This window comes from Amblyomma americanum, chromosome 8 (assembly GCF_052857255.1).
Source record: "Amblyomma americanum isolate KBUSLIRL-KWMA chromosome 8, ASM5285725v1, whole genome shotgun sequence".
Classification (NCBI taxonomy): Eukaryota; Metazoa; Arthropoda; class Arachnida; order Ixodida; family Ixodidae; genus Amblyomma; species Amblyomma americanum.
Window position 1 is genome coordinate 7,167,988 of NC_135504.1, and position 533,067 is coordinate 7,701,054.

Here is a 533,067-nt window from a genome sequence, read left to right on the forward strand (position 1 = left end):
TTACTCTAACAAGAGAGTTTATGTCGTACTGTTTTGTAGAGCTGTTTTTATTCTTGTGTAGATGAAGTGCACAACAGACAGCACACAGACAAAGAATAACACGAGACAGACTAACACGAATAGCGCCTGTCTAGTGCTACTTTTCGTTTGTGTGCTGTCTGCTGTGCACTTCGTCTACTCAAGCTATGCACTAACTTGCCCCAGAACGTGTTCTACTGTTTTGATTCTTCAGGAATAAATCTTAGGTATTATAAGTTGATGAAAATTGAGCTGTCATGGGCATTTCTTTGCAAAAGGTGTGCAGGCACCACGGCAGACATGCTCGAAAGCTGTACCTTACGGTCCCACGAGGTTAGAGAATAATCGCATGTGCTGTGCAGGAAATGGCAGCGGCCGGAAGGAGAAATTCAATCACAGAACTTGAAAGGCGTTTGTTTAAAGAATAGCGAAGGCAAGGTCAAGCTTATGTTTTCCGCGGCGCTATACAACAGATATCATCCACAATCCGCTTTCTTGTGGCAGTCTTTTTCATTTTGACTGCTCAGCATTTCAGTTTCGTCGCAATAAAAGAATCCAGCAAGAAAGATGATTGCTAAATTCAAAGTAAAGTTTCATAACCACTGAGATTAAAATGGTCACGGAGAGAACGGTGCTCATTTTTTGTGATGTAGCTTTCTAGAGCACCATTAGAGTGTTCAGGTGCGCACAAAAGTTTTCGGAACGCCAAAATTACAACAAAGCCCAAAAACTAAGGCAGCCTAAGCACACAACCATGAACTTAAGTGTCTGGTTTGTAGTTCCTGGTGACACCTGCACAATTAACCCCTCAGTGCCTGGCTGCGCTTATTGTCAGGAAGTAAATTGAAGTATTTCGGGACTTCGGCGTTTCTAAAGAGTTTTTCAGCACCTATACTTTCATCAGGAAGGTGTAGTCCTTCCCTTACAGTATAGGAAGTCCGTTTGTTTCCCGCCGTCAAGAGCCCTGCGCGTTTCAACGTCATCGTGACGTAGTGCATGGTTTCAGGCAACGAAAAATTGAGTGTACGGAATTACACGTGAGTTTCGTGACGATCGTGAGTTTCGTGAGCTCACGATGTCGAGTTTAGACAAGGGCGCTAGGGTTAGAAAGCACGTGCCCGCAGAGCCGAAAACGTTCGACAACAAAGGCTGATGTCAAGACGCCTCCTCAAACCTTTCTGATCACATTGGTATTGCAGATTACGAATTGAAACTATCCATTGTTACCCGCAACCCTATCAAGCAAAATAAGTAACCCTTCCAGAAGATTTTGTCTCCTTGTTTCGGGCAACCCTGAGGGACGTTTTTTTTTTTACAGTGACAATTCTGATATGAGAACTTTCAGAACGTTGGCGCTTTAAGATAGCCTCATGCCGTACTGGCACGCCGTTCCAGCTCTAAGCATAAAGAACGTCGTATTTGGTCAGATAAACTCGTCTACACGTAAATAAAAAATTAAGTGGCTAGTTTTAAAATAACAGATGGTCGTTCCTTCTCATCCCCCAGCTCCGTTTTACGAAGAGATTTATTATGCGTGTCTCTTTCTTATTTGTTGTTTTCAGTACCTATTCTTATTTCGCAGAACCAATTTTCAGTTATAAGGATGTTAGAAGGTTTTCAGATGTTATACCAGCTAACGTAACGTACTGTCTCTATTAAAGGCACCAGAGCGATATATTTCCAACGATCTAGCCTGGGCTATAAGCGACAGGGTTTCTAGTTAACGACTATAAAAGGGTTCCACGTACCACCTGAGTTGGCGAAACATCGGAAGTGCTGTACGGAAAATATCAGTCAGTGTAGGCAGTGATCCAGACCCCCCTCTTTCATAAGGTATAGTTGAAAAAGAACAAGAGTAAGAGGCCTAAAAAAAGTCGGGTTTATTCGTAAGCATTGCAGAGGCTGCGGTAACGAAATGCATTTTGTTCTAGCAGTCCTCTCAGTCATGACTATCGAGAAGTGTCATGTCTCGTCAAGAGCCTACTTCTCCAACAAACGTGAGTTTAGAATCCAATCTTAAGTCATCTTGCCGATAATATTTAAAAATCTCGGCTTCGAAAAGCGCTCAGTCTCTCTGCTGTAGCTTTCTAGAACAGCACTATTAGCATGACAACGTTGACACTGCATTCCCAACTGCCATTTATTGCAATTTACCTAGCATAAACTACATACGCTGTGGTTAGAACTATTGGTATATTTCTATCGCCTCATTAGACGGCGCTTTACAAAAGCGACGCTGTTGTCATAATAATAATAATAATAATAATAATAATAATAATAATAATAATAATAATAATAATAATAATAATAATAATAATAATAATAATAATAATAATAATAATAATAATAATAATAATAATTGGTTTTTCGGGAAAGGAAATGGCGCAGTATCTGTCTCTCATATATCCTTGGACACCTGAGCCGCGCCGTAAGAGAAGGGATAAAGGAGGGAGTGAAGGAAGAAAGAGGTGCCGTAGTGGAGGGCTCCGGAATAATTTCGACCCCCTGGGGATCTTTAACATGCACTCACATCGCACAGCACACGGGTGCCTTAGCGTTTAGCCTCCTTAAAAACGCAGCTGCCGCGGTCGGGTTTGAACCCGGGAACTCCGGATCAGTAGCCGAGCGCCTTAACCACTGAGCCACCGCGGCGGGTGCTGCAGTCATCCGCCAGAACAGATTTTATGGTCATGAATGGGCTACCAAACTTCGAACTCACAATAATATTGGTCTTCATGACCAATTGGCTCACCTAAGCAGCTACTATGACCAAACTGCAGTTTTTTTTATGCATTTAGGGAACATAACCTCCGCATCAATCATTCCATTGACCACGAATTTTCCGATTTTACTACTAATCCTGCGGATGTTGTTCATGGCGTATTGCACTAAACTAATTGTATTTTTGTAGTTGTGCACAAATGTGCTTTGCGCATACCGGGAAGAGTGAACAGCCAGTATTTTGAACATTTGTATTAATTGAAAAACAAAAGTATTATAACTAAGATAGTTTACACGAAAGCCTATATTTTGAATCATAACCGGTGAAAGTTTCATTGCTTATGCATAAATAGTTTGTTTAAAATTATTAGTAACAAAAATGAAAAATCGTAATTTTTTAGGTAACCAAAAAATACGCTTCTTAATTATTCGCTGAAGCTTCCTGGGCAGCGTATTAAAACACTCTATAAGCGGCGCTCGAAATTTGAAACTTGTTTTCTTGATCTGGAACACAAATAATGCGAGAAAATTTCAGTCCAGCGTTTGCCTGTCATCCCCACTCCTCTCGCTCATTGAATACCACTCGCTCGTTGGGAAACGCAACACTCAGAAGCTTGTTGCTAAGGAGAATATTTGCCAGCGTTGGTCGCTGCCTCCACTTAAACAACCATTGTTTCCTGAGGAGGGTTTCGTATTGAGGTAGAGATTGACCGAATAGCTCCAACCGCTCAATTGTTCGGTCCTAATTTGTCTTTAAATTCCTCCGTTAGGTGAGGACTGCTGGCCAAACGAAGAATTCGGGTGTAAAGAATTTCTGCCATTCTGCGGAGAAAACAAGTGCAACGAAGTACCGAAGCCAAAAAACATCTTGTGTCCCCGCATGTGCACAAGCAAGGGTCCTCGTGTACCGACGACACCTACCGAAGAGAGCTGGACGGATTGTGCGTCCCCTTCAACGAATGTCATTTACCGTACCGTTGACCCAATACCACTTTACATGTAATGCTGAATAAATTAGTTTTCTTTGGGAAAGCACATTGAACAAACAATATTTCATTCTTATTTTCCACTGACACCCGTCGCAGCTCTCCTCAACTCCTCATTAAAACTAATGACATTTACTGCCTACTGATTTCACTGGCTTCGTTGCTTATGTTTTTCCCTCAGTCACGCAAGCAAACGCGGTGTATGGGCTAGTCCTAACTTAAAAGTTGATTCATCGCATTGTGTGCTGCCCCTCAGCAGCGGTCACAGTTCACCCAGGAATACATGCACTCCCATCGATTTCATCTATCTCTCTATCCGCACCACAGCCTATTCGAAAACATTGCGGATCGTTCTTGTTGTTGGCTAGAAAACTGTGTATTAAGTTACCAGAAAATGTTACGGGAGATATGCTGCTTTCTGCATAAAAACAAGCAACTGGAACGCTTCAAATCTAAGAAAAAAAAAGAGACTGCACCAAATTGTACGCACTCGTTTTTCTATTTTTTTTTGTTAGTCTTTGTTCTTGATACACTTTCATGTACTCGTTTTGAACCTCAAATGATCACGTCCGATTTATTCACTTTATTCTTTAAGCACCGCTCTCACAAGTCCTGTTCCGAGTTCTGGGGTCCTTTTTTTTATAAAAGATGCAATTAAAAAACCTGCAATCGCAATAAAAAATTTATTCTGACTCTCAAACTTTTCGCTCTTCAAACTCATTTTACTAGAAGTGGGCACAAATTTCTTTAGTTCCTTTGCGAATATCTGTACTGTTTAATGCAACATGGAGTTATTCAGTTTAATATAAACTAGATACACCAAAGGAAAAAAGTCTAGAAAGAAAAAGACACGAGGAAATAAAAAACAATGCACCTTGGTGTTTTTTCTTTGTACCATCGGCAATATATGACGAAGAGGTTGACCGCACAAAGGGTGAAAAACATTTGATTTTTTCAAGCCAAAACCTTTACTACGCTAGGTAAAGCCGTCTTCGGGTAGACAACACAACGACCTTGAACGACGTTGATCCCAACCAATTATAGCCGTGTATTACCATATGTGGTACAGTTATGGTGTCGAACCCTTGACCCCTGACCTTGAGTCATGAGCTTTAGTTCACCTTTGGCCGATGGGATGATGTGGAGCCACGTGATGACATCCGACGGGGGTGTTGTAAGACCATGTGATACTACGTCATAGACACGTGGTCGTGTGGGAATATGTAGAACGGCTGTCGCGAGCGTGTAGCGGAGCTGCCATGGACGAGCCCCAGACGCTTAGCAAGCGTGCTTGCTTTTCGCTGAATTCCAGGGTTAGCCAAGTTAAGGCACTGCATATTTTTTGTCCTTTATTTTCTTACTTCGGCATAACAGTATTAAACCCAAAAGGGATCTCGTGCCCAGTGGGCACATTTTACTTCGGCCTTGAGTCATCTCGTGCCGCTGCTGGTTCCTTAATCCCAGTTGATAATTTCCTGTTTACACTGACTCCTCGGCACGCAACTCCCGTCAGACGTGCGCCGGTACAGGCCCTTGACGCACCAGCACCCTAAGGCGCACACCATCGAACACGGAAGCCCCCTTGACCTGCGCAGGAGTTGATCGCATGTCCTCTCGCCGCATCGTGGAGTCGGGCTTTGGCAGCCGTATTTCTCTCCAGGTTTGCATTGGCCTCGCTGGCGATGCCCGTACGGATTGTAATCCTCTGGCGCTGAAATTTGATCGATATTACTCATTCCATGCGTTCCAGTACAGGAAAGACTACGTAACACAAAAAATTCCAAAGTAGTTGACTACATGCAGCTCGCTAGTGAGGATGATGTGGTTAAGGTGCCGATCGGATAAGCCTCAGATTCTTTATGTCAGCAATTTTATAAACTGTATTCCCTCATATAAAAAAAAAAATAAAGCATACTACTGCCTGGTAAACACCCCGTTGTCTAGTAGCTCCAAATCTGGCTTTGCCACCACGCACTTTTCAGTTCTACGACCATCAGGAAACGTGATGCGAGCGATCTTCTTTCCTGTCGCTTAAACCAAATCCTGAGGCTGTCTTAGTGTCTCACCAGCACAAAAAAAAACATGGTTGCAGTAAAATAGTTGTGGGGATCACACGCTGCACCAGCCCCCCCCCCCCCCCCCCAACCCTCTTTTCTCGTCCATGTGTGCCACCAAGGACATGGAAGCTGCCCTTCCATGGCGAATATATGTGAAAATTTCTGTGTGCTCACATTTCATGTATAATAATTAATGTTATGCCGCAATTCATAGGCAAAAAAAACTGCTCTGACAGGCAAGTGCCCGTTAACGATATATATATATATATATATATATATATATATATATATATATATATATATATATATATATATATATATATATATATATATATATATATATGTTTTATTTCAAAGAAAAGTTATTGAACTACCTCTAAGTAGAAGTGTATGAGCTCCACTCGCTGGTTCGGAAAAGCACACTATTCACAATCCCCAATCATCCTACCCGCACTCTTCCCCTTACCGTCAAAGTGAGATCGTTCTGTGCGCTGTCCCTCTGCTTGCAATACACATGTTAGACTTGTCACTAGTACCATCAGTCCACCGGTGGACTAATACGGGCAGTCGTATGGTGGAGCAGTTATGCCGGCCATCTACAGCTCTCAATTTGAGCACGGTAAACTGCATATAGTTTCTTATATCATCATCATCATCAGCCTTACTACACCCACTGCAGGGCAAAGGCCTCTCCCATGTCTCTCCAATTAACCCTGTCCTTCGCCAGCTGCTGCCACCATATCCCCGCAAACTTCTTAATCTCATCCGCCCGCCTCACTTTCTGCCGCCCCCAGCTACGCTTGTCTTCTCTTGGAATCCACTCCGTTATCCTTAAGGACCAGCGGTTATCTTGCCTTCGCATTACATGCCCTGCCCAAGCATATTTCTTCCTCTTGATGTCATTGACCTGCGTTTGTTCCGCCACCCACTGTGCCCGCTTCCGGTCTGTTAGCGTTACGCCTATCATTTATCTTTCCGTATCTCACTGCGCTGTCCTAACTAGAGGGAGTGCAGACGCCGCAACAATTCATCCACCATGGCAAGGCGCAGGAATGCCGGGAAGACGATGTTTCTTACTCGACTTGGTTCTTGCCGGCCATAAAACGCGGATTCAGCCATAAAAGTATGACTCCTCTTGAAGCAAACCTCGAAGAAACGCTGTGAAAGTTTCCATAACACCCTAGCACCGAACTTTCGTTTCCGTTAAATCTATTGAAGAAGTCAAAAACGCAGTATTGAAATAACTTATCCTGCACACAGAGGACAGCACCGCGCTGCAACTACCAATTTCGAGGTACAATCCACGCTTTCCGCCTAACACTAGCCAAGCCAAAAGTGAAGCCTCGTCTTCCCGGCATTCCCGCGGTAGATTGAGTGCTCTTTAAGAAACTCGCATAGGCGGCGGGGCCAGCTTTCCGTCTAGGTAATATTTAGAAACGTCAAAATAAGGACAACCCTTGTGCTCACTTTTCAAGACCTTTCGACCTCTAGGGAAGCAGTAACGGCTCCCCGTGCATGAGCTAGTGCATTTCAGTAGGTCGCAGAGGTTGTGGACGAATTAAGAAAAGTAACGACTCGAACACAATACTTCATAATCTCCTTGACACATAATTTACAATATGCTGTGCTTGTTTAATTACACTTGGTAGTCAATGCTTGGAGTTTTAATTGGGAAAATAAGGAGCACGAACAAGATTTAGCGTTCTGCAATTGGCAATTTTGAATGCTGCCACGATCTGTCTGTGAGCATTTGAAAAAGAACATGGAAACAAGAAGCTGCAAGTTCAGCCTTTGGTCACGCAGCACTGTCATCTTGCGTGATCGGGAACCGTAGCAGGTAAAATGTTCGCAGCGGCACGTGCCTGTCAAATGGGACCTCCTTTTATTTTAACTCTTAACGCTGAGTAGTTTATATTACCGGAGAATGCTTAAGGCTTTAATTGTCCACTTCTACTAGCAATCACCACTTGTGATGTACACGCACGGCGAATCACGCAGGCAGGTTTACCGGTGCGATTTCCCATATGTTTTCGCCCTGGACTAAAAACTTTAATACCTCCTGCCCACCAGCTGATTTGGGACAATTGCAAATACTCATAGCATATCTCACAACGCCCGAGTGCTCCACTCATTATCCGGGTATTTCGAAATTGGACTTCTTTGATGAGGGAACTGCAGAGCTCATTTTACACAAGTTAGACATGGATATAACGTGCTCAGCGAATGTTTACGGGGTATTCGTACTCACAAAATATCTATTGCCTTACAACCCATTCTATTGATAATAGCAACAAAGGGTCAGAGAATACTCTTGCCTTCATAAAGATATTTTATGCGATGGGCTGGGCGCCAAAATAAATTTATTCCCACGACCCGTAAACGTTTTCTGCCAACTGCACCCACCTGATTCTTTTCTTTACAAAATGGCGGCAAGGCTTCGAGCCTGTCGTCTCATTCTCTTAAAATACCATTACATATATAAAGCCTAGTGAGTGATAGCCCCGCACGGGCTTAACTGCTGCCCTCCTTCCTTTCCTAACGCCTCCAAACTGCTTGGTAATGCTTGGACTCTTGATTTGATTTGATTTTCTCATAGACACCAAGTACGTTGCTAACAGCTGCGTTATCGGATTGGGTTGTCTTCTCACCTGATACGATGTATGGGACCCTGGCAAACGTGCACGCAGAAATGGACGCCAGGATAAGCAGAGACGTTCTCGAAACCATATTGGCCAACTTTTGCTACGGCGGCGCGTTGGAGGCTGAGAGCGCAAGCAGACTGGAGCCTCGCTTTCGGTTTAAGTAGAAATTGCCTGGAAGAGGGTAAGGGGCAGTTTCTCCTCGTGTGATTACGCGCTGATTCGTATAAATGTAGGGCATCGCCATGAAATCCAACGAGTTGAAGTCGGCGCTTTGGGGTGCCTTTCTGTCCGTACGGGTTCATTTTATTTACGCTGCGGCGGCGTGAAAACGTAACAGTGAAAAATTGCTATTGAATCCTGAATACGCTTTCTGGTCTTCAGTTGCCTCTATTTTTCATTTTTGAGGAAACGCGGTGAAATCCTTTTACTCCCGCTGGCAGGTTTTCACACCGGTAAATCTGGCCTCCCTCTGAAAGAGTTAAATAGTCCTTTCTCACAGCCTGCATGCACGCTGTACTTGATTTGAGGCTAAGCTGGAGTAACTAAGAGTGGCTTCGCAGATAAGTTTTCTTTTTCTGTGCGATTATATCGCACGTCTGAAATATGATCGTGCGCAGAATTCACGAGAAGAAAACACTAATTGAATTTACTCTATATATTTCCAGCTTCTCAAACCTTGTTCTATATATTCATCTTTCTGTGTTCTTCGTGGCTTTCTGCTTGCTTTCGTTTCCGACAGGTGGACACGCTGATAGAACGCTATGCAGAGTATTATAACGAAGAGAACTTTGAATCTATGTCACAGCTCTCCCTACCAAAATTTCTTTAGACAGTTTATAGACTGGTCCCAGAGTTTTGCCTATAAAGCCTATAAATTTTCTGTAGACGCAACCTATAGGCTAGTCTATAAGCAATATAAATGCTTTCGACAATCTGTAGATATACTGCTATACACTTTAGGTTGTCTTGTCATAGGCAAGCTATAAACCGTCAACTGATGAAAGAAAATATGTATAGGAAGCCACTAGAGTCTATAAGAAGCTTATAGACAGCCTTTAGATCATTTTTTATAGGGGCTAAACCCTAGCTAGTTTCCGGGTGCTTTGAATGCGTGGTCTCGATGAATCATAAAACTTCTATCCTCGGTTTACTGCTTAGTCCAAGCCAGGACATTTTGTCTTCTTATTTCTTTGTTAATTATTACATATTTGGAGACACTGAACTATTAGATTAGTGCTGTATTAATATCGTACAGGCGCACAGAAATACAGGTGAGTGAACTCACATCTAGGCTTACTGGCTGTGGAAAACTACTGCTGAAGCTGAGGGTGGCAGGGTGGAATCTCGACTGTGGGGGCGGAATAAATTCGTTGCAGATTAAATGAGAAAACGCATTTTGCTGAGCGGTATTAAAAGATCACAGGTAGTTGACAATAAAGGGGCAACTCCACCAAATCTTTTTTTTTTTTTTTGAAGCGAAAGCTTCACTAAGTTAGGTAAAGACGATTTCGTCGTGCGTTGCCGGTTGAACTTCAAGTGATCCAGATGTCCAGTGTGGTTATAAGCTTTACCATATGTGTTCCACCATGGTATCGCACCACTTGACCTTTGACCTTTGAATTTGCCGATAGAGATCAGTAGAATAGGCCGCAGTGTTCATTGGGTGATTAACCTCCTCACGATCAACCACTAATTTAACTGCCACCTGTCAGGGTGATGGAGGCGAAACGCAAAAAGCACCCGCGTGCTGTGCGATGTCATTCCACGTTAAGGCTCTCCAGGTGGTCGAAATTATTACTACGGCACCTCTTTCTTCCTTTCTTCTCTCAGTACCTCTTTTATTCCTTTCCTTACGGCGCGGTTCAGGTGCCCGCCGAGACGTGAGACAGATACTGCGCGATTTCCTTTCCCCAAAATAATAATTAATAATAATTGGTTTTTTTTGGGAAAGGAAATGGCGCAGTATCTGTCTCATATATCGGCGGACACCTGAACCGCGCCGTAAGGGAAGGGATAAAGGAGGGAGTGAAAGAAGAAAGGAAGAATAGGTGCCGTAGTGGAGGGCTCCGGAATAATTTCGGCCACCTGGGGATCTTTAACGTGCACTGACATCGCACAGCACACGGGCGCCTTAGCGTTTTTCCTCCATAAAAACGCAGCCGCCGCGGTCGGGTTCGAACCCGGAAACTCCGGATCAGTAGTCGGGCGCCATAACCACTGAGCCACCGCGGCGGGGCATTTCCCCCAAAACCAATATTCAATTTCCTGCCAGGCCCTGGTAGGGCGGGTGCGCTGCCTATGAAGTGTGCGGAACGCACTCAACGCTACAGACTCCAAGACGCGTCTACTTGCCCGACACACCACATCTTTCGCTCTCTAACCAGGTTCAGCAGTAGTTAAACCGCAGCTAATTTTTGCAGCGAAGCTGTATACCTCAACCCTCCCAAGGAAATTTTCGTGTCGTCCGCGTCGTCAGCAAAAAACGCGAGGCTAAAAATAGAATGCTTCTCCGTGTGGAAAAGCACCCAACAGCATAGGAATCGTATATCATACTGATGATAAAGCCGTCGTAATGTAAACAAATTAAAGTTATATAGAAAACAAAAAATACGAATTGAAAAATGAAGATGAAAAAATATCTACAAAAAATCTTTAAAAAATTGGAGGACGCTTAAGCTTCGTCTTTAGGAGCGGGACGCGACAGCGTGTTGCAGCGTTGCCAAGGGGTCCACGGAACGCCATCGTCCGTTCGGCGCGACGCTTTGCCCGTTGGACAATTTAGGGAAAGGAAATGACGCCTGTCACACATATCTTGGTGGACACCCGAACCGTGCCGTAAAGCAAGAAAAATGAGATGAAAATTAGTTTTAAGGAAAAGAAATGACGCCTGCCGCCTATATCTTGGTGGACACCCAAACCGCGCGTAAGGCGGTGGTGGTGGTGGTAAAACTTTATTGGATCAACTGGGGCGGGTTTTAAAGGAGAATGGAGAGTTTGACCGCTCCCTTGCCTAGGCGGTAGTCCTCATTCTGGGACACCATTGGCGGTAGCCGCTGCCCGCGCTCTCTGAACCAGAGCCCTCTGGGACTCCAGGTCCAAGCAGTCGGACAAGGTCGCCTCCCAGCCCTCTCTCGTTGGCTGGTTTACTCTCTTTTTTTCCGGATTCTTCTGGCAGGCCCATACCATATGATGTGCGTCTGCCCACATCTCAAAAAACTTACGGTACCCTGAAAAGTCTGACTCCAAGATGAATGCGGTGAACTACATCTCTCTATGTGTATATCTGTGACTTTCTTGCCACAAAAGAACATTTCCTATTGCATATAAAGAGCTTCTTTCGAGCCGAGGCATGGGTCACAAGAGACTTTCTGTAAACCGGAAGAGTAAAAGAGACGAAATGCAATGGCTGCCATGCTAGTTGCACGGTCTGATTTGCCAACATGTGATAAAACTGCGCTTCGTAAGATGAGCTCTCTTCCTCAAGTTTTCTAAAGCCGTAGACTTGAAGATCTTGAAATGCTTCAGCTGGACCTTTTCATTCACAAACGAATGTGCCAAAAAGAAGTGAAATAAGAGGCGCAAAGAAATTATTCACGTCAGAGGAATTTTTTGTGGTTCAGGCCAAGTTCCTATTCCTTTTTTGTCGTTATGTGTATCTTTTTAAACGCCGAGTTACCGTTTTATTAGCGAGAAGAAGGGCTGAGATCACTGGCCGTCTTTCATTCATTGCTATTTAAAAATTCCTCAGTTTCTTCTACTTTCAATGTTTTTCCATGTGATCTATTTTTCCCACTTTCCGATGCACGCTGTAGGCTTCTCGTGACGACTGCTTGACTGAATTCAATACCAGGGCTCACACACACCGCACCCGTTGCGAAAGTATTTAGGGCTGCCTGCCTGTGGCTGCAAGCAGCGTCTGTTCTACAGTGACTCAGCGGCATCTGTCGCCCACTAGACTTTTTTATTTTTATAGATGGTGTGAGAGTTTTTCGGACAAGCTGGCACGAATCAAAGAACGTCGTATTGTTGCCGAGATTATTCTGGAAAGACAGTTTTTGACCCGATCACTTATGCGACAGGTGAATCATTCATTAACGGCGACCTGTGCACTCATTGCAGAGTGCGCATTTCATTTTTGATTCTTTTATCCCGCCTTTGTTTTTATCTAGTCAACATGTGCTCTTTATAAGACTACACTTTTTGTGGGCGAAATTAAGGTTGTACACAGCGCGGGTAGACAAAGTGAGACTAAAACATGGAGGAAAAGTGGGTCAAATGCAAAGAACAATGACGGCAAGTTAAAATAAATAGAGATTTATCGCACTGTTTTGCAGCAATCTGAATTCAAGAAAAAGTGGAATGCGCCCCGCCGGCAATATATGTTCGTCAAAAAAGTAAAGAAAATCGCGTCACAATTAAGTGGTATAGCAGGTACCCGAAGTACGCAAAAAAAAAATAATTACAAATCTGCTTCCAGAAACTAAACACTAAGCGCTACATTTTGCCCTGCGTCATCCAATACGCAATGAGTATATATTCAATACAACTAACAGCTCTATGCAAAATTATTTTGAGGTTAATCATCTCATAATTTCAAAAGTACCCCCTTCGCTAATGAAACCTTACTGACAAGGAGCACTTTCAAGTGATTTTGTTCGTTTATTGCAGCGTCTGTTCGCTACTTACATTCGTTAATTCCGCGATCTCTAAGTAACTAGCAAATCTATAATTGTCATTAACATGTGCAGAAACTTGCGCTGTAAGATGAGGTCGCCCTCTTTTTTAATCTATCACGCGTTTTTGTAAAATTACTGGTGCCTGTTCATGTCTAATGCCATTCCACCAGCTCGAAGAGTCTGCATCTTTGTTCAGACAAATTTTCCCGGATTTCAGGTATCTCATGATTTCTGGATTAGGAATTTCACTCGTACTAAATATGCATCGGCGCTAGTTCAGTATTACATTCGTAATTTTTTACGAAAAAAAAAAGCCTTAAACAGTCAATAATTCTTTTTTTCCGTCCTTCTATTCTACTTCCCTTAACGAAATTTTCTTGTACCAGCAAAGCTATTACAGGGGCTAGTTGGTTGATCATACTGGGAACAAATGCGCTACAAGCGACACAAAAAGAACACATACACACGGCACAAGCGCAATGCCGCTTGTGCCGTGTGTATGTGTCCTTTTTGTGTCGCTTGTAGCGCATTTGTTCCCAGTAGTTTTCTTGTACATTTGCTGAATACCAAAGGAATTACTTTTACATGTGCTTCGTCACTAAGCGACTCACAAAATAACGAACACGTCGGTATAGTCACCTCCTTGTGCTTATTTATTTTGTCTTATTCTTCTCATTTTCCTTTATCTGCTAATAAATTTTCCGTTCCATCATTTCTCTCAGCACTCAACAGAGAAAACACGCAATAAATTAACGCTTCGCTTGATTTCTCTTAAAACATTCTAATGTCTCAATTACGGAGTTATTTCGTTACTTCAACCAGTGTGCCACAGACAAGAAAATCATGAAATCGACATAATAGTAATAATAATAATTGCTTTTTGGGGAAAGGAAATGGCGCAGTATCTGTCTCTTATATCGTTGTACACCTGAACCGCGCTGTTAGGAAAGGTATAAAGGAGGGAGTGAAAGAAAAAAGGAAGAAAGCGGTGCCGTAGTGGAGGGCTCCGAAATAATTTCGACCACCTAAGGATCTTTAACGTGCACTGACATCGCACAGCACACGGGCGTCTTACCGTTTTTCCTTCATAAAAACGCTGTCTCCGCGGTCGGGTTCGAACCCAGGAACTCGACAGTGCACTTGCCTGTTTGGCGTTGGTGCTTAGAATCAACTCTGCACTCTCACGCGGTCTGCCATTTTGTCGCAGTTCTTGGCAGCTTATATTACTACTGCACGTGCTTGATTCCCTTTTGTACTTTCTTTTCCTCATTTGCTTAAGAGCGTCCACCTATGCTCGTACAGCCCGGCCACATAAAATGTGCTACTAGCTACCTCAGTGTGATGGCATGACAGTAATCAACTTCAACGGTAGCCTAGAACCGTGTCGCTCCACATGTTGATAAACAAGTTCGCCCTCTGTTTTCGAGACACGTCGCCAATTTCCCACCGAGTGGGCGCTGCAGGCTAACTAATTCTGAGAACGTGTTCATTCCTTTCCTCCCAGTATTAAATGTATTCACACCGTTCTGACTCCCATGCAAAACGCAACCAAAGAAGTACCCTTACATCTTGCGTAGTAACCTATACATCAAAAAGTCTCGTCCTGTCGTGCTTGCAATCTGTCGGGGGCAGCACTGTTGAAAACCTTTGGCGACAGGGATCTCAGGCTGCCGCCGCGCAGGGTAGACCAGATGAGGACGATCATGGTACATCGTGCTAGTTTATAACGGCACCGATAAAGGAGGTCATTCGACATCCAGGTCGCAAGAAACTCCTGCTAGACGTTTCAAAGCCACCACATGATCCTATCCTAGGCCTCCGGGGCCACATTGGAGGAATAACCTGTTGTTATGCTCCGACGCGTTCACCGCTCAGGAATTGAAAGGCAGTAAGTTTTGAAGACAACAGGACGTGTTCCAGTGGAAGTTTATTTCCCAACCCTCATTTTCGGTGCACCATTGGACGTCGAACTGGTCGCAGGAAGTCAAAGGCCGCACCTAAGTTTGCTTACACACTTGCCATCCCGCTGCCTGCGGAACATTCTGCCCGTGCACCAGCAGCCCTTCACACAATCCGTACCGCAGGTGGAAGGCGTGGGCATTGCATCGCACGTGTTTTCTCCGCACCCTGGGGTGGAGCTCAGGCAGGTCCATGTCTCGCCCCACTTACAGTTGGACTTGAGTTTGTTAATTGTCTTAAGCAATATGTCTGCAAACAAAAATAATAATAATTGGTTTCTTGGGGAAAGAAAAATGGCGCAGTATCTGTCTCATGTATCGTTGGACACCTGAACCGCGCCGTAAGGGAAGGGATAAAGGAGGGAGTGAAAGAAGAAAGGAAGAATAGGTGCCGTAGTGGAGGGCTCCGGAATAATTTCGACCACCTGGGGATCTTTAACGTGCACTGACATCGCACAGCACACGGGCGCCTTAGCGTTTTTCCTCCATAAAAACGCAGCCGCCGCGGTCGGGTTCGAACCCGGGAACTCCGGATCAGTAGTCGAGCGCCCTAACCACTGAGCCACCGCGGCGGGGCGCAAACAAAAATGCAACAAAGCTGTTCGGTACTTGTTTAAATGTCACCCAGCTTGCCGCAGGACAGCTCGTTGATGTCATATGGTTTTATAGGGTTTATTGGGTTTAATGTCTCAGATCGACTCGGGCTATGGGGAACGCTGTAATTGAGGGCTCCAGATGATTTCGACCAAACGGGGATCTTTAACGTGCACTAACATCGCACAATACACAAGCCTCTAGCACTTCGACTCCATTGAAATGCGGGAGCCGAAGCCGGGATCGAATCCGCGTCTTTCGGGTGGCTCAGTGCTTACACTGAGTCGCCGCATCGGCCGTTCGTGCCATAACTCAGGGTGAGAATGTAACAGCATCTTTGACTTCTCGTTTCAGAGAGCCCTGGCCAGCAACGTGGTGCTCCACAGGCAGAAAGGGAACGTTCGTGTTGCCTTCCACTGACACTTTCCGAGCTCGTGCATTTTGGTCAGAGCGCTCAGGACAACCTCCCGCTTCATATCAGAGCAACCGATCGCTGTAAGTCACGTGGGCACTTCCGGCCTATCTCAGCGTGATACTGTTATGCCAACAATGAGAAACACTGGCAAGAAAATGAGTGCTAGTGTTTCGAAGTTCTTGTACTCGAGTTCCGCCGAATCTTCGCGCCAATTTATGCACTATGCCACGCAGTTCCAAAACGTTTCTTCGAAGTACGTAACACAGCGATCACCGCTTAGTTCCCCAGCGTCGTTTCACAAGTACGAAAAAGGCTTAGCGCGAGACCGCATATATATTTACGATATACCACTAACATTGCGTATTCGCGCTCTGTAGTCGCAATAGACGGGCTCATGGGTGTGTGCAGTGCCTAAAACCTGTGTGAGCGTGTAAAAATGCAATTTTTCTCTGGCTTAAAGAGTAAGTGTCAGCCGTTGACGTTATCCCGTAGCAGACACGCTGGCTGATCTCAAAAATCCAAGTCAAGCGCAGTTCAACAACTTGCCGGCGGAAAAGCTGTTTACCAATCACTGCTCTGAGAACTGCATGATGCTGATAGGGTGATACTTAGGCTTAAGAACCGCCCCAGCCTTCTGAGAAAGTGGCTCACATTCGAATGCTAGTCATGCCTCTCTTCTTATCTCTGCTGCTATCCCTCGCGACAAATGAGACGGCAGTACGGGCGCTATCAACTAATTTCGATTAACATATAAAGCTAGGCAAGCTGGGATAGATTAATGATGGAAAAGAGTGCGGTGGACAAACTTGTACCAAGAGAAAGAACGGATGGGACAAGCTCTGACGCTAACAGAACTTTCCTGCAGGCAGAGCAGGAGTTTTAGATGAAGAGGATATGCTGAAAGAAAAAAGGCTTGGACAAGTGCACAACCCGGATTCTTAGGCTTCATATCCATGAGCCATGTAATCGGGTCAATGTTACTGCAACCATTGAAGTTTGCAACCAGCTTACGCTTTTAGTCCGCCGTATTGGCAATAAGCACTCGGCGTTATGCGAGCGTCAAGTCAAGTTGTTAGTCCACACATTAGCCCTAAGCAAAGTTATATATGCAATGCAATATCTCACTTTAACCTGTCGCCAAAGACATCAGATTTATATTGTGCTTCACACATTGTACAAGACCACCAGTACATACGTCCACTGAGCGCCTGTACTCTGCGGGGCTGCTCTTGCCCCTGGGAGACCTCATACAACAACATCGTGACAGCCAACTTGCGCCTCTTTCTAGCAAAAAACAGGGATACTGGATGCTACAAGTTTCTCTCAAACCTTCTGACCTCCCTACCATTAACCCTCCTTTCCCGCTGCCAGATAACCTCCGAAGCGGTCCCATTCCAAAAAAATACTTTGCAGTCGATACCAACCAAGGCGCACGTTCTCCTCACGTTGTCAGTGATGTTCGTCCCATTGATTCGACGATCGTATTCACAGACATATCACGAATTCAAGGTGGAGGAGCTGCTTATTCAATTGCGACTGGCAACCACGTACGGACACACACCCTTGCATTTTACACTCATTCCCTCCTACATTCCTACATCCACCATAGAGACCCTCCCGATAATCGTCAGTAATTAGGACCTCTCCCTAGAACCCTGTACCCTCTCAGGACATACCAAAAAGGTGGTTCTTGAGGAAAGCAAATTGCGCAGTAGCTGTATCACTTCTCTGTGGACACCTTAACCGCCCCATGAGGGAAGGAATAAAAGTGGGGGGAGGGAAGAAAGAGGAAAAGGTGCCGTACTGCAGGGCTCCGGAATAATTTCGACAATCTGGGAGCCTTTAACGTGCATTGAAATCGCAGAGCACACGAGCGCCTTTTGCGTTTCGCCTCCATCGAAGCGCAGCCATCGCTATCGCGTTCGAAACCGGGTACTCTCTGCCCTAGAGCACGGTTGAGGCGTCCACCATCAAATGATACAGTGACTGCGCCTTTCATTTCCTTAAAAAGCAACCAGCAAGAAGTTACTAGCCAGGCAAAATTAAATTTTTACTGCACTGTAAGTTTCGAAAGCGTTGCATCCGGTTCATTGTGTATGATTCCTCTGCTGGCACCATCACTACGTGCTTCCTTGAGAAGCATTTGCATCTAAACGCTAGTTTAGTGCATCTCCGAGAGCCGTATGTTGACCAGGCCTCAACCATTCCATTAGGTTTGGTAGGCAAAACGCAGTAAATTTTCGTTATAGGAAGTACAGACGAGACCCAGTTCAAAGCTGACTCATCCGTCGGCCAACAGCAGCTGTGTGTGCAGTGCGATGCAAGCTCTTCAAGAAGATACCCACGTGCTTCGCTGGTCCTGGTGGTCATGGTAAAGATAAGTGCAATAATCCAAACAGAACACAGGAGATATCCTGTCGACGCCATCATCAGCACGTATGGGACGTGGTGTTCAGTACGTTAGCCACCGTTTCGTATGCTGTTTGAAAAGAGTGATTTCGCAGCGCACTGGTAAAGATTTATTCCTATCTTAATCTCTATTATATTCCCTGTCTTTCATCGGAGTTCTTTCTTTTTGACGACACAGGCGTCTTTTTAAAACTCCTTTTTGAATCCACCATCTCTGTCGACACGCCGTGTAGCTACTGTACTTTGACGGGTACCCTATTGTTTTTACATAGCTTATGTGGACCGCTTCACGTGCGCGAATTTCCGGCTGTATATAGAACACTGACGTCGTCCGAGAAATATGAAGCTGGTGGCTAGATGGCATCAGCGTCCGAGACAAGTGCGTACATATCAAACCTTCTAAACAAGTGGCGCAAAAAAAAACACAATATGTATGATGTAAGCGTTCTTCACGGACGCTGACTGTTTATTGTGAGGCAGATGCAGTTGAAAAGGAAAAACTTTCCAACCTGTCTAGATACCTCCTCTGCTAAAAAGTCTGTTCTCGCGGCAAAGTACAAAACCAAAATCCAAATCCATGGTTTATTGTGCATGTTCCGTGAATTAACCGCAGATATCGATTCTGAGTTATGCAGAAAATTTTCTTTTTTTATTAATCGCTTGAATTTCCCGCAAGTATTCGTTGTGACGTACTTAAGATAACACGCTTTTATTTGTAACAGCGTTTTCCAGCTCCATAATAAAATTATGCGGACACCTAAGCTCTGCCTTAAGAATACGGATCGAAAGATTCAATGGTTATTTGCTACTGAATTATTTGCTACTGGTTTATTTGCTATGGATCGTACTTCTCGGACGCGCCTGTGTAGCATTATTCAGCTCGCGATAACCAAAGTTATTGCAGTTTTATGGAAGCTTTTAACCCAATCAGTGACTATTCTAAAACCAATATCCGTTAACCTAATTGTTGAAAATATTTGTTTACAACGACAGCTCTATTTCTTACTGCTTAAGCGGCCTTCTCTGCTCGTTCCTCACGCATGCACAGTCGGAGCCATAACGCAGCTGGCATGACGTAGCCAGCCTGGTGTGCACGACGCCACACCGCAGTGCCAATGACCCGGAAAGCGCAGCAGTTGGTATGACGTCATAGTGAGCAGATGTGCGAGGCAAAGCCGGCGAGTGCGGCTGCGAGCTTGCGGTGATGTCATTCTAGTTTTACCATCTGATCACTATAGATTACAAGCAGCAGCAGCAGAAAGAAGATGCTCGTCCACATGACCATGAGTGAAACCGTAAATAAAGATAAGACCCAGCCGTGCAGGATGCCGAACGTGAAGCTGACGGACGTCGGAACTAAACCGAGCATGGGCACAAGATCGAGGCTATGTATGAGTACGACTGCGAAAGTGACAGAGAGAGGACTCGGGTTTGACCGTACCGGAACCTTCGGTGGCTCACCTTAGCTCGACCTTATTTACACAATGAAGCTAACCAAAGGAGGCACACCTGCACTGTACTGTAACCAAACCACATAGATATAAGCTAAGGGGCAGCTCTATGTCATTTTAACCATTAAGTCACAGAGTCATTACCAATTAAAGGCATCACACTACCCTGGGATGTCTCTAGGGAACCCGCATGCGATACGCAGAACCTCCCACGCGGCTCAATAGAGAACAGTTGGTTCTGTGGAGACAATTACACTTTTCAGCAGCTCCCAAAATGAAGAATGGTACAACGTAGCAGTGGGAGGCAGCACTGTCCAACGAAAGCCGAGAAGAGCAGCGAAAGCTGATTGCAATAAAAGATAGGACTGCGAAAATCAGACAGGACAGGAGACATAGAAAACGTAAACTGCACCACAGGCACACACTTGCAACTGTTCATTCATGAGTGAAATTGACCGACCAAAGCTGATTGGCCCGCCAAGATCACCAGAACAGCCGCAGTGGCCCTGGACTAAGGACTCCACCCATGCGCTACCATAATTTCTGACCAAAAGAAAACTTGTTCTCCCTCTCTCATTAGCATCCACCGGAGCGGAGCAATACAGCTACAAAGGAAAACTGTGCAGCTTCCTCAGAATCGTCGGTGTTGTAAAAGCCTTCATCCGGGCTCAGCGATATAACCCGGGACCACCGCCTCTCCTGGCAGTCAGCCTACGAGCTAAGCTACCTGCGTGAGTTCCAATGCAGAATATTGAATGAAGTGGAAAACTTCTCTGATACACTTATTCCCTAAAATAGCTGCCCCTTCTTCCCCAAACTTTGAAGTAACGATAACATTGCGGAAACCTCACAGCAGAGTCAAACTGTTCAGGACCATCGCGTGGTTTCCTACTAATATTTTGCACAAAATTGTACGCGTTTGTAACGTTCGCAGGTCGCGTTAGGATCCCGGTCAACATATTTTTTTGTCGTGGGATTACCTTGAGTGAGTTGCTGAAATAGAATTCAATAAAGGCAGAGAAATAAACCGCGCCTAAAGCCAGGCTGACTACCCTACACGCCCGTATAGGTAAGTGAAGTAAACAAACACGAACCGCAAAAGAATGTTCACTACGCCGTCTTTATTGCACGTGGTCGTAGTGATTATCACATCACGGGCAAAAAAACTAATACCATGTTCATATTTCATATGTAAGCATCTGCTAAAGTCCGTTTGTTCTATTTCAATAGTCATTTTGGTGGCGTCCTCTTCCGATGGAACATGTAACTCCAATCTCGGGATGTTCGCGCCCATAAGAAGACCGAATCGAACACAAGGACGAGATAATAGATGCCGCGAATGGTCACTTCCTTGAATTTCATTCTTGCCGTCGCTTCCTTTTTACTACAGCGACTAAAGACATAGCGAATATTTTGTTGCTTTTCTGGAATGCGTCCCCCAGCGCCCTTAAGGAACAACCGCCATGCACGATGGCTCTGCGAAATCGCTGCTCGTGAGCCTCCTGTAGTAGTCTACAATCCTCCTCAGAGTCTTGAGGCGGCTGTGTCTCCCAAACTTGTTGATGGACCCGCACATGTTCGAGTAATCGTCATAGTCCACGTCGAAGGCGGCGATGCCGTAATTCACGTCCAGCTCCTCGCTTTTCACCCTGCAAAGCTGCGTATAAAGGGAAAGGAGGAATCACTCGGCGCAATTATACGAGTGTTCTATTCGTGCTTTAAGAAAAATCAAAGAAGTGCTGCCATAAGCACAAAAAACCTCATATATGTCATAACAACCTCTTCTTACTGCCCACTGTCTGCCATGAATTATGTCCATCAAGAAAAACTAAATTCCAAAGCCAATTTAGAAATACAAGTCTCAAAACCTTAAAACTTTTCCCATTGGCACGAAAACATCACATTTGCCACAGTTACTAATTTCTTTGTCGCTGTCACGCTGCTGGCTTTTCTAAATTACAGCTTGATTATTGTCCTGACAATCTTATGCTACCACTTCATGCTTTATTTTTATATTGGTGTTGCAACTGCGCTCCCACTTCTTTCCTCAGTTCATACAAATGTACCCCGTATAAAAATCATCTAGGCACGTGCATGAATGAGTAAAGAAAAAAATAAAATTATTTTCAGAAGTATTCAGAAACCAACGGTTATACAGACAAATGTCCCAAGGTTACTGTGCAGCGAACAGAATCACTGCAAAAATAAATGCAAAAACGTTTAAAGTTAACAATTGTGTGTAAGTATTGCAATGCAGGCAGGAGAACAAAAATAAGAAAGTTAATCCCATAAAACGGAGGTTGAATAAACAACCAACATGTAGATGAAGTCAATCATCTACATGGTTCTCACTTTTAATCAATAGCTTCTAAGCGCAATTCTGAGATGAGCTTCAGAATAAGGTAGCAACTGAGATGATCCCAAATTATATAGTAGGCACTATGCCAAAATTCAGTAGTTGTGAACAAGGGCACCATTTCTTATTAAATCCAAAGATATAAAACCTCAAGAACATGAATTTAAATATGCATATTTATGTACAATTAGAGTATTGAATATTGTCTGGAGTGACGAATTACAGCTCTATATGAACAAAGAGGGCACCATTAAAAAAAATGACTCTTATACGCAGAAAAACAACCGAATGGGAGAGGTCAGTAGAGCGACGAACATCGGTTAGCTCTAGAACTCAACGCACCAAACTGACACAGGTGAATCCCCCAGACTCGCTCAAGGCGCGGTCAGTGGCATGAGTCGGTTGACATTTCTTCAGCTACGGTTCGTCAGACAGCAAGACAAGAATAAGGAGTGCCCACAGTTTTGGTCAGTGTCATTATGTACCCGGACAAACATCTCAGGTCATGCACAAGTCGCACAGCATAGCGTCGGCTACGTAAACATTTTAGTATTCTGAAAATTCTCGCTGTGTATAGTCTTTATTGTGTCATGTATGGCCTTTTCTGGGTTGCTGGCGCACGGAGTTCAGGACATGCATGCACACATGCCCACAAGCGTCTGATAGTTACAACTCCCCAACATATTTAATAAATACCACTTCGAATACCACTTCGTGGCTGACGTGTTTCCCTCAGAATACCGCTTGATCATGCACATTTTTTCCCTGCGCGCAAATATCCCTTGAGAATATCCTCAACAGCACACGGCACTTGTTTAGTAAAAACAGAAAATATTTTGACATAGCTTGCTTTCAAATAATCTCGCCCATCTATCGTCCCACCTTCATAACAATTCAAACGCAACGCATTAACAAAGTCCTGGCTTTTAGTGGCCTCCCCATGTACAGCCTTTATCAAGAGTTAACGGCCCACGTTGCATGCTTCTAAGCAGTGCTGTGAGTCCTGTAGGATCCGTGCAAGTCTGAAGCTTTGAAGGTGCTCTTTCTCTATTATTCAAGGGGTTAGAAACTTCCTTGATGCCTAACGAACCGCAGAACATGCACCAGAAGGGAACGGGTAATTCCTCCCATGAACGGTGCAGTACTTCAACTTAAGGTCGCACCTGCCGGATCGTCTCACAGCGTTTAAAAAGCAGAAAGCGCCCTGTCCTGCCTACCTATTCCTTTACTCTGACAATGGACCAACTAGACCCCGAACGCCCATTACCGGAGATATTGGCTCTAAGGCTCTCAAAATCGAACCTGAAAGCTAACGCACAGCCGGCGCAACCGGTCATGAATTCCGTGAGATTCTGGGCAGGAGCGGTGATAGTAGGGCACGAGAGGTTTTAGAGGCGTACCATAACAGAAAAAAAGGAAAAGAGTGTGTCAGCGATACCTCTGTGAACCTTGCTAAAGCTGAGATTGTATATCTTGAACGGTTTTGATGAGCGCACGTCAGATTGCTGTCTGCGCATACCAAGATTTTTCTGTATATTTGCTCGCTTTTCAAGCAATGAAGTCAGATGAAATTAGCGCTCGTCCTACGTCGTTCTTCTACTGTGTCTGTGTTTTTTCGGCGCTACTGTTTTCCTTTCTGGATAACTCTCGGTATGCAAAAAGCATTGCGGCGTAAATCTATTCTGAACACTGATTATACAATCGCTACCTTTCACATTAAGAAACGCTGCATCAATTTTTCGAGCAACATAAACGATGGAACTCAGGTTTCACATGCACTGTATCTTCATTCTATTAAAATTTCTCGTATTTGACGCTGGGCGGCACTGCTTAAAGGCATGGCACGGTACAGTTGGGAGAACGCAGCCATGTGAAAGGCGCACTTGAAGGACGGCAAATCCTCCACAAAAAATCATTCGGTCCACCGCGTTTAGGTAAACGCGTTCTCATCACGACATACCTTGGCACTTATTCCTCGCTCGTTGTCGTAAGTGAAAACGCGAGCCCTGGTGTCGAGGCTCGTCAGCATAGCGTAGTGCTCGGGCACATACTTGAGGTTAGCCACGTAGCGACTGTGCCTGCACACCTGAGAAGCCGAAATAAAGTGGTAACTTCAATACGATAAGTACAGAGGTGTTGTTCTATATAAAAACTCACAGACTAACAATCCATTATGCATATGTCACCGGAGTTAACTCATGGGGAACGTCACGTGGAAAGATTCAAACTTCCTCCGCGACGGGGCGCAATGAAAGAGTCATAACCAAAATCAGGCAACTCATTAGACTGGAAATGGCAGTATTTCTAGAATTTTCCCGCCTTTCCATGTTTGCAAGGTTTCCTATGCAGAGATGATCTCCTCCTGGTTTAAACGCTCGGGAGACTGAGTCATTGACCCCATAACCTGCTGGTCAAACACATTAGTCAAGGCGTTGTTAGGTTAAGATGCCCTCTAGCTATATTAACACAGTCGTCATCATCGCTATCAATTTGAACTTGTGTATTACGATGTTTTTTTTTTTTGCCCGCCAAGCTTCAGAAATTGTGTTAGAAGTCTGCTTGTGCCAGTAGCTTAGGTCACAACAGCTAGAGCTGGCGAAGGAATACTGTATATTACCAAGACGTTGATGCTTTTAATTTTCTTTTAATTTTTTATGTTTCCTGCCGGAAAAGACGTTCTAAATTAGTGCTCAGAGCGGCATACGAAAGGCTTTAAAATAGCTACAGGAATTCGAAGCTTTCCCTCTAAATATTGAATGTGACTCAGAGGTTCATGACCATATTATTGAGTGGAGGTTCATGAAGTCCTAAAAGGTCATTCCATTGGTACAAAGACACTAGACGATAGTTAAGGCTAAAGATGAACCTGGCATTGAACATGAATTAGAGGAGCCGGGCGCGATTGCATTTACATATATTCTTCCCATTCTGAACATCGTATGAAAGGCGCGAGTGACACTACATGCCCGAGCCACTAACAACCTAAGGGCGTGGCATACTAGGTGCTGGTTCAGAGTGCAACACCACGCTGCTGGAGGGCAGAAGCGCATTGGAATCACGTTGAAACGTTGGCACGAGTGATAGTTCCTCCAAACATTTTTGTAGTGCTAATAGTCCCCCTTGTGCCTGTAAGCTGCCTGGTGGCCCACTATAAACCAAGCCATCGGCTGAAAGCGGTAAAGACGCTGAGTTCTTCTACGGTTGTTTTCTTTTTTGTTAATGATGGGCAAAACATTAATAAATAAGGATGGCTGCGAGAACTCTCCTGCGTGTGGTAAGTAGTTGCAAGTAGACTTCCGCTTGAGTGTAGGCTTGGTATCTCTTTAAGCCGCTCAATGGCGGCTTTGACGTCACAGATAGGATTAAGCTCCCGTAAGGCATGCAACAGTTGCATTATAAAGCAGCTCGTTCACTCGCTGCCACTCCGAGTCCCTGGCAGACAAGCGTAAATGTTAGAACAATTCTAAACAACTAAGCACATCTTATATCACAGTATTTCTATGCGTCACGTTATCCAAACCCTAAACGTAGCGGCATATGCACCGTCCGACTAAGAAACTCATACTCGACGGGTGAAGCGATTCGGTCATAGTAAATCCTTTTGCCAAGAACATAATTCCACAGTGCATGTTGGCTAGTATCTTGCGCGTCATTCTCAATAATTTCAAACGAGCATTTTGTCCTACAATTGAGTAAAATCTGAAATATTCTGTGAGCATATTTTGAACCGCCTATTCTCCAAAAATAATATGATTAGCTCCAAAGTAATAATATTCACTCACGCTAGACGCTTTCACGTTCAGCTAAATTCAAACCTATGCTTTAAAGAAACGTGATTATGCTCTTTTTTTTCTTTGATCATCAGGAACTGTTTCCTCAAGAAAGCTTAGCTAAACTGTCCTCTAGCGAAACAATCTACCGCGCTGAAAATAATAGAGTTACAGCACCAAACAGCAATTCCTAGACGCGCTATAAAACTTCGCGACTTCCACATTTTTTTTTTCTATGAAAAGCAATCCGCTTATCTAGACACGAAAATTTCCTATCGTTCCGTTCAGCGAGGATTTCAAATGTAGCCGCCATCAAAGACTTTGGGAAAACACTTCCAAGACGCTTCGAAACAAAAATTGTAAAAAATGTGCATAATCGTGGACACAGTGGCGCAAAGGGTTAAGGAAGAGCTGACAAAAAAATTAGTCTCCACACTTGCAAACCTAAACTCTTCCTCACTTCGGTGTAGCTGCCAAATGACTCAGCGTCGGGGTTGTGCTTGCACCGTGCGAAGAAGTCCGTCCGCTGTCCCTGTTCAGGCTCGGTCCAGCGCCCCTTCATGGTGACCGAGAGGAACCCACGGCTCGAAACGTTCCTCGTGTGGAGTTCACGAAGAGCGAACCCACCGACAGACTGCGAGATCAACCAGAGGGCGCTAGTTGGCCCGGTGGGCGGCAGCAATTATTTTACAGCGACAGCTGTTAACGGCGCATTTCTTAGGTTCCTTGTTGTTGGCGTAACACGCAGGAGCGCGAGGAGGAAAGCAGAGGAGAAGGGAGAGCTAGGGAGGTCAGTACGCCCGCTGATCGCTGAACGCAGCGACGTCACGAGTGACAGCATAGTGACGTCACGCGCACTCTACCAGAAAATACAACAAATAAAGATGAATAAACAATATCATATTGGTCCCCGCAAATAGCTGTCACTAGCGTTGTGCAGCGACAACCGTACAACTATTTCATTCAAACGGAGAGGTCCTTTCAATACCCCCCTTCTAGCGTTACACAGATGAGACATTCAGAGCCCAGCTATGCGCTTTAAGGAGTAGACTACAGTACTTCGCTCGCCCTTGTACATGTGCGTGAAACAATGAAGGAGCAAATTGCTCGCACGTAACACTGAAGTACATTGACATTATCTGTATTAAAGCAGCACCTCTGAAAGCAGCCAGTATGAATACAGTTTCTGAGTCAGTAAAAAAGTTCATCATGACTGCGGCTGATCACAGAACATCCAGCCTCAGACGTCTAGCATGGTGAACTTTTCGAAACACATCTGCAAGGAATGACAAACCAGCGACTTGCTGCGTTTCTAGACATTGGTTTGTAAATGTTTTGTAAACATTATAATCATCCCCTGGACAGATGCTACGGCATGGAGAGGCCCTCGCTATCCCAGCTTAATGATTTTCGCAATGGCCACTGGAAGTCTTTAGCCGATGACGCAGCCAATAATAAAGTTGTTCCCAGCGGCCTCGTCTGCTCCATTGTCTGCTGTACATGCGCAAACTAGCTTAGACCGTGGCCAACTAGGCGGGGTAGCCCTCATGTCTGCCTTCAAAACATGTGGAGTAACGACCTCAATTCTTTCCTTGTTCCATTCTGTTGCAAAAGCAACAGCTTCCGAGGCGCCATTTTTTTAGTCTAAATGAGTCATTAATATATCTCCTTATCACATAGCGGTGCACCTCGCAAGCTGTGGTGAGAAGCCATTGGGACAATTCCCAAGAAGGCAGCTCAACACCCACGGTGAATAGTTTTTCACTATTTGCTGCACCCCATCACGTTCTGTGACATGGCAGCCAAGAGTTTTCACTTTCAGACACGTTCTACAATTAACGCCACAAAGATCTCCAGGCTGTATTTCTCGCTACGATGCCTGAATGACAGCGCTGCCGTTCCGGGTAGTCCGCCCGTTGCTCAATCGGCAGGCGCTATTTCGGGTCACAAAGACGCCGTATATAGACATCGGGTATGGAAACAAAGCTTTCGTATTTACAACTTCGGCTTCGGTGTTTCATCAATAATCTACCGGAAATTTTGTTCTGGCTGCAAATAAAAGAACCAAACTCCAAAATGGCCCTGAAGTCGTCACATTCAACGGCAACGCTGGACACCCAGTGACCATATTTCAGGCACGGCGGACCGGATTCGTTCGTCATTTTGTTTCACCACCTCACCAGGTCGAAGCAATATTCATTGAAGATGTCATCCGGTAACTCGACGTCTGGGTGCCGCGTAGGAGGCATGACTGCGCAGTTCTTGAGGGTGTTGTCACCGAACCTGTAGTGGCCGATCATTATGACCAGGTCCGGCGTGAAGCGAGCCTCCCTGGGTCGTGATGACACAGAATAAAACTATATTATATTGTATGGCCTTGGTATGGTATGGTATGGTACGACGGTATGGTATGGTATGGTACGGTACGGCACGGCTCTGCACGGTGCGGTACGGGATGGTAAGGTACGGTACGGCGCGGCGCAGTATGATATGGTACGGTATGGTATGGCACGGTACAGCACGGCTCGGCACGGTGCGGTACGGTATGGTATGGTAAGGCACAGTACGACGCGGCACGGTATGGTATGGTAGGGTACAGAATGGTATTGTATGGGATGGTATGGTATGGCAAGGTACGATATGCAATCACGTGATAAATAAGGCATGAGATTTCATGCTCTGGTGCGTAGGAGGTAACGCCCTAGAGCTGCCCGTAGCCTAAATTTGAGAGACCCCATAGCGAAAGGACCTATTTCAGCCAGCTGATATGCTTTAATGTGCTTTAATGTACATCGCACAACGGACTTGCGTATTTTTTTGCACCTTCGCCTCCATGGCAGTGCAGCTGCAGGCCCCGGTATTTGATACTCCGACCAGCACGGGATCCGCAGCTGATGGCCAAAGAATCTTAGGCCCAGCGGTAGCTTAGAGGATCGAAGGCACAGATGTTGGCCCTTGCTGGGGATTGATATTACTAACAGTCGAAAGGCAGAAACGTACTACCTCACGCTGATTAGCCCTATGACCAGCCTACAGGCAGATAAATGATCTCTTAAAATTCGTAAAAAGGACGCCGTCAAGATTGTGTTGTAAGTTGAAACTATGAGAAAAACTTGGCATTTTAGTAGCCCTACGTTGCCGAAGAGACCCAACCCATCAACGGAAACTAAAAAGATGCAGGTACATACTCTGCTAACTGGCCTGTCAACGCCCTCTGTGCGCTGTCCCGTGTATTTCCTGTAAACATACACCACGCTCTGCGTAATAGTTGTTGCGTGGGGCGACGTTTTATACCAAACTTTTCAGTGTCGGCACGGTGAAGGACGTAATGCTTGTAACTAACTTGAACCGCTCAGCCAGGAAGACACTCCAGTCTTGCTCTGGATTTGGTCCGGCAAGAACACTAAGCGCCCGGTGACCCAGCGCCCTCTGGCTGTTTAGAAGGCCGTCAATTATCTGTGAAGAAGCAACCACAGCTCAATGTTATAACACCATTCAGATATGCTAAGTTGGACAAATTCTAGCGGAAACAGAGAAACAGTAACGGATATGGGCGGAACATGTAATGAAAGGCACAAATATCCGCTGATTGCTTAGGGCAAAAAAATTAAAAGAATAGATTTAAAGAGAATAAACGTGCAGCCACGGTCAGAATGATGACAGCTCATTGTGCGCTGAATAGAACCGTGGCGCATCACACAGTACGCACTGTCCTTCACCCCACCATACGAGCACAACATACCCACAATGACTAATAGCGATATTTAGAATAGGGGGATAATATAGTTTAGGGGGATAAAGGAATACCGGGGCGCTAGTGCTCAGCGCAGGGCGGTAACACAACGTTGTTGCTGTCCATGCTCATTACACCCTGTTATAATATTTTCCCCCTAACCGATAGGGTCCCTCTATTCTAGGATTTCTAATGCATTGGAATGAGTGTGCCATTGCCTTTGCCAGCCACAGTCAAAAGTCTATCTATACCAGTGCGTCAAGAATGTACTAGAAATAAGCGTTAGCGACTGACACAATACCCTGTATTTGAAGGCCTAACCGCATCTGATATTTTGAGAAACGATGACATCAGAAGCGGTCAGATTTCTGTTGTAAATAACCGTCCAGTTCTTGCCGGGTCTCTTGTTTTACGTACTTCCGTATTCAGAGGTTTTCCCAGGGAAGTACTTTTAGGCACGTCTTCAATTACGGTGATTTTACTTACGGTACAACTTTCTGACTCCACAGACGTGCTTTCGCTACTCACAAACCACGTTTGCACGGCGAATCGAGTTTCTTGTTCAAAAGATAATACGCGCAACACGTCCCCTAATGGTAGGAAGGTATCATCTTGCATCATCGCTTCCGTTTATATAAGCAGTGCACAGCTCACATAGGCATTGCTCTCCCCATGATGTATGGGATTTTGGGTCAGCTGAATGCAAGGCATGTACCTTGTTATGTTAAAGACCACTAAATAAGGAGAACTGCAAGCGCTCCAGAACATGGCCGGATGACAACTCCAGCCATTCCAGCCGCAGACCCTATGCTTATCGCACAAGCTGCGATTTTACGTCCTAAATCTAGGGTGGAAATCTTTTCGTGAATGTAAACGAATGGACAATAAGATTTGAAAGCTAATGTTTTCGCGATATTGTCCGAAAGGAAACGCCTAGGTTTTTGTGGTCCAGAGATACTGAGACGTGCCTTCAATGTGAGGATGGCCTGCTTCATTTTCTGACCGAGTACTTCGGCAGGAGTGTCGATTATTCCTGCGTGGAAGACGTCGCGCTCCCAGAATGCTTTCAGCGGGCTAGGACTTGTCTCCTGCAGATCCTTTTCAACCTCCTTCAAGTGCCTGCAGAAATACAGGCATGACGCAGTGGTCGATAAGGCTGTAGAACGGCTCAGTTCAACGAATTTTAAAATAAATCTAGATGGCACTGGATGTGTTGTTAATAATGAAGCGCCCGAAACCGTTCCAGAGCTTTCTGGAGTAAATTTTGGAGCGGTAAACGGGATAGTATAGCCGTCCAGTTATTCGCGACGAACTACCCTTGTAGGACTTATTAGGAGCACTGCATAGAACCAGCTAATGTCCTCAAATTTACCTCTGTTATAGTTTCTTAAGTGAAAGCAAAAATATGTGGAAGGGCACTGCGCCATTCTTGTTCCCAATTAATGTCAGGAAGCATACTCACTGAAACGCGAACCCCACTCCCAACGTAGTTCTTTTGTAGTCGTTGGCAGCGCTCAAGAAGGCATCGACTTCCGGTTCGAGTCGGGCGCTGCCACTCAGCTTGTTCATATCGTCAGCGTAAAGCGAGTCATAGATGGCGTAGTCGCACAGACCGTCCTCCGCCATAACAGCCCTGAATGTCGTCTTTCGGCCGTATGTGCAGAGCAGTGTCTCAGGGCCCAGTCCTGCAGTCACAACCTTAAGGTCACAGACAACACTCCAAGAGCGCAGTTGTATCAATGGCATCACCAAAAATCTCTAAATCTCCTCGCTGTTCGCCCGAAGTTTTTTTTTTTTGCAAGCATCGACCGCAGTTGTGGTCTATTAATCTGCTAATTCAAGTACGGGGTTCGATCTCTAGGGCCACTGTCTACCGAGAAATTTTACAACGAGTGCAAACTTTCCCTTGGCCTGCTTTTTAGCTTCTCTGAGATGAAATGCTTCGACACTGGAGTCTCTGCTCTCGCCGCGTGTAAATCAGATAGGCGAGAGGGCGCTCTTTCGCTAAGCTGCTCTTGCGCCTATTAATCAGTTCGTCATCACTATTTTCCTGCCGGCTTGCTTGATCCGGGTGATTATAACTAATGTACACAAAATAGGCGGAAGAGTGAGGACTGTAATGAGGCTTCCTGTGCTAGGAAGGACGAAACTTGTTAATTTTGTCAAGCCAAGCGTTACTAGGAAAGCTGGCGTCTACTAGCGGCAATCTTGGGGGTTTTTTGGGCTTGCTAGGTGATGGCCGCCGAAAATGCGCCAATGAGATTCGTTGCAGGAGTTTTCAAATCTGACAGTAAATGAAAATGGAAGCCGGAACTGACAAGAGCGATAGAGTGACGATAGGTAGCCCGTTTTCTCTTCTACATTTTCGAATGACCTCAAGAACGCTTACTAGCACAGCTGAAGCATTTTAGAAAACATACGACGCCGGTCGCTCTCAGTTGCACGAAGGCTCTCGCTAGTCCTGCACTCTTACTGAACCCTATGGAATTTAGCTCCATCTAGAGACAAAGCTGTACAGCTTTCCTTTGTAACCGTATGGCTGCGCTTGGGTGGATGCCAACGAGTAATTACTCCTTTATTACAAATCTGCTCCACCTAGGGGGATTCCCCTAAACATTTGACCAACGCTGTCCCCGCTTCGCGTTATTGATCAATTCACTCTCGTCCTACCATAAGTTTGTCGTCACCGTTAGCTCAGTTGGTAGAGCGATAGATCCAATGAAGCGGTGGTCCCGGGTTCGAACCCCGGACAAGGACAAATTTTTCTTCAATTGTGAAGTTTCTGATAAAGCTGTATAGTTATCCTTTGTAGCCGTAGGGCTACCCTTGGGTGGACGCCAGTGAGTCACTACTACCTTATTAAAGAGAACAGTTGGAAGGCTTCAATTACCCACAGCGCCAACAAAACACACGGACGGGAAGAAACAGAACACAAAACCCTGCTTCGTAGTGTGTTTCTTCCCGTCCGTGTATTTTGTGTGCCCTGCATGGAATTTAAGCATGTACTTACAACCAACAAGGTCAGCAGTTCGCCTTGAGTTAGCACGTGTTTGTGTCCTATCAGCCAAGTAAAGTAGTTAACTGTTTAGTCGACTGGCGTTGCGCTACACCCTGGCTACGGGCTAGCAGTTTTGCGGGCGGTAAAGTGTGCCGTCTCGTAGTCTATCAAGCAATGAGAAAGAATGGTGTTACCATTCATTCGACATAAGCTGCAATCAAAGCCCTTAAATGTCTGCTGTCACTGCCGCTGTCGCTGAAATCAAAATAAGCGAACCAAATAGTCACAGTTGCCAGTAGAGTACTTTTTGCTTCCTGGTTTTCATGAACTAGCTAGTCCTGTATTTGCTGATACCATGCCATGGACAGCTGATGGGGAATAAAGCACAGGCCGTAGGCCACAGGAAGGCTCTTTGAACTCAGGGGCTGTTCACCTCTGGTTTTATCACTGGCACTCGTTAGCGCCTTAATGTTGAACGCAGATTACGTTCTGCTATCGGCATGCGATAATAGCGCATTTAACAGCGTACCCTTAGGATGGGTCGGTGCCGGAGAGGTCGGTGCTGGAGGGGTCGGTGTCTGAGGCGTAACAGGAGGCTGCGGCTCCGGCTCTGGCTCCGGTTCCGGCTGTGGTTCCTGTTCCGGTTCTGGTGGCGGAAGTGGTCACGGCAATGGCGGCCTCGGTGCCGTGACAGAGGTGGGACGTGTTACAACATCGTCGGGACGCTGGGGAGAGGTCACTATCGTTCCGTCATTGGCTTCTTCGGTCGACTCTTGCTCATTAGCGCTTCCTGCGACCGCGTGACCCGTTAAAATCTTTAGTAGTAATTGTAATTGGCATTCGCACGTGTTGTGAACCTTTGCGCCATTGACGGGGACAATGCGGACAACTTACTAAGTTTTGTCGAAAGTAAAAATTGTTTCTATGTTTTTCCGACGACAATGATGTTTGTTTGGCAGCAAAATACGCAGTTATTGTTGAAAAAAAAAAACGTTTTCAAAATTTTTTCATGACCTGATGTTGAGTTTCGTAGTGAAATGCGCTGTAGCCTAGCACGTGTGGTATGCCCACAAAATACTGCTATTGCGTGGACGAAGTTTGATTCAGAAAAGAGGTTTGAGTTGTTACATCACCGTTTATGTTTCCAACTTATGAAAGGAGCATTTTCAGATAAAGTAGCCCCCGTGGTGGCTCAGTGGTTATGGCGCTCGGCTGCTGACCCGTAAGACGCGGGTTCGATTCCGGCCGCGGCGGTCACATTTCGATGGAGGCGAAATGCTAGAGAGCCGCGTACTGAGCGATGTCAGTGCACGTGAAAGAACCCCAGGTGGCCGAATTTCCGGAGCCCTTCACTACGGTGTCTCTCATAGCCTGAGTTGCTTTGGGACGTTAAACCCCCAGAAACCAGAAGCCGTTTTCACGAAAAAGTAGCCTCTCATTAAACGCGGTAACGAATATATATATATATATATATATATATATATATATATATATATATATATATATATATATATATATATATATATATATATATATATATATATATATATATATATATATATATATATATATATATATATATATATATATATGGGAACTTCAATTATTCTGAGTGTGCATGTATTGCTCAAAAAATTAAAATGTACTGAAGCTATAAATCTTAAAACAAAACTCCAATTTCGATATTCTCGTTCAGATCATTTTACTGGGGGAGACACGAGCCATCGCTAATTTACAGAAAATCAAACGTGCCGAAAAAGGCGAGGACTAGAGAATAAAAACGGCCCCCACGTCTGCTACGATTGGTTTTGGGGCCGCTTTTCACATCAGGTGGGTACGTTTAGTTTTCTTTCGTTTTTTTTGCGAAGTCTGTTTCACAGTTCATACGCCATCTGCTTCCCTCCGAGCACGCCCTAGCTTCCTAAATTTCTCCTCAGCGTCAAAATATCAACTGAGGTACATGCGTTTACATTTCAAACAAGAGGAAACGTAACTAGTGAGTAGTCGTTACATAAATAGCAAAACCAAGTACACGTCGAAGCATTACGAAAGAAAGCACTTTGCAGGCTCCGAGATAGCGGAGATTGTTTGGGAAACTGACTGCGGCTTTTTTAGCTCCACACTAACTAAAAGCCTTTCATTGCGCATGCTTCACCGTCAATCCGCAAATCGCGAACTTTTGGAAGAGGCCTTATTAGTGGACTTGTAGGGAAAGACGATGATGCCAGTTCACCAACATTATGGTGTGGTTTCACGGTTTGGTGAAGTTAGTTTAACTGAGCCCCATAGGTGCTCCTCGCCTTCCTTGACTAATAGAACATCCTCTACATGACGTAAAAAACCCGGAGGAACTCGTGTGTGTTGCACCTTGGCGCCGCCCTCCTCCCTTCAACAACCCTCCTACAACTCTCTATGCCCTTTTTCCCACTTATGGTCCCCGACCCTGCTCATACCAGTGGGCCATCACTTGCAAATAAACCGTTGTGATCAATAGCATGCACTGAATGAATTGAACCTAAGCGTTCCCGAGTAGGACACATTTTTACCGCTAATAAGGGAGCTATTACGCATTGTCATCCACCCTAGCGCAATCATGTGGCTACAAAGCAAAGCTATCCAGCTTCCACGCAAGCTTCGTATCTCAAGAAAAATTCGTCCTGGTCCTGGGTTCGAACCCACGACCACCCCTTCAGCGTAGAACTCTCTTTACGAACTAATCTAACTGGAACGGCTAGCATACGATAGGGTGAGAGCTGATCGATTGAAGTTTTGCCCTAAAACATTTGACCAATGCCGTTCCCGCTTCAAGTAATTGGTCAATTCGTGGTCGCCCTACCTTATGGTAGCCGTCCCGGTTTGCTCAGTTACGGTAGAACGAGGGCTCCTGTGAAGCGGTGGTCCCGGGTTCCAACCCCAGAACAGGAAGAATTCTTCTTTAACTACGGAGTTTCTGTGAAAAATGCATAGTTTTTCTTTGCAGCTGTATGGCTGCACTTGGGTAGATGCCAGTTCCCTTATTACAAACCTGCTCCATCTGGGGGGATTTTCCTAAGACATTTTTACCGCTAGTTTCCCTCTAGCCTCATCCGCGCTGAGTGAAAACTTCGGACTGATTAGTATCTTCATTAGTGACTAAAGATGCTCTTTAGTATTCCTCGTGCCTCTATTAGGGCGCCTTGATATAGAGTTCCTTTGAACACTGTATCGAGGTTCCCCAGCTTCTATACGCTGTGAGCGAGGTGCAGAGCGATGCAAACACGTTACGAAAGAACCAGCGATGCTGATTTAGCGTCAGGAGCGAAGCGTTGGGCCTAACATTTTTATTTCACTTAATCAAAGGTCATCATAAAGTACACGTTTCGCAAATAATTTTTTTTTCTGGACGGTACACTAGCCGACAAAAACACGCCCTAGCAATAACCCTTTATTCCACACGCAATAAATGCTTCAAATATTCGTTCTTTCCCAGGACTATTGCTGAATGGGACAAGCTAAAAAATCACTGTGTTACTGCCTTCTCTAAATATATTTTTCCAGCGCCTTAATCGTGGCCCTTGATATAACCATTCTCTTGTGTCTGTTTGCCATGATTCATTTTGTTCCAGTTGCTGCTTTGTGTTGAAGTTTTCCCACTGAAACGTTCCATATGAGCCGGTCGTATGGAATTATGGGAATATAGAGTCCATAAGATATGAAAAATATATGGAAATTCACATCTGGTCTGCACGGTGTCCATAAGCATTCAACATAATTTCTATTCGATTTCAATACACCGTACATTCTGTCATATGGAGGTCGTAAGTTCCCATACGTGACTCCACACAGTCCGTACCGAATGCATATGCTCCATACAGACTCCATGAAAGTTCATATGGAGACGCATGGAATTATCGAAGTCCTCGTGTGGAAACTTTCAGTAGGAATTTGTGTCACTGTCTCCTTGTTGCCTATCAGAAGTTACTACCATATTGTAGTCCACCCTACTAAACTCACACATGGGATTGCCGTATTTGAAAATAAGTACCGGCGCGTACCACTCGACAGGACGACGACCACCGAGATTCCCAGGACGATGAACAAGAGTGTGGCAAGGAGACTGAACACAGTGAAGCTCATGTTGTCGTGTGCCCTGCGTCGTGAACCGCATGCACCGATGCAGGGGAAGACAAAGCAAAGTATTTACAATATATACGGGCCAAATCCAACACGTTGTGCCACATCGTTTCAAGGTGATCATGTGGACAACATTCAATTTCTTTTCTGAACAAAAATTGATTCCTCAGCTCTTTCTGGCCATGTTGGTGTTTGTTAGAAAGCAGAAGGGGTGAGTGTTTTGCTGAAAATGTGAGATTTCAAAAGAGCATCTTTATGTGTGTGTGACTCCATTCGAATTTAGGACGTCAAAACTGAAAAGGACTCCGTTATCAGTGCTCCAGGTCTGCACTAAATGACAGCGTAGCCTGTAACTTCAGTGGTCCGCCACGCTGAATTTGCTTTTATGTCACCGCACTTTGCGTGCGAAAAGGAGTGACGATGACGATACACGTCTGTCGTTACATTTCTGACCTTTTATAGCTTATGAAAGGTCAGTTTCTCAGGGAAAGTAACTTTTCTTATTTTAATACGGTGATTGGTAAATACAGAAAAACAGTACTTGGTCCTCATTCTTCTTTTTAAAGTATTCAGATCCAGATAACAATAGGGGCCGCCAAAAAATAGCGAAGCTGTGGGATGCGTTGGCATCCTCACCCGCTCCTAGCATACATACTGTAGAGGTCTCCATCGCTTATTATACGCATGTTTCAGTGATCGACAAGCTTCAACTAACACTGACTAAAACCAGACACTTGACGAGCCAGACGCCTGAACAGTCTAGGTCGTATTATACTTACGCGAACAGCTCAGTCTTTGTTGCTAGAAAAAAAAGGTAAAAAGTATTGAAAGCTAAAGCATGTTTCCAAGAGATGAAAACACGATTTCCTGCATTATCAGAAAACTTTTTTTTTGTTAAACCTACTTCACTAAGCCCTACATAGCCAGGCTGACGTCTTCCCGATGACTATCTCAGAATGAAAAACAATATTTTTTATAAACGAGGAACACTAGTCAAAGAATGCCGAGAATTAATGCTTTCCTTCGCGCATCTCACGGCCCGCAGTGCACGCCACCAAGTTTCGGGCTTTTCCCTAAAATGCAGAAGCGCCTCAACGCTACCGGTATCGCTTTCCTGAAGGCGTAATCCAACAGCCGCATTCAACCCTCTACGAAGCCACTAAGAGACCATTACACCGGCGACGACCGTGCATTGCCGCTGGTGGTTCGTATATCGAAAAGAGGTGCACAGCGTCATCTCTGCATGAACACAGAAATGCGTAATGTAGTTAGACCAAGGCTCAGCAAATCGTCCCACCAAATCCCGGGTGCTGGAAAGTGAACCAAGAGGCTCGAGCTGCCTGGCCTGCTCGTTAGTTCTGTACAGTGTTCAACAGAGGGCACGTTAGTGCCCATTCTAAGAGTAGACGACTGGGTACACCCCAGGAAGAAAACTTTTCGAAGTGTCATTTGTCTACAGCATCTTTGAGATCCACCGAACACGAAAATCCCGATCAGGCCAATCGCAGTGATATTTCCATTTTCTGTATTTGTACACAGTGTATATTGCCTTCCTACCTCTATCGTTGCTTACTGTCGCTCCCTCCCCTTTCTTTCTCTCTCCCTGTCCTTTCCGCGTCCTTTTTTCTCCTGCTAGCCGCAGCTCAGGTGCTTCAGGTTTCAATGGCAGATGCCGCGGCTGTCAACACCTTTTCCTTCCATTGTTATTTTATTACTAAATAGCCAGTAACAACAGCAATCTTACTGAACCACCTTTCAAATTTCCTGCTGCTTCCTACCACGCACATTAGTGCCGCGTCAGTGCCTAATGAAAGTTAGCCAAAGGCCGGAGCACAGTGCAAAACGCTAGCTAACTCTTTCCTTCTAGCGTGTTCATCCTTTGGTGCGCTTTCGTCAGGCAGACATAATACCAACTCGACCGATATGCAGCTATTCTGTATGAGGGCCACACTCACTGCCCTCGGTGTTCATCCCGTCCGTCATCGTCATAGAGTTAGCGTAGGTCGCTCCCGTCTGTGCCACCAATAGCCGCGGTGCCACGGGCGGCAGTGGCGGCTGCCCCAAGGGCATCGCAGGCACCGGGCGCAGGAGCACCACTTTTTCCGGTATCATGGTTCGCCTGCATGGGAACTAAGTGGCCAGCTTATCCTCGATGAGCGGCGATATGACGGACACTCAGAGAGAGCTAATTATCAATGGCTCTCCGCGAGTGCGGAGAGTGTTACGAAGCCCATCACTCTATTTTGTATTCGTGCACCCATATCTTGAGGTGAAGCTACCTGCAAGACCCTTGTATAAAACCAGCCGCCGCGGTGGCTGAGTGGTTATGGTGCTCGGCTGCTGGCCCGAAAGACGCGGGTTCGATCCCGGCCGCGGCGGTCGAATTTCGATGGAGGCGAAATTCTAGAGGCCCGTGTACTGTGCGATGTCAGTGCACGTTAAAGAACCCCATGTGGTCGAAATTTCCGGAGCCCTTCACTACGGCGTCTCTCATAGTCTGAGTCGCTTTAGGACGTTAAATCCTCATAAACCAAACCAAACCAAACCTTGTAAAAAACCGTAGGGTTTCAGTGCACCTCTGCAATTGAATGTTGGCTGACTGTTGCGGCTGCTGCGTCTCATGTAGGCAGTGAAATAAACGGTGCACAATTAATGTGCCCTGGGGTGGTGGATACGGCGCGGCTAGTATTGATAAACAGTTGTGTGCTGTGTTGTGTTGTGTTGCGCTGTGTTGCGCTGTGTTGTGTTGTGTTGGTCTGGGTTTGGTTGGGTTTAGTGACACAAAAGTATCTAAGGCTATCATGCGCCCTTCTGTTTGTCACCCCCACGTAGCCACAGTAGCGGACCGGAACAGTAGCCTCTGAAATCAACAGCTTCGTGGCGCTGGCCTAGAAAAGGCGCGCGGCATTTGGCTACTGAAGGCCGCAGAACTGTGCGATGTGTTGATCCGTGTAAATAAAATTACAAGCTTGTTTCGTTCCTGTAGCAAAAATGGACAGTAGTGTTCGACACTAGATTAAGAAGAGGGCAGCAAAAGTTCGTTTTAAATACTGTTGCATTATATACTATCATAACTTAATTATAATAGTATTTATTGTTATTGTTTGCAGATACAGTTATGAACTACGGACGGGCCAAAGCCACAGACGGGCTTGTAGAGCGACGACCAGCAAAAGGAACAGCAGATTTGTGCATAGTCTCTATGTAATGACACAGTGTATAAAAAAAACACCATAAAAATGAAGAAACAAATAATTGAAACAATAGGAAGTTGCACAAATAAGGAAAAAAGAACAAAGTCAGACATTTTCTGCAGATCGCACAGCAAAACGCAGCTCTCTACGAGCCCTCATGGGCCCTTCCCTCCGTCAACACGTTACAGTTGCTCCCTTGCATCTGGCAGTCATTGTCTTAGCTATAGCCTTGCTACCTGCGATTCTTAATGATATACCGAGTCATTTGCATTTTTCACACCACCTAATCCTTTCTCGACTGCTCCAGTAGCGTACGTAAAAAGCTTACTCCGCAGCAAAATAGGATGGAAAGGGGCGACATTTACACCAGGATTTTGAACGGACACCAGGTGTATCACACAACAAATTGCTTTCTATTGCTATCCAGTAGCTCTATGGCCCGTTTTCACGCTGATGAATCAACCAAGAACAAAAGGCGTATCGTGAGAAATTAGAAAGCTGTTTTATTACAGATAACAGAGAGCAGGTGGTTGTAAACGGGCTCGATTGAGCATTCCCAGTCTCGCACAGCAAAAAGAGGCGTTGTTCTAGTTATAGTTACGATAGAAATGAAAACGAAATGACGGTTTAGAATTGAATCTCATCGAAATCTGATTGTCAATTCCGAACACTGGCGTTAGCATGCCTCAAGTTGTGCCCTTGCAAGGCGGCCCCAGATTGCGGAAGACAACCGTTCGACCTGAGGCCCATCTCGCGCAACAGCCCTTCTAGATCATTTCTTCTCAGAAATGACAAGTAGCGGCGGAATAGCCGAAAATGGCCATTCGATTCTGGTTCCCCGCAAAATGCAGACAAAGCAGTTTTCTCTTAAGCGTGAGCCGACCCAGCTTACCGCAAAAGACTTCTTTTCTTCGTCGTCTTAAATTGGGGCTCATGTGGCGCGCGCGCTACTTTCAAAGCTGCTTGAAATACAGGAGGAAGATTTCTTATCGTAGAGTTGATTGCGCACGATTATGCATTCACTGATCCATGTCAACAAATCTATATTGTAGTTTTATATTAAGAACTGTTCTTTATGTCCATTATGTTGTGATGCACTTAATCACGGAAACGACTACAGAGTAGACAGGTCTTTTCATTCTCAGTCTGGCAACTACATTTTCATCTTCACTGGGTGCTAGTGGAAAAAACGTCGACATCAAGAGCTACGGGTCGTTGTTGTTCATTTGGGTCATCACCATCGTTATCAGTTCCCTGTATTAACCCCAGTATATATTGGGCAAAACTGTAGCAATGCCTCTTGTATTCATAAACCAAACAAACGATATTCTTCTGGCATAATTATGGTGGATCCACTGTCTCTGTACACTTTTCCTACTACGCTTGCGGAATCAGTGACACTACCGGCACTCAAATTGCCGGTGCCACCGCACATTCCTTCATCACGTTTAATATGGGTCCCTTGGTACCGAATGTATCAAATGATTCGGTCAGCTCGCTGGCCAAGGCATCTCTCTTAGCGGTCCAGTACTTCCTCCCGTATCAAAGTGCACTTATATTACGACAACTAAATTTCGCTACCAAAATTAATCCACAGATCTGCTCTATCAGCGCTCCAGCTCTCCCCTGACTACCAGCAACTTCTCCTAGACGACCACAGAATGTTGTTCTCACGAAGCGAGATTTCTTTCACGCGGATACGATGCCCCATACCCCTGTTAAATTATTACCTCCACAAATCTTTCCTCGTTATCTTCCTTTTGTATCCGCGTTTTGGCAGAACCTGACACTACCCAAGCAGCACAAGTGATTGGCCCAACATTGGAACCTTATTGGCAAAGGCCGGCCCTACAAAGGGCCAGGATGGGACCATCCTGTTGCAATATTGGGCCGATGACCTGTGCTGCTTGGGTACTGATCATTTTCTACTGTCCCATTCTAGTTTCTCTTCATTAAGTTTCCCGGATTTTGAGGCGCCTGCTCGAAATCCCGTTTCACAAACCTGGTCCAAGTTTGTCGAAGGAGGTTGCTCTTTTTCTTGGAGCGTCTACTCCTCGACACAGAAACAAAAATGACTACTCCATCCTGCAAACTCTCCACCCCCCCCCCCCCCCCCGCTTTTCTCCGTCCGTTCTCCGTCCGCTTGCAGCGTTGCACCACCGGTAACTACAACGTTATTCTGCCCATGCGTCAAGTTGCGCCATGACGGTTTTTTTTCTTTTGCAATCCTTGCTTCGCCTTTCTCTTCTGAGCAGGTTCCACAAGTATCCTTCCTTTTTCTTTCCAGCATTTATTTCATCCGACCTTGTGCACTAATATCTCATGACAGGAGAAAGTGCACAGAACATCACTATACACACGAACAGGAAAACTAAAAGGTTCAGATATAACCGTACAAGTTAATTAAGTAAGGAAACAAGAAGCGAAGTGTACAGATAGAGATTAAAATATCTTAGAGAAAATAGCAACCTTGCACACAGCAAAAGAGCCGGACAGACGTCTATGTTGCCTGGTCAAGAGGCCCCATTGAAAAAATGCAAAAGTTGCTAATTCGCATATACAGGCGATGGGGATGACTACTGATAAGAAAACCTGTGATTTTTAATTACACAGCCACAAGTAAAATTAATTTGCAAGCAATGAGAGAATTTGTAAAATGATGCCAAATATGTGGGCATTCGACAACCTGAAAGATGCGGGTTCGATCTAGGCCGCGGCGGTCGAATTTCAATGGAGGCGAAATTCTAGAGGCGCGTGTACTGTGATGTAAGTGCACGTTAAAGAACCCCCGGTGGTCTAAATTTCTGTAGTCCTTCACTACGGCATTCCTCATGGTCTGAATGGCTTTGGGACATTAAACCCCCTAAACTAAACCAAACCAAACGTCAATAAAAAACAATGAATGGTGAAAGCTACGTAAACGAAAAGGAAAAGACCTTCATCCCTTAATGGTGTTACTGAGGTTCGCTGAGAGTAAAGTATTTGCAGATATTAAGAATATTACGCACACAAATGTAGAGCTTGCTGTCTCAAGTATGACAAACTCCAGCGTATTCCAATAAATGTAAGACGTTCAAGTTTCGTGAAGTCTAGCAAAATCTGAAGTGTGTGGCCATAAATAAGGGCATTAACTGCAGCTGGATAGGGTGAAATTAGTCCAGAATGGGGGAATGCCAGCAACACGACTAAGCAAGACGGAGAGAAGCAGGAAAAGAATCTATATTGAATGAAGGGTGAACAGAAAAAGTGAAACATGCACCATCAACTGTTGTAGATTCATAACACAGGCTTGTAAGTTGATATAGCTCTTGTGGGGGAAGGAGGCATTATTCGTGAGGCATGAATTGAATGTCTTGCGTGGCGCATGGACACCGGACCGGGCCTGAGATCCGAGCTCGCATTTCCTCCGGCGCTCCGAGAACATAAGTCGGCGTATCTACAAAAATATGTGGAAAGCATGGATGTCGTGTGCTGGCAACACTATAAACATGAATATGCCTATGTGGCAGTCAAAAGAGAGTAAGATGTCCTCTAACTCACTCACTCTTATAAAAGTAAGCTCACTAGAGGACAGCTTACTGCGTTTTTACTCCTTTCTGACACGCTGCACACATACCGTATAGTCCGGAGCAAAAAGGAAGTATGTCACGCGAGCTTCGATTTGACTGGGCTTGCCTTCCTATTTCATGTGTCAAGACCGCAAAAACGGGGTGATCTGCAACCATATCTCTTATCGCTCTTCGGTCCGTCGTGTTCCGCCTTACTGAAAACGCAGCGAACATGACGCTGCTATGAGAGGACACCCCTTGTGACGGCAGGCAGCAGCATACCCGAGGCAGGAAGAGAACATCTTGCGCCTTGCATGGACCAGGGCCAGACATCCGAGCTCGGACTTTTTAATTAGCGTCGGTGCTGTCCGTGTCCAAGGGAGACCCTAAGCCGGCATATCTGCAAGGAAGGAGGGGATCATTCTCTAAAGGCGACTATGGATGCAAACGACTTAACACTCACAGACGGGACGGAAGAGCCTGTGTTCTTCTCTGCCGTCCCATCTGCACCAAGCAGCCCGACTAAGCCCTCTTCTTGCAACCATGGATGTCGTGAGCATTCCAAAGGCATCCGAGGGTCATGCTGTACACTAGCTGTACTGTCGGGACTTCGACTGAACTGCATCATTGACCCCCTCCAGCGGCACCTGGCGTTTATACAGTCTTTGGGGGTACCGCTTTCATCTGCAGTCATGCCAGTCTGCTCGTTTCGATAAATATTGGTCCAGCTTATCGAAAACGCAGAAAACTAGGCGCTGCGATGCAGTGTATTCGAAGTTTCAGACAATACAGCACATGTGGCGTGAGTCAGAAAGTGCACGAAAGGAACTTGCACGACCCGCAACAACCATATCGGGCGATATGTCATTGCGGGCTGAATACTTAGTGCCATTGAATCAAGTATGAGAGTGCTGGAGTGAGCACATATGCGAAGAAAAATATCTGACAGACACGCAAGCATATCGCAGTTGCACATACTCCCCGTGGGAGCAAAGTGGGCGCGACTAATACCTATGCCGCGGAGCTGAAAAAAGCAGGAACAGTGAACTACTGACCTTGGCTGCAGCGGAAACACGATGTGCCGCAGGCCGTAGGCAAAATCCGTTCTTCGGAGTTGCTGGACGAGGCTGTCGAGAATTTCCCAGAGCCGGCACGGCCACAAACCACATGTCGCACAAGAGCATATCCGCCCTTGGGCGTTCGGTGGCACGACATGGTGGCTTGGTCGCAACCACATTCGGAGCGGGGTTTTTTTCTGTGAAGCAAACGGCAGCAGGCTCGCATATCTAACCCCTCCAGAAGCAGCGAGCAAAGCGGAGCATATATGCAGTTTACTCTCAGGCTCAATAACTACAGCTGACCTGCCTATAGTGAGCTATGCGTAGAGCTGTATGAATCACGAGCCATAGCTCACCGCGCTTCCGTCACGGACCAGAAACCCGATGGCGGTGGTCCATGAAACCTCTCCTCTACACGCTGCGTGTTACTTTCTGATCATTATTCAATGCTTGCGGAAGCAGCGTGAGTGAACCTTAAATTCGTTCTACCAGCTCAAAGCAGGTTTCACGGACACGTCACCCTCGCCACGGGGCTTTAGCCTCGCACTCACCTCCGATGCCGACGGCCTGGCTCGGAGGTGTATTCCTCGGCACTCGTCTGTCGGTCTTGAGTTCGACTGACTGCTCCTACGAGTATCCGCTGGGCGGCGAAGACGACAGCAAACCACTGGCAACGGGCACAAAGTCACGTCCGGAAGCACTGCCCCTTGTACGGCGAAAATAAGTTCCGCGGGTAGTAGCAGCAAGAAAGAGCGCCGGACTGACGGTCGCATGCATCTATGGTAGCATTTTTCACCCGCGAGTCGCCTGTTTGCGCATGCGCGTTACTGTCAGCTACAGCACTTTCCAGGGTCGGTCTCCGGTGTCGCACTTATCAGCAATAGAAAATATCCCCTGGGCGAAGAGCCCGGCTACACTACACTGACAGTGCGCCGCGCCGCTGCTTCCACGGGCAGACGGCGCGCCATAGCAATTCATGCAGCCAGATTTTTTTCCTTTTGTTTTCGTTGTTTATATTTGGCCCGTCTAGATGAACTGATATCAAGGCTGCTTTAGACGCGCAAATTTCGCCATGCATGCGCATGCGAGAGCTTTGGCGACGTTTTCTCTGCCCTCTTATCACCAGCGCTTTGAATGAGCGGACTGAAAGGAGAGGAGTAATTTTCGCATCCCTTCGTTTTAATTCAAAAACCTGGTGGGCTCAAACTTCGGCTGAGTGAACGAAGAGCCTTCAATGACCACAGCAGACGGTTGTGAATAACGCATCCGTAAGGCGTGACACTGTATATGTTGTTGTTGGTATCAGCCTTTCAAACGATGGCACATACCCACACTGTATATGCTCGATTTTTCTGAATTCTGTGTTAACCCTTAGTGTGTTGCTCTCATTTTCTTGCTTGATTGGTTCTGCTAACATCTATGTCACGGGTTGACCGTCCTAAACGGAGGACTCCGGCAGAATTTCGGCACCTGGCGGCCTTTAACGTGCACTCACATCGCGCAGCACACGGGCGCCTTTTGCGTTTCTTCAAAAACCAATTTTGGAAACGCAGAAAGAGCCTGTGGGCTACGCGACATCAGTGCAAGTTAAAGACCAACAGGTTGTCGAAATTATTCCGGAGCCATTCAGTACGGCTCTGTTTCTTCTTTTTAAAGCGAAAGCTTTACTAGCCTCCTCGGGCCAAGGTCATGGGTGCGGTACATTTGACCTTTAAGTGGAGGAGTGTATGTGTGTCACCCACGTGACGTACCACGTGACTCGTTATTCCATTCCTTACTGTACGGTTCAGGTGTCGCCGAGATGCGAGATATACACTGCGCCATTTCCTTTCACCAAAAAACAATTTTCATTTTCATTTACTTTAGAAGCGGTATTCCGCGTTTTCTGGCGATGTTAGTAAGCATATGCGCAAAACGAAGAGACAGGGCCCATTTTGTAAACAACGAGGCATGTTCAAGAGAACGTCAAATATTTATGCACAATTGGTGAAACAACTAGCACGTAGAAGCATGTCTGAGAATACAAGGTCATGCCATTACTGTGGTGTACATGGGTCTCCATGCGGTTGGTCCTTCCGGCAGTCTCTATTGGATTTTGGGAAACCTGTTGATAAAAGTCATATGAAATGCAGATTTTCGCATTTCCTATTAAAACATGGAAAAGCGCGGCTTATTTTTGGGATTTCTGACTGCGCAACCCGCCCGGTGGCTCAGTGGTTAGAGCACTCGACTACTGATCCGTAGTTCCCGGGTTCGAACGCCACCGTGGCGGCTACGTCTCGCTGGAGGCGAAGCGTTAAGGCGCACGTTAAAGATCCCCAGGTGGACGAAATTATTCCGGATCCCTCCACTACGGCACCTCTTTCTTCCTTTCCTCTTTCATTCCCTCCTTTATCCCTTCCCTTACGGCGCGGTTCAGGTGTCCGCCGATATGTGAGACAGATACTGCGCCATTTCCTTTCCCCAAAAAATAATTTTAATTTTTCTTTACCCGCCGCGTTGGTTCAGTGGTTAGGGCGCTCGACTACTGATCCGGAGTTCCCAGGTTCGAACCCGACCGCGGCGGCTGCGTCTTTATGGAGGCAAAACGCTAAGCGCCCGTGTGCTGTGCGATGTCAGTGCACGCTAAAGATCCCCAGGTGGTCAAAATTATTTCGGAGCTCTCCACTACGGTACCTCTTTCTTCCTTACTTCTCAGTACCTCCTTTATCCCTTCCCTTACGGCGCGGTTCAGGTGTCCAACGATATACGAGACAGATACTGCGCCATTTCCTTTTCCCAAAAACCAATTATTATTCTTATTATTATTATTATTATTATTATTATTATTATTATTATTATTATTATTATTATTATTATTATTATTATTATTATTATTATTATTATTATTATTATTATTATTTTCATTTTTATTTTATTTTAAAAGACTGAAAGCTTCTCAACTAAACTGACACGCATCTACGCAGTACTTCTTTTGTAGAAGCGGTATTGCTGAAGAAGAACCAGGAAAAAGTAATGATTTAGAGATGTTCCAAACAGCGAGTCCACTTCATTTAAAAAATATATATGCCTATAGTTTAGTTCAAATAAAAAAGAAAGGACAAAAATGAACATATGAAACAAACCAGAATGAGTAACAAGCACTCGCGGCTGGGAAAACGGTTACGAAATAAGCCCCAGGATGCATCGGAAGCATTGAAACCCCCTTGTGGCATTAGCCAACGCCATGCAAGACAGTGTTTCAAGAGGTTGGCAGGCGCTGTTGTAACGCTGCAACTCTGCAGATGCGCTTGAGGGCTCTAAATGAGCCTTGTAAAATATTCCAGGCTTAAAGCAATTTTCCGCATTAGTGCAATAGCACTTATAGCGGACATCCCCCCTTTAAAATATTGTATCCGTCCGTCCGTCCGTCCGTCCGTCCGTCCGTCCGTCCGTCCGTCCGTCTCTGTCTGTCTGTCTGTCTGTCTGTCTGTCTGTCTGTCTGTCTGTCTGTCTGTCTGTCTGTCTGTCTGTCTGTCTGTCTGTCTGTCTGTCTGTCTGTCTGTCTGTCTGTCTGTCTGTCTGTCTGTCTGTCTGTCTGTCTGTCTGTCTGTCTGTCTGTCTGTCTGTCTGTCTGTCTGTCTGTCTGTCTGTCTGTCTGTCTGTCTGTCTGTCTGTCTGTCTGTCTGTCTGTCTGTCTGTCTGTCTGTCTGTCTGTCTGTCTGTCTGTCCGTCCGTCCGTCCGTCCGTCCGTCCGTCCGTCCGTCCGTCCGTCCGTCCGTCCGTCCGTCCGTCCGTCCGTCCGTCCGTCCGTCCGTCTGTCTGTCTGTCTGTCTGTCTGTCTGTCTGTCTGTCTGTCTGTCTGTCTGTCTGTCTGTCTGTCTGTCTGTCCGTCCGTCCGTCCGTCCGTCCGTCCGTCCGTCCGTCCGTCCGTCCGTCCGTCCGTCCGTCCGTCCGTCCGTCTGTCTGTCTGTCTGTCTGTCTGTCTGTCTGAAGCCTGATTTGTGGCTGGGTGCCCACCGGGTTGTGGGCAACCTGCCAGGTCTGTGTATAATGTCCGTCGTACAAACTCCTCACCGTGGCAGGTCGCAGCTCAATTAATGACTGGTCGCGAGAGGTTGCTCGGTCTCGCACACCCCGCCTATGGCAGCGACTGACATCGAAGCGCAGTGACTCATTGCTCGACCACTGCACCACTGCGCCATAAGTGGTAAGAGGAGTCCCAGGTAAACTAGGGAATTAGCAATTCCATATACATGAGCACTCACCCATTCTCGCTATTCGAAAAATGAATCCCAACACCGAAGCAGAAGTAAAAACCGTAGTGCTAGCGCAGCGTTTGCTAGCATTTGGCCTAACAACGCTAATGGACCTTCTTTTTTTTTTCTTTAATTCCACATGGCAGTATTACGAAACTTTTCAAGTTCCAGTTTCACTTTTCATTCGCTTGATTCTGATAGTAACATAAAACGCAAATATTATTCTGAACATTTTCACACTGAATATTCGATTGATGTATCGGTTGCTTGACATAGTTAACAACACACAGCACATTCCTCTGCCTCGATATCCTTAATCATCCGACGCTCCGATGGATGTGAGCTAAATAGCAGTCGGCCTTATATTGAGCCCGCAATGAGGCTTCTTTCCCTAGTAGAGCCTGCGGCAGGCGTAGAGCTTTGTCGCATCGGTGTAGTTTGTGACGAAGAAGTTCAGCAAGCTGCGAACAGTCTGCACTCGGCCGAAGCCACCCACGCTGTTTTGCCACCTGCACGTGTCGTTGTAGTCTTCGTAGTCGAGGTCATAGACGGCAAGGCCAAACCTCACGGACGTGTGGTCCGCCTTCAGCAAGCAGAGCTGCGCATATCGACCACTGTTAGGAACTTGTGTTTTGGCTATATTTTGAAGCTTTAAGTTTCATACGCTAGGTCAAGCAGTACTCGGGTCGGCAGCACAACGCCCTTGAACGACCTTCAGCCTAACCAAGGATAGCCGTGTACGAGCATACGTGGTGCAGTTATAATGTCGAACCCTTAATCCCTGACCTTGAGTCATGACATTTAGTTGACCTTTAATCTTTGACCTTTGATATGGGTGACCTTTAGGTTGACCTTTGACCTTAAGAACATCCGATGGGGTTACGTGAAGCCACGTGATGAGTAACCATGGGTGCAGAAGCTTTTTGCTCAATTCCACGGTTAGCCAAGTTAAGCCACTGCCAAATTTTTTCTTCATGTTTGTGGCGGATGCGCTTTCCATACCATTGCGTTAAAGACGAAAGAACTAATAAAAACATGACCTTCCACTGAAACTTTATCTCAGCCTGACACTTCGTGCGCCAGTTGCTAGCCAACACAATCAAAGAAGTAGTGTGTCGGAACAAAACTATTACGCACATGGGTTATACAAAAACTAGTCGTTGCTGCCCATTTCTTTAAAACTGCGTTTATAAAGTTGTAATCATGGGAGCCGTTCTGCTTCTGCTTTGCTGTTTAGGGTACCGCCCAATGGTGCAGTCAACAAGCACAGCCGAAACTTTTTTAACAGTTTAAATAATGTGTCGCGCGATGCAATCAATTTAACCAATGATATGCCCGGAATCCCAACGTGACCCGCAGTGGCTACAGCAAATAAACATAAAAGATGGAATGGAACAATGCGAATAGCGGACGAAGCACCTGCCTTTTCGTTCAGAGATGCGCTGCTATCAAATACAAACATGAGCCTCGCATTCTTGTCGGTGGTGTGCGCATTTTCAGGGTTGAGTTGGTTCACCATGTTGCTCCTGTACGGTTCCTTGTTGCAGATCTGCGTACACAGCAGAACACAGCGGCTGGTGCCAGCATCGCCTAATCGTCACAGACTATAATGCTACTGCGTCCGACACGGTGTCAGATGCCTAAAGGGCAACACGCCAACTGGACAATCCTCTCGTCGTCCATTGGTTCAATAAATCAGAATTTTCGCTCTCGATAAGCGGAATAACTGACGATCGAAGCAATAATATCTTGCTGCAATGGAGCAGCCAATTGCTGTGGAATTTATACGAGAGGACGATTAACATCCCCATACCCAACAATTGTGGACAAAGGCTTTTTTCAACAGTAAAGATTTTATGAACGCAATTCTACTATAACAGTCAACATATACGCAAATCTCCTGTCAGCAGGCATGCATTTGTTTGCTATTAACGCTCCAACAGTCGTCAAAAACGCCCCCCATTGGTTTTATATAGCCGTCTTAACTGTTCTATGGGAGCGATGGAAATACTTTAAAAGAAATATTTTGGAACGCATCGAAAGAATGGACCATTACCTTCATTATATTATTCACAACACAGCATTGCAATGTTCTCAGTGATTCAAGGAAAAAGTCTCACAGGGCATCTTTTCAATGTTGTTAGTTGATCACTCCTTGAATGTCGGTCCCCCACCCCCATGAAGCTTCTATTACCCAGTCTTTTTCGCCAGAGTTTCTCCTTGAGATATTCCTCCTCCACTCGGTCTAGCATGCTGCTGTTTACAAAAACAAGGGTTTTCTTGCGCAGCTAAAGCAAGCAGCTGTCGGGAAGCACTGCATTAACATGCATCGCAGCAACTTTCCAATAGTCGAAAGGCCTGGTCTTGAACGCGTGGTACACACCACCTGTGCGAGAAAGTCCGCTCTTGAACTTGCTAGTCACTCTCGTCGTCTTGGCCGAGCGCACAGAAATAAGGACAATGTACACGATACGCTTGCTGAACATCTTTCGGGTAGTCAGGTCCTAACATCTGCCTCTAATGTTCGAAGTGACCAAGTGCCAACCTGCCGCGGTAACTCAGTGGTTAGGGCGCTCGACTACTGATCCGGAGTTCCTGGGTTCGAACCCTACCGCGGCGGCTGCGTTTTTATGGAGGAAAAACGCTAAGGCGCCCGTGTGCTGTGCGATGTCAGTGCACGTTAAAGATCCCCAGGTGGTCGAAATTATCCCGGAGCCCTCCACTACGGCACATCTTCTTCCTTCCTTCTTTCAATCCCTCCTTTATCTCTTCCCTTACGGCGCGGTTCAGGTGTCCAACAATATATGATACCGATACTGCGCCATTTCCTTCCCCCAAAAAACCAATTACAATTACAAGCGCCACTTAAACCTATACACAATGACAGCAAACTGAATTATGCATAGTAATGCAAAAACCATTGAAAGGCACTTGACATACCGTATTGGAAAGCTTTAGCAGCGCTTAAAATTTATGCGTTCCCCAATAGATTGATTGCACTTGCGAGCAGTTAACACCAATAACGACGACTCACATCAGTGTAGCTACCGAAGAACTGCGCTGGTTCGTTGCGCTTGCATTGGGCGAACACCTGCAGCCTCTGGTTGTCCAGCGGCTTCGTCCAACGGCCCTTCATGCCAACGGACAGCGAGAGCAGTGGAGCGCTCGCGTCCGACGCAATGGCCGAGATCGCAGCAGCAGCGTCGGTCTGCGTGGAGCGCGCGAGTATGATTTAAGTGATGGCGCAGTCTACACTCCAAATGCTGTCCTTAAAGGTGCACTAAAGAGGAATCTGAACTTGTCTTTTTACCGGGGGAACTCTATCTACACGTTCCGGGCATTCTTAGAACCTTTGAATTATTGTCCTGTGCGGCCGATTGTCTTAATTAAATCGTATTAAACGTCCCGGCTCCAGCCCTTTTTTTTTTTGAACTCAACGCGGTTGGTTGGCGGTAGGTAGTGCCTTTAAGCCAGTCCAGTGGCGGCTTCGGTTTCGCTTTCATTTTGTTTTTTAGGTTTCTGCGAATAAATAGTTTCAGTCACAGACAATATAGAAGCAAATTAGGCCCACAAAAATAAATATACACGTGGACTCTTTGACTTACGTATCACTCCGCCGATGGCAGAGCGGCAAGCCGCCGCGGGACTGGGTAACGCGTTGGTTGGCTCCTCCTACCTTCCACGTTGAGTTCAAAAAAGGGGCAGGAGCTGGGACGTTTAATCCAATTTAATTAGGGCAATCGGCCGCACAGGACAATATTTCGAAGTTTCTAAGAATGCCCGGAACGTGTAAATAGAGTTCCCGCGGTAAATAGACGAGTTCAGATTCCTCTTTAGTGCACCTTTAAGACACCATCAGGAACACTGAGGCAGCCCACATTTTCCTCGCACTGGTGCATTAGCTTGTGCAGAGCTCTTCAAGTTCAAAAAGAAGCCCGAGAGAAAATACTGTGCCAGGAACGAATTGAAGGCTTTCTCTTTTTACTTTAAGAAAGCAATGTTTTTTTTCTGCTTCCTACTGTCTAATGCAACGGCTACACTCTTCCGAGCACTTCAATTTATTATTTCGACCACACTCCATTACTCTGCCATTATGACATCAAATGGTCAGGCTATATTTACCAATCTACAACAATGACTTTTTGCTTGCCTTGTCTCGTTTTCCCTCCCTCCTATTTTTAACCCCCTCTCCCCTAGAATAGCTGGCTGTCGTTGGCGGAGTTGGAAGAAAAGCTCACAGTAGTGAACAAGGCGTGAGTTATAATGACAGCTTGACCTTGCAGTCTTCAACGATAAAACTCTCTCTGGTTCTCTCTCTCCTCCAGCTAACATTTGAAGATTGTGTATTTGGGACGACGTAAGACGTTGCATGAAATGCGGCAAAGTCACTGAAAGAAACATGGATGACCCTCAACCTGCCATTAAGAGTGTGTTGCGATTGAATCAGAGATTCCTGCCGCACAAGAACTCCATCTCTTCCATAGATTCACAGATCTCAAGGAGTACTCATGCCATTCCTGGCGCAGTGGTGCAGAAGTTAAGCGATACGCAACTGGCCCGGAAGGTTCCAAACACAACCACCAGTGGGGCTTGTGAGACCAAGGCTGCTCGTCCCGATCTCGCGTAAGGCTCATTTAGTTCTTCGGGAGGTTGTCCCTTTCTCGATCAATGAGCTGATGCGCACTGCCACGGTAGGCAAGGACGCAACAGCATCAGAGTTATTGCAATTAATTTCATTTCTAACTGTCATTGTGGTCAGGTCGCCCATAACCTGGTGGGTAGGTTGCTACTTGCCCACCCCGGCAAGTGGGTCACCTGCTTTTTAAGGACACGGACGGACGCCGACTTTTCTCGATAACAGGACCTCTTCTTTTATCGCATTAAAAAGGAAGAAAACCGAGCTGCGAAGGCTTCTGAGGCATAAGATATGTGATGTCCTGCACTGCAAGGACTTCAAGGTTAAGTCAATACCCCCATTCAGCTGGATATAGCAAAGGAAGAAAACAACATTCGGTCTCCGTACTTCGCAGCCCTACCGAGCATATAAGAGGCGTGACTGATACTCGGTGCGTCTGCTCACCAAGTCGTGAACGTATTCACGAGACCCTCTCCGTTTCCTCAGCAGAGTTGGGGGTATGATGACGCATGCTTCCATCTCCGGGTCTCCCAGCAGGTAATGTCCGTGCGAGATGAACAGGTCCGGTTTCAGCACGTTCCTAGAGACACATTTTAGACGAGTCATCATCATTGTTTTTTTAAATGAAGGACGCTGCTATAAACTACCCTCACAATCACTAACACTATCCACAGCTGTCCTGCGCTAACCGGAACTCTCCTTCCAACTACGCAACCATGTGATCACCATTTCATGCCTTTGGCGGCCACGCTGGTATTCAATAGCACCACAAGACCAGGCTGCCAACACACTGCAATTATTGTTTGTCTTTTCCGCCTCTAATGTCATGGTTCTCATGCTAACAGCCTACGTTACAGGCTGTCGTATCAAAAGCGGTGCCGATCAAAGGGTTATGCGCACCAAAGCTTAGTAGCGTGTTTGTTCTTTGTAAAAAGGTTCACGACATATGTAAACAGACATAGATTGAAGAGGGATGAAAATCTTCTCAAGCTGCAAATTGAACAGCACGAAAACGACAAAAGAAAGCACAGATATTTTAACCGAAAAAGGTGTCCACAATGCGTCAGCCGTCCGTCTTTATTACTGGTTGATAAAGGGGTTTCGTTGCTCGATAATTCATGATTCCAACAGAAGGGTAGGAAAGAAAGGTGCAGAGAGGGGGAGGGGCGGCTCTTGTAATAGGTGTTGATGAAACTGCTTGTCAAACACCTTAGAGAATGTGCTGTAGCATTTGTAAGGCTACATCACTTTTATGTATATAATTTGTTTTTCTGGTTAAGAAACCAGTTGAGAGTTAGCACTCGTATGTGTGTGCCTTCCTCTTTTGTTGTTTGAGTTGTTTTGGCACTGTTACATCCCCAGTGAAACATAAATCGTTACTTGGAGTTAGCCTGCAAGATGAGCAGAGAAAGTCGCAGGAAGTTCATAAACCTTAATGCTTGGCTTAAAAGCTGACAACGTTTCAACCGTATGTAAACGAAGGCTTGGCAACTAACTGTTCGAAAGTTCAAAGTTTACACAATTACTGCCGGCGTGATAATTTATTTCCCACAAGACAGCGCGCGGAAACTGCTTTCTGAAAGGCTGCTGCATCATCAATTTTATTGAAGGGAACTTCATAATGCCGAAATTATAACCCAGCAAGACTTACTGTAATTCACCCGATGTGCCGCCATCCCGAAACTTTATTTTCCACCTTTGTTTCAAATATTATTTACGTAATTTTGGAGTAAATACAAAGAAATACTTGACAATATACAGGTAGCAGTATTGAGACATACTTGAACTTGTCCTTGAAGTAGTTGTTCCACGTATCAGTGTGAGAGGTCGCGCCGAGGACAATATACGAATTACGTCCCTGGCCTCTCTGTGTCCGTGCAAGTCTGTCCAAAGCCTGGCAACGCAAAGGTATGAAGCACGTTAAAACTAAACATGAGGCAAGGTTTTCTCTTTTTATTGCGTTCGCGCGTAGCCAGTTTCTATTCAGTGACGTGTACTTTACATTGCACGGCACAGTTACTGCCAGCTCGGTCACACACGTACGTTGAGTAAAGGGCAACGCAGCGAAAATAACAGTTCCAGCCTTTTTATTTCGCTTCACGGTAAAACACCCTTGTTTATACATACAACAAACACAGTTGAGAGTTTCTGAAAGAGAAAAACAATTTTTTGTATAGGCATGACTAAAAGCAGCTTTTCTTCAAGTCATTAACCGTAGTCGAGGATAGTTGTGACTAAATTAAGTGGAGTGTCCATTACTCCCTACAACGTGAAGGCAAGCCCGGGGGTTTAGCTTTGTTCTTTTTGCCATCCGCGATTCCAACTGTCCGCCCGTTATACCTAGTGGCACAGACCGCGACATTTTATTTTTCAGTCTTTTTGCCTGCCGAACGTACTTTTTGTCTGCGTACGCACACCAAAAACCATACAACAAAAATATTCTTGGGAGTCCAACAGAACTTAAAGGTGGAGGAGATGTATACTACTACCATCTCTCTGTTCTTGGTCTTGGTTCTGTATGGATCAGGTCTTTCTGAGCAGGTTTTTTTTTTGTATTGCGTTTAAGCTTTTTTTTTAAGTGCCGTTTGCAGTTTCAACTAGACACGCCATACAGTTAGTGCCGACGAAACACTGTGATGTTTTTTGCTTCTTTTGTTTCCATGGAACATGTCAGCCGCAGCGTTGCTACAAAGCCAGAGGGGAACAGATGGGCGAAAAATGGGGTGCAACACGCGCGCATATTCTTTTAATAATAGCAAGCGTGTGTGGCCGAACGAGGTTAACGTAAAGCTATAGTGATGACCCGGGTTCGGTTTCATGTTTGTTTTTATCCTACAGCAAGCACCGGAGAAACTATAAACAGGACAACGTAACTGGTAGCTCACTCACCTGAAGCTGAAATCCACTCGAAAAACTTTGAAGAATTAGACTAAAGACCGAAACGAATGTGCATGCATTTTCAGAAATGCCTATTTCTTCATTAACTCGAAGACCTAGTTTTCTTAGAATCAAACATTAAATAAACTTCACCCTTGATACAGTAAACGCAGTGCTGCCTCGGTTTTAGTCGCCATCTACTAACGTGGACACGAATAAACTAAGCTAACTCTCTCCTCAACTCAGTTGGCTGCATAAGTTTGAGAGAAAAGGCTGAAATTCTGAAAGGCTGATTACTCAATAGCGGCACTGTTTCATGTTCTGCTAGATTTATTTCACACCTAAAACACAAAAGACAAGTTTTCATAAGACGGGAGGGGGCCCAGGCAACTGCTAAAGCAATTGCAGATAAACGTCGCCAAGCTATCAAGACGCCTACCAAATTATCTTCACGATGGCGCTCTGTGGCTGGAAGATTATAAAAAGCCCCTGTGTAGTTCGAAGCCTGTTCACAAGCTAGATAGTGTTCTCGACCCCCTTCACAAGGCAATGGTCGCGTTCTTTCCTTCACAGTTGCCTTGTTCTTTTTCGGAAGATTCCGTTGCACACAAGTTACGCGCTGGCATAAATGAGCAATCATGTACAGTCCGGGTCACCCTTGTATACACTCTAAACACAAATACACCTATAAGGAAGTAAAAAGGAAGTAAAAATCCCTTCTTACTCCTTTTATACTACTTTTGTTTACAGTTTACCGCACTCGACCAGTGCGTACCTGGTAACAAAAACTGAAATTACAGAGCAGCCCCTGACTTCTGGGCAAAGTGCTCGTGCCTACTTTGTTTCCGGCTCTATCTGGCACTACGTCCATGCAAGTGTTGCCTCTGGACCCTATAGAGGCTGCGACAAGGTATGCATTTGTTTGCAAGGAAGCGCACCGCCTGAGCGCTGTACACAAGGGTGACGCTGATTGTACGTTCTACGTTCAAAATTCGCAAATTTTTGTAGATCAATGCTTCGAGCCTTGTGTGCTTCCATTAATATGCACCAATCCTACAGCATCCTATTCGTTATCCTTCAATGACCAAAGAACGACGAATCTATGTTACATCGTTTATTTTCAACTCAAATATTCGTATATAGGAAGTAAAACAACTCACAAATATTACTATGGAACGGAACTAGTTTCTGAAGACCACAAGCCTCTTGTCGAACACTAGATCACCCCGCTGGTGATTTTTCTTCGGAGCTGCGAATAATTTCACTTTCTCTGATATCTATCGTGCCCTGTTGTGCCGCATCTCAGCAGTCGCTGCAGCCACGCTCGAGAACGCACCTCGAGAGCCACAAACACCTCGTCCATTACGGCTGGAGTCAGGCCAACAGCAGCACAGTCTATCACACCAAAGTGGTACACGGCGCTCTGCCAAAACACCTCCAGGGGAGCAGCATTGCTCAGGTCTGTCTGCAGAGTCTTTCTTTGCCTGAAAGCCAGAAAAAAAGGCCGCCCATGCCGCCATCAAATGCTGCCTACAAATTCCGCTTAAACTGCTCTAGAGCGTTCTGAGAAAAGGAGCTGTGCTGTTAACGACCGTGCCTGATGACCACAAGATGACAACAACACAACGAGAACTTCAACTGACTTACCCACAGCCCCGTCTTGTGAGAACGATTGCCGTTGCAAATAGTGCAGGATGTGCCTTCATTTAGCAGTGCGAAGGGCGCCAAAATGATTTACACCTTACCATTGCCGCTTCTGACCTAATTCTATCGTGAAAATGACACCGATATAAATTTTGGCAATCTTATGCCTGTTATGACATACCTACAGTAAAAACATCCTATATTCGATCCTCATCACACCACTCAACAAATGGCTCTCAGGTGGAGCACGATGTTTTCGTTCGCTGACTTTTCATGCCAAAGAGATCCTACAACTTACAGAAGTATGTTGTAATCAAGCGCTCCGGATTACTTTCTGCTACCCAGGGTTGCAAACTTTGCGCGGAAATCTCTCCATGCGGGCGGTTTTCGCATTTCATTGCTACCGAAATGCAACAGCAGAAACAGACACCGAGCCTGTGACCTCGACCTCCACAACCAAACTCCATGACAACTGAGCATGTGCTGCAGTAGGTACACGAAATAATAGTACGGGCCATCCATCTATGCTCAGAGTGTCAGCACAGAAAAGAAATCGGCATCTTGCGCCAGCGTATCAGCAGGTGTCTCATGAATACATCAGAAACGCATGAACTTCTCATGACTGCTCACAGTCTCCATGTAGCTTTGGCAGTCGGGATACGACGGCGTCAATCAGAAAAAGTTCCTGTCATTCACGCCGTTTTCTAATGTGCAATCGTATGTGAGAGCAGACCCTTGTTTCTTGTTTCTCTCATAGCTCAGAAGCTATGAGACAGAGAAGCATGATATAGCTGCAGAGGTTAAGGAGTCCCTGTAGAGGTTCGTTTCCCGTTAATATACAGCGGTGTTAAGTAGGAATTGCTAAAATATTGGTTTATGGTTTATGGGGGTGTAACGTTCCAAAGTAACTCAGGCTATGAGGGACGCCGTAGTGAAGGTCTCCGGAAATTTCGGCCACCTGGGGTTCTTTAACGTGCACTGACATCGCACAGCATACCGGCCTCTAGAATTTCGCCTCCATCGAAATTCGACCGCCGCGGCCGGGATCGAACCCGCGTCTTTCGGGCCAGCAGCCGAGCGCCGTAACCACTCAGCCACCGCGGCGGCCTTATTTCATTGCCTCCTAAACTGCTTCTATGCTACGACAGTTCTGATCCTTCTGTTTCCATATTTTATAAGGTAAGGCTCTTTGAACTTCATCCCTTAAAAAAAGGGCTTCTGCTCAAACCTTTTTGCTAAAAAAGTAAGCCCTGAATGACGTCAGTTTACCAGCCATTTCTGCGTTGACGACAAAGTGAGCGACAAGTGAGTGCTAGTGTGACACCAGCAGATGATAGATCAAAAAGCGCCTTATTTCAATCATTTAGAAAGAGAGCAAGCAAGCTTACTATTGCATCTGCATACGCTATCAATGGCTTGTGAACGTGCGATTAAAACGGTGGAGGCACAACATTGCTCAAGCAAAGAAATGATATTTGTTTCTTGGACGCAAAGAGATCGCTTCTAGTAAGTTTCAGATGCTGGCGTTGAGTGGAAATAGTTTGAAATCATTTTCAACGTTGTCAGAGGAGCCGCTCGGCAATTCCACCCGCATCGATTGACGTCAGGGTGTACTAGTCTCAATTATTGTGACGTCACTGAGCGCACTGATTGTTCACAGGTACAGCCAATGCATCGGTGACGACAACGTCATCTGTATTATGGTAGTCCAGGTTGGCCGCTTGGCCGTGACGCCAAGGTGCCTTTCAACGCTTTGGCCGACCGTGACACTAAGTGCCTGCACAGAATCGTTGGGAACTAATTATTTACCTTGCGATCTGATATATTTAGCTACTTTTCATAATTAATAGGCATTTTAAAGGCAAAAAAGCGGACACCTCCAAAACACAGTGTTTATACCCCTTTAAGGAAAACAAGAAACTCCTCACAGAAAACGCCTCGCTCTGAACTATGAAGTGAAGCTCATTTTTTCTGGCAGTATTTTTTTCTTTAGCCACTGGAAATTATTTATTGCGAAATCTTCAAGTGCTTGAAGAAAGAAAAGTTTTGGACACCAAATGGTTACTAATATAAATGCACTGTTCCTCTTGGAATCTACCTGCACTTGTCTGTACAATTGATACAAAGAAACAATTCGAGAGCACGGGGTCAAGCACTTGTTCTCGGTCACATTCGAGAAACCTGTTCTCAACACCACCTTTGAGCAAGCAAAACACATTAACTTCAGTACAAATTTTGCGAAAGCGTAAATAATGTTAGCGCTGCTGACTACCTATTGACATTAGCACTTCGGTACTTTCTCAGGCGCTCTTTTTCGTACCCTCTCATTTATTAATGGTCAAGGTAACGTATAAACAGCAAGAATACATGAAGAGAATAACTTCGACAGTGCACAGGCATCGAGCCCGATGAAATAAACACTAGTGCACCGCACTCTTCAACGCACCGCAATGCAGTTGCAAAGGAAGCTGCGTTTAAGCGCAGCGCGGACTCACGCGCACCCAAACGCCACTCCAAACTCTGTTTTGTTGTGGTCGCAGGCTTTGGAGAGCACTACGTTCAGGTCTTCCTCGAAACCGGAGCCAGTCGACAGCGTGTTGCGGCCGTCCTTGTAGACGGAATCATAGAAGATGTAGTCGCATACGCCGTCTCCCGGGAACGGCATCTGGCTGTGCGTGCGGCTACCGTAGGTGCAGAACAGGGCGTCGGCCTTCATGGGCATCATGGGCTTCGCTGAAGAGCAAAATTTGAATAAATTACCATGTAGCCTGAAAGGCGATGCGAATCGAGAGGTTCACGAGACACATTCACTTTTTAACCCTCCTGTCATGCGTACATCTGGCAAAAAAACTGAGGAGTAAAAAAGACTTACTGGTCCCTGCATCATGCTTACGCAAAGGTAAAAGAGACTCGGCGTTGCGTGACATTAAGCAGATATTTTGCGCAGGTCGATGAGTGTTATTCATACAAGGCACAGTGTGTGAGAACGATCGTAATGATCAACGAAAATCTTGGTGTGGGCTAGCCGGTGGTTAATCTTGTCGATTGGAGTCCTGTTGTTTGTGTCTTCCTCTGCTGTCTCTGATTATTGCGCTGCTCTACTCTTACTTAAGTAATGATCAAGATTGGCCCAGTTCACTTCGGCATTGAGGTGGACACTTTCTTTCGGTAAAAAGATGGGCAGTTGAGCGAAATGCAAGTATTGCCACAGCTTATTTGCCTCAAAATCAAGATAAACAAAGCAAAGCAATTATCCATTTCGCATTTTTAAAGCCCACTTGGTGCAATCATGTCTGAAAACATGACAGATTGATCTTCCCTGAGCTGGGATGAACCCGCTGTGATACAGTTTTTGTGAAAAATGGAGCAAGAAGTAACTTTAATACCATGAGCGAAACCGCGAGCCATCCGGCAAATATTCTTGTTCCGAAAATTTATGACAACATGGCACGAGACCTGTTTCTTTTCGTTTTGCTTTTGAATAAGGCTCATCAGTCGTCAAACAGACCGACAGGCAACAAATCGAGTCACAGCACGGCTACAAAACAAGTATCATAGTCGTTTCAAGCCTGTAGTCTCGGAGCCCCTTCTCACAGAAGCATTGCATATATGTAAGCTTCAAACAATCGTACAAATAGAGATGGGCAGCCATATTTTATGAACTACTGCTTAGAACTCGTGTTTCGGTCACGACTTACGATTCAGCTTGGTGCATTTCGTACTCGTCGGCGTCCCCCTTGACGACATACGGGTCCGTGGCGTCGTCGGGTGTGAAGGTGAAGTGGGCGGAACTGGTGCTGGTGTTGGAGGTGCAGGTGTCTTCCTCGTTGTAGATGGTACCGTCGCTGTCATTGGACGTGAAGTCGCGAAGGATGGCTGACCTTGCGTCAGCGTCTGCGAGGCAGGTGGCACAGTGCTCTCCCTCGTGACTTCTGGCACGGCGACCGGTGGAGAACCCGGTCCTGGTAGACGCCTTCGTTCGCGTTCATCAGCGTCGCCACCCATGGTGCCTACATCATCAGGCTCCAGAATGCCTCCTGCCGAGGGAAAAAAATCGTGCATTACCCCAAGCCCTCTCAAGAATAGATCAACCGACAACAATCCTTGATCATGCTCCGCTGCATGAATCCATCCCCTTCTACGGTCACCAGGACAGCACCATCAGGAGGGGCTGATTTTCAAGGCTTCCCACTTATACGACTTGTCCCTTTAGTTTTATGCCTGTCAGGTTAACAAGGCGAACGCGGTGCGTTTTTGCTTCGCCATACTACTACTTTAACAAATACGTCAACAGTGTTTAGGATGAAGAGCTCCGCGAGAGCTGAGGAGCTCTCACGGAGCTACCGCTCAAAAAGCTTGTGCCTTATGAGTGTTCCAGGATTATCTGAATTTGAGCAAGTTGGTTCATAGCACAAACATAGCAACAACAATGAGGGACACCACACGCTTGCCGTTTCTCCTTCCTCGGAAGAATCCTTCATTGGTTGTTGTTATATCTGTGCCCTATGGGTGCTGTTCTTTCACTAAAAAAGCATTAACTACCTTTTAGGAACAACAGTCACAGAAGAGCTTTCCCAGAGGATTTTCGCTAGTACTAAAGCTCTCACAGAAGACGAGGAGAGCCAGGAGGTTTTAAAATCTCTTTGAATCGTCGTTTTGGCTCATTTCCTTGTGGCTTTCACTGTGGGAAAATAGACTGCGTTCTTCTAGCAAACTGTAAATAATGTTAAACTGCATAGCCTCATCAGTACCTTTAATTTTCTTGCATAACACCTTCTTAACATCTGATAAAAACTAATTGAGTCTTCTGTGGCACTGAATAATACCCAGTCACACCCTAATCAGTCAGTGATCGTGCGGATCATAAGTAGAAACTGACTGTAGATTGGACTTTCTGTTCCAGCAATATTTTTTCACCTTCGCGTGCCGCTGTCTCACATCATTAGTGCGGCGCTTAAGAGCCAGTAGTAACATCACTCAATGAATTCTCAAATGAAATAACAGGAACGTGCCCGTAAACAGCAGTAGCCACGCGATGATGGCCACGATTGCCAGAACGCAGAAAACCATGGCGATGTGCACCAAGAGAGGCTCCGTCCCCTGGTCCCTGCAAATGGGATTTAAGCCGCCGTAGAATATTCTCCCGGAGACTCATAACGTTACAAGTAGTGGTCCAAGTCGAGGCCTTTGCGTAACGTCGTATGTAAATATGAAATCAAAGAACGCTCGTACACTTATTTCCCTCTCACGTTTGCACTTTGACACTGCAAGCGCAGCGGATGGTAGTGTTCCCTGTTAGGGCTATTGAAAAAACTTCTGCTTCATAAATTGGTGTGCGGTTCCAAGATATTAATTTGCAACACAGTAGCCGCTAACAGCGCCCTCCAACAGGAAAAAGTAGACATGTCATGGGAAGGAATAACAGCATCAAATGCAACCGCCAGCGACGGTGCCGTGGGCGAGCAGATCAGCAAAGAGTTTTGGACTCCCCGCGATGGCAGTTAGGACCCCATCTCCTTAACTTTCGTTTATCAACATTTTATGCTGATGATTAACTCCGTGTACATTATTTTCAAGCTTCCAGGATGTGTACTACTTTTTATGTCATGTACCGACCTGCTTTTCGCGCCAAAATCACTGTTTATAACACTCTAAGGGCAGCTGTGATGTGCAGCCTCAAGTTTCAGTACTGTTCCCTTTAAAGAAAGTAATTGCGTGCAAATTATGCATAAAAATCGTGTACATTTCTATCCTTCTTTGTGTACATGTGCTGATAGATGCCCACTATTCTCTATGCAGTCCAGGAAACCGCCCAGTGAAGCCAATTTATTCCAGCTGCTCCCCACAAAAACCAGAGATCATGTGTTGTGCGGGACTGGAAAGGACTTTACAGGGCATGAAAAACAGAAAACGAGAGAGTTTCAGTGAGAGATAGCCGTTCTGAATACATTGCAGAGGTAATATGTAACAGAGAACTACTACCGTTATGAGAAAAAGGTCACTCTCGGGTGTTGCATTTGCGGGGAGCAGTTAAGTGGAACGTGCGTTTTCGTCAGCCAAAACAGCAAGTTGCATCAAAGAATGACTGCTTTGTGAGAAGCATTGGTTTTTTTTTTACCGCCCACAGCGCATTGCACTTGCAACACAAAATGAAGCTAATACTGTCATTTCGCTGATATATACTTACTCGTCATCTCTGGACACTGGAAACAAAGAGGAGATTGTGACTCGATTATATGGCAGCATAAGGCCGAAAATACACTGAAACCAGGTTTCTGTGCTTGCGCTCCCTTCGGAAGTTCCTTCTTACAAAATTTTTTTCTTCGAAAGTTTTTGTTTAGTTTCCGCTACTATGGCAGTTAGCACAGCCGCGGCTCAGCATCCATAGCTTGGATAAGAAATTTCGCGGTGTTACTAGGACCGTACTTTCAGGTAGCATGAAACTGTAGGCAAGGCCAACAGCGTATTACTGACGTCAGAAAAGCGCCTGCTGCTGACGGCAGCGATATAAAACGAAGCTGGTTGCAAGTTTCGCATAAAGGTTCCTGGTTATCAACATTTTCAAAGCGCAGATGACTGCTGCAAGCATTGTAACGAATACAGCATCTTTAGAAGCACATTACTTGCTTCAGCCATTAGCAGTTACAGTGATTCTCGCTTAATGTCACCTAGCAATTGTTTACACATTCCGAAGATGTTTTCATCTCACCACGATGTCATATTACAGGAGCAGTGCAAATGGCGCTCTTTGAAAAGACAAGCAGCCTCGTCAACAAATTTTTCTTTGTTCATGCTGAGTGGAATGAAGCAATCTGAAAACATCAAGAAACAGCAGAGTAGTTTCAGCTTTTTTGGACACATTATGGGTAGCACTTTGGTCTCGAACGCCTCATTGAGAACTCTTCGCTTGCATATATTAGTTCAAAGTTTTCGCAAGCGACCACAATCAGCCTGACATTACAAAGGGCTTCAAAGTGCTCAAAATAAACTTACAGCCCGCAGTCGAAACGACAACTCCCGACTGATCCAAGCCAGGCTCACCAGACTCGTAGATCATTCGATCAGCTGCAAATGACAGTAGTTTCTATTCATTACGTACTAAATGTAAAAACATCAACAGGAAACGCACCTTATGGCACCATACTAACAATGTATTCTCTAAAGCCTACATTAAGTGAAAGCTATCAAAGTTTGCGTGTTGGCGCAACAGTCCCTGTACGCAGCTGTGACCAGATTAAGTTAGAAGACGTATGTGTTTTATGAACCCTTGTCCTGTTGAGAAGGAAGACCAACATGTCACTGTGCCTAGACGATCGCAGAGGTCCCCAAGTTCTTCAAGGTATTACTGCGTGCATGATGGTAGCAATGGTTGCCTGAGAATATTGCACAGGTAGGATTAGTTTAGAACTAATTAGAACTAATTTTGTCGAAGTGTAGGAAACCATAGATGCGAATTGATTTGAATTACGTATTCCGCCTGTACAACACTCCGAACTTTAAATCCAGAAAATCTGCATCAGGGATTTTCACTTGTTTCATTCCGACAAAAATGATACATTCAGAATTTCTTACATTCATTCGATAATTATGCAAAATTAATCTAACATTCCGCGCAGAACGCTTAACGTAGAGCACAGTGAAATCTGCTTTTAATAACGACAGCATAGCTAGGTGCAATAAGTGTCACATGGTGACTAAAAGCCTAAAAACAGCAGCTGGCCTGCCAGACGTGGCATCTCTCAGTATGTGATGAACAAAGTTGCTGATCGAACTTAGAAGCAGCATTATTTGCTGTTCGTTTTACACTACTTTCCCACCTGGGCATTCGACTTCGGCGCTCTAAATCAGTGCACCGGGCAAAGTTACAGCCTTGCTCGAGAAATTTTATTGACATGATGGAAGATTATGCACTAGAGATGAAAGATAACTAGCAGAAGCAAGTGAGCGCCATAAATTTTTGATGTAGAAACCGGCAACTGTGTATTAAGATACACCCCAGCTCTTTCATTCACTGTTTTCAGCTGATTTAAAAACCTGCACGTGACAATGCAACGATGAGGTGCTAATGTTCACACTGAAATTCCACGTCATGTATCATTGAGGCTTAGTTCTATTTATTCAAAGCGAACAATGATGCATGTACACAACATGCGAACATGTGTGCACCGTGTGCGCAGGCCTATTTGTGGTAGTTTTTGAATTCTAAGAAACCCTGACGGCGTCCAAGACGTGTGAACTTACAGATGACGTGCACCCACGGCCTTTCATTTGCGGGAGACCAGTAAAGTGCACAAAGAAAATTGAGCTGTAAGAGGTTAATATTGTTATTTTTTGAAACGAATCATTACGTTCCGTTTCTGGACACTCCGTATTTAACCGCCCATTTTTGTCTTTTTATCTTTATAAATGTCGACGATATCTTCGACATCAGTCCAGATTTAATTATGAGCCAGCTAGAACTTTAATTCTGTAGCAATGAACTAAATACGAGGCTACTCAGTAACGTTCCCTCGAGCATCGGATTTTCAAGAAAAGGTACAGTTCAAATTGTGCCTTAGTATTAAGCCTGTCCTTGATTTTACGGGACGCGAACAAACCAGAAAATTGCTGCCAGCGCAGTCGGTTTTCTTTCCCGAGTCCCTGAAAGCAAAAATATTCTTCTAAAGGCTGCGCACGTAATACAGCATCAGTTCCAACTCAGTTTAAGATCAACGTTTCACAAGGCCCTTTTCGGGTAGAAAGTTCGTCTCATTTGGTCACCGCCATGGCTGACATGCGTCAGTGAGAGGCAACTACTTATGTCCGTCATTTGCTCGAGCCTGACCGTTGGCCAAACGCGGCCATTGATATTAATACCAATATAGCTAAAATACTTAGTTGTTGTCCTGTTGTTGCAAAGAGTTGTCCTCATGTTTTACGCACTTTCGAGAAACGAACACTTGTCTGAGCGCAGATTCGTTTTAGCGACACACAGTATTAGCACTGACATAATGTCCTCCGGCTGCAAAGGCAGTTCTCATTACACCACAATTTCATGCAAGAAATACTAATTCTAAACATCGCAAATTACTACGGAGTTGAGGCAGAATGTCTAACATTTACTTTAGTGTCTACTACCACAGGTCATGTCCAGATGTCACTGAAGAAAAAATATGTGAGTGGCGAGAGAATATCTACCTGCTTCTTGTGCCAGAATTCCGTCTTCTTCTTCGTCGACGTCTCATTCATCTCCTGCTACCTACACGCATCACATGCATGTCTGAGCAAATCCTCTGCATCAAAAACTGAATTTGTAAAGAACCTGTTTCTACACATCACGCAGTTTTGAAACACCTCAAATTAATGATCCAGCCAGCAGCCTCGACACGAAGAAAAACACAAGACGAAATAGGTAAGGAACTGGGAAAACTGCCCAGAAAAGGGCCTTCAAATTAGTTTTCTTTTTCTGCTCAATTGCCTAATAACAAAAAATGTACCAATTTGGAGATATTTACTGCCAAACCACTTCGTTCCAGAGGAAAAATGTCTCGGTACCTTAATTAAGCACTAGCTGATTCGAAATGGAATGAACGCACACCATCCTAATGACGGCGCACTTAAGCATACGCCATGCCTCGTAGCCTTGTTCTGGTGCAGCTGTTGGACGTCAATTTGCCCTATTTGTATTCTCACATTAATCTAGACGAAAGCTACGTGTCATTAACAGTTGAGCGCCAAGCGTACTCAGCAGTTACACCCCACGCTTTCGCCTTCTTTTAAATGCAACTCGCGCAAGAAAAGTTTTCGGCTGAACTCTTCGTGTTTGGCAACTTGTCTGCTCGGTGCATCCATTATATGCTGTCTGCTGCCGGGCACTGCCACTCAGGCGTTCTAAGGCTTTGGCAGGCGCGCATTTGTACTGGAATGAGGAAATGAAAATTTTGTTATTATTGAAAATTATTTTGTAAAATAACTAGTGCCAACTTTCAATAAATGGGGTAATTGATATGGCGCGCTACAATTTCTGAGGATTAACGCCTCAAGTAGACACACGGGGTGAAAGTCAGCTTAAGTGCGAACTATCACTTATTGAAGTACATGAGGCGTCAACTGCCTGAGGTTTCTCCGTTACACGTGCCGCGCTTGCAACAAGAAACTCAGCTTATCAGGTACTTATCTCTGAAGTAGAGCATCTCTACTATGAGAAATGTGTTTCTTAAGCAATACTTCTAGCTAAGTTTAGCCAAGGTTTTTCTTTGTCTGGTCAGCACGTTGGTGTTCATTAGAATCTTAGAAAAGCCCGCTCAAAAGCAGTTCGAGAAGTAACAAGGCGACCACAAGCACAATGTTCTTGGTTGTCTTTCTGGGGTGCAACCTAGACTTAAATAGGATAATTTATTGCGACAGATATAATTTATCTAGCGCAGTGAGCCTATTTCTCTCGTTTATTGTTTCGGACAGCAATGGAGCAGACGACAGTGCGCCACCATCGACGACGATGAAGAGGTTCTGCCGGCCTCGGCGACCGGCTGCCGCGCGCGTTGGAGAGCTCGAGCTTGCTCTGGAAGTCCGTACTGGTGCCGCCGCTGCGGGGTCTCCTATTTTCACATCTAGCAATACACGTGGTCCCTATGAAAATGTCTTTATGCTCACACGTCTTTCGACGCGTATGTTAAATCCAGGTAGAATGGTGCATTAAAAGGGCATACGGCGTTTGGGGCATACTACGTGAAGAATGTTTCAGCAACATAGCGCTAACGCTCTTTACCAGAAAGGGCGGGAAATAGTTGTACAGGTACAGAATTTTACTAGTTTTGTACTCTATTTCAGCATTAACAAAGGAAGTGGAATATTGTACAAAACAAAAAGTCAGCTTCATCCTTTAGCTATGCGTCTGTAAGTGCAATGCGTGCTTCATAAGGAGCTGTCATCCAGCGGGAATAATTTCATGCATAATGCTTATTGGTTCTCTCGTAAAAGCGCGAAATTTAAATGGCTGTTCTTCATTTCCGGAAAAGCGCACTACTTCAGAAACACTGATTCTGAAAACTTTGTTGCTGCGAATACAACAGTCCTCCCCGGCATGCATGAAACATGAAGATGAGCCACTGATTGGGTCAAAGATATCCATTACAGCAATACCACCAATGCTAGCTGCTCTGAAAGGGCACAATTAACAACAAATTATATTGGCAACAGTTTTCTATGATGACGCTGAGCCGCCGCATAGACACAGACATCAATACGGCCCTGTCACTGGCTTCAGCAAGACGGACAAGGCGCTTCCATCTCACTACACACAAAACAATTTCCTATCGGACGCAGAGATGAGCTGATGGTTAGGCAACGACTTCCATTGCGGCAGTAGCACTAACGCTTGCAAAACCGACTAATTGTTTTAACAGACCACTAAACTGAAAAAAAAGTTGTTCAGGATCGAAGCGACGTTTGTCATCGCGTGCAAACACTCAAAGTAAAGTTCGTGGAAAGCGACGTCCAAATGTCACTGCTTGGGGATAAGTTTGAGGCAGCCCTCCTAGTCTTTGGGGTTGGCGAACGACCTGATGAAGTCTACTGTCTTTCGCAGGGCCTGAAGACGGCTGTAGGAGCCTTCGAAGCTCTTCTGCGGCACGCAGAGACCGTGGTAATCATCGTACTCCAAATCGTACACGGAAATTGCGCACTTCAGGCTGGTGTGGCTGTCCTTGAGCTCCCATAGCTGCGTGAACAGCGGCAAAAAATCAATGAAAAATTCAGGCAAAATTCAAAAAAAAGTTGTACAAGCCAAACCCTCTATTTTCGTTACTACTTCTGCCTCTTGTTCATCTTCCTAGTCTTCCAAGCTTCCCTGAATAAACTAACCTAACTCTACGCGGCCATGCATGAAATGTAGCCTCCACAGGGTAATGCATAGCGTGAACAATCGCAATAAATTTGACGCCATTTATTCTTGTCCAGATGAGCCTAGACTTGGATTGCTATTAAACATGGGTTCTGCAATGCGATCTCGAAGGGCTTGCCGCGGTAGTCCATAGAATGCCATGTATTCTATATAGGCCACCAAGTTCGGCAACTCCTCCTTGATTTCCGCCTTCTTCCATGCTTAATTAAGTGGAGAACACGTATAAGCCGTCATCCTGTCTGCGTAGCCTGCCGCCATGTATTTTTGGAAAATACGTGGCGCTACAAGTACACGCACGAAAAGACGAGCAGACGAAGGACAGACGCCATATAGAAGGCAAGTAGGCGGTGCGGGGCAGTTGATACAGAAGAAGAAAACTGGGGCGCGTTAAGAAGAAATATGGCAAAACGGCAGAAAAAAGACGAGAGAATATCGTACGGGAGCGAACAGTGGCAACGTTTGGTCGTCCTTGCCTAACATGTTGGGTATCCTGCTAATACAAGACGGAGATGACAAGACAACACTTTGTGTTCTGGTCATTGCCATTTGTACAGCGCTGAAGTTTCCTCAGGTTCCTCTCTGATATTTACTTCCCTTCCAATGATGGCACTCACCTTTTGGCAGAAAGCCTTTTCGTCATCGTAACTGAACACGAGCATGTCATCGGTCTTCTTGATGTACATGACGTCATACTTGTCGTTATACTTGATGTTCTTTGCGTACTCCTTGTGGTTACAGACCTGTCAGCCGCGGTGGCTCAGTGGTTAGAGCGCTCGACTACTGATCCGGAGTTCCCGGGTTCGAACCCGACCGCGGCGGCAGCGTTTTTATGGAGGAAAAACGCTAAGGCGCTCGTGTACTGTGCGATGTCAGTGCACGTTAAAGATCCCCAGGTGGTAGAAATTATTCCGGAGCCCTCCACTACGGGCACCTCTTTCTTTCTTCTTTCACTCCCTCCTTTATCCCTTCCCATACGGCGCGGTTCAGCTGTCCAACGATATATGAGACAGATACTGCGCCATTTCCTTTCCCCAAAAAAACAATTATTATCAATACGAGTGAACAGAGAGAGAGTTATCTAATATAAAGTAAAATGTGGGGCCCCTCTTACCTGTAGAGTTAAGCGACATTCTTTCGGGTTGACGTCCACCTGACTTTTACGCTCTTTCCTCTCTCCCGCGTCTGTGATTGGCCCATCACACACAAGTTGGTGATCGCAGGCTAGTGGTGATTCTTATTTTCCTTTGGATTTCCTTTGGAAACAAGTCGAAGCTGGAGCACATGAGCAAGAAGCGGCGGCGTCGAGCCGATTGCACTATATAGACGTTGGTTACCGAAAATTTCAAAATTAAAATTATACATGCAATCGACGCTCATAACCACGATAAAGATTCTCGTTTTTCAACATGAGTGCACAGGTTCTGACTCTTAAGGGCACTGCTATGCAGTGATAAGGAAAACTATTTACGGAGGAAGCAAGCATAAAGCTTCGGACGTTGTTAGTTTCCAAGTATAGAAGAATTTTAGTAGAACACGATCATTCGCCCCATGGGGTGTTCCTTAGACTAGTCTCGAATCTTCTCGAAGAAATTTCGCAGATGACGGCACAGTCAGAAAGAGCGAACCTGAAGTCTGTATTATTGAAGTTGCCTTATTTTAAACGGTACACGTAATAATATACGGAAGCGAAATCGCCCTCCCTAGTAGAGCTAGGCAATGCCGCAGATAGAACTTGAATACTCGTGGCCTCTCGCGGCCAAACAAGGAAACTTTCGCGGCTCGTTTCCGTTCCGTGCGACTGGAGGCCGCGCTGTCCTTGCTCAGACTAGAGTTTCCAGCACAAACCGCGTTTTCTCTGCGGCGACGTTACGCCTGCGTGTTGGGAAACTTTTCACTCTACCATGTCATCCTCTAGCGTCTCCTAGAATACGCTCACTTGGCTACGCTACGGACACTGAATTAAACGCTCAACAAAAGAACTTAATGCTCATATGCACAGCAGAAAAAGGCGCGAAATGTCTCTTTGAGCGGCCCGGTAGCAGCTACAAACCGTGGAGTTCAGCTTCCCGCAAAGAGCGCCAACGCTGAACCCACAGCTGCTTCAAGCCTATTTTGTCGTAGCTACGACAGAATCTTTCGGGTATCTCATAACATCTCACAGGTGGCGTATGCACAGCAGTCAGCCCCCCTCACTACGAATACTTCTTTTGACATTGTCAGGGATGAACTTTCCTACTAACTTGCCAACGTAACTTGCCGTGGCAGTTCTGATTAAACAAGCTCCCATCAATCACACAGGTGTGCTAAGCGCTTGGGAGATTTGCCGAATAACCACCATATGCGGGTGCTAGACAAGTTAAAATCCTTAGAACCATGCAGAGAGATAGCGTGGCAATGCTGCATGTAAGTTTCGCTATCTGAATAGGCAACCTGCAACGGTCAGGCGGCGCCACTGGACCACAGCGTTCAGCGCCACCAACTCCGGCCTCGAGTAACTTGGGGGCGGCCGTCGGGCAGTTCAGCAAGGCGCTTTATAATGCAGCGGGGATCACCAAGCTTTCCCCACAGGCTTTGCCTCGAGGACGCCGCCTGTTTAAAAACGACCACGTATACAGCGTGCAAGAACTGAACGACAAGGGCCTCAGGACAGAACGCCTGTCACAATCAAATAACCATGCTTGCAACGTTGAAGTTAACAGAGTATTTTATTTGCACTTGCTTATGTCCACGCTTTGTATATAGCCTCAATAGATTATCCGTGTGATGTTTACATGACAGAAGATTGAAATAAAGAGGGAAGTTGGAAGGATATCAGTTGCTTCTTGTTCGCTTTTGCAGTAGTCTATACAGAATTTCCTAGTAATTTCGCACTGTAATTTCACGTCATGCGTGAAATTTCAATTTGCCACTGAGAGCTTCCGACACCACCGCGAAGGTCAATTACAACGGCGACCTACACAAAAGACAGGATTAAAGGAGCCGGCATCGTCTTTCGTGGAGCCGAAGCCCTTCTCGAAATGATAGACTATTGTCTGTACCATTATAAAATGGTAGAATTCTTTACAGGTGTCAGGGTGAATGTTTTTTCCTACAGCCTTCCTAGTATAGGCCGAAAGACGCGATGTTCCTTTAGTTTCGCTGCATATTTGCGATCGGTTAGTTTAGTGATGCACAATATTTGTATTGCCAACTATTTTCAACGTCTATGCAAAATATGCAAACCATAGGTAGGGACAATAAGAGGGACAATAGCCTCTTTAGGCTTATCGTTCCATCACAAAAACAATTTTTCAGACTATTTATCAACCAAGTCTGCTGTGTGAACCAGGAGTAGGTGAAATAGGTCTAACTGCAGCATTTTTCCCTCGTAAGAAAAGATTACAATCCGCGTGAAGAGAAACTGACTAATTCCTGAGCGGAATTCAATGTCCCAAAACTCCAGGCTGTAAATTAGGGACGCCGTTGAAAGGCTACGAAATAATTTAGACCAGTTGAGGTTCTTTAACGTACCCTGACATCGCTTAGTGCAAGGGTGACAAAAGTTCTTTTGTACTTAGATCCTAGGGACTGATGACTGCTCTCTCAGGTACTAAAGGCAGTACCAACTTAGTCTTCATAGGGCTAATCTGTCGCTTTTATTACTTTCTCGCTTCGACTGAGCACAGGATTCTCACAGAGAGAGATATAACATTAAGGAAGTGTCTAACAGTGTCCTTACTCTTCGGTGCCCATGTACTTCCATTCCCGACTAATGTCGTAACTGGAGAGTCCTGTTCCCAAAAGTACAATCCACGCTGTGGTCCTGTCCGGGTACACTCATTGACGGCATCTCACAACAAACGCATCTCGCGATGTGGACAGGGGCACTAAGACAACAACATGGCCAACCACTGGGTGCATATATTGCTAGCCTTAAATCCTCCGAATATGCTAATTTTATGAATAATTATTCATGCCAGTGTAATACATAATACCGAAATAGTATAGTGAGCGATGGTCCGAGGCGCTTTTCAACGTTGCAGCGCAAATGTAGAGTGCTGCGTCGGCAAGCAGGCAATTTTAGTCGGCTGCTGTCTCAACAAAGAACCAACGCGAATGGTTGTAAGTACATGCGGAAGCGGTATGAAAAGAACCACACGAGTGGTTTCTGATGCGGGCCGATAGCTGCCATATACATCGGAAGAATGCCCCGTAGTGCTTCCATGCCCGTAGTGCGTCCACTTGGGAAACCAATATGGAAGCTATCCACGCTATGGTGCCTGTTCTGTATGCATTGCAGTTTTCAATACTTGACGAACTGTCATTCAAACTGCTGCTATGCTTAACACCAGTCTCGCTCTCTAGCTTGTACCTCATCATGACGGCCATATTTAAGCATGCTGGCCGGCGTGCATCGGCAAGTGCTGGCGTGTTCCGTTTAACGTTGCGTCTATATGTGCGTCCGCTCGGGGTATGGTTGGCAAGATCAAGAGATACCCGTTAGTTGAAGACGCTGTTTATTTTATGCTTTGCCCTGTATTGAAGAAGGACGCTCAAGAAAGCGGGAAAAAGCACGCGCATTGCGTCGAAGCATTATGTATGGTGGACGTGGCCGCGTGCTGCGAAGTCGACGCTGCTGCGTTCAGTCACCCGGCGCGCAAGACGCATGGGACAGCGTCCACGCAGTCGCTACCGTCGGCTGGAAGCGAGCCGTAGTAGTCGACCACCCTGCGCACCATCTTGAGCCGGCTGAAGGCGCCGAACTTGTTCAGGTCGGTACAGGCGTTCCGGTCGTCCTCGTAGTCGAGGTCGTACACTGCGACGCCGAATCGTAGCGCTCTGTTCGCTTTGTTCTGGAACTTTAAGCTGCAAAGCTGCGTACAAGGTGAGAAGGGTGAAAAAATGCTGAACACGCATTGACGTAATGTAACACGAGTGTCAGCGGCAACATTTAAAACGGTCATGTTGTGTAAGGGTTTCTGGGAGGTCGTGTATGTGTAAAGGAGACCCATGTGGTACTTTAATGGCGAACTTCGTGTCCACCAACACAGCGACCAGTCTGACGTCGGTACAAGCCGCCTGTGCTTGCACAAGGAGATTAAGCACATCAAGCATTCTTACCACCAACATAATGTCGGCTTTCCTGTGTTTTAGGACAAAGGCATCTCCAATGACCTCCAATGATGTCCAATTAGACCTGACCTCTAGCATTTGAGCTACCCTATCCTGAGGCATTTAAGGCAGAAATCTGGGCTAGTTGGGCTAGTTGGTGGCTATCCTGACATATGTTCAGCTCTCATCGCCCAACTGTGCACTGTGCAGACCTCCCTTCGCTTTTTTCTATTGGAATCTACACTATATGCGCTTCCAAAAATCAACATTTTACGGTTGATTTCCGCCATGATGTAAATAACTTAAGTTTACTTTATAATGCTAAGCTCAATAATGAGTGCGGGCAGAGATCTGTAGCGCTGAAGTAGTAGGTAGAGGGCGCATCAGTGCAGCGCGTATATAATATCTGAGTATGACACTGAATGTGTTTAGGAATTACGTACTCAGCTCTGTACATAGCAAGCTCGCATGTTCTTATACCCAAAAATGAATGAGAAATATGAGAGAATGAGAGAATTTGAATCAGAAATAGTTTATGAATGCAATTTTTTCATATATTGTAAGACTTCACGATAACAGTCAATATATCCGCCGATCTCCCATAGGCAGGCTAACAATTTTTTTTTTATATTGCCGTCCCTGCTATCGTCAAAAGCGTTCCCCATTGGTTTTCTACGGCAGTCTTAACTGCTCGATGCGAGCGATGAAAAAACTCTAAACGAAAGATTCTGCTAGACAACGGAAGACTAGACTATTACCTTCAATATTTCCTTAACAGTACCTTACAATTTTTCATTGTACAAAAATTTTCTCCAAGAATGTTGGACACGCTTAGAGTGCGCTACAGCTGGAACGCACTGAAATAAATTTAGCACTGTTCTTCTCGTGAATGGCGTGCTTTGTACATTAGTTAGCGCACATTGCAAATTATATTACTCAGAACAGCGCCCTTGGAAGCACTTCTCTTGGCGTAACCATGTACACAGGTTTTCTGACCCGCAAAAAAAACATTATTATGAAACGTCAAATCAGATAGTAAATGAATTTGTGAAAGGATTTAGCTGTCTCACGATACCTCGACAATTTAGTCTACTGTATTTAGTGTTTAGAATGGCAATCATTCGGCCGCTTTCTGCCAGCAAATTACTAGTCGACGTTCCTATAGTTACAAAGCTAACAGGGTGTCTTGAAGCCTCATAGACTACTCATGTGAAACGGTTTTTTTTTTCTACAGAAATTGCGAAGGACCTCTGAAGAGGTAAGGTGACCCCAAAAACTTGGCGGACGCAGTCACACACAGAGCGCACCTTTCTGCAGAGACCCTCTTCGTTGTCGTAGACAAACATGTTCCGGCTGCTGTCCCTGGTGCCTACGGCCTCGTAACTGGGGTCGTAGTGTAAGTGGGGGCGCAGTGCCTTGTCCTTGCACACCTGGCCCCAAATCCCGTAAAGAGCAAGTGAACGCGAAAATAGCCAACATTTAGAGTGAAGACACGCTCTCAGAATTTCTGGCCTCAGCAAATAACTGTACCACGTACAAGCATGTTGCGCACTACTATACGGGCTGTCTCTCCCGTCTTTTAAAAATATCAGGGTTACCAGTGAGAAGCAAAATGCTAGGAGATTATTTAGCTTTCATAGTAATAGGGAGTTTGCTATACGTGTACACAGTACACAACAGAAGAACCTTAAGGTGAACTCTCTTTGAAAATATAGCACATTTCTTCATTCACGGCAAATATTTGATGCCGGCCTTCATCCATGCCAGTAGGTCTGCTACGCCTGCTATTTTAGATGCGGATGAGGTAATTTCTTGAACTTCGGAGGAAAGCGGTCTGTGGCACAACCTGCAGCAATCTTCTCCCCAGCAATTAAATGCAGGAGCCAACAACCAGAAAAAACATTGTCTCTGATCTACAGCATTCGCTGCAAGTGCTGCAGCCGGCAGCATGTACGGCCAGCGTCCGATGAAACGCGAATGAGACAGTTGAAGACAGAACAGCAAAACCAAAAGATGTTTGTGGAAGATGCAAGATAGCAGCGCGCTTTATTTTCACTTCAGAGGCGAGTAGTCTCCTGTTGCCCCGCCTGACTGTCTTCTCCAGCAGCTAATATTTCCGTGCTGTTCTGTTTTCGCGTCGGTTGTTTTGTTGGAGTTTCATTCGACGCTTTGTGCATATATTTCCATTCATGACGTCAGCACGAATGTCTCTCTGCACTGCGTTAGTTTGTGACCGAAAAGTACATGATTTGATCGTTAGGTACAACAGAGAGACCACACTGGATACAAACAAAAGTGTTGGACCTTCAGGCAATCTCAGCGCTGGCGAAAAATGTTGCATTTTCTACAAGCATTTTAATTCATCAGCCAATGAAGAGGAGTGGGTATGATGACAGGGATGAAGAATAAGAAGTTACCGCCACACTCGACAAGGCTGTAGGAAAGCGCATTTAGCACCAAATATACGTGCTTTAATCTACCCGAATGGCACGAGCCGCTCGTGACAATCTTCGCCACGAAGGCCAGAATAACTGGTTATCATTGGCGAAAATACATCGCGAAAACTATTGTTAGGTGCAACACATCACCGGTACTCCATATGGTGCCTAATAATTCCCCTGTATAGCAGCGCGCAGAATTCTGTGGCGAGTGCAGCATAGTGCAGCATGCACAGTAAAGCACAGTGCAGCAGCTTAATATAATAAATTAATACGCATTATATATATATATATATATATATATATATATATATATATATATATATATATATATATATATATATATATATATATATATATATATATATATATATATATATATATATATATATATATATAGAGAGAGAGAGAGAGAGAGAGAGAGCATAGAATAGAACCCTTTCAGCCTTCTATCCGCCGACCTGCACTTACTTCTACAGGCGTCCAGGTATCTGTCACCGTGCTACTTTCTAAGGTATAAGACGCCTTCCGCCAGCCAAATCACGCAGTGTGCAACGCCTACCTGGGCGTAGCTGCCGAACGACAAGGCGCGAGCATCGTGCTCGCACGGAGACCCCATGTGCAGCGGGGCGTCGGGCTTGACCTTCGTCCAGCGCCCCTTCATGCCGACCGAGACGAGCCACTGGACCGAGCCAGCGACGATTTGCATTCTTCGCAAAGCCAGTGCCGCGTCGCTCTGCAGCGAAGAAGCTCTTTCAGCTCTTGCAGGCCCACTATCGGTACTTAAACCTGATAGTGAGACTACGCCAGCACGCCAGCACTACACGTCTTTAAAAGGTGCTCCTTCTTCCAACCTGGCTTTACATTACAGAGATTGCTGCCTTAAACAATTCCATTTCCTCAAATAAGTTCTAGTTCATCCTCTATTTAATAAAACTAAAGTGCTATGTAGCCATAAAAACGAAATACCAAGAGAAATATGTGAGCCGTATCATATTCACAAGAGCAGCGACAGGTGCGAGAGCACTCCGTCTCTGTTGTTCTCCACCTGCGTGAAATTATGGATCTGGATTCCTATGTGAGCTCCTTGTTGTACATTGAGTGCATATTATCCATGTCTTTTTCAATAAAGTTTCAGTTGTTATTAGCGTTTCTTCTACCTCTTTCGTTCCTTGTTACAGCGCAGTGTTTGTACTCAATGTACCACCTAACTCAACTCTGTTTCACTGCAAACATTGACAAGGACAGCAAATCATCTTTTGCTTTGTGACGTCATACAATAGCATGACCACTTCTTATGGAGTGGCAGCAGGTTTCTCTGCAGCCATTCAGCGTTCCCTCTGTCGAATCGTTCAGGTGGCCTCGCGCATGCGCAGTAACTTGTAGGTGGCTTCGCGGCTCTAAACTGAATTACCCGTCAAAAATGACAGTCTGTTGCCACCTTCCTTCTCTTTTAAGTACGTACCAAATCGTAGTAGTATGACTGAGAGCCCTGAGGCTTAAGCAGAAGCGTGGGCGGCAAGACTGTGCAGTCGGGTACCTCGTTGTCCCCGAAGGAATAGTGGCTTTGGGTGATGAACAGTGTCGGGTCCTGCACATCCCTGCATGCAAAGGCGATAGTTTCTTTTGGAAATTATGATGAAGTCGTGCTGCTTCAGAGTCGGCTTCAGAGCACCCAAGACGTAAACGCTGCTTGAAGGCACGTCTACCATAGGTTACAGAGTAAGAAGTAAGACCGCTAAACTCTGGACAGGACGTTCGAGCAATGTCTTCGACGCTTATTCTTTGATTCTCCTGCAATTCTTCGATTGTTTTACTAATTCCGCAACTGGTAAACAATGCAATGAAAAGAAGGCCATACTACTCACTCACACTTATTCATCACACACACAGCAACTTTGAGCGGACGGGCGGAGGAAAAAAGAACGCTAATTAATGCCGACGAATGTAAAAAGATATGACACTGAATTCAAGTCAGTGCTGGGGCTTGAAAGTAGAAGCGAGCCTGAAGGTACCAATCGACAACTATAGCACGGTTATTTTTTTCGTATGATTCTATTCCATTGTTATTGCCTACCGCTCATACCGCCCTCCTCTAGTGGTAGCGGCCGGGGCCGGACGTCGCACCCATATGAAGTAGCTGAACATTTTTAGTCATCCGTCGCCTGGCAGTTCTCACTTCATAAATCAATGCCTTATGTTTGGAGCAGTCTGCAAGGGTTTCAACGGCACTTGGAACTTGCCTTATTTTATTTCCGTAGTAGTCTTCGAGCTTGAATGGTAAGGCGCCGAGAACAATGTGGGGAGGCTTAATGAGGCTGGGTTTCTTGTTGGCTTCTGTGCTCAGCTCCTAGCAGAAAAGGCACAAAAACGGTTTTCTGCGGATTATCTTTGAATACGCTGGTGTTAGCATTAAGGCATAAGATTATGAATTACTTATGTGTAACGAGGAAATTACGGTTCGCGCTATTTTTATGGCATCGGGGGTTTAGCGTCCCAAACGTCTACTTGAGCTATTGTGACTTCGTGGTGCAGGCCACCAGCTTGCTAAATATAACGGAAAGTACGCGAAGATTCCGACCATTGCGTTGCAGGATAATGCGCGGCTACTGCATGAGTTCTAGTTACCGCTACTTGAGTTTTTTTTTTTTCAGCATTGTACCATCCCCTACACTTCAGTAAAATATTGTCTACAAAACCTATCCGGCATAAAGCGGCGCAGAGTTCGTGGGAGGTGTACTGAGGGTTTGGATATTGCGTATGTAATGTTAAAGCATTTTCACATGATGCGCGTAATTAGAGGGCGGCGACACCGCCATAGGCGAAGTACGGGCGTCCGGGACAGACGTCGCTTGTAGTCTAACGCGATTTGAAAGTGATCACTTCAGGCTTAACTCGGATTAAAGTGTTCTGACACGGTTTAAAACTGCAAGATACCTGCAACGAAAGATTAGCTTGGCTAGGATTGTTCTATTTTGCATTGTCACGTTCGTTGCGGATTAAGTCACCGTCAGGCCAGAAAAAATTTTTTTGGTCTATTTCAGCTAGAACGAACCTAAACCTTCAAATCGCAACAGATTTCGTTGTGAACTGGGCCGTTTGCAGCCTAATATTTGCGTTAATCACCCCTCCAGTAAAGTGATTCGAGCTCATCTTTCTACCGCACCTGTTCAAACATGTATACGCCTGGATATAGCAGCACGTTCCGGAATCGCATCAATTTTAATGCCTTTGACTAACGCATGCTGGGTTGGCAAGTCCATGACGTTGAGGGACAATAGTCGTGGAAGTACGGCTAGAGTTGCCCGACCGCACGCAGGAAATAAAAATTATCCCTACTTCTCTTTCTCACTCCACTTGTAAAGATATAAACAACTTGCCGTAGGTTTCTTGCACCTTTTCTTGAGTCCCTTGCAATCATTTTTCATTTCTCTGCGCGTTATTTCGTCTAAGACTGCTATACTTTGCGCTGTCTAGAATAAAATGTCTAAAGTAGCTATACTGTACGTCAGGAATATAACGTAAAATTCACGCGCCTGTCTTCGCAAGTCGTGAATATTGAGAGCAATATATTTTATTTGTCACAAAGGCAGCACAAGAGAGAAGTTAAGGGTCATGCAAGTCTTTAAGGAGAGTTGCGCTAGTGTATTTTTATCACTTCCACAGTTAAATACGCAACTGAAAAGTAAAGAAAGCATAGCATTATCGAACAAGTTTACTCAAGAACTAAACATTTCAGCCGCTGTCTACAGGATATAACGCTGTAGCATCGAGCCCGCCGTCAGACTGGACAGGAGAGGAGAAGCTTCAGGAAGAAAATAATTGCATAGTTAAAGAATGTTGCTTCAAGGTTGCCATTCCTCATCCACTAACACAGGGTCTCTCAAAGCGTTGAGCTCTGTAATCGACATTTCGCTAAACTGACTAGTGTGTCCGACGAACTCGCCTTACAAGTGGTATTGCACTGTACAGGAGATAACTTCTTCAATGACCCTATTCGTTTAATCTGGCAAATGCACATAATGTGAGCCTCACCCTGAGTGCAAGGAACACCTTGCTGATGTCACTGGCCTTGACGCCGAAGGCCGGCATGTCGATGATGCCGAAGTTGCGCACTCCCCTCTTCCAGAACGTGTCCAGCGGCTGCGCGTTGCTCTTGTTAAGATCCGCACGCAGGTTGGCTACCTTCCTGAAAAGTGTGAACACGCAACATGGTTCTGTGCAACGCTGACATTGGAGGGAAAAAAATCCAAAAGGCGCACTTTGTAACGCACGATTAGCTTTCTGACTATTTCGGCGTGTCACCATTAATGTCCACCACTTTCGTCACCAGATCAGCAATGCATTTTCCAGGGTAAAGTGCATAAAGCTGGAGTGACGAATTACAAAGAAACATGCAAAAAAAGTTACGGAATACGCCCTCAGAAAATCATCAAAAACGTTGTAGGGTTCTAACGTAGTTAAAGTGAGTAGACGTGCGAAAGCAATAGACCTTCAGGGTAGACAGGTTACCCTCCCATTGGCTGCAGCTTGCATGACGCTCCTCTGAACTATCCCGAGCTTATCCGAGTTACTCCCAGCCTTCACACAAGATTTTCGGTTGTAACTGTGTTAATTATCGCTCCCGCACTAAAACTCGGCAAACGAACCCCCATGTGCGAGGCACCTGCCCCGTTAAAGCAAGCTCACGACATTTCATATTGGTCAGATGAGATAGTTCTCGGGGTTCAACACGACGACTCTTTTATATTACCTGGACGGTTCTAGCACACTGCAGGGCTGATGGAGTAGTGACGTAAAATAGCTATTCTGATGCTCTCAACTTGAGTACAAAACGCTGTGATACTGAATGCTGCTTATGGTAGAGAGGGGTTGGCCAGCTGGTTCTTGATAACCACAAAGTGAACAAGGGAGGGTAAAACCTGAGGGTGCTTCCCAACGTTTCGACAAGAGGACTTGTCTTCATTTAATCATTGGCGGTGTTTAAATAGGGTCGTCACTCCGAGAGGAAAGACCCGGTGAGGAGGAGGAAGGTGGAAAAGTGTTAGCATGGGGAGGGTAAATGTTGTGCAGGCATACTGGCACCGGTTGACCTGCAGGTCAATTGGTTAATTTCCGTTTCAATTAATAAATAGCGTTGGTGCGCATAGTACTGCTGCTGCTAACCACTGCCAGCCAAGAGCAACAGAAGATGAAAATGAGACGACTGCATTACACACTCGCCCCTTGAGAACTGGCAAGTGATTTACTTTTCTTTTGAATGTGTGTCTATGGTTATCGCCAGAAAAGGAGCGTGATCTTCAGCGGAAAAGATACGTTGTGGAAATGGCGACTTACAGAAGGTCACAAGCATTGGAAGCGTCTTGCAACTCCTTACCTTCGAATTGCATAGGTTGATAGATCAATAAAAGAGGTATGCTCGGTAGAAAAGGGCTAAAAAGAAATGTGTGTGCAGTCAAAGACTACAAAAAAAAATCCATTCATCACTCGATTATAGTGAACTTGTTTGAAGTGCAATTTAGTTGTTCTTCTTAAGCCTATTCTGCGACTGAAGAACACATGTGCCTCTTGATCGAGGTGTGCAAGCGCGTCTAGCCTGTTGGACTCAACCGCGCAGAAAACTGCCAAAAAATAGAGAACTGTTAATTGTATTGATTTGTGCTCCTCTGATGTATTATAGTCCAGTCCAGAATTTGCGAATGAAGTCAACCTCTTGAAACCACAGCTTATATGCATACGGCACATGTAGAACCTTCCGTTCCTTACAAAAATTTCGTTACACAGTCTATAGACGGTCCATATACTTCTGTCTATAAAGTCTATAGACTCTCTGTAGACTACTAAAGAATAGCCTATAGTCAACACAAATCTTATAGGCAGTCTATAGGCAATCTATAGATTTATGGTCCTACACTTTTAGTAGACTTCTGTTTATAGGAGGTCTATACACTATGAACAGGCAAGAAATATCTATAGGAAGGCAATAGCGTCTATAAAAAGTCTATATACTTTCTATCAACCATTTTTATAAGGGTTCGCTTAAAGTTGGCTTCGGATTGGCTGTCCAGGGAAGAAGACTAATGTGCTTACTCATAGGCGAAGGCCACTCCAACCTCTGTTTGCTGGTATGTTGCGGTCTTCTCCAGGAAAGCTAGAAGGTTCTCACTGAACCGCTGCGGTTGCGAGAGGAGGTTTTGGTTCCACTTGTAGATCGAGTCGAAGTACACCAGGTCGCAGAGGCCATCGTCGGGGAACATTGTGCCCTTCACTGTCCGCGTGCCATAGGTGCAGAACAACGTCTGGCGGTCCAGAATCTCTCCTGTAAGCGTGGAACAGGATGACAAAGTGCGCACGTCAGTGAGCGTGCATTCCCACCGAAAGAAGAAAGGTTGTTGTTTTGCGTTATCTCCATCAGGTGTCGCACAACCTCCGAAAAATTGGAAGTAGGGCAGGCGTTGACGTAGTATTTTCAGCGCCGGAAAAGCTTTCCAGCTTGTGCAAAAAAGTTAACTGCGCGACTAACGAAACGCGCAGGTGTAAAGTTAAGCACGGGGATCATTTTGTCCCTTGTAAAGAAGGTGTGGTGTATTCACTGCCCATGTCCTGTGGGAAAAAATATATCGGGCAGACTAGCCGCTGTCTCAACAAAAGGCTAAAAGAGCACAGTGACAATGTCGCACGTGTGGCTACTTCAGGCCACGTAGCCAAACATTGCAGGGACTGCAGCGCAGAAGATGACAGCGAGGATAAATGTGAACCGATGTACAGGCAATGCAGTGTCATAGGGAAACACCGAGACACACTAACAAGAGAAATAATAGAAGCTGCTATGATTATAAGACTGCAGGACGAGTGCATAAGCGCACCATACGTGGCATTGTCCCAGAAAGAGATGAAATATCTAGAATGTGAAATCTAACACGTGCCGGATAACCGCCGTTCTTGTACCCTTGCGCATGCCTACAGCTATTCTTGTATGTTTTTTTTCCTGTTTTGATCACCAGGTGGTATAAAAAAAAACCTACTGGTCTCGAATAAAACTTAGTTGACAGTCAGCGCTGTTGTGTCCCCTTCTTGTTCTGTGGCGTCTTTGCGCTGTAATAATGAATGTAGCACTCTGTGCCGCCGACAGAATCCTAACGGTGTGAAAAACCGACAAGATGAACTTTCAGAGACCCCATGCACTTACTGCTGAACTTTCAGAAACCCGACGCGCTTGCTGCTGAACTTTCAGAGAGCCGATGCACTTGCTGCTGAATTTTCAGCACAACTGACAATACCGCACTCCGGACTCTCCCCACCGATATTCCTGGATGAACATGGTTTAGTGTCACTGCTTCCTTTTTAATTGCGGTCAGCTTGAGGTCAAGCTCATATCAGCTAGCCTGCTACTTACGTAGCTGGATTTATGGCGGGGGCCTTATACCAAGCGAACAATTTTCCTCAGGAATATAATGCTGAACTCTGTTTTTTGAGGAAGGAAGTCGCAGAAAAATTTATAGCACACTTACTTACATTATCTGTTGAAAGCAGCATGAAAGCCGTTAACTAAGCAGTAAAACGTTAAATAAGCAGTGAAACACAACAATGTAGCTGGCCGATTTTCGTCGTTCACAAAAAAGGAATCAAGGTGTACACAAGTTTTGTAGTTTTGCAGCTCTTTGCGTGTGTTCGAAAGGACAGCCAGCAAGCTGATTTTGCAAAACATTGTGTTAAGCAGCTACGATTTCATCAAATAGAAGACTATGCCACTAAATGGACGACGCTCCACAGTGCGGCGACTGTCGATGTTGCACAAAGCTCTCCAACACTGCTAAGTTGAAGTTTTATGGCCAGTACGAAAGTGTCAGAACACACTGTTTCCATCTTTGTATCCTTAAAGTGCCCACTGTTCGTACTTGTCGTCCCTGTGCTTGTAGACGTCGTCTCTTTTGTTGTCGGCTCCGTTTCCAAGTCCTCTGTCGTTGTAGGAACAGAGGTGGCGGTCGTGGTCGCGGTCGCGTTCGGTTTCGGAAGCCGGTACGTCAAATCGGTTTCAGCTGGAGTCTCGTCCGCGTGATCATATCCTGCGTTGCGGTTGCCGAGAGAATCGTCAGGGAATACTCCTTTTACGCCAGGGTATTACAATGGCAGTGGTACCGATTGTCGGGCTGTGCATTTTGCCCGTGGTATGATGAGTAAGGTTTACAAAATGTGAATCACTCAGTGGAATTCACCTATGCTCGGTAAATAATTCATGTGAATTGCTTTTTTTTTTCATGTCATCTGGGCATCGGCTTCAGCATGCGGACCCTGTCTACTACATCACTGTGTGGTCGGAACCACGTGAGGCATATGAACTTCCGATAGAATAGTTTTTTGTTCCTTGCTGTCATTCGAGTTCATCCGGCAGGCTGTCGTAATAAATGGAGCAAATTAAAAGACCGAAACAGCAATTTTACTCCTCATACCCACAAGGGACGTCATAGGCACAAAGTTGGGCTACTGAAACAGAAACTGCAAGAGGGAATTTTTATTTTTCGTTACGCAAAACGGCTAAGCAACTTCCACGTGGTGGATCTTGTTTCCGAAGTCCTACGCACGATTTTAGTTAAAAACTCACCGGCAGCAGTTTTCTATGTATACTTCATAAGATTGTTAATTACCAAAAGAACCATCGGCGACATTCACTAAATCGGCGCCAAGCTGAGGCAGTGCTGCGAACTAGTCAATGAAGAATTGGCGCACACTGCACGGCGTCATTTTCTCCGTTGCCTGAGTGATTCGCCGGCATATAAAAATGTTGTCCTCATAGTTTTGCAGTACAATAGCTCTTAAGAGAGCTGTCAAATGCATACTTTCACACTGACAGCCGCTTAGTTTTATTAGGTGTGTTTCCGGATGCCAGAAATACAGGGGGAGCATGGGAACAGGATGCTCCTCTCCTGTGGTGAAACGCTTGCCGGAACATGACAGCGAAGTCTTTATCAGACATCCAAACTATATTTCTAACAAGATTACTTTCCTGTACAAGAAGGGCCTATGCAAACACAGGCTACTGTTTATTTAAAATACATTTAAGCACTCATAACTAACGAGCGCATTTTAAGCGTTAAGAGTCTGGTGTGTGACTGTCTCTGCAACTCCAGTCCTTAAGACTGTATGCGTGTAAGGTGATATGTTACACTGCTATCGGAGGGCAGTGGGGCGGATTATGATATAAATGTTTATTTTAAGTTACATTTCATTGAATCGTTTTGTGCTTAATTCCTCCATACCCTCGCTGTCGCTGGAATCAATCAGACTGAAGGACAGATGCCAAGAATAGAACTAGAGGAAAATAAATGTTATCATGGCCACCTTAAATTTATTGTATGCTTTCTCTACACTGCTTCCGAACAAAGCGAGACCATAAGGCGCGCTTAATCGGTGAGTGTCTTCAGCACGTGTTTAAACCCCTAACGCCTCATTTTTCAGAAATCGCACCAAAATGCTCCCTTAGTAAATGTGCTGCCATCTGTCGGCAAGCAAGAAAAACTGCTTTTATCGACCACCTAGGGATATTTAACGTGCACTCACATCGTGTGCGTGTGATGTCAGTGAACGTTAAAGGTCTCCTGGTGGTTGAAATTATTCCGGAGCATTCCACTATGGCACCTCTTTCTTCCTTTCTCCTCTCAGTGCCTCCTTTATCTCTTACCTTACGGCGCGGTTCAGGTGTCCCCCGAGATATGTGACAGTTACTGCATTTTTATAATAATAATAATAATAATAATAATAATAATAATAATAATAATAATAATAATAATAATAATAATAATAATAATAATTGATTTTTGGAAACGGAAATGGCGCAATATCAGTCTCATATATCGTTGGACACCTGAGCCGCGCCGTAAAGGAAGGGATAAAGGAGCGAGAGAAAGAAGAAAGGAAGAAAGAGGTGCCGTAGTGGAGGGCTCCGGAATAATTTCGACAACCTGGGGATCTTTAACGTGAACTGACATCGCACAGTACACGGACGCCTTAGCGTTTTGCCTCCATAAAAACGCAGCCGCCGCGGTCAGGTTCGAACCCGGGAGCTCCGGATCAGTAGCCGAGCGCCCTAACCACTGAGCCACCGGCGGCGTGTCTGCATTATTTCCTTTTCTCAAAAACCAATTAATATTGAACGAACCCTACTCGCCTTCAACAGGACACTATGTGCCAGAAAGCACACGACAAACTGCACTCGTCATGAGCCCAAAATGACAGTCACCTTATGACAAGCCTGGACGGAGAGCCTTTCAAGACTATCATGTGAAGAACGCACAACAAGAAGGGACACAAGAAGGTAGTATCACTCGAGTTCGGCCTCATTTCCTTCTTTTGTCCCGTCTTGTTGTAAGCCATTTGCATGGTTAGCAACTACCCACTGCCCCTACGTTCTACGCTTTTCAGCTCGCGATACAACTTGCACTGCAAAATTCCATTGTTTAAATGAGACAGTAACTGTCTATGCCTTTATGGGCGTGGCTCCCCTTCCCGTCAGATGACGTCGCGATCCTCCAGCCAATCTGAATGCTCCCTTCTCTTGACGTCACTGCCCTCCAGCCAATGGGAATGCGCCGGCCTGGTGACGCCTCTTCCCTGAGACTGCTCCGGTCTGGAGACATCTTTTTCCTTGCATTGAGGTCACATGGGGTCACATGGGCAATAACGGCTCTCGCAGTTACCTTAAAACGTACTTAGCTTCAGAATCACGACGGCGAGGGCCATCCCGGCGATGAGAGCCACGATAAAGCCAGCTGCGAAGAGCTGACTCCCTGCATCGACTACCCGCCTGTAGAGAGGAACAAAAGATAGCCTCGTCGTAAGCACCTTCACGCTTAGCACGCGAGCGAATTAAAACAGACTTTGCTCGGCCAGGATTACATGTCATGCTTACGCTTCGTTCCCTTGTTAATGCAGAACTGAATTGTGGGACTTACGCGACATATTTTTCCCCTTTTGGCGTCAGCAACGCAAAACTTACGTCGACAACAATTGAAGTCCGCAACTACTGAAATCGCACGCTGGAAACTGCTTGGAAACCTGACTAGTCCTAGTGACCCCTTCGTGGAGCTTAGCAGGTGGCGATGCCACCTGGAAGCAGCCAGTTAAAACGGTCGCCAGTTGTCGTTATTAACTTAAGAAGCCTTGAAATTCATATGCTTCTTTTCGCTTTTAAATAACCTGTGGAACTTTTCTATCCAGGCGTTTTTCTTCCTTCATTTCTTTCCCTAATATTGTAGCCTAGATCTAGTGGGTTCATTAACCATCTCGGAATTTATCACTTCAACAACTTCCCACAGGCGTCGCGAGAGTCTGCTAACTTCCGTTTCTTGGCCCAGTCAGGACGCCGGATTTCAGAACATGGACCAGTGCGAAGTTTCGCAGTTGGAACGGTTAAAGTGCTCAGGTATATTTACACACTCATACACACACAGTGCTCAGGTACTGCACACACGGGCGCATATATGTGATGGGATAGGTTATTTAGGTTGTCCAGGTGAGCTTGAAAGAACAGGAAGGCAAAGAGGAAGAAGCAGTGGACTAATAAAATAGACTCTATAAAATACATTTCCTTCTATGGGCGATTTGTCGGAATGTAGTTCTGCAGCTGTTCGCATCTTTTACAGCCTGTCTCTGCATGTTTTTTTCTTGCTCACTCCCGACACATGTTTCACGGCTGAACTGTAGGAAACGAACAACAATGTGGATTTGCGAAAGAATAAGTGCAATATTGGTAATTTATACCTGCATATTTAAACTTCCCGGTTTATCCGAACTGGTTACTTGGTCCCGTTAATATCATACGGGTTAGTGAAAGCATAATCGTTGTCACCTGAATTCGAACTCTGTGTGAGTAAGACAAGCTTCCGGCTCCTTTAGACTTTAAGGGAACCTTTACTGACTCAACTGAAGGTTGAACCAGCCGCCTTGATTTCTGCATTCTGCATTAACTGATTTAAAACGCTCAGTACGACTTTCAAAAAAGCAAATGAATATATTCCGCGTAACACTGAACCTAACCTACTTATATATAGTTAAAACCCAATCTAAGGAAAAATTCTGATTCCCTCGCAAGTGTGCACAGGGTTCAGTGTTTTATCAACCCAAAATAACGAAACAGTCTTGACCACCAAACCAGATATTACGAAGTTTTTCCGGGAAGAAGTGATTTAAAAAAAAATAGGTTATTTCTGACTTATTATGCTTGTTGGTAGCGTGACAGCAGTAACATCTAGGCGCCACTATTACGGGCGTAGCTTTGTGCTAACGGGACTGCACGCTGCGCCGCTGCACGAAAGAAGGGACTCGTCAGTCGGCGCCGCTTCCCACCATCACTTGCAATCTGTTACACCGGATGGCGCTTTCACGCACAAGCGATTCGGGCCGCCTTCGCAAATTTTCGTGCGCGCAGGCACGGGTTAGCGGCAAATATAACTCCGCGGTAGCTTTTAGGTGCCGCTTCATTAAGGCTTGAGATTTGGGAGGGGGGAAAAATGGTTTTATCGATTCTACGAACTTCCCGGATTAACGAAATAATTCAAGGCACCTCTTCACTTTCTTCATTCGAGCTTTAACTGTAATAATATTGATGGACTTAGTAACCTTTACGATTATGTCAATCCTGGGGCTACAGTAGAGAAATATGAAGAGCATGGCAGTTTTATTATTTGAAGTTTTATTTTATCAAATCATAATTAATAGCAGCCGCTCCAAACTTTAAACGCTGGTAAGAATTCTGCCTGAAAAGAGGTAGGAACTGGTGAGTAGAGGCAGCCTTCGCTCATGAGTATGTGCATGCGGTGCGTTCAAAGTGAAAAAGGCTGGAACAAAAGCCCCCAGTCGCGTTGCCACCAAACAGGGAGAGTAAGTGTGGCAAATGCTCACCTAAAGACGCTCTTCCAGAGGACACTCACGCATGGAGACAATGCATAATGAATAAGTTAAGGGATAAGTACGGACGAATGGTAACTTCACTGTTACAAAAGTAACCTTGGCTACACGACACATTTGTTGCGTTCTTCTTTCTAAAGAAACTGCGTCTCTCCTCTCCGTGGAAACGACAAGGCGGCAACTATGTGTTACGCGTGCGCAGCTGAGAATACTTACTGTGTTTTTTCGAAACCTGGAAAAATAATAAACTGTGCAGAACTTCAGAAAAATAACACTGTGGGGTTAACCTTCTATAGTTAAGAAGTTTGTGTTTCTCTATATTTACTTCTTATTCATAATTTATCAATGCAGCAACCACATAATCTATTTATCAAGCCATTCAGGTGAGCTGTAAAGATTGGACGGGGGCTGATTTGTTAGTCGTTTCGTTCTACGAGGTCAGCGATAGAGTGCTACGAATATTTCTTAGAATGAAGGACGCTCTAAGAGCTTGTATGAGGGTGTGTAAGTATGGTAAACTTGTACGACAAGCCGGCTTTATCGTCCCGATGCTTCACATAGGTTATGAAAAATGATGTATCGAGGCCTCAAGTTAATTTTTTATCCGTAGGATTCCTGCCATCGGCTGACATCGTACAAGACAAGCACTTGTAGTTTTTTTTTATACCGCCTCTGTCAAAGTAAGACCACCATAGTTGGCATTTAATCTCGTCCCCATGCGGTTAATAGCCCACCGCCATCGCCACTAAAACACCCGCGGTGAGTGATCATGAGTTCGAGTACAAAGAATTTTTTTTTCCAATGCGCTCCTTGATGGTCGACACCGCCGAGACTGTTCCTGGTGCCGCGCACTTCGCATATGAAACCAAGTCGTATGCATTAAAAAGGTGACCATGCGGGCCAGTTGGTGTCAATCGGTATTGGTACCACCGAACAGGCGGGATCACGAGAACAAGGAGTACACGCGCTGTCCCGTGTGCTCCTTGTTCTGGTGATCCCGTCTGCTCTCTGGTAACCGGGTGTGTACCTGAGGACTGGAAGATAGCCCGAGTCGTACCTGTATTTAAAAAAGGCGACCGCCTTCAGGTGACCAATTATTGACCAATATCCTTAACGTCATCTTGCTGCAAATTAATGGAACATATTGTCGCAACTAGCATTAATGAATTCTTAGATCGCAACAACATTCTGACAGATTACCAGCATGGTTTTCGCAAAGGGTTTTCCACAGTAACTCAACTACTTTCAGTTATCCATTCATTTGCGGCATCACTTGACAATAACAGCCAGATTGACGCGATCTTTCTAGATTTCAGTAAAGCGTTTGACAAAGTTCCACACCACAGCCTTATTCTAAAACTAAAAACTATTGGACTTCCGCCTATATTTATTTCCTGGATAAATGATTATTTAACTAACCGGAGTCAACATGTTTCAATCGGTCGTCACCAGTCTGGCTGTCTCCCAGTCACATCAGGTGTGCCACAGGGAAGCGTACTGGGGCCACTACTCTTTCTAATATACATTAACGACATCATCGGGGAAGTTTGTGCTGGCGTACATATTCGATTATATGCTGATGACTGTGTTTTATTTCGCGATGTTAGCAATGAAAACGATCAGAGTGACCTACAAAATACGCTTACTAATATTGTACAGTGGTGCAAGCGCTGGGACATGACACTGAACGCAGATAAAAGTGTTTCTCTTCGCATAACTAACAAGATAAACGCTCTACAATATGCATATAAATTAGAATCATCACCATTGCAACAAGTAGCGTCCGTAAAGTACTTGGGTGTAACACTTACTAATAACCTTTCCTGGAACTCTCACATAGATAACATCTGTTCACTCGCATTCCGTAAGCTCTGTTATATAAGGCATAAACTTCGAAACGCCCCCGCTAACGTTAAGCTCTTAGGTTACAATACTCTAATTAGACCCAAGCTTGAATATGCTTGCATAATTTGGGACCCGTATACTAAGTCTAACATAAGAAAGCTCGAGAACGTTCAAAGGAAAGCAATTAGATTCATATATTCAAAATATCTACCCACTGACTCCCCCTCAGACTTGATGCATGCTAACGGTATTGAAGAACTACAGGTAAGAAGACGAAATTTTCGTTTAGATTTTCTTTCTTTACTTCTTAATAATAAACTCAGACTTGACCCTTCTGCTTATCTTTCCCCAATGCCAACACGGAATACACGACACTATCACAAAGCTCTTTTAAAACCATATTTTGCCCGGACTAACTCGTTCAAGTTTTCCTTTTTCCCACGCACCATATCTGACTGGAACTCATTAACCGTACCAAATCAACCCTGAAAAACAGACGCGTTCCTCAGCCATCTTTGATATTGCGTATTATGTATTTTTTTCTGCTTTGTCTTGTATTGCTGTATTGTTGTTTTACTACATTATCTTTGCTGTATTGTTGTATTTTTGTTGCTATACTTTTGCTTTTTGTGCACCTGCCCTTCCTGCTTGGACCTAACCATGGTCTGCAGTATTTACATAAATAAATAAATAAATAAAAAATAAGTTCGAAGCGTATACTTACGGCTTGTCATGTAAACTGTAGATGTGGTGAATGTACGCGGCTCCGTTCTGATTCGCATGGTCTGCATGTCTGGGCGATTTGACCGCTCGTTGCAAGAAGGCAATAAACACTTATGCCCAAGGAGAGCTGCACTGCACAAAATGACATGGGAATGTGGAATTAATATACTTCAGCAGCATCAATTCAGAGTTAAAAGCGCCGAACCCACACCCTAGCTTTGCGTGCTTTTTTTTTTTCTGACCATAATGGCCGCCGTTAGGAATGCCTCCTGACAGCTAGCCCTTACTCTGCGGTATCTCATATAGGACGTGCTAACCTGGCAACTTCAGTCTATCCAGATGACATTACTATACCCGTTATGATGATAGCTGCCGTTACCATGATACTTAAACCTACGGAAAGCCCTCCTGAAGCGCGTTCAACTATTTTTTTTTTTGCTATGCATTGGTTGTACTTCATTTATTTCGACAATGAAAGCAAATCCCGATCCTGTCACAGACTATTGAACCTCCTGCTGCATACATTTTGTAACATCCCGGCAATATGAAAATGGCCACCGAAGCCGCATTTCCAAATGCGAAATAATGTCAAGGAAACAACCTACTCGCGGAAACACCAGATTGTTTCGCACCATTTGTATATCAGCTAACAAAAAGTGAACAAGGGAGACGAAAGCCCAAGGGCGATTGCCAACGCTCCAAAAAGAGGACTTGTGTTCATCTGTGCAGTGTTCCCTAAACGCTTTGCCTAGACGAAGGTATGTCCTAAAACTTTGGCGAGCACCCTGAGGTTTCACTCTACCATGAATAACAGCCAGTTTAGTGAAGCGCTCCTGACACGTACAACAGTGATCTTTCGCCTTTTCAAGAACATGCAATTTCCATTTCTATTCCTATTTTAAGTTCAATCCAGTCTAGGGTACAGTTGCCAGTTGTCTCCCGAAATGACGAAAGGAGAGAGTTGGTCGTAAAAGATATGATGAGGAGCTCCTTACCTAGTCTGCAACTGTAGACCCTTACGACGGAGACTGGAAGCCTTATCTCTTTTCTTTCTTCTTCTTCTTTCGCCAGCGGCTACCACAGCATTATAAGGTCTTCTTTTTCTTACACTATTCTAGGGGACCCTGTCCATAAAGCAGACTGGGTACCTCAGTGGCTTCCTTCCTTATTTCATTAACCGAGTGAATGAAAATGTAAAGTTATGGCTAATTATTAATTATTAATAAACGACGATATACAGGATAGCATTCTGGCAGAAACATTAAAAAATATTACGCCAACAAGATTTTGCGAAGTGTTGGTAATAACACTAAGCACCATAACGGAAAGTTTACCTTCTCCTAAGAAAAACCACCTAAAACGCCAGCATGCCAAAGCGTCATTGTTCGCCTACGATTTAGTCCCCTTTTAGCTTTCTTTAATGGGTCATTAAGCACACCGCACCCAGTTTTCTCTAACTAAAATTATTATGACCCTTTCTTCCTATATCGACGTTAGCTCGGTAGCGAAACACCCAATCATTGGGTAAGAGAACTGCAAAAAAAACTGCAAAACTTTTTGCCCCCAGGCAACACAAATTCATGACATCAAGACTGAAACGGACTCCGTGATCCGTACGGGGTAGTAAATAGGGGCGTAGCTTTGTCTGAGGGATCGCCGCAGAGAAACCCCATTCTTTAAAAAGAAAATTCGATAATGAAAATTTTGCCCACCTTTAAGATTTCCAAAGGACTGCGAAAATTTTGAAGAAGGGCCATCCCAAAAAATGAATTAAGAAGGATTAGTGGGGATTAAACTGGTGTATCAAGGTGGTCTAGCGTCGATTAGTTGATGAATTAATGTGGATTAGTGAGAACTGGTGGGCGCTTTAAGTTGGGTAGGTGCATTCGTTAGGACTAGGTGGTGGATTAAAATTTGAGAGAGGGTCGGGTTAGTATAACCCCATATACCCATACAAAGGGTTATTTAACCCCATATAATAGAAGGTAATCGAACATTGTAGTCAGATTTTCAAAGATAATGGTTCTGACGACGTCACGGCCCTCTAAACCAATCACGGAATTTTGTTACGTAGAAACCGGGTGGTTTCTGCAAAGACGACAACCTAAATGCTATCACATTAAAAGATGTTCTGGCATCATCGCAGTTTCCTTGCGAGAAAGGCCAGTGACGACGATACCTGTATTTTAGTTTTCGACCATTCGTAGCTTACAAAACAGCCTCTTTCAGGGTAATTAGCATCTTTTTATTGATACAGGCAGATTTCAATTCGTCCTCAATGTCCGTTTAAATGGTATTCTCTGAAGTTTTGTAGGGACATATGAGCGTCGTGTCCCACTTTCGACGCATATTGCGTAGCTTCTGCCGCGGTATACAAAAATGACATTATCCCGGAACGTCACGACAAGGGTACTTAGACGCCTTTAGCTCATCGTGCACCGTGTTACCTTTGCCGGAGTACCGGGAGCCCGCCCACTACCAGTGAGCACGCGCTGATTGGACCGAATACAGCGGGCGTACGCGGAGCTGCTGGGTGCCTGGAGCCATCTGGTACACTCAAGGTGATTTGCGCATAGGCACTCGCGGTGTTCAGGCTCCCGGAAGGTGCCTATTCCTGGTGGTCACCACGAGAAAGGAGCATAGTCCAGCTTTCTTGGACGTAACCTTTAATCGTTAGTCAACTGTGGAATATTGTATGGTACTGTTATGAGCATGATGATGGGAATTGTCTACTCTTCCGATGCGTAGAAAAACCTTCCTTTTAAAGTTAGTCCTGAGCTCTCACCGTGTAGTCAACACTTCCATATAAAACCAATGGGGTGCATTTGTGGCGATAAATAGAACAATACTAGCGCCCCGAGAGGAGATGTCCGGATGGAATTATTGTTATGGTGCAATTTTCATCATCATCATCAGCCTGACTACACCCACTGCGGTACAAAGGCCTCTTCTTTATCTCTCCAATTGCCCCCGTCCTGTGCGAGCTGCGGCTACCGTATCCCCGCAATCTTCTTAATCTCATCCACCCACCTAACTTTCTGCCGCCCCCTGCTACGCTTCCCTTCACTTAGAATGCAGTCTGCTACCCTTACAGACCATCGGTTATCTTGCCCACGCATTACATGCCCTACTCAAGTCCTGGTTCAGAATATCTGAGTATAACAAATATCACGAAAGGTTCTTAATGCATCTATCGTTCAGAGAAAAAAAATAGTACAACTCCAACAGTTAAAAAAATGCGCAGACATGGCGGAAGTCGCTCAGGACAGATGATGCCTAAGTTTGTAATCCGCAGATTCGTACTTAGCGCCACTACTACCCGAAGTGTCAGAGAACGAGAATATCGCAGGCCACGTTCACATAGCCGCCACACGATGGCGCTGTGCGGCGTTAGATTCACCTTGCAGGTCAATGATGGCGACTGCCGACGCTGGCCGCGCACCGCGATCCGCGAGCCGCGACGTCTGAGGGAGGGAACGAGAAACGGGAAGGCAGGCGGGAAAACGGGAGAAGCGCGGTCGTAGAGACTAGGAGGAGGAGGAGAGCAGTTCTGAGACATCTCCTCTTCCCGTCCGCTCCCCCTTTCACCCCCCGCGAGACGCAATCGATATCGGCGCCATGTTGGCGAGGGAAGGGGACCCGCGCTCGGCGTCAATCGATGTTGGCGCAGCAGGGTTACCGCCACCGACGACGTCGAGGCTGCAGCAGATCCGCTCAACCCCGCCACGGTGAGTGAATAAGTTGGCCCCCCACACGACACTCACGGGTAGACCGGCTTCCTCCTTTCATCGCGTAAAAAACGGGACAGGGTGTCGCGTGGGGACCAGACCGAATCTTATTTGGCTCTGAGGCTCGTCGCCGCTCGAGAGGCAGCAAGTTTCCCGGTGGCGAGAGGGGGAACGTTCTTGGCGGCGGAGGTTGACTTCTTCTTTGCCCCTTCGCTGCGTGACCACCGCGACGGCGACTCTCGCCAGATGTCCGCGCTTCGGCGACGGCCGTCGAGGACGGGCTTGACTCGTCAGAGTAGAAGGTTGTTGCTTCGAGGCGCTTGGCGATGATGTACCGCTCGGCGGTGTTTGAAGCGTGTCGCGCCTGCGCCTCGTCGGTGTTGGACGACGGGGCAGCGACCCGCGACACACGGGAGCGCGAGCTGAGCATCCGGTGGCTAGCGAAGCCTTGCTTTACGAGTGTTAGCGAAACTGAACGCCTTGTTGAACCATCCTACGTCTCCAAAGGCAGCGACTGTTCCAAAAAAAACTCTCGTTCTTGTGTCATACGCGTTTCGTTCGACGCCACAGGCAGCATGACAGTCTCAGTCAGGGAGTCAGTCGCCTCGTAAGAAGCGAGGAGGCCGCGCAGGTGCTCTCATTTCAGGCCCATGTCTCCGTTCGCTTAAAAAAATGACCGAACAATGCGACACTGTTTCTTTTTTCACCGAACACTGCGCAACTAAGCCGCATATACCTCTATATCAGGTATATTCAACACGGTATCAACTTGTAAACCTGTTTGACTTCACAACCCTGTTGCCTCAAGCCAGTACGAGTCGCCGGCTAGTGTTAGCTGCAGCGACGGGCAGACTGCCAATGCTGTCAGTACAACCCCGCCACATTTTGGGGAAAACATAGCGCCGGTTTCCCGCGAAGACAACTCAAAACACACTTTTAGAACATTTCGAAGTCAGATTTTCATTGTCCAACATTGCTAACAGAAGCCCGCCGCGCAAAGTTGAATAGCGCAATAAGCCGTTGTGTGTCGTCAAGCCTATAATCAACGTCTGTCAGGCGGTTACTTACATTAATGGGGCTTGACGATATATGTTGCCGATAGCGATTTAGTTGGAAATTTTAGGCCCGTTTTTCAAAACAAGGTGACCTGAGGAGACAGTCTTGCAATGGTATGTTCGTCGGCCAGAGGCGCTTGCAACATCAACATGTTGACACACAGTAGCCTTGAGTGACTCGCCACACACGGACAAGACTTCCATTTGTGACCCATAAGCCGAGCAATAGTGTACTTTAGCCCTCACCTCGATAGTTTAGTGAACCTGTATATGAGCTCATGGAACACATTTTTATTTGGTGAAGCGAAACAATCGATCCCTTGGAACCTCTGTGCACAGTGATTTCAATCAGAACGAGAGCACGGTATACTATAAATCTAAACCCTTGTGCCTCTAGGCACTCTGTTCCCACGAATGGTATTTCCGCTTGCTTGCAGGCTTCACATGACAGTCACAAGAAGTTTTGAGCATGTCTCAGGTGGCGACCTTCAGCAAATATTACGTGCCATTCTACGCCTCATATCTGCTACGTTTACATGTTGCTATAACCCCTGTTCTAAAGTTAATTTTAAAATGTTACCTCTAAAATATATATAATACCAAAGGTAGAAGACTTGCAGATTCGTTTGTTTGGAAGCAACGTTTGTAAACTGTCAGGGCCTCGAACGATCAATGCCACTTCTTCTTCTTCTTCTCCTCAAGTAATATGGCACATACCCACGTGGGGGGATTGGCCAAGGTATAGGGTAGAATGCCAATGAAGCATTTGCGCGGGGAAGGAAACGTCAGAAGACTGAATCAAGATAAAAAAAAATTGGGAAAAATAAAATGAATTCAAGAGGTATGAGTCATCCGGAATAGAATCAATCTAGCCTTTTTGGACATGCGAAAGAATTTTGTGTATAGCTAACAGGATAATCGATTAGTTGCACTTATGTAATCGTGAAGGTAGCCGCATACACTGCTTAACGGGAATCCCTTGGCACTCGCACCGAACGATAGAAGAACTGTAAGAGACAGAGGCAGTCCTAGTCTCGAAAGAGGAACCTCGAGATATTGCTTTCTCTGAACCGCGAACCGCCGGCAAGAGAGGAGAAAATGATCGATTGATTCAACTTGCCCACATGATACACAAAGGTTTGTCGCAGCGAACCCGCACCTGCATAAGTACAAGTTTAAGTGAGGGATTGTACATCGCAGGAGCGTCATGGACACTTCACAAAGCCTTGACTTACACCACCGGATATTCCATGGGTACTTTAGGTGTTGAAAGTCCACGGCATTCAGCAACGGATCACTCAAAGTGGCTGAAATATGTTGGAACCGCTGGAAACGTGAAGCTGCTAACAGAATGAGGTGAGGGACGGGATATATTACAGGTGCGCTGAGAGCTGACCTTGCCAATAAATCAGCCATCTCGTTAAAATAGAGGCCTGAATGCCCAGGTACCCAGACCAAACGGATCTCGCGCACTGTGCTCGGAACAAAAAACCTAAGTGAACGAGTCAAGAAAGATTTTTCCGAATTTTGGAGAGAGACAATAACTGAAAGGCAGTCTGTGAGAATAAGAACCCGTGCGACATGTCTGGGAATTTTGAGAAGAGCCAAACCAATGGCCAAAAACTCTGCGAAGAATATAGGAGTATAATCAGGGATACGAACGGAGTAGCTCCAATCTAGATCCTGCGAATATATGCCAATCGCCGCCTTCTCACAGCTGCCGGAGGCATCAGTGGAGAGAACAGTATGATGTGGAAAATTCTGTAGGTGTTCAGAAAGAAGACCATTTAGGGTATGTGCGGGCATATGCTTCGCATGGGACGGGAAAATAAAGTCGTAATAGAAGACGGGATCAGCCTGCGTGTCAGCAACTCGTTGCAAGGAGATCAGATCAACCTGAAGCGGAGCTAACAGATTCTGCGTGAACCTAACTTGCGGAAGCTGATAACGTGGCCAGTGATTAGTCAAAAAAAGGTGTGGTTGGGATACAAAAATTGGAACACTAACGCCTGGGGCCGGGTCAAAAGACTTGAGGAAAGTACGCACTGTTAGAAGTTGGAAGCGGGAATAGAGGTTGGGGATACGCGCTTCCAGATAAAGGACAGCGTTGGAAGCTGATTTTGGGAGCCCGAGGCATAGCCGTAGGGCACGTCTTTCCAGTAAGGCTAATGGCTGCAGCTTGTAGTTCGCGCTACCAGAGAACAAGGGGCAACCAAATTCCAGAATCGGTCTCATATAAGCCTTATAGAGCAACAGTAGCGTGTCACGACGCATGCCAAACTTTTTATTGCCAACTCGGGTCAAACGGCCCAGTGCACGTTCCCCTTTAATAACATTATTCTTAATATGGTGTCGCCAGTCCAAATTTTGGTCATAAGTAACACCTAGGTATTTAACCGACTCCACCTGCGGAATTGGAGTGGAGCGGTAGGCTAGCGAGATGTACATAGGAGCGTCGGGTGGAAATACCAGCACGCCGCATTTGCTGACATTAAGTGATAAATTGATTTGGTCCAACCAGACTTCAAGAGCATTCAGATATGCCTGCAAATACCCGTAGAGCACATGAATATCATTTGCTGATGCGAAAAAAGCTATATCATCTGCGTATACATAAACTGTAACGTTAGGATGAATGGGGATGTCCCGAACTAATATGTTGAAAAGCAGCGGAGAAAGAACAGAGCCTTGCGGCACACCTCTTGATTGACCATAGGTATTAGAACAAAAAGATCCGTCTGTACAGAAGAAAAATCTATCTTTTAGAAATTCACAAATCCAGGCGTAGAGGTAATGCGGTGGTTGTAGTTGAGCAAGCTTGTTAATGAGGACTGTGTGCTCCACGCTGTCATAGGCCTTCGCAACGTCAAGCGTCACCAAGGCCGAAACTTCTCTCTGGCGCATTGAGAGTCGTATTCGGCTCTCGAGATCCACATGCGCGGACCATATGGAACAACCGCGACGAAAGCCAATCTGTGCGGGGCTGAGGCCGTTAATATGATGAACATGCTTTGTGAGGCGACTGTGTACTACTCTTTCTATTAGCTTTACTAAATTTGAGGTTAAAGCAATCGGCCGAATATTGTCTAATTGAAATCCATTGTCTGCATTTTTTAAAAGTAAAATTATTTTCGCAATTTTCCAACTGTGAGGAATCCAAGAGGTTTCCAATGACGCATTTACAATATCTAGAAGGTGAGTTGGAAAGTCGTGCGCTAAAATCTTTAACATGCCCACAGTAATCCCGTCAGATCCCGGAGCAGCAGAGTGCATCGAGGAAACAATTTGCAGGAGCTCCGACACGTCGACCTCAGGATAGTCCGAGCTGGGGGTGAGAGTGTGCAAAGGTTCTGCTTTCTGTACCTGGAAACGTAAGGCCAGCCCCTGCGCGATGCGTTCAAGGTTTTGCTTAGCCTCCTGCGGAGACATTACCATTGACCTTATGCGATTGGAGGCCGGAGAGCTGTTATTCTGCGCCATGAATCTATAGAGAGCCTTCTTATTCTGGGGTTTTGAGAGATACGTGTTTAAATTTTGATTATAATCCTCCTTTGCCTTTTTAACAGTTCGTTTGAAACATGCAGAGAAGAACTTATAATTTATCCAATTAGCTGGGCTCTGATTATAGGAAAGGCTTTTCCAGGCTGCTTTTCTACGACGATAAGCTTTCTCGCACTCCTCCGTCCACCAAGGAGACGGCTGTCTGGCAGGAGCAGTAGTGCACACCGAGAATACAGAACTCTCAGCAGCATCTTGCAGAAAGGTAATTGTCCGCTGAGCTCTTTGTGCTCGACCTGAGCTAACTATGGAGGGGAGTGAGGCAGATATCAATTTTTTGTACATAATGTGGTTTAGAAATTTCATGGTTGCACCACCTTTTCTGATAGGCGAGGATATAATAGAAAAGGTTATTGGAAAGTGGTCACTAGATGTACCTGATTCTTCAGTTGACCATGCAGATACGCCAACCCCACGAGATGCTAATGTTAAATCTATGATTGAACGGGATCCTCCACGCATAAAGGTTACTGCTCCGGAATTACAGCAGCGCACTGCATTCATTGACATCCAGGACCACAGAAGCTGGCCGCAGGAGTCAGAGCGACTATCCCAGGCACTGTGGTGCGAATTAAAATCTCCTGCGATGACTGTGCTGTTTGCGCCGCTCAGTAAGGTGTCCAAACAGTCTGTCCTGTGAACACCGATTGGGAAGTAGACGTTAGCAATAGTGACTTTGGCGCACTGTGGAAGGGAGATTTCAACCGCCAACAACTCACAGTCAGGGCGCATAACTGTCTGCGAGATTGATGCCCGGTGACATATTTTCGTAGAGATCATAGTTATTAACCCACCACCCCTGCCATTAACGCGATCTACCCTGAAAACACGAAATTTTTTAAATGTGAATGATTTAAGTGGTGAGAGCCACGTTTCTTGTAAAATCACAATATCTGGATTATGTTTATGAAGAAGTAATTCAAGATCCGGTAAAGAAGAAAGTACGGAGCGACAATTCCACTGCATAACTTTTAGACCCGCCATGATTATCGACTGGTTAAAGAGGCATCAACAGCCTCCTTCAGCACATCAGTCTGGGGAATTAATTTGGGGGGTCCTTTCTTTGCTTTGACTTGCGGAACAGCTGACTTCGAGGGTGAGGAAGAAGCTCGACGCTTCTGGGAAGTGGTGAGCATTTCAACGTCCATACTACAAGGATCTACGTGAGCGACACTGTCAGGAGCGCTGTTGGCAGGCGGTACTTGGGGCACGGTAGGAGGCGACATGGAATGATTCTTACTAGCAGCACTCGGGAGTGATGCCGGCGTAGCCGCCGAAACATGTGATTCAGTAGGCAGAGATTGGCCAGCAACAAGTTGAGATAGAGCCTCGGTGAAACTGCCCAGCATTCGCTCGACCACCACAGAAAGAGCCTGTTCTACTGAGGACACTATTGAAGTAGTCAAACTTGACGGTATATCAGCAACAGAGCTTCGCGCACGGCTGGCATATGTATTACCCCTCCGATCCAGAAGTGCATAAGCATCTGCTCTCGAACATCGTTTCGCTTGAATGATATCGAGCAGGCTTTGTTCGTCGGCTCGTTTCGAGCAGTTGACATCATCAGCTGAGTGGTTGCCCTTGCATAGGCAACACTGGGGCTGATCAGAGGCGCAGCTGTCATCTGAATGCCCTTCTCCACAAACCCGGCAGCGGGTCGCCGACTTACACGCTTTACCACTGTGACCGAAACGCCAACAGTTGTTCCACTGAAGAGGACGGGGCTGCAGAGGGTCCACACGATACACTATCGGCCAAACCTTGAGTTCAGAAGGACAGGAGGAACCAGCAAACGTAGTGATAACTGACTCTGTCGCAACACGCACACCATTGAATTCTCTACTGCACCGGTAGACAGAAAGAACCCCCACACCTGCATCCTGAAACTCCTTCAGTATATCCTGCGGGGAAGATGCTGGGTCCACGCCACGAACAATACCTTTGGAACATGCGAGCTGTTCCGGGATGAAGGCTTTAACCGCTAAGGACTGAAATATTTTGCACTGGAGCAGGTCTGTGACACAATCAATGTCAGCGGACCTGCAAACAATGCCTCTCCGGCCGAACGGTCGCACCTCAGAGATCTGGAGGTAGTGGGTAGTGAGAGATCTTAGCTCCTGCTGAAGGACCTTGGGGCTTTTCATCTTGATCGTTCCCTCACCGATCGGCACGAAAGCCACAGGGATGATGTCAATTCCATTTTTACGAAAATTTTCTAGCGGCAAGCTTTGGGTGGGCAAGCTGGCAAACCAGGTTGCCGTCCCTCCACCCGGGGAGGTCAGCGACATACCTAAGCCAAACGCACCCTCAAATGCACATTAACCTGGCCTACAGACCTAACCTGAGACCTGGCCAAATCCCCCACAGAGAACGGCCTCACCAGAGATGACCACGTAGGCACCACCAGGGAACCACAGTTGAGCTCGAAGCCAAGCACCAGCAAGAACACGTCAGCAAGAACACGTCAGGCACGGTCTTCGGAGCTCGTTCCAGCCCGCCGCTCGGTCCGCAGCCGCTTCCTCCTTCCCCATGGAATCGAAAACCCCTGGGAGATCAATGCCACTGGGAGATTCATTTCTGCTTCTTTACCTTCTACTTCGTCAAACTTAGCCAACTCTCCTCTGATCTCACGACTTTACCAGCTGAAGGAAAACCATTTCTTCTATGGGACCGGGCCAAAACCTGTCAATTTCCCCGCCCTCGGTATCTGCCATTTCTATTAAGGGCAACAACGACAGCAGCAGCAAGTTAGCTGTCCGGACGCCCGCTAATAAGGCTGACTTACAATTGCATTCTTAGGTTTTAGCGGTCACTAAAGAAATATCAAAGCAGCAGAGTTATTTGTAACTGACGAAAACCGACAAACGCCAGTAACGCCAAATATTTGTCAAAGGTGAGGACCGAATACATCACGCGCTCATGCACCAGGCAGTGTTCGGCGTCTGTTCATCCCACAGTTTTCACTATGCATGCCGTGCGAGCCGTGATTCTTTTCTGCTTATTATTGTTCTCAATATATAATCTGACGAGACTGATGCATCTCTATTTCTAAGGAAAGGCTTCTTCAAAAGTGCCTGTCCCAAGCTCAGAAAATAATTTCGGATTAACGGAAGCATCTTCGCCAGCAAAATTTACGACATGATTCCGAAAGCGAAATTCAAAGCAGTATATAGTTTGCAGGTGACGCAAAATACCTTCGATATGCTCTCTGTCAACGAAATGTTCACCATGCTGGGCGCAAAAGTTTAGATTACCCGTACCATGTAAAAGGTTAGATCCCCTACCGACACAACAAATGGTATTTACAGGTTCGTAAAAACTTTCTATGCCGCAAAGCCTGCTTTTGAGGAGTATTAGCAGGCAGTTAAGACACAATTTAAGCTCTCAACCACGCCAGAGGGCAGGAAAAGTATCATTACCAGCTCTTAAGTTCTGTTATATACCGCTGAAAAGCAGAACCTGTGGCCTGGGAACTTCTGACCAACCCGGTACGCACACAACGAAACAAAAGTGAAAACACAATTTATTCAAAGCATTCACACGGAGATTTATACTATACTCATCAACTGCTTAAAGTACATTATAACTGAAATGCGCACTACGACCAACTATAATCAAAATTCAAGAAACCCTACTTAAGTCTTGGTGCGGGTGTGGTTCGAGTTGGGAAAGTTATTTCTGGTGTCCTTGTTTATTCTGGTCGGGTCCTCCAAAAAGAAAAAGAAATGTGTACAGCTATAAGAGAAAATGAAGTAGCTGCAGCGCTGCAAATCGATAGCATATCAACGAGAATCATGATATGAAGTGCACTTGTTTCATCCGTGTCTTGTCATTGATTTAGAGTAATTTGTTTTTCTGTTCGGTTGTTTATGTTTCTGCGAGCACAATTGATGTATTGATGGCCTATATATTACGCAAGCGATGGTTGTCTTGAACCTACCACTGCTGCTTAGAACGTTGTTTTCAGAATAGCATTATTGTGTAAGAAAGAAAACAGCGATATCATATACTTGTCAACGCCACAACTGCAAAAAATGATAATTTGGGGATTTTCGACATTTGTTGTGGTCAAATTCACACATAACACAAGGTCGGGAGCACGTGCTCTCTATTTTGAATTGTGGTCGCTAAAAATGACGTCACACTGGCCAAAGGAGTGCAGGAGGACATGAATTGCTGACATGTCCAGCATTCTTGGACAATAATTTTAGAATACTGGAATATTGCAAGCTATTGTTTTGGAAGCATTGAACGCAATGGTCCATTCCTTGGACGCGTAGCAAAATCTTTTAATGTTTTTCCATCGCCCGCATCGAGCAGTGAAGACTTCCATAGAAAACCAATGGGAAACGTTTCTGACGATAGCAAAAACTTTAACAGCAAAAAAATGCACGTTTGCTTATGGGAGATCGGCAGACATATTGATTGTTGTAGTGAAATTCTACAATATATGAAGAAAATCCATGCATACGCTCTTTCCGGTTTAAAAAATGTCTTTGTCCAGAATTGCTGGACATGAGACCGGTTTTAAGGCAACATTAAGCTTTGGCTGTCACATCAATCAGAGTCGTGATTGAGAGGTGCCATGTCTTTTTCAAGCACTTATAGAGGTAGAGGACAGTGCTTTTTGAAAACTTGCAGGCCGCATTAGCAGCTGCCGATGAAGAGGCTGACGCATTTCAGGCTTAAGAGAGTGTCTTCAAGCAGAGAAGAGCATAACGAATTTTGTATGCGAGGCCAAACCGCTACTGTCTAGAATTCTGTAAAATACAGGTATTCAACAGGAGTCCGCTTGGGAACCAGCGTATTTAAGTGCGAAAAGCTAAAACTGTTCCATTCATCCAAACAGAAAGTTCGAATATAGTGATCATCCTGTCCTAATGATTGACGGCGGCGCCATCCAACTTCGCCGAATATTGCGCATCAAGCAATCAACAAAACTTTGGCTGCGTTCTTGAAGGTTGTATAGGGGAGGAAATCAGTTATGCTGAAAGTTCTCCAGCGCTATTGTTTCTAACGATGTTTTCATTTTGGCAAAGTGTAGGTAGGGAAAGGCGAGGGAAAAGCAGAATGGAGGAAGAGAGAGGGCCGCGGGAAGTGGAGATGGGGAAGAGGCCTGATCCGTGGGAGGCGACTAGTGGCGACAGGAAAACTGTGGCTGCTAGTTAGCCTCGACGGATGGGCATGAGTGGCGAGGGTGCATCGTGGCACAGTTTCATGACTGGATTGAATCGGGCGAGTGGAGAGGGGATGCGGCGTGTCACACGGTGATTCACGAACCAGATCGCGCCATCCGCTAGAATCAAACGGGGAACACTAATGCTAACGCATCCTCTGCCTCGACAATCGTTTGATATTCTTTGACTTTTTTTTTCGTTTCTCCGAGTCATCGATCGCAGACTGCTGGAAGGTTGTTGTTCACGGGTTCACATTCTGCGTGTTCTGTGAACAGCATCGACAGATAAAGTGACTGGCCCACGAAAAAAAGGCTTAAAATTTGATTTCTCGAAACCTGTCATTGCCGTAAAAGTTATCTCTGTTGTCAGGCGTTAAGCATTGCAAACAAGGTTGACTGTCCTCAGCCGTTTCAGGCAGAATTGCTCAGCTATTCTGCTATCAAACATTGTAGTCACCTGCTTGGTCTTATCATTTTTTCCTGTCAATAGTAGCATGACTACAGCGAGAACCTATTTCGGTGGTTGGTTTCAGTTTATAAAGATGACAGTTTCTTTTATGTTGATCATGTATTCGGCACCTTGTGAAAGTTCGGAGAAAGCGCGCTGTACTACCACACGAAGACCGTGCCCACAAATATGTCGGATGAATTGTAAGCATGCACTCTACTCTCGAGCGACGGTGCCTGCCTCGCAGCGCGTGCTGAAGTCGGTGTCGTCCGTGCAGGCCTCGTGGGCACAGGGCATGGGCAGCGGGCGGCGGGGGGCTAGCCGCCGTCGTCGCCGCCGCCGCGCCGCCTGAGCGCGCCGCCCATGGAGGGCAAGGAGCCCCCGGACGAGTCCTGCTGCAAGGAGCCCGTGCTGGCCAAGATGGAGGCGCTCGTGCGAGAGATGCAGCACCCGGACACCGGCGTGCCGGTGCGCAGCCAGAAGCTCTTCCTCACCTCCATTCCCAGCGCTTTCCTCGGTGAGCTGCTTACCCGCCTCGTGGCAGTTCACGTCTCCCTTGAGAAGCGTTTAGAAGCCTGCTCTTCCAGTTCGTATTTGATAACGGACAATCGTGTGAACACCACATCCCTGAAAAGAAACCTCATTAGAGCTGACAGTCCCGCATGCGGCAGGTGCGGGGTTCCATCCCCAGTGCCGCCGGGTACCCATCGGTGATACAATGGGTCCAAGCTTTCCTCTGCCCGTTGCTCGGCTTATTTAGGGTGAAATTATTGGGAAATGGTTCTTCAACCCCACATTGAGCAAAGGCAACTACTTTGTGCCATGGCGCCATTTGGTCACAGCTGCCCTTACGCCATAAAAAGTCATCATGATCACAGAGGTGACAGTCTAACTGCCACTACGTTCTGAAGTGGCTTGCATAGTCCACAGCAAAGCCTTACTTGACTGCTCTTTGCCAGTTAGCATCTCCTATGTGAAGCGTTTTGAAATTATCTTCACTGGCTTGTATTTGATGATCGACGCTAGTGTGAACCATTTCCAAAATTCTTGGACAAAAATTTTGAATAATGGCATATTGTAAGGTACTGTTATTTGAAGGCAACTGTTTATTCTTTCGATGTGTAGCAAAAGTTTTCCTTTAAAGTTTTTTCATCGTATGCATCGAGCAGTTAGGACTCCCATATAAAACCAGGGATGAACATTTTTGACGATAGCAAAAACGTTAAGCGTAAAAAAAACCCAAGCCTGCCGACGGGACATCTTCGAATATCTTAGTTGTTATTGTTGAATGTTACAATATATATAAAAAAGTAGTGTTCATAAACTCTTTCCAGTTCAAAAATGCTTTTGTCCAGAATGGTTGGGTATGGTCAGACTTCTGAAAAGCAACCTCACTATATGTGACAGTCCAACTGGCAACACGTTCTAAAATAGCCTGTATTGTACAGAGCAGGATAAAAAGTTTATCGCTAAATCAAAAAAGGGTGATGCTAGTTCACCATGTATGAAGGTCACCTTGGATTACATCCATTACTTCACGAGCTTTCCTCTTGTCTTTCCGAGTATCTGTAGCTGTCTAAAGCAGCCGAGGTAAACCTGGTTTTAATACAGACGCACTTAATACTGAAACACATGTCGTGTACGTTATCAGTACAACGGAGTGATAAAGAGAGAAAAAGTTGATATTGCTAAAAAATTACAGTGCACATCGCAATCGCTATGCTCTAGCAGAAGTGCAGAGCTCCATGGCAGAGCCGCCGTCGATATTTTCATGCAAATGCCGCCCACTACGTTTGTCGACAGGAATCCTTAAAGTGCGCTCCTCTAATTTGCACAGAACAGCAGGGATGTGGCATTGCGTCAGAAACTGTTGGAGGTCTTCAATGTGATGAAAAAGGCCGCTATCTAGCGCACATCTGTCCTTGATCTAAGCTAACCAGGATGTTTCTTCTAACCAGCAAGTACAGCGGTCTATGGTTCACTGATGGGACGAGTGACTTTATTGGACTCCTCAGCTTTTAGTAACTCGGCCTTCAGTAACAATTTCGCTTCGTCCCTGAATTATGCTTAATCTCTGTCTGCTATCTGTCGCAGTATCCAGTACTGAGGTGTTGCACTGCAACGTGTACTGCCCTTAAGAAAAGGTGGTGCGCTTTGTTCATAATCTGATTTTGCGCTCAGTCAGCCAGTATCCGTAATTCCACTTTTTCTCTCCGACGTTTTTGATCCCGAATGCATCAAACTGTGCTTCTAATAACAATTTGCAGTCTATAAACGAGTAAAAACGAAGTTCTTGAAGCTACCCTTTTCATCTCCACAGGCTACGACGTCGTCGAGTGGCTCACAGACAACCTGGACATTGAAGACCAGAGTAAGAGGCCTGACGGCGATCGCTGCATCAGCAAGTAGCACCATGGAGCAAGATACACAGCAGCGCTTACTCCTTTATCTAGAACTGCATTTGGCTCGTTACATTACCTACTCGGTCATGTAACACCACTTGAGTTGTACCATACTCTCTCGGTCCGCTTACCTCATCGTTTCTTTGCTCCCTTTACCGGGATATATTGCAGTTCCCTATTCACAATTCGTGGGCACAAAATTTTAGTGTCGCCTTCTAATCACTGAAACAAGTTCACTCTCCAAACAAGAGCAATCTTGTCTTCGTTTTTTTTTTTTGCGCTGCTAAATTATAACGCTACATGATAGCAAGGCGAGCGAGTTGGTGATACATATTTAAAAAATAACAGCGCGTCAAGTGCTTGACAGGCCACACGACAGCTGCATTGAGTAAAAGTTCAAACGACAGCGAGAAATAAGAAAATGAGACCGCTTTAGGGTATCAAGGATTACACTTCTCATGAATGAATTTGATGAGGTTCATCTAGCACCGCTACGCGCTAGCAGAGTGTCGACCGCATAGAGGCCCAAGGCGTTGCTTACACGAGTCCCGAAAATTATTGTTTCCCTGTTTATTCTGAGTGTCTGTTCACGGCATCTCCGAAGTTAGCTTTTTCAACTAGTCAGAAGTTTAATTTATCACTAAGAATAATGACATTGAGAAGGTAGATACACAGGGAACCATGGATGTGATTGCAGTGCTGTGAACGTCAGACATAGGTAGCCACGAATAGGGGTGCGGGAGAGAAAAATCAGGGTACTCTGAAAATTTTTGCTGTCACTCTATGGAGCTTCAAACCGTGGCTCCATCTGTAGATTGCATCCGGAGGCAATATTACCATGCGCACCTCACTGCAGGAGGCGGCACTGCCGTGTATCTTGCTCCGTGGGCGGCGCCAGCAAAAGGGGTGAGCAATCGCAGCTACACGTATACGCAGATCCCGTGGCAGCCGAGGCCCTGCACCTGGCTAATCTGCTCTGCCAGTACGGCTACTTCTTTCCAGTCAGCGACAATGCCAAGACATTCGCCATCAGGGACGACAGCACTCTGTACAGGTTTCAGGTCAGTCAGTCCACAGAACGCCCTGCGACTTCTCATGCGAAAGATTCTGATGTCAAGAGCGCTATGTCGCCCTGTTCACAGAACGCATGTATCGCATTTGCAAATCAGTCTGACACTTTTCTCCAAGTAATGCTAAAGATTTGAATGGTTTAGATTTTCCCCTCGAATAAAGACAGCAAGCCTAATAGTACGACTGAGCGATGATCTCTAACTAAAGATAAAAGGACAATGGAGTGCGCCTCGCCACAGTATATAACAAAAATCATGGAGCCTCTACGAGCCAATCTATGCGTTCTGTGTTTCAGAAGACAGTCTGCGACCACCGTGTTATATTGCGAGTTTTTTGTGAAACTGATTGAATTAAAAAAATGACATATTTGTTTTGCTCCAGGCAAATCCTAGACACTCCGTTGTATTGAAAAATAAGTTTTTCATAATCTATATGGTAGAACAATTTTTTTTTGTTTTAGTGGGGGGGGGGGGGGGGGAGCTTTGTTGATACATGCATTGTGTTTTGCATATAGCCCCGCACTTTTAGTGCAAACGCAAAGAGCAGGCTTGATACATATGCTATAAGCACACAGCATTTCGGCAGTGTGTCCAACGATTCATCTATGCGCGAGATTCAGGAGCCGCATCGCATTGCTGAGGGAATCTACTGGTCATATGCTATGAAAGCAACTATACATCTCCGTGACAATGCCTATCTTGGCTAGTCCATGGAGCTCACAAAACTTACGTCCTTTGTCAGCGCTTTTTAGTTCATCCCGTTTTCGTCATGTACAGCACCGGTTAAAAGTCATTGTTCAGATCCTTTTTTGGATACCTAGAACAGAGCAACTTAGAGCACGGACACCTACAGGAAAAAAATTGGCCGGTTGGTCTGACAGTCTGGTCCATGGAACGTGCGTAAACAGCGGAGATTTTGCTTTATTGCATCTGCTTCTCGTTGACGTTAGTCGCGGACACGTTGTTGTTTTTGCTGGCCGAGCTCGTGTAGCTGCATCATCTGGTGCTGGCCCTCATATCAGTTGAGCCTCACGCTGTCCTTGCCTGCGTTACCTTTGCTGCTAGGCGTGACAAGCACGCCTTACCGTCTCTGGGTCCTCGCCGGTGTCTGACATACTTCCTCGCTGGAATCTTGGAGCTCGGCCCTGGGAACGAGAGCTAAGAGCCGGGAGCGCGTTAAACAGCGAATGGCAAAGCACGCAGGCGCGCAGTTCTCGGAAGCGAACAGACATACTTCCGCAAGCAATCAAAGTCCTTAGAGCTTGAGCGGCAGAGGAACCTCTGCCGCTCAAGCTGTAAGGACTTTGATTGGACCTCTGCGTGGCCGCGTCTCTAGATCGACGTTATCGCTGACACGAGCGCCGCCAGACGTCAGTTGGTCACGTGCGCAGCTGCTTTCCCTCGTATCGCCCTTGCTATCGGTGCTGCGTCAGGGTCTCGAGTGAGAGTATCGCCGACACGAGTCCCGCGAAAGGATTATTGCCCTCGTCCATCGGTATCTCATTCCCACATTTGTGTCTTAACAATTCATTGCCTAGGCGTAGAGCACGAGGCTTCACTTCACCGTGACGCCAGATTTTCGTGGAGGGTACAGTAGCACAGCTTCTGCGCTGAAAACGATCTCGAAAGTTGTAGACAGTGAATTGCCTCGCCCCGAAAAAGATTTGAAGCGTTAATGGAGCCATAAACTCCCTATTACATAGCCTAGGCCCTATTACACTGCCTGCAGCGCTTTTACTGGCATGCTGGTAAGAAAAGTATCAGGGAACATTGAATAGTGCCGCCTTTCACGTGGTGTAAATACTTCCATCAACGTTTCATTTTTCGAGGGTGCAAGCTGAGTGCGCCTCTCTTTGTGCCTATCGAGTAAAAGAAACAAGACGTACCTTGACATACAAAGGATGCAAAACAACAAGACTAGAGCCTCAGGCAGCGGTAGAGGGCGCTTGTGTGAACCTAAAATTAATGTCTTTCTCTCTTTATGTCCGAAATAATGCGTTCTCGTGTGGGTGTATTCCAAACACGAAAAAAAAAATCAAGAATGCGCGCATGCTCAGACGTTGTCGTGGGTGAGATGCGTGGGCAGTGTACGTCAAGCGAGATAACCATCACATTATATAGACATCATTACCTGTTCTTGCTCAGTACGGCATGAATAGTGAAATTTTTCGTTTAGATTTCTTTTTTATTTTCTGGGACTCGCTCAGGTGGTGCCACATTCTGTGCGTCCTGTTCCCTTTTGGCTCAAGCACAGCGTTTGCGGGTGCGGGGAGCCATTCAGTGACAAGGAACGAAGCGAAAAAAAATAACAGAACGGAAAAAAAATCGTCACATCGTGCCTACTCAGGGCACACTATTTTCGAATACATGATGGAACGAACTGAGGGCAACTAAAGCATTGAGGTGGAAAATGGGAGGGATGCTTTCACCACGGTATGGATAGGGAACCCAAACGCCAGTCTGGAGAACCAACTGCGGTGCCACCACGTAACCGTGGCAATAGTTGTCTCCAAACTTCAGTTGCTGGCAGCGGCGTCTTTTGTTCTGCTTTCTCCTCTCACTGCATTCATGCATCCGGACATTTTATTTTAATTATCTCTACATAGACGCGGCTTTGTAACATCCTAAGCGCGTAGTCAAGCTTGAGCGTGACGAAACAAGCTACCATTGTTGTGTTGATGGTGACGATGATTATCGCTTGCGCCGGAGTGCCACCTGGCTGAGGTTTACGGTGCAAATTTTTCGCACACACTTCTTTATCCGCAGACTCCTTACTTCTGGCCCTCCCGATACCAGCCCGACAACACCGATTACGGTAAGAAAGATGACTAAGAGGCGCTTTCCTGCGCCGGCCTTAGTTTGAATCACTACTTTAAATACGCCGCCGCGGTAGTTCAGTGGTTATGGCGAAAGACGCGGGTTCGATTCCGGCCGCGGTGGTCGAATTTCGATGGAGGCGAAATTCTAGAGGCATGTAAGCTGTAACCTAAAGATTAAGTAATCATGCATGGTATCACATATGCATGGTATCATGCATGGCATCAGTATGAGTAAACATTAAAAAAACCGCCAGGGTTGTTGTCCTTTGAGTTGCAGTCATGTCAGCTTCCCTCCTCAACTTTCAATCGCATTTGTTTTCTAGTTTGTGCAGCCTCTTAACGTTTCTCGCCGTGCCATTTACTCCGCAGCCATTTACCTGTGCAAGCGGGCGCTCAAAAACAAGCCCAAATACGCCCTGGAAGAATACGAACAGGTAAGCAAGACACACGAATACCGTAAAGTGTCCTCAAATCCCTTACACCAGCCATCCCCTTTAGTATCTTCCTCAGTGAGCGCTCGTGCAAGATGAGGGCTTGGTTGCCGTAAGTGGCTACGAGCTTTTCTCGAGCGAACAAGACTTGTCATTCCTTTATTGTGACATTACTGGCATCTAAGCCTGCAGCTTTGATTTCTTTGCGCGTGGGAAAAGGAACAAGTATATCTAGGTGTCCTTAATGCCCCACGGGCCTGTGCCATTGGTGCCTGGAGAAGTAATTCTACTAAAGAGTTATCTGCGTATTCAACCGAAACGCGCAGGGAGTCCAATTACATAAAAGCGCTAGGGGGGCAGGCAGGACAGCCAGTTGATCTGCATATCACCGGTAGAATAAGGAGCTGGGCGAGTTAGTACATTTTTGGAGGAATAAATACACAGGACCAGCGTCGTCATTTGTGCCCCTACTGTGTCCACGTCATTTCCGCTGATTGTTTTCTTACAAAAATTACCGGAAATTAAACCATGGCCCTAGTCAAAAGAAAATTAGGTCGCTACCTGGAACGCGACCTCTAGAGGTTGTCACTAAACAGCGATTTTTTTGAAAAATAAAACTGTTATTTGGACAATTTTGGCATCCTTGCAGAGCTCAATGGATAGTTATACATAGAACGTACTTTCGTGAGAGGGTCTCTTGTCGTTTAGTGAAGTGGATTGGGTAAGCTGCGATGAGCTGCTCACAGAATCTCCAAGCCAATAACCTTAACGCAAGTCCCTATTGAACTCGTAGACTCCTGACGGCAACTTAACTCCCATTAGGTTCCTGACAGAATAGTGTAAGTAGCCAGCGATTATGAGTATTTACTGATTAAAAAGCATCTAGACAGAGTAGAACAAAAAATGCATGCATTGCCTTTGTGTTTCAGAGAACTAACTTTATGTAACTTATTTATTGCCCATTTAACGCACCATCAGCAGTATTCATGACAAAAATAGGACTCATTTAATTGCAAATATACAAGTCATAACATCAGTCTTCAAAAATGTACTTACGGTGCTGTTATGTCTATTAGAAACACAGTGCATGAATAACACGTCACGCTCTAATGGAGTAATTAAAGCAACAAAATGGAGAACTCCTCCCGGCTCATTGGCAGTACAACATGATCGGGCAGCTTATTTCAATCTCCCACTGCCTGAACGAATTAAGAATATTGCATGCAGCCTTTTGAAAGCCTGTACTCTTGTACCTGCATTTGATTATCACTGCGTGTTATTCAGAAAATGGATTATTTGATATACTGTTCCTTGATAGGGAGAACTAGACTATTCTTTATGGAGCAGAAAAGATTTTATCGCTTGTGGTCCCGCCTAACTTTTTCGAAAGGTACGTTTCGTTTTCTATAAAGCGGGAAAACTGAATCATGTTTGCGAAAACGAAACAAATAAATCAAAGCGCGCGTCTCTGCACCTCTTCCAACTCTGATTCCAACTACTGAACGTGTTGTCACAGCTGTTTTCGTCTCCTACATTGTAATCCTGTGCCTGATGAAAACCGTCCTCTTTGCAAAACATTACATTGTCTGTGCTTCCACAGGAGGCTCTGCAGAGGCTCAAGAAGCTGCTCTACCACAAATGGGAGTTCATCTGCATGCAAGCCCAGGAGCAGGCGGCGTAAGTTACCTTCCATTGATGCACCTATCAAGCTTCCGCCAGAAAGCTGCAATACAGTGCTTTTTGAAGCATGCTCGGAAACACTATGTCTTCTCTTCGCGACAGCATTCTGCATTATGGGACTAGCAGTTGTGATGAACGAAATTCACGAAGTCGGCAGCATTGCAGCATTCCTTACATCTGGCACGATCGTACCGCCACCATGATCGTCCACTAGTCCTAGTACGTGCACAAGTCTCAAGACATATCACGTAACACAGCAAGTTTCTGTGAAGAACTCATACAAACCGTTCGAGAAGGATTTGTTCCCTATGTCCAGGGAAGACGTCTCTCTGATTAATTAAACTGAGTGTCTGAAGCAATTCACAGAATGGAAGTACCCGGGTTCGAACCCAGCCGCGGAGGCCACGTTTCGATGGAGGCGAAACGCTAAGGCACCCATGTGCTGTGCGATTTCAGTGCACGTTAAAGATCCCCAAGTGGTCGAAATTATTCCGGAGCCCTTCTTCCTTTCTTCTCTTAGTCCCTCCTTTATCTCTTCCTTTACGGCGCAGTTCAGGTGTCCAACGATATATGAGACAGATACTGCGCCATTTCCTTTCCACAAAAACCAATTTTCAATTTTTCAATTTTCATTAAGAATAAAAAAATGTACACAGATAACAGTTGAAGCGTGGCTCCTAGACCACATAGCCATGAGTCCATGGCGAAAGCTTCCGAGACATTGCTGTACTTAGGTATCTCAATTTCTGTGAGATATATGTCAGCCTTGAGAAAACTGGAAAAACTTGCATCGCTACAACTGGAGCGTTGTTGAAGACATTCAGGGATAACTGTGTTGCAGAGGGTAATAGACGCTAATCTTATCAACTAGGTATTCTTCGCTGTATTGAGAAATGCGCGCTCAAGACTGTTTGCCCTCTTTTTGTGCAGCTTGGCCAAAGAACGAAAGAAGACAGACAAGCTGATCTTACAAAGCCAGGAGAGAGCGTACTGGCGTATCCACCGGCCACCGGTAATTACATCCGTGCTCATCTCCTTAAAAATAAGTTCTTGTGCCTATATCTTGCCTCGTTTCGTTATCTATAGATCTTATGAAGCTTAGGTCACGTTATGTATTAAAGAAAAGAAAGATGCAATAACCGCCTCTCTCTCGTTCAGGTATCCATTTGATGATGAGACGCTTACCGCGCTTATCCTTCCCTCGCTGTGTAACTTAACCTAACCATACGGAGTAAACGCCTCAAGCGGCATTGCTTACATCGTAGTCTTTGTTTATTCTCACAAAAAGCTGTAAGCTAGTAATTAATTCGTTTTCTCCACAACTGCATTTTTCTCTTCCAACGAATCCAGCCACCTGTAGTGGAAACCCAGGGAGATTGCAAACGTTTATGACTGATATGCAGCCTAGTGCACTATAGCCTAAGGTTCGTGACGCGTGAATAGGTTTTCCAGGCTACACGGCACATGAATGAATTAGATACCTCAGTCTTCTTTTCTGACGCTTAATTCTTAGGTACTACTACTACGCGTTAGCTCACTTCGTCGTCGCATTCGCCTTTTTTTTTTTAATGAGATTCATTGCCTTTCGCAGCCTGGTTGCACGAGTTGCCTAGAAAAGAGTCCTGTTCCCAACAAGAGGGGCCCGCCGAAGAAGAAAACGAAGGATGACCTAAAGCGAGAGGTGAAGATTTCGGCACATGCATGTTTTCTACTCTGTCCTACGTGGCAGCAACACCGAAGAGTTGTCGCGGAAAACACTTCAAAACCATCTTTCCGAGCCCATTAATACTGAGCTCCGTCGATGCTATGGCTCCTGAAATAAATTCCCCTAATATTTTAACACTATAAGTATACGATGAAAAGGGCAGCATAAAAGGCGGAAAAAAAAGAGATGTCGACGAGAGAGAGAGAGAAAGAGAGAGAGAGAGAGAGAGAGAGAGAGAGAGAGAGAGAGAGAGAGAGAGAGAGAGAGAGAGAGAGAGAGAGAGAGAGAGAGAGAGAGAGAGAGAGAGAGAGAGAGGGTTTATTGATAGGAAGGGCAGAGAGGTTGGCCTGAAAAATAAATATCTGGCCTGCTACTCTGCTCTGGGGGACGGGAAGAGGAGATAAAAGAAGCTCACGATGGGGGACGATGATGATGGGAGGAGGCAGATGAACGAAATTATATTTATAACTTATGGCATTAAAATTACAGAAATTTAAAGCCATGTCATTCTCTCGCCTTCACACCGTGACTCTTACTGCCCTACTACTTCAACTTATTTCCTGTTATCTGCACGTCATTAAATAAATATCTAGAGTCTCACATGACATCATTGCCACCTCGGGTAACACATATCGAAACTATCTGCTGTGAAGCCTCACGCAGATTGGGCCACCTGAGGCGCAATTTATGCTACTCATCAGCAGAAATTTCAAAACCTGCGTAAGTAAATTTTGTCAGAACAAAGCTACAATACGCTGTATCTCCATCTCAGGCATACATTGCGGCTAACCTCGAGGTCATTCTAAACCCCGCTGCGTTATTTATCCTCTCTACGTACACAAAACAACACAGGGTCACTTATCTGAAATAAAGCCGTGAACTTCCGTTCGTCAAACCGCGTGGGCTCGTATTCTGTTTGCGCCTTCTTGATAAATTCTGTTACTGCCCACAGTACAGACACGAACCACTAAGCACACCCCTGAGAAGGTCTGCTTGTTTATGTCACAGCCAGTCCTTCGCACGCACTCTAGCAATGAACAGTTTCTTCTTTTCAAACTTAGATGTTATGGAATTCCCTGCCAGAAAAGGTGGGCACATGCAGAAGTCAAAACACGTTCCGAGAAAAATGAAAAAAACTAATCCGCCCAGAATGAACGGCGTCTCTGGTTTTCTTTTGTCGTTTATAGTTTTGTTTGCCTTTGTTTAGTGACGCAGAGTGGGGGAAGTTTGCTATTCATGGCATTTTATGAATATTTCTAAGTCATTAGTGATACTTCCTTTTTGTTGTAACTGGTCTGTTTCTTTGCTTGTGTTTCTTCCTGCATTATTTTGTTTTCTTTATTTCAACTACAATTTCATGCAATGACATTAGTGTTGACCTGTTTCTCGTTATTCAATGCTCTGAGGCCTTTAAGTGAAAAATAGATTAAATTAAAGAAACTTATTCTTACTAAGCTTTCAGTTATGCCCCTCTGCTACCTCACTGTTCTGTGGCGAAGTTTCGTCTCGTCATGAACGGGACGGCAAGTAGCTAGCCACTTTGTTAAACAAAGTCAATTTACTGGGAAAAGCCTTTTTAAGTCAGAACAAACTGTTAGTAAAATAGTAAACGATGTAAAAATTAGACCACAGTATTGTGCACAAAGCTGAAATCCTCACAGAAACATCAAACTGCCTGAGAAACCCTTACTCACACACAGATAGAGAGAAACAAATCTTTCTGTACCTCTGCAATTTGCATTTTCAGATCGAGATTCTCAAACGGAACCTGGCTCGCTCACGAACTAAAGTGTCCCAAATCCTCGCAAGGTGAGTGATGTCGCAGTTTCATATTTATACACTACATGTCCAGCAGCAACTTGGCAGATTTTACGATAAGAGGTCTGCAAAGCAACTTGATAGATGCACTGTGCTAAAATCGTGTAATAGACGACGAAACGTCACGTCTAGGGAGATCTCAGATAACAAAAACTCTAATCAATGGCTGTCCAGCCACATCCGACAGTAAGGCCCGAAGGAGCAAGCTGATATTGACAGTGCTCTCAACTTTCCTTGCCAAAGCAAAAGAGCGCCAAAACCAAAAGCCAAAGCCAAAAGAGCGCACAGACGGAGAGACAGGCTTAACGGCACGTCGTTTGAGAAGACTAAAATACATTAGTGCATGCACTATAATCTTTTAAGACGCGAGAAAGAGGTGCAAATAATGTTGAGTTTGAATGGTTTTCTGTTCTTATCTAGACGTAGCAGCCCCCATACCTTACGTGACTTCATTGCAAGAACCCTGCCGGAAATTTTTTGACCTCCAATTCACATTTTATCAGCGTCTTGATAAGCTTCCTGCATCAGACCTACTGATTAATGTAACAGAGAACGCACATTTTGCTTAGTTTGACATTAACACGTGTAGCAATACAGAACAAGTCATCAGTTTGAGGTTCTCCCAGCATATTCTGCGTGACATTTTGGACCCAGAATTAATAGAAAATTACAAGCTATACAGCGAAATATGCAGCAGCCCCACAATGGCTCGCTATAATTTTGTGAATATAGGAAAATACGATTAAAGAAATGCTTACACCAAAATTCAACTGCAACGCATGAGCACAGGAAATGCTGAGCACGTTGCCAAGCATAAGCTACGTAAAGCTGTTCGATATATCAGGAATCTCTAACGTCGTTATTCGAAATAGTAAATGAAAAATTTGCGATGAATCTTCACCAAACAATGAGTCTCACTGATTTACGCGGGAGCAACCACTTAAGTGAAGCCAGGTGGCAGTAGCGAGCACATCATGCACACCGGTGTTTTAGATACAGCCGATGCGCTTGAGACTAGTCACTATAACGTTTTAATCCGAAAGCATTAAGGACTTATCGGGAAGAAAATGTGTCGGCGGAAACCAAATTGGCTGATTGCTGTAGGGAAATGACGTCACCAGAATGGAGCATTCCCATTGGCTGATTGACTTTAGGTAAGTCATGTCACCACACCGGAGAATTCCCATTGGCTGCAGGGAAATGATGTCAACATATCAGAGCATTTTCATTACCTGAAGGGAAGAAGGGATGTCACTTCCACAGTAACGGCATCTACTGCTATCGCATTGTCACCACATAATGCAATAAGAACAATCAGGAGTTCCTGAGTTTTGTGTGTGTGTGTGTGTGTGTGTGTGTGTGTGTGTGTGTGTGTGTGTGTGTGTGTGTGTGTGTGTGTGTGTGTGTGTGTGTGTGTGTGTGTGTGTGTGTGTGTGTGTGTGTGTGTGTGTGTGTGTGTGTGTGTGTGTGTGTGTGTGTGTGTGTGTGTGTGTGTGTGTGTGTGTGTGTGTGTGTGTGTGTGTGTGTGTGTGTGTGTGTGTGTGTGTGTGTGTGTGTGTGTGTGTGTGTGTGTGTGTGTGTGTGTGTGTGTGTGTGTGTGTGTGTGTGTGTGTGTGTGTGTGTGTGTGTGTGTGTGTGTGTGTGTGTGTGTGTGTGTGTGTGTGTGTGTGTGTGTGTGTGTGTGTGTGTGTGTGTGTGTGTGTGTGTGTGTGTGTGTGTGTGTGTGTGTGTGTGTGTGTGTGTGTGTGTGTGTGTGTGTGTGTGTGTGTGTGTGTGTGTGTGTGTGTGTGTGTGTGTGTGTGTGTGTGTGTGTGTGTGTGTGTGTGTGTGTGTGTGTGTGTGTGTGTGTGTGTGTGTGGAAAACTGTGCCCAACTGTAGGCTTTTCACTCCATCCTTCTTTTGATTTCTGTAGGCATTCTTCCTTGGCCGGGTAGCCGCATGCCAAAATTGACGCGAAGGCGTACGCATGTCTTCCCAACAGGTGTGAGCAGTACCAGAACTTCGACAGCTTCATCGTTCCGCCGTACCCCGGCAATCCCTGGATCACGGACGAACCCACGCTATGGGCCCTCGAGAGCAGCACGTGAGTGCGGGACGGCCTTCCTGTAGAAACTGTATAGACGCTCCATCTAAACGGGCCTGTATTTCTTGCACATTATTAAGGTTTTTTTTCTTCCTTTACTTTTCCTAATATTTATCTTCCGGTCTGCTGCAGCAATCATTAAACACCCTTTAGTAAAAGTTCGTTTATACTATATAGTTAGGGGCTAGAGTTTTCGGTTTAAAGCGGAAAAAATAAATAAATGTACGGTGAAATCCATCTTCGAAGTTTGGCTTTAACCGAAAAAGGCCAGTATACTTTAATATACACGTCACAATTAGCTGACTATCGACGGGAGTTTCACTCAGACAACAGAAAAAACTCACAGGGTGGTTACGACCATGTAACGCGAGATTCAGCGATAGCTCTTTAGGCACTTAGTCATGGGACCACTGGTGTAGTGGTCACGTGATGCACTCCTGCACTCGCAGGCGGCTGTTCCAAACAGAGCCACTCGTAGGCTTATGCGACTCAGGTTGACGGTGGCATAAAGTCACGTGACAATAACGTCACGTTGCATAATGTCACGTGGTCGTGACATTAACGCATCTACCGGTTACGCCGACGGCGACGGCGACGAGAAATCCAGGGACGGGCGCCTAACAGCTATCGCTGTAAAAGTTAACAGGTTAAGTAGCGCAGTTGTGCGTTTTGACGTGTTACTCCGTTACTTTACACGCCTCTGCAAACCGAAGTGCTCCCGCACTCAAACTGACGGTGTGTTGTGCAGAGGGCCTTAAGGCAGTCAAAACCGGGACGCTGTTAGCTCAATGCTTTCCCTGACTATTCTGTTAGGGCTGGTCGTGCAGCTCCTCTCGTTCCCACCCGACGCCGTTCGAATCGGTTTGCTTACAAACAAACGCTGTAAACTACAGAAATGGCTGTTAGACGACTGCAAAGAGTGAAGGCCTTGTAAGCTCGCTTCCTTCCCGCAAGGCACAACCCACAGGCGGACTCTTCGGGTTTAGAAAGGAACATGAAATGTGGCAGTGTGGCAGCACATCGTGGTGAGGATGTTCCAGAGTCTGACAGCAAAGAAGCGAGCGCGGAGTGAGCGGTGCTCGCAGTCCCGGCTGCATGTTGGTTCCCGTTCGCTGGCCGACGTCGTTTCGAATGTGTGGTTTGTGCTGTAACTGTACGCAAACGGCTTCGTGGAATGCATGCTGTACTGACAACTAAACAAACTAGTGGGCACCGGCGTACAACTTCTTACTGGTAAGGCGGCTTTTTGACGCCAAAAGGGGAGATTCGACTCTGCTCTTGGAGTGACGGAGAGAGCGGACAGCTAGGGCCAAGGTTGATGCTGGCGCCGGCCCGAAAAACAAGGAGCCGCTACGCTTTGGGCTAGTCAGGTGGTCAGGCTGACGGGGTTACGTGAGGAACGAGCTCTGGTCTAACGTTCTTGATCGCTGTGCATAACAGCGACCGCCTTGGTTGATTTGTTAATGGGTTGTCAATAAATACTGCCGCACGTTGTCCTTGTTAACTGCCATCACTCACGGAAGTTGCAAAGTAGGCTCGTCAGTGCACGTAAGGAGGCTGTCGCGAAATCATACATAGGCGCCACGAAAAAGTGTCATGTTCTGGCTAACTCGACCGTTAAGCTTAAGTTCTGTCGCTGTTGTCAGCATACACATCGCGTAAGGGCCGACCTTTCGCTCCACCTAGTGCAGAAACCCAACATTAGCATGACAACCTAGGTTTTAGAAGTCAACTTCCACTTGCGTTATTGTCTTACTGTTCCTTCCGTTCCTTTATTTTAGTGACCATGGCATTTCTTCCTACAAGCACGGCTCTAAGTGCGATCATGTTTGCGCTAATTCGAATGACGGGGCTTGCAGAAAGGTCAAGAGAAATTCTAGGTGACTTTATCGCATAAGGGTCCTACCTTATATCACTGAGAGAAAAAAAACGGTAACACGTCCATGGAAAATAACATTTGCGAAAAGAATCCGACAACTGGGTTCTGAAATAAACTTCTAAAAAAGTATACCGAATTTTAAAAAATAAAAACGATAAGCCCAGCCCCTAGATGGAGTTTAATGATTTCTCGGCCTTCCACTGATTCCTGCTGCCTTTGTTCAACCCGTTCGATAGCTTCCCCTTGTTTTGAGGCATTATATAAGGAGGCCGCTTACGTGAAGCCTTTTTTCCTCCTCGAGTTTTGTTCCTACCTTTTATAGCCACATTTGCTCCATTTATTTCCTCCACGTGCCTGGCGCCCTACTTAACGCATTATGTAAGAGGGCCGCGGATAATGCCAAGGAAAGAAATAATGAGGTCCAGATTGAAGAGACAAACACTAGTCCTCAAGGATACCTTTTACATGCAAGAAAGACACAATAGTTAGTTTGTACACTCTAAACAGAACGGAGTAAAAAGGGAGTAAGCTGGCTTCTAGCATACACCTTTTTCACTGCCACATAGGCGTATTAGTGTTTAGAGTGTAGAGCTAAGCTTACCGGCTAAGCGCAATTATCAGCGAAAGCTGTTATAGCTTTGTTTTAGCCATTTAGGATAACTCATTCTCCTTTCCTCCCCACCTTCTCTTTTTCTCCCTCTCGCACTTGCCCTCACCCCCAACCGTGCCGAAAGGAATTTTTCTCTCTCCTTTTTGCCACCTGCCACGGTTGGCAGGTGCCATGGCTTGTAGTTCAGGCCATTGAATTCAGTGTATTTTAATTAAATTAAACTAAATGAAACTCAATTATCATGTTAAATTCAATTAATTCACTCAGTAACGAAGGTCACACGACTGGCGCGCTACATTCCGTGGTACAATCCAGGGATTTATGGCTAAACCAACCTATATTAAATAATCTTTTGCCACGTATAAGGCTGCTCACATCACCGTATAAAGCAGCATCTGTATAGCCTACTTACTAGCCCTGCATAAGTGCATCTCTTTCTATCCAGTATGCTGTATCGTTCATATTTTATTATCTGTTTTCTGTGTTTCTCTTCCGTATTAATGTAATTTGTAAACAACATTGTCTTAGAGTGTATCGAAGTTTTTGTGTATTATATTTTTGCGTTCTTATTATGTGCCCATCCTGTAAAATCCCATGAGGATTGGCAGTATTTGAGATAAATAACAGCTTTCGTCGTAACACGCAAAAACTTCGACAAAGTAAAAAAAAAGAAACAAATCAGCAAAGCATCGATTGTCTTATTTGAGAGCGCAGTTAATTTAGTTGGTGGTGGTGGGTTAAATGAACAGGCGGGACTAGCCTTACGGTGGCCTGTCGGCAATCGCTCCGCCTGAGTCACTGATTGAAGTGACTGCGTCTCTACCACTGTTCTATAAGGTGTGGGGTTGACATGGGGAGATAAGTACGTTCTCCCCACTCAATCGCGGCTGACACGGTTCAAAGCCGCCCGGACCCCACCCCGTGATCGCGTACGCTACCGAGCGCACGCCGACCACGGCGGGCCTTGCTCTGGGGGAACAAAGGAACGACACATTGGCTGACACAAACAGGCATTTATTGCTACAGAAACAATAACGCCAGCTAGCAACAAGGTACGCTAATGAATCAAGGACGTCCGACTCACCAGCAAGGTTCCGAGCGAAAGTTCGCCCGCGCTAGGGCAAGGGATATAAACTCCGCAGGCCGGACGGGACGAGTACGGGAGCCTGTCTCCCCGTTGCTTCTTCGCCCCGCCGGCGAAGAGCGGAGCCGCCGAGCGACGCGTCCGCCCCGGCTCATTCTCCCGGCCGAAGAGACCCCATCTCCCGCGGGCGGGCTTCAGCAGTCTCCCGCGCAGCGGCGCTGGCGCCCTCTCTTGCCAGTTAATGTAACTGGCAAGGGAACGCGCTCATCCTCGGGGTACGACTGCTGCTGCACGGTGCCTCGCGGGAAAGCAAACTCAGGGGGCTGCAGGGCAGGTCCCCACATCCCCCCAACCTTAAATAGACCCACGCGCCTGAAAGTACATGCTATGGAGGAGTCTCCTGGTCTTCATGTCTTTGAGGCACGTCTTGCAGCGGAGGTCACGCCGACAGCGTCCACGCAGACTTCCGCGGTATTCCGAAGGCGGCGTGAAGGTCTCCGCTGGGACGACTCGTATGGCCCGCGGACTACCGTGTCCGCAGGCCCGCGAATCGAAGGCCGGTGGGAAAACTGCAGGCCAGGATCCTGCAGTAGTCGCCAGGGCAGCAGCAGCCGGAGGTGACTGCTGTCTGGTCTCGCCACAGCTGCCCCGGATGGATGCGGCGAACAGGATACAGGCCGCTCCGTCGCAGCAGGTGGCAGCGAGACGATGTGCACCGGTCAGCAAGCCTGGGTGGCTCCACCGGATCTGCAAAATTGTCGAAACGCTCTCGGCGTGCCTTTAACGTAGGTCACGGGAGGGGAAACGGCATCCGCAAGGGCCTCGTGGCAAAATGCCTAACTCGCTAGCAAAACGTGTCGGCGGCTGTGCAAACGCAAAGTTCGAGTGAACAAAGCCCTTTCTTGAGTTGAACGAGACTGCTCAGTTCGTGCGAGGTTGCAAAAAAAACGGACGGGCAGCAAAGTGCGCCCCCTCTCAGCGTCACGGTCCGGTGGTCATGTCTCTTTTAATGTGGTGCAGGCAGCTCCGAAAAGCCTCAGGCCTAACGACCACTCCGACAACGACCGTGACCACACCAAAGACCCGAAACGGGTTTTGTGCGCGCAGCCGCGAGGAGACATCAGCTTTGTTGGGTGGTCCTACCCAACACCCTCTCAATGCTAAGGCCTCTCCACCGGCCGCGTGACGTCACGCCAAGGGACCGTGCAGGCCCCGCGCTCCGCGATTTCAGCGCGCCGCGCCCGTCTGCACTATTCGGGTACTGCCGTACGTAGCTGCCTTATAAGTGATTCCTTCATTTTCATTTTTGTCGTTGCTGCAGAAAAGAAATTCGCTAGTTTGTGCGCGCCTTAGGCTATCATTTTATCTGCTTTATATATTTTTTTTATTGCAGAACACCTTATTGTCAAGAAAGTTCGAGCTGCTAATACAGTTTTTTATAATAAACAATTTAGCATACGGCCGCCAATTTCGCATTATTGGTCATTATAATAAAAAATTGATTAGTTAATTTCAATTAATCATCTAATTATTAGGTTCTATCACGTACATGATGTCTGCCGTGCGGTAAAATCCATCCGCACAGACCGCACATGCGTATATCTAGTTGTTAAAGTAGAAGTTCGTGAACATTGAAAAAAAAAAGACCGTCTACTGCGCATTGTGTTAGTTTTATTCTGTATTGTGTTTTGCTTAAAGCTTTCACACACAGCAATAATGACAGTCACAATAATGTTGCGCTGTTGAGTATTTGTACAGCTAATCTGACCCTTACAATAAAAAACGACGAGACACCAGCAATGAAGTGTGCGCAAAGCATTTTTATTGCTTGGGAATAAAACTTACTTCTTCTTAAGCGTTGCTGCTTTCCGGGCTGCGGCCTTCTGCTGCGCATTGTCTTGTATGGCATCATTTCTTAGTTTGCAAAAGTTGTTTAGAACAACGTTGGTTGCAACGCGTACTACCAAGCGCAGGAGAGTTTGTGCAGTGTGGCCATTTTCACATGTCTCAATGTCGTGTTCGTCCAGGAGGGAAATCGTCTGTGAAATCACGACACCACGTTGATTTCTACAGGAGAGAAAATCTTCCGCGGTTGCTCCAAAAGACAACTTCTCTGCAACTAGTTTAGTCATCAGTACCATGTGAACTGTGCATGGCTGGGGAAACTTCAGCCCTCCTCTCGACAGGTTAGCTATCATGGCAGTATTTTCCGCTTCGATCTCTCGATTTTCAATCACCAATGTGCTGAAGCAAGCAGAACATGAAAGCTTCTTTAAAGCAGCATGAGCAGCGTATCCTGCAATGTAGACAATAGCATCCATGTCAGAGTGGGCGTGTGTAATATCGTCGTCGCTGACAGCCACAGAAAAGTTGCATGGGACAAGATCCTCACTTACGTCTTCAAACTCTGTTTCCTCGCGTGGAAATGTCAAAAGTTTTTGAAGACGAAGCTTCTTCTCACATTCGTAGAGCTGACGCACGGAAATGTGGTACTGTGATCCTGCCAGCTGGCGGTAACGGCCGAACCGGTCTTCTAGCGCATCCGTCTGAAATTTGCCCAGCAGTACGTACTTGAAGTGAAGTTCTTCTAAGCAGTAGCGCGAGAGTTCTACCAGAGAATAGCATGTCAGTCGCAAAGCACTGTGAGTCTCTTTCGTCAGCGAGCCACTGGTGATGTTTATTCTTGCCCAAGCGTCCAACCAGTCCACAACGCCGCTCAGGAAAGCTAACTGTGTGTCATCAACAGACCTTACAGGGTCTTGCATGCTGTCCCTTAGCCTCTGGCCTTTGCAAGGGGTCTTAACATTGACTATTTGCCACCATGTGAGGATAACGTCAATGAAAAGAGCAGTCGACTCAGCTTGAGGAATCTTGAACGCGGAACCATGTGTCCTGAGGGCATTTGAAACAAACTGATTAATGACGTCGAGAGCGAGCTTTACATTTTGCCGCTCCATTGAGGTTGGATTCACGGCTTTTGCGTTCAGTCTGTAAGCAGCCTTCACAAGCGACGTCTTCTCTGAAGAATAAAGCTGCCGCACAGCTGCGAAAGAAGCAGCTTTCATACGAGGAGGCCCTTCGGGCATTGCTCCACTCAAGTCCATTTCAGGGAAATAGAGGCATGTTCCAGGGTTTTTCTGGTTAATCCAATTGTTCCTAATGCACTTCAAGAGATGCACAGGATCGACCACGTAGAAAAGAGGGCGAGCGTTATCGGCTGGATGGGGATAGACAATGCTCACCTGAGGACTTGTAGCAAATAACGACATCATCTTGCGGTTCAGAGCATTGTTGTCCGTTATCACAGCGATAATTTTGAGCCCCATTTTCTCAACATTAATGATTATGTTCTTAGCATGCTCGTGCAAAATTTCTGCGCTCAGTTTGCTCACAGGTAATATGTGAATGACGTCCTTGTTTGCAGAAAGGAGTGATTGTACCATGAACACATGGGCTGTTGTTGCTGGTTCCGTTGAATGAACCGACGATCCTACTATTGTGCCCCCTTTGTAGTCGAAGTATGGTTTTATGTGGATCTCATCGATCATCAGGGTCACTGTCTTCTCGTGGTCTTTCATTGATTTGACTCGTTCTCGGATGTAGGAGAGACAGTGCGGTTGATTTTGCTCCACAAGAGGGTCAGCTTTGTAATTTGAGCAAACACGGCGCAGTGTGGAAGGATGGGGCAGAATGATTCTTGATGCAGCTCTTGTGAAGTGATATGCGTGAGGAGAAATTGAATTCAAAATACTGGCGAATACCAGCAGCTCTGCGCTATACACATGCTGTTTCGCGAGGAGAAGCTCTATCTGCTCAACCAGAAATTTCAGCAAAGACTGTTCTTTCGTCGTATCACTGTCCTCAATGAGGTCTGCAAGCAGTGAACCGACAAACTGCAATACTTTAGTATGTTTCGACTCTTTCGTCACCTCAGGTATATTATGCAAGCCTATCTCGAGTTCTTCTAGCAGCAAGGACAGGCTGGAGGTGTCGCATACTTGAGCTGGCAGAATCCTGCCTGAAGGAAGCGACAGAAGCTTCACTCCATTCAAGAAAACAGAAAGTGACAGATCAGGGAGAACTACCAAGGCGCATTTCACATTAGGTGAAGGATCATTCTCGATGAGAAGGAACCTAACGCACTGCTCATCGACAGAAACGGTCCAGAATTTCGTGTTGCAGATTCCAGGCAACTTAGATTTGAACTCCTCGTAAGATGAAACTTTGTTTCTTTTCTGTTCAAGCTCATTAGACTGAAGTGACTTCCTCATAGCCTCCTGCAAAGCAGCGTTTTCCCTTCTTGCTTTTTTCGTCTCTGGCGATTCACTCCGTCCAGGCGTTGAGGACAAGTATTTTGGGCAGTTTGGAAAAACAGAAGGCGCAGCATCAATCTTCAACTGTAGCCTGTCACGCTTCACCTCTATTATTTTCCCTGTCAGTTCATCTTGGTGTGACAACGTCGTAATGAAGTCGCCTGCGTGGAAGTGCAGTTCACACACCTGCACGAGAAAATGAAGCAAGGCCATTCGCCATGACTCTCCATTGCCTAAAACACTAAGTAAAAAGAGTCTGAATAGTGAACAGCTTTTACATATTTACACAGCTTTTACACAAGCCTTATGCACATCCACAGAACTAAATGCTTCCTGGACAATTCATACATAAGTGTAAGAAGTGATATCATTGCCTACAAAGACAGCATGCCTTTCCGGGAGCGACAGCTCACAACTAAGATAATTACCAGCGCCTATTAAGCAATATTTCAGAGTCTTACCCTCGAATGCTCTGTAGGTGTGAAATCCTTCCGTGGAATGGCTCGCAACCAGGCTTTTCTTCGTACTTCGTCTCTTGGGAAGCAATAAACACGTACTTTGGGACCATTCTGGTAGTTCCCGCGGCACCCGGGAACACAGCACCGGCCCATGTTTCACGAAGTTGCACTCGCTACACGGCAGGCAATCAGTTTCCCATTCGTGCGCTAGCACAGGTACGCACGCCACACAAGAAACGGCCACACGAAACAGACACAGCCGTGCGAGGAGCGAACGGAAATGCACCCAACGCCAGGCTGAAAGACTCAAGCAGCAGCTAGACGCTCACTGCAAGACTGCGTTCGTGTCTGTGCTTGCCCGGGCAAGCGCGAGCACATCGAGGGAGACAACCGAGCGGAGCGGAGCCGCGCTTGGTGAGCAGCCTGACCGGACACTTGGCGTGACGTAGCGCGTGTGGAAAGGAGGGCCTGGAGAGGCCTGAAGAAAGTATTTAGAGGGTGTTGTCCTACCCCGCTCACTGCACAAAGCAGCTTCTGAGCGGTCGGCGCCCACCGTATCGGACGGTGTCGGAGCGCCCGGTGCCGAGCTGCAATACCAGCGAGCTCGTAGCGGCACCCATGGCCCCAGGCCACCCGGCTCCCGGAGCCGCGACTCCCAGAGTCGAAAAAGAGATAGTAGAGAAAATATATACAGAAACTCGGACCACCCACGCGGCTTCCGTACTCACTCGCTTCGGGCTCGGCGACTCCGCGGGCGCTAGGCCTCGAACTCCCTCGATGCGGACCAAGTGATTCTCACGAAGAAACTCCAGGGAAAAAAAATGTGCTGAGCATGTCGAAAAGTTCAAACATGCTGCAGCGCAATACACCTCGCACTCAAGAAAGCATGCCGCAGGTCCTAGCGATCAAAATTCACTCTAGGCCTAGCACTTGTCAAGTCCGGACAAAGAGCGTTCCTCGAACCGAACCGACAGTCGTCCAATGTTCCAAGAGCAGGCCCCACGTTGGGCGCCAGATGTGGGGTTGACATGGGGAGATAAGTACGTTCTCCCCACTCAATCGCGGCTGACACGGTTCAAAGCCGCCCGGACCCCACCCCGTGATCGCGTACGCTACCGAGCGCACGCCGACCACGGCGGGCCTTGCTCTGAGGGAACAAAGGAACGACACATTGGCTGACACAAACAGGCATTTATTGCTACAGAAACAATAACGCCAGCTAGCAACAAGGTACGCTAATGAATCAAGGACGTCCGACTCACCAGCAAGGTTCCGAGCGAATGTTCGCCCGCGCTAGGGCAAGGGATATAAACTCCGCAGGCCGGACGGGACGAGTACGGGAGCCTGTCTCCCCGTTGCTTCTTCGCCCCGCCGGCGAAGAGCGGAGCCGCCGAGCGACGCGTCCGCCCCGGCTCATTCTCCCGGCCGAAGAGACCCCATCTCCCGCGGGCGGGCTTCAGCAGTCTCCCGCGCAGCGACGCTGGCGCCCTCTCTTGCCAGTTAATGTAACTGGCAAGGGAACGCGCTCATCCTCGGGGTACGACTGCTGCTGCACGGTGCCTCGCGGGAAAGCAAACTCAGGGGGCTGCAGGGCAGGTCCCCACAAAGGCCAGTGTCCTCCAATAACTTCAAGAGTGATCGTGACACTAATCGCCGCTCAGTTCGGGATCCCACAGGGTGCACTGTGCGTGAGACGTCATCCAAGGGAACGCGCAGTCTCTTCAGGGTTTTCCAGGAGTCTCTCACGCTCGGCACAAAAACGCGGGCACGCTAAAATCAAAGGGTTCACATCACCATGTGCGCAGTTAGGGTGCTGACAGTCTAAGGCAAGATCTTATTTTCCCCCGCTGCAGGGCAGAGGTGCCTACTGAGCGGCGCCTGCAGCGGTGGAACCTGTGTCTGGAGGAGCTCCTTGCAGACCCCATGGGGGCACACGAATTCGAGCAGTACCTGCGCACCGAGTACAGCCACGAGAACATCCTCTTCTGGAAGGCCGTCCAGGACCTGCGCCACGGTTCGCAGCAGGAGGTGCCTCGCAAGGTGGCCGCCATCTACGAGTGAGTGCGCCCTCCTCTCGAGCAGCGTGTCTTTAGGCCTAACAACGGTTTATTCCAAGCTATGCTTCAGGCCTAATAACGATTTATTGCAGGCTATGCTTTAGGCCTAACAACGATTTATTGCAAGCAATGCTTTAGGCCTAACAATGGTTTATTGCAAGCTATGTTTTAGGCCTAAAACGGTTTATTGCAAGCTATGCTTTAGGCCTAGCAACCGTTTATTGCAAGCTGCTGTTTAGGTCTAACAACGGTTTATTACAAGCTATGCTTTAGGCCTAACAACGGTTTTTTGCAAGCTACGCTCGAGTCAGAGAGCGAAGCGACAAAGTGCAAGAAGGACAGCGTGACGCGCGCATTCCTGGAAATTTGGGACAGGCGCATCTAGTTCTGTTGGCTGCTACCACGTGGCGTATGGCTTTGAAGATTCAAAAATAGCGCGCTGACGTCATCCGTGACGTAAAAAAGAGGGAGAATGACCGAATGGCTGTAGAACAGAAGGTGATAGGCCGCCAGGTTTAGCGGCACTGTCTAGCCTCTGTCCTGAGTTTCTGGTCATGGGTGTGCTGTCTGGTTTCTGGCGTAACCTCATCGGCATCGCCGAAAGACCGAATCCCTGTGGCCGAAAGTGCTACCAAACATCGATAGACTTGTGCGAGAAAAAATATGGCATTCTGTGTACATCCTGTGTACATCCAGTTAGCGCACGCTGTTTAATAGAGATGTACCAACTAGCCCGTCAGAAAGTTCTACTCCATGCACGGCGCCAAAGCGGCCGCCGGCTGTAGTACCAAAACTCCCATAGTGTATCGCGGCGGCGGTGGCATATCGCAACTGCTGGTGAAATTGGTCTACTGTTTTAGAACTTAAACATAATACTAAACGAAATTCAGTTTTTCGTGTTTTCTAATTTTTTTAACACAGCCGTTCATCATAGTTTTTCATGTTCACTGGAATAATTATTGAATACCGCATTTACGGCACTTCTAGGGCTCGGACTTGAAATTTAGGGCGTGAGATGGGCCCCGGCTTTGAAATGGGGCCCCTGCAGTACAGTAGTGTCCACGCCATTTTTGTTTAGGATTGAATAAGGTCTTAGTCATCTGGACGTTCTCCTCTTGGACTGCTTCGTTCCCAAAGGGACAGGAAACATTGTGCTCGGCAGCAGACTAGAACTTTGAATGATAATGAAGCACGTGGGAATCTCATTGTTTTCAAAAAGGCAAAGCTCCCGGTGCGCAAACATCGGATGATGTATGCTGTATTTATTTCTCATGCGTGTGAAGGTTTCTGGTACGCCTAGTCTTTTATGCCTTATCACCTTGATAATGGCAGTGTGATAAGGATCCTTGTTTGCCCCTTATCGCGTAATGTAGAAAAATGACAAAGTTATAATCCTAGGCTTCTAGGGCGCCCTTGCCACGAGGAATTCTCATTCTCGGAATCTTTCACTCGTGTACGTATCGTATGTATTCACTTCATGCCCTGTCATAAATATCACGTGACGCAAACAGCTGTTCCACTTCAAATGATCGTGGGACCTATTCTTTTGGCCGATCTCTCGGTTGCTTTGAATGAGCCTGCACCATTCCTGGACAATGACAGGCCACAATAGTTTACGATGCGCCACTGGTGACAAAAGGTCGCAATCGGCCCGTTTTTTTTTTTGTTCAAAATAAAAAAGAAGCTTGACTTCAAGGAACACATGCTTGAAAACTAAAAGGACTTTAGGCATGAGACCTAAGAAAGTTTGAATAACGTAAGATGTTGCTAGTACCGCATTTGTAGCGCTTAAGCACAGTACATCAATTAAGAGCACAAAAGTCTCAGAGACACGAAAATGACAGCTTTGACTGCGCCAGCTGTTTGGCGCTTCTGAACGTCAGTGCAAATGCCGATTGACAACTCATCCGCAATAGGGTCTACGCGCATGCGTCAAAGCATCCGCCACTTTATGTACCTTTATCTAGTGCCATTAGGCAGCTTGGGCCCGTGGTGCTAGAACTCAAGATGTCTGGCAAGGTAATTCCTCTGGTCATAAGGGTTTCCAATAAGGAAGCAATTTCTCATTCGCCTAGACCCAAGTGCAGCCAACTGCCACAAAAGAAAGCGGTAAACTGTCAAAGCAGTACGGTTGCGCTTGGGTGGAGGTTAATGACTAAATACTTCCTTATTACAAATCCACTTCATCCTAAGAGATAGATCTAAAGAGAAAAAGGGTTTTGTAAACATTGAAACTCAGCCAAAGTTCGCCACCCTATACGTCCTCGTAAATGCGAGCAAAAAATGCTAAAAGCGACGAGCTCACTGAAGACCCTCCAAAGCGCACTAGAAAGAGCGCGGATGTCTGGAAAAATACTTCGGCGTTTGATATAGGAAACGACGCCAGCCGTGTCACACACTGCACCACCGTGTGGCGCTCACGAGAGCCTGTCGACGTCACCTCAATGCTGGCCATCCGTCCGCGCAGGGAGTTCCTGTGCAGGGGCGCCCCGTGTGAGGTGAACCTGGACAGCGAGACGCTGGAGCGCACACAGCAGGAGGCGCACGAGCGTCCCACGCGCTTCAGCCTGGACGCCGCCCAGCACCATGTGTTCGCACTCATGAAGAAGGACACGTACACGCGCTTCACCCGCTCCGAGCACTTCCGGCGCCTGATGGCCAAGGCGCAGGCCATGCAGCAGGCGCAGGGCCAGCGAAAAAGGTACGTGGATGCGACCGGCCGTAGATGCGATAGTGTACCGTCTTTGCCGAAAGTAACCGAGCAGCCGAGAGGCGGCGCTGCTGTCTTTTGCGCTGGCCGCTGCTCTCCGCCTGCGAGAGTAAACTGGCTGGCGTAAGCCTGCGCCATCACTCAGTATGACAGCCGCCCGAAGGCGCTAAGTTTCTCGCCACGCATGCTACCTCCTTCTTATCATCCAAGGGAGCAGGGCGGGAGCGCGGTATTGCTTACGTCACCCCGTATACACTCGCAGCCGGGGAGTAGCGGCCAGCGCCGGGTACCGCAGCGCCGCCGCTCGACTCAGAGCCCGCTGCCGTTAGTTTTGATTACTTTTGGCAAAGACGGTACATGATTCCCTTCCGATTCTGTATCTTTGTGACTCACTCAAGCGATGTCACGCCTCCACCATCACTGTTTTATGGTTTATGGTTTATGTGGTTTAGCGTCCCAACGCGACTCAGGCTATGAAGAACGCCGTAGTGAAGGGCTCCCGTAATTTCGACCACCTGGGCTTCTTCAACGTGCGCAGACATCGCACAGTACACGGCCCTATAGCATTTCGCCTCCATCTAAATTCGACCACCGCGGCCGGCATCGAACCCGCGTCTTTCGGGTCAGCAGTCAAGTGCCATAACCACTCAGCTACTGCGGCGGCTATCCACGATCACTGGGCTTGAGTCAGGGACGATGAAAGAAAAAAAAGTACAGCGAGGACGGAAGGAAAAAGTTATGTGGAGTCGAAATGAAATCAGTGTGTCTCAAAGGATTGAGCGGTACTGCCATTTGCTGAGCAGATAAGTGGTATTAGCCTATAGTTCTGCACAAGGTCATAGAGGCCGCTCAGGCTGACTACTGCTCTGGAATTCAGCGATTGCTGTTGTTCATAGCTATACCACTGCTTCTACAGCACTGAACTGCACGGCGTGACGTATTAGAGTCGTTATTAAAAAGCTCAACAGAAGTAGCACTCTCAACATGCAGTACGATATTTTTGTCTAGGGACAATCAGAAGCCAGGAGATTGTGTCCCGTCGAAAAGCTAACTGAGCGCTCACACGCCAAAATAACGTGTTGTGAGAACGCTGGCTAGAATCCACGTGACCACATACAAAACATAGCTTGGCGATGCGAGAGAAGAAAATAAAAAAAGCTAACCCGTTCAAAGCAGACCGGCTACTGCAGTCTGAGTGTTGTAACACAAGAATTCCTCTGTTCTTCGTCCGTTCAGAAGGTTGTAGTTTGCGAGGTCTCACGCGGCACTATGCCTGCGGTGCAGATTCTTCCACTTCGGCTCGAGCACCAAGAAGAAGTCCGTCTGCGGTCCGCTGGTTGGAGCACTTCCGGCCAACTTCGGCGGAGGTGGTGTCCCCGGAAACTCGCTGGTCAACGTGGGCGCCTCAACGAGTGCAGCCGCGGCCGGAGGAGGCGGCGCCATGATGGTCTCCGGCATTACGACGTCGGCGACCTCGCCCTCGGCGACGGCGCGGGCCCCGTCGGGTCGGCCGCTGTCCGGGAGCACGGTGGACCTGCGCAACACCTCCGAGCGACGCGACGACGTGGCCGGGGCCGGCGTCGGCGTGGCGGGCGGCTTCAGCGGTCGCCACTCGCACTCGACGAGCGACCTGCACAAGCTGGAGGCGCCCTCGTGCTCTCCTCACGGACACGTCGTGGCCAGGTGAAAGGGAGCCCGGAGAAGACCGGTGCACGTAACTCCTGCGGCTGCCGGGTACGCGTGGCTGCTCTTCGCTGGCGATGGCGGCCATGCGTATGAAGGCGTCAGGAGATCTATTTTTTGAAATGGGGCGTGATCATCATCACTATCATCATCATTACCTAATGATGCTCTCTGCATAACAAGAACTCGTCCCAATGACCTCGTATCGCCCTTGTTGCAAGAGGTCCAGTCACACCTTCCCCCAAACCCTCTCAACTCGGCGCACTATCCGATACTCTTGCCATCTACTGCGTGCCTCTAGCAGAGGAGGAGGAGGAAAGAACTTTAATATGCGACAAAAACGACATTCCCCCAACCCTCCTCGGCACTACACCGAGGAGGTAGGAGGCACCGCTTTAGATGCTGGCCGGGAGGTCTTGTGTCCCGGCGGCCTCTTCAGCCATTCGGACGAGGCGGAGCTGGAGCTTGGGGTCCGAACTACGCAGCATTGTCTCCCAGGATTCATTAGAATTGATATTCAGCGCTCTCCCAGGAGAATTTGGGCATTCCCAGATTATATGGTCGAGGGACCATCTCAGCCCGCGGTGTGTACACACGTCTGATCTTGCCTCCCTCAACATATGGCCCCACGAGACCCGTCTTTAAATAATACGCAGGTAGTCGCGTGGAGACGACTCCAAACATACACATACCCACACCAGATCCTGGTGCCTCTAGCAGAACACACTTTGCCTACTTAGCTAATTAAACTCACTTTTGAAGTCCGCTTCCTCCTCTTAATGCCGCTCTCCGCTCAAGTCATCAAAGCACATGCGTGCTCTATTGACGGGTGGGCCTCGTTGCTCTTGAAGAAGTTCCCTTCAGCCTACATTACTTAGCTGAAGAAAGGAGTGCAAATTCTAGCGCGCTACAGGGGCTTTATACTTCAGACTACTATACCCGTTTTTTTTTTTAGAGCGAAAGCACTATTTAACACGGTCAAACCCAACCAACAATCTTCTGGCTTGCATGACCTTGAGGTTGACACTGGCCAACCTGCAGAAATAAAATAAATATTGCCGTGACTGGGTTTTCAACCCGTAGTGGCGCGAATAGGTGAGCGTCGCTGGCCATTGCACGAGAGCACTATGCTTTCTTCACATTTTAGAGCGAAAGCTTTGCTTCAGGACCAAACCTGCAAGATCCGGGCCATCGCTGAAGCGCTGACCTTGACCTTGAATACATGATTAAACATTGCCGCCACTGGGTTTCGAACCCGCGGCGGCGCGAACAGATCTGCTTCGCTGGCCACTGCACGAAGGCACTATGCTATCGCCGCAGCCCATATCACGCCTCGTATTGAACTACAACATACTCTCGCTCTTGCACATCGTCGTCTGCATCAACACCCATCTGTGAGCAAATGCTTTCGCTCATCCTACTCGTTTTAACTACACTAAAACACTGCTTTTTTTCATTTTACATAGGGATTTTCAGAATACTATAAATACGGCTACTTAAGAGCCCTTCGATCTATAAAACGCCAGGAGCAGATCACTACTCCACCGCTCGGCTTTCTCATGATCTCTATAAGAAGGAAAGTAGCGGAGGTACTTTTGGAGGGGGAACAGCAGAGAATTAATAGAATCTGTGTTTCAGAAAGCAATGTTAAAATAAGTGTTTGCACAAAAATATACCCATAAACTAAGATAATAAAACAGCCTTGCCCGGATTGATCAAATGAACCTTTTTAAGAAGATGCGAAAACAGGAAAACCGGGGAAAAATGAAGCGTACGTGCGGTTTTGTAAATACTCTATAATCCAACAGTTAGGAGCGCTACTCAGGTAGTCTCGCCTGTAGTTCTAAATATATTTTGCTCGAAGGTGCTGGTTAAGCCTAGTCATATGTGTCCGCTCTTACCACGTGTATAAATACCAAATTTCTAAAGTTTGACTAGCACGTGCGTTAACAGTAGTGTGGGCCAGCGTTTAGTCCTGATTTATAGCTGGAACTCAAAAAAAAATACTGATCACCTAACAGCTGAGGGTAATGCACAATCTGCTGCTATGTTTCTTTTTCATTTTAGTTTGCTCGAATGGTTTCAAAACACCAACGAAGCAGGAAGCTTACGGGCTGAATGGATGACACTGATTCGCCGATTAAGGATGAGCGTTTGAAGATCTACGCCTTCACGACGGCAGATTTCAGCACAGGAAGTATGTTAAGGACCATGAGTTTAACGCGTTGAGAGACTAAACAAAAGTCGCTTCTGTCTTTGACAGCGACAGCTGTTAGGCGCCCGTCCCTGGCTTTCTCGCGCCGTCGGCATCGGCGTAGCCGATTGGTGCGCCGGTCAAGCTGTGTCGCATAAGCCTACGGATGGCTCTGTTTGGAACAGCCGCCTGCCAGTGCAGGGGTGCATCATGTGACCACTACTGCAGGGGTGCATCACATCACCACATAACCAGTGGTCACTTGATGCAACCCTGCCCTGGCAGGACGTCACGTGACTAAACGCCTCAACAGCCATCGCTGAATCTCGCGTTATATACAGTCGTAGCCTTCCTGTGAGTTTTTGAGTTCCGATCACACGATGCCTCCCTGTTCACGACGTGTGGCCTCATTTCGTTTCTGCGCAGGTTCTCGTGGGGCTCTCAAGAACCAATGGACGAGGACGCAGACTCGAGCACCCTCAAGGTACCACGCTGGAGCCACAGGGCCAGCGATCCGGAAGCGCTGCTACCACAGCTCGGCCTGCAGTTGGACAACTGGGATCGTCCGACTCTGCGCAAGAGCGACATCCAGGAGGCATCGACGACGCAGCCCGAAACGACGGACGCCTGCGAAACAAACAAGTAAAGGAATTGCCGTCGCCAAACTGTCTTGCGCATAGTGCCACGGGAGGAGCCGAAACGTCCTCGTCCGCGAGCAATCATCAAGACTGCTCCCCCATCTTCTTCGCTGCCACCGCTGTGTGCCGTAATGTGCTTCTTCGGCCAGTGACGTCATTGAGAACGCAGATTGACGTCGACGACTCTGGCGTTTGTTGACGGTGTGTACGATGACGTGGGTGATGACGATGACTGCTGGGGGGCGTGGTGCGGAGACGCGCCTCCTTCCACGCGCGCTCTTCACCCGTGACAGATGTTATAGTGTCCTTGTTTTTTCGATTCCTGTTCATTGCTTATAGGGTGCTTCAATGTGGCTTTGCTTCCGCTTGTCGCGTGATTCAACGCGCTTCGATTCGTTTAACGAAGCGTTAAAAAAAAGCGAGCAAGAACAGAGCGCACGCGCAAACTTAGAGTATGTGCGATCATTAAGATGAAGAGATGATTCCGCTCGGCTGGTGACGACGTGGTTAAAAAGGATACGGTTACCATGAAAACTACTACACACGAAGCTATCGCAAAGCTAGGGAAACAACATTTGCCAATGTCCTACGACAAATCCTTAGGTAGTGAAGCGGAAGGAGAAAGTAAAACAGAACTGCAAACGGTTGTGCATGCATTTCCCCAACGGGGCAGCATTCCTGGTAAATCTCAGCAAGCCAGTTGCAAGTGTACATAAAAGAAATGAGGGGGCGCTTGCTACACGAAATAGACGGATGTCGAGGGAAAGCGATTCGAAAAAGGCAAAGACCGACGTCTGTCGCTTGATTTTGGGCAAATAGAAGATGAGGTATAATTGTGCCACGGAAGCGCTTGGATATGAGACCTCGAGCAGCATAACTACGGAGGAATGAAAGGACGCTCTGAGACCTGAAGATTACTCAAAGTTGTAGACGAAGCGCAGCTTCGTTCCCCGTTTTCACCAGGCGCTTTACATGTGTACGAGACTTTCGCTCGGTAGAGTGCAGACTCCGTTGACGCTGTGCTGCCAGTTTGCACAGCTATCCATTGCACTGTATTCGAATCTCGGCTGCAACGAAAGCTCTGCAAAAGCTGCCCTATTCACCCAAATTGGCCTGACCGCCTTGTGGGATCACAGCCGTTGAGGAATGTACGAGCAAGGTCTTTGACGTCGACCATCATGATGGCGTCAAGTAATATTTAAAAAAAGCAATTTCGCTTGCTATTGTAAATGCACGGAAACGAAACATCCCAAAGTTCCTTAAAGAGATTTGGAGTCTTCCTGCCAGCATTCAGTGGCAGCTTCATCCAAACAAATAGCAAGGTGCACTCTTGGTCAAAAGTCTATTAGCCAGTTGCTGTGCTTATCTTTTATTGGTTCAAAATTTTATTGAATGCTTTCAGTTCGCTAATTAATCATAAGAAGGAGAGCAAATGCTGGCGTATCTAGAAATCTATATCGGTAGTTTTCTATTCAATAGATATACATCTTTCTGGTTATGTTTTTATGCAGACTGGAAAACAAAAAGTGCACACTTAAGGAACATTGCATTGAAGACCCCTTTGCAGAAAATACTTTAGCACTAATCTAGTCACCGTACTTACCTTAAACTTAACAGGCCACTGTGAGCATCAGAATCATATAAGTAGTCAGGCAAAAAGGTGGATCTTGCACGTGCTATAGTGCAGAGCTTGTAGCTTAAAGACAAATGAAAGTACTTAGAATTCTGTTTTCATATCTCCATGTGCTGAGTTACAGAACCCTGAGATATATCAGTTATCAACATCACAGCAGCAAAGAAAGCGCGGTATCTGCACTTGAACTTTTGACTCGGAGTGCACGCAGTGACGTTACGTCACTCAACTTCCATCCTGCCACTCGCGTTAGCGTACCCCAAGCAGCACAGGTAATGGGCTCATTATTAGAAATGGATGGTTTCACTCTGGTACTTTGTAGGACTGGCCTTCGCCAACATAAGTCCAATATTATATCCAATATTGGAAATGGACGGTTTTACTCTGGTCCTTTGTACGATCGGCCTTTGCGGCTATAACTCCAATATTGGGCACAATATTGGAAACGGATAGATTATAATCTTTAGTAGGACCGGCTTGTATTATTACATTTCCTATATTGGGATTAATATTGTAAACCAATAGTACCATTCTGGCTCTTTGCACGACCGGTCATTGCCAATAAATTCCCAATATTGGGCCCAATCTTTGGAATTAATGGTTTCATTCTAATCATTTGTATAACCAGCCTTTGCCAATACATTTTCAATATTGGGCCAATTATCTGTACTGTTAGGGGTGGACCCTTGTTCGCGGCCAAGCGTTGTTCCAGGGCAATGTCACGCCGTAGCGCGTCAGCTCAGACTCAAGTAACGTCTTCTGCCGCCTTGTAGACTTCTCGCCATAATATGTAAAGTACAATATATTTGTTGGCCAGGCGTAGGTATTTCGCGCAGTGTGTCAGCTGTACCTAGCGAACTGTTTAGCAGTGAGAGAGAAAGACGCGGGCGCTTTGAATGTTGCGCGCAGCAGTTGTTTCTGTGTAGCCAAGGCACACTGTTAAGACTCTCACAATGCATAGTTTTGTTTTACACGAGGCAGGTTGAGCAATCAGCTTCTTCAGGGAAACCCGTCAAGGTTGCATCGGTAGTTGACATGGTCACGGCTGCTAAGACATGGCAGGGCCATGGGTTTTTTTGCCTGCTTGATCTAGCCTCCGCCAACACGGTGTACAACCTCGGCAAGGAGTGAAGAATACACTGCACGGTCTCGCAGTCGGAACGGACGCTGCATAGTCGCTCGCTGGAGCAATTTCCGGCTAAATAATCGCAAGGCTAACCTCACTAGTAGCTCGCAACCTCACCTCAGCCCGGCCGTTGAAATGTGTTAGGAGCTTTCATGGCGGTCCTGGACGCTGCGATGTCATATGCTGTAAACTGTGTCCTTATTGAATGTCAATGCCTCGTTAGTTCCGATAGTTTATGCAGAGCACCAAACATAAAGCGCATCACCAGATTCGCCACCAACTGCAGTGTGCTCTTTACCTCTGACAAAGTCCATGTGCTATAAGTACTGCATTTCACTCGAAAAGCCGAGTTCTGTCCATAAAAGCGGGTCTACGCGGTTTAACAGACATAACCGACCGGTGAGGACATAAATCGTATTTAGCACGAGTTCTAGCGAACCCAGAACTCAGAAAGGGGCGATTGGGAAGGGTATCAATGCTTTTTTGGAGAAAGGCGTTACTGTACGTGAAAATCTTCAAGCAAAGCGCTAGAGAAGCATGGTAGTGACTGTACACATTTTGAGTGGCATCTGTTACGCCGTTACATGACGTACGAGAAAAAAAGGGCGCGAAAGGCGCCCCAAAGGTAGATAAATTCCACTAGTCACGAACGTTGAGGCACCCTTTATAGGCTGGCGATAAAAACAACCGAAGAGTAAACAGTAAGAGAGACCATGTGATATTTTCTAGGTATTTTAGGATTCTAGCGTTGAAAAGTTTATTTGAAAACAACGTGTTTTTTCTTAACATATTTACACACACACACACACAAGCACACGCACAGAAACACACCAAGGCTTACAACAGCCGAACTAGAAACAAATGATGTCTAGTTCATCATCCGGGTCTTCTTTCCGAGCCCTACAACCGGCGCAGTAAGCTACACAAAACAAACAAAGGAGATATAGTGTGACGAGTTACAAGATACGCATGTATAAAGTGTTCGCTGATGTCTATTTTTGTTTTACTAAACGGATGTGTTCAGTGACATAGAGGAAGATGTTCAACTCTTGCTTGCTTTCTGGGTTCGGAGGCAGGGCAAGTGATGTGATACGATGAACGGCGAAGGAGTGCTCCGGACGGAACATTCGCGGCGTGCACGACTTAAAGAAATGGTTTGACTTCGATTGGGGCTGAGGAGTACACTCGGTGCGAACTCAGGGCAAAGGCTACATCACCCTCCGGGAGCATTTAGATCGTAAGGTTACACTGGCGTTGTTGCAAAAACCGCCTGTTTATTCTTGTTCTTTCTTACCTGTTTTCCTCTGGATGAGCTCTGAACATTGGGGCATGCGCAGTTGTTTGCCAGCCATTACTAAAATTTGACACTTGTCCAACATTGTCGGACAAAAATTTTGGAAATTGGAAAATTGTAATGAGAATATTGAAGGTAATGTTTCATTCTTCCGATATGTAGCAAAATATTTGCTTTTAAAGTGTTTCCATCGACCGCATCAAACATTTAAGACTGTAAATGAAAACCAATGGGGAACGCTTTTGACTATAGCAAAACAAGTTAATAGAAAAAATACAAGACTGCCTTCCGGGATATCTGCGGTTATATTGATTCTTATAGTTAAACCTTTTATTATACAAAAAAGTGAGTGTTCAAACGGTTTCCCGCTCAAAAATGCTGTTGTCCAGAATTATTAGGTATGAGACATTCGGTGCAAAGTCAAATGAAACTTGCTAGTATTCCATACACGGCCTATAGAATTCAACGAAGTGCGTATTATAAGTGGAGCGAGCCAATTGCACGAATCAGCTTAGCATTTTACTTAAGCTGCTCGGGAGGTGGTCAACTGCCGAAAGAAAATTTTTCGTCTAGTTTGAGAAAGTCTTACACGAACCTCGTGAGACACAACTATAAAATAAAGTAGTATGAAAATCATGTTATATTTTTCAAAATCAAGTTACGTACATAAGGCGTACGTCGTATAGTAGATTGACAATGGAATGTTTGCACGTGTACAAGTCGCAAGCCATAGTTCCGCGATTTGAGCTTAATTCTTCCATGCATTATAAATAGCTTTCAGAAAGACAAAGAAGATATATGGCTCGTTCCCTGCAACAATGTTATAAAAATGTTCCACTGAGTTAAAAATTCTGAGCGTTCTCTTCAGCTACGCTTCACTAAACTTACATTCACAGCATACTTTTGTAACCATGAACTACGTAAGATTAATTCATGAGCTTATGGCTTGGCTTCGTGCTCGGCGTGACTGTGTTTTAACAGTTCATCAGTTAAAATAAGTGTAAAAAGAGGTCATTTCATCAAAAGAAAAAACCTTTCGTCTTTTTTTTTTCGGTGCCGCCCTCACCTCACTTCCGTCTGGAGGCTTCCTCTTCGCAGTGCCGGTGACTTCCGGGGTGATTCAAAAGTGACTCGGTCGTCGTGAAGAACCTTGCCGGAGGTGATGAAAGGAGAGCGGAAAAAAGAAGAAAGAAAAAGCAAGACGCGCCCTGAAGCCTGCGTTTTTACCTCCAATCTTTGCCGTTCATTCTTCCTCCATAGGTGTGTGAACGCAGCACCCGCGGAACACGATGTGTACCAAACTATAGGAGTATATTAAAGAATTTTCTCCTCGGTGGAGTTGGAGCGCAGTGATAAAGAATGTGTGGAAAAATGGAACCCTGGCTGCACGAGTATCATTTCATGCTAAAAGCACAGCCACTTCACACCATTCACACACCACGTAATTCATAATTCATCGCTCCCCGCACAGCCAACCCGCAACACAAAACTTTTTAATCAGCAGCTGCTCAGAGATATTTTATAATATTGTCAGAATAATTTGTAAGTTAAATGGAAGAATCAGGGAGAGATCTTTGGAACTCTGTGCATGACTCCTGCTCCAATGTTATCAGAACTAATCTTAGTAAAACGCTAATATATATGTAAAGCAGGTGGCTCAACGCACGATGAAAGAACAAAAGTTGTTTAAGTTGTGATTTATTGCACCGTCCGTCGAATTCACCTGCTTCAATGTTTAACCGGTTCCATACGACCTTTAATTTCCGCTTATATATACCTATATTCCATCATCTTTAATGTTCATGTTTAATGTTTTCTTTCATCGTGCGTTGAACCACCAGTTTTACATATTTATTACCGTTTCACGAAGATTAGTTAGTCTGATAACATTGAAGCAGGGGTCATCCGCAGAGTTCCAAAAATCTATCCCTGATTTTTCCAATTAACTTTCAAATTATTCTACCAGTATTACAAATAAATACTACGGGGCGAACTGTGTACAAAGGCTCTCACATAATGAATGGCATCTATCAATGCAAGCTCTTTCTCATCGCCTCACCTGCGCGAAGGAGGAGCCAAAAAAGCTCCGCCACTTTCACTACATTTGTCACGAAACGAGCACAGTCGGCAACAAAATTTTACGGGGCGCGCGTACTCGCGAACAAATTAATTGTAGCGCTGCCCCGCGGCTCAGTCGCCTACCATATTGAAACCAGCAGATGCGGCGTGCACATCCTTCCATACATACAATCATATCGGGCGACTCATTTGACCAAAGGCACTGAAATAGCTTCCTTTACGCACAAACGCATCCCGTAAACATTTCCTGTGGACTGTACATACGTTCACGTCCACAATTCGCAAAGTGGTTGCCCATGCCTGTGCGCCTTAGTACAACACGTGATCACCCATTAAGGTAGTGGCCACGTGATTTATTTATTGGATCACACACTTTTCTGTTACTTATGTCGACATCAGCAACGCAGCCAACTCCCGTAATTCTCGTTCACAAGCTCTTGCCCCGAATGCAGATGGCTGCACAAGCTGCAATTATCTGCCTCTCCGACGTTATAGCAAATACAGGCGGAGGTTGTGGCGGCGACTTTTCTGAGTAAAGGAAAGATGCGCGGTTACTACCTTGGACGGACGCCTGAAGGTCACTATAATGTCAACAGTGAGCAGTGTGAAAAGGGCAAGAGAAAGCAAGCCATTGATGTTTTACGGAATTCACACCGAGTAATTAGCAGTGCCTTTGACGTCGTGATTTGTGCAATATGTAGTAAATTAAAAGCCCTTTTTTCATCTGTAGCTCAACGAGTGCAGGTGAACAAGTATTCCATTAAGGTATTCCACGAAAGCCTGAGCATTAAGGACAACTTGCAGTCGGGTGATGGACAATGTCACGCACGTTTTATGTGCATGCAGTCTCGCTGGTGCGTCTGGAGCACAAAGGGCCAAGTATAGACGTTAAATAATGTGCTCTCTGTGGTCATGTCATGAAGGTGAGCTTGGTAACGCGCGCTCTAGTGAGTTGTAAAGTACAGTTACTGCTAACACTTTTTCGCCCCAGGAAAAGTTTTTTTCTTTCAAGCAGCTTTCCACGGTTCTAAATCTCTCAGTAGAAAACCGCTGCACCAAAAGGAGGTCATCGAGCAACAATCGTCTCGATGCTCTTTGAGTTTTGCCTGAAGCCAGCATCGTTCCACAATATTTTGGCTACGTTAGCTAAGTTTGTGTGCGCGCGCTCAAAAGCTGTTCCACAGGCTACCAGGCACGCTGTAGTGGAGTCCTTCGCATTAAGTTTTATTATTTGGAATTCTATAGCGCACAGCGAAATCTACGTGCCTAAAAGGACGTTTCATTGCATTTTGCACTCCTATGAAAACGAGGTCGCAGAGTTCGAACTCGCGACATCAGGCTCGGTAGATGAGCCTCATTGCCTTGCATAGTTAACTGCTCGGGTCAAGCGACTGGCGTAGGCTGATTGTGGCTTTGTTTTTATTTCGCGGACATAGTTCTTCAGCCATTTGCGGTGACTGGGAAAAAAAGCTGCTCCGCATGTTCTGTTGCCGTATGGCCTACTCTGAGTAGATATTACATGTGAACTGGATTTCTGACCATCAGGATCGACTTTAACGCATAAATCTTAATGTGCAGTAGGAGGATTAATCAAGTTGTCTATATCGGAGCGCTCTCACTTATTAAATGTAGCGCATTATAATGGTCGTCACTCTTACGCCTGGAAAAAAAAATGGCACGCAGCTCAATGACCACCACACCGGCAATAGCGTGCAATTTCATTTGGTCAACACAGGTGACAACCACTGCTGATGTAAGTACTATATAGTTTATTACACGTGGAATAAGCATGGAAATGAAAAACAGCCCCGCCGCGGTGGCTGAGTGGTTAGGCGCTCGACTACTGATCCGGAGTTCCCGGGTTCGAACCCGACCGCGGCGGCTGCGTTTTTATGGAGGAAAAACGCTAAGGCGCCCGTGTGCTGTGCGATGTCAGTGCACGTTAAAGATCCCCAGGTGGTCGAAATTATTCCAGAGCCCTCCACTAGGGCACCTCTCACTTCCTTTCTTCTTTCACTCCCTCCTTTATCCCTTCCCTTACGGCGCGGTTCAGGTGTCCAACGATATATGAGAGATACTGCGCCATTTCCTTTCCCCCAAAACCAATTATTATTATTAAATGAAGAACAATGAAGAAAGCGCAAACTTCCATGTTAAAATTTCGCTGCAATAGAGAGGAGTAGCAGACCCCCTGCGCGCGAGCGGCTGGTGAACAACAGCGGCGTCATTTTGGTCGTCATGGGGCCGAGGCTTGCGGAACTATCCTTCATGGCTAGCCGATCGGCAGACCTATTCATATAACCACCTATGCAGCCACTGTACTGATCATTCGGACGCGATGAGTCACCCAGGGAGCAAAGAGTTAACATTCTGGCTCTATGAGGGCATAAAGAAACTCCGAATTTTTTCTTCCTCCTAGCTTGCTCTAAAACTCATCACCACAGCCACCATTTTTGGAAAACAACTGGCGACCTCTATCCTCAACGTTTCGTCCTGTAGAGTGAGTAAGTGTTGTGGCTCACGAAATGCAGTGTGGGAAAGCACTCGCAGAGTCATAGCACACGGTTTTCTCGGTTTTGTGTTTATGAGCGTCATTGTCCTTAATTCAGTCAGTGCGTGGTCTTAAGCGGTTGCCAAAAATTTGGGGCCGGTTTCGCCACGTGTGCCTGCAAAGGTATTTCTCCTTCTAAAATTCATTACGAACAGAACAAAAATTGCGTAACTGTAATAGGACTGAAAATAGTACTGTAATAGGACTGTAACTGTAAATGCATAACTGTAATGGCATAACTGATATAAAATTACTAGCCTACAACACGTTCAAAGAACACACACACACAAACTATAGCTGGTGCATAGGAAGGTAGTGAGATTCATCTATTATAAATACAAATTAATAGATTCTACTTCTGAGCTACTTAAGAACGTTAACGTTCTAACTTTCGAAACCAGGGAAACCTTAAAGGGACGCTGAGGAGAACTCTATCATTTTTTTTTTTGTTAGCAAAATCTGACACTTCGGCATTTCATGGCTTTGTTGCCGCTTGTCCGGGCGCGAAAGATGCATTTATTTAAAAGAAATTTGGATTCGAGGATGAAAAAGTTTTTCCCGCCGATCTGATTCAAACTCAGGGAACTCTTATGACGCCACGGCAACTGTTATGACGTCTCAGAACGGAGTGACGTGATACGTGACGTAAACGCAGACTCCGTGATTTCTGCCAGCTAGCGGTGCGGTGCGCAACCTTCCTTTGCCCGCCTCAGAGATTCGTGGTTACATGAAGTAAGGAAAATTCTTCCAAGGTGGCGCCTCTTGTCCTAGGAAGTCATCACGCTTGTACTTGCGAGATTGGCCTGTGGCGGCGACACCTGTATTTTGGTTCTTGCTATTTTCTACATTACAAGAGCTTTGTTTTCAGTAAGAGTGACGTTTTTGTGATCAGGAGCTGCTATTCTATCGATACAAGCCAACTTCAAATTCTCCTCAGTGTCCCTTTAACGTAATAAGGTTGGAAGTCAGCGCTTGTCCTTCGTCTTTCTTTGCGTCCGTTTGTTTTTTTCGCGCTTTTCGTCTTACAATAGAACCTTAGCGTGTTCAAAGTTCATGTCTCAGCTCATTCACAAGCAGATAAACATAGATACTTCGAGGTACATTATTTATGATACAACAAGGACCACAAGGAATAAGCATTCAAAAACACTCAAAGTACAACCATTTCGTACTGACTGCTTCAAATTTTTATATTTTCCATGAGCCATAAGCGAATAGAGTAGCAAAGTTATTCCTATACATAAGAGAGGCGATAAATACAGTTTGGCTAATTATCGTCCGATAACTATTCTTCCATTTTTCAGTAAAGTAATCGAAAAGCTCGTTGTTAACCGTCTAATGAACTACCTTCTAAAATTCAGCCTTCTGATACCGCATCAATTTGGTTTTCGCCCTAACTATTCCACTGAGCTCGCACTGATACAATTTACTGACAAAATTAAACACTTCATTGATAACGGACTTTGGGCGGCAGCTGTATTCATTGATTTTACGAAGGCATTTGATACAATCAATCATCCCATACTCCTTTTAAAACTAGAAGCGCTGGGAATTTGTGGGCCCACTCTTAGTTTACTACGTAATTACCTCGCTAACAGAACTCAGTTTGTACAAATATCGAATACTTTATCCCAACCAATTACAATTAATCAAGGAGTTCCGCAAGGATCTGTTTTAGGCCCCCTTCTATTCTTAATTTACATTAATGATCTGCAAAAATGCCTCAATAACACTGACTGCATTCTGTATGCAGATGACACTACCATATTTTCTTCTAGCGATAACTTAAGAGACCTAACATCAAAAATTAATGCCGACCTTATAAATGTAATGGAATGGTGCCACAGCAATCTTTTACAAATAAACCCAATTAAAACAAGGCTAATGATATTTCACTCAGAACACAAACGACTTGTCAGCGTTCCAGATGTATACCTAAATAATCACATTATTCTCCCATCAAGTTCTGTAACATTTCTCGGTGTGACGCTTGATTCACATTTAAAATTTATCCTTCACACTAAATCTATTAGCAAAAAAGTTGCACTCGGTATACGTATACTAATTAGAACGCGTTATTATTTCCAACAGCATATTCTTCGCTCACTATATTATGCATTCATTCATAGCCACCTTAATTACTGTTTATCATCGTGGGGTAACACGTACTATACCCATCTTTCTTCTTTGTGTCATCTTCAAAACCAATCTGTTAGAATAATGACATTCAGCTCATACACCGCATCCAGTGCTCCCCTTTACCGCCGGCTCAATATCTTACCTCTCCTTTGTTCACTCCAACTGAAACTAGGTTTATTAATTTATCGCGCCCGTCACAATAGCACTACTCTCCCTATATTTACAGGTTCCTGTTTGTGTAACGTTAATAATACTAGATTCGCTGAACAACATACTATTTTGCTTCCGAATGTCAAAACTAATTATGGCAAACAGTCCGCTTTATTTTCAGCAATCACTGTCTGGAACTCGCTACCCGCAACCATCAAATCATTCCGCACCGAAGCACAATTCCATAAAAACTTGAAAAACTATGTACTGCATAATTGCCTTTAATTGCCACGCCAGTGAAACCTGTTGGTATTGTGTACGACTTCTATAGCCTGAGTGCTTGTTCTATGTTCTCTTTTTGTGTTTGCAAAATGTGTTTTTAAAATTTAGCATGACTAAACTGTTATTTCAGATCTTACTTTTCATTGCACCTGTGTTCCGCTATGTAATTGCTATCTGCCATATATTTATCCTACTTCAAATATGCAATTAATTACAGGAGGTCCCCCTGACAGTTTCCACTTTGGGACCTCCTTCTGTAATAATCAATTTATGTACATCTTACCTATGCATCTTTTTCAATAAACTTTCAAACTTAGCTCCATCAATTCTTGACAGACCATCAATTGATAGCTTGATTTCATTGCTTGTGAATAATTTAAAAGAAATATTATTACCAAACCATGTCAATCTTATTTTTTATTTCCTCAGAGTTTTCCCTGATCTAATTGTATTTCCTTTTTCAAAATATGAATACGTGTATTTGTAAACCCATTCTTCCTTTTTTATTACCCTGTTTTAAAACCGCTACAAGTTGCTGTTAACACTAACGTGTTGCCAAGCCTGGCTTATTCCAATATGTTATATGTATCTGACAATCTTATATGCGCACTTCCTGCAATAATCCCGGATGGTATTGGCAGTATCTATAAATAAATAAAAAAATGCCCCGTACACCAGGCGGACCGAACTAATGCAATGTGAGCTTCACTTGCGCAGCTGAAATACTTGTGTCTTAACAAGGGGGATTATGTAAGAAACAACAATTTCACATGCCACGCAACCCCAGCAGGTAACAATCACAATTTTGTTCCAAAGTAAAAAATGAGAGGTAAGGTAAGAGAACAACATGCCTGCAGTGTGGATTTGTATCCGTTACTGGTCAACTTCTTGAATAAAGAACGCAGTAATCAGCAATAACTTAATGACGAAGTAATATAGCATTAGCACATTAAAGTGAGTAGAATTAGCTGATTGAATGAGCTCTAGTGGCATTAAACTGCAGTTTTTATTCCTGCTTTATTTTAGCACGGGCTTGAGGGCCAGACTGTTCTCTGGAGCATATCTATTTTCTTGGATGCACGCTACTTTTCTGTGCTTCCAACTCTCTGCAATTAGAAATAAAACATATATATAAATTACAAATTAATAGAAACTAGGCTATGAATTGTTTTTCATTACTATTACTACAAGAAGCGACGCCACAATTTTTGGCAGGTGAGATAATTCTGAAACTGAACACCATCCAAAACCGGCCAAGAATATGCAGTGAGCAAACTTCATGCTCCTGCAGGAGTAAGACATGCCGCCGGTGGGACGATCGCCGCTATGGACAAAGCTACCGCTTGGGAACACTCTCACAACTCGGTTATAGTACACATAAATACACTCCAAATCAGAGGATTGGACATACATCGCTGTAGCTCTGTTGGGAAAGCAACCGACGCCAAATTCGGAGGGCGTGGGTTGGATTCTACCGGCGGCATGTAGTTATTTTTCTTCTGCTTTTAATAACCTCCGACTGATCAAAATTACCAACTGAAAGACATCCTCTGTACTCCTTGCTTTTGGTGACTGCTGGTTTCCGTCATGTGTGCCATAACCTGCACCTCTTTCGATTCCCTTGCCTGCTGAATAGTTTAACGATGGCCTCGTATCTGGCTTTCTTGATGCCAAATGTAGCATAACAAAGCTCACGCATAGCTTCCGCCCTCATCATTCGACCTCGTTCCTACGTGGCATTCGCGGTAATACAGGAAGTACTACGTCCGCCGCTATATACGAGGGTGGCGCTGGTGAACACTCTCAGAGTTCGTTTACTGTACACATAAATACACTCGAAAGCAGAAGAATGGACAGTCGTTGCCGTAGCTCTATTGGTAGAGAAACCGACGCGAAATTCGGGGGGCGTGGGTTCGAGTCCTACCGGTGGCATGTGGTTATTTTCGTTTCTTCTGCTTCTCCCTTTGATCAAAATCACAAATTAAATAAAATAGACATCCCCTATGCTCCTAGGTGTCGGTGACTGATGGCATCCGTCGCGTATAACGAATAGACGTAAAATAAAGGGAAGGGGAGCCCGCACCGGCAGAGCTGAGAGTGTCTGGAAGCAGTTTTGCCGGTCGTAAGACAAATTTTAGATGAAAGGAAGGAAGTTAAGCGCTAGAGTATTTTTTGGACACAAACCGAATTAAGGGCCTTGCCCTGCAATACAAGAAATGACACAGCAAGAAGGACAGATAGAACCAGACAACCTAAGTAGGTGACGTATGCAAGAAGGATTCGGGAGCTAGCAACTGAAAAGTGAAAAATATGGCCACCGCCACAAACGGACCTCTGTCATCTCTCCCGAGCCTGTGCTGTTCATCTTTGCCCTGCTGTCGTTTCCTGTGGCCTGTCTTCTTTATACGGTTAGCCCGCTCCACAGACGGAGGATAACATTTGCATGGTGCGTTTAATTTAGGGTGAACGCTTCTAACGAATGACATTCAAACGTTCTTAGCCCTTCCAGGCGCTACGTACACAATTGTGTCCAATGCGTGTATGTAAACTTCGAGCTTAACTACTGCGCGCTTCTTTATTCCCATTAGCGTAAATGACTTCGACCGTCGGTTAGAGTAACACCTCTTCACCCTGTGGCACTTCCCCTTAGTGGAACGGGCCGTGGTGTTGGCTGCACTCTAAAGTACTTGCGAGCAGAGAAGGTCGCCTCTTTCCAGTCATTTGAGAAACAAACCTTTAACGCGACAGCGTTAAGACTCCCGTTCTGCAGAAAATCAGGGCGGCGTCGTCGGCGTCGCCGTTGTGAGCGAGAAATCGACCGTGTTAGAGTGGCACAGTTGGCCACACTCTCCGCTCAGTGGGGCCACCCTATGGCCAACATGAGTGGCCTGGGAGACCTAGGTGGCGTGATCCTGTGGCGTCATCACAACCTGCCCACCGGATTGTGGGCAAACCGGCCGCCGTGGTACATGGCAGTTAAAGTAATGATTGGTCGCGAAAGGTTGCTCGTTAAGAGCTACCTGGTTATCAGATGTTCCGCCGATGGCAGCATCTTCCACCGAGGGTCAGTGGCGCATCGCTTAACCGCTGCAGCACTGTGCCAGGAGTGGTATGAGGACTCCCAGGTATCTACAAATGTTAAGTAGGGAATGACCAATTTCGCATACATGGGAACGCCCTTAAGGAGAAGCTTAAGTGTCTCCTCCAATTTTTTTACAGCGACAGCTGTTAGGCGCCCGTCCCTGTGTTTCGCGTCGTAGTCGTCTGCCGTCGCCGGCGTAACCGGACGCACCGCTGGTCATCCTGGGTCTCACAAGCCTACGGGTGGCTTCGTTTGCAGCAGCCGCCTGCCAGTGCGGGGGTGCATCACTTGACCAATACACCCGTGCGCCAGGAATATATCCCCAACACTAAACTCCTAAACCGCTATCGCTGAATCGCGCGTTACACACTTGTTCCTGTTTTTTTTCTTTCTCGTTCTAACATTGCAACTGGACTCCGTTTTGTTTTGTCCCACACAGCGATCTTCTCGTTTAATTGGCTTTGTTGTTTCGCTATTCTAAATATGCGATGCTGAGCTTTTTTGGTTTGTTTTTATTTTTGCTAACTTGAGTTTAACTGTTTTCTGTTACGGAGTTTTTAGCAGTTTTAATCACGATCCGTCTTTAATATTTCACTATCACATCTTCACTTCACGAAAATATAAACATGCCGGGTTTGTATAGTCGCCCCTTAAACACTTTCCCGCACGCTGAGGGGGAGTGCTTGAGTGTCCAAAAAGTGTGCTTGATTCTATTCCTGGTAATTCAAAATTCTTTCATTTATTTCAATTTTCCCATTTTTATATTGATTCAGTCTTCTACTTTGCCGCCTCACGTCTTTTTTCCCCGCGCAAATACTTCATTGGCATTATCCTTTGTAACTCGGCCATTACCCCCGCGTGGGTATGTGCCATATTTACTGAGGTAAAGAAGAAGAAGAGTAGTGTACCATAACTGTCGAGGAAGAGGAAGCGATCGAGATCAAGGCGGCTAAAGACAGAGGTGCAGCTTCCAGCTCCGTAAGTACCTGCGCGAAATTCCTGCCCCTTAATGGGATGGCCTTTTGACTGTCGAAAACCTTGAGTCGGTGGAACGGCGCAAAAATATCAGACATTTATTTATTCCTTCTCGTGGCTTTGACCATAGACACATCCGAAAAATGGCCGCAGTACATTGAGCTGCTACCGTGAAGATATTGATGCGCTCTGGCTAGCTGACGCTTTCCTGGTGACGTTCGGCTGACTTTCCCCATCCCTCTGTCATACATTGATTACAGGGTAAGAAATTTTCTCTGGGATAAACGGCATCGAAATCTCTTTCGGCGTATTTTATACAGTAATTAGAAACTCCCACGTCTGCCAACTGGACACTGAAGATGCCTTGGGGAGCAAGCACTGCACAATGTGCTTACGACACCCACCTGGACTTGACAAACATGATGTATGTTGTGGACGTTTTATTTTTTTTTTAGGGGGGAGGGAAGGGAGGTGGGAAAGAGTGGGTGTAGGCAAACCAAAGCTGCCGCTGATGATTACCCTTGTAATGATTCTGATGACGCTGTTTCGTCTTCGCCCCCTAGGCGGCCGAAAGTCCGGAAACTTCTTATGCGCTTTGTTGATTTTTAATACATATTCTCTTCCATACTTTCTTCTGTTGCCACCTCCACAGTTATCCAGTTGCAGACTTCAGATCCTCGCCAATCCTCGTGCAACGGTGCAGTACACCAAGTAACCATGGCAGAGCAAGCAACCGCCAAGCCGACCGCGCAGAGCGCAGCACCTAACTCCCCTCTGGCGACGCGTAAGTTTTTCTATATTTAGCGACAAGTCCTGGCATAGGAGATTAAACAAGCGGTGGGAGCGAGCATCTCATTGGGGGTAGTACAAGCAAGTCATAGCATGAAACTCGTACGCGACTGTCTAGCTTTGTAGTCTTCAATCAAGTAAAGTAAAATGCGTATAATGGCATCTCAAAACAGAAGTGATCGACGCGAAGACTGAGAGAAGCAAGCGCTTAATGTGGATAAAGAGAGACTATGTTTATGTAGACATCATGGTGACATAAACAGTGATGTAAAATAACTTAAGGTGGACAGTGCGCATTCAATAGTGAAAATTAACATGAAACTGAAACTCCCGTATATTACACTCTGCAGTATGAAGCGCTTCACTAGTGACTGCCAACTACCACGCTGCCGCTGCTGTTGCTGTCAAGGTTTACTTGCACATTTCCTCACTGCTTAGCGCCATTTTATTTTCTACTGTCCCCGATAATGGGAAACATCATAGGAATAGACGCAGTGATGTTTAGTAATCCTTGTCCTGGGTTCCTTTAAGCACCGCGCCATAACTCTGGAATTTTGTTGCAACACTAAATTTGCGCGCATTCCCTATTGGTGATAATTCCCCAACTCTATTGCGGGGTGTATTTTGGACCACTCATACAATTGTATGACAGCTCCCGTCCTCTCTTCTATGTTCCCTCGATCTTGTCCATTTTAATTCTTTCGCGCTGCTTTTTCCGTCAGCCAGATCTTTGTGGAAGAATACATGTGAGAATGAAATTCATTTTCAGTCAACACTCCATTAATCGAACTCTAAGGGAAGTGTGAACAAGTCCTGCAGCTGTGTAATGTTCGAATTGAGATCTTCTCGTGGTCAGAGCCTTTCTTGCTTAATGGGTTCCTTATTTGTTCCGTCTTATTCGTGCTTTTTCCCAAAGGGCCTGCACTGTGAACAACTCCCCTAAATTAGGATTTTTATTGGTGGCTTTAACAACTTATTCTTAACAAATATGCACTATTACTGCATCCGAGTCGCACAATCGGATGTGAGGGCGTCTGGTGGAGACGAAAGGGGAGGAGGTTTGCGTATTCAGAAAGAAATGTTCTCTTCATACATGAAGACTTTTCTAGTTTTGTCATAGAAAAGTCGCTGAAAAACAGGTCTCGCCTCCCTCCACCTGTGTTTAAAATGCACCCGGCTGTGCTCATCAGTTTTTTTATCGTTTCATTTTGCAGGTGCTGGACCAAACGAGTAAGAAATGTTTTAAAAATCTTTCGTAATTTTTTGAGCCTCTAGAATAGAATTAAATCCTAGATAAGCACGATACTGGCACACACCCGCTAACTAGAAATTGGTCTTTTGCTTCCGCTCGGCCCTAGATACTAAACGCCTGCAAGATTTTTGTCTTGGTCTCCGATTCAAATCAATTCATAGACATCGTATCTAATATTTTAACTCCTATATTAAAGTAACTAAAGTATGATATAATATCGCATTTAAAATGTATAAGCGCCGTCATTGCATTGACTGAGCTCAGTATTACTGTTGTCATGCTGCCATACGCAATGTTTTTGTTTTCTTCTGTAAGTACAGGTATTCTCACCAAACCATTTTTCGGCGCAACGACTATTTCATATGACGAATACCACCGTCCTTTCTCCGCTTCTCTGCGGTTATCAATGAAGCAATAACGTAAACAACTAATAATTACAAACTAACCCCTGGACACTTTCTTACCATAATAAGCTTGAATGCAAACCTTTCTGCAGGTGAAATATCAGCACTGAACAGCTTGAAAAGCGTGCTCATGAGAAAGGCGCGATAAAAAAAAACCTTAATCTTTCTGCAATTCTAAGTGCACTTCTCTTATGAGTGCGGCAAACGCACCGCATTCTCATCATCTCAAACATGCCCACGAAGTTTGCCACTGTGGTGTTTGCCTTTGCTAATGTCGCCCTTACACGTAAGCTATAGTTCTCCAGCTTCTGAGTCTCACGTTCACGAATGTGCAGGAGTGCTTTAAAACAAGCCTACACGGCCGAGCGAACGACCCTAGCATCAACAGTGGCGGCAACTAGCATGACTACTGGCCTCTCTCAGACGACAAGTGAGTTTTTCATTAATCTTAGGCGGTACTCTCCACGCGGTTACTGAATAGAGATTCATGCGCAACTTCATGCCTGACGATTTCGATAGGCGGAATACAATTTACAGCGACAGCTGTTAAGGGCACGTTTCCCAGTTCTGGGGCTCGGCATCATAACACGAAGGAGAAAAGAGGGAGGAAAGGAGAGTGGCGCTGCGTACGCTGCGCCATTCGCCGCTCCACTGATCTGCGGCGTCCTCGCTTGCCCCGTTTACACGTCACGGATTCGTTGCGACCTCTCTGTTCAGTGGCACGAACTAGAGCTAGCGCTTTTCGGTGCGTGGCGTAGTCCAAGTTCGCCAGGGCTAGAGTCAATGGATAAGTTTTCAGAGTACCCCTTTTTCTCCACACAGCCGGGCTTGAACGATATGTCGACGCCACGGCCTAAAGATGCCAGGCCAGCAGATACCAGCGCTTGCACGGAATTTCCATAGAGTGCAGAGCTTGCGAAGCCCCTAGCCGCCGCGATGGCTCAGTGGTAATGGCGCTCGGCTGCTGACCCGAAAGAAGCGGGTTCGATCCTGGCCGCGGCGGCAGCATTTCGATGGAGTCGAAATGTTAGAGGCCTGCATACTCTGCGATCTCAGTGCACGTCAAAGAACCCCAGCTGGTCTAAATTATCCAGAGCATTCCAGTACGGCGTCCCTCATAGCCCGACTCGCTTTGGGACGATAAACCCTAATATATAAGCCAAATCAAGCCTCTGGGATTTTCTCTAGAACCAGCGTACCTGCTCAAGGTTCAGCTTTAACGCGTTACGAAAATAACTGTTTCCCCGTTTTATCTGAGTGTCCAGCTCAATACCTACGAAGTTAGATGTGCTAGCTACGCAGAAGTTCAGTTCATCCCTCAGGCTGATACACCGGCAACCACGGAAGGGATTTCAGTGCTGCGAACGTCAGTCAGGGGTAGCCATGAAGCATCTAAATCCGGTATCGGGAAAAAGGGGAACGCGGTGCTCTGAAAACTTATTCATTGACTCTAACCGCAGCTGCGTCTACCCCGCAAGCACCTGTCTTGAATCTCGCGTTGCACAGCAGCAGTAGCAGCAGTAGTGTGTCATGTGGTTATTTTGAAACTTTGTTCATCGAAAAAAAAAACGGCAGTCAGCGCTGTTCTTCGCTGAATATTTCTCACCCAAAGGGGACGAGGAGTTGGCATAACCGTTCTTACCGCAATTTAAATTTTTAAGCAATTTGTAAAAAACGCTGCACTGACGCAAGTCACTGGAAATTATTTGATGCATTATGTCCGCGGAAAAATAGATCAAAAATTATATATTTAACCTAATGACGAACATGTAGCGGAGAATTGACCATATATCGATAGCAAAGGTGGGTACTTTTTCTCAAGCACGGACTCGCAAATGCGACTACAGCAGCGTCAAAGGCGACAGGCAGGCCAGGAGGTAAACGACGGGTTTATGCGGAGAAAAAAAGATTTAATCGTGTTCTCTTCGAAAAATGATTTGCCAAAGCGGGAAAACGGGTAATGTGAGCCTCCAGCCTCCCTCCCACTTTTTTTTTTTAGTGCAACCACCTGTTTTCACTGGATTTTAAATTCTACTTATTTTGCAGATATTGAAGCAAAGGAGTAAGTAACATTTTTCGACTGCCTGCCAAACTTGTTTTAAAGCGTAAAGAAGATGGAACCGTTACTAAACACACGCACACGCACGCACGGACGCACCACTGCTAAGTAAAGCTTGGTCATCCCCTTCATCTGCGCCTTAGGTCTGGTAATGCCTGGCACTTTCTTTTTGGTATTTCAGTGCAATTCAAGCGTTGATTCCTTTAATTCATGGCACGATTGTAATGAACAGCTTACAGCTGCGCTACTGCTTGCCTGTGGTGCAGATATGCATCAACTGCTAATCCAGATTAAAATTCATTACATTAACCGACGTTTTCAACGTTTAGCACAAAAAGCGACGAACAGCAGCGCACCGTAAGCTGGAAACACGCACGTCAATGTGATGAATGTTTTTTACATGTGCCAACTTTCAGCAGGAAACACTCCCTATGCATCAAAATCAGCATCGACAGCTGCAGCCTGACTAAGCCTGCAGGGCAAAGGCCTCTCTTATGTCTCACCAATTAACCTTGTCCTTTGCCAGCTGCGCCCACACAATGCCTGCGAACTTCTTAATCTCATACGCCCACCTAACCTTCTGCCGCCCCCTCCTACACTTACTTTCTCTTGGAATCCACTCCGTTACTCGCTACGCATTACAAACCAAATAAAATCATACGGATGGCACTGCGACACCAGTTGGGCCTTCTGTCAAATTGGAACGAAGGCGCGGTGCTATAGTTGCGATATAGATGGCGCTATGATCTGATGCGATCCTCGCGCACTTTTACACATACATGATTAATCGCACGGAGCACAGAATGTATGCGCCAAGCTTCTAGCAGAAAGCCCTTGCCCCGCCGCGGTGGCTCAGTGGTTAGGGCGCTCGACTACTGATCCGGAGTTCCCGGGTTCGAACCCGACCGCGGCGGCTGCGTTTTTATAGAGGAAAAACGCTAAGGCGCCCGTGTGCTGTGCGATGTCAGTGCACGTTAAAGATCCCCAGGTGGTCGAAATTATTCCGGAGCCCTCCACTACGGACCTATTTGTTCCTCTCTTCTTTCACTCCCTCCTTTATCCCTTCCCTTACGGCGCGATTCAGGTGTCCAACGACATATGAGACAGATACTGCGCCATTTCCTTTCCACCAAAAACCAATTATTATTATAATTATTGGAAAGCCCTGACGACGTGATGTGACATCGTACCCTTTGCTTACAGCTTTTGGATGAAATGTTCGCATGACAACACGTTATATTTCTTCTTGTGCCCGGCAGGCGAGTTGAAGGCGCGAGAACGAAGCTGATTGCTGCAGCGACCGTTATGGCGAGCATCGCCCTGATCGCCGCAATCCTGGTCCTTGTCAATGCAAGTACGTATACTTCTTGTTCTTTGTTCCCAGCAGTTCCCAGCCTAGTAAAACTGTTTACGAGTAAGCGTTGCTAGACTAGGCTGGATTCGTGTCCAGCTGTGCGGTCAGAAGACGAGTGCGTTCGATCGTACTGTCACTCTTTACCACTCTACTGTACTGTCACTCTATTACCAACTCGTACACAGAAATCGTGGTCAAGTGCACTTTTCAACGGGACGTTGTTTATGAGTGTGATTTCTTTTTACAGCGTAAGACTCCACTGTAGCAATCAATATATCCGCGGATCTATCTACCCGCGGCAGACTTGCATTTTTTATATTAACGTTGTTGGTATCGTCAAAAAATTTGCCCTTTGGTTTTTCTATGGCAGTCTTAACTACTTGACTATAGGCCCGTGTAGTGTGCGATGCCATTACACGTTAAAGAACCCCAGGTGGTCTATATTTCCGGAGCCCTTCACTACGGTGTACTTCATAGCCTGAGTCGCTTCGGGGCGTTAAACTCCCAAAAACACATAAACCCATCTTAACTACTCCACGCAAGAGATGGAGAAATTTTAAAAGAAAAAGTTTGCTGTGCATCGAAAGAATGAACTGTTAACCTTCAATATTTCCATAACAGCACTTTACAATACTCCACAGTTGTCTCAGATTTTATGCCCAAGAATCCTAGACTCGCACCCAACTTAAACTTAATGTGTTAACGTGGTGGTAACCGAATAAAGAGAGGCTCAGCATGTTCGTTTCAGAAGATCTTTTTAGTTCGTTCCTCAGCTTCACGCCGTCGGCGTCCGCAGCGCCACCTGCCTCGGGTGGCAGTTCGCAAAGTATAGTTAGAAATATCCGCTTCCCCACTTTTAGAGGAGGGGAGGAAAAGAGAAGAGAGACGGGGTTCGAATCGACTGGTGGCCTAATAACTTGGGCTTCCACCTCCACAGCTGAAGGTGATTTATTCGAAACCCATCGAAACCCATTCCGCAATATAACTCCAGTACGGATTGACCTCCGTTTGCCTGACATTGCAAGAAAGACAGAACATGCCTGCGCACAACTCTTTTAGTCACACCCCAGCTAACGCTCGAACACTCGCGTTAGACATTAGTAACAGTCCGCCGATTTTTTCTTTCACTTTTGAAAGCATTCAGTTCATTGACGGCTGTTAAGCAATCCCCCGAGTTAGGTAGCGCCGCCAATTTCTCAGTGATGTCTGCTTTTCGCAGTGATGTCTGTTTCGCACATCATACCTGAGTATGACGTGCGAAGCCAATTGGTTTCGAGGTAGCTTAACTTTTATTTCGAATCTACTTGACTCTTGCCTAGACATTGCCTTACAATGTTCTCTAAGACAATTTTTTTTACCTTCGTGCCTCGTGACCTTCCCCTAGCCAAACCGTATTCAAGCCATTTCATCTGAAAGATCAAAGGTCAAAAGTCAAGGGTCAGAGGTCGAAGGAGAAGGGTCGAAGGTCAAGGGTCAGTGGTCGAGGCTTCGGAGGCCCTTCGCCTTTTTCAGGTAGTGAGTGAAATAGTGTTTTCGCACTAAAAATCGTTCGAGATTGTGGACTGCAATGTGTAGCTCATTTGGAGGTCTTTCCTGCCGAGAAGGATAAAAAGTGTGATTTCCATCGGCACTGACGCAGACTCCTCGGGCGATACTACAACGGCCGACACCGAGCTCACGTACCGCGAGCTGACCACGGCCTCAACTGAGGCTACCACGGCAGCACGTACTCACAGGAAGGCGACTACCACGGAAGCAGGCACGACTGCCGTCCAGACGACGGAAAAAAGTGAGCACAAGTGACCGAATTTCCAGTTGCTGCTTGACCTCTTTTACGGCGACAGCCGTAGGAAACAAACCGGATCTGCGGGAATATCCGCGTGACACCTGTAGGAGACCTCAGCTATTACTACCACTTCTTACCCTGCACGATCCCCCTTTTTTTATGACCACAGTCGTTAACCGAAGAAGGGAAGAATGGAGATAACGCGAAGAACGCTAGACCCTATAAGGCAGTCATTTCAGCAAAAAAATAAAGGAACATCTTATCATGACTTGGCAAAGCGACAGCATTAGCAGTTGTTGACGCCTTTACCGGAAGTTACGCCACTTCAAGTCTGGTGGCGTCAGCTCCCTCCAGCCTTTGATCCCGTTGCTTCCAGAGAGAGGTCTAGACGCCCGTACCTTGCTGTGCACGTACGGCGACGCGACCAACTCAAGCACCGTATTTCCACCGGATGGCTTGTGCGACCTGATCTTCTTCGACTCGGCCTACAAGGGGTACAAGAACGTCCCCTTGATACAGGGCAGCTTCGAAGACAACATAAAAGTATTTCTATCCGCCGCCAAAGGCTACCAGAACACAGAATTCGGAGTGGCATTCGCCTACAAGTGAGTGCTCCCAGTAATCGTTGATTGCGAGACCTCATTCGAAAAAATAAAACGTTTTGGAAAAATAAGTTCACTTCCTTCCTCACCGTGACACTAAAGCGTAAAGGTTTGGGCAAGTTGGCCCGACATGATGGAGCAGGTGGCGCGGCTGGGAAAGACGTATCTTCCTTCCATTCCTTTCAGAGCACGTAACTCTATAGACCTCCTGCATGTTTGTAAACAAACGAGGTGGCGCTGCAGTCGCTAGCGGGCTCCTGGTAGGCAAAAGGTCAGGGAGTGTCGTTGCGGAAAGGCGTTGAGCGCGGGTTTTCAAGGCTTGTAGGCGCGTTTTCAGTTTCTGCGAATCACAGCAATGGTTGATGTTTACAGCTTAGTAATTTCTTGAAGTACACCAGCTCGCGTTGGCCACGTGCGGTGTAATCAGAGGAATAGATCGCCACTGTGTATTGTATATATGGTTAGTAGTAAACAGAAAGCGTTTCTGGCGTTGATTTCTGCGCTAGGCATTGAATAAAATAGGAAATTTTTGACACTCTGCTCTAGCCAGAATAATTTTACTTCGGGACAGTAGTGAGAGGATGTGGTGGCGTTCTTTCGGCGGAGCAGACGTGCGCTCACCGTCTGCTGACATACGTAGGTGTCGTGCTGTGCGAAAAGTGGGGACAGCGTCGTGTCCCCATTCTCCTCTAGCTGTCCCGCTTAAGCGCTGTTTTTATCCGCAGGATCACGCACCAGGCAGGCCGACTTCTCCACTTGTTAAACTGGTCGATTTGGTGAAAATTTTTGATTTCAGGAAATATTTTCTTTCTTAGCCCTGGGGTGTTCTGTTTCGTGACGAAAAATTATAGCTTAATATTCAGTAGAAATTTATAAAGTACGCTTCCGAGATGCGTGGTCGTCGAAAATTGCGAGGTAATTTCTTTGAGGCTTTCTTTGAGTTCAGGGCCGCATTTCTTTGACCAAAGCGCAAGCGAAGAGGCCAAAAACGAGGAAGTAAACGTTAAGGTTCGTTTTCTGACCTTTCACATTTTCTGCGATTGACATCACTCACACCTTCGTAATTTCGTAACGCATGAAAATAGAATGATTCTATTTGTCGCAAACGATTCCTGAGACGTTGAGGAGTGTAATTTATCTCTCGAATTTTTTTCCTACACGTGCAGTATTATGTTCGTTATTTTTGTAAGAAACGTTTTCACGTAACTATGCATGCATAAGTACATGACCATCTAAAAAAAGAAGTAATAGCGTCATATGCAGAACAGGGCTTTGTGAACATGCTGGCATAAAAAATTTCCGCTTTCTACTCAATTATTTAAGACCTTGAGGTGACTTGACGAGGGTGTTAATTATAAGTACCCAAGAACTGCACCAGGTATAGCTAAAAATAAAAGACATTACTGAAACTAATAATAATAATAATAATTGGTTTTGGGGGAAAAGAAATGGCGCAGTATGTCTCATATATCTTTGGACACCTGAACCGCGCCGTAAGGGAAGAGATAAAGGAGGGAGTGAAAGAAGAAAGGAAGAATAGGTGCCGTAGTGGAGGGCTCCGGAATAATTTCGACCACCTGGGGATCTTTAACGTGCACTGACATCGCACAGCACACGGTAGCAATTTCATATTTGCACCAAATTTAGTTTCATATCGCGTGCATAAATAATAGTTTCATATCGCGCGCATAAATAACGAAAACACTTTTCATTGCCGCGCCCCCTCTCAATCTCGACACGTCTGTTAGTATCACGCCTGCGGCTGCTTCTTTCCAAACAACCTTCGCGGTCAGTGACTGCATCATGAAACATGACACATGCATGATGCAATGAAAAAGCATGTGGCTTTTAGCACACTTAAGGTACGCTATTCTAAGCACGCCAACGTGGCCGCGCATGAACTTGCCAGATTTCTTTCTACTCGAATCAAATAATTACGTCGGTCATATTAAGAAACACTTTCAAGTAAATATCAAATGCCATAAAACGTGCCACTAAAACATGCTGTGCTATTAACAAAAGAACGCATTCCTTGGGGGCGGGTGAACCTGCCGGCGGGGGCCCCGTGCAGACCGGCTCAGGTGATAAATGCGTGCGCAGCTACATACGTGCTTTTTTTCTTGCGCAGTTATAAGCGTGCTATGCTGATGTTCAGGTGAATGAACGCAGTAACTTACATGCTGCTAAGTACATTGAGTGGCAGTGCCGATCGAATTCCAGACTTCGCGCTTTAGTACCGCGGCCCATTCCCCGTTAGCCAGTTTGCTAATGCGGTATTTGTCGCGAGAAGCCTATCAGGGCTAATTTAAATTTCCGTTTATGCTGCTACGTGGATCGAACAGTGACGCAGCTGATCAATACATGCTGCTTCTGCAGTGCTCAGGCATGATGCAGCCGCCGGTAGCTGCAGCAGCTGCGGTAGGCATCGGCTGGCGGTAGCTGTTTTGCCTACCATGCGAAAGTCGCTGCTGACATCAGCGCCACCGCATCTTCGTGACGTCGCGGGGTGAAGGAGGTCCATAGGCCAGCTAAGAAGGGCTGCACACTTCATCAATCACATTATATGACAAAATAACCAGATTTTATCAGCACAGTGTTAAAACGACACTAACGACAATCTCGTACATCTTGCCTTTCATTTTCGCGTCTTTAATCCGAGCATATGGAGGCTTCATGTGGAAAATCAACCGTCCTTTGGCTAGCATCGAGAAAGAATGTCATCACGATTATTTGCTTGAGAGTCCTTATATATTTCCGACTTGCTGAGCAAAAACTCCGTTTATTAAGGCCATAGTGTAGCTTCTACACTCACTGTCTTCCTGTCCTGTCTCCTTCTAAATAACCGAAATCATATTGCTAGCTATCAAGCTGGATATTTAATGCGATCTAGTTAGCATGTGATGTTGTGCCCGTTGTTTATGCGGATAAACTTGCGCCAGGTACCACACATGGATGCGCAACGATCTCAAAAACGTCGACTCCAAGCTCCTGGAGGTGTTCTGGAGCTCTGGCGTCTTCCACTTCGGGGTCATCGACATGCCAGCTTTCGGCGTTGACCCACGCAACATCAGCGATGCTCTCACCACGCTCAAGGTTTGACAGAACTTCACGTGCATGCGGCTTGATTAAGGACGGGCTGCTATTAAGGACGCGCCCTAAGGGAAGAGGTAAAGGAGGGAGTGACGGAAGAAAGGAAGAAAGAGGTGCGGGTGGTGGAGGGCTCCGGGATAATTTCGACCACCTGGGGATCTTAAACGTGCACTTACATCGTAGAGCACACGTGCGCATTTTGCGTTCCGCCTCCATCTTAACGCGACCGCAGCGGTGGTCAAGTGATTGAGCATCCGCCTCGCATGCGGGAGGTGCGGGGTTCGATCCCCAGTACCGCCGGGTACCCACCGGTGACGCAATGGGTACAAGCTTTCCCCTGGTCTGATGCTCGGCTTATTTAGGGTGAAATGCTTGGGAAATGGGTCTTTGACCCCACCTTGAGAAAAAGAAATTACCTTGTGTCATGGCACTCTTTGGCCATAGATACCCTTGCGCAATAAAAGTCCATAATCATCATCATCCATCTTAACGCTGCCGCCGTGCCCGGGTTCGAACCCGGGTACTCCGGATCAGTAGCCGAGCGCCCTAACCACTGAGCCACCGGTTTTCGGAAACCAATTTTCTGTTTACTCCTTAGCGCATCACACATGATACAAAAAAGAAGTTAGGATCATCAGTGCTAACTGCGAAAACTGTTTATTCGAAAATCTCGCGCGTACATACATACATAAGCGAAATGTTTCGTCACAATAAACAAACTAAAGATCATACGTACGTGTTATCAGGATTTTTTTCTACGTTTCATTCACGCTGACGTATCGGTGATACATTTAACAGCCTTCTTTCGAATACGGGTTATTTGAAGGAGCTCATGAGCCACAATGACAATTTTTGAATGAATGAATTAATCAAATAATGATTTTTTAAAGTAACGTATACATTTTTATGGTGAAATTGAAAAAATAAAAACGTCTCGTAGCAGTATAGCAATGCAGGTAACGATAACTACGAATGGCGCCGGCATAACTAATGAGACAGAATAATCAAACAAAAAATATATACATGTTCTGAAATAAACCAGTAAAGACGACAGGACCGTAATAATAGGAAGTAAAAGTATTCTAACAATAATGTCCAAAACAAAAACTGAGAAAGAAAACTGGTTAAACAAATAGAAAATCTTAGGAGCCAAAATACCTGAAAACACTTTGTTTAGAAAAGGAAATGACATCAACATTGTCGAAGATAAGGCTATTTAATGATTTGCGTGGAACGAAACAAATCATTTGCATGCACAGTTGATGCGCGCGTGCGGCAAAAGCAAATATTCTGCAGACATTGCACAATATTAAATGGTGTCTCTTATCACGCTGGCCTTACCACTCCTTGGCGTAAGTCAACGCTAATCAAAAGGTAAATAATAATAATAATAATAATAATAATAATAATAATAATAATAATAGTAATAATTGGTTTTGGGGGAAAGGAAATGGCGCAGTATCTGTCTCATATATCCTTGGACACCTGAACCGCGCCGTAAGGGAAGGGATAAAGGAGGGAGTGAAAGAAGAAAGGAAGAATAGGTACCGTAGTGGAGGGCTCCGGAATAATTTCGACCACCTGGGGATCTTTAACGTGCACTGACATCGCACAGCACACGGGCACCTTAGCGTTTTTCCTCCATAAAAACGCAGCCGCCGCGGTCGGGTTCGAACCCGGGAACTCCGGATCAGTAGTCGAGCGCCCTAACCACTGAGCCACCGCGGCGGGGGAAAAAAAAGGTAAAGTGGTCCATAACTTTCAGCAACTCTGGATGCTTGAGCAGCGAACCATTATAAAAATAAATGCTATGTACATTGCACACAATGCTCGAGATATTTTTATCTCTCGGCTTTGGTTCACAATATTTATACTTCGTGGAGTGCTTCGGCAGGCGCAGGTTCCGTTCTCTTACGACAGTTGATGGTTGCCCACTCTATCATTATTACATCTATCAGTTCATTCCAAACAAACTTCGCCACACGGAAGGGGTAATTCGTACACAAAGTCGCAAGCTCAGTTCAAGTACGGCCTGTACTGTCACTTCCAACACCCAACCTTTTTTTTTCATAACGTGGGGGCCCTGCTTTGCTTCTTTCAAGGAGGCAATAAATTGGGCTTCTACCGCACGAGGCGGATATAGGGTTGCTTGACGGCGGAACTTATTTCTGATCCGTACAGGCAACGGTTTGGTCGAAGACCATTTTCCTAAGCATCTCACCCTAGAGGGCCGAACACCAAAGCGAGGGAAAATCTTGCACCGATTAAAAAACAGATGGGCACCCGGCGGCACTGGTGATCGAACCCAGCCCCTCCCGAATGCGAGGCGGATGCTCTGCCACAAGGCCACAGATTTTTCCCTTACGTATTCTTTTTGCGCACAATATTTCTTATTTGAATTTTTTTTTTCATCACACATTCTCTTCCTCTCCTTGCCCTTGCCTTAGGAGCTTAGCGCGGTGGCTATGAAAAGACCCGACCCCCTTCGGCAGCCCTACTCCGTGCTGGGGGCCGCGACTGCGGACATGGCCGGCTCCTACGCGTCCAAATTGAGGCGAGTACTGCGACATCAAAAAATGTTCACTTCTGGACCCGTTAAAGCCAGGTGAATGGGGAAGTGGTCCTTTTACAGAAGGGAGAAAGTACGGAAGAGATTGTTTAATAAAACTATTAGCTTCATTTCTTTGTACAGCGGTACGCCGAAAGGCGGTTCTAATTTTTGCGCGCTATAGTAACACAGTTGTATCGGCAAGCATCACTACAACTACAGGAGGCATTCATGACATAGCTTCTTGAAACTATTGATTCCAATGCTCTATCTAAACTCGGCGTCATTTAACCGCGAAAAACTAGCCTTAACTATCGCAAACAACGTGGAACATCGGGTCACGACCACAAGAAGCGCTAGTAAAATATGTTCCCTTGCTCAAAATGTTCGCTTGCGTTCTGCAGGGACAACAAATACGCAGTCCCGCACTGAAAGGAATGGCACGCGATGAAATACTGGGAAAACTGTTGCCTGTAATCACATGTGCTAGAATTCTGGCCACGCTTTGAACGAAATTATCAACAGAGCGACACGAAACAACGCGAGGAGGCAGTCCGCACACATGTAGACCGCTAATGTGTAAAGCGTTTTTCGTCTGTTTCCCTGCAGGGCTGTGTACACCCCGACGCTGTTCATCTCTCAAGGCCACTACGCATTCGGAGATAACGAACTCCCCGACTGCAAAATGGTCCCGCCCACCATGCTGCAAAAGCCGGCTGCCTCTCAGGGCTACACGTACGACCTGGTGAGTCCAGCATCGGTCTGCATTTCCCGAATGCGATGCTCACGACTTGTAGATGAAGAAATTAAGTGATGGCAAGCAACGTACGGGTGCAAAGACTCTTGGAGCCAAATTCGCCCCCGCCAAATCTGCCGGTCCCAGAATACATCTCGTCAGGTGAAATTACAAACTCAGAGATAATAGGCCTAATGCACAGTGCATTCCTGTAGCTCCGGCAGCAACCGATCGGGAAGAAACGGAGAGGACCACATAAGCAGCAGACGGAAGGAAAGGAGGGGTAAAAATTTATATGCGGCTACCACGTCTGTGTAACCCTAGATTCAAAGACAGCTGCTTGCGATGGTGAACGCGCATTTCGCTGTGACACAAGGTGGCGCCCTCTGTGTGCAGATGAGCGAACGGCTCAAAAATAAGTATGCGACACTGTCGCCGTCATTTTCTCTTCCTGGCTACGAGTGTTACGGGCTCCCTCTCCTTTCTCCGATCATCATCATCATCATCAGCCTTACTATGCTCACTGCAGGGCAAAGGCCTCTCGCTTGACCTGCAGTAGGCATAGTCAGGCCCACTGCAACGCCTCTGTGGCAGTGGATTGTACAAATGCTCTTGGACATCTATGTAGATAATCCTCATAGATGAATTTCCCAGCCTCCTTTAAGCAGCACATGGAGGACATTCGGCAGTTCTTACAACTTGTACAAAGGTCAAGTGTTCTCATGCATTGTGTCGCAGACAAACTGAGCCTTCTTTTCAAGTCAATAGCCAAAGGAACTGCTACATTCATACACAGGAGGAAAACTCCCACTAAATGTGCATTTATATGTTCGCAGTCACTTAGGACAGCTTACGGGTGAAAAAGTTCGCAATAATCAGCAACTTCAAAATTGCTGAGCCCTGTTTCACATCATTGCCTTTTATTCAGCTACGAAGTGTAGTTCCGTTTGTTATTTGTGTTGTTTAACGTTTACCAATTGCTATTTTAAAAATTGCTGCGAGATACGCCACTGCGGTCTATGCAGATCAATTGTACAGAAGGGCGGAGCTTACGTACGTAATAGAGGTCAGTAATAAGACGATTATTTAGGTCAAATGCACTGATCAACATTTTATTTTCGATTTTTAATTTTCGCGGGCAAGATTATGTTGTGAAATTGAAGACCGTCAACAATGACGGTAACTCCTCTTTTTGAGTTTTCTTAATCGGCGATGTATTTCGATATACTGAACGTCAAAAATACGTAATTAAAAGCTCGCTGCATTGGCTTTCTCACATTGCACATTATAAAACGGCATCGCTGCACGTGGTATCACCGCCGAAACGTTAAGTTCTTCGACATAATTAAATACGCAAGTAGCGTCTGTATTTGACGCACAAAAACTTCTAGTAATGCATCTTAAAATAGTGCTATGCGGGAAAGCCGGCTGAACCATCTTCAGATGCGCAATTTTGAAATTAGATAGAACCACACTGCCGATCAAGAAAATTTAAAAACTTGGGTCCCCTTCGGCACTGAAGGCCTCCAGTGACGTCATTTATAGTCGCTACTAAAGTCCGAATAAAAGAGTTTGTTAGGTAATTCTAGGCTGGTGGGCCAAGCCCATTTTGGGGGTGTTGCAGGTCGGTTCAGAACGCGAGACAACTCAGTTTTCAAATTTTCGGGAGCGGGCCACCCAAATTTCAGGGTTGGGCCAATTTCATTTTTAGACTAGAATAAGCCTGTTTTCCAGTCGAGCCCACCCACGTTCACCGCCAGTCAAATTTATCCACGGCCATTTCATCTCAAAGGTCAAATGTCAAGGGTCAAGAGTCAAGGTTCAAAGACCAAAGGTCGAGGATTCAGAGACCTATCGGCTTTTTCAGGATTGCTAGTCGAACCTATGTACGGCACGGGAGGCAGCTTCATCACATCACACCGTCCGTTGGTGACTCCTGACGCACGCAGCCCTGTTTATTTTCTGCTCGCAGACCGACGCCCTGTCCGCTCTGCAGCTGTCGCAAGACGCCGGCGTGCCCTCCAAGTGGCTCGTGTCCGTCACCATGAAGGGACGACTGACGGTGGCCAAGAATGAAACCTTCCAACTGTTGTCCGACTGCAAGACTGACGCCTACGCGAAGTCGTTCGGGACATACGTGGAGGTATGGTGCTCACATTCGCATCTCTAGACTCAGAGAAGAAAAAACGAAAAAGGATAGATTTATTCATAAGTAGTGTTTGTGAAAAAGCTTAAAGCGCTTTGAAGAGGCTGGAGACGAAAGTTAAGGACAAGTTAGTAGGGTTATGAGCAAGGGGTTAACAGTTCATTTCATCTCAGCGCTAGGCGTCGACTATACTCCATCGCAGCAGTTCCCTGCGGCACTACCCAAGGTGCGATGAGTGCAGAGGCGATGTTCTGACGTTGCGGAATGTAGTGCATGTGTAAAATGGGCCTTTATGATAGTGTGTTTTAAACTGCCCATGCCCCAAATGGTATTTTAAATCTAGCCTTAAATGACGCTCGTGGTTTGCGCGCTATTTTCTGAGTTAAGCGTGCATAACCAGTTTAGCGTGGATTCCAAGAGAAGGCAAACGTAGCAGGGGGCGGCAGAAAGGCTGGCCAAGGACAAGGTTAATTGGAGAGACATGGGAGAGGCCTTTGCCCTGCGGTGGGCGTAGTCAGGCCGATGATGATGACTAAAATGATTTCAGCAAAGACCAGGTGGATTTTAAGCGGGTAGAAGTAACCAAGCGGAGTTTGTCTGATTGGTGGCTAAAATCAAGACAAAAGTAAAACTTCACAAGTCATGGCTAGGTGGCTTGAACCACCCCCCGATTTTAAAGGTTCAGCCTTATCCATCCATCGCTGCGTCCCCGCTTGGATATTTTGAGCTGTAAGATCAGCGTTATGCCCCGCGAAACGCTTGCGTTACGAGTGCGTAAGTGTGCATACGCTATTCTGTAGCTACCTTATGTTCCTACGCTTTTTGTAGCGATAGCTACACTACGCCACCTATTCGACCCTTCAGCGTAACACCACTTGAGCTCCGTGGCACCACTTGTGCTCCGTGGCGGCGCCGTTGGTCACGTGGTTGCTCACGTAATGCGGAGCAGTTGCTGCTGCCAACGGCGCGGCGCGCAAGAGCTGCAACAAACAGCTGTGCGCATGCGCCGTGTCAAGTGGGACAAAGATGAAGAAGGAACGCCCAGCGAAGCAAAGCAGCGAAATACTGACTTTGCCATTCCACTGAGCGAGTTCCACTCGGCCAGATGTAGCTATCACGCCACTACAGGTTTAACCAGAGCTAAACCACAGCCATTTTTTTTTCCTTTCCAAGGGTATAATGACTAAAAATTTGACTGTTAGTTTTTAGTTAATGCATTCGGTAATTCACATGTATACGCGGTTTTCTGGTCGCCACCGTCGTTGACAATACTGTAGCGATAAAATAATTTTTTAATTCAAAAACGTATTTTGTTTAAATTACGAAGTCCTAGAAAAAAACTAGCACATCTGCGGTTTCGCGTCCCAAAGCTGAGCATGGTCAGTGAGCGATGCCATGTTTCTACACTTCAGGCACGCAAGATGTACAGCTCCTACCGGCCAGGAACGTCGGCGCCATTCACCTGAAAGAGTACTCCATCATATAACCATCGTCTTAAAAATTAGTTCACTTTCTGTAATATAAATACCTGATCATGGTGGCGCTGTCAGGCCACATGTATCATAATACGTCCGCTTGCTAATCTTTGCAGGTTTGCACCAGCTCATTCTTCCGCAAGAAGCTGAAGTACTTCGACAGCCTTGAGGCGGCGTACACGGTCAACGTTTTCAAGAAGACGATGTTTGTGTACGACAACGAGAAGGGCCTCTGCACGAAGGTAAGCACTTAGCAGCATTGATCCTTTCAGCACAGCCAACTGGGGACGCTTAGGTCACCGTAAGAGTGAAGTGCAATGGCATTATATTTCAAATTCTTGCAGCTTCTGTTGTGACTTCTATACACGGCTGGCATATGATTGGTCTGTTTAAGCTCACGGGATCCTATGGCATCGTGCCTCCCTTGTGAAATAGTCTGTAGATAGCCTATAGATTTCTTATAGACTATTGCCTTCCTATAGATTTTTGTCCATTCATAGTCTATAGACTGTCTACGGACAAAAGTCTACTAAAAGTGTTTGGCCATAATCTATAGATTGTCTATACCCTATCTAAAGGATCTCTATTGTTATAAACTGTTCTCTGGGGTTTGTCTATAGAGGGTCTATAAATTTTATAGACACTATGGACTGTATAGAAGGCTATGAACAGTCTATAGACTTTAAAATTTTTTGTAAGGGCTCTCTCGACAAGTCAGAGCATTTCGTCACACCGGATAGCCCCGAGTTGCTCCTAATGTGAACTGTCATGCTATATAGGATGCTATCTCGAAACTCGGTAGCTCACAACCGCGTGGGCAGATTGTAATTACATCAGAAGGTCACGTGAGCTCTTTCGAACAATCATTAACTCAGCTGCTACAGTGGGCAGGTTGCTCACAATTCGGTAGACAGGTTGCCACCTGACACGGTGGGCATGATATGATGACGTCACAGGGTCACGCAGTGAACACTCTCGATCCATCAGTGAATGTTGTGACACCGTACATTGGTGGGGTTTTGGTTTGACAACTCTAACTATATCGCATTAAAGTGCACACAGTTCTGTAGATTAGTCTATACAAGTTAGAATAGACAACAGTCCACTGCAACTGAATCTGTCGCAACTGAGAACCGGTCACTGGGCAGTCTAATACACAAAACCTGCCACTGATCCTACCAATATCAAAAGGAACAAGTATCTGTGAATCCAAGTGTTAGCGATACCCTTCGACGGCTTTCCATCGCGTTTTGCGGATTCTCCCAGACTGTGGAGACTTTCAATAGCTTTTTCCTTTTCAATAAATTTCATTTGAACATAACACTCATGAGTATGTGCCCTTTACCTCCTCATTCACTTCGACTATTTTTCCTTAATGTAACTTCAGTACGTTGGGCACCACAGTCGCTTTTAACCTATACCTAAGTCTCAAATAACACCCTTGTCAACACGCCCTTCCATTGCAAGGTCCTATACATTTTCACTCGGTCGGTAGGATTTTAATGCCCGCGCACTGTATTGACCAGGCTTGTTCCAACTACGGATACGAAATATCTCCGGAGGACACGTTCGCCGGACACTAGAAATCATTTTTCCAGTTGCCAATCGCTATTGGGTCTGGACACCTGAGTGCCGCGTACATGGGCCTTATTTAAACATATTTAATCCACAATTTCATTCAGAAAATATACACGTCGTCGGACATCTCCGCGACGCTGGTGTGAATTTAAAGAGGAAACACAAAAATGAGGGACGTCCTGAAAAATATTACCTAAGCTGTTCTTTAAGTTATGATCTTTATATTTGTGCTGTCTTCGCAGATGTGCCGGCTGAAGTCACAGAACGACAACCTCCAATTTGGCATCGCCGTGTTCGACCTCGATTACGAAGATTACAACAACAGCTGCACCGACTTGAACGTATTCGGCGCATTCAGTCGACTCAAGATGGTCCGCAAGCTGGTCGACTACTTCCGGACACCGTCAGCCAGCGGCGCTCGCTGTGAAAGCGATGTCCCTTGTCCCAAGGGTGCCGCTAACTAACGGGCCGCTTCACGTGGCTACCCGACACGCGGAGTACCTTTGCATGACCTGCGTCGAGTCGCAATAGTCTGGGGAGCATCCAGTCATCCTATATCAGGGGGTTTATAGGAGAACTCAATTCCCTTCTTCAATAAGTTGCGGCTAGAATAAAGGAAATGAAAATGTCATTGCATTTCTGTTCGAGAAGAGCTCGCTGAAATCACTGTATTGTATATTTGTGAATTCTATATGTATATTATCATGCTGCATTTCCGTTTTGTTGAATTTAGCAGATCGGAGGTACAAACACACATACAGGTACGTAAAGTAAAAGACAAAGAGGGCACTGTCATTAGAAATGCAGATAAGATAGTAGCCGATGCTGGTTTAAAGGAGTTTTAACGCCCCAAAGACGCTCAGGCTATGAGGGACGCCGTAGGGAAGGGCTCCGGAAATTCTGACCACCTGGGGTTCTTCAACGTGCACTGACATCGCACAGTACACGGGCCTAACGCGGACTTCACAGTACACTGAATCGAACCCGCGTCTTCCAGGTGAGTAGCCGAGCGCCGTAACCACTGAGCCACTGCGGCGGCAAAGTAGCCTAAACAGCCGAAGAGGTCTACAAAAATCTGTAGTTTTCTCTCCTTCAGCATTCCTCTATAAAATACATTGCTTGATTCATTCTCTTCCTGCCTCTCAAGTTCTCTTCCTTTTAAGGCGGCCCCACACTGCGGGCTCTTTTTTACTTCATTATGAGCTTTTCGATGTTGTTATTTTTCGTTTTTTTTTCAATCTATGCATAAAGTTTTCTGTGTACTTTTTCAGCAAAAGCCTCTCCGCAGATTAAGATTTCCAGTAGTTCATTTTGTGAAAATTATTCTCAACGGTGTGCCCTTTACTTACCCTACCGTAACTAATAATCGTTAAATAGAGAAAGGGAGCCTTCACAGGCAGATATAGGAGTCTCTGGAAGCAGAGTTTTGCCGGTCTAAAAGCAAATTTAAGATAAAAGGATCGGAGTTAAGCTCTAGAATATTTTTGGGCCCAAACAAATAAAAGCCTTGCCCTGCAACACAACAAGAAAGGACACAGCAAGAAAGACGGATAGAAAAAGGCAACTTAAGTAGGTGACGTATGCAAGAGGGATTCGGGAGCTAGCAACTGAAAAGTGAAAAATATGGCCACCGCCACAAACGGACCTCTGTCATCTTGCCCGAGCCTGTGCTGTTCATCTTTGCCCTGCTGTCCTTTCCTCCGGTTTTGAACTTGTTCGCACTTTTTCGCTTGGTTTTGAACTTGTTTGCACTACTTCTGCCGTCGCGGAACACCAAGCGTCATCTACTCCTTTGTGCGACTTTCAAATCGTTGTGTTCCTTGCCAATGAGCCGAACGCCACCACAGACACCTGCTTTTTTTTTGCTTTTATTTACCCTCCATGTTCATTCGGAAGGGCTTGTTGCTTCTGGCGGTTCTGAATGTATTTATACTGATGATTTGGCGCCGAAGAACAAACTCCACATATGATGTTTGAGAATTACCACTCAATACTAAGTCTTCAAATATCCAACTGTTTTCAGCATGATAAAAAGTAAAGTTTTCCTCTTACTACTTGTCACCTCAAATCTTCGGAACAAGTGACGTAGTGATCTAGAGTTGTTCCTCTCTATTCAAGAAAACAGAAGCACCCAGCAGACATTTTGATTGTTTTTTTGTCAGATGGAATAAGTCAAAAGCTTGCAACCTACCCGAAAAAAAGAACGAAGTTTGAAGGTCTCACTCGCTACCTCAGTTTGCGTCTGTCTTCTGCGGTTGTTCTATCTCTTGGCGCTTCTATGCTTACCGTGAGAATGCTTGCTCTGCCGCTCAAAATTTTCGTCTAGAAACAAAACGCCTACCATCATAAACTTCCGTATGCCCCTAAACCTTATTTTGGTACTTCATTTTTTTTTTCCCCGGGTTCGAAACCGACCGCGGTGGCTGCGTTTTTATGGAGGAAAAACGCTAAGGCGCCCGTGTGCTGTGCGATGTCAGTGCACGTTAAAGATCCCCAGGTGGTCGAAATTATTCCGGAGCCCTCCACTACGGCACCTCCTCTTCCTTTCTTCTTTCACTCCCTCCTTTATCCCTTCCCTTACGGCGCGGTTCAGGTGTCCAACGATACATGAGACAGATACTGCGCCATTTCCTTCCCCAAAAACCAATTATTATTATTATTATTATTATTATTATTATTATTATTATTATTATTATTATTATTATTATTATTATTATTATTATTATTATTACTTCATTTTTGCTATTCCATGTTTTTTTCCTCCTTCTTTCTTGTACTAACTCCCTTGCCTAAATTTAAGCTTGCTGGACCCCTAACCACCCGCATACACCTCTGTCACGGAAACTGAGTTGCCCAATTTTTAAAGTCATCCTATGTTTGCCGCATGCAATTTGCAATGCAAGTAGTTACTGCCTGGTTGTGGCCAATCCCCCTTGTGGGTATATGCATTTTGTGAGGCAAACGACAAAACCACCACCTCATCAAGTGGATACGGCTGAAACCACTTTTAAAGAAGCCATTGAAACCTTCAGATAGGCCGCCACGCAGCATAAGTGGTACTGCTGGGTCCCACTGCCTCTTACGAGTCCTTTAGTATGGGTAGCAAGTGGGACGTCGAAATTAAGAGGAAGAAATGGGCTCGGGCAGGGCACATTATGGGAAGGCAAGAGAAGTGATGGTGGTTAAGAGCAGTACTGGATTCCAAGAAAAGGCAAGCGTAGCAAGGGGCGGCAGAAAGTTGGGTGGGCGGATGTGATTAACGAGTTTTCGAAGATACGGTAGCCGCAGCTGCCACAGGACAGGGTTAATTGGAGAGGGAGGCAAGAGACCTTTGCTCTGCACTGGGCGTAGTCAGGCTTCTTCTTCTTCTTCTCCTTCTTCACCCCAGGTATATGGCACATACCCACGCGGGGTGATTGGCCAAGGCGTAGTAGAATAAACAAAGAAGTTTCCATGGAAGATGACGACAAAACTGTAGCACCAATCGTGAATTTTGAAAAATCAATGAATAAAAACAACAGAACAATATTGACTGTTAAATAACAGACAGCATTTTGGTGAAAAAAGAAGAGCTCGGGCTGATCACGGTGGTGGTGGTGGTGGTGATGATGATGATGATGACTGAGGACAGGAACGTCTAGTGCCGCAGATAGTAGCAATAAACGCATTATTTGCGTCAATTCGCCCTGCACTTTGTTTCCAAGCATTAAGTCAACAGCTCACTCTCCAAAGAAAAAAAAATGACGATTTCGAGAAGCACCAACGCAAAAGGTGTCCGCAGACAAATTTTTCCGTTCTTTCTGAAAAAGCTTCGGACCCGATGGCATTTTGTTAGCATTCTTAGAAAACCGCGCCTGTAACCAAATGGATGACAGCCGGTCGGAAGTGCGCTTAGTAAACCTTTTCCAAAAACCACTGCCGTTATTTCAGCCAGGGATCCAGTTACCAGAGTCGCCCCGCACGTGCCATCGAGCCGAGAGGCAGATGACAAAGACGACGAAGAAACGAACGTACTCATCCCGCATCATGAGGTGAGTGGCTCCGGTTCTTATAGTGTTGCTCTTAGTTCTGCCAGCCCTACGCGTTGAATTCATAGCTGTCAAGCGAGAATCAATAACCTTGTTCGCCTGAACGCCGTACCTACCTGCATGCGACCCGCCGCGGTGGCTCAGTGGTTAGGGCGCTCGGCTACCGATCCGGAGTTCCCGGGTTCGAACCAGACTGCGGCGGCTGCGTTTCGATGGAGGCAAAACGCTAAGGCGCCCGTGTGCTGTGCGATGTCAGTGCACGTTAAAGATCCCCAAGTGGTCGAAATTATTCCGAAGCCCTCCATTACGGCACCCCTTTCTTCCTTTCTTCTTTCACTCCCTCCTTTATCCCTTCCCTTCGGCGCGGTTTAGGCGTCCGCCGATATACGAGACAGATACTGCGCAATTCCCATTCCCCAAAAACCAACTATTATTATTATTATTACCTGCAAGCGACCTTCTTGCGCGGTTGGCCGTAGAGCCCATCGAAATTCCGGCAGTTGTTCCAAGCGGCGGACGCTCGTATACCTCGGGGGGGAAAACATTTTGAGGAAAGTAAATGGCGCAGTAATTGTGTCGCAACTCGGTGGACATCCGAACTGCGCCATAAGGGAAGGGATAAAGGAGGGAGTGAAAGAAGAAAGAAAGAGGTACAGTAGTGCGGAGGGCTCCGGAATAATTTCGACCACCTGGGGATCTTTGACGTGCACTGGCATCGCACAGCAAACGGGCGCCTTTTGCTCTTCGCCTCCATCGAAACGCGGCCGTCCTCAGGGACAAGGTGGTTTTCCAGGCGCATGCGCCGTAGCCCCGTATATCTGACCTTAAGCCACCCTAGCGCATTCGCGGCGTCTTTTAGATACCATAAATCATCGGTTCACCTGAATCTACAATTAGCTCACAGCAATGATCGCCTGTCCGTGGCCTCACCACTATCAGGTGATCCCGTTTAGATGTGTTACCTTATTTCCGTCCAAAACATAAGTTGGCGCATTTAAACAGTGTGAAGCGAGGGGCATGTCATATGAGCGCTGTAAAGAAGGTCCTCATTGTTGTTTGAGTTCCGAGATATGATTTATCTCACGAGTTCTTGAAGCGATGTGGAAGCCAGGATCGCGAGTCGTCCGACTACCTAAAACTCTGGCTGGGTCCCGACCACGGCGGCTGCGTTTCGATGGAGGCGAAACGCTAAGGTGCGCATGTGCTGTGCGATGTCAGTGCACGTTAAAGATCCCCAGGCGGTCGAAATTATTCCGGAGCCCTCCTCTACGGCACCCCTTTCTTCTTTCGCTCCCTCCTTTATCCCTTCCCTTACGGCGCGATTCGGGTGTCCGCCGATATGTGACAGACACTGCGCCATTTCCTTTACCCAGAAACCAATTTACCAATTTATCGAGAGTGCATGAGTGCAGCACACTCGTGCAATTTGTCGCCTGGCGCTCGTAGCTCTCTATACGCTGCAGAAACTTGTGGGATGCAGGATAACAATAAAAACTCGCCGCGGGGCCTCAGCGGTGTGCTGTGCGGTGTCAGTAGCACACGTTAAAGATCCCCAGGTGGTCGAAATTATGCCGGAGGCGTCCACTACGACACCTCTTTCTCTCACTCCCTCCGTCCTTCCTTCCCTCACGGCTCGGTTAAACCGCCCGCCGAGAAGATATGTGAGACAATTACTGCGCCATTTCCTTTCCTCAATTGGATTGGATTTCAAAACTTTTATTGACCAGCGGAAAGCGTTTTTATGGAGGCAAAACGCTAAGGCGACCGTGTGCTGTTCGATGTCAGTGCACGTTAAAGATCCCCAGGTGGTCGAAATTATTCCGGAGCCCTCCACTACGGCACCTCTTTCTTCCTTTCTTCTTTCACTCCCTCCTTTATCCCTTCCCTTACGGCGCCGTTCAGGTGTCCAACGATATATGAGACAGATACTGCGCCATTTCCTTTCTCCAAAAACCAATTTTTATTATTATTAGGCTCCCAGCCTATACGACGGCCAAGATGTAAATCCTTGCGGCGGCTTCGGCCCCTCGGACGGCTTCTAGTTGGATCTCTGGACTAGAGCCGAGTAGTAAAACCTTCCATTGGCCTAGCGACTTTTTGTGGCCCTCCGGAGGGGCAAGAAGGAATTTTCAAAGGATATGATTAAGCTTAGCTTTATTTTTACAGAGCTTAGAGATTTGAAAGCTTCTGAATAGGAGGTGTAACTGGGTCACTGGGCCAAGATAAACCTCAATCGCGCATAAGTTGGCGGTGGCGTCCAGCTACAAATTGAGGCAATTATGCATCTTTTTGGCAAAACCAGCGGAAGGTTTAGAGTCCGTTGATTTTGAGGAAGGGCCGATAACTGTCTCCCTGGTTTAGTGGACACCTCAATCGCGCTTTTAGGTACTACATGGCGGTGGTGTCCACCTGCAAAAAAATAGGCAGTGGCTTAGCCCTGGTTAAGCCTGGATATACAAGCGAAAAGCTTCAGTTCTGCTTGGTTTGATGCCATGGTTATGCTTTGTAGCTTACCTGGTATTGTATACATTGTTTATCTAATGGCGTAGACTTGGTTACTCAATGGCATGTGTTTACAAGCTAGACACAGAAGCGACAGTATTATACTTCTTTATTTATTACTGTTGGACACATTGTCTTGCAGTTTCTCTACAGCCATAAAGACAGCCCGGTGATCCGAGTGGTAGAAAGCGGCTGCCTCTCCTCACTCGCTTGGCTGCTGCTGGCTGAAGATGCGGCCAAGACATGCTTTTCGGCTTCTTTCCGACGTCGTTTAGCAAGGCGTATTTCCCGTTGTTCAGGCGCTTCGGCTGCACGTTTAGCTTTGGCTTTATTTTTTTTTTTTCGCTGTTGTGCAGCCAACTCCCAAGCGAGTACTTCTGGATCGGACGAATTTAGTTTCTCAGCTTTTCTGCGTAGTCAAGCAGCAGCCGCACTCTCCTTCCCTTCCAAGCCGAGTGCGCACGCCTATTCTCTGGCAAGCGCATTATATAGCCTCCTTGCGCATGCACATGACGCACATGTGCAGTAGCGCGCGGCTCCGCCGAAAGGTCAGGCGATGCAGTCGGCGGCGGCGACGGCTGCGGCAGCGGCTGCGGCAGCGGCGAGGAGCGACCACCTGCGTGGCGCGTGACGTCACTCGTTTTCGCGCATGCGTATAATTCAGCAGTTTAGCTCACGCGAAGCTCGGCTTGACCCGCGTAGTGAAGCTTTTCCGCGGTTGGGTGCAAGCACAGTTTCCGCGTAGTGAAGCTTTTCGCTTAAGACTGTGCTTGCACCCAACCGCGGAGTTCCCGGGTTCGAACCCGACCGCGGCGGCTGCGTTTTTATGGAGGAAAAACGCTAAGGCGCCCGTGTGCTGTGCGATGTCAGTGCACGTTAAAGATCCCCAGGTGGTCGAAATTATTCCGGAGCCCTCCACTACGGCACCTCTTTCTCCCTTTCTTCTTTCACTCCCTCCTTTATCCCTTCCCTTACGGCGCGGTTCAGGTGTCCAACGATATATGAGACAGATACTGCGCCATTTCCTTTCCCCCAAAAGCCAATTATTATTATTATTATTATTATTATTATTATTATTATTCAACCGCGGCAAGCAGCTTTTTGCAGGTGGACACCACCGCCATGTACTACCTAAAAGCGCGATTGAGGTGTCCACTAAACCAGGGAGAATGTTATGCGCCTTTCCTCGAAATCAACGGAGTCTAAACATTCCGCTGGTTTTGACAAAAGGAAAGATGCATAATTGCATCAATTTAGGGTGCCTCGACCCTAGTCTCAATTTGTAGCTGGACGCCACCGCCAACTTATGCGAGATTGAGGTGTCTCTTGGCCCAGTGACCCGTTACACTTCCCATTCAGAGGCTTTCAAATCTCTAAGCTCTGTAAAAATAAAGCTAACCTTAATCATACCATTTGGGAGTACCCTCTTGCCCCTCCGGAGGGCCACAAAATAATGTCGCCAGGCCAATGAAAGGCTTTACTACTCAGCTCTAGTCCAGAGATCCAACTAGAAGCCGTCCGACTGGTCCAAGCCAACGCAAGGCGTTGAGTTACGGTTGGGTGCTTGCACCCAACCGCGGCCGGGTGCCGCGGTGCCTCAGTGGTTAGAGCGCTCGGCTACTGATCCGGAGTTCCCGGATTCGAACCCGACCGCGGCGGCTGCGTTTTCATGGAGGCAAAACGCTAAGGCGCCCGTGTGCTGTGCGATGTCAGTGCACGATAAAGATCCCCAGGCGGTCGAAATTACTCCGGAGCCCTCCGCTACTGCACCTTTTTCTTCCTTTCTTCTTTCACTCACTCCTTTATTCCTTCCCTTACGGCGCGGTTCAGGTGTCCGCCGATATGTGAAACTGATACTGTGCCATTCCCTTTCCCGAAAAACCAAGTTTCATTTTCCTTTCCAACAGTGAACTCAACCTACTTTATCGTAAACACCATCATCAAAATCATCCGCCTGTTACGTGCAGTGTTGGACAATGATCGCTTCTACAGAGCCCCAATAAGGGTCCTCCAATGCCAGTCGCAGTAACCCAATCCCACTAAGCTAGCAGCTTGAGCTAGATGGTCACACATAAAGGGGATGGCAAGAGGCACCAGAATGAGGGGCATAACTAGGACAACCACTTGGATAGAACACAGGACAGCGCTTGTCATGTGTCAGAAATTATCGTGTATGCCTTGTTTCTCAGGCGCTGTTGACACTTCGATTGTTACTCCGTTTCTGCAAACCTTACAAACTTATGCTTCCAAATGACCTTCTGTAGCACCCGCTAGGTGTCGCTTTCCTTACAATCCGCTCTGTTATCCTCTGAGGACATTGGCTCTCAGCTCTCCGCACTGCAAGCACCAAGACTGAAAATTGGTTTTTGTGTAAGGCCTCGCCGCGGTGGCTCAGTGGTTAGGGCGCTCGACTACTGATCCGGTGTTCCCGGGTTCGAATCCGACCGCGGCGGCTGCGTTTTATGGAGGAAAAACGCTAAGACACCCGTGTGCTGTGCGATGTCAGTGCACGTTAAAGATCCCCAGGTGGTCGAAATTATTCCGGAGCCCTCCACTACGGCACCTCCTTCTTCTTTCACTCCTGTCCTTATCCCTTCCCTTACGGCGCGGTTCAGGTGTCCCGCGATATATGAGACAGATACTGCGCCATTTCCTTTCCCCAAAAACCAATAATAATAATAATAATTATTATTATTATTATTATTATTATTATTATTATTATTATTATTATTATTATTAATATTATTATTATTATTATTATTATTATTATTATTATTATTATTATTATTATTATTATTATTATTATTATTATTATTATTATTATTATTATTATTGTTATTATTATTTTGTGTAAATATTTTGTGTATGTTACCTCTCCCCCTATCCTCTCTTCCTGTCCCCTTACCTCTTTCATTTATCCATTCTGCCTGCTATCCTTTATTTCCGCTGCCCCAGCTCAGGTGCTTCAGTATCGATGGCAGATGCCGGGGCTAGCAAAAATCTTTTCCTTCCTTTTTAGTATTATTTTAATAAAAACTACTTAATTCCTTTTTGGGGAAAGGAAATGGTGCAGTATCTGTCTCACATATCTGCAGGTACCTGAACCGCGCCGTAATGGAAGGGATAAAGGAGGGAGTGAAAGAAGAAAGGAAGAAAGTGGTGCCGTATCCGGAATAATTTCGACCACCTGGGGATCTCTAACGTGCACTGACATCTCACAGCACCCGGGAGTCTTAGCGTTTCGCCTCCATCGAAACGCGGCCACCGCGGTCGGGTTCGAACCCGAGTGCTCCGGATCAGTAGCCGAGCGTCTAACCACTGAGCCACCGCGGCGGGTACCTTTTTCCGTTTCATCTTGATCTATGGTTGGACGAGTCTGTTCTCTGATCCAGGCTCTTTTCTTTCCGTTCTAAATCTATGTACTAACAACTACGACATATCAAACTACAGTAAACAGCGCCTGTATACACATCTACCACCACTTTTAAATTGTTATACTCCGGTCAACTTTAATCACCTTCAAGACATTCTATAGGGCTCCGGTTTCTGTACGCGGTTGCTTTGGGATAATATTGGCTGCGTATATCCAGTGTATTTACATTTTATTTAATGATGCTCCCAGATAAACCTGATTTATGTATATGTATGCTGATACATACGCACACATGAATGCGGTTATGTTACCTCTCTGCCGAATCACGACATCGTATACCCGTCAAGCTGTCCACTGACAGCTTTCTCTTCTACAGTTCCTCCACCTGTAATTTTGACAAGATGGCAATTTTTGCCAATCCTGCGTCAATGTCTGTAAACATTAAGGCACTCCGCCCACGGGCGGCTTATCTACGCAGTCTGATGGTGCAGGTGTCGCGGCAAGGCCGCTCGCCTACCACCCTGGTGCTGGTGAGCTTCGCGTCCATGGTGGTGCTGGGGCTGCTGCTTCATCGCTTCACAGGCACCCTGCTCAGGCAGCACTTCCCAACGCAGCTGTGTAAGACAAACGCCGGCAGCCAGCTCGGCGCCACCGAGGTGCTGGTGGCCGTGCGGACGTCGCCCAGCAAGCACGGTCTCCGAGAGGCTATCCGCAAGACCATGTTCCACCCGAGTGTGCGCGCCGTGCTGCCTTGGCAGCTCGTCTTCTACATGGGACACTCCGTAGACCTCGTCAGGTAGGGCTCTTTTGCTGGCTAAAATTGGCAAGAACGAGAGAGAGAGAGAGTGTGTGTGTGTCTGTTAAGGAGCGCAGATCAAGTGCTCGGTATATCTTATGCCTGGTTTACGAGTTGATCTTTCAGCTGTTCAAAGACCACCAGGCAGTTCTGGAGGAGGCTGAAAGGAACTGGCTAGGGCAACGGGACTCGAGAAAAGACAATCCTCGGGACTGGCAAAGAATGCACTGCAGATGGGGGAGGAACGGTCAGAGAGAGAAAAGGCAGTACTCGTGATTGGCACAGGAAGCAGAGCAGTTGGGACAGAAGGGGTCAGAAGTGGAAAACACACTGCTCGTGATTGGCATAGTAAGCACAGCAGATGGACAGGTCGGGTCAAAATGTAGTCGGTACAGGAACCATGGTACTGATGTGGGCTGGCATGGCCGTGCACATCTACACCTACAGCGCCCAGCGTAGACAACGACACGATACTTACACCGTAGCGGCTTTTGATTTGTGGTGTCACTGTGTCAGGTGTTGCCAACGAGGAATTTTAACGCCCTCGAGGGGGCGCTTTAAGCAATCCGGTAAGCCAGAGCTACGGAGGACTCATTCCCTTTGGCAACCAAGTTGGAATCGCGCTTGTTTTAAAATTCCAAGATAAGCTCGCGCTTGTTTGTCGGTGGAGGCAGCCCCGTATGAGCCTGTCGTTTCTCGGGGGCGTAAGGAATAAACGACAGACAAAAAAGAGATCGCTGTCTGGCGTTTTAAAATGGCCGGCATGGAAGCGGATCGGTAGTCTGTCGACGTGCGCCATGGCGTCAGTTCAGTGACGTCGCCGATCAAGGTTCGCTCAACCGGATGTCGCCCAGGGACGCCTCCTCAGGCACGCGTTCCCTAACCGCGCAGGTCGCGTGCGCTTCGGCGCGAGGTCCTCAAGGGCGACGTGATCATCGCCCCGTACGAGGCCATTGTCCAGAACAGCGTGAAGATCTTCATCGACGCCATCCGCTGGGTGCACGAGCAGTGCGCGCCGCACCTCAGGTACTTCATCCACACCAACGACACCACGCTGGTGGACCTGCTGGCCGCGCACGAGTACATCGCGGCGCTGAACGAGACCAACGAGAGGTACTTCCACTGCGTGCCGGTCCAGCTGGTGCTGGTCAACCGGGACACGAACAGCTCGTCGTTCGTGCCGGAGTACCTGTTCCGGGACGACTACTGGCCCACGTACTGCGAGGGGGATGCCTACATCATCCACGCCAAGCACCTCAGGTCGCTTGTGAGGGGCTCGGAGGCCATCAAGCAGTACCCGCGTCTGACTCAGTACGTCACCGGACACCTGCCCGTCGTGGCTCGGGTGGGGCACAAGAACATCACGAGGAAGGTGATTGATTGATTGATTGATTGATTGATTGATTGATTGATTGATTGATTGATTGATTGATTGATTGATTGTATATTAGATGTTAGGGACGTTAAACTTAGAGACGTTAAGCTATAGCATAGCATTCTATACCATACCATCCCTATTGAGAATTGTGTATAGGTTTGAAAGGGCGAGCAAATACGATTATGGCACATTTGGTTCGATTTTATAGGTTCAACGTTCGAAAGTGACTCAGGCTGTGAGTGACGCGCCGTAGTGGAGGCCTGCAGATAATTTCGACCACCTCGTGTTCTTAACGTGCACTGATATCGCACAGTACACGGGCCTCTAGCATTTCGCCTCCATCGAAACGCGGCCGCCGCGGGCGGTATCGAACCCGTGACTTTCCTCTACTGTGCGACGTTAGTGCGCGTTAAGGAACTCCAGGCAGTCGAAATTATCCGGAGCTCCCCACTACGGCGTCCCTCATAGTCTGAGGCGCTTCGGGAGGTTAAACCTGTAAAACCAAAACAAATGCGTCGTAATCCTGTTTGCTGACCCATTCAAATCGATATAGATTTTCCAATACGGATACCATACCACAACGTACCGTAAAAGCCCAGTTTATAAAGCTGTGCAGTCCGAAGGCCCTGTCTGTCGTATGGTTTGGAACGAAGACAATAACCGCACCTTTCTTTTTTCATGGCCTCCTCTCCTTTGTCGCAGGTACGTGCTGAGGGTGTGCAGCAGCCCGCGGTCGAGGTCGCCCCAGAGCGGCCCATATTCGTCAGCCGATTGAAGAGCAGCTCTAAATGGAAGCCGCAGTGGCTCAAGACGCTCATTTGCTACGTCGGCGCCAACGAGACCAATGAGATGACGGAGAAGATCGTGGACAAGATCAAGATCCATATGCTAGACTGAAGGACGCAATTGCCTCGAAGCTAATTCCATGGCTGTCTTTCCAGTCGGGCCGGAACAATGGCAGGGTTTCATGCTGGCTTCTTCGCGCACTCTCTACCCTGTTAGTGCACTCCCCGTGAGAACCCTTTACTGACCTGGTTTCTCGCAAACACTGTGACAAGCCGGTCCTGTGGATTTGCTTTTCTTTACATATTTTTCAGCCACGTTCTCCTGTGCTCTGAGTGTCTCCATGTGGCAGAGTCCTTTGGAAAGAATATGGTTTCTCTGCAGTCATATACTCGCCGTCTCTCCGCGTACTAAGGGTTGTTCTTGGATTGTTGTATTGTAACGGCTTGGACATGCCAACGTTTTGTTTTTGTGTTCTCTTTTGCTTGTTTGATTTGTTTTGTTTTTTTCGTTTACTCTTCCTGCGTTGTCTCGTGCCCTGAGAAGTGATTCTCGCACAAACTGAACTAGGCACTTAGGAAATTGTTTCTGTTGGAATGTGGAAAGAATGCCGTTAAACAAAGCTCGGCCCGCGAAAACTTCGCTGAGTTTACAAATGGGTTTTCCGTAGAGGGCGCAATTTAAGCAAAAGCAACCCCAGAGCAATCCTGGAGGTCTAGGAAGTGGCTGACACATTTGGAAGTGCGATAGTGCATCTCTTGACCTGTATCAAGACATTCTTGCTTTTGTTGTCGTTTTCTTTTGTTCCGCGCTCCTTTTGAGCCATCTAGAGAGTTTTCTGTATTTATCTGCCTGGGTTGTATAAAATTCTCCTGCGCAAACTACTTGCCTGTTTGGGCTCAAGCACAGGTCATTGGGTAGCTGATCACAGATTGCTTTCTCCAATGAATAATTTTACCATAGGAACTTGCCTGAATTGTTCAGAATCTGCGAGAAACTACAGTCGTCTGCGCGAAGAATATTCGTCTAGGCGAGCGGAGCAGCAGATTTGACAGGCTGCGTCATCAGGGGCACTGCGAGACCTAGCCCACCTCCAAGCAGGGATATTGGTTACCTCGCAGTTCTCCAGATGTCGCAGCCTCTCAAATCGGCTATTCTGCTGGCCTCGATGAAAAATCTGCGCGCAGACGACTCCAGTTTTTCACCGATTCCGGGCAGTCCAGGCAAGTTAAATTATTTATCGAAAACATCAGACGATCATATGCTACCCTGTGGTCTGTGTTGGAGCAGACATAGACCAGTGGCTTGCGCAGGAGAATTTTGTACAACCGGACAGATAAGTACAGAGCACCCTGTACAATTTCGGCAACCAAAATGACAGTTGTATTGCAGCGCAGCTCAAGTGGGTTGGTACTGCGACACAAGAAATTTGTTGGCCTTTCCCACTGCTCTTTCCTCTTACCGTCCCCAAGTGTGTGTGTACTGCGTGGTCTGTAGGACTGTTGTACTGTACCTTGTTCCTGGTGTTTATTTACAGTGTATGTGCTTTGTTGAATTAAAGTGTAATACTGTGCTCATTTCGTTACTTCGTCTCCGAACACCTATTTACTGGTACAGTGTTTAAGTTCCTTAAGCATGTCAGCTGGAATACGTGAATTCAGAATGCCGCCTCTGCCCGTGGGCAGTGTCAGTGCGCTGTCTATGAAAGCTTGGACGTACAGTCGTGGTCAAAACTCTTAAGACCAAACGCATTTCGCTTCAGCCACATAACAGAGCCATTACGGCACTATTAAAGACCGAATGACCTTAAAATGCTAGCAGAAGATTTATTGTTGCGGTAGAGAAGCTTATTCCTGCTTGACTTGTGTATTGAATGATCCGCTACACGGAGCATTCTAGGAACATTCATTTCGCTTCAGCTGAACGCTATGGACTTAAGATTTTTACCAAGGCTGCAGTCAGCTACCGGCCGCATTTTAAAGCTCTGTTTGCTCTGGACAGGTCCTTTCACCGCCAATAGGTGACGCGACCACTTGCGAAAACTTGCCTGGGGTGGGAGGTCTGGCCCATTTAGCCTGATAAAAGGGGCGCCAATTTATTCAATAGGCATCTTGCACAACATCCTGCTACAGGTGCAGGAGATATTTAGCGGTCCTAGGTTTTTATTTTTTGTAGCTTGTCCACATTGTCATCGACCACTGAAGCTGGCTGTACGCATAGCATGTTTTGTATATGTCCGTTTTTTTTTCACTTTCAGCTAAAAAATTTCCAACTCACGTTTTCTGTTTCAATCGAAAATTGCCCTCTTTGTGTCTTCTAGTGTTTCATTTCATTTATTTTACCCTCAGGTCTTTCGCATTACAGCCTGCTATACCTACGTACCATTGTCATTTTTATCGCTTAGCATTTCTAGCCTTTGTTTCCCTCCGAGCACCGGCATCATAGGGGATGACTCTTGTAATGTAGAAAGCTCTTGTAAAGTAGAAAGAAAGACAGGACTAGACAGCTAGGTACCCCCCCCCCAATCCACCACCCTAATTCACAAGCCAATCTCGCAAGTAAAAGCGCAATGACGAAATAGCCAAAAACATTGGCCGTGGCTTAGCTCGGCTATGTCAGGATATACGTAGCGAGAGGTACGTTTCCCTGGCTGAGCTTGTTTTTCGGAAACTCGAATGGCGTGATCAGTCACACGCCGGGCCTTCGCATCCTCTTCTGTTGGTTCCGACGCCTTCCATAGGCTCCATTTCGGCGGCTATGCGCCGTCTATTACGCTCGACAGTCTGGCATCTCCGTTTGGCAATGCGTTCCCCTCTCTGTTCGGACGTCTCCGCTCTTTTCTACGCCTTACGCTCATTCTCTCTCTGTTGAGTAGCCAAGTGCCAGGCGACAAGTTAAGGATCGTAATAGATAATCTTCTCTTGTCTATACCGCCGTTTAGCAGCGGCGGACTGTCATCTGCATGCATGTCAAACGTTGTGATACAGGTCCCCCTTACATATCCGCCTTTTATACGCAATGCTGCGCATGCGACGCGCGGTTCGAGTGATAGAGCGGCGTGCGGCGAGGCGGCGACGAAGAACGCGGCGCGGCTGTGGGGTCTCTCTGGTTACCATGGCATCGGCGCATGCGCACAACTTCTCATCCGCGTGATGTCACGCTCGGCTTCGACGATGGAGCGGGCGCGCGGCCGCGGCGACGGCGAAGCCCACGACGCACCTTGCTCCTCTCCGGTTGCCATGGTAACGGCGCATGCGCACAACTGACCTCTCCCATGTACCGCGAAATTCTCGACTGATAGCCCAGTGTAGCTCTCGCTACAAAACACCACTGGTTAGAGCGCTGGGCTATTGATCCGGTGTACCCGGGTTCGAACCCGGCCGCGGTGGCAGCGTTTCGATGGAGGCGAAACGCAAAGGCGCCCGTGTGCTGTGCGATTTCAGTGCGCGTTAAATATCCCCGGATGGTTGAAATTATTCCGGAGCCCTCCACAACGGCCTCTTTCTTCCTTTCTTCTTTCACTCCCTCCTTTATCCCTTCACTTACGGCTCGGTTCAGGTGTCTGCCAAGATGTGAGACAGATACTGCGCCATTTCCTTTCCCCAAAAACCAATATTCTCCATGGTTCTCTGAGGCTGACACGTGCATGAAGGTTACACGTTTTATCGATAATAGAGAGTTTTAGTTTCACGTACGTAGAGGCTTCACGTACGTAGAGCTCTTACGGGTGACCAGTGCGCATGCGCAGAACGCAAAGGGTATGCGCGAGTCTCACGTACGTACGTGAGATTCGGATTTTTACGTTGCGGTCTTTGCGTTGCTTGCGTACGTAGCATTGACAAACATGGCGGCACCCTGCCCGTCGCTTCACGGCGACAACAGCTTCGTCGCTAATCCCTCGAGGCGATATGGTGTTCTAAACTGCTGTATTCGCCTTCGATTTGCCCATTCTTACCCTCGCATAAGGTTTCAAGCGACAAATAGCTTTTGTTTTTCAGACAGAAGGGCGATTTTTCAGCTGCTAAGCTTGACGAAGTAGCGTTGGTCGTCGTCATAGCAACGGTCTCGCTATGAATGGCTTGGCTTAAAGACTTGTCTTGGATGATTTTGGCTACAACCAGTGTCTGTGTTTCTTAGTAGATGGCGCTAGGCGTAACGCGCGGCGTGTTTCGCGTACGTGTAACTATAAGGGTTTCAAACCACCTGCGTGCAGTCTACGTAGACTTCTCACGTTTGCGTACGTGAACCCTCTACGTACGTGAAACTAAAACTCTCTAAAAACTCTCTATTAGAGAGTTTTAGTTTCGCGTACGTAGAGCCTTCACGTACGTAGAGCTCTTACGGGTGACCAGTGCGCATGCGCAGAACGCAAAGGGTATGCGCGAGTCTCACGTACGTACGTGAGATTCGGATTTTTACGTTGGGGTCTTTGCGTTGCTTGCGTGCGTAGCGTTGACAAACATGGCGGCGCCCTGCCCGCCGCTTCACAGCGATAACAGCTTCGTCGCTAATCCATCGAGGCGATATCGTGTTTTAAACTGTTGTAATCGCCTTCGATTTGCCCATTCTTACCCTCGCATAAGGTTTCAAGCGACAAATAGCTTTTGTTTTTCAGACAGAAGGGAGATTTTTCAGCTGTTAAGCCTGACGAAGTAGCGTTGGTCGTCGTCATAGCAACGGTTTCGCTATGAATGGCTTGGCTTAAAGACTTGTCTTGGATGATTTTGGCTACAACCAGTGTCTGTGTTTCTTAGTAGATGGCGCTAGGCGTAACGCGCGGCGTGTTTCGCGTACGTGTAACTATAAGGGTTTCAAACCACCTGCGTGCAGGCTACGTAGACTTCTCACGTTTGCGTACGTGAACCCTCTACGTACGTGAAACTAAAACTCTCTATTGAAGTATACAAGTTTTGTTTTGAAACCGCTAGACAACTTGAATGTTGGAAGCCAATTAAAACATATACTTGACGGCGCAATAGGCGGCCAGCTGAGTTTCTATAAGATTTGGTGCTTTGCGGCTATGTGCTCTGAGTGCCCGCAAGGTTTAGCCTTTTACGCGCCATGGTTTACAGAAGCGAAGCAGCAGAGGACTTCCAAGTACCCTTCTAAGTGCTCCTCGGACGAAGGTCATGCAGCGGCATGCACCTGCGACAAGGAAAACATCTGTGGATAGCTAATGCTGCACGCGCATCCACGTTAGCTAAAGCACCGCTCGGCATGTTCGCTTCGTCAACGTACCAAGACTCTGGGCTGTATAACCAGAGGACTATTATTACAGAATTTGAATACCTCCGCACGTACGAGTCTGTACTCATCTATAGTGACGATATGGCATCGGTGGTGGACCGTCCTGCCAGAGGAGCCACTGCCTCAGCCCTCAAAAGCATCGCACTCTGTGTGGGGTCCCTGAAGTGCCGTTCTCAGCAAGAACTTCGTTGTCGGAATCGGGAACGAGATCCATCGTAACCAGTAACGTAGCCAGAAATTTTGTTCGGGGGGGGGGGGGGGGGGGGGGGGGGGGCTCACGTTGCAGGGCGGCCTCCTCATAGAATTTGTGGGGGAATCAAACGCAAGAATAACTGCATTGCCATTGTGTATTAGATAGCGCTACGCACTCTCTAGACGAGCGAAATATGTATTCTTTAAATAAAAGAACCTATTCTCATGCCTTAAAAATCGTGGCAGACATAACTGATACCAACGCTTCCATGTTTTTGCGTATTTAATTAGTAAAGAAAACATCACACAAAGTCTAAAACTATATCAGTCCGAAACCAGCAAAGCAGTGCATGACGATGATGTGAAAAATGTAAAGGACATGAAATGAGCAAGCAGAGGACAAATATTTCAATTAATCTTTGTCGTTCAAGAACCTCTAGATTTTTGTACATGTCCAACGGCCAGGGAAAAATCTCAATGACGCTGTCCTTCGTTCCAGTGTAGCGCGCAGCAGGAGCTGTCACCGGTCATGCATTGCGAGTAATTGCATCGAAATTTTATTCCAACAGCGAGCACATGTATAAACTAGGAGCTCTGCAAAATATACATTAGAAGTGCGAAGATAAAAAGGAGTATTAGAAATGCGAAGACACAACTTGATAAAGGGCAAAAAAGTGTCACTGGAAACAAGATCACTGTATGTATGCACAAAACCTCGCAACAGGATATTTAAGTACACGTATGTCTCCATTAAATCTACCTATCTAAGCAAAGGTCACTGTATACAATGCGTCAAACAGAGCAAATAAACACGTCGCGCAATCGCAGATAGTAAACTTTCCACTCGGAAAGACAGACGATTCAGGCAAGAACAAAACTATGATAGCGGAAGTCGCGATATCTACTTGGGCCACGTTGCGGTCTCGAAAGCACCATATGGTCAGAATAATAGAGGAACAATGCAGAAATCAATACGAAAGTATGTATTTTTAACTGCCTGCACGGCGACAATTATTCTGCACCCATAATTACAGAAGGGTATTCCTTTGGTTCAAAGAAAAAGTAAAAGCAGGTAGATAAAGAGGAAAGAAAGGACAAGCGAAAGCCACGAATGATGCCGCAAGTTGAAATAACCAATATCCGAGTGTGTAGGTTGGGAAACACCGCATGGGCAGGGCATTCAATGAGAAAGGTCAATCAAAATCGGTTATTGATATCTTAAAAATTTTCCTATTCGCATGGTAATTTTGATCATGATGCTAACTGTTACAATGAACGGCACAAGTTTCTGCGGTATGAACAGTCATACATTTTCGTAATTGCCCGCTGGCGCCAGAATGTCTTTTCCAGTCTGAAAAAGGCATCGTAGGTGACAAAATCGGGAATGACTTCTGGCACCGGTGGTTGTTTTGGTCAGCGGTGCGTGACAGTTCGAAAAACTTTCAGGGGGGGGGGGGGGAGGGGGGGGCTGCAGCTTCATAAGCCCCCACCCCCTGCTTACGCCCCTGATCGAACGCTGGTGCAAACGTAAACGAAGCGACGACGGCTGATAGAGGCCTTCAACGTCCGGGCGGCAGTAACTTCCACTTAGGCTGCTGCATGGCTGCACTGCTCGCCACCAGCAGTCATGGAGTCCCCGTTTATGCCAGTGTACGTCACTTTTCGGGTATTTCGTCATCGGGGAGTCCCGAGTTTGAACCAGAGCGGCGGCAAAAAGTTTTTCAATTTCAAATGTAAATATCTCAGCCATAAATGCTCCTTTCTCTGCTGGACAAGCGATTACAAAGCCATGAAATGCCGAACTATCGGATTTTACTATCAAAAAAAAAAGTTGGTAGAGGTGTCCTCAATGTCCTTTTAATCTCATCCGCACACCTAACTTCCTGCCGCCCCTGCAACTCTTGCCTGCTCTAGGAATCCAGTCCGTTACAATATTTCGCTCTGTTGATGCGGATCTGCACCCTCTTTCATTTCACTTCTTCAAACTGCCTGCTATCCTCAACTTCCACTGCCCCAGCTCAGGTGCCACCGCCGCAGTGATGGCAGATGCCGGGGTTAGAAAAAATCTTTTAGCTTCCTTTTTGCTTTAGTCTCATTAAACACTTACTACTACATACGGATCTGCGGTCACTGCCTGGTCCAAACAGACATATTCCCTTAGCACTTCAAGCGCCTCGCTGCCAATAGTAGGCAGCTGTTCCCTAGCGAGACTGTTGAATATTACTTTACTTTGCCTTAGCAACCGTCATAACCATACATGGCATAATTGCCACAGTACAGCATATATACCGCGCACAGTGCACTTCTCATGCTACATGCGCTTCCACACAGTGAAGAAATTCAGATTTTCTGTGCTTTCCGTGTTCCGAAAGCTTCTGTGGGAGCCAGTACAGACACCCAGCTAGTGCACCCCCCCCCCCCCCCCGCACACACACACATTACTGTTAGCCACATTGCCATTGAATGCCCTGCGGACTCTCTCCCGCGGGGCCCGGGGCTCCTGACCACTTGGGAGGAATGGGGGAACCGCGGTCAGGCACAAGGTCGCCACTGACCGGGCCGGGCCACCCAAGTCATGGAACTCCATGAACACATGAACGTATAGTGCAGCGCTTTGTACGGGGACCCGACAATACACATGCTCTATAGTCTCTTCGTCATTAAAGTTTTCTCTCTCTCTCCCTGCTCGTGGCTCTGAAAACGAAACGAGCGAAACAGAACACGGACAGGGTTCTGTGCAGTCTACCGCCGCAGCTGAGTACGGCTGTAGTGCCTATTCTAGGCACTATAGTACGGGAAAGGAACGCGACGAAAACGTGGAGCTATTCTAGCCACCATAGTGGAGCAGTGACACCATGTACCTAACGAAACTGAATACTTACATCCGGCATCTTTTGTGAACAAACGTGGACTCCCCCCGGGGGAACCGTGGGTGGGACATTGGGTCGCCCCCGCCTCGTCGCATCGGAAACTTCCGCCCTCCGCACGATCCCCAGTTTGCTGCATGCCACGTGCTGCAAGCGTCCTGCGCCGCTTTCTTGGCCCACCCGAAGCAACAAAGGCTCGGACCCGCCGCGGTGGCTCAGTGGTTAGAGCGCTCGGCTACTGATCCGGATTTCCCGGGTTCGAACCCAACCGCGGTGGGGTGCGTTTCGATGGAGGCAAAAACGCTAAGGCGCCCGTGTGCTGTCCGCTGTCAGTGCATGTTAAAGATCCCCAGGTGATCGAAATTATTCGGAGAACTCCACTACGCACCTCTTTCTTCCTCACTTCTTTCAGTCTCCTTTTCCCTTCACCTTACGGCGCGGTTCAGCTGTCAGCCGATATGCGACACAGATACAACACCATTTCCTTTCCCGAAATAATAATAATATTAGGTTTTTTTGGGGGGGAAAGGAAATGGCGCAGTATCTGTCTCATATATCGTTGGACACCTGAACCGCACCGTAAGGGAAGGGATAAAGGAAGGAGTGAAAGAAGAAAGGAAGTGAGAGGTGCCGTAGTGGAGGGCTCCGGAATAATTTCGACCACCTGGGGATCTTTGACGTGCACTGACATCACACAGCACACGGGCGCCATAGCGTTTTGCCTCTATAAAAACGCAGCGAATTTTCATTTTCCTTGCCAACACCATACCCACACACTACACTTCGGACGTGACAAAGGACTGGTGTTGCCATCTAGCGGAAAAACTAGAAGATAGTAACTTCTTTTCTTGACCTCCAGATGGCGACAGCAGCCCTGAGCCATACCGCAATGCATACCCTAGCAGCCCTAGCTACAAAATAAAGCTGAATTAATCGAAAGCACTGCGCAACAGAACGACGAGGGCTACGCAGGAGAAGTTCGGCTAGTTGGTTCATTATACATTAGAAGAAAGAATTGCGCGAACGAGACAGGGAGGTCGAAGAGGCAAAGCCCCGCACAAATGGGTTTGTGTGCGTCTTTGCCTCTTCGGCGTCCGTGTCTCGATATCGGAATTCTTCACAGTGCGACAAAACCAGCGACTCCTGCTATGCGCTAGTGAATTGATGCTCAACTAAAACAAGACAGAGAGTGAAAACGAGCTCTACGACTTCTCTATCTCCTCCTCCGCCAAAAAGCGACAGCTGAGAGCACGACTACTCATCCCCAGAAACCTCCCACATCCACTCTCACATGTCACATAATCACGCGCAGGATCCACTCTTGATAACGCTAGCTGACTGCAAAACACTGGAGAACACCTAACCCGTTTCTGTTTTTAAAGTCTCTACAAGGGTAGACTAATGTGCATGGCTTTGATAGTGCCAGGGACAACGGCGAACGTCGTGTGTGTGCAGTTGTCTGTCCGGCTTCTACCTTCCCGAGAAACTTCGATCTTTTTGTCAGGCATGGCACTGAGATGAAGAAGCTCTTTGGCGTGAAGAAAACGCCGCACGCGCGAATGTGGCAACACATCAAAAAAAGGAGCCCGAAGTGGCACGCTCGTATATTCGTGTATCCTTGCTAAGCTTAGGAGCTACGGAGTTTTTTTTATTGCATTTTATTTCTGCGGTATAGTTCAGCATAGTCTCGACACCGTGAATCGCAAATTGAGAGAGAAAAAAAAAAAGGTGCCTTTCGGTGTGCCACCCGTCATGCACACCTGCCGATGAGTGGGAGCCAGCCGCACGCGGCAGTGAGCAAATACCGCTGCGCAATGCTCCAGATCCTCCGGAGAGTTCGAGTGTACGTGCTACGGCACATCTGTACTACTCTTCGTCATCTTAGTTTTTCTGCGAAAGACGCATTCGCATTCCTTAAGTTTGTCTGCACGAAGCAAGCCGAGTTCATTCCGACTGCGGGTTCCACCGCTTCTAGTCGTTTCTTGCCCACAATCGACGGGACTTTGGCGGCACAGGCTACCTTTCCCATGCGGTGCACCCCTGAAAAGCCGAGCGCTATGGCCGGGGGACCGCTTGTTCCCATTGGTTTGACCGGCTGGGTGGACCGGCAGCCGCGGGGATCGAACCCCCGACCTACCGAAGCCGAAGCGAGCGCTCAAACACAAGGCCACGGCTACGGTAACGACGCACGAGCCTCCATGCGCCTTTTGTAGCTACATTTCCGGCCCGACAGGACAGGCGGCGCTGATTGCATTGTGTAAATCATAAAATCAATATGGAAACATGCTACTTAATAACAAATGCTTGGAAAACGCCGTGTGCGAATTTTTTTACTATAATTTTCCAATTTCAACAAGCCTACATTTTGCGTCGCCCGGGCGTTTTTATCACTTTATTCTCCCGTTTTCCCCACTGCTCTCTACGCATGCACAGCGCGACGGGGAGACAGATTTTGAGACGCAGCTAGCGCGCATCGTCTGCTTTCCGCGGCGTTGCGGCCCCAATTTTGCATTCAAAACTTTTATTGTCCAACAGAAAAGGTATCCTGGCCCCCATCGATGCCAAGGCCTAGGAGGGGGGAGGGAGGGGGGCGCAGCCAAACCTGCCTGTCGGTACGCTGTTCTAGAAAGCCTTCTAGAACACTATTGCGGCGCTAGCGTGAGAGAGAGAGAGAGAGAGAGAAATACGTTTTACAAGTCAGAAGTCACGTGCTTGAGCATTCGCGCCAAATTTGCGGGCGGTGCAAGGAATCATATCAAGTTCGCGCCTCGCCATGATGGGCTTACAAGGCATTTGATCTAAAGGTGCAAGGAAACATGTGGAAAAGATATGCGCGATCTCGCGATGCGTTTCTCGACCTTCCACCGGGATCTCGCCTCCATCAACACAAGTTTCTGGGCTGAGCGTATACTTTAAAATGGTCCTGCATGCGAATTATCACGGCTGCATGTCTCATGACATAGTGCTTTCGTCGTCGAGTCAGTTGATACGGCATACATCGCAAACAGCTTTGAAGGTATCAACTGATACGGCATACATCGCGAACAGCTTTGAAGGTATCAATTGACTGAAGTGATGGAAATTTCCGCACGGAGCGCGTGGCTTGCAGCACAATCAGCGCAGCATCGAACGGCTAGTCCGAGGTATAGCGTGCCGCTTTGCCGATTATTTTAGCGAAGCCAAAGTATATCTAAATCCTATGTGAATCAACAACTAGCCCCCGTGCTCATTTTACATTTCGCCTGCATTGATCGAAACGTGGCTACAGCAGGGAAATTTCAAACAATTTGGAGTTCATCCAAAATTCAGTTCCGCATCATTTGAGTTTTTTTTTAAGGGTCCAAGGAACACCCGATGTACTCAGTTAAAGGTATGGCGGACATCGCCATAGGTTCATGGCTAAAGTCAGTAGACCAGGAATGTTACTTTGAAATAAACACTGCTGCTATTACTTTGCTGTTTTTTTTTTGTAGTAGCTAGTCTAATAACTACATTTGAATCCTTCGACAGGTGACTATGTGGCGATCGTTGCGGAAAAACGACCACAGAAAAAAAAATTTCTGTAAAGAGCAACTAAAAGTACAAACCACTGCTGAAAACTGTGTGCATCACGCAACATCCATTGTTACCGCTGTATTGCCTCAGCCAGGCCGTACTGGACCTCGATTACCTGAAATCGAAATACTCTTGCCCATTCAACCTTGGTCACTGGGAACTGCATGGGTAAATACCAATGATATAGCCAAGGGAACCACGAATGCAGCAAACACCGCTAATTATTATAGGACATCCCATCAAGAAAATATTATTACGCAAACTGTTGCTTTATTTCTCAGACAGTGCAGGTATGCGGCCTACAGGCAGTTCACACGGTAGTTACAATGCAGGCCAAGAAGAAGGAACAGGGTCACGGTTTCAAGCTGTGTAGTGTACTGCATTAGACAGCACTTCCCATCAGCAGAGGGGTATTTTAAAGGCTATTTTGACTAACAAACAAAACACCAATAAAAAGGCTGACAAATTAACTTTGTCTTTCACGAATGTATTGTCTCGTGTTTAAAAAATAATGAGGCAAAACCCGTTGAGGCCTGTATAGCTTATTAAAAATGTATGTTTCAGGGAATGATATATTTTTACCCACTAAATACTATGGCAACTAACTCTGGCAAGCAGATGCTAATTATTTGCAAATATACCAACCTGGGATCAAAGCACTCCCCTCCATTATTTAAAACTGCAGTAAAACAGGTTTGCAGCACTTTTTTTTCTATTTATTCCTGTGCACTTAAATTACTTATTACCTGGTGTTGTATGCTGAGACCACATTTGTTGCTGTTCATTCCTTGATATAGCAAATTTGTTTACATTGTAGGCTTTGTGTAACCATTTCAGTTTTGTTATGTTTACCTTTAGTTTGCATCCTTTTGTGGTGTATTTATTCATGCACTTTTCTCTTCATTATTTCCAGCTATTTGTTGTCTCATGTCTTTTCATTACTCAGTAATACGATGTCTGCAAGGCTTTTTACTTTGGGACGTGCTCATAATGTATTGCCAATAAAAGCAGCCCTTAATCAGAAACCTTGATCATTATTTCATAAATCAACTGCAAACTATAAAATATGCATCTACTGTACATCATACATTTAGCAAGTGCATGATGAATCGCCGCAGCACTCAAACGTAGTTTGCCTAAACATTGAAACACCTTTCGTGTGTGGCTATGGGAGCCTTTGTCAACACACTCAAACATGGCAGAGGTGGTGGCACTTCCACACTGGCTTGTTGCATCGCTTCCTTGTAAGAGCCACTGTTTTACAAAATTTTCCAAAAGTTCATCAATGTAGCCTGCCAAAGATGGAGGAATAACTAAGCAATGCCGCAAGTGTGTTGCTCTATGTGTGTATGTGTATACATCATCTCACAGATCGCAACTTGGGGGTGGTGATCTGTGCGAAGCATGTTGACAATCAAGCCATTTGCCTCATGTTAGCAGTACTCTTTACATCCCCTCAGGTTCCATGTGGCCGTTGTTTTTCATTTGATCTGACTGTAAAATGAAGAAATGTGCACATAGTTACTTGAGCTACATTGTACAAAGGTGGCAAAATGAAGTATAATCTCCCACACATTCTTTACACTAAAACATTAATACCTGCACCGTTTCAACGTGCAGAACTTTGTTGCGGTTCATGTCGACAACGAATTATGTTCCATATTTGGCAGAATGGCCAGGTGAGTCAGCCCTGTCATCTCCTGCGACATGAAGTGGCTGGCCAGCAACTTTTCAAAAAAGTCGCTTTGATGCTTCATCGATGCCTGCATGCAAAAAATAACATATTGCCCAATAGAACTCAAAGTTCAACAAACATAAAGAAGCAGAGTATCATTCCACATGCCTTCGTGATTGCTGCACAACATAGCATTTTTGAATCTGTATGGACAATAGCTGCCACATACTATTCTGACGCTTTTCAATGCTCTAAGCAACTGAGCAATGTTGCAGCCAGAAAAAAGTGCTGCTGCTGGCAGCAATACGTTTCCAGCTGCTTTTCTTTGGTTCAATGGTTGATTTGCCTAACTAAAAGCATGGCTAATGCAACAAATGCATTCGACCCAAAGTAGTGCGTCACTTACTGCTTTGTTGACATAAGTGCATTTTTCTGCACACAGTGGGCACTTTAAAAAGCTCGTCTAGAGGAGATTTAAACACGGTGAACTTTCTTTGTGAAGGGCAGAGGTTCTTCAATATAGCCATCTGAAACATTGAGTTATGCCAGTGCTGTGCGCCGTTATCTCCATTTGAGCATACCTTAGGCTGCTGTAAGTTGAAAGACTGTAGGTCGCATCACTCTTTTGTCTCCCATCATCTTCGACAGATGTTTCAATGGACATCAGGGCACAATGTAATTGGTGAGGAACCCCATGGAATTTCAAAACAGTACGCCTGTACACCTCGTGACTGTGTAATGACAGCAGCCTGCACAGCTGAAAATAATTTGAAACTAAAAGTAAAAAAACAGCCCAAAACATAAAAATGTAGTGACCTAGTCTTTCCATATTTACTTAAGGCTGAACTCTTAGTAGTTTGGTAAACTGTTCGAAAAGTAAAACATGAATTAGTTGAAAACAAGCAAGGAAAAATATCCTGTGTTGCTATCTACAGCTGATACAAAGCACAAACATTATGCAGAAGTACAGCCCATGGCTAATAATTGCTGCACTGGTTGACTAGAACAGTATCCAGAGTTATTGTGAGACTTTACCCTCAAAACTGACTCATGCCATGACGCTTTTCTTTATATATATGTTTCTCTGTTCGATTTTAGACATAAGCTGTGGTCCTTTTGTTATATCTCAGTCTCCTTTTTTTTTATTACAGACAGCTTGGCACAAAACAACCAGCAGTGTCGGGAATTGGTGGAGGTAACCAGTTTTATACCATGCAGAAGGCACACAGTTTAATCGACACATACCCTGGCTCCGACAAATCATTGATGTTTGGACTGCCAAATCTGCCTGCAATTCTGGGCGTGGTATGCAACTTGCTGTTCCTGCGACACACAAAGCTTGTCGTGATGTTTATGGAATGTTGATTCAGAGCCCACCTTCCTAATGAAGTCAAGCAACACCAGTAAAACTTCTTTTTGGGCTAGTTGGTGCATTTCGAACCAAGGAAAAGGAACAGCACAAAATCATGCAACCCCACAAGAAGAAAGGACAAAACACAAGCGCTGACTATAGTTAGTCAGCGCTTGTGTCTTGTCCTTTCTTCTTGTGTGGTTGCATGCTTTTGCGCTGCTCCTTTTCTTTGTCGTTGTTAGTCAGCGCTTGTGTCGTCCTTTCTTCTTGCGTGGTTGCATGCTTTTGCGCTGCTCCTTTTCCTTGGTTCAAAAAACACCACCAACAGGCACAGTGTTGATGGTGCTTGCATGAGTCGCATATGTGTCGGCTTTAGTGCAAGCAAGAAGACGACAAATGCTGTTCCAAAGATGAATGAAGGACCTATAGGTTACATGACACACAAATACATGGTAGCAGAGAAATGCATATTTTGGCACTGGCACATACTGCACATTTTGATTGAAACATAGGCCATACCTGCTGAAGTATCTTGCAGGCATACAGGTGGCTTATAATAATTTTTTTCTTCTCTACATCTGTCTTGCATCCCATCCATGTGCTCAAATTGTTCACATTCCACTTCCTCTTCAGCTCCACAATCTCCTGTTGTCTCAGCTGGGAACATCACTGAGGCAGGCAGCATGCTCTGTTGCTTCTTTCACTGTTTTTTTGCATGTCCTCCTTCAAGAGCTGCTGAACGATCTGCATCGCAAAAAAGCATGAGCCGTCAGAAAGTTTCTGTGAGAGCAGAAAACACATGCATGCCTTTACCACCCTATTTGCAACTAGCGTAAACGTTGAAAGCATATCAGCAAAAAAAGAGCCAGATAAAGACTAATCATTTCCAACATTTGGCAAAACAATCTCACTCGGGTGGCAGTAATTTGCGCAATGGTGGTTCATATATTTCAGACCCTGAAATCTTATAGTCAGTAAAATAAACGCACAGTCGCACTCAGTATGACTTAAAATTTTCTGGTGGCTACGTTTTCCTGCCTTCCACTAGATAGCAAAATGAATTAAACACGCTGCGCAGCACCAAGTATGTGGGCACACTGCTCGGCATCTATGTACAGAACTTGGGAGTAGTGCCCGACTCGCATGGCTTCATAATGTGAGCTCGCAACACCTGATGCTTGTTGCAAGTCCTACCAAGCACGATAGTACATCGCAAGTGACAGGAGTTATGATTTGATCCCTTTTAAGCTCTCGCTGCACTTTCCCGCTAAGCTGACCAAAGTTTTGTCACTATTGTACGGTAAATACGCATGCTACGGTAACTACGACTGTACGGCTAATTGGGCTTGGCAAGCATATACCATCATCAGCACACTTAACATTAACGCTCAAGCGCGTGTCTTCCAGTGGCATTAGCGCCGTTGGGCACCAGCTGTTGGGTCTAAGACAATACTAGGGTGGAAGCAGAGCACGAGCTTGCTCCAACCGCCGCGAACACACCGTGTGGCATGGTTTTGGACTCAGCGCCCAGGGGCTGTAATATCAGTGCAGGATGCGCAATTAGAGTTTGTGTTAAGCATGCTGCCGATTGTACGGTAACGGCAGCTACGGCAAAGCATGACAGCATTGGCCGTAAGGTACCAAGGTGCTAAAACTCCAACAGTTGCTGTTCACACCCGATAACACTTGTCTAAGCACTGGAGTGGTGCTGTATAGAGGAAATAAATCGTTTCTAGAGCAGGTACTGACTTTCAAAGTCAATATTCGCACTCAAGCGCAGCCGAATAGACATGATAATCAAGTGCCTTAATTACGCCCAGCAAAGCAGCTGCGATAAGCTTGCACTTGATTTGCTCCGAAGCACACCACTCGAGGATCTACACAACGTGCCGCAAGGTACGCGGTGAGATTGGCTTCTGTTTTACACGGCACAGAATGAACACCCGCAAGCAGTTCTTTCCTTTATTAATTTCTAAGAAACTACATACGTACGCACCTCCTTCCGTCTCCTCTTTTCAAAAGCACCGCTGGTCCTTTCTACCTTGCGTTTTCTCGAGAACACGGACGGCACAGCGTCAGGCTTCAGGCGCTGTCGTTTGAGGGACATGCCGAGGCTCCGCAGCAGAGCGAGACTTGTTTCATAGTCGTTATCGACGAAATGGTCGGAGCAAAGAAAATCGCGCTCGGCAGGTGCCCACGTTGGTCGCGATGGTTGAGCAGCAAGCATCCATATCCGACGTAGTTTGGCATCCTTTGGAAAAGAGTGACAGGGTGTGTCTCCGCCGAACGCGCCGTTCTCACAGCCTTGAGCCGAGCAGAGCCTCGGCATCCTGCTTCGTTGAGTACTGTGGGCAGCAGACTCTTCAGGCGCTGCCGCCAGGTGCACCGATTAAGCGAAAATATCAGCGAAATCATTGTACTGCAGCAGATTTTAGAGCACTAGTTTTTAATGGAGAGACGTACTACTATCCCTTCAGATGACGTCTCGATCGTTTACGGCACATGATTATTATTACTATTACTGCTCTCGTTAAATGCGCGAAGGCGCTGAAACAAGCACTGCTGAAAGAAAATCATCGCCCTTCTGACTTAAATCGGCGAGCGTCTGCGCTCAGTGGTTAGGGCGCTCGACTACTGAGCCGGAGTTCCCGGGTTCGAACCCGACCGCGGCGGCTGCGTTTTTATGGAGGAAAAACGCTAAGGCGCCCGTGTGCTGTGCGATGTCAGTGCACGTTAAAGATCCCCAGGTGGTCGAAATTAATCCGAAGCCCTCCACTACGGCACCTATTTCTTCCTTTCTTCTTTCACTCCCTCCCTTATCCCTTCCCGTACGGCGCGGTTCAGGTGTCCAACGATATATGAGACAGATACTGCGCCATTTCCTTTCCCCCAAAAAACCAATTATTATTATTATTCTGCGCGAAAGCGCTGAAACAAGCACTGTTGAAAGAAAATCATCGCCCCTCTGACACAATCGGCAAGCGTCCGCTTGAAGTCAGTGAAGTGTCAGTGCCGGTTCTCTCACAATTGTTTCGCAACTGACATTCGATAAAGAAAGAGATCAAATAGATCAGACAAGAGTTATATAAAGAGCTGCGTACAGTACATGGAGCCGTCGTTTCTACTTAGTGGATTGGTGTTGCCACGGCCGCTCAAGTGCGTTGCCATTGAGCGGCCGTGGTGTTGCTCTCTAGCAGAAAGGCTCTAAAACAGGTTTCTCTGAGTTCTTTTTTTGATCTGCAGATGGCGATAGCAGCCCGGATCCATACCTAGGGCACATCGCACCAGAGGGCAACGCAGGTGAACATCAACATTTCGACAAAGCCTGCGAGTCCTACTATGCGCTAGTGAATTGATGCTGAACTAGGAAAAAAAAAAAAAAAAGGAGAGAAAACGCCTCCGCCGTCCCGAAGACGCGACAGCTGACATCACGACTTCTAACCACAAGAAGCCTCCTACATCGACAAATAAATCAAGTAATCTCATGCAATGTCTGTCCACTCTTGGCAACACCAGCCGAGTGAAAAACACTCGCGAACGCCGAATGCGTTTCATCTGTAAGATGGGGGTTACTTGGTTCCTTTTCCTTTCACTACGGCACCTCTTCCTCTCTTGTTTCACTGACATAGCGTCCGGGACAACAGCGAACATACATACATACATACATACATACATACATACATACATACATACAAGTTTTATTCTCCACAAAGAAGTGGAAGGAGGCGGAGGGAAAAGCCGTACATTTGCGGCTTGAAAAATCCTCCGCCCCCTTACAGTGCATACAGTGCATACATCATATGTGCAGTTGCCTGCCCGTCCTAATTATTCCTACCCGTTGGTTGAAAACTACAAAACTGCGTGTTTTTGTGGGTATGGCACTGATCCAGATCCATCCATTATATGCCATCCATTATATGCTATGAAGAAGACGCCACACTGGAACGTGGCAGGACTATGAAGAAGCCCGAAGCTGCACGCAAATGTTCATACACCCTTAGCATGGTTTTAAGCTACTTCCGGGAGTGTTTGTTCTTTTTTTTTTTAGTGGCACGGTATAATTCCGCTGATGACTGCATAACAACAGACACTGCACGCCGAAAAAAAAAAAAAAAAGGGCGCCTCTTTGGTGTGCAACCCGTCATGCACACCTGCCGATGCGTGCGAGCCAGTCACAACGGTAGTGAGCAAATACCGCTGCACTTTGCTCCAAGGGCTCTCGTACGTGAGCGGAGAGTGCAGTGCACATCTCGTGAGGCTTTGAAGGTGAACGTTTCATGAACGTCGTAGGTTTTGTAACTGGCACAAGGTGCGAGTGTTGCAAACGGACTTCGGGGAGTCGTGTTTTGCCCACATTCGACGGGAATTTTGAGGCGCAGGCTGCCCTTCCCACGCGGTGCACCCCTGGAGAGCCGAGCACTGGGCCGGGGGACCGCCTGTTCCCATTCGATTAACCGGCTGGGTGGACCGGCGGCCGCGGGAATCGAACCCACGACCTCCCGTAGCCGAGGCGAGCACTCAAACACAAGGCCACGACTGCGGTGACGTCCAACCTCTTCCAAGGGCCTTTTATAGCTATATTTCCGGTCTGACGGGACAGATGGTGCTGATTGTGTTGCGTAAAATCTGTGAATCACAATGGAAACAAGCGAAGTAACCAAAAATACTTAGTAGCGGTGGAAACTTATTAGACCCAGGGGAGTTTAGGACGCGTAGGTAATTGGGCCCCCGTTTTTGTCCAGGTGGCGTAGGTCTCGCAGTTCCCCAGATGGCGCAGCCTCTCAAATCGGCTGCTCCGCTCGCCGCGGCAAAATTCTGCTGCAACCGACTGCAGTTTTTCGGCGATTCCAGACATTTAGGCAAGTTCCTTGTTAAATTATTTATCAAAAACGCAGATAAGCTACCTTGTGGTTGATGGTTGCGCCCAATTAGGCCAGTAGTTCACGCAGGAGATTTTTTTTTTTTTTTCAACGAGGAGCACAACGCACGAGACTGACGTAGTTTCCGCGTCGCGGTAAAAGCTCGTCCTCCCTGCGTGGAGGGAGTCTAACCGATTCTGCAGGCATTTTCAATAAAGTTGTTCTCTCTCTCTCTCTCCCAGACAGATAAATGGGGAACACGCGGTATATAAGGAGAGGGCTGAGTCGGGCTGGTTTAATTGGTTCATGTTGAACGGTACGACGAAACAGCGCTGACGGACGGGACCGAAGAGGAAACAGACACATGCGCTGCTGTTTCGTCGTACCATTCAACGCAATATATAGTATTGCGCATCTTTATCATGAATACTTAAAATTTTTTGCTGCCTCTCGACCGCTGGCTCATTTGCAGTGAAACAGAGCACAGAGCTTGGGTATTGCGGTAACATATATTAAGTCTAACAATGGTGCCTACCTGATTCCGCCGCGCGTGATGAAAAGTCATAATCGTCTGAGCAGGGATCAGTGAACTAGCCGCCATCTCCAAGTTGCCGCCGATGGGCAGCAGTGGCGCATCGAAGGACCCGCACGCCTCGGCGTCTATCTCGTCACGGTGCATTCTGTCGCAGACAACAGATGGCGCCACCAGCTCCACTTGGACAAAATGTCGTTGGCGGCCTTTGGGTCCTCATTCCCGGCGCACACTGTTTCGGGTTGCTTCATGCGCGGCTACAGCAACCACGTACAGTTGTCAAACCAGACCGCCGTGGTCAAACTTACTACGAGACAAAAGTTACCGCGACACCATATCTCTGCGCGCAATTTCACTGCAAACGACGCAGCGGTTGAGGCGGGGAATTTTTTTAGTCTTCGCGATGAAGATACACGCTGCGTGAATTTTGAGCTTTCCGGCATGCTGTTACTCAAAGCGCAAAATTGTTTCTACGCCCTCAAAAACTTGGGCAACATTTCGCTCTACTACGGCCACGGTGCTAGAAGAACTATGCCATACATCACAGTGGCGATCGAAATTTCAAGCAGTGCGCGGTCTATTACCGCCGGCTTCATTCAAAATTCAATTCTGGGCCATTTCCGTTTAGTTTTTAAGTCTGTCTAAAGAAACGTCCGACAAACCCGGATGCTCTTCATTAACGGCACGGCGGACGTCGCTGTGGGTCCACGGCTACTCCCGTCCTAAAGATCTGCACCATGCTACACGCTCTCGCGCCTGTTCCCAGCGAAGGCGTTCAAATCCATTCAATTGCTGTTTCAATCCTAATCCTCTGTTTTAATCCTAATCTACCTCTCCAACACCTGACGCAGTTGCGGCCAGGTGACTCGACCACTGCGCGCTGTAAGCCTTTCCCTCCTGAACCACATATATTCGATCTCTCTGTAGTAGTGAACGGCATGTATAAGCAATATTCAGCGCTGAACAAGATGAGTTGCAATGAATGGCTCCTGCGCGACGCATGCTAAAGAAGCATAATAGTATACCACTTCAAAAAAGAAAAAGCAAAAGAAGCTCCGCGGGTGATCTGACCGCAACCCCCGCCACTGTTACGGCCACACCCAGGTTTTCTTTTTTTGATGGCGCAGCATGTGAACAGAATTCTCAAGCACATTGTCATCTGGTGAACTTGCTAGTTCGAGGTCATCTCAACTTCATCAGCTTCATCAAGATCAACTCATTGTCTCATCTGAATCACGAACCACCTTTGCAGGCTGAGTGTTCGAAACTGGTTTTGCACCCCGTGGGGTGCAGCGGGGTTTGCGGAGCCTCTTCCAAGCACACACCCCTGAGGAAGCCGGGCGCCGGGCCGGGGGTGGCCTGTACCCATTTTTGCCGGTGGGTGGCCGGCGGTGGGTTTCGAACCAACCACCTTCCGCAGCCGAGGCGGACGCCCAAGCCACTAGGCCACGACTGCGGTGAAGTCCTCAGGCGTTTCCCATGGTTATTTAACTGCAATGAAGCTGGGTTATTGTTAATGAGGTGTTTTTCGACAACTGCTGACGCGTTTCGTGTTGCACATTCTCACAAAAAGCCGCATGAGTTTTCATTCATCCATTCACACGTCCCTTCGTGTCACGTAACCACCAAGAAAGCTCCCGCGGGCCCAAGCTATCCGCGCCGGTAGTTTTCTGGCCAATCACTAGATGGCAGCACCTGCCCTAACAAAAATTGCAACTTCGTTTGGTTTGCTCGCTCGCCGTGCCCTGGTGGCCAACTAGTGCCTGTCACTCACCTTTTCATGGTTGGATGTCACATCCTTATGTCTTAAAGAAAATGTCAATGACGCAAGAAGGATAATGCATCGTGTATATTGACTGTATCCGCTTTTTATTGACTATATCCGCGCTTTAAGCGCCCATACAGACTGCGTTGTGTTATGTGATGTAAAAAATAACGCATGTTGAACCGGAACATTTTTGTCTTACAGGTACTAGAGAGTTAACACTTAACATATGAGAGCTTCCGGTTTAGCGTCGTGGAGCTTAAAATGGTCCCTAGAAATACTAACGCTAATGCACCCTGCAAAGAGAAGTCACCAGCTTTCTGCGCATGCGCGGCGTTGACCTAATCTAGTCGCGCCATCTGCCTCACATGGCGCAGCGGCCCCAAAGCCGCCCGCGGTGTAAGCGCGCGCTGTAAACATCCATGGCTGTAAGTTGCAAGTCATGAGATTGAGCATTCGTGCCATATTTGTGGGCGGCAGTACGGGTATAGCGTTGCAAGTTTCGTCCGTTACCAGCACTACGCCTCGCAGTGGCAGGCGTCGTGTCAACGGCATGCAACTTAAGAAATTATTAGAAGACATTTGTATAAACAAAGATGTGAACAGGATATGCGCCATCCCGCATGGCGTTTGCGGACCTTCAATGGGACCTCGCCCGATAAACATGGCTTTCCGAACTGAGCACTCTTACAAGCTTTTATTATAAATTTTTCGTGCGTGCTTATATATATATATATATATATATATATATATATATATATATATATATATATATATATATATATATATATATATATATATATATATATATATATATATATATATATATATATATATATATATATATATATATATATATATATATATATATATATATATATATATATATATATATATATATATATATATATATTGTCTAAAACTTGCGGTGTAACATAAGGATGCGCCGTGCATGCACCAATCCCGGCCACTGTTAAGTCAGCACCAAGGTTTTCTTTCCCGTGATAATAATAATAATAATTGGTTTTTAGGGAAAGGAAATGGCGCAGTATCTGTCTCATATATCGTTGGACACCTGAACCGCGCCGTACGGGAAGGGATAAGGGAGGGATCGAAAGAAGAAAGGAAGAAGGAGGTGCCGTAGTGGAGGGCTCCGGAATAATTTCGACCACCTGGGGATCTTTAACGTGCACTGACATCGCACAGCACACGGGCGTCTTAGCGTTTTTCCTCCATAAAAACTCAGCCGCCGCGGTCGGGTTCGAACCCGGGAACTCCGGATCAGTAGTCGAGCGCCCTAACCACTGAGCCACCGCGGCGGGTTTCTTTCCCGTGGTGCGAGCGGATCCACAGGAGGAATGACTTTTCTGCAGCTGCAGCATTGCGCAGTGTCACATATAATAAGGAGGCTAAAATAAAATAATGAGGAAAGAGGTGTGAAGAAGACGTGGATTAACCGGAGAATAAAGAAGTAGAAGAAGCATTCGGTGAGGTGGAGAGAGATTATTGGTGGAGAAGAGAAGAAGGAGAAGACGACGACATGGCTTACGTGGACTAACGCCAAGGCTATAAAAGGGCGAGGGAGAGCGAGGCACGGGGGGAATGGGGGGGGGGGGGGGACACGGCTACTGCTCCGGTGATCAGCTCGCGTACTACGGCTTTGCATCGCGGACCTCCTGCCGTGCCTGAGCCCGTTCCGGGGAGTCAACGGAGGACGCTGCCACCTGCTACGGCCAGGGGTGTCTCCAGCGCTGTTTCCACCCATCTGGGTGGTGCCCCCAACGCCAACAACACCGGCATCATCTCCACGGGCGCTTGGATCGGGAGCGTATATACGACGCAGCAAACGACGCCAGCCCAAGCACGTCGAACGCCACCTCGAAGCCGGCTACTGGATCCATACAACGCCGCAGCCGCACCGAACCAACCGTACGTGAGCACGAACGCCGACCACTAACATTAGGACGCTAGCAGTAGACGCTGGTATACAGCAGTGTTCCCGGGTCGTGTGTATTTATAGTCTTTGTGCTTTGTGTTAGTTTTGTGTTCTAGTGTGTGTGTTACGTAGGGTGTATTAAAGTGCGTTTGTGTGGGTACACCTGTCGCCTAGTCCATTCTTCCGGTCCGAGTGTTATTCGGGGAGATCCGTGACAAAGAGAAGTAATGCGTCCCTGACCCTCCGAAGCCTCCGCTTCTCTGTTTTTTCCCCCCATGCCTCGCTCTCCCTCGCCCTTTTATAGCCTTGGCGTTAGTCCACGTAAGCCTTGTCGTCGTCTTCTCTTCTCCACCAATCATCTCTCTCCACCTCACCGAACGCTTCTTCTTCTTTATTCTTCGGTTAATCCACGCCGTCTTCTTCACACCTCTTTCCTCATAATTTTATTTTAGCCTCTTTATTATATATGTGACACGCAGTCGTTCGAAACGGAGTTTGCCTCCGTTGGGGGGGGGGGGGGGGGGGGGTTATTAGAGAGCCTTTTCCAACCATGCACACCTGAGGAAGACGGGCGCTGGATCGTAGGGGAGGGTTGGGAGGAGTAATGATAATAATAATTGTTCTTTGGGAGAAAGGAAATGGCGCAGTACCTGTATCATGTATCGTTGGACACCTGAACCGCGCCGTAAGGAAAGGGATAAAGGAGAGATGAAAGAAGGAAGGAAGGAATACGTGCCGTAGTGGAGGGCTCCGGAATAATTTCGACCACCTTGGGATCTTTAAAGTGCACTGACATCGCACAGCACACGGGCGCCTTAGCGTTTTTCCTCCATAAAAACGCAGCCGCCACGGTCGGGTTCGAACCCGGGAACTTCGGATCAGTAGTCGAGCACCTGGGCCAATTTTTGGGCCTGGCGGGAAGAAGTGGGAAAGGGAAACGGTAATAAACGTCCCCCCCCCCCTTTCCTCCTCCTACCCGCAGCGGGGTGAGGTGCCAGGCCAAGGAGCTCAATTCTTCCCATTCTCCCGCTTTGGCGACCCGCCGCGGTGGCTCAGTGGTTACTGCGCTCGGCTACCGAGCCGGAGTCACGGAGCAAGACTACGTGGCCGGAGTACCCGGGCTCGAACCCGTCCGCGCCGGCCGTGTGTCGATCGATGAAGGGAAAACGCAAAGGGCACCCGTGCGCTGTGCGATGTCAGCGCACGCTGAAGAACTCCGTCGGGAACCCACCATACGCGCAATCTCTCATAGCACACGCTCACCGCTTCGGGACGTTAAACAATAATAATAATAATAATAATAATAATAATAATAATAATTGGTTTTTGGGGAAAGGAAATGGCGCAGTATCTGTCTCATATATCGTTGGACACCTGAACCGCGCCGTAAGGGAAGGGATAAGGGAGGGAGTGAAAGAAGAAAAGAAGAATGAGGTGCCGTAGTGGAGGGCTCCGGAATAATTTCTACCACCTCGGTATCTTTAACGTGCACTGACATCGCACAGCACACGGGCGCCTTAGCGTTTTTCCTCCATAAAAACGCAGCCGCCGCGGTCGGGTTCGAACCCGGGAACTCCGGATCAGTAGTCGAGCGCCCTAACCACTGAGCCACCGCGGCGGGGCACGTTAAACCACACAATTTCCTATTCCGGGGCTCTTCAGTGTTATTAGCCGACAGCGGTTTTGCATTCCGCCTTCATCGAAACGGCAGGAGGGAAGGGATTAGAGGAGGAGTGAAATGCGAGGAGCGAAAAAATTGACAACGCTTACGCATTTTGCGTAAATCGCGACATTCAGAGAAAGCAATGTAAAGGTCAATTTGTAAAAGAAATAATTGCGGTCAATTTGCGAAGTTAAGCCGCATGCAAATTAGCTGCGCTATAGCATGCATGCACTTCTGTTTTCACTCCGGTTCCGGTGTTCGGGTATATTGTTCACGAATGCAAGTTGTTCGGATAGCGATAATGGGTTAATGCCCGTATATTCAGAAGTGGTCATTCTCTACTTTTTATATTCGTAAAGATCCCTGGCAGTCCTCGTACTACCCCTGGTGCAGTTGTGCAGCAGTTAAGCGGTACGTGCTCCACTTCCGTGTGTTGGCAGGTGCTGCCACCGGTGGAATTTGCGAGACCCAGGTTACTCTTCCCGAGCAACCTCTCGCGACCAGGCATCAACTTAAAGGGTGGGCAGTGTATGTATAAACACACGCCTGTCAGGCCACCCACAACCCGGTGGGCAGCGGCTCGGTGGATCGAGCGCCAGTACCCGGGGCTCGGCACGCATCTCTCCCTGCACTGCGCCCGCTCGAAGCATGCTGCAAATGTTTGCCACCCGTAACCGACAAGCAGACTGTTCTCATTGCTTAAATGTTGCTGGCCTGCCTCACCACTACAGCAAATTAAGCACATATACGTTATCTACGGCGGCGACGAACTGATGTGCCGGCGTCTCTCGCAGCTTGCCGCCATCGCCTTCGGGTGAGTTTTCGCCTGCATGAAGCTCAGCCGCTGATGCGCCGTTCCCACCCAGCTTGACCGGGCCGTCAACTCCAATCCCCTGTAACAGACCTCCTGTAGCCTGCCCCCGCACCCATGCCTCATCCGAGCTGGCGTGTACCCGAACCTCGCATACCTGCACCGTTTTATCCCTACCCTCCCTTACAAAAATGGTCTATAGACAGTCTGTAGACTTCTTGCAGAGTCTGTTGCATTCCGATACGCATTTCATTTTTGTCTATTCGTAATCTATAGACAAACGTCTACTAAAAGTGTGTGACCATAAATCTACAGGTCGTCTATAGACTGCGTATAGGATTTGTAATGCCTATAGACTGTTCTCTAGGGTTTGTCTACAGAGAGCCTATAGACTTTATAGACAGAAGTCTATTGACTGTCTAAAAAATATTTGCAAGGGCTCTTCCCTTCCTGTTGCCCCCACTGCGGCTGTTACCCTTACCTCTCCCACATTGCATGGGCCCGCTCCACCAATACTTCCCTCCTTTCTCCCCGTCCCGAGTCCACACAAACCCTCCTGTGCCCTCTGCCAGCACCCCAAAGCCACTATCAACCATATCGTTTTACTCTGCCCGGCGGATCCTCCCCCGCGGGGCCTGGAGCACCTTACCACTTGGGGGACTTGGGAGACCCTACTGCGCTCCGAGGACCCGGCCAAGCAAGCCATGGCCGCAGGCCGGGCTGCCAGCGTCATGGGCCTCCGGGACATGAACGTTTCAGTGCAGTGGGGCCGTGCGGGGGCCCAAGGACTTGCGTGTCTTAAACTCAAATAAAGTTTTCACCACCACCACACGTATATTTAATTCATGCCCTCATATCTGGCCAAATAAGATGTTTTTTCAGCACCGCCTGTGTGAAGCAATCCGGATTCCTATATTGCCTGGACACAGGGTCCATATCATCGTTCACTTCTTGATTTCATCAGGTCAGCCCACCTGTTTTCATTTATTTAAGCACCTTACTCATCTCTCATTTCATAGTTTTTATGCCCTGAGGCTATAAACATCGCTAAAAAAAAAAAAAGGCGTGCTCGTTCGCGTATTTTCCGAACCGCGAGGCCACCATATGACATAAGCGCCACAGGCAACACCGAACGTCAGAATAATATGTTGCGAAATTATGTAAATTGCACTAACGTTACATGTGTTACTTTGGAACGTTGTTTTAATGCGGAAAATTAACAAATACCACTGTATTTTGCATCATAGTAGCTTTATTTAAACTAAATATTGTACTGATGCTGTGCTCAAATGTTATAATATAATTAAAATTTACGAATAATGTTATACGGTAAACATCAGTTTGACATTAAATGTAAATATTGTTCTTATACTGCATGTGTTGTACTTTCGACTTACAAACGCGTACATGCAGCGTGGAAGTCGTCGCACTCGGCACTTTCCTCTGCTCCTTTCGTGCCTCAAGGTTACTCTAGTGCCACCTTTTGATAATTTGAGTTTAATTATCGAGCCGATGAACAGCGGACAAGAAATTGGTAGCTAAGCTACAAAACGCCGCGGCTTTCACGGCGCACATCGGCGAAGGCATGCATGGCACGTGCCGCTTTTCACATACGGGAGCACTTGACTGCTCAAAAGAGACCATACTCATAACATACGAACAGGATGCTTCTAAGCGTAAATAATAAAGCAGGGGTCCATCGATTTCTGTTTCCTCAACAATCGAAAAGTGGGCGCCACGAGCAAGTCCGCTTTCCCAAGGATCACTCAGCTCGCGTACTTAGTTGAAAGCTTACCAAAAGAGAACACGGGAAATACATTTTATTTCGCTAGGCTAAAAAAAAAACTTTTTCGAGCGACCGCTGTCTACGGTGTGCATGCAAGCACCTCAACAGCTCGCAGCAGACGACGCGTGGCGTGTATGCGCTCGTGACGTCAGCGATCAGTGCTTGCCAGACCAGCAAGCATGCAGTTCGCAAAAGAAACGAAAAAAAAAATCGTTTTAAAAATATTTACCGCACAGAATCAACTGAAAATTGGAGGAATTGTAATTTAACCTGTTTGGAATTAAAGGCGATAAGCAAGGTATGCGTGAAAATAGGCTGTCATGGCCCCTTTAAAGACGCTAGCTACTGCCCTGAGTCACCCCTGTTGAATTAAGGAGCCGAGTCGAGGAGATGTGGAGTTTATTATAAGTCTTCAAACCCAACCAGACAGGCAAATCTGTCAAAATGTTTAGTTTTCAAACAAAGCTTTGTAATGCTGTTTTAAGGTTGTCAGTGCCAAATATGCTTGCTAGTGATGCAGGCAAATTATTCCAATTTTTGATAGTTTCGGTAAGTGTTGTGCAGGATGTTTACCTTTTGACGGTGGTTACGGCAACATGAAATGTCAGAGTCCTTTAGTGTGTAAACACAGGTGTTGATATGATGTTACAGATTCTAATGGTAAGTTAATTAGTAAGCTGATAGGTAGGACACATCAGGTTAGTGCAGAATACCATTACTGGCATCATCATCATCATCATAATCAGCCTGAAGCCCACTGCAGGACAAAGGCATCTCCTATATCTCTCCAATTAACCCTGTCCTGTGCCAGCTTCGGCCACCCTATCGCCGCAAACGTCTTAATTATCTCATCCGGCCACCTCAGAGCCAGAGATTCTTAGCACCCTCCACTGCGCCACAGGTCTCACCGGCGCCTTGGTCAGTTGCTCCCCATGGCTGCTGGGGACTCAGGGCCGAGGGTTAATTGGTTTGTTCATAGAAGGTTGTGGCCAAGTACTACACCAGGGTGGCCTAATATTGTTCTAATGAGGAAGTGCATTGAAGGTTCTGGTCACAGATATCAGTGCGCACTGCTAATAAAATAATAAGGTCAATCTGAATTAACAGCTCTTCAGTTATTAGTTATTTCACGATATATCACACAGTCAGCCACAAATAGACATAGTTTGTAAGGAATATGTGAGTGGGCAATACCCATTTATATAAATTAAGGGCCTGCCCCATGCAGGAGCTTACAGGACACTGGAGTCCTCTCAAGCTAAAGGCGAGTCAGTGTCATTAGTGGCCGCAAACTGAATGTGTAATAAGATAAAAGCGCGGGTCCAATCATCACTGCAGGTTCTATGTTAGAAAGCATATGAAGAAGCAGTGCATGGTTTACGTTGTTAAATATTTTGCTTTTGAAATATCGAGAAATATATACGGCCAGTTGGCAAAGTCTAGATGAGCACGGAAATCATTAGTGAAGGAGATGAGAATCTATGCTGTGTGATCGTGAAGAAGTTATTTTCAAGAAGATTGATCATTAACAGTAGATCACTGCAGTATAGAGTGCAATGCATGCAACTCATAGGATCACATTGTAAGTGCTGCCATGGTTGTTGTTGTTGTTGTTGAAAACTTTTATTGCCATGGATTAATATACGTACCCAGTCATGAAGATTTCCCAAAAGCGTTAGGTGTTGAATTGGGAACATGTAAAGTTTAAATCTGTAATGAAATTTTGGAATTATGTATACGCCTCCTGGCAAGCAGATTTAGTTGGTAAATTCTGTTAGCTGAGGAACATTATCTATAGTAGGTACAGTGGAAAAACCTCTGCGACTAGTGCACTTGACATACACTTTGCTATTTCACTTATAATTAGAACATTATACACCAACATTTAAGGACACAAGTTCAGCATTATACGCTTAGTTACATAAATGTTATGCGTAAATATTTTACATTAGCAGAACAATTCGTGTACACAATATAATTTTGTGCAGTGTACACAATATCTAGCTGTGCAACATGTTGGAATGTTTATAAGTAATGTTTCGTGCTGTTGGGAATAAAGATTTACGAGAGGCAGAGAAAACCTCGTAAAAACAAATCACAATTAGTTAATGCTAAATTTACAACCTGTTTACAGCACAACTCTAGATGTTGCGAAGGCAAGGGTGGAATGGCCTATAACTGGGAGTGACTAGAATTAACCCTCGCCAGGACAAAGTATTGCAACCTAGACCGGACAAGGGACCCGCGGCCCCCATCATAAAACCTCGATTGCCCATCCGACATTTTCAAACCACCAATTGCTGTGTGATATTATAGGCTGTACGAGCATATTTCTCAACGTGCGGCAGTATACAACATACTGGCTAGGGATGTGACCAGGCGATTTTTTTTTTTAGTGGGGGAACCCAGGTGAAAATTTGTTAATGGGATATTCTGCTGGTTTCTAATGGTTTCATCTGGTCTCAGAACCGCTTTCTGGTTTGCTGTGGGTTGGAGTGGTCTCTGTAGGGCCAAAACTGGCTTTTTGCTTGGATCTACTGGTCCCAGAAGGAACAGCTTCTGGTTTTGTGCTGGTAACAAGGCAAACTCGAGCTATTGATAATTTATTTGAAGTCTTAACTGAAATATTAAGTTTTATTTTTATATTTCTTTATTTTGCACTGATAAAAATTAGGTGTCGTTAATTCATACAAAATTTGAATTGAATTAAAATGGCCAGCTTTATAAGATGTACACATAGGAGTGAGCAACTGCGCATTAAAAAAGTTCGCGTAGTGTGTTTAAATTGTGCTAGTCACGCTCATGAACAGGGGTGCAATCAACGACCTGGTTTACGAAGTGAACCATCAGCCCCACTGTGCTTTACATTAATAACAGCATAGAGTTGAAGCGTTTGTCAGAAATTTAATTTGATCGAGTACAAACATTTGGAGAAAGAGGGGCCGCCGCCCTCTGCGGAGAAATCTTGCGGGGTGGGGAATCGGTCGCTGTTCCGGAGTGCCTGGATGTGACTTGCGAAGCAAGTGGGACATCAAATATATACAACGAAGTTCTGCGCTACGTATGTGGAGTTCGCGCTGACTCCGTGGTACACATTTTTTGCAGGAGCGGGGTAGATAAACTTTTTTGTGTGTGAGCAAAAAAAAAAGAAGCTCCGCGGGCAACCTGACCGCAACCCCCGCCACTGTTACGGCCACACCCAGTTTTTTTTTTTTTCTCACAAAGTCGGGCAGCCGAAAAGCCGGCCTTAGCCCATGACCGTAGTGATGATGCTCTGCTGAATCGCTTCTGACGAAGGACCATAGTGTTGAACTTGACGCTGGTTAGAGCGTACGAGTCTTGAGTCTGAACTCTTCACTGGGGAGTGAAACACGAACCACCTTTGCAGGCTGAGTTGTTCGAAACTGGGTTTGCCCCCGAAGGGGCGCAGCGGGGTTTGCGGAGCCTCCTCCAAGCACAACACCCCTGAAGAAGCCGGGCGCCGGGCCGGGGGTGGCTTGTACCCATTTTTACCGGTGGGTGTCCGGCGGTGGGTTTCGAACTAACCACCTCCCGCAGCCGAGGCGGACGCCCAGACCACTAGGCCACGACTGCGGTGGCATCCCGGCTCGCTATGTAGTTATTTAACCACAACGGAGCGATGTTTTCGCTACTATGATGGGTCAGTGACTCCTAAAAGCGATCCTTGAATTCAGCATGCTCGCAAAATACTACAGCGCACGTTCATTCATTTATTTGCCAGCAACCGCCCGTGGCAAGCGCTTGTTTGAACCAGGGTTGCCAATTTATGTATCTGTGCTTCGCAGCTGACGTGGCGTGCTGTCGCGGTTTAGTAATCTTTGTACGATCCGAATTGCACTCATGGATCATCGCCCGCTCACATCTATATCTAACGATACGGCGATTAGACGACGGCACCGGTGAAATGCCATTGATAGCAAGGGCAGGCAGCCAGTCAGCTGTGTGGGATGCTAGTTTCCTGTCACTTAACCGGATGGCAGCACCTACGCCGGTCCAAATTTCGGCTGCTCGCTCCCCGTGCACTGGTCAGGCTGACTGGCGGTTGCTCTAAGCGGAGACAAGCGATTACTCACCGGCTCTTCGTTGAAATATCACATTTTTATCTCCAGAAATTATTTATGCTGCAAAGCAGCTAACGCTTCTGCACGTCAGCAGTGTCCACCACTTCCGTATGCCCACAGCCAGTGCCTCCTGCGCAGCACATGGCGAGATAAATCTACGGTAGTGTCCTCTGGTAAGAGTACTGGATACTTCGAACATATGCTAGTAGATGAGATAGCGCAAAGGATGACTTATTTTTTTCAAGAAGAAAGCAACAAAACAAAAGGCTAAATTATATCTACATAGACTACATTTGATATGCACTGGTTTAGCTCATAAAAAACCCCGGTTTCAGCATTTTCTTCTTCAACAACTGTTCAAAGATGGCAGCACTCAACTTACTGTTGATTGCAGTAGATTACTAGAAGCTACTTACACTCGAATTTTATTAACTCTAATTTGCTTCTTTGAACTAGCGTCAGTGCCTCAGGTCTATAAAATAAAACATTTGAGCGACTCTATTTTTTCCAGATTGTATATCGTTGTTGCAAATGCTTTTGACATTTCACTGTTTATTTCTGTTGCTCTGTGTGCCTTCAAATCTTGGACCTCATAAGGTGGTATCATCTTCCCATGCGCAAGTTAGGTTGAAAGTGTGCTCGATTGATGATACAATTGACACTGCAACTGCAACCAACCCAAGAAAAAGCATAACTATAACATCCAACATATGTTTTACTTATTTTTTTTACTCAGCAACTGTTCTTGCTTGAGTGTTTACTAAACAACTGTTTACGGCTCTTTGACGTAATACGTGACGTCATGCTTGACGCAAATGACTTTTACGTCCATTTATTTTTACAAACAAAGCAACGCGCTTCATTCGACCGTTGTTTGTATGTTTTGTGCTCATATGTTGCGTCTTGTCGCATGCTTGTCGCCTCTTGTTTCGCAGCTTGCGCTGTTGGAAAAATATCGGTGACAAGAAAACGGTACTTTCGTGGTTGCCTTCGCGCACTGCACAGTCCTGTGTAGCGTCTAATATATTACGAACTCGTCAGTGAGGACCAGTGAAGCTGCTGCAAGGCGGAGGACCGCAAAATGTCGGGCACTGACTCGGGGATCGACACAGGGAGCGAAAGCAACGGCAGCACGTCGATGTCGGTGGGCTCTCCGCCCAGGTTGAACGCGGACCACGTAAGATATTCCACAACACTCGCAATTTTATCTTTGTTGCGACTTTCATTCTGTGGCATTGAGCTCCGGGAGTACGTCTGGCTGGGCGCGCGTGATGTGGTTATGTAAAAATCACAGTCGCGCCTTCATTTTGTCTAAAAGATGCGAGCGATCTGATCCGCGCGAATGAGCCGGGGTTAACTTAGCGTAACACGTGGCTTTAACTAGTAGAACGCTTTTGTTTTCAACAATCTTTTCCGTTGCTTTTGTCCAGTTCGCGCTGGCGAACCTGTGCTAGCTACTGGGATCATTTTACGTTTAGCCTGGCATTGTTTTATCCTCGCAGTCACAGCTGGCGATAGCGACGTTTGAACGGGTTTACCTTGTCACTGGTAAGCGCCAGACGTAGTGTTATTAGCGGGCTTGGATAATAATGTAACTCTGCCTTAGCAATGTCTAGAAAGAAACGCAATAAATAACCTTCAGTCTAGCTTCTTTTTTTGCTAATTTTTATGCACTCGTCTTACCAGTTTTAGTCAGTTGTTTTCAACAGTCTGAGTCAGTACTGCCACTATCCACCACTCTTTAAGTGCTTGGCTGGTTTTACTGTCACTGCTGCCAGGACATGTCAACTGTGCTAGTGCATATGAAAGGCAGTAATTCTTAACATTGTGTATTACCATATAGAAAATAATACATGCGGTCATAGGGGAGAGAGGAGTCCTTTCTGTGTAATGTTTAGTGGCATGGCTAGTTGTAGGGGTTGGATCAGCGAGGACAACACTTATACCGAAGGATACGAACAGGAGGAAAGGAAGGAGTGAACACAATGGCTGTTTGTATTCATTGCTTCCTGTACTCTTGTTTGGATGTTTGCGTTACCTAAAACGGTGAATTTGCAGTAGCAAACCCAATCCAGTCAAATGTCGGAACAAGAAAACAGAGGAGGGTGCTGTCATACAGACGTGTTGGTTCTAATGTCAGACAGACAAGGAGCTGAACCTTTAACTGCTTTGTTGAAACACACATGCAAGGTATTTATAGCTTGGCACAAGTCTGAAAAAAAAAAACAAAAAACTTTACTTTGATGTGTGGTCAAGTTCTCTTTTAGTTAGAGATCTTAAAGGTTTTATTGTCTTTTTTTAGGTTTGTACTGTACTATAAATACTTTTCACATGTGTTTCAGATGCACGTTCAGGGCGTTGTCTGTCTCAAACTGTTTTCTTGTTCTGATGTTGGCAAAAGCACCAACTGGCCCAAGCATGCATATTGTTGGAAGTTAAGCCCATTCGTATGGATGAGAGTGACTGTAGCCAAAGTCTTGGAAGAAGGGCCTGACATTTCTACTCCGGTGCAGTCTCTTCTTCAGCCTTGACATGAGTGGCCGCGGACAGCCAGTTTTCAGTCATTCACATTGGAAAAGCTACAGGTGTGCACAGTCAGCAGTGGTCTGTTCATATTTTCATGTCTGAGTGTGCCTTTCTAGTGTAATAGGATTGGTGTAAATAACCTTAGAAGTTGTCGAAATCTGTTTGGTGGTTGTGTTTACCACAGTATTCATCAAGCGTTCAGTCCAGTTGTCCCATCATCATCATCATCATCATTAGCTTAACCATGTCCACTTCAGGACAAAGGCCTTTCCCTCTAATCTACAATTAGCCGTGCCCTGTGCCAGCTGCAGCGCCCTGCTATCCCTGCGAAATTCCTGATTTCATCCTTCAACCTGACTCTTTGCCGCCCCCTGCTACTTTTTTCTCACCCTAAGGGGCCATCAGTTATCTTCTCTGTGGATTACGTGCCCAGTGCATGCCCATTTCTTCTGTTTGGTTTCAGCTAGGACATCGCTAACTTGTGTTTCCTTCCTTTACCCACTTTTCTTTCTTCCCATCTCTTAATGTTACACATGTCATTTTCCTTTCCACAACCCGCTGCTCTGCCCTCAATTTAATCATTTAATTATTTATAATTTCGAGCCTTTTCTTGGCTGGTTGGCTGCTGACCCAAAAGACTAGAGGCCCTTGTACTGTGCAGTGTCAGTGCATGTTAAAGAGCCCCAGGTGGTTGAAGTTATCCGCAGCCCTCCACTGCAGCATCCCTCATAGCCTGAGTCGCTGTGAGATGTTAAATTCTATAAAACCAAACCTTTTCGTCAGCCTTCTACCTATCCAGGTGGCTAAGAATGAACAGTAAAGGCTTACGAATGGTTACCATTCTGTAATGCGAGATGCAGTGACAGCCTTATGCGGTGGTAACTATAACATTATTGTTTAGCCATTACTATTTGTCTTCTCTGGTATAGAGCACATAACATCACTGTGTTTGGACCTCGCAGCGTGGTGTGTCGTAGTGATGTCATGTGTGGCGTAGCTCCGTGCAGGCCAATCAGTGTGTTGTACCGTGTGTTGCTGTGGCACGTTGAAGTGACGTCATGAGCGATGTGGTGTTGTGTTACGCCGACGCTGCAGAACCGGGGAATGTGCCTTTAACGGCTTTCACTGTAAAAAGTGCTGGAGGCGGTGAATGTTCAGCCTGCGGCATTGCTTTGCAGGAATCGGCCGACCCACAGGAGGAAGATGGAGCAGAGCCGGCTTCGCCATTCTTCCGCAACGTGCAGCCCCTGTCGGTGCAGTGCCTGGACGCCATGGCCATGGAGTCATCAGCCTCGCTGCACGAGCACTCCACAGAGGGCGATGAACCCTCACCCCATGCCTGGCTGGGCAAGATGCGTACGCAGCACAGGCGCGCCCTCAACCTTAGGTGGCGCCACGTGTATGGCCGCCGGGCAACCTACAGGGACCTCATCAGTGAGTGTCAGAGTGTTTAATCTATCGGATTGAAATGGTGCCTACACTGGACTCTCATTAATTTGGATTCTTTTAATTATAACTGCTGGTTTATTTTAAATGGCACTTTGGTTCCATAAACGCTGTGTGTATTAAAGAGGCTCCCGTTAATTGGAACTCCACATAATTCAAACTGATTTTTTGTCTTGTTAGAGTTCTGACCATTAAGAGTCAACTGTAGTGTGGAGTGTGTTATGTACAACATTAGCGTGAATTTAAGCAGTTCCTATGTCTTATTTTTTTTAAATTCGTCATTAGCCATGAGCATGTTTGCTCACTTTAAGTATTGTCTTCTGACACTCATCGCAGCCATCTGTCTGTTGGATATTCAATTTGCACGAAGCAAGGAGGAGCGTTCGGGCCTCTCTAGATTTCTGAGGTTCCCTTTGAAGAGTTTAATGAAATAATCATCTCTTATTGTTATTGTTGTTGTTTAATTTGTGTAATTGAACAGTTAATTTTCTGAGTAATCCATCTTTCATGTAAATACCCCGTGGGGCCTTTGGGGTATTGACAAAGGTGGATGATAATTATAATAATACTGTAGTAACAAGCGTTATTATCGAAGGTCTGACATCTGTGTCGCATTCTTGTGATCTCATTTGCAGCACCAAATCTTGTTGTCAATGTTCAGCTGTGGGAAAAAGAGTTTGCTACAGGGGGACATTGAAGCTGACTTCTTTTTTTATTTGCAATGTATTACAATACGTCTGTGTGGTCAAAATGTAGAGAAGGCCTTGTGGCTGAGCACAATGAAAGGTTGTTACACCGAACTTTGTTCATTTGAATTTTTGGACAATTCATACTGTGACTTGGTCCGTTCATGCCACATGGATGTCTATGTGCTAAAAAGCAGCTGATTAATTTCAAAACGAATCAGTTTCACCATCAGTAATTAGAAATATGTGCCGCCGCACCTGGGCTGCCTGAGCACCCAGCCAGCAGGATAACCACCCCCTAAGCTGCGCTACCTCTTTGGAGATGTGTAGAATGTAAAAAGTGGCTAAAAACTGTAATCTCGAAGGCTTCAGTAGATTGTTGCATTAGCTTTTGTTGTCAAGCTATGGATGGTGCGACCAGCTCTGAGATATAGTGCATCAGATGTTTTTCAGCATCACTGGCAGTTATGAGATGGATTTGTAGGAGCGTTCATTGTTGATTGCTGTGCATTTCAGTCTCAGTTTCTTGGCATCTTCTGTGTCACGATCCTATGTGGTTGGTTGTAGCGGTCACCCCGAGTTAAACCTGTGCAGTGTGCCATGGTGCTGTAATTTGGAAATAGGAGAGCACCACTTATTCGTTTTCCAGCCTTATGGCCCTGGTGGCAAACTAGTAACTCAGCAGCACCTCGGAAATGAACCAAAGCAGAAAAACAACCCCACAGTTCACACTTGCAAAGTTGACCCGCTCTTTTGGTTAAAAATTGCAGCTGACCGCACAGCCTGCACAATTTTGATGCTACTCTTTGCGGTGCAAACCCGCCGCGGTGGCTCAGTAGTTATGGCACTCAGCTGATGACCCGAAAGACGTAGGTTCGACCCCGGCCGTGGCGATGGAATTTCTATAAAGGCGAAATTCTAGAGGCCCGTGTACTGTGCGGTGTCAGTGCACGTTAAAGAACCCCAGGTGGTCGAAATTCCCGGAGCCCTTCACTACAGCGTCCCTCGTAGCCTGAGTCGCTTTGAGACGTTAAACCCTAATAAACCAATAAACCAATCTTTGCTGCGCAAGTTGAATATTGAAGTTGAAGCCCTGTTGAAGAGGGGCCCTTCTGGTGTCTTCGGGTTTTAGAGCAGAGAAGGTGTTGGCAGTTGCCTTCCAGAAAAAAATAAAAGCAGAAGGGGATCATGTACTCATTAAGCAATGCAATAGGGCACAGTGTACTGTTTTTGCTGTTCACTTTCTGTAGTTCAAATTGCGGTTAATTTAAGCTGTGCAGTTTTTATTAACAGGCGTTCACTGTATTTTCTTCTTTTCAGGTGAACGCAAGCTACGTATAGCTTCCATCACAAATCAGATTCCCCTGGGTGAGTGATGCATTTTATTTTGTTATCAGCTAATTCATGCAAAGCCTGAGATCATTTCAGAGCCCCATATTTACTTTGGCGAGAAACTCAAATAGGCGAGTGTGACGGGGGGGCTTCATCATAACGAGAGCAGTGGGGTACTGCCGTGAATGACCATGGACTCATGGGGGGTCTTTGGAGTTAGTGTGGAGAGCTGGTGGGCTACCAGTACCACTACAGTAAGTCTGTTTGTCCGAGCGAATCGATGTGAACTTGGCTAGGAACCATTTGGTCGGTGTGGGATTCTGGTTGGCTTCCAGTACATCAGCACTTGAGTCCAACAGTCCGAGGCCAGTGTATTCCCACACCCCACAGGGGCTTCTCGGTATACTCATAAATTCTCGGTATACCCAGAAGTATCCACCCATTTTTATACCCATAAGTTGCACTCCAGTCGCACCGTGGACAGAGGTGGGCAAATGCCGTCAATTTACTTTTCCTCCCTCACCCTCACTTTTGAGTCCATGGCCCTCCCTGACCCTCGCCCTCATTTTTTAAAAGTTATCAGGACCTCCCTCACCCTCACTTCGAAAAATTTGCTGTCCCTCCCTTACCCTCGCCCTCACATCATCGGCCCTCCCTCACCCTCACTAACAGTCGTTTTAAAACTAGTTATATTTTCTACTGGGCAACCACTGGTGATATTACTGAGTAATGAACATACAAGACAAGCCCTCCAGGCACTATTGGACAAAATTCTAGATGCTTATACTCGCGCGCGCGAGTGTGTGTGCATGTTGTTTGAGCTAATACGTGAGGCATATTTGAGACAGTTACGAGTTGAGCCTTAGAATATCACTCTGCCTTTACTTCTGCCACGCACTGCATGCATGCATATGTGCCATGCACTTATAACATTTCATTGTTATCTATATGGACTGCTAAAATGAATCAGCGCATGTCTCTGTACAAAAACTTATGTACGGTAATAATATATTTAAAACAATTCAGTTGCGTTTACTACGACAGTTACAATAAGTGCTAAGCTCAGAACAGACTCAGAACAAGTCAAGTTTGTCGGTAGCTTAATTACCATTGCCCGATTACATTGTGATAGCATTCGGTCTTCAAAATTTCAGTGCTTCTAATCTCCCGCCATTTCGTGCGGTTTGCAGCATGCTCATCTGATGATGTTTCCACGCTCACGGATGTAAGATGATGAAGACCACGCTTTCAAACAGTGTGAGAGACTGGCAGTTTAACACACCTGAACGCGGCTATGTGACGAAGACGACGACATTGCATGCAGAGCTCGAGGGCTTGGCAGTTCGTACAGGCAGGATGTTAAGATTTCTCCCAACTGATTGTTCTTCTCAGGGAAGTCTATGAACCGACCGATTTTAAACCGGAGTGGCACTCCCTCTTGGTGATGTGCTCAGCCTTACCTTGCGTCTAGTGTTCTGTTGCTCTGTCTGTTTGCGATGTGTTTCGTGCCGTTTCCTAAAAGCTTTTGAAATAATTTAGTTACTGTAAATTTAAAATATTTTCAATGTAATAAATACCATGCTTTAAAAAAACTGTGGCGATGGCATAGTGGTCTGGAGCAGGGGTCAACAGAACTGATTTTTTAGCGCCGCCGCAGGTTCGGATCCCGCTCCCCCAGCTATTAAATTTTTTTTTATTTCTTTAGTGCCTTCCCCCAGTGTGATGCTGGCTTTCCGCAGCAGTGAGGCTCTTATGCTGTCGCTTAAAATAAAACATAATTCAGGCCACTTGAATATCAAACGGGCCGCTAAAATGCATCATTTGGGCTGAATAATGGTAATCACCAACTCCCCGAGTCTGGAGTGAGTGATTCCTGTGGTTGCCAATGCTCAGCGCTTCCTATTCACCTAAACATGGTTGTCTGTCTGTCTGAAGCCTGCTTCTAGCACGTGGGTCACTTTACGTTGTGACGTCATCACAAGCTGCCCACCGGATTGTGAGCAAACTGACCACCGTGGCAGTTCAATTAATGATTAGTCGCAAAAGATTCCTCAGGAACAACAAAAGTGTCACAAGCACCACCGATGGCAGCACCTGCCATCGCAGAGCAGTGGCGCGTAGCGTAGTTGCTGCACCTCTGTGCCAGGAGCGGAATCAGGACTCCCATGAATCTGTGAATGCAGGGAATTGACCAATTCTACCGCAGTACATGTCTAAAATAATGCAATATCACGCAAACTTACATAATATGATATATCAACCGAAGTAAGCTAGTTCAGGTCAAGCAAAAGCATAGAAAGTCAAGATAAACCATGCAAAACCAGGGCTAATGGTGCTAGCGCACGATAATTCGTGGTTAACCCCATGTTAAACCACCCGGTGATTCTTTTTCTTGCACGTCTACGCATTACCCAAACGCTGAGTGTCCATTCCTTACCCTGCCTGCAAGAAATTTGGTTCATAAAATCAGGTGCGTGATTACCTGGTTACACGTATCACCAGGGACAGAAATAAACCAAGAGATGCTCCTTTTATTTGGAGAGCAGTACAACTTTTTCTCTTTTTAGCACATCGTACAATGCAAGGTGGAGCGAGCGATGATTCAGATCAAAGCGGTTAATCTGCTGCTTTATTTCCATGGTGAGACTACAGTGGTTGGCTTTGCCCACCACATATCGGCACGGCTTTCCTATACCTTAATTCCCGCGAAAATAGAAAGAAGCTACGACTGTAATGAACTACATACTCATAGTGTGAATGAAAAAATTCCAGGCCAACGCTGCCAAAAGGATTTGATTTGACAGTGGAATTTCGTAGAAGCTTTTTTGTAGCGATAGCTACATTACGGTAGCATTTCGAGCCTTCAGCGTGGCGGCGCTGCAACCCTGTGGCGGCGCTGCAACCCTGTGGCAGCACTGCAACCTTGTGGCAGCGCCGCCACGCTGTCATGTGGTGCGCAGCAGCTGCCGGCGGCGCGGCGCCGTGGCTGATCACGTGGTTCGTCACGGGGTTGGTCACGTGACCAAGTTCCACTCGGCCAGCTGTAGCTATTGCATCACTCCAGGTTTAACCAAAGCTAAACCACCGCCTATCTTTTGCACTGCAGCCAGTTCTTTAAAACCTCACTGAGCTGAAATCGAACCTTGTTCCGGGGAAGGAGGCTTAGAAATTTTGAATTCAACAGCCTTACTAGGTATAATTTCAACGTGTTTTACTGTACACTCTGATCATCCAACAGACTCAGGACTGATGACGAAAATGTAGACTGCAGTACCACGGTTCCCGTTGGACTGGCGGCCATCCGCAAGGCCCTGCCAGTGCCCCCTTATTAGCGCACTATACAGGGTGTTTCACCTAAGACTTTGCACAATTTTTAAAAATAGGCTTTTTTAGAAGAGCCCTTTTTTCGGCATAGCATTGCTAGCAGTGTAGTACATCGCGGCGAGGGACATGGTGTGTGGCACCTGCGTTTCGTGTTCGCCTCGTGTACGTCCAGACTGCAGAAACTACTTCTTCCCTGGGAATCTTCACCTTAACAAGTAGCGCTTTAAAACGGCTATTCATAACAGTCTGCACAGACAAAGAACGTTCGCCCGTGGAGAGAGAGCAGACCTTTATTAATTAAATAGAGAGGATGAGCCGGCGCAGTTGGTGAATGCGGACATCTTGGTCCGCGTCCCTAGTCCGGGATGCTGCAAGATCCCGCCGCCCCGCGAGTTCGGCTTGCGAGGGCAGCCTAAGCCGTCGCACTCGAGCACGAGGAAGGTCTCCCAAGCCTCTTTAATGGGGGTGGGGTGGGGAGGGAAGTGGGGACTATGTTTACAGGTCCACACCATGTGGGATAGAAAACGGAGCTCGCCACAATGTGGGCACAAAGGATTCACTTTCGGGTCACAGCGACCAGCTATGGCGGGACACCAGTAGGTGTTCGTCTGTAGCTGCCGCAGAGTATGGTTCGGTCAACCACCGTCACCCTCAGAAAGTGCATCTTGTCCTCCGTCATCCTCACCTCATCATGCTTTCCCTCACTCACCCTCACCTCACCATGTATTTCCTCCTTCACCCTCGTCTGCACAAATTTTTGTGCGCCCATCCTCCCTCATCCTCACCTCACCGAGTGAAATCCTCATGAGGTGCGGGTGAAGACGCCCTCATGATGGCTCGCCCTCGTGAGGATGCCCATCTTTGACCGTGGAGCAAAAAATTCAGGGGGGCACTTTGTTGACCTAAAGTGCGGTGAGGAGAAAGCCTTTAGCGCGGTGTTCCTGCTTGTGTCACTGATGTGTGGTCAAGATGTTGATTAAGTACACAACTGTTTGTGAATCTTAAATGGTGGAGACACCGGAGGGCGTTTGGGAGGCATATGTCTGATTCGACGCGTTTCCGCAAACACTCTGCAGCGTCCTTACGCTAGACAGAAATTATTGTGGGACTGTAAAAAGAATGAAAAATAAAGACAAGGAGAACTACATATGCGGTCGCAGCAAGTAGCGTAGTCGTTAGCACGCTCGGCTGCGGAACGGAAGGATGGTGATTCCGTGCACAAAGATTTTTTTTCTTATCGGGTCATCGAGTCGTCGATGTGACATGACTTGAGACTGGACATGACCTGAGACCGGACAGGGTCATGGCCGCAAGTATGAGCCATTAAAGGCTTTTGCCTTAATAGAGACCATCTCATGTTGTGCACCCCCCTTGTGTGACTGCATGGCAGGCTCTTTCTTGGTTTACAGTGGAGGCCACATTTAACATAACCGCTTATAGTGCAGGACCGGATATGTGCAGTTTTTGCCGGCCACTGGTCTGCTTCCCATAGGGCTCAGTGTAAAGCCTGTGGGAAGCCTGCTAGGCCCGCCGTGGCGTCTGCGCGGCATCCCGCGTCGCTCTCTTTCCCTTTCTCCCGCCTCGGGCGGCGGAGAGACGGCTGGTGGCTAATCGCTGTCATTCGGCCGCAGCTCCGCCCCCGGCTTCCCAACGGCCTTTGCCATTGGTGACTTTTGGCGGGAATTCGGGACCCGTTTGGGGTGGTCGCGCGACCTTCCGAGCGGGGCCCAGAGAGAGAAGAGACCCCTCCGAGACAGCGTAAGGTGCGTACGTTACTGTTCGTCCGAGCCGGCCTCTGCCGTTCGGACCAGTTCATACTCGAGCTCGCCAGCGTGGGTCCTTGATCCGCCGCGGCTCGAGCCTGTCCAGGGGTCCAACGACCTCTGACAGGCGCACCTTGCGTTGACTGCCCACTCTCTCTCGCAAACGGCCCATCGGCCGACACGAGAGAGATCACAGCACTGCCGCGGGGACAATCTCCTGCAGCGGCGTGCTAGCGGCGCGCATTTCTCTTGTTGCCCCGAGCGCGCACCGGAGCCTTGCTCTGAGCGCGCCCCGGGACGGGGTGACTGTTGAGTGTGTGTATGTACCGCTGGAGGACGGCGTCAATAAACGTCTCCTTCGTGAACTTGGAGGCCTGTTTCTTGCGGCGAGCCGCTCTCCTCTCTTCAGAGGTTGAACGCCGCCGCAGCGGTGCCCCAGGGTGCGTGTGGTGACGGCTGATCGGGGCCCTTGGCTCGCGCGAAGCTCGAACCCGCGGTGGGTAGTGGCCTGTGCCTACTGAGAAACCCACAACTGGCGCCCAACGTGCTAAGTCACTGGCTCTTAGCCTTTGATAGCACATTTGCCGAGCAGGTCGCCTTGACGATCACGCTTGCGCACCATGTCTGCCACCCCCATCGGGGCACTCGGCAGCTACGTGTCGGCTCCCTTAGGAGTCGAAGCGTCCTTTGATCCGTTGGCTGCTGTTCCTTCGAATAGCCAAACACCGTGGTTGGCCGCGGCCCCCATTGGGGCATACGGCGCTACAACCCCCAACGTCGATCACGCAGCTCCCATTGGAGCTGTATCGGGAGCACCCTGCGGTGCACCCGTCAACCACATGCCTCCGCTGTGCGTGCTTCGCACTCAGTGCGAAAGCGGTGCGTGCGACGCTGCCGCAACCGGCCGTCCTGCACAGCAGCAGCCGTGCCCCGCGAGCGGTCAATTCTGCTCTGGGAACGGTGAGGCGCTGGCCCGGCTCCCTGTGGAAACCGCGCCGCTCATCGAACTGGGCGCCTTGCCTCCTGCGTTCGTGCAGCCCGCCCAAGCCTCCTCTGAGGCCGGAGCGCAGTCGCTGCCCAAATAGCGCGGACCCGAGTTCAGTTGCTAGGGTTCACGCTGGGCGAGGGCTCCATTGAGCCCGATGCGGACAAACTCCGAGCCATACTCGAGTTTCCCGTGCCCAAGGACGTACGCGGCCTCCGCCGTTTTCTGGGAATGGCCAATTTCTATCGGTCGTTCATCCCGTCCTGTGCCCGCGTGCAGGCACCCTTGACCAAGCTCTTGGGACAGACTGCCGCGTGGCAATGGGGGCCTGAGCAAGAGCGATCCTTTCGCCTCCTGTCTAGTGCCATTGCCGAGACAGCGCAGCTCAGGCTACCCGACCTGACCAGACAGTTCGTAGTCCAGACTGACGCGAGCGATCTGGGTTTAGGAGCAGTTCTCCTACAGGATTTCGATGGCGTGCTGCAGCCGCTGGCCTTTGCCAGCCGCTCCTTGCTGCCCTCGGAGAGGAATTATTCCGTGACCGAGAAGGAGTGCCTCGCCATCGTGTCTGCACTGCGTAAATTCGACGTCTACCTTGACGGAACGCAATTCGTGGTGCAGACAGACCTCAGTGCGCTCAGTTGGCTGATGCGGCTCCGCGAGCCTGCGGGTCGGCTGGCGCGCTGGGCTCTCCTGATACAGCATTACGACTTTTCGGTGCAGTATCGAAAGGGGAGCACGAACGTGGTAGCTGACGCGCTATCCCGTGCCCCACTCGCCAGCGGCGCCTTGACGCCAGCAGGCGGAGCGGGCGAAAAAGCGGACGAGCCGCCGGGCGGCAAGGAGGGGGAGCCCGCAAACGGGCTAACCCATTCCGCTAACCAGGCAAGCAGCGCTTCGCAAAGCGGGCGAGAGGCAAAGCTCCGCGTGAGCGCCTCGGAGACGCCGTCGCGAGCGGAAATTTTGGCTGCAAACCTGAAGGGGGACGAGACCAGGCCCCCCTCTGGGGTAACTGGAATCGTTTTCAGCCGGAAAGAGCTGCTGAAAGCCCAGCAAAATGACCCCATGTGTCGCGAGATGAGCGACGGTCTCAGGGAGACGGAGCGCCGGGACGCTACTTGTATTGTAGCGGGCGCAGGGGGTGAAAGCCAGCGTGTGTCGCGGCGAGCCCCGGGGGATTCATATTTGCTGGGCCATGACGGGCTCGTGCTGAAATACATAGCCACCGATGATGAGTCCATTGACCCGTTCAAGGTGGTTATCCCCAAAAGTCTGAGAGGCGCACTGTTGCGATTTTCTCATGACGAACCACTGGCCGGTCACCTGAGTGGCTCCAAAGTTTTTGCAAAACTGAGCCAATCGGTGACGTGGCCCGGCATGAAGCGTGACATTTTCCGCTATTGCCGTTCCTGCCATGTCTGTCAAGCGGTGAAGTCAAGGGGCGGCAAGCCGCCCGGAATGATGAAACCAATTGATAGTGTGCGTCCGTGGCAGATGGCCACCTGCGATCTGATGGGGCCTTTCCCCAGGAGTAAGCAGCGCAAAGGCACAACTGGTGCTGCGGAACGCAATCGTACCGAGCACCGGTACAATCTGAGGCGACGGTCACCGATGTCATTGATGCCGGATGGCGGACTCTTCCGCAACCGAAGGCACGCAGCCTCAGCTAGCTGGCGAGCTTTCTCGTCGGGCCCTACCCCAGGTGAAGCACGGCGGTTTCTTTTTTTTGTTTGTTTGCCGCATGCTCAGTTCCAGCCTTGTGCAGTTATTTAGTCGTTTGTTTGTTAGTCAGTCTGTAGCATGTTTTTGTTTCCAGTTTATTCGTTGTTTCTCCTAACGTTCCGAGATCTGTACATATGTAATATACGTTTGCGTTGGAGTTCAGTTTTTTTTTAAACCAGCCTTGTACATATGTAAAGTTCAGCCTACTCGCGATAGCACTTTTCTTGCAGCGCAGAGATGGCCTTCTTTTGTACAGCGCGCCTTCTTTTCATTTACGTCCTGACCCCACGGGTGCGGCGAGGAAGAAAACGGGACCGGTTGGTTCGCGGAGGGGTCGGCGAAAGTCTCCCCTTCCGGCTGGGGAGTGCTTTGCTCGTTAAGGAGCGAGTGTCTCGCGGCATGGTCTTGTGTGGCTATGGGGAGCGTGAAGAGTGCGTCTGAAGAGTGTGTCCTTTGACCCCTGCCACGGCGCCTCGGGACGATTCCGACAAGCGGGTCGTTGTGACTGATGAATGTCCGCCTCTGTGCCGGTGCGTGCCTGGGATGATGTGCGTGTTCCCAAGATCAAAGGCAACGCCGAGAAGGGGGCAGGAAGGACAGCACCCTTTCCCGTGCGGGTCCTCTTCGGCATCGTCGAGCGTCGTCGACCTCCTCATGCTCAACTTTGATGACCTTGTGGAGGACATGGGACCGCCGTCAATAAATCATCCACCGGGACCCTGAAGGCAGCAAAAGCGTGAGTTGGCCGCCGACAGGCCCATTGGGCCTCGCCACCGAACATTATGAGGCTGCAGGCCACCTGTAAGCTGGCCTTGTGTACAGTGTACAGTGTAGTTAGTTTTTTTTTCTCCTTGGAACGTATGCAAGTGTTGTTTGTTTTCTGTTCTTGTTTGTTTGTCTTTTGAGTGTATGGCTGGAACTGAAGTGTGGTAGTTTTATGTGGATTAATTTTGTTTTTTATTTTGCCGCATGCTTTCGCCGATGGGTAGGAGGGCATTTAAGGAGAGGAGGATGTGGGAAGCCTGCTAGATTCCCGCCGTGGCGTCTGCGCGGCATCCCGCGTCGCCCTCTTTCCCTTTCTCCCGCCTCGGGCGGCGGAGAGACGGCTGGTGGCTAATCGCTGTCATTCGGCCGCAGCTCCGCCCCCCGGCTTCCCAAGGGCCTTTGCCATTGGTGACTTTTGGCGGGAATTCGGGACCCGTTTGGGGTGGTCGCGCGACCTTCCGAGCGGGGCCCGGGGAGGAGAGACCCCTCCGAGACAGCGTAAGGTGCGTACGTTACTGTTCGTCCGGGCCGGCCTCTGCCGTTCGGACCAGTTCATACTCGAGCTCGCCAGCGTGGGTCCTTGATCCGCCGCGGCTCGAGCCTGTCCAGGGGTCCAACGACCTCTGACAGGCGCACCTTGCGTTGACTGCCCACTCTCTCTCGAAAACGGCCCAACGGCCGACACGAGAGAGATCACAGCACTGCCGCGGGGACAATCTCCTGCAGCGGCGTGCTAGCGGCGCGCATTTCTCTTGTTGCCCCGAGCGCGCACCGGAGCCTTGCTCTGAGCGCGCCCCGGGACGGGGTGACTGTTGAGTGTGTGTATGTACCGCTGGAGGACGGCGTCAATAAACGTCTCCTTTGTGAACTTGGAGGCCTGTTTCTTGCGGCGAGCCGCTCTCCTCTCTTCAGAGGTTGAACGCCGCCGCAGCGGTGCCCCAGGGTGCGTGTGGTGACGGCTGATCGGGGCCCTTGGCTCGCGCGAAGCTCGAACCCGCGGTGGGTAGTGGCCTGTGCCTACTGAGAATCCCACAAGCCATACTGCTTCATATGCGGTATTTATTCATATGAGGTGTTTATTTAAAGTGTTAATAAAATTTTTGCTGATTCCGACTCTGTTTCTGCTCCCAGTGCGAAAGCTGCTGGAGAGGGGCGTTGACCCGTGTGCCGCTGACGAGCGCCGCAGGACGGCCCTGCACTTCTCCGCCTGCAAGGGTCACTTGACTATACGTGAGTTTCAGGTAGTCATTTTCAGGGTTAAGGAGGCTTGGAGCTCGAGCCATTGCTTTGATAGTTGTTTGTTTTATTCGTTCACTACCTAACTGATTTAATCATTCATCCATCTGTTTGTTTGTTGATTCCTTGGTTCACTCAATCACCTATCCATCCATCCTTTTTTAGTTTCGTTATTTCATTCATTCACTGAGTGGCATACCTCTTGATTTGCTCACTAATCTGTTCATGTTTTCTCTTTTGTGCATTCACTCACTCTCTTTCCTAATGATACTCAGTGTTTGTCACACCTTTCTTACTTTGGTTAGGTTAGTTGCATATTTTGTTTAGTGGCAGCAGTTTTTGCGAACAGCGCTGAACCATTGCTGGCATGAAAAAAAGAGCATGAACTAGGACATGGCTAGGATGGCATTACAGTTTCCACACTGGTATAATTGTGACATGTGTGTTTTGTGGCAAGCAAAGTAAAGAATTACTAGTGGGTAGAAAACTGAAAAGTGCCAGAGGTAACCTGAATTGTGTTACTCATTCACTGTTCATCTGTAAAACTTTATAAAGAACTGGGTTCTAAGGACAGATTTCTTGTCCATTTTATGCTTTGAAACTAGTTTTCAGATTGCGGGTCAAAATTTGTTTACTTGGAATTCTTGTCGTAGTCAGCCTATTCGTATTATAAATATGGTCTATTACAGAAGCAAGTTGTTACGCAATGACCGTTTGGATTACTTTGGTCCCACCAGTCACAAGACTCTGACTAGAGTTCCAAGATGTTGGGCCCCTCTCACAGCCAGCTTTCAAAGGCTGCCAAAGACATGAGGCAGCACCTCTGAGCTGTCCGTCATCGGTGGTGGCACGTCTTTGGTTCCTGGAAAGTGCTCTCGTGCAGTTCATTTTGCTGCCATGGGGTGGCGTAACGATATGTGGATCCTCGAATTTAAATGGATTAATGTGTCAAATATGAAAAAAGAAAAGGTCTGGTGGCTTGTGTTGCAGGAGCGCTGTTACCGAAGTCGAGTTGTGAGTCTCTTGCTCATTGTTGACTGCACTTTTACCTGTGCAGTTAAAATGCTGCTGGAGCATGGCGCTGATCCAAACCAGAGGGATGTTGTGGGCAACACTGCTCTGCATCTTGGTGAGAACTTGCTTGGGGCTTCCCTGTCCCCATTTTTTTTATTATTATTTACTTGATGGCATTCTGCCCATCGGTGGCTCAGCGACTGGGGCTCTCAGCTGCCTAGTCCTTGAATGTCGGCCGCGTCAGCTGTGCTTTGATGGAGGTGAAATTAAAGGCGGCCATGTACTGTGTGATGTCAGTGCACGCTAAAGATCCCCGCGTGATCGAAGTTATTGCAGAGCTAGCCACTACAGCACCTCTTTCTGTCTTCCTTAGACCTGCTGCAACGGCTCGCTCAGTGGTTAGGGTGCTTGGCTACTGAGCCGGATGGCTCAGGTTCAATCCCAGCCACGGCGGCCGCATTTCGATGGGGGCGAAACACGAAAGGCGCCCATGCCCTGTGCGATGTCAGTGCAAGTTAAGGAACCCCAGGTGGTCTTAATTAATCTGGAGCCCTCCACTGCTGTGTCCATGGCAGCCCATAACTCTTTCCAGGGTGTTAAACCACACAATTTATTTATTTGTTCGCTTTTCTTTCACTTCTTTCCCTCAGGGTGTGGTTGTGGTGTCCAAAGAAAAGCGAGACAATTAGTGCGCCTTCTCTTTCCTCAAAACCAGTTTCGATCACATTCTGCAGAGCACTTTCAAGCAGAAAGAACCCAAGGAAAGAAGTGTGCGTGGTGAAGCGGAAGTACATTGTCTTGTTGACTGAGTTAGTCTTGCAATGGTTTTTAAGGGCACAGGGTAGGACCTATACTTCCCACCCCGTTTTAGGCATATTTGCAACCCGTTTCCTCGGCAATTACACCACCTAGGTCGTTCGGGTTTGTTTCATATTAGTCATCATTTCCCCCTTCTTTTAACCGAAGTAGAATTGTTGTTTTGTAGAGAATATGTAGTGTTGGGATTTTTTTCCTGAGGCCACAAATTATTTTTTTCGTAAAGTAAAACTCTCCTAGAAAAAGCCCTACTGCATAGATGTGTACCTTTCAGTGGTTCAGCAGCTTTGCGTATCTGCATAGGTAAAGCTGGAAAAACAGGTTTCTAGCTTTGCTTGTTTTTCTAATGATGAGCCAGATGCAACAAGGAGTGACCTTCTGAGTTACTCAAGGTCGAAGACGAAAAGCCATATTTAATTATTTTTGCAGAGACAGCATTCACTGAGACTTCTATTCAGTAGCTGCTATCCATTTAGCCAGTAGCAGTGCCAGTTTTATTCTTCTTTGCTTCTCACTTCACTTCTGTAGTCTCCCTTGTAATCTGTTCTTTACCTCTCCCAGTAAAGTACTTTCGATGGCAGTCCGCCTTACGCAACCATCACGATGTGGCACCGAGGTGATAAATCAAAATGACGGGATTACAGGACATAAGCTCGAGCCGTGCTGCTGTCACTGAGTGGGGGCGCTGCATCTGAGATTGTAATTTGGAGCTGTGCATTCTTTGGTACTACACTCTTCCAGATTGCATGGTTAAGTACTCGCTGGCGCCTTGGGTTCACCCGTGTAGATACTTTTTGAGAGGCTCTGGCCATGCTAGTAGGTTGGAAAAGAGATTTTGTGGCATGAACCGATTTGAATGAGTGTTCGTGCATTAAGGGCTCCTTCATCATTTGGCTGCGGTCAGCACAGCGAGTGTCGCGGTATTTCGAATACTGCGCTTGACAGGCATCACTGTCGGTAGCAAACATGTAGAAATATGAGGTCCAAACAGCCTATACCATTTATTAAAACATATCGTGTACCTTTCATGCTTTGCCTCATTGCTGTTAAAGAATCGGCTGATCTTTGTAAAATTCCCCACTTTTGCTTTCGACATCATTTTTTATTGCAGAAATGCGAGTGAGTGGAAGCAGAGAAGTTGAGCGTTTCTGCGCGTCACTTGGCCTCGAAAGCAAGGATGTTCTGGCCCTGCTGAAGGGCGAAAAAGATGTGAGGCATTGAGTAACATTCAGGAAGAATTCGAGATTCGATACTGTCGTAAATCCAAAAGTGAACTGTTTTGTTCCCCCCCCCATTTAGGCCTACCCTGTGTCCTTAATGTGCAAATAGTATTTATATCTACCAGGGGCGTATTTATGGGAAATTGTCGGGGGGGGCAGCCAAGGAGTGTGTCATGTTGCACAGTGATTTTAAGCTTTTCTCAAGTAAGAAAATGGAGGACAGTGTGGTTTACACCCTGGAAAATCTCTTGCTTGGGAGGGGGAAACTGTTTTCTCCCTAAATTAATTAAGTGCATTAATCTTAAAGAAAGTTGGCATCAGTGGCCGAGAAAATTACTGGAATATTTAGTTTTCTTCGTGATTCAGTAAGTAAGTTTAGTGAAGTAATTTCAAGTCAAATCATGCCAGTTCTGTGTTTTAGTTATTTCAGAACTTGGGACATCGACAAAAAAGCTTTAAATGAGATGAGACTATTAGTCAGTGAGCAGCAGAAAAGAAAGTGATAAGTGTAGTGTAAAGGTGGGGGGATGCGACTTTCAGCAAAATTTTTTTGATCTCGATATATTTACATAAAATATTTTTGAGATATTAGAAATAATGTAATGACTGCTCTTGCAAAATTTCACTGTTATATTTCCAGAAGATTGTTTTTAATATAAATCTTTCCTCTGATTCTTGCAAATAGGCTGCAGAGTTTAAAAAATGAGGCAGAAAACTAGCTCAGTATTCACTACATTCCTTACTGGCGTGCTACAAGTCAAGACATTCTTAGATTCTTTTTTTTTTCACAAAGCACAAATTTTGATTTAGAATTCTTGTGATGCAGTGTCCGTTGACATATTGAAGGAAATTTAAAATTCGCATATTTGAAAAACAAAGAATTTCTTGACCCACACTATGACCCTAGGAGTGCAACAAAAGAATCGGGTTCAAAATAGATAAAACAGTGGTGAAGAAATCTGCTCCGCAAGGTTAGTATCTAGGCAGAAAACCAAAACGGAAAGAAATGCCAATTGTTTAGGCGTTTCTTCGCAATGCAGAGCCACCACGGTTCACAAAACAATTTTTTTAGAGTACTTCCCAGTCGATTTCAGCAATGAAACTTGAGGACAGCAAAATCTAGGTATGCAAGTGGATACAGCATTTTTCAAAAATCAAATTGTCGGTCATTTTAGGGGGATTTCAAATCAGCGTCCCTCTTGTGTGACCAAAAGAGAACGTCATAGATTAGGTAAAAAAAATGTCGATAATATTCGAGCTGATATTGTCAGGAAAATACATGCGTGGACAGGATGTGTAATTGGCAGGTAGCTAGTGGTCAGTATTAGTACCATGTAATCGGAAACATAGGTAAAGCGATAGGGTAATCAGTTCAAGCATGGTTGGCATGGAAGCTGTTACTGGAGGTCACTGGGAGTAGCCTGCATTCTGCGGTGGACTTAACCAAGGCAGCAACTGTAAATGTGTGGCTGACTGTGCCAATCGTTTCTTCATTTCAGCTGTTTGCACCAGTCACACGGAGGTGATTACGGAGCTGCTGAAAGCGGGTGAGTGTGATCAAGTTGAAATGCTGAGTGCGAAACTGTATCCTCCATAGATGGGGGAGGGATTTATACGGAAGAGAATTGTGCAGAGTGGAAGTGTTCTCCAGGTCTGGTAGAGACAGTGTGTGGAAATGCAGCAGCAACATTGGTGACCCGCTTTTGCCGCTTGCCAGAAGGAAGGCAGGCTGGGCCCAGAGAGAACACAAGCTAAAGGGACCTTTTTATTTGTTGAGACAGCTTGAACATGGATTGTAATCTCAACAGGGCCTGGGACCTGCTTTGAAATTAAGTTAAAACGCCAAGGGCTGTTTCCTGAAAGAAGAAGAAAGCTTGGCTTTGCACTGATATTGAAGGGCCCCGCCCCTAATCTCTAGTTACGGTAGATCACTGTGTGTAAGTCGACCCCCCTTAACTTGCAGCCCTCGCTGATCGTAACAAAGTAGACTCCTAATACAAGTTTGGCGCCTATGGCACCAACCTGCCCCACGCACTTCACTTGTTTGTCGAAAATGTTCCAAACTTGTCTCAGGGACACACCTAATTGTTTATGCAGGCACCGACGTGAACTCGCTGGACAACTCGGGCCGCACACCTCTGCACCTAGCCCAGTCCAAGCTACGTCTTATCAAGGTAGACCTGGCCAAGTCTTCAGAGAACGTCAAGCAGGAAGTCATGAAGGTAAAGAGTTGTCTTAAGCACAGAGTACTTCAAAAGGTCAAGGCACAGGAAGACAGCTGTATAGGTTAGGGAACAAGCACAATATCCTAGCTCATCAGCAAGAGGAAATGAACATAGGCGGTCATGTAATGTGGAGGGAGATAATCAATGGTCTCTTATTTTTATCAGAGTGGATTATATTGGAATGTGAATGTAGCAATGGTGGCAGAGAGTCAGATGGGCCGATGAGGGGGTCTTCTCAATATGGCTTCACTTTCTGCACTAGTTCACAAAAGTGCCGTGCCGGTGCAGTGCCAGTTCTTGCGATGCGAGTGTACCTTGACACTAGCGCTCTCGGTGCAGTGGTAAAATTGAGTGCGAAACTGCAGAAACCTGCTGCGGCCGGGTGTTGGTCAACCGGGGTTTGTTGTGTGGTTTAACATGTGCGCAGGGTTGTGCTACTTGTGTTGAATGCTGTGCATTTGTTCGATGCACCACTTGGCAGCAGTCATGACATTTTCACATTCAATAGTCACGAATTCAACTTCGCCCTTTTTGTTGCATTACGCGAAGTGGTGCGGGTGATCACCAACTCAACGGGACTTTTGGCAAGGTAACACTGAAATGCGTAGACTGTGAATAATAGCCTAGCTCTTGAAATCAGACTGTAAAGCGATGACAGTTGGTGTGCGTGGTTCAGGCTGTCACTGTTCTGCCCAAAGATTTTCCGGCTGTCCACCAATTACAGCTTAAGGTTTGCTTGATAACTGTTTGAACATCGATCGACTTATTTGAACACGACTTGCATTTACTGTCGGCGTATGGTGGCGGTGAAGTGGCTGTCAGAGGCTGACAGGCAAATGCATTGGCTGACTGGTGACCTCAAAACAGTCACTGCTGTAAGTGGAGGTGCGGCTGATGAAGCCTTGTGCTGTTTGCTGATGCAGAGGCCACCTAGGCAAAAATGATAGTCGTAGTGAGTTATCACAAAAGTTGCGATCACCCACGTATTTCAAAACAACAGCACAGTCTGTGACTTTGACTAACGTTTTATTGTGTTGCATGGTCACTGTGGTTGTCTAGCATGGGAGATGTGGCCGTTTCAACGCCATCATCGATCAGCTCTCCTTGGAACCGTCTACTAATTATCTGCTATGGAATGCGTCAAGCACCTTGCACTACTTGCACAAGGAGAGAACTCATGGGGAGGCTAGTGCAGAAGAACGCTCGCACCACGACGTCAAATCGAGTGTCAAAGTGCAGGTGGCATTGGCTGCACTGACAAATCGAGTGTGAGTGTGCTGCACCACTTCAACTGGTGCATAAAGTGCAGCCAAATCGGGGAGACCCAAGATTGCACTGATAAGGTACATTGGTAAGGTGATCGCAACTGGTACAAGACAGGGTTGCTTGGAGGCCATCGGCAGGGGATGTTGTGATGCATTGGATGTATAGCCAGGTCGATGGTGGTGATGGCGAGTGATGTGCTCACTGAGTGTCATCCTTGTTTCATGTGAACCATCGCAGGTCATCGAGATGCTGCAGGTGTACCTGCAACGGAGTGGAAAGTCAGCGGAGAGCGACCTGCTGGGCACCTTCTCTACCAGGCTACGCTTGCATCAGACAAGACAGGAGGTCAGTGGCTGCTCTTTGACTGAAATTTTCAAGTGTGGTAAACTCTGAGCTAAGAATCTCTAGATCCGGACAGGCCGCCATCAGAAACTGAACCTGGCAGTGATCTAGTGAGGCTGGTTATAGGAAACCAGATGCGTAGCATGTGGCGGCTGGAAGACAGGTTTGGACTCAAGATTAGGAAATTTGTCGGGATGAGGTGGCTTCGTGAGGTCAAACCGGCTCACCAGTTTGTGTGAAGCCTGACCTTGAGGGTGACCTTGGGCAAAACATAAATAAATAAATAAAATAAACATTGCCGTGACTGGTATTCGAACCTGCGGCAGCGCGAACAGATCAGCTTCGCTGGCCACTGCATGAGAGTACTATGCTACCGCCGCAACCGATCACGCCTTGTGTTAAACTGCAACGCACTCTCGTGCTGTGCATTGCACATCGTCGTCTTCATCAGCTAATACTATTATGAAACTAATATTCACACTTTAAGCTATGTGACGGTAGTAACAGAAAGATGTGTGCTGCATGCATTGGCGTGGACAACGTTGGGGCAGAAACACGGCACTAGAGCAATTCGCGTTGGCGTTGACAACACTTGAGCGTAGGCACTTAAGCATAGGCCGCCTGCGTACTTTGGGCAAATCGGCATTGACGATGAAAGAGTTGAAGATGCACATAACTGGCTCCCTGGTTCAGTGGACACCTCAATCGCGCTTTCAGGTACGTGGCGGTGGTGTCCATCTGCAAAAAATTGTGCTTTTGCACAATATTTCGTGCTTAGCAATGCTACTCGTCACAGCTGTTCCGCTGCCTTCCCTTCTTTCTCAACAGCAGCATTGCCTTCTTTCCACGTTTATAGCAACTATTTCTCGCCAGTACATGCCATGCAATTCACCTCGATGGCCCAATGTTATCAAGAACTTGGCTTGTTCAAGCAGCTTGTAAGTCTGGTGGGTGAGCTCACTGTATCTCAAAGAACAGTGAAAAAAAAAAAGCGGCACTATAATTGTAGCTTAGCTCGAAATATAAATCAAGTTGCTGTCTGAAGAAGATGATTTAAGTGAAAAAAGAAACGCATTTTATGTATTTGTAAAAATGCGGTAGTATATTGCTTTTGATGGGCGCCAGCATGCAACTCTTGCTAAGCAGGCACAGTGCTGCCAGAGCCACAGCGTTGTTAGCGCTACACGTCATCGCCAAAAAGAGAGAGAATGTGACTGCTAATACACTATTCCACGAAAAGTGTTAAAATTTGCGATTTTTTGCATAATCACTGCAAACTAGGGGCCTTAATCATAGCAGTCTATATTTTAGCATTTGTTCATGTCATTTGCTTGTTAATCATCACATTTGAGTTGTGTGACAGCAGAGCTTGAGAGCGCATATTCTTTGCTTCTTACTTGACCTTTAAATTCACAAATGCTTTGATGAGTGGGCTGAGTGACGACTGTCTGCCAAGCATGTTTGATGAGGGATTACAATGCTTTGTCCAAACTCTGTGGATTCATTTTGTGCGAGTATTTCATTTTTGTTGCTGCTAATTGGTTCGCAGCTGTTTGTGAGATGAGCAGGAAAAGCCCATGCAAAAACGCGTTGCTGCCTAGAAAGTTGGCCATATCCTAATTGTTAGTCATCTCGTTAAAATTGTGCGACGGTAGCACTTTGAAGCCAGGCCAGCTAACAAACCTTTTGTGTCTTGATTGCTTTATGACATTGAACTTAAAAGCTCAGTTTTGCTCTAGGCACATTAAATGGGAGATTAGAATGCTGAGTGTTCCTGTGGCTTCCGTTGCTTTGTGCGAGAACTTTATTCCTATTGTCATAGGTTGTCATTATGCACATCATAGAGTCCAGCATGTGTTCAGTAATGCTGCCCTAGTGCACGTTGGACTCAAAGCTGGTAAAGTGGGGTATAGCAAATGCCGCATTCAAGAATGCTTTGTGCAGATAATGCTCGCATCAGGTGAATTCTGGCTTCAGCTCGCAAATAGGCCGACTCATTTTTGTGGGATTTCTAAGGGACCTCCTGTGTAGCTTGGTTCACGGAGGCTGCACCAAAAAGCACCCGGAGTTTGACCGAGCACGTACCGCTGTCATTCCTTATGTGCACGGCTTGTCTCACAGGCTCGGAAGGCAGCAGAAAAGGTTGGCGTACGAGTATTGTTTTCTGCACTGAACAAGGTAGCTGCCCTGTGTAAGCAGATCAACACTGATTTGGCTCAAAGCACAGTGTGCAACAAGAAGCACCAGCACCGATTTATTGCATGCAAAGCTAATGTCTACGAAATTCCACTTTCATGTGGCGGGCTACAGATCAGACAAACCGGGGAGTGCATTAATGGCAGGTTGCAGGGGCATGCCAATTCACTAGGCAAGCCAACTGGTTCTGGCCTTGTATTTCATTTTGTCAATGTGAGGGTTGCTATCCCCTGTTAACCCAGACGTGCATCATCAGTAAGTATCGTGACCAGCGCACACGTGAGATGTGGGAAGCATTCTTGATTAAGAAGAAAGAACATTGTGTAAGCACACAGTCTGCCACCGTTTCCCTAGGAAATCACATTTCGAGATCACCAGATTTCTTGTGTGCCCTGCCGCTAGATTTTAGCTGCCTTTTCACTTTATTATTTTTTATTGTTACTTGTTTGCGCTTGTTTTGCTCCTTTGTCGTTGCCTCTCACATCGTCATCAGGTTTCTGACGCACCGTGTTGCTAGATTTTAGCTCTTATACACGCTATGAATTTTGTTGTTGCTTGTTTACACTTGTTTTGTTGCTCTTTGTGGTTTCCCCTTCGAGTTCCTGTTAGCAGCTGAGCTGGGCACGTGCAGTTCCCTCTGTCATGCCACGTTGTGCGCCTTTTGGAATTTTTTTGTTGTTCTCAGCTTGTCAAACCTATATATGCTCCTTAGCTTCTTGGAATAAAACCAGTTGATAGTCGGCGCGCGTGGAGTCTCCTTATTGCGTCCAGTTCTTGCGCTGTTTCAAATGCGATTGGTAGCCAACAAGCCCAGTTCTCAGCACTTGTGCTGTGATACAGCAGACACAACTTGTTGACTGCGTGCTTTTGCTGAATGAACGGACGTATGTTATGAAGTTCCGACTCTTACAAAAAAAATCAGTCAAACTTCTTTTTCCTCACGTAATGAGCCCTCTCCCCAAATTGATTATCGCCTTTTTCGGAAAAAAAGTGGATTCACTACGCGGGTAAATACAGTAGTTTCGCGAATAGTATTTATTGAATATTTGTTTTTTTCCACACTTCTGCTGGTGTTTGAAGTGCTATTCATATCCTGTGAACATTTCAAAAATTGCTAATTTTTCTGTTTATCCAAACTCATGGCCAAGTGTTGTGGCATTTCCAAACGATGCTAACTAGTTTTCACATCAATTAACTTGCTCTTTCCTTGTAGAACCAACTGCAAGCGTGCAGCAAAAATGCACACATGCTAATGCTGGGCCTCTTGCATGAAATTACTGCATTGACAGCGATACAGCGCAAATACATGCTCATGGATCTTCACTATGTGCATTCCTACGTCAGGCTTTTAACTTCGCCACAGTTGATGTTGCTGTCTGTAACGGTGATGACTATGGTAATGGCTTATAAGGATGGATGAACCAGTGTCTAATGGGGCGTGTAATGTGCACTTTCCACGTTTTATTCATGCCTGTCAAAACCATCCAGGTGTACTTGGAGATATGCAAATCACATCTTTAGATAATGATACAATTGAAATTTACGGGCATATCAGTTCCAACTTTGTAGGCGCATTTGTTCTGTTTATTGTGAATGCTCAAAGTTCAAAGGCTTTCTGAAGTTTCAGGAAACCTTGCACAGCAGCCCTTAAATGCATTCTGCTTAACAATTCTTCTCTTCACCGGCAGGTGGACAACGATGTACAAGACTTGCTGTCCAGTTTGGCACACCTAAGCCTCCACAAGACCTAGGGCTTTGAGATTATTGCAAGATGACTCTGCAGGCACTGCCAACACCAGGCGCACATCAAATGGAGACGCGCCTCTCAGGAAATGGCTGGCAGCTTCATCTTTAGGCCTGTGATGAATGGACTATATAAAGGCCATCGCCAGAATGCATTTTTTTTTTTTGTCAAGCATGGACCTTCACGAGTGTTGAAACCATGTGTCACCCAAGTGTGATTCTGTAAGATATGTACTCTGTGCAACATGAGAATGGCGTGTTCGTTGCTTTGGTTCTTCACATAGTGCATTAAATGTGTCCTAACTCATTTGTTTAGTGCAACAATGTGTCTCTTGGTCCTGAATCACATTTCGTACCATGTTCAAAGACATCATTTTGCTACAAGTAAGGCTTACCTGATAATCCATTAAAGCGGGCCATAGTACTTGTCTAGAAGACTTAACTTTCGTGAATCAGGATAATGATATTGATGGAGATAACGAGTGGCTGCGGACGAGACTGATGCCAATGTGGATTGCTGTACTATAAATTCATCTCTAATACCATACTTACCCAGATGCAAGGGCATGTGTAGGAAAGAAATGAAAGAGCACAAATGTAAAGCGAGACATGAGGCCACAGTATACGGACAGATGGGTAGAAGCTTATGAACAAAATGGCTTTTGCGTGCCTCTTCTTTTTCAAGAGAGCCGCACAAAATGTTATCAGATAACACTGATATGAAGATACGCAAGGAATCCCGCCGCGCTTTCACTGCATCGACGGTTCACTTTGGAGACCATGTTGAGGGTGCTTGCCGAACTTTAATAAACGAAGTGAAGGCCTTTTACGTTTTGCGCATTCCATCGCGTTTCCTCGGGACGATGCATCACACTTGCGCTCGGCATGCAAATGCGCTGTATGCGGTGACGTGTTTCAGAGTGCTCTGATATGTGATGCGCCGTGGTGGTCACCTTAGTTAAATATTTCTGACTCTGAGCTTCCGTTGGTCGACCTATGCGGCATTCTAAATTTTTTTTGTGTGTGTGTTCCATTTCCCGAAGTTGGAGCCGACCCGATGTTCACAATGCATCAATGAGAATGTGAGTTGTACAGTGTAATGTACTTCCAATGCAGTAGCGTCAAGGCGCCTGTTCAGTGGAAAACATGGGGTCGGTGGCTGCACTGTGAGCGAAAAATCCCCAGAGGAGCAATGTAAGTGGCAGGTAGACCACCTAGGTTACAATACCTTGTGCCATCATTACTACCCCCCCCACCCCCGGGGTTGTAAGCAAACTGTCCACCGTGGCAGGTGGCAGTTAAAAAAAATGATTGGTCACAAGAGGTTGCTCGGGAATAAATAGCAAGCTGGGTCGCACAAAGCCCACTGGTGGCAGCAGCTGCGATCGCAGGGCAGTGGCGCATTGCTCAACTGCTACACGTCTGCAACAGGAGTGGTATGAGAACCCCCAGGGGTCTATGAATGTATAGTCAAGAATGACTAATTCCGCATATATACGGAAATTACTCCATTAACGCTATTGCATCATATCCTTAAGGCGTAGCTGAAGTGGTCCCATCCAGTTTTTGTCGCCGCGTAACATTTAATTATAACGTGAGGGGCAACTTTTCTGTAAAAAAATGCGTTGCAGTCAAGTAAACATGGTATGAAAATGTGCCATACCATCTCAAAACATGACGGGCATACTGCATGGAGCAAGCTCGATTTGTGTTAATTTTCACAAATTTTTATCTTAAAAATGTCTATGCAGTCTGTGCAGGTGGATTGTACAGCGAGGCAGGTGTATACGACTGAGCTGAATTAATAGATGAATAATCAAGGAAGTAACTAATTGCATATTAATGTTCAATTTTGGGGCGCAAGAAAAATTGGAGGCTGTCATTATCTAAGGCAAGACCAATCTTTAATTTTCTGAATTGGCTTCATGGTTTGGATAATCGATGATGACAAATGTGCCTCTGAAAGCTTAATTTGGCTCTTCCATGCTGCACATTGATAACATGACATCACTCGCATTTCTGCAGTGACTACCGCACTGAATTCCCCCGTGACAAAGTAATCTGCCAGTATAGCTTTTCTTGTTACCAAACAAGAAGGTAATGATCAGAGATAAGAAGCTCAAATTTTTATGCTTCTGGCTTGTTTGATATAGTCAAGTATCAAAAAGCCGGTTTTGTTTACTGTTGGAATTATTCAGTGAGTAATATGGGATGCCGCACACTATTGTTATCAACTGCTGTTTTTTAAGGTCTAAGGGCTTAACATCCCAAAGCAACCTTGGCTATGAAGTCGTCGTAGTGGAGGGCTCTGATTAATTTCGACCTGGGGCTCCTTAACGTGCACTGACATTGCACAGCAGATGAGCCTCTAGCATTTCGCCTTCATCGAAATGTGGCAGCCAAAAAACTAGACTGAACCGGCGTTTTTTGGGCCAGCAGCCGAGCACAATAACCACTGGGCCAGTGCAGCGGCTGCTGTCAAGTTCTATGCTACTGTAGTGCAGCAAACAGAGATGCAGTTTGTGTATGTATTCTACCATGTAGAACTGAACACAATTTTGGCGAAAATGCCAAACGCAGTGACGCCATTTCATAAACGTGCTACACTAGAAAGCCACCTCAATGAGCTTTCAAAAGTATTTTTGACACTGGATCTTGGCTCGCCTTCAGTGTTCTGGCCTGCAATCTAGTGCCCTAAAGCCAAAAACAAAAAAGTTGATTAGTTTGTTAATTCATCGCCTATACACTACGTCTGCCTCGCTGTATATTCCACCTGCACAGACCACACCGACATAGTCTCTCTCTCTGTTTTTAAAATAAAAATCTGTAAAGAAAGCTCTGCAGTATCTCTGCAGTCAGGGCACTTCGCTACCAAGCTGGAGGACCTGGGTTCAAACCCAGCTGCGGCGACCTCATTACGATGCAGCGAAAATGCAAAAGGTGCTCGTGTGCTGCGAGATGCCAGCGCATGTTAAGAACACCGCAGCCCTGCACCACGGCGTCCCAGACAGTCCACATGTCATTTCAGTATGGTAAACGCCACAACTTACAAAAATGCTTAAAGAGTAAAAAATAAACCCTCCCTTTATGCTGTTTCATTGAAGTGACATCACTTGCTTTAATAAGATAGAAATAAAAACGAGCCAGACAGGAGCGGGAGCACCCCTCACTGCTGTCTTTTATCTGCCACGAAAAAATGCATAAATTAGAATTTATTTACAATATTGAAACAGCACTCAGTGGTCCACACCAAGGCCAGCTTGGCGCTTTGCAGGGCTATGCATGTTCGAACTCGCTGGAGAGCTGCAGTGCTTCATAACAGGATTGTGTCCTGTCTTGCCAATCAGCTTGGCTTGAGCTGCCACAGCTCCTGCAGAGGAGGAACAAGCAGGTTAAAAACTTGCTGCAAAGGTGAAATGGCTACAGATGTTTATTTTTTTTCAAATACAGAACTGAGGACAAGATGACAGCTCTAAGCCTCGCCATGCTTTTCCATAAGCAGGAAATGTACAATTATCAAAATTATTACTATTTTATAATTCCTTTTATTCACACTGACAGGCTATAACGCATCTGTAGAGGTGAAGTAAGGAGAAAAAGGGAAGGCATTTAAGCTCGTCTACTTCTTGCATTTGCAGAAAAAGAAATAATGTAAGGCCAACAAATCCCTGCAGCTGCAGCAACTCTTAGTCCTCGGTTTACGATCACTGATGTAAGCAATGAAGCTACGAGTAGAAAAGAAAATTAACAGTTCATGGGCTCCTCTTGTGGAAGAAAGGCAGTACTGAGAAGCCACAGTTGCTTGTCAAGAGAGCAGTAAGAACATTCTCAAACTGTGCTCTAACAAAGTGGATAGTTTGCACGAAAAATGAGTGGGAACAGGTGTACTAGAACAAGTGCATAACTGGGTTATTTGCACAACTCACCAGGTAAGAGTCCCTGCTGTAGCCACTGAAGTACTGGGGTATGCCTGAAAGGTCCAATCCGCTAACTAGCCAGCCATGACTGCGTAGTCTCTCCAGCCACTGTGTAAAGTGGATATGTGACGGGCTAACTGCATCAAGGTCTTCGAGCGTGAAGTTCACCCTGGAAGAAAGAGTGACTGTCGGAGACTCGCGCTGTGCACGTACGTGTGCAAAACAGACTGTTAGAATGTACAGTTATATCTGACAGTGCTGTACAGACAACCACAGATAGCAAAATGATTTTTGGCGATAGCTGCTTCAGTTGAAATTTCTCAACTGCCAAGCGTGAGCCTATGTCAGGGCATGGCATAATTAACTGCCAATAATTGCTCTTAGTTGACCTGTATAGGAGGGAAACGAAGCCATTTGAGCACTAATCATCTGACTTAAAAGATTCAAATACTATACAGACAACTAGATAAACAATACCACTCTGTTTACTTTCAACGGATTGTTATGAGCTGAGAGAAATTAATTTTAAAGGTCTCCAGGTTTCACTGGATTAAGACATGTTCTAGTTTAATGTTTGCAGCCAACTTTTGCTAAACGTGCTTTGATAACATGGTGGACAGTTCAGCTGTGCCTCACTCAATTCAATTTAGTTTGCATGAACATTAAGCATTGTAACACCCGCAAAGGCACTTGCCAAAGAGTAGTTTGATGATCAAATATAAAATATATAAAGTGACTTATTAGTCTGCGTTCTAGGTGTTAGGCTTTACACCTGTTTGAATCAACTATAGATCACTTACAACATATTGCACAATTAGCCACTTGACTTGCATTGGCTACAACTGAGTTGGCAGGTTTATAAGAGGTACAAACAATAAACGGAGCGCGATTGATTGCTTATAGTCTCTGTACACTGCTCCACTAATAAAATGCTGAAAATTATGCCTAACCTCTTTTCGAGAGCAATGTAGACCGTCTGTTCGGCCCTGGTTACGGCTTTGAGCAGGAGCTCGAAGAGGCAGTCAGTCAAGTGGTCATCGTACACCACTGCAACCAAAACAGATCATCGCCCACTGCAAGTGACCGCGAAAGGACCAGCAAGCAGAAACTGAGAACTCGGGATGTTGGTCGAGCCATGTGTACTGGACCTTGAAGGTACCAAATACTGTCGCACGCTAAAGTGAACAAGATGACACGGTTGAAAACACTGCAAAGTGTTCTCTTAGTTGCCTGCCCTACGCAGTCATATTTGTTGTATGCTTACAACACTGGAAGTGTCACTATTAAAGGGACTATGCAATAAATTAATTGAGATTACGTAAAGCAGACGAGAGATAGGCATTTCATCACTCGTCATCCCAACGCAAGAATTTTTAAGCTAGCATCAATAACAACGAAGATATAGACGATTAAAAATTATGCCCCCCCCAACTCATACATGCGGGGCGCCAGACAAAAATAAAGAAAACAGCTCTGGGACTGGGCCCTGCCCATGAATACGTCATCCGCTGATGTTCCTTTTGCAACTTCCGGTTGTCGCTCCTAGCACCCCAGCAGCAGCGGCCGCGATGGGCATCGAGCCCTATGCGTTCACGCCGTACCGGCTGAACGCCAGCGACGACAGTAGCGACTCGGCGAACCACTGCGAGTGGCTCCAGAACTCCCGACAGAAGGAGGTGGCAGAGGAAAATTGAAACCATATGCGCGAAGGCAATGCCCTGGTTCGCGCTTGCCCGAGAGGGTCGCGCGGCAGTACGAGCAGACGATTTTCACGGCTACCGGAAGTGCGCCCATGACGTCGAGGCTGCCATGGCTCCAGCGAATGACAGCTTGTGGTGGCCTGGTGACGTCATGGGGTATAGTGCCGTCTTTTTTCACGATTTTAGTTTCAAAATCGGTCCCTACGAGCACACCAACTGGCCCACGAATTTTAAAAAACATGGTTTTTAAAAATTCATAATAAATTGCCGGCTCAGTTCCAAAGACTCATACTTGGTGTGAATGCTTCTTAGTATCATTTCTAAGCATTGAAAACATTTACAAGCGACATTTTATTCATTGCATAGTCCCTTTAACAAAGCATACAACACTGGAAGTGTCACTATTAACAAACAAAATTTTACTCTGTCAATTCATCAGTGCACATGAAGGTAAGACTATGTTGATTTCTTTTATTTTTTCCCTTTCCTGGTAGAGAATTAGCCGGAACAAAAGATAAAAAGAGCCAAAGCCTGACATGGGCTTTTTGTTTTGATACACGGTTTTAACAAAACGAAATGGATCACAATTAAGTGACAAGAAGAAAGAAATACATAATAAGCCAAAAGCAAGTGCAACAATACTTACTCCCGTGTTTTAAAAGGCCCCTGAAATGATTTTGATGGTCATGGTCTAATGCAACAAATCTACAGATGTGGTCTTTGCAAGTGATCGAGTGAAATTTAAAAGTTCTGGGCGGACCCTATAATTTACAAACCCTATAATTTAAAAATTGCTGCTTGCATTGGTGTAACACCTCACAGCGTGTTATTAACTACCCCTCCTTGACGTAGAGCGGGGAATATGGACGAACTGATGACGGGATATGGATATGGAATGCGGGGATATGGACGTTCTTCTCGTTGGGCGTGCCCAAGCGACGTGGGCAGGGTAGGGCGACAACATGGAGCAAAAAGTATTGTTTCTGTCCACCTACACTGACACGATAGGCACATCGCAAAGTGCAATCTGCTGCTAACTCTGAACTGTGGAGTTTATCTACCATAGCAGTCTGTCGTGACAGCAGCTACACATTATATTAAAATACATATGGAATTCGCTCACTACAAAACAAACCCAACCCTCTATATGGTCAAAGAAATGAGTGGCATTCTTCTTTTAGCTCATTCTTTCTGCATGCTGATAAATCTTACTGCTGTCACATTCCAGGCAAACAATTATGAGATCAAAAGAAAAAATTAAAAAATGTACCATCGGCGGCCAGGAAGATGTCTGCTTTCTGAAAATCTTCAACATCTTCCGCAGACCACCCGGAGCAGCCCGTTGCAATCTGCATCTCGGGAAGCCCATGTCTCCAGTCCAGGCATCTGACCCTTGCTGAACACGGTTTCACATTCAGCGCATCATAGAAGGCTTGGTTTTGCTCAAGGTTTCTGCGACACAGGTGTAAGACCTCTTCCAAGGCATCTGCAAAGTGTTATGGTGCATGTCTCATCTTTTTCTTCTGAAATCACAGAAAGGAAAGCACAGTCTGAAATAAATCGCAAACAACCCGGACAACAGAAGCAGCAACGAAAACAGTCTGAGGTCAGCCAGGTCGAGCATACAGACATGCGGGAGTAGCAATGCCGCAGAGCGAATTTTCATCTTCGTTTTTACAACTGCCCCAAGGAGAAGACCACCCCGGTGACTTACTAATTGTGACACATGGAAGGAAGAGATCCCAATTTGAGTGTTTGGAAGCGATGTACATAGACAGCATGTCCCCAAGGGCGCAGTTAAATCGCTCGGTGAGGCCGCTGGTCGGCGGATGAAAGGTGGAGCTGGTTCGATAGATCATCTTGCACTTGGTGAGCAGGGCTCTCACAATGTCGCACAAGAAGACAGCTCCTCTGTCACTGAGCAGTTCACGAGGTGCGCTGTGATAAAGGACGAATCGCTGTAAAATGAAGAAGACGACATCTGTCACTGTGGCAGCTGGAAGGGCAGTAGTTTCTGCACAGCTCATCAGATGATCAACCGTGAATATAGCCAAACAGCTGCTGGTTGCAATGCATGGAAGTGGGACGTATAATCAATGCTGCTGCAGTCAAAAGGATGTGGTGGGCAAGGTAGCGGCTGCGACTCTCCAGCAGAATGATGAGGAGGCGTCTTGGTATGTTGACAGGCAAGGCATGAGCACACACACTTGAGAATGAAGGTGTACATGCCACACCAGTAGTTGCACAGCCGGATTCGGGTGCATGTCTTTGTGGGTGGAAACAGGCACAGATTTGCAAGCACAAGTGTCGAGGAATAACTGGCAACCACTTGTGGCCATCTGAGCTGTAGTACTGTCGATAAAACAGATTATCTCGAATTGCGAAATGGGAAGCGTGGAGGTGGGGAGCACGTGATGGAGAAGCAGCTGTTGGGTTGGAGTGAAAATCGAGAAGAGACGCGATCCAGGGCTCTGTGCATTGCACTAAAGGCATGTCACCGATGTGGAGTGACAGTGGTGAGGCGTCAGAGGTGGAAAGGCTGGCGATTTCAGCTGGTACTGAGCAGCGGGGCAGGCCATCGGCGACTTGATGCTTGTGGCCGGTGTGATAGACTGTGCAAATATCACATCCCTGCAGTTAAAGAATCCACTTGGTGAGGCGGCCAGATGGGTCATTCAAGGAGGAAAGCCAACTAAGTGCACAATAGTCCATCACGACTTCAAAAGGGCAGAATTTGGCAAGAGCCCAGATGATGACCAAACACTCTTATTTGGTTACAGAGTAATTGGATTCAGCCTTTGTGAGATTGCAGCTTGCATAGGCAACAACATATTTACCGAAGCCAGATTTGCGCTGGGTGAGTACAGCTTTGAGGCCAACATCACTGGTGCCCGTGTGGACAATGGTAGGGGTAGATGGGATGAAATGAAGGAGTACGGGCGCCGCCGTGAGGAGGTGGTGTAAGGTGTAACATGTGTCGTTGCGTGCTGGAGACCAAAGTGAAAAATGCAAACTGGTGGGCAGAAATTGTGTTAAAGGTGGAGCAATGGAAGCAAAGTTGCGAATAAACTGGCGAAAATAAAAGTACAGACTTAGGAAACTGCGCAGACATTTGATGTAGGTAGGTTTGGGAAAGGCAGCCACAGCATGAAGTTTAGCCGGGTCAAGATAAACGCCTTCCTTGGAGACAACGCAGCCTCAAATGGTCAGTTGACACGCAGCAAAACATAATTTTTTCAAGCTGAGCTGCAGGCCGGCATCAGAGATGCAGGTCAAGTCCGGCTCCAGGTGGGATAAATGGGTGTCAAAGTCTGGAGCAAAGACAACTATGTAGTCGAGGTAGTAGAGGCATGTCTTGTACTTCAGTCCAAGCAAAATGGTGTCCATCATGCGCTCAAAGGTTGCAGGGGCATTAAAAAGGCTAAAAGGCATCACAGTAAATTCATACAAGCCATCGGGGGTCACAAAGGCTGTTTTGGGGCGATCGGCTGCTTCCATGAGGACCTGCCAGTACCCAGAACATAAATCTAGGGAAGAAAAGAGTTCTGCTCCTTGCACAGTTCACCATCATCTATGCATGGGAGGGATACACGTCCTTGCACGTGACCTTATTAAGGGGGCAACAATCCACAGGGAAGAGGATGGAGTCATTTTTCTTTTTCACAAGCACGACAGGCGATGCCCAAGGGCTGCTTGAGGGCTGTATGATAACGCTCTGAAGCATTTGGTTAACTTTTTCTTCAACTGTCTGGTGCCCGATTGCAGACACATGATAGGGGCATTGCAGGAGCAGTGCGAGGGCATCAACATCGATGTGATGGGTGATAGTTGAAGTTTGGCCCCGGGAACTTTAGTGAGAGTTGAAGGAAGAGTGGAACTCATGAAGTAGGGTGAGAAGCTGTGGCTATTGCGGCGATGGAAGATCGATGTTGATGGAGTGAAGAAACACTTCGTTAGAGGAAGGATCAGGTACAGAAGGTGAGCTGAGCGCTGCCATGGCGAGGTGTAGCGTATCGTCAGGGGCTGGACACTGCCAAGACGTTCATCGAGGCGCAAAGCGGCAAGGGGGGAAAATGGGTTAGGCAGCAACAGTACTGCGAGGCCAGCGGACACGGTGAGCACTACGTATGGCAGTGGAGGGCTTTAACACACGGAACAGAGGGAGCAGCATCCAGCAAAGGATCAGGCAGAGCACAGACCCCGACTTCAGTTCAAGCACAATCAACGTTAGCGGCATGGCATGACAGGAAATCACAGCCTAAGATAACAGCATAAGAACAGGAAGGCAGAACGATGAACTCATACAGAGGAAGTCCTGGATCACGACTCGAGCAGCACATGCTGCTAACGGCTTGATGTGCTGAGCGCTGGCCGTGCGCAGAGAGAATCCAGAAATTAATTGCCGTCTTTACTTTCCTTAACCCATTCTGGCGCCATTCTTTTTTCCATCAAAAACAACTATTTTTAGCGTAGACAGTACATTCAGGGCTCAAGCGAGATAATTTTTTAGTTTTCGAGCACAAAATACCATTGCTTAATTTTTTAAAGTGATGTGCAAAATTTTCTACAAAGTGTACTGATGGAAATAACAACATTGAAATGCCACGACTGTCGAGTAAACACCCAAAGGATAGAGGAATAAATTTCTGTTTTGAGGATGCACATTGCGCTTGAAGTTGCAAAAAAAAATTGTGTTATTACTGGTGGCAAAAGCTGTCAGAAGATGTGCTACCCTACTCACTGTTCTGAAGAATAACATTACTGAGTTCATTATTGCACAAACAACCATCTTATTTGCGACAACAAGGACAATGAATTCAACTGAAACAAAGAAATCCCTTCTAGTCGCAGCATACTGCAAGAAAAAGCTGATTGCTTCGTACACAATTGTATACACAGAGCGTTAAAGGGTTAAGGAGCGACAAAGCTATGTGTACATTACAGAAACTGCAGCACCGGTGTCAACGACTGCCATGACAGAAACACCCCCGACCGAAACTTCAGTAAGATTAGCAGGTGACAGATGAGGCCTTTGAAAGTTCGACGGGGCGCAATTCTTATCTCAGGAACTACGGCATCTAGTTTTCTAGGCGGGCAACACCGCATCAGAAAGATGCAACGGCGTCACGGTTGAGGTGAATGGCAGTTTGAGAGGGCTGAATGGTCTGGGGAGAAAGGGAGACCAGGTGGCATCTCAGCAGACATGGAGTACTGAATCATTGGATGCCAGCACCCTGTAGTTTGGGGAGGTGGTGCTGAGACTTGGAGATGACAGTGGCAATGCCATGCCAAACGATCAGGCAACCCACAAATGTAGCAAACAGGACGACTCTCAATTGTGTGCCAAGAATTGCTTACTTATGCAGCCGGTCAAAGATAACATGCCGGCGCTCTCACAGGCACTGGAGGAGAAGGGTAGGTAGGCAGCCGAGGTCTTGTGAAAATGTCAGTGTATGCCAGCGGAGCGGCGACGGGGTGGCCGATGGCAGGCGGAACAGCCTCGGCAACCTGCCCTTGAATGAAATGTCAGAGAGCCGGAGCCAAATATAGTGGTGGCTATTGAGGGCTAGGCAGAAGGGAAAGCTGACGTGTCACTGCTTTGAACGAAGTCTTTGATTTGCTACAGCAGCGAGCAGTTGTCACTTGCGGGCATCAGTGCAGCAAGTGACCCAATCTGCCTTGGGTGCTGACCAGTCGGAGGCCCACTGCTTGCGCAGCTCCTCGAAGTTCTGGTAGAGCGTAATGACTTCAGCAATGGTGTGCAAGTTTCGCGCTTACGGCATCTTAAAGGCATCACCGTCGATACCCTTGAAGATGTGTTTGATCTTGTCAGCTTCCGACATGTGTAGATTCGCTAGTTTTCACCAGTCGACGACGTCTTTGTGTAATTGTTAAAGCTCTCACTGACCTGCTGCGACCATTCGTGCAAGCATTGTTCGCCGCAAAGCTTGCTGCCGGCCAGAGTACCAAAGACTTCTGAGCAGTTCGTCTTGAATGCAGACCAAGTAGTGCAGATCCCACATGTTAGTTACACTGGTCAGAAAAAATACTGTTACTGAGTTTTGCCTCATCATCATCCCACTTGTTGTCGAGCCTCATCTATTCATAACATGTGAGCCAATCTTCCGCATCACGCTCATCGGTCCCACTGAAGATGGCAGTCCAGCTGGAGAAGGGAGTCTCCACAGATGACAGCCGGGCTCACTTGCATAGCTTGATGTTGAAAGTCTGCAGGCATCACAGGTGCCAGGATAGTACCAATTGTAGGATTAGGGTTTACTGAAAGGAATCAGGATGATGGCAGCAGCACCAAAACCAGTCTGAGGTCATCCAGGTCAGGTCAAGCACACACAAATGGTGACAGCAATTCCACTGAAGTGAATGTTCTCTTCGTATTTACAAAATAAATAAACAAATAAAATAAAAATGCCTACTTCATAACCTTTTTTCCGAGTTCCTCCGGTGTTATATCACAGATTTCAAGGGAAGTGGCTTGAAAATCTTTGTCATGCAAAAAATGTAACGTCATTCCCAACAAGTGCCACTGAACAACCCTTAACCTTTTTAATGCGCACTTCTACAAATATAAATTGTCACCTAAATGCTCCCAAATATAAATGTCACGTAAATGTTAGCAATGAGAGTGGGAACGACACCATGCAAGACCTATTTAACATGTACAAGGCTCTGCTCCTTTCAACTGCAGACATCAGAATATTTGCCATAGTTCTGGTCTGTTCTGCCAGGGAAAATTTCACTCCCAGTGTCATCTAAATAATTCCGTTTTGCTACCCTCAGTGCATGGTTGGATCATATTGAACTAAAACCTAAGGATAAATAAATTACACAGATTCGAGGATTGCTCCTTGATGCCTCTCAGGTGCACAAGCTCTTCTGTTGCAATATCTATCCTAATAACTCTACTCTATAAAATTAATTGCTATCTTATAAAACACTCTACACTTTATAATATTAATTAATTAATCCAATAACAAATGGAGAGCGAACAGTTACTTCAATGCTGTACTCGGACAAACGTGCCTATTCAGATAACTAGACTCCCTTTGCAAATTTAGGGGGGGTGAAATATTCATGTACTAAGAGTTGTGCAGCTAAGTGCCCTGAGCTAAAAAATGCAGGATCGTACATACACACCAGTGCAGAGGACAAAGTCGGCGAAAGCAGCTGCCACGACACCGCACAGTCCAATGCCTCCGCCCAGCTCGACGACTCCCTTTCCGCGGAGGAGTTCTCTCCCATTGTGAAGGAGGAAGTCCGACATCACCAAAGCAGCCTTCCAAACCTGTGAGACAAGGTAGACCGCCTGGTCAGCAAAATCATTTACATTTATGCTAACCGTAAGTCAATTCGACTCTGCCTTTTCAAGAGCCACATGAAGGGCTATGAGGTTTTGCAGTACGTTACCTATGCATCCAACTATTGATACAAGCTGGGCGCTGCCTTGACACCCTTTGCCGCTTAACCTCGACTGCCCATCACTCGACACTTATAGTTTAATATGCAATTTTCTGGTTATTTGGTACATACACAATCACTCCCTCACCTTCACAACTGAAACTTGGCACACTATGTTTTGAAGCTCCCAAGCAGGCCCTGCAACACTGCTCATCGCTGACTTCTGCAGCAAAACTGCCGTGTAAACTTCATCGACACACTAGTTGTTAAAAAAGTCATTATATCCAAAAAATAAAAGCAACACTCAGCAGACATGGCCAAAACCATGACAACTACGCCTTAAGTGAAACCAGCAACTTGGGCCATACAACTTTGGGCCATTGATCCCTAAACCTGTCCAGCAGAATTTTTCGGCAATTAGCACATTCAGCACGATAAAGTGTTCGCTCCCCAACTCTTGTTCGGCACGGAGATACAGCAGAGCACTTCTATTGTTTTTCAGCAACAGTTCGTCGCTACAACTGCACAGAACCTCTGCCTAAGGCACGCAAGTTCCAGCCACTTTCGACTACAACTGCCACATCACATTTCAGCGGATGAAAAATGCATATAAACGCCCATGTCCCACACAATACCAGTGCATGTTAAAGAGCCCCATGTGGCAATGAGCCATTGCCTCACTGACATTTTCTTTTTTTTTTATACCTATTTTTTTTTCTCTGTAAAGTAGTCTAATTTTGTGGCTAAGTCTCGCTGTTGACTGTCAGGTTTCACGCGACAAGCCACTCCTTATAGCATAGGCGAACCTGATTTGTGGCTTGCGCAGGTTTAATGTCCCAAAGCTACTTGGGCTATGAGGGACGCCGTAGTGAAGGGCTCCGGAAATTTCGACCACCTGGGGTTCTTTAACGTGCACTGATATCGCACAGCACACAGGGCTCCAGAATTTCGCCTCCATCGAAATTTGACCGCCGCGGCCGGGATCGAACCCGCGTCTTTTGGTTCAGCAGCCAAGCGCCACCACCACTGAGCCACCGTGGCGGCTAGAGAACCTGATTTGTGCAGCTGTACTTGTACAGATCTGTGAGTAAATTATTATTATTACTACCTGCAGTCCAACAGTTGGCAAGGTAGTGGCCGGGCAGTGATCTGAAAAATAAAATAACAGTAGTATTGAAGGACCCTGGCGATACTATTATTGTGCCATAAGCCTAGAAATAAACTTAAAGTACATAAGTAAAAAACCATTGTACTTAAAAAAAATACATTCGCCATTAATAGCATGCAGCTAGAAACTGATATTGTATAGTGAACTTTTGGAAGTGCAACAGTAAGTGAAATCTGAAAAAAAAAAACACCTAGTAAAAAAATTACTGTTGAGTTCGAAAATAATACACGCAGTAAAAAAATGTAAAAAAAAGGCATCAAATTTCTTTGTTGCAGGTGGCCACGTGGCAATCCCAGTGTGCAAATAAAGCAACAATATTGATCACATTTTCCTCATGGCCCACAGATGCACGCCCATGTCAACTGCCACAACATGCCGGCACTTGTCCTTGACACGTGCTAAACATGACCAATATGAAAAATAAAAACAAATTTTTCGTCTCCTTTGAGTGAGAATTTTCTTAAAATTCTCAAGAGTTGGTTACACAAGTGAGCCTGAATTGGTCAATATTATGTGAGCCTGAGAGAATTCGAGCCCACAAGGATGAGTAGAAGTCAGGTTATTGTAACTTATCACAACAACAAAGACGTTCCTATTCCATCATGACAGTTTTTGCTAAGAGACTTGACAAACCTTTCAATCATGTTATCTGTTGACAATGTGTCTGGTTGAGTATAAGGAAGGCCATTAAGCCTATGAGATCCCATGCATGCATGACAGTTGACTAAGACACTTAGTATCGAAAACGTCTGATAATGCAACTGATAGTGGTGTCATCTGATAATTTCTCTGTAAGCCTATGGAAACCCTTTGAGCCCAACAAAGAATTTCACAAACCACGACGACAATTTCTGCAAAGATGTCTGATAAAATTTTGATGATGATGACATCTAATGATGATATCTGATACTCAACATAGAGAAGTGTGTGCAAATCCTATGCTCTGAGAAAGCAGCCCAGTTCGCTGGCCTCTTCTTCCATTAGGCGTGTTGTGCCTTTTCCTGACGTGTGTAGAAACAGTCAGGACAAAGCACAGCTGTGATGACATGCCACATGTGTGCAGACAGAAAAAAAAAATCAAGACAGCCAAACATATCAAACAAAAAACAATCGAAAGAAGCCTGCCTACTGTTCAAAGTGAGAGGGGAACTGGACGGACTACGATTGTTAAAGAACACCTGCTGAGGCCTCACACCGTTTGATGCGGCAATCAGTTCAATAGGCTGGGAATGGCAAATGCCTAGCTATCCCAAACATGGGAACTAATCAGCACAAGTACGATACCTGAAACGCGTGCAGGAACAACATATTGTGTCCATTGGCACTTATATACTGTTTTCCTGCTGCACCTATTTGTACCCGTTTCCTTGATTAGACATCACAATGGAATGCACTGTTTCTTAGCAGCATAACTTGCAATTTAATGACACGTGTTGCACAGACCCGTCTAATCAACAAAACATCCTTCATTTCAATATGCTGTTTAATTGATACACCCACCCCTCTGGAGCAGCTGTGGGTAAAGGCTACTAGAAAGGCACAGAAATCAAATCAAACAGGTCCGCACATCATGCGTGCACGTCCGTGACAGGGTACAGCACTCGTTGTTTCGTGCCCGGCGACTTGTAGAGCTATGCTGCCGTTAAAGTCAATTCCTGGCAGGTGTGACCTATTGTCAAATGGCTTCTGCCCCTACTTTCTTTTCAAAATATTGTCAAATATAGTTTAACAATGGCAAGACTGAAGAAACAGTTTCAATTGTGCAAATCACAACTTGACCCCTTTCGTCTTATTAAAAAAAAAAAAGAGTTAGAAACAGAAGACCTATAACAGCTGCTTTTATGGCATCACATTGCCTTTGTGAAATGCCTGTTTTCTTTTGCTCAATTTGTTTCCACCGAAAGGTTCTTAAAATCTCAGCCATTTGTGAGAACGTTTATCTGATAAGAGTTTATTTACTCTTGCCTAGTTTATAGCGGCAAGAAGATGCTTTGCAAAGCTGGACCTCATCAGAGTGCCAACAAGGCACACAAAAAGACTCGTAGAACAACCCCATTCCAGCAAGAAAGATTGCCGTTGCCACCACGACCACAGGACAACTTAAGGCCGAGAACAAATCAGCCCCTGCGTGATGCACAAATAGCAACTCTCGACAACATTTCAGTGATGTTCAAGCGACTTTGCACGAAAGCGACTTCAACATGATCTCGGCCGGGCTTTCGAATGTGCTCATTCTCAGACTTCGGATCGTATATGTTGCCAATACCCAGGTAAGCAAACACACGGGAAGCCATGTTTCGTACTGTTGGCTCCAAAATGCTGTTACAGTCCTACACATCTGACAGAGTAGAACTCCCTTTCAACAAACGCACTTGTGAAGCAGATCACAACAATGAGTCACACTGTGCATGTGTCAGAAGTCTACAAAGGTCAAAAGGAGACTCCAGACTGCATTTTAAGTGAGAATGTTAGGTTGATTTTTATGCGGACTCATGAGATCAAGTATAGCTCATATTAAAGGGTGCAGACACAAAATTTTGAAAGCAAACAAACAACATGATTAGTTTCACAGGTGTAAGGAGATGCCTTCTATCAATTTTTGGCCGCAGGCAACAAGTGGAAAATAATTCTAAATGTATTTGAATGTTGTCCGAAAAGCCGCTCGGAATTTTCACTTACATCGGGTGACGTCACGTTGCACTTGCCCCAGTTATTGTGCTTTCACCGAACCCAGTGTTGTCATCAGAAACCACCAGTGCTTGCCGGCGACACCGACGTCATCAGTATTGTGGTATTTAAGCTTGGCCAATTGACTGTGATGTCAAGGTACACTTTAGAGCTGGCACCAACCGGGACTGAAACTGCTGGTACAAAATCGTTTGTATTTAATTATTTACACTTCACACTAGTGTTTTGAGCTCATTTTCCCGAAGATAGATTGGAGGTGGCCTATAGGCCACTTTCAAAGCAAACAAATGGATACGCAAAAATTCGTGTCTGTACCACTTTAATGTTTGAAGCACGATGGCAGCTCAGAATGCTGCCAGCAGTGCGAGGTCAATGCCCTCACCCAAGAGTATTTCGGTACTCCTTCGAATCCGTGTCACATCGAGGTCCCCGTCTTCATCCAAGGCCAAGCACCCTGGGTTGGCCACCTCCACATGGGTGTCCCATTTCACATGCAGTCGCGACTGGGCCACTGAAACACATTTTATTGTAAATTATCTACACAAACGAAAAATGAAGCCATCTAAGCAACAGCTACAAGAGAATGTTGCCATAATTACACAAAGAAAGCTACTTTATTCCCATTTATGTAGCAACAAACTTAGTTCAGTGCCTTTTCTGGTGCACACTTCTGCTTTTGTGCAGTCACTTCATCAAGTCAAAAACAGCAACTGAGCCACACAATACTTTCTGTATTTTTACTTGTCATTATTAGCAGCATGTTAGAGTAAGTCCAATTAAACATTAATTAATTTTTGACAAAGAAGAAAGCAGCAGGAGCGAGATAAAGAATAGAAGCATCGAAACTGCTGCCGCACCTAATTTATTTGGACCAATTTATTTGCAACACATTTAGAATTAAACAATTTTTTTTTTTTCAATGTGTATGAGGTACTTGTAACTACTATTTACTACAGGTAAAATAGCCAGGCTTGTCATAAGTAGACTGCCATTTATGACTCGTGACGAGTCCAGCTTGTTGTGTGTTTTCTGACACTGTTTCTGAATTAGGGCCCACCCAAAGCATTTTTTTTTGTTTGCTGACAGAATGCAGCACGAGTAATAAATGACCATTTTGGTCCAGTTAGGTGGCTAACTTTTCTTTTTTTCTAGATGGTTGAAATTGAAGATTCACTTACACAGACCTGTGTATGCTTCTTTTATCAGATACACTTCAAGAAGCTTGTGCGCGTCTTCAGAATTTCCCCAATGAATGTTGCTGTTATGAAACCAATGCACACGAGCACATTTTTATACATGTAAAGGCAAATCAAGTAATTTAAAGGCTTGTAATCTCTCATGAAGGCTCATCCCTATCTTCTTGCCTCGTGTCTTGTTTCTGCTGGTTTCTTCAGTGTCGGCCACAAACAAACTGCCAGTACAGTACACTTTACTGAATAAATTTACTGTCTGCCTTGCCAGCACTCCAGTTGGAAACTTAATGCCCTTTTTACAAATGCGCACGAAACATGCCACCAGCAGTTCAGCACCAACATTAGTGCTAATCATACACTCGGATTTCCATAATTAAAACTCAAAGGGGGCTGAAATTCTGTTCACATTATGCAGGGTTTCACCTAAGAGAAGCCATTTTAATATGCTCGATGTTCATGGCACCTTTTCGTCAGTTTTAATTAAGCGAGTTCGGACATAGACTTAACAATGGCTTAAGAAGCGCACCACAGAATTGAATATGCATGTGCAACGATGATGTCACCAGTATCGGTCGCAAAAAGAGGGATAGTCGAAGAAGGGATTTGTCACAAAAATCAGGTCCTGCCTTAATACATCTCGTGCGTCAGCCCCACCGAGGCAGTTATCAAAAAGGTCACATCAGATGCTAATAGCATGTGTACTTCCATGCCAGTGCCAGAAGTAAGCACTAAAATGGAAGGATAATGATCCGGCCATTTGGTAAGTGCACAAAATCATGACAGGAACACCATTGTTAAAAAAGTAAATTAAGTATTAAATCTCAGGAACACAAAACTTTGGTCGCATGTTCTTTCTCTGAAATGATGCACCATCGATAAACATGGATTGCCAGTAGATATTGATATCTATCCTAGTACGGTAAATAATTTATAATACAAGTTTTCCTCTCACGCTGTTTCTATTTCAACTGCCAAACGATCACAATGTCACTGACGAGTTGAGACAATGACCAGGTCACGGGAAGAATACAGAAATTGCAGTGAAATACCTGTTTGTTCAGTTGTCATTCCAGCTCCTGGGGTACGCTGGCATAACAGCTAGAGTGCACATAAATGACAAAGCAGAGATTTTATTCCAGTTTTCATATGCCTCACTTAAACTCAACATTGCTTCAACTTGTTTGTGACATCATAGCCATAGTTTGGCAGATGAAACTAAAGAAAAACGAAGTGAGAAGGAAACCGACTATAAATTATTTAGCAGGCGTAGGCAAATTCTACGTGGCGAGCTGTGCACACCACTGTCTCACGCACCATTTCAAAAGAACATGCAACCAAAATTTCAGTGTCCCTACTCGTTTAATAAATCTGGCAATACTAATACAAAGATTGCTTATAGTAAATCGTGATCCTGTGGTACAGCAAGTTGTCCCGGCTATTACTGAGCGAACTGGATACTGAGTAATAGCTTTATTGACTGCAGTAATCATAGCAAACAGTGAACACACAAGCACAGACATCATTATAAAAAAATTCTTGCCATTAACAACTAACAACACAAACACCGCTTTCCTTCACAGAGGAGGCAACTATGCCGCCCACATGTGTCCTCAGACAATTACTATGTTCACTGAGGTTTCAGACGAAAACCGCATAACTGCGATGTCGCACAGCATCGTGATAGCAAAACCACATATGCCCAGAATTAGGGCTACGTGTACTAAGGACAACAGCAGGCCCTGAGCAATGATGTCAACTGCACTGCTACATGAAATGGCCATCTGCAAAAAGAAGCTGGCTACTAGAAAACAGGCGCTGAGTGCCCCATCCATCATGTGGAGCAACAATAGAACAGGTGCCCGCACCCCCTCAAGTTGGCGCAAAGATGACGTAGCCTACAGTCGGAAGCCTCTTCCTGCCGGAACGAGTGTGGCAATGTAATACATGTGGAATGAGGCTTAACAAGCGCACCACGAAATTGAATATGCATGCGCGACAACTTTGCCACTGCTATCGGCTGCAAAAGAGGGATAGTCAAAGCGATATGTCACAAAATTCAGATCCTGCCTTAATACGCCTTGTGCGTCTGCTCCACTGAAGCAATTATCAAAAAAGGTCACATTAGATGCTAATAGCACATGTACTTCCGCAGTGACACGTCTTCATAGAGCCGAGTTTAGCAGCATCGTTGCCAAAAGACAATGCTCTCAACAACCACAACGCGAGCCCGGGACATGATGGGTTAGTTTAGATCACTGCTTGGTTACTTTAATGCACCACAACATGCATCTCTGAATGTATGATCCATTTTGATTTTCAACATCATGTTCAATCACAGATGGTTATCAATCGCAGCCAACTAAGCCACAAACCCAATTTTCAATACTGTGAGCAGACAAAAAGCTAGTATCATCGATCACAGAAAAAACGTGAGTTGATAAATTCAAACTGAAATCATGAAACTGAAGTGTACCTGACAAGGTTATGCCATAAGGAGAAAAGAAAACTGATGGCCTCTCAGGGAGGCAGGTGTAGTCACGAGTGACAGAAAGTCAGGTGTAGCTACTAGGTTAAAAAATTAAAATACAGCAGCTACGGTCAGTGCAGGACGAAGAAAACTGGCAAATACTGGGACACTTTTGTAAGAGAATGTTCTAGCCTGGCTGCTGACGATGGCTATAGCTAGTGATAACTAGTACCGGTAAGCAGCGTACCAGGCAGTTGTGGGGTGCCAGTACTAGGATGCTAAGTTACCAAGCAAGGGTACTCTGTTGACCAGCCTTAATAGCAGTGCTTGTGGCATAGATGCCGGCACAAGGCATTGCACAAAAAGAACTAAAATCTTTCCCGGTGCTATGCAGCACTATTAAAAGACACATACGGACAATGTCTTCCCCGATTCTGCCGACATAATAGAGCTGCCACACAACAGAGCTTGAAACACCATGCAGTCCCAGCTGCTTTCCCAAAGCTTCCAGGAAGAAAAAAAAAACTTCCGACCAATACTAGAAGGTCGTGATGACCGGCATATAGTGTTGCAGGCAAAGCAAGGTCTGAGAACAGAAAAAAAGAGAGATGATTCATATATACATGGCAACTATAATAGCATGTTCTTAGCACATTTACGTCATCAGCTGCTTGGGTCACAGATCTTTCGCAAGAAAAATCCTTTCTTTTTATTTTGATTCTCACTCTACTGAATTTATTTTTGCCATTGTTGAATATGTGTGCGAGCAAAAAAGTGTGTTTTGCCAAATCTTTTGTAACTAGGCTGGATGTCTTGCAACAAGCGCATGGGAAAAAAAAAAGGGATACATGCTGCAAAGACATACAGAACTTTAGAATGTCAAAAATTTTTCACAGCCGAACGACCTTCCAAGAAAACATTATTTATAAAAAGTATGAACACGTGTTGTTATCAAGGCAGTTCAAACAATAAAGGGTGAAATTTCACACTACATTGGCTTTTAAGCGAATTCCACAAAAGTCGATCACCTGCAGAAGGTAATATGTAAGCAACTTCAGTCACAGTGTAAAGTGTTTAGATTGTAACCGTCACTAGTCCTTAACTTAAAAAAGGAAAGCCTGCGAATGTCTGTATAATCAGTTAAAGATTATCTTCATTTTGATTAAATTACAATTTATCTTACACGATGCTGTCTTCACTGAATATATATTCGAAATGAAAACTATCTCTGTAGCAGTTCATTTTTTTATTTAGTTTTTATTTAATGGCCGTCGCTCAGGAAACCTACCGTTTAGCTGACAAAAATGTCAAACCAAAAACATGAAATGCTAAAACAAAAAAAAATATGCTAGACCAGATCTCCAGTATTGAGTTGAGCACCAGAATTAAACAAACTAAATACCAATACTAAAATCTTGCTGGTTTACTAGTACTGGGCAAGAATGCTGACAGCCCAATTTTGTTTTTGCCACCATCTTTATTTCAATACATACAATGCATCAAATGCCTGTCGTTCAAGTAAAAAAATTTACTGCCATTTCATTCACTTCAGGAACGACTAAGTCACACCAATAGGCGTACAGTGACACAACCCTTTAGAGCAAGCAGTAAATGGCCTCTTGGTACTTTACTACCTGTCATGAAACATCTATGCGACAAACGGGAGCGATTTGCAAGCCGACTAAGTGAACGCTCATGCCAGATCGCCACACTGAGAGGAGCATACACCCTTCTGCTTGGTGAAAGGTTGAACCAGTCAATGCACACATGACCCCAGTGACTTCAGGGTTCTTGATGTCCAGTATAAGCTACCAATAGAGACCGGCAGCAGTAATAGTTGTCACATGTTGTGAAAGAGAGCTTTATGATGCCACCATTGTGGGACCACATGGCCAATTCATAAACCAGCAGAATGTATGGAGCGGTGATGCGATCAAGTTTATGGCTATGACATATCGCGCTAACGGACAGCTATGCTATACAATATGAAAAAAATTTAAGGTGGGCACGTAAGGTCTTTACATGCTGTGAAAGCGAAAGCATGCTTTGACGTAACAGCCTTAACCACAAAGGCCTGCCTCTACCAGAAAGGCCTTCACCCTAAATTCCATTCACATAAAGACCTTTATCGTGAAGGTGTTTACCTTGAAAGCCTTCATTCACAAGGCCGTTCGCCTAAAGTTCTCAAAGGCCTTTATCATTGCTATTGTCATTAATGACCCCACCCCAAACCAGCATTGCCATTGCCAAACATTCAAAGTCGTTTATTTCCCGCATCACATGACTAACTTCAGAGGCTTCACCACACACCGGCATTTTCCAGGTTAGAAGGCCAATAGGGCTTTCGTGCTAAAAATTAAGCACCATTATCTCTTTGGCGCACGATGGCCTCAGTTGCTCATGCACCATAAAACCCAGCTGAACACAACTCTCTTACAAAAACACAGAGAGGGAAATAATTTAGAGTGGCATGCTTCGCGACTCACTACAGCAGGGAATTGGCTACCTGTGCAAATAGTACTCTGTGGGAGCTAATCATTAAACACTCTATACTAAAGGTACACAAATCAAATGAATGGACACAGAAAGAGGCAAAAAAAAGGATGGAAAGTTAAACGCTAATTAGTCAGTGGAATTCTCTTTCTTCTTTTTCTTGCACGTGACCTATTTTTCCACTATCATGTGCAGATATCCATGATGGACACTATTCTATCAGACCTGCTGCCATGCACTCGGACAAAACGCTCAAGGAGGAGCTTGGCTAGATTCCGGAAACGAACAGTAAGAGCTGCTTCTCACACGCACTGTACTTGGCAGGGAGCGTTGTCACATCTGTGACAAGTTCACTTAGCGGGACAACTTTCAGGGCGGAAAGAAAACGTAAACAAGTTGCACTTCCCAAGGGGCCGCGTGCACAGCTGTAGCTGCACGCTTTAAAACGAACGTGCCAGCTGCCGCATGCCAGCACGGTCAAAAGAACTGTGTTCCATGTAAGCAGCTGCTATATGTGTGTATTAAAAATCATCTCTCTGTCAAGCCAAACAGCAAGCAAGGACAGAGCACATGTGAGGCCTGTCTGTCGCTCCCTTTACCCCGTGCACTGACACCTTACGAAGAGGAGCGAAACACGGATTTTTTTTTTAACTTTTGGCCGAGGCAAAGAAATGACAGCAATACCCATTGTTTCCAGCTACAGCTATCTGTTTCACAGGCATTTACCATCTTTTGGTAACTACGAAGGCCTGACACTTCCAAACACAGCATATAAACGTTTTTGATTCCTTTCTTGTTTGTTATTGCATATTACATGTTGATTCCTGAGGTTAATGTACCTTTTTAAATTCTTTGAGCAAGAACGCTGTCTCTAAACCTGAAAATGCAAGCGCAAATAGTCGTGTCCAATATACATTGTTATCACACCATCACCTATAATAAGCTGTGCACCTACTACACGGAGTTCTTTTTCACAGTAATAAGCATGTACAAAAAATGCACAAGAGGAGCCAACACTCCTTTAGAATGCCGACACCTCAACAACAGCAACATTTAGGGAAAAAAAAAAAATTGGCAGTGGCTTAACTTGGCTAACCCTGGAATTCAGCAAAAACGAGGGAAGCTCCGCTACACGCTCGTGACAGCCATTCTATATATACCCACATGACAACGTGGCTATGACGTGGTGACACATGATCTTATGACACCCCCATCGGATGTCATCACGTGGCTTCACATCACTCCATCGGATGTTCTTAAGGTCAAAGGTCAACTCAAGGTCAGAGGTCAACTAAAGGTCATGGGTAAAGGGTTCGACACCATAACTGTACCACATATGGTCATACACGGCTAACGTGGTTGGGCTGAAGGTCGTTTAAGGTCATTCTCTGGCCTACGCGACTACTTTACCTAGCGTAGTGAAGCTTTTTCGCTTCAAAAGCATACAACAAATGCCAGCTGCTTTTTCTGTCTGCCTCTGACGCTAAAACTTCGTTAGTAAATCTTATCACACTATACTATGCAGTAACTGAAAAACTTAAGGACACACCCTACAAATTGCCAGTGACTGGCATGTCGAAAAAGCTGATCTAGAATCTAGCCAGCTCTGCAAATTACATAACTGCCTTTTCTCAAATGATTACACCCAAAGAAGGGTCACTGCACACATTTTACCGACTACCATTGTCACGAAAATTGTAAACCACAGCACTTGAACAGGACTGTTATAAAATATTATGCTAAATGAGAGAAATGTAAAATGTGTAGGTGTACATACTAAGCAGTAGATAGAACCATCCACCACGTACCGGTACCAAGACAGGCGTTATACATAGATTTGAGAGTGAGTGAGTCGTGAAGTTAACAATCAGCCATTGTCGCTCCCAGCCAACTTGTGCTAGAAACATTTTGCAGTGACAAATTTTGTAAGCTAGGTTACACAAATGCTTCTACACTCGCTACACAGCTGGCTACACAAAGTGCCACTTTGCACAATTCAGTTATGGAATGGCTAAACAACTTTCCGTGCAAATTATCAGCTTGAAGACGACTTAGCAAACATGGACAGAGAAATGCGCTGCAGTGCAATCTTCATCATGGGACGCCGATTAGCCTAGCTGTAAATTTTAGTCAAAACTGTCAACTTGCATTTTACTAACTCTTCCCTCTTCTGTAATGTGGCAACCGATCTAATCACAGCTTTGGAATGCAATGATTAACTAACGCTCTGTTCTTGTTGTGTCCTGTGTTCTTGTGAAAGTACATTCTTTGTTAGAAATGATTAACTAAGGGATTCTTCAGTAAGCACGGAAGTTTATAATCATCACCATCAGCAAAATACACCTACTGTAGGTCAAGGGCATCTCCCAGTGCTCTCGTATAGTCATGTGCCATCCACAGTTAGTCTATCCTGGCAAACTTCTTAATCTCATCTGTCCACCCAACTTTCCACCCTGCTCAAAATGCAAACCAATGGCCAACACCAATAACAAGCTGCCAGGTACCTGTTTGCCACAATTCACATCCCACATACCCAAATCTAGTTTTAGTTTTTAATTTCCACCAGGGTACCGTGAACTCTTTCTCTATGTAGCTTTCGTCCTGTATTCCAAGGCCACTCCGATATATATTTTCTTCTTTTTTAACAGTTTAGCACAACCAGACTGATGGCTTTGAAATGTTTCTGCATTCTCTCCCGAAATAGACCTGATGCACCTGTTTTATTCCGAGCAAAACAGCGCCATGGACACGTGGCAGCTGCTGTCAACAACTGCTGGTTCGGCACTTCACGTGTGGTGCGAACCGCTTGTAAGCTTGGGGCAACCATCGTGAGAATTGCATGTTAAACGTTAAAACTATGCCAGCATCGCTTCAATAACTATTATCGCTTTTAGACGACTTATGCTACACTGCTTACTGAACTATCCGAGTCAGCCATCAAGTTGAGTAGCGAACATGCTTGAATCCATTTCTGAAGCACGATGGATATTAAAAAAGTGAAGGCATTTTTGAGCTCCTGCTCCACACAAAATTAGAGAGCGAAGGTGTTTGGACAGATAACCCAGAGAAAGCCTCGGCACATGCTAACACTGGAAGACGCACTGATTTGGTGTTGTGAACAAATCATGATAGGAAAGTTTGTGATATCACGGGCCAAAATCGCGTAACCAGTGTCATGCGTTATTGCACAGCTTTCTATTGTCTTGCACACAAAATCCGACAATCATGTCTTTCTTTTTTATCGGACGATCATGAGCTCACTATTCGACTACCTAGCAGCTGGCTCTTGAGGGCTTCTGGCACCAAATTGAGCAACGGGTCGTTCGAACTCTTGTCGATGTTGTCGGAGTCGACGTGGACTTCCGAAACCACAATCTCGTCATCTTGCATGCTTACAAAAAGTTTAGTCGAGGTCAATTACGAGTCGGCGATAACGTGCACACGAGAAGCATATTCAACCGGAAAAACCACGCACACAGCGAAAAAAAAAACGCTCCGCCGCCTCCGCCAAGGTAGATGTATACTGGTAGCGAAGGCTCCATAGACGCCCATTGGTCCAAAAAATGGCGGCTCATGGGCACTCCAGCGCCCCCTGGATTTTGGGGGGCAAACTACGCAAACGTGACGTAGAATGACGTCACGCATACGTATGCTTTTGGCGCGAATTATAAAGCGGTCTTTCTGAAGAAACCGCGTTTTCGAGCCCGTATCTCTCGAAGGTTGCTGCCTTTCAGCGCGCCCCAACCTTTGCCAGTCAAATGTGCTCGAGTTCCTGCTAGTTATGGCCTTGTTAATGTGCAATTGGGAACGCAATGAAAGTGACTGGTAAAGGAGGGGCAGCATAGAAAGGCAGCAACACTTCCAGACACTGGCGAAGCACGCATGATTCGTAGTGCAAATACTGGTGCTAGTACTTTTGAGAGCTTTTGAGTACAGCAAGGTATGATGCACAAAGCACTGGCTCAAGTGCACAGTTGGCAATAGAGTGTACGGCAAGTATGGTTTTCATAGTTTCATATTCATTGTTTATTGCAGCAACCAAACAAATACAGTCACAAAGCACACCCTTGGCACACAAACAAAAATACATGTCACAGGCAGCACAAGCAGTATTGTTTAAGTTGGCTAATCATCTCAATAGTCACAGTGCAGAAGGAAAAAGCCCTGAAGTGCCACGAACGTTGTCAGTTAGGAAATTGAAAAGTATAGAAAACAATGCTACGACAGCTTCAATTGAAGCAAACATAACATGACATAAGTAGGCGCATCAACACAGACCATAGAGCACACTGGGATTATTCTTCACATTTAATTTCTTCAGCTGAAAGAATATAGCAGGTGCGTTTACATCTGCAAGGCAATGTTAAAGCCAGCTTTAGCACCCTCAAACGTGCTCAACGTAGGAGCAAATACCATACATTGAAAAAGACATGAAGCCAAGTACGCACGAACGGGTTACAGCTATGAAACACGAGCGAACAGCCCGGCGAAACCATATCGAAGTCAAGCGGGAATCGGTGTAGCGTGACACCAATGGTACTATCCACGCTGTCGCAGTGTACCGCCTTGGTGTACCACGGAGCATCGCTTCTTCACATGCCGCAAGCTCATCTTGAAATGAAGCGCTAAGCGCTTCAAAAGAAGAGCGCGAAGCGTGCAAAGACGGAAAAAGACTTCGCACTGGCCGCACGCCGAAGGAGACGACAAAACCGAGAAAACTGCCGCAGCGGTCCAGCGGGGTGCAAATCTTACCGAACGGTGACAAAGAAGCGACGTGCAAGGACGACGAAAACTTCGCAAAAGGAGCATTTTGAGACCGGCGAGCTAAATTTATACGCTTTACCAGGCGCGCCATCGCAGGCAGCTGGCGATAAGAAATCGCCACCTCGCCACTGTGGCCGGGTTAGCCGGGTATCGAAACAAGGCCTGCAAAGACGCGCTGTAATGCACCGCACACTCATGAATAGGGGGCAGGTCAAGAGTGTTGCAAAAATAGAAAATTTGCCAGGTTTTAATAAAATGACTTACCTCTTTCGTAAAACAAGGTGCTAATATATTTTTTCGTTTCTATTGGCAGATTACATTCCAATTTTGTAGTTTTATTATTTATTTATATGAGTGTTTTGCCCCCCCATCCTCTGGTTGTGCTGCAGTCGCGCTAAACCACTTTTCGGCCCAGCCTTCGCCACCACTATAAATCCGCCTTGCCTCCGCTGCCGGACGCGGAGATTATTTTGTGCACCCTGAGAATTCTGGAGAGTGAACTTAATCATTTTCGTATTACTGTGAAACAGTTCTTCTGCAAGATAAGTTAAGTTACTGTAAAGTATAAAATATTTTAATGTTAATTCAATATAATAAATAAGATATAGTTTTGTTTCTTAACAATACGAGTGTAAACATAAACTTTCAAATTACGCAACTGACGACGAACTGAACTTTGTAAAAAAGGGCAATCTCAAAACGAAACCGAGAAACGCGCGCGCGCGCGCGGCGTATTCGCGTCCCGCAGTTTTTTCGAGTGCCTACGAAATATGCAGTGTTGCATGTGTAATAACGCACGTCAGTTCATTTAATTGTACAGAAGCGGCACGCTCGAGGACTGCCCAGAGCATTGCGTACCTTTTGTGAATCACAAAAAAAAATCTTTTTTAACATTTTACTTTCAAATTTATTGCAACACCATCACATCACGTGACGGGGCTACGCCAATGGCGCTTCAACACGAGTATGGCGACTCTCATAAATTGAGCATGCGCCGTGACGCCGATACAGTGGCTGGAATAGGGGAAGTGTGCCGAAGGCGCAGCCGCTCGCGTGTGCTTCCGCGATGCAACCGCGAGGCGGCGCTGGCGGTTGCTTACACGTCGCTTCCTACGGGCGTGCTTTGCGTTTCGCGCTATAAATGCGAATTTGCAGTGATTATTTCGGTTCATAAATTAGTATATCCGGACTGCAATGCGTTCACTTGCATGCTACAATGGCAGTGACGATACATTACTATATCTCCGCCTTTCATCAGTTTTCGTTCGATAAAACTTGCTCACTCCTGCCACGGTAGTTGCGCTCTAGTTACTGCCCGAGCACAGTAGCGATACGCTGCACAGTGGCGCTCTTTATCACGATTCAACTTTGCCGCTCAGAAGACTGCCAAATGCACCCACCGCGTGCTATGGGCGTGAATAGGATATTTCACGCACTCGCACTTTTTGCCATAAAAATCGGCTTGTCGTTTACACTAGTTCTATGAAAAAAATTTTGCACAGCATGAATGCAGTAGTCGCGTTCGTGATAATTGATTCTTATTGAAGAAATGGCTTGAATTAAAGTGGATGTCCAACGCGTATGAAATTATAACTAGATGTTTCTCTGAGCGCTGATCATTATTTAATTGTAAAATAAGTATTGTGCTGGATTCATCCAAATAATGTGATTAGTTTCATGCAAATAAAAGTGGAAAACATATGGTCCCTACTGTACATTCCTGTTGGAACTGTTTATTGATTTTACAATGAACAATAAATCATTCACCTGATAACAAAATTCATGGTAATTAGAGGTTTCTTAAATGTCACATTAGTTTCAGGTAGACTAGTAATATACAAAACACACTTCAGAGAACATTCAACAAGACATAGCTGAAGGCGCATCTCCACATGGTCCTCAAGTTGTTCTGATAAGTTTCAAATGTTTTTTCTTCTCCCTTGTGGAAGTGCGGTCTTTGTCCAGAGACTTTGTGTAGAAGTGAAGACGTGTCATGATGAAAAACTTTACAGTACTGCTAGTCAGTGCTTCCTTGTGGGCAACACAGCCAACGTGTGGCATTTTTTGCATGTGCTGCATAATCTCTGTGATGCTATCTCTGTGCAACTTGTTCCAGCTAAACCAAATGGTGAAAGAATCCTCCAATGCTTCAACAAAAGCAAATAGCTCACGTGTCGGATACAGCAGGCCGCCCTGGTCACAGAATGCTGTGAAGGATGAAAGTTGCTTCTCTGCGTTCTCTGGTGGTGTAAGGAGAGCATCGAAGCAATCTTGACATTTTGTTGCGAGGACCTTTCGTCGTGCAACATATCCTGCCACGTAGTACACCAGTCTGGCATCGCTTGTTTGCTCTGGATATATGTGATCGGCTGCTAAAGTGGTGGGAGAGGTCTGCCAATGCTAGACGCTTCATCCAGTTTTTCCCGAGTCCAGCAGGGTGTCGACGTGGCTTGCTAATTCAGCTGTCCCAACTAGAGCCTCGAGCGTTCCACCTGCACAATTCCCAGTACCTGGAGCTTTTACCAGATTATAAAAGCTATGGCAGTTCACTGCTGTGAGGAACTGGGCCGATGTCGGGTGATCGTTGCAGCCATTAAATTGGCGTATTATGCCAAAAAGCTTTTCAATTGCATCTTGACTAAGCCTTGAAGTTAAAAGGTACTTGTAGCCAATTTTTTCGTTGAGGTAGGCCAAGAGTTCCAGAGTGGCTTTCAAAGTTACTCTAAGCCCCTCGGCAGTACCAGGTGACAGGAAACCAGCCATTGAAGGCCCTGTGTTCGCTTCTCACGCATCAATATATGCAAGGGCTTTTTTCAACACATCTTCTTTTTTCGAGTTCGGCCTGAGTGAGCTTGATGGCACTCTCGATGTCATTGCATCGATCAGATTATGCATGAAGGCGACGAACTTTGCTGTAGCATCGGCGTGGTCACAGGAATCTGCAATTTCGTTCTTGTACAAAAACAAGTCATGCAGAACTTGTGGGCTAAAAAGGTGGAATGCCAAATTGACCTTCATTTTTTCAAAGTTATTAGGACTCAAGTGGACATTAGTTATTTTTGGCATTGCTTTCAATGTGACTTGACACTTGTCATGGTCATGGGCTATCTTGATCGGCCTTACGTCCACATGCCCCTCTGGTGTTTTGAAGCCTGCCTTGATGAAGCCATTGCGGACACATTTTACTAAGTGTGGAAAGTCGGAGAAGAAGAAAAGGCGTCTGTCATCTCCACAAGGATGGGCTGTCGATGGTTTGATAGCTTTTGAGCTTGCCGAAATGCGAAAATTGCGCCACATTGCCCGATTCCATGACGCCCCATCACAGGTGACGTAGTCAACCTTAAGACCAGCATTTTCAGAAAGCAGCACAGCTTCCAAAAGAATCTTCGAGAGCAACGGTGCTTTAACATTTCCCTTTGAAGCGAAAACACCAAGGATTTGATGCCATGATCCTGAAAGAGGCTGAAACATAATAACCAGTCCATGGTCACAAGTAACTGTCTTGTCAGCCTCAGGAGTGTAGGGGCCAAGATCAACGAACCCGTGCACTTTACCAGAGCCGCTTGCAACAGCGAAGTTTTCTGCCAGCTTCATCTCGTCGACAATGAGGCCACCATGGCACTCAAATTCAGTCATCTCTTGCGTTTTTCTTGATATGCCAGAAAGCACTGCTGCATTGAATCCAAATCTGCTTTCGTATTTCTCCATATACTTCCTGAGACAAGTGCGGCTAGGCAGCTTAAGTATATTTTGTTTTCGTACATGTTCGTAGAGACGTGCACTTTTCATGTGCATTATAATACATTCTAGCATCCTCTCTGGATTATAGCGCATCCCTTTGACAGATTTGCGGCTTCCAGCCTCAAAACACTGCATGATTGCAACTCTTTGTTTTTGTGGAAGCTTTTCGATCTTTTTTAGCACAGTACTTTCTTCAATATCCTCATTCTCCTGCTTCATTTGAATGATGGTTCGATCCAAGCTTTTTACTTTGGCTCTTAGACGTCTCACTGCTTCGGTTCTTGCCCTCAACTTCTTTCCATAATCATAACTGACATTTCGCTTCTTTTCCCGGCACCGTTGATTAATAAGAAGCCTTCTCAAATACTTGCTGGCGACGCACCGCATCTCATTTTCACTGACGGCACCTTTGCACCGTATGTGATAAAAGCCTTCGCTCCATTTTATCATTTTTGAGCAGCTAACATGGCAGAACTCAGTCAGTAACCCCGCTCCTGCGCAAACCTGCATGCTGTCAACCTCCTGCAGCACGGACGCTGGATCACATTTCTCGTCTATCGCCGTGAGTTCCACACCCCGGACGAACACCTGATGCTTGACAGCGGTGCCCTCGCTGCGGAACAAAACAAGCTTCTGAGCATGGAGGAGACCCATGTTCGGCCCTGGCAGGCACACACTATACGACACTGTTAGCGGCTCTTCACAAAAAAAAAAAACATGCTTTCCCCATTTATCTGATGGGAGGGTGACGTTTCTGGCATCCGAAGTTCTTAGTATGTCCAGTTCGGCAGATGCGGGTGCCTCTGCTGAAACGTCGCTGGCCTGCGGAACTGTTCGCCGCCTCTTCGAAGGCACGACCTGAGGGTCCAGTCGCTTCTTTGGGTTTCTCTTCTTGGGCACGGGCTTGGAGAGATACTTAGGCACGTTCGGGAACTTCGTTGGAACGGCATCGGGCTGAAGGACCGGTCTGCTTCTTTCCAAACGTACCGTCTTACCTTGTATGTTGTGTTCGAAATGACGCGACACAAACTGAGGATCAAAATGAAGCTTGCAAACAGCGGCGTTTCGTACAAGGGGCTTGTCGGCTCTTGGGATATTCCTCTGCCACTTCAGAGAAAGCTCCTCGTCCTTGGGCACACCGAAAAGCGACAACTTCTCTTTGCACGATTTGTACCCGGTTGTGCAACCGGGCACAAAACAGTGGCTTTGACGTCGGCTCGTCACATGCACATTTTCAACACGCCAGAAAAAGCGCACAGCGTACGGAAACCACTCAAAACGACCCAAAAAGCGCTGAAAACGCCGGCAAATAGGCCTCCCATGCGCTCAGCTTGACGTGTAAACGACGGCGAGCGCCACCTCGCGGATGCATCATGAGGCTGCATTGTGGTTCCCGTAGGAGCCGCTTGGCGGTAATCACACTTTAGTATTCCAGCCACTGTAACGCCGAGTCGGTCCTGCCACGTTCATAGCGTGGCGCTTGTCACTCGTGCGGGGAGGTGGTGTGTGCATTGTCCCGTAGTCCGTTCATCTGTAGTGTTAACTCTTCCCAAGGACTGCAGCATGATTTCTTTAAGGTTCCTCGCTTTACTGTGCTGCGTAGCGGCCATCAGTTGCGCGGACTACGAGACGGAAGAGCACGTTCTCATCTTTAAGGAGACCAACTTCGACCAAGGCATCAAGGACCACAAGAATGTGTTTGTCAAATTCTGTGAGTATGCCAGATGAAGCGCAGCTGTGCGGTTTTTCCCGCAGTTGTGCCAGGCGCGGCGCCATACGGAAGCGGAACAGTAGTTCTGCTTCGTTAGCAGCGTACTCCGCTTGGTGCAATCAGCGTAGGCGGTGTCAACGGTTTTGGAATAGAAACGGTCGTTAATCCCAGAAGGAAGCTCACACGGCCGGCGATCGGCCTGTCCGCCTGGCCTTCGTCAACTGGTCCACGTCGGTTGCGCATCGTCGGCTGTGCCGTTTTTAGAGCCGCGGTGTAGACTGTAGCTGCGCTTGTTGCCGCCGGCTCTCTACAATGTCCGGCGAGTTGGGGCAACACCAGCTAGACTTGGGGCCGGTCTTGCTGCGGCGCGCCGACTTCACAGTGCGTTGACCGGCCTACCACGGGCCACGCGTGGCAGCAGAGTCAGCTCGCGGCATTACTTTTTTTTCTCTCTCGCCGGACAAGCAGTGGCTACGTTATCGCCGGCACGGCCCTTTTGCCGGCCACTATGTCAGGACGAGAAGGGCTGACCTGGCGGGTTTTGTCATTGAAGCGCACACGCCTACGTGAGAGATTATCCGGCCGCTGTGAAAGTTGCGGCACCTTATCACGTTCTTGACACGGACTGACCGTGCCCGCGTAATATCATGCCACCGCCACCACAAAAAACCAAAACCAAAAAAAACTAGCCGCCTCTTCGAGAGTAATGAATGACGTGGGACCAGGAAAACGGGTGTCCGCGTGCCATCCTTTCCCTTGCTGCTCACTTTTTTTTTTCTGCCGCGATTTAATGACCTTGATGGCGCGGCGTCTTTCTTTTCCTAACGGCGCTTTACGAATAATTCAGGAGTTCGACACATGTGAACAAAACGCGTCAGCAATAAATTCTTCGTGTTCCATGCCCTGTAGCTCCTCCACTTTGTTGCACCATGTTTGTTTAATGGCAATCCATAATCCGCTCTGGCTGTCACGTGCACTTTATTGGTATGTTGTAAATGTAGGTGTTGCACAACTCGTTGAGCATTGTTTGTGGATTATTGCTTAAACTACAGGTCTTGCTCCAGCAAGTGGTAATAAGGTTGTCACATTTGACCATATCGTCACAATTTGGAATCCAAGCGGCAGAGAAATGTGTGAACCTATGTCATCAAAACCACAAAAAGCCTAATTGTTGGAGTTTACTGGGAATGTAAATGTGATGCTTTTGTCATCAGTGACCCTTTAGCACATGTAAAAATGCTGTGCCGTTGCAGCTGCATATGACTTGTTAAGATCTACATATGGGGTGCACTGATTTCATAGCGGCCACACTGAGACCAGAAACACGGTGTAAACCTACACATTCTTGCAATCCACTTATCACAGCCTGTTCTGACCTGCACTGGGAAACTATACCTAGGTCTATTCTTTTAGTGCATTCCGAACGGTTATACCACCTTTTTTTTTCTGATTGTACAGTTCTTAGTCTGAGGGTGAACCATACGCGTCGCTGGTTGCTCGGGCGGGTAAACCTGATGGTCATGATGGTCGCAAACGCCCGGTAGATGGATGCACGAGGCTTTCACACAAGCCATTCCGGGTGAAGTTTTGATAACAGCACCCTGCTGATTGTTAGAGGCATCAAGTGTTACATAAGCTTGCTTAGTGGTAATGTTCATGTTGTGAGGGGCTGCACTTTGGTTGCTGGCACTGTTTTCAAAATTTTCTACATATTTTTGCCTGTATTCGGTACAAATACTTTGACAATAGGTTGATAGATTTGACGATAGGTTGACAGATAGGTTGACAGTGCAGGGTCATGCCATGTCTCCTGAAATGACTTTTGCATTTGTTACTGGCAAATATTCTAAAGTGTCAGTTTGTTGTGGCCCTAAAGGTAATGCTCACTCCCTCTTGTGGCGTCCCAACACGAGGCCTTTGAGGAATTAAATGAGTGCCAAGTGAACTGCTTGGCGTCTCTTCACTCGGCTTGCGGAATATGGCACCACTTGCACTGTGAGCTGGGCTTGCTGTGTCTACACATTGGGAAGTTGTGCTTCAAAGGTATCTGGATTTAATTCGGTTGGTGCCTTTTTAACTCTTTAACATTCTTTTTCCAGACTCCCCCTGGTGTGGACACTGCAGGGCCATGGCCCCTGACTATGCCAAGGCCGCTAAGATGCTTGAGGAGGAAGGCTCAGACATCAAGTTGGCCAAGGTTGATGCCACCGTCGAGAGCAAGCTGGCCGAGCAGCACGAGATCCATGGCTACCCCACACTGAAGTTCTTCCGCGACGGCCAGCCTCTGGAGTACAAGGGCGGCCGCACGGCTGAGGAGATGATCCGCTGGCTCAAGAAGAAGACCGGACCTGCGGCCCAGACGCTCAGCACCGTTGATGAAGCCAAGGCATTTGTGGACAGCGCAGAGGTGGCCATTGTTGGATTCTTCAAGGACCACAGTAGCGAGGAGGCCCAGCAGTTCATGAAGGCTGCGGATGCTGTCGACCGCCATGTCTTTGCCATCACTTCAGACGACGCCATCTACAAGGAGCTGGGTGCCAACAAGGATGGAGTGATGCTCTTCAAGAAGGTCATTACTGCACCTTGCTTCATTTGCTGTCATTTCTGTACTTTTCTCGGTTTGCCTTTATTTGCACGTGCTGCCACTTGTCACACAATGTCAGAAGTGTTTTGATAACTAATGCATTCTGCTGGTCACTGATGGGCGACACCGTGTATGTATGCATGATATAGCATTGCCTAAAGCTGTTGCATTGCAACCACATTTTGCATGATAGGAACTGCATGCAAAGTCATTCATTGGCACACAGCCTGCTGGCTAGGAAGATTTCCTTACATTTTTAAAAGCTCCAAGGCCTCGTGAATAATGAGCATTATGGGCATGTAATGTGCATTTTCTGCAGTGACAGGTCTCGTTGATTTTTGGCTGCCGAAGTCTTGACTCACGAGATCACATGCTATCTTGACAAGAGCCACCGTGGTGGCTCAGTGGTTATGGCGCTCTGCTGCTAACCCGAAAGACGCAGGCTCGGTCCCGGCCGCGGCGGTCGAATTTCGATGGAGGCGAAATTCTGGAGGCCCGTGTACTGTGTGATGTCAACGCACGTTAAAGTACCCCAGGTGGTCGAAATTTCCGGAGACCTTCACTACGGCGTCCCTCATAGCCTGAGTCTCTTTGGGACGTTAAACCTCCATAGAATCAGAAGCTATCTTGATAAGCATAAATGCTAATCAAGTAGAGCTTTCTGTTTCTCCAAAGTAAAATAAGTTTTTCCTTTTTTTTTCTTTTCTGCAGTTTGACGAGGGCAAGAACACCCTTGACCAGGAGGTCACCTCTGAGAATGTCCAGAACTTTGTTCAGCTGAACAGCTTGCCACTGGTTGTTGAATTCACACACGAAGTAAGTATTTTCATGCCAGTATGCTGCCTCAATGTGTTATGTCAAGCCCCCTGAAAAGCTTGCTTTGTGCACAGATAATCCCGTTTGACGTTGTTGGATCTTTCACAGCTTTTATGAGTAGGGTTGCGAAGTCAATGAATTCAATGGGTAAAGCTGTAGGTTAGTAGGTTAGTGTTAATGCACTGCCTAATTTTGTTTGTCTAGATTTGGAGCGTTTAGTGGCATCTGGTAATGGTTGCAATAAGTACTATGCCGGAACCATCACCATGATAAGTCGGGGGTCTTGGCAGGAAGTAGACGACATTGATGTCCTCTGTCTGCGGTTGGAGGGGCGGAGTGGCTGCCCGGCTCTTTGAGGCTGGGATCTAGGGGCTCTCGTCGATTGTGGCAAGGGCTCCTTACCCCAGGGGGTATAGTGGAACCTTTGCACTACAATCTTAGCAGAGCATTGACATGCATAGGATGAAAGTTCTTTCGTATTAGGGAGCTGTTTAATGCAGGCCCCCTCTGACTTAGGCAATGCAATGAAATAAGCTGCCTTTGCAAATGCACAGAATCCAAAAAGCACTTTGGGTGTGCATTTTCATTTGACTTGGGTACTGAAGTTTGGGAACAGCATGCTGCATTCTACATCCCGTATTGTAGGGTAGCACGGCATTGCCTATTCAAATAATGACCACTTAACTGATGGACTCTGTACACCACTCTTAAAAAATTTCGCTAACTGTTCTTTGCTGGCCTTTCCTGTAAAAGCTCTAGGTGGGCCTCGAATACTTTGTTGACAGCCTTACTTTTGAATGCGTTTTCAGAGTGCCCAGAACGTCTTCAGTGGCCAGATCCGTCAGCACAACCTGCTTTTCATCAGTAAGAAGAGCGCAGACTTCAAGCAGCTGCTGGATGACTTCAGGGAGGCCGCCAAGGAGTTCAAGCACAAGGTAAACTTTTTCGTTGCTGCTGTTGATCTCCTGCTTTGTTTTATTTAACGGTCCCCAAAAGAGTTTAGTATGTGTGATGAGCATGCACAGAAGAGAAGATAATGAGCTGCGACATAAAGCATGGTTAGACGTTGGCGTAAAGCATTAATAAAAGCACTTTGGTTAATTTCTTGAGACTTAACCACAGCGCAAAAACAACAAAAACACCCACAGACAACCTTTGCTCCTCCAGACAACCTTTGCTCCTGTACGGATCATGTAATGATATTCCACTCTTTACCATTTCCATGTGCACTTCATTCTCCTGAATGAACTTGCACAAAAAATCGGGAGGTTTATCCTTGTTACTCGTTTCTACATGGTGGAGCTCTGAAACTGGTTCGTACTTACACATCACTCCATTCCCGTTTCCAGGTTCTGTTCGTGACCATTGACATCGATGACGAGGACCATGAGCGCATCCTGGAGTTCTTCGGCCTCAAGAAGGAAGAGGCTCCCGCCATGAGGTTCATCAAGCTCGAGGGCGACATGACCCGCTTCAAGCCCGAGACCAACTCTCTCAAGACCGACGACATCAAGGCCTTCGTGCAGGGTGTCCTGGACGGCAAGATCAAGCAGAGCCTGCTCTCCCAGGACCTGCCTGACGACTGGGACAAGCATGCCGTCAAGGTGGTCGTGCAGAAGAACTTCGACGAGGTCGTCTTCGACAAGACCAAGGACGTGCTGGTGGAGTTCTATGCCCCGTGGTGTGGACACTGCAAGCAGCTGGCACCCATCTATGACGAGCTTGCCGAGAAGTACAAGGACCGCAAGGACATCCTCATCGTCAAGATGGACGCCACTGCCAACGAGCTCGAGCACACCAAGGTTGGCAGCTACCCCACCATCAGGCTGTACCGCAAGGAGACCAACGAGGTGAGTGGTGGATGTATTTACCTGAAAGGCCTTTGATGTGACGGCGTTCGCTAAAGGCCCTCGTGCGTAGGCCTTCATATAGCTTTGCTGCATATTCAGGCTTCATACTCCAGAAGAATGGGACGGGATTGTTAATAAACCAATCATGGAGGAAGAACGCTGCTTATCTGGGATACTTTAGGTTTAGATGTGCACATTAGCTTTACCATTGACCAAGAGCAGCAGTCAGTGTCATTAGAACATTTGTGTACCTTATCTTCCATGGCGTTGCTGTTGCCTGCATTCCCATTGAAGGAAGAACAGTAAGACCTCGTTGATACGTTTTTTTATAACTGTTTTCAAATATGGAGGGGGAAAAAATGTAGTACTATCCGGGAAAAGGTGCGTTCCAAGCTGCCCAATTTTGAAAAATATAACTGCTGAATGTGGTACTTTTGAATGAACGCTTTCACTTCATAAAAATGTGGATTAGCACTTTTGGCCGAAGGTGTAAGCAGCTTCTTTATCGTGGAAGAAATTCGCAACGCATCCGATCCATCAGTGGCAATGGTGAAAGTAGTTGGCAACTCTTCCTCATCTCTTTTAGGTGCGTCGCCTCCTTTTATTAATGCACCATGGGAAAGCCACCGTGGCGGCCGTCTGTAGCAGCATTTCTCGGCGTAGCTGCGCGCAGCTGCGTTTCTCATCATGTAGCGTCCCCTACAGGCACAGCCCACTTGCAGCTTAGCACAGTCTAATTTTGGATGCTTCTCCCCTTTGCAAACATGCACTGCAGAGAAGCCGTCGCGGCGGGAAAACTGCCACTGCAAAATTCAGCTCTTCATTTCTCGTGCACCCATGTACGGCCCACTCGTATGTGTGCACATGTGTGCTTGGGCGCTAAACCAATTATGACCAGAATTTCCAGAAATTTTGAATCTAGCAGTCAGGAAATCATGTTATCCGGGAGCATATTAACTGGAACAAGAAACTAGCTCTTTGGGAAATTTTTATCGTCTGCAATTTTGAGCATATGAACAGAGCACATGTTAACAAGGTTTTAGTGTAATTGCTTCAATCTGGTTTAACTCCTGTTATATACCGTGTAAACACGTGTAAGGGCTGCACCCGTGTTTTCCCGAAGGAAATATTAAAACAAAAATCCGTGTAAGGACTGCACCCGAGCTTTCCATGACCCATGCGGGAATTGCCAAATGCCAATTTGTTGTTATTGCCTCTGCATGTTCTGCAGGTGTCTCACCACCTGTGCGTTTTGATGCTTTGCCCTGGTCTCGTCATCGTTTTCATTTACTTAATTATACGCTTTCTTTTTGCACCAGGCTGTGCAATACAACGGTGAGCGGACTCTGGAGGGGCTGTCCAAGTTCATTGACACCAGCGGAGAGTACGGCCAAGCACCTCCCGAGCAGGTAAGCACCTCCCGAGCTCTCCCCAGCACCTCTAACAATGGATAGTGTTTTAGGTGCCTGAGCCTGCCTTACGCAGCAGAGACATGCAATGCACTTTTTGTTTGATACTTAGATGACATTGGTCATCTTGACAAGCTCAGTTTGACCTTGCAGGTTCCTCTCATGCATTCTTCACACAGTGAATTTTGTTAGCCCCTTTGTCGGACTATGCACTTCATCATTTCATATGTTACATCATCACTCGCCGATGCACCTTAGTGCGCATTTAATGGCCACATTTCGTCTTCTCCATCTTACTACTTTCGCACTGCTCCCCTTCCACCTTCTCCCAAATTTCTTTCCCCATGCAGAGCAGCATGCCAGCGGATTTTAAATGACAGCTAAATTCTGTTTCTCTCTCTCTTCTCCGCAACTGCTCTCGTGTAGCCCAAGTTAGCGCAGCACTTAGGCGTTGTTCGTCAAATATGAGCAGCACTTGGCTGCGTGTATGTTTGCTCATCTCTCAAACAACTATGTGTGCTTAGACTGCTATGTGCACCTGCAATCCTTTTTTTCCTTCCTGCATGGTGCCTTGCTCCCTTTCCCCTGTGCCGAGCAGTAGGCCAAAGGTGTCTCTCTCTGTCTGGTGCTTGAGCACTCGTTTTTGTGTATTGTTCCACTGATGGATAGCAGCTGCGCAAATAGGTAGCTCGGGCTTTCCAGCTCTCTGCTTCTCGGGGTTGGACTTTGGTGGTGTTCAGTTTTAGGCGTCGGCTAGGGTGCTGGCAGACCGAATGTTGCATGTCTGGTTGTGAGCATCAGAATTTCAAATGCGTTGTCGCGGCATGACAAGCTAATACAGCTATTCTTTGGCCAGCTAATCTCATGGCTTGTGTGTGCTTGTAGCCGCCAGGTTCAGTCTAAGCGACGCTTAGTTGCACTTGGCTCGGTAGTTAGTAATTGTTGTAGACTTGGTTGATGGAGCTGTGCCAGACCACTGGCATGCACATGGGTGCGTGCAAGGCAGGCTTAGGAAGATTGGAGTGGCTGCACCACCACGTGTAGCTGCGAAAGGTGCGAGTGACGAGGGGACGAATTGCACACAGTTTCCCTGGCCCTCTCTTGCTGGTGGTCGCTTTCCCGCCAGTTGCAAGAGCAAGTTTTCAGTAACCTCCAGCACACGTCGGAATCCCAAACTGTCGAATCGTTCCCTGTTCGGTTTGCCACTAGTCAGCCAGGCCTCGCGCGAGGGCACAGTAAGATCGCCTGTTATCTCCATTACCCCCTTGACTTCTGGCTGTGCAGTCGTATTGTTGTGCACTTAATGCTTTGAGCTGTGCGCGTACAATCGTACAATCCCGTGGGGAAGTGCCTAATGTCAGGTGGAGCAGGAGTGCATTTCTCATATTTGCATCAGTTTTTTTTTTGGTAACGAGGTCTGGCAGTTGTGGGGTTTGGCATGTAGGCAGCAATCTACAGTATATATTGCACGTTATGACCTATCTAGAGTTCGGACCCCCCTTTTTAAAGCTTTAATTTAAAGAAAAAAGTGCGCAAATTACGTGAGCAAATCCAGTAGGCTTGCTTGGCACTGCATTCTTTACAGGCCTTGAAAGCATTGAAATAAACGTGATGTTTCTTGCAGGTTGAAGAGGAGGAAGAAGAGGACGAAGACAAGGATGATGAGAAGCTGCGAGACGAGCTTTAAATTGGCTGCCAGGTGTTCCACCCTCTCCTGCATTACCTACCCCACCTTGTATTTTTTCCCCCATTTAGAAAAATTTTTTTGTTAGTGTTCCTTCTGCATCACTAGTTCTTCCATTCATTTCAAATGCGGCGTTGTAGTTCTTCCAACTTGTTAATTCTGCCATATTCTCATTTTTTTTTCTCCCTCCACCTCATATGGTTTTCCCAGAATAGTTTTTTTTTTTATAGTTCCCCTTCTATTACTGCCTCCTGATCTCTGTCGTCATCGTCGTCTGAACGTACAAAAATTGCGATGAGTGTCTTCGTCGGTTCCGACTGTCTCTCTTCGACGTGTTGTCCACCTTCCGCGACATGCCGTTGTGACGGTCGGCCTCCTTGAAAGAGAAAACTGGGCTTTTTCACCACGGAAGCAGCGCCATCTATGTTTAATAAGTGCTTTTGATCCCCCCCTTTCCCCGGTTAAAAAAACTCATCAGCAGCATCTCAACACAGGTTGTGGCTTGCTAGATTTAAAAAAAGTTGTCTGCGCCATTTCTCTTGCTGCTACTACACCAAGGGTGCCGTACTCTCGACATTGTGCTATTTTTTTTCCTTGGCTCGTTCTTTATTTTTTATTATTTAAGGGACCACTGGAGTGCTCTGATGAGGGAGGTTTAGTGCAATGGTTCTACAGGACGTACAGTTTATTTCTGAAGGTCTCAAGAGCAAAAAAAAAAGAAAAAAGCGGCATCTTTGTTGCTGCGGGCATTCGTGCCTCCCTGCATCGTATGTGCAACTCTGTACGGGCCCACTACGTATTTATTTCTGCCACGCTTTTTACCTTGCAAACTGTGGACGGTGTGTTTGGGAGTCATTTGACATAGCAGTTTTTTTGTTGTTGTTGTCTGGAAGTGGTGTGCGAAGACTTGTGCAAGAGCGTGGTCAACTTGCTCGCTGACCCACAACCGCATTTTGTGGTCAGACGGTCTGTTTGTGCAGTGCTAAAGAGAAAGTGTTGTCTGCCAAAGTGGTCGTGGTTGCGCGCACAATCGTCGTCTGCTGGGCATTTATCATGTGTCGCAACTTGCGGAGAGCAAGTGCAGCCTGCTGTCAGAAAAGGAAAAAACAAATAAAATTTTCATAAGTCGCTACCTTTTTTCTGCAGTCTTTTTCTTTGGCCAGTGCACTGGTTTCTTCCTCATGTTGAAACATTAACATCTGCTAATGTTTTTTTTCAACATCTCCTGTCTGTGTTGTATGCTTTGTATGAACAAAGATTGTTGGGGATAAAAAAAAAACGTGGGAGGGCTGCAGAAGAAAAAAAAACAAATGAAAGGTCCAAGCAATCAGACTGTGATGGATGTGTGCTCCTTTCTGAAGAGGCACATTTGGTATCCACTGGAGACTAGTACAGCTCCAAATAAAATGCAGCAAGCTACGGAAAGCTCATGATTGGGAAACTGGGTCATTAACTAGAGAACAAACTAGTTCATATACTCGTGGAAATTTACTAGGGGCAGTTACCAGTAGTGTGGAGGACAAGTAATGGACAGTCTGTTGTAACGTATGATCGCCCACAACCCAGAGTGTTTGGCTAAATGCTGTGGAGCTCATTAGACTGCTGCACCTGAGCAGGCGACCTACCTTCTGGGGTATTAATCTGACTCCAAAATAAGGCTACTCTGACAGGTCAACAAGAGGGCCCTTGTGCAATTTTCGGCCAATTGTGAGGCAGATTTTTGTGACACACAGTTTTACAAGCTTGCTTCAGTATACAAAACACACATAACCATCAGTCAACTCCGGCCCAGCTGGCAGCATGTGCAGAGGCGGTGGCTTGCACCCGAGGCCCCCGAGAGATTCTACACACTATCCCAACTAATGTCTATGTGAATGAACTATCTAGTCCAAGTAGTGTCAGTAGTAAAGCTAACGAAACTAAGCTGCTGTTTTTTACCATGATGGGATAAAAACGTGCACTTCAAACCAAGGATGCTGGTGCACTGAAAGCTTATTGAATTGTACCAGAGGGTGCACTTTTGAAGTTCATTGCAAATGTGGCAAATGCTGTTCCAGTGCCAAAGTGACACTCCAACATGGCAAATCTAAGTGCACTCGCTCAAAGGCTTACCTGTATGGCAGTTTGTTAGACTGTGTTTATGGGTATTACATGCACAACAGTGACTAAGTTAGTCACAATTTTGTAGACGATCTTTTTATTCCGCGTATAGTAATGTTTTTTTCTGGGAAATGGGATAATTTCTTTTGTAATGGTGCTTCCACAATCGAGCACTGTATCGACCAACATAGAACAAATACATGCATTGAATTTGGTTCCAAAAAGTACAAAAGTCCCAGCTCAAAAGTAGATGTTTATTGAGCTTAAACACAACTTTGCTCACAGGGGTTGGTACATATCGAAGTCTGTTGCCATGAGCTCAATTTAAATAAGTTTTCAAAAACCTTAATAAATTGCCTGCATTCACCCGTATTCGGTTTAAAGGCATTTGCAAGCTATGGAATAAAGAGAATACATTTAAAAACAAGCTTAAAACCCATCCTACGGTAGCATAGAGATGTTCACAGGGGCGGGTACAGCCCTGGCGGTGGCGGCGAAGGTGCAGTCACTGAGAGCTCAAACAGCAGGCTGTCGTTCCAAGCCAAGCCGGGGCTGGCCTCGAGGTCGCTGATGGCGACAAACTCTTGCCAGACGTAAGGCACTGTGTGGTCGCCCTGTGGCCGTGGGAAGCTGGGGTCGTTTATGGTGTAGCTGATGTGCGGTGGGCCAGTTTGGTTCACCAAGGCCACCGTGACCTGCATGTGGACAGTTTTAGCAAAGACCTGTTGATACATAGGTCACGAAAATGTCTATTGCAAACATGACGAGAAATACATTAAACGTTTAACATGGGTCACCAGACTGATGATTGAGGGAATAATTTAGCAGTGAATGCTTTTTATTGTCGATGTGATGGCAGCCCATGCATTATGGCAGCTTTGGTCACTGCCATCAAGTTGGTTGTTGCCAAACAGCACATCATAATCGGGTAGGGTTTGTATAAATGTGAGTGACAAAGCTAGTCACCGTTTTGTAGACTATGCACTATTTGTAGTCTGTATTTTGTAATGTTTTTTTCTGGGAAATGGGCTAATTTCTTTTGTGACAGTGCTTCCGCTATCTAGCGCTGTATGAAACAACATGGACGAAATACATGCATCGTTCAAATGTTTATTGAATTACGGTTACTTAAAGGTGTACTTTCCATTTGTAGCACGTTATATTTGTGGCATAATCAATGGTCTGACGAAAATTCGTCTGGTCAGGCATTGGATTAAAGAAAAAGGAATGCGGTCACTGACCAAGTCATGAAATTCAAGACATTTCGGAACCTCGAAAGGGAACCTCGTATTTGTCTTGAATTTCATGACCTGGTGAGTGACCGCATTCCTTTTTCGTTATATTTGTGGGTAGTGTAGCTATGAGGTCAGTGTTCCATTAGGGTGTCTGGTCTCGCTACCAAGGTCACCTTTTAGTAGGAGTGTATGAATAGTACCTAATAGTACTACTTTTTCAAAGCCAAATCGAATACAAATAGTATGGCCTTACTACTGAATCGGATACGATAATGTAGCTGAAAAATGGAATAAGAACTGAATAGTGAAAGAAGTGAACCGAATGTGAATCAAATTTTTGCATGATTATTTGTTACTTGTGTAAATATTCATACAAAACAGATTTACATGCAAAACCTGGCTAAATCCTGCCATACTGCTCAATCTTGGAAGCCATACGTAGGAGTGTTATGAACACCACCACACGAATAGACCACACTGTGGCGTTGAATGCTCCTTTCCACGCAGACCAGTCGTGACAGCATGCTAAGCGGCGTCTGACAAGGCTGTTTTTTTAAGCAACAATCTCAGAAAACTATTTGAAAGCTTTAGAACATATTCAATTTGGTTCAAATATCTTTGAAATTGCCCTATTTAATTTGTTCAGTGAATCGAATAGCAGGTCATTCGATTTGCTATTCAAAAATTTAGAATATTTACACAGCTATTTTTAGCATTCCAAAACATTAAATGGGCACTTGCATCATATGATACAAGTTTTCGAGTCAGCTGTGCGCATATGTAGGAAGATGTTGATGAATGAGCCACATGACCGTATGCCACAGGACCACTGCATCATTTGATGAGGCGACTATGACCATGGTAGTCATCTCACTGCGACTATGACAAGGTCATGTCATCACAACTAGCTATGTGATGACATATGACAAAGGTGTGTGGCAGTTGGTCATGAGACATGGCTTCATGCAGACGACCACATCTTGGGAAAGGGGTCTAGCTATAACAGCTGACACTAGAAGACATCAACCCCTCTTCAAATCCAGGGATATAAGCACATGCAAATGCAAATCCTACATTTTCATGAAGACATTCTCTGCAGGTTGTAAATACGAGGTCTTCACTTGCCCTGTGTCGAAATGGCCAGGGGAGTTCGGAATCATTGGGACCCCGCAGCAGGACCAGCTGGACAGCCATGAAGCGTCCCTTGCGGCTCTGGCCCATGCCATTAAGGTGGACCCGAAGCTGAAGTCGGTAGCCCGGTACCCCCGTGCAGAAGATGGGGCTGGAGGCATAGCGGTGCGTGCCATGGCGCTGGTGGCGCTTGCTGCGCGAGTACTCCTTGAGTAGCCACCGGAACTGGCCGTCAGGACGGGTCACCACTTCGTCCTGTTGCATGGCGGGAAGAGAAGATGAGGTTGGGCCGACTTCGCTTATGCCTTGGCAGTTAAAGTATGACGCCAGTCGGACCAAGTTGCAGTAATGTTAAAGGCATGCTGAAATTTCAATTTACCTGCACCTTCGTTATATTAAGGCATAAAATAGCTCCGGAGAATTAAGTGACGGAAACATTAACAATGAATTTTTAAAATCAATTCAACATCTAACGGTAAATAACTGCAGCTGCATCACAAATCCTTAATGTGCTCAAGGATGATTTGACTGCTGCGACACAAAAATGTACACAGAAATCTTCCCATGTGTCTTCCGCGTACAGTCCTACAACATGTGTGAATAACCAGACAGCCCAGCTTTCAATCCTTGTGCAAAGTAACTACTCAGTTAAAGCACGCTCAGGGCAAGAATGTAACCACCATTGACAGCATAACTCAAATGCTCTTAAACATTAATCTTTTTCTGTTAGCAAAAATTAGGCTCTTAAGTCATATTAGCCTCTTCAGGCATATTATCACTGTTATGCCAGATTCTGAAAATGTGGACAGTGCATGCTTCACGAGCAAGGTTTGAGGCATGAATATCCTCACGTTGCTTGCCGACAGGCCGGGCGGAGCCATAGAAGACATCGATGCTTCTGTGGGAGCCATTGACATCTGAAAAACAAGCACCACAGAACTTAATCTAGATAACCAGAACTTTGTCTCACAGAATACATGCACACACCCGAAACCAAGTCATATTTGCTTTTGACTTGAAATGTGTACTGATGTCACATGATTTGTTGAGTAGAGAAGCTAAAGATTATGTAGGCTAATTAAAATTTCTGTGTCAGGGTCCTTATCCTCTCTACATGGTGTCCAAACAGCTGAGATACTGTACTGGGTCATTTCCTCTACCCAGAAATGAGCCAGAGCAAAATGTAGCCAGAAATTAAAACTGAGACACAATGTTTCGAGACAAGAATTCCTGAATTTGGACACACCTCCCCTCCACCCCACACATGCCCCATCGTTCCTCAAAAGATAGTTTACAGGCCTGCCACCACCACTCTAACAAATTCAGGCATACGCAAAATGTGCGACTAACAACTCCATTTCTCCTCATAACAATATACCACACCCATGCTTTGAACAGTGCATAGCACAGTCCACGACACAAGCGATGAATCCCCCCACCTACCAAAGTTAATGCAATCGTGCGAGTGCAGTGGTTAACGATGCTGAACACCTCCATTCATTTCTTCAGCGGCCAAATAACCAAACCCACATTAGTACTGAGGTTGCAGCCTGGGCAGCTGATGCCTTGCAGGCATGCTGCATCCCACGCCAAACATCAGGACCTGTTCTCACTTACCTCAGGCCACCGCCATGTTTGTTTTTCATTTGCTAAGTTGTGCGACAGCTCTCTAATCCTTTCGCGCATGGGTGGCCATGCGTTGGGCAAAAGGATGTCAAGACAGCTTGAAAGAAGCATGCCCATCTGTGTGAGATGGGTTACATTTTTCATTGCAGTGAGCAGAGGCGTACTCCAATTGGAACGGGTCAGAACACAACTGGAACCTGAGGAAGCTATAATCGGACTCATGTAATTGGATTTCATTTTGTTCCCAGCATGTTTAGGCCCATTCTGAGCAATTACAGTTGCTCATATTGTTAAAATGGGCCCACAATCGTGCTTACTAAATGTGAAAGTTTGTATCCTTGAACATTCATAACATCATGTGGTGGTGACAGCCAGATATGCAAGCGTAAAAATGACAGACAGGCAGGATGGCATGCAAGATTAGAAACTCCGTACTAGGCAGAATTGTGTTCACAAAGGAAGCAAAGCAACCTGGTATCAGTGGTTGCAGCAAGCACCCAAATAATTAACCTCCTTGATATGGTGAGGTTGAGCCTCATGAACCTGCTTATCAAAAATTCACCATATTTTAGTACACTATATACAACAGTTACATACAATTCTAAATGTCTATGTCAAGTTTATTTAGTTTGGCAACAGCCTTACCAAACCGTTGCTTCCTTGATATGGTCGGATCTCACAATCAGGACCTACCCGCACGTAAATACCTGCCAATTGAAATTTCCTGCTCACACATCAAAGAACTGCATTGGAGCAAAGGGCATTTAAAAAGATCACAATGGATAGGTACCAACAAGTTCTTACCTGGTTAGAAAATCCAATACTTTCAAAGTTTGATGGGGCACTTGGTCTGAGGGTGCCAGATGCTGAACTCTAAAGGATACAGAACATGAAAAAAAAATAATAAAATAATTAAGAATTACAATTTACATGAAAATACGCTGTTTTATTAGGTGCACATACAGGCAAAGAGATGAAAAGTACTACAGCAAGATATCGGACCCAGCTTTGTGCCTGAACTAGAACAAGAGAGAAGTCTTAGTCGTCTTTAAACAATGTTGCCTTTTCCCAGAAATTCATTCTGAACACCTACTAACTAGAAATACGGACAAAAATTAAAGCACTTATCCACAACAACCAGAACACTGTCATACATATCACCATGATTTCCCAAAGTTGGCTTATTTAGTTTACAGGAAGGCAAGTTACTGCATTTTTTTATTGGAAGAGTATTTGAAACAATCAATAACTATGGAACTGGAACTTCTTTGACCTGAACTCTAAGCGAACCTTGTTACAAAGGGAAGGCCACAATCATCATCATCATCATTCATTATTTGCCAAGCAATATAAGATGAGTGTGCTAAATAGTAAACCATGTAAGAAATCACCTCCGCCTTACCAGGTGTTGTGGTGCCATTCCCTGAGATTCCAGCTGTGCCACTCGCTGTTCCACCTGCTGCATTCGGTGTCTGAATTCATTCTGCATGCCCTGCATAAGAGAATGTGGACGCATTGTGAAATACTTTTTTTTTTTCTGCTGTAGTGAATGGCTATAACTTATATGCTTACTGACTTATTAGCACTAAATCCTGCCTACACAACCACTAGGTTTTGCGACTGAAGTTTGGAAAACAAACATTCTTGACTGTCATTGCTGAAAGTGAATAACAAAAATTGCACGAAGACGCTGCCAAACATTCCTGCTTTAATCCTCGCTATGTAGATCAGAACGGAGGCACAAGCTTCGGGTTGTCGGCTGGCTTCCCGGGTGTTGTCAAGGGCCTGATAACACCGGATTGACCTTGGATTCACCGGCGACGCAACAGCGTAGCCTATCTCCTGGATTTCCAATTCTCATACAGATTTCATCATGCACACCATTTATTTATTAATTTGTTCACTTGCTTGTCAGTTTGAAACACAGTCATCGAAGGCCATGCAGCAGGACAGCACAATAACTGTCATAAACTGTTTATTACCTTTTATGAATTAGCATTCTTTCTCTGTATTGGTGCCAAAGAACTGGAGTAACATTCCTGCCAAAATCGTACACTACTACCACTTGGTCCAAAAGAACGATGTAAAAACATCATGCAGAAATTGTAGCAGCCAGCCATGTATTAATGGGCTCTCAAAGTTCAGTTAGCAGGTGTAATATAATATTTATGCATACTCTCCCACTAGAAGGCAGGTCAAGCCACAGTGACATGCGACAAGTTTTGCAATTCGTGGGCAGACTTACCGTGGTCTGGCCACAGTGGTGCTCAAATCCAAGGTTCAGTCCCTTCAGGGCGGCATTCACCTCGTTCACCTGGTTACGGAGCATGTCTCGCTCCCCTTGGATGTCCTGCATGGGCACCATCGCACATTATCCAGCTTGTACTGCACTGAGAGCTGGGTGAACCAGAAGCGATCGAGCTCCATTCCCGACATGAAATGTTATACCGATGCCACACATACATGGAAAATGGTCATAGAAAGTGAGTATGTTAACGCTAAAGAAATCTTTCTTGTACTGAAAACTGTCGCAGCCAGTTTTATATTCCTGGAAAATTTCATCAAAACCAGTTCACATAAAATGTTTCTATCATAACAATTTCTTTACATGCAGTAGACTCTTGACAATTTGGATTCAAAGGGGATCCGAAATTTGTTCAAATTAGGCAGAGTTTGAATCAGGGTGAGTCTTTTGAATGCACTTGACAAGTACAAAGCTGTATTTTGAATTAAGCAGGTTTGAAATTAATGAGAGCTCACTCGAGGAAAATAACTGTACATGACTAGATAAAATGACCTCCAGAATGGCAGATGCAAGTATGCACAAACAATGCGCTCACCTCCAAGTTGCGCCTGTACTCAGCAAGGCGCGTCACAATCAGCCGCCTGTGTTGCTGCCAGTCATTTTCATGAGCTTCCAGCTCTGAAGCAGAGCCCTACATTGGAGTAGAGGAATTTATCTTTCATACGTCCTTATGGCATTGCCTTGCAGCATGTGAAGAATTCAGGTAAGCACCAGAAAATGTGACTTGCAGTTATTTTTCACTCAACTTTGGTTATATTTAGTAATCTCAAACATCATGCATGCACGTACAGTTATAAAGTTGGCCGTGCATCAAAATAGTTAAGCATATGTTGAGAAGACAAGTTGCAGGGTGAATCAAGATGCTCTTTCAGGCATTTCATTGCTAGCCTTTATGTTTCCGAAATAGTCACCCGTGTGTGGTTATAAATGTTTGATGGGTGAAACTAGTTTTTACTCAATGCATAAATCAGAACAATTCATGCCACATAACACCAATAAGATCAACTATCTATACCGGGGGGGGAAGGGGGGGGGGATCTTGAGTGAATACTTCTGTTTACACAGATGTTCCTGTTCCAAGTTGCTTCCAATTTTGTCTCTCGCGGTCGGAACTTTGCAGATATATGTCATTTACTAGCATACGTGATATACTTTTTTTTCTTAAAAATTCACAAAAATTTATATTATAAAAAAATTACATTTTGACAAACAACCCAATGGACACTGAAATGTGACTGGACGTCGAGAGGACATCCCAAACATTCCCAGGATGTATAAGGAAGTTTCAGTGCTCAGTGGGAAGTAATGGGTGCATCTATTATAGGAGTAAGAAAGGTATAACTTAGGTTTAAATATATTCGTTTGCACCATGATGAACAGAACAGAGTGATTACCGAAGCTAACAGGAGGAGGCAAATGTGAAGGCAATAGAATATGAGGTGTGTGCGTTTGGTTACACTGACCTGAAATTCGCAGCCAAAGTCAGCCATCCAGCATCTTGGACTGCCAACAGAATCACCGCTGCCACCGGCAGTGTTTGAAGCTTCATCGGCAGCTGAGGAATTGCCACTGGCATCATCGCTGGGGGGAGCTGAAGACATTGCGCCTTGACTGCACTGCCTCAGGTGATTCTGATGAACCACAAAACATGGAGAGAAAAAATGAGCTTCGTGATTCCTGCTTCATTTAAAAAATTTATCTGTTTGCCCAAGCTAACTTTTTTTTGGCACTGCCTCAGCAGTGCTGCCAGTCATCAGGAATATTTCAGGTCCTGTGCAGCTTCACTCGTGAGGCCTCTGCAGTAAATCCCCCATGATAAGCAGCCTCACACAACCCTTTAAAATAAATTTTTCTGGCAGCCTGTCCCAATTTGCTGTACAGGCTGGTGTAAGGGCCAGAACATGGACAAGCTTCTAACATTGAAAACTGATATGCACTCCTGACAATCATGTGTTCGTTAAGTGTAATAAACTATATATACATTCAGACGCACACAGCTTTATACATATATATATATATATTATAATCAAATTACATAAAAGGCTGGTTTTCATGGCATTATGATTAACCCTTTTGCACCACTTTGTTTGCCTTAATGTAAAGACAATGAAAATGAAGTATTATGATCCTTATTGTTCACTGCTTTATTACTTACCCTGAGGTCACAGATGCGGGGAGTTACAGTGCAGCCTTGGTTACGGTTCGAGCACCAAACTTGAAACTGAGATGCCTTGTCTTGAACAGATGTGTCCTCGACGAGCTGGAAGTGAAGAAAGTCCATACCATGGGCCATGTTAGAGAGATATTTGGCACTTAATAACTTGAATTCGATGTGGACCAAAAATTAGTAAATTATGCTGAGTTTGAAGTAAGGGGAGAGTTTTTAATATGCTCACTGTTGATAAGACCAATGTGTTGGTTGAAACAAGCAGGAAGTTCGAATAAGGCAAGTTTAAATTGATGAGATTTCACTGTGTTGCAAAACACGGATAGCTCCACGAGATCATGAACTTAAAAAGACAAGCTCATTACGAAGAAGCTATGCCGACAAGGAACAGAGCTTTCTATTTCACGTACAAGTGATGGTTTGTTTGCTTCTAAACTGTAAGCACAGAAAAACATTAAAGTGAAACAAACATAAAACCATTGATCTCTCTTCTTACTTTGCAATGACAGACTGATCGATTTCTCTTATCTCCCAACTTCCCAATATAATCTACAGTGCCAATCATTCAACTCTGCTTCTTGCACAATCTTACCACATCTCATATGCTGTCTGGAGAACCCTTCAGCTTCAGATGCCTTCCTGGTTGAACCACTGCTTTCAATTCATCCGCTTTGGTCTTTCGGAGCACATTGTGAACATCTATGACCCAGCTACTCTTATAGACAAAATAACAGCCATTTTTTCAGTTACTATAGTCGGATACAACTCAAGAATGAAGCAGCAAAGGCCCCTCAAAGAAAATCCTCCAGCCAATGGCGTCGACTGGTTTTCATGGCGTTATGATTAACCCTCTTGCACCAGCTAGCATGAAATCACGGGGGTGGAAGATGAAAGGGGGTTAACCGTGGCAGCATGAAAATGTGTCAATGCCATTGGCTGGTTGGCTTACTTTGAGGGAAATCTGCTGCTTTGTTGTTGAGTTGAATCCGACTATAACGTGTCAGTAATTATTGTATGACGATGTTCTTATTTTTTAGTGACCCATGCCAATAGTCAATAAGCACTATATATTGCTTAACAATGTTTAATCGGGCTCCTGCTGTTGACCCATTAAATTTATGTAATCCCGGGCCCTCTTATGCAATGCTCCAAACCTTGGAGCTTGCGAGACAAATTTGATAAATAAAAATAAACAAATACTGGTTAGAACGTAGCTGTGTTCCCTGTGGCAAAGGCGCCGTTTCTGACCTGTCCACGAAAGATCTCCGCTTGGTCCACCGGACAGGTAGACTTGCTCGCCTGGCCCAGGAGCACCTCGAGGCAGTGGGTGCAGAAATGGTGTTGGCACGATGGTGACAGCCACAGGATGCCAACCAGATCTCCACAGGAGGTGCACGTCAGCTCTCCTGGCAGGGGCTCCACAAAGTCGAGCGCTAGGCCCTCACTGAGCTCCGAGAAACCACGTACTCTGACCTCGTGCGGCATCCGATTTGGTCACCGTGTCTGAAAGATATTGGCTGCACATTAGACTGCAGGCAGTTGTCAAGGAACAATTCCCAGCTGACTCCAACCGGAACTCAGCTCTTTAAAGCAGCCATATATATATATATATATATATATATATATATATATATATATATATATATATATATATATATATATATATATATATATAAAACCAAACCTGCATACAAAATATATTATGAAGTCTGACAAGCATGCCCTCACGCGCGGATGCACCTGCATGCATTTACTGCCACTAATTAAAAGACCCCATACGCAATATATCTATACGTGGGGCAAAATAAATGTAATCCGCGAATTGACAAATGAATTACTGCATGAAAGGAAGCAGATAGCAGGCTTCCCGGACTCAATGAATTCAATTTACAACAATTGCATCATAGTACAATTCGTCCACGCATCTGAGAGCGCTCAAACGGCGTACCGCGGTTACACTTGCGTCATTTACGAAAGGATCGAGGACTCGATCAAAACAAGAGACGTACTACGTACGTACCTTATCGCGCATGCATGTACATTTCCATGGATCGAGTTTAAATCCTCATGTTTTTAAAAGCTACCGGGCGCCCACCTGGCAGCGGCAACCGTCATAAATGCACAACAGAGCGTGCCGTTCGAGCAGCATATCTAGACAAGTATGTATACGAATATTGTGCTTTAGTAAGCGCACGTGTACTTGCCTCAGATATATAATGACCAGCTGACGAATAGTCCAAAGCTAGATACGTAAAAACACCCCGCCCGAAGCTAGCTCCACATAAGCACTAGGCGACAGCAAAATGGGTCAGTGATTCAGAGCTAAAAGGAAACTCTGACTTCCGAGAATTTTCCTCTTCCTTGGGAAAGCAAGCAGAACGGAATTATAACAAGTGCGAAACGTCAGCGCAGTGTATACTTACAGATACAACGGCCGAATCTCCTGATGAACAACTCTCTCCTGTCAAAACAAGCGCGCTGCGCGCATATCGAACTTTTCCCGATAGCGTTGTATCGATGTGCCGAAACGTCGCACACTTAATAGAGAAACGCTGCCAGTGGTACCAGGGGGCGCGTCCTCACACCATTGTTTTAGAGAATAATAAGACTGTCACGATTTCTGTCTCCAAGGGAAAAAAAACGCTCGTTTCCGCCGCCGACAGCGTCACGACGACACGCGTACGTAGCAGTCTCCAGGGCCGTGTCTACAACCTCTCGCGCAACGGCGCCGCCGAACCGGCTGACCTCGAAGAGCAAGTCTCGACTCCACGCGCGGCGAAACCAAAACTAAAATCCCATGACGTCATTTAAACATGACATGCGTCTTCCCTCTCCCACCCTCGCGCAAAATATAGTCATAAAAAAATGCCTCAAACAAGTGCAGCAAACCTAATATACAGTGAACTAGGCTACCTTTTTTCTACAGTATAAAATATTTTTCCTGTCTCAGAGAGGCAACAGGCATTTAGGTTTTTAAGGCCTAATGTGTATTCGAAACTGCGGCTCGACTCTAGCCATTGCGAGACTCGCGGCAGTCGCCATATTTGCTTGAGGCTTGGTGCTTGGCGTGAGGTTGCGCGTAGAAAAGTCATTTTCCTTCGAAAAACATGGGTCGCAAGAAGAAGAAGCCCGCAAAGCCCTGGTGCTGGTATCCTTGACAAGTGTATTTGCATAATCTTGCGCCTGGAGTACGGTTTTCGCGTACGCGTGACGTCTTCGCGACCTTGCAGTTACACAACTTTGTGTCTGTGTGTGTGCGCGCGCGAATGCTTGGTGCAGGCGCGACGAAAAGAATTCAAACGTGCTGTGGAGTACAGCTTGCGGACTCATCAGTAGCTGCGAATTGCGTATCTAAGGGGCCAGATGTGCGCCTTTGCGACCGCGGGAAGTCGCGGTGTCATTCCGTTATCGCCACCCGCTCCTCTTGCCTGCCGTGCGATATCTTACGTCACTTAGTCCTCGCAGTTGGGAATGTCGTAGGGTTTTGTTTTTTTCTTATCAGTGCTACATGAACTGGCGTCTGAAATCTTTGTGGAGTTATTTTTTTTTTCTTATCGGTGTTGTAGAAACTGGCTTCTGGAAGCTTTGTAGTGTGAGGGCCGGCTGCATTGTTTTGAGGTCTTTCGTTTAGTGGATGTATCGCCTAACGGCAGCAGGCTGAAACCGAGTAAGGCCCGTTTCACATGCTGCGACTGGACCGAAAATATTCGGTGTAGTCGGTGAGGCCGCAGTGCGATTTTCGGTCACTGCTTTCACATGCAGCACCGACACAGCGAATTCGATCGGAGGAACAGGCAAAGCTTGCATAGGCAACCCATTATTAAACGCGACAGAAACATCACACGGCATGTGTTGATGATGTTGCGACCAGAGTATTTTTAGATGCAAGGCAATATTTCGCATGTTTTGATTAGAATAAACAGTTTTGCTTCCGCCGCGGCAACAGCTCCCACGTGACCGCATGGCGTCTCGGCGCTCCCCAATCTTCAGTCGCAGAGCGAACACACCGACGCTGCGACTGAATTCCAACCGGACGGAACTCGATCGCAAGCCGTCTGCGACTAGACCGACGGCCCTCCTCAGTCGCAGACCGACGGAATTCGCAGTGTCGCAGGCGAAAATCGCATGCATGTGAAACGGGCCTAACGCAACACTAAGCATGCGGACCTAATGCCATGCTGTGCACGTCTGCTGCGTTTGCGTACGCTGGGAATAAAAACGCGCTTTGTTTAGGTAATTAACACTCGCTGGGGAGACAGCTTAGGTAGTTTTAGCACCAGCCGTCCAACGTTTTGATACCACAAGCCTATTCTCGTGCAGTAATTTGCTTTCGTACTTTGAGGAGCTGTGCTTGTTTACGGAGTTGCTAGTGAACATTGATGCTGATATGATTTCGTGACTTGCAGTCGCTAACATTAGTTTCATTTGCTCTCAATGGATTTCATATTTGGACAGTTTCAAGAAAAGCTTTGCTCAGCAAGTGATGCACCATTAATTCATCATTGTAACAAAAATGGCTGCATTTATGAAAAATGGAAAGAAATTGGTTTCTTGGCTGATGTTGAATTGGGGGCATGCATAATGGAGGTGTATTTGAAAGGTTTCAGCAAGTCGCTGGTTGGCACAGGCTACAACAAGAGCATGCAAATGCTGTTGCATTAAATCGATGCAGTTTCTCAAATGCATTTTTATTTCTATGGTTAGTTCTGTTAGCAAGGCTAAAGAAGGAGTGGAATTTTCATTACTCTTGAGTGCACTCATCAAACGTGGAGTCTTTATTCTTTATTATTCAGGTGCTATTCACAAGTACGCAGGTTTCAAATTCCTGTAATTGGCCAGCTTTCATCGACCCAGCTAACGTCTTTTCACACTTCAGACAGTTGAACTGTGGACGAGTGGAGCTCCTTGAACTCTTACAGAAATTAGGCAGTTTCCTCTTAAACCATATTGCTAGATGGTACCAGCTAATCTTTGGCAGGCATTTCATGCCTTCATCTATTTACGGTGATAAGCAAGATCAGCAGTGTTTCTGATGTCAGCATTGAGTTACACTGGGAAGCCCATTACTGGAAATGTCTGGCACGTTTTTTTTTTTTTTTTTTGACTAGTTGGTGCAATTCCAGGCAAGTACAATGTGCATACACAAAGATAAGTGTATGCTTACCATTGTGTCATTGTGCTCACCGCTGCCCAGTTTCTGCCGCAGAAGTGTGCTTTTGTGTTCCTTGACCAGAGTGCTCCTAGGTACTGCAACCGGGAGTTTGATGATGAGAAGATCCTGATTCAGCATCAGAAGGCAAAGCACTTCAAGTGCCACATCTGCCACAAGAAGCTCTACACAGGTCCCGGCCTAGCCATTCACTGCATGCAGGTGTGTGCAGACTCCCTAGATACAGCAGAGCAGATGAGAGGGTGCTGTTTGGTGCTTTAAAGGGCTATGGAGAGCAAGTTTTTTTTTTGCATGTTTTCTTCTTTCAAATGATGCGTTAGACAGTAGTATAGGTGGATCACCGCTTGATACGACTCCTAAATAATTTATAATTGAATTTCTTCTTGACTGTTTTGGTTTCATCAATCACACGATGACTGTGACATAAAGTTGACCTTTCAGTGACGTGAGGCACGAAGAAAACGGCAACATAACTGGTGATACTTCGCTTGTAGTCATTGCAGCTCTTAAAAGCAGGTTGGCTTAAGTGTTGTAGTGAATTAAAACTATGTGTCAGCGTTTCTGTATTACACGGTTTTTCGTGCCTCACATGACCTCAAGGTCAACTATGTGTCCCAGCCATCATTTGGTTGATGAAACCGAAACAGCATCAAGAAGAAATTCAAGTAGACATTATTTAGGAGTCGCAGGTGAATACTATGCGGTGATCCACATATTTTAATGTCTAAAACATCATTTGAAAAAAAAAGACAACATGCAGCTAAAATTAGGTCTGTAGTTCTTTAAGACACTAGTGTATTCAGTGCTTAGCAGTTAATGCAGGCATCACCAAACATCACAAACAACGACACCCAATGAAACGCTTCATTTGGCGGTTTCTTCGTTTGGTTCTTGTGGTGTGTTTGTGTCCTCTGCAACTTCTGAACGCTGAATTCTCTCATATCTCAGTCCAAAGTTCGGGAACTATTTTGTGATACCTCGCATTTTGCGTGAAGGCTCCATCTCGCAGCGATCACAGAAGGAACTTGACTGGATGTGATTACTCTTGCTTTGCTATGCAGGGCTACTCGGTTTTTCTCCGTAATGCTCATTGCGGGTTGTGTGTAAGTTGGAGGAAGTAACTTCGGAGTTTTATTGCTAAGTACCATATCAACGTGACACTAAGCGTGCACTCCCTCCCCATATTTTGCTAGCTGTGTTTCAGGAAAATGAAATCTGAACTACTCTTGCTGGAGATGCTTCGATAATTAGTGTTCTTCTCTAGTTTGAAACTCCCCCTCCGGGAAAGAGGGAAAGAAAGTCCTTAAATTTGCCTGAATGCAGTAAGCTTCACGTGGGCACCAGCTGTCAAGCAGTAGCATAGTCTGATCTCTCGTCAGTTTTCATGTTTGCAATGGGCTGCAAGTGCGGTGCATTATTCCTGCCTTTATCTCACAAACTGTGGTTGCACTTTTGCTTGAGGCCGTTGTGTGCTGCCTGTGCTTGTTCACTTTGTGCAACTTTGCAGTGTGCATTCTGCTGTTGTCACACTAAACTGTGCGAAGGTTGACTCTCGGGGGGGATTATTTTGGCCCGACCAGGTGCACAAGGAGACCATTGACAAAGTGCCCAATGCGTTGCCCAACAAGAACAGCGTGGACATTGAGATCTACGGCATGGAGGGCATCCCCGAGGAGGACCTCCGCGAGCACGAGCGCCAGAGACAGGACCGCGGAGGTGGAGGCTCGGGAGACGAGCGGGACGATGAACGGCCTGCCAAACAGCCCCCACCACAGGTGAGCACCGGTCTCGCACTTTATCCTGTTGTTGTTGAATTGTGTGAAAAGCTGGAGAGGTTTTATTCCGCAGAAAACAGGAGTGAATTTCCTAGCAGTGCTTGAAATTGTTCTGGTCTGTTCTTGAGGCATCTGAATGGTTGTGGAATGGTGGAGCCTAAACAGTGTCATGCTGAGTATAAAAGTGATATTTTGGGGCACAGTACTGTAAATAGCAGACAATGATAAGGAAATTAAGGGCTCGTTGGGATACATACATGAATAGAGCCTTTTTGCATACAAAAGACACTTCTTTTGCGTAGTGAGTACCACAAAATGAGTGCATCTTAAGAGGTTTGAGGAGGTGGTACAATGATGAAGTACAGCTCAGTCTGCGGGGTACTTTTACTCTTTGCATGATTGTGGGTGATTATTTTTTTTCTGGAACACTGCTTTGATGTGATCTAAGTTGCAGCAGATTTTGCCTGGAGTGTCTCCAGAAGCACTTGTTCTCATGACTGTCCCACGATTTATTTGTGCGTGCAGGCGACGAGTGCCCAGCAGTCGGTTCTGCAGGCTCAGCAGGCAGCAGCAATGGCAGCCGCCCAGCTGAACCCGGCCCTGGCGGCAGCTGCTCCCATGGGGATGGCCATGATGCAGCCTCACATGGGGGCACCACCCATGCACCCTGCGGCCGTCATGGTGCCCGGCATGCCCCCCTTCGCGCCCCCCGGGATGCCGCCTGGCATGGCGCCCCATCCCATGGGTCCCATGGCGCCCCATCCAATGGCGCCCATGGGTGGGTGGCTGCAAAACAACCGTTCGTGACGTTCCTTTTTTTTGTTCCTTTGTTTATGTCCCAGCTTCTGACTTCGGTACCACAAAGCCCTTTGGTCCATGGTTTTCTTCACTGCTGTGGTGCGACTTTCTTGCATGAACACTTCACTTTCTTGCATGCTACTTTATTGCATGAACCAGCTGCGCTAACGTTTGTGCTTAGGCCACCGCGGTGGCTCAGTGGTTATGGCGCTCGGCTGCTGACACGAAATACGCGGGTTCCATCCCAGCAGCGGCGGTCAAATTTCGATGAAGGTGAAATTTTAGAGGGCCTTGTACTGTGCGATGTCAGTGCACATTAAAGAACCCCAGGTGGTCGAAATTTCCAGAGCCCTTCACTACAGTGTCCCTCATAGCCTGAGTCGCTTTGGGGCGTTAAACCCCATAAACAATAAAACAATAAACCATTTGTGCTTTGATGGGCGGAGGGCAGTTTTTGAAGAGCGCTTTGCCAATTGACCATTGGCAGAGAAGTTTCTGCACATGCGCGGTGAAGGCGCAGCCAGCGTTCAGGAGATTTGGTTTTGGTTGGAAAACATGAGCCGGCCGTGCATTCCTGTGCTGTAGTGCGGCAACTGATGTGAGCGGTAACTGCCATGTAACTGCAACACGTTTCTGTCTAAACTAACCACGCGTTTTGCGACAGCGAGACTTGGGCGTAATAAAGGCCGCTACAAGATACAAGGCGCAAAAGACGAAGCCGTTGATGGGGCCAGTAATGCGCGCATACAGCACGTTTCGAAACTGGTTTTCCTGTTACATTTCACGCTTGCTGCCATGTGCACACAGCTCGGTCGTTCTAGAAGAGTTTTTCCATAGATGCACGTGCGTATTCGGTGCAAACCGAATCATATATACTAGTATGAACATTCACCATAAATGCTACAATGCCAAGCTGCGCTATCTCAACAGCGGGAGCACAGCAGAGTGCAACCTCGCGTATATCCGCGCATTCTAACGCTCCTGCTGCTCGTTACCACGCAAAGCAACGCTCTGCCGCATCAGCACGAGCCGTGATTGAGATAGTACAGCGAGTCGTTTACTATAATCAGTTAAGTGTGGTCTGCGGCAAAAGATGCTGTATGAAGTTAGCAGAAACTCCTTCCCTATCTAGGAAGCCCATGAATAAGCATATGTGCACATTAGGAAAGTGCATCCCATTATATTGTTACACTCGCCCACGCATAGGTGCACATTCATGCACATTTTCATTTGGTCCTGCGGCGTTCCGTTGAGGTAGTAAAGTGCAGCTATTGCCACGCATGGTCGTTTTTCAGGCTAATAGGCGAAAACTCTTCGCTCCACCCCGTTTCTTCCTCTTTTGTTAGCAAACGCACATTTCTGGCAAAGAAACAACACTAAAGCAACTAAACAAGCGCATGTGAACTGCTGGACGCTGCCTTGCACATGTCTGCTCAAGAAGCCCTTTCCCACCAAAAGTGTCAATGGAGCTTCCCAGTTTGCACAACAGGTGGTGCTCGCTTTTTCGCGAATGGTCAATTCGGAGATTGAATCAGTGTTAACAACTTGCATGTGCATGAGACTGCATTGGGCTCGAAACTTTGGGACCCTTTTCAGTAGGTTGGCTGGGATAACTTCTCACCACTTCTAGGGCTTCGGATAGATTTCAGCTGATAACATTTGCTTTTGATGAGTGCTTGCTGTTTCCGTTTTTTTCTGTGCTGTGGAACTTGCTTGAATGTTTCTCGTGTTAGCTAGGATTGTTTGACAAAAGACCGTGCATCTCAATTACAGCCGACAGCCAATTTTTCGGACACTCTGGGGACCGTGAAAATGTTCGAAAAATCGGGCAGTCAGTTGCGATGTGTGCGAATTTTCAGGTGCTCTTATACGCTAGCTTTGTGGGCCATGCCACGAAGAAGTCTGAATAATTAAGCATGTCCCAAGAATTCGGGGTCTGAATTTTTGGTCATCGACTGTACATACATCTAGTGGGCACAGGTAAACAGATTCTTTAGCATTTCCTGAAAGTCAGATGTTCTCAAGAAACAGTAAAAAGGTTGGAAGCCCTTCAGGTTATTGTGTACAAGCCACATGTCGGGGCAGCTAACAACTGAATGAACATGCTTCGCTATGTTATATTCAGATAGGAGCAGAGACAGGAATCCAGCACATGTTGGTTTGCTTTATTTTATATACATGTGGTTTGGGCTGCATATCATGCTATATATTCATTTTGCTTCTGCTCAAAGACCTCTGTGGCACAGTCATAATATGCGCTGTGTTTTTTTAAAATGTCTGTTGAATTATGAGATTTGTACTCCTAACAGATTAGTATTGCTCTGTCTGTTAAGAGGGAGTGTTATTATTTTAGTTGACAGAATTGGGGGTCTGCACATTCACAAGCATTTCATTGAAGATGATGATGAGGATTTCCCTCAGTGACCTAATGGTCTAACCCAGGTAAAACGTTCAATGATGGAGTGTTTGAACGGATGCACCAGTTAGGATAAACTTCACTATGCGGCAGGATTAAGCAGGGCTGCGTAAATCATTGACTTGTTTAGTCCTATCGACATACAGTGGACGCCCAATAAACGAAGCTCGGTTAAATGAAAATTACGGGGATAAGTGGAATTAAGCAGGGTTACTTGGTTGGGTTCGTATATCTGCCGCAGTAAAATTCTTCGGTTAATTGGAACACCACTAACGTGTTACCCTCGGCTAAACGGCACAAAGGGTAAAAATTTGGAATCCTCTCGAGCGTATTTGTGCTCGCATATGTCAGCGGCAGTCTCTCAACCATGAACAAATTCTTCGCAGCCAACGCTATAGCCGGGACAAGCCAATCCAGTGAGGCGCTTGATCAGTTTTGTTTTTGTTGTCGTTCTGCGTTAAGCTTACGTGCAATCAGTGTTGTCGGTGTGTCGACGTGATGGAGAGCGTTAAGAAACGGCCGCACAAAGCGCTCTCGTTTGAAAAGAAGTTACAAATTCTGCAGGAGCTTGAGCGAAGTTCCCTTTCTAAAACAGAAGTCACGAAGAAGTTCGACATACCAAAGTCAACGCTTTCGTAGGTCATGAAAAATAAAGACACCATTTAAGGAGCTGTCAAGTCTGGAACCTTCGGTTCAAACCAGATGCGTATGAGGACGCTGCCATATGACGAACTAGAAAAGGTTCTTTTTCTGTGGTTTAAGCGTGTGCGGAGTGCCAGTTTTCCCATAAGTGGACCCATTTTGGAGCAGAAGGCGCAGGAGATAGCCTGTAAATAGGGGTTGAGAATTTCAGCGACAGCGATGGATGGCTTAGCAGATTTAAAAAGCGTCGTGGCCTAGTCTTCAAAACCATCTCAGGTGAAAGTGCTGCAGTGAATAGAGAAGTCTGCGCTGACTGGCAACGCGGTCGGCTGCCGGAGAAAAAAAACAGCTGTGAGCCACGAGACGTATTCAACATTGACGAGACGGGCCTCTTCTGCAAGGTGCTTCCATCGAAGACTTGCCTACAGAGGCGAAGCCTGTACAGGTGGGAAGCGCAGCAAAGAGTGCATTACCGTGCTGGTGGGCGCTAACATGGCAGGCGATGAAAAGTTAAAGCTGCGGGTGGCAGGAAAATCGAGACACCCACGTTGCTTCAGGGGCATTTGAAATCTTCCTGTGGCGTACACTGCGAATGGGAGAGCGTGGATGACAATGGCAATTTTTGAAAATTGGCTGCGGGAGGAGGACGCAAGGTTTACGAGGCAGGGCAGGAAAGTTGTCTTCATTGTAGATAATTGCCCTGCCCATGGCCAGGTGGAAGGGCTGAAGTCCATCAGCCTTGAATTCCTCCCTGCCAATGCAACTGCTGTCATCCAACCAATGGACCAAGGAGTCATCTAGAATATCAAGATCCACTACTGCCGCTAACTGCTTCACCGCATGCTGCTTTGTGCTGACAGTGGAAAAGATTACCGTATTTACTCGAATCTAGGCCGACCCCCTAAAGTCCGAAAAAAAAAAATATTACCTCGAATGTAGGCCGAACATAAAAAGCGAGGACAGCGTTCACAAAATGCAAACAGCATTTATTGAATCTGAACGTGCAGAGCTCATTCAACGTCGTCGTCACTGCTAGACTCGTCGCTGTGTTCCTTGTCTCTGTCACCTTCAAACAGTGCACTATCTTCGGTACCGTCAAGCGCATTAGATATGCTGCACTTTTTAAAGGCGCGCACGATCAAAGTACCTGGGATCTACCAGGCAGTGTCTTCCTTTTAAATATCATATAAGGAGGGAGTTTATGTCCATCAGCTGCGCAGCACAGCATCACAGTTGCACACTGCTTCTCGTAGCCCGCAGAGCACACCTTCATCTCCTTGGCACCCTTTTCATTCACGGTGTACGCCACAGGTATATCAAAATACACAGCCGTCTGGTCGGCGTTGCCGATTTTTCCAAGTTTGTAGCCTGCCGCTCCTCTCTTTCGGAGCACGGAGCGCTGAAAAGCTATCAGCTTTTCTTCGAAATTGCTTGGCAGCTTCTGGGTAATTGAAGTGCGACGTCGAAGGCTGAAGCCGAAGCGCTTCATGAATTTTTGAAGCCAGCCCTAGAGGCTTTGAAATCCTTTGGCGTTAGGCCTCGCTCCCTCGAAAGTTCCCTAGCTTTCGCTTGGAGCACTTCTGTTGTCACTGGAAGGGCAGCTGCTCTCTGCGTTCGAACAAAGTCGGCCAAAACTGTCTCCACTTCGTGGTGACGGCCTTTCTTTGGTCCGCTAAATGCATCCTCGTTGCGGCGCACGCAAAAAGCTGCTGTCGTTGTCCTCTCCAACGACAGACGTTTTTCTCACCGATGCCGAAGTCCCGCCCAACTTGCAGGTTTGACGATGCCTCTGCGGCTATCACAACTTCTCGCTTGAAAGCGGCACTGTAGTGGCATCTCCTGCTTGGTGCCATCGCGATAACACCACGCCGCACACCGATACGGCCGACACGGCACAGGTCAAAATGGCGACCTCGCTTGTGTACGGTTGGCTACTGGCACAGCTAGTAGCGGCTGCGATACTGACTTTTCTAGATGGCGCTAGCTATACACCATATTTAGCAGTTTCAATGAAAAACTGTCACATTTTTTAAAATCCTCGAATCTAAGCCGACCCTAGAGTTTGGAATATGATTATTTCAAAAAAACTTTCTGCCTAGATTCAAATAAATAGGGCATATCATTGACTTGCTGTCTGCTGTCCATATAATGGCCCACGCCTAGGAAGAAGTTCAGGCAACAACAGTGAAGAGGTGCTTCCACCATGCAGGGTTCGAAGCACACGATCCAATACCCCATGGAGAGGCAGGTACTGCTGCTGAAGAAGCAGACACTATATTTAATCAAATAGTGCCCTCTGCCCCTTTCTCACAACAGGACCATGAGGACATGAATGCAAATGTACGCACCTGTCGCGAGGAAAGCCTCGGAGAAATTATTGCAGAAGTGCAAGCTGAGGACCTCTCTTCCTCCATTGATGAGTGCGAGGACCCTGTGCCCAGTGCAGTGCCAGACAGCGTAGCTAGGGATGTAGTTGCACTTTTGCGACACTACTCTGAACATGAAGGGTGCACTAGAGTTTTTGCAAAGCCTTTCAAATATGCACAGTTACTTTGTGAAAAAGCAACTGAAGAATGTAAAACAGACCACAGTTGATACCCTTTTTTCTTCACACACACATCAGTAAGGGCTGGTGCAATGTAAATAAATACTTCATGAAAAATGTGTGCTTTGCTTAAATGAAACTTCTGCTAAATGGAACACTTTTTGAATCCCCTTCAAGTTCTGTTTAAGAGGAGTCCACTGTACTGTCATAATTGAGATGTTAAGCAGATTGCTAGAAAAACACTGGGCTCCGGTCACAAAAGGGTACACTGTGAGCATTGATTAGTATCCAAATTTGTTTTTTCTTTTTCCTTTCAGGAATGGCCCCGCCATTCATGGCTCATGGGTAAGTTCTCCGCTTCTTTTTGGTATGCTCTAAAGTTGCTTTTCAACTGGTGTGTTACGGTTTGTGTTGTCGTTTAGATAGGGCGAGCTGGTACCCTTAAGGCAGCTGTACCCATATTAGGCATTTGTGTCCTAAAAGAAAACACAGTCAGTGTTAGGACACTGAGCTGAATGGGCATGGAGGCTGCCCTTGACAGAGATATTTAAGGGTCATGAAAAATAGTCATATTATCCAAAACGAACAAAATCCGTGTGCAGAAGCATGGGAAACACATTCATGCAGATGTGTTTATGGCTGCACAGTCACTGCTTGCTGCTTGCAGCTGGCAGTTGCGTCAGCGGCAGTGTGCGAGCCATGCAGCAGCCCTTACCGCTCATTGTGCGTACTGCACAACTGGTATGGCGTATACCCCGTGAATGGCGACATGCAGGAAGTGCTTGATACTTGAAGGTGCAGTCGTTGCTAGCACGTTTGTATCATTTGCAATGGCGCAGGAGAGCGTGCGGAACACCCGAAATTCTGCACATTACACACAATGCACTCTGGGTGGGGAATGTTAGGAATTTGCGTCAGCCGTGATCATGTCATTGAGATTTTACTTCAAATGCTTCGACTTGTGCCAAGTGACCTTCGCACTTGTGGAGAAACAAGTTTTTCATCGTCGGCCTTTGCTTTCGGTGTGGCTGTTTGTCTGTTGTTGATGTGGTGTCGTGTGTTTTCTTTCCGAAATCATGTGCTGTGCCTTTCTGTGCAGCATGCCGGGTGGCCCGATGCCGATGATGGGTGGGCTGATGCCACCACAGCCAGCACCACCTGTGCCCCAGCCGCCCGTGGCCGCACAGGCACCTGCCAAGCCTCTCTTCCCCGCCGCACAGGTGAGTGAGCGAGGTCGTAACTGGCATCTGCGGGAGGAATAGGTGGGATCTTGTGGAAGATGGCTGTGCCTTGAGAGTGCCTCGAAAGAAGCCTTGGAGTGAATGTGGGTGCATATTGGGCTTTCGGGAACAGCGCAACCGGACGAAAGAACAAGGACAAGCTGGTTGCGTTGTTCCACCCAGTATGCGCCTATACCAACTAGCCCAAGTTTCCATGCTACTTCATTGAATGTCGACCAGTATGGCAAATTAATACAGTAGAATCTCGGCGATACGAATCTCGCGGGGTCGCGATAAAATTCGTATTATCAGAAATTTTGTATCATCCAAACGAACAAAATTCATATGCAGAAGCATAGAAAATGCATGCTCGCAGATCTGTTTACGGCTGACGGTATTTATTCACCGCCGTGCAGCCACGTTAATCGCGGTGCATACCGCGCGATTAGCGATCGCGATTTCGGTGATGTGAGGTCCGTGCACCGCTGCTCAGTGCTCGCGGTGCGTACTGCGCGATTAACGATCGCGATTCCGGCGATGTAAGGGTCGCGCACCGCCGCTCCCTGCTTGCGGTGCGTACAGTGCGATTAGAGATCGCGATTTCGATGATGTGAGGTCCGTGCACCGCTGCTCAGCGCTCGCGGTGCGTACCGCGCGATTAACGATCGTGATTTCGGCAATGTTAGGGCTGTGCTTAGTGCTCGAGGGTGCGATCATGGCTCGCGTGTTCGTACCATCCGATGTGGCGCGAGAGAGAGTTCGGAACATCTGGAATTCTGTACGTTGTGCACAATGCACTCTGGCCGGGGAATTTTAGGAATTCGAATCACCGAGATTCTACTGTAGCATGTTTCCTTACGTCAAGCAGCACGACAGCCACTTAAAGCTGAAGGAAAGGCTCAAGAGGGGTTCGCATTTTTTTTACACAAGCTATTAGCAGTATGCGTAAAATGGGTGTGGAAGAAAGATTATTGCAAAAGAGCATGATTGGGGGTGTGATAGAACCCAGTGATTCACTTGTGTTGTCATGTGATTTATGACCTGCGCGATGGCTTTCCGATTAGGGTGCTTGGCTACTGAGCTGGAACTGGAATACCTGGGTTCAGTTTCGGCTGCGATGGCTGCGTTTCGATGGAGGCGAAACACAAAAGGCACACGTTAAAGAAACCCAAGTGCTGTGCTGTCCCTTGTAGCCGGTGTGTCGCTGCGGGACATTACCCCCCCACAGTTCACTATTAACAGTCGTGATCTATGGCAGTGTGTCATGTGCCCTTGCTGTATGATTGGCTTTAACAGCTGATGCTGACTTGCACCTGATGGTGTAGCGCATACTGGTTGCAATAAAACCTTGTTACTTTGGAATTTCGGACAATTCAGGCTTTTGCTGGGGTCCCGCCAAACACCCCTTTTAGCCTATGCCTTACGAAGCTTGTTTATTTGGACACTGTGGTAGCGGTGAATTCGGACAGTCTCCTGAAGCGGCGCTGTGTCAGGGCATGACCAGCTTGACAAGCGGTTTTCCTAATATTCGTCCTCGGGTCTGAACGGTTCCCTCGCTTTTGTATGTGTCTTCCGTTCTTCCAGCGCACCGAAATTCCGTGCTCGTCACACGCTATCCGCCGTTTTTGTGGTGAATGCTTCTTTCGTGTGGCTCCACATGTGAAGGAGCTCCGGCACTACCGCGCCGCACACTGAAAGAAGCCGTGAAGACCTTTACCTTTATGGAGTAGTTCTGCTTCCAACATTGCCCATAGATTGCACGGATTAAAGCACTTGAAGGAAATGCGAAAAATCATCGTTGTCATGCAGTTCCCCTTTTGAAAGGAGATGACCATTGCTCGGGTTTTTACCAAATAACTTTTGCTCTCTCTCTATCGGTCTTAGACAGTTTTTGAATGGGTCATTTGGTAATTGGAGTTTCGGATAATTTTGTTGTTATTCACACTCCCTTGGAAGTCCAAATTAACGAAGCTTTACTGTACTATGCCACAGATGTCGTCAGTGTGCAGTTCACTCGTGCTGGTTTGTTGCATGCTTCTCAGTAGGGGCAAAGTGCGCAAGACAGGTGTGCAGAAGTTGAGAAAGGCAAGTGCACAGGACTATCTGTGAAGTGCGGTTTTACTTTTTAAGTGGTCGGTGCAATGCAAAGAGATTAAGAGGGTAGTGCAGTTAGCTGGGTAGAAGCCCGAATGAACAAAAGTTTAGCTGAAAATTAAGACACGAACGAATGGACATGCGTGGGAGACGTGCTGCACAGAACAAACACACGGATGGTTGTAGAGTGACTGTGTGATTGCTGAAGGAAAGGACAATGGAGCTGGGGTCAGCATGCAGGATATAAATGGATTGACCGAAAGGGTGGGGAATTTCCAGTGCATATAGAAGTGGGCGCAGGTGGCTTAAAGCAGCAGCTATAGGGGATTAGCGGCATTCGTGACAGTCGTGTAGTGACCGGCAGTCATGGGGAGGAGACTTTCTGATCACTCCGTCTGGCTCTTCCTCCATCTTTGCTCCTTCCAGGCGGTAGTCACGACGACAGCTGCTTCCGCCAAGCCCACCTTTCCCGCCTACAGCACGTCTTCGCCAAGCACCCCTGGGTCATCCACACCATCGTCTAGCACAGGTGAGTGTAGGGTGCCTTTGTTTTCTTTTTTTTACACAGCATATCATTATATGTTCTATATATCTGCCGGGCTAAAGCTCTTCAACATTTGCTGATGTAGTGTCCAGGTGGTTTCAGAAAGAATGAGTGCTATTGCGTGTAATGTTCAGAACTCATTCGAAATCTTTGTGTCGTTGCCGTGTGTGCTTGTCTGACGTTGGGTGTGGATTGTGCAGAGCCTGCTTCTGCAAGCACACCACCCGCCAACAAAGCAGTGGTGTCGGCACCACCAGACATCAAAAAGCCTGCCCTCATTGTGCCCGCTGGTGCATCTAGCAAGATCGTCCATCCAGAAGAAGACATCTCACTGGTATGTTTCACTATTGTAGCTTGCAAGAAGGCTGTGCAGTGTTTGGAGTTTTATTTCGATTCTGCAATTTTGCTTGTGAAATAAGCAGTATGAGGCAACAGAAAAAAAGGAGACACCGTGTAATACTGAGCTTTGAGCAGCATTTTTTATCAAGAAGCATGCTTGTAATAGGCAGTGTTATCGCTGTTGCACCGCAAGCATCTTGCATGTTCATGTTGGAATTACCAGCGTACAGTGCAAGGAAATTTTTTGCTCTTTCTCAGAGAGTGAAATAAAGTGTGCCAACACGCATATCTCCTGTGGATGATTATTTTCTTATTTGATTCACTAAAATGGTGAAATCTTTGAATAGTGTCTGCTCATTCTCCTTCCCTTTTTTGTTCTTGCGCTGCTTATTTCACCTTACTGGGACTTAACGTTTTTACACGATTCTAAGTCGACCCCCGCATATCACATTTTTGAGAAAAACAAACTTGGAGGTCGTTTACGCTTGGCCTTTGACAATAGAACGGGATAGTACTATCCTGCAGCCTCCGCTTATTACCAGCCACTGTCTGCTGCCACACGGTCCAAAACGAAAATGTATTAGTCACTGGACTACTCGTTCACACTTGCGCCATCATCCTCACTGGCGCTGCTGTCATGATCGCTGCTGCGGTCCCACAACTCGTCGTTCTAACATCGTCGTGCAGCAAAATCCCGCACTTTGCACACAGCCACATCACGACATCACGTGGAACACCTGAAAATTTTGCCTCGCTGCAGCTGCCACACCTGATCACCCACTGCGAACGTCGAGCTTGTGGCCCGGTACGCAGTTGTTCGTTTCTTTGGCGTAAAGAATGACAGCCATCTCAAATGTAGCCATGAACGAGCGCTGGTCGCTTACCGGACCCGGAGCACAAATGACGAAGCACTACATTAAAGGCTTGTGAAACACGGCCGACAGTAGTCAAATGCTTTAAAGCCACAGAGAAACTACCGTATTTACACGATTGCAAGTCGACCTGTTTTTCAAAATTTGAAAATCCATAGTGGGAGGGTCGACTTAAAATTGAAACCAGAGCATCGCACCATGAATAAAGGCGAGACAAACGAGATATCAGCCAAGCTACAGCGTGGTTGCGTTTTTGCTGCGCGACTCCGTCGCATCGCTCTTGGTGCTGGCCTTAAGGGGGGAGGCTACTCTTAAAGAAAAAAATTTTGTTTCTGCACCAAATTTAATCAAATTGCACACCCATGACTAGTTTTTCATGCTGATTCCAAAAATGTCATTGGTTTCATGATAGGATCATTAGTTATTGAGATAAAATTAATTACACCCTTCTCACTAATAAGAACAATTAAGAGAAAACACTCATTAAGAAGTTTATAAATTGCACTTGGTTGGGTTCTAGAAACAAAAATGAATACAATGTTGGAAACAGTTTTTTAATTTTACTATCATAAGTAGTTTTTAAAGACATTGAAACTCAAGGTACAAATAGTGCCTAACTTGCAATCAAAAACTAGAGCAAATTAAAAAATTTCTGAACCTTAATTACAAATTCTACTCCCAACATTGTGTAGACTACACATATGGCTACTTGCTAAAAAAAGAATTATGGTTCTATCTGCCATAGCTGCTGAGATATGCTAGTTTGGGACATGCTACGAGTCTAAAATTTCCATTTTGAGAAAAACAGCAAAAACAAACGAAGTGGTGTTTATGGCAAAGTACTTCAAATTTATTTATATACTGGCATCAGCAGACACTTAATAACCTCCTGGAAGGTAGTCTGTCTGACCAGGGTTATTAAAATGGCGCTTTTTGAGTGAGCGCTGAAGATTTTCTCGTTCACCAAGCGCAAGCTGACGATGGAGACGGTGTCGCCGGGTGGGGCAGTTGCGGCGTCTCCCATTGCACCGAAGAATGCTGCCTTTCGCTCTGTTGCTGCCGCTGATGCCATCTCCTGAAGTTTCTCCTGGGCTTTTTTGTCCCTTTCTTCTATCTCGGAAGGTTGCAGCATTCGGGTATCGCGACGAACACGGCCGCTGCCCGATGAGGCTTCCGCGACCGGCGGCGCCGTTAGGCCTAGCTCGGTCGGCACCTCCCGATCCGCTGGCGGAGGTGTACCCACGGTGCCTGTGGTGTCCGCGGTGCTCGAGGTGACCGTGGCGCTCTTCTTGAGGTTGTTAATGAGCGATTTTTTCCTCTTTTTTCCATATCTGTGCGTCGTGCTGAACTTTGGTGCCGGCGTTGACATCGTCGCGAGAAGCACCAGCGAACACACCTTGACAAAATGGCTACCGCTTGGGCTCAACAGACGCTTCCAGCAGACGACACGAGGCCCTTCAGCCAATCAGATAGCAGCTTTCAGTCACGTGCACCGACTAGCGAATAGTATCGCGCGTTGCGACTGCTTTTTGGCGGCATTTTCTCCCTCATCCAATAAGCATAAAGGAGCAGGAACTGCGCGAAATTTAAAACGAAAAGCAGCTCTTCCAAACGAGACCAAGATGGCCGCGATCGCTGCAGTGAAACGATAATAGCATGTCTCGGAAAAAGCCCCGTTATTGCGCGAAAATTTGCCAAGAGCGAGCTCGGATCGAAGTTTTATACTCCTTTTACAGCCCAAATATTGGCTCTAGAGATTAGAAAATTCACAGGGTGGTAGAGAAACAGCTGCAGATTTCGAAAATTACATTTTTGAAAAATCGATTTTTTCGCGATTTTTTCGCCTCTAAGAGCCGTCTCCCCCCTTAAGCAGCTGCTATGTCAACAAGCAGAACCAGCATCCCCACCCCACGAGAGGCGTCCAATGGTGGCTGTCGATAAGCAGCAAAACGGCATCAGCCCACTCCCCACACATGGCCGCAGATTGCGTTTGCTGATAAGTGGCGGCGGCCCGATAACGTCTTCGAGTTCTGCTTCAAGATTTTTTGTGTACTTTCAACCGCGTACTCTGTGCTCAAGGGAGCGTCGATAGTTCATGGAAGGGCCGCTGTTCCAATCGCGGCAGCACCGCCATTCGGAACCGCGGCGCTGGGGAATGTCAATAGTTGATCGAAAGGCCGCTGCTCCAATCGCAGCGGCACCGCCACTCCGAACCGCAGTGGTGCCGGGGAGTGTCGATAGTTGATGGAAGGGCTGCTGTTCCAATCGCGGCGGCACCGCCACTTTGAATCGCAGCGGCACCGGGGAGTGTCAGTATCTGCTGGCGCTTATCAGCAACCGCAATCTGCGGCCATGTGTAGGGAGTGGGCTGGTGCTGGTTTGCTGCTTAGCGATGGCCACCATTGGCCGCCGTGCGCGGGGTGGGGATGCTGGTTCTGCACGTTGAAATAGCCGCTGCTCAAGGCCAGCACCAAGAGGGATGCGGCGGAGCCACGCAGCAAAAATGCAACCACGCTGTAGCTTGCCTGATATCTCGTTTGTCTCGCCTTTATTTATGATGTTATGCTTTGGCTTCGATTTTAGGTCGACTTGCAATCGTGCAAATTGTTTCGTCTAGGTTGAGCACAGTGACTCTGCTGTTTCATCAAATGTGGCCTAGCAGAGCTAACCCGAACCTTGCAAAAGCTGCAGGAACCCAAGATAGTTACCTTTGAGGCAAGAGAAAAAAAAAGGAGACTCCACATAGTGCTGAGTAGGAGGTCACTAGTTTCAGACTGTTTAGTCACAAATCAGTAGGAATGAAAAGCACTCTGTTTGCTCCCGTTCACTGAAATTCAGCCCACAGTAAAAAACTCACTGTAGCTTATGTCACAAACCCAGAATGTCTATGAAAAAGCTGATGAAAAGCTGACTTTTCTTTATAGTACCTATGTACATCCTGGAACTTAGTGTTTTGTTTCCGCTTTGGTTCTGCTTTGCTATTGCAGGTTGCAAAGAAAACTTGGTTTTGTTTTCATAGCTCTTGTGAGACAAAGACGCTTCGCTCTGGCCTATGCTTTGCAATGAATACCACCCATGATTACCTGGACACACAGAACTAGCTTTATGCCTGTGTTCAAACAAATGCCATTTACAGTAGAATCTCTGTGATATGAACACGGTTGATACGGTTCTCACGATGATACGAATTCGTAAAATTCCCCAGCCGGAGTGTATTGTGCACAATGTGCGGAATTCCGGATGTTCCAAGCTCTCTCCCACGCCACATCGGATGATACGAACATGCGAGCCGCCATTGCACCTTCGAGCACTAAGCGCGGCCCTCACATCGCCAAAATCGCGATCGCTAATCGCATGGTACGCACCGCGAGCAGCGGTGGTGCACAGTCTTAACATCGCCGAAATCGCAGTCGGGAGGTACGCACCGCGAGCAGTGAGCGGAGGTGCACGGCTCTCATATCGCCGAAATCCCGTGGTGCACACCGCGAGCCGTGAGTGGCAGTGCGCGGACCTCGCATCGCTGAAATCGCGATCGCTAATGGTGCGGCACGCACCACGAGTAGCGTGGCCACACGGCCATGAATAAATCCTGTCAGCTGTAAACAGATCTGCGTGCATGCGTTTTCTATGTTTCTGCATATGAATTTTGTTCGTTTGGATGATACAAAATTTTGGATGATATAAATTTTTTCGCGACCCCGTGGGATTCGTATCACTGAGATTCTACTGTAGCTTACTGCTCTTTGGCCCCCTTCTTTTCTGCTGTCATGTTCTTGCGTGTGCTGCGTTGCATGTCGTGTGTTGCTTGCATCGATTGACATGCCATGTTGTCAGGTCACTCCCTGCATTTTTTTCTTGTCTGCCTTGGTGACAAGCAGTAGCTGGCACACTATCAGGCACCAAGCTGTCACCATTTGTGCTCTTTCTTGTCTGTACTGAAAAATTGAAAAGAAAAAAAAACGGATGCATACCCCTGTGGTAATACGAATTTCACCAAAGGCCGGGGGTGGTGTAAAATGCCAATGCCAGTTGGAGTGTTTAGTAACTCTGGGCAGTAAACACTCGCAGTCAAGCATGCTTTCTTATCCATATGGAACACAGTCAAGTCATGAGGTACATCGATGCGTTTGGACTAATCAGGGTGACACATTGTCATAGTGTCATTTGTGACATCGCTCCAGTCTGTCCGATCACCTGCCATGTTACAACGCCACATAAATGGGAAGTGTGGCTCTTGCTGTAAGATGGAGAGAGGCTGCTCCCACCTCCCAGTTTCAGTCCTGTTGCTGAGTGTTGTTTGTCCCTATTCTCACTGGCTGCCTGTGCTCCTTCCGCGTGCTGTGCAGGAGGAAAGGCGGTTGCGACTGCCCCAGTATCAGTCGGCCGAATCTAGCCAGCAGGGTGTCGTGGCAAAGCCTGCAGTGCCTCCCACTTCTGCACCCACTTCCATTTCGGCGCCTCCAACTGTCAATGGAGCCCTCCGGCCGCCGGTGCCCATGCCTCCTGGTGAGAGAGAGAGGGAGTGTGCTTATAGTGAGCTTTATATGGTGGAGAGTGCTTCTATTGGGTTTGTGTGTGGAGTACAGCTGATCTTGGGCTCTAGTGTGTGAACGACCTGTCACATTATCAGAAGAGGCGTCATTTAGTGGGGCACTGAGACACATTTACTCTTTGTGATTCGAAGGCAGTATAATGCATAGTGATTGGTAAGGGAAAGCTCACAAGTGATGTTGTTTTTTTGCCGAACTCTCGTGAAGTGGGAAGAAATTGTGGGTACAGTACAGCTCTTGCCATTTCCCTAAATTAATTTAAAGTTTGCTGTTTTGTTTTTCATTTGATTTGCCTTGAACTTGTTAGGAATATGATTTTTGTTGTGTACAGAGGTCGTATTTTCTTTCAACCATTGCGCAAGAGCTTTCAGGTAAACTTCTGCTGTCGAATGAGCAACACTGGGAACGATTGTAATATAGGATGAGTACATTCAGCGGAAATTTGTTGCCCAAAGAACTTGTGTTGTAGAATGCGCAACTGCTGCAAGAACTTTATCGTTACAGTCGAGCCCGCTTATAATGAACATGAGCGTCATGCGGCGTCTGCTCGTTATATCCTGAAGTTCGTGGTAAGTGGACCACAGCTTTAAAGACAGTTGCTTTCAAAACACAAAATTTTTTCTTTGCGAAAAAGTTTGTGAGGGAGGTTTCCAGTTTATTTGAAGCAGAAGCGCGCTTTTCGCCGAGGCCCTTGGCATAGAGAAGTTGTCTGAGGCTCTCTATGTAGCCCATTGCTACAGGCGCTTTTATGGGTGCTGCCTCCGAATCCTCATTTGATTCCTCCGCGTCGCTGTCGTCCCGCACTTCAGAAACGATGCCCTCGTCCGTGCACAATTCCGCGGTGTTGGCGTCGTTATCGACAGAAATAAAATCATTCCATCCAATGTCATGACCCGCCATGTTGGAGTCGACAACGCGCCGCCACAAATCGCTGCCGGGCTGGTCATCTTCCTAAGCATCGGGCTGGGCATCATACTCTGTGTCGACAGAGCCGGCCTTGCGGAAGCAGTTCCGCACGCAAGTGGCCGTCACCTCCGCCCAGGCCGCTTTCATCATCTCTACCGCTGAATACAATGGAAATTGGCACGGTGTTCCCGTCCACCATCCCGAATTACAACCAGCTGGGCCCGAGATTTCAACAACGCCAACTAAACGTCCGCATAGCAACAAGAGTGACAAAATCGCGCGACAGGCTAGACGACGTGCAGCGTGCACAAGCGGCAATCAAGCTTAAGGTACAGACGCACACCACCAGCAGAGAGACCAGTGAGGGGCGTCTGTGCAGCCACCTCTTGGCTCCCACGGAGCGAGACCTCCGCGATCAGCACCGCCGGTGGTGCGGTTGATCGCGGAGGCCACAAACGGGTTTGCAATAGTGAGAAGAGGAGAGCGGAGTTGCGAGGAGGGGCGGGAGGGCAATCTTGGAAGGCGCATCGGCGTGGAAATGTAGCTGGCTTGAGAGCGGCACGAAACAGGGCGGGCAGTTCGCCTGCGATGAGGCTCGGGGAAACATACCGCGCGCCGGGCGCACAATGGGGTCGGAGGCAGGTTATCTCGCATCGCGACGCCGGGTTTAATGCCGTTCGTTCGCTGTAACCAACCAGCAGGGCTTAATGACCGTTATACGTGTTATTTCGTGCCATTGAAATAATGTATATTTTGACGGTCGCGTAGGTCTCATTCGTTATAAGCGAAAGTTCCTCTTAAGTGTGGCCGTTATATGTGGGCTCGACTGCATTCGCTGCGTACTCTGGGAATGTCATTTCCGAAAGCAGAACTTTTTCCTCCCATCAAGTGCAGAACTTTTAGGGGACTTTTGTTTCAGACTGGAGAACTCTTGGGGCAAATTTGTCGTGTTTTGTGATTAGTCTCGAAAACTTCAGTTCTATGTGAAGAGCACGTGGAAAAACTGCTTTACCTGTATTAAAACAAGGAACTTTGCTTTGGAAGAGTGAACTGTGTGAAAGAAGTTTCTCACAGTTGGCTGCAGACTGAGGGCTTCCTCATTTTCACTGGGGCAGCTTTATTTTTTAATTGTTCTGTTGAGTGGGAACCTAGCAGTAAAGTCCCTTTCCCTTGATTGCATCCTGGCTACACTAAACTCCGTATGTCGGCTCTTCTCCTGCTCTTTTGACAGGCATGGCTCCTGGCATCCCTCCCGGTGTACCCCCGGTGCCATACCGCCACACGGGCGCGCCGCCCATGCCGTACCCACCGCAGGCAGGTGTGGCGCCCCCCATGATGCCCCGGCCATTCTAGGCCTTCGTCCTTCTCTCCATACTACTCACCTCTGTGACATCATCGCTGCAGATAAGTGGCCGACAACAGATGGCCCTCCCTCTCTCGCCCCAACATCCTGGGGGCGAGGGGAGACAGGAGGCTCCGCAGCCGTCAAGGTTTGTTGCGGCGATTTCAACACCGCCGATGCCTCCGCACCTCCCGGTGGCGACGACTTCACGAAGCCTCCCCTTCACTGATGCATTCTTTCTTTCTCTCTTGCTGTCTCTGTCTCTTCCCGTTCGAATTCTTCCACTTGCTGTTGTAAACTTTGTGTCTGGCCGTCGCCAACTGTCTGCGCGGGCGCTCACAACACAGTAAGTCTTGATGAAGGCAAGTGTTTTTGTTGCTAGTTTGAACACAACAGTTCGTGCACACACCAGATAGTTACTGTAGCGACGCGGCGCACCGTGTGCGGTGGATTTGCGGAGGAGGAGGAGGGAGCTGCGTCAACGTTTTCCCGAGTTTGTGCTGACAAGGTAGGGATTCTGTTCCGCGTGCCGTCAAGGTAGGCGATAACAAATCCTCCCGTCCATCTTGCGCGAAATTTGTGTGTGTGTGTGTTTTGCCGTGGTGCGTCGAGGACGCTGTGCGATGGTGACTGCTCTGCTGGCTGTTGTGATCCACCACAGTCATCGTCCACTGGAAGATTGGGGCCCTAAGGTTTGTGCAAGGGAATCCTCCTTTCTATGCCACCGTGTTTGTGCGTACACTTTTTATTTTTATTTATCCTTTTTTTTTGTGCCCCAGTTTCTTCTGCCTGTTTCTTTCCGTCGCACTTGTGGAGACCTCATCTGAAAGTGAGCTAGAAGAAATCGTTCTTTACTTTTGATCGTGTGTCATGGCCCTTGGTGTTGTTCACTTGTGTTTTGTTCATGTTCATGAATTTTCTTGTTTTTGCTCTTGTCATTTTGGGAAGGGTGCATTCAGAACAGTCGGTTGAAGCTGCTGTGCCTAATAAATGGCCCGCCTTTTGACCTTGCTCCGGTGCCGCTTCTAAGGCGTAAGTACGTGCACTTTCACGAGGCTGACCATTTTAGGCCGTCCATCATCATTAGGTGGAGTGGGGGGGGGGGGGGGGGGTCGGTAAGCCATTTATTGTTATCCTCTGTTAAATGTGTTGGAGCAGGGCTTCTCAAAGTGAGCGCCAAGCAAAGTGCTACTGTTCAGAAAACTTTTTCTTGTAGCTGCTAATATGGTAGTTGAAATCAATTTTTTTTGCTTTTGTCTACACTGTCAGTAGTGCAAGTCTGTGGCAGGGTTCCTTGTCAAGAAAGAAGGTCTTTGCAGAGCTGTGTTAATTTCGGAAGCAAGAAGGGACGTCCGCACTTGTCCTGATCGAAAGAATTCGGGGTGTTGAGCTGAAGAAGCTTTGCTTTTGGAGGCTGCTCATTTTCATAATACTTGAGCCATTTGTATTATAACCTTCTTATCATCAAGCTTTCAGGAAATGAACGCTGCTGAAGTGGAACCATATTTTGAGGTTTAGTGCTAAGAAATGGGGTATCTCGTATGAAGGTGTATGGAAGAAATTGGCAAACCTCGAGAGGTGTCTTCAACTGCATCATGCATGGTCGGGAAAAAAAAAGTGCTGAGAGTGCGCTGTGCCCGAGCAGGTAGCGTCACCGACGCGCGCTTGTCTGTCTCTCTCTCTCTCTGCCCATTGGCTCCTTCCCCACCCTCTCCTTAGGCTGGGAGAGGGAGAGGCCCACTGTGGGGGAGACCGTCGACCTCCTCTCGCCGTCGTTCCTCCCGTTGAATTGAGCATTCGCACACAGCCCGCACCCAGGAGGAGGCAAGTGGTTGTCCTCTCTCTACGACGGGGTGCTGTGCCACCTTTCACAGTGGCTCTCCTCTTGTCTGGGAGTGTGCGCCGCTGTTGGACCTCCACCCCCCACTCCTGTTTCTGGGGGGAGGGAGGGGGTCCCCAACCCCTCCCCTCTCGTGGGCTCTGGGGTTCGGCGAAAGGCGGCCCCCCCTCTTTTATACCTCTTCTCGCATTTTGTCTCTTAAGTGGTGGTGTGTATGGAGGGGGGTGCCTGACTGACTCGCCACAAAATTTCGTCCCTCGAGAGGGTTATACCTGATCTGTCTAAGGAGCTTAGTACAGCTTCTGTTGAGATAGAGTAATACCTTTTTTTTTTTTCATTCCGCATCCCGTGATTAGGCAATGCAGTGGGGATTTAAGAAGGTGAAGGAAGGTAGAAATGATCAAAGAGCATATGTTTGAGGCTGTCACTAGATGAGGAGAAATTGCCCATCTTTTCACTCATGTATTCTGTGAACTGTACTTCAGCTGTTTTGTGCGTAAACAGTGTTTGGAACTTAAAACTGTTTACGCTTTCTGCAGGCTCTTGTGTGCAGTAGTTTTTGGATGGTTTACCAAGTGTTTTGGTTGCTCAGCAAAGACAGTCGAGGGACTAGTGGGGTTCTCCGAGGTAGCTCGATGTTTCTACGTACCGTGGACCATTTAGGCACATTGATTTGGTTATGTCTGTGGGTCTAGGCCTTGCAAAAGGGCAAAATTTGCAGTGCACATGGGGACCTTCCCTGATAACTTTTCTTTGAGGGGCAGTGCAAAATCTGAGCTCTAAGTTCGTGCTCGTCAAATTCTTCAGACCTTATTTGGAAGTTCTCGAACAAGGCTAAGTGTGTATTGCATAGTCGGGAATGAAATATTACAGCTGTGGCGTGGAGCTGTTCAAAAGTTGGCCTCTTGAACAAGACCTTGAGGCGGTCTGTTGTGGTCAAAAGCCTTGTGTACTGGTCGGCACGTGCTTGTCACAACATTATTAGTGACTAGAAATTCTGTGGCGAGTCTTGCTTAACTATTTCGGTTTCTAACATGTTGGTTGAGGGCAAGCATTGCAAGAAGGGATGTGCATATTTCCAGTCATTTGCATCAACAAGAGGCTTTTGTTTGAGTCCATCTGCTGAATACCAAACGATTGTCACTGCTAGCTTCCCACCATGCTGACACCTGAGCGACATGCTTTACTCACCAAATTTTGTGAAGCAGTGACTCTTTGAAGCACTGTCATTCATTGTCATCCATGTATCTCTACCCTTTAACATATGTCGCCGCTCTCAGAGTTCTTTGAAACTCACAGAACTCGTTAGTTCGAGCTAACTCTTTAGGCACAGGCACACAAGGACACTGCACGTGCAACATTGTGACAACAAAGGCCTCCTGTTTTTCTGGTTGCGTGTAGTCTTTGTCACTGCCAAAGCCAAGTTGCGCCTGCGCATGCTTCTGTACAACTGTGTGACAGTTTTCATAGTGGCATTGTGAGGTGACGCCGTCGGCAAAGAAAGAATCCATGATGGAACCACTGGGGCAGTCTCCTCTCCGAAGACGTGTCGTCTTTTATTGGATGTCTGTATTGGTGACCAGAGCACTGTCTCTGCTTATGTGTTCGAAGGCCGGCGGGTTAGCCGATGCATTGGCGGCGAAAATAAAGAGGTCGTGTTCTTTTCTGTCGTGATGTGGCTGTTTTCATTGATGAGCTCGCTGCAGTGCGCATGCTTCACTGATGTGCTTTCCCAGCTTGCGTCACCATTGTCCAGTGGTGATGTGGTGAGCCATTGCCTGCGCTGCTAGCGGCGCATCAGCTGGAACCTGCAGGAAAGTATGGTATGTCAACGTCAGCAGCAAGCATTTGGCATGCTGGACATGAAAGCTACCTGCAGTCTTTGGTACTACAGTGTCGGCATGCAGCCGCCGCGGTGGCTCAGTGGTTACGGCGCTCGGCTGCTGACCCGAAAGACGCGGGTTCGATCCCAGCCTGTGCGATGTCGGTGCACGTTAAAGAACCCCAGGTTGTCGAAATTTCCGGAGCCCTTCACTACAGCGTCCCTCAGCCTGAGTCGCTTTGGGACGTTAAATTCCTATAAAATAAGTGTCGGCATGCAAGGCAAACTCTAGCCTGATCCCCTCCCCATTTTGTGTAGTGGCTAAGCACTTATGTGCTTAGATACAATTTCACGCTGCTGCCACCTGCAGATGTCATTCGCATGCGAGCCAAGACTGCTTCTGTCTGGCGTGAAGCCTTGGTTCGGGGAACTTGTTCACATTGGAGCTTGAGTACTAGATGTCCGAAATTGTGATTTTCTGACCTCGGTTGTAGTCTAGGTGGGCAAAGTGGAATTAATTTAAAGAAAACATTCGGAGAAGAACACGTATGTTGGCAGTATGCCCCTCGAGCTAAGAAGGAGCTTCTACCATATGCATCGGCTCATTCAAAGACAGTGAAACGCGCTATTGTTAATCTTTGCCTGGAATCGGCACTCGTGAAGCGTGTCAGCATAATATGCAAGGGAGCTTTGATAAGCAAGTGGCTCGATTGGTGGGGGCCGGGTTCCCAAGCTCGGTTATCACAGGCGTGACAGAAGGCCTACAAAAAGGGCGCCTTGTTTAAGCGGCCTTCTGAGCGTAAGAGGCCAGCCGCGAGACCTGAAGTTGTGCCCTATGTGCATACGGTCGCCCACAACGTAAAAAAGGTGGCAAATAGGCATTGCGTGCCAGTCGTGTTTTCGGCTCCACGGAAGCTTGTTCAGCTCTGCGCACGCGTAGCCAGCGATGAAAGAATGGTTGCAGCAAAAAACATAGAAAACACTTTGTGAAGTGCTGCACCGGTGTGGTATATGAGATACCACTGGCTTGCGGGAAGGCTTATGTGGGCCGAACGGGCAGGTGCATCAATGACCGTGCAGCTGAGCATGCGCGCTCGCTAAGCAGGAGGAGCGCATCTACCCAAACACTGCGCAGAGTGCAAGGTGTCTCACCGAGCGGCGGAACATTAGGCGGGGGAAAATTGCAAACAATGTAAAAAGTGTGAACCACGACTTGAGGTAAAGATTCTGGGCAGGAGCGGTGATAGGGCTCGAGAGATTTTAGAGGCGTACCATGCATATCGGAAGAAAAGGAAAAGAGTGTCGGCGATACGTCTGTGAACCTTGCTAAAGCTGAGGTTGTATATCTTGAACGGTTTTGTTGAGCGCGCGTCAGATTGCTGTCTGCGCATGCCAAGATTTTTCTGTATATTTGCTCGCCTTTCAAGGAATAAAGTCAGATGAAGTTAGCGCTCGTCCTACGTCGTTCTTCTACTGTGTCTGTGTTTTTTCGGCGCTACTGTTTTCCTTTCTGGATAACAAACCAGCGCGAGACCATGCATGTCGTTCGGGCGCGGTTTGACAAAGGTGTACCTTAGCGGGAAAGTAAGCATTTGCCAGGGTAAAACTAGTGAGGCTGTCATTTACCAGAGTAGGCTACCAAACCCACGCACTGGTAACGCTGGGCGACTCGAGAAAGTGGAGTGGCACTGTTATGGCTCGTATGCGGAACATGACTACGCAAATTCGAGTGAAGGGGCAGAAAAAAAGGCTACCTGCCTACTGCATTCTATCTAACGATAGGTAAGTGCTTGGGAGAAATTTATCAGCGTCTGCCATCAGCAATGGGTAGGAACCACAATAAAAAAAGCTCCTGCTTCTGGTTGCCCTCGCGCATTTAATATTGATCTGGTGACTAGGCAGTGAAAGTGACGCCGCTTGTCCTATTTTCGGTACTCAGCTGTTTCCTGGACATGCGGATTTAGTTGTCGAAAATATTTACCTTGTGAATACAAAACGAATAGCCACCATAAACTGCTGTTCAGAAGGCCAAGGGTAAAAAAAAAAGTTTTACTGTAGTTAAACCGAGTAGGACGTGCAAAAGCACTGGGGACAACACTGCCTCAAAGGCAACTGCATGCAAGACCTTGGCAGCCGCACGCTGGGATCGAGTGGGGATGGTGGTGAAAACTTCACGGAAGTTAGGGACACGCAGGTCCCTGGGCCCCCGCACGGCCCCACTACGCTCAAACGTTCATGTCCCGGAGCCTAATGACGCTGGCAGCCCGACCTGTGGCGATGGCTTGCTTGGCCGGGTCCTCGGAGCACAGTAGGGTCTTCCAAGCCTTCCAAATGGTAAGGTGGTCCAGACAGGTGGGGAGGAGTGCCGGTTCCGCGCACTCACGGAACAGCTGCGCAAGGTCTCCGCCGGCTGGCGCTCCTTCAAAGGTTGAAGCTTCACACATACCTCGGGGGTTTTTTCGGCTTTGATAGTGAAGTAGTGCTTTCGGGCAAGTTTTGGAACTACCCTGCCTGCTGCTCATCGCATACCCACTGCCGTGTTCATCGATCGCAGACACAGCTAGTCCTACCCACCAGTCTCTCTACGTACCATGTGACCTGCCTTCAGGACCCAGTAGAGCGCGAGGTTCTTGAAGGCCTTGTGGTATCCGGCCGTCTCCCCTTGGACCACCATGGGCGTCTTGGTCGCCGACTGAAAATCCTTCATGCCCGGCCACTTGAGCTGTTCCATCCATTGTAGCGTACCTGCGTTAGCGTGACGCGCATGTTAGCTTCTGCTGTGCACGAAGATTGGTCGATAACATGATTACGGAATTGCCCTTTAGAAGTTTGAGCTTCTGCGATTGCAGCGTCTCTGGAGGCCGACCTGAATTTCAATGGGAGGGCAATTTCCAACTTCTGTATGGATTAAATGGGAATTGCTTTTGTTGTTTAAGCGATTAAGGCGTCATGTTTTAAACTGGTTTGCTCGCGGTCGCAAAATTCCCGCCGGACATGAGACTGACGCTGCTCTTCTAGTCGTGGCACTGTAGCACCGTATTGAGAAATTGAATCATGAAGCGAATTTTTAGACAGTCTGCGGGCTCCTTAAGAAGGATGCGCATTTTCGTTCAAAACAAAAATGGTAGTCCTTTTGAGTGGTAAATCTACTTGCGCCGGAGGAAAGCCTTTAGGTGTAAAGTTACACCGTCAGCGGAGGGCTAAAGTGAGTGCGACTTCGTTTTACAGGGCGCAAAATTGTCACTCTTGGGAGTGTAAATAGCCATCTTATTCCTGTTTTATAGTCTTTTTTTTTCTCGCAAGTGCTGCTACATCGTTCGTAGGAGACTAACGCAGCAGAACAGGACAGGCGTATGTGTCGCCCGCACTTACCGAGTGCGTCGACGATAAGGTCCAGCTGACCGCTGTACACTGCCACCTTGATGTCGGTTTCGTTCAGGAGCCGATCGACTGTGCGGGTGGACACGTTTTGGTAAAGGAAAAAAAATAATCACCCTTCATGGAGAAACGTCTTTTCCATATTTACCATCAGCCCATAGCAGGGTGAAATCCTCTTCCTAGATAAAGCTACTGGCTGTCTTGTGCCAACTACGTACAGTGACCCAAAAGAAGAAGACATTGAAAACAGTTATATTGGGAGGCCGTTTAACATCAATGTCATAGCGGCGTGACAGCCAATGAAGTTGCGGACTGCCTGGCAAACGCGTCCCTCAATGGCCCCGTGCTATATATCGTTCCGGCTACAGCGTACATTACAGCAGCGAGGTTCCGGCGACAAAATTTGTTACGAATGACAACTGGATCTCTTTTAAGATCTGATGATTACTTGCAGCTGAGGTATTCGTGGAGCAGGCAATCATGCCATTCACGGCAGGTTGAGGTATCTCTATCAAGGCTCCGCTGCCGGATCCCACCCTTAAATTTTTGCACAGGTCTGGGTTGGCGCTTAATCCAGTCTGCGTATTTTGTGGTGAGCACGAAACCATAGACCATTTTTTGTTGTTTTTCGCCGGTACACCATGGTGCGAAGACGGTTTTTAGAGAAACCTCTACAACAGCTTGGCCTTTGAGCAGCCCAGTCTTATTCTTGTTTGGAGCCACCATACTTGGGTACAGCCACAAGTCTGTTTTTACTGCCGTGCAAATTTTTTTAATCGAATCAAGACGGATACCTTGTTAATTTTTTTAAAATATTTTTTTCAATATTAGTTTTATTCTTACAATTATAATTTAACTACTCGGCTATAAACATCAGTCTCGATCTCCTGCGTGCGTTCTGCATTTCCCGTTTCATTTCGTTGTTCCTTTTTGTTTACTTCCGTCCTCACCATTCATTTTATTTTCTTCCAGGAATTATTTACCTCAAAAACTCTCTGTGCCCCCCAATTCTTGGCCAATCCCCTATGTGGGCATGTGCCATAGTATGAGGACAACAATAACATCGCCTATGTACATCCCGATGACAGTTTTTGCAGAGGCTTTTGTCTTATTGAGGTTGAAGGCTTCTGCTTAAATGTCCAGTTTTGCGGAACACGAGTGCCAACAATGGTCTGTGCATGTTTACACAAGGGTGCTCACCCAAGACTTAGGCCATGGAAATATATGTCGCTACTAGCGAAGTACAGAACTTTTAGAAATCTAATAAGTGAATGAGCCATGTACAGGCTGCGAGTGAAGCCTCACCTGTGTCTACGGCCGGCAGCATGAAGTCTGCTTTCAGCGCCTTGAAGACTTCACCGGACTGACCTGCGAGTCCGAGAAACTTTAGCTGCACTTGAGCTCGGGGCATGTTGAGCTCGCTTGCTGTCGTACAGTGTGACGCTGGTTTCGCTCACAGTTGCGAGTTTTAGCATTTCGAGTACCTTGTACGCGAGCCGCCAATGCACATGCCCAGTTGACGGGACAGATGCCGACACCTGGTGCCACCTACTTGTGCGCCGGCGGTACGTGTTAGTGCTGGCGGTACTCGCAATGCTAAAATTCTCTGTTGGCTCGTGGCTGCGGCTTACAGTGTCGAAACTTTGTTTCTTATGAATTGTCTTGGGCATGCTCAGGGGCTGAGAGTATTTAGTGGGTGACAGCCATCGGTTAAGACTGTCAGTATCAATCCTTATGGGTCTGTTATCGAAGAAAGCGTTTAAGACAGAACATTTATAGGAACGCCTTTTAACTTAATACTGCGCCGGAGTTAGTGCACGGCAGTACAAGATATAGTAATATAACTATGTAGACGTGTATGAACACGCTAAAACACCTGCATGCCCAGCAGCTGTTGGGTCCTACAGCCATTTCGGCTGTTGTCGGGCCTCTTGGCAAGGCCACTTATCTGATAGGCACATGAAGATCACATTTTCACTCCGCGAAACAAGCAAACATGCATAGATCAGAATTAAGTGGCATTAGTCAAGAACTTCTAATAAAAGCTGGAAATATTGCGATGATTTCACACGAAATAGGAGGATTCTAGACTAGACTAATTGAGACTGTCACCTTTCGCTGTAGGTGTTTCTACACACCGTGCTTGGCGTGTGCGGAAGCCTAGAAAAGTGCTGTCATTCAACAGCGACCACTTGTGAAGTTCTGGACAGTGAAGATTGCTCGGTCCTTTTACTTAACCCCCTTTTTACTCTCTCAAAGGAGTACACCGTATGAGGAGCTTTTTCCTGCTAGTACCTCCCCGCATCACCTCCCAGAAAGCTTTCAGAAGGCATTGCCTCACCTCCCCAGGTGACGTTCTTGGGGATGCTCCCGAGCTTCTCCTTGACTGGTCCGTTCATGAGGTCCGCTAGGGTGCCGTTGTAGAAGCGGGCCACGTTGCGGATATAGGCGCGGTCTGGACGGTGGGTGAGAGGAAAGAAACGCACATTACGCACTCGTGAAGTGCATAGAAGTTTCAGCCGTCCTCTCAGCAATCGGGCCTACAGGACGTCAAAAACATGTCCTCGACAACCTATTCGATCTCGCGGCTACTGCAAGTGACCTGAAGGGTTCGCGTAAACAACATAACGTAAGTATACAGTATAGTCAGTGAGGCTCCGCCCACATTTAGGACCAGCGCACAGAATTCCTCCTTGACAAAACGTAGTCCATTGTTATTCTCGTCACTTAAACAAGAAGCTAATCACGATAAAAAAGTCATCTCTAGCACGCTGAACAAGCCAGCTGGCTTGTTTACTAAAGTAAAACATTAAAAAGCTGATTTCGTTTAATTTTCGGACTGGCTAGCGGAGTAATACAGTACACCGCGGTTCGTGGCCCAGTGTTAACTTGTTTTTTTTTTTTAAGTTGCATCCTACTATAGAAAATGTTTCAGCTGAAAAAGTGCTTCTGCAGCTGGAATGGGTGCTCCTGACTAAAGTCTGCCGGGTCACTATTCTCATCAGCTGTGAGTCATGGTTCCAACGCAGAAAAAAAACACTGACAGAGGGAGAGTATATAGCCACTGTCCCCGTGTCCATGTTTTTTTTCCACTAGGAGCAAATCTTGTAGTGTTACAAACCACCAAAGCTCAGCTGTCTACGCTGACGTAACTAGCGCACTCACAGACACCACCTGGGTGCCTGCTGGGAATGCGCAGAGCTGCGGGTGCGCGTCCTCGCAGCAGGCGCCCGCTGCGTCTCCGGTAGGCGAGAACTCTCTGTACTTTCCCGTTAGTACCAGCCAGGCAGGTCGTAGGCCCTATTTTCTGCCGGGAGAGGCCCAAGGTAGATGCATCGATCCGAAAGTAGGGGAGAGCTTGGCCTCCGTTGGATACCTGCCTGGCACAAGCGCTGCATGGTGTGTGGTACTTACCTAGCGGTGGCAACTCCTTATTCAAAGCGGCCACTTGCTCGGACTGCGGCTGCAGGATGTTGTACCAGTCGATGCCGTTCGTCAACTGCATAAGAGTCCCAGGGTTGTGAGAAAAGAACGTTCCTATCAGCTTTAAAAGCTGCTTCCTGGATGTACGAGGGGCCTGGCTTTTGGCTGCGATTTCTTAATGACCTAATTGAAATCGGTAAAAAAAATTGGTTTTTGAGGAAAGGAAATGGCTCAGTCTATGTCTCATCTCTGTGGACACGTACCTGAACCCCGCTGTGAGGGAAGGGATAAAGGGGGGACTAAGGGAAGAAAGGTGCCTTTAGTGGAGGGCTCCGGAATAATTTCGACCACCTGGGGATCTTTAACGTGCACTGACATCGCACAGCTAACGGGCGCCTTTTGCGTTTCGCTTCCATCGAAACGTGGTCGCCGCGGTCGGGTTCGAACCCGGGTAATCCGGTTCAGTAGACGAACGCCTTAGCCACTGAGCCACCACGGCAGGTCAAATAGGTTACACTGAAATAAAAGTTCGGGATGTGCAGATATCTGTGATAGGCCCCACCGGTAATTTTTTATTTATAGATATTATACCGCTCTAGTGCCTATGCATCTTGGATAATGTCAAGCGGATGACTGCCTATAGGCGAAGGGCAATCATTTCTATTCACATTATATTTTCCTGAGTGTCCCTTCTCTTTGCTGCAACCAATCGTTTTTTCATGTCCCGACCGCGGCGGCTGCGTTTTTATGGAGGAAAAACGCTAAGGCGCCCGTGTGCTGTGCGATGTCAGTGCACGTTAAAGATCCCCAAGTGGTCGAAATTATTCCGGAGCCCTCCACTACGGCACCTCTTCTTCCTTTTTTTCTTCTTTCACTCCCTCCTTTATCCCTTCCCTTACGGCGCGGTTCAGGTGTCCAATGATATATGATACAGACACTGCGCCATTTCCTTTCCCCCAAAACCAATTATTATTATTATTAAGAATTTTAAAACAGCAACGAGGCCGGAAGCGGGGCTCCGTCAAGAGGGAGGCATGGCTTGCGCTGTTGCCACGGGATCCGCGAGAGAATTCCAGCGGCCATGCGCGCTTATTTCAAGCTCATCCTTGAATGAAAGTATTCTAGAGCTTACAGTGGCAGTCTAGAAGCGCAAAAAGACGCCTGCACTAGCGCTACAGGACAGGACAGGGTTCATAGGTGAGCCTTAGAGCACACAAAAGAACCCTTTGTGCGAGGAATAAGGAACGGCGAGTGTGGCTAGTTGGTGGCATTCCGTGGTGGCAGCAACTAGAAAAATTACAGGATTGCACTTACGTCTGCTTAAGGGCTGAAATGCGAAAGTCTAAGAGAAGTTAAAAACAGCGCTAAATTTAACACGAACCACACAGCAAGACGGACAGGACATTGCTCCACAAACTAGGCCAGCAAAATGTACTGTTAAATGCGAAGGCTTTCCAGATTCCTCTCTTTCTGCCTCCATTTTTTAAATTTTTATGTATTTATTTTATTTTACATTTATTTTTCACATCACTTTCATTATCACGGTCAACAACTACCACTATCATCATCGCTAGCGCTATCAGTATCTATCACTACATATAATAATAATAATTGGTTTTTGGGGAAAGGAAACGACGCAGTATCTGTCTCATATATCATTGGACACCTGAACCGCGCCGTAAGGGAAGGGATGAAGGAGGGAGTGAAAGAAGGAAGAAAGAGGTGCCGTAGTGGAGGGCTCCGGAATTATTTCGACCACCTGGGGATCTTAAACGTGCACTGACATCGCACAGCACACAGGCGCCTTAGCGTTTTTCCTCCATAAAAATGCAGCCGCCGCGGTCGGGTTAGAACCCGGGAACTCCGGATCAGTAGCCGAGCGCCTCAACCACTAAGCCACCGCGGTGGGTGCACTATATATCTCCCGCACTAATTAGCACGATGCCATCAGTATCACCATCCCTGCTACTATCTCTAGCACTGTCACTATCAGCAGCTATCATTATCACTATTTTTACTGTCCTATTTACTATCACTACTATTACATATATGTTGCGTAATCAACTTTTGCATTTTATTTTAATTACCATGCAACTTATGATTGACAGCTTGTGCGGACTCTTTTGCGGACAACTTCCGTCTACAATTAAGTTCCGTCCACGCCACTCATGAACCAAGAAAGGCTTACGCCTTGCAAGGTAGGGCTGTCGTGTTAGCTAGCTATCATGTCGTCGTCCTTTCGCGCAGTTGTCACCATTGGATACCACCATCTAGCCCAATGAGCCATTTTACTCGAAGCGAAAACAACCGTTAATCTTCTGCTGCTCCGTCCATGACTACTAGGGAAAACCGCGCGAATCAAGCCTGCAGCACCGCAGCCGCTTCTACACTGGGCCCCACTCACCCAACGGTGCTCGCACCACAAAATGGCGGGTGCTGTGACTTATGTGAATAATACGTATACGTCACAAACAATATTAGTAACACTCTAGCAGACACGTTTAATGGTTATAGCAGAGAATACGCCGTGCATGAATTGTCTGAAATGTTCAGTAAGCGGGGAGCTGGTAGCCACGCCCTGGTAATGTTTGTGACGTCACAAACAGTGTTGAGGATAGAAATCGAAGGAGGTGCTGCAGAAATGGCAAATGTATTATTAGTTTTTGCAGGAAGTTCTGCGTGATATGGCGGAAATAAGCGGAACGTGAATAGACTTCCGGAGTCGCTGCAGTTACTTGAGGGACTAACTGTAGGCCTGTCGAGCTTTAGTGGGGCCTCGTCTTTCAGCCTTCCTCCCATCTGCATGACCTTTGCTAGGTGGTAAATAAATAAATGAAACTTTGGCGTAGATTGAACAAGAACTGTGCGTGAGCAAGAGTTGGATATATCTTGGCATACATCATGGTTCTCGCATGTTTTCAGAAACGCATTCCTACCATTAAATCTTACAAACTTTTTTAAATCGCGCACTTACGTACGTCTGGAATGAGCCGACGACTGGGCCTTCTCGTAAGGCCGCAAACCAACGACCTGGAACTGGAACTGACTAACCTGTTCGACGAGGTCCTCGGCCGACGCCCAGAGCTCAGTGGCCTTGGCTCCCTGCTTGGCGACCAGCGCCTGGCGGATCTCGCTCACCACTTTGTTCAGCGTCAGCAGGTTGGACTTGTCCAGGAAAGACTGCACAGCACGTGCGACGAGCCTATTGTTTTCCATTCATTGCCACGAACACCGCGAGAGGCCTGGTTGAACAGCGTTTTGTTAATGCAAACTAAGAATTTTCGGCAAAGCACGATCGCCCGGATGAATGGTCGTGTCACGTCCACAGAGGGACGAAGGTCTTCTTCCTGGTTCCCTTCAACTGCTGCCCTGTGCGGCATCAACCTTACTTAACCCACACCTCCGCGAAAGCTTTTTGCCTCCTCCTATTTGCACAAACTGGTGCGTTCATTCTATCACACATTCTACGTTTCTTGCGACACTTCACTCATAACTAAATATCATAATTATTAAAGGGACACTGAGAAGAAATTGAAGTTGGCTTGTACCCATAGAATAGCAGCTTCTGTTCACAAAAACGCCACTCTTCCTAAAAACAAAGCTCTTGTAATGTAGAAAATAGCAGGAACCAAAATACAGGTATCGCCGCCACAGGCCAATCTCGCAAGTACAAGCGTGATGACTTCCTAGGACAAGAGGCGCCACCTTGGAGGAATTTTCTTTACTTCATGGACGTCACGAATCTCTGAGGCTTGCAAAGGAAGGTTGCACACCGCACCGCTAGCCGGCAGAAATCACGGAGTCTTCGTTTACGTCACGTTTCATGTCACTCCGTTCTGTGACGTCATAAGAGTTGCCGTGGCATCATAAGAGTTCCCTGAGTTTGAATCAGTGGGGTGGGAAAAACTTTATCAACTTCGAATCCAAATTTCTTTGAAATAAATGCATATTTCACGCACGGACAAGCGGCAACAATTCCATGAAATGCCGAAATATCAGATTTTGCTAACAAAGAAATTGATATAGTTCTCCTCAGTGTCCATTTAACACTTCGGCGGTGCGTACTTCGCGATGATGCTCGGAACATAATCCCTGGCAGTGCACGCAAGGATTTAAACCGAGCAATGGCCGATGATCTGAAAAAAGTTCGTTAGTTATCTCTAAGCCTAAACGGACTGCATTCGTATGCCTTCCTTTCGTGCTCTACGGCAGTAGTGTTGTTGTCGATGAAGCCACCTAACATTTTGCCCGTGCCTGTACCTGTTCACTGCTTTAGCACAGTACGGTTTACACTTGAAACACGTAATGAGTATTGCAGCACTGAATAGCGCTCAGTTTTGACGTCAAGTCCAGCAGGCTAACCTTTCAGCAACAGACATCCGCCTGACGCGTCATATCGCGGCTACTTGTTTTCCGGTCAAGTGGTCTAAATTTTGCTTTTGGGCTGTCAGGAATACAAACGAAGTGTTCACTTTAAGTGTGTACCCTACTGTACACTCTAAACATGAGTACGTCTGCATGGGAGTAGAAAGGGAATAAGCTGTCATCTAGCAGAGTGTGCTAGAGGAGAGCTTACTCCTTTCTGTTTAGAGTGCACCACCGTTCGTCTAGCTCACGCTACGAAGGGTGCCGTGGACATTTCTGTTTCGCCTGTACTCACCATGGTGTACAGGTACTGTCCCCAGGTTGACGTGGAGTCAAGCGGGGACAGCCAGCCGTCTCCCAGGGCCACGCCGGCAAGCTTGCACGACACCTTTCCGCTGGCATGCGCCTGAGTTGCAATGACACCGTTCTTTAGTATAAACGAGGACTCCGGGCGGTTTCTTTAGCACTTTGAGTTGATATTCACAACATGCATTCCTTAGAGCCCCATCTCTTCAGCACGACAAAAAAAAATGACAGCGCCTTAACTCGGCTAACCCTGGAATTCAGCGAAAACCAAGGGCGCTTGCTAAGCGTCTGAGGCATGTCCATGGCAGCTCCGCTGCACGCTCGCGACAGCCATTCTAAATACCCACAGGACCACGTGGCTATGACGTGGTAGCACATCTTATGACACCCCCATCGGATGTCATCACGTGGCTTCACGTCACCTTATCAGATGTTCTTAAGGTCCAAGGCCACCCAATGTCAAAGGTCAACTCAAGGTCAGGGGTAAAGGGTTCGACACCATAACTGTACCACATGTACTCATGCACGGGTAACGTGGTTGGGCTGAAGGTCATGCAAGGTCATTCTCCGACCTACGCGACGACTGCTTTACCTAGCGCAGTGAAGCTTTTCGTTCGCTTCAAAAAATGCTTTTCGAAATACCAAACAATGACGTCACTGATACTGTTGCTAAACTTATCCCGTGGGCGTTGATTAGGTAAACTGGCGACTGTTAAAGACGGCTTAGCTCATTTTTTTCTTTGTCGGAAATGAGCAAAAACAAGCTCGAAATTTTGTCCTTCAGCGAACGCAGAGCGAGGGCGCGAAATTTGACTTACACACTCAAGGTTGTCCATGGAAATTGTCCCGATTTAGGCCACGACAGGGAAAATTTCAAAATTAATTTGCGCTGCAACAAAACGCCGTCGAAATTTGGCGCAAAATGTCAGAAGGCTGTGAACAACGCACTGTGAAATTTTCCGTAAAATTCGTGGAGGTATAAAAACAACAAAATAACCCAAGGTGGTGAAACTTGCCCTACAGGAATATAGAGGGCATCTGCTTTCTGCCATAATTCTTAAGTGCTGTAGAAGAAGGAAGCATTAGAAACACTGTTCTGTAAGCTCTGGTCTGTAGTCAGTGACCTCTAGTATTTTCGCAGCATGGAGGTGACAACAGTCGGGCTATGTGGAAGACAGCGGAGCGCTTCCCAAGTAGACGTTTATCTGTGCGATCTTGTGCCCTCAAAAACCTCGGCGGTGGTGATAGCAGCAAGTGCACATGGCGGTTGTCGAAGATCAGAATAGCCATTACTGTTTCTGCAGAACTCAGTTAAACCCCTTAAAGCGCTATGTACAGAATTGTGTACATTGCGAATTCAGGTAAGTTTTCTCAGTTTGCTACATCTAGAAGCGATTTATTTAATCCAGGCGAATTTAGCGTCCTCCATATCGCGAACAGTGTTTTTTTTTGTATCTAGCGAATACAGCAAATAATACTTTGGGGGGGGGGGGGCAATGCGCTTAGTAGAACTAATAATAATAATACTTGGTTTTGCGGGGAAAGGAAATGGCGCAGTATCTGTCTCATATATCGTTGGACACCTGAACCGCGCCGTAAGGGAAGGGATAAAGGAGGGAGTGAAAGAAGAAAGGAAGAGAGAGGTGCCGTAGTGGAGGGCTCCGGAGTAATTTCGACCACCTGGGGATCTTTAACGTGCACTGACATCGCACAGCACACAGGCGCCTTAGCGTTTTTCCTCCATAAAAACGCAGCCGCCGCGGTCGGGTTCGAACCCGGGAACTCCGGATCAGTAGTCGAGCCACTGAGCCACCGCGGCGGGGCCTTAGTAGAACGGCGTCCGCCATTTTCATGCAGATTTTGTCGCTACAGTCGAACCTCGTTATAACAAAACGGTGTATAATGCAATAATGGATATAATTAAGGAATGAAGATTCCTCTTGGAAGCTTCATGCAGACAGATTTTGCCACTACAGTCGAATCTCGTTGTAACGAAACGGATTATAACGAAATAATGGATATAACGAAGGAATACCATTACTCTCGTAAGTTCGCTCAACAATGACTATAACTAAGCTACGGCTATAACGAAGTAATCTCCAGGCCCCGTCAACATCGTTATAACCAGGATCAACGGTAGTAACATTATAATGTTATAATGTTCCAGGACAAGTGTACTTGTCCTGGAACTGGCACGCCACGTGCATCTTTAAAGCATAAAGTTATTCCAAGAATCTTTGCATTTCAGCGTTATAATTTTATATTCACTGCGGAACATTGTGCGAAACTTCGTACATGCCTGTAAAGGATTACTCATTGGGGTTTTGAGTCTGGAAGCTAACGAATTGGCTCTTGTAGTGCTTGGATATGCTATTTAGGAGGGAAAAATGTTTCGTTTCGAATCGAACTAACGAGCGGCGCGCCTGAAAGGGTCGACGACGTAGGCAGACTTTTGAGATAATGAGCCTGAGCCATACAACGCCCAACATGCTATAGAACATCGTATAGAAGAAATGCCGCGCGCGGCTACGAACGGTTCCAGAGAGCTCCCGCGCTCCAAAATGATAAAGCCACGTGCCGGAGTCGATAAGCAAAACTTAAAAAAAAACTAACAAAGCTTCGCTGCAGACTTGTATGGAAGAATGGCAAAAGGTTGGGAGAGCTTGTTTTGCCTTTCCCCCTTGATAGGCTGACCTTTGCTCGAGCTCTCTTGCCACCAGCTGAGCGCTGGCGGCGAATTCCTGAATTCCCACTCGAACTGGCCAGGAACAGTGCTGGTCAATATTTTAGGGGAATCCACAAATCTACTCCACCTTGGGGGATTCCCCTAAAACATTTGACTAATACTGTTCCCACTTTGAGTTATTGATCAATTCTCTCCCGCCCTATTATCATCTTGCCGTCCCTGTTAGCTCAGTTGGTAGAGCGACTGCTCCGGTGAAGCGGTGGTCCCGGGTTCGAACGCAGGGCAAGGACGAGTTTTTCTTTCACTGCCAATTTTCTGAGAAAGCTGTATAGCTATCATTTGTATACATGTGAGACATAACTTAATTGCATACCTCACACTGGTTTAAATATCAGTTGCTAACAGAAACGGCTCGTAACGCCCACCCAATCTATCTAAAGCCGAGCATGGTCGTGTTTTTAAATGTCGACGTCATGCAGAGCGTGGTAATACATTAACAAGGGCACGCCTATGTTTATATAGCTTCCTATATAGGAACGCGCTATAGTAGAAACAAAATAAAGAAATCTGCTTTCTAAGTTCAGTCTGAACAGTCAACGCCCGTACACCCATCCGAACTTTTCAGTACGCAGTGTCGCCGAGGTGTGGTCGTGACTGAGCACGCGAAGTCCACGACGGCTTCACCATTGTTTTGCACTCGTCTATTTTCGGTAACGCCTTCCGGGCATGCATTCATTTCAGCGCCCTTTTCACAAAGTCGCTGTCGTCGTCAACAGGCAGAGCGCCAAACACAAAAGCAAAATAAAGAAAACCCCGAAATAGTGAGCCGAGGTCGCGCGCGTGCTGCCTCTACAGAAATGGAAAGCATGATGGATATATGCGCGCGGCCGGAGAAATTTGCAAGGGCACGTGCGGCGGAGTTATCTTCTGCTGGGTTGTACTACGTGTCTGCGAAAACATTGGTTTCCCCTTTCTACCCCCCCCCCCCCCCACCACCTCCCCGACATAAGCCCTGGAGGATTTCTTTGGGGAATTGTGTCTTACCGTTTTTTTTTTATTTCGGTGCCTAAATTTGCTTGCCTCCAGCTTTTTAATATTCTGAGACGAGAATGTGTGTTTTCTCGGAGCAGACGAAGGGCGAGGAGGGGAGGCTCGTCAAGTTGTAACCATATATTTCTCTCTCAGCCTCTTCATCTTTCTTGATCGAAAATAAATGCATTATTTCTTTATTATTGAAAGGGCCCGCTACATTGAAAGGGGCGAAAAGTGGCCGCCAGAGGGTCATCTGTTCAGTCTCTGCACGACGGTGTTTCGAAGACACATATCCATGCTTATTTATTCTAAACAAGATACACCCCACTACATACAGGCCCGCATGCCCATGGTTCGGAGAGACAGCCACACTATACCGCACCAAATGGCGATGCCAAGACAGCCCTGCAGTTCCAGTCATACACAATGCCACGCCGGAGCAGTGGGATGTAGCGCTGTCCAGCTGGGAACCCGGAGCTCAGCATTAACTGGTCGAACGGGGGCAAGCCGCCGCAGGAGTCCTGGACTAGGGACTCCACCCATGAGTACTTCCAAGGCGCTATGAACATTGTATAAACGTTTTCTCTCTCTCTCTCCCTCTCAAAGATTCCGTCTGGTTACAGTCTCTCCAGAAGCCAATTTGTTGAAGTCGTGAGATCCGGGGGTATGCTTTCGTAAGCTGACTCTGCCAAGGAGAAGGAGGAAGCTGACAGAAAAGTCGATAGGTGTACTGCTTAGAAACGTCCGCTCAGCAGATTGCAGATGATGCCCGATAAGACAATGACACAAACAATGTACACTTGTGGGCCAGCCTATCTGTTGCTAATATCTGGTACTGGCTTGAAGCCTTTGAGCTGCAGTTAGTTGCTCATGCTAAGCAGGTGACTTTCGGCGGTTGTGTATGACGAGGTGGTGTGGCAGACACTAGAAAAATCTTTTCAAAAATATAAAGAATTATTACGTGATGCTTGCGCACGTTACAATGCAGGAAGCTATTCAGATGTAATCGCACTCTGTGTGTTGCTAGCAGGCTTAGCACTTAGCAGTTATTTCTTTTTTACAGAAATGAGAAATAGCAAGTGTCGTAATGTTGCCGAGAACAGAGGCCTACAAGCTTATATTTCTCTTGGGGATGAAAAGCTTTCAGGCAGATATATATGGGGTAAAGAGAAAATAGCAGCAGATAAAAGATTGACTACTGCAATATTCATCCCATGTAGCCGCATTCTCATGCTGAACGGAGCAGCTCAAGATTTGTCGTTGAGGTCGCTGCGTAACAAAATATTTCTTTTAATATTTATCCATCGCTTGGATCGAGTAGTTAATGCTGCCATTGAAAATCGGGGAACCTTTTTGACGGAGGCAAAAACGTTAATAGCAATAAAATGCAAGCCTGCCGAGGGGATATCTACGGATGTATTGATGATTATAGTGGAATCTTACCATATATGAAAAAAATTGCGTTCATAAAGAACTTCCGGTTTGAAAATGTGCTCGTCCACAATTTCTGAGTACGGTGGTAACTATTCTGAGAGGGAACGCGAGGCAGGTAGCGGATGCAGATGAAGCGCACGCTGAATGCGAGAAACATTCACCGGACGTACAGGTGGCTCCAACACTAAAGGGAACATCGAGTTTGCAGAATAGAACGAATTCTGTTCTAATTTCTGAAGTTAAAAATCTCGAATGGATGTTATTCATCCGGAGGTCAATTATTTAGAATAAAGAGAAAAAAAGCACAGTTTGTTCGCTTTCATAATGGACGTACAGTCAGGGACAAAAGTCTCTAGGATGCGTGAGCCCCAAACGAAGTCGATAGTGCTGTTATTAGCCGCTGGATCGATACGGCACTTACGAAGATGTAAGTCAAGCTCTCATTCCTTAGTCTGCGGGTAGTGAAATGGTGTGATCGCTGGAAAACACGGCGTCTAGCTGTGTGTTGAAATAACTTGCCAAGCGTCCTAGAGACTTTTGTCCCTGACAGTATACGCTTGGACGTCGGGCACTGTCAGCGAACGCTTTTAATTTCCCCCGACTTCCGTACCTTGTAAAGGGCGAGGGCGAACTCGGCGGCCATCTTGCCTCCGTACGATTCGCTGAAGATGTACAGCGGCACGTTCTGCAAAGGTCAAAGAGAGAGAGATAAGCACAGAACATTGCGTTGTCTAAGACTCTTCGTATATGCCATACATTTGACCCCTGAAATCAGGAGGCCGAAGATGCAGGATAAGCTAGTCAGCTTTAGCTTAGCAGGATGACTAGCAGGTGAGACGGTGAGGCCGGATTAACGACTCTAAGCGGCAGCGTCGTTTGTTCATTGCATTCAGGGGAATTCCTCGCGATTAGGTATGCTTGATGGGACCAGCATCGTTCTCTCTTCGAATTCTAGATCAATCCGGCCTCACCGTGTTATCTATTAGTCGTCCAGGTGAACTATAGCGACTGCCCAGGACAGGTGGATGTATCGGGTGAAAACTGCACTCTAAGCACGAAGGGAGTAGAAAGGTAGTAAGCTTCCCTTTAGCGCACTCACTTTAAGGGGCAAAACATGCTGCCCGAGCCCAGGGGCAGATTTTCATCACCAGGAATACGGAATACTTACGGTTGACAACGGAAACAAATTCCCTCTTCAAAGCATGCGAAGTTCTAACAGTTACGAGGATTTTAACCGAGGTTTCAACCTCCTCTATTTGCTAACCTTAAGACATCCGGTGCCGTGTTTATAAGCCTCCTCCCATTGCTTAACTGCGTCATGTTACTATGCTTTGTGGTGAGAATACCGCGGTAAGAAACACGGTAGGACGCAAGCTGACGGTTGCGAGCCACCGTTGCCATGGATGCCTTTGTTTATTCTGCCTCTCCCGCACTGCTTCTAAGATGAGGAGAGCGACTGATATGCACACAACTCGCCTAGAACACACGCCGTCTCCTCATTCGGTGTCATTATTAATGCGAAAGCATTATATGTTTATGTAGGGTCAGCAAAAAGTGTCCGCAAATTTTGTCCGCATGGATACGCCGTTCTGTTGAGATAAATGTGCGATAGTTTGATTTGGTCAGGTAGTGCGTGGGTAGATCTTGAAATGGGTAGAACTTGGTTGATTAATTGCAATTAATTAATTAATTTGAATTAATGAAAGTAAGTGCTCTGTTTGAAGCAGGTTATGTGTGACTGATTCGATGAAAAACGACGTAAATACGTGCGAAGGCTTGCTCAGTACTAAAAAATAAAATAAAAATATCAATAAAACAAAATAAAAACCAATAAGCCCGAAACATAACAATATTTTAAATAATAAAAAATAAAAAATAATGATAAATTGAGGGAGAAAGAGAGGAAAGGGAAAGGCTGTAATTTTTCCTCCTCGAAGGTTGGGCTTATTGTGCTCGGCATAAACCGGTGTCGCCCCGCGCCGGAGCGACCGCGGTAACTCAATTGGTGCAGGCCTCCTCCTCGTCCGCGGGACGGGAGAATACCTGCCTGGAACTCGGGCATCTTGGTGAGGAAGAATGAGATCATGGTCACGAGGTCGGCGGCGATCTGCGAGTTGTTGGCGGCGAACGCGGTCTCGTTGCTCACGTAGCTGTAGCCCGTGCCCACCGGGTTGTCCACGAACAGCAGGTTGGCGAAGCGAACCTGGTCGACATTGCATTAGATATCGTTATTTGGCCGTCTGCGCAGAAGGGAAACATGGCCGACATTCTCGGACAAAAATTCCGAAAATTGGAAACTTGTAAGATACTGTTATGGAAATATTGAAGGTAATGGTCCACTCTTCTGATATGCAGCAAAATCGTTCTTTTAAATTGTTTCCATCGATCGCATCGAGCAGCTAAGACTTCGATAGAAAAGCATTGGGGAACGCTTTTAACGATAGGAAAAACGTTAATAGACAAAAAGGAAAGACTGCCATCGGGTGATGTGCGGATATATTGATTGTTATAGTGACAGCTTACATTACATGAAAAAAAATTGTAATACAGGACTAATTACTCATTGGCATCCACCCAAGCGCAGCCATACGGCTACGAAGTTTCTGAGAAGGCTGTATAGCATTCCATTGTAGGCGTATTGCTGCGCTTGGGTGGATGCCAATGAGTAATTACTACCTTGGGGGTTTCCCCTAAACATTTGACCTATATGAAAAAATTTCGTTCATAAACGGTTTCCCGCTCAAAAATGCTTTCGACCAGATGAGTTGGGTTTGATACTCCCAAACTTTCCGTTATTATTCTGGAGTAAAGGTGTGATGGCTGTGGTTGTGATACCTTCACATATCAGCCAGCCCGGGAAAAATCTGCTTTTGGAGTACATATTATATACTGCACGCACCCAGCTGTGGTTCCTGGGCTCCAAGTGGACGTCCTGAGGCCCAATCTCGGCAAAGTTGCCGAATCCCGTCGACGAGGCACCGGGACCGCCCTGCGAATAAAAAAAAATGAAGGCGTGGTCGGATGCTGTCTGAGTTTCAGGGCGCATAAGGTTCAAACAGGAAGCACCACAGGGTGCTCAGGAGCTGCGGTCTGCAATTTAAAAAAATATAACTCCAAGTATTGTCGCCTTCCCCATTGGCCAAAAAGTGAGATCTAGAGCTGTACCGCATACCCTTCCTTCACAAGAGCTTCCACTGCAGGGCACAGCTGGACCACGTGAACAGAGAAGCCACATTATGATTGGCCAGAGAGCTGGACCACGTGACCCTGCATGACAAATTTTGATTGGCCAGTGGGTGGTCACGGATTGGTGGGTGATTCACCTTGCTGTCAGAGGTGCTGCAGTTGCAGCAATAACGTACTGCTACTAGTAATTAATACTATCTACCGCTATACTACTACGATTATACTGCTTTAATTACTACTGTTTCTACTACTGCTTTGAATACGGTGCCTGCGACGCCGTGAACTCCGGGAAACTGTTCCGGATGCAGCCGTTGCCCTAAGGCACGACTTCTGCCCTTTCAATCTTCAGGAGTAGCAACGAAAATTTGGCTGGTCTTCTATTTTTTTAGGGGGAGGGAGGGGAGTGTTAAAGAGTAGCATTTCTTGTGGATTATTCGTCTTCTTAAAACCCAAATTAGGACAGCCTAGAGTCGGATGGAGCCGCAAGGGACTGGGCCTTGCTGTGGTTTCATCTTGGACAATGAAGACGATGAGTTCGTATCTTTGCACGTGGATCGCCATTGTAAGGAAGTGTTGCCAGATACCAAAGACCATTGTGGCCAGCCGGAGAAGAGCTGGTGACCATGTAGCTCGCACAAAGCTAACACGCGGTCGCCACGTGGACGAGACCACGCGCACGTGGTCCGCATGTGCTCAACACGTGGTCTCGGCCCTTCTCCAGCTGGTTACGATGGTCCCATGTTTCCGGCAGCAGCTGCTTGCAGGTCCGATCGTAACGCCTACGTAGATGTTCCATGCAACTCTCATGGTTGTTTCACGTATACCCTTCCAGTAGATAAAACGTCTTGTTTCATCTCACGTTATCTCGGCGGTACACGTTATCTGTTAATTCATTAAAACTTATTTCTGGGCAAGTTGGTACACTTTGATCCTAGAAAAATAACAGCATGTGTTAGCGCTGTTACTTTTTCTAGAACGTTATCTATTATCACTCTCACCTGTGGTGAAACCAATTACCGCTAATTGTTCCAATGAATTGTATGATATCCTGCCGTATGTCATTTACACCGGCTTTATCATATAAATGGCAATATTGTCTTAAATATGCATCGCTTATGTATCAATAAAATGCAGTCACTGATCTCTCTAAACACAGTCAATTCTCGTGATTGCTTAGCATATCGCACTTCAGAAATAGCTGGTTGCCATAACCAATTATACTAGGAATTATATAAATTGAATGCAGTAACTACCTTTATTGCACGTCCAATAATTATAGAACATTGGTTTATGGGGGTTTAACGTCCCAAAGCGACTCAGACTATGAGAGGCGCCGTAGTGAAGGGCTCCGGAAATTTCGACTACCTAGGGTTCTTTTACGTGCACTGACATCGCACAGCACACGGGCCTCTAGAATTTCGCCTCCATCGAAATTCGACCACCGCGGCCGGGATCGAACCAATTATAGAATATTACTCATGCGGAGTTTTCATTATTATTCTAAATACTTCGTTTGTCTAGGCTACTCTGAATCTTCCGAACAACCCCGACTAATCGTTCGTGTTTCGTCATAACTCTCAAATGAAGACGGTTCGTTCAGAAAGGCGGTATTCAAATAAACCGACGACGTAATTACGAACGAGGCAGTTGCCTCTTCCAGTGTCTGAGCGTTCAGCGTTTGCGCATTTAACCTTTTGAGAAGCCTCGCACACTTTAACTCCGAAGATAGCAACAACTTTCAAGGACCATTTAGCGGAACTTTCCGAGGACCTTCGAGGAACCTCTCACTTTATTATTTTCTTTCCTCATTAAGCTGTGCAGTGAATATATCTCCCTACCCCCTGCGCTGTTTTTTTTTCTCTCTATTTCAACAAACATACACTGCATTCATTACAACGTTCTTGGAACAGTTTAACCCGCCGGCACAAGCGCCCCATAGCGCCATGTTGACCGCGCAATCAACGCTGCTGCCATGACGTCGTGTGTTTTTCTTCTCGGCGCCGAGTCGACGCGTGCTTGAAATAACCCTCTCGTGCTTTCCATCTCTCTCTCTCATTCCCTCTCGCCTTCCGCAGCGACGGCTTCAGCTGCGGCTTTCCAGGTAATCCGAGGGGCTGAGCCTTCGCTGACGACGTGACTCCATTACTGGTCCGCTCGGAGGCCTTAATCCGTGGCCGTGATCGCACGCCACTGCTGTTGCTGCTCTTGTTTTCACTGCGTCGGCTCGTGCCGTGCCTCTTGCCGTCTGCTTGCCCTCTACCTGCCGTCTGCTAGCTCGGCTTCGCGCAGATGTGGTTCGCATCATGTGTTAGGGGATCATACCGAAGAATATAGAGAAGGTGATGAAAGAGGATGAAGCAAGATGATGAAGAAGGATGGTTACGTATGTAAGTAAAACAGCGAGGAGATGTCGGAGCTCAAAAAAAAAAAAACTGGTCAGAGAACCGCGGCCATCTATCATATAGATGCAATGATCTCCGACGGGACCTGACTTGTTGAGACCATGGAAGGAGCTCTTGCTCGAACAGTCAACGAACTCGCTAATGTACCATCTGCTACATGGATCCAGAGGCGTGGATAGCTGCCTAACGTCATCGCGGTTCTTCTCAAACCGATATCTTCATATCATTGCTTGCACGCATACTCTTGCAAGCAGTAACGGGAAGATGGGATGCGCTCCCTATCAAGTACGTATCGGCTAAAACTATTCGATAGAAAGTATACTGTTCAATCAGTTTCTGCCGCCAAAGCGATGTCAGGGAATATGGCTGCCGCAGAACTCACTCTCATCAACCTATTGTCATTTTGCGCTGATACGAATCTATCGCCACTGTCCCTCGTTATACTAACATAGTTATAATCGCCTGAGCCTTAAATCCTGCAGATGAAGCGCCAAATAATACAGCGTTGACAAACACCACACTCTTTTCCGTTCCTTAACTTCGTTCACGCGAGAACATTTTATTAATTTCTTTTTGTGCTGCCTTCGTATTGGACGAACACGCCTTCCGCACGTGTTCATAGTCGTGAAGAAAGTAACAATTATGTGCGAAATATGCGCAGACATGGCAACGGTACACAAAATTCATATTCATATATTCATGCTCAAACTCCAAGGTGGGTGGTGGTGGTGTGAATGTATTGTCAGGAGCAATAGTTTGCAGGATGTGGATTTTCATAAAAAAAATTAATGCGTTGCCTCGCGAGGCAGTCAGCAGAAATTTGTTCAAGTGGATGATCGAGTATCCATGTCCCCTCATGATTCTAGGCTTCTGATTAACTTGTTTTAGCTGACAGCACAGAATTTTTTATTCTGCGAACTCGCATCCCGCAAACTTTTGTCCATGACTGTGCAGGCGGGATTAGCCTTACAGTGGCCTTTCGGCAACTGCTCCGCATAAGTCACTGATTTGAATGATTGCGTCTCTACCACTGTTGCATAATGACAGTGTCCTCCAAAAAACTTTCAACATTGATTTCGACACTGATCACAGCTCAGCTTGGGAGCCCACACGGTACAAGATGCGAGAGACGTCGTCCAATGGGACGTTCAATCTCCTCAGGCTTCCCAGGAGTGCCTCACGCTCTGCACAAAAACGCGGGCACGCTAAAGGGAAATGGTTCACATCGCAAACAACATCACAGTGTACGCACGTAGGTGAGGTGGCGCGTGAATGTCGTGCATCCATACCGGCGTATATATGCAGAGTTCGTGCGCACTCGATAGAAGAGAGTGGCTGTGTCGCGTGACGCAAGGGAGGTGCAGAAGTGGCAGAAGTACAGAAAAGTGTTGCACCACTAGCTGCGTAGCGAAGTTCTCGTCCTTTGGGACAGCCATTGAAGATGGATAAGAGTGGGCTTCTGGAACCAAAAGTTGTGCCGCCTTGTTACCAGCGGCTCCAACGTGAGATGGTAGCCACTGGAAGCAAACTGTAAATCCTTTGAACTGTAGCTTCCTGGACCAGGTTAGAGACAAAATTTATCAACGGGAGTCCCTCCTTGCAGGCGCTCTGTATTGCGGACTTGGAGTCAGACAGTATATGGCGACTCTCTTGGTGTCCAGAAAGACAGGGGTTTAAGCGACTTTGCAATGACCAATGATTCGGACGAAATTGACGACACTGCTCTTTAAAGGCGCCCAGCCCAAGATATATCAAGGTGAGGCACAATAAATGAGGCTGAGCAGGACGGTGAATGCCTTTTCACAGAGCCACCAGTGTAAACTTGCATGTGGACTCCGTAGACACGCTGTTTAGATGTCGAAAAACCAAAGACCTTACTTCAGCCACAGGCAGTCATCGTTTTGTGCGTAAGCCTGGGATATCGAGGCGCCAATGAATGTCATCATAAAACCATGGAGTGTCCTGCTGATGCTTGTGCCCCGTGGAAGACCAAGCCACTGAGCTTAGCTGTCGTAGTCGACTAAGCATCATCTAACCTGTCCGGACCTCTCTGAGGCGAACTAATTGTAGAAGCAGTATATTGGAGGCTTGCAGACGTAATGGAAGGCAACAGGCTTCTTCTAAGACCGTTCTGGAAGAAGCCTAGCGCGGAACTCCCAGCGCAGTTTTCAGGCCTTCCCCCGTGGGCGATATCAAGGCGCTTATACTGGCTGTCTGATGGCGACATAAAAGGCAATGAGTAAAGAATTCCGCTGGCCCAAATAGCTGAGTGCAGCTTTAACATTGTTGAACTACCACTGTCCCACGCTGCCAAATGTTTCAGTACGTTCAGCCTTGCCAGCGAGGAGGAAACGGTGTCATCCACTGGTCTCTTCCGTGTCAGACGTGAGTCAAGGGCGACGCCCAGGAACCTCGCGTGCCATGAATCTGGGCTCCTTGCATTCCTGGATCTAAGCGTGTGAAGAAACGTCTTTCTTTAAACATTGGAAGAAAGGATACTCTTAAAGCGATTTGATGGACGTTTACTTTTTCACCCCATGCTTACTTATAGGATGAAGTGCACTTGTAAATTCGAAGTGCACGTCCTTAAATTGTTAAAGGAAGGAGATAGTTCGAACAAACCGCAACATTTTAAAAATGAGTGCTATAGTTTCGTTCAGCTCTAAAAGAGACGTATTCATTATTTCTTCAAGGCTGGGGCCTAGAAGGGCACCTTTGTAAGGACGACAGACTGACACTACGAGCAGACGGCAGAGGCGCAGACCAGCAGCTGATGTTTTCGTTGAAAAAGACCACCTTATTTACTTGTCGCTCCACACACAGTTCTCTCTTTTCGCCGCCGAGGTGGCGCAGTGGTTATGGCACTCGGTTCCTGACCCGAAAGACGCGGGTTCGATCCCGGCCGAGGCGGTCGAATTTCAATGGAGGCGAAATTTCAGAGGCCCGTGTACTGTGCGATGTCAGTGCACGTTAAAGAACCCCAGGTGGTCGAAATTTCCGGACCCCTTCACTACACGGCGTCTCTCATAGCCTGAGTCGCTTTGGAACGCTAAACCCACATAAACCATAAACCATGTACCAGTTCATTATTTTCAAGCTGTAGCATGACGTCACAAATGTATTTTCAAAGCATCCACTCTTTTGTCCAGTAATGCATCTGAAGTGATGCCCGCGCATTCGTTACCAGCCTTCACAATGAAAAGGTTTTGCTCCCTTTCCTGCTACTTTTACCACTAGCTCGTCTGGCCAGTGTGCCATTTTCACACGTCAGCGGGATTATTCGGGATTGTGTGAGCGTTGTGGGGCCCCTATTGCTCGGCGCATAAGTGGTCAACGTAAGGTACAGAAGACGGAGAAAATGAAGTCAATAATTAGCCACACCACACATATTTAGCGCCGTAAGTACGCAGGTTTAGAGATTTGGATGTAGCAGGTGTAAGGATTAAGGATTCGAGCGATTAAGGAATTCTTGGGACAGGTATGCGTGTAATTGAAAAACGAGAGGTGAGGCATTTACTGTGTGATGAACTCAGTCCTTATGGGTAACGGAGTGGATTCCAAGAGAAGGCAAGCGTAGCAGGAGGTTTCTGAATGACGGCTTATACTAACGGCCTTCATTTACACTCAGCGAGGGCCTGGATGGCGAGAGGAAAAGTTCTCTGCTCCGGACACGTAACTTAATAAACTCTGTGCCGCTACGCCATTTTACTGAAAGCGGCTTTACGATAAAAATGCGCCCCTCAGCATGTTGCATAAAATGCGCCAAATATGATCCGGCCCAGCCTAAAGCCGCTTTTCGGGTACTTATTTGTCTCCGCATTTGCAGGGATCCAGTTCCCAGCCGAAGGGAGTTAGGTCAACCGGTAACTTCAGCGCCCGTTACTCGGGAGCGTCCTATCGAGTGTCCCGATCAATAATTCATGCCGCGCTGGCTGGGGGCCATTGGATATGAGGGCTTCCTGTTTTGGAGACCATTCGCCGTGTCGAAAGGGTCTTATATGTCTATAAATATTCTATACAAACGCGCCGGTAGTTGGGGGGGGGGGGGGGGGAAGGGGCGGATTCTGGTGCTTCGGTGAAAAGTGCTCGAAGCATAGCCAACAACAGGCGCTTATGTGCAGACCAAAGTGGTGCCTGACGGCGCACTTCCCTGCAACACGAGGTGGTTGCGACGCAGTGAGGTTGACACGGCGCTGAGCGATGAGTATCGCGTTAGCGAAAGCGTTTGTTGGTTAGCTTTAGTTAGAATATACCCACGCGTGTTGCCATATGCTGCTGCACTACGTCGACAGTTTATCGAACGGGACGACCCCGCAAAAAAAAAAAAAAACAGTCGCTGCAGTGATTGAATTATTTCTGTAATGCTTTATAGAGGCCATGTTTTGTGCGTTCCACACACGGCTTGAATGGTCAGTCAGTGTTAGCAGTGCAATGATAATTTCAAGCGTGGCATATGGTCATGGGTTATAGGCTAGAGACGGGTCATGGTGCGACGTTTTTTAGAGTGTTTCGTATCAAAAGAGAAACACAAGTTCAGAGGCAGGATGACGAACGCTCGACAAGGCACGTTGTTGGGCGAGTTGGTGACGGTATTCCATAACTATGCAGCGTGATGAACGGGACACAGCAGCGTTGTGTGGTGCCCCTGCGTGTTCTTTTCTTCAATGTCCTGTTTGTCGCGCTGTAGGTGGCTCGCTGGAGCGACATCGCTGAGCATAGGTGGTTGGTTCGAACCCCATTGCCGGAGAAGGTATAAGCGTCCCCTGGCCCGTATCCAGGCTTCTTTGTTTGTTTATTTACGGGGGTTTAACGTCCCAAAGCGACTAAGGCTATGAGGGGCGCCCTAGTGGAAGGCTCCGGATACCTCTAGCCTTTCGCCTCTATTGAAATTAGACCACCGCGGCCGGCTGGGATGGAACCCGCATCCTTCGTAACCCTAGTAACACTCGAAACCGTTCTCTGATTTAAAAAAAAAATATATTGTACAGGAAATGGCCTCAGAATTCAAATCAAATTTACTTAGCAAAAAAAAATTACGAGGAGGTACAAGTAGAAGTTGTGAGAAAAGTTTGAGGAGCTCTGACCCTCTAGCACACGGGGCAGCATAGAAGCGTAGGGCTAAGGGAGTACAGTATACTAGGACGAACACGTACATGAGTTATGCAACAGCACTCGAAAAGGGAATTATAAGGCAAATAAAAGAAGTAACTGTATCACATCATTATAAAAACATTGCACGCAGTTCTTTTGTTGCTACACCAGATATGACAATGTTATTTTCATTTATTATGCGATTTAGAAGTTTGGGCAATTTAAATGTCAACATTTGAGGTCAATAATTGGTTCTGTATTTCGCGACATCCCACCCTTGGTCATAAGTTCGTCATAACTAGTTAAACAAAAAACGGCCTTCAGCCTTCGTCCCCAAAGCACCCCGACTGTCGTCGGAGACGTGAAAAATGCGTCCAGACCATCCCAACTGCGACGATTGTAATTCTGTCCGAGAGTAGGACGCAGTAATCCTCAGAATCTGCACGGAACAGTGTTCCCGATACACGTATGTGAAACCCAAAACCTGCCACATGGCATATGGCGAGTCGCCGAATAAAAAAGAGCAACTTGCAGCAACAGTGTTCTATATAAGCCAGATAGGATGATGTTAAACACTGTTATTGAATCAACCTTCTAAATTTATCTGGAACACGTTAGAGCTGATGCTTGGGCGGCGAGTTGGTATCTCATTTCAAAAAGGAACAGCTTAACTTTTGACAGGAAAGAAATACACACAAGGACAGGCGCTGGCTATTAACAAAGTTTTGTGGAACGTTGTTGCATACAGTTGCGACTTTTTGCTCCCTTCCTTAATTTTGTAGAGAGGAAAAAAATGTTGAAAATTATGGGCAAATAATAAGGTCTCCGGATTAATTCGGACCCCATGGAGTTCATTAACGTGCGCCGACAATGCACAGCTTATGGGCGTTTTTGCATTTCACCTCCATTTAAATCCGGCCGCCGCGGCCCTGGTTCGACCCCTCGACCTTGTGGTCAGCAGCCGAACGCCAAAGCCACTGAGAGACCGCGGCGGATATCGGGAGGTCATGTCCACTGTCGATAGTTGAGGTGTGGGGGTAACGGTTGCTATGCATAGTATGTGAGGTATATCAGCTGGAGGGAATAATCACAGCAGCATGCAGACCAGGAAGGAGTCAGTTGGAGGAATCACACACTGACCAGCAGGGAGGCGACAAGAATCTTGACCGATACACGATGGCAAAGGCCCCCCAAAAAACACCGGCCAATCTGTCCTAATCTCCGTCGCTTCGGCTAAATGCACGCTCTTCCACTCCTCCGTTAGATTCCCGAACAATGGCGGGTGACAGTGCTCTGACAGATATGCGATGGGATGAGGCAACAATATCGTCCTCACCCTTGACCGTGTGTACGGCGCACCTTAATCCAACGCCCGCTATCAGAGCAAGGAAAAAGAAAAAAAGAAAAACGAAAGGCATAACAGCTGTGGCGAGACTTGTGTCGTACCACTCCCACCATTGTGATCGAACAGCTGAGGTGGGAGGTCTCTCGCACGTGGAGGAAGCCGCGCCCTGTAGCACTTTGGGCGCAGTTGCAAAATAGATCCCATTTGTAGCCGTATGGCCTGCGCTTGGGTGGATGCTAATGAGTATAGTTACTCACTTATTACAATCTACTTCACCTTGGGGGATTCCCCTAAGCATTGAACCAAATGTACTGTAGCGATCAATATGTACTTCAAAACACAATGTGTGGCTGGAGGTCAATTATGAAAGCAGTGCGAGTCCAGTGGTGCTGGAAATTGATGGAGGCAGCCGTCGCTGCAAATAATAAAGTGCAGGGAATATTTGCTCTTCGCCCCGCCGCGGTGGCTCATTGGTTAGGGCGCTCGACTACTGATCCGGAGTTCCCGGGTTCGAACCCGACCGCGGCGGCTGCGTTTTTATGGAGGAAAAACGCTAAGGCGCCCGTGTGCTGTGCGATGTCAGTGCACGTTAAAGATCCCCAGGTGGTCGAAATTATTGCGGAGCCCTCCACTACGGCACCTATTCTTCCTTTCTTCTTTCACTCCCTCCTTTATCCCTTCCCTTACGGCGCGGTTCAGGTGTCCAACGATATATGAGACAGATACTGCGCCATTTCCTTTCCCCCAAAAATAATTATTATTATTAATATTAATATTTGCTCAAGCTGGGTGCTCTTGTGTGAAAGCGCAGTGATTTACCGTAAAGCGAAAACCTTAGTTGGTTTACTTCGGACACTTTGCAAGCTGTATTAAGCGTTGCAGTGCGCGCAATTTTCGCCGGCTAACTATACGTCCTTGGCGCGAATAAGATTGCTTATATTCGTGGACGAACCTGCTCGGTTAGCGCGCTTGCGTAGTTAACGAGTTTTGTTTTTCTCAATGCTGATTTCACGTCGGGAGGACTGCCGGAGGGCGGGCACAAAGCCGCTGAACAACACAGAGTCATATTTGTGGGCTATCGTTGAAAGGGAGGAGGGGGAAGGGTCCTATTTGCACAGTGCGGAAGCAAGCAAGAAAAAAAAAATGATGCCACCGTGTTTTTCCCATCCCCACACATGTGCGGCATGTCTAAGACGACATGTCGCAGCGTTAACGTGAATCTCTAGCACACCAGCGCGAAATATTCTGGAAGGCCATTATTGCTGCGTTTCTGTACTTGCTATACAGGTAGACGGCGGCGCCGTAGTAATATGACGATGATGATTTAATTTTAATGACGAAAGAAAGCTTGGTGGACCAGCCCCATGGCTGCACCGTGTTTGGCCTGCAAGACCCCCCCCCCCCCCCCCCCCCCCCCCTTTTATTCCCCGGCATTTCATCCCAGAAAGGCCGGACACATGTGAGGGCATGAGTGGTTGTGTGCCCGTGGGCTATGGGCATGGTACGGTATGGTATGTGGCGTTTAACATCCCGAAGCCGCACATGGACTGTGAGAGGCACCGCGGTGGAAGACTCTGGATTAATTTCCGCCGTTCTTTAACGCGACATAAGAAATTGGTGTGCAAATGTATTGCCTTGTGTATAGCTTGAGTTGTTTCATATGTGCTATTTTGTGTGTGTTAGCATCACTGTTTAGACAAGAAATGTATTCATGCAGAGTTACTTCTCCACCTGCTGCCTGACCAGCCAACAAGCAAAATGCGCTTACGCAGATCAGAATTTATGAATATATACGCATACAGGCGAATAAATTTTGATTTGATTTGATTCTTTGATTTCACATCACAAAGTGAGGCTTTTCGGGTGGCCGTGACCGGGATTTGATCCATTAATTGACCTTATAAGCTCATCAACCGAACGATGAATCCACTAAGCTTGCGCGGCGAATGGAAATTGTTTAATTATTTTCTATGTGAGATAATTTAGCAGGAACTTTGACCCGGCTGTAGGATTTAAACCCACCATCTAGGGTTTTCGAGTGTCGCGTACTCTGGTCTTCAACTGTATACTACGGCGGCGGTTGTCGCGTGTTTACTTTCCTGGGCGTTCTGTGTTACGTGTACACACTGTGAACACAAGTACGCCTATACGAGAGTAAAAATGGTACGCAAGAGCACAGCTTACTCCCTGTTTACTCCTTTCTGCTAAGAGTGTATACTCTAACCTTTAGAGTTCTGAACAGCGCCGCACCCAGCCATGGCGCCGTAATTAAGTGTCACTGCTAACACCTGCGCCTTTCTTCGAAGCGTGTTATACAGTTAGTAGCAGCCCGAACTACAAGAGGCTCTTCTGGAAAGACTCACTGTTTGACAGTCACGCATACATACTGCGCGATTTTTTCTGTTTTGTACTGAACAATTGACTTCTGATTCGAGGGTGATGCGAGCAATTAAATTTTCCGATTAAGTTGACCTTATCTACACCAGTAAAGGGGTTGCTCAATGGACTTGGGATAACGTTATTCAGAGGGGCAAAATTTCCGGTGCCCACTTTGAAGCTCAGTGGCGGTGAAAAGAAATATGAAAACATTGTAGGAACTATGACCAATGCGCAACTTTTTATGTGTTGAAACTAAAAAGTAATTTAAAAGTAATTGTAATTACTTTTGGGAAGTAATTGTAATGTAATGTCATTACTTTTTGATAGCAGTAATTTGTAATGTAATTTAGTTACTTTTGAGAGATTTTTAAGAAAGTAATTAGTAACTAATTAAATTGCTTTTCAAAAGTAATTTTGCCACGTATGCTTTCTTTGAAGCCTGCTATACTATCTTCGCCGGTATACATGGACGTCAGTTGGCACAAGCCCGAACTACAAGATACTTTTGTGGACAGAGTCACCGTTAGGCAGTCACGCATATTGAGCGATTTTTTTTCTGTTTTTATCCACCGCAAGACGTCCCGTCAGCTTCCTGTATGGGATTTTCAAAGACAATTTAAGATTACGAATCCTCGTTTCCTTAATATTAGGGTGCTCGATTCCTATAATATGAGACAAGATCTTTTAATTTCTGTCATAATCCCCCACCCAGGGTGATTCGTAACGGAGTGCGTCAAAACGGGGTGTGCGTGTGCGTGTGCGGTCGTGTTTTGCATAAACAAACAGACGTCGTATCTCCAGGCCAACCCCGCTGAAAGCGCGATAAGGCCGAAGCCTCCGGGGGAAACACGATATGCCTCATCGTGTGATATCGGGCTCCGATGTGCGTCGCTGCGGAGTCGACAGAGGCCGTTGCGATAAGAGAGGGAAAAGAAATACGCGAATTTAGCATAGCAACGTCCAGAAATTTCGCCGCACAGCGCAAGAAACCACGCTGGGATTTTCGAAGAGTGATGTTCTCATCAGCGAAGAAAAATGGGGGACCTTATACAGACACGGATGTGCTGTGTAAACTGCGCCGAAGGCGCCGAAATTTCCCAGCAGCATTACGACGGTCATGAAATGCAAAAACATCCGCGTGCAATGCGTTGTCACTGAAAATTGGTTTTTGATTTTTGGGGAAAGGGAATAGCGCAGCAACTGTCTTACATCTCGGTGAACACGTGAACCGCGCCATAGGAATGGGGAAGGTGGGAGCGAAAGAAAGAAAGAAAGAAAGAAAGAAAGAAAGAAAGAAAGAAAGAAAGAAAGAAAGAAAGAAAGAAAGAAAGAAAAAAAGAAAGAAAGAAAGGAGGAAAGAAAGAAAGAGGTGCTGTTGTGGATGACTGCGGAATAATTTAGACCACCTGGGGTTCTTTGACATGCGCTGACCTTGCACATCACACGGACGTCTTATCTGAGTAGGTGCGGTGTGCAGCAGTGTCATTTAATCGGACCCAGGGCCGTCTTACGTGGTCCCCGCCATTGCAGCTCACTGTCACGTGGTTCGAAGTTTTCTACGCAGGTGCTCTTCACACCACTTGCGACATTTCAATGCTGCGAGATTATGGTGGAAATGAAAAGATCGTGTCTCATATTATAGGAATTGAGCACCCTAATATTAAGGAAACGACGATTCGTAATTTTAATTTGTCTTTGAAAATCTCATACAAGAAGCTGACGGGACGTCTTGCGGTGCCACCTCGCCCTTATCGATGTGCGAAGTGATATGTAAAAAAGACCCCGTGTTAGTGAAGGGACCCAGTAAAACTATTTCGTCATACCCCTAAGGCGGAGCTCAAGTGTCTCCTTAAGTTTTTCTTTAATAGCAGCATCATATAGGAATCTTTAATTCTGTGTCTATATTTCTGCATCACCACCATCATTGAAAACAACATTCTCATCAAGAACAGATGACTATGGAGCGCAAGAATGCAAGGAACAGTGGTCGTGTGTATACAGTCGGCTGTTCATTGCTCGTGATGCACTGCTTGAGTCAGACCAAGCGATAAAGCTCAAAGCCACACGAACTTCTTGACAGACGGAAAATTTCACCGCGCGGTGCAAAATGATCACGCAAGCAGTGGTTGACACGGAGGGCGCGTGGAACATCACGCGTTTAGTACACTGCCAATCTCTTCAGTGTGCTAGATGCATGTGGCGAGAACGGACTTTGAGTCACCGTCACGACTCATTGGTCGCTTCGTTCGTAGACAAAAGTGAAAGGACTTAAAACAATACAAGGGTGACTGGGTATACGAAGGGCAATGCGCGCACGTAACAATGCCGCAGCACAGAGAAATGACCAGCCAACAAACTTCACGCTTCTTGATAACAACGTGACGTGAAGGTAGGCAAAAGCACGCGTTCTGGTCTCATGACTTGTATGGCACGCATCCACGCCCAACACTCTCGGACAAAATTTTTGAAAATTGGATAATTGTAGGACACTGTTATGAAAATATTGAAGGTAATAATTCATTTTTTATACATAGCAAAATACTTCTCTTAAAGTGTTTCTATCAATCGCATCGAACAGTTAACACTGCTATAACCACTGATCTACCGCTGTGGCGCTCGGCTGCTAACTCACGAGGTCGAATTTCGGTGGAGGCGAAATTCTGGAGGCCCGTGTGCTGTGCGATGTCAGAGCACGTTAAACAACCCCAGGTGGTCGAAATTATCCGGAGCCCTTCACTACGGCGTCCCTCATAGCCTGAGTCGCTCTGGGACGTTAAACCCCATAAAGCAAAGCAAAGCAAAATAATTAAATGTAATTTGCATACTTTTCGGGAAAAAAATTGTAATGCATGCCATCACTTTTTGTGAGCAGTAATTGCGCGGTAATGTAATTGAATTACATTTGCGTGATTTTAGAAAGGAAATTAGTAATTCAGTTACTTTTGAAAAGTTATTTTGCAATGTATACGATATATAGGTACAGTTATAAACACACCGTTTGGCATGGTGTCCTCTCTGTGCCCTGTCGTGCTGGGTTGTACTGAGCCAACGTAAAGCCACTCGGTGTCAGCTGCGTCACTGGACATGCCTTAAGAACAGCCAATCTGTAGGACATTGAATCGAAATTCCAAGAGCGCCGATGCCACGATAGGATGTTGGGAAACGCACAGGTCAGTAGGATCGCCCATTCGATGGCCCCATATACATGTTCTTCTACATCCTATATGCTTCCAATATGTCCCATACTTTGTGTATTGAGTATCATAATCATCAGACTCGCTACGTCCATTGCAGGACAAAGGCTGCCCATCGATCTCTAAATTACCTTGTCCTGCGCGAACCGCGCCCATTGTATCCTATATAGGACCTGATGCCCTCTGTACGCCCCAAGCAGAAATAAGCAGAAATGGAGTAAGCTGTCATCTGGAACTCTCCCTTGCTGCCCTTTAGCGCACTCTCTTTTCTCGTTTGCCGCTAGAGGACAGCTTACTGCATTTTCACTCCCATATAGGAGTATTCGTGTTGTGTGTGTATGCTTCCTACAGGAGCACATAGAGGAACTCTATAGATGGACCAGGGTTGCTGGTGATGTGCGCCACGCTCCGTGTACCTTTACTAGCAAGCCTCCCGTAGTGTAGCGTACCAAATACCCTTGCCATCCGGCTCAAAGGACATTCTTGTTGTACGCTTTGCACTGACTAGGTTAAAAGAACGTCTTGCTGGGAAAGTTGGTAACTGTTCATCGTTGGTTACAGGCGCGAAAAAACAGAACACAAGGCAGAAAGCGCTCCGTCCCATCTTTCTGCATGGTGTTGTTTTTTTCGCGCCTGCAACCAAAGATGAACTGACTAGGTGTCGCGTAAGGAGAAAGAGGGCGCCAGCATACCTGCAGCCAGACTATGAGGGGTGCGGACTTGTACTGGCTTTCGGGGAGGTCGGCGAACATGAGCCACCAGAACATGTACGCGTTCTCGCGCACCTTGACGTAGCTCCACGACTCCCGGATCTCGGAGGCCGCCTCCGCCTGGTATCCATGCTGGCTGCTGGAGGACACTGCGGAACAAGGAGGCCCACACGTGTGATCAGAGATCCGGGAAAAGCCACTGTTCGTTTGCCGCAGTGCATGGAGCAAAAATAAAGTACGGCAAATGAGCAAAATGAAGAAACCTGCCTCACTATCTGTTCGTGCTGTGCTCGCAATTCGTTGTGGCTAGACGATGCTTGTCGCGGAATTTCGCCAGCATTTTCCGCCGTTGTTGCGAAAGGGTATAGATTATTTTACAACTGTAGTGGCATTAGTAAACAGTTTCTTTGCGGCTCACGTCGCTAAAAGTGGCACTAGTGTAATTAATAGTAGCAGTATTGGTAGTACCAGTAGTAGTAGTGGTGGTAGCAACAATAAAATAATAGTGTATTGTTATTAATATTGTTATTATAGTTATTATCGCTCAGCTGACGATGCCGGGTACTTCACACAAGCCACGATTGGCTTAGATGGGCCCCTTTTGCTGTATTGACTTCGTTTGGTGGTCAATAATGTTATTATTATTATTATTATTATTATTATTATTATTAATATTATTATTATTATTATTATTATTATTATTATTATTATTATTATTATTATTATTATTAGTAGTAGTAGTAGTAGTAGTAGTAGTAGTAGTAGTAGTAGTATTAGCAGCGGTAGTAGCAGCAGCAGCAGAGGTACGCCCGTCGAAACAAGAAACTATGGTCTAGGGTATGGAAATAAGAAACGTGTCTGAAATCAAGTGACCATCCGAGGTGCGAATGGAGATCATTGCTGTGTTCACCTAGCTGACCAATGAGAATGCTTCGTCTGCTGTCACGTGACCTGAGCCTGGTAGTGTGTCGCTTGGAGGCGGCTGTACAAGGGCAATATACAGCTAATGCTGTCATATCGCCCCGAGTTTAGCCGAACAATGTGTGTGTATCTTCACAAATCACTGCATCAAGGATATCTTAATATCAGCTTTTGAATTATGCAAATACTTCACTTCATCGTGCATACCATTTTCGTTGGATCGTTTAACAATATCTACTTGAATAGGGCGGCGGTAACCGTTGTGAAGGTCTCAAATCCATCCGATCGTACTACTCATATCATTATGTTCAGGATCATTATCGATTTACATAAAACCTGACAGAACCCGAGCCGCTGCTATCAACTCCACACGGGTGGAGCTGCATTAAGAGGCTTATCAAGACTTATGCGTATCGGAACAGAGATCGAACACAGATTGCGATTCACGGGGTAGAGGGGAGTCAAATAAAACATTCTCCCACTTTATCTATCAACAGTTAATCAAAAACGAACATTGCGGAGAACTTGATCCGCCTTTGATCTAGCGCTTATATGTACGCCGGGCGCCCTGGGACTGACCTGATTTAATTTCTTTTGAATTTTCTTTCTGGAATCTATGTAACTGAATACGAATAATAATTGTTTTTTTTTGGGGGGGGGGAGGGAGGAAATGGCGCAGTATCTGTCTCATATATCGTTGTACACCTGAACCGCGCCGTAAGGGAAGGGATAAAGGAGGGAGTGAAAGAAGAAAGGAATAAAGAGGTGCCCTAGTGGAGGGCTCCGGAATAATTTCGACCACCACCTGGGGATCTTTAACGTGCACTGACATCGCACAGCACACGGGCGCCTTAGCGTTTTTCCTCCATAAAAACGCAGCCGCCGCTGTCGGGTTCGAATTCGGGAACTCCGGATCAGTAGTCGAGCGCCCTAACCACTGAGCCACCGCGGCGGGTCTATGTAACTTCAGTGAAAGTTTTTGCAAGGAAAAAAGTTTGCCTGATTTTTTTCGCTTACTGTTCTTTAACAGTTACATGAAGTGGCTTATTTTTTTTTTCAACGACCAATTCTATTGTTTTATTTATCAATTTTGTTTTCGGAGTTAACCTCATACGATGTTTATGCTAGCGCTTTTGATGTTGTTTACTCGATTTATCAGATGCAAACAGCACTTATCTGATGGTACGTGCTGTTTTGTTCACTGATAAGATATTCTGGTGACTCGGCTACCAAAACATTCTTTTGAAAAGCCGGGGAAGAGAGCTCCCACTCGGCTGTTGGAAACAGTTTCAAGCATCAAGATATTCCTCCGAAAGACTATGGTTCTCTGGCTATGTACTGTGTTTCAAATGCTCATACGACACGTGCAGTTCTGAACAAGAATGACTTTTTCTTACGAGATGTAACGGGTATTGCGCTAACTGCGTTCGTACTGTACAGGTCGGTTCGTGCAACATAAAAAACAACGCTTAACTCACACCGTACCTAATTTTAAAAGACATTAACGCGATCATACGCCTAGATCTCGAAAGCTGCTTAGAAGAAAAAAGCAAAACAAAAAGTATACATGCTTCTGAAACATAGTTATGAGGGATATAATTGTCTTTAAAAGGCGGTAATAACGCATTTCCCTTTCACAATGTTCCCATCGTATATTCCCCGCCTTTCATGCGTTTCACGGCACAATAGCAAGGCAGGTGTTGAGACAAAAGTACCACCTGACTTCTCATTGAAAGACTGTACGAGATATCTGTTGTCGTCCTAGCTGGCGTGCTTCTGTTCTCAGAACAACACATTTTTTTTATTGTTCAGCATCTACAGCTCTTTCCTTGAACGTCTTGCACAGACGTGTAGACATCACGATAGCTTTGTTTCGACCTGGCGCTCGACTTATCTTTAAAGTATATATGTTGGAAGGCACTGAGAGTATAATGCGATGATTCATGACAGGTTTCGTATCAGTGTGCACTTTTCTCATTCACTGATTGGGCTTTAATGGCGCCATTGACAGTTGCACCGCCTCCTTTGGATTCTGATTTTCTACGGCGCGTTACTTGCTTTCTCGTAACTATGTGACATATATTTTGTTAATACAGGATGGCGGTATTACAGGGTAATACAGGCGGTAATACAGGGCGTACTACGTCCGCCGCTGCGGACGAGGCTGGCTCAAGGTGAACGTCCTCAAGGTTAGGTTACACTATAGACATAAATACTCCCGAAAGCAGAAGCCTTGGACAGCCGTCGCCGTAGCTCAGTTGGTAGAGCACCGGACACGAAATTCGGAGGTCGTGGTTTCGGATCCCACCGGCGGAATGTGGTTGGTTTTTCTTATGCTTTCTAATCAATTATTCTAAGTATAATTACCCAGTTAAGCTCCCATCGATGAACACCACAAATTAAAGATGGTCCCCGTGCTCCTTGGTTTCGGTGACTGTTGGCTTCCGTGATGTATATATTGCAGAATGCAACTATGTAGTTTGATTGCGTTAGAATATGCAGACTTCAACAGCGCAAAATATTGTCACTGCTTTGGTTCGTGGCACTGCCATCTAATCTGACGCTTCACTTATTGTTAGTTTCAAATTATGTATCGTATCAGTTAGTGTACAGCATGTATGGATGCTCGTTAACAGCAAACAAAGTATTAAAAAATGCTGCTGTTTTTTTATGGTTACGCTCATTAACGAAGGAAACCAAGCGGGTTGTTATGTTAGATAAGATTAAATTTTAAAGCGAGTGAAAAGTTGTAGTTTCCTTCGAATTGTCTCCTAATAGGATTGTGCTAAAATTGATGGCGACTTAATTCTAGAGGCCCATTTACTGTGCGATGTCACTGCACTTAAAGAGCCCCAAGCGGTCGAAATTTCTGGAGCCCTTCACTACGGCGTCCCTCAAAACCTGAGTCGCTTTCGGACATAAATCCCCATAAACAACAATAAACAATAATTTATCATTCTATTCGTCACAACCATTAAAACAGTACAGATCGCCTTTGATTTTCTTAGTTTTAGAGACTTGACTTGTTTCGTATATTATGTAGATGGTCGATAGCAGAAGCTGGTAGAAATGTACAATAAGGGCCTGTTTTTTTTTTTTTTGTTCTTGGATGTAAGATTTCAGTTTTACCCAAACTTTCATGCTCCAAGCCAATTTCATACTCATATGGTTGAGCCGGATTAACATTTAAGAAGACAACTTCAGTCAGATGAGATTATAGCAAACGGAAAAGTTAAATGGGTCACACGGAAACTGACGGGCGTCTCGAAGCTGCTCTAGAGCGATGTCTTCATGTAGCGATGATGATTGTGAAACCATTCTAACTTCCTTGTTTGCGATGCATGGCATGTCCTCACTTCAGGGTAAGTTTATTAAGCGCTACCCACGCTAAAGACGTGCTGCCACAATAATGCCCTTCGTTTCAAATGGTCACTGTGATGTAGATAATAATGGTTTGTATAATCAATAAGCAAATTATTTGGTAAAATAAGTGAACAGGTTCTTGGTACGACTCGAAATTTACATGCTGTTTAAAAAATATAGAGCATATATCAGAGAATTTCACATCCCGCAGCAAAATGAAAGCTAACGGTACACTAGTCTCACTTTCAAGAATAGGCCGAAAAAAAAAAGAGAAAAGTTTGAATTCTGGAACTATGTGTTGAAAATCCAGGTTTGTACCAAACTTTTTACTCTGAAAAGAAGCGACTGATTTTACGATCTTTTTTTTTTAATCAAATAGACATAAACCCCGAGAACAGCGAGCAATGTATGATTACTAAAGTATCGGGTACACCTTGCAAGTTTCACATCTCATGCACCTGCGAACTCGGCACGGGAGATCGTACAACTACGTGACCACATAGCAACGCCTACATTCTGGGTCCATTAGCTTAACGAACCGCTTGACGAACTAATTACCAACGTGCGAAAACTAAAACGACGCAGCTACGTGTAAGAGAGAAAATGTCGTGTACTCACACAGCGCAGCAAAGGCGCACGCTACTGCGGTGGTTAGGAGTACAGATCGCATCGTCGCTCCGGCCTGCGGGTTACAGCGATGGGTGACTTGGACGATAAAACTCGAGCGCTTTATGAAATCGCGCCTAGGTTTGCTAGCCGACTGGCGCCTGCGGGGAGCTTTATCGCGCCGCCCGGCTATCTCTGCGACGCCGTTTGACGCAGTGGTTACTGTTTCGCTTTTGAACCTTGCCCGCGCTTGGCTAGCCACTCCGCAGCGGCAGCAATTTTGAGATAAATTACCATGCATCGCTTTAAAGTCACAATGTTCAACAAAAACTTTTAAAATGTTTGAATTTTAATTTATAGAATTAAATTTGGTACATTTACGGTTACAATTTTTGTAAAGGTTGCCACTTTGTGCCAGATTCAGCGATGGTGACAAATTTGCTCGCGTGTGAGAGCCGAAGCCGCTTTATTGGCTCCGAAGCAACCGGAGACCGGAGCCTATCCAATCCGTAACTGACTCGAGGAGGAGTTTGCAGAGTTGTTGCCTTCGTTCGACCTTTCAAGGGTAAGCTGTTCTGCCTGTTCTACTGCAACTTAATCGTCTCTTGAGGACCTGTAATCGTAGCTTGTGCGTGCCTTTATTAGCAAGAATTAGGTTTGATTTGCGCATCGTCGTCCTAAGAAATTTCGAAGGTGACTGGCGCGGGGTTAGGCTTCAGCGAATTGAGGGGAGTTTCGTCGTGGGGTCGCAGTTCTGTTTGATGCATTTCTAGACGCGATTAACGCAGCGAGAATGTCTGCATTTTACTGCTTTAATGTGAATGAGGCCTGCACTGTGAAGGTCAAGAATGTGATTCAAACGACGTCTGCCTTTTGCAGGACTCCCGGTTCCGGCATGGCTGAAAAAGTGGTGCTGAAGACCGTTCCGTTCGATCCCAGGTTCCCGAACACAAACCAGACGAGGTTAGTTTGTCAATTGAGCATTCTTGTACTGACTGTTGGATCTGTACTGTGATCGCTGTGAAATTTAGATCGCACCGCGATAATCGCGTGTAGCGGTTTCAGTGTTGGATTCGCTTTAGTTCCTTGTTGATGTGGAACGCCGAATTCTGCTACATTATCTTTACACTCTGACTCGCATTAATTTTGCTGTTGGCTCTCTGTTTTCAATTTACTGCGGAAGATTGGCGATCATCGCATAACAGCATTGTGGATTGTCGGTAGCTGCAAGAGAAATTCCGAAACGAAGTGGTTTTGGAAAAAAAAAATTCTGCGTGGTCTTCATAAATTGCGGCTACGAAGCTTTGTGGTGCTGCAGGTCCCATATTTATAGTGCGCAAACAGCAGCGTTTATTCATTCGCGGTTAAATAAAAAGTCACTTGAAACTAATTGCTGATACTACAAACTTACCTTCGCACAAGTGCTTAAGTTTCTTGCAGGTTATTAGACTGATTTTTTCGCTGAAATTTTGGCTAAGGGTTAATCGAACGTTTGGCTGTCTTATGATCGCAATGGGCAGTTTTATTTTGAGTTTGTTTTTGCAATGCCAATTCTGTGGTTTTGTGCGTCAGGAACTGCTGGCAGAACTATGTCGACTTCCACCGCTGCGAGAAGGTCAAAGGAGAAGGCTACGAGCCGTGCCAGTACTTCAAGCGGATCTACAAGGCACTCTGCCCGAACGCCTGGGTGAGGCACGGTTCTGCTTGTAGTCAACCTTTACTGTGTACTTAATTCTATCTGAAAAAAAAAAAAAAACGATATTAGAGTGTTAGAAGCAAAATATAATTGGTGTGGCCGAGAGTCAGATGGAGTGACGAGATTGAGAAATATGCTGGAATGTAGCAGCCTCAGCTGGTGCAAAAAGGGTAATATTGGGTGTCATTGGGAAAGGCATTTCTTTACCTTAGTGGTGGCTTGTGGATAGAGCATCTGCCTCGCATGTGGGAGGTGCAAGTTTTGATCCCCAGGGCTGTCCGGCACTCGCTGGTTGTCCAGAGGGTACAAGCTTTCCTCTGTACTCCTGCTCGGCTCCTGTGTAATGATATGCTTGGAAAATGGGCCTTCGACCCCGACTTGGGTAGACCAGAATTCCTTGTAGCATGGCACTCTTTGGCCAAAGCTGCCCTTGAGCCATAAAAAATCACTGAAGGTTTTTATTTGGAGTGGATGGAACTCATCTGATGATGATGATGATGATAGTTATGAGAAAGTTGATTTCAGAGGTCTGGTTTGGTTTATGGGGGTTTAACGTCCCAAAGCAAGTCAGGCTATGAGAGACGCCGTAGTGAAGGGCTTCGGAAATTTCGACCACCTGGGGATCTTTAACGTGCACTGACATCGCACAGCACACGGGCCTCTAGAATTTCGCCTCCATCGAAATTCGACTACTGCGGCCGGGATCGAACCCGCGTCTTTCGGGCCAGCAGCCGAGCGCCATAACCCCCCAGCCACCGCAGCGACTTGATTTCAGAGGGTAAAAACAGCTGTGGTTATGCAGGAGCCAGCTATTGTGCTGCAGCTTTTGAAGGTGGCCTGTGAGCAAAAGGAGAAAAGCATTGAGAAAATAGATGCTGACCTTTATTTGCTTGGGAATAAGTGCCGTGACCAGAGTTGGCATGTTTCAGTGTCAGTCAATCCGAGAGGGAAGCAGTGCAGATTTCACAAGGATGGGAACAGTATCAAATGGCAAGCATATAGTCCTGATTAAAAGATTCTGGTGTGCATAGTTTTTCACGCATATCCACTTGGTGTAACTGCCCTTACTGTGCACTACCTTTGCCCTTGGTGTCGGGCGTTTGTTGAAAACGTCTCACTATGCCACCCTCAGCATACAGGGGTTGCATGCTAACATTTACAAACTCCTGTACTTGCTCAGTTCATTTTACAACATTTGTTGCAATAAGTTGTGCTTATTGTGCTTCGTGGGGCAAGGTGGCAGTCGTGTTGAGGCAAGTGTGGTGTCATTGGGAAAGGCATTTCTTTTCCACTTATGCAGTGTAGGTTATTTGTTGCACTTCGTGCGTGTTACCACATTTCAGTTGTCACTTTTAGCTGACTGGCCAGAGAGTGCCGTCAGTAAAAAGGCATGCACTTATATTGGAGATAACATGGCTTATCTGTCAAGCCATATATCCTGTGGGCACTCTGTTTGGCACACTTTGTTCGTTCGGCACCTTAGCTGCTTATGAGCCATAAAACCAAACAATACTTTTGGAGATACATACTTGCGTGTTCTTTCAGCTTTGCCTGGTGTTTTTTAATTGTGAATTTGACTTAAGGTTGGGGCCATTTCCTGTTTATTGCTCCAGCCGTCACCTGCTGCAATAAGGCCTTCTGTAGTAATGGTGGCAGTGCCTTTTGCACTAGCTAGAATAAATCTGTCTAGTTGACTTTTATTAATTCTGGCCTGCTGGAGCATGTAAAATTAGTTGGAAATAAACGATGTGATGGTTTTCAATGCTTTACACCTTTTTTTGCTTGTAATCTTTCTTTGGTTGGGTTTTGTATTTACATTTGCCTTTTCAAACAGTCTCTCAGTGCTGAGTGGTGTTACCAGTCTTCATGATCAATTTCTCATTAAATTCTTCTCCCCCCTCACAGCACCAATTTGACTTTGGCCAGTCTACCGATCTTAACTTACATAACTACATGATTCAGTCTTAAAGGCGATGACCTGGAAGTTATGGCTGTGTATTTGTTAGATGCAGTAAGTGTCGCCACCTTCCCTTGTATCTCACTAATGTAGGCTCAGAAGCCGTCTCTATCTGACCTGAAAGCTTAACAAGCACACAAGGGAGATTGTGGGTAAAGAGCATGGAATTAATTGTGATCATAAAACAGCAAAAGGCAGAAAAATGAAAAAATTGCCAGGATGATCATGAAACCCGATGAGAGAGAAAGCTTCGATAGCAATAGGGTTTGCCCTTGATAATTACTCTGGTGCTATTACTCTAAGCTAAGGCTTCACAGGCACCGCAGAATTTTTCTGGAGGGGGATGGTGGGTAAAGGTAGGGTTGGGATGCTGTTCAAGGGTTGCGGTGTGCGAGTGGACTGCCCCCTAGCTTGAGGGTTGGTGTTGGGAAGTAGGTTGTGCTTTTCGAGGGGAGCTGGCTTTCACACAGTTTATTTCAATTTGTTTTCGCAATTGCTTTTTTGTTCCGCTGCTGTGTTGGGCTCTACTGGGTGGAGGCCTTGTGGAGGTTGAAGGTTTGCGAGTTCGCGATGGTTGGTGCTTCTGGAGGGTAGATTTGAATGAATGGGTGGACGGGTGGTGGATGGTACTTATGGAGGGTGGAGGCTTCACACAGACAGTACCGACATTTTCATTAAGTGCCACTGGTACTGCTGGGCTGCTGTGATGGCTCAGTGGTTATGGTGCTCGGCTGCTGACCCGAAAGACGCTGGTTCGATCCCGGCCGCGGTGGTTGCATTTTGATGGAAGCAAATTGCTAGAGGCCCATGTACTGTGCGATGTCAATGCGCGTTAAAGAACCCAAGGTGGCAGAAATTACCTAGAGCCCTCTAATACAGCGTGGAGATCTCCAGGTAGATAAGACAAGTGGCCAGATAAGATTTCGCCGATTCACATTAGCACGGCCAGGCTACTACTGTACAGTCAAACCTCGTTATAGCGAACAGGTAAAAATTGCAAAATAGTTCATATAGCCAAGATTCGTAATATAAAATTTATTAAACGCACACAAGAGCAATGCAGCTTAGTCAGCGAAGAGATGGCAACTCGGGCAATACTTACTGAGAATTGGAGACACCTTTTCCCAGGTTACAGTGCTGTCTCGAAGGCGCTCACAGAGTTTCCAGACTCCACACACTAAAATCCAAGCGGCAGTTAACTTGGCTTCCCCACATCACAGCCGTGTCACGTAAACCAGTACGTGAGAGCGACAGCTATCGCTGTTCTCGCTTCCTCCATGGCAGCCGACAAGAGCATAGGATGGTTACGGCAAGACTACAGCCGTCCTCGGCACTGCTTACGGGGTGCTGTCGACGGGTGTGAGAGACGTGAATGTGTGTGGACTGCCAGATTACCAACCCGCTCTGTCCACCATAGCTCATTTGGCGCCATGGATTAGAACACTAGGGCGAGATGAAAGCGCGAACCTTGGTGCAAACGCTTCCCGTACCACCGCCAGACATTTGAGCACTGTGGCGAAGCCTGCTGCCTGCGATCCAGTGAGCACCCTTGACATTGGGGAGTTCGGTATATCCATTTTGACAGCCAACCGCTTTCGATATATAAAGAAATTACATGTGTCTGTTAAAAAAAATTTAGGAGGAATTCGATATAGGCAATAATTTGTAATATCAGTGTTCGTTATATTGAGGTTTGACTGCTGATTCCATCGCCAAATGCAGGCCGACATGACTAATCCAATGGTATAGCAGCTTTTGTTGATTAATGCGCTAGGCCGGTAAGGTTAGTTCTACATAGTTTTTAAAATGTAAATGTCAGTGCCACAGTGGTTGGAAATGGTTATGCGGTAACACCAGGATTGGCCAGGTGGGTAAGTACTTTAGGGAACGGTGCACTTAATGCTAGAAACACACAAAAAAAGTTTACAAAATCTGTCTACAAAAGTATGTCAAAAGGACATTTGAAGCTAACTGTTCTGAAAAATATTACTGCAGTCACTAGTTGGTTCCCCTTTGATGATATGAACAGTGCTGAATTTGTGTTGTGATGAAAACACTCCTGGTTATGGAACACGTGCAGAAAAAGTTGTGAATTCACCATGTACAACCCTTTTCGAAAGTAAAAAACTCAAAAGGAAGGGCTTGAAGCTCCAACTTCGGGAGGGGCTCGGACAACAGTTCCTCTTGCCTTCACTGGCGCTGCGGTGGCTCAGTGGCTATGGCGCTCGGCTGCTGAACCAAAAGATGCAGGTTCGATCCTGGCCACGATGGCCACATTTTGATGGAGGCGAAGTGCTGGGGGTCCGTGTTCTGTGCAATGTCCATACACATTAAAGAACCCTAGGTGGTAGAAATTTCCGGAGCTTGTCATAGCCTGAGTCACTTTGGGACGTTAAACCCCCATAAACCAGAAATCATCCTCTTGCCTTCAAGAGACTTGGAATGTTGGTGATGTGTAATTAGCCACACAGCAACAACGTCCAGAAAGCAAATCCTTCGGGCTTTAAACTTCTGATAAAAGGTTGTGCACAGTTGTATACATAGTGCCTGAAAGGGTTAAGCGGTGAGTAGCAGAAGTGGCGGTGGTGGTAGTGATGTAGTGTGAGCATTAGTGTTTGTGTGTGCAAATGAGAGTGGTGATGAATGCATTGTGTATGCACTTGAAACGTGTTGCTAATTTTGTATCTTTTTCCTAAGCACAGCGTATTTATCTGTTTTGATCTTGGTTTGGAAACCAGACTAGAAGTTAATTCTCGCTTATCTTGTTCCTGCAGATCGACAAGTGGGATGAGCAGATAGCAAACAACTGCTTTGCTGGCAAGATTTGAAGTGGTGTTTCCTTCGACATCCATGATGTAGGATTAAATTACAAGAATACAGTTCAAGTGGACCATCCTTGGTGTCCTCATCTCAGCTGTGTGTGTTTATTATTACAGCAATTGCTGTGTGAGAAACAGGGGGGGGGGGGATTGTGATGTTTGTTGGTTGGGATTGTCCAACATGACTAGTTGTGCCCATAAAAAAAAAGCAAAAGTGGCACTCTGGCTTGGGAATCTAAACTTGCCATGGAACCTTTCAGCTCCTTGGGTATACTTCTTGGGTGAGAGTAGGCTGTGCTCAGATATAAGGTACCACCTTAGTCATGAGGCAATAGTCGTACAGTTTTCGCACATCATGTTGCTGTTTTGAAGTGTGTGCTCATTGAATTTGAATCAATTTGTGAATGAATTTTCAGAAGTGCACTTATTGAAAGCAACTATTGCTTTCTTTGTAGGGAGCATAGGAACAAGACCAGTGCATGAATTTGTGCTTTTACTTTCATGGTACCAATAGCACGCGTGGGCTGAAATTATACTGTTGCGGTACATTGCACCAGCATAAAAAAGTAGACACAGTAGAGCTGATATAGTTCTGGAGTAATTATTCCGAAATTGAACAACCTCTTTGCTATGGAATGGTGGCTTGAGAGCAGTGCAAAGCTGTGCATGCATGCAACATGTCTGGATATTACCTTCGTCGGCATATAAAAAACAAAATGCACAAACATGTGCTAGGGCAACTATTGCTGTGCGCCTTCATTGTAATATGTAATAAACAGTCTCGAAGGTGTTTTTTCTGGTGAAGTACTAAAACTGTGGGAAAGTTTTGCCAGCTGGCAAAACAAACTCATTGAATCCTTCATCTCAATTAGCTCTTGTATCGTGTATGCCAGTTTACCAATATCCCTTTAGAGAAAAGTAATATTACTGCAATTGCATGTGCTTGATCATAGTTACAATTTGAGTGATCATGGACATGCCATAGGTGGTTATTGGATGCCAGACACACGAATTCATTTCAACTGCTACCATATTCAGCAAAATGGAATGATGTGGGACCCTTTCACAAGTCAAGATCCTTTGGCAGAGGAGGTGTTGCCTTGGATAGGCCGTTGCAGGTTGCACACCGGGTGGTAACGATTCCAGCCTGCTAGAAGGTGTTCTCATTTGGTTGCCTTCTCCTCTTCAGTTGGCGTGCTGCCTCTGTCTGCTGGGACACTGCTCCCAGCAGGAGCAGTTGTTTGGGAAAGGCACCTGCGAGTTTACATGGCAGCACAAGATAACAGTTTGGAAAGCGTTCATGGTTAGAAAAAGATTCAAATATGGAGTAATTCCTTATTATAATCCACTCGAGCACAGCCAAATGGCTACAGTGGGACGCGATAGATTATTGCGAAGCTTCACAGTTGAAGGAAAAATTTGTCGTGGGCCGTAGATCGAACCTGGGACCACCGCCAGTCCTGGGCAGTCGCTTTACCGGCGAAGCTTTTTAGGACGGCTATCAGATGGCAGAACAAGACCGAATCTGCCTTTTTAACAATATCTGGTGCCCTCTGGGGAGTGGCGAAAATTCGTCTGCTACAGGTTGAAAGCAAACGCTCGTGGGAGACGCAGGCGAACTAGCATGTACTTCACAGCTGCCGCCATCTGCAGCATGTGCCTGGCACTGATATGAAGTGCGCATGCATAAAAGGAGCTGGTGGCTTTCGTTTTAAACCGGTGGAGCTGGAGGAGAAGAGGTGCACAGGGGCCTTGTGAAAAAGGCAGTTTGTTGAACAAAGAAGGATCTGCTCGAGGTTGGGGTTTTTTCTAAATAGAGCTACAAGGAGATGCGGCATGAATACTAGCTGACGATTGTTTAAGATGCTCTTGGCTAAAAGTACCGCGATTTTGGGTATAGGCTTTGCACCCGGTACGTGGTCTGCAGGGTGCAATTTTGGCAATCTGTTAGATTGTCTGCGTCCTGCGCATAGAATCTTGTTGGGTGTTTCGTGCTATAAAGGGAGATTAAAAGAAAGTGTTGTGTAACCGGCGACTATAGATTTCCCGCAAAGATCAAAATTCTAATTTCTAAACATGTATAGCCAGCAGGCACATATATCGGAATTCGCGGTACTTTCTGGCAAAATAATTGTTGCATGTCTGGAAACTTGGAAGAACTCGTGAGGAAACCGGGGCAGTAGACGAGAAATGAAAACCACACAGTACACATTAGAGGTGTACTGACACAAATGCCCACGAACGAGGGACAATGCAAAGAAAAAAAGTTGGAGAGGACACACAAGCTCCGCCTTACGGGTATGACGTGATAGCGCAGTGGGTGAGGCTTTCCATTCTGAGCAGCAGTTTGACACCTTTGAATACATTTGTCATTATTTTCAACTGTTTCAATTAATTGATCAGTGGCACTCTAAATTTTCTTAATTAGCATCATCAGCATTGGCTTTTCATTTTGACACCTTTGAACCCCTTTTTTCATTTCTTTAATTCACTTAATTACAATGATTTCATTAACTCGTCATTGCCTATCACAATTTTTTTACGCAGCCCGCGATTATCGGTCGCCGGTTCGAATAATCCCTCCCGCGAGATAGGTTCCAACTTAACTAGTAAGTCTTTGCTGCACGAAACGCTGAATTGTACACCTTCCGTAACATTCTGCGGCGAACGGCTGGCATGATACAATTTTTTTTATCTAGGCCCCGATTATTTCCGGCCCGCGGTGCCGGCTACGCCGACGGATTTTCGACCAAACGAGCTGTACACCCTGTCGTGTAAAAAAAAGGGCATCCAAAGCAGTATTTTTCATTACCGGCCGCAGTCGAGCCCGGATATTTCGAATTGTTGGCTATATCGAGCACACTGATTATCGCCTTGAAGACCCTGTGTAATAGTATAGGAAGGTCGCACAGTATATCGAACTGCAATTTCACCGGCCGTTCGATATATCGAATAGCGCGCCGCGCCCCTGCAAGTGGCGCTTTGCCTAAAACAGTGTTCCTCGATAACTTCACGCGCGGAAACTGGTCAGATGTGCGTCACTGGGCACCACCTGGGCAACGCTAGCATTGTGACACTGCGGGACACGGTGGACGAGGGGTGTGCTTGAGGGTGGACTTCGGTCTTTTCTATTCACTTTCCGCGCTAAATCGCTGTCATGCGGTGAAGCCAACCTAACTGTGCAAAGCATAACTGCGCGCCCCTCGCTTGCTGCCGAAGGCGCTGCGGAAACGAAGTGTATCTTAACTTAATGAAATTATTCTATTTTTAGTGTGCTAGAAACAGGAGTGGACGTCTTATGATAGGCAGTGGCTAGTTCCAAAGCACTCCGCACGGCTCTAGTGAGAAACAAGCTAGGCCTAGCGACGACTATCGAGGGATGCATTTACATAACGCCGGAACACCGATTCAAGAAAGGCAAAGGTGTCAATAGCGCGGGGGAAATGTATTCTTGATTCTGGGTTACAGATAAGCTCATCTATTTTTGTATAGAATTATCGATATATCGACTTCTCTTTCGCGATCCCGTTCGAGTTCGGTACACTCGGGTTCGACTGTATTGTCGAAACATATGTAAGCAAGACACCAGGAAACATTACTTGCCCCCGCCGCGGTGGCTCAGTGGTTAGGGCGCTCGGTTACTTATCCGGAGTTCCCGGGTTCGAACCTGACCGCGGCGGCTGCGTTTTTATGGTGGCAAAACGGTAAGGCGCCCGTGTGCTGTGCGATGTCAGTGCACGTTAAAGATCCCCAGGTGGTCGAAATTATTCCGGAGCCCTCCACTACGGCACCTCTTTCTTCCTTTCTTCTTTCACTCCCTCCTTTATCCCTTCCCTTACGGCGCGGTTCAAGTGTCCAACTCTATATGAGACAGATACTGCGTCATCCCCCCCCCCCCCCAAAAAAAAAAACAATTATTATTATTATTACGTGCACGGTTGACAGCTTTGGAAGAGATGAATCAGAGTGGAGTTTGTAGTCTCGAGGAAAACGCATTGAACGATGTGAAGGTGCCCTTTGGGGGATCTTTACGAAGCTCGTCGTTTTTAATGATTTGCTTTGCACGAAGACAGCTAGTGTCACGAACATTTGCACAGTGCTCGAAGTCTGTGCTAGCCGCACGCAGAGCCACGGCGTTCCCTTAGCGCCAGCCAGACTCCAACTCTGTGGCACTTCGAGGGCCGTAGCCTTTCAACGTCAGCAACGCCACACAATGGCCGGTGTTGTGGCGTAGGTGAACGGCCCGTATGACGTTCTCGGTGTCGTTCGGTCATCGCTAAATGTGGCTTTGCGTAGATCGCGGATGACACTTTCTCAAAAGATAAAGCGTATTTCCACTTTCCCGCCCAGGTAGCCTTGCTGGCCTAGGCATATCTGGTTCTTTTATTGAAGACATTGGCATATACGCTAAGTGGCCCGTACAGAGCAGGACTCCTACTAGTCCTCCCCGCAACTGCATAGGACCTTCCTGCCTTAGTAAACATTCATTCATTCATTCATTCATTTCGCTCACTGCGACGGCTGTACCGACGTTTACATTAGAGATGACACCCTATTTATATACCTCTGTAGTATACGCTACATTGCAGTTGCATGGAACATGTGGCTTTTGCTGTCGCAGTCCTGTAAAACGAAGGTTCAGGCCGAGGATGCTGTCGCGCCACCTTCAGAGGCGAAAATGTACTAACAGAAAACTATGACAACCTGTAGCGTACCCGACTGCGGTGGAAGCAGTACTGTGCGTGTCGACGCAGGGCTGCTGGAGGTCGCTGCGGCGGAGGGGACTGCTACTCTTGAAGGCGGCGGCTTGCTCGGACGTCGAGGGCTCAGGTCTCGCAGCCGGGTTGTCGGCGCCAGTGGACAGCTGAGATTGAAAAAAAAAATGGCGGACGTTTTATGTTTTAGCGTTGTTAGGATAGATGAGTATTAGGTGCGCTGCAATTTCGGTTTCAGTTCGATGCTGGAATGCGATAGCGGTTTATTCTGGATCCATTGCAGACGGATAGAAGTTGACGACGATATCCAAATCACAGCGCGAGAGACTGCCAGTTAAACACGCGGGATGTTCGGCTGCGGCGATGGCGTAGTTCTATAGAGTGCTTTGGCATAGTGCAGGTGCAGGGCACTGATCTCTAGTGATGCATTACCGGAATTGCTAGTGTTAACGCCCATGTCTATTAACCTGTGAAAACACTAGCACTATCTACAGCTAGTGGAAACTGGTACGACGCGTTCTTGTTTCCTAATGCCCCAGCCTAGTGAGCAATATGGCGGCGCTCAGGTTGTAAAGACCCTATTCTCGAACTCCCGTAGTTGAGGTAATAAAATAAGCAAATAAACAAAATACCTTGTCTAGGGAAGGGTAATTAACTATTTCATTATAGTTTTATTGTATTTTCTATCCTTTTCGTCATCTGCTGAGACGACGCCGCGGCTGTCAATGGCAGTGGAATTGGATAACGGTAAACGAGCAGTTTTGACATTGTATCTGCCTACGGACCACACCCGCAACAACTGCCTGGCTAGGCTGATGATCAGTCTTCTAGACATGCTTTAGAGGTACGCGCATGAATGGGCATTTGTACCAACGGCTGGCCTTCGATATGTTCCCGTACAGCTGTGTGCACGTCGAGGATATTACTGGCTGCATTTTGCGACGATTCATTTTCCTACTTGTTCGTTTGCCTCTTCGTGAGTTGCCCCGCCGTCTTGTAGCATCTGCGCTTGTACATAGCAAGCGACGTCAATTTCCGGCTCTATAGCGAAGACTGGCCCGATCAGTGCCAAGTGATTAAACGAGCGGATTGGGTTGCAGCGGGGACTCCGGAAATATATATATTAGTGGGGACTATCAGGTATAATGTATGTATAACATATAAAAGGTATAATGTCAAATCTGCTCGTTTCCTGAGATTCCACTCCCACCGACTGCGGCGCCGACATCGAGTTTGTTTTGTTATTTATTGCATGTTCATATGTTCAAATATTTATTCAATTTTATTGTTTGTTGATGTATTATTCCTATTTTACACAGTTAAAAGGTGCGTTTGTTAAAGCATATAAAACTTAAATTTAAATGGGCAGCTCTATAAAAATGGACACACGAAGAGTGATGGAATGCGTTAGAAAAAGTTTGCGCACAGTACATTTCAACTACTAGTCATGGCTGATGCAGAAAGGTCTGTCAAACAACGACTTCTGTAGGGACAGGACTGGTTTAGATTACTCAAGAATAATGCTTTACACGACTGGCCACGAAAGAAGCTAGCTCAGCCACTGTGCTATACATTAACAACGTCCTAGAACTGAAGCGTTTGTCAGAAGTCTGATCTGAGTTCAAGCAACTGGAAACTGGGAAACTGCCCCCTCTGGAGAAATGTTGGGGGGATCGGCCGTTGCAGGTTTGGCAAGTTTGTTGCTATGATGCAAAAGTGGGTTAGCAAGATTAGTGAAAGAGGCCAGAAGTAAAACTGTGAGGGGCTTTCGTGCGAAAATCGAGCAGAGCACTCAGAACACAAATAGCAAGCATGACAGAAAATGCAACTAACTGCTTTTAAATGAGTATCGACACCAAATTTCTGTTGCATGTTTTCTTCTTTAGTAATGATGCGTGAAACATTACTATTATATGGTTCACTTCGTGGTAATCACCTAGACCACTAAATAATTTTGAATTGAATTTTTTATCTCACATGTTTCGGTTCCAACAGCCGAATGATCGCTTCTCGCCAAAGGTCGGCATAGGTCACATGAGGCATGAAGAAAACTGAACTATAATCGCTGCACTGACCTATACTGACCTTTGACGTCATAGCCAAAAGCTGGGCTCTTTAAACCGAAACATATGCGGGAAGGAATTCGATTTTAAATTATTTAATGGTCGTATGGGTGAGTACCAAGGGTGATCTATGTCAATTAATGCATTCCGCGTCATTATAAAGAAAAAACGAAACCAAAAATTTGGTTTCTTTACTTCTGTAAAACAAATCGTTGCGTTTTATTCGTTTTTTTTTGTGTTAAAGGTTAATATTTGCATACATGCACATTCAAAGCAATACAAAAACTCATAATTAGCAACTGTCAGCGATGTGGCACAAATTTAGTACCCTATGCGAGTATGCACATTATAACGCACATTTATACGTACATTGGGATAAGCCTATTAGATTTAGTCGGATACAACTTGTCTGCAGTGAAGCTCCGCCCACGTTCAGGGCCTCCGCACAGAATTCCTCCACGACAAAAAGTAGTCCGTTGTTAAAACTTCTCTTGTCACCTAAACAAGAAGCTAATCACGAGAAAAAGTTATAAGCTCTAGAATTTGATTACCTGGCTTATTTAATAAAGTTGAACAATTAAAAAGCTGATTCCTTTGACAGTTGCGATTGGCCAACGGAGTAATACAGGACGCCGCGGACGTGCCCTATTGTTACCAACTGCTGTTTTTTTGTAAAGCTTATCTAACTATGGTAGGATACTACTTAAAAAAAAACAGCAGTTGTTATCACAGGGCCACGGTCCGCGGCGTACTGTATCACTCCGCTGGCCAGTCACAACAATAAACGAAATCAGCTTTTTAATGTTTGACTTTATTAAACAAGCCAAATATCAAAATTCTAGAGCTTATAGCTTTTTTTCTCGTGATTAGCTTCTTGTTAGTTGACAAGAGAAGTTTTAAGAACGGAGTAGTTTTTTGTCGTGGAGAAATTCTGTTCACCGGTGCAGAATGTGGGCGGAGCTTCACAGCAGACTTAAGCTGTATCCGATTATATGGCCTACTTGCCGACAATAGCAAATGATGTGATGACCAGCCAAAGAATAGTTAAGAAATGCTGTCCGAGATTACTATTATTATTGGCTTGTACTCTGCAGTGAAGGATAGCCTAAACCGAATACAAAAGCATTTTTTAAGCCGCCTTGACCGCAAAATGACATTTTGAGAAACATAGCTAAGGTCCTAACTTAAGTGGAGGTTACTGTAAAACATTTTTTTTGCAAGGAAAAGCTACTTAATTAGCGCATACAGGCATATACACAAAGAAAGTATATTAAGCAGTGTCTAAGTGTCTTTGATTACAGCGAGCTGTATAATTATTCAGTTTCCCTTGAGTTTCTACGCTGCTGCACTTGCAGAACGCAATGTATTCAGCGCGACTTTCTTTCAAATAGAAAAAAAAAGGCTCAACTAAAACAGCGCTGTTAATAAAATGCAGAGTACGCTGCTTCGCGCTCACACATTAATGCTAACCGATAACAGTTCGCCGTGTAAAGAGGCCGCCTTACGCGAACGGATAGTGCCTCGGCAACACTGCCTGGTGGGAGTATTCCGCGACTGCCTAGGATAATTACTTGATATCTGCGAGTTCCGCTGCGAACAGATGTTTATCGCTGCACCGCAGGCGCTTCGTTTGCATGCAGAAGAGGTCGAGGTGACTGCTGGGCGTTAGGAATGAATAAATACAGTTTAATGAAGGCATGACTTCGACTCTGAATCCTCTTTAGCAGTGAGAAATCGGCGTATACTTTCCGAAGCACTGCGGATTTTAATCGGATAAAGAATACGTCTTGGTGCGTATCTCTATAAATGAAGCGGTTCCCAGGAGAAGCCTCTGAAATTGTGCCCCTTGAGGAAGGAAGCGATAACCAGACTTATCGTCCCCCCCTCCCCCCTCACACACACACAATTTATCCCCGGGTGGTGAAGTGGAGGTAATGGCTGTACTGAATCTCAAGCCCGTCTATATGAATGGACCTCACGCCTAGACCTTGGAAGGAAAATGTTTTCAGCACAACGAGGGTCAAATTTTCCTGCAAAATAAAAAGTAGTGTAGCAGTGTAGAGATTGCGACACTTATCTGATGTCATTCCCGACTGATAAAGGTAAGCAAATTTCCTTACAAGGAACAGTAATTTTTAGATCCGCAGTCATTGATGTGGTAGATACTGTCAAGGTGTTAGGGGCATATTTTACTTCAACTTTACAATGGAATGATCATGTAAACAGCCTAATCAGCAAACTGAGCTGCATAACTGGAATTTTAAATCGCAACCGCTATGCTCTTCCAAAAAAAAAGTTAAACTAATGGTTTACAACGCTCTCTTTGTCTCCCACCTAAACTACTCTCATTTAGTCTTGGCAACAACAACAAAAACTAATCAGTTGAAGCTTGAAAGGCTACAGAAAAAAAATAGTACGAATAATCTAAAACGTTGAATACACAGCACCGTCTTCATATACCTTTTCTTCGCTTAATTTACTGAAAGTAAAAAATATATACGAATACAAATTATGCAGGCAGTACCGTTTAAGTGTCCAACGAGAGAGTCCAGTTTTCACGGAAATGGCAGAACTAAAACCTAATTATCCCACCTACAGCACCAGAACTCCAAAACGATGGAAAGTTCCAAAATGTCGCACTGCCTATGGACAACAAACACTCCGATATAATCTTCCGCGATTATTGAATGCTGTAGAAAGAGAAGGCACTGATGTATTCAATATGTCTCTTCCAAATATGTACAAATACTTTGCTGCTCATACTCTTTTTTTGTGAATGAACGCAAAGATCTATCCTTATGTTCAATGACATTACATTGTTTGATTTTTGAAAAAATAAGTTTTCCAGGCGTCCAAAACAGTGCTCTATTGAAACTTTTATTTATGCTTATTTTATTGTCTGATGCGATATAGTGCTCTTTTTCTTTTCTCTTTGCAACAAAAAAAAATGTGACATTGTCTTTTGCCCCACTATGCTGCTGTGTACCCTGTAAGGGGGCGGAGGATTTCTCAAGTCGCAAATGTACGGCTTTTCCCTCCGCCTCCTTCCACTTCTATGTGGAAAATAAAGCTTGTATGTATGTATGTATGTATGTATGTATGTATGTATGTATGTATGTATGTATGTATGTATGTATGTATGTATGTATGTATGTATGTATGTATGTATGTATGTATGTATGTATGTATGTATGTATGTATGTATGTATGTATGTATGTATGTATGTATGTATGTATGTATGTATGTATGTATGTATGTATGTATGTATGTATGTATGTATGTATGTATGTATGTATGTATGCATGCATGCATGCATGCATGCATGTATGTATGTATGTATGTATGTATGTATGTATGTATGTATGTATGTATGTATGTATGTGTGTGTGTGTGTATGTATGTATGTATGTATGTATGTTCTACCACTTTTCCTGCGGAAAAATATGGTCTTATACGTGCAGTCCCCAAAGTTGTCTTCCAGTACATTTACACACGCCTCTTCTACACCCTGATTACGCAATGCCTGCATGACGGCTGACGTGTAGACTAAATCAAATGCCTTTTCGTTATCTGTGAAGGCTTTAGAATCCAGTTGCTTATATTCTGCTCATTTTTTTTTCTGGCCTAATATCTGCTGTGAATGCGACCTAATGTCGAGCACGCTTTCCGAATACCGTCTATTTATCTTGCTGACTGCACTCTAAGGTCAAGGTTAACGGCAAGTTGAGAAACAGTTATTCACGACTGTATTCCGAAAGTGCGTCTTTCTTAAGAGAACTTGTTGGGCTAGTTGGTAATTTATCATTGTATTTCAAAGGCGCCAAAACCACACACACACGAGAGAAGAGTGTGTGTGTGTTTTTTTGGCGCCTTTGAATTACAATGCCTCTTTCTTGCTCGGCGAAACCCGTATAGAAGGACCTCATGGTCAGAGGTGGTGGTGTTCGGCTCTGAGGTTTTTATCGCGTGTTGCTGGCACCTGATAAATCGCCTCCTGCTGCGGTCAAGCTACGCTGTGCCCTATATTATTCGCCAGCTTCCGGTAGTGCCACTTCCGGTCAGCTGAACTCAGCGCCCTCTATGCAGGAGCTAGCGTGACGCTACGGAAGGCTACGTGATCGACAAAAGCAGGGCACGCTACTGAACTGCCGCGAGTTGGCGACGTGGACCTATATATCGTGCAAAAGTGGCTTGCGGGGTGCCAGTTTACGCTCTTAATTTCGCACCATCTTTGGAGGTTCGATTTTCGGTGCAAGTATTGATGGTGCTTAGTGGTGGTAGTTAATGAGTTTGAATGACATAGCTGCTGTGTGAGTTCTATGCTGAATATTATGTGAGGGAATCTCTTGAGCTTTGAAAGCACGCAGACATTTATGCGGCGTTTGCATGTTTCAGTTTAACTACACAAAATTTATTAAATGCAAGGAATTCAGTGCAACTTATTAAGCCATATGTCAAGTATTTAATACTTACAAATATTCTTGAAGAGATTGCCGTTGCCTCATAATCCAACCCCCTCCCCCCACCCCAAGAAAAAAAAAAACCGGAGCCCTGCTGCAGTTCTGGAATTTCTTTATAACTGTCTTTATTGAATAGAATGAAACACCTTATCTCAACTTCTAACCACTCTCCTGCAGCAGCCTCAAATATGAGGCTAGTGGTAAGTTCAAACAAAGCAGCACAGGTTATTGGCCCAATATTGTAAATGGTCGGTTCAATTCGGGTCCTTCATTGGACTGGCATTTGCCAATGTATTTCCAATATTGATTAGTTTTGCTGCCGGGGATGTGTTTACTGTGCAGAAAAGTTTGCTGCATTAAGTAATGTCATTTATATGCTTCCGCCTATTAACGCGATGGCGTTCAGCAGGCCGTGTCGCAGAAAATCCGGCGTAGTCGTCGGCGTCATTGTCCCCTAGCGCAAAATCCACGAAACAATGCCCAGAGAAGGAACGTAGGAGGCAGCTGGGCAACCTAGGTCGCGTAACCTCGCGGTATCATCACAATCTGCCCACCGGATTGTGAGCAAACTGCCCACCGTGGCAGGTCGCGGATAAATTAATGATTGGTCGCGAGAGGCTTCTTGGGACGAGCAACCTGGGTCTCACAAGCCACACCGGTGGCAGCACCTGCCATCGCAGGGCAGTGGCGCATCGCTTAACCGCTGCACCACTGCGCCAGGAACGGTATGAGTACTCCCAGGGATCTGTGAGTGTAAAATAGGGAATGACTAACGCCGCTTATATATGGGCATTAACCCTTTATTGCTATCGCGTCATACCCTCAAGGCGGAGCTTAAGTGTGCCCTCCAATTTTTTATTGTGCGTTGTTTTTCTTAATGGACATTTCAGTCTAGTTTCTGATCAGTTTATGTGCATCGCAGGTGGCCAGCGAATGCCTGATCAAACTGATGTAAGCCTTTTCACCGCCCCCCCCCCCCCCCCCTTTTAACGTAGGGCCTAGAAGCTTGTAAATGTCGTCACAGCTTTTCCATCTTGTATCCTCTATACAAGGATATCTCTACACGGATGTCTTGTATCCGTCTATAGGTGAAAATAAACATGATTTATAGACTTATTAATTACGTCCTCACGTATTTCTGCAGAGCATCCTGCCGGGCGTCACTTTATCGCCGCATCTTAAGGACGGCGCCCGAGGAAAGTTTCGCCTCCGGCATTGACGTGACACGAGGAGAGGAGCGTGCGGCCGCATCTTCGTGCACCTGCCGGTGTGTCGGCGCAGCGGCCCTTTTCTCTTCACTTCCTGTCATCGCGCGGCTCCGGAGGAACTCTTATAGATCCGAGTTTCGACCGACCACGCGTCGGCGCCTTTGACCCGCGCGACAGTGTATCGGACGGGCTCTTTTCAGCTCGCCGGGACGCACGCCGGAAGGGCCCGCTGCGGGTCGATGCGCGCCCGTCACGCGGCGTATCGGCAATCACGTCCGGGCGCGAAAGGCCCGACACCGGCCGCCATGTGAATCGCCTGTCGGTGAAACGCACTCCCGTGCATCTTCAGCGCCTCAGGGTCTCTAAGTGCGAGATTGGTTACCGGGATGGTTAAGGGGTTTTGAAGCGAAAAGCTTCACTACGCTAGGTAAAGCAGTCTTCGGGTAGGCCGGGGAATAACCTTGAACGACCTTCAGCCCAACCACGTTAGCCGCGTATGACTATACGGGGTACATTTATGGAGTCGAACCCTTGAACCATGACCTTTAGTTGACCTCTGACCATCGACATTGCGTGACATTTGGGTTGACCTTTGACCTTAAGAACATCCGATGGGGTGATGTGAAGCCACGTGATGACACCCAATGGGGGTGTCGTAAGGCCATGCGATACCACGTAATAGCCACGTGGTCGTGTGGGTATAAATAGAACGGCTGTAGCGAGCGTGCAGCGGAGCTGCCATGGATGAGCCTCAAATGCTTAGCAAGCTTCCTTGGTTTTCGCTGAATTCCAGGAAGTCACTGCCAATTTTTCAGTAAAGCATGCTGCTGAGCGAGTTAGTTCGGCGTAGCTAGGAAATGTTAGCGGAAAAAGAACGCAAAAATTCACAGGGACTACTAATTGTATTACGTGTCGTCAGTGCGACAGCATCAGTAGCTTGCGATGTTACCGAAAGTGACGTCACTTCCGGTCTGGTACATCACTTCCCTTCGCCCAGTCAGCCAATAGGAATGCTCCTGTCTGGTGACGTATCTTCTCTCCCGCCAAACAGCGAATCCGCCTTTTTCACAACGACTCTCTGCGCATGCGCGCCTCTTCTCCTCGAGCTCCACTGGTTGAATACGAAAATTGCCAGCTTATACAGCGCATGCGCAGTTCACGTTAGTGACAGGCGCCTGCGACAGATGGCAGCAGCTGTCAAGCGCGCGCGCGCACGCGCGCACACACACACACACACACACACACACACACACACACACACACACACACACACACACACACACACACACACACACACACACACGGACGCACGCACGCACACGCACACACTTGCCATTTTCGCCACTCCCCAGAGGGCGCCACATCTTGTGAAAAAGGCGGATTCAGCTTCAGACGGCACAATTTCGTAGGGATGAGACTTCTAACGCTATCGCATTGAGAGACAAAGAGCTATGATATCTTATCTTTTGTGAAAGTAACGTTGCTTATTATCAGGAGCCACATAGTGGAGGGCTTCGGAATTATTTCGAGCATGCAGTTTTTTTTAACGTTCTCTTTTATCGCACAGCTCACGGGCATCCCTTCATTCCGCTTCAGTCCACCTGAAGTAAGGCAGTAGCTGCGCTTTTCCTTTCGTCATAACCAAACCTAATGTTCCACTTACGGGTCGCAGTACCAGAGGCTTGTCGCTCATCAGCTCGAGCTGCACCACGACCGAGACCTTGGCCGGCGTGCAGGGTGGAGGCGGCGACGGGGCCGAGGTGGAGGGCGAGACGCCGGACTCCGCGGCGTCCGCCGCCTTCTTCTTGGAAGACAGGTCGTGTGCCCACGTCCTCGCTAAGGTCAACACGCTGCTGCCCCTGCTTGCCGGAAGCGCTGGGCTGCCTGCACACCAACCGCACCCGCTCTGTGTGGCGGCACAATCGCGAACCACGTGACGCAGCGCGACACTCAAGCTGACGCCAGTTACCAAGTTTCAAGGCGACGCGGTGTGGGACTACGCTGCTTCTGCCTATTCCCTGTTTCAGCTTTGACTTGATGTCACGTTGGATAGACGCAAAGTCTGTGCTTGTGTTGCACAGGCGCCATACCTGTGGCGCGTGACTCCGTCAAGCTGGCCATGTGAAAGGTATTTTTAATACGGTAGCGTTAAAGAGGCGCCATTCCCCAGAAAGTCCGGTGTCAGCGTTGTGACCGAAAAATGACGAGCATGGCTCTGGCAACCTAGCAGGCACGCGAGTCACCTAAGTCACGCGACCTTCTGGCGTCATCAGATCCTGTCCACCGGATAATGAGAAAACTGTCCGTCGTGGCAGGTGGCAGATAAATTAATGATTGCTCTCTCGGGAAGAGGAACCTGGGCCGCACAAGGTCCACCGCTGGGAACACCTGCCATCGCAGGGCAGTGGCGCATCGTTTAGCCGCTGCAGCATTGCGTCAGGAGAGGTAAGATGACTCCCAGGGATCCATGAATTTAAAGTAGAGAATGACCAATTCTGCATATATGAGAATTAACCCATCGCGCTATCGCGTCATATCCATAAGGCGAAACTTAAGCGTCCCCCAAAATTTTTCTCACGCCTCCTGGATCATGTATACCTTGCATATTTTGCTCGTACAGTCGTCCACAGACCTGTCTAGAGCGCTCGAACCCCATGGCGTCTGCGCTCCGCAGCGCGCAGAGCGACGTCTAGCGGCGCCGTCTAGTTCGAGATAGCGCGTGTCTGAGCTCAGGTTATAATCAGAGATGCGCTATCTCGAACCAGGCGCCGCCGCTGGACGTCGCTCTGCCCGCTGCGGAGCGCAGACGCCATGGGGTTCGAGCGCTCTAGACAGGTCTGTGGACGACTGCACGAGCTCGAATTCAGGTTAACCTGTTACCAGAGGAGTCCAAACAACGAGTCCAAGACGACGACTTTCGGGTCTGTGTAGTTACCGCGCGAGCGCAGCATCAAGTGGACCATACCCCCGACAGAGGCAGCAGCGTCAGCGGGGTCCTGCGGCGCAGCTCCTGGCATGGCCAGGTCCAGGTAGCTGAGCGTGCGTGTGACGGGCTTGGGGTCGTGCCTCGGCGATCCCAACCCGGTCGGGGTGCGGGCGTAGTCGACAGGCGTCTCGGCTCCGCTGCAGCTGGTCGAGTAGCAGGCGCGGGGCGGAGGGAGTCCCGCCACGTGCTCCGTGGCCTCGGGCAAGCCTGCGCTACGACGCAAACCCCGAGACGCTCACTTAACCCTCCCACGTCAGTGCAAGCATTGCCACCACTCTTCTACAGCACATGGGGCAAGGACATAGAGAACTGCACGACACAAGCATTGCGTGTATTTGCTTTTTGTGCAGCGGTCATGGCAACAACTCTTCGGGAAAGCAGGAACAAGCGTTTCACGCACATGCGTTGTGTACAGCGCCACTGTGATGTACCACTACTCTATGTCCCTGGTCTTTGTCCCATTTTCCGGAATGCATGACCAGCTCTTTCCATATTCTGTACTTGTACGTAGTGTATATTGCCCCTACCCCTATCCTTTCTTGCTATAGCTCCCCACTTTCTTTCCCTCTCCCTGTGCTCTCCCTCTCATTTTATTCCCGCTAGCCTCTGCTCAGGTGCTTCAGGTTTTGATGGAAGATGCCATGGCTAGCAACATCTTTTCCTTCTATTGTTATTTCTTCAGCTTCATTGTTATTTCTTCAGCACTCTTCAGCTCGTATCGGCCCGATAATAAGCCGAGCAGGTACCCCATTTGCCGAAAATAACCGAGCAATGGGGGTTGCTTCTCGGCCATAATTTGAAGTCCTAAAGGCACTTCTACGCACCAAAAGGTCCCGAAGGCTGTGGACAAAGGTTCCCCTTACCTTCATCATCATCGGCCTAACTACGGCCACTGCAGGAGGTCACGTAATCTTGTGGCGTCATCACAACCTGCTCACCGGATTGTGAGCAAACTAACCACCGAGGCAGGTCAAATTAATTATTGGTCGCGAGAGGTTGCTCGGGAGGAGCAAAATAGGTAGCACAATTCCTACCACTGGCTGTGACAGAAACAGCCACCTGCCTGTGCAGTGGATACCCTCCGCGGTGGCTCAGTGGCTAGGGCGCTCGGCTACTGATCCGGAGAACCCGGGTTCGACCCCACCGCGACGGCCGCGTTTCGATGGAGGCATAGAAACGCTAAGGCGCCCGAGTGCTGTGCGATGTCCGTGCACGTTAAAGATCCCGAGGTGGTCGAAATTATTCCGAAGCCCTCCACTACGGCGCCTCTTTCTTCCTTACTTCTCAGTACCTCCTTTATCCCTCCCCTTAATTCCGGCGCTGTTCAGGTGTCTGTCGATATGTGAGACGGATACTGCGTCATTTTCTTTCCCCCAAAACCAGTTCTCATTTTCAGTGCAGTGGCGCATCGCTTAACCGTTGCACCACTGCGCCGGTAGTGGCCCAAAAGGCATTGGTCAAGAGGGCTAAGCTGCGGGTTCGACCAAGGGGGTCCCGGATTAAGGACTCCACCCACAGCGGGGCTCTTTAAAGCTTTAAAGAGCCTCACCCCTTTATTCAATAAAGGCTTTATTCAACACCACTACCACTACCGGTAGTGTTACGAGGACTCGCCGCGATCTATGAATGTTAAGTAGGGAACGACCAATTCTGCATATATGGACATTGACCCACTAAAGCTATCGCGTCGTAAAAGGAATGCGTTAAACCCCTACCATTTTTTTTGTAATTTTGATTTCGTTTTTTTTTGCATTCTTTATTGAACTCAAGTATTTAATTCACATACATTCATTCCTTTCGAGTAGTCTTCTTCTGTATCTTCATCAATTGCACCAGCCACCAATTTAATCGCCACGGTGGCCGCTCAAAATCCGGAGGCCAGGATGCCACCTGCATTGTTTGGCAGGTTGTGATGACACCACAAGGTCACGTGACATCTCTCGACAAGTAAGCGAATTTGCGACTTCGGACGACGGATTCTGCTTCTGACGTGAACGCTAACGCTTTCGCATCAGAATCATCAGCAGCAGCAATCTGACTACGGCTACTACAGGACGAAGGTCTCTATCCTACCTCTGCAATTAACCCTGTCCTCTGCCAGCTGCGGCCACTCAATTCCAAGGGCCGCCGCGGTGGCTGAGTGGTTACGGCGCTCGGCTGCTGGCCCGAAAGACGCGGGTTCGATCCCGGCCGCGGCGCTCGAATTTCGATGGAGGCGAGATTGTAGAGGACCGTGTACTGTGCGATGTCAGTGCACGTTAAAGAACCCCAGGTGGTCGAAATTTCCGGAGACCTTCACTACGGCTCCCTCATAGTCTGAGTCGCTTTGGGACGTTAAACCCCCCATAAACCATAAAAACCATCAATTCCAGTAAACTTCTTAATCTCATCTGCTCACCTAACTTTCTGCCACCCCCTGCTACACTTGCCTTCTCTTGGAATCCAGTGTTACCCATAAGGACCAGCGGTTATCTTGCCTTCGCATTACATGCCCTGCCCAGGCCCATTTCTTCCGCTTCATTTAAACTAGGAACTCAATAGGCTCGCACTCACAAATCGAGGCAGAGATCTGCTCAAAAAGATCCATTTTAATCTGCCCTATACGATAGACCAAAGGGAATAGGTACCACGGGATGTGAGGAGATGCATCAACGTGTACCTCAGTCCGCGGAACATGCATCCCGCATATAACATCGAAAGGAGAAGAGCAAGAGGGGAAGCCCTGCAGAAGAAAAGGGATCAGCAACCTAACACCCTTTACGTGAACGCCGCAGCACCAAAGAATGGAGTGATGACTATTGTGGTCTCAACGGCTTCAGGATCGATGGTGAACTGCACCTCGATGAGAACATCCAACCCCACTAACGCAGAGGACGCAGCTATTGCATTTAGCTGTGGCATCTAACCCCAACGCCGTTGTGCTCACTGATTCCCAGAACGCCTGTCGCAACTTCAATAACGGATTAATCCACAGCTCAAGGTTGCCCTTGCTGATTAAGCATCCACCCAGCCAAGCCTCAGTCATCTGGTTTCACGGACACCTAGAAGTACCAGGAGGAAACGAAGCCGCTCGCAGGCATGCCCGAGCTCTTCTATACTGGACGTCTCCCCCTGATGACCATGAAGGGTGCTGCGCCCTAATACCTTTAGAGTGTATGCTGACAATCTCGCGCCACACAGAACATCCAGGAAGGAGTACTCAACACCACATAGATCCTTCAATAAGTTAGAAGAGAACACCCTTAGGAGACTACAAACCAACACATACCCAACGCCAGCTATGTTACACCAGTGGTACCCTACACCGTACTCTCCGCAGTGCCCACACTGTGGAGAGGCAGCTAACCTCTACCACATGGTGTGCGCATGCCAATTGAATGCCATAGTTGACCCCATTCCAAACCCCTCAGAGAAGCAGTGGGAGGCTATTCTACTCAGCGATGATCCTTGCCGTCACCACTGGCTAATAGGGAGGGCCAGCGCAGCAGCAATAACCAGTGGACTACAGGACTAGGCGGCCCACCCACAAGTTCTACGAATATTCAGTAAATAAAGATGTTTTCAATCAATCAATCGACTAGGATGTCATTAACCCATGTTTGTTTTCTCACCCACTCTGCCCGCTCATAGTCTCAACGTTACACCTATCACTTTTCTTTGCATGGCTCGCTGCATTGTCCTTAACTTAAGCTGAACCTCGACGTTTCTGCCCCGTAGGTGAGTACCGGTAAGATACAGCTGTTATGTACTTTTCTCTTGAGGGATATTGATAAACTGCTATTCATGATCTGAAAGAACCTGCTAAATGTGCTTCACCTCATTCTTATTCTTCTAGTTATTTCGCTCTCATGGTTTGGACCTGTGATCATCAGGCGTGTTTAGCTTACCGGAGACGTACTAGCGTAGACGTATACCGGTTTACCGGGCCCCTCTTGCGCATGCGCAGTGGCACTGTTGGGGCCAGGGGGAGCCACTGGCGCGTGCGCAGGAGGGTCCGGTAAACCGGCATTCGTCTCCGCTAGTACGTCTCCGGTAAGCTAAAAACGTCTATTAAACGTTTTTAGCATACCGGAGATGTACTTCCGGAGACGTATACCGGTTTACCGGACGCCGGCTGCGCACGCGCAGTGGCTACACCTCACCCCAAAAATGCCACTGCGCATGCGCTGGAGGGGTCCGGTAAACCGGTATATGTCTCCGCTAATACGTCTACGGTATGCTAAAAACATCTATTACCTGCCCTAATACGTATTCCTTTACCAGTGCCAGCACCTCGCCACCAACTGTAAACTGCTGTTTCCTTCCGACACTGTTGAACATTACTTTGGGTATTAATTTTTAGACCCACACTACTGCTCTGCCGGCCTAATTCACTGATCATGTTTTGCCGGAGATTTAGCCGTTAAGCAGAAAGCGCCTACGCGGACAAATTGTCAGAAAGGAAAACGGTGCTGGTTTTTGTTTCAGTGTCCCGAAGCGGGCTCTCGAATATTGCTGCGCAGCGTGTTAAGTTTGCTGTTTTCTAAACGAACGGCCGAGACGACCTTCGATTCCCGAGTGGAGAACATGATGGAAGAAAGCGGTTTGCGCTGACCCAAGGGGCGCGAAAAGCCTTTTTTGCCTCCGGCGCGCCCTCTGCTGTTCCTTAAAGAAACGACGCGCTCATGAGCTGTAGGGTTGTCGTCGTCAGCTTAGCTTTGTGGGCTGCCTCGCTGAGGCCATGCGGCTGCTTCCAATTAGCATCAAAGGGGGGACCGGTTGCGCGACGCGTTGCTTTCCTCATCATGGGTGTTTGCAGCCGCTGGGAGCCCCTTTGTATTTCCGCTGTCGTAAACAGCAGCACATGTCACCTCAACTCAAGACTTAGTAAGTCTTCGGCAGCGCTTTGCACCATTACCTCCGTTACACACGGCAAACTAACGATGGACTCCGATTTGCCTCTAAAATTCAAATCCAAACTAGTTGATTAGTCCCATAATAATTGGTTTTTGGGGAAAGGAAATGGCGCAGTATCTGTCTCATATATCGTTGGACACCTGAACCGCGCCGCAAGGGAAGGAATAAAGGAGGGAGTCAAAGAAGGAAGGAAGAAAGAGGTGCCGTAGTGGAGGGCTCCGGAATAATTTCGACCACCTGGGACCATCTTTAACGTGCACTGACATCGCACAGCACACGGGCGCCTTAGCGTTTTGCCTCCATAAAAACGCAGCCGCTGCGGTCGGGTTCGAATCCGGGTACTCCGGATCAGTAGCCGAGCGCTCTAACCACTGAGCCACCGCGGCCAACAAACTACATTTACAGCGATAGCTGTTAGGCGTCCGTCTCTGGCTTTCGCGTCGTAGTCGTCCGCCGTCGTCGGCGTAACCGGTGAGTGAGCTAGCACCCACCGGTTGCGCCGGTGACCACTACACGAGTGGTCACGTGACTAAACATCTAAACTGAACACCTAAACAGCTATCGCTGAACCTAGCGTTACACAGTCGTAAGCGTTCTGTGAGTTTTTTGGTCGGTCTAGAAAAGGGTCCCCGAACGTTGTTTAAGCGGAGGATTTGGAGAAACAAGAGAGAACGCCAGCAGTGTTATGCTGCTAGTGACTTTCGCCTCCAAAGATATCACGAGTCGTTTATGACCTTTTTTTTTCAGTTCCATATTATGTCTATTTTTACTTCGGTCAAATAATATCTCATATCGCAATACTCTAATAAACCAAGGTAATTCATGTTACCCGTCGACGCCTGTTCGTTCTGCTCCAAAATCCAGTGGAGATTCAACCCACTAAGGAACATCCACTTCGTTACGCAAGGTTGGTTCGGCTGGCTAGACATACTTCTACTCAGGGTCGTTAAGAGCCAGCCGCTTGCCCGTTCAGCTATAGTAGTTGTGTGCCCACGTACAATTCTTTATTTATTCGGTGTACACGCATTATCTGAGCCTCTGACAAGTTGCATAATGTTTTGCACTTATAGCTTGGATAGTTGGTTCGACATACTCGTCGAATAGCAGCAGACATAAAGACGCAACGACGAAAGAAGAGAAGAGCGCGACCACCAGCGCTAATTAGCAAATGTCTTTATTGCCATAAATTGTTTTTATGCATCATGCATGTCATGAGGGTGAAAAAGGGACATTGTATAAATCACTACAGCAAGCATAGCCTAGCACTTTCTTTTTCTATGTTGCAGGAAAGAAGAAAACGTTGGGAGACGCTAAGCTTCATCTTTAATTGTAGAACGCATCGTCGTTCGCACCGCCTACGCGACACTCGCACAACGACCGAATTCCTAATTAGCATGCTCAATATTACTCAGAACAGTATACTAAGTCCAAGACCACAGCACACTCACTAGGTGCACCTCTGTTCAGATTTAACCAACGAGGTCGCATCCCGTCTCACTATCGGAAGGTCTTGGGTTTGTTTTCGAACCAAATAAAAATTAATGCAATTTTTTAAACTCAATTATTTTATTTTGGTTGCAGGAACCTCCCCGAGAAATTTGGCGTCAATCCCAACATTCTTTGTCCTGTTGCTGAATTTTATAAATTATTTGCTTACATCAGGATTTTTCCGGGATCCTTAACGCTGCAGCTTCAATAAACCCCCTTCATTTTCTGTGTTTTAGCTCCGCTGCAGTATACAAAAAAAATGTGAGCCAGCTAAACCAGCTATACAATGAATAGAAGGGAAGTTGGCGCAATCATCTCTCAACGTTTGAACTTCTCATGCTTCTGCAATTTCTATTCCGACAAGAAAGAATTGTCTCGGTGTGCCCACGTGTGCGCTAAAAGGTTTGTGGATGCAGTCCCGTATTTGGAGAACAGACGACTGTTTTGCACAACTGCAGGGAAAGAAATCACAAGAGAAACACAAGAAGTGTGTAAAATGTCAAAGTTCTGAGATGAGTGGGCGAGAGTGCCTTCTGTTCACCTGAGCGAAGAAGAGCCGTTGTTCTTGCTCTCTTGTTAGCATGCGCGCAGTAAGCGGGGAAGATTGTCGCAGGTGCCAAGGACGGCAAGGACATATATGTTTTATGCTTATCAAAAACATAGTTGTTAGCCTAGTCGTATGAATGCCTTCTTCTACTCTTTTCATCTTGTGCCTTGTGTGCGCTGCTGTTTACAAGTTAATTTCAGCTTTATGTTTTCGCGCTGACTCGGTGGCGTTCATACTGGCTATAGCAGCGCAAATAAGACGGAACAACCGGAAAATGCGGACGGGACTGGCGCTTAATTGAAAATGGAAATAGCTTTGAGCGTAGCTTTTAAAGGCGGGAAGAGGGAACTACAAAAACATGAGGCCGGAAACAGCAGCAGAATGGACAAGCCAAACCGAAAAGCATGTGCGCGGGATGAATAATTCCAGAACACATGTAAGTAGGTTTCGGCGTCGCCGTTGAAGAATATTGTATCGCGTGGTTTCTGCTTACCATCACCTTTCGCGCAAACCTTGTCAGTGCGGAATGGTTTCGGTCAGAGCCTCTACGCTGTCCCTTCGGCGTTGCCTACGAGGATGGCAGTGGTACAAAGGCGTATATACAAGGTACTACAAGCAACTGTACCGCTCTTATATGTGGGCGGAAAGCATTCTTGCCCTTCGCATATGTATGAGGGGTATAACCCATGCAGCACATTCAGTCCTCTTTGGTATATCAGCCGAAGACATTTTTGTCCTTCTCATATGTACGAGGGATATGACCCTTTTAGCGCCTTTAGTCCTTTCTATCTCGAGTGGAAAGCATTCTTGCCCTTTACATATGTAAGCTGGGTATAACCCTCGTAGCACCTTCAGTTCTTTATAGCTTAGTGTGTACCCCTGTACACAGCAGATCTCGTTGTGGACAACGACGAATGAACGGCGCGGAGGATGCGATCAAAAACCATCCCGCACAGACTTGCAAAACCACTTTGGTCAGGGTTTCCGCGAAGGGCTCTGGGAAGCGGAAATTGCGCGGGACAACATCCTTGAACGGCGGCGCCGAGACTCTATATGCACTCTCGGATGGCAGGGGTCGTGATCTTTATTTATACGCCTTGCCACCGCAGACCTCCTGCGGCTTTATTCCCAGAACAACGCCGTTTCCATTAATCATGCCAGTAATGACTGCTGGTCACTTATCGGCTGCGACGTCGAGGAGGGAACCGAGGGAAATATTATAGGAAGGCGCGTCGGGAGTTCCCGCAGAGAAAAAAAAAAAGGCAGTCGCGAAACCGCCGCGGTCCGGTGGAACACATTACCACGAAAGTCCTAGTAACACGCAGAGACTCCTGTACACTCAACCTTATCAAGTGAAAACTAAACAAGACAAACAAACAAAAAAGAGCTAGCTGGAAGAAGCGATCACCGGTGCCTGTTTTTTGTTTTTTTTTTGTTTTCCGCGTCATTGAAGATATTCTCCATTGCTTCATCGCGGTTTATGACGTCATGCAATCTTGTGCAGTGTTGCGTAGGTCTGAACATTGAAAGAAAAATAAAACATGGAGATTGTTTGGATCGACTCCGTAGCCTAAAAAAATAGTGACTGATTTTGGCACATCGAAGTAGCACTAAGGGCTAAGTTATTGACCCTTTAACGCAGCAGTTATGCAGGAATCAGAGTGCATTCTGCTAGATAATGTACCAATATTCAAAAGCCAGTATAAAAAAATAAAATTTGTTAATTCTGCTAAAATTTGAAAAAATTGGTATGTCGCCAATTACCAACAATTAGCATTTGGTCCATTTTGTGTACCTAGCCTGAACCCTTCCTTCTATCACTCCCACCTTCCTACCTTTCCTTACGGTGTGGTAACGGAGTCCACCGACATATGTGAGAATTGCTGCGCCATTTCCTTTCTTCAAAAACCACTCTTTCAATTTTTGTCTTCCGACTCGCGATGCCAACTACGCCGGCGGCTTTTCGGCCGAACGAGCTACGTACGCTATCACGTAACACGAAAAAGAAAAAAAAAGCAATGCTTTCGACCCCCACATTCAGTCCAAGGCCGTCGAATGGGCCGCCGTCGCCAAAGGTCTCCACGGCCTGCGGCACGCTAGCTAAATTGCCTTAATCCCCTACGCCTATGCGCAATTAAGTTTTGCCAGCCTCTCCGCATTAAAAGCACGCCCTCCGTAACTTCCATCTCCCTGCTAGCCGCAACCCGTCCCTAGCTGTTCAGCTAAACTACCCTCGTTATAGTGGACTCGCCCGTCTGCAGTGCCACCCGAGATACTGCCCGTCCGCCAACGCGCGCCGGCGCGTTCTTCACTTTTAAGCCATTTTGAAACCGGAGTAAAGCCTACTTCGTTAAAGAGCAGCACTGCCTTGGAGTCCACGAGGCCGCTTCGCGAAGGAGACGCTCAAAGAGAACGCCGCAAACTCGCACAAAGGCGTCGTTTACTATGGCGCGCGTCAAGAGTTGTCTAGGAGCAGATTTTGCTCCTGGAAAACTCATGACGAAAAAGGCTTGGAAACTTCACGAAGGGTCCGTATATTCAGTTACGGCAAGAGAAATCGGCAGCATTCATTAGAAGAAGGCGGTGCTGGAGGACGCTCAGAAGACATCTGGAGAGAAAAGATTAGCTTCTGGAGAATGGGCGAGGAGCTGGAGGCTCATGGGGAAAAGTTGGGCGAAATTTAATCTGGCCAGGCATCATGATCGAAACAATGAAATGCAATCAGTCATCGAATCAAAGAGAAGGGAATTGGCGTTTAGGAGCCCATAGTGGTTCTTTGTTCAAAATCTGAGCAAGTATATAGCTCGTATGGGCCCCGAAACGTCCATTCTATTCTTTTCCTTCCAAATGACAACATATGGACGAAATCATTTGACCAAGATGGGGCTAATGTATGGAAAGACAGCACAGAATAGACTGTGAAATAGGTGTTAAATTAGGTATGGATGTAAGAAACTAAGATAACATGGCGAACTTTATTGAGACCATTTATGTCATAATATGCATTCCATCAGTTATTCAAGCTAACGCACCTGTGGGATTTCCTGCGCAGTGCCCAGACCCAATGAGAATGCCAATTATAATGCTTCGTTCCTGTTTCGTGGGAAGCATACTCAACTGGGGCCGCACTTTAAAAATGCTATTTTTCTAATTATTCATCTTATTCCTGTTGGTCGGCCACGCCTTCGACATCAAAGCCGACGAATGACGTTGCTTCTTATCTGTCATATCTGACGTCATCGGCGGCAGCCAGAAATGATAGAGAAAAATTAACCCAGAAAAAAAAAACTGCAGGACGGTCGGCTACTGACCCGAAGTACCCGGATTCGAATCCGACCGCGACGGCTGCGTTTTTATGGAGGAAAAACGCTAAGGCGCCCGTGTGCTGTGCGATGTCAGTGCACGTTTAACATCCCCAGGAGGTCGAAATTATTCCGGAGCCCTCCACTACGGCACCTAATTCTTCCTTTCTTCTTTCACTCCCTCTCTTATCCATTCCCTTACGGCGCGGTTCAGGTGTCGGCGGTATGTGAGACAGATACTGCGCCATTTCCTTTCCCCCTAAACCAATTTCAATTTCAGATGGCCCCAGAATACTACTTAATATATAGAAAAGAATATGAGGTAACGTCGTTTGGATATTCACATAGCAAACGGAAGCATACGTCAAGAATTTTCACACTGTAGTGGACGTGATGGGGGTTGTCGATGATGGTGATTATCATTTTCAACAGCGATAATAAATCAGCATCATTAATAATGGTGCCCAGAAAAGCTCTAGACAGGCGCCGATAGGTAGCCTCCGCGCCTCTCACGAAGCCTCTTCAGAGCTTCCTCATGGCACTGCGCTCTGAAGAGGCTTCGTGAATAAATTGACACTAAATCTCGAGCTGTGAGCGCCGCGCCTTACGCAAGTGGTGCCCCGCGTTCTCTTGGAAGATAAATGACATTCTTTCGTTGAGGACGCAAAGGTTTCGCAATGTCCATTTCGGCGAGGCGCGCGTCTGACGGGCTGTGCGCACCCCTGGATTGCGTAAGTGATGCGAACTTGGGACTAAACTAGCCAAACGATTACCGCGAAGCTCTCATCCGCTGGTAGAGTTCTGCAAGGTGTGACGTGTCTGACGACCAATCAACCTCAGTTTTGCTGCGTAAACAATTCTCTGACTTAAAGAGGGCCCTTAAACTGTTAACTAGCCGCCGGGGTGGTTCAGTGGTTATGGTGCTCGGCTGCTGACCCAAAAAACGCAGGCTCGGTCCCGGCCGCGGCGGTCTAACTTTGATGGAGGCGAAATTCTAGAGACCCGTGTATTGTGCGATATCAGTGTACATTAAAGGACCCCAGGTGATCGAGATTTCCGGAGCCATCCGCTACGGCGTCGCTCATAGCCTGAGTTACTTTGGGACGTTAAACCTCCATAAAATGTAAACCAAACCTTAAACGGTTAACTAATGCATTTGAGATTGCCAAGGATATACCCAACAATTCTGGAGAAAAGCAGTTTTGAAGGGCAAAGAGATTATGAACGCAATTTTTATATATTGTAAAATTTCACTACAACAATCAATACATCCGCAGATCTCCTGTCGGCAGGCTTGCATTTTTTTTGGGATTAACGTTTTTGCTATCGTCAAAAGCATTTCCCATTTATTTTCTATGGCAGTCTTAACTGCTTGATGCGATCGATGGAAAACGTTTAAAAGCAATATTTTGCTGCACATCGGAACAATGGACCATTAGATTTAATATTTCCATAAGAGTACCTTACAGTTTTCTAATATTCAAAATCATTGTCCAAGAATGTTGGACATGTGCGTTAGATATGGTTATTCATGAAATAAGCGCCTGCACAGCGAAGTACAGAGTTATTCCGAAAGATTTAATCTATTTCATGAAGGTCCCTTTTATTAGCAAAGAGAACCGCACAATTCCGACCAAGTGGCACATATTCTGCTGATATTCAGACTATATTTACTGTCCTACAAGTGTTCAGTGTGGTCAGCCCCTGCAGCCCGGGCCACATCAAGGCGACGTGAGGGTTCCTCCCGAATGCGTTTCAGCGCATCACGGTTCACAGAGTTCACAGTTTTTTTTTCGCTGTTTCAAGTCATCCATATTTGTGGACATGAGGAGAACAAAAGCATTGCTTTCTACATATCGAAAAGCACTCTACACGCTGCACGCCCAAGCCGTAGCCGTGGCCGCAACGGCGCTCTGACATTTGCGGCATTGCAAAAGCCGTATACTCCGCTTCAAACGTCGTGCGCAACGCTGTCAAAAGTTAGCGCTCTTGTTTGCGCTGCCTGCATCCGCGACCAAAAAGTAGTGCGTTATTTGTGGTGAGCGAATAATAGTAAATGTTTTGCCTGTAGGCTTACCACATGACACATCTGTCATGATTTTGATTACATGCACTGTTCTTGCTGACAACACGCTATCGCTTTCTCGTGCCGTATAGACCACTAAGGCACAGAACAAGCACGTAGTAAACGCCTCCCTTTATATTTTCCCGTCCGGACAGCTTCCGTACCTTTCACACCGTTGCACCTAATGTGTGAAACGGAGTATAGGCACATATGGGAGGGTAAGGTGCCTCTCAAGTTCTAACTTTACACGCGGCGGCAATTTCTTCTCTTCAAGCAAGACCTTCACTCACTTCGATTCTCTAAGGTGGCGAATGTCAGTGAGGCGCACACTAGATTACAGCAACTTCGGTAAGTCACCGTATACTTCTGTCGGCGAAAAATAGGCCCCCATATACTGCTGAAGCTCGATAGGGCCTTCAGGGTGTTCAGAGTTGCCCGGCTCGACACATCAACAGAGAGGGCAGCTCCCATGGCGTTGAAGCGGACCTGCTTAATTTCCCTAGGAACCAGCTGTTCAGAGGAGGCTGTAAGTTTGCCTGTTGAAGGGATTCAAGTCTTCTGAAACCGCGGCAATGGCCTAAATAAGCGGTATGAAAATGCCTCCCCTCTGCAGGTGGTATACTGCTGGGACGCTCGGCGACTTAAGGCCTGTGCGTCCTCGAAACCCTGCGGAGCTTCCTTTTTGGAAGTCTGTTCGCGACCTCGATGTATCCGCCATCGTCTCCATGTCTTCTTAGCCGGAGAAGGTATAGATATCCCCGCGAGCTCAGGGGTGAGACATTCTTTTTCTGCTCGCCGGCTTGAAGCTCGGAGATTGCTACCCGTTGCAGACAGCCGAGGCAAGGAGCCACTCACCGTCGTTTAGGACGGTGAACCCGTAGCATAGATGTTAATGTTAGCAGGAACAATCAAGCAAGGAAATGCGAGGAACGCACGAATAGCTAACAGCCGCTAAAGAAGAAATCAGTAAAATCGAGCCTACAGTGACACGCCGTATGGATGCATCATGCACAACTGTCCCCTGTTAAGGTTTGGAGGTTGGAAGGCTCTTCGTTCAATCTTTGGAAGTTAAAGCCCATTGGGTTTCTGAACTAAAACGAAAGGATGCGAAAATTATTCCTCTCCTTTCAGTGGGCTTGTTTGAAGTGTAGAAGATAAAAGGAACGCGGGAAACGTCGGCCAAGCTGTGTCATACGCGCATGCACGGCGAAACTTGCGCGTCTAAAGCAGTCTTGATATCACTTCATCTAGACGGGCCTGAGGCAGACAACGAATGCAAAAAGAAAAAAGTCTGTCTCCGGGAAACGCTACGACGCGCCGTCTGCCCATGGATGCAGCGGCACGGCGAAGTGCGTTGTCACTGTTCCCGGCCTCTGCGTCCAGGGGATGGTTTCTATCGCTGATAAGAGCGACAGCGCAGACCGCCCCTGAAAAGTCCTGTAGCCGACAGCAACCCGCATGCAGTAATGCGACCATAGATGCGACTGTCAGACGGCCGTTCTTTCTTCGTTGCTGCTAGCCACGGAACTTATTTTCGCCGTACTACAAGCGGCAGTGCTTCTAGACGTGACTTTGTGCCCATTTCGAGTGGGTTGCTGTATCCTTCACCGTCCAGCAGAGACTCGTAGGAGCCGTTACACTCACGACCGACTGACGACTGCCGAGGAATACACCTCTTAGCCAGGCCGTCGGCATCGAAGGTGAGCGCGAGGCTAAGCCTCGCGGCGAGCGTGGCGTGTCCGTGAAACCTGCTTTGAGCTGTTAGAGCGAATTTAAGGTTCACTGACTCTGCTTCCGCGAGCATTGAATAGTGAGCAAGCAGCACGCGGCGTGTAGAGGAGAGGTTTCATGGACCATCGCCATCGGATTTCTGGTTCGTGACGGAAGCGCGGTGAGCTAGGATTCGCGATGCATACAGCTCTACGCATAGCTCACTATAAGCAGGTCAGCTGTAGGTATTGAGCCAGTGAGGAAAACTACATGTATGCACCGCTTTGCTCGCTGTCTTAAAGGGGTTTACATATGCGAGCCCGCTTCCACTTACGTTACGGAACAAAAATTAACTGTGGTTTAGCTTTGGTGTAGCCCGGTGAGAAGCAAAATAAACCTCTCTGCGTCTCTGGTTAGACGTACCGCCTGGGGTACTTTGTGCTTTTTTTTTTGAAGCAATGTTTATTGCCCCAGGGCATAAAAACTGTGAAGTGAGAGATGAGTAAGATGCTTAGATAAATGAAAAAAGGTGGGTTGATTTGATGAAATCAAGGAGTGAACGATGATATCGACCCTGTGTCCAGGCGATATAGCAATCCGGATTGTCCGGTGAGAGTCCCACTGCCGCCAGGTGCCGAATTCTCGTCGGCTTCAGCGCCGGACAGACTTTGTGCTGTTTCTTCTCAATAGCCATCTTCCGTCGTTTCTCGACGCGTGTCGCACGTTCTTCTGTCTCTTCGGCACGGCGGCACGGCAAGGCTCATTGAAACTTTGAAGACTCGCTTCCGGCGCGCTATCACGGCAGGATGCTCTTCCTCCTCCATCGCAAAACCGGTTTCTACTCCCACCGGCTCGCCTTTGGTATATATACACAGCTCTCCATTGACGTCACCGACTGTGGATCCGCCACCGTTGCCAAGCAGAGTATCTATCTCCATGCTTGATGTGCTTGTTTACTAAAAATTCTTTTTATATGACGTCACCGTCATACAGAATCGCAAGTTGTCCCAGTTCTTCAACATTTGACCTAGAATTTGACCTTGACCTTTGAGAGATTTGGGGGGTGGCCCACCATCTTGGTTTGGCATATATGCGCCACCATGGCCTACGTGACTTTGCTACACTGTTTGACCTCTAAAGCTTTTCAAGATCATAAACGGAACTACACTACCCTCTTGAAAACCTGGCGTAGTGAAGATTTCGCTTCAAAACCCGGTTCGAACGGCTCAGCGACCAAGCCACCATGTCGTGCCCAGGGGCGGATATGCTCTTGTGCGACATGTGGTTTGGGGCCGTAACGGCGCTCGGAAATTATCGCCAGCCTCGTCCAGCAACTCCGAAGAACGGATTTTGCCTACGGCCTGTGACACATCGTGCTTCCGCTGCAGCCAAGGTCCGTAGTTCGCTGTTCCTACTTTTTTTTTTCAGCTCCGCGGCGTAGGCATTAGTCGCGCCCACTTGCTCCCACGGTGAGTATGTGCAACTGCGATATGCTTGCGTGTCTGTCAGCTTTTTTTTTCTTTGCAGGTGTACTCACTCCAGGATTCTCATACTTGATCCAATGGCACTGGTGCATTCGGCAAGCAATGACATTTGGCCCGATATGGCAGCTGCGGGTCGTGCAAGTTCCCTTCGTGCACCCTCTGCCTCCCGCCACAAACGCTATATTGTCGGGAGCTTGAAAATGATTGGAGGACGCTTAAGCTTCGCCTTTAAGAGTGGAACGCGACAGCGTCTTGCAGCGCTGCCAGGGAGTCCACGGAACGCCATCGCCAGTTCGCCGCGACGCCTTGCCCGTCAAACGAATCGCTCTGCTACGTACGGTGAAACGGACGCGCGGAGCGGCAAACCACGTAGAACCGCTGCCAGGCGCCTTGCCGAAACGCGCGGGACTCAAGTTGCAGTCGAAGTTCGTCGGCACATCGTTCTCGACAAACCCGATGCCACGAACGCCAGCATAGCTTCCGCGCCGAACGAACAAGCAGCAAGCCGCAAGCTTCGTGGTGAACGCGCTTTGGATGTGCGCTGCGTTGTTCGCCGCTCATCGCGTGACTCCTGCGTGCCCGCACGGCCCCACTGCGCCCGAACGAGACGAGCGGGAGGCGCTGCCGTCGCGCGCTATCTGCTGGGGCAGTGGCGTGCATTGCGAGGAGAAGGAGACGGGAGAGGAGGGATTTTTCGATCACGGCCGACGCCGACGACACCGTCTTTTCTGCGACACGGGGCCCTTAACGCTGTCGCGTTAATACACCGCATCGCAGCGTCCAGTTTTCTGCTTTTTCGATAAGCAGCAGCACGATCTATCGAAACGAGAAGACTGGCATGGCTGCAGACGAAAGCGGTACCCCCAAAGGCTGTGTCAACACCAGGTGCCGTTGAAGAGGGTCGAAGATGGAGTTGCGCCGAAGTACTGACTGTACAGTTAGTGCAGAGGGTGACCCTCGGACGCCTATGGAATGTTCACGACATCCATGGTTGCAAGAAGAGGGCTTAGTCGGGCGGCTTGGTACGTATTGATGGAAACAACTGAACGCTGCTAACAGACGGGTCGGCAGAGAAGAACACAGTCTCTTCCGTCCCGTCTGTTAGCAGGGTTATGTCGCTTCCATTCATAGTTGCCTTTGGCGAAGGTTTCCTTTTTCTCCTTGCAGATATGCCGGCTTAGTGTCTCCCTTGGACACGGACAGCAGTGAGGCTAATTGGAAGTCCGAGCTCGGATGTCTGGCCCAGTCCGGTATCCGTGCGCGACGCAAGATATTCCATTCCTGCCTCACGTATGATGCCTCCGCCCTCCACAAAAGATTTACCTGCATACAAGCCTGCGTTATGAATCTACAACAATTGATGGCGCACGTGGCACTTGGTCTGTTCATCCTTCATTCAATATAAATTCTTTTCCTGCTTCCCTCTGTCTTGCTTAGTCGTGCTGCTACCAGTCACCCATGTTGCATTAATTGCACACAATCCAGCTGCAGTTAGTGTCCTTATTTATGGCCGCACACTTCAGAGTTTATATGCACTTCAACAAATTCGCACGTGGCTTACATTTATTGCACTACGCTGGGGTTATTGTCATAATTGAGACAGCAAGTTCTATTTTTGTGTGCGTAATATTGTTAATATCCGCGAATACTTTTCTCCCTGCAAACCTCTCGTAACACTATTTTGAGCTAAATGTGTTTCCCTTTTCGTTTTCATAGATTTCGCCATTCATTGTTTTTATGAAAGTTTAGTCGAATTCCCAGATATTTGGCATTGCTTTACAAACTGCCCAACAATTTCATCCAAATTGCTTATTCTCATTTATTGCAAATGATATCTTACCTCTGCCTGTGCAATTAAAAATCGAACATGCGTGCTCATCAGTCATTCCTAATCACATGTACGAGCGAATTGGCTACCTTTGCATAAATTCAAGGGGGCCTCTTGACCACGCAAGGTGGACGCCAGTCCGGCTCTTTTGCGGTGTGCAAGGTTGCTGTCGTGTCTAAAATATTTTAGTCTCTATTTGTCTAATTAGGTTCTTGTTTCCTTACATATTTCACCTGTACGTTTACATCTGAGCCCTTCAGTTTGCCTATTCGAGTCTACATAGATGTTCAGTGTAATTCCTCTTATCTTGAGTTAGTTGTGCACAAGGTTGCACGAAATACTAGAAAGAAAAACCAAGGATATTTGCAGAACGTGCCCAGAAGAGAAAGGCGAAGCAAGAATTTTAAAAGAAAAGAAAAGTAAACAAAACCGCCGTGGTACAACGACTTGGCACATTGGCAGAATAACGTTCCAATTAGCGGTGGTGCAACGCTGCAAGCGGGTTTCGTCTATTTGGTCGATTAAAGTCTACCGTTGTTCTGACTGTGTCAGCGATTGCATTAGTAAACAAATTGTAGGCGACGGACAGTAAGCAGATCGGTCTGTAAAGCGATGCATTCGTGCATGTCCCAATAAAATCAGTTGACAGTTACCGCAGGTCCTGTCTTTTACGTGGCTGTCTGTTTTCTTTTAGCGCTTTAACGGTCTTTCCGTCTTGTAGCTTTGCAATTAGTCAGTCGTGTACGCTTCAGTACGTTGCCCTTTGGTAATCCCGTCGTTAATATTAAGCGTTGTTAATATTCAGCGTGAAGTATTTTGTTGTCCAGTGTGCTCTGTGCGCTCTGTGTGTTCGGTCAGTGGCGGACCAATTACTAGTCAGCGGCCTGAATTTCCCTCTTGTGCATGTGGTGTGGAGTAGGTCTTCGCTCCGCCTCCTCGAAACTTACGAAATGCGCATCGGTGGGCAGGTTGACGCGATTGATTACGGCAGTGTCTTTTACACTGGCGTCTGGGAGAATTTGCTGGGTGCAGTTCTCCTGGCACTCGCATCTGATTGGCTACTTAGGGCGCCTGAAAAGTTTTCTGAGCTTCTCACGGCCTCGATTCTCCCGGCACAGTTAATTGTGTCCGCTGCCGTCGGAAGTAACGCACTTACCCAGCTTTCGCCAGTGGCAGGCTACAGCTTGAGCGTGCTACCTCTGTTATTTCTTGTGTGGTGTATTCTCGGCTCCTGAACTTCGGAGTGCTAACTTACAGGATCCAAGCGGCTGGACACAGCCGAAAGCGGACGCAATGTACAATTGCTTGCGCCTTGTGCGATACAGTAACATCGGCATATATCGGCAATAAGGAGGAACAAGTTGAATGTTAAAACTGCTGATTGTGAGGGTGTGTGAGGGAGGATTGATGAAGTCAGGGTGAGGGCGAGCAAATTTTACAGAGATGGTGAGGGCGAGGGAGGGCCAGAGAATATATTGGTGAGGATGAGGGAGGAAAGGCGAAAATGAAGGCATTTGACCACCTCTGGCATTTCGCAGTTTAATTTTTGGTGATCTTATGAGCTAGCCGAAAAGCGCTGCCGTCAATTCAAAATTCAATAACAATTTACACGATCATAACAAAAAGGCTACCCTTTCAAAAATTAATCTCCCAGTTTACCTGTTCGCGTAACGAAAGTTCCGTAGTGAATGAATTAAGGTAGTTAATTAAGAACGCTCTGTGTCAGAGAAACTCACGTAGTGTTTTGATCGAGGTTCAGCCACGTCTACTTCATTTAATCAATTTATGTTCAGCTGATAACGCTTTTGTCACGTAACAGTACTCAGTTGCATAATTCAGTAGGTTATTTAATAACCTTCGGAAAGATATATTGTTCTGTTTATTTCAGTGTTTCTTGAAATAGTCATTGAGGTAGTCGGCCGTTTGATGGCATAATGCCTTGTCTGGAATCAGTGTGTTCATAGGCCAATGACCGGTTCTGTGAGAAAAGTACTTTCCATGGGACTGGTCAGTGATCGACCTGCGAGCTTGTCTATAACCATCTTGAACAGATTTTGAACCAGTAGTCCCCTGTACGCACGCACGCACGCACACGCGCACGCACACGCACACGCGCACGCGCACACACACACACACACACACACACACACACACACACACACACACACACACACACACACACACACACACACACACACACACACACACACACACACACACACACACACACACACACACACACACACACACACACACACACACACACACACACACACACACACACACACACACACACACACACACACACACACACACACACACACACACACACACGCGCGCGCGCGCGCGCGCGCACATACGCACACGCACGCACACACACACGCACGTACACACGCACACGCGCACACACACACAACCTAGTTCATTCCGTAAACCACACTCATCCGTGTTTTCCGCGAGTTTGCCCGTGAGTGAGTGGCTTCATTATTTTAAAGGTTACCCTGCACCAGGTTTAGACACGTACTATTGTCCATCTAGTTTGCACGATCGACCACCGCCCTGCAAAGTTTCCACGACAACGCCTAAACTGCAGCGGTTTATTTGTCGGCAATACGTGCGCTCGGCCGGAAGTGGGTATGACTTCCGGTTTCGCACTGCGATCCTGGATGCGAGGAGCGATCGCGCGCAACGGAAGCACAGATAAACGTGACATGCTGCGTTTCGCGAGGCTGGTAAGAGCTTACGAAAGGCTTCGAGCCTCATCTGGCTGAGCGAAATATAGTTCTACCGGTTCGTTCTGATTGGAGAAGTTCATCAAAGGCACGATTCTTTTTTGTTAGTATCACATCGTGTTAAGGCGAAAGCCTTTATAGGCTCATGGCTCGCCAGTGGGGATGTTCGCAGAAAAGCGTCACACTATATCTGTCAATCAAACTGATGAGGTCATCTGAATAAAACAGTATAAAAAGGAGAAAACATTAAACATAAATGAAAGTAAGAAATAAAAAGAAATAAAAATAGAGTAAAGTAAAAATATTAATTATTAAAAATAATTAAAACAAAAATAAAAATGGAAAATTTAAAAAATTATGATACGAAATTACAAAATAACAATAACAATAACAAAAAATTTTCAAAATACATCGCGCGCTGCCGTTGTGGAAAAAGCCCGCGTTCTAGAAAGTTCCATGCATTGGCATTCCTGCACGTAAGCAGACTTAAGTGCCCTCACAACAGTTGTGCAGTCTTTAATAATCAACATCTTAACCACACATCAGCGACACAAGCAGCAACACTGCGCTAAAGGCTTTCGCCGCACCACACTTCAGGCTAACAAATTGCTCCCCTGAATTTTTGCATCCGGTGATCGAATACGCGATTAGCAGCCGAATTTGTACTAAACGAAGTATCTCTCGAATTGCTGTGCATATTGCGATGAGAAGATGGGGACAGATATGAGTGTAACGTTACGCGAATGCACTAATGAACCCTCGGGTCACTGAAACTGAGGATGGCTTATAAATATTGCTGTTTTAATTGCCTGTTAGTGACGGTTGCCTCTATTACATGCAAGCTGTAAAGCAGAACAAGAGACAACACTGCGTCGGCATGGGCGGAACCCGCCAACTCTGAGTTTAGGAGCATTCTTTATAATTTCGGCGTGATTCGTGGGGTATTTCTCGGAGATCATTATTATTATTTTGAGAAAATCAAAAAATATCAGAGTTTTCAATTGCGACACTGCACATTCAAAGTCTAGTGGGTTTTGTTTGTTATGTTGAGAGCCTCAACATGAGGCTCCAGATGATTGGGCTACCTGCCCGGGAACTTGCTGAACTCCTCTAGCAACGTGAGAAAACTGGCTTGTCAAACAACTGTGTCGCCACAACTTGAATCTGCATCATCTTCACGGTCCCCATATGAAAACTATGTAATGAGCTTGCGAGAGTTTGTAGAGAATACAGGCGCTCGTTTCATTGCACGCAACTACAGTCTCTATTCGAGCATAACAAAGATCAAACTTAATATCTTTCTGGAACCATTGGATATTCGTCGTTCAATAGCACTTCTATGATTATTTAATAAATTTGATTACAGCACCGCGCCATTGTTCTTCTCGCAGCCTCTTCAATGGATGCGCAGAGCCTAGAGATAATAAGCATGGCATTAAGGGCATACTCGGAAGAACCCAAGCTATCAATTCATCAATTCATCCGCATTTGCAGCTGTCATCGTTGTCATCTTCCTGACTTTATTGCGTGCATCTGCAACCATCAACCATTCCAAGATGAGCTGCGCAAATATTTTCTCAAATGACACCGTGACTTCATAAATCATCGTTTTTCTCACTCATAAGCGTTGTTTCCTTGCATTGCTACTGCTTGTGTTTTGGCTTTCCGCGCGTTTTACACTAGTCGACATTTCTAGTATGCCAACTACTTTTGCTTTAGTTTTTGTATTGCCATATTTGTTGCATTCGTGCAGCTGAGCAGCAAGCAGCCGAGCACCATAACAACTGACCCACCGCGGCTGGCTGAAGTAACCATAGGCATCGACCACTGGTTACGAACAATAACACGTGCAGTCCAAAAATGCGACCACGGACACATGGTGCTTGATGACCCATCTGCTACCTTTGCTCTTGTTGGAACACATTGACAAGGTTCCGTTAAGGATTCATTGTCAGCACACTTTGTTCCTGTAATGAGTCGAAGGAAACACCGCTGCTGCAGCAGACATAACTGTCGAAAAACAAACAAACAAAGGTTTGGGCGTTACCATCCAGAATACAGGGGCCAGAATTAGAGCAATGTGTGTAACGAAGCTGGACTCGCAAGAGTGCATCAATTCTATCGCACTCTGCTTTCACGCGAATCGCGTGAAAGCGCAATCTGGTTTCTATAGCGCTCAGATCAGTGGCCCCTCCCCCCTCGAGTCATTGTGTTGGGAAGACGTGCCTGATAGCGACTCCGCCCAGGATGCGCCTGCGAGAAAATCCATCAGTGAAACCCCTTTTACCGAGCCGGCAAACTGCGAGGCATTACAATGTAGCTGAACAATGAATGCCCAGGCAGGATGCAAGCGTCTCTTCCGTTGACATGGAGGATATCCGTTGTCTGTCGATCCCCATCAGAGTGCACCTTCACGAGGCAGTGCGTGCGAATCCCAGTGGGACGCTTAGAATGTGCCGAGTTTCGCAATGCTCGCTGCATCGGTGTCAACGAATATCTCGAGCCGTCACGCTTTTGCCACAAGTGGGCGTTAAGTAGATCTCTGTGGGAATGGCTCATTTACGCGCAAGTTATGCTCATGGGTTTTATTTTCATATATATCTTTGTTCCAGCTCCTCTGCAAAACTTGTGTACAGTACCCATGTATATCCGATGGGAGGTCCCCCAGACAGTTTTACTTTGGGACCTCCTACTATACTTTTTTATGAAACTTATGATTCATTTGTATTTCGCTTTAATAAACCTGCAATCAATCTAAATGCGAGGTTGAAAGTATTGCCTCCTTCTTGGGGTACAATGCGCACTGAATAATATGGCGACCACGATGGCGGACTGAAACGGGTTGCTCAAATTTTTGGTCGTGTTGCGTCAGCAGTCGGCCCAATTTGAATGCAATGCAGGATTTGCAGCAAACGACGCGTAATCCTTCGCTTTCCCAGAACACACACACACACACACACACACACACACACACACACACACACACACACACACACACACACACACACACACACACACACACACACACACACACACACACACACACACACACACACACACACACACACACACACACACACACACACACACACACACACACACACACACACACACACACACACACACACACACACACACACACACACACACACACACACACACACACACACACACACACACACACACACACACACACACACACACACACACACACACACACACACACACACACACACACACACACACACACACACACACACACACACACACACACACACACACACACACACACACACACACACACACACACACACACACACACACACACACACACACACACACACACACACACACACACACACACACACACACACACACACACACACACACACACACACACACACACACACACACACACACACACACACACACACACACACACACACACACACACACACGAAAATGACCCTAGGAATGAAGACTTTGTGACGACGATTGGTACCTCCTTGAGATATTGAATTCCTTTGTCAGATTCTTTTTATTCCCATACCCGAAGTATGGAACCACTTTTCCTCAGAAATTGTAGCCATTACCGATTACCTTTTCCTGAGAAACTATGCCTAATATTTTTAATCCGCATCTACATGGTTTTGTTGAACTTTATGCTTCACGCTGTTTCTTTATAATTACCTTAATCTTTTTTGCACCGTGACCTTAGAGCGAAAGCAAGTATATGCACAGATGAAAAGGACCTAATGTGAAAATTTTCAAACTGCTGAAGGAAGACGAGGTCAGACAAATTCAAGGATGCAGGCTTTGTAACCAGCTCAGGTAAATCCAAGCCTACAGGCTTTGTGACTCCGTTGCTGTTCATCCTCTGAGAATTTTTAATTACAAACAATAAAATATGACAACAATACGGTAGAGCCTGCTTACCAATAGCACCACAGAGCTACTGCAACTAATATATAAAGTGTATTTGAATGATTCTTTTACGTGCTTTTAAAACAATCACGAGTGAGGCACATGTATAAAGCTGATGCTGACCTGCCTACCTCGGCGGCTAAGGATTCTAAGAATGTTAGATACGGCGGAACCACCGGGAAAAAGATCACAAGTACGAGGAGATAGACACGTGACAGCGCTGGATTAAAGCAACTAATGTTTTATTGAAAAGGGACACACGCGACAACGAGTGCGAATCACATGAGACCCAGACCTCATCAATAAAACGGCGGTTGGTAATCCAGCGTTGGCCTATGTATTTATTCTGCTCGTGTTTGTTTGCTAGTACCACTGTGTCTGACTTTAACCAACTAGGCCGCGTTGTCACTCTGTTAATTTTAATGATGTATTTTGGGCGCTTGTTAACAGGCACGCAGTGAAAAGTAAAATGAATGCTATAGCGCGAAAGTAATTATCGTTCTAAGCAGCAACTCAATCGCACCAGAGATTCACGAGAAAATCAAAAAGCTACTGTTGTGCTCTTTTGCACACAGATGGCAACAAAAAAAAATAAAACAGAGTTTAACACGTATGTAGTAAAAATTCATCTACGCCGCTTTCGACTCAGGTAATCTCACGCTGACGCTGAAACATTTATGTCACTGTCCCACACCTCTCCTAAGTTGTTCCTGCGCTCAGGTCGTCTATTTCCTTAGTATAGAGCTGCCTCGTAGTCTGCAACGATTACCGTCCGTCCACAGACATGCAGAGTTTGTTTCTGTAGGGAATACTTCCGATTCGGAGGTGTTTCAGCCAAAACTTCGGCTTCGATGTGACTTGTATACAGATGCGTGTGGTATCCGACAAGAATCCGACATGCAGTACAGAACACTGGAAACCTCAGCGTGGTTAACATAGCAAAGAAGGCAGGAAATAACTTACATTACGCAGGTTCTTTTTGATTCGGCGTAGCACTTTTATCTAGGCTACCCTTCATCACCAGCCTTTTGGGAATAAAGCTCCTCCAAATAACAAAATATCGACTAGAACAAAGCCCCAAGTATTCTTTAGTTATCCAGATGGAGTTAGACGTCTCCAGCTTTGCCAAAGAAATTTAGTGTAATAATAGATACCTTTTCGTCGGCTGACACTTGGCTGTGACTCATAGAAAGCATAAATGACAAAAAAATAATCACGGGATGGTTATCAGTGTGTAACGCGAATGTTATAGGGTTTGGTGGGACAGCAAGCTTGCATCGAAAGATCGCTTACAGCAGTGACAGATAACATGTACATCTGTTTTGACACGTTGGCTAGAACGTACGAACTTCAGTATGAACCCTTGTGTGAGCGCGGTAACGCGAACCACCTTTGCAGGCCGAGGTGTTCAAAACGTGGTTTGCCCCCGAAAGGGCGGAGTGGGGTTTACGGAGCCTCCTCTAAGCGCACGCTACTAAGAAAGCCGGGTGCCTGGACGGGGGACGCTTGTACCCCTCCTTATACGGCAGTGGGATCCGAACCAACAACCTACCACAGCCGAGGCGAACGGCCAAGCCACTATGTCACCCGTCACCTTCCCCCTCTTCCCTCTCCCCTATCATCCCCCCTAAAAGTAGAGAGGGAAGGTCCACCTCTCCACTCAGCCACCTGGCAACCGAGGCAGGTGGCGCTGTGGCCGCCGACGACTACGACGGCTCGAAACTGAGGAACAAGCTAATTAGAGCTAACACTCTAAGAGGTTCACAGGAGACAGCGTCGATAGACGCTTGTTGAGAGCTAATGAGAGGATTCTTGCAGCGCGCATTGTGATGGTGATGAGGTTCGCTAAACTCGCGTGAAGTATCTGAATTCTTCATTTGTGTATTTAGCGCGCTATATAGCTACAATGGTTCATTATACACACGTGCAAGAAATCGCCGAGCTTCCTTTAATTTACTTTCAAACATTTTTGGAGGTCCAACGCCGCCATTGCGAGGCTGATGCACTATGGCCCCCCGTCTGTCTACTTGCAGAGTGCATGCAAAACCCGTCGTCGAAATCCTATTCAGTTTATCTTGGGGAAGTTTCGAGTTTCAACTTAAGAATTCTGCGAGGTTGCATATGAAGTGCTGCGCGATTCAATATCTCAGTGCAGCGGGAGCCAGCCTCTACACTGGCGCCTATGTAAGCACGCCACTGCATGCGACATGATAAAACCGTGTATTTCTCCTGTATACGCCAAACTTCACATCCCGAGTCTACACTCCTTGTTTCTAGCGCCGATATATTTCCGGGCGCGCTTTTAACTCCAACGTCAACAGGTGAGCGCGATCGGTAAGAAATAAAGGTCCCCGGAAAAAGCGTCGGGAGACGTAAAGAAAAAAGAAACAGGGACGAAGAATCCCGGATCAAAATTAAGTTACAGGCACTCTCTAAAATTCGCTTCGACGTCGTCCGTGTTTGTGTGTGCGTGCGGGTGAGTACATGCTCGCTCGAGCCGTAGGGTTTTATAAGAGCTTGGGCATATATTGGAAGAGTACTGTACAACGAGGCAAGGCGCAGTACAGGTAATCAGGTTTCTCTGCGTCGAGAAACAAAGCGAATGTCTGCATATACATTATATGCGGAGAAGAGCCGCTTGCCGGATGAGCGGGGCAGATTGAGAAAATGGGGAACTAGAAGGAAAGAGAACACATAAAAATAGGGAAGATGTAGGAAGAGATGAGGTAGAGGAGGAAAGAGAGAATGGGGATGGAGATAGGGAGACCGAGGAGAAAAGAAAGAGGGGCAGGGAAGGTAAGGAGCATAAAGGGAGAGAGAGAGACAGATGGACAGGGAAGCTATGGGAAGACGGGAGAGGGAGGAGGAAGGGAGGTGGAAAGTGAGGGAGCCGGAGGAGCAGGGCAGATTGAGAAAATCGGGAACTAGTAGGAAAGAGAACACAGAAAATAGGGAAACTGTATGGTATATACGGCAGAGGAGGAGGGAGATAGAATGGGGATGGAGATAGGGAGACTGAGGAAAAAAGAAAGAGGGGCAAGGAAGATAAGGGGCATAAAGGGAGAGAGAGAGACAGATGGAGAGGGAAGCTATGGGGAGACGGGAGACTGAGGAGGAAGGGAGGGAGACAGAGGGGGCAAGGGATGCGAGGGGCGCGCCTTCATTTCGATCCAATCAAGCGGCTCCTGCCGTAAGCGCCAAGCCGCGGCGCGTCGATCCGTGTAGCTTCGCGCGAATTTGTAACGCGAGATCGAGCACGAAACGGCAACCGGTTGCGCGTCGCGGCCGTTATCTCGCCGCGTGCTGGAGGAGAGCGGAACTCTGCATTCGGGTGCGAGCTGCTGTGTAGGAAGGGGGGAGGACGCCCGTGCGCGCACTGATGAGTTAGGCTGTTTGCAGAGTTTGTAGAGTGGCTTATACTATTGCCGAGGGCGCTCCTCGAGAGTAAAAAGATATGCGTGGATTATTCTTTGTTGGTAAATGTGTTCTAGACGTTTAATGAAAGTATGTTGCATTTTCAGCCCAAACTTTTGTGAAAGTGTGCGCAAGAAGAGAGACAGAGAGAAAGAACTCTATTTCGACGCAGCACTAAGCGTGGACATTCCCTTTTTTTATGGCCTGTAGCCATTCAGTCCTCTCATTGTCCGAACACCAACATGGTGGGCCTGGCTGGCCTCGGTCAAGACGTCCTTAGTGGCTCTCAGTGTGCATATCTGTTGTAGAAAGTAGCGTTACTTTCTACTGCGACAACTGCTCATAGGACTCTCCTTGCCTTAAATGGGTGGTGTTGTATGTTGTTCCGCAGTAGTACCGCGGGAACAGTTGTTCCAGAAATGGAGGAAAAATATGGTTGTATCCGATTTTTTTAGAAACAAGTTGGGGATGCAAAAACCGGGCAAAAATTGGGTTTCATCCGGAAACGAAGAATCCTAATTACGTTCCATTACCAAGAAAAATCTGAAAATTAGAGCGTGTATATTTAGCAACCTCCTATTAAAAAAAATTGGAGAGAACACTTAAGCTTCGCCATAAGAGTATCACGCGATAGCGTAGTCGGTTAGGCTTTCCATTCTGAGCAGTCCGATGCCATTGAACGCGTTTTTCTTTTTTAAAATTGTTTCTATAATTTACTTGATCAGTTACAGACTCTAATTTTTCTGAATTACTATATCAAGCATTGGCTTTTTCATTATAAGCCCTTGACACTTTTGAACGCCCATTTTTCATATTTAATTTATTTAATTAATCAATGAATTACAATGATTTCCTTAACGCGCCATCACCTATCACATACTTATAAATAATCAATCATTAGAACCACAAATTTCAATGGAGGCGAAATTCTGGAGGCTAGTGTACTGTGCGATGTCAGTGCACGTTAAAGAACCCCAGGTGGTCGAAATTTCCGGAGACCTTCACTACGGCGTCCATCATAGCCTGAGTCGCTCTGGGACGTTAAACCCCCGTAAACCAAACCAAACCAGAACCACAAATTACCATGATACGATTTTTTACGCATCCCCCGGTTATTTCCGACACGCGGTGCCAATTGCGGCTACGCAGACAGCTTTCGACCGAACCAGCTCTATACTCTATCGCGTAAAAAATCATGAATGACTCAAAAACCTTAGGAAATCACGCACAGCGCACAATTACGCCCACTGAATTTCAACTCTATTCTCCAAAAACACATTTATATCCACATAATTACTTTCTTCATCATCTGAGGCTGCCTCCGCAAAGAAAAACCAGCTACAGTGCTCTTAAGTAAAACATTCCACCGCAAGAAGAAAAAGTTACAGCACTTCTCAGGCGCACCGTAGAACGCCGTGACGTTCATCTTTAGTTCTTGTCTTTGAAAAACCATCCTTTTTTCTGGGCACAAAATGGCCCTACCATTCTGTCGAGCAACGATATGAAATTTTGCAAGCATCACTATCTTCGGTAAAATGGCTCTAGACGGTTTGAAAAATATTTGAAAATCGCGTGCACAGTAGGTTGCGCTGCAAAACGCTATTAATTCTTTGTCCTTCCAATATTTACAAACTCACTGGGGAACTATACAAGGACGGGGCTTAATTCTGAAAGAAAAAAAAAGAAACTCCAGAGCTTTCCAGGAATCTTCTGACGACTATTTTCACTCATAATTGATTTGTGCAAAAAATAGTGCCTAAATAAAGCCCATCGAATGCAGTAGTATGTGAAGTGACCCTTTCTTCAGCTTGTCACAAGCATCAAAAAGATATTTAATGCATTGGTTTGAAATACTTTTACGGCACTAATTTCAGTTTGATGTAATAAATGTTGTACAAATTTTTTTCTTTTTCTTTATTCATTTCGAAAGTCAGCAAAGATTTTTCTTCATGATCGGTCTGCCGAGGAAGTGACCAAATTCGCCATGTCTTTGAGCTTGGCGAACGACAGCTTTGGTCACTTATGCTTTATAAAACCCAACACAACACAAAATTTCTGCACCCGATCGAACTGGTTTTACTGGTGGAAGGCGTATTCAATTCTGACACAGTCCTGATATTCGGGCTCTAGAAATCCTCTCTAGCCATGATAAAAACGCTGCGCTGTAAAAAATATACTGCTCGTTCCGCCACACAATAACGGTGTCTACCTACTTTTATATTGATTTTGAAGATTATATCTTTGGACCCTCTCTGCCTGGACCTGATGAACGGTCTGCGGTATTAAGTAAATACAATAAATAACTCTGATTTACGCGCGTAGATTTATTGTTTTTGTTAGACTGCGCTGTACACTGTGAACAGAGCATGACGAAAGAATTTAGGGAGCGAAATTCTCTACCAACGGAGCTGATAAAAGCAGTCGTTATGGGACCACGTAACGGCAAAAAGAATCTCTCGGAAACCGTCGGCTGCGTTGCTTCTGCGATGTTTTGCGTGATAGAAAAAATATAGCATTTTTGGGCATAAACCAGGAGTTCAGCGTGTTATAAAACGGCTGTTATGCTGGCTAGCAAACAAACAACAAATAAAAAAAGGCGATGACAGACCTTTTGAATTATCGTGCACCCTGCCTGATAAATTGTCTGCGTTATTGGCTTAGGTATGCGTTGTATAGGCCAATAAAGTTCCGGATGATGGGCCTGATGGGCCTAACGGCCTTGAACGTTGGCGAGGTAACTTTTTGTACATAGTGCAGCGTAAACATTGGGCAAACGGGAGAGGCATTACAAGAATAAAAATGCTCGATAGGGAAAAGCGAGTTACGATGAAAAACAAGAAATCAATGTACGATTACTCGCAATAGTTGAAGACCTGTACTCGTTCGCTACTGCAGCCTTTAGATTAGAACGCTCACGAACGCGTCGAGTCGCCAGTATTAAAATGATTATTTAAATCAGCCGCAATTCACTTCCGTATGCTTTACAACTAGTGTGAATCTTTCGCTGTGTCTTGCATCAAGCCTTTGCCTGCTTATGTCGCACCTTCCAAAGTTCTCCCGTCGCGGTAGCTCTGTGGCTTTGGCGTCGGACTACTGATCCAAAGGTTGCGGGATCGAATCCCTACTGCGGCGGCCGCATTTCGATGATGGAGCGACGCAAAAAGGCACCCGTGTGTCGTGCGACGGCAGCGCGTTAAGCAAGTCTCGGTGGTCTAATTTATTCCGGAGCTCTCCACTACAGCGTCCCTCATACGTCGTCCCTCACCTTCCATAATTCAGCCTGTCTGTAGAAACACCGAACATTTTGGACATAAATCTTTCGCGCCACCAAACAGGAAGACGAGCGCATTGACGCCATCATCAAAAAGGCTGCCACAGTCTGCAAGGTGTTGAAGTAACGAGCGTTAGCTGTTTGGTTTACTAGATGAAGAAAGCGAAGAAGAGCGCGCCGCTCGTGTCGAGAAACGGAATGTAATACCCTTTCAAGCGGGGTGGATTGCCACCATGCTCGGCTACGCGTGCACGCACGCCGCCTAGCGGAACGATCGCCGCCTAGCACCATCTATCAGAGAAATTACGATGCACGTCTACCCATTGTCGAGTTGCACCCCATCAAGATACGTCCCAAACAGAATTTGCTTCGTTTGCGGGGTCAATGTGGGCCTAGAATTCGGCTTGCGGTGCGATATGGTAACGCTTAAATTAGTAATTGCATATATACATTGTATAATATTTGATTGTGACTTTATTTCTATAACACAACCCATACGGTTTTATTTGCTGCCAAATTCGGTATACAACTGTCCTCGGATGGGTGCCCGTTGTTGTCGGAGTATATATATAGCAGAACGAATGTATACAAGCATAACGGTCTCGTAACAGGATAGTTTTCCTACTCATTTTAGGATATTTTTTGGAGAGCGGAGGAAAGGGGTGAGGGGGCACAACCAACTTTAATGACCACCATCTTGAATTTGAGAAACCGAAACTATGCCGCCATTTCGTCCTCTGACATCATACTCGCTTTGTTCCACCTCTATCCACCATAATGGACCGTGACGTCATCATTGGCACGCGACAGTTGGTTGTTTCTACAATGCTATTGTAGATGGCGCTACAAGTTTCAATGTGCGAGATGCGCTGTTTTCTAGTTGCAGCCACAGATGGCGCTTTGATCTCAGGGTAGTAGGAGACCTCACGAAATCTCGAAACGTGATGAGTAATTGCTGCCACAGATGGCGCTGTGATCAAGGATGGTAGCATGGCTAGGTGGCTTGAGCCACCGCCCGATGTAAAGGGTTCAGCCGTATCCATCCATCCATCCATCCATCGTAGCATACCCCACGGAATCTCTAAACGTGATGAGTAAGGGCTAACGCTCTTAAAATGTGGCAAAGCGAGCACTGGACCTCCCGCTGGCTACCTCCAACGCTAAACTGAAGGCGTTGGGGGTGCTAAACTCCTATCAGGAACTGCGGGAATCCCACCTCGTGATCCAATATACGCGGCTCTCGCAGGCAGCTTCGCCGCCTGCTTAACCGCTTACACATCCAACACAAATGCATACCTGAGGGGACGGATAACATCCCGGTGCTGTGGCGCCATATGCTCTAGGTGGCTCCACTCCCGCCTGACATGGACACGACTTCACACGATGGCAGAGGACGAACGCTGGCTCGCGCGCTTGAGAGGCAATATTGGGTCTAAAAAGGGCTTCTACTACGTGGACATCATAGGGCCGTCGCCCACGGAATTTTACACGGCTGCCGTAGTCCACCGGGGAATGACTATCGATTGGCTATCCCTTCGGGCCTCAAATTCAATGCGAGCGTAAAAGGTTGCAATAGCTCTTGCTGCCGCGGATGCAAAATCGAGAAGTCATCACAGACTCTTGCCGGGCTTGTGAACACTATCTAGCAAGGGAAATATCACCTCCTGCCTCCAAAATTCCAAGAGGCTGCTGCCGATTCAAATCAAAGATAATCTGGGCCCCTGGCCACCAGGGTCTACGAGGCAATGAGGACATTGATGCGGCCGCCCGAGCGCTTATACACCGGGCTCCTCATCCTAGCCTTCATGGCTCAGAAGCTCATCAACCGCTTTTGCGCTTCCGCGAAATTTTAATTCATACAGATACTGCGTCATTTCCTTTCCCCAAAAAACCAATTATTATTATTATTGCGACAGCCACCGCCTCTGCCAATGGGCTGAGTGAGGCGGAGGAGCAAACTCTGCGGCGCCTGCAGTCCGGAACTCTTGCCGCAGTCAAACACTTTGATCCAAACAGATAGGCGTTGCCCGCGCTGTGGAGAGATCTGCGATATGAAAATGAAAATTGGTTTTTGGGGAAAGAAATGGCGCAGTACCTATCTCGCATATCGGCGGACACCTGAACCACGGCGTAAGGGAAGGAATAAAGGAGGGAGTGAAAGAAGAAAGAGGTGCCGCAGAGGAGGGCTCCGGAATAATTTCGACCACCTGTGGATATTTAACGTGCACTGACATCGCACAGCACACGGGCGCCTTAGCGTTTTGCCTCCATCGAAACGCGGCCGCCGCGGTCGGGTTCGAACCCGGGAACTCCGGATCAGTAGCCGAGCGCCCTAACCACTGAGCCACCGCGGAGGGTATCTGCGATAATTTCACATGATGTGGGCATGTACTCAGAATCCTCACCCTCCCGCCATTTCCTTTCCCCAAAGGCTAATTTTCATATGCCCCTTCCCCTACCCCTACCCGAGAGGCATGGGAGACTGCCCTCCTCAACTGCTGCCCACTGGAGTCCCAAGAGGCTCTGGCAAAACGGGCGAGAGACGTGGCCTCGTCGTGCGGTGTCCCGGAATAAGGATACCGACCATGTAGCGGGGTCTTCTGACTTTCAAACTCTCTTTTTGAGCATTAAAATATTTTCACCACTACCACTTCAGTACCGCGTCCTGCATAGGTCATCCCTCACCTTCCAGAGTTCATCCTGCCTGTGGAAACACGGAACATTTTGGGCATAAACCCTTTTCTCTTGCCATTCATCGCTTGAATAAGCTCCAAATAGAACAATTATTTGATGGCCACAGAGGATGTATCACGCATTTAAAATGTTTTCTCAAGGTGTATACTTGGAATCTAGGTAATTTGCATAAGACTATGAGTGTTCCGTGCAGTTCGCGTTTCCGAAAATCATTACATTGAAGAATTTTACACTGCTCATAACTTTTTCGTTTTCATGCTACTTTATTCTGTCGCTTATTGTGAAATTTACCGTTTTCATTAATAAGCCCGCCTTCATATCAATGCTCTGGGTCATCAGGTTATTTCAGCAAATACAAAGTAGCACTTCGCCGCACCCACAACCTCAGACACAGTTTTCACTTGAAAATAATGAGAACATAAAAGTGCAGGGAGACAAGGACAACGTCAGAAAAGCGCACAAGACGAACGCTTTCCAATGCTCATGATGACCCATAAACAAGCGTAAATCACTGCTCTTGTTTACTTGAAAAACAGCGTAGAAGGCGAGAGGCTAGATAGAATAGACCTGCATTTCAGGCATCAAAGATAACAAAACCTCCCAACTTTCTACAGTTCTACCCAGACACAAACAAGCCCAGCCAAAAAAATAGAACGCTCCTTGTTTTGAAACCTGTAGCCGGCTTAAGAACCTAGTCCGCGCGTACAAACATCCGAACGTTCTAGCGCTAACTGCAAGCAGCGTCCAACGCAGCAGCGTTCCTTGCGTATTCTTGTGTTCGCCGAGCGCCGAATCCGTATACACACTGCATGCTCGGAGTTGCCGGCATTCCAGCAGTTAACTCCAGGACCGCCAACGTTGCCTCAAAGCTAAACGCAGCCCGCGTCACGCCGTTTGTTTAGCACGACGTGTAAGCGCAGAGCAGCTCAGCAAAGACTCGAGTTTCGTCTCGGCTCTCTGCGGTGGCAGGCAACGGAGGAGGAGGAGAGAGGAGGAGAAGGTGTGCTTGTTTCGCTGCACTTGACACGACTAAAGAAACAACGAGCGCCTCCTCCGTGTGGCCGTCGTAGAAACTTGGGCGCGCATCCCGTTTCGTCTGGCGGCGAACAATTTTCGAGGGTTTCTGGACGCGAGCAAACGTGATCGCGCGGGTGAGGAAGAGGAAAAAAAAAACAATTAAGGGCTGCGCGCATCCTTCGTTTCCGCAAGGAAAGAGCGCAAGCCGTAACGCGCTATACCTGCGTAGGTCCGACTGCCTCCACTGGTCTTTGGAGTTCTGCGTGAATATCACGTCCCTTGGAGGGGCTGTCGAATCATTAGAACAATAGCGTGTGTCGTCATTCGTTAATTTCTCTGAAATCGCGCGGGCCTTCAAATATTCGGACTCCAGTGGACTCGCCCTGAGTAGTTTGTAGAACACCGAATAAAATTAAATGAGGTTACTGTCGACAGGATATTGGGACTTCAGTATACTTCCTGTTAACAGCTGCTACACATTATAGATCGACACATCGCCGACATTCTGTTTGACCCATTTTAGCTGAGTGCCTGCTGATGGAATAATGTGCGTAACTTTTATTCATTTTAATTGATTTTATTTTAAGCGGGATAGACATTCTTTTCTGCTTTTTGAGAACATTACTTGTTTATAACTCAATATATATATAAATAAACAGAACTTCAATAAATACTCTACCGAGAAAGAAATTCGATGTAGATATGCCTAAATGCTGGACAATTGACCCGCACTTGTCGATGTGCAGTCGAAACTCGATGGGAAGAAGTCTAGTCTTGTCGGATGGCTTCAGAATTCGCATTTTAAACACATCATAGTGCCTTGAAGGATAATTTAGCAGTTAAATGCTGAGCTGCAAACCAAGAAAACAAAACACTTGACTATATTACAACTATTTCCAAATAAGGCCTCCCCTCTCCCCCTTTTTTTTGTCTGTTTGCGCAGCTGTTTTGCTCCTAAGATACCCAAAAACGGTTCTGTCCCACTCTCAGGTGCCACTGGTTTCGGGGGCTAAAATCAAGTGTGATTCAGGAAACTTGGCGACTGTAGATATACAGGATTGCCATTTAAGCTACCAATTGAGGGAATAAATTTAATTGCGACGAGTTCCACCACACAGGACACCGCAAGCTACCCAGCCTACCTCTCAAGCTAAGCAAGACTGCATTGCCTGCAAAATATAAATAAAAGCTGTCGTTTAAAGAAAAAGATAAAAAACTATGACATCTGTTCTTTCTTTGGCTGGATAGTATAGCTACAATAAACTTTCGGAAGACATCCCTTCCAAGCAAATTTCATTACGCGGATCTGCACAAGGCGCAATCGAGTTATAGCTTTGGGCCCGGATTCTTAACTTCTTCTGTCCTTGGTATGGCTTAATGAAATCTAACGGAGAATATGCAACCGATATTAGAACAGTTAAGATGCTGGGATCTCGTCATTGCGGCTGGCACAGCTGAGCTGGTGTCGACAGTAAGGTTTTAACGCGAGAGCGTTAAGGATTCCATTTTGCAGATAATCCCGCGTCGTCAACGGCACTATGAACAAAAAATGGGCCGGGGCAGGGTGGCCCACTTGGCAACCCTACCACTCCTTGGCAGTGGGGCTACTTAGGTCACGTGAACATGCAGCGTCATCACAACCTGCCCACAGGATTTTGAGCAAGCTGACCACCATAGCAGATGAGAGTTATATTACTGATTCGTCGCGAGAGATTACTCGAGAAGAGCAGCCTGGATCGCAACCCAAGTTCCACCGATGGCAGCACCTGCCATTGAATGGCAGTGGCGCATCGCTTAACCGCTGCGCCACTGCGCCAGGAGTGGTATGACGACTTCCAGTGATCTATGAATATAAAGTCTAGAATGACCAACTCCGCTTATATATGGGCATTAACTCATTAACGCTATGGAGCCATACCCTAAGGCAGCACTTAAGTGTCTCCTCCACTTTTTTCCCTTGTATTTAGTCGTTTCACATCAGTCGATTAGCCGCATTACGTGTGACGCGCACATCTATTCAAGAAACAGCTCTGGATTCCAGTGGAAAGAAGCTCTGTCGGCGGTTGCAGAGTCTGACGGGGAGATGAGGTTGAAGAGATTTGCTGGGACAAGGATGATCGAAGGTGGGAGTGCGCTGGTGCAGGGCAAGGTCAACCGGAGATAGCTGACAGGGGCATTTGTCCTGCAATGGGCGCAGCTTATGATAGTGACTGTGATGAGCTTTCTAGATCAGGCTAGGGCGAGCTATGTATGACATAGTCACCGAAAGCGCGGAAAGCGCGAAGAAGCAACTTACACGTACAACACTTCGCGTGTGAACTGATCTTACTGGTCGGGTGTTTTTACACTGCTTCGACCTCAATGATGACTGAGGTGTCGAATCTACCCACTGGCGTTCCTGAAGCATCTGTAGTGACTTTGCGCACGACTGCCCAAAATGACTTTTACGTCGTATTTCTTTTTTTGCTGCGTTAGTGGTACATTCCTTTCTCTGCAGAAAAGCCGTTGTGAGTGCGTGCGTGTGTGTTAGGCCTCAGCTCTTCGCAAGCACCCTCCTGAGGAGGCACGTTCTCCGATGGGAGCACCCCTAGGAACCTACCGGTTAAAAATACATTTCTCACCTTACGAGTTTCCACCCACCATGCGCCCACCCTTCTTCACCCTCCAAAGGCTTCCACCTACCAGAAGCCTGCGCACAACGAAAATTCGATGGCGAAATCAAATTAAAAGACTCAAGGAGGCGATTTTTCGGAAAAGCGAAAATATTCGCTTTTGCGATGTTCATGAAATGTAATACCAATATTACTCACACAGATTTCTCGAATCACATCGTGTGATTGCCCGTCACTTCTTTTTCTCCTCGGTGAGTCTACGTCACCTGAAGATTCAGAGACCACGTGGATATTCTCGCGGTTCCGTTTTATTCCTGTGCTAGCGGGCACCGAGCATGACTGGCGTTCGCACCCACGACCTCTGCTGCCCACGAACGCTGTGACAAAAGCAACGAGTCCGCTCCCTCTGCGAGTCGCCCTTGCGTACATCCTCGGCGGTTAGAACGGGCCGCTCGGAATTCTCAGAGAACGCTGCGGTTCCAGTTTAGAAGCGCGAGAGAAGAGCCACCACTGTTTTCGAATTCACGGGGCTTTAGAGACCCAGTGGGAGCTCCGAGCTGCCTACTCTGTATTATCTTTTCTTTCTCTCTTCTTGTCTCTCCTCTCTCACTCTTTCGCACTTTGTTCTTTCTTTCCTCGTTCTTTATCTTCTCTTTCTCCTTCAGTGACACTCACAGCACCCGTGAGGACCGAGGAAATTGCGTTTGTCTTTGGTACGGTCCACAGCGCTCCTCCAACGCGTGCGCTCCCTTCAAACCCGAGGACAGAGAAAGAGAAGTAAGAAAAGAGGGAAAGCAGTCGGGGTCGAAATTCCCAAACGGGAAAGGACCCGAGCTGTATTAGGGAAGAAGGCGCTTCCAAGTGTATTTAGGGACTTGGGAGCCTGTCGCCCTCTAGGGGGATCCCCCTTCTGTGATGTGTGGTTAAAGCTGGACAAAAGAAGTTAGGAAGACCCGGCCGCCCCGCGAGTTACGAGGTCGAGCCTTCCACGAGAACTGCTGCTGGATAGATGAAAGCAGTTCTGCCGCTGCGGCAGGTTAGGAAGAAAAGGCTGGCGTAGTCAGAGTACACACGGCACTGTCCTTGCCGCACCGTCATCTGCGCGCTCTGCAGTCTTTCTAGTTTTCCTTCCAGCGATGACAGTTTATGGGTGAGCTTATTATGGGTAAGCAATTAATATCGTTGGCACGTTATAATTCTAATCGTGACTGCCATCAGCACTTCAGCCATAACCAAAACCAAAATCGTCAACACTATAGACCGAGTGAAGCCTGCCGTAGGACAATGGTCTTTCTGCAACAACATTCAGTTATTTGGTTCTGCACAAACCCAGACTATGTTATTCAACAGAATTTCTTAATCTAGTCCCTCCGTTTGAATTTTAGACACTTCCTATTACGTTGTCCTCCCCTTGGTGTCCACTCTGACTTCCTAATAGAGAAGCGATCGTCAAGTATGCGCATTAAAGGTTCAGTTTCACCCATCATTTCCCTTTCCATCGCTCGCTTCACTCTTCTTAGACTGTCGGAAGCAAAAAATCGCGCGCTAAAGTGATGGTCAATGAGAATGTTATCCACGTGGGTTTGAGAATGGGCAGGATATGCCCACGTGAACTAGAAGTAGGTGAAGTGGAAAAAGCAGCAACTGCGACGTGAAGCCTGAAGTGTCGACTGCCGCCAAGGGCACTGGCGTAGAGTTAACGGCGCTGGAGTGGTATTCCCGAGCAGCACGAAGCGCGATATAATAATAATAATAATTGGTTTTTTGGAGAAAGGAATATCGGAGAAAGGAATATCATATATCGTTGGACACCTGAACCGCGCCGTAAGGGAAGGAATAAGAGAGGGAGTGAAAGAGGAAAGGAAGAATTAGGTGCCGTAGTGGAGGGCTCCGGAATAATTTCGACCACCTGGGGATCTTTAACGTGCACTGACATCGCACAGCACACGGGCGCCTTAGCGTTTTTCCTCCATAAAAACGCAGTCGCCGCGGTCGGGTTCGAACCCGGGAACTCCGGATCAGTAGTCGAGCGCCCTAACCACTGAGCCACCGCGGCGGGTAGCGCGATATCTAATTATCAAATTACTGCAGATGCTTCTCTCCGAGGCAGTTCGCTGAAGATAATTTCTCCTTCATAACAAAACAAGCGCGGCACTCAGCCTTCGCACATTGAGGACAAATTGTCCTAGACCGCGACTTACATGGCAGTTTCCAAGCCGCAAACGAGAAATGACCTGATAATTCGCGACCTGCGAAGCTGACGTAGCGGTAGCGGCGGTGCAGAATCGTCTGCTCGGGAGTATAAGACCAGCTCCATCAACACTTCGCTAGCGCTCCCAACGTCAGTCGACACCTCCGGCTTGACGCCACAGCTCCCACTTTTCCCACTGTCCTTACTTCAAGACCACTGCAGATTTGCACTTGCGGTCACGTAATCTCAGTAGGCTTAGGAGGGAGCACAATAGCTGAATGTGGAGACGCGGTAAATTAGTAGACAGGAAGATAACTGCATTGGTTAGTGGTCTAACGCGACGTAAGTATATCCTAGCTGAAATAAAGAAGAGGCAACGGATGTGGTCAAAGCATGCAATGCGAGAGCAGATAAGGATATGGTCTGTTATAACAGTGGAATGGATTATTTGAGGAGGAAAGCGCATAACAGGACATGGAAGATAGTCGGGTGGAGAGATTGGTTTTGGTTTTATGGGAGTTTAACGTCCCAAAGCTACTCGGGCTATAAGAGACGCCGTAGTGAAGGGCTCCGGAAATTTTGACCACCTGGGGTTTTTTAACGTGCACTGACACCGCACAGCACACGGGCATACAGAATTCCGCCTCCATTGAAATTATAGAAGCCTGCGGGCATAGGATTGCCGCAGATGGCACAGGACCGGGCTAATTACGTATCTGTGTAGGACAGGCACGTAGCCAGAAATTTTTTCGGGAAGGGTCCGCGGCAGTTACAAAGGCGAAGGCCGTGGGGGAGGCGGTGGCAGGGGCCCATGCCTAACAGGAACACTGCTGTTGGGGGGGGGGGGGTGAGCGCCAATTCGGAAGGGGGGAGGGGGCGGGCCCCCTCGTGTCCCCTCATTGGATACGTGCCTGGTGGAGGAGGCCTTTAGCCTGCTGCGAACATAGCCGGGAATTATGATGATGACGACGATAAAGGCATCTTCGCCAGCTCTTTAGCCCAGAGCGGTGCAACAGACGAAGTCCTTTCAGTGACTACGCTTGGAGGAGGTTACATGACACTCCCTCCCTGGTCCCGTTCGCCCCGTTCTGTGGTCCGAGGACCGTATACCGGTCGCAGTGTTTATGCACTTACTGGAGGACCTCGGTCGCTGCTGCGGCTGTTGCTGCGGTAGTTGCTGCTCCAGGAGCTTTCTTATTTTGGCCCCGATCGGCTCCGAGTCCTGCGTGGCAGCCGCCCCGCTGTCGACAGTGCCGGCCAAAGGAGAGGTACTGGCCGGCCGGGACACCGTGGACGAGTCCCTAGCCGTTCTGCTGGCGCCAGCGCTGCTGTCGGAGGCGCTCGGTGTGGATTTGCGTATCAGGGAGGTGAGGGCTGCGGGCGCCGGGGGTTTCCCCGGCGCGCTGGAGGGGCAGGCCGCCGCTGCCGGACGGTTGGAGGCCATGGATGAGGCTGCTGCGCTAACAGGCTTCCTGCGGATGGTGTCGAAGCGTACTTTACAACGATGCTTGTACAGTGGACTTACACTGGCGTAAACGCCTTCGGCGAAGTCGTCGTATGGCGTAGCCCATGTTCTCCCACTGTTCAGTGCGAATGTTCTGAAAGGGCGAGGCCACAAATCCATAGACCCCTTAGAGACAATCAACGTTGTTTGTAATACCTTATACACAACAGCCCACTCATATTGTAAGGTCAATGATCTACAAGCTGCGTGTGTACACGAATGCGACAGTAGCGTATCGCGTCACCTATCTCCAGTATCGGAATGATGTACGCTGGAATAATAGGCTAGGAGAGAAGTCCATAATTATCATCATCATTTATTATGCCTTTAAACGGCCAAAAGACATTGCACAAAAGGGGTATGAAATACAGTAGGTGAGCAATATGCGTCACACAACGGGGTTCTTAAGGCAACAAAATGGCAAATACGCCAACAAAAACAATTAGAAACATTCAAGAAGGTCGGTCACTGCGGTCAATATAACATGTACAACATAAAAGATGAATCACAGAAATGACAAGTAAAAGCACTTAAAAAGGTTAGTGACCGCGGGGCGAAATTTTTTTTAGTACTCTTAGGTAACAACGGAGTTTGGTCTATGATCGAATAACGGCGAGGAACAGAACGAAGCCGCGCAGGTGAATGGGAGGAAGAACTTTGAAAAATTTATCAGTTCTAACATAAATGTGGGTAGGAGGCAAAGAAAAAAGGCGCTTTTGGTGAGACATATAAAGCTATTTCGCTGAAAATATTGCGCTTTGAATTTTACGTCTGTTAGGAAGATTAGAAACAGATAAGGTTAGCTTGATGATAGGACACACTAAAGATGTTCGGTTGTAATCGGAGATACGGGCCATTCCTTGCCTGATACACATTAAAATCAGCCTTGATGGCAGACAGTGAAACAGGCAGCCATAGAAAGAAGAAACAAGCAGATAATGAATAGTCTCGTAAAATACCTACGAAAGCGAATAGTGCGGGGGCACTATTCACGCAGCCGCAGATCCCTATGAGCTGTAAGGCGATGTCTTTTAAGTTGGCTTGTCGATGACGGCAGTACTGACTACGTGCGAAAGGCGATGCGCTCACAACCTGATGAAGATTCACTGCGATGGTTTGTTCCTGGGTCAGGGGACGGTGATGGCGGGCCGGCAGCCCAGGAGAGCCGCTGAAACACTGACGGGCGGACGGTGCAGTCGCACACACCGTACGCCTTGCGCGCTTACGAGACCGAAGTGGGAAGTAGGACACTGTAGGTGTACAGACATCCCATCGCGATGAATCGGCGACCAACGGGCGGGCGTTGTATTACGCAGCGCGTGTCGTGGGAGTGCTTACAGACCGCAGACGCAGGGGGCAGAAGACGGCACGATCACATTTCACCGCGATGAATCGACGGCCAACTGAAGAGCGAACGTTGCCTTCCATAGAGTTTCGTAATTTTACCTATAGAGGCAAATCTGGCGCCACCGTCTGTGCGAGTTTCTTAAAGAGCACTTCATCCACCCAGGGAATGCCGGAATTTCGCGGATAACAGATTTCTTTGCACGAAAAACGTGGATCATGGCTGTCAACCGGCAGCTGCATGGCCAGCTGTGCACCTCCTCTGCGCGCAAGTGAAATTATTTTAACAGTGCAGTTTTCACTCGTTTGATTGATTTGAATTTAACACATGTGTTAGGCTGGCACGGAAACTTTCACAGGATATCTTCGAGGTTTGCCTACAGTATACCATACCCAAGTGCGGAGCAATGGGAGGGTATGCTCTCCAGCGACTGCCGCGATGACCAGATAGGTCTGATACGGCGAGCTCAGCTGACGGCAGCATCCAGCGGAGCCCTGGAATAGGGGCAACCGACCGTTGCGGAGATGGTCTCATTTGAACTGCATAAACTCACTTGCGCTAGAGCTTAATAAAGTTATCCTATCCCATCCTATCCAGAAGAGTCATAGTTGATGCTGAATCCATGGTTCGTGCCAAATAATAGCCAAGCCAAGTAAGAAACCTTATCTTCCCGGCAATCCTGAGCCTCTCCGCTGTGGATAAAGTGTAGTGCGGCCTGCTCTTCCACTAAGTAATATTGAGAAACTCTGTAGTGTCCTCGCCGCACACACTGCGTGGGATGTCGTTGCGCAGTTGGTAAGGGGACCCAGAGCCAAAATCATAAGTAGCCAAAAGTAGTCATGTTATGTATATATGGCGCCATATTTGTCCACAAAGGGAGAAAAAATTTGGAGGGGACACTCAAGTCCCTTCTTAAGGGTATGACTCGATAAGGAACGGGTAAATGCCCATTGATCATTGTCACGGATTTCTCCGGAAAACACTCGGACCGAAAGAATGGACTAGGCGACGGGTGCACCCACAAAAACGCACATTTAATACACCATCCGTGGCACACACAGTAGAACACAAAACTAGCAAAACTAACACAAAGCACAAAGACTATAAATGCACACTACTACCAGTGTCTACTACTAGCGTTCTACTATTCGTGGTCGGCGTTCATGCTCACGGTTGGTTCGGTGCGGCTGCGGCGTTGTATGGATCCCGTAGGCGGCGTCGAGGCGGCGTTCGCCGTGCTTGGGCTGGCGTCGGTGGCGGTGTTCGACGTGCTCGGGCTGACGTCGCTGGCTGCGTCGTACAAGCTCCCGGTCCAAGCGCCCGTGGAGATGATGCCGGTGTTGTTGGCGTTGGTGGCGGCGTCACTGGCTGCGTCGTATAAGCTCCCGGTCCAAGCGCCCGTGGAGGTTATGCCGGTGTTGTTGGCGTTGGGGGCACCACCCGGATGGGTGGCAACAGCGCTGGAGACACCCCTGGCCGTAGCAGGTGGTAGCGTCCTCTGTTGACTCCCCGGAACGGGCTCAGGCACGGCAGGAAGTCCACGATGCGATGTCGTAGAACGTGAGCTCACCGGAGCAGTAGCCGGCATCGCTCTCTTCCAGCCGATGTGTCCCTGACCTGCCGGAGCCTCCGCTTCTCTGCTGTTCCCCCCTGTGTCTCGCTCTCGCTCGCCCTTTTATAGCCTCGGTGTTAGTCCACGTAAGCCTTGTCGTCGTCTTCTTCTCTTCTCCACCAATCATCTCTCTCCACGTCACCTTATGCTTCTCCACCAATCATCTCCACCAATCTTCTCCACCAATACACCCAATGTTGATTTTAACGTGTGGACGTATTTTAGCCTGTGCCGACCAAAACCCTCGTGTTTGGCGCTCTTTGGACTTAGATGCTCTTGCGCCATAAAAACCTATCATCATCATCATACTTTAATATAGTCGCAATGCTAATGAGAAGTGTTAGCTGCTTGATCTGCACACAGCTAACCCCTCGAGCTTAACGTGTATACTATAAAATTTTTCATGGGTCATAGGTGTTTTGATGCATTTTCAGAGTTCTTTATTAGGTGCTTTTAGACTTCAATGTCTCGCCCACGATGCGCAAAAGCTCTCCCTATTTTCGAAAAGGAGGATATGCTGATTGTTCCGAAACTTGGTGTGCGGGTCACCCTTGCATAGACACACGTGCTTTTCAAGACAAGGTGTTGGGAACTGCTGACGTTACCAAGAATTCGGTATAGCGCCCAGCCAGGGCAGCTAAGCCCAGCGGCACAGGCGCTGACTACGGGGGTGCTGGAAAGCACGAGCCCCCCTTCCCGAAAATTTTCCGGGGGCTGTGACACCCGTTAGACTGCACAATGGAGTCGGGGGCAGCATGTCTTCGGTCGTATAACAAGAAAATTCTAATAGCGCTAGACAACAGGACCAGAAAGAGGAGGAGTCAAACTTTCTGGTCCTGTTGTCTAGCGCTGCTTGATTTTTCTTGTTACCATGGAACACCAACTCGCCCAGTCTGCCGTCCTTCTATCGTATAGTTATGGACAAACTGACAAAACTACAATGCCTAAAAGTTGGGAGAACCGCACAACCTTGAACTGCCGCGGGCACACAGATTTGTCTCCCACCAAAAAAGGAGAAGGATGACAACACTGAGTTTTAGATCCAAATCTCCGTCAAGGGATGTGAATACCAACGGAAGCTTTCCGAGCATCTCCCGTTTCTATGCGGAGTAAAATGAATGGCCCCTTGATAAGCGCAGGTTTTCTTTGGTGCACAGTCTTTTCTAAGACTTAGAACCCTTGCCAAACACACAAATCACGGCTCGACCCAAAATATCAACTTTGAAAGTGGTTTTCTAAAAAGCCACCTGAAACTCCGCCTTTTGCTTTTTGCATGAAGAGCGCCTCACAGCACTAGTTTTGCTGTCTTTTCCTCCGTTCTTGAAGCTCGGCACAGGGTTGCTACCGCGGGGACGAGGCAGACATAGCGTACAGCCTAACCTTGACAAAATGCAACAAGAAAGTTGTAGCTGAAAATGCTATCCAACAAGAATTCATGGTCCTCACGTCATTGTATAAGGATTACAACAGTTTCTTTACGGAAATTATCCTCTCTTACAAAATCGGCATTCAGTTCCCTCAGTTGCCGCTTCGTCATTATAAATTTTGCTTTTAGACTCCTGTTTTTTGTCTTTTTGTTTTGTATCGGGTTTGGCACTTCGTTTACATTTTCGAGAAACAAAGAATTTGTAATTCTTCTTTCAAATTTGAATTCGTTAACTTATTGTGGGAATGTTTGTACTGCCCTGTGGATTTTACAAGCGATGAGTTTCTAATGAATTTGTAATATTTTATGGTAGCTTATTGTGTAAATGTTCGTGTTCCGCTGTGTTTTCTCCCACTACGACGAAGGGCGTTATGAATGTCTGAAAAGAGTTTACGTATTGTTCAGTTTCTTTTGTTGGTTTATTTATGTAGTATCTCAAGAACCATGGATTCGTTCGTCTTGGCATTTTCTCTCGACTCTAGACAAATAAAACTGATATTTACATAAAGAGCTTTCCCGCCTGTGTATATTTCTTGTCAAGGAGCATGTGCTGGGTGGGGCGGAGGAGGAACAAATGTTAAAGATAGAAGATGCTAAGAAGCCCCCCCCCCCCCCCCCCCCCGCCTCCCCCCCCCCTCTTGCAGATTAGAATCCCGGCGCCTATGCCTCCCGGCCTATTACGTTATGTTCTACAGCCACTCCATCACTATCTTTCATTCTTAATTCGCGGACGATGGCAACGAACTATTTTTGAACGTTAAAACTCCATACGCCACGTAGTGGCAGCCAACGTAAATAGAAGCGCTCATCCCAAATTCCTGGTAATGTGGGTGGCTGACGCCAGAGATGATTATATTGGACGTTGATCATAAATGAGCTCATGTAATCAGGGCGTGAGATACGGCCTGACATTAAATTTCGAAATTGATGTCACTAATTAGAGCGACAGTACGAAGTGAGGTCTTTTTCGAGGTGCCGCATATCGATGTCATCTGTAAAATGAGCACAGACGCATACCCTCGCCACCTTTGCCCACCTCTGCCTTTACCGCTCTCGTTCAGACCCATAACGCACCAGTTTCCCTTCCCTATACGCTACTTTGGAACACCGGGTCTGCCTTGTCGCCATTAAGTCCCCCAATTTTCCGCAACCCTCAATTCTAACAATTGTTCGCCATGTTGCATACAAAGTTGGGTAAGATGGGTGCTGGTGGTGTTTATGCACAGGAGAGGCCAGCCTTACAGTAATCTATCGACAATTGCTCCGCCTGCGTCGCTTAATTGAAGGCAGGTGTCACTGCCAGTGTCCGAAAAGGTGAGGGTCATCTAAAAACTTCATGAGTTTATTTGCCACAGCTCGGCGCCAGTTCGGTAATTTTCAGTAGCTTATACTTGGTGGCATGTAATCAGACAGAGACAACGTCCTAGGGGCTTACGGTGTAAATTAACCAAGTCTTCGCCACAGCGGCTGGGTAGTGGTACGGAGTGACTGAGCTTCAAAGTGCAGCCCAAGACTTAACGCCAACAGTAAGGGGAAAAACCACGGTATGATATCCACAGTTTCGGGCGTCGATCGACCGAGTTTTGATGGCAGCATCATGCAAACTTACCTCATAGGTTTATAAGCAGGGTAAATTGCAAGCTTTGCAGACCACAAAGCTCATGATGGCCAAACTGTCAACGACGCCTTTCTTTGTGCAGTGCATACTTATACGCATGCGCACTATGGCACTTTCTAAGAAGTAGCACTTTTTGTGCACAATATTCTAACATATATACAGCAGCGCTGCTGGACTTAATTGTTCAAGAATTTGACAAGTTCTTCAAAACACCTTATCTAGAGGCGGCTTGTGCTCGCGTCATAGCGGTCGCGACGTTTCAGCAATGAAAGCGGGAATATTAACAGCTTGTGAACTAAAATTCTTATTACCGCCACCACCAGAGGTGGGACTATGACGTCACAGTGGCCGACCGCAACTCAGTCTGAAATCAATTTCGCTCATTCCACAAGTTCGTAACCTTATCACTTGGGGTTGAAGGCTGTTCAGGTGACCTCACCTTAGCCTCCGACCGCCAGTATGGTCTCACCTCGACCTTTGCTCACTCCGTACAGTTGAAGCTGATTTGACGAGGTTGCGGTCGACCTCTGGAGCTCGAAACCTTACAAGGGTGCGTACACTTCAACAACAACGCGACGTGCATGAATGGTACTACATCGTGGTGGTCGTGACGTCACAAACATTCAGCATCGGTGTGTATCGATGCCTTACGCTGGGCATGGAAGACTTTGTGGGACGCTCGACCCTGCGCATTGGTTACACTTGGCGCACTACTTACGATGTGCACATCACAGCTGTTCACACCTGTAGCGGTTGCCGATGCGCCTTCTGCCGGGTCCTCAGCTGTCGCCTGCTACGGAGGCGGCGGCGCAGACGGCACCGTGCCTCACACGTCCTCCGCGCGAAGCGTGGTCCGCCGCCCTCCGCTTCCAGGTCGGCGGCCATGGACCGCCGCCGTTTCCATGGCGGGCACACCGGTCCGAAACGGCTTAGCGCTGCGATGCCGGCTTCCATTCCTCGTCGTCATCGTCGTCTTTGTTGCGAGGCCTAGCCAACACTGTACTTGTTTTGATCATCATCATCATCATCAGCTATGTCAAGTTGACTCGATGACAAAGGAATCCCCGAAGGACTTACAGTAATCGCAAATTATTCCTTCTCTACGCAAACGGAGGCAATTCTATCCCGGCACATTTCTTAATCTTATCTACACGCCGTAATCTTTACAAACTCAGCGGCGGCGGATTGTTATGCGCACAGCCGAAGCCCAAGTCCAGATCCTTCTCCGTTCGGCACTGCTTGTTCCGTCTGCTGTCCCCTATGGTTCAAATACCGCAGTAGTTGCGCTTAAAAATCGCATTACCGATAAGCGTAATCATATGCGTACATTTTTGTACTGACAAATAACAGCACGAAGGGTAGTGCGTTACCTTCTAGGTGATATCTCGAGATGCCTTTTTTTTTCCAAATCGCTGTTGAAAAGTTGCCATACGAAACAGGGAGGTGAAACCAGACGTTGAGGTACTGTGCCGTTCACAAAACGGAATTACGCGCAGACCATATCGTTTCAAAGCGTCAGGTTTCGTGCGTTGAGGGGTCGTTTGTCTTTTACGATAATAAGGTGAATTCCAAGGAAAGGGTCTGCAAGAGCTTTTGGTCTTGCGATTTATTCAACTCTGATAATTTTCATTCCTAGAGAGAAGTACATTTTCCATCCACACTACAGGTCCGAGTGGGTTGACGATAACCATAAAGCGCGCATATTCAGATCGAGAATCGATTTATTCAACATGTCGTTTTTTCTCACCCTGTTCGAGAATGGAATCCTTTATATTCATTTTTTGTTAATATTACTGACAATGAAGTATTTGCATCGTCATTGTGACTGCCCTTGCAATTTTTTCTAGTCTTGTACAACCTACCTCCTCACTGTAATTCCACATGTTGCGCTGTAGGTAAATAAATAAATGAATGATGATAATGGTACAGAAGAAAGAGGAACAGAGACTCGGGAAACTTTCTTTAGGGGGGGGGGGGGCTTCGAGTTTTTGGTTGTGTTATGTTTTATATCAATGTTTACTCGTTTTATTTACTTTCTGTTCATATATTCTATATATCAGTGTTCGAAAGTGTATATGTTAATGCATATAAAACTTAAATTCAAGTGCGCAGCTTTATAAAGATGTATACACGAGGAGTGATCGACGGCATCAAACAAGTTTGTGCATAGTCTATTCCAATTCTGAGTGGAGAAATGTTGGAGGCGGAGGAGGGAGGGGGGTGCACCCTCTTCCTGTTCTGCAGTCCCTGAAAAAGAAGGAATTATTACAGACAGCCTGCCTGCGCTAACATGAGCCGGTGTATCTCGCCTATACTGACCAAACGTTTCCCAGTCTAGGTCCGGCGGGTCCTTACATACTGCGAGCTGACTTAATAAAGGGACAGCTTGCGCAAGTAGCCTACTTACGAAATACAGAAAGGCAAAAAAAGTGATCAGAATGCCTCTCCCAGGCCCGGTTGAATAGGGCGACCTTTTTCACCCGCTTGAGTCTAGTCGAGCGTCTAGACAACACACGCGCACCGTCGGCCGAGGGAGCGCAAAGCAGCCTCATTTATATAAATACGCCCCTAGAAAACCATACCGAGAAGAACTCCGCTCCAGTCCCACGGCAGCGGAACTTGCTCGCTAATGAAAGGCGGCTGGCGGGCTGCGCGCTTTCCCTGCTGTTCCTCGCTGTTGCAAGCGGGCGGGAAATCAATATTCTTGGCCCAGTGAGCGCACGAGCCGAGGGCGCCTATTCCCTCTACAGTGCAATTAATCACCCCTGCCGCTGGGTTTTGGGTGGGTGGAGAGGGACAGGGTTGATGAAGACGAAGGCTTCCGGTTTGCTCCCAAGAGTGGGTCGCCGATTTAAGCCCTCCCCTCCTACATGGGACTCGGATAGAAACCTCGGCACGACATCGCATGAAGCAATGCGTGCTTGCCTTTGTGTGAGCTGGGAGTGTGTAAGAGGTACAGCACCGTGCTCTCCGAACACGCACTGAAATCGTTCGCTACTGCGAGCTCTCAGCACGAAGCTTTTAACGAGCTCGCCATCTGCGAAAGGTGCGCGCGCTTTGAAAGACGAGGAATGGCAAAGAGGGCCCAGCCTTTGCTCTTTGTGCGAAGTGCAGACGTCGGCAGGATTTCCGCCGTCGCGCTCTTGGGCCAGGTATGGGGCTTAGGGATGGCACCGCATAGAATGGAAAATAGGTCTTTTCTACTGACTCGACGACGACTGCGCCCGTTAACTATTAGGAACAGCTGGTCCAAAGTTTAGGTAAATTTGTTAAGGTGGAGTATATTTATAATAAGGGAGTAATTACTCATTAGCATCCACCACACTTAAGGGGCAGACCTCTGACCTGCAGGGGGTGTAGACGGGCTGATGATGATAGTGAACGTCTGCTTGGTTTTCCGTCGCAGAGTGCTGGCGTGCGCGCTTCCATTCCCCAGCACCCCTTCCCACTTCGAGCTGTTGATCAATTCATTCTCGCTTGTGTCCCGGTTAGCTCAGTTGGTAGAGCGACTGCTCCATTGAGGCGGTGGTCCCGCGGGCTCGAACCCCGAACCAAGCCGAATTTTTCTTCGACTACGAAGTTTCTGTGAAAGCTGTGTCGAGTTTCTTTGCAGACGTGTAGCTGCGCTTAGAGGGATGCTGATGAGCAGTTACTTCCTTATTGAAGGATGATCTGCTGTTACGATGCCTTCTATGCTTCATGTCTGCACAGCTCTTGCGAGATTTGCGTCAGGAATGGCTAAGACAAGAATGCTTAGAATTGCACCGCACTTTGTGCGTATTGAGTAATAGTGAACAAGCCCTTGGTGACACGCACGCCACTCTGTGACGAAAAACCGTGTAAGTTTTCATTGTCTTCATAATGAGTCCGTCTGCGCCCACGGCAAAACAAAGGCCTCTCCCATATCTCTCCAATTAACCCGGTACTCTGTCAGCTGCGGTCACCTTCTCCCCACAAACTGCCTAATCTTAACCGCCCACTGGATTTTCCGCCACCCCCTACTATACTTGCCTTCTCCTGGAATCCACTCCATTACCCTTAATGACCATCGGTTATCTTGCCATCGCATTGCATGCCCTGTCCATGCCCATTTATTCTTGATTTCGGTTAGCTTATCATTAACTCGCATTTGTTCCCTCACCCACTCTGCTCTCTTCCTGTTTCTTAATGTTACATGTGTTATTTTTCTTAACATAGCTCGCTGTGCTGCCCTTAACTTAAGCCGAACTCTTTTCGTTAGCATCCAAGTTCCTGCCCCATAAGTGAGTACTGGTGAGATACAGCTGTTATAGGCATTCGTCTTGAGGGATACTAGTAAACTGTCATGCATGATCCCAGAATACTCGCCAAATGCGCTCCACCCCAGCAGTCTTGTTTTTCTAGCAATTTCACTCTCGTGATCCGGAGTTGTGTCATTACCTGCCCTAAGTAGATGTACTCCTTTACAACTTCAAGCGCCTGGCTACCTATCGTAAGCACCTGATCACTTCCGAGACTGCTGAAAACTGTTTTCCTTTTCTGCGTATTATTTTTCGACTCACCAATCTTTTCTGCCTGCCTAAGTCATTGTTTATGCACTGCAATTCATCCCTTCAGTGACTTAGCAAAAAGGATGTCATAGGTGAATCGCAGATTGCTAAAATATTCTCCATTAACTCCTATCCCCAACTGTTCGCAATCCAGGCCTCTGAATACCTCCTCTAAACAAGTGATGAATAGCATTGGAGAGATCGTGCCGCCCTTCCTGACACCATTGAAAATTTAAATTTAACATTGGTTTTGAGGAAAGGAAATGACGCAGTAACTTCTCGCGTATCTCGGCGGACACCTGAACCACGCCGTAAGGGAAGAGATAAAGGAGGGAGAGAAAGAATAAAGAGAGAAAGAGGTGCCGTAGTGGAGAGCTGCGGAATAATTTCGACCATCTGGGGATCTTTAACGTGCACTGAAATCGCACAGCACACCGGCACCTTTTGCGTTTCGCCGTCATCGAAACGCGGCCGCCACGGTCGGGTTCGAACCCGGGTACTCCGGCTCAGTAAACAAGGGCCTTAACAGCTGAGCCACCACGGCGTTCAGTTATTCGCTTTTGTTGCACTCTTTCTGGAGCGCCAAAGTGACTGTGCAGCTGCTATAAATACCTTCCAGTATTTTTACACACGGCTCCTGTACACCCGGATTCCGTAATGCTTCCACGACTGCTTAAGTTTCGACTGAGTCAAACGCATTCTCGTAACCCATGAGGGCTATATGCGTACAAGGGTTGGTTATAATCTCCGCGTTTATCACCTGATTGAGAGTGTGAATATCGTCTGTTGTGAAGCCGCATTTACGAAAGCCTGCCTCGTCTATTGGTTGATTGAAACCTAAGGTAGCTCTGGCTCCATTAGTGATAACCTTTGTGAATACCTAGTAGGAAACGCACACTAAGCTTGCTGGTCTAATTTTTCAAGTGGTTAACGTCCCCTTCCTTATGGGTTAAGATGGATTAAGTTCTAAGATTCTGGTACGCTCGAGGTCGTAATGGATTGCGCATACCGGGTGGCTTGCTTTTCGAGCGCAATCTTTCCACAATCCTTTAGAAGTTTCGCCGTTACCTGATCCTCACCGGTAGCTTTCCCTATTTGCAATGCTTCTAAGGATTTCTTTACTTCCCCTTTCGTTACTGCCGGGATGTCCAGTTTCTCTGCACTACTACCTCTCAACCATCATCATCCTTATTGCTTCGGCTACTGTGCAGATACCTGTAGAACACCTTGAATACCAGAACTATCTTATCAGTATTGGTAATGTCATTTTCCTCTGTCTCTCAGCTCATACATTTGAATTCTTATGTCTAATTTCCTCTTGAGCGCTTTTACGCTACCTCTGTTCTTTAAAGCATGCCCGAGTCTCTCCATATTGTATTTCTTTGTGATCGTTACCTCACGCTTATTGATTAACTTTGATAACTAAGCCAGTTTCATTCTGTCTGAGGAGTTAGAGGCTGTCATGTTTTGGCGTTTCTTAATCAGATCTTTCATCTTCTGAGGGAGCTTATACCGGTATCTTGTCTAACTATCCTGCCATCTACTTCTGTGCGCACTCCGTAATAATATCTGCAAGATTATAGTTTATGGCTTGAACATTAAAGTCATCGCTTGTGGAAATATCGGGAAACAGCCTACCACCCCCGCCTCCCGCACTCCCACTCCGCGAAGTCAGCGTTTCCGCTGGCTAACCACGGTGGGGTTCGTGCTCGAGGGAAGAAAGGGAGGGACGACAAAGCGTGAACATTCTTATCCTATTTATTACAGTTGAAATTAATACACAGAGCGGACCAGCTGGCTACAAGACATCAACGAAGCATTCCTCAGAAGTAGAAGGCTACGTAAGAAGAGATTCCGACTTACCGGCTAGAGCAGGGGCACGACTTCGGAGGTATTGGCGGCGAACGTTTGTATGCGCCGATAATGGCGGCCGGGTTTTTCCGTGCGCGCCGCATTCTTGGGGCAAAACCATTCCCGAGCGTTTGCGGGGGTAGATGCCGAGAGCGCGCGTTTGCTGCGCTCTCTAAGCTACCTGGAACCAGAAGTCGAGCGGCAAGGGAACACCGGATCCCCCGTGCGCCTGCCGCGGAAGGTGACGAGAGCGTGCGGCTGCAACCGCTCACGAAGCTGGCCGGATACCGAAGAGGCCCTCGCCGGCTCCCCGGAATTTCGCGTAACCTTCGATTGATTGATTGATTAATTGTAAAACATTTATTGCGTCGAGATCAGGTTGCAGGAGACACATACTAGATGGCCGCTAGCCCATGGCTTGCGGCGACCTCATTGGCCCGCTCGATTGCCCGTACCTGAATGTTAGGGTCCGAGCTGACCAGCACGGCCTCTTACCGCTCGGGAGAAGGGATCTGTATCAACTCCGCCGGAGGCGGATCATTTGCGCAGTTTCAGAGAATGCGGTCGTATGCGGCCCTTTCACCACATTTATGGCAGTTTGGGTCGTACTGGCCAGGGTACATGAGGGCAAGCACTGCCGTATTCAGAAGGGAGCGTAACCTTCGAGGTGGCGCTCCCGTCGCTACTTCCCTTTCCCCCTAAGGGAGACTTCCCTCCTCGCCCAGCCAGTGCTGTCCTGACGCACGATGGTGAAGATGGGCCGCGTCGAAATGGAGGGGGGAAGCTGGTTCTCCACACGCTCTCGTCAAAGGCGAATATCTGTTCTGCAGCGAGTTGCTGAATCGTTATACTTCCCATATTACCGCTAACTCTTTCGTGGATTTCTTCCTTACGAGTTTCTTCCGTTCCCTCTTTGAGACCTAGGCTACTTCAATAACTTCCCACATGCTGGTCAGTGCACCGCACCTAGCCGAGCACCTCCACATCCTGCACGGTGCCAGGGTGAGCGCATAATAAGTCAATTCCACTTTAGTCTCGCCATTCGGGCTCTTCCACCCCTCTTTCCGGTCCTCCAGTTCGCGTTTACGTCTTGTTAAAAATCAGCTTTTACTCTAATGTGCTTAAAATGATTATGATCTTGTGTTCACACACATACGCACGCAGATCTAGAACACACCTTTACACAATGGAACATGGCCTGAATCGGGGCGGTGACTAGCGACGCGTTCCGTAGTAAATTTAAAAGACAATGTTCTTTATTTTGTATTTCCTTTGTAAAGCTTTCTTTCCTTTTAGGGTTCTTTGCCATTCGTCGAAATATGAACCATACAACGCCGTCTGCCGTTAAAACGACCGCACACCATGTTATGACAGCAAGATATTAGTTAGCGTCACAAGACATCGCCAACAGAGCTGAGGCTCCCGCAAACGTCCCCGCCTGACGCCGTAACGTGTAAGCGGTATGCAGCGTATAGCCGCGCATCTTCGATTAACTAAAACTCTCTAACCTGTTTGTTCCGAGGTACACCGCACTGAGAACAATCTGCAAGCTGTCACACCCCGTGACAATGGTGTCTCGTTTTTTGTGAATAGCGGGTTAGAAGCAGGAAGTTCCCGAAACATGGCGGCAGAGCCCGCCAGAAAACTATACTGCGTGCAGGCTACAGTCCTTCTCGATCTTCTACTGTCTCCTTTTGCACGATGCACGAGCTTAGGCCCGAGTTCTCTGTGGCACTTCCGACAGGACTCTGGCGCTGTTTCTTCTGCGAGGCACGCGCCGTATCTGTTTCGCAGCGAGATATCTGTGAACCGCAACTCGGTTGACGTGCGGGTGAGGGATGAGGTGTGGCAGCATTGCAAGAGGCGTGCTAGTGTGTTGTGAGCGCGGGACTCTGTTAGTAATCACCGCGCTAGGCGCCTTTGTTATGATTGTCGTCATTCATTTTTGTTTTCGTTCCTACTTTTTTTTTCCTCTCCTGTGGCTACTTCCCCGTCTTTGGTATACCCATACTCCGTTTTTAAAACATGTATGCTTTGCGCCTGCATGAACGCAATTTCTGCCCGCAGAATTCCGCGCACACGTTTTTGTGTGTGAAAACCTCCCTTACAAAAATGTTCTATAGACAGTGCTATAGACTTCTTATAGCCTCTATTTCCTTCCTACAGGTATCTCTTTTTGTCTATTCATAGCCTATAGACAAACGTCTACTAAAAGCGTACGGCCATAAATCTATAGATTCTCTATAGACCGGCTATAGGTTTTGTATTGCCTGCATATAGCCTTCATTGATTACGAGAAAGTATTCGACTCAGTGGAAACCTCAGCAGTCATACAGGCATTGCGGATTCAGGGTGTAGAAGAGCCTTACGGCCAAATACTGGAAGATATATATAGCAACTGCACAGCTACCATAGTCCATAAAGTCAGCAATACAATTCCAATAATGAAGGGCGTCAGGCAAGGAGATGCGATCTCGCCAATGCTATTCATCGCCTGATTACAGGAGATATTCCAAGGCCTGAATTAGGAACAGTTGGGGATAAGAGTTAATGGAGAATACCTAAATAATCTGTGATTCGCTGATGACATTGCCTTGCTGAGTCACTCAGGAGATGAACTGCAAAGCATGATAAATGAGTTAGACAGGCAGAGCAGAACGGTGGGTCTGAAAATTAACATGCAGAAAACCAAAGTCATGTTCAACAGTCTAGCAAGGGAACAGCAGTTCACAATTGGAAGAGAGGTGCTGGAAGTGGCAAAAAGAATACGCCTACTTAGGGCAGGTAGTGACAGCTGATCCTGATCATGAGAGGGAAATAACCAGAAGGATCAGAATGGGGTGGAGCGCATAGGGCAGGTTCACTCAGATCATTAATAGCAGGTTAGAAAAGTGTACAACAACTGTATCTTACCGGTACTCACCTACGGGGCAGAAACGTGGAGGCTAACGAAAAGTGTTCAGCTTAAGTTAAGGACAACGCAGCGAGCCATGGAAAGAAAAATGATAGGTGTAACGTGAAGAGACCGGAAGCGGTCAGAGTCGGTGAGCGAACAAACGCGGGTTAATGACATCCTAGCCTAAATCAAGAAGAAACTGACTTGGGCAGGGCATGTGATGCGAAGGCAAGGTGACGGCTGGTCTTGAAGAGTAACGGAGTTGATGCCAGAGAAAGCAAGCGTAGCAGGGGGTGGCAGGAAATTAGGTGGGCGGATGAGATTAAGAACTTCGCAGGCATAGGGTGGGCTCAGATGGCAAAGGACAGGTTTAATTGAAGGGACATGAGAGAGGCCTTTGCCCGCAGTGGCTGTAGTCAGGCTGATGGTGGTGATAGACTGTTCTCTAGTACTCCTATAGACAGTTCTCTAGGGCTTGTCTATAGGAGTCTATAGACTGTATAGACAGAAGGCTTTATAGAAAAGCAATCGAGAACGGTACCTTTTTGTGGCTGCTCCTCCCTTTGATAAAAGAAAAAAAATAATTGAAATTCAAAATTTAAATTGAAAAAGTCTATGGGCAGTATGTAGACTGTCTAAAAAATGTTTGCAAGCGTTCTGCGAGTTTTAGGTGAATCTATGTAAACACAGTTAGAATAAATTGAATTGAATTTATGGTGGAAAGCAACGAGAAGAGGAAATCGAAGCGTGCGCTAAGCCTTTTCTCACTGCGTCTCTTTTACGACGCTGTTTCTTTTTTCAAAGCGATAGGATTAGAATTGGTAGCCGGTCATAAAATTTGTCCGTTGGATGGATGGAAGTGACGTCACGTGTGGCTGCTAATGCTATGCCAATACGTAATGAAATTCATAATGAATTTGGGTTTCCTGTGATTTTGTTTTCATCACGCAGCACCGACTGTGCCAGTTTTCAGTACAGTGCAACTTAAATTCGACAACACGCCCGTTGTAATATACAGTGTGGTGAGCACATCGAAGCAGTCGCAATTGTTTGTGCACTAAAATTTAAATCGCATCTCGGTGTAGACGTTTTTCAGCTGAGTAGACGATACATGAACGCACATTGGCGCCGACACGGTCTTAGACTATGGCATTTCGTTTGGGTGCATGTGTTCGTTGCGTCGCACAGTAGTTTTAACTGTCACTCTGGTTTATTAGGAGAGAATAGTTGTGTAGGTACTTTGCACTTAGTAAGTGGCGTGTGCGTTTTCTTGATATGACGTAAATAAAAAAAAATGGTAGACGATTACGATAGTCGGTAATGCGAAATTTGAGCGCAGCTCTTCAGCTGTGGCAGCTACTCCCTGCCACGGCCGGCAGGTGGCGCGTTACGCTGCTTTGTGCAGGAGTTTTAGCGGGCTCTTACGTTGACTAGTGCCGAAGGTTTCTTCTCCAGGAATTTTGGCGGGCTTTTACGCTGCGTAGTGCCGAAGTTTTGTGTAATATTCTTGGCGGGTTTTTACGCATAGGAATTTTGGCGGGCTTTCACAAGGCGTAGTCGGCCGGACGATGGGTCGGCAAGCTAGGAAATTTAAGGAGGACAAGGACGGGGAGTTAGTACAGTGCCAGGAGTGCGACCGTTGGTGTTACTTAGATGAGACAGGGTTCGGGAGCTTAGCCGAGGCGGGTGAGGCTAGCTTCGTGTGTAAGATGTGCAAGCGGTTTGGGGACGCCGTTCATGCGTTAAAAGGGGAATGGGAAGCTGGGTTTAATGCACTTAATGCGGACCGGCAGGTCGAACGAGAGGATCGGATTAAGCTGGAAGCTCAGGTCGCCGATTTGATTAAAAAGGAGGAGAATAATGCCGCCCTGTTGAAGCGAATGGTGGGCGAGATTAAAGAAGAGCGGGAAAAGCGGACCCAGCTAGAAAAACAGGTTGAAGCGCTCAGGTCGCGGCCGGCTGGGCACCCCAGTTCGGAGAAGTGTCAGGTGGAGGACGAGGCTCGTCGATCGTACAGTGCTGTAGTGCAGCGAGCATTGAGTGAGAAAAATGCGAACGAAATGAAAAAGGTTAAAGCGGGCATGGAAACTCGCGACAATAGCGTACAGCGGCAGGAGAGTCAGCTAGAGCGATCCGGAGGCCAACAGATGGAATTAGGAAGCGAACGTTTGGGGCACAGGAGAGTTCTGGTGGTCGGGGACTCGAATGTAGCGAGGGTTGAGGGAGGCGTTCTGACGGCAGTGAAGGCAGACAGGCGGGTGCAGGTGGAGGCTCAGTCGGGAAAGTGCATGGTGGATGCAATGGCCAGAGCCCGGGAGGTGGTGGTGGGTAGCATGGATGGCGAACACCTTGTGGTCATCCATGCTGGTCTCAATGATGTACTGCAGGGGAGGAGCCAGAATCTTGAGACGAAGTTGGAGGTGGGGATGCGTAGGCTTAGAGAGGCCTCTGAGAGTGTGCATGTGACCATATGCACAATCCCAGAGGTCCAGAGGCAGGCTCGCGAAACGGAAAGGAGGGTCGTGGAGACTAATCGGGTAATTAGGCTATTGAGTCGACGACTAAGATACGAGGTGATGGAGGTCAACAGGGAAGTGTACGAGGTTAGGCCCCACCCTTTTGCACAGGGTGGCATCCACTACGGTGGTGCCACTGGCAAGAAGGTGGGTAGTAGGATAGGTCGCCAGGCAACAGCTTTTTTGGGGGGACCCAGAGCTCTGAAGGAACCAGTGTAGAGAAGGAAGAATTAAGATCAAACGGACAATGGAACCATAGGGGAAGAAAGAGACGCAAGCGCCAGGGCCAAGTTAATTCAGATATAGGTTTCATTAACATGCAAGGTGGCAGGAATAGACTGAAATGGGAGGAAATAGAAGAACAGTTAAGACAGGAGGAATTAATGGTATATGGTTTAGCGGAAACACATCTTAGAGACATGGAGCAACCACCCTGTAACCCAGACTACGCATGGGAATATTGCAATAGAACAGAGGGCAGCAGAAAGGGAGGTGGAATTGGGGCATTCATTCATAAAAGTATGAATTTTCAAAGGGTTAGACTGGGATGCAGGGAACATTTATGGCTAAAAGGAACAGTGGCAGGCAAGCAAACACTCCTTGGCTTTGTATACCTGTGGACAGGGGTTAATGCCAAAGAGGAAAACAGGAAAATGTTAGAATGTATTGCAAACGACATTGATGAGCTAGGAGGACAGGGCGAGATAATTATATTAGGCGACATGAATGCACACATAGAAGACCTGGATGGGTACACGGATTCGACAGGAAGCATGCTGCAGGACATGTGTGACAGGCATGATTTAGTTGTATGCAACAGCACCGAGAAGTGTGAAGGGCTCATAACATGGGAGGCGGGGAGTCTGCACTCGACGATAGATTATGCACTAATGTCACAGAGGATGTATAACAGATTAGGGGTAATGAGCATAGTTGAAGATGGTTCCAGAAGTCTAGGTAGTGACCACAAGCGTATCAAGTTGAGCTTCAGAAGAAAAAGCAATGTAGGACTGAATCAAGATAAACAATCAGGGGGAAATTTTTACTCAGAAAAGCAATTGGAAGTAGCAGCCAAACAAATCGAGAAAGTAATTTTTGAGGATAGTGAAACAGAATGGACTTATACCAAATTAACTCGATTACTGGAGCTAGAGCTAGCTAAGGTGGGAGTAAAGCTAAAAGGGAAAAGATGCAAACCCAAGAGTTGGTGGGATGAGGAGGTCAAGAGGGCAATAGAAAAGTGCAAGGAAGCATCGAGGGAACACAGATATTCCAAGAAGAGGGGGGAACCAAAACCCGAAGTAGACAGAAAATGGGATACCTTCATAAAGTGTAGAAGGGACGCATCTTATTTGATTAATGAGAAAATTAGAAGAAAGGGTGCCCAATGGATGTCAAAAGTAAATAAAAAGGATAGAAAAGCAGCCCAAAAATTCTGGAAACATCTAAATGCAATGAGTAATAAAACTAGGCTAGAACAAAGGTTTATTGTTACAGATGAGGGTATTCGACTAGAAGGGGATGAAGCAATAAAACACATAGGAACAAGGATGACGGAAAAATTTTCAGCAAAGCACGTGGTACATAATTTATCGAAGGAGGATAGACCGGTTACAGCAATAGCTTCACTTGAGCAAGGAGAGTGGGAAAGGGCAGAGAAGAAGGTTCCTAGTGGCACATCAACAGGACCAGATGGTATCCCGATTATGTTGATAAAGAAGTTAGGACCTAAATCCAAGCAAACATTAATACAGGTAGTGAACAAAATGATAGTGGATGAGAAAGTCCCCGATGAATGGCGATTAAGTAGAATGAACATGATATATAAGGGAAAGGGGGACAAAGCAGACGTAAGTAACTATCGCCCCATAACAGTGACGTCTGTGGTTTACAGGGTGGTGATGCAAATTATAAAGGATAGACTGCAGGCTTGGGTGGAGAACGAGGGGGTGCTAGGGGAACTACAGAATGGGTTCCGGAAACAAAGGAGGTTGGATGACAATCTATTTTCATTGACACAGTGTATAGAAATTGCGGAAAAGGAACATAGGCCCTTATTGCTAGCATTTCTGGATATTAGGGGAGCCTATGACAACGTTACTCAGGAGCATTTGTGGGACATATTGGGCACATTGGATGTGGAAAATGGAGTAATTAATCTTTTAAAAGATATATATAGAGGTAACAGAGTGCTCATAAAATGGGAAAAAAATGTATCAGGGCCTGTAGAGATACAGCGGGGGCTTAGACAAGGATGTCCTCTGTACCCTTTGTTGTTCATGTTGTACCTGCAAGGTTTGGAGGCCAAGCTAGAGGGGAGCGGACTAGGTTTCAACCTATCTTTTTTCAAGCAAGGGGAATTGATTAAACAGACATTACCGGGACTAATATATGCGGACGATATAGTGATAATGGCTGACAACAAGGAAGACCTGCAGAAGTTGTTAGACATATGCAGTACAGAGGGAGATAGATTAGGCTTCAAGTATAGTAAGGAAAAATCTGCAGTCATGACATTTAATGAAGAGGGCGGCGAGCATAGAATACAGGAGTTCGTGCTAAAGGTAGTGAATGAGTACAAGTATCTTGGGGTATGGATAAATAACAGTGTTGAGTATCTGACAGAGCATGAAAAATATGTAATGAATAAAGCTAGTAGGAATGCAGCTGTCATGAAAAATAGGGCACTGTGGAATTACAATAGGTATGAGGTGGTAAGAGGGATCTGGAAAGGGGTGATGGTCCCTAGCCTGACCTTCGGGAATGCGGTCCTGTGTATGAGGCCAGATGTTCAAGCAAGGCTGGAAATTAGGCAACGGGGAGTAGGGAGGTTAGCTTTGGGAGCACATGGCAATACACCAAATCAGGGGGTACAGGGTGATATGGGATGGGCGTCTTTCGAGAGCAGAGAGGCTAGCAGTAAGATAGCATTTGAGGAACGATTAAGAAGGATGGAGGAAAAGCGGTGGGCTAGGAAAGTTTTCAGATACCTGTATATAAAGAATGTTGACACGAAATGGAGAAAGCGAACTAGAAAATTGACAAGCAAATATCTGGACAGCAGTAAGGGGGCAAATCAGCAATTATCGGTTAAGAAAAAGGTTAAAGGAACAGAGAGAGCTTTGTGGAAAACAGGGATGCTGACGAAATCGGCACTAGAAACATACCGGACCTTTAAACAGGAAATTGTCAAAGAAAATATCTATGATAATTGTAGGGGAAGTTCTTTGTTGTTTGAGGCCAGGACTGGAGTTTTGCGGACTAAGAAGTATAGAGTCAGGTACCAGGGGATAGACACTTTGTGCATTGCGTGCGGAGAGGAGGAGGAAACGGCTGAACACTTGATACTTTTCTGTAAAGGGCTTCACCCTACAGTGGAAGGCAGCGGGGCTGACTTACCCAAGGCATTGGGGTTTAGGGATAGTGAAGGGAAAGTGGATTTTAAGAGGTTAGAAGTAACCAAGCGAAGGTTATCTGATTGGTGGCTAAAAGCAAGACAGGAGTAAAATTTCACAAGACATGGCTAGGTGGCTTGAGCCACCGCCCGATGTAAAGGGTTCAGCCGTATCCATCCATCCATCCATCCATCCATGGCTTGCACTGACGTCGTAGCTGGGAATTCTGGGATACTGTTCCGCCATGTTGGTGCAGTCGCAGCGGCCGTGGTGCACTTGATACAGTTCGCGCGTACGGTGTACTTGACGGCGTTGCGATGGTTATCTGCGCGGTTGTTGGATGCTCCAACCGCACTTGTTGGGCGAAATCAACAAACACAAACTTTTTTCGTCTTCCAAAGGTCATAGAGCATCAAGGTGACCGCACGAAAGCTTTATGCGCGAAGCGACGGGAGGTTTGGCTGGCTCGTATAAAACGTGCCGATCTCAACACCGACAGGACGGGCATACGTGTTTGCGGCGCCCACTTCGTAAAAGGTAAGTCCGTTGCATATGCACAATGTTTATTTAGGTGCATGACGTACAAGCATAGCGGAAAATCTCATTTTAAACAAATTTTCTTGCATTTTGTAGGCAGACCATCAAAACTGTGGGAGGAGACGGACCCGGACTGGGCCCCTACGCTTTTGCTCGGCTACAACGCAAAACATGGTGATCCCGGTCGCCACGCTCGCGCGGCAAGACGACGGACCCAGAAACGCGCGGCTCAAGCGGAGTGTCAGGCCGAGGAGTCGGGAACAATGGAGGCTACGAATCCGGACGTCGTTCCCGCTTCTCCGTCGTCCTCGCCGCGAGCTGAGCACAACGTCGGCGTAGAAGACTGCGAAACAGGTGAACGTCTTTTTTATTTTGTGCGTTTGGGGCCGGGTGCAGCTAAGCACAAAATTGGAGTGGAGAAGGGACTTAGTTTTTTTTTTTCATTTATGTGGGGCACCCCAGATGTCACCCTCCTGCTTCTTTGCTAGCCTCCTATCCCCCACGCTCTACTACAATGCTGCCCCCCCCCCCCCCAACATCTCAAGTTAATTTTTTTTTTTGCAGCACATGAACTGCATAACAAAATTCATTTTGTTGCAGGGATTGCAGTCCAGACTGACCTTAAAATGGGCGACATTGAAGCACTGGAGAACGAATGTGTGGCACTCAATGAGCGTCTCTACGCTTCAAGGACTGAAAATAAGCTTCTGGAGTTGACAGAAGATGCCCTCAAATGTAGCGACGCTAAGGTTGTGTTCTACACTGGCATGGCAAACTTCACAATTCTGTATGCACTCTTCAATGTTCTAGAGAGGTTTGTATCGCACAATACAAACAACTGTTTGCTGAAGTTCCAGGAGTTCATGCTATTCATGATGAAGTTGAAACTGAATCTGCATGTCACTGACCTCGCTTTCAGGTTTAATGTGTCGGATGCCACAGTGTCACGCATATTCGACAAATGGCTGCATACTGCCTACTCCCGTCTAAAGTCTCAAATATTGTGGCCACAACGAAGTGTTCTGCACCGGACAATGCCACAAGCATTTTATGATTCTTTTGGGGAAAATGTTGCCGTAATAATCGACTGCTTTGAAATAAAGATAGAGAGACCATCTTCATATTTGCCCAGAAGTGAGACATGGTCTCAGTATAAAGGCAGCAATACAGCAAAGTATTTAATTGGCATTGCACCACAAGGAATTGTCAACTTCATCTCTGAAGGCTGGGGAGGGCGCTGTAGCGACAGGCACATAACCGAGCACTGTGGACTTCTAGATAATTTACTTCCAGGTGATGTAGTCCTTGCAGACCGAGGATTCAATGTGTCTGAAAGTGTTGGGTTTTACTGCGCTAGACTTCATGTACCGGCATTCACAAAAGGAAAGAAGCAACTGTCCGCAGCAGACGTTCTGACCACGAGGAAACTAGCAAATGTAAGGATTCACGTTGAAAGAGTTATCGGGCTTATCAGAAATAAGTATGTTATTCTGAAAGCGACACTGCCCATTGACTATGTTGTTTGCAGATCTGGAGATGATTTGACACCTCTCGACAAGATTGTTACTGTCTGCTGTGCCCTTTCTAACCTATGTCCTTCAATAGTAGCATCACTAAAACAGTACAATGAAGAACAGGTGCCTCTCTTGGCTGGGGAATGATAATGGAATTTTTAGGTTTCAATCCCACCAAGAAACTTTTTTTTACACGTAATTTCACATTAGGGGCTGCATTTAAGTAAGTGTGCTGCATTAGCCTTTCGCCATCATCAGGCTGACTGCACCCACTGCAGGGCAAAGGCTTCTCCCATGTCTCTCCAATTATCCCTGTCCTTTGCCATCTGCGCCCACGCTGTGCCTGCAAACTTTTTAATGTTGTCCGCCCACCTAACCTTCTGCCACCCCCTGCTGTTCTTGCCTTCTCTTGGAATCTACTCCATTACCCTTAAGGAGCAGCAGTTATCTTGCCTTCGCATTGCATGCCCTGGCCAAGCCCATTTCTTCCTGCTCATGATCCAGATCAGCAGTCGCTACCTGCCCCAAGTAGACCTTTAACACATCCAGCACCTCGGTGCCAAATGTGAACAGCTGTTCCCTTGCTCGACTGTTGAACATTACTTTGGTTTTCTGCATGCTAATTATTAGACCCACCGTTCTGCTCTGCCTGTCTAACTCATTGATCGTGATTTGCAGTTCACCTCCTGAGTGACTCAGCAAGGCAATGTCATCAGCGAATCGCAGATTATTAGGTGCAAAGCTATCCACGGCACTATGTCTTGCATAGCTTTGTACCATCAGTGTGGTTGCCCCTCAGATTTTTGTCAATGTTGCGCTGTTTCTGCTTCATTTGTCCTTGGAATGCGTACATTTGCAGTCTCAGCATGGCAAAGATGAAATATTCCCGTTAACCAGCAACAGTAAAGAAAAGGGGCACAATCGACATTGTCCCTTTCTTCCTATCTTGTCTTAGGTACACCATGCTCTGTGGCCTGCATTGAATATATACACCTCTTGCACATACGAATCTGTGTTATGCCTTTACCGCTACACATATTGTAACATCTTGAGATGTATGAATGAATGAATGAAAAACTTTATTGGTTCCTTTAGGAAGTAGTAGCGGTAGAGGACAAAGTCTTCGTCTTGAAGCTTGGGTCCTCCTTGGCCGTGGGTGGGCCCCTAGTCCAGGGCTCCACTGAGTCGGGCCACCTCGCTTGCGTGTGCTATGAGGGCCCTTTGGACCCCTAGCTCGCAGCTGGTGAGCCGGCTCTCCCATTGCTCCGCACTTGGTGTTTTGTGTTTGTGGAATGCTTGATTTCTTCCGCACTCCCATGTGACATGATATAGTGTTGGTTTTGCTCCGCACCACGGACAGTTGGTGCTATACTGTGTGGGGAACATCTTGTTTAATATGTATAAGTTTGGGAAGGAGCCTGTTTGCAGTCTTCGCCATCCTGTGGCTTCCTCCTTGGATAATGCTTTATGTGGTGGGGGGTATTGGAATCTTAGCCCCTATATAGGCTTAATAATTCTGAATAGCTGTCCCTGCAATTAATCTGGGGCCCCTCCGGGGTTAATGACGTTCCTGCTCGGCTGGTCATTCCTCGAGCTAGGTTGTCTGCCCCTTCGTTGCCCCTGATCCCTGCGTGACTCGGTATCCAGATTATGTTGTGTATTGGTCGTCCCTCAGGGAGCAGAGCTCTACTGAGGATCTTGAGTGCCGTGCTGCTAATTCTGCCTTTAGTATAGTTCCGGCACGCCTCTTGTGAATCTGTTAAGATGTTAAGGGATCTCCCTGCCCTATATCCTTCATTCGCTGCCAGGGCGACAGCAATCTCCTCTGCCTCCGTTATGTGAGATACTTCGGCTGTGAGACTTGTGATGTGTTCTCCGTGGTAATTTACAACTACTGCTACCGCGCTATTTTTGTGTGTTTGGGGGTATGGACCTCCTTCACCCCGCGACGTCACGAAGATGCGGTGGCGCTGATGTTAGCAGCGACTTTCGCATGGTAGGCAAAACAGGTTCCGCTTGCCCGTGCCTACCGCAGCTGCCGCAGCTACCGGCGGCTGCTTCAAGCCTGTGCACTGCAGAAACAGCATGTATTGACCAGCTGCGTCACTGCTGGATCCGCGTTGTAGCATAAAAATATTAATTTAGCCTCGATAGGTTTCTCGCGCATAAATGCCGCATTCGGAAACTGGCTAACAGGCATTGGGCCACGGTAGTAAAGCGCGAAGTCTGGGAGTCGATAGGCACTGACACTCAATGCACTTAATGGCATTCAAGTTACTGCGTTCATTCACCTGAACTTCAGGATAGTAGGCTGATAATTGCTCAAGGAAAAAAAAAACGACATATGCAGCTGCACACGTACTTATCACCTTGAGCCGGAGTGCACAGGGCGCCGACAGGTTCACTCGCCCCCAAGGAATGCGTTTTTTTGTTAATAGCACAGCACGTTTTAATGGCGCGTTTTATGACATTTAATATTTACTTGAAACTGTTTCTTGATATGACGACGTAATTATTTCATTCGAGTAGAAAGAAGTCTGGTAAGCTGTGTCAATCTTGCGCGGTCGCGTTGGTGTGCTTAGAATAGCGTACCTTAAGTGTGCTAAACGCCATATGCTTTTTCATTGCATCATGCATGTGTCAAGTTTCATGAGGTAGTACATGATCGCGAAGCTTGTTTGGAACGAAGCAGCCGCAGGCGTGCTACTAACAGACACGTGGCGAGATTGAGAGGGGACGCGGCATGAAAAGTGTTTTCGTTATTCATGCATGCGATATGTAACTAAACTTGGTGCAAATATGAAATTCCTACGCTAGTTTCAGTAATTCCTTTTATTTATAGCTATACCTGGTGCAGTTCTGGGTAATTATAATTAACACCGTCGTCAAGTCCCCCCCAAGGTCTCAAATAATTGACTAGATAGTGCGCAGTTTTTTCATGCCAGCATGTGCATAAAGCCCTGTTCTGTACGATGACGCGATTAGTTCTTTTTCTATATGATCAGTACTTATGCATGCATAGTTACATGAAAACGTTTCTTACAAGAAATAACTAACACAGTACTGCACGTCTAGGGAAAAAAATCGAGAGATTTATTACGCTCCTCAACGTCTCAGGAATAGTTTGCGACAAATGGAATCATTTGATTTTCATGCGAATTAAGAAGGTGAGTGATCCAGTCGCAGAAAATGTGAGAGGTCACAAAACGAACCTTAAAGTTTATTCCCTCGTTTATGGCATCTTCGCTTTCGCTTTGGTCAAAGAAATGCGGCACTGAAATCAAAGAAATTACCTCACAATTTTTGACGACCACACTTCTAAAAAGCGTAATTTATAAATTTGTACTCAATATTTTGCTATAATTTTTCGTCACGAAACTAGACTTCAGGGCTAGGAAAGAAAATAATTCTAGAAATCAAAAATTTTCACCAAATCGACTAGCTTAACAAGAGGACAAGTCGGCCTGGCTGGTGTGTGGTCATGCGGCTAAAAACAGAGCTAAGCGAGACAGGAGATCAGGGACACGACTCTGTCCCCACTTTTCGCACAGCGCGACACGTAGGTATGTCAGCAGACGATGAGCGCATGTCTGCTCCGACGAAACAAGGCCAGCACTTCCCCTCACTATTGTCCCGAAGTAAAATCATACCGGCTAGTGCAGTGTGTCAAAACGTGTTTTATTCAATGCCTAGCGCATAAATAAACGGCAGGAACGCTTTCTACATGTTTACTACTAAACATATATACAATACAGTGGCAAACTATTTCTCTTTATAGGCCGCATGTGGCCAACGCGAGCTCGTGTACTTCAACAAATTACTAAGTTGGAAGCATCGACCATTGCTATGATTCGCAGAAACTGGAAACGCGCCTACAAGCCTTGAAAACCCGCGCTCAACACCTATCCGCGACGCCACTCCCCGACCTTTTGCCTACCACGAGCTCGCTAGCGACATCAGCGCCACCTCGTTTGTTTACAAACATGGAGGAGGTCCATAGGGAGGCATCAGTGTAGACTGATGCCCCATGTTCCTCTCATAAAATTCTGCCCTAACCTGTCTCCTGTTAGCATGGAGGTTTGGATCCATGTTTCGGGGAATAGGTTGTATGCATAGCTTCTTTCTTAGCGGGTCTGGTATTGTGGCCCTGCTATTTTGTGGCTTTTCTATTTCTCGACCTAGCTTTGTCAGGAGCGCCCTTCCAGTCGTTGTGTTGCTAAGTCTTCGTATTTGTGCCTTGAGCTGGCATTCTCTTAATTCTTCGAAGGTGTTGCTGATTCCGAGTTGCATGAGCTTGTCGTTGGATGTATTTCTTGGGAGATGAAGAGCTGTTTTGTATGCCTTCCGGAGTATTGTCTCCGCTTGCTCCTTCTCTGCTTTGATAGTCACATGGTACGGTAATGAATATGTTACCCGGCTGATCACTAGGCTGTTGACTAGCCTGAGTGTGTCCTCCTCCTTCATGCCATACCTCTTGTGCGCTACTCTACTGATCATCCGGCCTACTTGTCCTGCCGCTTTGCTTAGCAGGCTGAGTGTATGACTGCACTTCCGGCTTCCTTGCAGCCACATGCCGAGGATTCTGATCATCTTTTGTTCCGGGATGTTCTGGCCCTCTAGTTTTATTTCGAGTGGAGCATCCGTAGGGTTCCTACCCACTCCGTGGAGCATTTAAGTCCTCTTTGTTTTGTGTATTCTTCAATGCAGGTGGCAGCCTCTTGTAGCGCCTCCTGCTTCTCCCCCAGTGAGCCTTGGGTGGTCCAGATGGTGATATCGTCTGCGTACATTGCATGACTAATCCCCTGGACTTGGCTGAGTTTCTTGGCGAGGTTGACCATCACTATGTTAGAGTATTGGCGAGATTACTGAGCCTTGCGGAGTGCCCTTGCATGGCATTTGAAAGGTGTCAATCCGCAGGTCTCCAAGGCCTACCGTCGCTGTGCTGTCCGTGAGGAAGCTTCGAACGTAGTCATGGACCTTCTTCCCGCAGTTGGTTGTGTTAAGTCCTTCCATAATGGCGGCTTGGGATACGTTGTCAAAGGCCCCTTTAATATCGATGGCCATGACAACGTTCTCCCCGTTCTTTGGCATCGTTTCGAGTACCTCTTCTTTTAGTTGTAGCAAGATGTCTTGGGTTGATAAATTTGCCCTGAATCCGAACATGGTGTTGGGGTACCATTCTCAGTCTTCTAGATGCGTTTGTATTCGTCGGGTAATTATTCTCTCGTACAGCTTGCCTAGGCATGATGTTAGCGAGATCGGTCTGAGGTTTTCAATTTGGAGTTTCTTGCCGGGCTTGGGGATCATGACGACTACGGCGTGTTTCCACTCCGCTGGGACTGTCCCTTCTTCCCATTGTTTGTTTAGATATAGGGTGAGTTGGCTGATTGCTTCGTCGCTTAAATTTCGGATTAACGAGTTATGAATCTTGTCCGCCCCTGCTGCCATATTTTTCGTTGTTGCCCTTATGGCCTCGACGACCTCTTCTCTTGTGATGGGTCAGTCCGTGGTTGGGTTTTCTTCGCCCTGGTAGTCGCCTTGGTAGCCGTCTACCTGGTCCTTCCCGTAGCATTTCTCTCGTACTGCCTGGAGCAGCTGTTCTTGTGTACCTTCGTACTGATGAATTAGCCTTTGGATGGATTTGCTGCTTTCCGCCTTGCTTTTGCTCGGATCCATGAGTGTTCCGAGGATCTGCCACGTTCTAGCCGTGCTGAGGGTTCCATTCAGCGAGGTACTAAACTGCTGCCACCCTTGTCTTGCCGGCTGCGTTGCATATGTTGTTGTTGTTAGCCTATCAAAAGATGGCACATACCCACACTGGGGGATCGGCCAAGAATCGGGTGGCTATTCACCTGAACGCAGTTTACAAAAAGGAAAAGCACGTGGGAGTGCAACACCGGTGAATTTCGGCAATCTTCTTCTTTAACTTTCTGTTTAGCTTTTGGCGCTTCCACCGCTTGGTCAGGCCTCGTCTTGCCTCCCAGAGCCTGAGAAGTTATGTCGTCCTTAAGTTGTTTGCAGTGGGTGCAGAAGGCATCCCAGTCAGTTAGGTTTGCCTTGCCGATCTTCCTTTTGATGCTTTCTGCCTCTGTGCTGACCCTAATGATGTAGTGGTCGCTGTCGAGATTTTCTTGCAGGTTCTCCCATTCGACTTGCTTAGCGCCCCTGTCAAAGGTTAGGTCGGGACATGTGTCCATGCTTACGCTATTACCCTGTCTAGTAGGCTGACTTTCATCTGTGAGTAACTCGCAGCCTATGTTTTCCGCTGCTGTGCAGATGCCGCACCCCTTTTTATCTTCGATCCTGCTGCCCCATTGTGGGCTTTTCGCATTAAAATCCCCTGCTATTATTAGGGTATTCTGCCCTGCAAGCTTCTTTGCTTCCGCAAAAAGCTTAATGAAGTCTCCTTTATTTTTAAGTGGGCTGTACAAATTTACTATAAAAGTGCTTTTAGCTTTTCTTTTTCTCTTGGGAATCACTTCAGTTATTATGTGTTCTAGCTGTGTGTCTTCAGTGTTCTAGCTGTGTGTCTTCAAACTCCTTATGAGCTATGGTTGTGATTTTGTTGCTAATGAGAGTTGCTGTTCTTCCGTTCTCCTGACATGAGTATCCTTTTAGGGTTGGGGTGCAATTTGTTTCTGGTAGAAGTATTAGATCTGGTGGGTTTCCTCTAATGTTAATGAATTGCTGTAAGAGCCCTTGCTTATGCCTGTATCTCCGGCAATTCCACTGCCATATCTCTAGTTGTATCTCTAGTTGAGATGTATACATTTTTCTGATTTGTTTAGGGTCGTAGATGGATGCCAATAAAGTGGTTTTACAATGCAACTTCAACTCATTTTTGTATTCCTGCAATTCAGTTGTATGTTTTGTTCATTGTTGTCATTGATGCAAATGTGTAAAGATGCATAGCACCATGACACAGAGGGATTGAAGAAGCCAGGTGTAATAAGAACACAGCACACTACTAATACAGCACACACAGCACACCACAGTAATAAGAGCATAGCGTCACGAACAACCAGCGGAACCGTCCAGGCACAGATCAGAGACCGCTTTCAGTCCAGAGCACGCACAAGCGACCGAGCGTTCGGCGCTTCTCGTCGTCTTCTTCGTTGAGCGCCAGCCTCTGAAGATTCTAAAGCATGTGTCCAGTCTTACAATTCCCCCCGGGCGAAAGGGCGCCACCCTCGCGGCCTAGAGCGATGTGACGACGGCGGGGTCGTAGTAAGGTTTGAGGCGGGTCGTGTGGACAATTTCGCGGCCTCGGCGGCGATGATCAGGGGATGGTGTAAGGAGTTCGATGAGGTAATTGACGGGGTACATCTGCTGAAGAATATGGTAGGGTCCCTGGTACTTGCTAACAAGTTTGGAGGAAAGGCCGGGACCTGAGGAGGGTACCCAGAGCCAGACCAAAGAGTCAGGAAGGTAAGCAGGTGGAAGTGCAGGGGGATCACGGGTGCTTTTCTGCTGCTGCTGGGCGTGAGAAGTGAAGGACCGGGCAAGCTGTCGGCATTCTTCGGCATAAGTTGCGGCTTGAGAAATAGTTGTAAATTCGGAAGCATCAGGGCGGTAAAGTAGAATGGTGTCCATTTTGCAAGAAGGCTCACGGCCGTACAGGCTTGAGCAGCAGAGTTATAAGCATATGTGACAAAAGGGAGAACGCAGTCCCAGTTACAATGGTCGGAAGCAACATACATGGCCAGGATGTCGCCGAGGGTGCGATTAAAACGCTCAACCATGCCATTTGTCTGGGGATGGTAGGCTCTTTGGGCGCACCATGGCGAAGAATGAAGGATGCAATGTCGTGGGCTGTAGCGGATGGTAAAGGCGATGTTTCAGTGTAACGTGTAAGGTGGTCGATGGCAACGATGATCCAGCGGTTCCCAGTTGATGTGCTGGGAAGAGGGCCGTGGAGGTCGACGCCAACACGCTCGAAGGGCTGTACTGCGCAAGGCAGCGGCTGCATAGGAGCGGCGGGTCGGCGAGGTGGATGTTTTCGTCCCTGGCATACGGTGCTCTGAACGAACTGGCGGATGTAACGGGCCATCCCACGCCAGTAGTACCGCTGTCGTAGACGGGTGAAATTCTTCAAGAATCCGGCATGGGCACACTGGGGATCATCGTGGTAGGAAGAGCAAATGAAGGAGTGCAGATGTGTCGGAATGACGAGAAGCCACTTCCGACCATCCGGGAGATAGTTGCGGCGGTAAAGGAGCTCGTCTCGGATGGCGAAATGGTGGGACTGACGACGGAGAGCACGGGAAGGAGGTCGAGACGATTGGCCAGATAGGAGATCAAAAAGGCAAGTGATCCAAGGGTCTTTGCGTTGCTCGTAAGCCATATCAGCGAACTCAAACTTCAAAGAAAGCAGGGCGGGTATACAAGGCGCTGCCTCAGATGGTACAGGGGAACGTGAGAAAGCATCAGCATCGGCATGTTTGTGGCCGGAACGATAGATAACGCGAATGTCGTACTCTTGGAGTCTCAGAGCCCATCGCGCCAGTCGACCAGAGGGATCTTTCAATGAGGACAGCCAGCAGATGGCGTGGCGATCGGTGACAACGTCAAAAGGGCGCCCGTACAGGCAGGGGCGAAATTTGACGATCTCCCAAAGGATGGCTAAACACTCCTTCTCGGTGACAGAATAGTTGGCTTCAGCTTTTGTGAGTGTCCGGCTAGCATAAGCGACAACGTATTCGTCAAAGCCTTGCTTGCGTTGAGCGAGTACTGCACCGAGGTCGACGCCGCTGGCATTGGTGGAGTGGTGAGGAGGCGACGGAGTGTCGTAAACGCTTCATCACAGGCTGGCGACCAGGCCGAAAGGTCGTGGCTGGAAAGGAGCTTGTTCAGGGGGTAGACGATAGTGGCAAAATTGCGGACAAAGCGGCGGAAGTAGGAGCAGGGGCCGACGAAGCTGCAGAGGTCTTTTACAGAAGTGTGCTTTGGAAATTCGGCCCCAGCTCGCAACTTGGCTGGGTCCGGAAGAACGCCATCCTTCGACACGACATGTCCGAGAATGGTGAGCTGCCGAGCTCCGAAGCGGCAGTTTTTCAAATTAAGTTGGAGGCCAGTGTCGGCCAGGCAGCGAAGAAATGTCTCAAGGCACTGGAGGTGAGACGGAAAGTCCGGGGAAAACATTACAACGTCGTCTAGATAACAAAGGCATGTGTGCCATTTGAGCCCTCGGAGTATGTTGTCCATCATGCGCTCGAATGTGGCGGGTGCATTGCAGAGGCCGAAGGGCATGACATTAAATTCATAGAGCTCGTCGGGTGTGACGAATGCAGTTTTTGGGCGATCGGCCTCCGCCATCGGCACCTGCCAGTAACCGGAGCGCTAGTCCAATGAAGAAAAGAACTCGGAGCCCTGCAGGCAGGCAAGGGCATCGTCGATACGGGGGAGAGGGTAAACATCTTTGCGTGTAATCTTATTCAGACAACGGTAGTCCACGCAGAAACGGATGGAACCATCTTTTTTTCTTGACCAGAACCACTGGCGACGCCCACGGGCTGTGCGGCGGTTGTATCACGTGACGCTGGAGCGTGTCAATGATGCTGCGCTCAACGGCTGACACGCGGTACGGACGTTGGCGCAAAGGGGCATGGGTTCCAGTGTCAATACAGTGGGTAACGGTGGTGGTGCGGCCCAAGGAAGGTTGCTGGTAGTCAAACGAAGCTTGAAAACGCTGCAAAACGGCTACAAGCTAGTCTTGTTGGGTAGACGTCAGGGTGGCGTCGATGGAACGGTGAAAAATATCTACAGACGACTGATTCGTGATGGGAACAGGCGTAATGGCGCTGACGTGAAGGCCGGCCGCGCTATCGACGAGGGGGTATGCGGAGGCGGGATCGAGAACGGCAACGTTACCAAGCGATTGGCCACGGAGTAAAGTGGTAGGGCAGGAGAACGGGTTGGCCACATAAATAGCGCTGGAGCCACGAACAATTGTCAGCACAGCATGAGGCAACAAAACAGACTTCTGGTCAGCGCATCGTAAAGTGGGGGTATAAGTGACAGTTGCATCTGAGAGGGCAGCACAAGAAAGAGGCACCTGCACTGAAGAGAAAGGTGGAACGTCTGTGTCCTCTGAGACGACCACAGTAGCGGCAGCAGCACCGGTTACGTCCAAGGGGGCGTCACTGTAGGGCTACAAGTCAAGCTCAGCACGGGCGCAGTCAATATAACGGCGTGATGTGAGGAGAGGAAGTCCTCCCAACCAAGGATAACGTCGTGAGAGGAGCCGGCGAGGACGATGAACTCGATCGTGTAGGGAACGTTCCTGATGAGCAGGCGGGCGGTGCAGGCGGCTAACGGTCGAATGTCCTAAGCGCTGGCGGTGCGGAGAGAAACGGGAGGAAGGGGCATCGTCACTTTTTTGAGACTGCGACAGAGGGTGTGACTGAGAACCGAAACGGCTGCGCCAGTGTCAACAAGTGCTTTGACGGCGACTCCTTCAACGAAAATGGTAATAATATTGGCAGGCGCAGAAACAGGTCTTGAGTGAGCTGCTGGTGACGCAGTTCTTGCCTCCGTAACTGCGGTGGTTAGTTTTTACGCATGGACGGCGGGTTGGCGACAGAGCATTGGAGAACGGGAACGATGGCCAGGAGACGGCGAGCGGTGGGTGCAGGGATGGTAACTAGGAAAAGAATCTGGAGGCGGCAAGTGTGGCGGAAGGTCATACGTCGACTCACGCCTATAATCGTAGGGACGGTGGTCACGACTGCGACACAAACGAGCCACGTGACCAGCGACGCCACAGGCGTAGCAAATAGGGCGGTTGTCTTTTGTGCGCCAGGGGTTGAGTGGCTGCGGCTGTGATCGGGGGCAGGCAACCGGACGGTAAGGTGGTGTTGCAGGTCGCTGGGTAGACAGGGGCAGCAGGTGAGGGCCGCGACCGCACCACGGCATCGGCGTACGTCAGAGGAGCCGTGATCAGGAGTGGCTGAGAAGGAGGTGGCAGGACTTCAGCGACCTGCTCCTCGATGATACGCTGTAGGTTGGGAGTGAGCGACGGCGCAGGCGGGCAGGTAGACAAAGATAGCTGGCGTGCGACTTCCTCACGTACAGACTGCTGGATGCTCTGGAGGAGCGACTGTTGGTCCAGAGCACCGTCCCCTGGGAGAGCCAAGCTGCAAAGTGCGGCCTCCTGAAAGCCTGCACGCCGGGTAGAAAGGCACTGTTTGCGCAGCTCATCGAAGCTTTGGCAGTAGCCGATGACACCGGAGACAGTCTGGGGATCTTTGGCGACGAGCATCTGGAAGGCATCATCCTCAATGCCTTTCATAATGTGTCTGATCTTGTCGGCCTCGCTCATAGAAGGGTCGACACGCTTGCAGAGGTCGACGACATCTTCGATATAACTGGTGAAGTTTTCAACGGTTTGCTGGGCCCGACTTCGCAAGCATTTGCTCGGCGCGAAGCTTTCGCACTGTGGGACGGCCAAAGACTTCTGTCAGACTGGTTTTTAGAGCTGCCCAGCTTGAGATGTCAGCCTCATGGTTTCGAAACCAGAGATTGGCTACGTCGCTCAGATAAAAGATAACGTTGGTGAGCTTGACGCTATCGTCCCACTTGTTGTATGCGCTTACGCATTCATAGGAGGCCAACCAATCCTCCACATCCATGTCATCTGTGGCGCTGAAGATGGTTGGGTCACGCTGCCATGCGGCGCCGGAACAGAAGACAGCCGACGGAAGCTGTGAAGTGGTTTGGGTGACGGTCTCGGGCATTGCAGAGGTGGTAGGCAATGCGCGGGTGCGAAGCTCCAGGGCGAGGGATCGTTGGCACCTCCACCACTTGTAATAAGAACACAGCACACTACTAATACAGCACACCACAGCACAGTAATAAGCACAGCGTCACGAACAACCAGCGGAACCGTACAGGCACAGATCAGAGACCGCGTTCAGTCCAGAGCACGCATGAGTGTTCGGCGCTCAAGCTTCGGAGTGTTCGGCGCTTCTCGTCGTCTTCTTCGTTGAGCACCAGCGTCTGAAGATTCTAAAGCCCATGTCCAGTCTTACACAGGGTATATTTTCTTTGTATTGGCAACAAAAACTGGAAGCCCGAACAGCACTTAAGAATAAAGAGTGAGAAAAAAAAGACTAATCAGTCTTGTTTTCTTTGCACTCAGGACAAAACCATTTTTTTGCTCTCGGCTTGCGTTTCAGTCCAACACAGGAGAAGTGGAACCACTTGTACTGGCATGACGCACTGTCACAAGCAACCATTTTGCCAGTATCCGGTCCACGGCAGAAACAGTATCCTGCACCGTCAGACGGCTTGTCCTCTAGACTGTTTTGTTGCCTTGTGTAAAAGCGGTTGAACAGTTCAGGTAAAATTGCTTTCTGAAAAAACTGCCTTGCACGAGCAAATATGTCAGTGCAAAACTGCTCATCACACCTTAATCTCTCAATGTGTAACACATTCGGTCCCCACACCACGAAGTCACAGAATTCAACCTGGCACACTTTCATCTGAGTCTGGATTTGGTAGTAGTAAGCATGACTTGTGTCAAGCTTAAGTGTTCCATTAATATTACTCAAACACTTGGTGGTGATCTCCTCACCATCTTTCAACGAAAATGGGCACTTAAACTCTACAACACCTCTCCCACAGCAGCTGCATGAGACTATGGCATCCGGTGATGCGCCAACAAATGGGTAAGCAGTGCTCAGGTGCAGCCCTGACCTTCGGCATTGGAAGTCGCAGTGCTTTATGGCTTCTTTAGCTTTATAAGCCTCAAAAGCATCCTGCTCATGTTTCCGACCCCACATAACAGCAGGCACATTTACAGAATTTTGTTCAGGGTAACATATCAACTTCAGCAATGACACGCTGGGGCTGTCAACACTTGTTTGACACACCCTTTTCATTACTGAAGCTGTCACTCTGCCAGCTCTGTAGAGGAACCAGTCCGGTGAGTTGCTCTGGTGTCTTGTTGCAGCCTCAACTGATTTAACTGTGTCCTCTCCGACTGAAAATGTGGACAGAAAGTTCTTGGCCTTCTCCAAAAGCACATCAAAATCATTAGCCAAGTTCTCCTGAGAGTATAACTTTCTTAAATGAGCAGGTTGTGTCCGTACGGGCTCATGAAAACGTTCGCGATATTCTGGCAGCACAGAAAATAGCGCAGGTACAACGTCTGTGTTTTCGAAAGCACTGTAAAGTTCTCCAAGTTCTTCTTCTGTTGGTGGTGGGATATTCATTCGTTTCTTTGCTTTGGTCTCAGTTGAAGTGCTGTTGCAGATTGCATCATCCAGCTTTCGCTTTTTCACCCTGGACGAAGTGAAGTCGATATCTTTCAGCCTCTTGAATTGTACCTTCTCGACGTAGGCAGGAAGCCAGATGTTGCTCTGTGAGGTGCAGCTGGTGGCGTTTTTCATTATGACACCGGTCTCAACTGCATAAAGGCAGGCTCCAACATGAGAACAGGCCTCTCCTGCTCCTGCCATACACGTGCAGTGGGCTGTGAGCACAGCCCCACTTTTTTTACACAGAATCCATACACGTAGAGGCTGGTCTCGCAACCTTTGTGAATGGTTCACCTGCAAAGAAAATATGGCAAAGTCCAAATTAACATTGGGCACATCTCTGCACAGGCGCACGTCACTGTCGATCTTGTCGCGCTACCGGACCGTCGAAAACGGCAACAGCGATGAGCTTGATCAGTTAATGCGGGCCATAATGCGCGACGCGACAGGCGAGACCTAAATTGTTGGTCGACAAATCTGTAGCGAGCGATAACAATCTCTCCACGCATGACCGTTTCTTTTTTGCGCAATAACTTGTTGGGTTTCCAAACTAAAGATAAACCAGCAACGGTTCCTTTCATGTGCCCATTTAATCTGAAGTCGTCCAGGTTCAGTACATACGAAGAAATGAATGAAGTTTGTAAACAGTTCTTTTTAAAACTTTACTGAGTGACTGCTTACACTCAGTCACTTGTGGATTTAATAACCGTTATTTCTTTACTCTAATCCTTACAAAGATCAATGTCCTGCGGCTTACCTCTCCAAGTAGAAGCACCTTGTCCCCTTGCAGCTGTTTTGCCGACAGTCCCTTCACCCAGCCGCTAGTGAAATAATTATGCGCCTCGGTGGACTTAAACGCCTTCATTTCTTCAAGGGTCAGAAAACTTGCAGAAAAAACAAGGTAATTGACGATGTCACCGTAACAAATCTCTGGAAATATGTCGACATCGCTTGTTGTGTCCGTTCCCGGCCGCAGCATGAACGGGTCGATATTATCGCAGAGACGCACTTTTTCCGCATACCGAACGCGCTCCGACCCCGTAAGATCTAAGCGGTAGGTAGCGTCTAAAGGCTGCTTACTGAGAAGCGGCGGCATGCCACACAAAAGGCAACAAAATTGCACGAGTTACCACTAGCGAGGAAACGCGTGCGACCCGCACTCCACCGACTCCGCACAGACTGCACCAACATGTCCGCCGCAGCGCGCGCCGCCGGACGTGACGTCACGTGAAAACCATGTATAGCCACCCTCCTGGGTATCCCCGAAGCAGCCAACTTCCGGTTTTCGATTCATCTTCTCTCGCCGTGGCGGGTGGCGCTTCGCTCTGCTACTATACCTGCCAACACGCCACCTGAGGTGGCGTGGCCTGTGAGGTGGCGTGACCTGTGAAGTGGTGTGTTATGCCGACTACGTCGACGTCGACAACTACGGCGAGGAACTCAGGAATGGGCGACTAAGAGCTGCTCTCTAAAACTGCTGCGTTAAGTTACTGAATGGCGAGACTGCCACTCTGATGGGAATGGGAGAGGCCGCTCTACTAGTAACAGATATCGCAGTCATTTTTTTTCCCGCTCCTCCTCTAATATTACAACGGAGGCTCAGCGGATGACGGGGATGCTGCCCCTCACCTTAGAGAAACCTCATAACACACATATGCTTGAAGATACTCAGCGAGATGAGCTTGAGGGCCCTTCATGGCTTTGTGAGCTGCGCTGAAGAGGAAGTAAGCAGGAAGAAGAGAAAGAGAGAGAGCGAAACATCTTTGTTGAAAACGGTTAAGACTTATGTGTCTAGTGCATTCCTTGAAAATAATTTAGAGGAGCGTCGGAGTAGGCGCAGTGCCCAGTTCCTTGGGTTGTGTTACCTTTAAGTAAAATGAGACATTGCGTCCACCGCTAAAGTTCCTTCTTGAATTCTGCTGAGCGGATGACGGCCTGGGAAAGATGCTTTTTCCCGGGTGTCGCTATGCCAAGCGCGGCAAGCCCGACCTGTCCTTCATCCACCTAATGCCAGACCGATGCAGCATGCAATAGCCAATACATCGTATTCCACATGAGGGCAAATGCGGGCCGGTTGGTACATTTTTTTGAAGAACTACATAAAACAGCGCTACGGAAGATGAGACAAGAGAAGGACAAACACCAGCGCTGGTGTTTGTCCTTCCCTTGTCTCGTCTTCCGTAGCACTGTTTCATCTAGCTCTTCAACCTTGTATTTCCTTTTCCTTCTGGGATGATAAAGACGTTTACAACGACTGTTACTTGATAAACAATGGTAACCATAACGTAGATGGAGTGGTCCAGCCAAGCCATCAGAGGAACTGTAAGCGTGGGTGCGTAAGGACAAAACCAGAAGGTATGTGGGTTGCTGGTACAGCCGCCAGAAAAAAAATCAAAATCGATAAGATAACGATTTCAAGTGATATTTGTTGGTTTTTGCGCAAACACCATCATACCTTTTGTGCAACGTAATTACACGCTGATTTTTGCTTGTTTTTCCTGCGCAGCAGGCAATATTTTTTTGGCTCTTACGGCCTAGTTATAGTGCAGTAGCCATATCACTTATAGAGTGATATGTCTGGCATACCACAAGGGTATGTATGTCATCTCCCTAGTAGTGGCATGCATTTCTTAGCAGATATGGCTCGTTAACTCTAGTCAACTGGTTGCCCCACTGGATAGCCAAAATTCCCACCGGTAGTTTCTGTCATAAACTTCTTGCCCAACATTCAATTTCTGTGAAATACCAAACCGCAGGTCAGTGATTGCCTCCGACAATCTCACAGTCGACATGCGATTGTTGCACGAGATTAATCCGTGCGTCTCCATCGTGCGTCAAGATGACGGCAAGTAAGAAGGGAAGCAGACAGCCTTCGTCGAAAGACAGACAGTAATCTTTATTAACCCACATCAAAACAAACGCAACATGCCCGCCCATGCCCCCTCAACAAGCAGAGGGACTGTATACACAATATCTGTGTATATGTTTTGTGGTACCGTGTCGTGTCGTGTGCAGGGCATTCAGGCGTATGTACACCCCTGTGGCTGTTCCGTCACACACAAAAGGTGAACCTAAGGCCGTCTGCTCAGGGATTTAGGTTAAGCTTGCGTTTTAAGGATTATGTCTTTGCGCCCCCCCCCCCCCCAGCTCAGGTTTCGGCTTATAAGACGTTGGATTCTTGTCCTCCTATTGGCACATCCTATTGGCAGGTGCATGCTGACGTCAGCTGCTGCGTAAATGATGTCGATGACGTGGCGAAGGCCAGGCGATGTAGAGACTCGACCGGAAATCAGGAAAGTAAGATGACGTGCCGAGTGACATCAGGGAAAGCGGCCTGCTTCAAAACAAGGGAACTGGCGGAATGGTCGTTTTTAGAGGTACTCAAATGAACGCAGTCAGCGATGAGGGGAGCCTTAGTGAAGAGCTCGGTATTCTTTTCCATCGCCTGGGTTTTTGTAACGTGCTAATAGTTTTCATTGCACCACACACACTTCTAGCATTTCGCCGCCTTCTAATTCTTGCAAGGAGTTCGTGTGGTGTGCACGGGAGGGAAAGGGAGAGAGGACAGGGTAGAGTAACATGCTCGGGATAGCAAAATTTTGTACTTTACTGCGAAGATGGTGTTATGAAACCTGTAATAAGAGCGATCCCGCACTTATCAAAACCATGCGAAAGAGAAGAGAGATTACACACACTTCCAAGATTCAAGACCTGTTGCACATAGACATAGATCTAAATAAACTAGCAAGTGGTGTTATTCCACATTTCCAAGCAAAGATACATCTTTAAGAGCCCACACATCTGCTCTTGAAGCTCCAACATGCGAGAAAAAAAATAATTTAAAATGCACCTTGCCGCCTTGAGCGCGCACATCAAAAGAAGCGTTTTTGAGATACCTAAAGGACCACTCAAGTGCCTTGTAACGACGCCACGGAAGATCAGCTATCCCGTAAGATAGGTTGTGTAACGTCCGAACTATTCCTTTGTTTTCAGGATTTTCTAACCTCCAAGCGCCTTCCATGCTGTTTTGGACTCATACGAACTTAAAGCTGTATTTCCGAGCGCTTCTATCTGCATTGATACAACTTAAAACGTCGTTTGCAAAGCTCTTTCGTTAGAGCATACACGCAGACGATCAATGAAAAGTCAAGCTAAAGATAAAAGCCCCGGGGCAGACAGCCTGCATTGTTGCAACTTGAAATGTCGTCTGCAAAGCCCTTTAGGCAGCGCATACACTCTGACAATTAAGGAAATCTCAAGTTAGGAAAAAAACAAAAGCCCTAGAGCAGACGGCCTGTCCGCAAACAGCCCTTTGTACGTGTTTGTCTTTCCTGTGTGTTCGTCTGTTTGTTTACCGAAGAATGCGCGCGGCTTGTATACAAATAGAATTAAATGCGACGGGGCGGTTAAGCCCACGCGCGGGACCCCCTTTCACACACCCACAGAGAGAGAGAGGGAGAGAGGCAGCACCAATGGCGGCCCTGAAAGGCCGTCCCCGGAAGCCTCGAAGCTGCCGACTTAGTTAACGACGCAGAAAACTCGTTCCTGCAGCGGTAAAAAAAAAATGAACAAAATAAACGAAGTCACGGAGTAATGAAGCAGAAAAAAGCATTTACCGCTGGACATGGTCTGCAGAGCCCCGACATTCGCGACCAAACCCCTTTAATGAGAGGTGGGACTCTGGTCTCTTTTAACTAAGTCGACAGTTCGTCGGCTTTGAGCAAACGGCCGTTGCTAATTGTCGTCTGCAACGTGGTCCACGGCTTCGACTGCCGCCTTGGCTTGTCTAGTTGTGGCGCGAGATTGGGCCGCGGTGAGCCGTGCTCTAGAAATGTATAGCAGTGAAAACAAGGCCTCCTTCAAAGTGAGGCGCTGTTACGAAGAGCTGAAGAAAAAAAAGCGAACGCCTGCAGGGGGCTCTGCGATCGATATCGGAAGCCGTCGTCTGAGTTTTTCAGCGTTCGAAGCGTGCACACCTTTCTGTAACATGTCAACACGGTGCAACGTCATTCGGTGTCTGTGCTCGACACCAAAGGACACCCAGGAAGAATCAAGTGCACTAAAAGCGAGCATGTCTGGAACTGCTGTGGAGTGGGAGGGAAATGATAGTTTCGGACGCATTCGCCAGCCCGATGGCAGCATCTGCGGTTGCAGACGGGCAGGCGTTGGCAGATAGCTGTTACCATAGCAACAAGGAGGCTGTGTGCGTGCGTTTTCTGGTGGTGATACTTTCATTAAACCTAGGTGCTTGAAACAGCGATCATCGATCAGCGATCATGGAAACGTTGGTGAATTAATGTCCATACTTTGTGGCTGAGAGCGAAAGTAAATACTTCGTAAAATTTTGGTGCTCTGTTGGTAGTCAATGAAGGGTGGCTAGATGTGATTGTTCTTTCACATCTGAAGTCTGAACTCTGAAGCAGACAGGTGTGACTTCTTCGAAGGTTACCATGTTTACACACGAACATCGGAAAGCTCAACCAGCGCCGCGTGGTGTTGTCCAATTTTGCCGTTCCAGTTTGAGACTTACAATTGTACCGCTATACAGTTCTAGAGCACTCTAAATAACCGCGGTCGAAACCTTCGAGACAACCTTGCAGCCACTTTGTACAAATGGATTCTAGGGTAAAATGCGTCTTCAGCAAGCGTACTTTTCACCACCTGAAAAAAGAGAAACATTGCTTGCACTGCAAACAACAGACTCTGGACACTGTGAAGCAGTTTATGTCCACCAGCTACGTCAAACTTTCCTCGGACTGCTGATCTGAGGGCTTTATCCAAGAGAGCTACGTCAAACGTTTAGCACACCAACAAAACCGCAAGCAACATCCGGAAATGATATACAACACGACAGGGAAAACAGGTCAGAATGAGAACAAGAGTTCTAAACACGTGAAACTGTTGCTGGAGCAGCTCAACGCTGCTTCCATGGGTAATCAGTCACTTATGTGTAATGATGTCGTTCGTTCAAGAGTTAGAAACAGTATCTCACTGTGACCGCGTTGCACTGATCCGGCCTCAGCTAGTGCCAGTCATTGCAGCTGAGTTCAGATAACCATCCGCACGTTGAGACAGTATGGCTAGCCAGGCCAACTTTTGTAAACTATTTCGTAAAAAAATTTTCTCTGTGAAGTTTTGCTCATCCCTGTAATTCCACCGCATTTTTCTGGCTGTAAGGCCCAACAAAATGGTTGAATATGCCCCATCACTTTACAGATTTCACGCATCGACAGCAAAAATCTTATGCGCCTAGAGGTTGTCTTTGTTGTTTTGAGCGAAAACTCTCGTGAATTCGGCCTCTGGATGACACTAGCTGCGGCTTTCTCAATGCAGTAAGTCGATTTAGCGAAACCAGTTATAAAAACTAGTCGACCAGCACTCGAACGACTTCTGAGTACTAAACCAGGACAGGAACGCTCTTGTGTCCTGAGTAGTTCATTTTTGTACGCCGTCGAACAGGTGGCGCTCCAGGTCACGCCCGTAATAATCATGTACAAGAGTCGCCTTAATCCGGACCAGCGTCATTTTTGAGCCATAGGTCGTGCATCCCCAAACACACATGCGTTTTAGAGCGGTCACACAGTTTCGTAGATAACATCTATCAGAGGCGACATTCACAACAAAGTGGAGACACATTCGATCAACCTTCCGCTCAGAGTTCAACGTTTCAATACTCTCGCGACGACATTCACTTCTGTCTATACAAAGACTGATTAAGAACAAGCGGTATGAACCATCTGACACGCATCCCAGAAAAAAAAAAAAAACTTTTCACACAAAAGGTAGCGTTACGCATTTCACAGACTTTCCATTCGGACCACTTGGCGCCTCCGCAGCTGCGCACAGGGATGTGAATTTTGTAAGTTTTCAAGATATTGGGTTTTTTCTTCTCATTAATTGGGTTTTCCGGAACGCTGCACGTAGTTGCTGTGAGAATACCAAGTATAAGCAGTCGCATCCTACGGCAGCTGTTAATAAAGTCCTGTCCTCCCAGCTCTTAGCAGAACCGTCCACCAGCGTATAGGCGGATAGTGCACTAAAAGGACTTTTTTTGTGTAGACTAGAGTGAGGTCACTACGTCTAAAACTTTATGGCACCTCACTATGGTACAGTAAAGGTGCTGGAGAGACACCATTTTTTTTTCTATCTGGTCGGAATTTACCCTCCGCAGTGCGATGTAAAAGAACACGTTATCCTGTGTTCGAAGTTCGTAGGCCTTTTTGAGTAAGGTATAAGTAATCAGCATGCCATGCGCTGGTTATATTCACTGTTCTTCCTGCACAGTCTTGAAACAGCTGCATGGCATCTTATGGTATGGTAACCTTATGTTATCTTACTCTAACCCCCTGTAAAAGAAAAGTTATCTTGTGTTTGAAGTTTTTAGGCTATTTTTTTCTGTACAAGACCTAAGTTATCAGCAAAACTTGTTATGAGTTGTGTTCGTCACACTCTCAAATTATTGTAGAATACGGTTCGCCCAATGCTGTCGTCTTTCTGAGTAACGTATAGGAACCCATGTCTAGCATTCTTGGGAAAAAAATTTGAATATTGTAATACTGTAACCTACTGGTATGCAAATAATGAAGGTAATGGTCCATTCTCCCAATGCGTAGCAAAATATTTCTTATAAAGGTTTTCCATCGCTCGCATTCAACAGTTAAGGCTGCAATAGAAAACCAATGAGGAACATTTTTGACGATAGGAAAAACGTTAATAGCCCAAAAATGATAGCCTGCTCACGAGAGATCTCTGGATGTATTGAATGTTATAGTGAAATCTTACAATATATGAAAAAAAAATGCGTTCATATTTTCATTCTCGTTCAAAAATGCTCTTGTCCAGAAGTGTTGGGTACGTTCGAGAAACACCGTGTCCTCTCAGATCCAGCACAAAGGTGGTAAAGGTCTTATCTGGGGCAGTCACCGAGGTACAGAGGTACACTTCCCTGCGCACAATTAGCGGAAAAACACTAGGTGGTCCACATAACGAGTTAAACAGACCGGCTGAAAGCCGAGCCAAGACCAGCTCCTTAGCTTCGTGCCTACAAAAAAATCCCGCGACATCATAGATTTCTGAGAGCTTTGCCCTCGAATGCTGAGCGGACACACATACACACGCACTTACACGCTCACACTCATAGAAAAAAAAAAAAACATCTTAGTGCGGAAACATCCAGTGTGCTGCTGCTCCGATAGATCAGAAACAGGAAAACCTGTCCAAAATAACAGCGATGACTTCCGTTTCGCGTTGCTACATTTGACACCATCATGGCACGCTGCGTCTGTGGGGACCTGGCCTTTGCCGCGAAATGCAGAACTGACCGAAGATACGTCACTGAGTAATTCGGTCAGCCTTCAGTGCAGTAAGGAAGGCCCGTATGTCATTCTCCGCACCGTTTCGTTTTGCGTCGCAAGGCTTTCGACTGTATACGCTAAGCTACCCTGATCACACAGTCGAGCATCCAGGTGCTATTCGGTGTGGTTGTTGCGAGTAAAATTTTCTGCCGCGAGCAACAGTGCAGACACCCGAGAGCAATCCTTAAACCCGGTTAATTTTGTTTTCATGCTTACAGTGATACTACGTTACACACGTGGGCGTGAGATCTGTGCAATAGCATCGAATTCGCTGGCGGTGGGAGTAACTAGTTAATAGCTGCCAATGGATAGATGAGTAATATTGCACAGCTTATATCTGAGTGTCTATGCACTACTTAGCTTTTGGCTGCTTAATGATTGGCTTTACATGAAGCTATCTTCCAGAGTGTTCTGAACACTCCACGCTGCACTTGAATTTCATGATCTGACGTAGCGAACTTTTAGATGAAGCCATTCCCAATGCCTTAACATCTGTTCACCTCCAAAGCAGCTAATGTAGGTACTGTAGTTGAAGTGCAATCGACCGAAATGATTTTGTTTTGTTGTTAGCGGTTCGACTAATAGGAAGTCTGAAACATTTCTGGGGTGCGTTTCAAGTACATTCCAATAAATAGCGGTTTCTGACGTCTCCATCGAATGCTACTCCAGTGAAATTTCAGCACGGATTCAACGACTGCAGCATCAATAAATACATTTAATACAGATAAATCTTCTGTCTTCCGAATACGGAAGCTCTTCGCGTTGCTCGTTCATCCTTTTCTTACGTCAAAAAACTGAACCTTGTTGTTGGTTGATTATCGTGAAGTCGCGGGCGACGTAGCTGGGAAAAAAGTGGGACGGGCGTGGAAGCCGAAACTTGTGACGTCACACTGGTGGCCGAGAATCGTTGTTAGCTCCTCCGGTGACTCGAGTAAAAAGGGAAAGAGGCACGAAAAGAAATTCAAGCTCCTCAAATTTTGTACCTTAAAAACTATACAAGTACCCAAGCGCGCTCTGTCGTTTTCGAGGTGTTATTTTTGTTTATTTTTGTATTTTCGGCGAGAGGTGTTCCAGGGCTCCATGTAAGGGACAAGAGCACAGTGTGTAAAGTGGCAGCCGCCTGGAACTGCTTACTGGCGGTTTACGTAGTGTCCTTGTCCAGTCAGCACTACGATGTGAAAGAATTTAAAACGGTGACCGTCTGACCGTAGGTGATCCACTTGCTTTCTGCACTGGACAGTATGATATACCCTTTCTGATAAAAACGGTTGGTAAAGTTAGTTTCTCAAACGGATTGGGTCCTTCGCCGCAGTATGGTGTCACATATGAGCATTTGGCACACATTACTTAAAAGACGTACTTCCTTCGAATGTGCGCGTTTAAAAACATTTGCCTAGAGAGCGCGACGAATCTGGGCACGACGGCAACATTGCACTGGACAACCACGCGTTATAAAGTGATAAAAATAGAAAAAAAACGTGGCGCTTCGAGAGAGTTGGCCCTGGCAGACGCGGTTGTATAGTAGCACCCTGAGAAAAGAGGAGCAGGCGATGAGCTACACCCGTAAATCTTGGTGCGCGCTACGCATGCGCAGACGAAAGTGGTCTGCCGCTCCCGAGAGCCGGCTTGACTCGACATGGCTTCAATCGGCTTGTCTTTGTCGACCAGTCTGTTGGAGGCCTTGTGGAGGAAGGATAGGCGCCGGAACAGCATTTTTACGCGAAACCTATCCCGATAAAATGCGGTTTCAGTCACGTGATTAATACCTCTTGTAAAACAATTTCAGCAGCGTGCTGAATATAAACAGTGAATCTGAATGTGGCGTTCACGTGAAATTCGAGAGAATGGTGCTGCAAAGTGCGGTCTGCATTTAGAGAGAAAGCGTAATTAGTTTTTCAGCACGGATAGCAGCTAAAATTATCAACGAACCCTTGGAGACTCGCCTTACTTCATTAGATGCACACGTAACGTGTCGTAGCGACCGCTTTTGAATTTTCATTACGGTGGTGTAAATATATCAGGCATGTCGCCATAAATTCAACTTAGGTGTTCCCTTTAAGTATTCACAGTGCTGTATGCCGTGTGCATTCCGTCCAGCAAAAGCACCTCCGCTTTCTCCCAACCTCTTGCAGCATTAGCGGCTCAGCTGCATGACATTGTTCATGCTATTTATTGTTTGCGCTGCATACCACATCCTGAGCAATACCTTAACTCACAGAGAAGGCGAAAAATGCCGGGATGTGAGCCTCGAATGCAGTTCACAATGCTAGTGACACGGTGTCACTTTCAATCGCAGGAGCTCAGAAGCACGAAGTTACGATCGACAATTAATAAGGAGCGCATGGCATGAATTTTGAATTTTCGAAACTCAGGTAAAACGAAGCCCCTCTCTCACCGAAATGTGCCCATTTTTTCCTTCATGGATGATCTGGACTTTCTCATCAAGAAACGACTGTGTCACTCGCAGCGAGTGACACAAGCAAGAACTTTACGCTGGTGCGAATATAAACGGTGCGGATTCAGTGCTGACGGATCACCGCGAACAGGGCAGGATATACTAAGATTACATGGTACGAGTTAGGCGTATCGTAATTGTTAGGCAAGATTTGTCACAAGTGACATGGAGACGGAGTTTTTATGCGCACGGCGCTTTATAACGAGTTGTCCGTTGTTATTGGTGACCCTTGTAACAATGTGCCGACCTTGACGACTCCTGCGTAAGATATATCTTACAAAGGTGCAGAGAACCCTGTTTAATCAAGCACCATAAGACGAGCGCGTTGGAAGGGGGGTGGGACAAACTGCGAAGTCATAAAAGGTGGGCTCGCTCGCTTTTTAATATAACTAGGCGGTACCCTGTACGTTCATTTCGCATTAAATGGCGGTCGTACCTTTCTTGCTATCGCAACCCGCTACAGGCTTCAGGGTGAATGAGTCTACTTTTGGGACGCAACGCCAAATACGCGTTTATTCAAATACGAGGACTTGTTAAATATGAATAAAGCATAGAAAATAACTTGGCACGACAGCTTCTAAGTACTACATTAATGAGATGTGGTTCGGGCAGTACGCTTCGGGATGGACTTGTTGAGAGAAAATTGGCCAAGTAGGATGTGGGTGTGATTGTACTGGGGCCTGGCCGGCTGGTTCTTCTTGCCTGATAGGGAAGGACGACGTCTTTGTCAAAAGTAGGCAGTTACAGACCAGCGCTACAATTTTACCATCGCGTCCCCGGTTTCTTTCATGGCGACCATGGCAGGCGTTGGTGGAGCTCTGTACGCAAACGACGACGCTTACCAAAAGCGGAGACTACTAAACGCGTACCAAAGCATCACCGTGAAGGCTTTCCGGGCAAAGAGCATACTTCATCAGTGACGTTTACCGAAGGAAATCTACCAAGCGCTTACCAAAACGCCGGCGGTAACGCTTACAAAAAAAAAATTCAGTGCTACCAAACGCATTTGACAACGTCACTGGTAACGCATGCCAGAAAAGACTGCACTGCACCGGTAACGCTTACTAAAAGCAAAAACTGCTAAACGCTTACCGAAACGCCGCCAACGCTTATCGATGAAGGCTATATGACACCGCTAACTATTCTTACCAAGAGCCACTTCTAAGGTTATCGCGACTGCGACAGCTGCAGATGTTCAAGACTGCATGGGAGGCTTTCGTGGGACAGAAAAATTAAAAAGCTTTATAGCTGCTGCTACACATTAGGTTCGTTTCATCGTGCACGTCTGGAGTTAAGTACGGAGTTTCTTTGCCAGTGTGCTGTCGCTTCACGGCCAGAACCACAGAGCAATCTTGTTCCTCTATGCCAACAACCGCCGAGGAGAACTGCAGATTGTTGGCTGCAGCACTTAAAGACCCTGCGACTGCAACAATTAGGAACTTTAATGCTATGCCATAAGTTTCTTGGCGGTCGGACAAGGTCCGCATGCTTAGAACACATCGGGGGATTTGCCTGCGTTGTCCACATATGATCCTATTCAGGGACCCTGTACTTAATACTGCTATCACAAATTAGAATCATACTCGGCGTGAGTTACAGTGCCCTGAATTTTCATTCCGCTTCTACTTTCGCGATTCGAAACGTCACAAGCGGCAGTTTTTCGCACAGTTTAAGTCACCTCGCGAGCCTCTCTCAGAGGTGCGAAAAATGTGTTCCAGACAACCCGCATCCAACCCCGATCCCAAAGCATCCCCTGTAAATGTATAACCTGTAATTCTCAATAAGCGAGGTGGCGGATTAGTACTAAGTGCACGACAAGACACCTCACTTCGCAACGAAGTTACAAGCTTAACAACAGTGATGACGTTGTTAAATACTAAGTACGCAAGGAACAAAGAGCGAAGGCCAGCTCTCTCGAAGTGCCACATGACTTCACAAACATGCTCACTCACGCACTAAGTCTTCGACGGTGCTGCCTGACGTCACGAAAGTACGTCATCGGCGCACATACACGAGTATGGTACAGTAGCAGCGCAAGAGAAAGAAATAAAAAGGTTTTCCTTCTCATCCCTGAATGGGGAGGTGAAACGCGTGACGTCAGTGTTATGTGTATACCCGTTCAAGTGACAACAGCAAAAGTATAGGCAACGTCAACACGCTTCAAGCCATTCGACTCTCACAGACCAGAAAAGAGCATCACGAATGCACGTGTTGCCGCCATGTCGGAAAATGCGGGTGGCGCCATCTGGCGCTTGCACCACGAGAGGACGTTTCTGGGCTGTCTGCGCACACAGCCTGATGCCAGTGCGCAAATGTCCAAGTGAAATATCCAAGTGTACTAGACGCGAGAGGTCCGAAACGCAGAATTGCTACGCATCTTTAGAATGATAAAGGGAGTTAGAGGAGGTCTGCTGCATTCAGATATCACGAGAGATGAGCATATGGTGCAGCGAACCATCAAGAGTAGACGACACTCTCATCTTAACATAAAGAAGCCAAAAATGGAGTCCGGCGCACAATGTAAAGCAGAGAAAAAAATATGCGATGGTCTCCAGTGGCAATGAGTGCACGCCAAGACAAGAGAAACGTAGTCAGGGAGAAGACGCAACCAGATGGAGAGATGAGGTTAGGAAAAGGGGGGGGGGGGGGGCTGGAGTATACGGGCTGGGCAACAAATAGTAAGCCGCAGGATGAATAAACTTAGAAATGACCAGAGAGCTCATCCTGGGGTGGATTTAAGTTAGGCGGCGATCTTCAGCGTAGCAGCAACTGAACTTTTGCTTCGAATACGTTGCGACAGATGGCGCCACATGCTCTTTGCTAAGCATGGCGGCAGTGTGCACTGGTCTGTACACAGGTGCGCGTGCTAACATGCCCCGCTTGAGTCCTTCGGAACAACACAAAGCTTTCAACGTCGGACAACGGCTGTGGATTCAACAGGTGTAGCGCTCGCGCACACATATTAGCACACATTTAAAAGAAAAAAGTGAACTGCGCAATTCTGACCCTGCCACGATCACAACGACTCACCCTGTCGTATGGCTTGATGCAGAGAGAGAACTCCAAGGATAAACAACGCGAGCGAGGGCAGTTTCAGCTGCCCATGTTAATAAGCACGCACAGTCAATCTGCGAAGAAATACTGATGCACTAAATATCACTTGTAAACGTTTCCTCTTGAGTCTACGAGGCGTAGCCTCACAAATTGGTCTCGGTTAAAAGAGGAAAAAAAGTGGCACCAATGTCGCACCGGAGGCGACGGACACGATAACGTTCCTTCCTTCAAGCAGGCCTTCATGCTGCATGATCATCCTCCGGCTTGCTACGAGGCTTTGAGACCGTGGTTAAGAGAGTTTGCTCAAGAGTCGAGACGGTTAGGACGTTGATATATATTTCCTCTGAAAAAGGTGACGAAATCTTTTGCGGAGTTTAAAAGTTGTGAGGAGACGTAGGAACCCCGCTTTTACACAAAGGTGTAACGCGATCACAAAGTTAAGGACCACTGGGCCGACGAAAACGCAAGCGCAGAGACACAAACACGGGTGGAGGAAACTACAGCCCAAAAACGAACGGCGCCAGCTAAGCGGCGATTGAGAGATTTGAATAAGGAACGCAGTAGCGTCAAGCGAAGCGAACTGCTACATGTGTGGCATTCTACTTCAAGGGAAAAAAACATGAAGCGTATGGATCAACTACCTCATCGCAATCGGTTATCACCGGTTGCGATCGCGGAGTGCCGAAGACGGTTGCGCAGTTTTGTCTCAGGTACGCATTGCTTCTCAAGTGAACCTATCGCTCAGGTCTGCCTACAGTAGCACGCGCGAAGCTCGTGAGTTCTTCAGGCGCAGTCGGCCTCAGTCTTAACTACGGTCTCAAAGCTGAAAGACACAAGCCATCGCCTCGAAACCGCCAACAAGACGTAACCAGGCAGGGCGTCGCGGCGCGGGCTGAGGCAAATGTCTTTTGCAACTATCGCGCCACGTCCATCGGTGCACCTCACAAACGTCGTCTCAGGACAAGGGCCCTGGAACACAGGAGGGCCGCAGGGCCACTGTCCGGAACAAGGACCTCCGTCAAAGTTCAGAAAGTGCTTCCTGAGTCTCTAGGTCAATGCGCCACCGCTCCCAACATCTAAACCTGGTGCCTCTCGAAGCGTACAACACAGTCGTCTCGCAGGCTTGCCTCTGTCCTGAGCTGAGTCTTGGCAGAGCATCGTCTGTGGTCTACATGAGACGGTTAGGCTTAACAACGTTGCTCAGTTGGAGAACCGTTGCTATAGGTTACGGTACAGTTCCAAAGTGCCTCTTGTTCCGAGTACCGCTCTCTGAACGTTCTTCTGTGTACTGCGCAGGCGGGCTTTGTGTTGTTTTTTTCTTTTCTGTCGTGGTCACGTTGAGCTCTGTCTTGAGCGCCGTGTGGGGTCGCTCTAACCCAGGGGCCACCAAGGTGCCATCACGGAGTCAGTTTGCACGATGGCATCATCGAATCGCAGTCGCTCGCGACGGTTCCTGTGTGACGCCCTCGTATTGAGTTGATGGGGGGGCAGCACTCGTTCCTTGTTTTTCTTTTCTTTTTTTTCTTTTGCTCATGAAGGTCTTCTTCGCCATGCCCCTTCTGGAGGCTTAGCCGCTTGTGACTTCGAGGGACGGACGGGACGGGAACTTAGTGTGGCACGTCAACGAGCGGGCCCAGTAACAGGTGCTCGGCGGCTTGTTCGCCCTGAAAAGACAAACGAGGTACATACATTAACAAACCGAAGTGTGCTTCACAGTTTGAAATGGGCACATGAAAAACTGACCAAAAGCGAAAGCATGCAACTGCCTCGCCTCCGGGCATTTCGATGTCGTACTAGAATGGATTCGGCCGAAACCTGCCATGAAAGAGGCGCTTAACTCACTGCGGAGCTTCGTATGCAAAACTTCCATAGTGGCTTACACCCAGCCTTACCCTACCTTTCTTACCCTCGTTAGGCCTTTAATCCAAATATCCCATCGTACCTTTCCTCATAGTTGCCGATGAATAAAGTTGTCCTGCTACTATGCCATTAGGCCTCGAGCCAACCTTTATCAATAAATTCATCTCTTTTTCATCCCGGGCATTCTGTGGACATACTTGAAACAGCGCAATATGACTTCGATATTGCATCCATTTCATACCGAGTCGGAGTCGCACTCCCTGGTGGATGCGTTCCCAATGGCTCCAGAAAACGTTTTCCACCTTCGAGTGTCCGTAGTCAAATGTCTCCGGCCAGCATGGTTCGCTTCTGATAGGGAACTTACGGCACTACCACAGCACCGAATTCCTAAATGGTAGGAAAACCTCCCCTCGCCACCACTCCAGAGCTCTGGATATTCGCGGTGCCGTAAGTGTTTGGCAACAACGGCTTGACAGCGAACCTTGGTGACTGGACAGTTTTGACAAAGTATATAAAGAGCTGAGCACACTTATTACAGCAATCGAGGGGTGTTGTGCACAGGAGAGAGAGCGAAATTTTAAAGTAGGTACCGAGTTTCACAGATCATACTTGCACTCGAGTGCTGGAAAATAGACAAGCGAACTGCGCAGGAACCAGCACCTCACCCCTAGAAAAGCAACTTAGTCTAAATTTCTCTTGGTTTGCTGCGCAGCACACCGCCCAAGCGCTCTAGACAAGTGTGCTACTCGACAATGCTCTGATTTTTGAGTAATACATGTTTATTCTCTCTCTCACTCACATCTGTACGCGTGAATTAGAACGACAACTTTCATAGAAGCTCGTTCATTTAATCTAGGCTATCTGCTCTTTAGTCCGCTTCTTCCGCTGCATCTTCCGAGCACATATGAATAATAATGCATCCTCCTCCTCTCGTATTCCTCTTCCAGTCCCACGTAAATAACTCTGTTCAACGAGGCTACACGAGACGTCAGAAAAATACTAAGAGTGACATCATGAATACTTTGCAGTTTAAAAAGGTGGCCGGTTATAATGCAGATTTCACTGGCTGCTAAAGTGGTGAGTGAGGCTGATGCCACTCGGAGCGTTTAAAACTCTGGGTAGGGGTGTGAGATGTGCTTTGCATTCATGCCTCTACATTCGCATTAGCGTCATCTAGTGTTTGCTGAGAGTGTTATGGGAAGGTGGGGTGGGCTTAAGGTAGGGGTGTAGAAGGGTAGGCGTGCGCCGCGCGTATAACCGCGTGCCACTCAAGACCCTTGCATGACGCAACTTCCGCTACAAGTGGGGGAGGGTGCGGTGCGAAGTGCTGACGCCAGCCTAAGCACTTAGAAATTCTGGGTAGGCCTGTGCCTAACCGTGCGTTGCGCACGGTGCAAACGTAGCCGCTCGTGCTTATAATCCGGTCTCCCAGCTAAAGGTAACCAAGCCTTTAGAACAGACAGAGTGTACTGTAGTCGGCTACAACTCAAATGAGAAATGGCAGATGTCCCTCAAAGAGCCCCTCCAACCAATGGCGAGCCGACCGATTTTCATTACGCCGCGTATAATCTGATCAAGCCGTGGTTGATCCCCTTTCATCTGTCATCCCTTACGATTTCATGCTACCAGGTCTAGGGGTTTAACCACGACGTCATGAGAATCGGCCGACGCCATTGGCTGGTGGCTACCTTTGAGGGTCAATTGCCACTTCTTTCTTGAAACCGAAAAATGGTTGTGCAAAGTCGCCTGGCGTAGCGTGCTGTATTTTTTGTTCTCCAAAGTTAATTAGGCAAAGCTAATTCGCTTTTTTAAAATCTTTGCTTCTGGAATCAACTCGGGAGTTGTAGATTGTTTTAAAAAACAGCTGGCTGAAGTATTTGAAATGTTTGGTGAAATAAGCAGTCATGGGGCGTTGGAGGGTGTTGGGATATGGCGCGTGCGGACGGCGCCGACGACAAAACCTCGCAGGACGAATCCAATACAGCTTTCGCTGTAAACGAAAAAGAAGAAGAGGGTAACGCTTTGGCAGCACAAGAAACGGCGCTCCCACCTGTTCCTGCTGGGTGGTCGCGTTGGCGCCACCAGCGCGGCCACCCTGGTTGCCGTTTCTGACGGCAGGCGTCGTGGCGGTCGACGGCTCGTTGAGCAGCAACGCGGCGGCGCCCGCGGTCGTCGTGCTCGTGGGCCGCTCGCTGCAACATGGTCCGGCCGATAGGAGGCGCCGCCGGCGGCGCTTTCTGCGGCGCCCGCCGCCACCCTCGGACGAACGCCTGCTGCTCCCCTCGTCGTCGGCGCACTGCAACGACACCATCGGACGTAGCACGCTTACTCACCTGCGTTTTCTTACGTCATCATACGCTAGCCAATCATCCGTATATCATATTGCAAATAACAGTAGGTGGAACGCATTTCCTTGCCGAGTTTATATGACTACTAATTTTTGTATACTTTAAATTTACATGTCGTTCCTTATCGTTTTTCTTACTTTTATTTTTGCGCGTCATTACCGAATTTACAGTCACTGCCACGGGGGTCAAATGCATTATTCAGAAAGAAAAATCGTAGATATTTTTTTCTGAAATAAATTCAATCTATGATCTCTGCATGCTGCCAACCTCCACTTGCTGCCACAGTTGAAATTATCTCCGCACGACACTACAGTCGCTTCTGCAAGTACAAGTGTACCTCGTTATAACGAAGTCGAAGAGGCCTGGCGATTACTTCGTTATAGCCGTAGCTTCGTTATAGCCAGTGTTGACTGAACTTCCAAGAGGAATCGTCATTCCTTCGTTATATCCATTATTTCGTTAGAGACCGTCTCGTTATAACGAGGTTCTACTGTATTTCGAAGTGTTTACTGCAGGTAACTTCTGTAACTGAAAGGACGGAGAACGTGTGTCACTTAAGTGTCACTGCGGGCGCCGGTGTAGTGGCACTTGAACGTCCCTACAATGCAAGAAATGAAAGAGTACCGCAAATTCTGTTAAGGTCAAAGACAGCTTCGGAGCGAAGAGCTTTAGGGAACCCATAAAAGCAGAAATTAAATTTAATGAGCACAATTTCAATGCAGCGCAGTGCTTCTTGTAAGTGGCGGCCTTTGGAAGAGGAGCTTTTTGCCTGCCATTACAACGTATAGGGTTTACACTCCCTGTGGAGCTATGAACACGCTTTTTGAATGAGCATTGCTGATGTTTTGAAAAAGTAAGTGGTGATAATGATGTGTATATTTCCTTGGACACAGAGGGACATTTAAGGTGACTGTACCAATCGAGGAATCACCGTACGCGAACGAAACGAGCTCAAAACATGAAAAAATTTTACTGCGTCCTGCCTTGGCATAGTATATTTTGGATGCGCCAACTCTGACCACTCTCTTCAATCATGTACGATTGGAATGAACTACCAAATCACGCCTTTGACGCCTAACGCCACAATGGATTTTTTACGTACTTCAACTTATTTCCTGAACACCATTGTCTAATTAGCTTCCTTTAGAAATTAGTTTATGAGAGTAATGAGTATGTGTTGCTATCGTACTGTAAATATTTCGTGAAAATTTTACTTGAACTTGTGTTATTGTACATATGTCAATTTCTCCCAACCCGTTCCGTAATGCAAATCCTGCGTGATGTATCAGGACATGTGCTTAAAGAAAAAAGAAATCTGAACAACCCGTACGCATCAACGGGTAGAAACTGGTCATGTAAGCATTAATGCTAGGAAAGAATGCTAGGCAAGAAAACAAGGAATTGCAGGAAATCATACATAAGCTTCTAAATACAACACATCAGGCGGATATTTTACCTCTCTGTCTGCTTCCGGCTCACGCAAAGAACAAATCTGTTGTCTATTGATTTCACTTTGAGCAAAAACAGTCGTTCAGACGTGACTCCATATAGCCTGAGCCACCCCCCCCCCCCCCCCCCCCCCCGGGCATGCAAGGAGCCAGGGCGCGTTGACACCGGCCGACACATCATCTCTCCAGAGATATAATCTCAGGAGCAGGCTCTTATATGGTCGCAGCACTCCCCGCCTCGATGACAGGGGTGCTATTACGGAGGCCAGTGCTCCATCTCCCAAAGAAGCCAACGAAAACGAGAGAAAGAGAAATCAATTGACGCAAACTGCACAGCGCCGGTTCTAAAACGGGGTGTCGACGTTCGCTCCGACGCAGGCAATGGCGACGACCATTCCGGGCTGCAGACGGAAACTTAATGTCCGCACGACCTTTCAAATAGCGTAGAGGGATGGAAGCTCTCTGACGCCTCTGAAGCCGCCAAGGAACAGCGTTGAACGGGAGGAAGCAAAACACGGCTTAAAACTAAACACACGCTACTGCAAAAGACGCCGTTCGTTGAACCAAACTATAAACACGAAGTGCAAGCAAGGTTCGGCGTCCGGAACGCCCGCATCGCGTTGCCGTTATTTTTCTCCTTTGAGTAGTTCGTTCCCGCTCCGCCAGGCGGAGGACACGTCGCCTTTATAACCACGCCGCCATATTGAATCAACCGCGCGCTCTCGGTTCTAGATTGTTCTGGAGACCACGCTTTTGAAGACGCCTCAAGCACGTCTCGAGGTAGTGATGAAGCGAGGGAGTACAGATTGCAGAAGCCTGACCTGTGCAGTGGCTATTGAGTAAATCAAACGAGCACCCGCAAGCACTCAGACAGGCCGAACGGCTTTTTTTTTTTCTTCGGCAAAGGACGCTAGCTTCTCGCCTCACATTCGATATCTTAGCAGTGCACAGAGATTGCTTTGAACGTGCCCCTGACGAACCAGCGAATCAAAGGACAAGCCGGATCAATTTCCCGATGCAGCGACGCCGCAAGCGCGCTGTCTTTGAAATGAAAAAGGAAAACAGAAATCAAGAAAATCCAGGGTACAAATGAGTCCGGTAACCAGGAGAACGCCCAAGACTACGACCGCTCCCTTCTCCCCCTCTCCACCCCCTTTCTTCATTCTATCTCACGTCTTTTGAATCCGCTGCTTCTGTTGTCTTTGTTTTTGCTTGCTGTTCTACACATCTTAGGACCGCGAAGTTTTCTCTCTACGTGAACTCGTTTGGTTTGCGGCCAGACGATGAAGCCCCAAAAGGACAAGATCATCTGCGGGCACATTTTCTTTTTACTTCTCGATTCTGGAAAGAATCCCACCAGTGAGAGGGTGAGAGGGAATTTGACGGAAAGGAGGGTCGGAGGAGGATTGTGGAGTTTTGCCCGCCGTAAGCAGCTTTCGGACGTATTAGGCCCCATGCGTTGACCCTGCAGCTTCGCCTGGTCGTATAAGAATCCGCGGCCGCTTAAGCAAACAAAACGAACTAACTTGAGCCGGCTTTTCCGAGGAGATGAGGCGGTTTTGAGCAACTTTTCTCCGAAACGGCTTCTTGTCTCCATCATCCCTTTCGTTAATCCCGAGGGGAAGAGGGATTTGTCGCGTGGTTGAGACGGCTATGCGAATCGCGCGGTTTCTTTAAAACCGTACGTAGCAACTGTTCGGATCAGCGCACGGTTATTCGGACCCGATGGAATAAGCAAGTGCAGTCGATTTGTCGGACCGGATTTCGCGTCTCGGTTTCACCCAAACGCAGGAAGACTCGAACGAGCAGGCTTTCAACCACTATTTCGGTTTGTGCAAAACGGCAATGACCACTCCAATAACCTCGCGGTTTGTCGGATGCTACAGAATAAGTGAGTCGATTCGATTTGTCGGGCGGAAATTCGCACGGTCTTTTCATCCGAAAGCTGAAGAGGAAGGCGGCGACGAACAAGCGGGGGAGAGCGCCGGCTGAGCAGGCCTAGCCGAAACACTCTAAACAGAATAGAGTAAAACGGAAGTAGGCTGTCCTCTGGAGCACTCCCATCTGTAAAAGAGAGCGTGCTAGCTAGAGGACAGCTTACTCTCCTTTTACTCTAATATAGGCGGATTCGTGTGTGTTTCTCTTTCGCTAACACTACAGAGACTGTGGCGACGTTTATTAGAACCTAACGGTAAAGGGGACGCTTAAAACCCTTCACTAGTGAAACGCAATAGCCTTAGATTTCACCTTTGTCGTATTGTAGCAACTTCTGTGAGTTTGGTTTGATTTATGGGGGTTTAACGTCCCAAAGCGACTCAGGCTTCTTCAGAATTATCTGTACATCAACCGCCATATTCGGACTGCTAGTTGTAGTTATACTGCAGTAGCAGGTATCGCCTATGCTGTGACGGTAGTGACCTCTACATATATCACATTTCTTTCTGATTTCGTGACACCGGATGGACGCGGGAAGCTCCTGATGTGAACTCTAATGCTATAGGTTGCTATATAGAAACTAGGTTGGTCACAAGCCGGTGGGCAGGTTTGATGACATCATAAGGTTAAGTGACGTCTTTCCACCAATCAGCGAATTTGGTGACACCGGACGTCGTCGAGGTTTTGATGGGACTACTCTGATGTTGTCGCGTTAATAAACGAATCGAACTGGTATGCCGCACAGACTCGGAAATAGGACAAGGCAAGACAGAACAAGAACTGTTTGTAGCCTTGGCCATCGACATGAGTGCAGTTGCAGAAGTCTGCGGCCATCTGTGGAGACAAATCCCGCGTTTGCGCTCAGACGTCGCACCAGACGTTCTTGCGACGTGCTGCTTACCGCACCTTTAAGACGGCATACGTGTGAATGGAGGTGGGGTTTGTGCGAAAATGGCCAATGATAAAGAGTTAAAAGAGCGTCCAAGCTTTTCGCCACACGCCATATAGAAAACGGGATTGGATGGAGGCAAAACGCAAAAAGGCGCCCGTGTGCTGTGCGATGTCGGTGGACGTTAAAGATCACCAGGTGGTCGAAATTATTCCGGAGACCTCCACTAGGGCACCTCTTTCTCTCTTTCTTCTTTCACTCCTACCTTCCCTTACGGCGCGGTTCCGGTGCCGACCGACATATGTGAGGCAATTACTGCGTCATTTTTTTCCTCAAAAACCAATTTTCATTTCCACTTCAACCCGCCGCGGTGGCTCAGTGGTTAGGGCGCTCGACTACTGATCCGGAGTTCCCGGGTTCGAACCCAACCACGGCGGCTGCGTTTTTATGGAGGAAAAACGCTAAGGCGCCCGTGTGCTGTGCGATGTCAGTGTACTTTAACGATCCCCAGGTGGTCGAAATTATTCCGGAGCCCTCCACTACGGCACCTCTTCTTCCTTTCTTCTTTCACTCCCTCCTTTATCCCTTCCCTTACGGCACGGTTCAGGTGTCCAACGATATATGAGACAGATACCGCGCCATTTCCTTTCCCCAAAAACCAATTTTCACTTCAATTTTCATTTCGTCGCCGCCAACCACAAATGCCGGCCATGTTACCTCACACGACACTTCCCCATTGGCCAGAAACTTAATAAGGCAATGATGTGTTTCAGGGAATCCGAAAGTTGGAGTAGATTTTAATTGAGGGAGTAGTTAATGTCGTCGAACCTATAGCTTATTAGTTGGTACAGCGACTGTTCCAGGCAAGCTGTGGTCGTATGCTCGATGCTGGGACCAGCACGAATTTCCATTTAGCTGCGAAGCTTTTGTAAAATATTTTATCCTTTACTTTGTAGCCTCATGACTGTCCTCAGGTAGATGCTAGTGACAATAATTGCACTCTTAATATAGTTCTGTAAATGTACAAAAGAGCTTTTAGAAAATAAAAAAAAGAAAATGTTACAAGATACGGGACACATTTCGTAAAAGTATACAGCCCAATCGGTCTGCTTGCGAGGTCTTCAGCGTGCCTCGTTATGCATCCTCAGCGACCCTAATCTCTCGAACGATAAATAGCTTCGAGTCCTCAATCCTCCCGAGCTTTGGATTGCTAGATGTTCTACGGAGCCCCTCCAAACACCTAGGAGCGAACCCCTTAAGCGAACCCTATACTTTTGACGAGGGCTGTACTTGTCGGATAACTCATAAATGGCCATAACGGCCTCCACTATACCAGCGTTCCTCATAATCTATACACTCGCAATTATGACTTATAATTGGATCAATAGATATGAAGAAAGAGCGCTCGTGTTCTACGCGGTTAAACGCGGTATGTCGATCGAGGCAAGTGCTTTTGCCATCCGCACCAGACATAAGAATAAGGAAGTACGTGTCTCTCTCTCTCTCTCCTGCCAGAGAGTGTGTTTGCGTGTGTGCGTAGAGCTGGGACTCGGCTATGGGCGAGTGATTTACGAGCAGCTACCGGTGGAGCAGCCAGCTCTCGGGCCATTGCAACACGCGCCATCGCAGACAGCCCACGTCGTGCGCGTAAAAGGAAGGGGGGGGGGGGGGATATTCTTAACGGCGTGCCGAACACCGGCATTCCGTGGACCGTCTCTGCGCTTGCCGTATGTGAACGCATAAACACTGTTAATTGTGAGCGCTGGAGCCAACGCTGGGCGCGCAAGAAAAAAAAACATGAAGCGAAGGAGAGAGAAAGGGAGGAAGAGAAGAATGGAAAGAAAGAACGAGAGAAAGAAGGAAAGAAAGAAAGAGAGAGAGAGAGAGAGAGAAGGAAAGATGGTTTGTGGTTTTATGCGGGTTTAGCGTCCCAAAGCGACTCGGGCTATGAGGGACGCCGTAGTGAGGGTCTCCGGAAATTTCGACCAGCTGGGGTTCTTTAACGTGCACTGACATCGCACAGTACACGGGCTTCTAGAATTTCGCCTCCGTCGAAATTCGACCCCCGCGGCCGGGATCGAACCCGCGTATTTCGGGTCAGCAGCCGAGCGCCATAACCACTGAGCCACCGCGGCGTCTGGAGGGGAGTAAAGGAAGGAAGGTAGGGAAGAAATAAGGGAAGAAGCAAAGTGTTCCGTTCACCCATGTTTATGTACGTCACAGATGAAATTCAGAGAATTCTCAAAGCTATTCGTGGACACATGTAGCTAGTAAATGGGTATCAGGCTGTTCCGATGAAAGGACAAGGGTTGTAACTATCTCGCTCAGCGTGGAAACCTGACCCACGAAGCGAGTGAAGGAATGAAGGAGGGGGCCAACGGAGCGGACGCCGTATGGTGGAGGGCATGCTGACATTGCTTCTTTTCCGAAGTATGGTACTTTGTCTTTCCACGAATAACTGCCTTTCACGTTCTCCTCCCGCGATATTTTGACGTGCGCTCTAAGCACACATTCGCCTCTATGAGAGTGAAAAGGGGATAAGCTCTGTTTTAGCGCGCCCCTTTTTATGGACAGAGGATACTGAGGAAGCCTTAGGTATACTTCCATCGCAAATTGTACGGAATGTTTGCGGTCGGCAAAGGAAACAAATTCCCTCTTCAAAACATGCGAAGTTATAGCAGTTACTGAGATTTTAATCGATGTTTTAATCCCTCCATTTGCTAACCTGAAGACTTCTGGCGCCACGTTTAAAAGTCTCCTTTGAGTGCCAACCGCATAAAGTTACTATGAGTTGTGATGGGAATATGCCTCAGTTGCCATCCACATATTTAGCGATCGAAATATACCCCAGGACTTGGGCAGCTCACCCTGTCCCTAAACGGGAGTGCGCTATGGGACAGCTCACTCCAATGTAGGCTAATCCATGCATGTTTCGAGCGTAAAAACAAACGATTAAAAAAGTGCACGGAGTCGCAAACGTATTATGAGTATTATCCATACAGTGCTGCATATGACAAGTTGCCGTTCAACACTGCACGTAACTTCTGGTTGTAGTGCATGCACGATATATGTCGCTTTTACTTAGAAATACTCTTTTCCAGACTGTAGACTTTAGACACGTGTTTAACGGATATCCACTCTGGCATTAAAGAAAATCCAAGAGTGTTAACCATATACGATTTCATGTTTAAAGGCTGCGTATTAAAGCACGTTATTATTGTTTTATCCTGTCCAACTTTAACCGTACCGCAAGTGTAACAAGCATGAAAGCTAATCTTTCTTTACCTCTTTTAGCATCCCGCCGGCACACAATTCGTTTGAGCCTTTTTCATAAAGTATACCATCACCCCACGCTTCGCGATTCCATCATTTCGTCCCCCAGATACGTGTCAAATCGCATTGATCATCGTCACAAAGTTGGCATTGAATCATGTAACACTAAAACGGCATTTCAGTCTTTCTTGCCTAGTACATCACGTGAATGGAACCGCCTTCCCGCAGATATCGTCGGCATAATTGATAACCAGCATTTTCGTTCTGCACTAGCTAACATTGTATAATAGGAGAATGATAATACTTGTTCTGTAATATGTATTTTTTTGTAACCACTCTAATGCCTTTGGCCCTGAGGGTTCAATGAATGAAATGCAATGAAAAAATGGGTCAATTGGTCTGACATGCTGGACAGCAGACTAGATTAGGCGAGCAAAGCAGAGTAGGTCTTGCTCGACTACTAAGGAAGCTTTCTTGCACACTGTAGGCGTGCGAACGGATATTATGGTTGTGTAAGCCCGAACGTGTGTCATCAAGGCGGATTTTGTGATTTTTCTTTTATGGGTGCCAGCAATGTTTCTGATTACTTCATATTTGGTCATTTTTATGCGCGACACATGCAGTGGGTGTAGACAGAACTTTTGCCTTCTCGTGAAATTTCCGCCTGCGGACTACAGTCTGGAAACTGCGGTACGCCAGTGAATCCTTAGAGGTTGTCAAACCACACTGAAAGCTCAATAGTTTCCGAATTGCACTAAGGCAAGGAGAAAACAAAAAGCAAGCTTCGGTAAAAAGTCCTTATGTCATCAGCGTATACGCAGTCTTCAAAATCAAAAGTGGAAATCAGACCTTCTTTTCCGCAAACGCAACCGACGACTATCTTAGAGAGGTGTCATAACAGAGACCGCGCAGATCATCTATCACTAGCCGACAAGAACTCACAATATTAGTACTATACCTATGGCTAACAGGAAGCACGACGGCATATAGGACTTGCGTAAAGTCATTACACAAGCCCAAGAAAGCAGGATGGAACTGCATAGTGTTAAAAAAAAATAAAACACTGCTTACGACGGCTGCAGGGCCTGTGCTATACCAAGCTCAAACCGGAAGAACTTGAAAAGAAGGACATCTGTTTCCAATCACCTTCGAGAATAGTTTAAACAAAACTTCAGCTTCCAAATACAACCTTGGCACGATAGCTATACACATACGCACTACTGCGGTGGCTGTGAATAGAGGTCGATCTTCCGAGTCAGCCTGTATCAGCCATATAGCCGCTTTAGCAGAGAAAGTTCGCGTGCAAGAAAAGCAAAGAAAGAAAATGGGTACAGTAAAGAGGTCCACCGTTCGATTCCCGATTAAGCGAGTCACGTTGGCAGAAGCGTTCGCAGCGCTGTACGCAACCTCAGCGCGGCCTATAATACAGCGCCGGCTCCCGAATGTTTGTTTTTCGCCGGTAAACGTTCCCCGCCCACGCGGGGAACGCGTTATTTTCCGAAGCACTCTACGTCCGCAAAGCCGCGTTCTCTTTGGCCTGCCCGACTCCTTGGGTACCGCGCGCGGCACCTCGCAGCCCATTTCCGAAAGGCTTGAGAAGACCGTATTTGCTCGTGTACAGCCAGCTCGCCTACAGGAAGCGCGCAGATAGGATTGGTTGTAGCGTATTTGGTGGGCGCTGGCTGGGTATATGAGCAGCGGCCTATGGAGATCCGATCACATAAAGGCACATAACTTTTGGATACTGTCAGCGCTATCAGCTCTGGTGGACAAGCGTATAGACGAACGAAAAACTATGAAGCTATATAAAGAACGGCGTAGCAGGCTGTGTACATAAAACTGATAGGGGTGATACTACACCAGATAATACACCAGAACCACGCAAGGCTAGTCCCGAATGTAGTTAACAATTTCAGCCTGACGAAAAGCTAGAAACATGGTAGGCGATTGTGCGGTATTGCATGGTATATATGGTATATATGGTGTGTATTGTATGTATGATATGTATGGTATGTATGGTGTGTATGGTGCGTACGGTATGGATGGTATGTATGGTACGTATGGTATGTATGCTATGGCACGGTGTATGGTACGGAGCACTAATATGATATAGAATCGTATATAACATAAACGTATAATATGAATGGTTTGGTATGATGTATGGTTTGGTGTACGGTGTGGTGTGTAGTATGACGTATAGGACTATATATAGTACGGCGTAATGTATGGTGCATGATATGGTGCCGTGTGGTATGGTATTTTGCAGCAGTCCGCATGCGCATACAGGATAAAAAGAAACGGAGGATATATGCGATGCTGTTTCCAAGTATGCCGAACCAACTAGCTTTCTAGTTGATGATGGCCGGAAGCTGCCCATGTGGTTATGAGAGGTACCATAGCGGATAGCTCCGGATTCATTTCGAACACCTGGCGGGTTATTTAGCGCGCACTGACATCACGCTCCACACGGGCGCCTATTTCGTTCCGCCTACACCGAGATGCAGCCGCCGCGGCCAGGATTCGATCTCGCGACCTTGGTTCATGTCATCATATATAGGTGAAATCAAGGTTCAATGAACATGGGTAGGGCATACAGTATAAGCGCTGGTCGTTAAGGGCAACGGACTGGATTTCAAGAGAAGGACCCGCCGCGATGGCTCAGTAGTTACGGCGCTCGGCTGCTGACCCGAAAGACGCGGGTTCGATCCCGGCCGCGGCGGCGGAATTTTTATGAAGGCGAAATTCCAGAGGCCAGTGTACTGTGCAATGTCAGTGCACGTTAAAGAACCCCAGGTGGCGAAATTTCCGGAGCCCTTCACTACGGCGTCTCGCATAGTCTGAGTCGCTTTGGGACGTTAAACCCCCATAAACCATAAACCATCCAAAAGAAGGCAAGCATAGCAGGGGAGAACAGAAAGCTGTGTGGGCATTTAGGATTAGAAAGGATTGAGGTTTAAATGGCTGCTGGTGGTGATACACAGGATAGGCCTGCTTTGTCCTGAAGTGGGCATAGTTAGGCTGATGATAACGACATTGACTGTGCAGCTGTCCATCTGTTCATGAAGCGACCTGTATCCTCGTCATCACCGTGATGAGCATGATGAAATTCACTCAGTGATAAGGATGATGCAGTGTATTTCTAAAAAGCTGTGGGTGTTCAGTTTGTCGCCGTTTAGTTTTCGTGAAATGCTGCATAAACGTGCGCCTCCAGGAGTCGAAGCGCAGAAAAAACAACTTGGAATTAAGGAGCACGCATGTCTGAAATCCAGAATTTTTCTTTTCTTCACCTCTGATTCTAGCTAGAAAGAGAATGCACTCTGCTAGATCGTATAACTTCGCAAAGCGTGCCTTTTTCTTACTTTTCTTGATACGCGCATTATACACATTCGAAATAAAGTATATGACTAATACACAAAGAGATGTTGAGGAATGTATACAGATAGCATCTGTACGAAGCTCCCGTACCCATTTCGAACTCTCCGGCGAATGGATCGCCTCCGGGTTTCTCGAAGCACATGCCTGCCTTTGGTCGATCGCATTTCGCGCTTTGAGATCTACCAAAATGGAAAAAAAACACGAAATGTCCATAAAATACGTCCCAATGCGCTATGCAGAGCTTCACTGACGAGAGAGTTTCCGCAGCAATTTCAGACCGACCATCAAATGGATCACCTCCTCACATCGCAGTCCACGCCCCCCCCCCCCCCCCCCTCACTTCTTTCATTTTAGGTCTCTGTTCCTTTTTTTTTTTTGATGTAAAGAAGAAGAAAGAAGTGCAAAAAATGAAAACTCAGTGTGCAGGGCTACCGAGGAGCATTTCCACGGCCGTTTTCAACCCGAGAGCACATAGATGGCGCTGTCCAGCCACGGGTTTACTCTCAACCACCTCTGTTATTTGTTGTGTCTATACGGAGAGAGGATATATGTGATGAAAGGCGGCCAAAACTCAACCTGGTTCCGAAAGAAACGTACGAAACAGAAAAGAAAAAAGAAAAAGGTGGGGAAGAAGTGTTGCAAGCTTCGCGAACAGATGTGAAGCCGACGTAAGTGGGTCCAGAACAGCCTCGTCCGGTCTGTGTCTGGCGCGCTTCCGATAACTTGTCGGGTGGGGAGCAGAGGCATCCTTGTCTGCGAAGCAGGTCTGAGCAGGCACTTTGCGCCGCAAGGCCGCGCAGGGCTTCATCCGCTAGCACTATACCCGGGAAAGTGAGAACAGAGGAAAAGAAGTGCCGCTCTACTTGGCTTGCACTCGCCCGCTCCACGAAGGAATAAGAGAGCGAGTGGTCCGGCGAATGAGGGAACGGAAAGATTTGCAAACATACACCAAGAAATACTAGGGTGCAGCTGTCTCTATTTTTTTTTTTTTAGTATTATCACCGGAGTGTCGTCCAGATGGTCGCTCAGCGCTCCATGCAGGACCGCAACGGGAAAGCAGACGAGAGTAGGCGCATGCGGAAAGAGTGCTAGCGAGTTGCCGAGTCGTCTGCTTGGCTGCTCTGATGACGTCACGCAACACCCACTGCTCACGCGAGCAGACGAGCAGAGACCGAGTATTAGTGAGTTAGCGAGCGAGGCATCGAGGTTACGGACAGCGTGATAACTGGGGAATAAGTAAATGTACTTTAAAGTTATTAATTGATTAATCAAACAAAATAGGTAAGTGAATAAGCCACAAATCGCACCAGGAACATTATGAACATACTAGACGAATTACTGCGAATAAGCTTCCGAGCGGGCAGCTGACTGAGATGTGGGAGTATGCGCATCCGGCTGAGTGAACATGACAGCAAAAAACTGACTAAGTGAGTGAGAAGGCGTACGCAGCTTGGTGAATCATGTAATGACTGAGCTAGGTGAATAAATCGAGTGATTGAATTCGCCGACGAGTACAGTTTCACAAATGTAAAATAAAAAGTAGGCACGGCTAGAGAGGAAGTATTCACAATACTTCATAAAGTGGCCGCGTCTGTTTATTCAACTTTCACAAGGCATTTATTGGTCGCCCTTGAAAATGGCAGCGCGGCCCTTTCATAATCATGCGGAGATATAAAACGTATCTCGAAATCGCACATATAAATATTTCGGTCAGCTGTACTGTTGATGTTATTTGTAGTTTACGAACACATAAGAGAGTCACCAAGGATGCTGTATAAGATTTCACTGGGGCACGGCCAGCCATTTTTAATGTCTTATGCATTACAGGCTGAAACATATAACGTAACAGTGCAGGCGCTCCCTGGCACGCTGGATACGGGCAACAATAAGTTTGCAGTCGAATTTATGACGAATAAAACAATGTGTAAAGAGCGCTTCGTTGTGCGTAACGACAAGATATGACAACAGCACAACAACGGCCAGCACTGGGTGACAAAAAATGATTACGAAGCCTAGAGTTGCTTCTTGAGAACATTTCCACGTCGAATCAATCATTGCGATCGCTTGTTTATGGCGGCTCGCGGATATTGCGTTAGCTGATTCGACGAGAGACACGAGGACTGCTTTTCGAAACCGTGCCGTACTCGCATTTGTAGAGGATGGAGATGGAGGCAGATTCTAAGCAAACCACAACAAGACGGGCAGGAACCTACCGCCGTCCATAAAGCTGGAACTTCGTCTGTCGCTGTTCAAGGCTAAAAAACAAACAAGTTATCATACCAATCAATATGAGCTCGCCGCTGACAACAGATCATACCGGTAATTTATTCTTAATGCGAAAGAATTATATGGCGATGTCGCCTTAGCAAAAAGTGTGCGGAAATTTTGTCAGCCCGATTATGTCGTTTTGTGGAGAAAAATGTGCAAAAGTTTGATTGTGTTAGGCAGTGCGTGAGTAGATCTTGAAGTGGGAAAATTTTGGTTGATGAATTTCAATTAGTAAATAACTGAATTGAACTAATTAAATGCTACGTTTGAAGAAAGTTTTGTGTGACTGATTCGATGAAAAACCATGTAAATGCGTGAGAAGGCTCACTTGGTATAAAAAACGAAGTGAAAAATTAAAAATAAAAATAAATAAAAGTAAAAAAAATAAAATTTCAAAAATTAAAAAAATTAAAAAAATCAGGTAGAAAGACAGGAATGAAAAAGGCTTTCGCATTTCCGTTCTTAAGCAGACTTAAGTGCAATCCTGTAATTTTTGAATTATAAAACACTGTTTAAACATTTCTTTTGGAATATATGACTGGTCTCATTGCAATTTGTGTTTCCGCTTCGTTTTCTTTGCGTTTATTTGTTATAGGTTACTGCCATAATACCATTATTTGTAACAAGCGAATGTGCCGTTTCCCTAATCGTATTTTTCTGCAGCGAGTTTTAAGGAGTCGCGGAGGTAGCTTTAAAACAACGCAACCGCAATGAGCGCCCTCCTTTATGTCATTAAAAGGTAGGATTGCGCGAATACGACAGCACAGTAGTCATAGAATCGTAAACGGCACCACGAATGCAGATTTACAAGTGTTTATTTATGAGTGAAAGCACATGCTATATTATATGCGCGTAACCGAAGCGCTATGCAACTCTCGGAGGGGGCGGTATACGAAGGATGGGGAAGAGGGGATGATATTGACGCGATGTATTCCATGAAGTTCCTTCGTCTAAAAAAATAAGGAGGTCCAATGTAGTTTTCCAACGAAAAGTTTCTAGGTACGCTTAAAGATCGGTGATTTCATACCGAAATGATCTAATGTTTTTCAAGAGAAAGTTTTTTGGACATGCTTCATTATCAAGAGCATATCGTTGCTGAAAAACACGAACCGTCATTTTTCTCTGGCGCACAATAATTCATTTTAGTTCAGCCTATTAAAATATTCCTGTAAGCCAAGCTTGTACATTCTAATGCGATTTGAAGGTGATCACTTCAGGGTTAACCTACTGAGATAAAGCTTCTCTAATGCGGTTTATTTTCCTGAGAAGGTTGCTACGTATGCATAAATTTAGCTAGAGGAAATAGCGCTCTATCCTACACCGTCATGTTTTTTACGCACTAAGAGACCGCCACGCCAGGAAAAATTTATTGGTCCATTTTAGCCTGAATGACCATGACGACCTTCGTATCGCGCTAGACTGAACTTGTTTGGCTAAAAGTAAAGCGCTCGATTTAAGCCTTTTACCGACAATAAAAATGCACGATAGACAAAATGAAGGTTATTTTTGAGCACTAGAATAGAGTTATTAAGCCTGAAAAAGTCTTCACTCCGAAAACAAAAAAATCCTGACGGTGGTCTGATCCGGAGCGTGGATACAGAGCGCAACGGCAAAGGCGAAGCTAGAAAGCAAGAAAGCGTTCGACTTCAAAAGCGGCGCATTTGGTAGGCAGTATGCAAATGAGCCTATCCGGAGTAGCAGTACGTCAGCCGTATCGTCCGTCGACCAGGCACCGAGGTGTAGCTACATTCGTCGATATTTCCCCCTGCATAATGCGATTACCACTTCTGCTTCTGAAGAAAGGCCGGCGGGCTGCGTCGACTGAAGAAGATAAAAATAAAGCGTTCAAGTTTCTTCAATTTAATTCATTTTCCCTCGAACGTTTTGACGGCATGCATAAGGAGAGAAATTTGCACATTTTTCTTCTGCTTAATTAAAAAGTTCGTGCGCGGAAAGTGCCGATGAATGATAACGATAGGATTGAAAAGCAACAATCTGTTTTCAAAAAGTCGCCCAGTAATTTGACACCCTCCGGTCAATAAATTGAAAAAAAAAAGGCGTGATGAAAGGTCGCTCATAGAAAGGTCATTAGATGGCGTTTATTTCTCGTTATGCAGTTTGTTACTTTTTCACCAAACGCCTTCCCGACTTTAAAATTGGTTTATGGGGGTTTAACGTCCCAAAGCGACTCAGGCTATGAGAGACGCCGTAGTGAAGGGCTCCGGAAATTTCGACCACCTGGGGTTCTTTAACGTGCATTGACATCGCACAGTACACGGGCCTCTAGAATTTCGCCTCCATCGAAATTCGACCGCCGCGGCCGAGATCGAACCCTCGTCTTTCGGGTCAGCAGCCGAGCGCCATAACCACTCAGCCACCGCGACATCTTTAATAATAATAATAATTGGTTTTTGGTGGAAAGGAAATGGCGCAGTATCTGTCTCATATATCGTTGGACACCTGAACCGCGCCGTAAGGGAAGGGATAAAGGAGGGAGTGAAAGAAGAGAGGAACAAATAGGTCCGTAGTGGAGGGCTCCGGAATAATTTCGACCACCTGGGGATCTTTAACGTGCACTGACATCGCACAGCACACGGGCGCCTTAGCGTTTTTCCTCCATCGAAACGCGGCCGCCGCGGTCGACTTCGAACCCCGGAACTGCGGATCAGTAGCCGAGCGCACTAACCACTGAGCCACCGCGGCGGGTAACCTTCTCGGCTTCACATGACACTATAGGCTGTCTAGACGAAGATTGGTTATAAAGCTTATTGTGAAGGATGAAAACTGCGCTCAGCTAAGTCCCAACTTATGGGGCATGGCATATCGAGTACTTGAAAGGCAGTAAAAGCTTATATAAAATTAGTTTCCCAATCTTATATAAGCTTTTACCGCCTTTCATGTACTACCGAAACTGGTGTTGACCACAGCATGATTCGAAGATTAGTTTCCCAATCTTATATAACCTTTTAAAGTATTTCAAGTCCTACAAGAACTGGTGTTTAACACAGTGCGATCCAAAGATTAGTTTCCCAGTCATATATAAGTTATTACCCTGCTTCGAGTAGTCGATACGCTATAGGTATAACTTGTTTACCCCTCCCCTCTTCAAGCTCGAATTAAGTGCGCCAGCCAAATCATATTGTCCTGGAGCTAAACTGTACGTTATACATTTCCCTAAAAATATGTTAGGAAAGCTCTAGCGACTAGAAATCATTTTGCGATGGAAATGGTTCTTAGGAACCAATGGATCCTTGAGAGCCAATGACAGGTAGGTGAATATCGTAAAAACGTCTTGAGCGCATCATATCAATGGTAATCAGTAAATTCGCGCAGAAAGATAGGACACATTCGACTTCTTGTTTTTTGAAAGGTTTCGTTTTCTACGTTACGCCACTCAGCAGTTGCGCATCATTCGGCTCTCCAGGTTGCGATTTAATCAGCTTGTATTACTTCCTCCTACAAAGCATAGGTGGCACCACTTGTTTGGCCCTAGGTGCCAGATCCCAGAGGATGTTGTGCACTTTTGACGACTGTGCCGACGAGATTTTGGCAAAAAATTCGAAGTCAGCGCGATGAGGCAGCGTTTCTTAAATTCAGCACATCTTGAGAACGAAAATAAATTTCAAACTTTGGTGATGCCATTCGAATAAAAACGTCGGTCTGACATCCTCCGTCGATACAAATTCAAATCTTTCTTCGCGCTGTGAGCAAGTCCTGCGAAACAACCCTGCAATGGGGGCGTGTTAAAAAAATAAATAAAAGAGATCTTTCCTGCCGGGAATTCCAAAGAGCTGGAAACTGAAGCTATACCGGCGAAATCCCTTGAGACAGGGATCGATGCGACGTGGCTTTGGGATCAATGTCGCAAGGCCTCGTGGGACGGAGTCTGCGTTTGAACTTTTCATTCACGGTCCCCTCCTCTTCGTGTTTCCAAAGATGAAAGAGAAGAAACAATTCAGACCAGTTTGCACAAAGCTTAGACACGTGCCGAAACCTTAGAGTCGTACAGAAAAACAAAGAAAATAAGACGTAAACTGGTTTAAATATGGAAGCTTGAAACAGGTAAGGAAACGAAACGGAATCAGGAAGGCGGAACAGATGGAAGTACTTACAAAACAGCATTCGCAGCAGGCATGCACAAAATCTAATAAACACAAAATGTGCATAAAGCACGGATTTCTCACATTGAGATGAAAGTGTTAAAAAAAATGTCATCTAATGTTCGCAAAGTGGCGTAACTTTCAGCGAGCAAGAGCCAGTTAAGGGTGAAAATTACAGCGCTAAAACTGCGAAAAAAATTACATAATACACTGACAACAGAAACCAAAAAAGAATCAGGAACATTTTTCACGTGCAACCCGAAACAGGTTTGCAATGCTCCCATCACCGGCCGGCTGTCATTTCAAAGCCAAAAAATGTGAAACAGATATCGACAAATCAAAATACGTAGAAACCAGCGATAGTTAAAATTAACGTTATTAAATAAATAAAAATCATCGAAGCTTATACTAAAAAAATAAAGAAAACATCGCGAACCACTCATTACGGCTGGCAAAAGTGACACACACATAAAATTAACATAAATTCGCTACCGATCTTACACACACAATCATGCATACGTACAGATCATCCTCATTATCATCACCATGATCACGACCCTTTCGCCACATAGAGAAATTTAGTTTTCCACGTGTGTACACTAACTATGGAAAGAGAACCCGCGCATTTTATGTACCTTCATGTTTTAACGAATTTGAAACCAACAGCACCATAACCTCCGTTCGAAAAATTAAGGCTTTTATACAGTCATTTGTGCAATCAAATCAATGACACCATGTGCTTTTCGTATGCTGCCCTTATTAAAAAAAATCATTTGGAACGATCCTCTTGCTTCATATGTAGTGCTGAAAAGATAATTCAGTTGCAAAAATGCCCTGTCTGATTTTTTTATGTGTATTGAGGAAAATGCAATCTTGTTAATATACCACGCCTAGTACTAATACCTTGTTTTGAGCCTCGCTACTTTGCGACATACATGTGTTTATTTCTTTTGAACATTTATGTGCTCTAAATATTATGTTTTTTGTGCAAGGCTTTGTCCTGATGCAGTCATGCTGTACAGCCCAGCCACGCTCACAAGCATCAATGCTTAAGGGGACTGGTTACTATCATGTACAATTGCCTGGAAATAAACAATTATTATTATTATTATCCTAACTGCGCCCACTGCGGGACGAATACTTCTCTCAATTTTCTCAAATTAGCCCCATCCTGTATGAGCAGTGGCAACGTTATTCCTCCAAATAAACTATAGTCTGATACAACTCAAGAAGAAAGATGCAGATGCCCATGAAACGACGCTCTCCAGCAAATGGCGTTGACCGATTTTCATGATGCCGTAGTTAATCCGATTAAGCTGTGGTTATTACCCATTTAGCTGCCACCCCCTGGGATTTCAGGCTAGTAGGTTCAAGATGATCGGTCAGGGAGGTGAGAGGATAATCGGTCGGCACGACTGGCTGCATGGGCGTGTCCTTTGAGGAGCATTTGACGATTCGTTCTTGAGTTGTATGCAACTATAATATCGTCTTCCCACCTGACTTTCTGTCACCCCCTGCAATGCTTGCGTTGCCTTCGAAATCCAGTCCGTTACACTTAATATCCATCGGTAATCTCGGCTTCGAATTACCCAAAGATAGGGACGGATAAATAGATACGATTGCCGCCGCGGTGGCTCAGTGGTTATGGCGCTCGGCTGCTGACCCAAAAGACGCGGGTTCGATCCCGGCCGGGGCGGTTGGATTTCGATGGAGGCGAAATTCTAGAGGCCCGTGTACTGTGCGATGTCAGTGCACGTTAAAGGACCCCAGGTGGTGGAAATTTCCGGAGCCCTTCACTACGGCGTCCCTCATAGCCTGAGTAGCTTTGGGACGTTAACCCCCTAAAACTTACAAAGCAGCAGAAAAAACAACCTCTATGGTGAACACTCTCGCGGTTCATTTACGCCCAATAAACATAAATACCCGCGAGAACAGCAGATTGGACAGCCGTCGCCGTAGCTCAGCTAATACGAGCACCGGACGCGACATTCGGAGGTCGTGGGTTCGGATCCCACCGGCGGCATGGTCGTTTTTTTCTGCTGCTTTATAAGTAATTTTCTTTAAAGCGATAGATAAATCCAAGTATTATTATCCCACTGATCAGCACTACACAATAACAAAAATTTAACATTCCCCTGTGCATTTTGGTTTCGGTGACTGTTGGCTCCCTGCATACGTTTATCAAACGAGCCCGTCATTTCCTTAACTTTGTCTGCTAATAGCTTAACGGGGGTCTCGGTTCTGGCAGTCTTGATGCCATAGGTAGCATAAGAGGGCTCTCGCACAGTTTCCGCCCTCGCCTTTGGATGACGTTCTACGTCACACTTGCGGTATTACAGGACGTGCTACGTCCACCGATATGGACGAGGGTGGCGCTGGTGAACACTCTCAAGGTTCGCTTACAAGCAAAACATAAATACCCACGAAAGCAGCAGATTGGACAGCCGTCGCCGTAGCTCAGTTGGTAAGAGCACCGGACGCGACATTCGGAGGTCGTGGGTTCGGATCCCACCGGCGGCATGGTTGTTTTTTTCTGCTGCTTTATAAGTAATTTTCTTTAAAGCGATAGATTAATCCAAGTATCATTATCCCACTGATCAGCACTACTCGTTAAAAAAAAATTAACATTCCCTTGTGCACCTTGGTTTCGGTGACTGTTGGCTCCCTGCATATATTTATAAAACGAGCCCCTCATTTCCTTAACTTTGTCTGCTAATATATATATATATATATATATATATATATATATATATATATATATATATATATATATATATATATATATATATATATATATATATATATATATATATATAAGACGTACGGACGGATCGATCGATCAGCTTAGAAAACCGGAATAGGGGCGACAATTCAGAAAGACCAAAGCCGCGTAGACTCAGTCGCGCAGCTCGAGTCGCACAGCTACGGTCACAGCGCCGGACTTCCTCCGGGAGCAGCTCGAGCTATCTTTCCCACCCTATTTCTGGTCTCGATTCGCCGCGCGATGCTCCCGCCTCGTCAATAATACAACAGCGCAGATCTTTTCACGCAGTGCAGATCACAGGACTCCTTTCGGGGTGCGGATGGCCAATGTGGCGAAAAATAAAGCAGGGAAACTCAATAAGACTCTTCCATGTCCCCCTTCCCGCAGCCCTCGCTAGGCCACAAGCGATAGAGTCTCCTTACGCTGTCATTCCGTCCCCATCGTTCCATCTTCTGAAAGCTCGCATTAAGGAGGAAACACCTTCGTCTGAGGACCCGCGAAGTCGTTCCATGATCTCCGGATCCTCCGCGCTATATAATTCATGGCAAGCCGCGCTCCCGACGACCAGAAGAGGGGAGGAAAGGAGACACGCGTCGGGATGTGAAGGAAACGGAAGACGGGACAGAAAGCGACGGCAAAATAGGGAACGATGAGGGAAAGGGGCAGTTTTCGAGAAGACTTGACGGAAAGAAAGAGTCGGGTGGGGACGGGAAAGAGAAAAGGGAAAGTGCGAGAAAAGGAGGCTTCCAGGACGGCTCCTCACTGAAAACAACAGAGAGATAGGGAAAACACATAATAGGGAGGTATTGGGGACGTAGACAGATTTAGGGACAACTGCTAGGTGAAGATTGATTCAAAAGTGAAAGAAAACAGGAAGCGGAGGGGAAAGTTGAGAGAATGCATTGTGCAAATGAAAAGGGGAAGGCAAAAGGGAATCCGAAATAAAGGGTCGTTAGGGAAGAAACAACTGTGAGCAAGACTGGTAGGAGAGAATGTGCTTGAAAAATTTAAAAACATAAAAAGAAGGAATAGGTAAGGGCAGAAATAAATGATGGAAGGAACTGGATATAAGGGCACTGTAAGTGGCCAAGCACCCCGGCCAGCCGCTTATCTTTCCTCTTTTTCGCCTTTCTTTGCGGGTAAGGGCCGCATGTAACCGTGTCATTTACCAGTCGGCTCGGGAGCGGCGGTCATGCTTTCGTCATCACCTGTTGCTCTGCTGCTACTGCTCTTGCGTGTGCTGAACGCACGTGGCACGCATCGGCCTTTTTGTGGTTATTGCTTTTAGTCGCCCGGAGACCGAGGCCATTTTTGGGAAGACGAAAGAAGAGAATCATGGAGGTGATCTCGTTTCTTCAACGACCGAAACGTTGCTGCAGCTGAACTGCTATACTCTCTTGCGACGCCAGACGCGACGGTCAGGGAAAAGTGAACTGCAGGAACTTACGGAGCACCTGCCTGTTATCATGAGAAAATAAGAAGATAAGCAGGTCAGGCCTTTGTACCAATGGCCTCGTACGCGCAGGCAACGGGCGGCAGATTTCACGAGGTGAAGGCGTTTTGAAGAAACAGCTTTAACGGAAAAGCGAAACACTTTTTTTAGTCATATCTTCACGGTTCGTCTAAGAGCCGATAAAAGCCAGAGCCGGCTGACGCCAGAAGAGGCACGTAGCAACGCTGCACCTCATGCTCCACCCTCGAGACGTGCTTATTTTTCAGCGAATATAAAGTTAGCAAGAGATGCAGTAAAGATATTAAGACCAACACAGGAAAAGCAGTTGGATCTACCTTCGGTGATCACGTTCATGCTTTTACTCTACTAAATAATTTTTCAGTATGCAGAGGCTTCACACACGCGACAGAATTGTTCTGGAGGGTATAAGTGAGTCAACAGGGGCGGTACGTGCTGGTTTGGGAAAATGGAAGCTCCTCACTTAGGCTGGAAGCTTCACAAGAACAGACTTCACTACAAGAGTAGCACTGCTTTCGCAGTAAAATAGCTACAGCGTTAAGAGATGGGAACATAACCTATTCATCCCCCCCCCCCCTAAAAAAAAATAATAACGGCAGCTGCCGACTGACTGCCTGAAGTTCTGGAGTAGATTCGAATAATTACCCAATCGTACGCAAAGCCGCAAGAGGTAGGCTCTCAGAGCGATATAAGTGACAGCAATTGAGTAGTAGTCAGGGCCAGCACAGATTCAGGTGAAGCAATGAGGGTGAAGGCACCGTGTTTACCGAAGTACAGGGGTACATTTGCTTACCACCAGTTCTCCTATATATACAGCGAACTGGACTTGGCATGTAGTGATGGACATATTTATGACAGCCGAGCAAGCCGTTCCGACAGCCGAAAGCCCCATGACCAGCTCCGACCGCAACCGAAGCCAAGATATTTCTGGACTAAGGAACCGTCTAGTCATATTTGCGAAATTTTTGAATAAGTGTCTCCAATAAATAAATAAATAAATAAATAAATAAATAAATAAATAAATCAGAGTCCCCCACTAAGGCAATCAATTAGTCAGCTGCCCTTAATTCAGGCAGCAATTCTCTCCCACTTATCTCACTCACTGACACTCATTAATATTCACGCACTCACCATCAATCAATAATTCAATAAGCCTCTCGGTCACTCAGTCAGAGCCGCTGACTAAGGCAATCAATCAAGCAGGTCTTTCACCAGTTCTCCGACATTGAGTCAGGTACCAAAAAAAGAAACTGCCGCACTGAAGACCCGCGCGTGAGGTACGTTCCGAGTGGCCTTCGTCTCTTAATGGCCGCGTCTGATGTCGCATCAGTGGCCACACGGATCCTGTTCCTGCCTCTTGACGACGCGCTCTTACCGCTACATCGGAACTGCTCAGTTGTAGCCGGTTTCGTCCCGTCTTATAAAGGTCACCACAAAGTCAGCCCAGCGCTCCGAGAAACGGGAGAAGACGCACCCAAGAAGGAGCATGTCGCCATGCGGCCGCACATCGAGCGAACGCGGCAGAGACGGTGAATGAAGTTAATTGCGGGCCGGAAAGGTGAAACCGAAGACAGCCGTGACGGGGCCCCTTAACCGGCACGTGGCGAGAGTGTGTGGCAACGGCAAAAGACGTCAACAGGGGCCATGACGCGGGCGACAAAGTTGCTAGGGCCTGACGCGGAGGCCCCACGATGGTTTAATCTCTAGAGAGACGGAAATGTGCTGCTTATTATGGCTGGCTAATTAAGATTCACCATTCCCTTTGCCGTGGAATGGGCGAGAAACAGCTTTCCGTTTAAGGTGTGCAGTACAGCAAGATCAACCACAGCACAGAACGCACTGTGTTCTGTACCGCCGTTTACTCTTCCTTTGCCAGTATTCGTTCGCGCAGGCATAATGTGTTTTAATGAAGACGAACTGGTCCAGACTGTCACTCTTAGCATGTACCCCTAACCTGCCCATCTGTTACGAGTTATTAACAAAGCTAGCCTTTACATGGCGGGATTCCAGCAATAAAGCTTCAGAGGAGACAGCTTGGCTAGTTCGTAAGAGTTCAGAAGAGAGCATTGAAAGGACTGCAGATATCGCCTACAAGTACAGGGCTACAAGTATCGCCTGTGTCTGCGTTCTATTCCATTGCAAAAACTGATTTCTTCTTGTGCGTGATCTACCGATGAAGAGCGTCAGCAAATCAGAGACTTACAGGTATGGACGTGTACAGAACGAAACGAATGCCTATAGAACATACGCAGTGCCCAGGTGTGCGTACCCCACGTGGTTCCTTGGCGCAGCAGATCGGCACTGAGTTGCTGTGTACTACACTTGTATCACTACGTTGAAACTCCCCAAGATATACAAGGCATTAACAAGCGCAAGAAGATGGACACAAGGGAGGTCGGCAGGACACAAGTTAGTGTCCCACAACTAGGGCAAAAACACACTGACACTAGAGATGAAAAATTCAAGGTAATATTCAATTTTGGGACTCCAGAGTGCGTTCTTTCCTTCTTAATGTACCGTCTCGGACAAAAGTCTTAAGGCCAAAGGCATTTCACTTCAGCCGCACAACAGAGCCATTACGGCACAATTAAAGACCGAAAGACGTTGAAATGCTAGCAGACGGTTTCTTCTTGACTTCTGTTTCCTGCTTGACTTGCTCCACTTGTGTTTTGAATGATCCGCTACACGGAGCGTTCAAGGAACACTCATTTCGCTGCAGCTGAACGCTGTGGCCCTAAGACTTTTTACCAAGACTGTACGCGTGCCTTTCTGCACTAGTTAGTATTCTTCAACTGTGGGACCGCATCATACGTCCTGGCCGCCTGCTTTGTGTCCGTGTCTTTCTGCTTTAGTTGCAACGTCGCAAATGTCGACCGATATCAACTATCCCAACTAGTCTTTTTATCGGTCTGTAATAAGGACTGCGTCCAGCGATGTTCTCTTCCCAAGCTTCTCGGAAGGCAGCAGATGCCGAAGCTCACGAAAGCGAGCAGGAAGCAGGAGACGTCGGGTGAAATCGCCACAATATGGCGACGTCGCGTCATGTAAAGGAAGGAAGGAAGGAAGGCCTCAAACGTTGCTGGCACATACCCACTACGGGGGAGTGGCCAAGACACAGGCGGTTAATTGCTGGATACAGGAAAGTTTTGACGGGAAAAGGAGTGGTAATAGTATGTAGTCTGTGTAACATGTCGTGCCCAGTCTGTGCGTCTTCCTCTTTTCTATCGCTACAACGTCCGTGCCGCGGCACTCCGGAAGTGACGTCCTAATCATCCCCGCACAAACCACGGATTCCACATCGACATCTGGCCAGCTTGTTGCCGGTTTCGTGTTTCCCGGATGTCGGTGATGACTGCAACCTTTATCGGAGAAGATTCGGTATTTACATATAGATTCCTTCTTCGACCGACAGAAAGAAGGATAATGTGGTATAAACGCGGACAGGGCGGGAGGTTGGGGGGTGCAGACTTTGTGGACGTACTGACGCTGGAACAGTGCTCTGGCAGGAATGCCTGGCACGACAGAGGAGAGGGACTGAACGCAGAACATTCGATAGCCAGCCACCGACGCTAGCGGCGGCTAGTCGATAGTAACGGCTTGCCGTTGTGGCTTCCGCCTCCGACGGAATGGAGCGAGGGAAAGGGGGGGGGGGCTGTGGCGATGTGGGACGGCGTCAGCTGGCCGCGCGATCATGGCCGGCCGCGGATATGGTGGAAACTATTCTTATTATCTTCCTCATAGGAATCACGCGCAGCGAAGCGGAAGCCGTCGCGGCTGGCGTCAGAAGACTGAGAGCCCAAGTGTCGGAGCTGCTAACTCGAACTTGTGATGCGTTGTTGAAAGAGTTAGGACGTTGTTTATAAACGCCCAGGGATAATGAGTGCGCTGATAACTTATTCGCATCGCATACATTAAATGGCGCTCAAGGCATTGTGGTTAAAATTGCGTTGCACTTGAGGTTTACAAAAGCAAGCGTGACAAGAGAAGAACAAGACGTTAACCTTGGGGCGGCAAAAAAGAAGCAAAGCAGGCAACACGACAAAGATGTAACGTTACATTGTCTTCCCTTCCTATTCTTGTCTCGTGTGTTTTTGTAAACCTCCAGCGTAGAGAATTTTGGACAACAATGACACACCAGCTAACGTTTCATAGAAGATGCCGAGTTCCTGCGAAAAATGCTTCTGATGAGGTCAAATTCAAGAGGCCATAGTCGTAAATATATAAACAGCTATTTGAAAAAAAATCACGCATAATTTCTTTTTTCCCACAAAATTAAAATCCAGCAATTAAAAACGTTTTTCTTTTCATTTTAGAACAGGGGGAGAAAGTGCCTATCAAAATTTTCAACAGTAGCACAACCTTGTGAACGTAATATTTTCTAGACTGAACGTTTTCAAAGCACGAATTGCTTAAGTTTCTTTGTAATTTATTTTCTAAAACCTTTCTTCCATACGCCGTTCTGCGTGTTTCCACCTCCCGATGTTCGTAATTTTGGAATTTATGATAAACCAGGTTACATTTACTCACGCCTTGACTCATTGTCAAGGAGTGCAGACCATAGATTTGCATCTGGCAACAAAGTGTTTTAGCCATAGAGTTTCTTACTGTTAACTAGAGGGAAAGCTGGCGGCGCTGCACCTGAACCTCCATGGGCGCGCAAAGCATCATGGGGCGACGAGCTACTTGGTGTGGGACAGTAGGTTTTTTTCAGGAACACAGAATGGCGCTACTGAGAAGTCCCATTCCGTACCCACGGCGCGCTCCGCGCGCAGACGACTTCGGTGTAAAAGCAGTGCGCAAAAGCCATTTTAGCGAAAACGCAACAGCACACGACGCCAATAAAAGGTTCTTGTTTACCGAAATGCTGTCGAAAAACCATTAAAAATGGTGAAGCGACATTTTTTTCAAAAACGTATTTCTTTTTAAAATTGCGCCTGTTAAGCACGAAATATTGGCTTTTGTGGTCTGCAATGCTTGGCCAATAGGAGAGCAAACCATCGCTTATTTTGGGCAAAATTTGCATTTAAATGCTTTTCTGATCGTTTGTTACGATTCATAGACAGGATGTTGAATGTAGGACTTCCTTAATTATCGAACAACGTTTGTTTTTTCATTAATTTTTGGCCAAAAGTTGTAGTTCTGCAGACGGTTACTCTCCGCCCCATGCTGCTTAGAGAGAGAGGAGGCTAGCTGGCGAGCCGTCGATCGCTGCTCAAGAGAACCCAATGTTATGCTAGGGTGATGAAACTACGCCATTTTGTTGAACACTGAATTTTTCAGCGCTGCAATGTTGTTCCGAAAGGTCGTATTGCTGCCTGAAAAAAATGAGTTCTACAGAAGTCTTTTTTTTTTTCAGGCAGAAATCAAGTGCCTTCGTGTGCATATACCAAAACTGTGCCATCCTCGAGTAAGAGAATGGCTTCTCCAATCGAGCAACGGTTGTCACTACCATGAGGTGATACCGGTATCACACAGCTGGCACCCCCTGGTGGCGGTCGAGGAAAACGGATCCTTGCCGCAACCGAATCATCGGACCCGTGTTGACCGAATCTCTGGCCAAATAATGCGGGGCCGGTGGCGCCGTGTGTGTTGTGTATATCATATCGAGCGAACACCGCGACCAGCTGTGTCTCTCTCCCGCAAAGAGCGCGTTGTTTACAGCCAGGACGAGGAAGTGGCGCTGCGGCGAAGCTCCACGAAAGAGACTCAGAAACGAACGCGGTTAAATAATTAACTGCGGACGCGACCGCGCCGAAGTCTCGAGAGCGTTGCCGCCAGCTGCGCCCTCAGTTTGTGTAGCGGAGGTCCGCGTTGTATTCCTCGTCTGTGTCCCCCTGTGCCTTGACGGTGCTCAATGCTTTATTAATGCATAAGCTGGCGCATGCGCGCTCCTTGTCCGAGGTGAAGAGCGAACTGCACAGCGTGCTAGTCGTTGAAGCTGACGTGATACTATGCGTCGCGCTCTTATGAAACTCCCGGTGGGTATCCGAGTGCTTTTGAAACGCAGAAGGTGCGCCTTATTCACACAAACTCTTCTTTTTACTAAGGGGTCTGTTGCCGGTGAGCGAGGCGTCATCTTGCTTGGACACGGGGATCCCATCACAGGTAGCCTTTGTACTTATTCAGTCCGCGTACATTAAAACGCTTATATAATTCATTCCATTCATCGTTAATTCTGACTGTGTGCTCAGCCAGTAATTAAACATTAATGCATTATCCTCTTCCTGAGTTTTGATAATGACGTATCCCGGCCGGTGCAAGCAGCGTGTGCATGAGGTAAAACTGGCGTTATTATTTGCAGTGGAAAAAAAGTATTGGGGCCAGTAGCTATATAGCTCGCTGGTTTTGAAACATGAACCCTTACTACGGTTCGACTCCGTGCTTGACCCATTTCTCGTATTCATAAACCCCCGTGCCTTACGGGTTGTTCCTTACGGACCGTGTTTGGATAGGAGTCGCGACAGCGTGCCTCAAGATTGCTTGACTCTGCTTAAATGACTTGTCTACAAACTAACAATACAAACGTTGCACATACACCAATGAAACACCGGACGCTACTGAGCAAATATCGGAAATACGTTCCCACCTATTGGGCTAGCAAGTGATGATGGTTAACAGAGCACTTACTCCGCTCTCCTTATTGCAGAAGCTCCCATAGAAGCCAGTGCACGCTGTGGGGTCTATCTTCAATCTACTATAAGTGCCTCTTCCAAGCGCATCTGGACACATAAATATCCTAAGCTGGTATCTATGCAGTAATGCATGCAGTGTAACACCTATAAAGGCATACTAAAGTTGCCCATGATTGTAGTGTACGCCTAAACGTTTATCAAAATTGAGTTTTACAGATTTCTTAACGCTAACCGTAGTGGCTGTAAAGCTAATTAATATAGCTTAGTTCATGAGGTGCCTGACTGTGACAATTCTCCGCTCATTTTGTGTCTCCCTGGCCTTATAACTTATGTGCAGGGATGGACTTCATGTGCCGCTCAGTGCTTAATTTTAAGAAATTTTTAAAGCTTAATTTTGGGCACCCTGTGTAAAGGAACACTAAATGGGGATATATGTGCAGTGGAATACCTATAAAACACGCTGAACTGGGCCGTGTGTTCAGTGTAAAAGCTATAAAGACTTGCTGAACGGGGAATCGTGTGCGGTGAAACACAGGGACATGTGTGCAGCGTAACACCTATAAAGACATGCTGGACGGGGGCACGTGTGGAGTGTAGCACTTATAAAAACACGCTGAACGGGGAAGCGTGTGCAGTGTAACACCTATAAAGACATGCTGAACGGAAATCGTGCGCGGTGGAACACCTATAAAGGCACTCTAAACAGGGACATGTGTTCAGTGTAACACCTGTAAAGACATGCTGAACGGGGGCACGTGTGCAGTGTAACACCTATAAAGGCGCGCTGAACGGGGAGCGTGTGTAGTGTGACACCTATAAAGGCATGCTGAACGGGGAATCGTGTGGAGTGTAACACCTATAAATGCACGCTGAACGGGGAAGCGGGTGCAGTGTGACTCCTATAAAGACATGCTGAACGGGGAATCGTGTGCGGTGAAACACCTATAAAAGCACTCCAAACAGGGACATGTGTGCAGTGTAACACCTATAAAGACATGCTGAAGGGGGATCGTGTGCGGTGAAACACATATAAAAGCACTCCAAATAGGGACATGTGTGCAGTGTAACACCTATAAATACATGATGAACGGCGGCACGTGTGGAGTGTAATTACACCTGTAAAGACACGCTGAACGAGTATGCGTGTGCAGTGTAACACATATAAAGACATGCTGAACGGGGAATCGTGTGCGGTGAAACACCTATAAAGGCACTCTAAACAGGGACATGGGACATGTGTTCAGTGTAACACCTATAAAGACATGCTGAACGGGGGCACGTGTGGAGTGTAACAACTATAAAGGCACGCTTAACGGGGATGCGTGTGCAGTGTAACACATAAAAAGGCATGCTGAACGGAGAATCGTGTGCGGTGAAACAACTATAAAAGCACTTTAAACAGGAACATGTGTGCAGTTCAACACCTAAAAAGACACGCTGAAAGAGGTGCGTGTGCGGTGAAACACCTGTAAAGGCACTCTAAACAGGGATATGTGTGCAGTGTAACACCTATAAAGGCATGCTGAACGGGGAATCGTGTGCGGTGAAACACCTATAAAGGCACTCTAAACAGGGAAATGTGTGCAGTGTAACACCTATAAAGACAAGCTGAACGGGGGCACGTGTGGAGTGTAACACCTACAAAGACACGTTGAACGGGGATGCATGTGCAGTGTAACGGCTATGAAGACATGCTGAACGGGGAGGAGGGGGGCATGTGTGCACTGTAACACCTACATAGCATGGGTGGTTTGTACTGTTATCAAGGTGAGTTTGCACCATAAATTGTCATCCAGCTGGGTCCGCTCTGGCAGGGAGGACGTAAATGTGGTGGCGCGGACATCTGGCGTGCAAGCCTCGAAATACATTTCTGCGTTAAAATTAAATGAGCCAGAAAACCATTCACCAGTCAGCCGCAGCGAAATTAACCAGCCTTATAAAAGAACGAAGGGTAGACGGCGGGGAGCCCGAGACTACAGCCAGTGCTGCCATACTTGGTCCCGACTAGACCCTGATCCGCCTAATATGATCGCGAGGCGACGCCCTGATGCTTTCCTCCTCTCCCTTGTTTTCTCTCTCATCATCGTCCGCTAATTGCCCGGCGCGCACCGGACGTCAGCGGCGTGATGAACTGCCGTCCGCATAGCTCGCCCGGCTTCCGGAAGAGCGCGCTGCGATCGATACAGCTGTGCAGCGAGATAGCACGTACCGTAGTGATGCGACTGTAAGCGTCATCATTGAGTGATGTTAAACTAGGGACAGCGCAGCGAGCTGTTGAAAGGACACGGGTAAGTTACTTTTCAGTACACCGAAGAAAAATCCCTAATATTAACACGTCTGCTTGTACATGGTGGACAAGGTGGAATGAGCGCTATTTACAGCCGCTTTCTTTTTAAACCACCGTGCCTGTGGTAAGTTGCTGTTCTCTCTTCTTATAGCGCCTACGCCATGCTGGAGCGAATCAACTGAGAGTGCAGATCCTGTAGAGAGTAGGATATTAAGGCGGCAGCCTTTAATGGCTCATACTCGCGGTGACCGTTCGTCCGTGACATCGCCACCTGGGTCACGTGACCTAGGTCGGTGACCGTCCGACCGTTACATCACCCCCTAGGTCACGTGACCTAAGTCAGTGACCGTCCGTCCGTTACATCGCCACCTAGGTCACGTGACGCCACGCTTGCGCCAGCTGCTCGTCTCTTAAGTCGTGAAATGAACTCAAGCGCGAAAAATTCAAATCATTGCAATGAGTCGCAAACGGCGTTCGCCTTCCCGCAGTTAAGAGGCATCTAAATGCATCTAACGAATTTTTTTATGTTTACAGAGCGCACCAGGTATGTGTTGGATCTGAGAGGAGTCTATGCAGCCAATGCTGAACAAAAATATATTTATGTCCTTGGCTCATCTTTATCAGTACATTCATGATCGGCCTGTTTACTCTGACTACCATACAAAGGCAACCCCGATAACACTCATAAGTTTGGGGGCTGCTCACCGTCGCCTAGTAACTGTCATAAATCCCCGCAAATTCTAAGGCAAACAATTCGCTCCTCCGTATCACCTTTTCCACGCATACGTGGGGGTTTTGCTAAAGCCTGATAGCGCTGTCCTCACGTCATAAAGCCAGACTTGGCGTTTCATTGAACTCCTTTTCTCTGTTTCTGAACCGTCATTAGACAAGCGGGAGGGGGGGGGGGGGGCACTGAAAGGTGTGTAATTACAGGACAGTTGCATACGCGTTGATGCGGTACCTCCAGCAGCCACTAGCCTGAAGGCAGCTCAGTCAGTCACACACTGCACGACAGTAGGCACTGGTAATCAGCTCATTCATAAGAGGGCATGCAGGCGGCGCAACAGCAGTGATCTTGACTGCGCAGAGCGCTCAATAAGATCGCAGGCGCGATCATCATCAACGCGCTCGGTGTCCTGTATCTGAAGGAAAAAGGAGAGAGGCGAAATTGAGGCAGGTGCTTCCGCAACACCGCCGGTCGGAATTTCCGTGCAGCACAAGGGGCAAGGAGTTAGAAGAACCGTCGGGCGTAATCCCCTCTCCGTCTTCTCCCCCTTACACGCTTCGCCAAAGGGAGATGGCTTAATCGAGGGGAAACGAGCCGATACACAGTTCTATGCTTTGCGATAGAGTGCAGGCGTGATTGATGGGGCTTATTGTGCGCGGAAAGACACGCGCACACACACACTGCTTCGACCGTGTACGGCCTCGTTATAGCGCTTCGTTGTGTCCTATTCTTTTTCTGTCTGCGAAGGATGGCAGGTAGAGGTCTTCCCATAAGCGCATTACTTTTACAACAACGGCTCTTTCAGGTGGCTTTGGCGGAGCTTACGACGAACTTGTCCGTTGTCGACGAAGCCGTCTGTCTAGTATGGCGTGTCTAAAAATCAGTGCACTGCAAACGTCAACTCAAACCCTAACAAGACACCTGAAACGCGAACACCAAAACGAGATGGCCTTAGCTAAGGGAGGCTGCTTACTAGAGCAGTTCATTTTTTTCGATAGCAGGAAGAGACCTCCTGGAACTGTGAATGGTCTCTAACCTTTCGTTTTTTATGCTCCCGTTTTAGTTTAATTGTTCGCGTTTCATCTGACTCTAAAGGCATAAGACGTCTCTTATAAGTGGATGTTCAAAATTTCAAATATACAAGATTACATACCTTCATGAAATATGTGTTTTGAAGATATAGATGCAAAAATGTATTCATGATTTTTTCCCCAAGAACCTACACATAGGAACGATATTCCCCATGACATCAGCACCATCGCATCTTCATATTTATTTCAAGAACGAGTAATCGATCACCTTGAAATCACAATGTCCACCGTTTATATAGCCCTGCCTTTTTTGATCAAGAATTATGCCTGTCGTTAAGGGCGCGCCACCTTCCGTGGTAGTGCGAAACTGGCGAACATCGGCAACTGGGGTCCGGGACGATTAAGTCTGCTCTGGGAAGGAGTGTTGAGATCTCGTCCTCATCTCTTCGCCCCAAAGAAGAAGGCGGAGGCGGTAACGTGGAAAGGAGAGGAGGTTAACTGCCTCACTTTGGGTGGGACCGGAGAACGAGGAGGGTAAGCGACACGCAACAGACTGTTCGGCAACTCCTGCGGCATAAACACCATCGAAGTATGTTCGGTACACTTCCCTCACCCCTCTCTCAATAGGTGCTCCCACTGCCACGTTTTATTTATCTGTTTACTGACGCTGCAATCCCAGGGAGGGATTTTCCCTCGGGTGGGCATATACAAATCAAAACACGAGTATTCTGTAAACAAAACAAAGGCCAGAGAAAGAAACCAGTAAAAAAATATCAGCAATAAAGAAACATAAAGTAACCGCTGACGGTGCACTAACGGGAGCAGCCACTCAGCGGCTGACACTTCCCTCGGAGCTTGCGGTCATCTGCATGCACTGTTAGACGTGTAGTTCGGGTGCCGCTGCTTGACGGAACATTGGTCAAATCGATGCCCGTTTTACCAGGACAGGAGTGCAGTAGAGTAAAGGAGTTGGATGATGGACGAATGAAGACGACTGGGTTCATTTACGTTTTGTACAACTAAAGAGCAAACGGGAGAGTCGCCCTAGGGCAACTCGTTGCCGAGTATTTTAGGGTTCTCATTCCCTAAAGTCCCTAGATGTAGGACGACCTCGTCGAGGAGGGAGTGGCCTGTCATATTCACTTTTGGCCACAATCTCAACCCCGCTTCCCCCCCCCCCCTCATACTTATGGACACGCCCCACGTCACGTGTTGAGCTTGAGGGAGAGGAGGATGTCGTCGAAGTACCATCGGCTGCGGTAGGTCAGCTGGTCGTCGACACGTGTCGCCGTGAGCTGTGCTTTGCTTCATAACACCGACGCGCGAGGCAGACATGCCGGGATGTGAACCACCGGAAACGGGACCTTTGTTTCTAGACATGGTCGAGGCAATTGGGGATAACGTCCGCCTGCTCGCCGCGGCGGTGCTCGGCGCAAGAAGGGACACCGGAAATTGGGCCCTTTGGCGCTCGAACTTCAGCCCGTCGTTCTTTTGGGGTCGAAGACGGCCGCATTCCGACGTGGCAAAACACGGTTATTGGATCCAGATGAAAACAGGGTCCTCTCCGGGTGGTCCATTACGGCAGGCCCTGGAAGCAATCTTTGTTGAGGATGAACTGGCAAAGGTGTACTGGCTGCTTCCAGACGACACTTGCTGTCGCCGCTCCTAACAATAGGAACCACCCGGTAGTTTTTGTTTACAACAAGGTACACCGATTCGACGAGTAGTAAACCGCTTATCTCAGGAAAAGTGCCTATAAATGTATCCCGTTGTAAAAAAAAATCACAAGCGATCGGTGAGCCGATCTGACGGAAATGCGTTGCATTTTATGTCAGTAAACAATGATTAATTAATTAATCAATAGATTGACTCATTGATTGATTAATTAATTGTTATTGGTTGATTGATTGGTTGATTAAACCTTTATTCCTCTAATTAGCATGGCACGACACATCGCGCACATTTATTTACATCCACCTTTACTGCACACCTTAGTCTTCTTGGTACGTATTTTCACTTGACTCCTTCGCACAGATGCTGTTCTGTTCCATGTCTTACCTCCAATATCCATCGACACTAGGCTTTGGAGGTGGCTCACACACAACCACTTCGACGGAAGTGAGGAATTTGGCGCCCTCTCGCCGTTCTGATGTCTCTGCAACTATCCTCAGCTCACTTTCCTCCTCAACCTCCACTGTAGCCACCCGCCGGGCTGTTCCCATAGAAACCAACCTCAGCTTACGCGTTCCACCGCCCGCGTCAGAACCCCCTCCGTCCACGGTAGCCACCCTCTGGGTTGTTCCCGTGGCAGACACCTTCCGTGCCCTGGCGACGCACAGTGCACGGAACTCTAGCATTTCACCTCAATAAACGAATGCTCAACCTTTGTTCCATTTCATATTGTTCACGACAAGCATTGTGCGCCAGAAAATGCAGAGCCCAACGGCACTCCCTGTTTGCGTCTAATGTTTTGCCTCTCTTGAATGTTTATGTCATTTCCGTAATTCCCGGGGCATATTGTAACAAGCTGCACACAGAGCTCTTGAAAATCTTTATCACTCCCTCTTATCAGTTCATTATTTTAAGAGAACTTCCGAGGGTGGGGGGTGGGGGCTAGCTGGCGCTGATTACAAAGAAGCATGTTCGCGCAAAACAGAAGACGTACGCGAAGGAGACTGAGGACAGGCACTAAAACAAGATAGTTAAAATGGGCGCTAACACATCGCTTAGCAGTTAGAAAGAACTAGCCCCGCAGCAAGTTTGGTTAGACCATGTTTGCTTTCGCAGTCGGTCCTGTTTGGAATGTTCAGCTTTCTCAATCCCAAGTGTCTTGTACTGAATAAAAGCAGCAATCTGGGCTAGTGCAACTACCTTGGCGCCGTCTTCTTTGTGTATGTCTTAAGTTTTGATGTGTTTATTGCCTTTATTTGTAAGTCCTGCCCTCACAACTCTCATCTTTTTGTCCCCATTCGGCCTTCACCAGCCCTCAGCAAGCTATGGGTACTTTCCTCTGAATTACACCACCACCCTCTCCTGACATTCAAACGTTTTATCTCTATTTCTTCCTGGCCATTTTCTCCAGTGTGGCCAGACCCATAGATCAAAGGAACACCGGTTCGCCTTGATTGCAAACAACCATCTCTGCCGTCTGCACCTGCACATTCCCCCCAGCGGCAGCTTCGCCAAGAGTGCGCTGAAATAGTAGCGACGATGGCCGGCAAGCACATCACAACACTTCTTTTTCCCTCCCTTATCCTCGTGGTTCTTGCGTATCTCTCTTCGGCACAATGGCCATAGGCGGCGAGCGGGCGGGTCTGACAGGACGGGGTAGGGAAAAGGGGGCGCCACTTGACGCTGATTAAGACATAGCGATCCCGAATGGCCGCGCTCGGCTCATTGGGTAAGTGCTTCAGGACACCAGGGGCCGCTGCGGCTGCTGCTGCCGCCGGTAAGCAGACGAAAGATGGAGTGCGCCGAGCAGACGATGTTCCTGGACTGTCGGCGACCTCCTCCACGTCTGCAGAGCCCATAGCGCCGCCAGTGCCAGTATGGCCGTAACTACGCAGAAAACAGTGCAGGAGACGCTCACAATCGAAGAGTGCGTTCGTGTGTGTGGCAGAGAGTGGATTGTTCGCGGAAAGGCTCGATATAACCGTCTTATTTTTGTTCCCGGAAAGAAACAAAAACGCGTTGAAAAGCGAATTATGAAGGGCCAGTGGGCAGAAGACCGATCATGCCGTTCAAGCGTGAAACCGTTGCGCATCTATGTCCATCAAATACCGAGAAATATGCATCCGACGTTTAACGCTCTCATAAACTCCACGAGTAGTGCACATCACTCTACAAGCCAGAGTTCCCACACGGTGGAGAAATAGCAACGTCTTTTGATATGGTGCGGACATGCCAATTGAATCCAGCCTTTGAGAGGCTTTCTAATCCCAATTTGGAGCAGTGAGAAGCCATTTTTCACAGCGAGGACCCCGATCAGAAACGAGGACTGGTTCGCTATCGCTGCCATATGCTCATGCTTAAAGTAAAAAAAAAATGTGTAGTAATACCACTGGGGCCGAAAGGTTCTTCGTTTAAACGTAAATTCATTTTTAAACAGCGCACTTAATACACCCTTAAGACGTGAATTTTTTTTCGTAGCGCATATCTAAGCTGGCCTGTTCACGCTATATAGGTGTTAGGTCTGCAACTCTCTGCAGACTCTCGCAAAGCAGCTTAGTTATCCGACACAGAGGGGTGTTCTTGACCCGAGGGGTTTAAAGACTAAAACACGGAAAAAGTTGGCTCGAGTCACAACGGGTTTCAGGTAGAAAGAACGGCGTCAAGTGCGGCCTACTACGAAGGCCCCGCACGTGAAGGCGCATAGCAAGCAGGAGCATCTCTTTGACAGCTCTGCAATTCCAACTCCACCCAAATGGCCCCCTACGTGGATTCTTTGCTTCCGTGTTCACGGCAAGTGCTCAAACACGGACAGAGGTCGGTGTCATGGCCTGAAATTGCAAGACGTGACATGTTGGGACAAAAAGATCGCCGTCTCGAGAACACCACGAAAAAAAAAATACATTGCAAGGAAAAGAATGAGCAGACGTTAAAGGTGAGCCTGCCTGAGGAGGGTGGAGTGAAAGGCCGTCCCGAATGCGTACTCTATACGTTTCTGTCGCTGTTATTGTTTTTTTTTTGTCAAATCAGCGCATCACACGCACGACTTGGCATTTCTCCCGTTGTTCCCGGAGGTTGTTCCAAATACTCGTTGTTATCCGACGCCCCTGAGGAAAGGTACAATTCCTTTCGAACCCTAACGCCAAACACTGCGAGCAGCGCTTCTTTGAAAAGAATGTTACTCCTTGCTAAGGTACTTCTTGTTTGACACGAACTCGATGGGATCCTTTCCTCGGGTGTCATGGAAACGTCACGTCGGGGCCGTATGCTCCTCGGCCAACTAGAAGCCGGGAGAAAACTGTTTTTTTTTTCTGCGTTTCTCCGATTTTACTTACTACGCGGTGCGGCAGAATAGGAAGAATTGGTTTACTTATAGGAAAAATCTACAGCAAAAACTATACAGCCGAAATTGGGGAAAAGCGCACTTCGCAAGAACCAAGGTTCAGACACCAGTTACCACGTTTCATAATGATTCGTTTATCTTTGAAGCATCCTAACTAGCGCAGAAAACTAGCGTTTGCCTTTATCTCCTCCTCTTGAGTGCCTGGGACTTTCCGAACTAGCTAAGATGCTGAAATTGTTGACCGAGCGCTTGTCTCAACAAAATATTTCAGCGTTTCATTCACCGACTCCATCCGTTTTTGTTTATTTTTGCCCTTTATATTTGTTGGTTACCGTCACCTCTGACGTCAGAGCGAAAACTCAGAAAACTGTGCCAGTCGCCTCCTCCGGTATCGATCACAGTGGGAGCGATGTCAGAGAGGAAAAAGTATGGGCCAGTAAATTAATCGTTAGAGCAATCGACGCCTGGTTATCTTTATCTGGCTTTTGCGTCAGTCTGTGATACCCCCCCCCCCAGCGCTTCATCCACATGTTCGGCCGTGTCCTATTAGGAAGCTTTAGAGCATCGCACATCATGGCGCATTTTAATGCCTCGGCGGACTCTGTGACCGGAAGGAAATAAGTACGCCTTAGTGCAACGCACGCCATTCCGTATAGTAACGCGTTCACCTTAACATGGAAAAGGAGGAAATGTAGGGAGTTTTAGCGCGACGTACGTCATTTCGCATACTGTAGTCATGTTGCTTACGGCGTACTATTAAACATACTGGACGCATGCTCGTTCCTTGTCATGTCTATACGTAACAACGGCGCATTTAACAACGGTGTTGTATAAGTGTTGCGCTGAACCCCCCCACACAAACTTAGCGCGGCTACTGATCAGGAGTACCCGGGTTCGAACCCGACCGCGGCGGCCGCGTTTCGATGGAGGCGAAACGCAAAGGCGTCCGTGTGCTGTGCGATGTCAGAGCGCGTTCAATATCCCCAGGTGGTCGAAATTATTCCGGAGCCCTCCACTGAGGCACCTCTTTTTTCCTTTCTTCTCTCATTCTCCCTTTATCCCTTCCCTTACGGCGCGGTTCAGGTGTCCACCGAGATGTGAGAAAGATACTGCGCCATTTCCTTTCCCCAACAACGAAATTTCAATTTTTTTTAGCCATTCAGGTCAGCTAACTCGAATGTTTGCAGATGTCGAGGAATTTAAGGACGGAGCATACTAATCGGTAGCAGATACAAGAGTGAATAGGACGGGGAAATACACCTTACAATGTATGGCCCTTGGTATAAGACGCACGTCGCATTGATTTATACTACTCCTAGTTCTTTAATTTACGCTCAAAAAATTAATACACACGACTTCTACCTTTTTGTTTCCACCGAAATGTGGTCCCCGCAGCCAGGAATCGAACTCGCCGACTGCTGCCAATGAGCGAATGAGCCATCGTGGCTCGCAATAAATGCAGAAACTACGCCAAGTAGAGTAGTACCGATGATGTTGATGAGGCAACAGGACCAGCGACTTGCTGAAAAAGGCTTAACGTTGCGCGCAAGCGATCGATATTTTAGCGAAAAACGCCCGAGGTTCATAGCACACGCGTTTCAACTTTTTTCTGAGACTCCGTTTCCTAAGCCTCTTCTCACGGGCTGTTACGTAATGTGAACGGCTTGGACATCGTTGCCTTCTTAGCGGCGAAATCTTGGCGAAGGCAGGAACCTTGAGAAATTCCGGTGGGGATAATCTTGAAGTTCCTCCATGTATATAGACTTAAATCTTCGGCTTAAGAGTTCCTATCAAATTTTTCTTTCCCGAGAAACGATTGCACAGGCGCACAAGTGACGCCATGAACAAAAACAAAAATTGGAGGGGACACTTAAGCTCCGTTAAGGGTATGGGGCGATAGCTTTAATAGGCTGATGTCCGTATATGAAGAATTGTTTGTTATCTAGCTAATATTCATATATCCCTCCCTTACAAAATCGGTCTATAGACAGTCTATAAACTTCTTATAGACTTCATTGCCTTCCTATAGATATTTTTGTCTATTTATAGCCTATAGACTGTCTATAGCCAAAAGTCTATTAAAAGTGCATGGCTATAAATCTACAAATTGTCTATATAATGTCTAAAGGATTTGTATTGTCTACAGACTGTTCTCTAGGGCTTGCCTATAGAGAGTCTATATACTTTATAGACAGAAGTATATGGACAGTCCGTACACTGCCTAAAAATGTTTGTAAAGGCTGGGAGTTTTAATACCACTCCTGGCGCAGTGGTGCACCTGTTAAGCGATGCACCACTGCCCTGCGATGGCAGGTGCTGCCGCCAGTGGGGCTGGTGCAACCCAGGTTGCTCTCCCCGAGCAACCTCTAGTGACGAATAATTAAAGTGCCGCATGCCACTGTGGCTAGTTTGCTCACAATCCGGTTGAGATGAGGCGACAAGGTACGTTACGTAGTCTAGGTGGCCCATCCGCCTCATAGGTTGCCTCTCTGCGGATTTTTCACTGATTTTTTGCTTACGGTCAACGTCTCCAACGACGCTGAATTTTCTCCGACACGAGCTCCTTAACGCTGTCAGGTTGAAAACAATGAAGCACTAGCTGTCGCTCTGTTTGTTTTTCTGTCACCACGATTAGATCAAGAAGGGGAAACCCAGGGCTGTGAGTGTGCACAAAGAGAGCTCAATGCAGAAGGAGGTGTCAGGTAATCCCCGAGTTGCGTATTCCGCGGCGACTGAAGATCTCCCATTGAGGCACATTCAAGAAAACTTCGAACGTGCCCGGCTCAGCTCATATTAAGGACATTCTCAAACTTGTGCTCGCCCACTATAGCGTGGCATCCCCTTGCAAGGCTGTGTCAGAGTTATCTGCAGTTGGCATAGCAACTAGAAAGCCAAGGATTCACTGCACACTTGAGCCATATCAGATAGAGCAGAAAGGTGCGGACATAAGGTCACGCGCTTTGGTGCCTTGCCCCCTTCCTTGTGTCCGTACCTATCTGCTCTATCTGATATGGCTCAAGTGCCGACCGACCAACTAGCCCGACAATGTGCTATAAATCGATTGTACGCTTTCGATGATTGTCTTTCTTCCCTTTCTTCTTTTCTTCCTTATTTCTTCCTTTCTCTGTTTGTATCTTTCCTTCTTTGTTATTTGTTTTTCCTTTTCCTTTCTTTCCTTCCGTCTTTCTCCTTACCCTTAATTTCTTTCCTCCTTTCTTTTTCCTGTCCATTTCCTTTCTTTCCTTCTCTTTATCTTTCTTTCTTCCTTTTCTTCTTTCTTTTCCATTTAATTTTTCTTTCTTTCCTTTTGTTTTTCTTCCTTCCTTTATTTCTTTCTTTCCCGTTTCCTTCTCCTTCTTTCCTTCCATATTCCTTTCTTTTTTCGTCCTTCATTCATTCATTTCCTCCTTATTTCTTTTTCTTATTTCTTCCTTCTTTCTTTTCCTTCATTCTTTTATATAACTTCTTTCTTCCATCCTTTCTTTTTTTATTCAGTGAAGAAATGCCTTTTCTGGCTTACATGCCACATCGTCGCAACCCCAATTTTGCGCTCATCTGAATGCCAATCAGGGTCTATATTCACCCGGATAGCATCAAACAGCAATTATGTCTTAAAAATCGCACAGTGCGCCTATTGCCTCGAAATTTGAAGGATATCTTATACGTGTTATCCAGGTAGGAGAGCTTGGAAGAAGAAGAAGAAGAAGAAGAAGAGGAAGAAGAAGAAGAAGAAGAAGAAGAAGAAGAAGAAGAAGAAGAAGAAGAAGAAGAAGAAGAAGAAGAAGAAGAAGAAGGAGGAGGAGGAGGAGGAGGAGGAGGAGGAGGAAAAGAAGAAAAAGAAGGAAAAGAAGAAGGAGGAGGAGGAGGAGGAAAAGAAGAAAAAGAAGGAAAAGAAGAAGGAGGAGGAGGAAAAGAAGAAAAAGAAAGAAGAAGAAGAAGAAGAAGAAGAAGAAGAAGAAGAAGAAGAAGAAGAAGAAGAAGAAGAAGAAGAAGAAGAAGGAAAAGAAGAAAAAGAAGGAAAAGAAGAAGAAGGAGGAGGAGGAAAAGAAGAAAAAGAAGGAAAAGAAGAAGAAGAAGAAGGAGAAGAAGAAGAAGAAGAAGAAGAAGAAGAAGAAGAAGAAGAAGAAGAAGAAGAAGAAGAAGAAGAAGAAGAAGAAGAAGAAGAAGAAGAAGAAGAAGAAGAAGGAAAAGAAGAAAAAGAAGGAAAAGAAGAAGAAGGAGGAAAAGAAGAAAAAGAAGAAAAAGAAAAAGGAAAAAGAAAAAGGAAAAGGAAAAAGAAGAAGACAAGATCGCCTCCATATAATACAGAAGCTTCTCCCCAATTCTTGGCCAATCATCCTGTGTGGGCATGCGCCATTGTGTGAGGGTAACAACAACAACAACAGCTTCTGCGGGCAGTCGGTGAGATTGCACTAGGCTACAGCGCATACACACAATGCTTCGCGTGTCTATCTGCAATTCCTTTTTCCTCTTTGCGGCGCCGCCCAGGAGTGGGCTGCAACGCTTTTACCACAGATCATACATCTATGGGCTCCTTTCCTATTTGCCGTTTATCGAAGCGCACATACGTATACATCGACGCAATGGGAACGGACTTAAGGAGCAACAATGGCGCGCAATATTCGTTCTTCATGCGTGAAGGACGCACCGCAGCATATTCCACGAGGTACCTGCGGAATCAACAGCTAAGGGATATCAGCGGCGGCAGATATTAATGCAGAGAGAAAAAAGGTGCCGAAGGACGCCGTCCGTGAAGAGAGACTGATTTATTTATTTTTTTCCCCCATCTCATCACCGCGACCTCATCCCGCGAGATACGGTTGTATACATAAGGGCCCGCTGCCATTTCTCGTTTCGGATCAAATAGAAAGCTGTAGTCACATCCAATCTCACTCGGATTTATTTTTCTCTTTATTTCTAGCCCGCTATTCGGCATCGGGGCCTCACAGACGCGTCACCCCGAGGGAACGGGTCTAGAATGGACCAATTACGTGCCGAGAGCTTAAGTGCGTCCTCGGAAGTCAGAACGCGTCCTTGATCGCGTACTTGCGGACCACCGTAGGCATGCGGCAAGCGAGTCTTTCACTGGCTCGCTTGAGAGACCGCACTCAACATGAAGCGATATGTCCCTAAGACGTCTTATGGACGTCCAAATAAAGAGGAAATGGATTGCCGCAAAGAAGCTCGTATTAAGTCGGTATTCACTAAAGCGTTGCTGACTGCGCGCGCCCTTACGATGTGATTAATTAATCTGCCTGTAGAGGATGCAATGGAACGATGCATCGAGGCAGCCTATACCTGTGCATACCGTAGTTCCATCTGGAGACTTAGCAGGAGTGATGGGTTCACAGGAAGGACAAGCATTAATTGTTTAAAAATACAAGGCAAACATACAAAAATAACATGTACATACGTGCATGTTAAACAATGAACAAAAATCTAAATTAAACAGAAACTGAATCATTGCTCAGTCAGGTTAATTTCTGAGTGATTATCATGCGCCAATGGCACAAATAACTGTCTAAAAGAAGTGGAATGAGCCAAGGAACATATTCCATAACCATACCCAGCAATTTTTGAATGGAAAAGCGTTTATGAACGCAATGTTTTCATCGATTGTAAAGTTTCACTATAACTATCAATATATCTGCAGATCTCCCGTCGACAGGCTTGCATTTTTTTTTTTTTGCTGTTAAGTGTTTGCTATCGTCAAAAGCGTTCCCCATTGATTTTCATGGCAGTCTTAAAAGTCTTAACTGCTCGGTGCGAGCGATGGCAAGAATTTAAAAGAAAGATATTGGTACACATCGAAGAATGAACCATTACCTTCAATATTTTCATAACAGTAGCTTATAACTTTCCAATATTAAACATTTTTGTCCAAGCACGTTGAACATGACGGAAGGTAGGGGGAAAAATTGGCAGTGCTTAGCTAGCTATGCCAGGACATACGTAGCGATAGCTGCAGTTCCCCCCTGGTTATGCATGTTGTTGGGGTTGTTGTTGTGACTATAATGCTAAGCACTTAAGAAGTATTCGGTGAAACACATTGTTTATTTATTCAATTATTTTGACAGAGATAAACACTGCCCGATGATCGGTAAAGTGACACGCAGTTGTCTCAATGTTGCCTACACAGTATTTAGACTGGTTGGTTTCTCTCAGATACACAAGGTCAATGGTAGTTCCCCACTGCGTAGTCTGAATGCGAGGATTGCTAGCTCCATACGAAGCGATTGTGATGCACCGAGTCGCATCACCTCAGTTTTATACACACAGCCGCACATACGCAGTTTATCCACACGACCCCACACGCGGCCGCGGCAGCGGCCGAGCTCTGACGTCATGCGCCGATCACCTGCTGCCCACCTCCGGTTGCCGCGCATGCGCATTCACGCGCGGCGCCGGCGGGAGTAGTCGGGCCGTCGCAGCTCCTCATGCGGCGGCGGCGGCGGCGGCGGCGAACTCTGACGTCATCCGCCGCCCACCGGCTGCTCCTCTCTGGTTTCGCGCATGCGCACTATCTGCCTCCAGGCTCACGGCGAAATGCTCGACGGGGTAGCGTAGTGTAGCTCTCGCTACAAAAACTGACACGTTGCCACGCTCCCTAAAGAAGCGTCCCATATTTACGACATTTCTCAACTTGCTGTAGAGCGGTGTCATGAATACCCATTCCCAGACAGAAAACCACTTCACGGGCGGCGATAAAGAGGATTTCATCGTGTGTCCGTTTCTTCGCTTGAAGGCGGAGACAGCCTTCCGTGAGGAACAATCGGGGAGCCAGTTAAGGACGTACGCTGGAATAGTAAAACTGTAAAAACACTCAGCCATTCAATTTGCAGTGTAGTTATTATTAAGGTTTCGTTATTACCTGCCTTTAACTAGCTGCACTGAAGAGCGATATACTATTATCCATTAAACTACTCCGATACTATAGTACAACTTTTAAAGGCCTTTTAAGGACCTATAAACGTTTCTCCACTGTGTCTCGTAGAAGCCGTATAATTAAGGCTGAAAGGAAATGTGAGCGCATAGTGGGTACACTCCGCTATATACCGCCATACCTGGAATATTTGCAGTTAGTGGACGCTGAGGACGACTCAATCCAATTCCTGTTCGCAGTAAAAATTGGTTATATAGCTCTTTAAGCCTATGTTTATATTTGTCCAGCAGCAAAAGACGCACTTATTGCACAGAAAATTTGATTTCAAAATGTAGTTTTTTTTTTCCTGCTACTCGATAAAACGGCTCCGTGATTACCGTTATAAAGGGATTTGCAGTGTAGCCTAGCCTCCGAGATCAGCCTGGAAAAAGGTGCTGTTTTGATTTTATCGCACTTTACTTCAGAAATCAGCCGATGGTGGCTGTACTTCTACTTAATTCTTTGACTTTTCGGGCTTATGAATGCCGAATTTTCGGTGCAAAAACCTAGTTGTCATTAGATCATCGTCGTCTATTGCTACAGGGCAACTTCGCTTTATCCTCATTGTCCCGTAAAAAAGGCCCCGCTCCATAGAGAAAAAGGGTTTCTCGGGACACGGCGCGTTTCCAGAAGCTCGAAGCGTTTGAAGGAAGCCGTAAGAGGTTTCCAAAAAAAAAAAAAAAAGCAAACCGTAGTATAGCGGCAGTGCAGCTTGAGTCAGCCGAAACGAGCCGTGACGTCACGAGTCGTTGCTGCGTCCCTAGGGAAGTGCGCCAAAAAAAGAGACCCTAGGCGTATCGTTGCCCAAGCGGGAAGAAGTGATCGGTCTCCCCCAACGACGCCAGGCGCCAGGGGTCGTGCAAATAGGGCTACTCACTCTTCTCTCGGCGGCGTCCCGTGGAGTCATCGTCTCCGGGAAGTAAAGGAGAAGGCTCTGGGGATGCGCAAGTCCCCCCGTGGGCGTGTATCCGGACGGATTTGTTTCAAGACGGGAAGACTAGGGAGAAGCTCAGTGGGAAGTTATGTGATGATGATAACGATTTGATTTTAATGGCGCTGGGGCGGCTTGGAAAAAGAGCGCCGCAGCTAAAAATGCTTCTTGGTCCATCCGAGGTAAGGTCCGAGAGCGTTCTTTCCAAGCCTTTCCACACTGATAAAGCCGAGCATCAGGCCGAGGGAAAGCTTGTACCCATTGGAAACCTATGGGTACCCAGGGTCTCTGGGGATCGAACCCCGGACCTGCCGCTTACTTGGATGATGTACAAGACACTAGGCTGAAGATTCTAGGTAGGAGCTCTGAGAGGGAGTAAGGAGCATAGGGAGGTGCTAGGAAGATGCGATGGAAAGGGAGATCAAAGAAAGGATCGGTGTTGGGGACTCCATTACAAGGAGAACGGAATCGTCTTGATGAGTATCGGGGACATGCGGTGGGGAAAGCAGGATGGGACTGGATGGAAGTTGGGGAAGAGACATGGAAAATTCGGATCTGCTTTCATACCTTGAAATGGAAAAAAAAGTGTGTACTCGATGTCTTACTGGACCCAAAACGAAAAGGAAAGAGGCCGTTAGAACAACAACAAATGCACAGAACAAACTCGGAGAAGGAGGCGATGGGAATAGGTGAGAGACGGCCAGGAGAATTTCGACAAAAGTGCGAATGTTGGGGTTTATTTTGAACACTGAGGCATCGCACGTACCAGTACACGATTAATCTTTTGACGCGCACAAACGCTCCAGATTTGTATCCTTTTTTCATACCACATAGCCCACGGTTAAACCCTGTTGTTCTGGAGCGACAAGTGCACCCTAACGGTAAGAGGAGGGACAGTATTGGAAGGGTAAGAATAAAAGATGGGGAGAGGGTTGCGGGAAAAATAAGGAAAAGTCGCGATGGTAGCCGCGTGAGGAGTCGGAAGAGGACAGGGAGGAAAGAGACGGCAAAGGGACGAGGGTTTGGGGAAGAGGCTAGGAGAGAAAGAGGGGGGTGTTAGGGAATCGGGAAAGAGAGGGAAGTTGGGGAAGAAGGACGGGAGAACGGGCGAAGGGGACACGAAAGGCACGCGGGCGAAGCGACCAATTGCGCCGAAAAGAGCGATTACCACCTCGCTCGGAGCGCGCCGCTGATCGAACGGTGTGCCGCTTATTGGCGCGCTCTCTCTATGGCCCTCGCGCCGTCATCGTTGTTCGCCGATGAAGATCCGATCCATCCCTTCTTCCCCTCTCCGACCGTCGCAATCATCAACGGCTCCTTCGTAGAACGAGGCCTCGTTCGCTGACCGCCGTGCCTTGTTCGGAGTTCGGTGCCGAATTCCCTCGTCCCCATTCTCCCGTCTCCTACCCCCAGTGCTGGCCTCGTTAACGGGAACCAGCGACGCGCACGTGGGGATGATGATGGCGACCGGCCTGGTTGTGCGCCGGCTCGCATAGTAACGACGTCTATGGAAAAACGGACCGTAGAGGCTGGCATCGCGCGCTTAGGAAGCCGTGCAGAAATGTCAGCGTGTGTGAGTGTTGCTCACAGTTAATTCTGCAGGAACGCCTGAATAGGAAATTGAGAGAGAAATAATTAAGCAGACACGGGAAGTCGGATGATGCGGATGGAAACGGAGCCCCTGGCTGCGATCACGAGCACATGCCGACTGAGGACTCTCCCGGGAATACTCGAAGTGCGTGTTTAATGCAATGGCATTAGCGATGCGCCCAAAGTGAGAGATGACGTCCGCCCGGACTTTGACGTCAGTGACTGTTTTATTTAGGGTGCATGAGGAGAGTACCGTACGGAATGCATGCATGTATGTAAAAAGAGGTGCCCGTGAACTGTGTACATATAGCAAAGCGCAGAGTCCATGGTGGCTGTGGGCTATTACATAGATCCTTCGTTTACGGCTAAAACCCAATCTTATCCAATTCTTGCACCCCAAACACATTATTTGAAGAAACCCAATTTCTTCCAAAAATACCCCTTCGAGAGAACACACAAGGTGAAGTAAATGAGGGCTCGTTATATGCATATAAATGAAACGGCTTAGAAAACGAGCGTTTTTTGAGAAAAGCTGAGGATACCTCACGAAAATTAGCGGGTATTGTGTGTTTATTCCAGAGGAGTGTCTGTTCAACAAGTGATCTTAAACCTTTCTTAACTCTTGTTAATCACGACGTGACTTAATTCAAGGATACGTTCGAAGAGTAACTCTTAGAAGCGGAGCGCCAAAACATCGGTACTGACCAGGCATTTTTACAGTATCATGTATCAAGCTATATCTATGCCAACGACGTCATGCTCCAGTGCATTCGCCCGTTTTATACCCAGCAATTCACAACAAAAGCATTTTTGAAGAGGAACGCAATTTTTTAATATATTTTAAGATTTCACTATAACAATGAATATATCCGAAGATCTCCCGTAGAAAGGTTTGCATTTTTTTTTGCTATTAATGTTCTTGCTATCGTCAAAAGCGTACCACCGTTGCTTTCAGTATGGCAGTCTTAACTGCTCAATGCAGCGACAGAAAAACATTGAAAGAAAAATTTTGCTTGACATCTGAAGCGTGGACCATTTACCTTCAATATCTTCCTATGTGTATCTCACAATTTTTCAGTATTCAAAAATTTTGTCCTAGAATGTTGGACATGGTTTTCGCAGGGTACAAGGTAGGCCGGTCCTGCATGCACTTAAGTGCTATGTAGTAAATCGAAAGTTTACGCGACGAAATAATTGCAATATATTCGAAAAATCAATTTGATGAAGAGTTACTTTCTGGCATACCTGTCAATTGCGTCTTGTTTGTGAAATACTGAACAAGAACATTGCATTTTGTGTCCGCCTCAAAAACGAGCGCTTATAGTAAATTGTTTTTTGCTCCAAAAGAAGGGGAGGGGCGAAAAAAAGCCGAATTAGTGAAATTTTTGCTGAAATTGAAATTTTTTTTTTCTGTGGGGGAGGGGGGGGGAAGAAAATGGCGCAGTAGTCTGTCTCACCTATCTCACTGGACAACCTGAACCGCCGCCGTAAGGGAAGTGATAAAAAAGAGAGTGAAAGAAGAAAGGAAGAAATAGGTACCGTAGGTAGTGGAGGGCTCCGGAAGAATTTCGACCACCTGGGGATCTTTAACGTGCATTGACATGACACAGCACAATTATTGCTGAACAAAACCGATTCGTGCCCGAATTTGAACTAAAGCTCTCACGCGCGCTACCTAAAAAGAAGCTTGGCGCGGACCCCTCGGCATGGGTAAGGGGCTTCAACAGAAGAGGGAACTGATACCTTATCCCCCTTGCCCTCATCTCATTCGTTCTCGGCCGCAAGAAGTAGTGCTAATTTAGAAATCCTCCGTCTGCTTCTCGAGTCGTCGAGCAAAGCGCCCCCAATTACCACCCAGTGCGGACGTACACCATCACCAGCGTAGGCTCCGCAGTTTTTTTTCCTCGAGAAGCCGCGGACTCTGCCGCGCGTGAGATTGTCACCCCCCCCCCCCCCCCTCTCTCTCTCTAACCGACCGGGTTTGTTCAGTTCTAGCATCTCTCCCGCATTATTTCATTCGCTCTCTTCTTTTTTTGCTTGTTTGTGTTTTTTGCCTTCACTAATCCACTTCGTTTCGCCCACATCACAGCCGCGTCGAAAGAGGATTAGAATGCAGCGACCTGCAGCAGCGACCCCCACGGCACCACTAACACTGCAAGGCCATTAGACAAGCCAAGCGCGAGACAGGCGAGGCGACTTATCGCGCTGTCTAGAGCTGTTTTATTTTTCCTTGGTTTCTTAGCAAGATTCTTCCTGCTCTGGTTAATAGTCCATCACACGAGTCTAGAGCTCATTATTAGCTCATCGCCGGCCTCAAAATCCTCTCGCGCGCATTCAAACGCCGTGTCGTTCCTTATAACGAGTTTGGAAGAGCACCACAGACTGCTAAATATGTTAAGTGTTTAGGCTTCTCTTTAACTAGAGCTTCACAGCACTGGCCATCATCTCTGATTTGTCTTTCCAACAGCGGCGCGATAGAAGTGGGAGCCAGATCGCGCCATGATGACTGCGCCGTTGAGAAAAATAACCACTCGTATAGAAAAATCGTGTTAATGATAGATGCCGTTCGTTAGTTTCAGCGAACTATCGCGCGAAAAAACGACGATTTGCAGACATCATTATCATCATCATAATTATTGCGACAACAAAAACCACACCAACGTCATCTGCAAACTGCGGATTCGTTAGCGCGCGGTTTTCGAAGAATGGACCAACCCCGAAGGACTCGCAACAGTGATGATTAAAAAGTATGTAGCGATTACATCCATGGTAATGCGGATGGTTACACAAAAGACTGCTCCGCCCTCTGTCTTTCTGCCCTTGCACTAGTGGTAATGACTGTTTATTTTGTGTGTGTGCGTGCGTGTGCGCGTGCGCGCGTGTGTGTGTGTGTGTGTGTGTGTGTGTG

At 46.8% G+C, this 533,067-nt stretch overlaps 17 protein-coding genes and 1 long non-coding RNA gene across 31 annotated transcripts in view; 8 read left to right on the forward strand and 10 right to left on the reverse strand.

The window, feature by feature from the left end:
* Positions 1–21,174: 21,174 nt before the first annotated feature.
* Positions 21,175–37,699, reverse strand: LOC144101684 (uncharacterized). The gene is made up of 9 exons (XM_077634818.1): positions 37,677–37,699; positions 33,314–33,574; positions 31,249–31,471; positions 30,755–30,905; positions 29,397–29,509; positions 28,234–28,384; positions 26,514–26,687; positions 24,244–24,369; positions 21,175–21,584 (listed from the first exon to the last, which is right to left on the reverse strand). Exons 3-9 carry the CDS (start codon positions 31,410–31,412, stop codon positions 21,375–21,377), a joined length of 1,089 nt encoding a protein of 362 aa, XP_077490944.1. The 5' UTR covers positions 31,413–31,471; positions 33,314–33,574; positions 37,677–37,699; the 3' UTR covers positions 21,175–21,374.
* Positions 37,700–49,326: 11,627 nt separating this feature from the next.
* On the reverse strand, positions 49,327–62,154 carry LOC144101685 (uncharacterized). The gene is made up of 8 exons (XM_077634819.1): positions 61,791–62,154; positions 60,588–60,825; positions 57,785–57,932; positions 55,353–55,465; positions 54,016–54,151; positions 51,970–52,143; positions 50,359–50,484; positions 49,327–49,533 (listed from the first exon to the last, which is right to left on the reverse strand). Exons 1-8 carry the CDS (start codon positions 62,152–62,154, stop codon positions 49,327–49,329), a joined length of 1,506 nt encoding a protein of 501 aa, XP_077490945.1.
* Positions 62,155–74,491: 12,337 nt separating this feature from the next.
* Positions 74,492–93,078, reverse strand: LOC144101686 (uncharacterized). The gene is made up of 11 exons (XM_077634820.1): positions 92,975–93,078; positions 90,622–90,637; positions 88,209–88,303; positions 85,401–85,568; positions 83,593–83,821; positions 81,538–81,691; positions 79,746–79,852; positions 78,968–79,103; positions 78,065–78,238; positions 76,372–76,494; positions 74,492–74,826 (listed from the first exon to the last, which is right to left on the reverse strand). Exons 1-11 carry the CDS (start codon positions 93,039–93,041, stop codon positions 74,599–74,601), a joined length of 1,497 nt encoding a protein of 498 aa, XP_077490946.1. The 5' UTR covers positions 93,042–93,078; the 3' UTR covers positions 74,492–74,598.
* A 3,548-nt stretch (positions 93,079–96,626) lies between these two features.
* LOC144100849 (regulator of G-protein signaling 7-like) lies at positions 96,627–144,001 on the forward strand. 3 transcript variants are annotated; one of them, XM_077633737.1, is made up of 15 exons: positions 96,627–96,701; positions 107,216–107,455; positions 109,259–109,309; positions 110,277–110,401; positions 113,177–113,225; positions 113,599–113,663; positions 115,261–115,337; positions 116,271–116,352; positions 116,932–117,021; positions 118,793–118,854; positions 120,846–120,947; positions 131,145–131,348; positions 133,816–134,049; positions 135,343–135,792; positions 138,362–144,001. In XM_077633737.1, the coding sequence occupies exons 2-14, from the start codon at positions 107,302–107,304 to the stop codon at positions 135,743–135,745; spliced, it is 1,698 nt and encodes a 565-aa protein (XP_077489863.1). In that variant the 5' UTR covers positions 96,627–96,701; positions 107,216–107,301; the 3' UTR covers positions 135,746–135,792; positions 138,362–144,001. The 3 variants fall into 3 exon arrangements, with proteins under 3 accessions (XP_077489863.1, XP_077489861.1, XP_077489862.1); XM_077633735.1 differs by having other exon boundaries at positions 135,343–135,741; positions 138,362–143,993; XM_077633736.1 differs by having other exon boundaries at positions 96,644–96,701; positions 110,289–110,401; positions 135,343–135,741; positions 138,362–143,987.
* A 9,818-nt stretch (positions 144,002–153,819) lies between these two features.
* Positions 153,820–174,265, forward strand: LOC144100023 (uncharacterized). The gene is made up of 14 exons (XM_077633071.1): positions 153,820–153,887; positions 154,537–154,668; positions 155,888–155,903; positions 156,665–156,759; positions 158,376–158,391; positions 159,648–159,742; positions 161,382–161,531; positions 161,905–162,133; positions 165,070–165,223; positions 167,668–167,774; positions 168,378–168,513; positions 170,477–170,647; positions 172,242–172,367; positions 173,946–174,265. The coding sequence occupies exons 2-14, from the start codon at positions 154,602–154,604 to the stop codon at positions 174,165–174,167; spliced, it is 1,584 nt and encodes a 527-aa protein (XP_077489197.1). The 5' UTR covers positions 153,820–153,887; positions 154,537–154,601; the 3' UTR covers positions 174,168–174,265.
* A 3,406-nt stretch (positions 174,266–177,671) lies between these two features.
* Positions 177,672–188,081, forward strand: LOC144100850 (uncharacterized). Its single transcript, XM_077633738.1, has 4 exons — positions 177,672–177,734; positions 184,085–184,402; positions 185,294–185,774; positions 186,483–188,081. The coding sequence occupies exons 1-4, from the start codon at positions 177,688–177,690 to the stop codon at positions 186,675–186,677; spliced, it is 1,041 nt and encodes a 346-aa protein (XP_077489864.1). The 5' UTR covers positions 177,672–177,687; the 3' UTR covers positions 186,678–188,081.
* Positions 188,082–198,182: 10,101 nt separating this feature from the next.
* LOC144100852 (uncharacterized) lies at positions 198,183–219,043 on the reverse strand. Of its 8 annotated transcripts, XR_013307871.1 has the most exons (8): positions 218,897–219,037; positions 216,452–216,512; positions 206,845–208,332; positions 201,970–202,194; positions 201,345–201,422; positions 200,681–200,856; positions 200,506–200,626; positions 199,967–200,187 (listed from the first exon to the last, which is right to left on the reverse strand). It is a non-coding gene; the product is annotated as an uncharacterized LOC144100852 (long non-coding RNA). The 8 variants fall into 8 exon arrangements; XR_013307872.1 differs by lacking the exons at positions 200,506–200,626; positions 206,845–208,332; positions 216,452–216,512; positions 218,897–219,037 and adding exons at positions 198,183–199,918; positions 203,447–204,545 and having other exon boundaries at positions 200,024–200,187; XR_013307866.1 differs by lacking the exons at positions 200,506–200,626; positions 206,845–208,332 and having other exon boundaries at positions 218,897–219,043.
* A 702-nt stretch (positions 219,044–219,745) lies between these two features.
* Positions 219,746–245,798, forward strand: LOC144100853 (ankyrin repeat domain-containing protein 54-like). Its single transcript, XM_077633740.1, has 9 exons — positions 219,746–220,061; positions 222,589–222,844; positions 224,863–224,910; positions 234,565–234,663; positions 235,727–235,798; positions 239,219–239,266; positions 239,817–239,941; positions 241,448–241,555; positions 245,437–245,798. The coding sequence occupies exons 1-9, from the start codon at positions 219,966–219,968 to the stop codon at positions 245,497–245,499; spliced, it is 915 nt and encodes a 304-aa protein (XP_077489866.1). The 5' UTR covers positions 219,746–219,965; the 3' UTR covers positions 245,500–245,798.
* A 2,884-nt stretch (positions 245,799–248,682) lies between these two features.
* LOC144100854 (methyltransferase-like protein 22) lies at positions 248,683–273,772 on the reverse strand. 3 transcript variants are annotated; one of them, XM_077633742.1, is made up of 9 exons: positions 273,742–273,772; positions 271,806–272,035; positions 262,763–262,891; positions 259,633–259,673; positions 258,264–258,411; positions 252,379–252,594; positions 250,359–250,455; positions 249,418–249,577; positions 248,683–248,861 (listed from the first exon to the last, which is right to left on the reverse strand). In XM_077633742.1, exons 2-9 carry the CDS (start codon positions 271,921–271,923, stop codon positions 248,835–248,837), a joined length of 936 nt encoding a protein of 311 aa, XP_077489868.1. In that variant the 5' UTR covers positions 271,924–272,035; positions 273,742–273,772; the 3' UTR covers positions 248,683–248,834. The 3 variants fall into 3 exon arrangements, with proteins under 3 accessions (XP_077489868.1, XP_077489867.1, XP_077489869.1); XM_077633741.1 differs by lacking the exons at positions 271,806–272,035; positions 273,742–273,772 and adding an exon at positions 270,311–271,677; XM_077633743.1 differs by lacking the exons at positions 271,806–272,035; positions 273,742–273,772 and adding an exon at positions 264,623–264,656.
* A 2,075-nt stretch (positions 273,773–275,847) lies between these two features.
* Positions 275,848–278,550, reverse strand: LOC144101688 (uncharacterized). Its single transcript, XM_077634822.1, has 2 exons — positions 278,459–278,550; positions 275,848–278,353 (listed from the first exon to the last, which is right to left on the reverse strand). The coding sequence occupies exons 1-2, from the start codon at positions 278,548–278,550 to the stop codon at positions 276,082–276,084; spliced, it is 2,364 nt and encodes a 787-aa protein (XP_077490948.1). The 3' UTR covers positions 275,848–276,081.
* On the forward strand, positions 278,480–288,224 carry Pdi (protein disulfide isomerase). Its single transcript, XM_077633745.1, has 7 exons — positions 278,480–278,749; positions 280,849–281,318; positions 282,045–282,149; positions 282,959–283,084; positions 283,499–283,999; positions 285,319–285,408; positions 287,033–288,224. The coding sequence occupies exons 1-7, from the start codon at positions 278,602–278,604 to the stop codon at positions 287,093–287,095; spliced, it is 1,503 nt and encodes a 500-aa protein (XP_077489871.1). The 5' UTR covers positions 278,480–278,601; the 3' UTR covers positions 287,096–288,224.
* Positions 288,225–289,425: 1,201 nt separating this feature from the next.
* On the reverse strand, positions 289,426–300,411 carry LOC144100857 (TNF receptor-associated factor 4-like). Of its 2 annotated transcripts, XM_077633746.1 has the most exons (11): positions 300,080–300,411; positions 298,905–299,159; positions 297,645–297,749; positions 296,953–297,120; positions 296,025–296,120; positions 295,430–295,534; positions 294,587–294,676; positions 293,989–294,057; positions 292,410–292,475; positions 291,553–291,813; positions 289,426–289,887 (listed from the first exon to the last, which is right to left on the reverse strand). In XM_077633746.1, exons 2-11 carry the CDS (start codon positions 299,139–299,141, stop codon positions 289,654–289,656), a joined length of 1,431 nt encoding a protein of 476 aa, XP_077489872.1. In that variant the 5' UTR covers positions 299,142–299,159; positions 300,080–300,411; the 3' UTR covers positions 289,426–289,653. The 2 variants fall into 2 exon arrangements, with proteins under 2 accessions (XP_077489872.1, XP_077489873.1); XM_077633747.1 differs by lacking the exon at positions 296,953–297,120 and having other exon boundaries at positions 300,080–300,218.
* Positions 300,412–300,656: 245 nt separating this feature from the next.
* Positions 300,657–326,375, forward strand: LOC144100859 (uncharacterized). Of its 2 annotated transcripts, none has more exons than XM_077633749.1 (10): positions 300,657–300,804; positions 302,901–303,027; positions 304,407–304,601; positions 305,127–305,379; positions 311,320–311,347; positions 312,102–312,222; positions 314,743–314,845; positions 315,061–315,194; positions 320,418–320,577; positions 322,759–326,375. In XM_077633749.1, exons 1-10 carry the CDS (start codon positions 300,764–300,766, stop codon positions 322,878–322,880), a joined length of 1,284 nt encoding a protein of 427 aa, XP_077489875.1. In that variant the 5' UTR covers positions 300,657–300,763; the 3' UTR covers positions 322,881–326,375. The 2 variants fall into 2 exon arrangements, with proteins under 2 accessions (XP_077489875.1, XP_077489874.1); XM_077633748.1 differs by having other exon boundaries at positions 300,658–300,804; positions 305,127–305,400.
* LOC144100855 (retinoid-inducible serine carboxypeptidase-like) lies at positions 326,223–366,537 on the reverse strand. The gene is made up of 13 exons (XM_077633744.1): positions 366,365–366,537; positions 361,445–361,611; positions 346,055–346,144; positions 345,203–345,358; positions 343,766–343,840; positions 337,993–338,103; positions 336,384–336,512; positions 333,324–333,408; positions 332,251–332,364; positions 331,215–331,277; positions 329,904–329,981; positions 329,122–329,276; positions 326,223–326,517 (listed from the first exon to the last, which is right to left on the reverse strand). The coding sequence occupies exons 1-13, from the start codon at positions 366,414–366,416 to the stop codon at positions 326,452–326,454; spliced, it is 1,341 nt and encodes a 446-aa protein (XP_077489870.1). The 5' UTR covers positions 366,417–366,537; the 3' UTR covers positions 326,223–326,451.
* A 256-nt stretch (positions 366,538–366,793) lies between these two features.
* On the forward strand, positions 366,794–372,918 carry COX6B (Cytochrome c oxidase subunit 6B). The gene is made up of 4 exons (XM_077633750.1): positions 366,794–366,917; positions 367,232–367,315; positions 367,925–368,039; positions 372,780–372,918. The coding sequence occupies exons 2-4, from the start codon at positions 367,248–367,250 to the stop codon at positions 372,831–372,833; spliced, it is 237 nt and encodes a 78-aa protein (XP_077489876.1). The 5' UTR covers positions 366,794–366,917; positions 367,232–367,247; the 3' UTR covers positions 372,834–372,918.
* Positions 372,919–373,847: 929 nt separating this feature from the next.
* On the reverse strand, positions 373,848–430,174 carry LOC144101690 (uncharacterized). Its single transcript, XM_077634823.1, has 6 exons — positions 429,900–430,174; positions 428,567–428,904; positions 388,237–388,464; positions 386,935–387,155; positions 377,540–377,688; positions 373,848–374,078 (listed from the first exon to the last, which is right to left on the reverse strand). The coding sequence occupies exons 2-6, from the start codon at positions 428,874–428,876 to the stop codon at positions 373,988–373,990; spliced, it is 999 nt and encodes a 332-aa protein (XP_077490949.1). The 5' UTR covers positions 428,877–428,904; positions 429,900–430,174; the 3' UTR covers positions 373,848–373,987.
* Positions 430,175–450,500: 20,326 nt separating this feature from the next.
* Positions 450,501–452,322, forward strand: LOC144101691 (uncharacterized). Its single transcript, XM_077634824.1, has 3 exons — positions 450,501–450,661; positions 450,758–451,015; positions 451,262–452,322. The coding sequence occupies exons 2-3, from the start codon at positions 450,925–450,927 to the stop codon at positions 452,320–452,322; spliced, it is 1,152 nt and encodes a 383-aa protein (XP_077490950.1). The 5' UTR covers positions 450,501–450,661; positions 450,758–450,924.
* Positions 452,323–480,620: 28,298 nt separating this feature from the next.
* The window catches only part of LOC144100862 (somatostatin receptor type 2-like), a 113,193-nt gene continuing 60,746 nt past the window's right edge, over positions 480,621–533,067 (reverse strand). The window contains exons 2-3 of the mRNA XM_077633751.1: positions 483,208–483,453; positions 480,621–480,961 (exon numbers count right to left, since the gene is read on the reverse strand). Coding sequence (XP_077489877.1) covers positions 480,905–480,961; positions 483,208–483,453 — 303 coding nt within the window. The 3' untranslated portion in view covers positions 480,621–480,904. The remainder of the gene's footprint in view (positions 480,962–483,207; positions 483,454–533,067) is intronic.

Excerpts from the sequence above, each read along its gene's own strand:
- LOC144100855 (XM_077633744.1), bottom strand. The coding sequence starts at position 366,416 with ATGCGATCTGTACTCCTAACCACCGCAGTAGCGTGCGCCTTTGCTGCG. Across the intron at positions 361,612-366,364 it reads GTGCGCCTTTGCTGCGCTGT|TGTCCTCCAGCAGCCAGCAT; the intron begins GTGAGTACACGA and ends CTTGTTCCGCAG. Across the intron at positions 336,513-337,992 it reads GACAGTACCTGTACACCATG|TCTTTCCTGGACAAGTCCAA; the intron begins GTGAGTACAGGC and ends CGTGCTGTGCAG.
- LOC144101684 (XM_077634818.1), bottom strand. The coding sequence starts at position 31,412 with ATGGCGGAGGACGGTCTGTGCGACTACGCCATCTATGACTCGCTTTAC. Across the intron at positions 26,688-28,233 it reads ATGAATATTGCTTCGACCTG|TCTGTCGGTGGGTTCGCTCT; the intron begins GTGAGGTGGTGA and ends TTGATCTCGCAG. Across the intron at positions 21,585-24,243 it reads AGCGAGGAATAAGTGCCAAG|CTTTGCAGGGTGAAAAGCGA; the intron begins GTATGTCGTGAT and ends CTTTATACGCAG.
- LOC144100857 (XM_077633746.1), bottom strand. The coding sequence starts at position 299,141 with ATGCCGCACGAGGTCAGAGTACGTGGTTTCTCGGAGCTCAGTGAGGGC. Across the intron at positions 297,750-298,904 it reads CGGAGATCTTTCGTGGACAG|CTCGTCGAGGACACATCTGT; the intron begins GTCAGAAACGGC and ends CTTCACTTCCAG. Across the intron at positions 289,888-291,552 it reads CCTGGCCATTTCGACACAGG|GTCACGGTGGCCTTGGTGAA; the intron begins GCAAGTGAAGAC and ends GTCCACATGCAG.
- LOC144100023 (XM_077633071.1), top strand. The coding sequence starts at position 154,602 with ATGGCAGAGCAAGCAACCGCCAAGCCGACCGCGCAGAGCGCAGCACCT. Across the intron at positions 159,743-161,381 it reads CCTGGTCCTTGTCAATGCAA|ACTCCTCGGGCGATACTACA; the intron begins GTACGTATACTT and ends GCACTGACGCAG. Across the intron at positions 172,368-173,945 it reads AGAAGGGCCTCTGCACGAAG|ATGTGCCGGCTGAAGTCACA; the intron begins GTAAGCACTTAG and ends CTGTCTTCGCAG.
- LOC144100854 (XM_077633741.1), bottom strand. The coding sequence starts at position 270,440 with ATGTTTCTAGCACAAGTTGGCTGGGAGCGACAATGGCTGATTGTTAAC. Across the intron at positions 259,674-262,762 it reads GAGTACCGAAATACTCTTGG|ATCACTGCCCGGCCACTACC; the intron begins GTGAGGGCATTG and ends TTTATTTTTCAG. Across the intron at positions 248,862-249,417 it reads ACAGCAGGGACTCTTACCTG|GAGCTGTGGCAGCTCAAGCC; the intron begins GTGAGTTGTGCA and ends CCTCCTCTGCAG.
- LOC144101686 (XM_077634820.1), bottom strand. The coding sequence starts at position 93,041 with ATGCAGACCATGCGAATCAGAACGGAGCCGCGTACATTCACCACATCT. Across the intron at positions 79,853-81,537 it reads AGGTGTTCCTTGCACTCAGG|GAGCTGAGCACAGAAGCCAA; the intron begins GTGAGGCTCACA and ends CTTTTCTGCTAG. Across the intron at positions 79,104-79,745 it reads TACTACGGAAATAAAATAAG|GGATGTGCAGGACCCGACAC; the intron begins GCAAGTTCCAAG and ends CTTTGCATGCAG.
- LOC144100859 (XM_077633748.1), top strand. The coding sequence starts at position 300,764 with ATGGGTCGCAAGAAGAAGAAGCCCGCAAAGCCCTGGTGCTG. Across the intron at positions 312,223-314,742 it reads CTCTCTTCCCCGCCGCACAG|GCGGTAGTCACGACGACAGC; the intron begins GTGAGTGAGCGA and ends TGCTCCTTCCAG. Across the intron at positions 315,195-320,417 it reads CAGAAGAAGACATCTCACTG|GAGGAAAGGCGGTTGCGACT; the intron begins GTATGTTTCACT and ends CGTGCTGTGCAG.
- LOC144101688 (XM_077634822.1), bottom strand. The coding sequence starts at position 278,550 with ATGCACACACCACCTCCCCGCACGAGTGACAAGCGCCACGCTATGAAC. Across the intron at positions 278,354-278,458 it reads AGTGGCTGGAATACTAAAGT|GCCTATTTGCCGGCGTTTTC; the intron begins GTGATTACCGCC and ends AGCGCATGGGAG.
- COX6B (XM_077633750.1), top strand. The coding sequence starts at position 367,248 with ATGGCTGAAAAAGTGGTGCTGAAGACCGTTCCGTTCGATCCCAGGTTC. Across the intron at positions 367,316-367,924 it reads CCGAACACAAACCAGACGAG|GAACTGCTGGCAGAACTATG; the intron begins GTTAGTTTGTCA and ends TTTGTGCGTCAG. Across the intron at positions 368,040-372,779 it reads CACTCTGCCCGAACGCCTGG|ATCGACAAGTGGGATGAGCA; the intron begins GTGAGGCACGGT and ends TTGTTCCTGCAG.
- LOC144101685 (XM_077634819.1), bottom strand. The coding sequence starts at position 62,154 with ATGCACGATTTTTTTCCCTCGGCAGGAGGCATTCTGGAGCCTGATGAT. Across the intron at positions 50,485-51,969 it reads TCTTCGGTAGCTACACTGAT|ATCTGCAACAAGGAACCGTA; the intron begins GTGAGTCGTCGT and ends CTGTGTACGCAG. Across the intron at positions 49,534-50,358 it reads GCGCATCTCTGAACGAAAAG|CTCTGCTTGCTGAAGGCGGA; the intron begins GCAGGTGCTTCG and ends CGATATGCGCAG.
- LOC144100850 (XM_077633738.1), top strand. The coding sequence starts at position 177,688 with ATGACAAAGACGACGAAGAAACGAACGTACTCATCCCGCATCATGAG. Across the intron at positions 177,735-184,084 it reads TACTCATCCCGCATCATGAG|TCTGATGGTGCAGGTGTCGC; the intron begins GTGAGTGGCTCC and ends TTATCTACGCAG. Across the intron at positions 185,775-186,482 it reads ACAAGAACATCACGAGGAAG|GTACGTGCTGAGGGTGTGCA; the intron begins GTGATTGATTGA and ends CCTTTGTCGCAG.
- LOC144100853 (XM_077633740.1), top strand. The coding sequence starts at position 219,966 with ATGTCGGGCACTGACTCGGGGATCGACACAGGGAGCGAAAGCAACGGC. Across the intron at positions 220,062-222,588 it reads CCAGGTTGAACGCGGACCAC|GAATCGGCCGACCCACAGGA; the intron begins GTAAGATATTCC and ends ATTGCTTTGCAG. Across the intron at positions 239,942-241,447 it reads TCAAGCAGGAAGTCATGAAG|GTCATCGAGATGCTGCAGGT; the intron begins GTAAAGAGTTGT and ends GAACCATCGCAG.
- LOC144101690 (XM_077634823.1), bottom strand. The coding sequence starts at position 428,876 with ATGGCCTCCAACCGTCCGGCAGCGGCGGCCTGCCCCTCCAGCGCGCCG. Across the intron at positions 388,465-428,566 it reads GCAGCGACCGAGGTCCTCCA|GCTTGCCCGAGGCCACGGAG; the intron begins GTAAGTGCATAA and ends GTCGTAGCGCAG. Across the intron at positions 377,689-386,934 it reads AGCCTCTGGTACTGCGACCC|CTGTCCACTGGCGCCGACAA; the intron begins GTAAGTGGAACA and ends TTTCAATCTCAG.
- LOC144100849 (XM_077633735.1), top strand. The coding sequence starts at position 107,302 with ATGGAGGGCAAGGAGCCCCCGGACGAGTCCTGCTGCAAGGAGCCCGTG. Across the intron at positions 113,226-113,598 it reads GCCCGACAACACCGATTACG|CCATTTACCTGTGCAAGCGG; the intron begins GTAAGAAAGATG and ends TTTACTCCGCAG. Across the intron at positions 117,022-118,792 it reads AGGATGACCTAAAGCGAGAG|ATCGAGATTCTCAAACGGAA; the intron begins GTGAAGATTTCG and ends TTGCATTTTCAG.
- LOC144101691 (XM_077634824.1), top strand. The coding sequence starts at position 450,925 with ATGGAGGCTACGAATCCGGACGTCGTTCCCGCTTCTCCGTCGTCCTCG. Across the intron at positions 451,016-451,261 it reads CGTAGAAGACTGCGAAACAG|GGATTGCAGTCCAGACTGAC; the intron begins GTGAACGTCTTT and ends ATTTTGTTGCAG.
- Pdi (XM_077633745.1), top strand. The coding sequence starts at position 278,602 with ATGATTTCTTTAAGGTTCCTCGCTTTACTGTGCTGCGTAGCGGCCATC. Across the intron at positions 281,319-282,044 it reads GAGTGATGCTCTTCAAGAAG|TTTGACGAGGGCAAGAACAC; the intron begins GTCATTACTGCA and ends TCTTTTCTGCAG. Across the intron at positions 282,150-282,958 it reads TTGTTGAATTCACACACGAA|AGTGCCCAGAACGTCTTCAG; the intron begins GTAAGTATTTTC and ends ATGCGTTTTCAG.